This window comes from Homo sapiens, chromosome 3 (genome assembly GCF_000001405.40).
Source record: "Homo sapiens chromosome 3, GRCh38.p14 Primary Assembly".
NCBI lineage: Eukaryota > Metazoa > Chordata > Mammalia > Primates > Hominidae > Homo > Homo sapiens.
Genome location: NC_000003.12, coordinates 8203585 through 8691171, shown reverse-complemented (window position 1 = coordinate 8691171; position 487587 = coordinate 8203585). Strand labels below are relative to the sequence as shown.

The 487587-nt window shown below is 42.7% G+C and overlaps 2 protein-coding genes, 4 long non-coding RNA genes and 2 pseudogenes across 43 annotated transcripts, besides 23 other annotated features; 5 read left to right on the top strand and 3 right to left on the bottom strand.

Annotated features, from left to right (window-relative positions):
• OR7E122P (olfactory receptor family 7 subfamily E member 122 pseudogene) lies at window positions 2018-2938 on the bottom strand (annotated as a pseudogene).
• Window positions 9245-71786, top strand: SSUH2 (ssu-2 homolog). 35 transcript variants are annotated; one of them, XM_047448236.1, is made up of 21 exons: window positions 9245-9281; window positions 13819-13966; window positions 19137-19278; window positions 20019-20174; window positions 27261-27428; window positions 31371-31682; window positions 32159-32247; window positions 51103-51224; window positions 51817-52074; window positions 55315-55413; window positions 55791-55872; window positions 56527-56774; window positions 57177-57506; window positions 59063-59123; window positions 60243-60367; window positions 61446-61508; window positions 63389-63474; window positions 64851-64943; window positions 65525-65630; window positions 67516-67623; window positions 71158-71786. In XM_047448236.1, the coding sequence occupies exons 9-21, from the start codon at window positions 51946-51948 to the stop codon at window positions 71302-71304; spliced, it is 1677 nt and encodes a 558-aa protein (XP_047304192.1). In that variant the 5' UTR covers window positions 9245-9281; window positions 13819-13966; window positions 19137-19278; window positions 20019-20174; window positions 27261-27428; window positions 31371-31682; window positions 32159-32247; window positions 51103-51224; window positions 51817-51945; the 3' UTR covers window positions 71305-71786. The 35 variants fall into 35 exon arrangements, 34 of the variants coding, with proteins under 34 accessions (XP_047304192.1, XP_047304190.1, XP_047304187.1 ...); XM_047448234.1 differs by lacking the exon at window positions 9245-9281 and adding an exon at window positions 11304-11406; XM_047448231.1 differs by lacking the exon at window positions 9245-9281 and adding an exon at window positions 11304-11467 and having other exon boundaries at window positions 27370-27428.
• Window positions 27494-27583: a silencer, noted in NCBI's record as "silent region_14028". NCBI's record gives its function as "represses an Ori minimal core promoter by ATAC-STARR-seq in GM12878 lymphoblastoid cells {active_cell/tissue: GM12878}" and the evidence as "EXISTENCE:reporter gene assay evidence [ECO:0000049][PMID:35858748]".
• Window positions 32500-32549: an enhancer, noted in NCBI's record as "active region_19393". NCBI's record gives its function as "activates an Ori minimal core promoter by ATAC-STARR-seq in GM12878 lymphoblastoid cells {active_cell/tissue: GM12878}" and the evidence as "EXISTENCE:reporter gene assay evidence [ECO:0000049][PMID:35858748]".
• Window positions 32580-32629: an enhancer, noted in NCBI's record as "active region_19392". NCBI's record gives its function as "activates an Ori minimal core promoter by ATAC-STARR-seq in GM12878 lymphoblastoid cells {active_cell/tissue: GM12878}" and the evidence as "EXISTENCE:reporter gene assay evidence [ECO:0000049][PMID:35858748]".
• Window positions 32780-32969: an enhancer, noted in NCBI's record as "active region_19391". NCBI's record gives its function as "activates an Ori minimal core promoter by ATAC-STARR-seq in GM12878 lymphoblastoid cells {active_cell/tissue: GM12878}" and the evidence as "EXISTENCE:reporter gene assay evidence [ECO:0000049][PMID:35858748]".
• Window positions 61560-61649: an enhancer, noted in NCBI's record as "active region_19390". NCBI's record gives its function as "activates an Ori minimal core promoter by ATAC-STARR-seq in GM12878 lymphoblastoid cells {active_cell/tissue: GM12878}" and the evidence as "EXISTENCE:reporter gene assay evidence [ECO:0000049][PMID:35858748]".
• Window positions 67506-67885: a silencer, noted in NCBI's record as "fragment chr3:8664973-8665352 (GRCh37/hg19 assembly coordinates)". NCBI's record gives its function as "represses an EF-1alpha promoter that drives an FKBP-Casp9 reporter gene in an ReSE screen in HepG2 liver carcinoma cells {active_cell/tissue: HepG2}" and the evidence as "EXISTENCE:reporter gene assay evidence [ECO:0000049][PMID:32094911]".
• Window positions 67506-68322: a biological region, named in NCBI's record as "H3K4me1 hESC enhancer GRCh37_chr3:8664536-8665156".
• Window positions 67702-68322: an enhancer, noted in NCBI's record as "H3K4me1 hESC enhancer chr3:8664536-8665156 (GRCh37/hg19 assembly coordinates)". NCBI's record gives its function as "activates a minimal SCP1, AML or CMV promoter by ChIP-STARR-seq in naive H9 embryonic stem cells {active_cell/tissue: H9 hESC(naive)}" and the evidence as "EXISTENCE:reporter gene assay evidence [ECO:0000049][PMID:30033119]".
• Window positions 67975-68269: a silencer, noted in NCBI's record as "tiled region #1018; HepG2 Repressive non-DNase unmatched - State 12:CtcfO". NCBI's record gives its function as "represses a minimal TATA promoter and a strong SV40 promoter by Sharpr-MPRA in HepG2 cells {active_cell/tissue: HepG2}" and the evidence as "EXISTENCE:reporter gene assay evidence [ECO:0000049][PMID:27701403]".
• Window positions 78732-79612: an enhancer, noted in NCBI's record as "NANOG-H3K27ac-H3K4me1 hESC enhancer chr3:8653246-8654126 (GRCh37/hg19 assembly coordinates)". NCBI's record gives its function as "activates a minimal SCP1, AML or CMV promoter by ChIP-STARR-seq in naive and primed H9 embryonic stem cells {active_cell/tissue: H9 hESC(naive and primed)}" and the evidence as "EXISTENCE:reporter gene assay evidence [ECO:0000049][PMID:30033119]".
• On the top strand, window positions 79229-117940 carry LOC107986009 (uncharacterized). Its single transcript, XR_001740420.3, has 5 exons — window positions 79229-79314; window positions 79813-79944; window positions 81580-82115; window positions 87793-87928; window positions 117298-117940. It is a non-coding gene; the product is annotated as an uncharacterized LOC107986009 (long non-coding RNA).
• Window positions 79613-80494: an enhancer, noted in NCBI's record as "H3K27ac-H3K4me1 hESC enhancer chr3:8652364-8653245 (GRCh37/hg19 assembly coordinates)". NCBI's record gives its function as "activates a minimal SCP1, AML or CMV promoter by ChIP-STARR-seq in primed H9 embryonic stem cells {active_cell/tissue: H9 hESC(primed)}" and the evidence as "EXISTENCE:reporter gene assay evidence [ECO:0000049][PMID:30033119]".
• Window positions 116504-119390, bottom strand: LINC00312 (long intergenic non-protein coding RNA 312). Its single transcript, NR_024065.3, has one exon. It is a non-coding gene; the product is annotated as a long intergenic non-protein coding RNA 312 (long non-coding RNA).
• LMCD1 (LIM and cysteine rich domains 1) lies at window positions 116504-189349 on the bottom strand. Of its 4 annotated transcripts, NM_014583.4 has the most exons (6): window positions 189192-189349; window positions 158347-158435; window positions 153732-153987; window positions 142269-142604; window positions 125525-125740; window positions 116504-123732 (listed from the first exon to the last, which is right to left on the bottom strand). In NM_014583.4, the coding sequence occupies exons 1-6, from the start codon at window positions 189231-189233 to the stop codon at window positions 123574-123576; spliced, it is 1098 nt and encodes a 365-aa protein (NP_055398.1). In that variant the 5' UTR covers window positions 189234-189349; the 3' UTR covers window positions 116504-123573. The 4 variants fall into 4 exon arrangements, with proteins under 4 accessions (NP_055398.1, NP_001265163.1, NP_001265162.1 ...); NM_001278234.2 differs by lacking the exon at window positions 153732-153987; NM_001278233.2 differs by lacking the exon at window positions 158347-158435.
• Window positions 154592-155560: an enhancer, noted in NCBI's record as "NANOG-H3K27ac hESC enhancer chr3:8577298-8578266 (GRCh37/hg19 assembly coordinates)". NCBI's record gives its function as "activates a minimal SCP1, AML or CMV promoter by ChIP-STARR-seq in naive H9 embryonic stem cells {active_cell/tissue: H9 hESC(naive)}" and the evidence as "EXISTENCE:reporter gene assay evidence [ECO:0000049][PMID:30033119]".
• A 164-nt stretch (window positions 189350-189513) lies between the features above and the next one.
• LMCD1-AS1 (LMCD1 antisense RNA 1) lies at window positions 189514-470025 on the top strand. The gene is made up of 4 exons (NR_033378.1): window positions 189514-189701; window positions 192323-192622; window positions 196406-196491; window positions 468453-470025. It is a non-coding gene; the product is annotated as an LMCD1 antisense RNA 1 (long non-coding RNA).
• Window positions 190828-191761: an enhancer, noted in NCBI's record as "OCT4-NANOG-H3K27ac hESC enhancer chr3:8541097-8542030 (GRCh37/hg19 assembly coordinates)". NCBI's record gives its function as "activates a minimal SCP1, AML or CMV promoter by ChIP-STARR-seq in naive H9 embryonic stem cells {active_cell/tissue: H9 hESC(naive)}" and the evidence as "EXISTENCE:reporter gene assay evidence [ECO:0000049][PMID:30033119]".
• Window positions 191762-192695: an enhancer, noted in NCBI's record as "OCT4-NANOG-H3K27ac hESC enhancer chr3:8540163-8541096 (GRCh37/hg19 assembly coordinates)". NCBI's record gives its function as "activates a minimal SCP1, AML or CMV promoter by ChIP-STARR-seq in naive H9 embryonic stem cells {active_cell/tissue: H9 hESC(naive)}" and the evidence as "EXISTENCE:reporter gene assay evidence [ECO:0000049][PMID:30033119]".
• Window positions 207495-207789: an enhancer, noted in NCBI's record as "tiled region #2381; HepG2 Activating DNase matched - State 5:Enh". NCBI's record gives its function as "activates a minimal TATA promoter and a strong SV40 promoter by Sharpr-MPRA in HepG2 cells {active_cell/tissue: HepG2}" and the evidence as "EXISTENCE:reporter gene assay evidence [ECO:0000049][PMID:27701403]".
• Window positions 234501-235067: an enhancer, noted in NCBI's record as "OCT4-NANOG hESC enhancer chr3:8497791-8498357 (GRCh37/hg19 assembly coordinates)". NCBI's record gives its function as "activates a minimal SCP1, AML or CMV promoter by ChIP-STARR-seq in primed H9 embryonic stem cells {active_cell/tissue: H9 hESC(primed)}" and the evidence as "EXISTENCE:reporter gene assay evidence [ECO:0000049][PMID:30033119]".
• Window positions 249868-250385: an enhancer, noted in NCBI's record as "NANOG-H3K27ac hESC enhancer chr3:8482473-8482990 (GRCh37/hg19 assembly coordinates)". NCBI's record gives its function as "activates a minimal SCP1, AML or CMV promoter by ChIP-STARR-seq in naive H9 embryonic stem cells {active_cell/tissue: H9 hESC(naive)}" and the evidence as "EXISTENCE:reporter gene assay evidence [ECO:0000049][PMID:30033119]".
• Window positions 279088-279588: an enhancer, noted in NCBI's record as "H3K4me1 hESC enhancer chr3:8453270-8453770 (GRCh37/hg19 assembly coordinates)". NCBI's record gives its function as "activates a minimal SCP1, AML or CMV promoter by ChIP-STARR-seq in primed H9 embryonic stem cells {active_cell/tissue: H9 hESC(primed)}" and the evidence as "EXISTENCE:reporter gene assay evidence [ECO:0000049][PMID:30033119]".
• Window positions 318355-318885: an enhancer, noted in NCBI's record as "H3K27ac-H3K4me1 hESC enhancer chr3:8413973-8414503 (GRCh37/hg19 assembly coordinates)". NCBI's record gives its function as "activates a minimal SCP1, AML or CMV promoter by ChIP-STARR-seq in primed H9 embryonic stem cells {active_cell/tissue: H9 hESC(primed)}" and the evidence as "EXISTENCE:reporter gene assay evidence [ECO:0000049][PMID:30033119]".
• Window positions 318886-319418: an enhancer, noted in NCBI's record as "H3K27ac-H3K4me1 hESC enhancer chr3:8413440-8413972 (GRCh37/hg19 assembly coordinates)". NCBI's record gives its function as "activates a minimal SCP1, AML or CMV promoter by ChIP-STARR-seq in naive H9 embryonic stem cells {active_cell/tissue: H9 hESC(naive)}" and the evidence as "EXISTENCE:reporter gene assay evidence [ECO:0000049][PMID:30033119]".
• On the top strand, window positions 325394-327264 carry LOC107986010 (uncharacterized). The gene is made up of 2 exons (XR_001740421.2): window positions 325394-325578; window positions 325796-327264. It is a non-coding gene; the product is annotated as an uncharacterized LOC107986010 (long non-coding RNA).
• RNU4ATAC17P (RNA, U4atac small nuclear 17, pseudogene) lies at window positions 326524-326643 on the top strand (annotated as a pseudogene).
• Window positions 370263-371462: an enhancer, noted in NCBI's record as "CDK7 strongly-dependent group 2 enhancer chr3:8361398-8362597 (GRCh37/hg19 assembly coordinates)". NCBI's record gives its function as "activates an origin of replication core promoter dependent on BRD2, BRD4, P300/CBP, MED14 and CDK7 cofactors, with strong dependence on CDK7, by STARR-seq in HCT116 cells {active_cell/tissue: HCT116}" and the evidence as "EXISTENCE:reporter gene assay evidence [ECO:0000049][PMID:35650434]".
• Window positions 460939-461438: an enhancer, noted in NCBI's record as "H3K27ac hESC enhancer chr3:8271421-8271920 (GRCh37/hg19 assembly coordinates)". NCBI's record gives its function as "activates a minimal SCP1, AML or CMV promoter by ChIP-STARR-seq in naive H9 embryonic stem cells {active_cell/tissue: H9 hESC(naive)}" and the evidence as "EXISTENCE:reporter gene assay evidence [ECO:0000049][PMID:30033119]".
• Window positions 461439-461940: an enhancer, noted in NCBI's record as "H3K27ac hESC enhancer chr3:8270919-8271420 (GRCh37/hg19 assembly coordinates)". NCBI's record gives its function as "activates a minimal SCP1, AML or CMV promoter by ChIP-STARR-seq in naive H9 embryonic stem cells {active_cell/tissue: H9 hESC(naive)}" and the evidence as "EXISTENCE:reporter gene assay evidence [ECO:0000049][PMID:30033119]".
• Window positions 470026-487587: the final 17562 nt, after the last annotated feature.

Here is a 487587-nt window from a genome sequence, read left to right as displayed (position 1 = left end):
CAAACACTAGAACTCACTTATTCCATCTTTCTGTATTTTGGGACCCAATTATCCACTTCTCTTCATTCCCCATCCCACCCCTTTTCTTCCTAGCGTCTGCTAACCACCTTTATACTTTCCACCTTCCTGAGATTCCTTTTGTGTGTAGGTGTGTGATGGAGTCTCTTTCTGTTGCCCAGGTTGGAGTATACAGGCAAAATCCGGGCTCACTGCAACCTCCGCCTCCCGAGTTCAAGCGCTTCTTGGGCCTCAGCCCTCCGAGTAGCTGAGACTACAGGCACGTGTCACCACACCCGGCTAATTGTTTGTGTTTTCAGTAGAGACGGGATTTCACCATGTTGGCCAGGCGGGTCTCGAACTCTGGGCCTCAAGTGATCCATGTGACTCGGCCTCCCACGGTGCTGGGATTACAGGCCTGAGCCACCAAACCTGGCCAAGATTTTCTGTTTTGTTCCTACATAGAAGTGAGGATATGAAATATTTGTCATTCTGTGCCTGGCTTATTTCATTTAATATACAGACCTGCAATCGCATCCATTTTGTCTGCAATGAAGAGGATTTTGTTTATTCCTTTTTAGGCTGAATAATACTTCATTGGGTGTGTATACCACAGTTTCTCAATTGAAACAAATTTCTAAAGAGCAAATATTTTTAAAATGTCTCAGAATGTGAAACTTCAGGGATACTGTGCCCATTTTATTCTTTTCTATTTCACATCTTATGTATATGCAAGTGTATAACAAAACAGCAATCAAAGTGTGTATAAATCTATAATTTCAACAAATGTAAAATGAAAATGCTAAGTGGTGGCTGGGCGCGGTGGCTCATGCCTGTAATCCCAGAACACTGGGAGGTGGAACCAGGCGGATCACCTGAGGTCGGGAGTTCAAGACCAGCCTGACCAATATGGAGAACCACTCTGTGTACTAAAAATACAAAAAAAAAAAAAAAAAAATTAGCCGGGCATGGTAGCGTATGCGTGTAATCCCAGCTACTTGGAAGGCTGAGACAGGATAATCTCTTGAATACGGGAGGCAGAGGTTGCAGTGAGCCGAGATCGTGCCATTGCACTCCAGCCTGGGCAACAAGAGTGAAACTCTGTCTCAAAAAGAAAAAAAAAAGAAAAAAGAAAAAAATAGAAAATGCTAAATGGTAAGAAACAACAGCATAATAAACATTTGTATGGTGTTGATGGACAATGCATTTGAAGATAATATTTGAAGAAATCATATTACAATTAACTTCTGTTCTTACTAATTGGAGCTTGATGCCTCTAAAAACTTCGTCATTGCAACCACCTCTGGTGCTTAAAAAAAAAAAAAAAAAAAATCCACATACTCACACAGGTGCAGGGAAATCAGAATCTCAGGTAATGGCACCCAGGCCTCAGCATTTGTAAGCTCCCCAGGTGATTTGACTCAAAGCCAAGATTGAGGACGGGTGACATGGATCTCTACACATAACCTGCCTAAATAGATTCTCTAGAAGCAGTTTATAAAGAAATTCCACATGAACTCTGGAAGAGGATATGAATTTGATGTACAGTATGTCCTCACTTAACATCTTTGAAAGTCTCTTGGAAACTTCACCTTGAAGCAAAATTAGGTATAGTGAAACCACTTATTCCTCACCAACATTATAACTACACAACTTTGAACGCACCAATGGTGTTGGAGGACCTGCTGTACATTGTTTCCATAAAGGCAATTTTCAGGGAATTCCAAAATGAAGTGAGGACTTCACGTATATAAAAAGATGGTTGTGATTCCACCTGGATGACAGGGTTATTGCTCAGAAACTAAAGGAGGCCACCTAGGTATAGAGGATTCAGTCATGAGGTTTCTGCTAAACAAAGGATCCCAGAATCCTCACCCATTCCAGTGAAAGGTATAACGAAGAAAACAATATTCACATAGGAAATGCAGAAAGGAATAAAAGCCATCAAGCCACAAAAATAATGTGACTAAGGGGCAGGATTTGCAGATGTAGGGATTTAATGTGGTTGCCCTTTCTCACCCACACAAGAAAAAGGATGGAACAGATCATGAGATTCGACTGTTCTGCTGAGCAGCCTCCTCAGGGTGCTTTGAATGTCCCTGTTTCTCAGGCTGTAGATGAAAGGGTTCAGCATGGGGGTGACCACAGTGTACATCACTGACACCACCACACCATTCCTGGGGGGTGGTGACACAGCTGAAGTCAGGTACACGCCAATGCCTGCTCCATAAAATAAGCAAACAAGTGCCAGGTGAGAGCCACAGGTGGAGAAGGCTTTATATTTCCCATCTGATGTTGAAATCCTTAGAATGGAGGGAACAATTTTACAGTAAGACAAAAGGATCCCTGAAATGGGAAGAAAACCAAACATAGTACTATCGAAATATATGAATATGCTATTGATGATGCTGTCAGAACAGGCAAGCTTGAGAAGTTGAGATGGCTCACAGACAAAATTAGAGATTTCCACATTCTTGAAGAAGGTGAATTGTAACACAATCTAACTGTGCAGCTGGGAATCCAACAGGCTAAGGAAAAAGGACACCAAAACTAAGAAGACACGGAGGTGAGGATTCACGATGACTGGGTAGTGTAGAGGGCGACAGATGGCTACAAAGCAGTCATAGGCCATCACAGTCAGAAGCATGTCTTCTATACATGCAAAAAGGACCAAAAAAGACATCCGTGTCAGGCAGCCCACATAAGAGATGACTCTGCTATGCGACTGCATGTCCACAATTATCTTGGGAACCGTGGCCGAGGTGAAACCGATGTCAGCCCAGCACAGGTTGGAGAGGAAGAAGTACATGGGGGTGTGGAGGTGGGAGTCAGAGCTGACAGCCAGGATGCTGAGCAGGTTCCTCAGCACCGTGACCAGACACATGGACAGGGACAGCCCAGCGAGGACGGGCTGCAGTTCTGGATCCTCTGAGAGTCCCATGAGGAGGAATTCTCAGACATCTGTGAGATTCCGTGGCTGTGACTTGGACACCCTGGGAAGAAAAGAGGATTGGAAAAATAAAAGATAAAAACCAGCCCTTAATGCTGTGTGTATATTTTGGATGCAAACAATTCACAAGGAACATTTTCACACTTGAGGACCATACACCGTCAGCAATATTTCTCAGTTGTGACAAACCCAAAAATCTCAGAATTATTACATGATTTACTTTTTTCTTTTCAACTCCTTCTGTACATACTACTTTAGAGAAAATCCACTGAAGAATGTTAGAAGACCAAAATGTCATATATAACAAATCCGTGATCTCAGTAAAATATGGCCTACTCTTTTCAGAAAAAATAAAATGCAGTGAAGATGCTCTTCTCTCTTTAAGAAAAAGATCTCAGCCTAATTGAAAGAAATTAAGAAGCAGCGAAATACACTCTATTTTATTTTGACACCGTGCTACAAATTCCTTTGATGTGGAATATGTAAAAGGATGATACAAGAGCTAGGACCGCATTATGTAAAAATGAAATTGAACCTTAGAGTTCTTAATCGGAAGACCTTTTAACATGCCAGTTACTTTTCATATTTATTATCATCCTTAGGTTTTCTGACATCATTTCTTCATAAAGTACATGCACACTCAAATATGGGAGCTGTGTTTCCAAATGAATTGAATATATAACTCTTGGCCGAGCACCATGGCTCACACCTGTAATCCCAGCACTTTGGGCGGCCGAGGCCGACGAATCACCTGAGGTCAGGAGTTCCAGACCAGCCTGGCCAACGTGGTGAAACCCCGTCTCTAGTGAAAATAAAAAAAAATTAGCCGGGCGTGGTGGCGGGGTAACCCTAGCTACTCGGGAGGCTGAAGCAGGAGAATCCCTTAGAGCCTGGAAGGCAGAGATTGGACACCCTGTGGTATTATTTTGGATATCCTAGGGAGATATTGCTCCTGACATCAGAGTGGGCGTACACCCTGTGATATTGTTTGTAATATCCTAGAAAGATGTTGCTCCTAATATCACAGTGGCTGCACACCCTGTGATATTAATTGTAATGTCCTACAGAGATATCACTCTTAATAATACAGTGGGTGTACACCCTGTGATATTTTTCATAATATATTAAGGAGATATGACTCCTGATATCACAGTGAGCGTACACCCTGTTTGTACACCCTGTGATATGATTTGTAACAACTTAGAAAAATATTACAGCTAATATCAAAGTGGGTGTACACCCTGTGATGTTCTTTGTTATCTACTCGGTAGATATTACTCCTAATATCACAGTGAGTGTACAACCTGTGATATTATTTGTAATCACCTAGGGAGATATGATTCCTAATATTACAGTGGGTGTACACTCTGCGATGTTATTTGTAATGTCGTAGGAAGATATTACTCCTAATATCAAAGTGGGTGTACACCATGTGTGTACACTCTGTGATATAATTCGTAATATCCCAGAGAGATATTTCTCCTAATATCACAGTGGGTGTACACTCTGTGATATTATTCGTACTATCCTAGAGAGATATTGCTCCCAGTATCACAGTGGGTGTACACCCTGTGATATTATTCATCATATCCTAGAGACACATTACCTCTAATATCACAGTTTCTGTACACCCTGTGGTATTATTCGTAATATCCCAGGGAGATATTATTCCTAACATCACAGTGTGTGTACATCATGGGTGGACGCCCTGTGATGTTTTTCATCATATCCTAGGGGGATATTACCCTTAATGTCACAGTGGGTGTACACCACGTGTGTACACAGTGAGATGTTACTGGCAATATCCTAGGGAGAAATTATGCCTAAAGTTACACTGGGTGTACACCGTGTGTTTATGTTCTCTGATGCTATTCATAATATCTTAGAAAGTTATTATTCCTAGTGCCACAGTGGGTGTATACCGTGTGTGTACACTCTGTGATGTTATTGGTATTATCCTAGGGAGATGGTTCTCATAACATCACTGTGGGTGTACATCATGTCTGTATTCCCTGTGGTGTTATTGGTTATGTCCTGGGTTGATATTACTCCTAATATCACCATGGGTGCACACCATGGGTGTACATTCTGTGATGTTATTCGTAATATCCTAGGGAGATATCACTCCCTGTGTCATAGTGGGTGTACGGCCTTGTGATATTATTGGTAGTATCCTTGGGACGTATTACTCCTGTTATCACAGTGGGTGTGCACCCTGTGATGGTATTTGTCATATCCTAGGGAGATATTACTGTATACCTTGTGATATTATTTGTGACATTTTAGGGAGCTATTTCTCCTAAAGTCCGAGTGGGTGTACACCCTCTAATATTCTTGCTAATATCACAGTGGGTGTACACGATGAGTGATATTTTTTCTAATATCCAGCGGGGAAGAGGATGATGTTGCTTCCAATATCACAGAAGGTGTACACCCCCCTGTGATACTGTGCTGAATATCCAGGGGAGGAGAGGATGACATTATTCCCAATATCACTGGGGGTGTACCAACTCCCGCCGGGATATTGTTCTTAATTTCTGGAGGTGGAGAGAATGATGTTACTCCCAATATTACAGGGGGTGTACACCACCCCTGTTTGTAAACACCCCCCATGATATTGTTCCAAATGGCCTGTGAAGGAGTAAATATGACTCCCAATATCGCGGGGGGTGTTCAGCCCTGAGGATATTGTTTTCTAACATCCAGGGAAGGAGAGTATGCTATTACTCCCAATATCGCAGGGGTTGTACACCCTTTTGTGTTTCTGTGCCCAATATCCAGGAAAATAGAGGATGATATTACTCCCAATATCGAAGTAATTGTACAGCACCCCTGTGATATTCTTCCTAATATCCAGAAAGGAAAAGAATGATGTCACTCCCAACAGCATAGGAAATGTATACCCGCTCTGCGATATCTTTCCCAATATCCAGGTGGGGAGAGGATCATATTACTTCCAATGTCACAGGGTGTGTACACCCCCTCTGTGATCTCGTTGCTAACATCCAGGTTTGGGGAGGATGACATTACTCCCAATGTCACAGTGGGAGTACACCCCCCACCGTGACCTTGTTAGTCATTTCCTGGGTGGAGAGGATGATATTACTCCCAATATCGCAGGGGGTGTACACACCCCTGGGAAAATCTTCCTCATATCCAGAGGGAGAGAGGATGATATTACTCCCAGTACCGCAGGGGGTTTACACAGCCCTGTGATACTCTTCCTAATATCCACAGGGAGAGAGGATGATATCACTCCCAATATCGCAGGGGGTGTACACAACCCTGTGATATTGTTCCTAATATCCAGAGCGAAAGAGGATGATATGACTCTCAATATCGCAGAGGGTGTACACCCCTCCTGTCCTATTGTTCTGAATACCCTGGGAGGGAGAGGATAAGCTTATGTTGAATATCGCAGGGAATGTACACCCTCCCCCTCTGATACCCTTCCTAATGTCCAGGGGAAGAGAGGAAAATTTTACTCCCAATATCGCAGAGGCAGTACACCCCACCTGTGATGTTGTTCCCAATATGCAAGGGGGGGAGAGGATGATACTACTCCCAATATCGCAGGGCTGTTCACATCCCCAGTGACATTTTTCCTAATATCTAGGGGAGAGACAGTTCTATGACAGCAAAGGTCTCAGGGTCTGTACATCCCTTCCTGATATTGTTCCTAATATCCAGGGGGGGAAGAGGATGATACCAAATATGAAAGGGGGTGTACACCCCCCACCCCTATGATATTGTTCTTAATATTCGTGAGGGGAGATGATGATATTACTCCAAATATCGCAGGAGTTGCTGACACTTCCCTGTGATATTGTTTCTGATATCCGGGGGGGAGAAAATCATATTACTTCCAATATTGCAGGTGGTGTATACCCCACCTGAAATATGGCACCGAATATCCAAAGAGGGAGAGGATGGTATTAATACCAATATCGAAGTGTGTGTACATGCCCCTTGTGATATGGTTTTTAATATCCAGTGGGCGGGAGGATATTAGTCCCCACATCCTAGAGGGTGTACACTACCCCTGTGATATTGTCCCTAACTTCCAGAGGGGAGAGGATGACATCACTCCCAATATCTCAGAAGTTGTACATCCCCCGTGATATTGTTCATCATATCCAGGGAGGCACAGGATGACATTCCATTGAATTTCGCGACAGGCGTACACGTACAGTGTGATATTGTTCCTAATATCCAAGAAGGGAGAGGATGATATTACTCCCAATAAAACAGTGGGTGTACATTGACCCTGTGTTATTGTCTCTAATATCCGGGGCCGGGGGAGGTGGGGAGAGGATAACATTCCCTCAAATTTAGCAGGTAGTTTGATGCCCCTTGTGGTGTTGTTTTAAATATCCAGCGGGGAAGACAATAGTACTATTTTTGAAAGTCCGATTCATCCATTCCACCTTTCCGGAACTCTGAGGCCGGGAGGTGGCAGGCAGTTTCCGTGTGATCCCCAATACCTTTGCCGTCTTCTGTACCAAGGCCGCCAAAAACGCAGGTCCGTTATCTCAGCCGATCCGTAAGGGCAGTCGAAATCTAGGAATCAGATTTCGAAGAAGCACAGGGGTTATCACGAGCTTTCTCAGTTCGTGTTGGATAGGCCTCCACCCACCCAGAGTAGGTACACCCAAGAACTAGTAAATACTTGTTACCTCCCCACTTTGGCATCCCTGTGAAGTCTACCTGGAGATCTTCAAAGGGGGCTGCTCCATAAGCTTGTATGCCGGGCGGAACGGCTGCACCTTGCCTCGCATCATGCTGTCGGCAGGTAACACACCGCTGCCTCACCGTTTTGGCAAGGGCTGACAAATGTGAGATGTAGAAACACTGGCCTAACAACTTTTCCAGTGACTCCTGACCTCGATGGGTGGTTTCTTGTCCAACTACAGCTCCTAGCAACTGTGGCGCAGCTACTCTCCCATCTGGTAACCGAATCCATCCTTCCTCCATCACTTGTCCTTCCCTCTACCTGGAGAAAGTCCTTTTCTTCTTTAGAAGAAGTAGGTCCAAGATCAGGTGCTTGAGGGAGCACTGATGCCCGAAAGGGGGCAGATGCTGCTTTTCGAGCCTCTGAGTCAGCGCGGGAATTCCCCAAACCCAGCAAGGTGGAAGCTCGCTGGTGTCCTCTGCAATGCATAACTGCCACCTTGTGGGGTTTCCACTCTGCTTCTAATCATTGCGAGATTTCTTGTTGATATTTTCTGTCTTTTCCCCCAGAGTTAAATAGGCCTTTTTCTTTCTATCACGCTCCATGCACTTGAAGGGTTAAAAAGACATACCGGGAATCAGTGTAAATGTTGACAGTCTCACCCTCACTGAGTTCTAACGCCCCAAATGAAAGCAATGAGTTCAGCTTTATGGGCTGCGGTGGCCTGGGGCAACGACCTGGTTTCAACAACAGTGTCCAGGGTTACCCCTGCACACCCTGCACCTCTCTCTCCTTGGGGGTTGAAGAAGCTGCTCCCATCCACGTATAGTTCCCAGTCTACTGATGCCCAAGGCTGGTCCCGGAGGTCAGGTCTGCTAGAGTCAATTGAGTCCAACACTTCTACACAATCAGGCTCGACAGGGCTCTCTGATACCGGGAGCAAGGTGGCGGGGTGTAGGGTGTTACAAACTTCAATGGTTATATGGGGATTTTCACAGAGCAAAGTTTGGTACTGGGTGAGTGTGGCATTCGTTAGCCAATGGTGTCCTTTAGTATTCATTAAAGTCACCACAGCACAGGGGGCCTTTATGTTCAGGTTTTGCCCAAGAGTCAGCTTATTTGCTTCTTGTACTAGCAGGGCAGTTGCTGCCAAGGCCCTCAAACAGGGGGGCCATCCTTTAGAAACCCTGTCTAGTTGTTTAGAGACGTAGGCCACCGGCCTCAGCCAGGGCCCCACAGTTTGGGTTAAAAGTCCAGCTGCCATCTTTTCTCTCTCTGACGCATACAATGGAAAAGGCTTTGTCAGATCGGGTAGCCCCAGGGCTGGGGCTGCCAGAAGTTTTTACTTTAACTCATGAAAGACTTGCTGTTGTTGGGATCCCCCTTGCAAAGGTTCCCGGTCCCCGCCCCCTTTGTGATCTCATAGAAAGGCTTGGCTAATACTGCAAAGTTTGGAATCCACAGTCCACAAAACCCCACAGCTCCTAAGAATTCTCTCACCTGCCTTCTGCCCTTAGGCTCTGCTAGATTGCAAATGACCTGCTTTCTTTCTGATCCTGGGCTGCGTTCCCACCCCTGTCAGATAGTAAATCCCAAGTAAGGTACCTGCTTTCGGCAGCTCTGAGCTTTCTTCTTGGACACCTAAAACCCACAGTCCTCCAGGTGGGTCCTAAGGATCTTAGGATCTGCGATGGGGTTCCTAAGCCAGGGGGGGAAGAGGGGCTGGCTCTCAGTCCCCACCCTGCGGTGGGTGCCTCCCCACCCTGTGCTGGGCGTCCTAAGAGCCAGAGGGGGAAGAGGGGCTCGCTCTCACTCCCCGCCTCCCAGGGGGTGCCTCCCCCCGCTGCGATGGGGGTCCTAAGAGCCGGGGGGAAGAGGGGCTGACTTTCAGTCCCCATCGCACGGGGGGTGCCTCACCCTCCTGCGATGGGGGTCCCAAGAGCCGGGGGAAAAGAGTGGCTGGCTCTCAGTCCCCGCTTCGTTGGGGGTGCCTCCCGCCCCCCATGGGGGTCCGAAGAGCCAGGGGGGAAGACGGACTGGCTCTCAGTCCCCGCCTCGTGGGGGCTGCCTCCCCCCTACGACGGGGGTCCTAAGAGCCAGTGGGGGAAGAGGGGCTGGCTCTCAGTCCCGGGCTCGCCGGGGGTGCCTCCCCATCCTGCGATGGGTGTCCTCAGAGCCAGGGGAAAAAAGGGGCTGGCTCTCAGTCCCCGAGCCGCGGGGGGTGCCTCCACCCCCGCGATGGTGGTCCAAAGATCCAGGGAGGGAAGAGGGGCTGGCTGTCAGTCCCTGCCTCACGGGGTTCCTCCCACCCTGCGATGGGGGTCCTGAGAGCCAGGGGGGGAAGAGGGGCTGGCTCTCATTCCCCGCCTTGCATGGGGTGACTCCCCCCCCTGCTATGGAAGTCCTAAGAGGCAGGGGGGGAAGAGGGGCTGGCTCTCAGAACCCGCCTCGCGGGGGTGCCTCTCCCCCCTGCTATGGAAGTCCTAAGAGCCAGCGGGGGAAGAGGGGGTGGCTCTCAGTCCCCGCCACTTGGAGGTTGCCTCCCCCACTGCGATGGGGGTCCTAAGAGCCAGGGAGGGAAGAGGGGGAGAGGATGATAATAATTCCAGCATCACAGGCAGTGTTCACCCAGCCTGTCAAATTGTTATTAATATCCTGAAAGGGAGAGGATGATATTACTCCCCATAATAGACAGATACGGCTCCCCATAATAGAGAACGAGGTGTACACCCACCCTGCAATATTCTTTCCAATATTCAGAGGCCGAGAGGTTGATATTACTCCAAATATCGCAGTAAGTATACACCCCTGTGTGAGATGCTCCTTCATAATATACCAAGGCGGAGGGGGTGATATGACTTCATGTATGGCAGAAAGTGGAAACCCCCAGGGATGTTGTACCCACGATCCTGGAGGGAAGAAGATGATATTACTTTCAATATGACAGAAGGTGGACACGCCCTCACTGATATTGTTTCTAATTTCAGCGTGGGAGAGGAGGATATAACACACGATATCGCAGGGAGTAGAAACACCCCTGTGATACTGTTCTTAATATTCAGGGAGGAAGAGGATGATATTACTCCCAGTACAGACAGGTGTATACCCTCTGTACACCGAGGGTGTACACCCATCTGTGAAACAGTTCATAATCTCCAGAGAGCGAGAGGATATGACTCACAATATGGTAAACAGTCTGTGAGTCCACCTTGGATCCTAAGAGCCAGAGAGGGAAGAGGGGCTGGCTTTCAGTCACCACAGCATGGGGGGCCTTTATGTTCAGGTTTTGCCCAGGAGTCAGCTTCTTTGCTTCTTGTACTAGCAGGGCAGTTGCTGCCAAGGCCCTCAAACGGGGGGCCATCCTTTAGAAACCCTGTCTAGTTGTTTAGAGACGTAGGCCACCGGCCTCGGCCAGGGTCCCACAGTTTGGGTTAAAAGTCCAGCTGCCATCTTTTCTCTCTCTGATGCATACAACGGAAAAGGCTTTGTCAGATCGGGTAGCCCCAGGGCTGGGGCTGCTGGAAGTTTTTCCCTTAACTCATGAAAGACTTGCTGTTGTTGGGATCCCCCTTGCAAAGGTTCCCGGTCCCCGCCCCCTTTGTGACCTCATACAAAGGCTTGGCTAATACTGCAAAGTTTGGGATCCACAGTCTACAAAACCCCACAGCTCTTAAGAATTCTCTCACCTGCCTTCTTCCCTTAGGCTCCGATAGATTGCAAATGACCTGCTTTCTTTCTGATCCTGGGCTGCGTTCAGACCCCTGTGGGATAGTAAATCCCAAGTAAGGTACTTGCCTTCCGCAGATCTGAGCTTTCTTCTTAGACACCTAATACCCACAGTCCTCCAGGTGGGTCCTAAGGATCTTAGAATCCGCGATGGGGGTCCTAAGCCAGGGGGGGAAGAGGCACTGGCTCTCATTCCCCGCCTCACCGGGGGTGCCTCCACCCCCTTCGATGGGGGTCCCAAGAGCCAGGGGGGGAAGAGAGGCTGGCTCTCAGTTCCTGCCTCGCTGAGGGTGCCTCCCCTACCTGCGATGAGGGTCCCAAAGCCAGGGGGGGAATAGGGGCTGGTTCTCAGTCCCCGCCTCCCGGGGGGTGCCTCCCCCCGCTGTGATGGGGGTCCTAAGAGCCAGGGGGGGAAGAGGGGCTGGCTCTCAGTCCCCTCCTCCTGGGGGATGCCTCCCGCCAATGCGATGGGGGTCGGAAGAGCAAGGGGCGGGAAGAGGGGCTGGCTCTTAGTCCCCGCCTCATGGGGGGTGGCTCCCCCCCTCCGATGGGGGTCCTAAAAGCCAGGGGGAAAATTGGCTGGCTCTCAGTCCCCGCTCACGGAGGGTGCCATCCCCCCTGCGATGGGGGTCCCAAGAGCCAGTGTGGGGGAACAGCGGCTGCCTCTCAGTCCCCGCCTCGCGGGGGTGCCTCCCCCCCGCAATTTGGGTCCTAAGAGCCAGGGGGGAAAGAGGTGCTTGCTCTCAGTCCCCGCCTCGCGGGGGGTGCTTCCTCCCCTGCGTTTGGTGTCCTAAGAGCCAGGGGGGGAAGAGGGGCTGGCTCTCAGTCCCCACCTCGCGGGGGGTGACTCTCCGCCCTGCGATGGGCGTCCCAAGAGCCAGGAGGGGAAGAGTGGCTGGCTCTCAGTCCCCGCCTGGCGGGGGGTGCCTCCCTCCCTTGCAATGGGGATCCTAAGAGCCAGGCTGGGGGAAGAGGGATTGGTTCTCAGTCCCCGCCTCGTGGGGAGTGCCGCCTCCTCTCCCTGCGATGGGGTCCTAAGTGGCAGGGAGGGAAGAGGGGCTGGCTCTCTTTCCCCGCCTCGCGTGTGGTGCCTCCCCCCCCCACGTTGGGGGTCCTAAGACCCAGGAGGGGAAGAGTGGCTGGCTCTCAATCCCCGCCTCGCGGGGGGTGCCTCCCCCCACTGCGATGGGGGTCCCAAAAGCCGGGGGGGAAGAAGGGCTGGCTCTCAGTCCCTGCCTCGCGGGGGGTGTTCCCCCCTCTGTGATTGGGGTCCTAAGAGCCATGGAGGGAAGAGGGGCTGGCTCTCAGTCCCCGCCTCGCGGGGGGTGCCTCACCCCCTTGCAATGGGGGTCCTAAGAGCCAGGGGGGGATAGAGGCGGAGAGGATAATAATTCCAGCATCGCAGGCTGTTCACCCAGCCTGTGAATTTGTTATTAATATCCTGAAAGGGAGAGGATGATATTACTCCCCATAATAGACAGATATGACTCCCCATAATAGAGCACGAGGTGTACACCCACCCTGTGATATTCTTCCCAATATTCAAAGGCCGAGAGGTTGATATTACTCCAAATATCACCGTAAGTATACACCCCGGTGTGAGATGCTCCTTCATAATATTCCAAGGCGGAGGGGGTGATATGACTTCATGTATGGCAGAAAGTGGAAACCCCCAGGGATGTTGTTCCCACGATCCTGGAGGGAAGAAGATGATATTACTTTCAATATGACAGAAGGTGGACACGCCCTCACTGATATTGTTTCTAATTGCAACGTGGGAGAGGAGGATATGACACGCGATATCGCAGGGAGTAGAAAAACCCCTGTTATACTGTTCTTAATATTCAGGGAGGAAGAGGATGATATTACTCCCAGTACAGACGGGTGTACATCCGTCTGTGAAACAGTTCATAATCTCCAGAGGGGGAGATGATATTACTCACAATATGGTAAACAGGCTGTGAGTCCACCGCAGATCCTGAGAGCTGGTGGTGGAGTGGGTGTGTGGGGCTGGCTCTCAGTCACCACAGCATGGGGGGCCTTTATGTTCAGGTTTTGCCCAAGAGTCAGCTTATTTGCTTCTTGTACTAGCAGGGCAGTTGCTGCCAAGGCCCTAAAACAGGGGGGCAATCCTTTAGAAACCCTGTCTAGTTGTTTAGAGACGTAGGCCACCGGCCTCAGCCAGGGCCCCACAGTTTGGGTTAAAAGTCCAGCTGCCATCTTTTCTCTCTCTGATGCATACAATGGAAAAGGCTGTGTCAGATCGGGTAGCCCCAGGGCTGGGGCTGCCAGAAGTTTTTCCTTTAACTCATGAAAGACTTGCTGTTGTTGGGATCCCCATTCCAAAGGTTCCTGGTCCCCGCCCCCTTTGTGACCTCATAGAAAGGCTTGGCTAATACTGCAAAGTTTGGGATCCACAGTCTAGAAAACCCCACAGCTCCTAAGAATTCTCTCACCTGCCTTCTGCCCTTAGGCTCCGATAGATTGCAAATGACCTGCTTTCTTTCTGATCCCGGGCTGCTGAGTTCGGACCCCTGTTGGATAGTAAATCCCAAGTAAGGTACCTGCCTTCGGCAGCTCTGAGATTTCTTCTTGGACACCTAATACCCACAGTCCTCCAGGTGGGTCCAAAGGATCTTAGGATCCGCGATGGGCGTCCTGAGCAAGGGGGGGAAGAGGGGCTGGCTCTCAGTCCCTGCCTCGCGGGGGGTATCTCTCCCCGCTGCGATGGGGGTCCTAAGAGCCACAGGGGGAAGAGGGGCTGGCTCGCAGTCCCCGCCTCCTGGGGGGTTCCTCCCCCCACCGCGATGGAGGTCTCAAGAGCCAGGGGGGGAAGAGGTACTGGCTCTCAGTCCCCGCCTCACAGGGGGATGCCTTCCCCCCGTACTATGGGGGTCCTAAGAGCCAGGGGGGAAAGAGGGGCTGGCTCTCTGTCCCCGCCTCACGGGGGATGCCTCCTCCCCTGCGATGGGGGTCCTAAGGGCCAGGTGGGGAAGAGGGGCTGGCTCTCAGTCCCCGCCTCACTGGGGGTGCCTCCCCCCACTGCGATGAGGTCCTGAGATCCAGGTGGGAAGAGGGGGAGAGAATGATAGTAATTCCAGCATCGCAGGCTGTGTTCACCCAGCCTGTGAAATTGTTATTAATATCCTGAAAGGGAGAGGATGATATTACTCCCCATAATAGGCAGATATGACTCCCCATAATAGAGCACGATGTGTACACCCACGCTGTGATATTCTTCCTAATATTCAGAGGCCGAGAGGTTGATATTACTCCCAATATGGCAGTAAGTATTCACCCCCGTGTGAGATGGTCCTTAATAATATTCCAAGGCAGAGGGGGTGATATGACTACATGTATGGCAGAAAGTGGAAACCCCCCAGGGATATTTTTCCCACGATCCTGGAGGGAAGAAGATGATATTACTTTCAATATGACAGAAGGTGGACTCGCCCCCACTGATATTGTTTCTAATTGCAACGTGGGAGAGGAGGATATGACACGCGATATCGCAGGGAGTAGAAACACCCTTGTGATACTGTTCTTAATATTCAGGGAGGAAGAGGATGATATTACTCCCAGTACAGACGGGTGTACACCCTCTGTACACCGAGTGTGTACACCCGTCTGTGAAACAGTTCATAATCTCCAGAGGGGGAGATGATATTACTCACAATATGGTAAACAGGCTGTGAGTCCACCGTGGATCCTAAGAGCCAGGCGGGGAAGAGGGGCTGGCTCTCAGTCACCACAGCATGGGGGGCCTTTATGTTCAGGTTTTGCCCAAGAGTCAGCTTATTTGCTTCTCGTACTAGCAGGGCAGTTGCTGCCAAGGCCCTCAAACGGGGGGCCATCCTTTAGAAACCCCGTCTAGTTGTTTAGAGAGGTAGGCCACTGGCCTCAGCTAGGGCCCCACAGTTTGGGTTAAAAGTCCAGCTGCCATCTTTTCTCTCTGTGACGCATACAATGGAAAAGGCTTTGTCAGATCCGGTAGCCCCAGGGCTGGGGCTGCCAGAAGTTTTTCCTTTAACTGATGAAAGACTTGCTGTTGTTGGGATCCCCATTCCAAAGGTTCCCGGTCCCAGCCCCCTTTGTGACCTCATGCAAAGGCTTGGCTAGTACTGCAAAGTTTGGGATCCACAGTCTACAAAACCCCACAGCTCCTAAGAAGTCTCTCGCCTGACTTCTGCTCTTAGACTCCGCTAGATTGCAAATGACCTGCTTCTTTCTGATCCTGGGCTGCGTTCCGACCCCTGTGGGATAGTAAATCACAAGTAAGGTACCTGCTGTCGGCAGATCTGAGCTTTCTTCTTGGACGCCTTATACCCACAGTCCTCCAGGTGCTGGTGTAGGGCATCTGTTCCCTTGGGACACCCGACTGCAATGGGGTGTCCCAGCAGAAGGTCATCAACCTACTGGAGCAACACGCAGCCTAGGTCTCTGGTGGGAAACTTCTGATGGTCTCGAGCCAACGCCTTCCCGAAGATGGTGGGGGAGTTCTTGAACCCTTGGGGAAGCCCGGTCCAAGTGTACTGAGTAGTGACACCTGACTCCGGATCTTCCCACTGAAAGGCAAACAGCTTCTGCCTCTCAGGGGATAATCTGATAGGAAAGAAAGCGTCTTTCAGGTCCAAGCAGGTGAACCAGCTGTCCTCAGCTGGCAGCAAACCCAACAATGTGGACGGGTTAGGTACTGTTGGATGTAAAGTCAGTGTAGCTTGATTAAGCAAGCACAAATCCTGTACTGGCCGGTAGTCCTTGGTCCGTGGCTTGGGAACAAGCAGGAGGGGAGTGTTCCATGGCGACTGACAAGGAACAATAATTCCAAAAGTTGTTAGGTGCTTGAGACGGACCTGGATACCTTGAAGAGCTTCTCTGGGGACCCGGTCCTGTTTTTGCCTAACCGGCTGGGCCGCAGTCTTAACTGGCCAATCCCAGAGGGTTGTCTTCCGCCCGGACCCTTGGCCACCGCTTGGCCAGAGCTTGTCTTCTCTCTTGGCCCAGCTCAGTTCAGAAAAGTCTCCATTCCTCCTCTCGGGGGACCGTAAGGGTCATAATGACTCCTGTTCTGGGTAACTTTAGCAGCAAAGAGCCGTGCTCTGTCAAAGAGGTAGTGGCTCTCAGCTTGCTGAGCAAGTCCCTTCCCAAAAAGGGCAAGGGACAGTCAGGCATGTACCAAAACTGATGAATGACTTGATGTCCTCCTACAGTACAAGTCCGAGGCAAGCAGAAAGCTTGCTTTGCTGAAACCCCCATGGCTCCGGTGATGTCAAGAGCCTTTTTGGATAAGGGGGTGACCGGGGCGGTTACTAGCGAATGTTCAGCACCGCTGTCTACAAGAAAATCAATGTCTCTACCCCGACCATCATTCTGACCAGGGGGTCTTTGGGGACACTTGAGCCCGGTCTCCCCTCAGTCCAATAACCCTTCTGCCAGGTTGAGCCGGGCCCCTTCCTCCTTGTCCGGGGCCTCCTGCTCTGAGTCACCTTGTTTTCTTTTGAGCTGAGGGCATTTGTTCTTCCACTGTCCTATTTCTTTCCAATAAGCACACTGGTTACGCTGCAAACCCTGACAGCCAAGCTGAGTTTCTTTCCCAGGGCCCCCCTTCCCTTGCTTCTTTGGGGGGACCCCTCTGATTGCTGCAGCTAACAAACAGGTCAGCATTTCGCCAGGCCTGACGTTCATTCTCTTTGCGCTTTTCCTCGCGGCTTACTGCATCCCTGTTTACAAACACCTGCTTAGCTATTTCTCATCATTGTGATGTATTCATCCCTGCAAGCCCAGCCTGCTTCTGCAGTTTTCTTCTAACGTGTTCCGCGCTTTGACGGACTAAAGCCATGTGAATCATGTGCTGATTTTCAGGGTTATCGGGATCAAGGGGAGTATACATACCTTAGGCCTCACACAGTCTCTGGTAGAATTGTGCTGGACTTCTTTTCCCTGAATGACCTCAGAGACCTTGTTAACGTTTGTGGCCTTTTGAGCTCCCGTCTTTAATGCTTCCAAGAGAGCTTCCCGGTCTCAGTTTAGCCTTTGCATATCCTCTCTTTCACGTGGGTCCAACAGGTGTTCGGTTCCTGGTAACTGAGTCCTTCCATACTCTTGGGGGTTTTGATAATCAGCTGGTCTGGTGCATGTTCCTCTAGCCACTTAGTTGCTGCGTGGAGCCCTCTCCGCCTTTTGCCTTTCATCTCTGTTAAAGAGGAACATGAGCAACCGATGGCAATCAACCCAGGTGTGGTTGTGGGTCTGGATAACAGTCTGGAGCAAATCAATTAGGGCTTGCGGCTTTTCGCTGTAGGATGGGGTATTGTTTTCCCAGTTGAGAAGGTCAGCAGAGGTGAAGGGCTGGTACACAAAAACATGCCTCTCCACCACCTGACCATCCTCCTTTATCCCAGTATACCGCTGGTCTCTCAGTGGCATTTGGATCCCCGTTTTGCATCGTAAACGAGCAGCCGAGGGAGGGGTGGAATGGCGCAATGTGACTTACCGCAATTAATAATCTCAATTATTAATTAACACTTCTAATTATCAATATTAATAACTGATCATGTAATTGTTAAAATCAATACCGATAATAATGATAATTCATATTAAAGAGTTATACTAACGATAACAATAAATGATTAATATTAATGATGCCTGGTATTAATAAGTGATATTGATCTTATTCATTAGAAAACAGTAATATTAGCTTGTAATAATTAATATTAATATTAATAATCTGAACACTATTAGCAATGATTTCTTAATATTAATATTAATATTGGTAATACATATTCATGTTTATATTAAATGAGGAAGAATTAATATGAATATTATGCCTAATACCTCAGTGGGTGTACACCCACCTATGATATTGTTCCTAATGTCCAGAGAGGGAGAGAGCATGATATTACGTTCAATATCGCAGCAGGTGTACACCCACCCAGTGATATTGATCCGAATATCATCTCCAGAGGATGGCGTATGACGTTACTCCCAAGATAGCAGTGGGTGTGCATCCACCTGGTGATATTCCTCCTCATATTCCTGGAAGAAGAGAATGCTGTTACTCCCAGGATCACAGGAAGTGTACACCCCTTTTGTGACATTGTTCCTAATATCCGGAGGGGGAGAGGGTGATATTACTCGAAATATCGCAGGCTGTGTACACCCACCTTCTGATATTGTTCCTAGTATTCAGGAAGGGAGAGGACGATATGACTCCCCAAACAGCAGGGGGTGTACACCCATCCTGGGATATTCTTCCTAATATCCATGGAGAGGAGAGGCTGATAAGACTCCCAATATGGCAGGGGGTGTACATCCAGTCTGTGATATTGTTCTTAATATTCAAAGGCGGAGAGGTTGATATTACTCCCAATATCACAGAAAGTGTACAAACCCGTGTAATATTGTTCCTACTATCCAGAAGAAAAGAGGATGATATTACCCCCATGTCGCAGGAGGTGTACACCCACACTGTGATATTTTTTGTAATGTGCAGGGCGGGGGAGGATAATATTCTTAATAGCACAGGGTGTGTACAGCCCCCCTGTGATATGGTCCTTAATATTACAAGGGGGAGAGGATGACCCTACTCCCAATAGCGCAGAAAGTGTACACCACCCCAGGGATATTGTTCCCATGATCCAGGAGAGAAGAGGATGATGTTACTTTCAATATCGCATGGGGTGGACACGCCCCCAGTGATACTGTTCCTAATTTCAACGTGGGAGAGGACGATACTACACCCAATGCTGCTGGGGGTGGAAACACTCCCGTGATATTGTTCTTAATATCCAGGGGCAAGAGGATGCTATTACTGCAAAGAGTACAGAGGATGTACACCCGTCTATAATATAGTTGGTGATTTCCAGAGGCTGAGAAGATATTACTGACAATCCCGTCAACATGCTGTGTGACCACCGTGGATTGTAATATCCAGGTGGGGAGAGGGGGGTGATATTACTCCCCGCATCGCGGGAGGCGCCCGCCCCCCTGCGATGTGGATCGTAATATCCAGGTGGGGAGAGGGGGGGTGATATTACTCCCGGATTTTTCCTAGGATCTTTTGTCTACTACCACCCTTGTTTCACACCCTGGGACATTATTTTCCATATTCTAGCAACATGCCGCTACTAAAGTCACCGGGGTATACACCCTGCGATATTATTCGTAATATTGTAGGGGAATGTTATTCATGTTGTCACAGGACTCTACACACTTGAGATGTTATTCACAGTATATCCTAGCGGGACATTAATAATAATATCACAATGTGTGTACACCTTGTGGTCTTATTCTCCTAAGGGGAGGTTACTTTTATTGTCACACGGGGCAGGTTCCGTTTGATATTATTCATAATATCCTAGAGGGATGTCACCTCTTATGTCACAGGGTTTGTACACCTTGTCAAATTACTCGTATGATCCTTGTAAGATGTGACTCCTCGTATCACAGAGGGTGTACACTCTGTGATATTATCGTCATATTCTAGGGAAATGTGACTCTTAATGTCACAGAGGTTGTACACCTTGTGAAATTATTCGTTATAATTTTGTGGGATGTCACCCCTAATGTCACACGGGGTGGACACACAGTGATGTTACGTGCAATGTTCTATAGAAATGTTACTCGTAATTCACAGGTCCTGTACACCCTTTAATATTCTTCATAATATTCCAGGAAAACGTTACTGCTAATGTCACAGGACGTGTAGACCCTGCCATCAAATTCGTAATATCCTAGCGGGACTTCACTAGTCATTTCACAATGCGTGTGCACCCTTTGATATTATTCGTATTGTCCTGAAGAGATGTTACTACTGATGTCCCAATGCAGGTACATTCTCTGACATTATTCGTTATATCCTCGGGGGATGTTACTTCTAATGTCACACGGGGTGTACACAGAGTCACACAGTGATAGGAGTTGTAATATTCTACAGACATGTTACTCATAAATCACCAGGGCTCTACATCCTGGGATATTATTCATAATATTCTAGGGGAATGTTGCTACTATTGTCAAGGGGATGTATACCCTGTGATATGAATCGTCATATCCTGGCGGGATGTTACTACTAATGTCACAATGCCTGTACACCCTGTGATATTGTTTGTGATATCCTAAAGAGATGTTACTAGGAAGGTCACAATGCATGTACACCCTCTGATATGATTCATTATATCCTCGGGGGTGTTACTCCTAATGTCACACGGCATGTACTCCCTGTCATATTAGTCGTAATATCCAAGGGGGATGTTATTTTTATTGTCACCGGGGGTGTATGACATACGTATTCAACGCCTGTGATACTATTCCTAATATCCTAGGGGCATGCTCTCCCTAATGTCACATGGGGTGTACACCATGTGTGGACACCTGCTGTGATATTATTGGTAATATCCAAGGGGAATGTTACTCCTGATGACACAGGTGGTGTACATCATGTGTGTACACCGCCTGTGTTATTATTCATAATATCCTAGGGGGATGTTTCTTTGAATGTCACAGAGTGTTCAAAATGTCACAGAAGGTGTACACCTTGTGACGTGATCTGTAAGGTCGGCAGAGGTGAAAGGCTGGTACACAAAAACACCCCTCTCCGCCACATGACCATCCTCATATATCCCAGTATACCGCTGCTCTCTCAGGGCCAGTTGTATCCTCGTTTTGGGTCATAAACGAGCTGCCAAGGGAGGGGTTTCTTCCGAGTCTTCACCTCCTCTCTTGTCTACTCTGGGGGGCCTAGGGATATGCTTGTCTTGCGGAGGTGCAAGCACTGTGGACTCAAGAGTGGGAAGCCTCTTTCCCTGGTAAGGGGAGCGGATCAAAAACAAGAAATTAATGCCAGGACAACACTATTCAGTAAACTACAGAATGTGTTCAGATGTCACCAGTTTTTCCACTCATGTCCTTCTTCTTTCCCCAAATCCCACATTACATTGAGTCCCATGTCCCCCGTTCTCCTCCGATCTGTGACAGTTCCTCAACCTGTACTTGTCCTTTTATGACCCTGAGAGTCTTGAAGAGTACAGGTCAGGCATTTGATAGAATGTCCCTTAGTTTGGGTTTGTCATGTTTTCTCATGCTTTGATAGATTGAGATTATGGATCTTGGGGAAGAATGCCATGGTGGTGATGTGCTCTTCTCTGCTCAAAATACTGCGGGTATGTGCTATTGGCACATCTGTTGCTGGTGATGTTAGCCTTGATCATGTGATTGGATGGCATCTGCTTTCCCCACTCAAAGTTGCTATTTTCCCTTTTGTAAATAATACATATTTTGGGGAAAGTTCTTTCTTCTTATCCCTTTTCTTCTTAGTATCCTATATCTTGTCAAACTTTTGTCCACTAATTATAGTATTGTTTGGTGAATCTTGCAGCAATTATTGCTGTACTGCTCTGATAAAGTTTGTCTACTTTCCTTATTCTGTCTCTATTTGTTAACTGGAATTCTTCTGTTCTCCCTTACTTGTTATTTATTCAATCACTTTTTTATGTTAGCATTGACTTATGGTTATTTTATTCTTTGGGTTATAAAAAATGTTTTTGTTACTTATTTTGTTGCTCAGTTTTGTTCCAACTTTGGCCACTGGGAGCTCTTTTAGGTTGGCTCCTGTGTCCTTTTACATGATGTATTCCTTTTATAGTTTAAAAAATACAACAGAGTACAAATAATTAAAATTGTTGTCCACCGCTTTTTATTTTGTTGTTTCATTTGAATGAGAGAGTATGCTGAGACTAGCCAAGGAGCAAGTGAGATTCATTTGGGGTACGTAAACAAATCTTTAAAAGAGTTCCTCCCTCCCTTCCTTCCTTTTTCCCTTTCTTCTTTCCTCTCTTCCTCCTTCCTTCCCTTCCTCCCTTTCCTTCCCTCCCTCCCTCCCACTCTCTTTCTCTCTCTGTATGCACAATTCTTTTTGGCATATGAGGCTGAATGGTTGTAAAACGTAGAATCAGGAATCTACCTAGGTTGTGAAAATAACATGAATAACATGTGGAACTGTTTCTTTTTTTTCGATCACAAAGAATAACAAGAACTTCATATTGTGAAAGAGACTCATGAAATCCCTGAACTTGAGTGCTGCCCAAACTTCACTTGGGGAGAAAATTACAAATAAATTCCAGAATATTGATTTGTCTGATTTTTCAGTGAAAGGCTGAAAAGATGCCTAAGGTTAATTCATCCCTAATAAAGGAAAATTGTACTCACTGCTTGTTTATGCATGCTGCAGTGAAAAAGAAACTGTTCCTAAGCCCTGGAGAGCACCCCTTAAGTTGATGATGTCTTTGAAGCATAGTTGAAATTCTTTGAAGTAATGAGATTAATGAGGAAAAAAAAGAGAAATAATGGATGTCTGCTGATGCTATTTCATTAATGTTAGATTTGCAGTAAACATTTAAGACAATAATCCAAGAGAGATGAATCATTTTATGATGTCACATTGCTGCCAAGCATTGCAGTGAAAAACTCCATAAGAGCATCTCAGCCTAGCTATCCAGAGAGCCAACCTGTGAAAAATAGTGTCTTAAAACATCAGCCTGTTTGCCTTTTTTGTGTGTGAAGATTTGAATGCTGATCTTAGAATACTCAGGTTCATTTCTTGCTACAGGGAAATTAACCTGGCTGGAATTAATGAAGGCCACAGTGGTTGTGTTTGTGGAATACCCAGGGAAAGAGCTTTACAAGTTTTTAATAATGTTAACTCTCCATATAGCTGGGTGTAGCAGATTCTCTCGGTGCTTCACCTGGAGACCCTGGGTCTTTTAATTAGTTAATTTAATTTTTTTTAAAAATTGAAAATTAATTTCTGTAAGGAGGTGGGGTCTTGTTATGTTGCCCAGGCTGGAGTGAGAGCCTGGGTCTTTTTACTGGTTGGATGCTTTCATCCAGCTCCCTCCGTGGGTGGGTACTAAGGGATTCTCAGGTGTAATGCGCTGAGATATTGTGAAATATTAACTTGGTCTTCATTCCCGTTTCCTGGCATACAACTCCTGGAGTCCTTGGGATCACCAAAGTGCTGTCTTTTATGTGTCTTTTGTCTGATAGGTTCAGGGTGGGGCTGGTTACCAGAGTGGCCGAGGCAGAATCAGAGGGTTGGGACTTTTAGCCCCAGGAGGGGAGAGGGGCTGAAGGTCAAGTTGATCCCCAGTGGCCAATGGCTTAATCAATCATGCCTGTGTAATGAAGCCTCCATAAGAAGAAAAGAGGACAAAGTTCGAGAGCTTTTGGATCTCTGAACACGTGGTGATTCCTGGAGGGTGGCCTGCCCAGGTGTCAGAGGCTTTGGAACCAGAGTGACTCCATCAAATGGGTGAGACTGGAATTGGAGGGACTGGTTTTTCAAGATACAGGCCACAAAGACCCTGCTGATAAAATAAAGTGCGGTAAAGAAGCCAGCCAAAATGCACTAAAACCAAGATGGTGACAAAAGTGACCTCTGATTGTCCTCATTGTTCATTATACGCTAATTATAATGCATTAGGATGCTAAAAGACATGCCCACCAGCACCATGACAGTTTATGAATGGCATGGCAATGTCCAGAAGTTACCTATATGGTCTAAAATGGGAGGAACCCTCAGTTCCAGGAATACACTACCCCTTTCCTGCAAAACTCATGAACAATCCACTCCTTGTTTGTTATATAATCAAGAAATAACCATAAGTCTATTCAGTCCAGCAGCCCATGCTGCTGCTCTGCCAATGGAGTAGCCACCCCTTTACCCCTTTACTTTCTTAAAAAACTTGCTTTCACTTTACTGTGTCATCTTGCTCTTGAATTTCTGTGTGAAGCAGAGAACGTGCGTGGACTCCCAGCCTGAACTCCAATTTTGGGATTCACCCTGTGGCATGGGAGGGCATGGAAGCTCTGCACCCTACAAGTCTCTTCATCAGTATCATCTGTAGTGTCCTTTGTGGTAAACTGGTAAATGTGGTTCCCTGAGTTCTGTGGGCTGCTCCAGCAAATGAGTCAAACCCAAAGAGGGGCTTTTGGGAGGCCAACTTGAAGCAGGTTGGTCAGGAGTTCCAGAGTCCTGGACTTGCAACTGGTGTCCGGAGTGGTGTGGTCTTGGGGACTGAGTATTCAACCTGTGGGATCTGACGTTATGCCCGGGTAAATCGTGTTGGAATTGAATTGGAGGACATCCAGCTAGCATCTGCTGCTTGGTGGTGGGCGAAACCCCTGCCCCCTGCCTACATTTGGTCACAGATGTCATCTTCTGTGTTGATGATTGTTGCGGTGGTATGAGAGCAGAGGAAAAACATGGTTTGGGAGAGTTTTTCCCAACACACGCACCTTCCAGAAATGGTGCCCTGGCTGGGCTCTTCCCCCTTCCTTGTTTTTCTTCCCTCACACCTTACAGGTTTCTCCTTCATAAACCCCTTGTGGGTGTTTCTTCCCTGACGGTCTGCATCTCAGGAGCCCAGCCTAAGATACTTGGTGTACTTAGCAGATACATTTGAACTTTTGAATATATTGATTGTGAAACTTCAAGAAATAAATATCCATCTTGTTTCTCAGCATTGCTTACATCAGGAAATTATAGCCCACATTTATCTAAAAATACATTATATTAGTGCTAAACGTTTCTTTTTAGTGTTTAGATTTGGTGGTCTTGCTCTTAAGGAGAAAAAAAGTAAAAAGCAGTTTCTTCTAATATGTCTGCAAAATGAATTTAAGAAATCCATATTTTTCTGATATTTTGTCTGAAAAGCACATTTGAAACTCCATAAGGAAACCCTTTCTCACATGTTCAGTCTTTGCCAGATCTCTCAGAGGTGTTTTGGGAGCTCAAGCTTGAGTCTAAGACAACTTAATCAAGTGGGCTTTCAAGGTTTTTGGGAGTAAATAATCTCCTTGATCCTCTGAACACAAGTAAACATGTAGTGAACATCATTTCTCATTTTTATCAACATTAAAAAAAGCTGGCAACAACTTTGATGTTGAAAATGATCTTCATTGTGTTCTAATGGCCACTTTGACCAGGAAAGAGGAACCAGGGCAGACAAGCAGATTGAGACCTTGTGACTAAAATAAAGATTCTATTTTTAGGGAAAATGAACTATTTTCATCTAACATTGCCACAGCCTTGCTTTGTTTTGAGTAATGATATTTAATTTGTTAAGACGTTTGAAGTGACATGAAAGGCATGTTTTGTGTGTTTGGCTTTTGCGTTGGTGAACGGGGGGGACTTTGGGTTGCAGAAGGTTTTGAGGGCTCCCTTAGTGACCTCTGTGGTCTTTCCCTACAATGACATTCATTGAAAACAAGATTTACTTATTTTTTCTTAACTAAGACTTGAGTCTGAGTCAGACTACCTTTTCTTCCAAATAAGGATGTTGTGGAAGTTGCATTAAATTTTGAGTTTCGGGTCCAAACACTGAGGGACAGAGACTGCAGAATGAACCTCTCCCTGTGTCAACAGACTATGCTAATTAACATGGTTGTCTTTGGCTGATCTGCGAAAATTAAAAGATGACCGAGGGTCCTCTTTAGCTGGACATTCTCCCTCTCTACCTCCTTCCTTGCTTCTCCTTTCTTCTCTCTTCCCCTTCTACCCTGTTTTCTTCTTTATCTTCCTTTTCTTCCAATTCATTTCTTTCATCCATTTTCCTTTTTTTTCTTCCTTTTCTCTTTTTCTTCTTTCTTTCACGGCAACTGAAATATACCCATCCCAAAATAATTGCAGTCAACATGTCACCTTTTTTAATAATAAATATTCTACAACATTGACACAAAAGGACTCCTGCAGTTAAACATGAAGCAGAAAATTCGGTGGAAAAGAAGTGGGTGTAGACAGCAGGGATTGTTCTTGTGTGAGGGTGATTCTTAAGGAAGGCATTTTTAAGGGAGGGGTCTGCAGGGGCCAGATGCCAGAGAGAATTAAAGCTCCATGCCTTGGATGAGGATTCAAATCCAGAAATAACTTGCAGGAATCGGGAGATGCCTTTCTTGAGAAACGTTTGAGCTGGGTTGGTGTTGATCTTAATGACCTGTTTAGGTTGTCTTCTGTATGCCTTAATTTGCTTTTTTGTTAAGTGGGAGCAAGGATTGTGATTCCTTTCCATAGATGAGAGATATTGTGAGGGCCAAGGGCCCGTTGGAAGGCAGCATGGTGAGGATGTCAAAGCACCGAGCTGGGAGCCGGATCTGGGCCTTAGACCCAGCTCTGCTGTCCTCCAGGTTTGTAATCTTCACTGTGTACATAGCTTCTGAAGATCTTTTCCTCATCCATGAAATGAGATGGTCGAGTTTCTCAAAATGGGGTGCATTTTCTTGGTTCAAAGCTGTTTTGTGCCCCCCTACACTTTTGGATACATGCTTTTTAAAGGCATAAATGTGGTAAAAAAAAATTGCTCAGAAATTTTGTTGAAAGAGCAGATGGATAAATGAATGCTCCAAATTGGGGCCTCCAAGCATGACTGTGTGGGCTGTGGGGCTGTGCTATACACAGCGCCAAGGGAAAGGGGGACATGCTTCATGAAGATGGCGATGGCATTCCTGCCCCATGGATCTGTGGCAGATGGCTGCCTGATCCCAATGGACAAGGATTCAATGACCTGAAGTTGCTGAGAAGAACACGAGGCTCTTGAAAGATGTAACATCCCCTGTATCCTTCTATCAAGGGTCGTTTTCTAGGAGCTTCGAAACAATCCACTTGGGCTCCCCGTCTTCCTCTCTCCCTAGAGAAACACAGGTCTGTGCACACTTTCTGGGTTTGCAGCAGCCTTGGGGGTCCAGGACCTGCTAAGAGGACTTGGCAGGGCACCTGGGTCAGCAGAAACCTCGTGTTGACATGGGCCGGGAGAGAAATAACCTGGGTCTCCCAGCACTTCCCTTAGAAGCTATATTGTGTAAGTTAACAAGCCAAAGAATCCCTCACTGTCTAACCAAGGAAAATATTTTTATCTTACTCAGAAAGCAGTTCCCTCCTTTGTGCAGTGCAGCTAGAAGAAAACAACATTGTCTTGGGACACGCATCATTACTAAGAATTTTTCCGTAAATTTATCTGTGTGCCTTCTACAGTTACCTGTGTGTCCCCTGTGGTACCTATGGAAACCAGTTGTTGGGAAATCCTTGTTAAGGTAAGAGCGTCTATGGACCAGTGTGTCCCAATAGCTTTGGATGGGGGAGGCTGAGTTAGTTAATCAATTAACACATTCCTAGCACCCCCTGGTGGACATTGCTGGTCTAACTGACCTTGGAATTCCTGGACTTGCCTGGGCTGGAGATATCACACCCAGCCAGACACCCCCCACCCCGCCCCACTGCTGTGGCCCCCACCTGACCCCGACTGCCAACCACGCCTTCTTAATTTTCTCTGTGTTTTTCTGTCGCTTTGTGTTTGTTTCTCACAAAGCCCTGATGAAACTATCAGGGAACAAAGGACGAGAGACAGGGGTCTGAATCCAGAGTAAAGAGTTTCAGTTCCAGGCACTTCCTTGGGCTCAGCCCATGCATTGCTGTTCTCTGTATGTCAGACAGGAGGGGGTAGGTGAATTCCAAGGCTCCTTGTAGCAGAATAATGCAGTGTGGTAGAGCCTGGGCTTTGGGGTCGGTCAGACATCTGAGATGTTGGTTTATATCTGAGCTTAGTACTTGAGGCAAGTTACCTCAGTGCCACGAACTTTAGCTTTATGAGCTGTAAAATGGGGATAATAATGATAATAGCTGTCCCTGGATTTATGGTGGAGATCAAATGGGAGCAGGCATGCAAAGCCCAGCTCAGCATGGCACGTTAATTATCAGGCTCAGCTCATGGCAGTGGCTGTTTTTATTAATGCCACTGTGATCTTCCAATGATTTGATCCGGGAGATGCCTGCTGAAGAGAGCAAATCAATCTCTACACGATAGTAGGAATAGTAGCATCGATATGGCCTTGGTACTTATTTTGCATTTGGAAAAATTCCAAAATGCTTCATTCATCTCAGGTTTTTAGTGGGTAATTTGTCCCAAGTCAGTACCACTGGAGCCTGGAGCCATCTTCAGCCACGTGGGTGTCATCACATCCCTGTCTGCGAGTGCAGATTTGGGATGAAGACCAGAGTCAATAAGGTAGGAAATGACATCTGCCTAAGTGGCCCTGTTGGAGCCTGGGGAAAGCAGGGCTGTGTAGGTAATGATGTTCTCTGATGTTTCACAGCTGTAACTCTGTTCCTTGTTCCTGAGTAGGGCCAGGCTTTTCTGGTCTAGGTGCTCAGCCTTCTTCTACTTCTGTATATCTGTCCTTGTTCCTTCTCCTTTTTCATTCCTTCCTTGATTTTGCTAACACACATAGCACTCGCTGTATACTTGCCTCAGTACTTCACAGGAAAAACTCAGTTCATTTTCTCAACAACCTTGTGAGCTAGTTCCTGTCATTATGCCCCCTTCACAGGTGGGGTGAGTAGTGCCACTCTGGGTCCTGCCATTCACTGGGAGGGAGACCTCAGGAGGGACCAGGTCAGGGCTCTGACTGGACACTCAGTACTGACGTTTGGTATCAGGAGGGCAGAGTGAGACAAAGGTGCGCATTTCACACTCAGCTTCTGTTAGGGGACACAGGTTTTGTTAGAGGACAATTCCCCATGGCCCTCTCTCATTTCTGCATGTCTTGCAAGCAGAGGCACTGTCTGCCTTTTGTTCTGTGTTATCTTTGCATAACAAACATTCTTGGGAGACAGAGAGAGTGTCTCCCATTGGAACAAAGGTGGGCATGTGTATTAGTGTACTTTCGCACTGCTGATGAAGACATACCTGAGACCGGATAATTTATAAAGAAAAGAAGGTTTAATGGATCCACAGTTCCACGTGGCTGGGGCAGCCTCACAATCATGGCAGAAGGCAAAAGGCACGTTTTACATGGAAGCAGACAAGAGAGAGAATGAGAGCCAAGCAAAAGGGGAAACGTCGGATTTCATGAGACTTATCCACTACCACAAGAAAAATATGAGGGGAAACCATCCCCATGATTCAATTATCTCCCACTGGGTCCCTCCCAAAACACATGGGAATTATGGGAGCTACAATTCAAGATGAGATTTGGGTGGGGCCACAGCCAAACCATATCGGTATGCTTACTTACAACAGGTTCCCCAAGCTAAGCATTGCTGTTCTGTAATGCAACCCACTGCATATACAGTATTACCTGGCCCTCTTCATGTGGTCCTGTGGAAACTGAGGCTGAGGGCACTGGTGCAAAAACCTTGATTGTCTGGCTATTGCTGTTGCTGTGATAATAAAGTCCTTTGTCTCGGATTCGGGAGTCTCTCACGCCTCCTGTCAGCATCCATGAAACAGGCAGGCTGACTTGTTGGCTTGCAGGTAGGGTAAAATCTCATTGCCTTCACAGTTCCTGACAGCTTCCAGGTTCATGACTTAGAGGAGGCAGAAGTTTAGGATTTTAATGATGAATCAGCCATAGCATCCACTCTTAAATTGCTCATAGACTAATGGGTGTAGAGGGAAAAGGATACGTGAGAGAATGACATACAAGTTAAACAGTGAATACTTTCAGAGCAGTTAAGGAAAAGACAGTTGTTGGGCATGGCTTGAAAGATGAATGAGATTTTGGTGGATTAGGAAGCTGGGCAACGGAGTTCTAGGCAGAGGGAACAGAGTGAGTGAAAGCACAGAGGTGCATGTGAAGGCCAAGAGTGGATTCAGGGGACAGTGCCTGGTTACTTACAATTGTAAAATATTTCTTTAGTAAGGTGTAAGGAGCAGTGGCTAGAAGAAACAGCATGGACTTCGGCGTCAGACAGTAAGTCCAAGAGCATGAGAGCCAGAAATGCATGGCCAGCTGGGCTGGACAGCTTCATCCATTCTTCCAGAGTCACCCTTTACCCTTCACATCCTGCTCACTGTCCTGGCAGCCTGGCCTTGTCCCCTTGCTCTGTCTGGGTTGGCCAATGGGAGGTGCCAGTGAGAGATGAGTGTGTTGCAGGAAACTGAGGACAGGAGAGACTGATACGGAGAACAGGAGGATTGTTTATTTTAGGTACTCACCGGCTCAGTGGATTCATATCCAAAAAGCTGAGCATTGAACAAAGACTGAGCACAGTTTTTATAAGTTGACTACAGAAGCAAAACAAAAGCAGCTAATCATATGATAGGTCATATAATCTATAGCATAACGTAACTTGTGGCCCTGCATAGCTGTTGGCCTTGTGAAAGAAAAACAAGAACAGGCTAAATATAGACATTTGTAAAACACAGCTGTACTTAAGAAGCCAGGGAAAGGAGCAGTAACAATAAAGGAATTTGTCTTTCTCTCTTTTTTTCCCTTCAATCTTGCTCTGGCAGGGGGTTGTCTGGAGCCCATTCTTTTGGCCTTGGCTTCTCAAACAGTGTTATCTTATAACTGTTCTTGAAGTGAGATTGCTAGACAGAGGAAAACTTGTTCTTTTCTTCTTAACCCTTGACTTGCCTGTTACTTTTCTTGGAGTGAATGAATGCATATTTATTTTAAGTTTCTGCCTCAAGTGGATGAGAGGCGAGTGAGGTCAGGGTGTTGATCTTGGCTCCTGGCCTGCAAGGTTGCCTTGGGCTGCTCTTTTCCTTTGATGGAAAGTCACTGTGCCCTCAAGGGGGTCTCTAACCAGCGCTCTCTTTATGGATTTCTATAAATTCCTTCCTCTCACCTTTTCAAGTGGTAATGGCTGCATTACAACTAGCCAGGTAACCACACTCTCCTGTGTGGTCCCCAACCCTGCCTGTTAGGAATTGTGTAGTCCCTGTGGAAACTAACACGCCTCCTGGGATCTGACTGGAGCAGACTAGCTTCCCTGTTGGGACCCGAGTGGTACAGTGGCTGATGGGGATGAGATGGGAAGAACGTTAGGTCAAACCCTAGAGGACATGTGTTAGGAGCCTGTCTGAAGAATGGTTTCCTAGTTTCACCTAATGAACTCCATTCTCCCTTTAAGATCCAACTCAGATGTCTGCTTCCCTGGAAAGATTCCCATGAACCCATGCCACTTTCCATAGCATTTATTGACTGTGTTCTAATTGCCTCCTTCTCTATCTCTCTCTCTTCTGACTGCAGGTATCTGATGAATCTCCATATCTCTTACACTGCACACAATAAATACCCATTGAATGAATGAATACATATATGGATGGATGGACAGACGGATGATGCATGGTAGATGGATGAATACTGGATCCCATGCCCATTGAGGGTTTGGGTCAGGGGACTGATGTGAGCAGACACACAGAAGCACGGGCAGCCCCCGGCCTCCAGCAGATTCTTCCAACCCAGCTGGAAAGACATGATATGGACTTGGGAATTCTCTAACTCTGAAAGGCCCCCTCTGCTGAGGTGTCCCATGTTCACAGACAGTGTGCATGACCAGAGGTCAGAAAGAAGGGAGCTCACTCTGCTCTGGGCAGGGGGAGATCAGGGAAGGCTGCCTGGAGGAGGTGAGGCTGGAGTGGGGCATTGAAGGATGGGAAAAGTTATGTGGATGGAGAGGCGGAGGGAACAAAGGCCTGGGAATCTGATGGGCCAAAGGGAAGACAGGAGACAAGTAAAGCTTGGAGATTTTGTCGAGAAAAGAAGAGAGGAGGCAATTAAGGTGGGAGAAATGACACCAGAAAACCACTGAAAATGCCCCAGTGGGGTTTGTTACTTTTAAAAAAAAAGCAACCACAAAGAAAGACAATGAAACATCCATGTTTTCTTTAGTAAGGTGTAAGGAGAAGTGGCGCCAAGAAACAGCATGGATTTCGGAGTCAGGCAGACCTGGGCTAGAATTTCACCCTTGCTGATTTTTCACTGTGTGACTCTGGGCAGGTGACTTTACCTCTCTGAACCATAGTTTCCTTTTCTAGAAAATGGGCCTTGTAATAGTACCTCTTAGGGCTGCTGTGAAGGAAGGATAACATGGAAGCAACATGCCTATCATAGTGCTTTGTGTATGGTAAGTACTTTGTTGATGTTATTGTTAATAATATGACTACTATAGCCTTTATTATGTTTTGTTTTGTTTTGTTTGGGGGAATGTGACATTTGAGAGTCCTGGGCATTGTCTGCAGTAGCTGTGGCAGCTGTGATTGTGGGTAATAGAAGGAGAAGTCATGCAGGCACAAGGCTTTTTTTCTTCTCTGTTTTTTTGTGGCCTGAAAGAATGAGATAGCAGAATATTAATACTGCTATCTGGAGGCTTGACGCTGGGGCCTGGCGGGGGCTTGTTTTTGCAGCCAGAAATAGTCTGGCCTTTGCCTTTCCAGTGGGCAGGTTGCCAGGCCAACGAGTGTGTAAACCACCCGGCCGAACAAAGCAAAACTATTTTTACCTTGGGGAGCCCAAGAATGCATCACAGAGTTTACGCACCTGCCCCACCCAGCCTGGCGGCCCAAGCCAGTCGCCAATGGAGGCTGGTCTGCGGCAAGCAAGTGGAAAGCAAACAGTCCTGCCCCTTGGGGACCAGCTGCCCTGGCAAGGATACCAGGTGTTCCAGAAAGGCCCAGAGTACCCCCTCTTTCTCCTCTAGCCAGAAACTCTGAGAGAGTTTCTGAAGTGGTCACGCAAGGAGCAATAAAGGTTTAATTTTACCACCTAATTCGATATGAATAACAGCAATTCTACTCATAGCAATGCCTTCCACTTACTGAGATTCTGCTAGCCACAGGCACTCCGCTAACTGCTTACACATGTCGTCATCTCTTAGCCTGTAATAAATATCTCCATGAGGGTCATCCCCAGTTTTCTGATGTAGAAGCTGAGGGTCAGAGAGGTTAAGTGACCTGCCCAGGGTTACCCAGCTAGGATGCAGTTTGACCCCAGGCCCATTCACTGCAGAGTGGATGCTCTTCTCACCTCCCTCACTGTCTCCCCACACATGGGAAGAACAGGGAGGGCCAGCCTTGGAGTTGTCGTGGGGAGAAGGGTGCCTACGGTCCTGCCCATGCAGGGCTATGCAGGCGTGGAGGCTGGGAAGAGACTGGGACAGCCCCACTGCCTGCTGATACCAGCAGATATGCACACATACTGGAGAGCGAGGGTGGCGCCATGCCTGGTTCTCTGCTGAGCAAGAGGGAGGCCAGGGTGTCGGAGTCTACAGAACTGAATCCTCCATGTGTTACCATAGTGAAGGCTTTTCTTCCTTTCTCCCTCCCTCCTTCCCTTCCTTCTATACTCACCTCTTGGTAGGATGTGGTAGAAAGAGCATAATTTCGGTAGTCAGCCTTTGTTCCCTCCTCTTCTCCATGTACTTGACTCTTTTCATCCTTCAGTGCCCAGTGTCAGCCTCGCCTCCTCCAGGCAGCCTTTCCTGATCTCCCCCTTCCCAGAAAAGAGTGGGCTCATCTGACCTCCTGTCGTACCCACTGTCTATGAGCATGGAACACCTCATGGAGGGTGGCCTGTCAGTGCTAGAGAACTTCCACGTGTCCATGTCATGCCGTCCCACCTGGGTTGAAAGCTGCTTGAGGGTAGGGGCTGAGTCTTGGGCTTCTTCATGCCACTTTGTATTACTCCTCTGCCTCCTAACCTTCCATGACTTGTACCACCCTTTGGATTGATTATTCATCCACTCACCTATTCAACAAATACTCATCAAGTGCAGTGTCAGTTATGTGAAGATGCCTGAGATGCTATCCTGAAGTCTAGAGTCAATCAGGAAAGAGAGCTAAGAAAGGAGGTAATTATAAAACAGGGTGGTGGGCCAGGCACAGTGGTCCAGGCCTGTAATCCCAGCACTTTGGGAGGCCAAGGCAGTAGGATGACTTGAGGTCAAGAGTTCCAGACCAGCTTGGCCAACATGGCAAAACCCTCTCTCTACTAAAAATACAAAAATTGGCCGGGTGTGATGGTGCATGCCTGTAGTCCCAGCTACTCAGGAGGCTGAGGCAAGAGAATCACTTGAACCTGGGAGGTGGAGGTTGAAGTGAGCTGAGACTGTGCTACTGCACTCCAGCCTGGGTGACAGAGTAAGTGAGACTCTGTCTCAAACAAACAAACAAACAAACAAACAAACAAACCAAAAAATGAAGCAGAGTGGTAAATCCCATGGAAGAGGAGGCAGACTCATCGTGGGAGCCAGAAAAACCCACATTCAAATCCCGGCTCCACCACTTCCCACCTGTAGGAGCTTGGTCAAGTCACTTCCTCCCTGTGCCTCAGTTTTCTCATTTATAAACTGAGGCTAATAACAATTCTCAACTCACAGGGTTGTAGTGAGGACCGAATGAGATGATGTGGCCTTTTCGTCCTTTCCATCATGTTGGCTCCACATGGGCAGGGGTTGTGTCTTCCTCGCTCCCCGTCGTGTCCCCAGCCTAGGGCACATGGTGGGGCATGAGGACTGTTTGTGGAATGGCTGTTGCTCCGTCCCTGGGTCACAGTCAGTGACTGCCTGGTGCTGTCAAGAGGGGCTGAGAGTCCAAGAATTGGAACGCTCAATCCATAAGCAGGTTTTGTGCCAGGTTGGGAACACAAAACAGGGCAGAGGTGGCCAGGAGGCGGGCAGCAGCGAGGTTCCAGGAGGCCTCATTTCCTGTATGTTAGAAGAATAAATAGTAAAATGTGTCCTGGACCAAACCTTTGTTCCTTTTCTTGCCAGACTTGCTTATGGGAAAATTAGCTGCTTTTAGCAGAACATGGAAAAGAGGGAGAGTATATATTGCCAGAGGTTTAAGTTTCTCAATTTCAAACCTAAACATGAAGGCTTTTCAGTTGTGTGTTCTGTTTGAGATTTGCACAAACCTGGTCTCTCTCTTTCTCTTTTTGTCTCTCTCTCTTTCTTAAAATCTTAATTTCCTTGGTTATTGTTGAAGTGGGACACAAATTATTAAAAAACAGAACAAACCACCCAACAACTAGAAACTTTGTTTTCATAGCAGCACAGGCTTATATTTAGTTAGAATAATATTCTTTTGAAATTCAATTTCCCTTATTCCACAGTGGTAGGAGGAGAAGAAAAAAAAAGTGGAGATATCTGAAACATTCCCCAGCATTCTGAACTTAGGATAGAACAGAGCGGGTTTTGAAATCCTGGCCTGTGTGTTTGCCTCCCGAGTCTTCTGCTCTACCTTCAATCATTCTTCTGACAAAAACAGAAGAGCGAGGGGCTGTGTTATCAGTTTTCTGATTGGCTCTGAACAAAGGAATGGTGCTTTCTCTCCACGCTGTCAGCTCATTGATGTCAATCAGAAAATGGATTCGAGGCATGTTTGGGATTCCGACTAGTTTGTGTGCATAACGAGTTCCAAGTCAATATTTTCAGAGGGATGAAATAGATAGAGGTTGTGGGGACTAATGGGGGCAAGAATGACCCACTGAGACCTTGGGAAGCCACCCACTGTGATCTCGGGGAGGCCACACACTGAGACCCGGGGGAAGAGGCCACCCACTGTGATCTTGAGGAGGTCACACACTGAGACCCGGGGGAAGAGGCCACCCACTGTGATCTTGAGGAGGCCACACACTGAGACCCGGGGGATGAGGCCACCCACTGTGATCTTGGGGAGGCCACACACTGAGACTGGGGGATGAGGCCACCCACTGTGATCTTGGGGAGGCCACACACTGAGACTGGGGGATGAGGCCACCCACTGTGATCTTGGGGAGGCCACACACTGAGACTGGGGGATGAGGCCACCCACTGTGATCTTGGGGAGGCCACACACTGAGACTGGGGGATGAGGCCACCCACTGTGATCTTGGGGAGGCCACACACTGAGACCCGGGGGAAGAGGCCACCCACTGTGATCTTGGGGAGGCCACACACTGAGACTGGGGGATGAGGCCACCCACTGTGATCTTGGGGAGGCCACACACTGAGACTGGGGGATGAGGCCACCCACTGTGATCTTGGGGAGGCCACACACTGAGACTGGGGGATGAGGCCACCCACTGTGATCTTGGGGAGGCCACACACTGAGACTGGGGGATGAGGCCACCCACTGTGATCTTGGGGAGGCCACACACTGAGACCCGGGGGAAGAGGCCACCCACTGTGATCTTGGAGAGGCCACACACTGAGATCTGGGGGAGGCCACACACTGAGATTTGGGGGAAGAGGCCACCTACTGTGATCCTGGGGAAGCCACACACTGAGATCTCCGGGAGAAGACCACATACTTTGATTTTGGGTAGGCCACACACTGAGACCTTGGGGAGAAGGCCACACACTGTGATCTTGGAGTGGCCGCACACTGAGACCTTGGGGAGGACACCCACTGAGACATTGAGATATTTATATTTTCCCTGGAGCTCCGGCATCTGTCTGTAAAGTGAGGTGCTACGGTTCTATTCCTACTAATTTACCCTATGGAAACACACACACATGTGTAGACATAAGTACAAGGCTATCTTTAAACCACAGCAGTGTAACTGCAGGGAAGTAGGAGACAATTTGGGTGTCTATTGAGAGGAGAATGGTTAAATACATCATGATACATTCCTACAATGGGAAACTACGAAGTGTTAGAAATAAAGGAAACTGAGATGACGTGGGTGATTCTACAAACATGATGTTGAGTGAAAGAAGCCAGATTCTTTTGTTGAAAATTCATCTGTTGAAGCCCTACCCCCTAATGTGATAGTATTTGGAGATGGAGTCTTTAGGACGTAATTAGGTTTAGATGAGGTCGTGAGGGTGGGGTCCCCAGGATGGAATTAGTGCCTTTCTAAGAGACAGAAGAAAGCTTGCTCTCTCTCTTTCTCCTCTCCACATGAGGGCATAGCAAGAAGGCAGCCATCTACAAGCTAGGATGAGAGCCCTCACCAGAACCCAACCATGCTGGCACCCTGATCTTGGAATTCCAGCCATCCAAATGGTGAGAAAATACATTTCTGTCATTTAAGCCACCAGTCTGTTGTCATGGCAGCCTGAGCTGACTAATACAAGTGCCTGCTGTTTGAGTCCAAATGTATCAAGTTCAACAGGCAAAACTGAGCCATGCTGTTACAGGCAGGGGAACGGTTCCCACTGGGTGGGGTGGAAGGGTCGGGAGGTAGAGAGTGAGTACCGGAAAGTGGCCTAAAGTGGCTTCAGAATCTGGTCATGTTCTGTTCCCGATCTGAGTTTTGGTCACACGGGTACATTTACTTTGTCAAAATGCATCCAGTTGTGTTTTTAAGATTTGTGCTTTTTAAAGGATTTGTGTTATAATTCAGTAAAATGTATACAAAGAAAAATAATCTCATTCAAAAATTATCAGTAAAAACAAAAGTCTTGTGAACAATATTTTAGTTATTTCTATGTTATTCGTATTCAGCCCAGTGCCTGAATTTAAACCGGATTGTGTGCTAAATGTAAAATCTGCTACAGCAACAACAATAAAATGAACAAGGTAAAACTGTGTATGCTGTTGACACAGAAAGATATCCATATTGTATTTTTTGTTTCTTCTTAACAAAAAGGATGAGCAATATTTACAGCATGATTTCATTTACGCTTTTTAAAAATTCTAAGTGTATGCACACTTATAAGCAAATTTACATGTAAATTGACATGTGGACATTGGAGGTGGGGTGACCATTAGTTTTTAGTTTTTAATCTTTTGAATCTTTGATTTTTTAAGGATTAGGATATTTCTTTTATAAATATAAAAAGTAATGGTGAAGGTAAATAAAAGAGGACAATGAAAGTGAGTTTGGAGCAGATGACATCTGCGGCTCCTGCCTCTTGCTCTGAGGTCTGTGATTAACATTGACCTTCTTCATGTCCAGCCAGATGGATGACCAGGTTTGAGTTGGATGACATACATCTCCATGTGATTCTCAATTTAGATCCAAAAAGGTGTCCATTCTTGTGGCTATCATTTCGGTTTTTGGTTGTGGATTCTCTTTCTCCAAGTGGATGTGGAGCTGGCTCTGGAAGCCAGGTACAATGGCAGAGCTTCAGGGCATTTAGGTAGCCGATCCCCAGGACAAAGAGGAGCCCAGTCTCCTCCCCACTCCCAGGGAGATGGCCTGAGGGAAAGGGGGAGTCAGTCACATGCTTATATTCCAAAATAATAGACCTGTGGAGAGTGGCCTGAAGACACAGAGGAGAGAACAGTTGTTTCTGGTCAGGGAAATCATGAAAGGCTTCCTAGAGGAGGGGGCATCTGAGATGGTCCTTGGAGCATGAGTAGAAGTTTGCCAGGGAGAAAATGGTAGAAGGAGAATGTTTCAAATGGGGGAAACTGTATACATAAAACTCGATATAGGTATATCAGGGGAAAACATGTGAGGGCTAAGGCTGGAAAGGCTGTTTGGAGGCTGGCTGAAGATTTGGACTTTATCCTAGGGTAATAAGGAGCCATAAAAGATTTGAAGCAAGACACTTAATCAGATCTAAGTAGGCAGGAAAAGCTTTCCACCCTTCCCCTTTCTTTCCTCTCTCTTATCCTCCCTTCTTGGGAGGGGGACTCTGAGCAGCAGGAATAGAAGACAGTCTGGGTAGACATGATAAGCATTGAGGTTATGCCATGGAAGGCAGCTGCTATTAGTGACACAAAGGTTTGCTTGACTTGTGGATGTCTGATTGGGAAAAATCTGGAGATGGTAAAGCCATTTCTGTTACTGGTCTATAAGGCTACTCCTGATCACAGAGCACCTGAGACCCTGGGACTGGGGGAGATTGTGGTACAGGTGCAGAGGGAGGAAGATCAGAGAGATCCCGAGGAGGGCTCTGTGTGCTTGGATCAAGGACTCAACAGGGAAGGTGGGAGAGTTCTGTCGCACTTTGGACACTGTGTGTCATCCTGATCATGTGATTGTTTGATTTTCCTTCTGGGGATGGATGGTTGACCTCCACCGTTTCCTGGTCATCACTGTGCATGCGGGACACGCTGTAGAACAGCTCACACTGGCTGGCACTGCTAAGCAGGTGCGGAGGGGAGTCAGAGACCCCCGGATGGAGGGGTGAGTGAAAGCCTGCCTGAGGCAGTCGCCACGGAGATGGAGGGAGGAGAGATTGGCAGGAGGTGTGTGTAGTGGGAAGAGAAGAGACAGAAGTTGAGGATAATTAGGGGTTTCCTGTATGTGTGGCTGGGCATGATGGTGAAGAGGCAGAGGAGGGGAGGAGCTGGCATGGGGAGAAAGAGAATTAGGGTGGAGCCATGGGAACACATCCATCCTTGCTGAGGGCTGTCTCTCCAGTTGACATTAGATGGGAGGCCTAACATCAGGGGATGGAGGAAAAAATGATTTCTGCCACTTTTGGCTTCATGGGAGACTCTGCAGTGGGGCTATGTCTGATGTTACTTATCGCTCTGGTACCCATCAAGGTCTCTGCAAGGAATCAAAGCTCTTTAATAACATGTGAAAAAAATACACGATTCCTCATTCTGCTCCTGCTCCCCATTTTTGTGTGGCCCCAGGAGTCACTTCACCTCTGGGGACCTCAGGGCAACATTCAAAGTGTATTTGTCATGGAGGAAGCCCTGGGCCATGGTCTGCTACTCACTGCCATGTGAGCCTGAACGAGTCCTTTCCTTTCTCTTGGCCTCAGTTTCCCCATGTGCACAGTGAAGAAGTAGAACAAAAAGAATTCTGAGGTCCCAACAAGTGCTCACCGTCAGCAATGATGGCTTCCCTCACTTGCCTCCCCGCTTGCTGAGATAGCCGAGAGATGCAATGGGCTGGATCCCGAAGCATTTATGACAGAAACCCCTCTGCAAACACAAGGACGGGAAGTTAGTGTTGTCCTGTGGCCTGGGAAGGCTGGTGGTGCCTTGCAAAGCAAATTGAATTTGTGTTTGAAAATTTCAGTGACCAAACAGACTGGCCTTTTAAAATTCCAAATTGGCTTTGTAGATAAATGGATCAGATTAGTAGGAAGGAAGGGAGAAACGGAGGGACCGTGCAAAATGCGTGCAATTGCTGGCAGGCAGCCTTCTGCCTTATGAGATTAGCATCTCTGCCTTTTGCTGGAAATGAGCCACTCTGTTCTCCTTGCCTGCCAGGAGCCACGATTTAAAACCTCTTCCATTTTCTAGCCCAGTGAGGACAGCAGCCGGAACCACAGAAACTGGTTTTAGTTGGTTTAATCTGAAGCCCCCAGGCTGGGCATCTGCACTGACCCACAAAAGAGCTCCCTGGGAAATGTCTTCCAGAGTCAAGGCCACGGATGGAGCAGGAGCTGTCACTGGTCAGTTTTCCAACCACGGGGATGGAGCGTCCTGTAGTCCCAGCTTCCAGGGAAGCATCCTTCATTAAGGCTTGAGCCACAGGGTCAAACTGAACTCCTTCCTGCTGTTCCTATAATGTGGCACTCAGACTGGATCCCTGTTTTTGAAGAAGTAAATGTCTAGAAACAGGGACAAACTGGTATTTAAAAATTACTAGTGGCCTTCTTTTTTCTTCTATCAGTTTCCCCACAGTTGGAACAAAGCTTATCTTTGGAGAAAACTGTTTAGAAGTCCAGGACAATGGGAAGATAAAGTCCCTGCATAAGAATATATTTATTTATTCATTCATTCATCACATGTCTATAGAGCATCTATTATTTTCCAGGCTCTGTTCACAGTGCTAAGTATACAGCAGGGAACTAAACAGACACAAATATGCTTTTTGGGATTTTTATCTTGGTAGCCTACATCCAGATTATGACAGGTGTTGAACAAAACACATAGTAAGTTAGTTAATGTGTTGGATAGAAGTAAGTGCCATGAAGAAAAACAAAAGCAGGAAAGAGGGTCTGAGACTGGAGATTTGGTGGTGGCGGCAGGGTGTTCAATTTTAAATAGGGGCCAGGGACAGCCTCCCTGGGAGAGTGACATTTGAGCAAAGGCCTGAAGGTGGTGAGGGAACAGTTTGTGTAGAGATCTGTAGGGGAATTCCAGGTCTCCAGTACAGCAAGTGCAAAGGCCCTGAGGTGGGAATGTGCTTGGTGTGACCCAGGAACGATGAGGAGGCTGGTGGGGCTGGAGGAAAGGGTTGAAGGGAAGCAGGCAGAGGCCATATTGGTAGGGAGGGTGCAGGGGGTCGCTCGCAGAGCACGGCAAGGACTGGGCTTTTAGTCCAAGTGATTTTGCAGCCAGGAAGGGTGTTGAGCAGAGGAGGGGCTGTCTCCTGACTTACAGGTGTAGAGGGATCAGTCTGAGTTCTGAATTGAGCATGGGCTTTGTCAGGGCGAGGGCAACAGATAGGAGGCCCATGAGGAAGTGACTGCAGCAATCCAGGTGAGGGGGGCAGGGGGCTCAGGCACGAGTGGGAGCAAGGAAGCAGACTGGGAGAGGACCCAGGCAGATATGACTTGCTGACATTGAATGCGGGTATGAGGAAAAGGGGGAGTGAAAGCAGGTGGAGACCAGAAGTTCAGTGCTGAACACACAGAGAGAGCTCGAGGTGTCTGTTAGACAACTGAGGGGAGATGTCCCAGCCAGATAGAGGAGTCAGGAGTTCAGAGGAGAGGTCAAAGCAGAGGCAGAAATTGGGAATCATGAGTGCGTGGACGACCATAACACTGAAGGAGGTCACCAAGGGAGTGAGCACGGATGGACGGGCACACAATGGGTCCAGACACCCTGATATTTAGAGATCAGGGGAGAGGAGCCACCATCCCACCTTGCCCGCTCCTGGGACCTGCTCTGGGAATGAGGAGAAATGCAATTCCTGCCCTCTTCATGAACTGCAGGAGCCAGGAGATGTGGTAAGATGTGGCGAAAGTTCCTGTTGCAGGCAGCGTTCTTGGGAAGAAGACTTTGAGGAGGAGGACCTTTGTGTGTGGGAAGTTAGCTGGGGGTGCTCTTGGGATCAAGTCCTGTGAGGAAGCAAAGGCAGCAGGATTTCACAGAGGGAGGAGTTGAGTTGCGCTGCAGTCAGGGCAAAGGTCTTGCCCATTGTTGGAGGGTAGGGGCTCAGAAGTAGGGCAGCCCTTCAGAGCTGCCCTGAATGAAGGCCCAGGGTGAGTCAGGGAAGGGCTTGGCCAGGTGCTGGAGATGAGGTTCTCATCCTGAGGGGACCTGGGAGGGCAGCCCAGCACTCACTAAAGCACCCAGGGGAAGGTGACCAGGCCACCATTAGACGGTGGGGGCAGGCCAGAGTCTCTTAAGAAAGTTGATGAGTTGGGTTCCTGGAGCATCAGGATTGGTAGAGTCCTGGAGCTGCGATGTATCCAGGGTCAAGGTTAAGTTTTGTGTTGTGTTTAATCATTTCCCCACCTGTGTTTTGGGAGCCTTCCAAGAGGGGCCTCAGCTACATCAAGGGAATGAGGGAAGGGGCACTGTGGCCTGGAGGAGGTGATAGAGGGAAGCCCAGGGCAGCAGCAGACCAGAGTCACAGAAGGGAGTAGTGCTTTGGTGAGCACTCATTGGAAGCTTCTAGAAAGACTTCAGGATGGGGGGGCACCAGCTAAAGTGTGGCTTTGCTGTCGCTGAGGAGACAAAGGTTCAGGATTGGCTAGGAAAAGGAAAGGTGGAAGGTGACCTTCCTGAAGGCCTCTGGCCTGCGGGCATCGTAGTTTCTCAGCTTTCCTCCATTGCTTTCTGTTCAGCTGATTGGGTAGCCAGACTTACACGGGCCAAGCCACTAAGTAGCCAGGTCAGTGAAAACCATGCCACGCTCCTTCCCCTAGCTTCTTACAACGACACATAACAACACACAGAATTGTTTGTCATCTACATCAGGGCCTTGGTGCCAACTTGCTCTCATTCCTGTTCTGCCGCACCAGAGCTGTGTGACCTTGGGTAAGTCACTCAACCTCTCTAAGCCCTTGTTGTCTCGTCTATAAGGAGAACAATATCTATCTTACGGAGTTGTTGTGAAGGTTTAACTGAGAAAGCATCTGTGAACGCATCTCCCTTCCTATGTGGTATTTGGGGGGCATCAAGAAGATCTCAGTCCCTGTTTTCTGTCTGTGCAGTTAGAGGTCCACGACTTGGGCCTGGAGGGATATGCCAGTTTCCCTGGCTCCCAGAGAGAGGAGGGTGCTTGGGCATGGTGTTTCGAGAACCTCCTACTTGGACAAGTTTCTTATTTGTGTCAAGCCCATTCTCCTCCACTCCATACTTGATTCCTGCCATGGGCACCACTGGTCTCCATCCACCCAGCCTGCAGATAAGCCAACAACAATGTTATCTGTGGCTGCCAGGCCCTTTGGGGCAGAACTCCTTTGTTGGCAGTCTTGGCTCCTGTGGGGGTTCTGGGTGGCTCTGGGTTCGGTTGGGTTGTGAGGGCCCGAGGCAGGGCCTGGTTCCTGGTGGATGTGCAGGGAGCATTCACTGGATGAATGAGAGTGAGGGCTCTGTAGATGGTGGGGTGAGACCTTCGTCCAGCAGGAGCTGAGCAATAGCCGGCTTCTCTGAGACAAAAAGAAATAACCAGACCAGGCACTGTTCAAGGTTCTGCCCCCTGGGAGTACTTCTCCTCACCACGGTCCTTCAGGGATGTTCTGGAAAGGGGCTGCAGTGCTGCCATGTCCACTTTAGGACTTTGAACTCAGTCTACCCTGACTCTGAAGCCACAGACTGTGATGTTCTACTATTGCTCACACCCCACTTTGTTTAATCACCAAGCTTCTGCGTTAATATTCTTCCAAAGAGCTCAGTCCAAAGGCAAGAAACTCTTCTCACTAGAAAGTTTCTTTGTTCAGCCGAAAATGACCTCCATTCCGGACCAGCTCTCCGCATGCCTGCGCATGGATAGGACAGGTGTCCTGAGATTCTGTTCTGCTGCTGCCTTCCCACATGCCCCTTTAAACACTTGAAGACAGTTATTGAACCTTGCTTCTAGGTTTTTCCTCACTATCATGTTCAATTGCAGTCTGACCACGTGGTTCCTTGATTCCCTTCTAAAGCTCTGCCCTACCCTAATTCTTGCTGCAGCCATGACATATCCCAAGACAGACACCCACCTGTGAGATTACATAGATTTTATTTCCAGGAAAAAACAAGGTTCTTAGACAGCAATCAATTGATAGAGTCAGCTCCTGGACAGCTGTGCTAATTCCACAAATGTTTCTTGAGCACTTAGCACATGCAGGACACGAGGGCCAGTTCAGGAGGAGCTCTCAGAGCCCACTCATTTCCATCAACAGCAGGGAGGAAGAATGACTGTCAGATGTCAGGCACATAGTGGGCGCCTCTCTTCCCTGATCCCAACCTCCTTTGATAGTAAGAGGCAGGGACCAGTACTAGCCTCACACTGTCGTGGGTCCCAGAGCTAATGCTGCTTGTTCCTGCTGCTACCACGGATGTTAGGTGTTGATGGGTACATTACTTGCCCCGAGTCACTCAAGCACACTGTTGCAGACAGCACTTCTGTACGGATGCCGAAGCAAGATCAGAAAGGTCTAGCTGTTGGTTTGTTTATCTTCCATGCGTTTTAAGAGCTTTTTATTAACTTACTATTATGTGATCTAAGTAGCGTGCAGAAAAGGACTGTCATTTCTGCTGATCAGCACTTCCTGGTTACGAAAATACAGCTCAGCGTTGTCTGCATTTTTGCGGCCTCAAGATTTCGGGTCCTTGTAATGCTTAATTCTCTTCAACATTTTGTTCAATTTGACATTTAAAGAATTTTCTGTGGTTGTTCCTTTTAAATGCTGAGGAGGGTTTTAGGTAAGCATATATTGCGCTTAAAAAGTACTCAAGATGTAATAGTGGTATATTGTTTTAGTTAAGTTGCAAGCATTTTGTCATTAATCTATCATTTATCATGTTTTGGCTCAAATATATACACACATGCAAACACACACCTAAACAGATACAGCAATGGATGCTCACACAGATGTTTAGGGTAAAATATACACGCAGAGAAAGGCATACAAATTCATGATAACCCCATTTACCATGGGGACAATTCTATAAGGGCTTAAAATCATTGCTTCATGTATAAAGGCATCAAAAGACCACATTTGTTCCTCAGGATCATGGTCTTCCTTGTGTATACACAGTAATGAAACTTATATGACTCTCAAGTATCAGAAATCCAGTGCTCCTACCAGCCATAAAAATCGATTTGTGAGGACTGAGTCACCTAAGAAGCATTTGTGAAATTGTGAATACTGCTGAAGGTTGCACTTGCATGCTGTCGGCGATGGGCAGTCAGTGACGAGGGTGAAGGCAGTAGAGAGAATAAAGACACGCTCTTTATGGAGCAGCTGGGAGCCATCTCTGTGCAGTGTGGCCATCCCAGACAGGCCGACATTTAGGACACTGACAAAATAGTCCTGATGCTTCCCCTGGTGAAGGCAATCCCAGGTTGTCATTGAGGAATATCATGGCACATCCCACGTGCATTGCTGGGATGGGGAAGTCAAGGCGTAGGGCAGTTTCATCACCCTGGCCAGAGAACCCCAGGTTCAGCTGCAGAGGAGTGATTGCCAAGGATGCAGTGGAGGGGGTGGGACCCATAGAGCCTCGGGGACCAGCTCACAAGTTCTGTGTTTAGACTCATGCAGAGGAGGATGATCTTCCAAGGGCTGAGGTTGAAGGGGTGTCAAACTCCAATGGAAAAGGTTTAGGAAAAGACCTTTTACAAATCCAAAGATGTTTCACAGTGGGCGAGGCTGGTGTGGCGACAGTAGTGGCCCACATGGCTGGGTTGGGAGCCAGCTCTGCCCATGAGGTGCCGTGTGGCTTTGCAGTGTGGCCTCACAATCCCAGCTTTGTTTCTTCCCCAGGGAGATGAGGCTGGTGATGCTCAAGATCTCAGAGGCCCTGCCCAGGCTGAGTATCTGTATATAATATCCCCCTTGGGGAGGTAACCTTCTTGTGGTTATGACCTTTTTCTGCATGCGCCCTACAATACTTAGGAGTCTGCCTCCTACAGCTGGGCGATGTAGCTCAGTTGTCAGGCACTCTGACTAGAGAGTCAGACTGATGAGGGTTTGAATCTATCATCCTGCTCAGAAAAATGGGCATGATACCAGTGCCCCTCTCAAAGGGGTGCAGTGAGGACATGAGTAACTAGAAGCATCCATAAGAGCTTGGTCAGTAGAAGGCTCTTGTGGAAGAGGAGCTCCCAGAACCCGGTGGATTGGGTGCAGAGCAGCTGCTATGATGAACGATATAGATGTTTCCCTTTGTTGTATTCCAACTGGGTAACAATGGGCCTGCTGTTCTGGGAGGGGCCTGAGGGTGGTCCATCAGAGCACATCGGTCCAAGCACACTCGAAGGGCAGACATCTCTTTGGCAGGACGTCTGGAACATGGACAGGGATCTGAATGAAGATGACAGTAAGTAGAGCCTCAAAGATGGCACGGAAGACTGTGTGGAGATATTTTAGCCTGCATTTGAAGAGGACCTAATCTGACCTCTAATATGTTGGAAGTTATGTATCCATAGTCTTTTCTAATAAGCTCTGTAGCTAGCACTGTGTGAACTCTTCCATCTGCCCTAAATGCAGTCCTGGGTCTGCATCTGGATTGCCGAGAGCACCCCTTCCTTCCTTCCTTCCTCTCGTGTGTAAAGCCTACCTGTAGCTTGCGATCTCTTCTTCCGTTATGAGCCTTTGGACAATGGAGAAGGAAGGTGAAAGATGAAATTGAGAACTTTTCTCTCTATCACAGTGACACCATGCAAACCTTATATTCTTTTCCCTTTTTCTTCTTTTCTCTAGTTGACAGTGTCTCCTGCTCCCAGCCAAATCTAAGTGAGATTTTCAGGATTCTTATTTCAATCACAATTGGATTCAGTTCTTAGATGATGTTAACTCTACAGAAAGGTCGGGAAAAGGCTTCACTCGTGATCTTTCTCTAGCAAACGGCCAGTTCGTTCATTATCGCTTATGAAACATAGCCCAGGTGACCCCATCCTGTCACTACCGGGACAGAAATACAATGGATTCTCAGAGCTATTTAAAAACATGAAGGAAATGGTATTTCAGGAAGAAATGTGCTATGTTTTAAAAAGGGAAATTTTTGAATCCGAATTTGAAACAGGCAGTGCAGAGGGGTGGTGGTTGCCGGTGGCGGGGAGTGGGGAGGGGAAGAGCATGAGACTGAGAAGTGGGAGGCCAGGGTTCAAGTCCTGGCTCTGCTCTGAATTGGCTGTGTGATCTTGGGCAAATCACTTAACCTCTCTGAGCTGCAATATTCTCATCTATAAAACGAGATTGGTTTAGGTCTCAATCTGAGGACCATGAGGGTGTGGGCAAAATGCTTTTTGAGCATGCTTTTTGGGAGATGTAGAGAGAGGTCTATAGCTTTCATTTGAATCCAGAGAGATCCATGACACTAACACAACTTCATAGTCACCAGACTTGATGACACTGGAGCTTCTTTGCAGGCATAACACTCTTTCTTGTCTTTAATGTTGATATCTTAAAGCTTTAAGTTTTAGACCTGAAGCAGAATATGAAATTAACCTATACTAAACTTAGAGAGCTCAATTTAAATTTTGTTGGAATCTTTTTTCATATTGAAGTGAAAGACTGCCTGGAGATATTTTAGCATGTATTGGAGGAGGGCTTAATCTGACCTCTAATATATTGGAAATTGTATATCCATACTCTTGTTCTAATAAGCTTCAAATAACATTCTAATGCAATCTTTTTTCTTCAAAACACTGTTTATTAGCAGTCTTTCCATTTATGATTAGAGTTTCTCATAGTAGCAATGGACTAGGTCAGATCTGGACTCAAACCTATGCTCTGCCTCCTAGTTTCTGGGTGACTTTGCTCAAGTCACTTAACCTCTCTGAATTTCATTTCCCATAATTTTTTTTAAAGGGATGGTGTCATCTTGCAGGATTGATCAAAGATTCGTTGGCTACAAAGTGCCTAATACATCACCAGCCCAGAGTAGACATGGAGTCAATATTGACTCTACGAAATGATCAGGTCCCCAGAACTTTAAAAGTAAACTGCTATTAATGGGAAATATTATCTTCTGTGAAGTTCCTGTTTTGACCTCATGCCTTTTGGTGAGCAAGGTGAGAGAAAAGTGAAGTCTTTGGGCCCATTACAAGTCTAGGAACCCTGAGTCTTTCATAGGGTTGTCCTGAGTGCTGGTCTCAGATGTGATGGAACTCAGGTGAGCACTTGGGGTTCACTGCAAGGTATAGAGGCACCCAGGGAAACTTTTAGAAAAAGTTAATGAAATCAGAAACCAGGTAGATTTTTTTTTCCCCAAGTGTCAGAAAGGGAGCCTGCTACAGGCCTTACATAATTTAAATGTGCCTGTTTAGGGGAGAGGTGATTGCCCATTTTATCCAATCGAGTTAATGTTCCAGGCACTATAGTGTTGTCCCATCACTTTTCAGGTCTATAATATGAGTGACTTCAGGGGGAGAAAACCTTTCTCCAGTGATACGTTTTGGGACAAAAGTGCATGGATAGGAACGTTCTGGGATGTGGCACCCATGTGCAAATCTCCTCAAGGAGGCCTTTGACCATCACCTTCAGGTGCTGGCTGTCTACAGCATCCCTGACCAGGGCAGCATCTCCTACTTTGGCTGGACCACTTCCAGTGATGGTCTGGTTCTATTTCTATAGTCGAGACTGTCCAAAATTCTTTCTTACATTGAATCGCTATCTCTCTCCCTGGAGCTTCTACTCTTTGGTCTTGATTCCAGGCTGCAAGTCTACTCAGAATGTCTGTTCCCTGTTTAAGATAAGAGCCCTGTAAGTCTTTTCTTTTCTAGCCTAACCAGATCCTGTTTCTTCAACAATCCTAGAGGTAATCACTCTTTTCTTAAAGTGCAGTGTCCTAGCACAGAGCGGAAGAGAAAAAAATCCCCTCCCTTATTCTATATACCATATCTTTTGTGATAGAACTTACTTCTTTGATTGCAGACTGAAACCTTTTCCAGAAATGGTGAGCAAAAGCCTCTTCAAGTAAGATGGGCTATAAATACAGTCTCTGGTAATTTTAGGAGGCAGCTTTTCTGGTCTAGGACTATAAGACATGGGTTGTACCTTTTTACTCCTGGGCATGAGTTCCTGTGGACCCCCGTCCACAGGGGCAGGATTGAGATCACGAGTGAGAGCCCTGGTCTGGGGCCACATCGCCATCACCACCCCTGACCCAGTGCTGAGCAGCTGGGACTCTCCCTTGGTACCCAGGCCAGCTCTGCTCCCAGAAGTCTTGTTCATAGAATGCCCCTGCCCTCCACGACTAGGGATGGAAAATTGATACTAGCTTTCAGGCTCTCAGTGTATCTTGGTGAGAAAGGGTGCTGGACTTCTTGGCAAGGGCCAAGCTGCCGTTAGCTGTGGTGACTGACGGGGGATCTCAGTGTTTTTCACACATCCCGTGGATGGAGGCACAGCCACCGGAATGCAGCTTTCCCAGCTAGGTTAGCCCTGGCCTCTAGGGGCCCATCTGGTCTTTCCCACAGGCTGCACACTTCGGGAGGGGGATAGTGGTTCCGGTAGCCCCTAATAGGAAGATACAGCATCTACTTTGGGGAGTGAGTAAGAAATAAAAAGCTTCAGTGAAATTGTTACAGCTTAGACAGGATCCCCAGGCTCTCCTGAATCAGTTTCCAGAGTCCCCTCTCATCCATTGTCTCATTTGCTCCTCTCAGTGACCCTACTCCCTGAGCCCTGCTTTTAGGGAAAGGAAATCAAGGCCCTAAAAAATTGAGTGATTTTTTCTCCCCAAAGACTGCGTAGCAGGTTAGGTATTTTGTGCTGTGGTCATTGCTGGGAAAATGAGGATGAATAAAACATTGATCTACCTTTGGGGTACTCCAAGTCTGGTGGGGGACACAGACCCCACATGGACCTTTTACAAAGGATTCTTAAGAAGCCGTTTGGCAAAACAACAGTGGAGAAGTGGAGTGGAGTGCCAAGGGGCACAGGACAGGGAGCCGCACTCAGGCAGGCTTTGGAGACGGGGAGGTCTAAGCTAAGTCTGGAGGGGGTGCCCAGTGGTGCCGCTGGCAGAACCAGCCCCAGCCAGGGCTGGGGAAATGGCACAGGGTGTGTGAGGGTGAGTACAAATGTCTGTATCATGAAGCCACAGGGCACCTCTGGGAAGCCCAGTCCCTGTGTGGCCCTGTCTTGGCATGACAGCACTTTCTAAGAAGCATTAATTTCATATTTCAAATAATTGAAAAATATTGACAAATAACAATCTCAAATAATTGAAAACAAAAATTGCAATATTTGCTGCATTCTTGCTTGGCAACCCAGGGTGGCCTACATAACTTAAAGCAAATCTTCTCCCAACCCTTCACCCATTTCTCTTGATGTTGGTCTCACGGCATGGTGAACATTTGCTTCCCCAAATATTTTTTCAATGGCTCCCAAACCAACTATTCATGCTTCTCTCTCCAGCAGGCTTGCCTTTCTCCTTCCTTCTTTCTTTCTGTTCTCCTTGTCTCTTTCCTTCCTTTTTTCTCTGTGTTCTTTTTCCCTACTGTTGCCGTCTTCCACAGTTAGCTGCCTTACCTTCTCTCACCCTGGTCTGCACATGTAGGAGGCTTTTCCTTGGCATGTGGGCAGATGAGAATCCTTTCTTCCTCTCTTGTGGGTAAGGGCATCTAATGTAGGGACCTTACCTGCCAAATTCAGGAGCTTGGATTTAGCTGTGGGTAATAGTGAGTCACTGCAGGGGTTAGGTGAGGGGGTGATATGATCAGGTTTTCTGGTCTTGCTAGGAAGTACTTGAACTACTGTGACCAATTATTTGTTTGTTCTTTGTGGCAAAAACAGAACTTCTTTCTTTTCTTTCTCTTAGGATCACCTGTCATTCTCAAGTTGTTTTTATTTGTGATAAAATATACCTGACATAAAATTTGCCATCTTAGCCATTTGTAAGTGCCCAGTTCAGTAGTATTGTTCATTCACGTTGTTGTGCAGCCATGACCATCCTTCTCTGGAACCCCTTTCACCTTGTAAATCTGAAATTCTGTCTCTATTAAATAATTCCTTATTCCCTTCTCCCCACAGCCCCTGTCAACCATCACTCTACTTTGTGTGTGTGAGTTTGACCACCTGAATCTTTTTGGCACCATCTCAAGTATAATTCAAATCACGAGGCATTTGTGCATATCGACAATACACCCATCGTGGTAGGTTTGCTGTTCCCCTAACACTTACGTGTGCCTGTTGGATTCCCACTCTTTGTTTAAGTGTTGAATGCCATTCCTTTCTTATACGAGACAGGGGCCCCTGTCCAAAAGGGGCCCTCACACCTGTCAAAGGAGACAATGTATGAAACAAACTCAAGTAAGATGGTGATGGGAAGCCCTTTGAGCACGCTTCAGTGCTTTTAAGATGATTAATGTGGAATTAGGGACAAAGGACATTGATTTCCTTTCTCATCTGTAGTCAAGGGAATGACATTTTAAAAAGAGAACGTTAAAGGGGTTACCCATTAATAATGCCTTTCTCCACAAGGAAAATTCCTTTCTATACAAAAGAAAAATATCTTGTGGGTGGTGAGCTGAAACACTACCTTGGCGACTCTCTTTGCAAAGTCTTCTCAACATTCACCTGATGCTCTTTGCATGGAGCCATAGGGTGTTCAGCTAAGTAGAAAGGTCACTGGGCTTGGAGACAGGATCTGAGCTCTAAGTGCTATTTCTATCTCTGCCATGCGTGTGTGAGCAAAGTTGCCCCAAACCACATCTTTGAGTCTCATTTCATTCTTCTCTGAAATAGGGAAAACTGGTTATCGTGAAGCACAAAGGAGATCATGCCTACAATGTCCCTTTGGGAGCCACGGGACACAATGTGTGTGTTAGGGCGGGGTGGTCCAGCTGGACGACTGCCTGAAACAGCTGCAACACCATGGGAACAGCAATGTGGCTGGTGGCCCCTTCCGAGTGCCCCGTGCTGGGTGTCACACAATGCCCCGTGACGTCCACATTCCCTGCTGAGCCCGTCAAGATCTGTACAGGAAACGACACCTCCTCCTTAGTTGAGTCTGGAGTCCTTTATTTTTGTACATAACAGAATGGCGAGATTAATTTAGCTCTGATGAACTGTAGCTGCTCTGAGAGGTCAGGGTGGCTCCTGGTTGAGGAATGGAGTCTGAGTTTCCCACCTCTCATTCTTCCCCACTTCCTGCCCCTTTTGTTTGGTTTCCAGCAGGACATTGCAGCCGAATGGTATTTCCCTGTCTTCTCGTCAAGAGGAGTATTGATGCCCCAGCAGACCCAAGACTTGTGGGTGGGTGGGGGGCCATCCCAGGGGACAGGGCTGTGACAGTCTTTCTATGCTTGATATTTTCACTGTTGTCTTCTGGCTTAAATGAGCACAAAGAAAGGGGAAGACCCACCCTTCTTAGGTTGGAGGCAGTGACTGGGTTTTGTTAAAGGCCAGGCACAGGACTAAGGACTATGCACACATTGTCTCATTGCTTGGGTATTAATATCAACTGCTCTGTTTTGCATAGGAGGGAGTTGAGTTCTACAGGGATGTGTGGCTTACATGGTGTCACATCATGCAGAGAGCCTGGGCCCAAGGTGACATGTCAGAACCCATGTTTCTAACCATGCTGCCTTTGGGTTTCTGACTCCGGTCAAAATGTGGCAGGACCATTGGCTCACAAAGATGTGTTTTCTTGCTTACAAAGGCACTCTACGTCTATGAAACTTTTTTCTATTTACCTTCCTTGTAGGTTTTCTGCCAGGAGGAAAAGACCTTAGAGAGGCAGATAGTATTTCTTATTGTCAGAGGACAAGGACATTCCCAGTTTGGGAGGTGGTAGAGAGGGGGTGTTCATTCGTCTTAAAGGCATCCCCTCCTTCCTCCACTGCTTGGGCCATGTATTTCAGGGCTACAGTCCAGCCCTGACCTTGATCTTTAATTCTGATAATGGAGCTGACAGAAACTACAGTGGACATGCATGGGCCTTCGCCCCAGAAAGGCTCAGGTTTCAGCCTCTACCTTTCTGATCCCCTCAAGCCCATTCCCAGGAGAATGTCTAAGTAGACACACAGGTGAGTGTCTAAGTCAGGGATGGGCCAAACGTGACTCCGAGGGCCAAATCGGACCCACCACCTATTTTCACAAATGAAGTTTTCTTGGAACGAAGCTTCTATTGTCTGGTTTTTGTTTTTATTAAACTTGAAGGGACAGGGTATATTATTTTTACTTTTGTGAAGGGAGAGAGCTACTACGGGCTTTAAATAGGTTCCTCCCACCAAACAAACAAACAAACAAACAAACAAACAAACAAGCTCTAGGAGATGGGGCAGTTCAGCTGGAAGTCTGCTCTGAGTTTGCTTCAGTGACTGAGACAGACGGTGTCCCCTTCCATGACCATTTCACAGGCACTATTTGAAGTCAACTCCTGTGACTGACTTGGCCACTAGACAAACAGAACCAAGGGATTCTTGTCTCCCAGTGTGAGGGGTTGTAGGAACAGTTTTAAAGGGGCGGCCCAGTGGGCTGGAACTAGACCTCTTGTTTCAGAGGCCTCTGGGACCTCTGTCCTGCTCTAACTCCACAGCTGTGTGACCTAGGATTACTGGAGTAATCTCTCTGAGCCTCATGTGCCTCATGTCAAGTGGGGTCAGAAGTGCTGCCTTCCACACCCCCAGGTGGGAGTGTGGGATGAGGCAACATGTGTGGGAAGGTGTTTCATGAACCTTCCAGTGCTTCAGGGGCCAGTTCTTATATTATGCTTTCCTCCTTGGCATCTCAGGGCCACCTGTATCTATGTCACACCCGACAGGCTAGGATGAGGTTTTGAAAACAGATACGTAGTGAATGATTTTTTCATAGTTTTGCCTCATGAAAAGTACAGATACTACTCCACCTACAGTGGGGTTATGTCCCAATACACCCATCATAAGTTGAAAATATCAGAAGTCAAGAAGGCGTTTAATACACCAGGCAGTGGTGGAGTGGGAGCTGTGGTTCACTGCCGCTGCCTGGCGTCACGAGAGTGTGTCATATTTTCTATTGCTAGCCTAGGAAAAGACCCATATTCAAAATTTGATGTTTGGTTTATAATGAATGCATATGGCTTTTGTACCATCATAAAGTAGAAAAATCAATAAGTCCAAACATCCTAAGTTGGGGACTGTCTGTACTTGGAAAGAACACGAACTTTGGAGTCAGACGAGTCTAGGTTTGAATCCAGCCCCACCCACCACTTGCTGGTTGTATGATCTTGGGCAAGTCACAACCTTTCTGAGCCTCAGTTTCCTCATTGGTGGAATGAGGGAAGGCGTTAGTGTACCAGTTTGGGTCACCCATGAAGCAGACACCAAGATGGCATTAGATGTGCAAGGGGTTTCTTGAAGATACCTGTGAAGAGAAAAGAGGAGGGAATGTCTTCAGACTGCAATGCAGGTCTGACGTTTGTGAAGGGAGAGAGGGAAGGAAGGAGATTAAGTAGGAGGAGTCTCAGACTCCATGTGGCTCCAAGAAAGTCTTGGTCAGGTCTGCTGGGAATCCCAGAGCAAAGATTGTCCACTGGAGGAAGCTGCATAACAAATGACCCCACATCTCGGTGCCTTAAAACAACAATGTTTTTATGTCTCATGATTTTATGGGTCAGGAATTAGGGTAGGGCTCAGGCAGGAGATTCTTCTGCTCCACGTGGTGTTGATTAGGGTCATCCAGTGGCATTCAGCAGGTGGCTGATATGGCTTGGAGGGTCCAGGATGGCTTTGCTGGTTTGGCGGGGATAGCTGGAAGGCTGGACTCAACTGGACCTCCTTCCATGTAGTCTTAGGGTCTCCTCATGGTCCCTCCAGCATAATAGCCTGACTTAGAGCTCAGGGTTCCAAAACAAATGCTCCATGAGGCAGAAGTAGCTGCAGTCTTTTAATGCTTCCACTGTGTTCTCTTGGTTGAGGCAGTCACATATCTTCCCAGTTTCCATGAAAGGAAAGCATCAAAGAATATGTGGCCATCTGTAATTCCACAGTGAATTACAGACTCATGAATGCAATAATGCATATTCACGGAGTAGGTACCCAGCAAATAGGAGCTGGCATTCTTGATGTTTCTCATCACTATTATTACTGCTGCTACTACCACCTGCCCTGCAGATGTATTCTGTGTCCTAAGGATGCCAGAGTGAGGCTGGCTTAAACGTGAGGCTTTTTATAATGCACCCGCCCTAATTTCTCAACTTCCTGTGAAGCCCTCATCAGCCCTCGCCTCCCTACCCAAGGCTTAGGAATGCTTGTCTTTCTGCAGGTGTGGTGGACCTCAGTTTTGAGGCCGAGAGTCCTCTGGCGCCCCCCACAGAGCTCCTGGAGAGACTGCCCAGCTATGACTGGCTTCTTCAAGGGGGCAGTAAGTTCCAAGAGGGCTTGGTTCTTTGGGCTTCTACCTAGGGCTCACGCTGGTTGGTGGGATGTCTCGGGAAAAAGGTGGTGCTGAGATAGCTCCCCTTTCCCTGGGGGGGCCCTGGGAAGCCCCTCATCTTGGGCAGGTGGAAAGAGGAAGCAATGGGGCATAGGCCTTCTGTCTATGAACAGTCCATGACTGCGACAGGTCCCACTAAGACCTAGATGGTGCTGGTCTTGGAGTCCCCATTCTTTTTGCATTAAATGCATCACTGTTTCTTCATCTGTTCTTTCTCACATTCAATCAGTCTTTCCTTCTTCCACCACACAAATATTTGTTCCTTTGGCCTGGGCTGTCCAGCCCCTGACTCTTCCCTTCTCCAGGAGGACAGATATTCTTCCCACCTTTGGAGGCCCCAGGGAGGCCCCAGGAGCAAAGGTCCTGGCCCTCGTTCCTGGAACACAGGTGAGTTTCAGGTTGTACTCTGTGACTGTGTGCATTTCCTATGTCACTATTGCCCCTTGAGGATCTCAGCCCTGGCAGTGCATCAGGATCCCTGGAGGGGGCCGTCTGCACCCCAGACCTACTGCACCAGATCCTCCAGGGATGGGGCTTAGGGATTTACATTTTACCAAGCTCTTCAGGTGGTTTGGCAACAAAGCCAGCGTTGAAAACCATAGTCTAGATCAGGGTTGCAAACTCCTGTCTGTGGGCCAAATCCAGTCCACTGCACATTTCTGGAGTAAAGTTTTATTGGAACACAGTTACACTCAATTGGCTGTGTATTGTCTCTGGCAGCTTTTACTCCAGAGCTGAGTAATTGAGACAGAGACTATGTGGGCTACGAAACCTCAAATATCACTATGTGGCCCTTTGCAGAAGTTTGCTGACCCTGGTCTAGATCCGCGGAAAGGCCCATATCCACCTTGTTTTGAGAGGACTCAGGGCCGAGCTCAGGGTTTCCAGCCAGCTTTGTGCGGAGAGAAGGTGGAGCTGCCCCCTATTTCAATCCAGCCTCTCACCTGGGCAGCATGAGAGGCTTCTCCCGGGGGCTTCTGGCCCTGCTGCTGCCAGAAGCAACCCCCTTCTCCTCCATGGACACCCACTTTCCATGCTTAGGAAGAACCCTGCTTCCTCCGGGGAGTCATCTCTGGCCTCTCCAGCCCACAGTGTCTCTTGTGCTGCCATCCATGGATCTGAAGACAGACGGGCCCCTCTGTGTGCCAGGGCTGGAGGATGCTGGAGATACAAGTGTGCAGAATTGTGGATTAATGGCTCTCAGGGCTGCCATGGAGAAATGCATGAAGATGCAAGGGGAGGAAGGAGGATTCTTTCCTCTTGGAGGTGTTGGGGCCAGAAAGACTTCAGTAAGGGGGTGGCATGGCCTCAGGGAAGGGACTTCCAGGAGGAGGGGGAGGCATGCAGAAAGAGGGCCGAGGTTAGGGTCCCTGTCTGTCGTCCCACCCACGGTCCTCAGGGTGAGTCTCCATGGGCGCTGCCATCAGCCCTGGGCCAGTGCCTGGCTGGGGTCTTCCCATCATGTTGCTAGCAGCTCCTCTGGCTAAGGTCAAGGTACCCGAGGGCAGGAGCCTTATTTAGCCTGTCTCTGCCTCCTTTTAACTGTGCGACATCCTCTCTGGACCTCTGTTTTTCTTATCTATAAAATGGTACAATTCCTCTCTAAGGTTGTGTTTCTTCAGTTGCAGGATTCTATCAGCTTTTCTCCTAAGCTCCACATTTCAACTAAAGTGTTTTTGGCTGTTCTCTAGGAAAACCTGCCCCGTTCTCACGCTGGGCACCCGTTCACATGGTCCCCTTTGCAGGAGATGCCCTCCCCAGTTGGACTGCTGAGGGCTTTACCACTACCGTGGCCTCAGTTTCTCGCCTGCACGTTGAGGAGGCTGGCTGGCCCGCGTGAGTCCACAGGCCCTTCCCAGAAGCCCCCGCCTCTCTGTTCGGTCCCCTGCAGAGTCCCTGCGATGACGGAGGAGGTGGCCCGGGAAGCCCTCCTCAGCTTTGTGGACTCTAAGTGCTGCTACAGCAGCACGGTGGCTGGAGACCTCGTCATCCAGGAGCTGAAGCGGCAGACCCTCTGCAGGGTGAGAGGCCAGGGCCGGTGGGGGGCCTTGGCCGGGGGGCTGGGGAGCTGGGGGCTTTGGGACAGTGGAGGCCTGTTTGTGTGATGTGGCCAGGGGAAAGGAGTCCTGGGGGCAGTGTGTTTGAGTGTGAGCGGTGGTGATGTTGAATCCCATCTGCAACTTGACTTGTCTGTGGCTGTGAGTGATAATAAAAAGAACAAGTGTCAGGCCGGGTGCGGCGGCTCATGCCTGTAATCCCAGCACTTTGGGAGGCCGAGGTGGGTGGATCACCTGAGGTCAGGATCACCTGAGGTGAGTCAGGTTAGACCAGCCTGACTAACATGGTGAAACCCCATCTGTACTAAAAATACAAAAATTAGCCGGGCGTGGTGGTGGGTGCCTGTAGTTCCAGCTACTCGGGAGGCTGAGGCAGGACAATTGCTTGAAACTGGGAGGCGGAGGTTGTGGTGAGCTGAGATGGTGCCATTGCACTCCAGCCTGGGCAACAAGAACGAAACTCCAACTCAAAAAAAAAAAAAAAAAAGGCGTCATCAAACACCACTGACAGGCTTGAACATGCCAGGCATCATAGAACGCATGCTACACACACGCCTTGTCAAATCCTCATGGCTGCCCTATACGGTAGCATCACTGTCACTGGTTTACAGACGAGAAATTGGAAATTTAAAGAGGCAAAGTGATTTTCCCAAGAAGATGCAGCTAGAAGTGACAGAGGTGAGATTCAAACTCAGATTTGGTAGCCTCAAAGCCTATGTCCTCACTTCATACTTCCACAAGGCATGGGCTGAGAGAGGTTCATCTACCTGCCACTAGACTTCAGCTCCCTCTGCCTCCCCCAGATCATGACTGTGCCAAGAAATTCTTTATTCATTGCTGCAGGGAAGTCCTGCCTCTGACAGGCACTTCTGTCTCCTGTATTGACAGAGCAGAGGAGCAGCTTTTACAGTCACATTTTCTAGTGCTGCTCATCCAGCCACCCTCTGAGGAGCACATAATCACTTGCAGGCAGTGGTTAGAGCAGGAATCTGAAAGAAGAGGCCACTGTGTGGCTGTGTGACCTTGGGCAAGTCAGCTGACCTCTCTGAGCCTCCATTTCCTCACATGTAAAAGGAGAGGGCAAGTGATGTCCAAGACCTCTTCCCATTCTGTCACCCTATGGATGAAGATCAAGAAGGAAGATCTTGATATCAGGGAGATAAATTCCTCCATAAGGGAAATCTCAAAGCCATAGATTCCAGGGACCTCCATCTATCAAAGACAGCTACTGCTCTGAAGCTTGTCTCATAGAATCTTTGTATAAATTCATGGGGAACTGAATTAGCTCTAGTTTGAGCCTGTCAGGGGAGATTTCCTGGGGCTGGCTGACTTCCCTGCAGACATGGGGGCACGTGGAACAGAAATCGCTGTTGTCAGCCAGTTCCAGCAGCCGAGGGTGTTGTGCATGGACCTCTCAGTTTCCCCACTGAGCCCTGGGAGGGTAACAGCTTCATCTTTTTGCATAATGCTCTGTCTTCATAAGGGGCACGAGTGTGAACATGCTGTTTTTTTCCTTTTAGTACCGTCTGGAGACCTTTAGTGAATCCAGGATAAGCGAGTGGACATTTCAACCCTTTACTAGTAAGTGAATTGTCTGAAATTAGTTTAACTGGGGGCAAATAAGTCAGGGTGCTGGTGGAAAATATCAGGACTTGGCTCAGGCACTCATCTCAAATAAGATGGTCTTCTGCTTGGAGCCTTGGCTTCCTTACCCCCTGCAAAATGAGAGGATGGACTTTCATCTCAGAGACTTTCCAGTGCTTATCTTAGGAAATGCTTCCTGCCCAGGAAGCAGGAGGTCCTGAAAAAGCCAAGCATTTGCTTTTGCTACAGTCTGGTGCTGCCACACGGGGCCGGGCTGTAAAGCAGCATGCGTGTCTAAGCATTCACCTACACCCCCTCATGCCACCCCTAATTCCTCCTAAGCTTCTAGGCCCCTGTGCTCCCCATTCGCCTTGCCACCCCACCTTCTGCTGAGCCCCCACTGGAGGCCTAAGCTTCTCTCTTTGGGAAGATCTATGTCCTCCTTGTTTTCCCTAACAGACCGCTCAGGTCCATTCTTCAAGACTCAGCTCACGTGTCACTTCTTTTAAGAAGCTTTTCAGGATTTCTCCTCCTGCTGCTCCCCTCCCAGCAGGATGGGCCAGTCTTCTGAGTTTTCAGAGCCCTTTATGCAACTCTTGTCCAAAGCATGTATCATATCCTATCATATCTTATTGTGATGGTGTGCTGTCTGTCTCCTTGAACAGAGCAAGAGGAAGAAGATGGGATGGTGAAGGGGATGGTGATGATAATGGTGACAATTCTTGTGTGTCATCCCCTCAGTATGTGCCATTCCTGGTGCTAACAATTTTATATACATTCTTCCGTTTAATTTTCACTACCATCTTGTATGGTAGGTGCCATGACTATCCCCATTTTAGAGATGAGAGAATGGAAGCTCAGAGAGGGTAAGAAACTTCTCTAAAGTCAAACAGCTAGGACATAAAAGAGCCAGGAGTCAAACCCAGATCTGTCTCTCTCTAAATCTTGGTTGCTTAGTCACTGCCTCCAAGGAAGGCCTTGACTATCCATCCCTGTAGCCCCAGGATCTAGACTCATGCCTGGCACCAACTGAAGGCTTCATGCTGTTTGCTGGATAAATGAAAGTTTATCCCTGCTGCCCTTCGTCATTCTTACAATGACCCCTTTCTGTGTCAGACCACTCTGTGGATGGGCCGCAAAGAGGCGCCTCCCCCAGGCTCTGGGACATCAAGGTTCAAGGTCCTCCGATGTTTCAGGAAGACACCAGGAAGTTCCAGGTCCCTCACTCGTCACTGGTCAAGGTAATACGATTAACGCGATTACTGGAATACTTGCCCTTCTCCCTGAGAGGCTTTCCAGGCACTGCATGTTTCCTCAAACTCATCCTTTGAAGGGAAACCCAAAATTCAGGCCGGTGCTTCATTTGTTGGTTATAAATAAACGTAATTTAATAAAACCTGGTATATGGAATGTAGTCCCAAATAAAATTCCAAGCAAATCTGGGAGTGTTCACCTAGCAAACAGATCATCCGATTTACAAATCGTCACCAGCTTTAGTGAGCAGTGACATTCCTGGACAGGTTGAGTGTAGTTTTCATCTTTTTTAAAAATTTATTTTAGCTTAAACAGCTGAAGGGCTGAATGAAATTGATATAAAATAAAAACTTAAAACCCTGCTGGGATTTTGCATGAGAGTCAGTAAGGAAACAGAATCTGACTTCCATCCTGCTTTATGGACATATATTCGTGGCGTGAAGGGAGAGGAGCCTAGTGGATTACAAAAACACGACTGAGATAGCTCATATTGTGTTCTTTTCCGGTTACTGCCTGCTTTACACTTTTGGACTGGATTTAAGGGTGCAATTTTGCTCTATGAGTTTTTACAGAGTTCTAAGATAAAGAGTACTTTGAGAGGTCGAGAAAGTGTTCTATTCCTTTCTCAAGGGGGCCAAGGCTATTTTAAATTAGTGATTAAATACTAGTAGCTAGCTCATTGCCTTTCATAAAAATCCTGTCCATTTTTTAATGGCTTCTGTTCCCAAAGACCACATTAGCTACCTTATGGGCAAATGCCATCAGCCTTTGTAGTTCAGCCTGGTAGGAAACCGTAGAGTGTGAGCTAGGATATGGGGCTCCCAGAACACGTCTCCCCTTGATGGCATCCAGATTGGGCTAGGGCTCAGAGGAAATGGTGACATGATCTCCTGATGCAGTCAAGCCTTCTGGAATCTTAGTCAAATGGGAAGGGCCATTTCTTTCCTGTGCCATCTTCCTATCCTGGTCCTGATCCACTCCACCTTCGGTTTAGATGGTGATGTTATGGGTGTGGGAGAAGTGGCCCTTGGGAAACTAGATCCCAAGAAAGCGTTGCACTTTCAGGAATGCCACAAATGCCATGGGCGTGGGCGGTACAAGTGCAGCGGCTGCCACGGGGCGGGCACGGTGAGTCATCTGTGAACCACTGGTGAGTCAGTGAGGGTGTGGTGGCCGGGGGATCCTGGGGACAGCGGGCTGGGCTGGTGGCCTGAGGCTCCCTGCAGTAACTGTGTCATCTCAGCCAAGTCATCCTCCCTTTCTGGGCCTCCATTTTCCCGTCTATAAAATGAAAAAGTGGGGTTGTGTGGTCTCTAATGACACTTTCACTTTGACAGTTCGATTTTAATTTTTCTCTTATTTTCTCATCCATCTACCAACATACACTGAATACCTGCTTGGCTCTGACCTCTAGGTCCTGTAAGAGGGCCAAGACCTGGGGTTCTTCTTACCAGGCAGTCTTTGTCAGCCAGGGAAACCAACAAGCAACTCCATTTGTCGTGCAGGGCAGTGGGTGCTGAGCAGGTAAAGTTTGGAAGGCTTGGAGAGACAAAGTAGACAGTGACACTTGAGTTAGTTTCCTTCGGCTGCTGTAAGCCATGACCACCAATGGGTGGCTTAAAACAACAGACACAGCTGGGCGTGGTGGCTCACACTTGTAATCCCAGCACTTTGGGAGGCCAAGGCGGGCAGATCACGAGGTCAAGAGATCGAGACCATCTGGGCTAACACGGTGAAACCCCGTCTCTACTAAAAAAAAATACAAAAAATTAGCTGGGCATGGTGGCGGGCGCCTGTAGTCCCAGCTACTCAGGAGGCTGAGGCAGGAGACAGGCGTGAACCCAGGAGGCAGAGCTTGCAGTGAGCGGAGAACGTGCCACTGCACTCCCGCCTGGGCGACAGAGCAAGACTCCATCTCAAAAAAACAAAAAACAAACAACAGCAACAAACCAGACACCTATTATATCACGGTTCCGGAGGCCAGAATTCCAAAATCAAGGTGTGGGCTAGGCTGGTTCTTCTGGAGGCACTGAGAGGGAAGCCATCCCCTTCCTCTCCCCCAGCTTCTGGGAGCTGCGGGCCGTCCTTGGTGTTCCTTGGCTTGTGACTGTGCCACTTCAGTCCCCACCTGCCTTGTCACCCAGCCTTCTCCCTGCATGTCTTTTTGTCTTCACATGGGCTTCTAATAAGAACACGTCATCGGATTTAGGCCCTACCTTGTCATATGACCTCATCTTAACTAAATGCATTTGCAAAGACTATCTCTAAATGAGGTCCCACTCTGGGATTCCAGTAAACTTGAACTTGGAAGGGCCGCTATTCAACCCAGCACAGGCCCCTCAGTGGCATTACTCATGGCATTAGTTGTCTTTTCAGAAACCTTCATTCAGGCCTATTAACAATCCCAGGGGGTAAAACCAAACTTCTCGCGTTCTTTGGTGTCCTGATTCGAGCCTCATCCTTTGGCCATGCTCTGACCCTGGCTACCGTGAACTGTCTTCTCCACCAGCCCTTTCATCCCTCGCCTGCTGGGTTTGCATCCCCAGCTCACTCCTGCACTGCCTGTGGGTCCCAGCGGTGGTCTTCCCTGGAATGTTTCTGGAGCCCACCATGAGCCCAACTGGGAGCACAGCCTAGGCCTTTTCTGGGGGCCATTTCTCAAAAGGAGCCCCCTGTCTCCAGTGCCAGGCCCCTGACCAGCGCCTGTGTCCCAGCTTCCTCTCAACACTTGGTAGGGGTCAGGTCTCAGGGGTTGTGGGGATCAGAGAAGAGGCAGGAGAGGCTGATGTCTCAAAAGAAACAGGGATCTTAGGGAGTGGAGGCTTTGAAAGCTACAACTGGAAGGATCCAAAGATACCCCATCTCCACCCCGCACCATTTTACAGATGAAGGGGCTAAGGCCCAGGGGGAGGAAGGTCACCAGGCTGGGATTTGAACCAGGTCTTGGGATGCCGTTGGCCCTGCTTCCTGGGAGGCCAGCGGGGGCTGAGGCAGTGGTGTGTCTGCAGGTGCGGTGCCCATCCTGCTGCGGAGCCAAGCGCAAAGCCAAGCAGTCCCGGAGATGTCAGCTGTGCGCGGGGTCCGGCAGGCGAAGGTAGGGGCATCTCCCCAGCACCGCGGTGAAGTGCTCTTGCTTTCTGGCTTTTCATTGCCTGCCCATCTGGAAGGCAAACAGGAACCCATCTGTCTCGTCACTGCTGTGTCCCCAGAGCTCTGCACGTAGTAGGTGCTCTGTGGTTATTTGAAGAGTAGGTGAGCTTTTCTCAAGGCCTGGCATTTCTGGACAAGGCTGGAACTCGTCATGCAATATATGTGGAAAGAGTGTGAAGAAAGAGCCACTGCAGGGAGGAAACACAGGGACGGGGTTACCAGGAAAGGAGACCTCTCCCGCCCACGGGTTGGGAAGTGAATATCAAAAACCACCTAAAGGCCAGATTTTTAACTCACTGAGGATCAGTTCCTGGGCAAGCCCCTATTTATAACTCATTTTGGGGTCTGAATGGAGGAGGAGTCAAGGAAAGTTGGTTGATTGACTAAACAATAAACAAAATTTCATCACTGCTCACAGCTTTGCAAACACTGGGCCATTGCATTTTGTAAATCCTATCCTTTAGTGTATTTATAACTTTTTAAGGGAAACAGGAAACCGTGAGGAGTAAAAATACTCAAGGTTGGGTTGGTTAATGATACTTTTGCCTCATTAAAGCCCAGGCCATCCTTCTGACAAGCCAGTTGGAGAAGCTTTGGTGGCACCTTCCATCGTGGTTGGTAGAGACAGTCTCTGACTGGGAAAAAGACACTTATTTTTCTTTCATTTGCAAGTGAAAGGAATCCAATTCAAATTGGCTTTGGCAAAAAAAGTCGATTTACAGGCCTAGGTAAGAATGAAGTCCAGGGGTATATTTCAGGGATGGCTTCAGGCCCAGCTGGATCCGGGTGCTTAAACAACACCACCAGGAATCTGTATCCACCTCTCACTCTGCTTTCCTTTGTGTGGGCTTCATTTGCAGGCAGGGGGTTCCTTGTAGTGGCAGAGGAGATCACCAGTAGCTCCAAGCTTACTAATCCCAGGAGAAAAGATGTCCCTTTCCCGATAGTCCCGACAAACATCCTGGGACAGATCTCATTGCACTCGCCTGGGTCATGTGCCCATCTTTGTATCAGCCACTGAGACCAGGGACATGGAATAAGATGATTGGCCAGTCCCAGATCCCAAGCTGTTCACAGAATTTAGTGGTGGGGGAGGGGGGGGGGCAGGCCCTAGAGCCATGTGGGCTGGGTGGGGGAAGGGTGATCCCCATAGAGATATTGGGGCACTGCCAGCAGAAGGAGGACTAGGTGGTGGGCAGGTACAAACAATGCAGGCCCACCACAGTCTACCTCCAGGAGGAAGGGGGTGCAGGTGGGAGCCTCTGGAAGCCACCAGGACCTGCAACTGATCTGGGGGTACGGACTCTGTGCCTTTCTCAGATGCAGCACTTGCTCAGGGAGAGGGAACAAGACCTGCGCCACCTGCAAGGGGGAGAAGAAGCTGTTGCACTTCATCCAGCTTGTCATCATGTGGTATGTGGCAGTGTCTCAATGCTGTGGCATGCGGGGGTGGCTGAGGGACTTAGCCCTGGACTGGCTTCTGCAGAGAAACTGTGGTTGGTTGGGGCTTTCACAGTGCAAGAACCTGCCAGGACTTAGAAGGGGGAGAATTCCCTTGGAAGAGGCAGTGTGGGGTTGTGGGATGCTGACTGGCTTTAGAACAGACAGACCTCAGTCCAAATTCTGCCATCACCACTTTCTAGGGCAGCAGCCGCTCCACAACTGAGCCCTTCCCGTAGGAATAGAGCCATAGCATCCTGCTACGTCCCTAAGTCAGTCAGGGCTTCCGTGCATTAAAGGTTTCTCCTGTCTCAGGCACCTTGCTAAGTGCTTTGTAGGCAAAGATGAAATGAGGTAATGGAGCTGAACTGTCACTCTCCTTACTAGCTTCATTTTACAGGTGAGGAGACTGAGGCTCAGAGAGGCTACAGAACTGTTGCAAGGTCCCTCCAGTAGCAATTCAAGCCCTCAACCCCAGGTCTGTCTGATTGCAAAGGCCATGCTTTTAACCTGCCACACTGTGTGCTTTCATCCCTCATCCTCCTTCCCTCCAGGAAGAACAGCTTGTTTGAGTTTGTGTCTGAGCACCGGCTCAACTGCCCCAGGGAGCTCCTTGCTAAAGCCAAAGGAGAAAACCTCTTTAAGGATGAAAACTCGGTGGTAAGAGGGCATTGTAGATGGGAACAAAGGAAGCTGGGTTCCTCCTCTGCTCTCGTGGGCCTGGGGCTGCTAGCTGTGTGTGCAGGCTGCATTCCTTGGAAGGACAGGTTGTGTAGGAGCAGAGCTCCCCAGACATGGATAAGGCTGTGGGGAGCCTGGGGGCTGTCAGTTTCCTTTTGACTTTTACACACTCAGCCCTCTGTCCTTCCCCACCCACCATGCCGTTCTTCCTTCCTAATACTCTCTTTCTCTCTTTCCCTCCCTCCCTTCTTCCTCGCTCTTTTCCTTCCTTCCTCATCCCCTCCTTCCCTTTCTTCCTCATCCCCTCCTTCCTTCCACAAATCTTGAGACCCTCCTCCTATATCAGGCACTATTCTTGGCCCTGGGTAGACCATGGCAAATAAAACAAGGACCCTGCCCTCATAGAGCTTACAGTCTGGTGAGGGGACTATGATGGACCCTTTTATAGCAATGTCAGATGGTGAAGGGGCACTGAGAAACATTCAAGCAGGGTAAGGGGCAGGGAGGGGTGGCAGTGTCGTTCCAGCTGGAGGTGGGAAAGCCTCTTTGTGGAAGTGACCTTGGGCACAGACCTGGATGCAGGGCAATTGGGGAGTGGACCTTGTGGCGTGGGAGCGAGGGGACAGTGGGGCAGAGGCCTTGAGGACTGGCAGAGGGCAGTGAGCAGGGCAGAGCTAGGAGCTCAGAAGTGAGAGGTACCTTCAGCCAGAGGAGAGGGTCCTGCGGGCCAGGAGTTGGCACACCCAGCCCACTGCCTGCCTTTGTCGATAAAGCTTTATTGGAACACAGCCCCACGCATTTTCTGACAGGTTGTCTATGGCCGCTTTCCTGATGGTGGGACAGAGCTGGATAATGACAGACTACATAGTCTGAAAGCCTGAAGTATTTACTATTTGGTTCTTAGCAGAAAAGGTTTTCTCACTCTGCCGTTGGCCTTGGCAGAGAGATTGGCTTCAATGGGACTTCTGATGGGGGTCCTCAAACTATAGGGAGGTGTGTCAGCCTCCTTTCTTTGCTCCAGTAATTTGGCTTTTTAAAGGCTCACCTCAGGCATCCCCCCACCAGAAGCCCTGCACCCCACTCTTCCATTTGAGTTAGGGATTTCCCCCTGGGCTCAGCTCAGACTGAGGACCATCCCTAGGCGTCACTGGCTGCTGGCAGCTCTGTGAGCTGACCCTGCCTGGTGCTGAGCTCTGACCACCGTCTCACCCTCAGCGTCCACAGCAGCACTGGGCCCAGGTGGACACTTAGGAGGAGGGTGGAGGAAGGAGCCACAGTTCCACAATGAGGGGCAGAACAGGGAGCCCCAGGGGAGGGCTATGCTTGCCCTTAATATGTGGAAGGCTTTCAAGCCTGGCAGAAGGGGATCTGGGGGCTTTGGGGACCGAGGAGATGCCCCAGTGCCCGGACTTTCTGTAGGTTGAGTGCAAGCGCCTGGGCTTATTTGTGGTTCATTTTGTATCCTCAGCTCACAGACAGTGCCTGACCCTTAGAGGGCGGTTTGAATGTGTACATGAGAAATGAATCTGAGTTCCTTTCCCGCTACACGTGTACAGACCCCACGAGTCCACACTGACGGGGACCACACCAGCCATGGTCACTGCCTTGTCCTGCACCTAGCGCGGTGCCCGGCACACAGGAGGCACGCAGCTGGGGTATCCAGTGGGCTGCAGGTGATAGCGTTCTCTCTCTGACTGCAGGCCCCCTGTTTTCCTGTTTTTGAAATTCCTGAGACCACACCGTGGGTCCCTCTCTCAGCCCCCTTCTCTGTCTGGCTCTGGCTCTGGCTCTAGTCAGCCCCAGTGACTTCCAAGGCTCCAGGTGCGGCAGCCAGGTGGTCTGTGTCTCTCTCTCTTTCCCCCAGGTGTACCCCATCGTGGACTTCCCTCTGCGAGACATCTCTCTTGCCTCCCAGAGGGGCATTGCAGAGCACAGCGCTGCCTTGGCCTCCCGTGCCCGCGTCCTGCAGCAGGTGAGCCAGGGCGGAGGGGCCATCTGGCTCTGACGTCTCTTCCTGGGCTGCTGAGCCCTCTTTCCTGAGAACGTCGGAGCGGAAGGATGAGGACGTAGAGGTGAGGGAGGTCCCGGGGGAGGAGTGTGGGAAGGGGTAGGGCCTGACCTAAGGCCCCAGGGCATGGAGCAGGGCAAGTAAGACGCAGAGGCAGGAAGGACCGTGGGTCGCAGGAGAAGTTTGCATTTTTATTCCCAGAAGCGATTGCAGGGTTTTAAGCACGAATGTGGTGTCATGGGATTTTTGATTCTGACTCCCTGGTGTTCAGATAGGGGAAGAAAAAGGTGGGGATTGAACGTCACAGGCCTGGCTGGAGCCCAGTGTCTTGCCCCTGAGGCCCCTGGCACTTCCCAACCCCCAGCCCTGTCTTCTCCTGGCCTCTGTGGTTTTGGCCGCTGTATCCTGATGGCCACAAGGTGGCGGTGGTGGCTGCTACATCCCCAGGAGCAGCCCTGAGTAGCCCCTTCTGCTGCTGCTGCAGCCAGCCAGGGGACCCTAACGTGGGAGGTTGGCCTGATAATGTGCTTTGCTGGAGCTGCATGAAGTGGGACAGCAGCCGGGACAGGAACCTTGCAGACTGGGCTGAGATCCTGCGTTTCCTGCATCCCAACATGATCCTGGGCCAGCCACTTCCCTCCTTCAAAGCCAGTCTCTCACCTGCGAAAAAAGACACTAAAGCACCTCAGAGGGTTTTGCAGCAAAACCCTCGAAATGTGTTTGGCACCCGGTGCTCAAAATGTCCCTTTCTGTCCTTTGCAATGGGCATTTCCCCTTCTCTGTCTCTGTCTGCACATCTCCCTGATTTGTAGGAGAGAGAAGATGCATTTTTATCTACATGAATACGGATCATCTTGGAGCTGGAAGGGGGCTGAGAAATCATGCAGTTCAGGCACTGCAAACTTACATGCCTACCAGGGCCAGGCAGTAAGGAGGGTGACAGAGCGTCATTCAAAGGGGCCTGTCGACACTCAGCTTTCTGTAGGCACAAGACCCAGTGTTTCCAGACTGTCTGAAGTCCAGATTTTTAGATGAAAACTTGTAGTTTTTCAATATTTTGGCAGCTGGGAAAACTGAGGCCCAAGGAGGGGAAGTTACCTGTCCTAAGTCACACAGTTTGTTGGTGGCAGGTCCAGGACTAGAACTCAGGTCTCCTGAGGCCCTGCCTCTGCCAATACAGCCATTCCGGGAGCCAGGAAGGGTAAACCAGGGGGCAAATACACATTTTTCTTTAAAAAGGAGTATAATGGGAGTGGAGGTCACTTCTCTGAATCTTTTTTCTAATTTTGCCTTTGGTCCTAGAGCTGTAACAAAGATTCATGCTAATATTTTACTCAAGATGGAGAAGTTAGAGCCGAAATCCAGCCATGAGGACATAGCTGGCTAAATTCCATCTCCCAGCCATGGCCATGACTCTGAGACCTGGAATCTGCTTATTGCAGGGGCTCAGCTGCACAGACAGATAAACAGCCAATTACGTGATGACCACTTGATGGCAATTGATGTCTTGAGCAATTTGTGGCCTCAAACTTCGAGACTTTTTGAGCCAGAAGCAGATAGAGGCAGGGGGATTGCGGGGGTTGTGGGGGGGCTGGTATTGCCATGCTCTCCATTGGATCTTAATAGAAAAATCTGGAAACAAGAGTGGTCCTGACTTCAGTGTCCAGGCCTTCTGAGCACTGACATTGACTCCCATCTCCTTGTGCCCTTTAGTCCCTATTTGGGGTCCTTTGCACTGAAATTTCAAGAGGCATCTTCCAACTTTTATTTCCGAAATTGTCATTTGGATTCCAGTTTCTGGCATATGAAGAAAACTCAGTCACCGGGGTCTTATCTGGTTGTCTCAACAACTCTGTGAAATAAGAGTTTTTATTCCCATTTCACAGATGAGGAAACTGAGGTCTAGAGAACTGGAGCACAAGATCACATGGAAAGCTGTGTGGAAATTTTGTGCCCTGACTCTGATTCCCCTCTTCCTTCTGCAATGTCATGCTGCCCCCTGGCCTCTCCTCTGACAGAACAGGGGCCTGCCTCTCAAAATACACCCCCACTGCCCAGATCTCCAGGGATGGCCAGGGCAGTTTTTCTGAAATGGAGAGAGAAGTCGAAGCAGCCAGATGGCTTCAGCCTCAGCCCCCCACCCGGCCTGGTTTACCTCTTCCCTAGGGTCTTCAAGCTATCAACTACAGCAAGAGGACTTGGGGTTCTTTTCCCAACAGGAAGAATTCCCTGCAAGTAAAGAGGGCCTGACCCTGGGCCAATCATGCCACCTGTCCCTGGGTTTGGGTCCCCACATCTGAGTCTGGGACAGGGGAACATCTTGTGCAGAAGAACTTAGGGGTTTTTGCACAGAGCCCGGCCCACAGGAAGTCCACAAGAAAGCTTGGCTTAGATGATCAGGAGCAACATTCTTATGTCAACTACGAAGTGTAGTTGCCAGTAACAAAACAGCACCAGAAGCCAGTACAGATGGGAGCCTAATGTTTGCTCCCAAGGTGGGCTGCTGTTTTCTGTTCAGGGCCTCATATTGCAGAAAGTTATTGAGTAACTGCTCAGAGAAGGGGCTGGAGAATGAGGGACTTAGCATCTCCCTGTGGGAGGGAATGAGGTCCCCATCCTGAAAATAGCCTGGCACAGCCAACTAAGCTTTCAAATGTCTTCGGGGTCAATGTTTTATCTTAAAATTTGATTCAAATGTTAGAAACCGCTTCCTAATACCTCTGTGGTTGTTTTAATACACACATGTTTAAACCGACTTTATCCTCCACTGCCCCCCAGCACTCCATCTAAAAATTAATGCTTCTGGAAGTTGTCCTACTTGGTTGGTGACTTTCCGTACACCCTGGAACTCCCCTGGGGATGCCTGTGCCCACTTGGTGAAACCTAGAATCAAATGGTAGCTAAAGATGAGAAGTCGGTTTTGGCCAGAGCTTAGGGTGCGTGAAGGAGCACAGTAGGAGATACATCTAGAAAGGCAGATTGAAGGCAGATTGTAGCAGGGTTTAGAATGCTGTGTTAGTCTGTTCTCATGCTGCTAATGAAGACATATCTGAGACTGGGTAATTTATACAGGAAAGAGTTTTCATGGACTCACAGTTCCCATGGCTGGGGAGCCCTCACAATCATGGCGGGAGGCAGAGGAATGGCAAAGGCACATCTTACATGGCAGCAGGCAAGGCAAGAAGAGAGCATGTGCAGGAGAACTGCCTTTTATAAAACCATCAGATCTCGTGAGACTTACTCACTATCATGAGAATGGTATGGGAAAAACCCACCCCCACGATTCAATTACCTCCCTCTAGGTCCTCTTATGTCACATGAAGATTATTATAATTCAAGGTGAGATTTGGGTGGGAACACAGAGCCAAACCATATTGAATGCCAACTCCAGAGCAGGACCTTTCATACCACACACAGTAGGGAGCTACTGAAAGTTCCTGAGCAGGTGAGTGACTTGAACAGAACACTGACATTTTCCTTGGCTATTTGTTTCCTCAGCGCCAGACCATTGAGCTGATCCCCCTCACAGAAGTTCACTATTGGTACCAAGGAAAGACTTATGTCTACTACATCTATGGCACTGACCACCAGGTGTATGCGGTGGACTATCCTGAGCGGTATTGCTGTGGCTGTACCATCGTGTGACATAGCATGGCTGTCCCCAGAGCCTGCCATTCACGTTTGCCAAGGAAGATGGCCGACACTCTCTGAGTGTGTTCACTGTTGGCTGCATTGGACAATCACATACAAACCCTGGCATGTCCTTCCAGAAAAACCAGCTTATCATCTATCAAGCTCCAACCCCTTATACAGCTCCTCTGGTGGAATCCATGACTCATATGTTTAACCTACAATAATTCAGCTATACACATTCCTGTAGAACAAATGAGAGAAATAATTTAAATGGCAAGGACTTTGCCTCTGGTCTCCAAGTTAATGCCCCGATGATGCGTGTGATTTGATTTTGCTTTTTCCCTTTGTCGGTCTTGGTTCTGGTGTGCTTCTTCTAGTGGGAGCCTCTTGACGATCTGAGTATTACTGAAATGTTCAAGGATACACACAAATATCTGGCCCTAATGCACAATAAATACTGCACTTAGGCATAAAGTGCAATATGTTACTGCCCATTCTGTGGATCAGGAATTCAGACACAGCCACAGTGCGGATGATTTATCTCTGCTCTGTCATGTCTGGGGCCTCACCTGGAAGATTTGAAGCCTGGAGCTGCTCAAGGGTGGGGCCTGAAATCATCTGAAAGCTGGTTCACTCAGATATTTGGTGGTTGATGGTGGCTGGTGGTTGGGACCCCTTTAGGGAAGCTGTCAGGTGGAGCACATATATGTGGCCTCTCCACGCAGCAAGAGCTTCCTCACAAGATGGCAGCTCTGAGAGTGTGTGCCCCTCATGCACGTCCCAATTGAAGAAATAGAGATCTGTTTCACAGCTGGAGAACAAACCAGCTGTGTTGGATGGACCAAGGGTCTGCATGCCAATCTCTAGTGTGGTGTCTATGTAAGGAATTTAGAGAGTGTTTTCGAATAGTTACAGTTTTTTACATCACGGGCTGACCTTAGAGCCTGCCCACTGAATAAGATGTGAACTTGATGCTCTGTGCACCCATCACAGGCAGGAGCTCCCACCTGGTGGTATAAGGCTGGGTGGGGGGTGGTGCTGGAGGGGATGCTCTGCAGTCCTTTTGCCGAGTCAGCTTTGGAGAGGTGGTGCTGGGCTAGGCAGGTCTCTGTGCATCTGGTTGTGGGTAACCATAGACCTTCCGTCATCTCATGATGCCTGCCCCACACCCAGAAGGGGATTGCTACAGCAAGGAGTGGCCTCAGGAAGCAGCCCCTCAGAGGGCCATTGGTGCACTCTCTTGATCCCCAAATCCCCTCACTGGGATGTGGACTTAACAGGCCTAGTTGAGGGAGGCTGGGGAGACTGAGGCCATCCCCCAGGGCATCACTGATAAATGATATGGAAATGAGCACTCTCATCCTCACCTGCTACTGCCGAACCCTGATTTTCCTGCGTCCTGTTTGCATGTGGCTGTTTCCCGAGTTTGGCTGAACCACGTGAACCCCACACACGGGTGGGTCCTGGCTAACAGTGTGGTGGCTAGCCTCATGCAGGAACAGCAGGGGTTAGGGGGGTTCTAACTCCCTTGGGACCACACAGAAGCCCAAGGGGAACCGGACAGAGAAGCAAAGGGAGAAACACCTGGAGGCTTGGAGAAGCCAGGGCCCAGCAAACCTTCCAGGCTCAGATTTCAGCTCCCGCTCACTCCATAGCTCAGTATGTCAGGGAGGCCAAGGGCAGGACGAGGTGTCCCCTTGGGTCAGGGTGCACTGGGGCATGGGCAGCAGCTGGTCCCAGGGACAGAACCTGGTGGTGGCAGGGGAAAGAGGAAGCATTCCGCAAGGAAGACCTCACTTCATCTTCCTCCATCACGCTGAAGTCTGGGAGGCCCCTGCTCTGGTTTAACAAGGGAGGCCATGCCCTCCTACCCCCATGGCCTACCTGTGTGGCCCTCAAAGGGGAGGCTTCTGCCTGTCAGGCGCATGATACAAGCTGAGGGGACAGCTTTTGGTTGACAAGCTGGGGGGACAGCTTTTGGTTGACAAGCTGGGGGGACAGCTTTTGGTTGTTACAATGATTGGAAGCAACACCATTGCACTAAGTGCACAGAGTCAGGAAGCTCAGGCATCCAGCAATGCCGTTCTGCAGCTCACCCGACCTGCATGTAACCCACTGACCTTCCTGCACGTAACCCACTGACCTTCCTGCAGAATCTCGGTTATGCACAAAAGTCCTATCAGGTAGTACTTAATGTAATGCTTATTTTTATTTAGTGCTCACCTGTGTTTTTTGTTTTTTCCTATATGTCTTGTTTGAAATGACTTCGGATCATCTTACTTTTCTTAAGTCCAAATGTGTGTTCTTTTTTTTTTTTTTTTTACTGGTGGAATTTTAATTTTTCTTTTTTTTTATTATTATACTTTAAGTTTTAGGGTACATGTGCACAATGTGCAGGTTAGTTACATATGTATACATGTAGCCATGCTGGTGCGCTGCACCCACTAACTCGTCATCTAGCATTAGGTATATCTCCCAGTGCTATCCCTCCCCCCTCCCCCCACCCCACAACAGTCCTCAGAGTGTGATGTTCCCCTTCCTGTGTCTATGTGTTCTCATTGTTCAATTCCCACCTATGAGTGAGAATATGCGGTGTTTGGTTTTTTGTTCTTGCGATAGTTTACTGAGAATGATGATTTCCAGTTTCATCCATGTCCCTACAAAGGACATGAACTCATCATTTTTTATGGCTGCATAGTATTCCATGGTGTATATGTGCCACATTTTCTTAATCCAGTCTATCATTGTTGGACATTTGGGTTGGTTCCAAGTCTTTGCTATTGTGAATAATGCTGCAATAAACATACGTGTGCATGTGTCTTTATAGCAGCATGATTTATAGTCCTTTGGGTATATACCCAGTAATGGGATGGCTGGGTCAAATGGTATTTCTAGTTCTAGATCCCTGAGGAATCGCCACACTGACTTCCACAATGGTTGAACTAGTTTACAGTCCCACCAACAGTGTAAAAGTGTTCCTATTTCTCCACATCCTCTCCAGCACCTGTTGTTTTCTGACTTTTTAATGATTGCCATTCTAACTGGTGTGAGATGGTATCTCATTGTGGTTTTGATTTGCATTTCTCTGATGGCCAGTGATGGTGAGCATTTTTTCATGTGGTTTTTGGCTGCATAAATGTCTTCTTTTGAGAAGTGTCTGTTCATGTCCTTTGCCCACTTTTGGATGGGGTTGTTTGTTTTTTTCTTGTAAATTTGTTGGAGTTCATTGTAGATTCTGGATATTAGCCCTTTGTCAGATGAGTAGGTTGCGAAAATTTTCTCCCATTTTGTAGGTTGCCTGTTCACTCTGCTGGTAGTTTCTTTTGCTGTGCAGAAGCTCTTTAGTTTAATTAGATCCCATTTGTCAATTTTGTCTTTTGTTGCCATTGCTTTTGGTGTTTTAGACATGAAGTCCTTGCCCATGCCTATGTCCTGAATGGTAATGCCTAGGTTTTCTTCTAGGGTTTTTATGGTTTTAGGTCTAACGTTTAAGTCTTTAATCCATCTTGAATTAAGTTTTGTGTAAGGTGTAAGGAAGGGATCCGGTTTCAGCTTTCTACATATGGCTAGCCAGTTTTCCCAGCACCATTTATTAAATAGGGAATCCTTTCCCTATTGCTTGTTTTTCTCAGGTTTGTCAAAGATCAGATAGTTGTAGATATGCGGCGTTATTTCTGAGGGCTCTGTTCTGTTCCATTGATCTATATCTCTGTTTTGGTACCAGTACCATGCTGTAGTACTATACAGTACTATACTGTAGCCTTGTAGTATAGTTTGAAGTCAGGTAGTGTGATGCCTCCAGCTTTGTTCTTTTGGCTGAGGATTGACTTGGTGATGCGGGCTCTTTTTTGGTTCCATATGAACTTTAAAATAGTTTTTTCCAATTCTGTGAAGAAAGTCATTGGTAGCTTGATGGGGATGGCATTGACTCTGTAAATAACCTTTGGCAGTATGGCCATTTTCACGATATTGATTCTTCCTACCCATGAGCATGGAATGTTCTTCCATTTGTTTGTATCCTCTTTTATTTCCTTGAGCAGTGGTTTGTAGTTCTCCTTGAAGAGGTCCTTCACATCCCTTGTAAGTTGGATTGCTAGGTATTTTATTCTCTTTGAAGCAATTGTGAATGGGAGTTCACTCATGATTTGGCTCTCTGTTTGTCTGTTGTTGGTGTGTAAGAATGCTTGTGATTTTTGTACATTGATTTTGTATCCTGAGACTTTGCTGAAGTTGCTTATCAGCTTAAGGAGATTTTGGGCTGAGACAATGGGGTTTTCTAGATATACAATCATGTCGTCTGCAAAGAGGGACAATTTGACTTCCTCTTTTCCTAATTGAATACCCTTTTTTCCTTCTCCTGCCTAATTGCCCTGGCCAGAACTTCCAACACTATGTTGAATAGGAGTGGTGAGAGAAGGCATCCCTGTCTTGTGCCAGTTTTCAAAGGGAATGCTTCCAGTTTTTGCCCATTCAGTATGATATTGGCTGTGGGTTTGTCATAGATAGCTCTTATTATTTTGAAATACGTCCCATCAATACCTAATTTATTGAGAGTTTTTAGCGTGAAGGGTTGTTGAATTTTGTCAAAGGCCTTTTCTGCATCTATTGAGATAATCATGTGGTTTTTGTCTTTGGCTCTGTTTATATGCTGGATTACATTTATTGATTTGCATATATTGAACCAGCCTTGCATCCCAGGGATGAAGCCCACTTGATCATGGTGGATAAGCTTTTTGATGTGCTGCTGGATTCGTTTTGCCAGTATTTTATTGAGGATTTTTGCATCAATGTTCATCAAGGATATTGGTCTAAAATTCTTTTTTGGTTGTGTCTCTGCCTGGCTTTGGTATCAGAATGATGCTGGCCTCATAAAATGAGTTAGGGAGGATTCCCTCTTTTTCTATTGATTGGAATAGTTTCAGAAGGAATGGTACCAGTTCCTCCTTGTACCTCTGGTAGAATTCGGCTGTGAATCCATCTGGTCCTGGAGTCTTTTTGGTTGGTAAGCTATTGATTATTGCCACAATTTCAGCTCCTGTTATTGGTCTATTCAGAGATTCAACTTCTTCCTGGTTTAGTCTTGGGAGAGTGTGTGTGTCCAGGAATTTATCCATTTCTTCTAGATTTTCTAGTTTATTTGCGTAGAGGTGTTTGTAGTATTCCCTGATGGTAGTTTGTATTTCTGTGGGATCCGTGGTGATATCCCCTTTATCATTTTTTATTGCATCTATTTGATTCTTCTCTCTTTTTTCTTTATTAGTCTTGCTAGTGGTCTATCAATTTTGTTGATCCTTTCAAAAAACCAGCTCCTGGATTCATTAATTTTTTGAAGGGTTTTTTGTGTCTCTATTTCCTTCAGTTCTGCTCTGATTTTAGTTATTTCTTGCCTTCTGCTAGCTTTTGAATGTGTTTGCTCTTGCTTTTCTAGTTCTTTTAATTGTGATGTTAGGGTGTCAATTTTGGATCTTTCCTGCTTTCTCTTGTGGGCATTTAGTGCTATAAATTTCCCTCTACACACTGCTTTGAATGCATCCCAGAGATTCTGGTATGTTGTGTCTTTGTTCTCGTTGGTTTCAAAGAACATCTTTATTTCTGCCTTCATTTCGTTATGTACCCAGTAGTCATTCAGGAGCAGGTTGTTCAGTTTCCATGTAGTTGAGTGGTTTTGAGTGAGATTCTTAATCCTGAGTTCTAGTTTGATTGCACTGTGGTCTGAGAGATAGTTTGTTATAATTTCTGTTCTTTTACATTTGCTGAGGAGAGCTTTACTTCCAAGTATGTGGTCAATTTTGGAATAGGTGTGGTGTGGTGCTGAAAAAAATGTATATTCTGTTGATTTGGGGTGGAGAGTTCTGTAGATGTCTATTAGGTCCACTTGGTGCAGAGCTGAGTTCAATACCTGGGTATCCTTGTTGACTTTCTGTCTCATTGATCTGTCTAATGTTGACAGTGGGGTGTTAAAGTCTCCCATTATTAATGTGTGGGAGTCTAAGTATCTTTGTAGGTCACTCAGGACTTGCTTTATGAATCTGGATGCTCCTGTGTTGGGTGCATATATATTTAGGATAGTTAGCTCTTCTTGTTGAATTGATCCCTTTACCATTATGTAATGGCCTTCTTTGTCTCTTTTGATCTTTGTTGGTTTAAAGTCTGTTTTATCAGAGACTAGGATTGCAACCCCTGCCATTTTTTGTTTTCCATTTGCTTGGTAGATTTTCCTCCATCCTTTTATTTTGAGCCTATGTGTGTCTCTGCACGTGAGATGGGTTTCCTGAATACAACACAGTGATGGGTCTTGACTCTTTATCCAATTTGCCAGTCTGTGTCTTTTAATTGGAGCATTTAGTCCATTTACATTTAAAGTTAATATTGTTATGTGTGAATTTGGTCCTGTCATGATGATGTTAGCTGGTTATTTTGCTCGTTAGTTGATGCAGTTTCTTCCTAGTCTCGATAGTCTTTACATTTTGGCATGATTTTGCAGTGGCTGGTACTGGTTGTTCCTTTCCATGTTTAGCACTTCCTTCAGGAGCTCTTTTAGGGCAGGCCTGGTGGTGACAAAATCTCTCAGCATTTGCTTGTCTGTATTTTATTTCTCCTTCACTTATGAAGCTTAGTTTGGCTGGATATGAAATTCTGGGTTGAAAATTCTTTTCTTTAAGAACGTTGAATATTGGCCCCCACTCTCTTCTGGCCTGTAGGGTTTCTGCCAAGAGATCTGCTGTTAGTCTGATGGGCTTCCCTTTGAGGGTAATCCGACCTTTCTCTCTGGCTGCCCTTAACATTTTTTCCTTCATTTCAACTTTGGTGAATCTGACAATTATGTGTCTTGGAGTTGCTCTTCTCGAGGAGTATCTTTGTGGCATTCTCTGTATTTCCTGAATCTGAACATTGGCCTGCCTTGCTAGATTGGGGAAGTTCTGGATGATATCCTGCAGAGTGTTTTCCAACTTAGTTCCATTCTCCCCGTCACTTTCAGGTACACCAATGAGACGTAGATTTGGTCTTTTCACATAGTCCCATATTTCTTGGAGGCTTTGCTTATTTCTTTTTATTCTTTTTTCTCTAAACTTCCCTTCTCACTTCATTTCATTCATTTCATCTTCCATTGCTGATACCCTTTCTTCCAGTTGATGGCATCGGCTCCTGAGGCTACTGCATTCTTCACGTAGTTCTCGAGCCTTGGTTTTCAGCTCCATCAGCTCCTTTAAGCACTTCTCCGTATTGGTTATTCTAGTTATACATTCTTCTAAATTTTTTTCAAAGTTTTCAACTTCTTTGCCTTTGGTTTGAATGTCCTCCCGTAGCTCAGAGTAATTTGATCATCTGAAGCCTTCTTCTCTCAGCTCGTCAAAGTCATTCCCCCTCCAGCTTTGTTCCGTTGCTGGTGAGGAACTGCGTTCCTTTGGAGGAGGAGAGGCGCTCTGCTTTTTAGAGTTTCCAGTTCTTCTGTTCTGTTTTTTCCCCATCTTTGTGGTTTTATCTACTTTTGGTCTTTGATGATGGTGATGTACAGATGGGTTTTTGGTGTGGATGTCCTTTCTGGTTGTTAGCTTTCCTTCTAACAGACAGGACCCTCAGCTGCAGGTCTGTTGGAGTACCCTGCCGTGTGAGGTGTCAGTGTGCCCCTGTTGGCAGGTGCCTCCCAGTTAGGCTGCTCGGGGGTCAGGGGTCACTTGAGGAGGCAGTCTGCCCGTTCTCAGATCTCTAGCTGCGTGCTGGGAGAACCACTGCTCTCTTCAAAGCTGTCAGACAGGGACATTTAAGTCTGCAGAGGTTACTGCTGTCTTTTTGTTTGTCTGTGCCCTGCTCCCAGAGGTGGAGCCTACAGAGGCAGGCAGGCCTCCTTGAGCTGTGGTGGGCTCCACCCAGTTGGAGCTTCCCGGCTGCTTTGTTTACCTAATCAAGCCTGGGCAATGGCGGGCGCCCCTCCCCCAGCCTCGCTGCCGCCTTGCAGTTTGATCTCAGACTGCTGTGCTAGCAATCAGCGAGACTCCATGGGCGTAGGACCCTCCAAGCCAGGTGGGTGGTGCACCGTTTTTTAAGCCCGTCGGAAAAGCGCAGTATTAGGGTGGGAGTGACCCGATTTTCCAGGTGCCATCCGTCACCCCTTTCTTTGACTAGGAAAGGGAACTCCCTGACCCCTTGTGCTTCCCGAGTGAGGCAATGCCTCGCCCTGCTTCGGCTCGCGCACGGTGCGCGCACCCACTGACCTGCGCCCACTGTCTGGCACTCCCTAGTGAGATGAACCCGGTACCTCAGATGGAAATGCAGAAATCACCCGTCTTCTGCATCGCTCACGCTGGGAGCTGTAGACCGGAGCTGTTCCTATTCGGCCATCTTGGCTGCTCCCCCACTTCCTTGCTTTTTTAAGGGATCCCTTCAGGTACTAACAATGGCAAACATTTATTAAGCTTTTCCCAAGTTACAGGCACTATTCTAACCATTTTTCAAGGGTCAGACCCTAAGTCTTCACAACAAGCTTATAAAGGAGGGGCTGTTTTTATCCCCGTTTTACAGATGAGGAGACGGAAGTCCAGAGGGTTTCAATCGCTTGCCCAAAGTCACAGAGTCGGGAAGTGCAGAGCCAGGCCACTGCCTGGTTTTAAATTCTGGGTGGAAATGCAACGTGCCGGTCAACATGGTGTGCTGGTGAGTGTGTTATCCTCAGCGGTGCCCAGGGCACAAATGTGCAGACCAGCTGACAGCAACAGCAGGCTCCCCTTTTCTCCATCAGGAACTGTCAGAGGAGGCTGGGTAAGGAGAGCAGCTTGGCCGCCTGGGGCTGCAGCTGGGAGGTCCCAGCACAGCAGCTGCTGGGTGAAAGTGGGTTGTTCTTCTTCAGTAGGAGTTGTGGGCCCAGGTTGCTTTGTTGCCGAGGCCAGCTTGGCCTCTTTGCAAGTAATTGGTAATTGTGCCATTGCACTTCCGCCTGGACAACAGAGTGAAACCTTATCTCAAAAAAAAAAAAGAATTAATAGTAATAACAATTACTGAGTACTTGGTATGTGATATGGTTTGGCTCTGTCCCCACCCATATCTCACCTTGAATTATAATAATCCCCATGTGTCAAGTGTGGGGCCAGGTGGAGATAATGGAATCAAGGGGGCAGTTTCCTCATACTGGTCCCAGGTAACCTCTTTAGCCACACCTGAGAGTAGAAACATCTTCAGTTTGGAAGGCAAGTAAGGGTCCTATCCACAGCTTCCTGCATGTGATCATTGCTCAGGGCAAGGTGACCAGTAGAGCCCTGGGTGAGCCTCCCCTCTACCAGTCATTGTGCGACTAGAATTACTTACAATGCATATTATGCAAGATATGGTGTATGTAGTACATACACACACACAACATGTATATGATTAATTGTAAAACAACTTTTGCCTTTGAATAAATCTTAGCTAAGCCCCACCCTAGCCCTGAGACCATCTCATCAATCTCTGCGAACTTAGTCTGCTCATCTGCAAAATGATCGTATTAAGAGTACCTACTCCTCCCAGACCTGTTGTGAGGACTAGAGATACGTAATTAACGGAAGGCTCTTAGAACACAGCCCGGCACATACTGTATTAATCTGTTCTCACTCGGCTAGTAAAGACATACCGGAGACTGCGTAATTTATAAAGGAAAGAGGTTTAATTAACTCACAGTTCCACATGGCTGGGGAGGCCTCACAATCATGGCAGAAGGCAAAGGGGAAGCAAGACATGTCTTACATGGCAGCAGGTAAGAGGGCATGTGTTAGGGGAACTCCCATTTATAAAACCATCAGATCTCGTGAGACTTATTCACTACCACGAAAAAGAGTGTGGGGAAGCTGCCCTCATGTTTCAATTATCTCCACCTGACCCCACCCTTGACATGTAGGGACTATTACTATTCAAGGTGAGATTTGGGTGGGGACACAGCCAAAAACCATATCACATACTAAATACTCAATAATTATTATTACTACTAATTCATTTTTTTGAGATAGGATTTCACTTTTGTCCAGGCTGTAGTGCAATGGCACGACAGGGCTCACTGTAGCCTCAAACTCCTGGACTCAAGCAATCCTCCTGCCTCAGCCTCCCAAGTAGCTGGGATGACAGGTGTGTGCCACCAGGCCCGGCTAAGTCCAATGTCACATATTGTCATTATTACTGTTACTTTTACAGTGTGGAGTCATTGTGGGACTTAGATGCATAAATGAAATAATTCCTCGCACAAAGTAAGTGCTCATTAAGGGGTACTTTATATTTTTGTTGTTATTACAAAGTTCTTTCTCCCTCATTTAATCCCCACCCCAGATGTGGAGGAAAGCTGGGATTCCTTTTCTCATTTGAAAAATGTTGAAACAGATGGATATAAAAAAAGCAAAATGTCTTGTTCCACGTTTCCAAAAGAGGAAGTATGAAAGGCGTAATTGAAATTCAAAACGTTTGGTCTGAAAATCCTACATCCTTTCTCCTAACAACCGTGAATTCTTACTAAAGGATAAGGCATTAAAGCCTTTTTTGAACCATCTTTCTCTTATGGAGGAACACAGCCTATTAAACCACACCAGCTACTAACTGCCTGCTAGGGTCTGAAAGTGTCCTCCCAGCAGTCATGTCTCCAAGGTGATGGCATTAGGACGTGGGGCCTGTCGGAGGTGATTAAGTCACTAGAGTGGAGCTCTTATGAATGGGATTAGTAACAACTTTCCTAAGAAGAGGCCAGAGAGCTAGCTCTTTCCACCAGGAGAGGATACAGGAGAAGTCAGCCATCTGCAACCTGGAAGAGGGTCCTCACCAGAACTCAACCATGCTGGCACTCTGATCTCGGACTTCCAGCCTTCAGAACGGTGAGAAATGAATTTCTGTGGTTTATGAGCCACCCAGTCTATAGTACTTCAATATCAAAGCCCAGACAGACTGAGACACTGCCTGTTTACACAATTCTATTCCACCTATCGTTTCAGTTTCGTACTTTTAGGAGTCCTTTGAGGCCCGTCTCTTTTGAAACCCATTTCAAAGATGAGAAACCTGAGGTTCAAAGAGGTTGAGCATCCTGCCCAAAGCCATGCAGCAGGTTGGGCCGGACCAGGGTCTTCTGTCTTCTGGTTCTCCAGTATGGAATCAAAGAAAGAGTCCCTTTAAATCCAGAGGAGGCTTGGGGTATGCCAAGAAGCACCCAGTGCCTCCACAGAGCAGGCTTCGTCCTTCTCCGTCTTCACCTCCCTGGCCACCCTGGCAGTCCCAACTGTGCATAAGGGCCAGCCTCTCACTGTGGCCTCCACCCCGTCTTGTAATCGGTGCCTCCTGGTGAACTTGCCATGCCTTAGAACCCATCGCTGCCTCCCTTTCACTGCACAGTCTCGGTGTGAACCTTCTGAGTGCGTCTCCCAGCACTGGACCCTGCAGCCTCTGAGCCCCACTTCCACACTCTCATGTCAGACCTGCCAGCAGGCAGTCACCTGTACATGGTATGGCTGAGCCTGAGATCTCGCCTCCCAACACACAGCTGGCTCTAGACGGGCGGGACCATTCAGAGGCAGACAGAGGGAGGTGTGTAGGGGTACAGAGGACAGATAGATGTCACTGACCCCACCAACAAATAGTGAAACAGCAGAAGGAAAACATAGATGTACACGTGGGCATTAGGACACTTGGTCGAAAGTAACGGAAACCCAACCCACGCTGGGTGAAGCAGTTTACTGGCACACAGAACCGACAAGTCTGGTGTAGTTCTGGCTCTGGGCTGGGGTGTTCCCAGAGGTTCAGGCAATGTTGTTGAACATGTTTCTTTCTACCTGTCTCCTACGTTTCCCTATCCTGCTAATGGCAAGAGGTACACCCTTAGTTTCAGGCTGGCTATGACTTTCTCAGCATTCCTGCAGCCAAGAGCTCATGACTTTCCTGGTTGCTCTACAAAAGGCCCCAGGACTGAGACTCCTTGGGCCAAACACCCTGGCTTGAGCCAGCCTAACACCAGTCTCTATGGCCCTGTGCTGAAATAAGCTGATTATCCAGGCCCAGGTCCAGGGGATGGGAACTGCCCCATCAAAACCCATCCTGGTTGAGGAGAGGGCAAACCCCGCTTCCCGCAGGAAAATTCAGGTGCCATTTCCAGAAGCGGAGGGGAATCCTGGCAGCAAAACCACCAACACCCAGGGCAGTGTTTATGCACACACTGGACACCGGGTGTCCCCAGCCAACCACTTTCCTTGTAAGACTGCAAGCTTGGACCTGTTTAATGTCACATGTGAACCTGATAAGAAACCAGGCTGGAGGGTTTCCTCTGAGGATGCAAGGGCTGGAATGGAGATTCTCTGTCTAGACTGGACTGAGTTCTTTCTGAAACTGGGCAGGACACTCAGGCTCCCAACTTTCCTTCCTTCCTGGTGCCCCCAGCAGCCACTGCTGATCGCCCTGCCTCACAGTCAGGGAGGCTGTTGAGGAAGACAAGATGCCTGTTATTTCTAAGGGACATACTCTCTCCAGGTGGTACAGAGTGCAGACTCTCCCCTGAGAAAAAGAGAGTGAATGAGGACAGCCCGGGCTGCAGAAGCCAGTGTGGTCTGCCCATTGGGCAGCAATGGGCAGGTGGCGTTGGCTCTGTGGTCATTGGTGGGCACAGGGAGTCCAAATTCTTGCAGGGGAACAAATCCAATCTGATTTTACAAACATGACAATCTTCCTGGCTCGAAGCATCTGGTTATTCTTCTCATTCCTCCAGCTTGGCTCAGAGAAAGTTTTCTCAAAGAAGGATCCACTCAGCGGCTGCCCCTTACAGCTGCAGAAAATCCTCTTTAGTTTTGCCCTGAAGCAGATAGCTGCAGATGCAGCAAACCATCCATGAAGAGATGGGATTTATATTGACAGACACATGTTTATCCAGATCAATTAGGGAAAATTATTTTTGCAACACTCCTCAAACAAGGTTTGGCAGCTAATAATCAGTTTGAGTCGTGCAATGTGAATGCCAAAAATGTGAGATGAGATGAGAAAGCTACGTGCTAGATTGCCTCTCGGGAGAGCACTGTCTGGCCGGGAAGAGACACTGTGGTGATCCTCTGGCACAGGGGGCAGGATGCTCTCTAAATTACTCTGCATAATTAAGGAGAGATAAGTTTGACATCGGGAAGGGAGTGATTGGATTGGGCAAACTGACCACTGTGTGAAGGAGTGGCAGGAGAGAGAGAGAAAGCCAGCACTGCAGAGAAGGGCCTGGGGAATGCCCATGCCCATGTGCCGGGTGGAGAACTTTCAAGGGAGATCTTGGGTGCAGGGTGACATGGACCTGCCCACGTTGTCAGGGGAAACTGTTGAGAAATCCTCAAATGCTTGGTGGATGAATCTTTTCTTTTTGCTTCTCTGGATCCTCTCCGGACCCCTCTCCACTCTAGACTGGGCCCTGGGAGGCTGTCCTGCATGGACCTCCTTGCCCTCTGGCTTTTTTGAGGGTTTGGCCAATGGGGAGCACAATACCCTGAATGTGTCCCACCAATATTCGTAGGTTGAAATCCTAACCCTGAATATGAATGCACTTTACTTTGGGGAGTAATCAGGTCATGAGCATGGAGCCTTCATGAACGGGATTAGTGCCCTTATAAGAAGAGATGCAAGGGTTTGATCTTGCTCTCTACTCTCCATCACTTGGGGATACAACAAGAAGGTGACCATCTGCAAACCAGGAAGCAGGCCCTTCCTAGACACCAGATCTGCCAGCACCTTGATCTCGGACTTCCAGCTTCCGGACTGGGAGAAATAAATTTCTGTTGTTTATAAGGCACCTAGTCTATGGTATTCTTCTGTAGCTGCCCAAACTGCCTAAGTTGGGGGCTTTACTTGGCTTTGGCCAACAAGGAGCTTTCATTTAAGCCTGGGAGGGAGAAAAGTGAGGCTGGGGATACTAGTTTCCCTATCCCCCAACTGCTGCATTGCCTTGGGCTGGTTGGGTCTCTCGACAGAAGACCTCAGCCGTGATGGAGCGGCCTTTCTCCACAGCCTTCTCTGTCTCCTGGTTCCTGAAGCTGCTCCTTCCTTGGCCCCTGCTGTTAATAGCTCTAGGGAGTCACATAATCCCTTGGGGTTTCTATAAGCCTTGCCCATACCTTGACAAAATTTCCCTCCATTGAACACACCCCCAAATAATCCTGGTTTGAGTGAGATGGCTGTTTCCTGCTAGGACTCTGACAGACCCACTTGGGATGAGTGCTTTTCTCATGGAAGCCAGTCTAGGACATGCGTTCTGGGTCCTGGGTGAGCGGCTGAGCAGCAAGTTCACACTAGGGAAGAGTTGGCTTGTAGGTTAAAGCAAACACATTTGGGAGCTGTCTGGGAATATCCCAGCAGCCTGGCTGCCCCTTGAAGCCATTCCCGTTTGCAACTCCAAACTTCGAGGCTGAGTGGGGGAGGGATAGCATTAGGAGAAATACCTAATGTAAATGAAGAATTAATGGGTGCAGCAAACCAACACAGCACATGTATACATATGTAACAAACCTGCACGTTGTACACATGCACCATAGAACTTAAAGTATATAAACAACAACAACAACAAAAATCTACATACTTCAGTGTGAAAAAAAAATATCAGAGCAGTCCCAGGAGCTCACCCAGGCTAGGGCCCCTTAGGCCATTATGGAGAGGTCTTTCATTAACTGAGACTGGGAACAACTAGGATCTGAAGACACAGAAGGTAGGAGATTGAGAACTGCTGATGTGACCATTTTGCTGATGTGGAAACTGAGGTTATAAGAGGTTCAAGGTCACAGGTCAAGTAGACAGCAGCATTGAGAAAGCCATAGAAACGTAAAAACATGCCTTGGTCCGAGATCAGATGCTGAGCCCGAGTGTTTATAGGCCATGTCTAGGCAAGTCAGCTAGGAGGGTTCTGGGGTGCTGAGATTGAAAAGATGTTTCTCTGTTTTTCTGATTACAAAAGTAATTCAGATTCATTACAAAATATTTTAAAAATATGGCATAAAGTAAAAATCACCCAGAATCTTACCACTTAGACACAACTCATATTTACCATATTTCCTTCCAGGCTTTTTTCTTCAATATAGCTGCAGTCATTCCCTTCTTATAACTTTGTTTTCTACATTTTTTTCTTAGCATTATGAGTAAGCATTCTTTGTAAACGTGATTTTTAGAACTTCCTTATTTTGTCACATAGATTGCCATAATTTGTTTATATAACCAACTCGTAATCATTCCCATAATAGTGGCATTTACTTTTTTGGTCTCTAATTTTTAATTTTTTGCTATTATAGTTAATGATACATACTTATATATGTATGTAACTAATGTATACAAACCCTGTACTTACATATTTGTGTTCACGTACAATTATTTCCTTCATTTAGAGTCCTAAAAGTGGAATTACAGCATGATAGAAAACATGAACATTTTTCAGAGTCCTGATAAATATTGATGACTTGCTTTCCAGGAAATTGGTACAGCAGGCCCTCAAATATGGTCATTTTGTTCAACACTGTTTTGTTGTAATGTTGATGAAAAAAAAATCCATTCCCGGTTGGGGCCACTGTGTGTGTATGGAGTTTGTACGTTCCCCTGTGTCTGCGCAGGTTTTCTCTGGGTACCCCAGTCTCATCCCACATCCCAAAGATATGCTGCAGGTGAATGGGCGCCCTCAGTTGTCCCAGTTTGAGTCTGTGTGGGTGTGTGAGTGAGTGTGTCCCAAGGTAGGATGGTGTCCTGGCCAGGGTGGGTTCCCACCTTGTGCCCTGAGCTACAGGGACCGGCTCTAGCCACCCACGACCCTGACCTGGAGTAAGCAAGTTGGAAAATGAATAAATGAATGAGCATGAATTATTATAAAATAATAATTCATAAAGTCCACAATAATCCTACAAATGCACAACAATAAACAATTTGGTACGAAAGCGCTGAGCAAGCCACCGTATTTGTGACTGTTGGTGTTTGAACTGAGTGGTGGTAGGAGGTGCTTCTGACAATGTTTGCTTTGCATATATTTATTCCTTGATTTAACTCACTCACTGATTCACCAAAAGTTTAGTAAATAATTCTTACTTGTTTTTATTAATATTTATTAGATATATGTGTATCCTACATTTATTTCAGTGTTTGCTATTAGAGTGTTTTGGGTCTTTCTTTAGAAGTTGGGAATGATTTTGTGACCAGAATTATGCCATAGGAACTTAACTCTTGTTTATATCAATTAGCCCATGGTCAAACTGGTTTTGTTACATGTTGTTTTGCTGAAAATCTCAGTTTCAGAGATCCTATCAAAGACGTTAAGTGAGGACTTAGTGTGCTAAAAACATTTCTCCTGCCAGTCCCCTAGGACAGTGTGTGTCTCAATGCATGGAGTTTAGTAGGGGCTTGCTTCCAGGCATTGGCTCCACTCCAGATCCCAGCCCCTCCCCCAGGCCTTGCCTTGCTTCCGGGTTTCACTTCCATTGGTCTTAAAGGTGACCCCATGCCGATTAGTGAGCGCACGGTGTGCGTGAGGGTTCCAAGAGTAATATGTGCCTACTTTCTACTTTCCAGATGTTTCTGCCCTCTGGGGCCAATTCCACCACTCCCTGGAAAGTGATGTGATGACCCTGGGCTTGAGTCCAAAGAACATAGGAGAGTTTTGGCAGGTCGATGGTGTGTTGGTGCCAACCCACTTAGAGCGAAAACTGTAAGTTGAGTTCACGTGGATGAACATATCAGCATCTGCCTCACATGAATTCAGAGGGCACCACAGCCTCCTCTCAGAGACTTCTTGGGCAGCCAGATCCATTTGGAGGAGAAGTGAGCAGGGTGTGATTTAGAAAGTATTTATGTATGGGATGTTGATGGAAGGTGTATTAGTCCATTTTCACGCTGCTGATAAAGACATACCCGAGCCTGGGAAGAAAAAAAGGTTTAATTGGACTTACAGTTCCACATGGCTGGGGAGGCCTCAGAGTCATGGTGAGAGGCAAAAGGCACTTCTTACATGGTGGTGGCAAGAGAAAATGAGGGAGATGCAAAAACGGAAACCCCTGATAAAACCATCAGATCTCATGAGACTTATTTACTACCACGAGAACAGTATGGGAAAACCACCCCCATGATTCAAACTGTCTCCCACTGGGTCCATCCCACAACACGTGGGAATTACGGGAGTGCAATTCAAGATGAGATTTGGGTGGGACACAGAGCCAAACCATATCAGAAGGGTAAATATTTTCTAGATGTGGAGACCTGGAGACACTGGCCTGTGGAGACCATTAGTACAAAGTCAACAGTAGTAAAAGAAGTGGAAACTTAGCCTGTCTGAGCCTCAGCTTCCTCCTCTGTGTGGGTTAATGTTGGAAAAGTTTTCTTGGGCATTTTCCACCGAGCACACATTTACCCATGTGCACGAGTGTGCACACACACACATGCACACACACACAAATCCATCCCAAATTTATGTTCTATTGCATTATGAAGTTGCTGGATGGTGGATAAATCCCACCTCTTACCTATTTTAATTTTCATCTTCCTACTACTTATCCCGATGCTAGAAATGCATTTAGTGGATTATTAGAAGTAGCTATGGAAACCCTGGACAAGGCCCTCTCCCCATCACTACCCTGGGGCCTCACCATTGCCTGTGACTGGGTATAGCTCATTTAAATACTAACTTTAAAAATGCAATTAAGAAAGTAGATCTTCAGGGCTTGTGTTTGGGCTTATCCAGTATTTATGTAGTCATCTTGCATTGCTCTTCTCCCTGAGTGTGGGCAACTTAGAGTTGCTGGATGTGACCATCTTATAGATGTGGAAACTGAGGCTGAGAGAGGGGCCATGTCTAGCCCCAAAGCATTCACTTGGCGAGTGGTAAAACCAGGAAAACAATGCATACCTCCAAATTCCAGGCTGGTGCTTTACTTACTTTACCCATGATTTTAAAGAGGTAAACTCCCTTAGAAAATGTGTCTTAAACAAATCTTCCCTTTTTTTACCTTTTGAGAGGGGGTCTCACTCTGTCACCCAAGTTGAAGTGCAGTGGGGCCATTTCAGCTCATTGCAACCTCTGCCTCCCAGGCTCAAGTGATCCTTCCACCTCAGCCTCCCATGTAGCTGGGACCACAGGCGTGTGCCACCACACTCAGATAATTTTTTGTATTTTTGGTAGAGACAGGGTTTCATCGTGTTGCCTAGGCTGGTCACAAACTCCTGAGCTTGGGTAATCCATCCAACACAGCCTCCCAAAGTACTGGGATTACGGGCTTGAGCCACTGTGCCTGGCTACACAAATCTTCTCAATTCATAAACAGATGGAAGTAGTGAGAGGCGGTAGGTGTGGCCCAGAGTCTCATCCACTACAGGTTTCTGAAGCAATTTTGTGGATCTCTATAGTTCTGCTTAGAAATCAGTGGGGTCCACCAAGCCTGCCCCCTTCCTTCACTTCTGCTTTCATTCATTTATCCACTTAACAAACTTATGATGAGTACTCACCATATCTTAGGCTCCAGGCTCAGCTTAAATGAACGACCTGGGATCCTTCCAATAAATTCCCTGTCTTTGCCTTTTTTTCCTTTCTTAAATTACTCAGAGTTTTTCCTGTTGCTTTCCATCAAGAAATCCTAATAGGTGCAAAGAGTTTATACTATTTAGTGGGTGAAGCCCCTTTGAAAGATTTTAGGTGGGGAAAGATTTGAGTGTTATATAGACTGTGCTGATGGCTTAGAAAGAATGACTGACTTCCCATATGAGAAGGAGGAGATAGGCGTACAGCAGGTTGGTTAGGTAGTATTGAAGTCGAGGAAAGAAATACTGAAAGTCTAAGGTAGGTCAGTGATTCAACTAAAGGCAGGAGGGTGTAGTGATTAATAGCTTGGACTCTAACCACAGACCAGGGTTCAAATCCTGACCCTGCTGCTTACCTGGTGTGTAAACATGGGCAGTTTATTTAACCTCTCCAAATCTGTTTCATCCTCTGTAAGACAGACTGGATAACAGCATCTCTGCTTGTGAGGGATTCACTGAAATAACTAAAATGGAGGTGAAGCACAATGCCTGGTTCATAAGAAGCATTCAGTAAATACTATTGGCTATTGTTGGTGATAATGGTGATGATGATGATCATGACAGTGATCATTGATAGTGATGATAATGGTTATGATAATGATGATGGTGATGATGATGGTGGTGATGACAGTGATGATATTTATGATGTTGATGATAATGGTTATGATAATGATAGTGATGATGATGGTGATGATGACAGCAATGACATTGATGATAGTGATGATAATGATGACACTGATGATGGTGATGATGATGATGATAATGGTTATAATGATGGTGATAATGATGATGGTGGTGATGACAGTCATGACATTGATGATGGTGATGATGATGACAGTGAAAGTGAGCATGGTGATTGTGATGGTAATGATAATGATGGTTATAACTATGAAGGATGGAGATGATAAGTGAGATATGAGGGGAAAGGCAAGGATGATTCCTGAAGTTCTAGGCTAGGTGATGGCAGGATACCTTTTTGAGAAAAAAAAAAAAACATACAAAATGTATTCGTATGGTCCTGTGCTTTTTGGAATTGAAAAGTTGGATAACTTAATCCCAATCAATTAAGGTTGCCTTCTTTTTTCACTCTGGCTTTTTCTCCTGTATGCTATCTCTTTTATTGAGTGGTGCTGGGACAGCTTCAGGAAGGACCTATGCAAACTTCATTAGCTGTGTGTTTAATCTATTTCTTTGTAATTTTCAGAATATCTGAATTATATTTACTTTATGTTTTATTACATTGTCTTATGGTTATACATGGGAACTAACATCATTTGGCTGGTATCACATCTTATGCTTATACATGATACCAACATTACTTTTATAAATAGAAAGTAGCTACAGAATTAAATATGATGAAATCAAACCAAACTATTCTATTTAGTTAGATACCTGACAACACTTTTGTTTTTGCTAAAAAGGGAGATTAAGTATGTTAGAAAGGTGATAAAGACATAGTGGCAACAAAGAGAGACTTTTTTTTTCTTGAGACAGGGTCTTGTTCTGCCTACCCAGGCTGGAGTGCAGTGGCACAATCTCAGCTCACTGTAGCCTCAACTTCCCAGGCTCAAGTGATCCTCCCACCTCAGTCTCCGGAGTAGCTGGATCCACAGGTGCATGCTACCATGTCCAGCTAATTTTTGGATTTTTTGCAGAGATATGGTCTCAGTATGTTGCTCAGGCTGGTCTTGAATTCCTAGGCTCAAGCGATCCACCCACCTTTGCTGAGATAACAGGCATAAGCCAACGTTCCTAGCTCAAAGTGAGACTTTCTCCTTGAAGTAACCAGGTAGATTTGGGGAGAAGTGATAAAAGAATATGGTCAATTTTTCACTGTATGAGTCAATGTTACTTTATGCTAGATTTGTGGAGCACTGAAAGCCATGTCCTGAATGGCCAGTGATACTCTACACCATGGACAGTCCTGCTTCAAAAACAGGCTGTCATATTACACACCACGTGACTACACTATTCAGGACCTGTGGAAATGGACATCAACAGGTGGACACAGGTAAAAATTAGCTCATAACTAATCAGCTTGGCCTCTCAGCCTGGCTTCTGTAGGCAGGCAAAAGGGTAGGCATCACTAAACAAGGCTTCTATTTAGAGAAGGCATCCGAGCAGCTGAGTTTGGGATGGGCCAGGCACTGCAGAAGGATTGCTTAAATCTCCAAAGTCGACTTGTGTGTGACATCACTGGAGCCAAGGGGGCAATAGCCCAGCTCAGAGATAACCATGAAGCAATTAAATGGACAAGAAACGCTCCCCACTTCTAGGTGCTTCCACAGAGGACCCTCCCCACTAAGGAGGCAAAGCTGGTAAATTGGTCCCTTGGAAAAGAAGTGAGGATGAGAAACAGTTTTGTCATTATTTTGTTGAGTTTTTCTTTTTTGCCATTATTTTGATGGGTTATTTTGATGAGTGTAATTTTCCCAGTCCTTGTCCCATTCAATAGCAGTTTGGCCAAATGACTTCCAGGAAGACTAATAAGAACTAACATAATTATGGATACCAAAATTGACCTTTGCAAAATATTCACATCCTTTTAAAAATTCTCTTTCTAGGCTGTGACATTAGCAGTGATGCTCAAAATATTGGCAACATATTTTTTCAAACTTTAATTATGGAACATTTCAAATGTATACAACAGTAGAGGGAAGAGCAAATATAACAAGGCCCCTTTGTACTCAGCCAGCAGTTCAACGATTATTAACTGAGGTTATTTCATCTGTCAGCACGTCCCTCTTCTGGCACCCCCGTTAGGCTATTTTGAAGGAAATCCTATAATTATGTTATTTCATCCACAAATACTTCAGAGTGTATTAGGTTGAACCTTATGTCATTTCTGGTAGGTAAACATATTTATTTAAAGTTGATTTATTTGGGTGAGGATTCAGATGTGGTCCACCCATTTTGGCAGTGTCTTCATCTGCCTTTTCTCCTCCTTTCGCATGTCTTCATCTTTCTTCCCATGTCCTTTATGTTTACAATTATCCCAACAGGGGACATTTGGGAAGGAAGCACAGTAACCCTCCCTTATCTGCGAGGGGTAGGTTCCAAGACTCCCTGTGGATGCCTGAAACCACAGATAGTACCAAATCCTATGTATGCTATGTTTGCTATGTTTTTCTCCTATGCAATCACTTTTTTTTTTTTTTTTTGAGACAGAGTCTCGCTCTGTCTCCCAGGCTAGTGTTCAGTGGTGTGATCCTGGCTCATTGTAACCTCCCCCTCTCAGGTTCAAGCGGTTCTCCAGCCTCAGCCTCCCAAGTAGCTGGGATTACAGGCATGCGCCACTGCACCCAGCTAATTTTTGTATTTTTAGTAAAGATGGGGTTTCATCATGTTGGCCAGGTTGCTCTCGAACTCCTGGCCTCAAGTGATCTGCCTGCCTCAGCCTCCCAAAGTGTTGGGATTACAGGCACGAGCCACCGTGCCCGGCCCCTATGCAATCACATTGTATAATAGGGTGGGTGACACAGACAGTGTGCATATGCTTGACAAAGGGAAGATTCAAGTCCCAGGTGGGATGGAGAGGGACAGTGTGAGATTTCACTATACTACTCAGAATGGCGGTGTGCAATTTAAAATTCATGAATTGTTGATTTCTGGAATTTTTTACTTAATCTTTTCAAACTGTGGTTGACCTAGGGTAACTGAAACTGTGGAAAGTAAAACCACAGATAAGGAGGCATTACTGCCAATGTCTTTGGAGTCCCTAAGCTCTTCTGGGTGTTGTCTACTCTGTGAGGTTCCAACCTCCCTCCTGTAGACACTCAGAGACTGTGTATTGGCTACTGCCTTAGGAGCTTTTATTCTCAGGAAACTCTGATTCCCTGAAAAAAAGAGGTTCCAGAGACGAGAGAGTTGGTAGACTGGAGGATGCAAGGGCCTCCTTTGTGCTTCTGGGCCCAGCGGGGCTGACATTTCTAACAACACTTTGACCAAAGCTGAGAGGAAGCCTGGTCTGACCCTTAGCCTTGCCATTGCTCTGTGACCCTGGCCAAGTCACTCAACCTCTCTGGGCTCCAGTGTATTCAAATGCCACAAAACAGAACGTTTGTTCATTTGTTATTCCCTTTCTTTCCCACCATTAGAACCGAGTCTGCCCTATAGCAAAATGCCTAGCATGTCTGCCGAGCACTAGCTCATGTCTGCCGAGCAAGGGGATTGGGTGTTCTCAGGAACTTCTTGTGCTCCGAAGCCCTGCTGTTCTCCCACGCCCAAGACTCATGCCCAGTCTCGCCCATCTGAACATGTCTCACTTCCATCTCACGGCTGGGATTGTCCCTCATTCCTGACTGTTTGGCTGATTAAGAAGAAAACAACTGCAGACCCCAGTGGAGGGAGAAGGGGCAAGGATGCGGGAAGCCACTTCCCCATGTCCTTGACTAAACGTCCCCTTTTCTGGGTGATAGCCTGGGTCGCAGGGCTCAGCTCTATTTTGGTTGCCATTTGGCAGGTGTCGCCTTGCTGAGGCCTGGGCCCTCAGGGACAAGGGGCCAAAATCTGCTACAAGAATGGTAATTTGAGGAAACTTGGCCACCTGCCCTTGGGGCTTCGGTGTTCTTTAGGACAAGTTGAGTGATGATAGCATGGACTTAATTACTTTCTGGAGCCCTTGTCTCTGAGCTCTAACCCCTGTGTGAGGCCCCAGGGAGCCTAATTTAGGAGAAGGAGTCAGTGGGATGGCAGCTGTTGAGAGGGGTTGGCCGGAGAATTTAAGAAAAAGGTGCTTTGCTACACCTTGACTAGAGGCGGTGTTTCCTTCCTGAGGCCTCCCAGGAAAAAGGCTCAGTTCCTGGAGATAAAAGGGCCCACAGGGAGCATCTTGGCCAGCGACGACCTTCTTAGTACCCCTCTGAGGTGGTCGTTCTGTTGTGCTTGATGACTTCCAGTGACGGGGAGCTCAGTCTCTCTGGAGACAACCCATTTTATCCTCTGACAGCCCTGACTGCTGGTCAGTACCGAGCTGACTTCTACATAGCCCAAATCTTCCTTGACGTCACTGGCATTGCACTGGCTTCGCCCTGTGGAGCCACACAGAAAAAGTTTGAATTCTTCTTCCTTGTGACAGCCCTTCAGATATTTGAAAGCAGCTCTCATGTCCTCCTGAGCTTCTTCTCTATGCTAAACATAGCACTTTCAGCCATTGCTCATAAGACATGGCTTCAGTCCCCATCACTCCTCACCATTTTCCACTGTTTTTCACTCTCCTCCAAGGGTGGGGCTCTGGCGGCTCCGAATCGGAGCGAGGAAAAGGAGGACACTCACTTTATTCTGACCCCCCACCCCACATCTGCGATCACAGCTCTGCTTAGCAGACACCCCACACTCTGTACATGCAACAAACCTCCCCACGTCTTCCTCACACATGCTGCTAGTACTCTGTGCTACGCCCTCTGGGATTAGGGCAGCTGCATTTCAGGGCCCAAGCACAGAGCTTTCCACCATCTGTCCCCATTAAAATTTTGCCTTGTTGGATCCATGCTATATTGTTCCAAGATGCCTGGATATTTTTGGGTCCTAATTTTCTCATTCAACATTTGGCAGCCCTTCTCATCACAGTGCCACCCACGCCATTGATGAGCACGCTGTGTGCCTTACCCCAAGTCACTGATAAACACGCCGTCTGGGCTGGCACATGCATCCCTTTCAGGCTCGCGTGAAGCTGTTACTCAACACCCTTTTGGGGGTGGTCATTCAGCACATTACAGGTTGTACAGCCACATAGCTCCCATTTCTTCACCCACTCATAAGAGTGTTAGGGGAAGCCTGGTTGTGATCTAGATTTTCTGTGTCTACACACAACTCCTGGCTGAGGTGTCTTGTCTTAGGCAATGAGACAATGAGCTGAACTACCTATGCCCTGTGCACAGCTAGCCTGTGCTACCTCCTAGTGATCGCTGCCCACTGTATAGAAGGTTAGCAATCTCCAGGCTGCCCTGGAAGCCAGAAGGGAGGCAAGCCATGAGGCAGTGGCGTTCAGTGGGGCATCTGCTTGTACAGGGTCCCTGGGGCTGATTAGCAGGTGATGGAGACTCTGGGCTTCTGGCTGAGGTCACAAGGAAGGGCTGCATCCTGAGTGACAGGTGCAAGGAAAGGGGAGCCTCCAGCCTCGTGCAGGTCAGCTCCCCTGTGGAAGCTTTTCCAGAGGCTGAACTCAGTGGGTTCATAACTAGAGGGACAATAGGTCTCACATTTATCTGCTTTATTTTCCTTCCTCTTTTCCTTCTTTCTCTGCCTTCCTTCCCTTCCCCTCCTTCCATTGAAAAGTTTTTTTGCTCTGAGCATGGTCTCTGTGTTCACCATTGCCCTGTGTATTAGTCTGTTCTCACACTGCTGATAAAGACATATCCAAGACTGGGTAATTTATAAAGAAAAAGAAGTTTAATGGACTCACAGTTCCACCTGGCTGGGGAGGCCTCACAATCATGGTGGAAGGCAGAAGACACGTCTTACATGGTGGCAGACAAGAGAGATTGAGAGCCAAGCAAAAGGGAAGGCCCTTATAAAACCATCAAATCTCACGAGACTTATTCACTACCACGAGAACAGTATGGGGGAAACAAGCCCCATGATTCAATTATCTCCCACCCGGTCCCTCCCACAACAAGTGGGAATTATAGGTGCTACAATTCAAGATGAGATTTGGATGGGGACACAGCCAAACCATATTACTCCGGGTGCCGGGTGCAGAGACGACTGAGACACTGGCTTGTCCTCCATGTCACAGACCAGCGGGAGAGACACATGGCAATCACTAGCCTCCATGCCTGTGGTAAGGGGCAGGCTGGAGGGGCACACAGGGTGCTGTGGGAGCATGGAGTTGCTGGGTTGTCCCAAGACCTGCTGCTCTGCCCCATGGCCTTCAAAAACCATTGAGCTATCCCTGGAATGACCACACTTTGGTATCCAAATGTCAACTTCCCAGACTGACTTTTATACCTGAAGGAGAATAACGTTCGTCTGTTGGACCCTGGGCTTGCTCTTTGGTTTAGAAAATGTGTTCCCCTGAAGAGATGACTTTAAAGTCAGTCCAGCTCATTTTGGGATTCAAGGTGTGTGGAATTTGGAGATGATGCCTGATGGGCACCAAGTGACCATAGGTCAGTGTGATAGGTAGATTTAACCAGGCCATCTGAGGGCTGGGAGCTCTCAGTACCATCTGGAGAGACCCTAGACTCTAACATCAGATAGTCTGGGGTTTGCACAGTGGTCCTTCCTGTCACTGGCTGTGTGGCCTTGAGCTTCTTAGCCTCTCGGGGCCTTAGTTTTTCTCATCTGTGAAATAGGAGTAGTATTTTGCAGAATCACTGTGAGGATTAACGGACTGAACGCAGTACCCAGTACACAGTAGACTGTTGCATTTGTTACTTCACTGCCCTGCCTCTAACAGTACTATGAGCTCTTTTGAAAAAGCTGTGACTCTTTTAAAAAGGAAAAAATGCTGGAGAATGTGAATAATTTAGGTTCCATATGGTGCTTGAATTATGCTTTCAAAATGATTCCCAATTTGTGTTTCTCAAGCAGGTGACATTTTGTAAGTTTGCTTTTCTTTGCTGTTAGGTTTTGTTAGGAAGTCTTTGTAGAGAGGAAAATGCAGCTGCATTTCAAAAGTAAAAGCCTCCAGGCCTTGCCTTTGGGACAGCTGGGGCCCATAGACCAGAGGCCCAGCAGTGTTTCCTGACAAGCAGCGACAGGTGGGCCGAGGCCTGCCTTGCTCTGTGCAGTGAGTTGTGGCATGAAGCAGGGAGCTCCCGGGGTACCGAGCTGGAAGTGCTTTTGAGTGGCTAGCACCAGAGGAGGGAACAGTGCCATGCAGCAACACACAGGATGGACACGTGGCTTTGCCACTCACCTCTGGGCTACTGGCCGGGGTTCAGGCTGGAGGAGGCTCAGGGTGGGGAATATTCCTTCTGCGCCTCTGACCTTCACCTCCCATTCCCCATTTTCAATGCCAAGACCTGAGTTCCGTGTTCTCCATCCCAGCCACTGTCCCCCCTTCTCCTCTGGCAGGACTCAGGCCAGCCTTAGATGCCAGCTCACCACAGGTCAACCTGATCCTTGTCTGATGATCATTTCTCTCCTGGATTGGTCTCCTTTACTCCCCTTCCTCCTGAATCCCAACTTTGTGCCATTTCACTAGGATTTCCCAACTGTGAATTCCTGCGATATGGCCAGCTCATGCCATTCCACACCAAGTTAAGTCAGCAGATTTTATACTATTTATAGAATGACATGGAAATTCAGACCTGGCACCATGTCTGCTGGCCTGGTGGCCACAGTAGAATCTCTTTTCTCTTTCTTCTTTATTCCCTAAAGTCTTAAAGATAACTATTTTCACAAGCAATATATGCAAATATATTCTCACTGGAAAGAATTTGAAAAATAGAGAAATATGGCTGGGTGCAGTGGCTCATGCCTGTAATGCCAGCACCTTGGGAGGCTGAGCTAGGAGGATTGCTTGAGCTCGGGAGTTTGAGATCAGCCTGGGCAACATGGGGAGACCCCATCTCAACAAAAAATACAAAAATTAGCTGGGTGTGGTGGTGTGCACCTGTGGTCCCAGCTACTTGGGAGACTGAGGTGGGAGAATTGCTTGGGACCAGGAAGTCAAGGTTGCAGTGAGCTGTGATCACACCACTGCACTCCGGCCTGGGTGACAGGTGAGTCCCTGTCTTTAAATAAATAAATAAATAAATAAATAAAGGAAGAATACGTAGAGTAAATTATTTAAGTTCCATTTCAATCAATTCTGAATGTTAACTGTTTTATTCCAGTCTTTTTTCTCTGTATTTGTATACACTTTGTATTGTTTGTGTAAATACAAGTGCAGCTGTATATGTGTGCATCCAGTAAAGAGTTTAACCTTGCCTACAAGAAGGTCTGGTTTTGCCCTCAACTCCTAGGAGGTGATCTTTGTTTGTCTAGGGCCCCAAGCTTGCCAGATAGTAACGTGATTTCAGGTGGGGCTGACCACACCAGCAAGACCAACAGTGTGATTGAGGGTGGGGGCTTTGGATCATGCAGTATCAGTTGACTCGGAGACTAGATCAACCATGTGGGCAATCAATCCACCAATCAATCAATTACACCTATGTAATGAAACCTCAATAAATACTGTGAATACCAAGGCTCAGACAACCTTCCCTGTTAAGCAGTGCTCTGTGTATATTGTCACATATGGGTACCAGGAGACTAACATGTCCATGACTCCCTGGGAAGAGGACAATGACAGCCCTGCCTTTGGCACTTCTCCTACACTCTGTTCTATCAGCTTATTCTCTTGGCTGATTTTAATCTGTATTCTTTCACTGTAATATAAACTGAACTGCAAGTATAATCGCTTTTAGTGAGTTTTTTTAAGAAAATTATTGAAGCTGAGGGTTTTGGGAATCCCTCTGAGTATACAATTGGCGTGAGAAATGAAGATGGTCTTGGGGACAGTGCTCTCTAACTTTATGGTTGCCTAAACTAATTGCAGTGTGTGGTTTTACCTATGTATACATGTGCGTATTTAAATTACCTAATAGTGAATTCCATTCATGGTCCTGGGATTTGAATTTCATCTTTCATACGGTTGGAGACCTTCTTTATGCCTGTTGTGCCTCAGTTTCCTCACAAAATGGGGTTAGTAACAGGAGCTTCAACTATAGGATTGTTATGAGGAGTAAAGGAACAAATGTTTGTAAAGCTGTTAGGTTGGTGCCTGTTAGCACTTAGGGTTACAAAACAGATGATAATGATTTTCATACCAGACCATGGAAATCTACCTTGTTGCTTTTAATAACTGAATGGATATCATTTCTATTAGTTACCTCTGGGTTTCCCACAAAGAAAGTAGTAATTAGGGAACTAAAATGTGTTGTTGGAAAGTGACTCTTGTTGCACTACAAGGTTGAGTAAATTAGTCAGCTAGTCTAGAACAAAGTATTTATCTAGCACCAATTATTTATCTAGAAAACACTAAGTTGGCCCACACTATGTGCAGAGGCCCAGTGCTGAAAACTGTAAGGCTATAAAAACAGGTATATTGAGATAAGCAAAAAGGGAAGGGAATGAACATCCTTTGAGGATCTAGTAAGTGGCCAGTGCTATTCATTTGTTATTTTATTTAATCGTCACACCAACACTGGAGAAAAATAGTATGAGCTCATTTTCAAGAAGACAAAAAAAGAGTATCAGTTTAAGAAACTTGCTTAAGTTGACAAGGCCACGATATGTTGAAGGTAGAATTTAAGCCTAGATATTTCAAAACGTGTTCATTTTGAACAGCATTTCACTGCTGGGCGAGACACAGATCTTGCCTTAAAAGAACTCGTTGTCCCTTTGGAGGAGGGATGATAGGGGCGGGAAAGATGAGACACGATGCAATTAAAGAAAAGTTCAAACTCTGATAAGCACTTCTCCATTTGCAAAGTTTGTCACTCAATGGGCCACTGGAATTTTCAGAACGACTCAGATATAAGCAAACATTATAGTTTGCAGGTGAGAAAACTGAGGCTCAAAGAAGCTAAGCATCCAGCCCAGGGTCAGTATCTAATAAGGGGCAGGGCTGGTAGTTGAGTCTGCATTGCCGCATGAGTGGGTGTAATAATACTGTGAGTGACTTTCTCTATGAAGAGGGGAGTCCCAGGAAAGGAGAGACCTGGAGTTCTTGCCTCGCTCCTGACACCTTCCCACTGAACCCTGGAAGGTTGTTTGCAGATTCTTTAACTTTCAGCTCTTTCTCTTGTGACCTAGCTGCTGAAATCATTGAGACACTGCAAACGTATTCCTTTGGTCTTTTGATAATAGTGCATTCCAAAATTGAACATAAATTAAAAACAAAAGCCTTGATTAGTTTCCTTTACATCTTTATCTGCAACCAAATAAATGGCTGCCTCTGGAGAGTTTTCTTCATTTCTTTTCCAGGCATGAATCATCCTCAGATGTATGCCTCCTCCAAGATACAGTAGAAAATGAATGGGAATTTAATGTCAGCCAAGCATAGTAGGAAAAATCCAAGTCGAATACAGGGATGGCCACAGGGCAGTCAACAATGACTTAGAATGCTTTGCTTCATTCCCTAAGTGAGGGCTTCGAAATAGTGGCTGCGCTCTGAGCCAGCAGAAGAAGGTCATGAATGAAACTGGCATTTATTTTTCCCTGTAAACTTCCATTTATGAGACCTGATGGATTTACCTTCCTTGTGGTGAGGGCCTCTCAGGCAGGCTGGGGCACAATTATTGCAAGATAGCAACCCTTCCTGATCTGGAACAGCTGCCGCTGGCATAAAGGTAACCTAATTCTTCTGGAATCTGGGCTCTGTTTTTACTCTTTGGAACCACAGTTAAACCTGGGGCAAATATTGTAACCACCCTCTCGGGTTCTTGTTTTGAAGACCACAGGAATGCTGGGATTTTGGAGATTATTCAGGCAACATCTGCTCTGAGAAACCTCCACTCAGCGGGAAGCAATAACAATGAATTTGCCCAATTCATCTAAGTTACTTTCAATTGGGCACCTACTACGTCCCAGTCCAAGTGCTAGGAACTGGGGAAACAGTCATGGACAATACAGACATGAACCTTCCCACCCTTTAGAAAGCTTGACTACAGGGCCTTGCCGGATTGACATTTTAATTATAAGGTGTTTTTGTAGCTGTAGTCTCAGTTTACACATAGGAAGTATGTGGAGGAGGCATGGATTGGTTTTTCCTATCTTCCAGATGAGGGAAACTGAGGCTGGGGAAGGCAAAAGAGGGAAGGCTTGTGATTTGACAGTCACACACTGGTACTGGAACTGGGTCTTCAAGGTCACAACTTTGTCTAAATGCTTGGACTTCAAAACCAGTAAACTGGTTATTAGGGAAACTTTAGGGAAGTTACTTAATGTTTCAGAGCGCGTTTCCCCTCCTATAAGATGGGAATAAGATAATCTACTTTGCAGAGTTGTTGAGATGGCTGACTTAGATGACATAGATGGATATTAATAGATGGATGGATACCTGTAGATATAGATAGATACAATAGATTGTAATATGCTTAAGCACTGGACATACTGCCAAGAACGTAAGAATACTTACCACTGCAATAATAACATTGGCAGATATTTATTGAGTGCTTACCCTGTTCCAGGTAATTTCTAATATTATTCCTATTTTACTTTGACAAATTCTAAGCATAGGGAAGTGAGATGACTTGTCTGAAGTTACACGATTCATTGAAAAGGTCATAAAGCAAGTATTCAAAACTTAAAGTTCAGGTGTGTATTATCTAGAACTCCATTGTATATATCCCCCTTTTATTTCACCAGTGGAAAGAAAAGGCAATTAGTTTTGAACTACCAGAGGAAAGGATAAAACCTGTTCTCAGGTAATTTATAATGTTGCATAGCCTTTCCAGATATTGAGCTCTAAGTAGCCTCCTGAAGGACGACTGGGGTCTTGGTTTTTTCACCTGTTCCATGGTCATTGTGATAAGCCCTGCAGGGTTGTTGTGAATGGCCAAGGAAACGTTTTGGAAATCCCGAAGCGCTGTACACAATGAGAATTGCTTGTTCTCGTGTGTTGAACTCTAAGGGCCACGGCACTTTGTGCTCTAAGTTTGTAACGATGCCATTTGACACAGAGACAGATAAATCAGTCTGCTGAATCTACAGCCCCAAAGATATTTTACTCGGGCAAAAGGACACTGGCTGACTATCCAGGAAGGAGTAAACTGTTTAAATTAAACGCCTGGTTTATTGATATCTACCATTCAAGCCGAAGCGCTGACTTTAATCTCATTTTTTAAACACTTGTTCACAGCTGTTTCTTGTTTCTCATTTTGCCTTTAATCACCTGTCTGTTGCCTTAAAATAATAGTCAGTGTCACTGCATTGAGGTACATAATTCGAAGTGGAGAAAAAAACAACAGAAAATGGAAATTTCTTGTTTCTCAAGAAACAAGAAAAATAGAAGTACTCTTCACTATTACACCAATTTTCAGATGTGACAGAGAAGAAACTGCCGGTAATAATTTCTTTTCATAGATTTTTAAAAAATATTTTTATTGGAGTAAAATATATACAACATAAAACTTACCGTTGTAGCCATTTTTAAGTGTATAATTCAGTGGCATTAAGTACATTTGCATGATTGTGCAACCGCCACCACCATCCATCTGCAGAATTTTTTTTATCATCCCAAACAGACACTATGTGCCCTTTCTATAGCACAATAACTCTGCATCCCTCCTTCCCTTCTCCCAGCCCCTGGTAACCTCTATTCCGCTGTCTGTATCAATCTGGCTACAACTTTAGGCACCTCGTATATGTGGAATCACATAATATTTATCCTTTTGTGTCGGTTTATTCATTTACCTTGGTGTTTTCTAAGTTCATCTATGTTATAACATGTTATAGGCTGAATTGTGCCTAGACATGTGTGTATAACATGTTATATTTTGAAGTCCTAATCTCGGCATCTCAGAATGTAATTTTTTTTGGAGATGGGATCTTTACATTGATAATTAAGTGAAAATGAAGTCATTATGGTGGGCCTTAATCCAATAGGACTGGTAACCTTACTAGAAGAAGATATTAGGACACCAGTCATATTAGATTAAGGCCAAGGAGAGAGGCCTAAAACAGATCCTGCCCTCATGGCCCTGAGCAGGAACCAGCCCTGCTAACACCTTGATTTCAGACTTCTAGCCTCCAGAACTGTGAGAGAATCAATTTCTGTTGTTGAAGTCACTCAGTCTGTGGTACTTTGTTATGACAGCCCTAGGAAACAGCATGCATCAGAATTTTATTCCTTTTTTAAAAAGACCAAATAATATTTCATCGTATATGTATATCATATTTTGTTTATCCATTCATGTGACTGTTTCCATCTATTGGCTATTATTAATAATACTGCTATGAACATTGGTTTACGAGTATCTACTGGAGTCTCTGCTTTCAGTTCTCTTGGGTATTTACCCAGAAGTAAATCCATGTGCTGGATCGTATGATAAATCTATGTTTAACTTTTTGAAGAGTCACCACACTGTTTTCCACAGTGGCTGCACCATTTCACATTCCCACCAGCAAAGCACAAGAGCCCCAATTTCTCCACATCTTCTCCAACACTTGTTATTTTCCTTTTTTTTGGAAAAACTCATATCAAGGAGTTCTACTTCTCAAATGGCAGAATACGCTCTGTGATGGTTAATACTGAGTGTCAACTTGATTGAACTGAAGGGTGCAAAGTATTGATCCTGGGTGTGTTTGTGAGGGTGTTGCCAAAGGAGATTAACATTTGAGTCAGGGGGTAGGGAAAGGCAGACCCACCCTTAATCTGGATGGGTACAATCTAATTAACTGCCAAGCAGGCAGAAGAACGTGAAAAGGCAAGACTGGTTTAGCCTTCCAGCCTAATCTTTCTACTGTGCTGGATGCTTCCTGCCCTCCAACATCGGACTTCAAGTTCTTCAGCTTTGAGACTTGAACTGGCTTCCTTGCTCCTCAGCTTGCAGATGGCCTATTGTGGTACCTTGTGATCATGTGAGTTAATACTCCTTAATAAACTTCCCTATATATACATCTATTCTATTAGTTCTGTCCCTTTACAGGAACCTGACTAAAATACCTCAGAGAACAATGATAAACTCTGGATAAAATACAAAGATCAGCTCCTGAGGTTCTAAAAAGTGCATCAAAGTAGGCAGATTTTGGAGAGGGTCAGACCTTGAAAGAAAGGACAGGCACCCACTAAGTTTCTGGGGTTTATGGCTTTTGCTTGAAGGCAGGATGCAGTCATAGTGAAATGAACCATAGCCAAAATACCAACAGAAACCTGCCATATTCTTGGCCTGGGAACCAGAGCTAGGTTCCATTGGGCTTGTAACCACTGGGGAGTGAGGGTGGACACCAGGATGGGAGAGAGCTGAAGAAGAGGAACCCCCAAATTCCTTATATTCTCCCAAAAGCCTCTGGCTGAACCCTAAAAATGCATGCACAGAGCAGATGAAAATGCCTTCAGGGAAAGTCAAACAAAATCAATTGTGTTTGTATATATTGGCAGCAAACTGGAAAATAAAATTTCAAAAAATTACAATGTCATCAACAATTTAGGAATAAATTCAACGAAAGATGTTGAATCTCTACAATGGAACTCTACAATGGAACATATCCATAATAAGAAAAATGAAAGAAAACTTGAATAAATGGAGCCATATACCATATTCATGGATTGGAAGACTGAACAGTGTTGAGATGTCAGTTCTTCCCAAATTGATCTGTTGATTCCACACAATCACAGTCAAGAATCACAGAAGGCTCACTTGTACAAATTGAGCTGATTCTAAAGTTGGTGTAAAAAAATGCAAGTGACCTAGAATAAACAAAAACAATTTTGAAAGAAAACAAAGTTAGAAGACTCACACTATTTGATTTCAATATTTATGATAAAACTATAGCAATCAAGACAATGTGGTGTATGGGTAAATATGAATAATAGACATACAAGTCAGTGAAACAGAACAGAAAGTTTAAAATAAGCCTACATGCATATGGTCAACTGATTTTCAACAAATGTGCCAAGGCAATTGAAGGCGGGAAGAAGAGTGTTTGCACTCAATTGGTCAAAGCAGTTCACAAGGCTAGTTTAGATTCAAGGAATTGGAAAATAGACTGTACCTCTTGATGGGAGGGACAGCAAAATCATATTGTATGGGTCATGGAGACAGAAAGATGGGAAGGATTGGATCTATTTTGGCATCTACCACTGCAGACAACCTGGATGTGCCTTTGGGACCACTCATCGGACAATTCTGCAAATCTGTCCATGCCTCAGATCAAAAGGCCACATCCTCTGAGAAGCCTTACCAGATTGCTGTATCTCAAGGTGGCCCAAAATAACCATTTATCATCCTGCTCTGTTTAGCTCCTTTATAGCTCTTCTACAATCTTGTTCATGTATTTCTTCACTTGTTCGTTATCTGTCTTTCCCATTAGAATATAACTGCAGTTCAAGACGGCTTTACAGTATGTGAAAAGAAAAGAGGCTGGAAGAGTAGCTAGAGGCCAGACCCTGAAGGGCAGGAATACCCCTGTAAGGAGTTCAGACCTGATATACAGAAACAAAGACTCAGACATTTAGAACAGGGTGTGACCTGATGAAATTGGTAATAGAACCATATACGATATTCATGGATTGGAAGACTGAATATTGTTGAGATGTCAGTTCTTCCCAAATTGACCTGTTGATTCAACACAATCCCACTCAATGATGGTATACAGTATAGTAATAGAACCCTTGTTCTATTAGGTTGGTACAATAGTAATTGTGGTTCTGGCATTACTTTTAAATTATTTCAAAATCCCTGCTACAAGGGCACAGGAGTAGATTTCCCTGGGCCCCCTGTAGTGGCAGGTGGTGTAAAAGGACAGTTGGAGAACAGGGACAGAGGGAAGTTTGTCTGGAAGCTGCTGTGATAGCCTGAGGGAGAGTGGATGGCCTGGCTGCAGGGGACAGGGGAAATGCAGAGGCAAGTCCCTGAAGGCTGGTGTCGCCAGACCTTCTGATTTTTCAACAAAGTATGGATATTGTTCTTTGCAGACTCTTACAATTTTTCATTGCTGAAAACTAATAAAAAGGTTGAAGCTGCGTTGTGGGGGGAGCTATGGCTTAAATCCCACTAGACAGCTATGTAAGGCTGGTTGCCTCTCTGATAAGCATAATATAATCATGATTTCACAGGTGTTAACTGTAACTTAACTTGAATTCCTGGAATCCATGTTCTTGATCTGAATGGCTTATGTGTGCATCCCAAGATACAGTGCCAGGAGACAAGATCAGGAGGCATGGGGGGCAAGGAGCAGTGGGGAATGTGAGCCCCATGGGGCGATGAGACCCAGCTCCCTGTCTGTACCTGGGGGAACTTTGGATTCTCATATGTTATGAATGGTCTAGATGCAGCTCTACCACTTTCTAGCTTGGTGAACTTGAGCAAGCAATGTCTTCACTTCTTAGAATGTTGGTTTCCTCCTCTGAAAATTGGGAATAATAATCCCTGCTCCTCAAAGCTGGATGATGGAGAAAACAAGAAAATGTAATTACTTACATGGTGACAACTGTGTACCACATGCAGCTTTGTACCCTTTGCCTCAACCATTCACATAAGAGTCCAAGTAACTCTATGAGGTTATTACTATGTTTTCCTTTTTTATATGGGAAAACCAAGGTTTGGAGAAGTTAAACCACTTGTCAAGTCTACATAGCCACAAAGTAGCAGATCCAGAATTTAAACCCAGCCATAATTGGGTTCCACCCAATATGCTATGCCTCCAGATAGGAAAGTACCTGACACTTAGTAGGCCCTCAGTGAAGTCATTCATCCATTCAACTGATGTTTACTATGCATCTACTGTGTGCCAGGCAGTGTGCTAGGCTCTGGGGGTGGAGTGGCAGAATAGATAGGTGTGGCTCCTGCCCTCATTTGATATTTGTTGAGTGTTAGTTGAGTGCTGATCTGTGTTTGGGGGCAGGAGACTGTATTAAAAGGTAGGTTTTGCTTTTATTCAGGTTGGTGAGACCAACAGATCAGAAGATGAGGGCTATTGAAAAATAGTTTATTACTCACAGTTCTGGAGAGGGGGTGTGCCGTGCCATGCAGGGCCACATGGGGAAGCCCCAGGGCTGGTCCAGAAGCAGAGGGAGTGAGGGGAAAACATGGGCAGGAGCCCTTATTGTGGTTTTCTTGGGAATAAATGAGCGAGGCAGAGTGAGCAGGCTGAGCAGCCTGGGAATTGGAGAGTTTGAATAACATGGTGGGCTCTGGGCCATAGGGGTCGGGATAATCCCTAGTTGCCTGGTACCTGGCCTTGGGGTGATTTAGGGCATGGGAATAGTGTCTTGCTCTGCAGAAGCCTGATAAAGGAGGCAGATGGGAAGTGTGGACTCAGGATTTATTGCATATCAAAGGCAAATGTATTTACTATCTCTAAGAACTGGCTGGCACTGGGAGGGTCAGTCCCTCCTCTGTCAGCAAGGCTCCAGATGCCAGCGTATCAAGAATTCAGAAAACAAGAAAATATAGTTAATTCAGAGACACATTCTCTGGCACGAAATAGACATGCTTCTGCCCTGCAGAAACTTATAGGCCAGCTTGAGAAAGGACAGTCCTGTTGGTAGCAAACAATAGCAAACTTAGATATAGGAATTCTTCTCCTGTTCATTCCTTTGTCAAATATTTATTTATTCATTCATGACAGTATTTATTGATTGCCTACTGCGTGCCTGCCAGGCACTGATCAAGGTGCTGGGGAATAAGGCACTGACAATCCCCTGCTCCACGGAGTTTACATCCTAGTAGGGGATATCATTAACAAGTAAAAAAGTAAATAAACAAGATGTACCTCCTATATGTGCCACACAGAAAACAAAGCAGAGGATGTCATGTGGAATGGCTGGTGGGTGATGCCTTTCAGATAAGGTGGTCAGGGTCAGCCTCTCTGAAGAGCTGACATCTGAGTTGATCCTGGATGGCAAGATAGAGCCTTGTGATGATCTAGGGAAGCAAGGAGCGTCCCAGGCACAGGGGACAGAAAGTGAGAAGGTCCTGAGGTTGGATCAGGGTTTGCCTGTTATGTCTCAGGCATGGTTAAAAGGCCCCATGTGGCTGGAGCACAGTGAGCAAGGGAGGGGGTGGTAGGAGATGAAGCTGGGGTAGTTTGCAGGTGCCAGATCTTTCAGGCCACGATAAAGAAGTTGGCTTTTATTCTATGGAGAGACATCACAAAGTTAAAAGTAAGAAGGGACTTGAGCTGATGCATGTTAAACATTGGCTTGTAAGGAATGGGTTATGGTGGGCAAGAGTGAAGACCAGGTGAGAGCCAGTTGAAGTCAGCCAGGTGAGCAATAAGTGTCTCCTGAGTGCCTGGAGCCGTGTCAGGGGGTGAAGACACCACAGTCCTGGTCCTCATGCGCTCATGGTGTATAGAGCAGACCACCAGGGACTAGACCCTTACAGAACTGGGGCACCCATGCATGAACCTGGTGTCTCAAACTAGGCCACTGGGTTCTCAAAGTGCCCAACTTTCTCTCCAAAATAACTCTCCTGCCAGGAGAAGCCAGCAAAGCCTGTTTGTAAAGTGGCCCTTGGAGAGCCTTCTGAAGGACTGAACACTCTGAGCTCTGCCTTCAGATGCCGGGGAAGATTCTGGGCCCTGAGCTTTCCTCTCCACTGCGGTCTGAGTGAAATATAAACAAGACTCCAGGGCCCCTGGAGTGTGCCTTGAATCTGGGTGGCTCTGCTGGGGTCCCGGGCCATTTTTTTCCTGCCTCTTTTTACAAGTTTCCATTGGGATACGTGGCTCTGAAGTATTTCCCCAGTCCAGTCATTATCTTAGTGTGGATTATTTGAGAATGGAGGTCATATTTCTCTCTTGTGGTTCAGCAAGCCACAGTCAAACTCTGGCTAGCACAAGGATTCCATCAGCTGGCAAAGACCAGGCTCAGTATGGATTAAACTAATTGAGGTGGCAGGGTTTTGTTGAGAATGGAGGACAAAATTGCATCGCAAGCAGAATCTAAGTGAAGAATTACAATAAAGAAACAAGAAAAAGGAGGGTTTGTTTAGAATCAGTTCTTCCTTTGCTTACTTAAATAGAATTCTGTGAACTTTGGTCCAAAAATGAGAAGAAAAACAACAAAAATATGGACAACAACATGATTAATAAGTGCTACTTGTTTCACTGGTTCTACCACTGCTCCTAACGAGGAGTAAAGTAGAAAGATCTCAGGAGCAGGAACCAGGGTGACTGGGATCCAGCCCCAGCCCTGCTCCTCTTACCTGCATGGTCTTGAGAAAGTCACATTTCCCTCCAGACCTGTTTCCTCATGTATAAAATTCCTACAACACATTTTATCATCTATGAAATGCAGTAACCCCTATCCTGTTCCGCCAGCCACCTTGTGACCTTGGGCTTTCTGAGCCACGGTTTCCTTATTTGCAGAAAGGGGATTACTTGCACCCCAACTTACCCATAGGCAAAACACCAGGCCATGACAGGCTCCCCTGGACATACTGTTTCTAGGCTGTATTACTGACAGTAACTAATGCCGACTTGCCACAACTGTCCTGGTATTTTCCCTGTATTTCTTTTTTTTTTTTAAGAGGTGGGTCTTGCTATATTGCCCAGGCTGGTCTCGAATTCTTAGGCTCAAGAGATCCTCCTGCCTCAGCCTCCTGAATAGCTGGAACTACAAGTGAGCATCCCCACACCCAGCTATATTTTCCCGGTTATAATTTTCCTCTGCTCCATGCTGAATATCTGGTGATCTATGATGACGCAGGCCAAAGAAATAAACATTGTTGTTTTTGAACTTTGTTTTCCAAGTGCCATGTGGACTGTCAGTTTGGGAAGAGAACAGGACGGAGCAAGTCCTCCCCAGTTATCTGAGGCCAGGAGCTGCCATAGATCGTTTTTTATGTGTATAATCTATTGTTTCCCAATCAGAGTTTGGTTAGACAGAAGGAACAATCTGGGGGTCAGCACCAGGTCCTTTTCAAAGCTGTTTCCCCCACCGGACATCAGCATTTTGCGTGGGACAGAAGCCTCATATCCTCTATGTGGAAGATCCTGAAATCTGGTCTGGAAACCGGTAGCTCTGGGGCCAAAATGCTGCTCCATGTGGTTGGATGGTTAAGAAGACAAACTTGAGGAAATCTCCCATAGTTCTTCTCCTACTCAACACCATGTGGGTTGTTTGGACAGAGTGTGGGTGGTGGTTTTCTTTTTCTATTTTTTTTTTTTTTTTGAGACAGAGTCTCAGTCTGTCACCCAGGCTGGAGTGCAGTGACGCAATCTTGGCTCACTGTAACCTCTGCCTCCCGAGTTCAAGCAATTCTCCTGTCTCAGTCTCCCGAGTAGCTGGGACTACAGGCACCTGCCACCACACCTGGCTAATTTTTGTATTTTCAGTAGAGACAGGGTTACACCTTTTTGGTCAGGCTGGTCTCAAATTCCTGACCTCAGGTGATCCACCCACCTTGGCCTTCCAAAGTGCTGGGATTACAGGCATGAGCCACCGCGCCTGGCTGGAGGTTTTCTTTTGCATGATGTGTGCAGAAAGGCTGGGCTGGGCAAGACTTGGAAAGGATAATTAAACGTGGCCTTGATAACCTTTGCCCAAATTTCCCGCCTCATCTGTAGGCACTTTTTGCAGTCCCCTCCAAGCCCCTGATGACAGCCCCTTTCCTGCCTCTTTGATTTGAACCATGCTGTCAAGTTGCCTTCTCTCCCCTCTCAAGGTCCTTCCTTAAGGAACTGGCAGACTGGGAGGGGCATGATGCTTCTACTGCTCTCTGTTAATGCTGCCAGTAGCCAGGAATGAGCCTTTTGGCATGGTCTGGTCTAGAGCTTTTTGCACCTGGTCGCTGGGAGCCCTAGGGGTCTGTGCAGAGGCCTTGGATGCTGCCATGAGAGGCTGATGGGTCGGGTGGTATTGGGGGAAGTCTCTAGCTCCCCTCTTCCTGCTGATTCTTGCAGCCCTACTTTCATTTACTTTATATATGGAGAGACTGTGTAAAATTTCATTGACATTAATAGTTCAAAAAATATTTGAATGTATCTGACTTAGCCCATTAAATGCTGCTGAAAGAATGCTCATCTCAAATCAGACTAGGAGGGAGCCATTAAGCAGGCCACATATGAATAGGGCTCTTGACAATGTACACAGCTCTTTCGTATTGCCTACCCCATTTCATCTACCTGAGAGGCGGATAGGACGGATAGTCCCATTGTACAGTTGAACATGAAGGTTTAGAGCCACTCTGTGGTAAAGCTCAGATCTGAACTCAGACTTTCTGCCTTCTTGGCCAGGGCTTCTTTTTATATCTAGAGTCCCCAGGAACTAGGTAGCCCTGGGTGGCTGAAAGAAGACTCTGGCTAGGAAAAGCCTAAGCTACTCTGCTGGCAGGGCCCTGATACCAGGGTGGCTATGGGATGGGTGTAGCGAGAGAGCATCAGAACGGTGTTCTAGTCTTCAGAGACCTCAGAAAGTCCCTCTCTCTAAGTAACACCTGGCACTGACTTCTCTGATGAGTCATTTGGTGCTGGGTTATAGTGTCTGCCATTGTTCCTCTTCCTAGACCTTTTCCTAAAACACAGCCGTTGAAACGCTTACAGGAGGGGAGAAGAGCCCAGATGTCTGGCCTCAAATTAGGGGCGTGTGTGTAACCCCCTTACTCCCCCACTCCCAGAAAGGAAGTCTGATGCTACATGAGTCTCTAAGATAGCAGTCACTAGCTCAAGTCCATTCTTTTCAGACAGCCGCTCATTTGCCTGCAGATGACTTAGTTTTTTTGGTAAAAGCCATCAGTGAGGAAAATAGTTCTAATTCTGCATTATAAATGGAACAGACAACACCCAGATTAGCCTTGTTTATTATTATAGTTATTTTTTCCTCTTGGAAAGTTTTCTAGCATGGAGGACACCACATTGTGTCATGAAACCTTTGCCTGGAACTGAGTTTGCCTTTAAACTTTTTAAGTGGAAAGAAGTTTCCTAGAGTGAACAGTGCCCTGACCCCTAAAGTGAAGTCAGTTCCCAAAGTCACTCCCCATGGACAATGGGTGGCCTATATCTGGGGCCATGTGCACATTCTCATGCAAGAGGATTCCTACTCAAGACAATAGAAAGCAATCACAATTTTAGCAAAGTCCAGAGGATCTCATTCTAATTTGTAGCTTGACAGCCCAATCAAATGGAACCAAAAAAATACATGTACCCAATCAGAAGGCACTTGTGTGACTCTGAATATGGAAGAAGAAATGAAAGTCAAAAGAAAAGCAGGCATCCATCCTGAGGACCGTAGTAGACTGCCAGGCATTTTTAGACTTGAATGATTCGACTTCTCATTGTTAATAGCGAGAGTCTCTGGGGCTATTTAAACTTTTGTTTCGTCATTCCAAGATAAGGTGTTTTAGATTTAGACTGTGGGTGTTCCCTCTAGAATTTTTGGCATTTTCTTCTTGGCCCCTATCTTTAATGACCCTTTGTTTAAAAAATGCTTTCCTTAAAAAATGTGAATATACTGGTGCATCCTGGCTCATTCTCTCAGACCCACATACTAATTTGGAATTTGTGATAATTCAGCCACTACTGAATTGACTTCCTTAAGCGAAGTGATACTGGTCATATATTGTATTTTACTTTGGAAAAGAAACAGCAGTTTTCTACTGCTGGTTCCAAATGAATTCAATTCGCTTACCAAGGCAAGACATGGAGTTTCTCCTAGATGGAAATGTGTTGGCTTCCTTGACTTAGAAATTCAACTTCTCATATCCTGTCACCTTGTTAGCTGAGGAGCCAAACATAATGTCTCATACCAGCTCCCTCTCTGAGGCTGGTTTCTTTTCTTTCTTTTTTTTTTTTTTTCTTTTTTTGGACAGGGTCTTGCTCTGTTACCCAGGCTGGAACAATCACAGCTCATCGCAGCCTCAACCTCTCAGGCTCAAGTGATCCTCCCACCTCAGCCTCCCAAGTAGCTGGGACTGCAGCCACATGCCACCATGCTGGGCTAATTTTTAATTTTTTGTGGAGGTGAGGTCTCATGATGTTACCCAGACCATTCTTGGACTCCTGGGCTCAAGCAATCCTTATGCCTCAGCCTTTCAAACTCCTGGGATTACAGGTGTTGAGCCACTATGCCTACCCATTTTTTTTTCTTTTTAAAGAGACAGGGTCTTGGTCTGTCACCCAGGCTGGAGTGCAGCGGCGTGACCACAGCTTACTGCTGCAGACTTGAACTTCTTTATACAAGTTGTTTCAAACTGATCTGATGTCACTTTATATATGACTTTTCACTTCACTGTACATACCACTCAGTTAAGAAACAATGTTGTAGAGGGCTGGAGAAACGCTACTGTGTTGAATGTATGCTGCAACTCTAAGATGAATCCCTATTTTAGGAATGCAATGTTTTTATTTAATGCGTACTTTGGAATTGAAGAAACAAGACTGTTAACTTCTGCCCTCCTTTTAGCTCACAGAAGACAACACTTTATTGACCTTGAAGACACAAGTTACATTTTTAAAATACTGTTCTATAATATCAGTCACACTTTGTATAAATAGAGACAATTTTCTCCCCAAGTTGTCTAATCTGCTAAGACAGGGGTTAGCAAACTTTGGCCCACCTCCTGATTTTGTAAATAAAGTTTTATTGGAACAAAGCCATGTCTAGTTGTCTACAGATTGTCAGTGTCTGCTTCCACATTACAACAGCAGAGCTGAGTAGTTGCAATAGAGCTCATGTGGCCTGCAAAGTCTAAAATATTTACTATCTGGCTTTTAATAGAAACAATTTGCTGACCACTGGTCTAAGGTTATAGGGAATGCAAACTGGCTGCCCAAAGGCCAGTTGTCCTCAACAACCATGTTTTGCTAGTGTTTTAAAAAGTGAGCCAAAGCAGCTGAGCCCCTGCTGTTTGGCAGCTGGCTTGCATCAGACATTTACCAAACCGCCTGGCTCTTGCAGGCACCGGCACCGGGATTTGATCCCTGGTTTAGTAGACTCAGAATGGGTGTTTGCTTGGGAGTGAAAGACCCAGGCTGTGTTCTTGGTTCTGCTTGGAGCTTGCTGTGTGATACTGATATAGCTACTTCTACTCTCTAAGTCTGTTTCCCCACTTCTTAGGTGAGAGGTCAGATAACCTGACTTCTAATCGGCCCTTTCAACTCCATTGCGCTCTGGCCTTGTTCCTCCAGGCTTGCTAAACCAGCATCCAGGCTTGCCGAATCAGCGTCCAAATTTGAACCATCTCCCCAGGTGATTCTTATAAGCACTCAGGTTTGAGAGGCAATTTTCTAGAAGATCACCTTCCTGGAGTGATGTTAGTGGTACGTGCTGGTCCCCGCTTTTTAAATGGAAGGCCTTTGGAGATTTCAATTTCTGAGTTTGAATCCTAGGGTGAGTTAGGTGAGACATAAAAGCATGGCCCTGTTAGTATAATGTTTCCCCAGCCCCTCCCAGGTAGTCTCTTAACACTTTGTGGGACCCAGTGTGAGTCTCCGGGTCAGTCCAGCCACTTGCCATTCTTAGAATATGCACGGTGCAAATACAGCACAGGCAACGCTTGGCTTTGAACTGGCAGGTAGACTCTACCAGAAGAGCATCTACATTCACCATTGTGTGTGTGTGTCTGTGTGTTTGTGTGTCTGTGTGTATCAGGATGCTGAAATGTCTCTCTTGGTGGAGAGGTAATATTTGAGCATTTGCTGGAAGGTCTCAGACTAGAAAGAAGAAAATTAGTGAGCAATTGTTCTGATAGATTTTAGGAAACTTACATAATAATTTTTTTTAAATTGCAGTTTCGAAGAGTAGAAGAGATTGCAAGTGAGTCATCTTCTTCCAGGGTTCACGGCTAGGTAATACAAACAACAGCAACAACAAGGGCAATGGCTGATACTTGCTGAACACTCACTATGTGCCAGGAGGTGTTCTAAAGCTAACCATGCATAAACCTATTAAATCCTCAGAACAACCTCACAAAGTAACACCATTACTATCTCCATTTTATAATGGAGAAACTTGGGGACAAAGTGAAATGACTCATCTAAGGTGCCCAGATTAGAATCAGAGGCAGTCTAGCTCCTAAGTCCATGCTGTTAATGACAAAGCTACACTGCCAGGCCTGTTGAATCTACTTGGTCAGTGAGTGGGAAAGACCACTCCTGCCATGACTATTTGTGGGAGGCTGAGGGATACCTTGGAAAGGAACACAAGGTGGGATTCTGCTGGGATTCAGGCCTGTCTTATTAGATAATTGTCTACTTGTTGCTCTCCTCTGACAGACCGTCACTCCTTTAGAACAAGAGCCGTGTCTGCTGTGTCCACTGTTGCATTTCCAAGGCCTAGCACAATGCTTGGGGCATAGTAGGTGCTGAGTAAATGCCCAGTGACTGAATGAATACAAGAATCTACTAATGAGTGAGTGAGCTTCCCATTGTTCAGAAGACAAAACACAGGGTCTGACATGAGTACGGTGTGATCAAGGACCAAATCAATTACATAGTCAGTTGAGACTCTGAGAACCTAAAGGAATAGCTGGAGGAATCAGTGGGGCTTCCTAAAGAAGGGAGAGCTTGTGCTAAACTTGGAAGGCAGAGGCAGCTGGAAGGAAGGCCTTTCAGGTGGGAATAAGCTGAAAGCTCAGTGTTTGCATGCTCTGGCCCAAGATGTCACAGACACCTCCCCTGCAGACAGAGACCACATGGTCGACATACTGAACAGACAAACACTGTTATATTTGGCCTGGGTCTTTGGTTGGAGCATGTTCTTCCCTCCAGCTTTGGCACTGGATGGTCCCCTTGTGTGGGCCAAGGATGACTGCCCGTCTGCTTTCTCCCTGTCCCCTTATCAGCAGAAAATGAACTCCGCAGAGCTCTCCTGTCAACTGAGGCACACACCATTCCCTTGTAGGGCAAAGGCTTGCGATTCCTTGTAACAATATTTCATAATTTATATATTTGATTAAAAACCGGAATCTGGGCCAGCAGCCTGCATACTCTAACATGTTGGGATCATTAGCTGCTTGTGTCACTCTTCTATTTTAAAACTTTCCATATTTGAACTCATGGAAGTACATCCTTCACATTTATTAAACTTTCCCCATAAAAACAGTTTAGTAAGTCTCCATCATCTTTCATAGAATTAAAAAAAATAAGGCCAAAATAAAACCCTCTGGACATTTCCTTCAGGGAATATCATTTTATTTAGGCCTTTAAAAACATTTGCCTTATCTTGCCAGTAATTAAAAAAAATTAATACAAATGAGAATTTTAGTGGCATTATAATTACTTCAAGATGAGCTGTGCCACTTGGCTTCTCTCCTGGCTCTGCTGCAGCTCTGTCCAGGCCTCCTGTGTGAGCTTCCGTTCCCCAACCCTGCACAGTCTTAGTCTCTTGGATTCTTTGGGTCAGTTCTCTTCCAGCTTCTCCAAGATTGCTTCTTCTCCATGCTTTGCTCCTGTTGCTCTCACAGGGACTTTTTTAAAATAAAGGGGACTGCTTCATGAGATTTGGGTGTGGCTGTCTTTTCTAATCCCTCCCCCTTCCCCACAGTGGTTGGCCCACGATGAAGGTATTGCCAATCAGAGTACCCTGCCCTCTGGGCACAGAGATTGGTCAAGGGATAAGCATAGGACTGACCCTTGTTGGCTGATCAAAGTTACCCCTGGGAAGCTCCAGAAAGAGAAGCTCCTTTTTCATGGGCTCACTGGCTCCAAGGACAAAAGTGAGCCCAGCTGCCACTGGTGGCTGTGTTTATGACTATCTGGGTAAGCCTACCTAAGAATAAAGCCAGTGTGGAGGAAGACAGAAGAGAGATGGAGAAAAGAAGCAGAGACTTAACTTGTGATTTGAACTACTGCATCCAATTGTTCCTGAAGCTAGCCCTTCTTCTGCACTTTCTGACTAGAAAGCAGATTCCAGAAAGCAAAACCCCTCTCATATTTTTTCTTTTCTTTTCTTCTTTTTTTTTTTTTTAGGTTTAAACCAGTTTTAATTGGATTTCCCTCACTTGCAACAAGGAAGACCTGAATAATATTGCTTCTGTCTGTATGTCCAAATACTTTCATTTTTCAAGAAGCAATGTTATACCAACGTCAGAACAAAGGAACACTTTATGCTGATCCTTGCAGTTTCCATTATTAGAGACCCAAAGGAATCAGACCAGGAGATCGTTTTGCTTTAAACTAGTAGAATCTGACCTAAGGCAAATATCACTTGAGAAAAAGGAGAAAACACATTTCTTCCTTCAACAGCGTCATCCCCATTCTTGGCAGAGAGAGATGTGAATGACCAACAGCCATGCCATTGCATAGTTTCATCTTTCATGTAACTTTTTCATATTTGAAGCCAAACATTTGGAGCCAAAGCCTGATAACCCAGCGAGTCAAGTGCTCATGTCACTATTGCTTGTGTCTCCATGGGACAGGCTTGATTGAAAATTGCTAAGACAATATTTTTAAAATGTTCTCACCACAAAAAATAACTATGTGAGGTAATGGATATGTTAGCTTGATTTAGCCATTCCACGATGTATACATATATCGAAACACCATGTTATAGACCATAAACATATGCAATTTTTATTTGTCAACTTAAATCCAAATAAACTAGGAAGTGTAATGGCTTCAGAAATGTGTAATTCACCCAAGCTACAACATGAAACATCTTGGGTATCCGTCACATTGTTTTTGGTTATAATTGACAAAATCCCCACTAATGAAAAGCTATATGTTGAAGAAATATCTCAAAATGAGGAAATGTACCACCCTACATAGAAAATAAGAAAATCAATTGTCTCATGTAGCAAGCAGTCCAGAGGTTAGTTCACTGTCTCCATGACATAACTTAGTACCTGGGCTCTGTTTAACTCTAAGCAGCATCATGGAAAGCTTATTGGCTTGGTTCGCTTGTCTCCTTAAGGTTCTAAGATGGTACCAGGAGTTCCAACACAACAACAGCCAGATTAAGAAGGAACCCCTTGAGAATGGCTGATTTCAAAGATGGGGCAGGAAAAATACAAGATGGGTATGTAGCACGTTATTGTGCCAGATGTAAAATGTGTTTAAAGAATGATGGGCCATGTCAAAAGGACATAGCAACCAGTTTGAAGGAGCTTTCTTTGGCCATAATTTGGGACAATTTGAGCATTAAAATAAATAAGGATGGTAATCAATTATAAACTATTTAATAAAATAGAAATCAATAACTCCAAGCTGATGTAAATATGTGAATTAATAAATGGGGAGAAGATAGTGCTTTTCCTTATAGTAGAATGCTAATAAACACTAAAGAAATGATTGAATTAGAAAAACCAACATTTGGCAACTATCATAATAATAATTAGTTCGATCAGTAAACGTCAATGAATACTAAGAATGAGTGAGTGGAATTTTGATGAAGAACAGGACATTGACATAGTCTCAAAGTCCCTAAACATACTTATTAAATACAAAGGACAAAGGAATGACTTTACAATGGAAAAATCTGGCTGATACTGGCATTATCAAATGTTCAAAATTCATGTCAACAGTAATGGAACAAATCAAAATCCTGTATCATCTGATTGGATGCAACAGAAAGAAAACAACATCACTTCTGTGGTATTCCTTCCAAAAAATGCATAAGCTGAATCTAATTTCGAGGAAATATCTGACAAACCTAATTTAATGGATATTTAACTCAACAACTTTAAATAACCTTTAATCTTCTAAGATGTCAAGGTCATGAACATTCAGGAAAGAACAAAGAACACTTCCAAATTGAAGAATAGACAAGATAACTAAATAGAATGAGTGATCTTAGACTGAATGTTTTTGTTATAAAAGACATTATTGGGACAGCTGGTGACACTTGAATTGGATCTGAGGATTACATGGTAGAAACACATCAGCGTTAACTTCCTGATTTTGATGGTTGTATTGTGGCTATGTGGGAGAATGTCCTTATTTGTAGGAATTACACACGAAAATATTCAAGAGTGATAAAGCATTGTGTCAGCAACACCCTCTAATAGCTCTTTGTTCTCTTCTTGTAACTTTTTTCGTAAGTTTGACATTCTATCAAAAGAAAAGAAAACAACAGCAGGGCTATTTACTGCACAGTATCTCCTTTCATTAAGGAAAAACACTTTTCTAAGACCCTCCTAAGGCGGAAGCCCCACTGGCTGGTAATAGAGGCGCATGGCCTTTCTCCAGCTGCAGACCAGGTTGGCAAAGCCAATTTACATAAAGGGGAGTGGGCTCTTCTCTCAGTCCAGTCGTTTCTCTCCATCCTCCCTTTGTCTCCATCCCCAAAGTCATATCTCACTTTGAACATTTTCTGCTCAGACTGACAAGTCTCCCTGACAGGAACTCACCCTCTCCACCCACTGCTTCCTTGCCACTAGGAAGAAGGAAGTGGGGTGTGGTGGCAATGTGTAGGCTGCCAGCAGTGTCTACCTCAGTCTGAAATTTTTATATTTGACCTTGGCCATTTTGGAACACAGTGCCATCAGCAAAGACGAACCATCCCAGAACCCCAGGTTGTTTGTTCTTTCATTTAGTTGCCAGGATTTGTACTAAGAGTTGGGGAAATAAAGATAATACGATTATTCTTTAGAAGTTCATAGGGGAAGGCTTTCATGAATAAATAATTATAGCACAATAAAGGCCTTGGAAGAATTACTGTAAGCCTGGGATATTATGAACTTACAGATAAAGGGCACCTAAAACACCCCAAGGGAAGGGTGAGGGAGGAAAGTCTTCCTAGAGAGTGGGAGGGGTGGGGATGGCAGCCCCTCTTCCTGCTGACATGGGAGATAGAATCAGGCAAGAGTTAACATGGATCTTTCCAATTCTGGTACAGAATCCCACTCAGCTATTGCAGCCCCCCAGCAGAGGCAGCAATTAAACACAGTGTGGGGAATTGCAGGCAAAAAGCACAGCGTGAGTGATGGTACAGAGGTGAGGAAAGCAGGGGCACACACTGTGACTGTAAACTGCCCATTTGGCTTCTGAAAGGATAACAGGAAGGAAGGAGGGTTGGGGCAGGAAAAATAAGAAACTCGACTGCAAGGTAAAACAGTTTCAATTTTTTTCTGTGTGTGCAACAGGGAGCCCCTGATTGTTCTTGAAGAGGAGAGTGCAAGATGAGGGTGTGTTTCTGAGCAATTCATCTGGAAGTGGTGGGTGGAGAGGGTGAGTTCCCGTCGGGGAGACTTGTCAGTCTGAGCAGAAAATGTTCAAGGTGAGATATGACTTTGGGGATGGAGTGAAAGCGAGGATGGAGAGAAAGGACTGGACTGAGTGACCCATCAGATATGAAGGCAAGTGGCAGAGATGATTCAGGTGCTCCAAATGCAAGGGTGGGTGTCATTAATAGACATGAGAAAGGCAGGGGCAGGTGCTGGGTGGTGCCCCATGGGGACTGTTGTGGGAGATAATGCCCATCCATGATGGTGTGACCCAGTGGACCAAGTCAATCATGCATTGTGCTGGGGTTTCAACAGAGAAGAGATGACGTATCTCATGATCTCCCTGTCCAGCCATCACCACCCCCTCCTTAAAGCTGTTTGAAGGCTCCCCCTTGCTCCTAGAACAGAGACCAGTCTTTTGAATTGCCCCAGAACTGGAGCAGGCTGGCCATGCCTGCCTCTCATGCCCCAGGCCCACCCTCCTCACCATGCTCTGTGCTCCTGCCACACCAGTTTTCTTTCAGTTCCATCCATGGGCCATGTTCACCACTGTATCTCCAACACCAGCAAATAGGTGTTGAATAAACTGGTGGGGCTTCCACCACAGGGCCTTTGCACATGCATTCATGTATCCATCTTTAACCATTGTCCTTCCTCTCTTTGCCAACTTAGAGGCAACCTATCCTTTTTTTTTTTTTTTGGAAACAGGGTCTCACTCTGTCACCCAGGCTGGAGTGCTGTGGCATGATCACAGCTCACTGCAGCCTTGACTTACTGGGCTCAGGTTATCCTCTAGAGTAACTGATACTACAGGTGTGCCACCATGCCAGATAGTTTTTGTATTTTTTGTAGGGGTGGAGTTTTGCCATGTTGCCCAGGCCGGTCTCGAACTCCTAGGCTCAAGTGATCCACCCGCTTTGGCCTCCCAAAGTGCTGAGAATACAGGCCTGAGCCACTATGCCTGGCAAGGCTACTCATCCTTTACAGCCCAGTTCAAGCATCACTTTCCCAGGGGCACCTCTCTCGATATTCCTAAGTCCAGTTTACATGCATTATAGTAACACAAATCTTCCTTTTATAGCATGCACAGTAGTGTAATTTTGCATTGACTTGTGAGAATATTTGCTTGAGGCCCATCTCCCCCACAGACCGTAACATCTATGGGCGTAGGGGTCACTGTTCTTTTTGTGCACCCCGCATCCCCTATATTCAGCATGGGAATTGGAACTTTGCCGTGCTCACTGAAATACTTGTGGAATGGATGAATGAATGATGAATTGGTGAATATTTCACTGGTGCTTCAGGAAAGTGCCAGAGAAGCAGGTTATGCTTGAGAAGCACCTTATAGGATGAATAGAATTTCAACAGCCAGAGTTGGTCTTCAGGTAGCCAGTCTTCAACTAGCAAAAGCAAAGGGAAGGGCTTGATCAGAGGGAGCTTCTGCATGCTTAGGAAGAAATAGGGAACTAGAAATCTAGGGAAATAAAGGGCTCCAAGGCCAGAAAGACATAAGCCAAGTTTTGGAAGGATTCAAATGTCCATGAGGACTTGGTTGTTAACTTGGCAGGCAATGAAGAGCCATGGAGATTGAGTGAAGGAAATGACACACTTGAAACTTATCTTTGAGAAGATGAACATGACGAGGAAACTGAGGGTGACTAGAGAAAGGAGCTGGGAGCAGAAAACCACTGCCTTGGGAGGATATAGCAATGGCTTTGGTGAAACTTATAAAGCACATGAATGGGGGTTTTCTAGGTACGAGATGGTCAGAGTGAAATTTGGATGGTGAGGTTAAAGAAAACTGGCAGCAGATGAGGAAGTTCAAGAAAGAAAACCACTGGCGACCAGACCGTAAGCTCCTAGGACTTGTGTCTTTTTCATCCTTATACTCCCAGTAGAAAAATATGTTTTTCTTAGAAACTGTGGGAAAGAAATTAATTTAAGAGCTGAAAATGTTCAGAGAGACCATAAAATGGAGATACAATTTGGCCCAAAGACCTATTCTACGTGACTCATTCAATGTTTAGTTGGCAACATTAAAAATTGAGATTTCTCATAAAAGTGGCATTGTTAAATTTTAGATTAATTTTTATTGAAAAAATTTTGTTTCTGATTGTTTTGGCATTTGAAAAAGTGCTGTATTTTTAAAGATCTGCCCACATTAGTCACCACATCCCATGTGGCACCCATTGGTGGAGCTTAGGTGGCCCCTGTTCAGTGGTTTCCCAGTACTGGTCTTATTCCCAGAGGGGTTCATTCGCTATTTTCCTGGGCTCTGAGGGCAGCTGAGTCAGGTCCCTGGCTAAAGAGAAGCTCATCAGTTCCCAGCAGGCCACTTTTCAGTGTACCATAAAACATGATACCTTTGTTACATTAGTGATCTGGGAGTATCTGGAATAGGCAGGTGGGGCGGGGGTTCTGTCCCAAAGCCTACACTCCCAGTGGAAGTCTGATGAGATACATTGATAGAGAGGCTCATTAGTATTTTACTATATTTTCTGCCAGCACTGGGTGTTGCAAAATCACTGCCATGGTGTAAATAATTAGATAAGGGTGTATGTGGAATTCACAAAACTTTTATTGATCTGTTTATCATGCCAAAAAAAGTTGTTTATTTAAAATTCAAATTCCACTTGAAAAAGAGGCAACAAGCGATAGTTGGGATCCCAGCCTGCTCCTGGAGGAGCTCCTGTGTCCACAAAAAAGCACGCACATTCTACAGCTATGCGATTTGCTCACTCGGAATTGCATTCTGGAAAACTCCTCCCAGAGTCCCCTTGCAGAACGCCATTTGTGTCTTTAGTTGGTTGTAGCTGGGAAACAACAACAGAAAGAAAAGGAACTCCATCCTAAGACTTCTTAGAATATTTTTGGTTTTGAAACTACTGACCCTCAAGGATCTACCACCACCCAACCTAGAATATATATCTATATATATCTCATATATATATTCTCACTGAAAAGCAAATCATTGTTTATTTCACTTGCTTGCTGTCACATCGGACCCTTAGGATGGTCTCGGCACACCTGGCTCTCCTTCTCGGTGGGATCCTGTGGATTCTGGCTGTGGGTGGGCAGCCCTTCAGGAGCGTTTGGACTTGCTGCAAGTTGGGCACAGAAGCTGACCCTTGGTGACGATGTACGCCCGGCCGCTCAGCAGCTGCTCACAACCCTCACAGACAAAGTGCTTTCGGTGCCAGGCCAGATCTTCCACACGCTGGTAGTCCTCAGCGAATATTATCTGGGGAGGGGAGCAGGAGAAATGCATGACTCAGTTTCTGTCCCTAGGTAGAGACGGTATATCTAGGACAAGTTATAGGGTGGTGGTTCATCCCATCCTATTCTTGTTTTGACCTTTTAAAGCCTTAGTGGAAAAATCTGGCATAAATTTGAGGCAGTAAGGATAATATTTGGTGAAGGTTGTGGTTGCATCTTAGCTTCTCAGACGGAATAAAAAAAATCCTCCACTACAGGCAGGTTTTACTTATCTAGGTATCTGTGATACTCTTTGGGTCAAATCTAAAGTTTAGTTCCAAGGTGGGATTACACACCCTGGTGAAGAAAGCTTAAGGATAGATAAACTGCCAATGGCCAATCATCAAGAGCAAGAATACAGAGGGTCACTTGGGCTTGGAATGAAGTGACACTTGGAATAGACATATTGTAAGGATCCCCTGAGGCTCAGGAAGTGCAGAGGAGCATAATGTTTAATGGGCCTTCTAGTATTGGAGTCAAACAAGAACTGGGTATGAGTTTTCACTTAAGACATCTACCAGCTTTGTGACTTTGGGCAAATTACTTAATCCCCCTGTGCCTCAGCTTCCACATCTGTAAAATGGGGATATAAATACTTTCCATCCCACAAGGTTCTATGATTGCCAAATGACCAACTACATATGAAAGGCTTAGAATGTTGACTGACACAAAGTCAGGGCTATCTAATTAGCATTGACCTTTCAGAGCTGCACTTTTCTTAAACGTGAAATGAGAAAAAATCATGCTTATCTCTCCCTAAAGGATTGTTGTGATATAAATAGCATGTTGTACGTAAAGTATGTAGCAAATTACTGACCCACCGTAAGCCCTTAATAAATGATAGAGAATTGTTATTGTGCATATACTGTTGTCACTTCAAAAATGAGGCTCCAGGGCAGGCCTGTGACAGTCCTTTTCCTTCTTAATATCACTTAATAACAGAGTTATTAGGTAAGAGGACTACAGGGTCTTAACTTCATATGGTGACCAATTCGTAGAAGGTGGTAGAAAATAGATGTTGGTTCAATATAAAGAAGACATTTCTAACCTTCATACATGCCAAAGATGAAGTTAGTATATTGCCTGCAACCAAAGGCATGCAAATAGTACATACTATGATCATAATTAGTATTGCCATTATTAATACACCTTAGAGTTACTTTCATCAAACCAGTATCAGAGACTTGAATCTCTTTCATAGCATCTCTATCATATTGTATTGTATTGTGTCATATTAATGTTAAGTCTCATATTATAGTATATTATCGTAAGACTAACAGCAGCTACCATTTATAAGTTCCTAGGTCAGGCCCTGTGGCAAGCATTTTCATGCATTATCTCATCTATCCTCATAGCCACTCTATGGGATGGGCGCTGGTCTCATCCCTATTTTATAAGTAGTAAAACTGAGACTCAGCTGAGGCTCCGGAGTTAGGTAACCACATGATAATAATAATAAGAGATGCAGATACAGGTTTGAACGTGGGCAATGCCTCCTGGTTCATCCTGCTATGTTCTGAGTACTTACTAAGTGCTAGGCATTATGCCAAGGACAAGATTCACCGGCACTGTGTCTGACCCCTCCCAACAATCCCATGGTTGTCTGCCTCATTTTGCAGATGAGAAAATGAAGGTTGAGAGCATGCAGTGAGGCCTGACTTCAGTTTCCCAATCTGTAGAACACATCATCCACAAAGCCATGCTCCTCTTGGCCTCTGGGCTTTTACCCTCAGCAGTGTCCCTCAAGCCCCCTAACCCATCTCGCGGCTATCTCCCACCTCATCGCAGCCGGAGCACCGGGGCCGCAGACTCTCGCAGTAATGGCGGCCGCACCAGGGTGCACCATCCTTCCAGAAGTAGATGAGGTCCACCAGCGGCTCGGAGCACTTGGCACACACAAAGCAGGTGGGGTGCCACTGCTTGTTGTAGCCTGCCCTGTCCGAGTAGACCACGGGGCTGTCAGGAGGGGCCGCTCCCTTGCAGAGCTCGCAGACCTGGAAGGATGGGGAAGGACCATAGGAGACAAGGAAGTCAGGAGAGCACAGTGACATGGGTTCGAATTCCAGCTCCAGCCTTTCTACTTCCTGGGTGACCTTGGGCAAGTCACTATACCTCTTCGTGCCTCAGTTTTGTCATCTGCAAAGCGACACAATAATATTGCCTACCTAACAGGCTATTCACGAGGACTAAATAAAGTTATTTATTTAGCACAGTGATTCCCAAATTGTTTGGTCTCAGTACCCTTTATACTCTTAAAAATTATCAAGACCCCTACAGAGTTTTTGTTCATGTGGGTAATAGCTATTGATATTTACCATAAGAGAAATTAAAACTGAGAACAATTTAAATTTTTTTAATTCATTTAAAAATGACAATACTAAACCTGTAATACATTAACATACCTATCTTGTTACTAAAATAACTATATGTTTCAAAACAAAAAAAGTAGAAGAAAATTTTAAGACATTGTTTTATATATCTGCAAATCTCTTCAATGACTTGCAGAAGATTGCTGGATTCCCATAACTGCTTCTGCAGCCCATCTTTTGCATGCTGTTGTTTTGGTTGAAATACATGAAGAAAATCTGAACTCACACTGACATAAAGTTGGAAAAAGGAGGACGATGCATTTTAAAGGACCTTCCAGGCAACTGTGGATATTCTTCTTTGATACTACAGTAAAATTTGACACAGGATACTTTCTCAAGTTAGTTGCAGTGTGAAATCTGAAAGCACATCAGTGAACCTTTCATATTTGTTTACATTAAAACCTGTTTGTTTACCTTGCACTTTGAATGGATCTTTTTACCCGTGCATGAAGAGTTTTAAATAATATTTAATAAATAATATTTTTGCCTAGAAGTGGTGCCTTATGCCTTTAATTCTAGCACGTTGGGAACTGGAGGTAGGAGGATCATTTGAGGCCAGGAGTTTGAGACCAGCCTGGGCAACATAGCAAGACCCCATCTCTACAAAAAAATTGAAAAATTAGCCAGTTGTGATGGTGCTCATCTGTAGTCCTAGCTACTCAGAAGACTGAGGTGGGAGGACTGCTGGAGCCCAGGAGTTTGAGTTTGAGGCTGCAGTGAGCTATGATCGTGCCACTGCATTCCAGCCTAGGTGACAGAGTGAGACCTTGTCTCAAATAATAATAATAATAATATTTGAGTAGTTCTAGAGTTACAGAAAAATTGCAAAAACAGCACAGAGAATTTCTATATATTCCACACTCAGTTTCTTGAGTTATTAGCATCTTACATTAATAAGGTATATTTGTCATAATTAATTAACCAATATTGATATGCTATTATTAACTAAAGTCCAAACTTTATTCACGTGTTCATAAACTTTACCCAATGTCCTTTTTCTATTCCAGGATCCCAGATTCACTTAACTGTCATGTCTCCTGAGGCTCCTCCTAGCTGGGACAGTTTCTCAGACTTTGTTTTTGGCCACCATGACAGTTTTGAGGAGTACTGGTCAGGTGTTTTGTAGAATGTCCCTCAGTTGGGATTTGCCTGATGTTACTATGATGAGTACGTTGGGAGGAAGATCACGGGGCAAACTGCTCCTCTTATCACATCCTTCAAGGGTACATACTGTCGCCCTCACTTGTCACTGTTGCGGTTGACTTTGACCTTCTGGTGGAGGCAGTGTTTGTCAGATTCTTCACTGTAAAGTGACTCTTCTCCCCACTTCCATACTATCCTCTTTGGAAGGAAGTCACCAAGCCCTCCATGTCTAAAGAGTGCTCCATCTCCTCCAGGGCCAAGTATCTACATAAGTTATTTGGAACCCATGCATGATTTTGGCAGATCCCCCAAAAGGACTCCATGTATGTTAGCTAACATTATTTTTTAAATACCTATGGAATTATCTAATTTATATCTGTTCTCTCCACTAAGCGGCTAGCTGCAGAGGGCAGAGAGAGGCTGCTTGGTTGCAGCTCTGACCCAGGACCCTCTACTGGGCCCCGCACACATAAATTCCCCATCAATAGTTGCTGAATGAAGGAATGCTCCACCCTGCCATGAGGCCTTTGCCGTTGCTGTTCAGGATGTCTGGTACATTGTTCCCGTTCCTGTTTGCCTGATTAACTCCCTTTCATTCTTCAGATGTGAGACTTAAAGATCTTTGGTTCTGGGAAATCTTCTCTGACCTCCTTCCAGGGGCAATTAAGTCCATAATAAAGCTTCTCTGCTTACCTTTCTCTGTATGGTTGTTTGATACCTGTTCTTTCTACACTAGATGGAAGCAGGAGCCACATCCAACTATGCTTGCTTTCACATCTCCTCGGTGCCAGGCACATAGTAGATGAACAATAAATATTTGGAAACCTCTGCCCTCCCACCTCATACTTCCTACTTAGGGGACAACAGATGAGTGTGGAAGACACTAGCAGATGATGCATCTGTCTGCACCTTAGAGACAGGTTTAGACTAAGTGCAGCAGAGAGCTGGGCTCCAGAGACAGTTGTGGAAAGTTCTTGGGAGCTTTCAAAACACTCTTGCCTTTCAGGGGCTCATCCATGTTTACTGAGCATCTACTGTGTGCTAGGCCCTGGACTAGATGCTGGGGATACAGCAGTGACCCAGGCAGATAATGCCAGAGCCTTCAGGGAAACTGGAGCTTTGTGTGTGTGGAGGCAGAAAATAAATATATAAAAAAACAGATGAGATAATCATGGAGTGTGATAAATACTAGGAAAACAATCACAGGGTAAGGGAATGGAGAGTGACTTTGGGGGTGGATAGCAGGGACCACCTTAGCAGGAGAGGCCTCTCTGAGGGATGAGGGGCTCTAGGGATCAACCACATTCCTATTTATCTCACAGCAATCCTCTGGATAGGAGATGTAGGTACACAGGAAATGCACTCATTTTATAGATAAGACCAGCGAGGCCCAAGGAGACAAAATAGCTTGTGAAGGGGGGCACAGCCAAGAAACAGAGCTGGGATTCAAACTGCCGCCCTTGGCTCTGTGGCTTTCTATGGGAACTGAGCTGGGTCGGGTGGGGAGACTAAACTCAGGGAATTGTCTGAAGGGCTAGGAGGGCTCCCAGGAGAATGCATTCTGGCATGGCAAAGGAGCAGCATGCCCAATGGCTAGAGGTGAGAAGCAGCTTCCCTACAGGGCCTCTCAGCAGTTAATGTAGCCAGTGCCTGGCTGTTTGTCATCCTCTTTCCATCTGGGGCTCCTTTATCTGTCTTTTACTGCCAGTAACATTTTCACTGGCCTGCTCAGAAACCATGACAAGGTGGACCTCAACTCATGTTGTTCCTCAGCTTCAGTTAGGATTGGGGCTTTGTGGGGAGGGTGAGTGTGCCTGGGAGAAGTTCTCTGTGAGAGCTCTAGATTTCTGTCTTCTGCCAGTTCCCAGGAGCAGTGAAAGTTGCTAAATGCTCATTCATTCACTGGTTCATTCAGGTATCCATCCATCGCACATTTATAACTTGCCTATTCTCATCCTCTAAAGAATGGGAACTTGACATTCTCAATCCACACAATCTTTTGAGTCATTTTGGAGTTATCCCCTGCTCCTGTAAGCCCCGATGATGATGGAAACGACAATGGCTGTCATGTCCCTACAGCGTGTCTGCATCCAGCACTGTGCTCAGGACTTTGCTCGCATTACTATTACCCCTTACATAAGCCCGAGAGAGTTATTTCTCCTTCTAGAGTTATTTTTCTATTCGGAAAATCATTATCTTCTCTCTTAGAAATTACAAAACTGAAGGTCAGGGAGATTCAGTGATTTGCTCAGTAATGCACAGCTGATGGGAGGCAAAGCTAGGATTTGAACAAAGGCCAAACCTGACTCCAAAGCCAAAGTTCTTTCTACTCCATCATGTGGACTTGAGATCCGGCATCAGTAAGCTACGGCCCATGGCCAAACCCAGCCACTGTCTGTTCTCGCAAGCCCCATGAGAATGAAGACTGGATTTTACATTTGCCCTCCAATTCAGTGAAATGTTTTCTCCCAAGAAAGAACCCCTTCTGCTTTTCTCATTAGTAGACCTATATTGGAAAAAAAAAAAAAAAAACTCTGTGCTCAATTATTATTATCTTTTGAATTTCATTTAAAAAACCCATGGAAAGTTGTTTTCTCTCTTGTTACATAAAGTGCCCACATGATATTGCAATTTTGGCTCTTGGCTCACATCTCCTAAAATATTTATCACCTGGCCCTCCAAAGAAAGTGTTTGCTGAGCCTGGCTTTAGATGCTAATTTAAACTTAGTAAGTATCAACTATGTTTCAGCCAAAATAGAAATATTTACTTTTTTGCCATGTGAAGACAGGGAAGCACATAAGAGTTTGCACACTTACTATTCTTAACTTATATACTTTGATTACATACTTAATATACTCATATATTGAAGAGGAAATAAACATTAAAATGGTGAAAATTAGGAAAAGAACACTGAATAACAAGGAACGTCATGTACTGATAGCAGTTTCTGAGCGTAGGAGCTCTTGAATGACTGCCTATATAAGGAATGTGTTTGGTCAACTAGATATATCTTGAACTGGATCCTGACTGTGCCTGATAATGTTCCTTAGAACATGCTAGATTTGTGGTTTCAGTTACACCCCCAAGAATGAGTGGTGTGAGTTTTTCGCTCAAATGAAAACCCTGTTCCTCTTCACATGATTGAGACTCAGCTGGCTTGGAGCCCATCAGGGGGTCTAGACAAAAAATCAGTGACCAGTCATCATCTACTTATTTTCACCCTCCCTCCTGCATAGCTGGGAACTGTAAACTCTTTGGCCAGGGCTGTCTGAATACAAAGTGAGTTGTCTGTCTGGCTTCTTATTTCTACAGAATGAAATTTCCAGCTCTTTCCCTCCCACACAAAAGGGACTTCGTGTCAGTTCACCAAACTACACCCCATTGGGTAACACCATGATATATCAATGGGGCTCCCCACTCCACATTTACAAATGTGAATTGACATGAAAGTAGGGAAAGGGAGAGGGATAGAAATGCACCTGGATTGGTCTGGGGAGCACCGGCAGGCACCCTGATGATACACTGAAGGAAGGAGGGGGATATCAGGTCCAAAAGGCAGTTTAGGGTGATCATGGGTGGCTTTGAACCCAGGTTATGGGTTGGGACTTCACTCTGGAGGCAATGGGTAGCCACGACTGGTTCTTTTTAAGACATTTTAAAAATATTTAAATTTTTTGTAGAGATGGGGTCCCACTATGTTACGCAGACTGGTCTTGAACTCCGGAGCTCAAAGGATCCTCCCGCCTTGGCCTCCTAAAGTGCTGGGATTATAGGCATGAGCCACTGCACCTAACCCGTTACTGGTTCTTGAGATGAGGAGTTCAAGGTTCTAATTTGCACTGTAGGGAGATATTCTCGCAGCAGTATGAAGGAAGGAAGGAAAATTCTTGTTCACAGAGCTTGTTTGCAACCTTCTCATCCGTTGGAAAGCACTTTGTGAAGCCCCTCTTGGAGGAGCATTTCTTCCCTCACTGTTCTCCCTAGCATCCCTGGCTCTTGGACTGGTTTCTACCAGTAGCCAGCCCCTTTAAGCAAACAGTATCATTATCACTCCATGAAAACAAGATGTCCAGGTAAGGAGCCCTCTCAACATGTGTCAGGATGAAATGTGCTCTTCTTGCCTCTAAGCCATTTTCTGTATCCTTAACTCAGTCATCTCAAAGGATGAGAGACCTGAGGTTGTCCTGGATCTATCGTCTGGTGGTCCCTCAGCCACGAGAGACAAGCTAGCAGCCGAGAGTCAGAATGCCAGCCTACTTGGGTCTCATCATCCTGGCCCTTTCTCAGCACAAACTTAGTCTCTCCCACAATTCTTTGTAGCGAGGTTTGCAATTTCTAAATTGCAACAGGTGGCTGAGAGGGGAGATACCAAGTCAGACTGCCTGGGTTCATAGCTGTGTGACCTTGGGCAAATGAACTAACTTACCTGTGCCTCTGTTTTTTCACCTGTTGAATGGCGATAGTAATGATAGCAACCTCATAGGATTGTGGTGTGAGTTAAATGACATAATGGAATTTTTGGACTTTATAAGGGCTCAATAATGATTTGCTAAAATCTCGTGTATTCCTTAACTCTGCCCACCTTGCAGGCTAGAAATGTAAAGCCCAGAGGGATTAAACCACTTTCCTAAAATGACAAAGATATGTTGAAGGCAGGTTTGGAGGCCTGGATTTCCTTCCATGATACCAAGGGCATGTAGACTAGCAGGAAGTCATTCCTGCCACTGATGAGCTCTATTTTTTCCCCTATCAGTTCTCTCCATTTGTGCAAGGCCAGAGAATCGAGTCGTGTGAGTTTTTCATCATTTGCCACTGCTCCAGACTCAGCTCCACTCATCCCCTGCTTGGAGGGCCTGCTCCTCCCCATATCTGATCCTGCCCCTGGAGACAGTGGTTCTCAGGGTTGAGCCTGCCTCAGTATCCCCTAGAGGGCTGGTTAAAACATATCTCTGCTCCCCCACCGCCACCACCTCCCCACAGTGTCTGATACAGTAGATCTGGGGTGGGGCACAAGAATTTGCAAGTTCCTAGGGGATGCTGGTGTGGTTGGGGCCACACTTTGAGAACCGCTGTTATAGACTGTTTAAAAATAACTTTATACATAAGCTCAGCAAAACTGATATCACCAATTCAGTTCAGTTACAACAAAGGCTCATTTGAATTCCTGGGATGTTTAAACTCAACACTATTTTTTAAGAAAGACCAATGAGGCCATTCTCAGGTTACTTCCCCTATTAAGGAGCTAGTATGGTCAAATGGAAGTTCTTTGGGACTATGGTAAAAGGCATGGAGAAGAATGCTTTATAATTAGCATATCAGTTGTTTCTTGTTCATGTTCCCAAATATCTAAGATTGGAGCTTGCTCGTGAGAACGTTTCCAACATTTGTCATGTGACCTTGTTTGCAGACTATTTCCCACCTGGGTAGAGGATGTGTGAAACAAACCTTTCAGAAATAGAACAAATGGGAAGTTTCTTCCTGTGCCAGTAAAGTGTTGCCTTGTTCCTTATTCTAATGGCATGAGATTCTTAATTGAAATGAAAGATTTTGAATATTGGGGCCTTTGCAATTTGTAAACACCTGCCTCAAGAAAGCTGAGGAACATTTTAGATTCAGCTGCTCAAAAGCTAAGACCCTGCAGAGTTGTGGGGTTCCCTCAGCCATGGGTGTTTAAGTCATGTTGGCAAATTTCTTGGATACCCTTCCAACCAACATAGAATTTAATTCCTTTTCCATGAATATGGTCCCACCTTAGTGACTCAATTCTATAGAACAGAACATGGATGAAGTGATGCTATGCAGCTCCCAGGGTAGTAATAAAGGCAGTGTTTTCCCCTGGGCTCTCTCTCTCAGTACACACACCTTGGGAGCCCTCAGCTGACAGGAAAGAAGTCTTGGTATCCTGAAGCTTCCATCTGAGGGCAACCACGTGGAGAGACCTCGGAGGTCAAGGAGGTCAATGGAGGGTCCCTGCTGTGTGTGTCTTCCCAGCCTCTAGCTCAAGCACATGAGTGAACGAGCTTCAGGTGATTCCAGTCTCTGGCCTGCAAGCTCCTCCAAGTGACACCGAATGGACAGAGACAAGCTGTCCTCACTGAACCCTGCCAAAATGGTGATTTGTGAGCAAAATACATGTTGGTTTCAGCCATATGCCTTGGGATGCTTTGATATGCAGCCCTAGGTGACAGAAACATCAAATGTGTACATGCAGAATTATTAAGGTTTCTGAAATAGGAGTAACCAAGACACAAAGTGTTTTAGGCAACAGCAGACTCGGGACAATGGCCAAGGGTTACTCAGCTGAAGAACTGTCTCGAAGGACTGAACTGTGTTGGCCTTCAGAGAGGGATCAGCAGATATGAGAAGGCTCTAAATCAGCAATAATCTCTGTCTCGGGTTTGCCAGAAGTTCTGTCTGAATTGTGTTGTTTTCCTCCAAAAGGCTCTTATCCAAAGGCCTATCCAGTCTAAACCCAGAGTGCCTCGTGGAAATCTCACTACTACAATACAGTAAATATTAACACAAGGGCCTTGAATTCAGGCACTGGGTTCTTTCCAACACAAATACTCAACAATTTGTTTATAAACAGCATCTCTCCATTTCCTCTTATGGTGACTATTTACCATCTTTGCTTTGCAGCCTCATGTATCCCAGAGGTTTTTATGTGTGTGTTTCTTTCTTCTGTAGTCTAACATCATTTCTGGCATCTTTAGCTCTCTTGAGTTCTGTTTCCCCACACTGTATAGTCTTCCCAAGGCTCCCTATGGTGCAGAATGGGCAGGGTGGGTAGGCAACGGTTTGGGTCATGTGCTTTGGAACATGGTTCATGCCATGGCTTCATCACTGGTGAAGCTCTTGGAAAAATCATCCAACCCTCTGAACCTCAGTTTTCTCATCTGTAGCACATCGTGGCAGGCCCTGGCTCATACGAAATGCCTTAGCCTGGTGTTGGTGGTCACTACTGTTAACTGACCCCTTCACCTTACATTTCTTCTTGGGGCAGATTATCCATTATGGGGCTCTCTGCCAAGCAAGGCAAAATATTAAACATTTCTAACTGAATCTCCCTCCCTGGTTATGTGATGAAGTGAGGGAGATGGAAAGGCTTCATAAATGCTACACGTGTAAGAGAACATCAGTGTGGGTTGTTCTCAAATCCAGCTCTGACAAGCATGGGCCCAAGGACTGGCTCCTTGCAAAAGGATGCTGCTTGGTCCACAGCTGAGCAGGGACGGAGTCTCAGATGTGTTCATTCCAATTGCAACGGCTTTGCCCGGGGCTTAGAACTGCGTGGGTGCTCCAGAGATGGGAACACCTGTTAATTAGAGTCTGTGTCAGGTTTGGAGTGAGGCAGGTCTGGATCCTAGTTCTGGATTAACTACTCACCATCTAGGTGACTAGACAATTTCCTCAGCTTTGTTTTTTGAAATTTTTGTTTTTGTCTGTAATCCACAGTAGCAAATACATTACACGTCCTGATCCAACACACACACACATACACACACACACTCCTGAAAAAAAAAAGCTTCCTGGAAAAATATTTACTACTCCTGAAACACTCTTCCCTTTTCAGTTAAAAAAAATTCTGGTTGTAGTCCACTAAATTGATGTATTACCCACTGACGGATTGTGACCTGAAGTTTGAAAACACTGTTTAACTTTGCTAAGAGTGTCTTTTAATTCCCTTGTTTGTAAAAAGGAGGATGATATACTTTGTAGGATAATTCTTAGGATTAAGTAAAATAACATGCAAAATATCTGGCACAGTGCCTGGCATAACCTAGGTAGTCAATGAATGGGAGATGACAGCATCATCATCATCGTCATCATTTAGCTCATATTAGCAAAACAAAATTGAGTAAAACCAAAGAGATTAATAAAAAGCTAAAACTATTCTTTATGATTCTTCCAGTTCAGGGGTCAGCAAACTGCATCCATCTGTGGGCCAAATCTAGCCCACCGCCTGTTTATGTAAATACAGTTTGATTGGAACACAGCCAGGGTCATCTGTTTAGATATTGCCTATGGCGGCTTTAGTGCTTCAAGAGCTGTGTTAATTAGTCGTGACAGAGACCATGTGGCCTGAAAAACCTTCAATATTCACTATATGCCCTGTACAGAAAAAGTTTACCAATCCCTGTTTTAATCAATGGAATAATATGCAGCCCACTCAAAAAAAAAAAAAAAAAAAAAAAAGCTCGTTGAAGGCCATGTGGCAACATGGAAAAGTATTTATAGTATAGTATAAAAAGTGGGAGAAAGGGAAGTTTCTTTGGAACAAAAAAAAAGATCTCCCTGAAAGTCACTAAAGTATCTCCACTGCAAAGCAAGAGGCAGGCAGATGCCGAGAAGCTGGTAACCATAGTGATTTTGCGGCTGCCCCCAGGCTCCTGCCCATGGTGCCTGAGCCAGGGGTGGCGGGACTGTGGGGAGCAGGGATTCCTCTGGGTGAATGACCCCAGGCTTGTCTCTGGGCCTCTTACCCTCCTGTCCTCCAGCTCAGATGGGGCTCACTAAGTGGGGAGGAGTGGCAGTTTCAAATTCCCAAGTGGGGCTGGCAGGAAAGCCAGCCAGCCTGCCTGCCGAGCCCACAAGCCAAACATCTGCTTAGACAAAGACTTGGAAGTCCCTTGCCCACAAATATGTCCTTCTATTGGGGCTGGAGTTGGGCTGAGCCGCCAGCTGCTGTAAGTTTCCATCTGAAAAGCAGACCTTTGGCGGGGGGGAGGGAGGGGACGGAGGCCTCCCGTCCCCCTCTCAGCATTCTTGTGGGGAAATGGGGCAGAGGGGTCAGACTGTGCTCCCAGGATCCTGGAGGATGATTTCGGACCATATTCACGCGTTTTTATGACTGTGGGGAACATCTTCACTTCTCTCAATGGGCTGTCCTCCTCTTAAGTTTGCTCTTTTGGGGCAGTCACTTGGCCTGAGGAAGGAGTGGTTGGGGAAGGGGCAAGACGGGGAGGCGCCCGGCAGGAATGGTAAATGCTAAAGAGTAGAGATCACATTAAAGGCTATGCTCTGGCTTTCTTTCCCCTTTCTTCAGTTACAAGTTCGGGGTGTGGAGAAAGGCGGAAATTCCTGGGCAAAATGACCATACCCGGGAAATCTGTGTATTTAATTTCTGAGAAAATATTCAGCGAGCTCTCTAAACGCAAGGCAATGGCTTGGTGGAGCTGCTAAGAGTCAGAACATGAAGATCATTGCCCACCCAGCTCAGGGGCCCATCAGTTCCATCCAGGTGGGGAGCGCAGGGCTTGGAGAGTGCGCGAGGGGCTCCCACCAGCCTGGTGTGAATGGGTCCAGGTTGCTGGAGTCGGCAGCTCCCTGGCCACGGAGATCTCTGATACTCAAAAGGCCCACAAGAACCCACAGTGGGTGGAACTGGGGGTGGACATGGGAATCCTTTCATTGTTCTCAGTACGCAGATAAGAGGCTCCCAAATGCTCAGTGGGCTGAGCTGCAAGCTACCCCATACACGGCTGCCCACCCTGGAGAACCTAAACACTCACATATATATCCCCTGGCATGGTCGGACCCACCCTGCCGAGGCCCCACCCCAACACGGCTTCAGACTTCACTCTGCCGGTGAAGCAGAAGGACTGGGGATTGAACCGAAGCCCCGCTCTCATCAGCACGTGGGGTAACCTCACTGCGCCCCAGGGTCCTCATCTGCGAAATGGGTATCACAACCCCAACCTCTCTCACTGGTTGTTACCAAGAGTTAAAGAGGTTTATTACTTGGGAGGTTGAGGCGGGAGGATGGTTTGAACCCGGGAGTTTGTGGCTGCAGTGAGCTATGATCCTGCCACGGCACTCCAGCCTGGGTGAGAGAGTGAGAGCCGTGTATCTAAAAAAATAAAAATAAAGAGATTGAGACCTTACACAGTGCCTGCTGCAGCCTCACAGTTTCCCCTTTCTTCCCTTGATTCTCAACTTGTCTTCTTTCCTACCCTCCATCCCCGCACAATGGGACATGTGAGGAAAAGAGGGAGACTAAATATTTTTGAATTGTATTGGCCTCACTGATGGAAAAGGGCTCGCTTCTTCAGGGGTGACAGTGGGTGCAGTAGCATCTGGCACTGGGATTTTTCAGGCTTGGTATTGCCCCATGAAGAGGGCAACTCTGACAACTTGGTGGCCGGAGGACCTTCCCATGATATCCTGCCTCTCCTAACCTCAGTGTAATAATAACACTTTCAGAGGACTGCCCTGAGGTAGGCATGGACAGCCACAGCTTTTGGTTCATTTCTGAAGTGGACCGAGGTGCCAAGGCTAATTTTAGGTGGCCCCGTCTCGTCAGTAGGGCCCGTCTGCTGGCCTGGGGTTGGGAAGCTGGGGGTGGGGTCAGATTCTGCTCACTGTGTTCAGATCTGTGTAACTGACAGCCCCGGCCATGCAGGTGGGCTGGGCTCAGACAGCAGTGTGTCCTGCAACCTGGCCACCACTGTTATCTGGGCTCACTCAGAACATGGCCCCTTAGTAGGAATTCCATACAGGCATTTTTGCAATAACGCTTCTCTGGTGTGGACATTTTTTTCCAATGAGGATGGTTAGGTGGGGGGCTGGGTGGGAGAACTTGGCAGGCTGACCCTGCCATTGCTCCAATAGGCCACCTCCCAAGGACTCAGAGGAAGGACGTCCCCCAGCAGGTGGACAAGGTGGGAGGGAGCCGAGGGAGCTCACAGCTGGTGTGTGTGTCGGGGGGTGGGTGTAGGGGAAAGTGGGGCCCTGGCCTCAGATTGCAGAGACTTAGTGTCATCAGGGATGGGGGCCGTCAAGGTAGGTTACAGAGCATAGTGTGGTAGATTCTGCACCTGTGCTTCCAGAGCTCTCCAGGAACAGGGAGGGTTATGCAGTATTCTCAAAGGTGGGCTCGCTTGGGGTAATCCACCCCCTATCCCACATAAATAAATACATACATAACCTTGGGAGGCTGAGGCGGGTGGATCACGAGGTCAGGAGATCGAGACCATCCTGGCTAACACGATGAAACCCCATCTCTACTAAAAATACAAAAAATTAGCCGGGCATGGTGGCAGGTGCCTGTAGTCCCAGCTACTCGGAAGGCTGAGGCAGGAGAATGGCGTGAACCTCGGAGGCGGAGCTTGCAGTGAGCCGAGACTGTGCCACTGCACTCCAGCCCGGGCGACAGAGTGAGACTCCATCTCAAAATACATACATACATAGAGCCAGCAGGCCAAATACATCTGGAAAATGCCCATGTTACCATCTAGACTCTCACTATAGGCCAAATTGGTGATATCATTTCTGTTGAGCTCACATGTAAGGCACTTTTTAACACTGTTAGCAGCGGTCCTCAAAGTGTAGCCCCAGACCAGCATCACCCGAGGACTTGTTAGCAATGCACATGCTAAGGCTCCACCCCACACCTACTGATAAGCTCTGGAAGGGGACCCAGCCTTCTGGAGTTGAACAAGCCTTCCAGGTGATTTCAGTGTAAGGACCACAGCATAGGCCTACTAAAGGCTCTGAGAAGTTCTGCTGTAAAGAAACTCACGTAGTTTCATGTTCACTCTAACGTCTCCTGAGCCAGCCACATGATCCTTTTATGGTCCAGAATATCTGGTAGCTCTCCCAGGAATAAGCTTTGGGAAATGGGAAAGAACATAGACTTGATTTTAGGCAGACGTTCAACTGAATCCCAGTTCTGAGGCCCAGCAGCCTGGGGAGGCACAGCCACTTCACATCTTGGGGCAGTTGTAAGCTTTAAATCAGATACTTGCTTAGTCCTGTCCTTGGTTCAGGCAATGCCCACGGACTTGCTGACAGTAACGACAAACACAACGAACACGATTAAGATGATAAACAGGCAGGTGTTACCGATACAGTTCCCGTATGTTCATGTCTCTTTTTGCCCTTCGTTTTTCTCCCGTTAATCTCTGTTCGGTTTTGGGGTGTCAGGCTGAGTCCTACAATTTCTTCCCCACACCTTTATTCTCAAGTTGAATGCCTGGACCACTTCTTGCAAAAATCATTGCCCTTTACCAGGGGAGCAGAAGTCAGGCTTCCTGCCTGATGCTTGGCTCTGGTAATTGTTCTATGCTGCCCTTTTATGAGAAAGGAGAGGGTGCAAGCATACAGGGCAGCCAGCACACACGTCCACTTGATGTGAATGCTGGTGAGGCAAGGCAGACGGGTCAGGGAGTGCAGCCCACACCCACTCCTAATGGCGGGGTTGCTGGGAACACACTGTCTGTGGCCTGTCAGCCTATCTAGCTACCCTTTTCAGGATTACCTCCCCTGCTTCAAGGAGGTAAAAAGGGAGTTAAATAAGGGCACACAGTCTTCTTCCTGCCTGGAACAAATAACAAGCCGGGTTTTACAACTTAGCATCTTATCACAGAAAGGGTATTGGATCCAGGTTCTGCCCCATAGAAACCGTGGGATCTTAGAAAAGTTACCTATTATCCTTGAATCTCACCTGTAAAATGGGTTTGGTAAAATTCATCCTACCAGACAACTGTAAGAATTAAAGATAGACCCTGACAGTGTGAGCATAGTGTTTGGCACAGAGCAGGGGCTTAATAAATGTGGAACTGGAATCGCACCGTCCGCCTAGGCAAATTGGCCATCCAAATAGATCCCATTTTTTAAGGCTTAAGTTCAAACTTTCATTCATGGGTCACATATTTATTGAGCAATGGCTATGTATATCAATGCAAATAAAGAGATGAACAAGACCTCAGCATCTACAGACGGTGACAGACATCGATTCACTAATTACATAATAATTAAAGTAAAATTGTGGTTGGGGCAGGGACATAGAAGTCTATCTTCCACAGCTAGCCCAGCCTAGCCCAACCAATAAAGGCTTCCTTTGGAATCCCTACTTATTTTCTGACTTTGGCCTTTTCCATTTACTGTCTAGTATTGCTATTTAAATGCTTCCCAAGTTCACAATCATTTCCTAAAGCTGACTGTAGGCAAGGACCCGGGTTCTTGGGCTGCCTTTGCCTTTGTTCCACACAGAACAAATATGCGAGGCTCAGTCAAGAATAAAACACGATGTCAGATCCACATGTCTCTTGGGAATGGCGATTTGGAAATGCTACAGTGACTTAGAGGTCTCCTTCCAACTTAGAATTATCTAGTATTTAGGGTTTATGAACAAACAGCTATTTGAGGGTGGACAGAAGCCAGGATCAGGGTGGGGCGGGAAAAGACCAGTTTATAGACCATGGTAACTAGATCTAATATTTTTTTCTTTTTTACATCCTTAGGACATGTATTCTTCCTGAGAAATGGGCCTTTTATGCGTCACTGCCAAATCTGTAGTAGAGGAAATAAATCTTGTTCTTTGGTCTTAGAGTTCTCAGATAAAACAGTTTCTTGGTTGGCAATCCCAGATGGTGCTAATAAGATGGGGCTTGGAGATGGAGGATGCAGGTTTTGGATGATTAGCTTGAGTGACTACAAGGGAGAAAGAGTCCGGCCCTCTCTGGATGTGGCAGCAGCTTTGTTTGGGCTGGCATTTCCCTGGGTCGCCTGGCTCATGTGTGACTGCCAGCCTGTTCAGCAAGGTAGATAATGTGCTTGGGGATCTCGTGTGCTGGGACTTCTATCTCCAAAAGTTAATTGCCATAGAAACAAATGAAGACACTTGGTTGATGGGGCAGGAGGAGCAAAAGGTAAAACAGGGGCTGGGGACCAGAAACGCAGTACACGCTAGACCCACGTGGTCCAGCCTCAAGCATTCCTTTCGCCTTCTGTGGGGCAGTTTAAGACAAACCAAGCCATGAGGCTTTCATCTCCCCAACTCTGGCTTCTCCTTTCTGTTTTCTCAAAATGGCCCCCAGTGACTCACTCCTCAGCAGCACTTCTTCCACACTGCCACTTCCTATGGGTTGAACATCCCCTCCAAACACTCAGGTTGAAACATAATCCTCTGCATGGCAGTATTGAGAGGTGGGGCCTTTAAGAGATGATTGGGTCGTGAGGGCTCAGGTCCTCAGGAATGGATTAATCCACTTATGGCTTAATAGATTAATGGGTTATCACACGAGTGGGACTGGCTTCTAAGAAGAGGAAGAGAGACCCGAGTTAGCACACCCAGCCCCCTTGCCACATGATGCCCTGAGCCACCTCAGGACTCTGCAGAGAGTGCTCACCAGGAAGAAGTCCCTCACCAGATGCAGCCCCTTGGCCTTGGACTTCTCAGCCTCCACAGATGTATGAAATACATTCCTTTTCTTTATAAATTACCCAGTTTCAGGTATTCTGCTATAAGTAACAGAAAATGTACTAAGACACTGCTAGAGGAAACTTTTGTAAGCACAGCATGGACCATGTACCTCTGACCAAAAGCCTGTCTATGACCTTTGGAATAAAGTCCTAACTAAGTTCATGGCATTCTGCAGTTTGGGGACAGTGTCCTCTGCTTGTTTGATTTCCTGGGGCAGTGCAGCTAATACAAGCTAATCAGTATTTGACTGATGAATGGATGGATGGAATGAACCCTCCAGGAATCCAGCCTCTGCTGCCCTCCCTAGCCTCATGTCCCCAGCTCCCCAAGCATGCCACACTTTCAATCACGTGGGACTTCTTTTAATCTTCTAAATGCACTGTGCTTTCTTGAACTCCTGGCTCTTTTTGCAAATGCTCACCTCTTTAAGGGGGTACACATCCTCCCCTCAAAGCCTGAAGGCTTGGATGACCCCTAGACATTCTTCGTAGACCAGCTTGTACCTCACCAACTTCTTGAAGCTTACCCTCACCACCAAGCAGGCTTAGATGTCCCTTCTCTAAACTGTTTCGGTTTTGCCTGTGACCGCCACTGGACTATGAGCCTTTCAAGGGCAGTGGTATTGTATCATTTTCCATGGGACAGTGCCTGGCACAGACTAAATGAGCAATCAATATCTGCTGAATGCACAAATTCATGAATAAATGCATGAATGAGGGAACAAAGCCCCGTGATGGGGCCCTGACTGTCCAGCCCTGGGCCTGCATGGTTTCAGCCTGGCTGGAAGCATGGGAGAAACTTACGTATTCCACTTCTTTGGACGGGTCACTGAGACTGCCGTTGGTGGTAGCAGCAGTGGTCTCTGCCCCCTCTGGCTTTTCCTGCTGCTTCCCCTCCTCCTTGGGCAAGCCACCCTGCCCCGGGAGGGCCACTTCTCCCACGCCGAGGGCCTCGCTCTTATATTGCTTGACAAATTCTTCCATCAGTTTCAACTCATTCTCCAAAAGTCCACGGCAGCGCGAGGGATCCTGGTCATAGATGGGGAGCTGGTGCATGAGCTGGCGGCGGCGGTAAAAGGCACCCTCTGTGCCTGTCACTGGCTGCTTCTCCTTGGGGATGAGCTCCATGTACTGCAGTCCCTAGGGAGGAGGAGGAGGAAGAGACAACATGATGTGGATGGGGCTTCATCAGTCAAAGAAACTATGACAGAATCTACCTAAAACTGAAAATGCATTCTCTTCCAGCATTCTCAGCAACTGAAAGACCCACAGTCTTTATTTTCTTAACTTAATGCAGTTAGATTACTTTTGTAATTTTAGAAAATTACAAAAGCAATACTGTCCATTGTGACAAATAAAACACACATGAGAGAAAAAACTTTAGTAAAGGAAAAACACGCATCCCTTAGCTACCTTGTGTATGTAGGGAGTGTTCTGTGTCTCAATCTTGGTGAAAGGGCCATGGAAATGTATCTGTGTCAAAGCTCATCAAGCTGTACACATCAGATGCACGCACTTTGCCATATGCATACTGTATGATCGTGTGCTACATGACGGCATTTCAGTCCACGATGGGCCACATATACCATAGTGGTCCCATAAGATTATCATACTCTATTTTCACTATACCTTTTCTAGGTTTAGATATGTTTATATACACAAATACTGACTGACCATTGTGTTACAATTGCCTATAGTATTCAGTACAGTCACATGCTGTACAATTTGTGGCCTAGGAGCAATAGGCTATACTGCGTAGCCTAGATGCGTAGCAGGCTACACCATCTAGGTTTGTGTAAGTGCATTCTTTTCTTTTTTTTTTGAGATGGAGTCTCGCTCTGTTGCCCAGGCTGGAGTGCGGTGGTGTGATCTCGGCTCACTGCAAGCTCTGCCTCCCGGGTTCACGCCATTCTCCTGCCTCAGCCTCCCGAGTAGCTGGGACTACAGGTGCCCGCCACTGCTAATTTTTTTGTATTTTTAGTACAGACAGGGTTTCACCGTGTTAGCCGGGATGGTCTTGATCTCCTGACCTAGTGATGCACCCGCCTCGGTCTCCCAAAGTGCTGGGATTACAGGCATGAGCCACCGCGCCTGGCTGTGTAAGTGCATTCTTTGACATTCACACAAAGACAACATCACCTGAGGACACATTTCTCAGAACGAAACCCCAGCATTAAGTGGTGTATGACTGTCCTTTGTTTTAAAAAGGATTTTAAAAACTTACACCTTATTGGCTCATGGTAACAGCTTGCCAACAACTTTGTGTTTATCGTTCCAGACAATAGTATATTTATTAAATAAGGGCACCCAGTCTTCTTTCTGCCTGGAACAAATAACAAGTAGGGTTGTACTTAATGTATTTAAATGCTATTTTCTGTGCGTGTGTACCATTTAACATGAGTCCTTGGTCAGTGGGTTCTGTTTCTCCTGTGACTGGGCCAGCCCATGTCATGGTGTGGGACAGGGAACAATCTTGCGTGTGAGAAAGAGACACTTGTTTGCATCTGCTATTGTGTGCTCTATCTGTTGGTTAAGTAGCTAGCTGTCTACTTGCTAATAATAATCATTATTTTATTGCTTATTCTCCAAGGAACACTGTAGTTTTCAATTTTGGATGGCAGTGGAAAGAAAAAGGAGTCTACATTTACTCATGGGCTAGGTTTTCCATCAGAATTTGAATAAAGCTCATTTTGCTCTGTTCTCTGACTTTCAATTAATGGTAATAATTACATTTACTAGTTTGCCTCTATCACCAAAGAAAAGTTGCTGCTTTTAAACCTCTTCTTTAGTATCATTTGCTAGACGGTAGCCAGTTGATAAAACTCTTAACAGTATAATGACAAAAGTTATGCCAGCTGGCTGCCCTCACAAAACCTGTGTCCCACTCGGCGCTCTCTTCTCACTGGCCCCACAATTGATAGGCTTGATTTCTACCTTCACTCATGGACTTACACCTCCCCCTGCCCCTGGAAGGAAAAGCCCTCTCTCTTCTTTCCTGTTCTTACAAGCAGCACTGTATGCTTTGGTCTCTCCCTAGTCCTTAACCATTCCTAGTGTATTTGAGCTGACCCTCTAGCGGGACAGTTCAATCCCTGAGGGCAGGCCATGTCCCTTCTACCATAGTAGCAAGAGCAAAGGCTCTGGAATCGGCTTGTCCTGAACTGAAATCCTGGTTGTAGGCATGCCGGCGGTGTGACTGTGGCCATGTCATGCCGTCTCTTTGCACAGGTTCTTCAGCTGTAAAAAGGAGGATCGTAAACCCTAGGGTGGCTATAGGATTACTTAAAAGAACCACAGCGCCTACCAAGCTGCTCCAACCACAGCCCATGGGCCACATATGGCCCAGGACAGCTTTGAATGTGGCCCAACAGAAATTTGTAAAAAATTCATAAACATTCTTAAAACATTATGATATTTTTCTGTGATTTTTTTTAAGCTCATCAGCTATCGTTAGGTGATGGTGTATTTTATGTGTGGCCCAAGACAATTCTTCTTCCAGAGGAGCCAAAAGATTGGACACTCCTGATCTACATGCTACTGACTTTCTCTTTTTTTTTGTTTTGTTTTGTTTTTTTGAGACAGAGTCTCGCTCTGTCACCCAGGCTGGAGTGCAATGGCCTGATCTTAGCTCACTGCAATCTCTGCCTCCCAGCTTCAAGCGATTCTCCTGCCTCAGCAGGAGAATCCGGAGTGGCTGGGATTATAGGCGTGAGCCATTACACCCGGCTAATTTTTGTATTTTTAGTAGAGACGGGGTTTCGCCATGTTGGCAGGTTGGTCTTGAACTTCTGACCTCCACCAACCTCGGCCTCCCAAAATGCTGGGATTACAGGTGTGAGCCACCGCACCTGACCCTGTTTGCTTTTCTATCTGTGGCTTTTCTCTTTTCAAATCTCTGATTACAGTTAGACTCACCAGCTACATATGTCAAAGTAGTGTCTCTCAATGGACACAGTGTACAATAACCCTGCGAAAAATTACTAACATGCAGATTCCCAGGCACCAAGCCCCAGTCAAGATCTCCATCCAGTAGGTGAGGTGTGGGGTACAGGAATCTGCATTTTTAACAAGAATCCTGGTAAATCTGATGCAAGAAGTTGGCTCCTGGACTTTACTTGCACTACTGTTTCAATAAAATACTGGCAAACAAAAAAATTAGTGAGATAAACAACTGGGATTCTCGAGCACTGGACAGAGATCTGAGGAAAGGCCAGAGGACGATTCCTAGCTGCTTCAGGCTTTTGCAAAATGTAAGAATTCTCAAGGAAGAAATATGAATTTTGCTAATACCTGAGAGATGCCTAAATGAGCTCTTACTCTGCTCCAAGTTATAGTCAGAGATTCACATTCTTGATCAGAATGGTGTAATTTAAGTAGATGATCATTTTAGATTTGCTGGCTTTGCAACATGAATTTTGTTTCTCTCAAAACTGAATATTTTTATTTCATTTACCTCCTGGGCAACATTCCTAATTAAAAAAAAAGTCAACCTTGTCTAAAATCGCTTTTTCTTAGAAAAGTATAATTAAATCATTATGGACATAAGGTATTTCATGGTTTATTAATTAAAAAATATGCAAAGTCAACTTCTAATAGTAGAATCGACAAGGTCTCAGGTCAGTAACATTTCCCCATTAATATGACTGGTAACTGTCTGAATATTAATGTGTTCACAAGTAACTGTCCAATTTGGCCTCATTTATATATTTGTTTTTATTGAACGTAATTCTTATGCATGGGTGAGTCCCAGGGACGGGGAGATTAGGGGAAGATACAGGTCAGGACCACGGCCTGAGAAACCGTGAGAGGCAAATTGCTCATCCTGGACAACCATTTTCCATTTCTGTGCCTGACCCTGACTCTGAACCTTAGTACCCAGTCTCCTGATTCCTATCACTGAGGTGGCTGCTGCTAGGTTCATCCTCCTAGAACCCATCTGGCCCATAGCTTATCGCTTGGGGCTGGACTCATTTGGGAACTGTGGGAGTGAACATGGAAATTCATGCTGAAATGCATATTGTACAGACCCTGTTGCTGTCTGATTTTAGGGAGCAGTGGTGAGGAAGCTAGGGTTGTTGTGGGGTGGGGGAGTACAAGTCTAGGGCTTGGTACCTGCTGGGATTCATAGTAAATAAATTCTGGGAAACAGCATAGAAAGGGGAAAGGCAGGTGACCTGAGCTCCTGTGGGACTCCAATTGAGGGGTGGCTGCAGACGCCCCATTGGTCACTCTGCCCTAAATCCCAGAGGACACCTATCTGAGACACCTTCTGGCACTGTAAGCTCACAGCATACCCAGCTAATCCCAGGTATGTCTGCACACCTCTGAATGCTTTTCAAGGTGCTTTCTCAGACAGAAGAGAAGACCTGGGTGGTGGAGTGTCTGGAAGTCAGGGTTTTAGGTCCAGTTCTCCTGCTGCTCTCTATGTCAGACTGAGAAAGTATCTCCTGGGCCTCAGTTTCCTCATCTACAAAGTTCAGGGTAGATTATGTAATCCCTAGGGTTCTGACCGTCATGAGAAGTCCCTGGCAATCTCATTCAATGGTCACCATAACCAAGAGAGAGAGAAGAGCAATATCACTAACCCGAGGTTACAGTTCAGGAAAGGGGAAGGAGACGGTGGATTCCTGTCAAAGAGGCCAAGATAGTCCACCAACCATGTGGACGAGCAGAAGCCCCTGTGCATCACACAACTGCAGCAACATCTGGGAAGGGCTTCGTCCTGACCCCGTCTTAGGAGACTGGGGTATCTGGTAGTTTTCTTCTTGATCAGTATGAAATTACAGGTGGCTTTTAGCACAAATATGTCAGTCAGGTAGGTCTGAAGAACCTCAAACTTTAGGGTGCATAAGAATCACTGGGAGACCTTGTGAAAAGTTTTCTGGGTCTATCCTTAGGTTCTGATTTAGGAGGTCTGGAGAGCCCTAGAAATGAGCACTTTAAGCCAGGAGCGGTGGCACATGCCTGTAATCTCAGCACTTCCAAGGCTGACACAGGAGGATTGCTTGAAGCCAACCTGGGAAACAGAGAGACCTCATCTCTACAAAATACTGAAAAATCAGCCAGGTGTGGTGGCACATGCCTGTAGACCTGGCTACTTCAGTGGCTGAGGTGGGAGGATCGCTTGAGCTCAGGAGCTTAAGGTTATAGTGAGCTGTGATCACACCACTGCAGTCTAGCCTGGGCAGCATGTCTCAAAATCTATCTATCTATCTGTCTGTCTGTCTGTCTATCTGTCTGTCTGTCTATCTCTCTGTCTGTCTGTCTATCTATCTATCTATCTATCTATCTATCTATCTATCTATCTATCATCTATCTATCTATCTATCAGCAGTTTAAAACAGTTTCTCCTGGGTGGCTCTGACACAGGATACCCCAGGGTTGGGGCTTCTCTCGGGGCAGTGAGTGGGGAAAGAGGATGTGACCATCAGAGACAGTGAGAAGTGGCAGCCGGACGGCCAACAGGCGAGGGCAGGCACAGAGCCCTGCAGAGATGCGTTAGGGTGTAGCCTTGGGTGGCAACTTTGCTCACACCGTCCCCTTCCTATTTCTTGCCCAGGGCCTGCCCCTGCTTCCAGAATCTAAAGAAGGATTTCGGAGAAGTGGAAAGAAGAGCTTGGCTCACTCTGCCAGAGTGGGGATCAGGCCTGACTAGCATCTTACTAACACCAAGTTCCGAAGCAGCCCCATCCAGGCTGATTCGGCTCATGGGAGAGTAATTGCCCTTCCTGGGAAGACTGCTGACTTCTCCATGTTCAGCAGTTGAAGAGATGATAGGAACAGCCAACTCTTAGGGAGGGCTTGCTATGATCCAGGCACTCTTCCAAGTGCTTCACACACGTTAACCCATTTAATTCTCACAACAACCCTAGGAGGAAGGTACTAATGTTACCTTTTGGAAAACAGAGGCACAGAGAAGTTAAGTAACCTCCCCAAGGTCACACAGCTAGTATGTGATAGAGACAGCTATGAACCCAGCAGCATGGGTCTCAAGCCCTTCTCTGCTGCCTCTCTAGAAGACGGATGATTTTCCAAGAGGAAAAATATTCCCCAATCTCTGGAGGCATTTCCTTTTGTCATCATTTCAGAGTGAGCGGGCTGGGTAAGCATCAAGTGGTAACAGGATCCCCCATTCCCTGGATGTGTCTGTTTCTCTGGCTTTCCAGGGCCTGCACCCTTTTCTTCTGAGCTTTACAATAAATGGTGTGCTAGGGATCCTGGGGCAGCGGCTTCGCCAGCCAGATGTTAGTTGACCCCTGCGTTCACGGTGTCCTTTCACGGCTCTGCACTGGCATTGGGTGTCTGTGGCTGCAGGGCTAATGTGCTTCCTGGCTGGAGCCTTGGAGAAAGGGAGTTTCCCTTCCCAAGGACCCAGTGATCCTTTTGCAGCTCAAAGCTCCAGCTGGGGCTGGGCATGGTGGTTCATGCCTGTAATCCAAGCACTTTGGGAGGCCAAGGCGGGCAGATGGCTTGAGGTCAGGAGTTTGAGACCAGCCTGGCCAACATGGTAAAACCCCATCTCTACTTAAAAACAACAACAAAAAAATTAGCTGGGCATGGTGGTGTGTGCCTATAGCCCCAGCTAATTGGGAAGCTGAGACATGAGAATCGCTTGAACCCAGGAGGCGGAGGTTGTAGTGAGATCAGATCCTGCCACTGCGACAGAGGAAGAAGCAGTCACAAAAAAAAAAAAAAAAAAAAAAAAGCTCCAGCCTCTCTGTCTTTGCATGGTCAATGCCACTGCATCCAGCTGCCACTGGTGTGTACTTTGTGATCCTGGCCTTGCCTGGCTGGTCTGAGACTTCCACCACTGCTCCCTATTCACAAACGTTGCTAATCAAGCCCTCAGAATCCCTCTTAACACAGCCCTCCAAGCAACCACTATTGACTGGCACGGACTTGGGAAGGGGATGACAGGGACAGAGGTTTGGGCCGGAGTCAACGACCTGGCACTGCTCTGACTCTGAAACAGAATCTCCCAGGTATCTCTCTGATACCCGACTACGTCATGTTATCTACGTCTCATACCTGACTACGTCATAGGAGCTAAATCTTGTTCCCATAACCTTTAGCAGGAAGCATTTTCTCAGACCAGTTGGAAAGGTTGGTTTAGGTTTTATGTTTTTCCTAAGGACCTTTCTTGATTTTTCTTTTTTCTGAGATGGAGTTTTGCTCTTGTTGCCCAGGCTGGAGTGCAGTGGCACAATCTCGGCTCACTGCAACCTCTGCCTCCCGGGTTCAAGCGATTATCCAGCCTCAGCCTCCCAAGTAGCTGGGATTACAGGCGCCTGCTACCACACCCGGCTAATTTTTGTATTTTTAGTAGAGAGGGGTTTCACCATGTTGGTCAGGCTGGTCTCAAACTCCTGACCTCAGGTGATCCACCTGCCTCGGCTTCCCAAAGTGCTAGGATTACAGGTGCGAGCCACTGCACCTGGCCCCCTGAGGACCTTTCTGAGTTACTTGGTGCTCTGCAACCTGGTCGGGACATCTTGGGTGGAGAGGTTCCAGGAATCTGCCTGTATCAGGAAAGAAACTAAAAATGCAAAGCAAAGTGGAAGGGAAGGCACTCCTGTACCCTGGATTAGGCAGTGAAACACACATGGGCTCTGGAATCCGGAGACCCTGTTCTGATTCTTCTCTTCCTGATTCTTCTGCTGGCAGCCAAGAACAGTAAATGGGCTTCATCTGACAAGTCAACCCCAGTCCATAGTGGTGACCGAGAGTGCTATGTGAAGAAGGATCCTGAGGGCCGATAAGAAGTCAATGGGAAACAGTACTCTGACTGATAAGTAATGCCTGCCATGGGTCTGGAAGCAGAGGGCGAGGTATGAGTAAGTGCCACCCCTGCATTGGCTCCTCACGGGCCTCTGTCTGCTCCTCTGTAAAATGAGCCTGTAACATACTCAGCACATAGGGCGCGGTGAGGTGTTCATGAGATACACATACAAATGCTCAGTGGATGCTGGTCTCCTTTGTCTTCTCCCTCTTTCCTTCCCCCAAATCCTGGCAGCTTTCAAAGCCACACTCAAGCTGCTTCCTGTTCATGATAGCCTTCCCTGAAAATGCTAACCCAGGGTATCTGCTCCTTCCTGCCTCCCCTCCCACCTGCCAGTTCGCCTGGCCTGGCCTGGATTGGTAGGGAAGAGCCCAAACTTTGGAGTCAGGGTGGCCTGAGTTCAAGACCTGGCTCTGTCACTTACATCGGCTGTGGGACATTGGGCTAGCTGCATCGTTGCATCATCTCTCTGAGCCTCAGTTTCCTTCTTTGTAGCTGAGGGTAATGATAGTATACTTCTAACAGTGCTGGATAATTAGATGAGATTGTGCATGGATAGCTCCTAGTATGGTGGCTAGTATACAGTAAATACTTAACAAATATCCACAATTAGGCTTATTGTTATCAGCATTTGAAGGCTTAAGAATTGCTCAGACTTTCATTCTGGTTGCAAAGGATGAGAGATAGCAAAATTCGGTCCCATTCCCAAAATATAATCAGTCTTGATCATTCGGTAATTAAAAAAAAGTTGGTCAATTCCCAGCTATGAGTGAGAACATGCGGTGTTTGGTTTTCTGTCCTTGCGATAATTTGCTCAGAATGATGGTTTCCAGCTTCATCCATGTCCCTACAAAGGATATGAACTCATCCTTTTTTATGGCTGCATTGAACAATAAGAACACTTGGACACAGGATGGGGAACATCACACACTGGGGCCTGTGGTGGGGTGGGGGCCTGGGGGAGGGATAGCATTAGGAGAATACCTAATGTAAATGATGAGTTAATGGGTGCAGCACGCCAACATGGCACATGTATACATATGTAACAAACCTGCACGTTGTGCACATGTACCCTAGAACTTAAAGTACAATAATAATAATAATAATAATAATAATAATAATAATAATAATAAAAATGTTGGGAAGGTGAGTGGGAAGGGGGAGTTGTCCAATCTCAGAAATGGGACTTGCCCTGGACGCCCAGATGAAGAGCAGACAGAGGGGTTCTTTACAGCCATGTGGTTTTATGAGCCAGCATTAATCACTGCCTGACGATGGCTTCCCCTGATTAGTCTGGGGTCAATGTGTTTGGGGTTTTCACCAGCCGGTCCCTGAAGCCCGCAGCCAGCTCTTTCATGAGCTGCTTGCTTTAGTTTCCACTGACATCCTGGAGACGTGCTTGATAGCTTACCCAGACCTGGGGCTGGAGGGAGACCTGAGCTCTGAACTACCGGGCATGTCCTGGCTCTGCTGTTGTTCTGTGGCCACACTCTGTGGCCCGGGACAAGCCCCTGTCTAGTACTAAAAACTTTTGAAAGCCAATTAACCATTCTGTGTTTCCTTACATGTAAAACAACTCGGCCTTACAGGGTGATCGAGTCCATGGATGCTGAAGTGTTCTTTTAAAATGTGCTCTTCTTTATCAAAAAGTACAGATTAAGAAAAAAATCTTAGTCTCTTTTCATTTTATCTGGAAGGGATTTTCCCCCCTAAGGCAACAGCTTAGAACTGTGCCTCTGAAACTCTCTATGGCGAAGGATCAAGGTTTGTTTGTTTTTTACTTATTGCAGAGTGATTTGTGGTCTCTCTCATGTGATTAGAATGTAGCGCATACCCCATGAGATTTCAGTGTGAGTCTTACCACAGTGGAATTCTGTTCTGATATGAGTTCTCATCCCATCACACAGTTGCATGTCAAATTGCTGTAACATTTTCCCAACATATATTCTCAATTTCTCAACTTTTTTCATTGGGTCCAGGTCACAAAGACTGTGCGGAAGAGCTCCAGTCCACAGCCCACACTTAGAGCATCTCTGGCCTAAAAGGTGACATTGCACTAACACTCGTCACACCTGTCCTGCACCCTGCACCGTCCTGGGTGCAGGGATGTTACGGTTTACAGGACAGGCAGGGTGTCTGCCCTCATATCTAGGCACAGAAAAAAGATAATCTGTTTGCAATAAAAGTTGTTAAAGAAACGAAAAGAAATAAAAAATGTGATAGGATGGCAGGTGACATCTATTGTAAACTGAATATCTGGAGAAGGACTATTTGGGAAGAGCAAGGAAAGAACCTTTCAGAAAAGGAGCAGGACGTGCGAAGGCCCCAAGGAGGGCAGGAGCTTGGTGTGTTCTAGCACTGGAAGGAGGAAGTCAGAGTGTCTTAAGGTGTTGAGATGTTGGGAGTGAGAGCACAGTGATGGGAGCCATGGAGGAGCCTGAAGGATAGGGCCATGAAGGGCTCCAAAGGCACTCCTTTTCTTCCAGCAGATATTCAATTAAATGCCATGCTTGCATTTTTAAAATTGTTGAACCTTCTACAAATTGTATTAACATATAGAAATCATCCAGCCTCTTGTTACTCCACATGTAAGGTTCTGGGGACCAGTAGCATCAACATCACCTGGGAGTATGTCAGGCGTGCGGTATCTCAGGATGGCCCTGAACTTGCTGGATGCATTCTGATGAGCTCCCCAGGTGATATCTACCCATGTTGAGATTGTAGGAGCCCTGATCTGGTGCATTGGATCTTGAAGGTGGCTGCACGGGGAGTCATTTAAATGGTCACATCTGATGATTTGGATTTTGTAGTCTGGAGCTTCTGACTCAATGGTCTGGGATGAGACCTGGGTATGGAGACCTTCTGCAGGTCCCGGGGATTCCAGCGAGCAGCTAGGGTGTAACCTTGTGTGAGTCACTTGCTCTCTCTGGACCTGTGTCCTTTCTGCCCTCCTCAGGGTTTCTCTGATCATTTACTTGAGATTTCTCTGGTTGCTTTTGTTCAAGGTTATATAAAACCAGTTTGGCTCTCCCTCCTAAGACCAATAGGTTTCAGCATTTAGGCAGAAGAGAGAAATGTTTCTCTGCTCTCCTACAGGTTTGCAAAGGGCATATCCCAGGCTACTTCAAGGGAAAATGAATATCTTGCAGATGGAGATAAGCACTCAGAATTTTGAGTGATAAACTATCTCCTGTTCAGAAGTGAGGAGCCCAAATGGAACAATAAATGCCCCTGTACTAGAGCTGCAAGGCCTCTTGGGGTCCATATGAACACCTCTACCCATTTCATGGATAAGGAAAACCGAGGCCCAGATAGTCTTCATTTCTCAACATCACATGATATAAGGGCAGGGCTAAAACCACAGCCACTCCTGTCATTTTTGTGACCTTGAGCTCTTGCCACCCCATGTTTGAAATTCAGAAACACTTGACATGGCTAGTATTTATGAGGATAGGAAAACAACTGCTTGGTTGGGGAAGCTCTCTTACCAGTTTCTGGGTGACTCCAGGGGGAGCCCACTCGTAGGTGATGGTGTCAAAAGTGGGATCTTTCCCAGTAGCAATAGGGTTGGTCATGATCATCCGGTTCCTCTTGTAAATCCGGATGCCGTCCCCGCCTTTCACCCGAGCAGTGAGGGTGGAATACTTGGAGTCCATCAGCAAGCGGCCAATTTTCCGATCGTCTTCTAGGTCAGATGTTAGGCAGTGGTCCTCTTGGCTGCATTTGCAAGACTTGCATATTTTCCTGGGGGTGGGTGGATGGGGACCAGTGAGATTAACCTCCAGGAAAAAGAGGCACATTCTCCTGCTAGCAGCATCTACCCTTTTGAAAGCAAGCTAAAACTTTAAGTTGGAAAAACTAGCAGCGGACAAATGGTAACCTGAGACAAAAAGGCCTTTGGAATTGGGAACTGCATTTGGGAAATGACAGTGTTTGTATTAATCTATCAGTGAGGAATGTAGGATATAACTTGTGCTGGTAAAAAGAGTGGTATGTTTTCCCTCCTGGTGGTTGCCACGGCAAAGGCTGATTTGTTCATCAGAGATGCTCTAAAGCTGGGCTGGAGTCTGTGTGGCCCATAGCCTAAACTTGGCCCACAATCTGCTCTTGTAAATAAAGTTTTATTGGAACACAGCCATGACCACTCATTAACATATTGTCTGTGGTTGATCTGGGGCAACAACAGCAGAGTTAGTAGTTACAACAGAGAGTATCTGGCTTACAAAGCCTAAAATATGTACTTTCTGGCCCTTTACAAAAAAAGTTTGCAAACTCCTGCTCTAAAGAATTATTAAAATTGTTTTCCAAGATCATAGCCTCGGAGCTTCAGCAACTTTTAAACTCTTTAGCATAAATACTGCCGTTAGAATGCAGTGAATATTTTCTTCAAGAAATTTGTGAACAGGACCCAGCAGGGAGAGAGGTCAGAAAACCCCTCTGGCTGGGGAGATGGATGTGTATTGGGAAGGCTTTGTCAGAAGAAGGAAACACATCCTGGGGAGGGTTCAGATTTACTAAAAAGCCTCATGCTTCTCTTTGACAATTAAAAACAAAAATCTGTGGCTACTTGGTGTCATGCTGTTAAGGTTTAGAAATCAAGAGAGTTCCACGGCGTGAGAGGAAAATCGCTCCCCTCCCTTTCCGGCCTGTCACCATGGGCAGGCTGTGCTGGGTCTCAGATGCTCTTCTGCATGCAACTTGAGAGCTTGTACAGTAAAGTGAGCAATGTCAAGGCCAACTGCAGGGATGAGGGAGGCCCAGCAAGGGAGGTCACTGCAGCTGAATGATCGGCAAGGCTGAGGGAACCCTCCTTTTCCCTCCTACAGTCAGGAGGTAAATACGTCTGATCGAATATCACAAACGTTGATTGTGGGGCTAGTGGGGGCAAGCCCTGATGGTCTAAATTAGTGGTTCTCAACTAAGGTCAATTCTGTCCCAAAGGACAGAATTAGCAATGTCTGGAGACATCTTCGATTGTCCCAGTGGGGTAGAGGAGTGCTATTGGTGTCTGGTGGGTAGAGGCCAGGGATGCTGTAAACATTCTACATTCCACAGAATAGCTCCAACAACAAAGAATTATGAGGCCCAAAATGTCAATTGTGCTGAGAGGTTGGGAACCCCTTACTGAATATGAAGAGAAGAAGGCCTTGTTGTGACCTTTAAGGAGCTTACAGTTGGGATGGGACAGGGAGAGAAAATCAGATGGAAATTATATAAAGTAGAATACATTCAGGGCAGAAGAGAGTTGCCTAAAATCTGGGAGTAGTTCTACTGGCCTGGGCCAGTTCTCCAGGAGATTAGTATGTGGTACATAGAAAAAGGCTTGGTGCTTAGTGGTCATGAGTTTGGAAAACAGTGGGTTAAGGGAGGTTAAACACCTCTCTTTAGTGCAAAGCTACTCCTTTGACTTTGATACGGTGATGTGCAGCATGACATTTTGAATGCTACTGGAGAAGCTTGCAGTACAAGTTCACATTCAGTGGGCTGCAATTTGAGAGATGTTAAAATTGACAATCTCAAGGATGTGTTCCAGTAGCAAAAAGGAGAAAATGACCCTCAGGGTGCTGCAGGGAATAAATGAGAAGGTTTTCCTTCTCAAAAAAAATTAAATAAATAAAAATAAAAATGGGTTGTTTTGTTTTGCATTTTATTCACAATCAATAATATTCTCTTGCTTATCCATTTTCAGAGCCAGGCATGAGAAGCCTGCTTCTTTAAGAAGACAGGCACTAGGCAGTATCAGGGGAGTGAGAACAGCAGGGCTGGAAGTGGAAGGAGAAGGAAGAGGCAGAAAGTGAAGGAAATCCTGGCATAGAGGGACATGGAGGAACCTGACTCTTCAGTGTCCCATCTGACCTTCTGACCTCCCCAATACTTTCCATAAATGGAACTAGATGAGGAGGCTGCGCATAGCTTTTGCAGTTAATGTGGAATTTCAGGATGATAATTAGAGAGGCTGGGAATGCAAAACATTTCAAAACAAAAAAAAGTTAACAGATCTGAGATGTTCCTTGAAATGGTGTCAACACAATTTCTCCTTTTATTCACACTCTTCATGTGGCCAGGCACATTTCTAGGACTTTATACATGAGTGATCCACCCCTCTCACCCCACCCCACTCTTTCCAGGTGCCCAGATTATAGAGGACACAGGCACACCCCAAAATATCCTCAACGGTATTAAAACAGCCATTTCTGTAATCTGTCATTGGTAATCTGGGACTGAATTCTGTCCTGTGATGATTAGTTGAAGGGCTTTCCTATTAAACCATGTTGGTTGGCACTTTGGTCATTTAAATGTCTTACAAACAATTGAGAGTTTAAAACCTGGAGCATAAAAAAGTTTAACAGGATTTCCCTCCTAAGCTTCTGTGATGTTACTGCTTCAATTTGAGTCTAATTTAAGTCCCTATTTGGATTCTTCAAACCAAGGATGACACTTGATATGCAGGACCTGCAAGCTTCAATCTGTATTTCTCAAAGACAAATTCACTTGATGTTCAAATCATTTGTACGATGACAAGAAAATGGAGGGATTAAAACAATGCTAAGAGACTTCTGCTTGTTGCCATGAAAAATAGGGTCCAGAATTGTCCTCTCTTCCTGAACAACTGGAAAACCAGAAAAAATATACCAAATGATCATTTTCAGATGTTGGACAGCAGGGAGCACAGGATTGAGGTCCTTGAGAGAAGGGAAAACTGATTGAATTGACTCGGTGGGTGCATTTAGATAACATTTTCCCCTGGCTCAAGAAATATAAAAGGAGACGTCCTAGCTGTCTTCAAATTGCTGAGGAGGAATCAACGCTGTCCTGAGATTCAGGACCAGTGGGGTTGAAATGATAAGGAAGTTGACTTTCTTTCCAGGCCAGAAAGAGCTCAAATGGCCAAAATATAGTAAGTGTGGAGAACTCCTCCTAGGAGTGTTTAAATTATAGAAGGAGTTTTTGAAGGGGATAGAAGCCTGAGTTGGAGGACCTTGAAGGTCCCTAGCAACCAGAAGACGGTGCGAGCTCCTCTGAGGTTGGGAACTGTCAGGGAATGGAGTCAGGGAACAGTGTTCTGCTCTGAAAGCTCATAGCCCTGTGTACTGCAGAACGATTAGGAGCATGGGATTGGGATTCATGCAGATCTGAGTTCAAATCCTGCCATCTGGTAGTTGTTGCCCCATTGCCTACCTTCAATGTCCTGATCAACAAAATGGAGATACTAATACCTACTGCTTAGGTTTATTTCAACATTTAAATAAAAAAGATTTCATTCAGTTCATACGTAGTTATTTTTATAATTCCCATCTCATAATGGAAGTCAGTATTGCTGCGAAAACACCTTCCAAACTTTGTCCCCCCACTGAGCGCTCAAGGCAACGCTACAGCAGTGGTGATAAAAACTCTTTCTTTGCTATGTGCTCCACAGAACTTAACTTTCCTCTCCCAGGGCCGCAGGGACAGACTTACAGTCTGTTCCCTGCACACTCCAGAGGTGCCATCCACATAGATGCTGACATGAATGCTGCCCAGGGACGCTGCATTGTGGCAGCCTCATTCTTAACCTCAGAATCCTCAGTGGAAAAAAAGAAAGAAAACCTCTGCGAATCCAACTCCAGCTGGATCTTATGGTCCTCCTGTGCAGATATGAATACCAGGTCCTGGTTTTTAAGTACTGTGGACAGAATGACCTCTCTTTCTGTCCCAGGGGCCACTCTAGACCAAAACCCATCCACAGCGAAGTTGGTGCAGTGAGGGGAGATCACCCCATCCACCAAACCCCGAGGCATACCCCAAAGGCACAAGGGACCAGCTAACCTCTGCTTGGGTCTTCCCAGAGCAATTCTTGCTGGGCTGGGTTTGGTGGACTCTACCTTGAAATGGTTTAGGAAGTGCTAAACTCCTTCTTCACATCTTTACTGCCCCCGCCACACTCCCCCAAGGACTTTTTTCGTTTCTGAATTGGACCAAGCAGGAGTGCCTTCCCTCTGCAGCCATCCTTCCCTGACAACGCATACAACCAAAGCAGTCTCAGCGAAGAAAGCAACCAGGGTTCCCCGAGAGGACAGCCAAGTAACAAAGGCAGACAGGGACCCTCCTGACAAAATCTGTTACCTCCATGAATGTGGCTCGAAGCCCGAACACGTCCCCTTGCATCCCAAACATGCCACACCTCTTGCTGACTGCAGCTGGCCCAGGGACATCTGGAAAAGGAACAGAAAAGAGGGTGTTTTCCTTCCAAACATCTTGGACCGGAGATGCTTGACCTCTAAAAGACTTGGCGTGCTGGCAAAGGGACTGTGTGGGGTTCAAAGGGCTTGAGATCAATAAGCCATCACAAACTGTTTACCGGGAACTGAGAAGACCAAACAGGAACATGGAATGGGGCCAGAGGGTAGGCAATTGTGGAAGGGTGGGGCTCTTCCCAATAAGAATGCAATGGGGGTTCTTTCCCAGCCTCCAGTGCTGTTTCAAAACAGCAAGACTGGTTGGAAACGCCCTGCTGTGAGTGACCATCTATCTATTCCATCCCCCACCCTCACCCACTCTCACTTGTCACTGGAATGGAATCTTCAGTGAGTGTCTCCTCTCCCTCATTTATTTGTGATTTATTGATAGAGTGTGATTAAACCAAAGCTACAGGCACAAACAAATGTGCATTTTGCCAAATGTTTATAGCTTGAAGCATAACTTAAATATTTTGCTAAAACACTGAAAAATCACATGAGCACTTAAAATCTCCTTTGGAAGGAGAACAATGCATGAGACAGGTTTTATTACTTGCTACCAGCCAAAGGTACCAAAAGTGCATTTGCTGCTGCTGCTGAGGTGTTTAAACCCAAATGGCATCTTCAAACCAGAAGCGTCACCTGGGGCTTGCCAGAAATACAGACCCTTAGACCCGACTCCAGCCTGTTTGAATCAGAATCTGTACTTTAACAAAATTCCCAGGAGATCTGCATTACATTAACATTGGAGAAGAAGTGGGTTAGTAATATGGATCTGCTGGCTGAGAAACTTACCCAACTCTCCATTGGGGTTGGGGTGGGGACGACTTGGTACAGGGATGTACTTTATTATGATTTCACCTGAAGCAGGGCTCAATCAACTAGTAATGTAAAGGGATAAGCTTCTTATCCAACAAACATACCATTTATTTAGCATCTACTATGTACCAGACACAGGAATACAACATAAGACTCAGGTGTGCCCTAGTGGAACTCACTGTTAGCTAGGGGGATATGGAGAGAAAAACACATTCATCTCCTGCTCCTGTAAGGGGCAAGTCTGAGGTAAAGGAAGCTGCATGTTGTGTAGTAAAAGAGGCACGAATTTTGGAGTCTGAGAGACTTGGATTCCAAATCGAGCTTTTCAGTAACTTATTGGCTGCCTAGCCTTGGACATACTGAGCCTCAGTTTCCTTATCTGCCAAGTGGATACCGAGATAATATAGTAACGTGCAGGACCACATTAGGCACTAGACATGGTAACTGCTCTTATTTTGCCACAGATTTTAGAAGCACAGGGGAAAGTGTTAATAAATTCATATGGGAAATATGAGTTTATTAGAGCAGACTACTTCTTCTTAGAGGAGGTGACTTTGGATTTGGGCTGTGCAAGATGGACAGGCAGAAAAGGGAAAGGAGATGCCTAGCAGAAGGAAGAAAATGTGCAAGGTAAAAAAGGTATGAAAGGCATGATGAGTAGGGTATGCAATGTGAGCATGTCCTTTGGATGCTACTAGTCTACTCTCTTTGCATTTAAGAGGGAAAATACAAGCAGTGAAACTTGTGAAGCCATCCTCATTGCCAGTGGTAGAATTCAGACGTATGGAAAGAGACAGCTGTCCTTCACAATACTTCTCTTCAGCACCAAATCTTCTCACAATAATGCCTCACTCCATGCCTTCTATTTGGTGACTGCTGTGTACACCATGTCCCCACACACTTTGTCATTTTGTTCAATACATATTTACAGCTTCAGGGAGTGAGAGTCATGTTGCACATATGTGGAGTGTGGAGGGAAGCAGGTTTATATTTAGGCCTATTCAATGCTAGATTCATGTGAAAAGTGAAAATTAAGACAACACCCACTGCTAACTCATTCTCCTAAGCTGGGAGCTTTCTTTCACAGGTAGGACTTTGCTCCCTAAAGCCACTGGCATATAACCTTGCTCATTTCCACCTCCCCTTGACACCTTCAGTTCTCCTAGTTGAAATGCAGTGATCCTTACACACTTAATATTGGAGTCACTCAAAGTTTATTTTGGGAGATATACAACTTGTGAATAAGGCTTCATTGTTGGACCATTTCAGATATACTCAGAAGGCTGGAAACCGGAGAGGTAGGTGGAAGCATTTCCAAGTGGCAAAGCACCCTGCACACTTCAGCTTTATTGTTCTTCTAATGAGAGGCTGATTTAACCCTCATTCTACAAGGGGATTAGTTCTGATGCTTGGCTTGGAGAGTGGAGCTGCAATCTGTCTGCAAACTCGGGGTTTGATTTAGAATAGTGATGTAGGTAGCACAGCAGAGCAGAGCAGAGCACTCGCCGGTGATGCGGGGGTCTGGCCTTTGGGTGCCAACTCTGGCATTTATTAGCTGTGTAACTGGAGATGAGTCATTTCCTTGCCCAGCCTAAAGCATCTCTTCTGAAAAATAAGGAACTGGCTTGCACTGGGGTTGCCCACATTCTGTTCTGCAGGATCCTCACTTGGTGAGATGTTACGAAGTGGTTCCTGGTTGGGAGTGGGACAGAGAATTACCTGATCAAATACAAATGGCAGGCACTGGATGTGTAGAGGCTCCCGAGCCTTTAACAGGCCAGCCTACGTTAGAAGCAAGAAGTGAGGTAGAGAGCAAGCAACTGTTTCGGGTTTGGAGACCCAGGCTTTAGTCCCGGGTTTTAGTCTCAGTTTTTCCCCTTTCCTCCACTGTACTTGGGCAAGTAGGCTTGTTGAGTTCCATGACCTGCGTCATGGGGATAACAAGAATGCAACTTGCCTTGCAGGGTTACCAGGAGGTTAAACGGGATGCTGCCTGAAAAGGGCTTGGCACACACTTATTATGCACTGAGCGTTCTTTGTTGTTGTCATTAATTACATCTTGTGAAGAAAAGTTTGAGAGACCCTGAATTAGATATTCTCAACACATTTTTTTCTAGCTTCAAAATGCTAGGGGACTTCAGAGGAACTATTTTTTCTAAATACACACCCCCTATACTTTCTTATTCTCTACTTTTTTGACTTGTAAAAAGAGTTGCCTCTCTGACTAGGTTTTCCTACAAAATGTAAAAACAAAATAAGCTCACACATGTCCCATACTTAATGATTAACTCATTAAGTGAGGCCATCCCTAGCCCTTTGCCCTCGCGGTGCTCTGCTACCAATCACCTGAAGAGAATCGACGTTAAAATCTCAACAAGCACAAAGAAAGCCCATGCAGTCAGGCAAGTGAAGACACAGGCGACTGGCCTAGTTGGGCAAGAACGCTAAACTAAATGGAGGTTCAGGAAGCGAGAGTTGGCCCTGGTCTCCATCTGCTAGTGGGACAGTTTCCATGGCAACAGAAGTATGTGGGAGAGAAAAATAAATGGCCTTGCAAGGAAGAAATTGATTCAGGTCATCAGGCCACACTTGCAGCTAGTTTCCTGGCTGACTGTTTAATGCAATAAATAGTCATTTGTCCACTGCATGCCATTCATCCAGAAGCCAGACAGACCCCGCTATCTTCAACACAGAGAGAACGATCTTGTTTACTGAGGAGGGGAAAACATCAGTCAGCCACAGTCCCAAGTGAGATACTCTGGTTTATAAACAGTAGGTTTTTCTGATGTGGGCTCTGTCTCTTGAAAGACGGCACAGTGTCTCACAGTAGCTGAGAATAGAAGAGTTTAAAAGAAACCATCACTTAAAAAAAGGTTTCTTGGAATGCAGCATCTAATCTGTCCTTTCTCCCGAGAACAGAAAGAAATGTTTTGACGATTTTCCTTGGCTTGGGTTAGTAGGATGTGGTTCATTTGATATTATCGTGAAACTGAATGGTGGCAGGGACTTAAAAGGACTTAGATTAGACCAGGAGACCCCTGGGGATGCAAGGAGCAGGGGCAACTCTGGGACTCCTCTCTCAAGCATTTGCCTTCAGGTGAATCCCAAGGGAAGTCTTAGAGGGAAAAAAAATGTCACCAAGAACAATGTAGGGTTGAGAGGAAGAGGAATGTAAAAGAGAAAATGCAACTGGGAATTTAGGGATGAGCATGGGATTTGGAATTAGAAAATGGGGGTTCTCCTTCCAGCTCAGCTTCTTCCTCATGGAGTAACTCAATTGCCTCCTCTGAAAAATGAATTATCCCTGCCCTTTCTTTGTCTCAATAGGGCTGTTGTAAGCATCACGTAACATTAAAAGGCAGTAAATTGAAATAAGTATTTGCCATTGTTAAAAAAATAATTAGATGTGGTGGCTCATTCCTGTAATCCCAGCACTCTGGGAGGCTGAGGCAGGGGGATTGCTTGAGGCCAGGAGCTCAAGACCAGCCTGTGCAACATAGTGAGACCCCAATCCCTACAGGAAAACAACAACAAAAAAAAACTAGGTGTGGTAGTATGTGCCTGTAGTTCCAGCTTACTTGAGAGGCTGAGGCTGGAGGATCACTTGAACTCAGCAGTTTAAGGCTGCAGTGAGCTATGACCACGCCACTGCACTCCATCCTGTCCCCCCGGCCCCCTAGAAAAGTACTTAAAACTCAGACATAAGGCAGAAAGGTGAGTGGCACATCCTTTCAATGTCATATGGAGGCAATATGGCACTGGCTCTCCTCATCCCCATAGGATTATCTAGAGAAATTTACTTTGCTCAGCTCCAAGTCTTTCTGAAGTAACACGTTAACTTGCAGATCTTGGTCCAATAGAGACACAAACAATTTCTGTCCTTTCAAAAAAGATAACCCCAAATGTTATGGTTTACTGTTCTGGAAGACATTAACTAGTTTTGTAACTAACCCATCAATCTTGTCCTAACATTAAATTACTTATAAATACCTAACTCCTCAAGCGCTTTTTAAACTGGCCTAAATATCATACGGGTTCCCTCATTAATGGGTAGAACACAATCTTTGTTAAGTTTCACTTCATATTTGCACAACAATTGTGATTCTATCTTTTTGAAAGTGGTATCTTAGTACTATCACACGCCCTAATGATTACTCACAGGTTTCCTTTCTGAGGTGGTGCGTTCCAAATTGACACAAAATTCTATTCAATGCAGACGTGTCTTTTACAGGTTAAGTTCTATAAGCATACATGTTATTAAAGATTATTGGTCAACATGACTTGTTATTTAAAACAAACCCTTCCCTAGGGGTTCTGGGAGAGAAGCTGGAGTGAGATGGGTTGAGTGGAATAAAATTATCAGAAGGTCCAGGAAAGGACTGGAATTGTATTTAAAAATATGACCCTGAAACTACCCTACTGCCATGAATTTTACTCAGTGATTTTACTTAGTAATTCTCTTATTTAATAATATGACTTCCCACTGAAGTATAATTATTATCATCATTATTCCCAGTCAAAAGATGATGAATGACCTTGAGTCTGAGAGTGGAGAAGCAACTTGCCCATCCAGATGGTCTCCATTGGAGCTCCTTTGAAGGCAGTGGTGGTGGGGTATCCTAAATCTACCTTTTCCTATACTGGCCTTTAATCAAAAGTGTTTTATCTTTCCCAGTGATCATGATCATAGTTAACATTTATTGAGTACTTCCTATGTGCCAGGCACATGCCAAACATTTTCATGATATTTCATCTAAACTTCTTGACAACCTTATGAGATAATTTCATTAGCCTCATTTTCAGATAAGGAAACTGAGGCTCAGAGAGGTTAAGCTCTTCTTCAAGATTCAACAGCTAGTAACCTGTCCAAATTTGTCTCTATTTCCATATTATTTACTGTTTCCACCCAGATTCTCTTTCCAACCACCTGAGCCTCTTGCAGAACTAAATCCACGCAAACTCTGGGATTTTGCTTATGCTCATCTAAACCTCAGAGAACTTAAAACCTGCCGACTCTTTAGGGACCATCTTTAGTCCCATCTTTTCCATAATCAAAAGTAACAATAGTAGCTGTAACAAGTACTAGGATTTGTGGTTTTCCAGGCACTGTGTGAAGGCTGACCTTGTACAAATCTTACAACAACTCTACAAGGGAGGTATGTTGCAGTGGTTCTCAAGGTGTGGTCTCTAAGCAGCAGCACAGCAGCAGCGAACTTGTGAGCACTGCAAATTCTCAAGCCTCACCCCAGACCTATGAAATCAAACATTCTGCAGGTGGGGCCCAGACATCGCTGTTCAAGACCTCCAGGTGATTTTGATAAACAATTAAAGTTTGAGACCACTGATACATTGTTAGTGCCTCTAGGTTGCATATGAGTTAACTGAAGGGTAACTAACTGTCCTGGTTTGCACTAGACTGTTTGGTGCCTAGGATGTAGAACTTTTTAGTATGAAAACCAGAAAAGCCTGGAAAAATCCAGTATCTCTAGTTAAGTGGGGTTCAAAGGGGTCAAATTAAAGTGCTAGAGCTTAGATTTGGACACAGGTATCTGAATTCCAGATCCACATTTTAATTTAACCAATGCACTACAGTTCCATGCCAAAGAGCCTCTTCCAGATATTTTGGGGCCCTCACACGTTTTTCTCAACTCACACAAATGTAAAATTACAAATGGAATCAGTGCTAGGAAGGAGAAACAGTGTGTCATGAGATTGTCCTTTAGCAGGGGATTTTGCCTGTTCTGGGTGTGTGAGGAGGGGAGTGCTCCTTAAATTAAGTAAACACTCTGATTAGCACAAAATCACCTGGGATCTAGCTCAAATGCACACTCTGGTTCAGCAAGTCTGGGCAAGCCTGACATATAGTTCTACCTACCTCCCAGGAGAAACCATTTCTGCTGTCCCAGGGACCACGCTTTGAGTATCGAGGGGCTACAACAGTGGTTCCCTAACTTGTCTGCAACATTAAACTCTCCTGGGGATCTTTTAATGCTTCCAAAACTTGGGCTGCATTCCAGGCAAATTTTGCCACAATCTCTGGGGGTTGATTACAGGCATCAGTATTTCTGAAAGTTCCCAGGGGATGCCAATGTTCAGACAAGTTTGGGAATCATTTGGTCTCACCATTGTAACTTCAACCGTTCCAACTTGGACTTTTAGGCTCTCAGCTCATTGTCTTAATAATCTCCCTTCCTGGACCTTTGTGCACTGTTGTGAGGAATGTAAATTGGTACAGCCATTATGGAAAACAGTATGAGGTTCCTCAAAAAATTAAAAGTAGAACTTCCATACAATCCAGAAATCCCACATCTGGATATACATCCAAAGGAAATGAAATCAGTATCTCAAAGAGATAACTGCCTTCCCAAGTTCACTGCAGCGCTATTCACAATAGCCAAGATATGGAAACAACCTAAGTGTCTGTCAACAAATAAATGGAAAAAGAAAATGTGGCACATACACCCACGTACACACACACAAACACACACACACACAATGGAATAATATTCAGCCTCAAAAAGGAATAAGAATAATGCCATTCATGACAACATGGATGAACTCAAGGACATTATGCTACGTGAAATAAGTCAGGCACAGAAAGACAAATAATGATCTCATTTATATGTGGAATCTAAAATAGTCAAACTCATAGAAACACAGAAGAGAACTGTGGTTGCCAGAGGCTGAGGATTAAGAGAAATGGGAGGATGTTGGTCAAAGGGTACAAAGTTTCAATTAGGCAGGATGAGTAAGTTCTGGAGATCTAATGTAAAGCATCATGACTATAGTTAACAATACTGTATTCTATACTTGAAATTTGCTAACAGGGTAGATCTTAAGTATTCTCACCATGTAAAAAAATTAGTTTGATTAGTACACAATGTATATGAATATCAAAACATCAATTTGGGCTAGGCTCGGTGGCCCACGTCTATAATCTCAGCACTTTGGCAGGCCAAGGAGGGTGACTTGCTTGAGCCCAGGAGTTTGAGACCAGTCTGGGCAACATAGTGACACCTCATCTCTACAGAAAACTAAAAAATTAGCTGGGTATGGTGGTTCACTTCTGTGGTCCCAGCTACTCAGGAGGCTGAGGCGGGAGGATTGCTTGAGCCCAGGAGGTTGAGGTTGTAGTGACCTGTGATCGTGCCACTGCATCCAACCTGGATGACAGAGTGAAGCCCTGTCTCAACAACAACAACAACAGCAACATCACAAATCCATCAAGTTATACCTCTTAAAGACATACAATTTTTATTTGTCAGTTATACCTCAATAAGGCTGAAAAAAATTCCCTTTTCATAAGCAGCTTGTGGACCACCATTCCCTACAAGGAGAGTTTTTTACAGCAAGTCTGGCTTTTATTGTTGTCATTTCAGCATCAGCCCTGGCACAAGCCTGCCCCACAGGTTTTGGTGCCAAATGCAGTCATTCTCTTAACCAGACCGAAGGGAAACCACAACCCTTCCTCTTCCTCTAAATTTCACTGACTGGCTGACTCCTCTCTGGGGCACTCATGGATACTGAGACCCTCTGCCCTGCCTGAGGCGAGGGGTGGTCCCCAAACCCTCCCCAACTTCAGGTGGAAGCTTCGACTGAGGATTCCCACCAGATGAGGGGGCCCAACCTGGGAATGTGCAACACCCAAATGGTTGCAAGCTGCATGGGAAGTCTTTTTTTTTTTTTTTTTTTTCCTTAAGAAGTATGATTTTTCTGGGGAGTGCCCTGGCCAGGAAGGCTTTTTTCACTTTCCCACTTAAGAATCCTGGGGCCTATACCTACTATGTACCCACAAAAATTAAAAGTTTAAAAAAAAGGAAGACTGGGGTCTTGACAAGGGTCTGGACTTCTTCCATTGTTTGAAGCTCCCAAGAATTGAAGCAAGGAATTGCCAAAACAGGGTTACACAATCTTAACAGAGTAATGGAATCAACATACTTACCAATACGATAACTGCCTGTCCATAACTTAAAGTCTACATTTGTTGCCCTTCCTGAAAGTAAATCCTCTGCCTGACCTCTCCTCCTGAGACAGGTCCTGTGTGTCACCAGAGGAGGATGCCAGGGGGTTGGAAAGCCAGGGATGCTGAGGGAAGGTGAACAATGACTCTTTCCAGTCTATTTGCTCTTAAACATCAGGGTGACTTTTTGCATCCTATTCCACAATCTATATTTTTCCTGTTGTAATGTAAAACAAATGTTCCCCATCTTGCTCCCTCCAATCTTAAAGCAGAACCGCTGCTCCATGTTTATCCTTTGGCTTCTTGCTCACTCACCTCCCCAAGCTTTGGGAAGCCCCCACGCTAGGGCTTCAGGCTGTGGCCAAGAGAATCCTGTCTTCCCAAGTATGATATGAAAGAGTGAGACTTGCAGCCCACTTTTATGGCAGAAATCAACCAAAAAAATGACTTGGATAAAGTGCATCCTAAAACACAGTGAGTCTCACACAGACAGCAACAAAGACCTCGTTTACATTGGGGTCATATGACAGATGCTCTTCAGGGAGCTGTGTGTGCTTGTGCATGTGTGTGCATGTGTATGTGTGAGAGTGTGTATGTGTGTTCAAATCTACCATTTCTACTCCAGGGTTGCTCCTTGGGCATTCCTATTCCTCTGTCTGGACAAGCACAAATGTGAAGAAATCCCTTTAATTTAGAGACTCTTTTCCTGAATTGTGTAATGAAGATAAAAATGCACAGACTAAACAAATTGAGATGAGCCCTACTGATCTAGTACTTAGAATTCTATGGATGGAAACTTTTGTTTAGTTTTGTTTTGCTTTTAAAGATCAATACTATTTAAAGCAACAGAATGAGAACACAATTGGTGGATAATGTGCTGATGGCAGAAGTGCCTGAATCGGCAGCCCTTCAGGGTAAAGATTCCATGATTTTTCCTATTACATGGTTTGTGTGTGTTAAATTTATCCCGTGGACTGGTTGTAGTTGGAAGAGTCAGATGGATTTATCTCGTGATGTCAGGAGTTTCTGGTGTCCCAAATAAAATTTTAAGCAAATGCTGAATGAAAGAATAGTTTTTACTCTCTATGACAAATGATATATTCCCTTTAATTTTTAATTTTTAAAAATTAATTAAATTGTTCAATCATTCCTTTTTTTCTTTCCTCTCTCAGGATTAGTTTTTCCAGGTTCAACTCAAGGGAGAATTTAGGTTTGGGGCCAAATATACCATGTTCTCCTTAATGTTCCTCTCTCTGGACATGTCATGTCTAATGGGTGAGATTAAGTTAAAATCAGGTTGGTCACAAAGGAGGAATAAATTCACAGAAGCCCAACCTGCCAAGGTGGAGCATGTGAGAGGCTGGAGTGAAGCATGGTAGTCCCAGACCCTTTGGGGAACTGATGGAAGGGAACTGTTGCTTCTGTGACTCCCACAGCAGCTGTCCCTGAAGTCTCTGTTCCAATCACCGTGTTCAGGCTCCTTGAGGAACACACCCCTGGGGCAGTTCTGGAAAAGGCCGGCCAATTCCTCCTATCAGCTCCGCAGGGCAGACTCTTGACTTTCCTAGACTAGTTACCCACTCTCCTCCCCGCTGCAGTCTCCAAGCCACCATGGATGCCCTTTCATGGAACACTGCTGAGCTTGTAATCACTTGTGTAGCTCTGCCTTCCCCTCCAGGGGAGGGGATGATTGGAGACCACCAAGGCTGACATCATCTGTGAACAAAAGGGGTTAATCTGGCTATAAAAACAGAGTAGAAAAGTAAATCCATATGTGGAAAGGGAAATACAAAATGAAAGCTTTCTCTGTTTAAGACCTTGCTCCTGCCTCCCCCCAACCCATCTCTGCTAGCCAAGCTTCACTGATTTGAGACTGGTTCCAGGAAAGCCAAAACACCCAGACCCTGGGCCATGAAAGAAGTAAGTGTATAGAAGCCTGTGCTTCCTTTTGAGGGGTTGGGTGATGGTGGTGGTTCTAAAACTGTACTCCACCTGAGAAGCTGACCCCACCATCTGCATCCATCTTGAAAAAAAACAAAAACCAAAACCAAAATGAAAAAACAACTCTCCTTCTGATTAAGAATCTATGATTGCAATCACAGTTCCCTCGGTCATCTGGTCTACCAACCGAATCTACCAGCACTGTCTACCTATCATCACAGTATCACTTGGCATAAGGGAGAAGACACCATGAGTGCTCTGCTAGCCAAGATAGGAGACTATCTGCCCCTTTTTCTTTTTCTTCTGTCTGCCTTTTGGATAATTTTACTCTTTTGTATTTTTAGCACTTCCATCAAAAATAGACAAAGAGGTGATAAGACTCAAATCAGCACATTTTTCAAGGGTTTGCAACTCTTGGAACAGCCTGATGTGAGGGACGTTTGGACAGAGGAGCTATAAGCAATTCTATAAAATCATTCGCAGGCTGGGCTCCTTCTCCCAGTTGGCATGGGCGACAGCCTTTGAGAAGGGGAAGCATGGAAAAAGTCACAGGATCTCTCTTTTATCTGTCAAAGGGGATGGAGTTGGGGTCACTTTGAAAAAGAGGAGTATGGAACGAGGCAAAAAGTTCCAAATTCTAAATTCAAAGATTCATTGCTGGGTGACTGGATCTGTGTGATGGCACATGGAACATCTAGGAATCTGGCAGTCCTGGCCCAGGACACGGGCTCCTTGTTGAACATTCTGTTGGCAGGGCGAACACGAAGATGACTGAGGGGGAAAGGAAACCAGCCTTTTTGGCTGCCAGCTTCTTGCTGACAGCTGATGTTTACATGTTGTTGTATCCAAAGCAGGCCCACAAATCTTACGTATAAGGGACCCCACTGGACTGAAGTGATAGGATTTTTAAGGCTGAACTAATATTTTCCTTTGACACCAGCTCCCTTTGAACTAGCTACAGACACTGCTCAGGCTAACGTGAATAGTGAATTGTACAAAGGCAGACTGAGAAAACAGCCAAGAAGCAAAACCATTTTCCGCTGTTTCAGAATTGTCCACGTTTCTAGAAAAGTCAGCCCGTTATTTGAGGGGCTACCTGCTTAATTCAGTCAGTGAGAGGATGGTCCTCTGATCTCCTTCCATTTGTGGACTTTTAATGAATCTTTTGAGATCACTCAGAGTCCCAAAGGGTGGGCATTGTTTTAATTGCCTATGAAAGGGATTCCTATAGGGCAAAAGTTGACCTGGCATTTCTTGCCAAACTAAATGCTTCCAGAGGCTCCAACACAATTGTTTTTTCTCTTGGAGTTGTCTTTTTCTTTCCCTAGATATGCCCTGTCAGCCTTTCGGAAAATGTAGTAAAGCCACCAGCATCACTATGAGCCACAAGTTATCCAAACTCCCTGGGAATCTTATTTAGTGATTTACCAAGTAGCTTGAGGGAAATCAAGATAGAAGAAAATAAGGTCCCTGTGGGGACCCCTTACTCCCCTCCCACCCTGCCTTTCCTAAATTAGAACAAGCTGTTGGTGTCCCCAGGCCTAGTGTCTTCAGGTTACACTTGGAAATTAAAATCTAATTGGTTTTGTGGTTCTTAGGTTTCTGCCCTTAACAGACTCCTTCTCAAGGATATATCTGTAAGCTTGAGGTCAGCAATACCTACTTATTATACCTCCCTAGTTTTATAAGATGCTCCTGATTTTAGCAGCCTGATGTCTTAAGAATGTCATCCTGTAGGAATGTCATTTGGTGTGTGTGTGTGTTTGTGCATGCATGTGTCTGAATTCCAAATTTGCAGTCCTACTGATCTTTCCAAGGATAACACACTTTTATTGGAGTTAATTTTGGAAATAGGGGAGACATAACACACCAAGTTGGTGGATTTTTAATCTTGCCTGTCTGAATCTTAGTATCTTAAAAGGAAATGTGTTGTATAAACGTACAGCACTATTATTAAAAGTCTTAAGGCTTTGCTTATGCAAATGCTTCCTGCTGGGAATCTCACACCTAAATTCCTGGGTTAACTATTATGACAATGGAAGCATTGACACACACACACACACACACTCTCTCTCACACACACACGTGTGTGCACATGGAAAAGGATTTCCTTCAACCAACATTGGAGTCTTGATGGTAAAATACCACTTGTGTTTTAGTGTAGTGCCTTCAGCAAGATGTTTTCCTGGTTTTAAACAAGCATCCTTCTTATAAAAGACTCCTTTTTCTTTTCTTTTCTTTTTTTTTTTTTGCTATCATATGTTTTTAAAACTAACACTAAATACACTTTTTGGTTCAGATGTTTTATCCTTTCCTTGATTTTCCCCCTGCATAATGATCTAATTGTACACACTATATATACTTGGATTCTGCATGTAAGAAAGTCATAGATCTTTAGGACTAAAAGGAACTTACAGAGTATTTAGGCCACATTTTTCTAAGCTCAGTTTTATGAAACAGAAACTAGTGAACGGTCCTTCACGTTGCAAATAATTCACTTTCAAGGTCTTGTTTTTAAAACTCATTTGCCACAATTCAGATGTAAAACAGAACTACAGAAGCCAAGTTACTTTCCAGAAAATTATCTCTTGAGTACATTCAGAATTATTCATTTAACCATATGTCCCAGGAAAGATGCCAAATTCCTGCATACTTCTGAGCCTGCCCACATACAGTTCCTTCTGTTTAGACCATTTCTCTCTTCCTTTACCTAACAAACTTCTATTTATCCCTCAGACACTCCTATCATATGGTCTTAGAAAACCCCGTACCTTGTATTTTGTAGTATCTACCATGATGGTAATTATTTAATTATGTATATAACTCCTCAATGTCATTGTTTCCTGCTAGACTGTAAGCTCCATGAGGGCAGGGTCACTTTATGTCTAGTTCATTGCTCTATTACCAGTGTCTAGAATAATGCCTTGCACATAGTGGCTCCTCAATAAACATTTATATAAAACACCTTCATCTATGCTTCACCCATGCCCTCATCTATGCTTCATCTATGCCATCATCTATGCTTCTTGGCACATCAAAAGCTAATATATGTTAGATATCCTGCATCTGAGGATGATGCCCAAAAGGGGAGTTAGAAGGAAAGAGAGGCACCCTGGTTTCCTCTGGTTTCCAGGATCCTAGCCTCCTCTGGTTACGCCAGCCCCTCTGACTACCCCTTTCTCTGCCTTCCTCAATAACTTTCTTCTCTCCCCAAGGTTCTCCCACTGGCTCTTCTCCTCTCTTCTTAGAATCTACTCATAGTTTCAACTATTCTCTCCAGCTCTCATCTTTATCTCCAGGAGTGTTTTCAGCTCCTGGAATCTCTTCATGGATAGACGGATGAGACTGCCAACTCGCTCTCTCCCTGCTTCTCCTATGTTTATGGTATCCTTGCCTGTCCAGCCACCCAGACCTGACATCTGAATCCCAGTCAACTGCTCAAGGCAAGGAGACTTGGAAAGAAATGCTGTCTTCTTGCTGCAGAACCCAGTTTTCCTCATCAAGTGGTCCGTTTCTAGTTTGTGTCATCCCTTGTGTGGTATACTCAGAAGGCAGGAGATGACCCTCTGATGGGACAGCCAGTTTCTTGACCTTCTGGAAGATGACTCACTAGAGAGAGAAAATCAGACTGCTCTAGAAAAACTCTGCTGCAGGCTTCTCCATGAAATAGAATACAGACAAGCACTGGGAAATCGTGAAAACTCAAGGCAATCAGTGAGTCAGTAAGCCTTGCAGCCTTTCCATGGCATTTCTGGTCTGGGCTCATTGCTTTGGAATATCCCTTGATCCACTCCTGCCCTTGAATGATTTGCTGACAAAGTGTTGGGGGAGCTCTGTGCATGTTGGAGCTTAGTGTTGAACCTGAGCCCTGGCTACATTTTTACTACCTGTGTGGACCCTGGCAAATAGTTTCTGTTCTCTGAACCTTGTTTTTTTTTTTCATCTTTAAAATGGATCATAATCCCTATGAGCTTCATGAGGTGGTTGTAGGAATCAAATATTTTAATGTACGTAAGATGCTTTGAAAACCAAGAATAATTAAGCATTATATGTTTATAAAACCTCATGTTCCTCCTTCATGAATTTTGTTCTCCATATACCATCTGTGTGATTATTGACTTTTCTTTAAACACATGTTTAAAAACATATTTCTTGAAAAAAATTATCTCTAAAGTGTATAAAAATTAGATGGTAACCACAACAAATGCAATAAATATGAGTCATTAAATTCTAGCTAGGTATGATTGCCTTTTAAAAGTTCTGAGCCTGGGAACTACTTGCCAATTGTTTAAAGTGAAGTTCAGCAAGTGTTTGGGATGATAAAGGCGTTTTAGCATCAGAAGGAGACTTCCTCCTTGATATAATCAGAAGAATGAAAGAACTGAAATGAGAGAAAGATGCTGACTAACATGGTTCAATGTTGTCAGTGCATGCCTGTGTATCAACTAAATTCATCTTTAGACCAACAAGTCCACGACCCAAACTTCTGGAACACTGAAAACATGTTAGATATAGGTTAGACATAGTACAGGTTGAGCATCCCTTTTCCAAAATGCTTAGGACCAGAAGTATTTCAGATTTTGAATACTTTTCAGTTTTGGAATATTTGCATATATGTAATACGATATCTTGGGGACAAGATCCAAGCCTTAACCTGAAATTGTTATGTTTCATATACACATTATACACACAACTTGGGGGGTAATTTTATACAATATTTTAAATAATTTTGGTGCATAAAACAAAGTGTATGTACATGAGGTCAGGTGTGGAATTTTCCACTCATGGCTTCATGTCAGCACTCAGGAAGTTTCAGATTTTAGAGCATTTCAGATTTTCATACAAGGGATCCTCCCACTGTACAGAAGGAAAAGGAAGAGCTATGGGTTGAATTGCCCACATTTCATTCACATTCACCATGACTAAGTATGTAACCATGGGACTTAATCCCTCTGGATCTTAGTTTACTCATCTGCAAAATGGGATGATTGTAAAATTCAGCAAAAAATGATGTAGCACAATGCCTGGCACCTGGCCTGTGCTTGGTAAGAGCACTCACTATGCCTCGTGCTAGAGTAAGGCCTCTATTTTATCTTCACACATCAAAGGTACGACATGGTTGAAATTTCTGGTGTTTTGGTTCTGAGGAGTAGAGGATGACTAATAACACTAAGGATAAAACTTGGGGCCATTTTTCTTACTAGCAAACTAAAGAGGAGAATTAAAGTGAATAATTGGATCATTCGGATTTTAAAAATATCAACCAACAAAGCAATTTCTCCCTGCAAAACTTTGAATAGACCTATCCACTCCTTCAAGAGTGTTGTGGTCAACATGGTGTCAAGGGCTTGGCTAAAATTATAAAGCACTGAGAGGTGCTGATATTAAGCATTTTTTTTTTAAAGGAGTGCCAACTCTAAGTTTTCAGGATAAGAAGAAATATGATGAATTCAAGGCCTTCTCAGGATTTCTTGCACTTCAAAGAGCATGTACTTGGCAATGATTCCGCCACTTTCCTGAGTTTGGTCAACGTGGCTGAGGAAAGGCAAAAGTCTTAAAATCCAGGCAGATGGAACTTTTCCACTGGCCCTATTTTGGTATAAATATTCATCAAGGACTAGAAACTTAAAGTAGATAGCTGTCTGAGCTATGAGAGGTTTGCACTAAATTTCAGCCAGTTTTCGGTTGTCCCTCCGGCTCTTGTCTCTCAGGAGGGCCAAGCCTCCTGAGATGCAGCTGCTGTTGTTCCGTGATCCAGGCCAACCGCTTCCCCAGACCACGGAAATCACTAGAGTTTGTTCTCAAGAGATGTCCAGCCAGAAAGAGAGGGCCTCGAGGTTCAGATGAAGGTTCAAGTTAGTTGTTTGAAAAAGGGAAATGAATCAAGGCCTGGCTCGTCCACCATCCTAAAGCCCATCTTTTTGTAGACAAGCTTGAAGAAGGAGAATAAAACTTGAAAGCATAAAAAAATTCAGGGTCTGGTTTGGTGCGCTGGCTTCCCCAATTTCTCTCACTTTCATTTCCTTTTCATCTTAAGATTCCTCCTAAATGCTACCACGAAGTCTCCTCCCCACTCCCCCCACCCACTCCTACTTTGCCAGTTCTGATCTTGGTGCAGAATGGGAAGGGGCCACACTGAGGGGTGCTTAAATAGGTTAATGGTCTCCCCTCCTCTATTCCACAGCTGTTTTGTTTTTGTATCCCCCGCTCTTAGGGTCTCTTTCCTTCTTTCTAACCCCTCAGAATTCCTTGTCCCTGTCAGAAAGGAGAACAAAGCTGCTCTTACCTCTTTTGATGCCTTTCCGTCTCCTATTTCCCGATTCCATCCCACTCCCTTTTCTATCCATTATTATCACTGAGCCCATAACATGTGCCAGGGTTCCAGGGCACACCCAAAGGGGAAGACGGAATGGTCTCTGTTCTCAAGGAGCATAACATGGAGAATTTCAGCATAAACAGGATATGATGGTACAGGAGTTAAGCAGGCAAGACAGCCACTGTAGATGCTTCAGGGCCATTCAGAAAAGTAAACGTGCATTCAGCAGGAGAGTAAGTCCACACGAGGACTTCACAGGACAGAGAACTTAGTCAGAACTGATGGTTTTATGGAGGAGGGCACTGAGGAAGGGGTGGGATTTGGGGCCGTGGAGGAGGAAACCCTCTCAGCACGCCCACAAGGAAGAAAAGTATGTTCAGGGAATGAGTGACATTCTGGGGCAGCAGAATGTTGTAGTGGAAGATGTGGCTGAAAAGGGACCCATCACAAAGAAACCTGGATGCCAGGCTAAATTCAATGGCAAGATTTGAAAGGGTCCTGGTGGCAGCTCCTGGAGACAAAGTTCTCCCCTAACGTGACACCTCCAGGGGGCTGCAGCAGGAACTCACTTTCCATGCTTTGGCCTCACATTAATCTGCTGCCTGGATACATATCACTTTCCAACTGTTTATCAAATACTGCCTCTATTATTATCTAACAGTACTTCAAAGGAAAACTTACATGCGGTCGAAATGCACCAATCTCCAGTATTCGCTCGATTACTTTATATGTATATCCCATGTGATCACCATCTAGATAAACACGTAGAATATTTTCAGTGGCCCAGAAAGTTCCCTCAGGCCACTTTCTATTCAATAAACACCTCTTCTTATAAAGGTGGTTGCTATTCTGATTTCTATCACTGTTGATTAGTTTTGCCTGTTTTCGAACATGGTAAAAATGAAATTACACGGTGTGTATTCTTTTGTGTCTGGTTTCTTTTTCTGTCTAACATGTTTAAAATTACCCATGTTGTTACATATATTAGATTTTTTGTTACTAAGTAATATTCTGTTGTATAAATATAAAATGATTGGTTTATTCATTCTCCCGTTGATGGAGATTTGAATTATTTCCAGTTTGGGGCTATAATGAATAACATGGCTCCAAATATTTTTGCCCAAAATTTTTTTGTGAATATCTGTGATCCTTTCTTTTGGACATACACCTAGAAGTGTAATTGTTGGAATACAAAGTGGATATATATTTAACTTTTTAGATACTACCAGACAGCTTTCCACGGTGGCTGTATCATTTTATATTCTCCCTGGCAATGTCTGTGAGTTCCAGTTGCTCCACATCCTCTCCAGCACTCTGTCCTGTTGGTACTTAATTTTACCATTCTGCTGGGTATGTGACACTGTCTCATTGTGCGTTTGTTTTTCTGTAATGAATAATGATGTTGAACATGTTTTCTTATACTTTCAGCTATTTAGATATCTTCTTTTGTGACATGCTTATTCAAGTCTTCACCTGTTTTTTAAAAATTGGATTTTTAAATTGATTTGTAGAAGTTATTTATATATTCTGAATACAACCCAGATCTCTCTATGTATGTATGTATGTATGTATCTATCTATCAATCATCTATCTATATACACAAATATATATACACACACACACACACATAAATATTCAAAATGAAGGTCAAAGCATCTATTTCTTGGGTTTCTTCCCACCTTCAGGGAGACTTGGTGTCAGCTCTTAGCTGAGTGAGATGGCCAGCAGACATCCCCCAGGGTTTGTCTGGGGATCAGTATATATAAATACTGCAAATATTTTCTTTCTGTGGATTGCCTTTCACTTTCTTAGTGGTATCTTTTCATGAAAGCAAGTTCATTTTAATGGCCAGCCTTCATAGTTATTTATTGAGTACTGCCTCCAGAGGAAAAGACACAAGCATGCAAAATTTGATTACCCTGTTACTGTTTTAGCATTCCATATAGTAATAAGCGATGACAACTTTACAAATAATTTTTAAAAGTTTTTGATATTACCTCTATTTATCAATCATTTCTTCTTTGCCTCCTTAGCCTTCTTTGATTTTGTATACATCCCTCCCTTTTTTCTTTGAAAGTCATGTTCTACATGTATGCATGTAGAACAGTGCTGATTTTTCTTGAGTGTTTATGACATGGGTTTGGAGTTCTTCTCTTGGTGCTTTAAAGCTGCCTGGCACCTCTTTCTTGCCATGATTTCCCACATTAAAAATCCTCTTACAAGAAACAGGATAGCTGGTGGCACAGAAGGGCTTCCCCACCTGAGTGAGGACAGGAGAGGGAATTATCCTAGCCAGGTGGAGGAGCTGGCACAAGTAACAAGATGGATCCCCAGACAAACCCTGGGGGATGCGTGCTGGCCATCTCACTCAGCTAAGAACTGACACCAGGTCTCCCTGAAGGTAGGAAGAAACCCAAAATATAGATGCTCTGACCTTCATCCTGACCAATATGTAGGACTTAGTAGGTTAACTGGGACTGGGACTTCAGAAAAAAATGGCCATTACCTCCTTGAATCTGCCAAGGAAATAAAGAAAACCAATAAGGAGAAGTTACATACAGAGAAATTTTAGCTCAAAATAACAAAGAGCTTTCCAATAATCAGAGGAGTTAAAAAAATTAGACATCTTCAGGAGGTGTGAGTGTTCCTCAGTGGTATTCTGACAGCAACTAGCTGCCCAGCTCATCTTGTGTTTATGGGGAAGTGATTCTACACAACACAGTTTTTAAAAGTCTTTCTGAACTTGAAAGGCCATAGTACCTTGAATTCTAATCCTACCTCTCCCACTAACTAGCTCTGTGACCTCAAGCAAGTCATCTGGCTTTGCTGGGTCTGTTTCCTCATCTGTTAAAGAAGGCAGTTGACCTAGAGAATCCCTAAGCCTCTTCCTACCTCTTAAAAGTTAATTTTAATTGCTGAAATACACAGTACAAACATTATTCAAATAAATATAGGATGATTTCCCCTGTGATGGTCCCATTTCTGGGCTGGGCTCATGGAAATGTGGAAGGTGGGTGATGACAGCCATTTTAATTAGCTGGGAATCTCATTATAGGGTTGTATCTTCCCCATGGGCCATTGAGGTCTGTTGGCTGTGTAGGAGGACAGATTAGAGGAAACAAAGCTTTTCCATCAAACCTTGCCCTTTCTTCATGTCCTTGTAAACACAGGGATGATCACCATAATGTTATTTTTCAGATAATTGCCAGGGAATCATCTGGGATTTTATTTTTCTCTGTTTAATGTACCATGTACAACTGACAAAAATCAAGGACAATCATCCTAGCAGCACTGAGATATCCAAGCCATATGTGTTTCATTTCAGTGCATCGCCTGCTCTAGAATACAGCAAGAAGGAACTCACATTTTCAGACCAAGTCAGATATTTGAAGTAAGAACTGTGTGAAAGAAATTGTTTTGATGCAAGATTCCAGATCTTGTTAACCAAGGTCCCATATTTCAGAATGCTGGTTTGCTTCCTCACTTCCTAACATCAAAAAGTCTTACTTGAGATTTCTTTTCCTCTTGTTATTAAATGGCTTCAGAGTGAAGCTCAGGGTGCACACACATGCTGTGGTGTTCTGAACGGTGTTTTCATGTTCTGCTCACATGTGCCATGTGCTGGATCTCACGGACGTATATGTGTGTGCACATACGTGTGTGTTCCTTTCTTTCCATATATATTGCATATTTTTGGCTACCTTTTTTTCCTGCTGTCAAAACACAGACCTGTATCTTCCTGCAAAAATTCAAACTCAACTTGGGGGAGTTTGCTGGAACTCCATTGCAGGGCTTGGGAGAGCCTCAAGTCACCATCATGAGAAGTTTTCTATGTGCAGCCTGACAGGCCTTGCTATCCTGCCACCCCAGTGGGTTTTGCTTGAGAGGAAGAGGAACAGGTTCTCAGATAAGAAGATAAAAGATGTGCATTTGTGGCTGGATGAATACAGTGGAATGTATTTCTCCACAGTCCAAGATGGGTGATATTCCCCAAGTTGGAAATCAAATAGGATGGAGAATATGGGTGTCAGATTCAGAAGGCATAAAACTGGACTATGGCCTGATCCTAACAGCTCATTCATCCTTGTCTTTCAACACTCAGCTCAAATGTCCCCTCTTTGGGACGCCTTTCTTGACCTCCCCAGGTAAGATTAAGTATTTCCTCTTCTGATCTCTCTCAGTCCCACACATGTACCCCGATCAAGGTCTTTAGGCACTGCTATGATTCTTTGATGATTTGATTAGGCTATTCCTTTTCTGAGACCATCAGATTTTAAAATTCCTTTCCTTTTATTTCTTCATTTCCCACCTCAGTCCCTGGCATATAATATTTGTGTAATACAGGTTTAGACAAAATAAATTCTTAGAGTTGGCCAAATCAAAGGTGAGTTTAAAAAGTTTCAACAAAGTAATGTGTTTATTCTCTTTACCATTTCACCTTCATTAGGTCTTTTAATGGTGAGGATGCCTTGTGTTTAACACACATTCCTTATATGTCAAGTACTGTGCCAAGAACTTAGATGATTGTTGTGAGTACAATAACTTTTAGGCCCCTTTTATTGATGAAGAAACTAAGGCTCAGAACTAATATGACTTGTTCGAGGTAATAGGAAATGAGTGGCAGAGTTGGAATTTGAATTGAGTTTGTTTACTCCAAGAGCCTCAGACCTCAATCCACTACAGCTGTATGTGTGTGCATATATGTTTACCTATGCATAGATGTGTATATTTGTGTGTGTGTGGCGTGTAATGCTGCTAATGCCTCAGCTTGATGTGGAAAGAGTCTTTATATTTTTAGGTTCTTTGTCTATCTGACATGAGAATATCTCTTCTTAGGAAATGTCTTAAATGCATAAGATAAAAATACAAAGAAAACCAATATTACTGAGATAGTATCAATATATAAAAACAAATTTGTGACTTACTAACAGATGTGCCTTTACTAAGTTAATGAATATGATCTAGCAGTGGGTATAATTATGGCCATTTCAGAGCAGGGATGAGTATAAATTGTAGGATGAGGATCTATCTCAGCTGTAATGTGATATAAAAATACCTGCTTTCCATTGGTATCAAAGGCATAGGAGCTGCTAAACTTCTAGGGCGTTTGTCTTTATTCACAGTAGAAAGAAATGCTAAATTTCAGTTATAGGTTAGGGATAAAAAATGCAATACTTTTCCTAATTTAAGTTCCCTGACACCCTCAATTCTATCTACAGATCCTAGGTTAAAAGGCTGTCCTCTATTCACTAACAAGATTTCAAAACATCTCTCTCTTATACTTCCTCTAAAATAAGAAGCCCCCAGATGCTGACCTCTGCCCACATTAGTGTCAGATCCTCTTAACAAGGAGACTGGCTGGCCGAGCCAGGGTTGGGGTGGGGAGCACCCGTGTGCCGTGGTAGGAGGGGTGGCTCTCCTCCAGGATGAGGGCAGAGCTGGGATCTACTTTGCCTTCACCTCTTTCAGCCAGCAGATTGCACGGGTCAGTCACCTCGATGGTCAGCCTCATGAATCAGTACCTAGAAACGCCACTGAGTCATACAGCCCAAACAGATGCTCTCTTCTAAGGGCAGGTTTCTTATGAGGTCATTAGTCAGCCAAGAGCCCTTTCCCTATGCTCCTGCCCTTTGGTGTCCCTGACATCAGTACTGTGAAAAATACAACCCAAACATTCAGCTGCCTCTGAAAACATATGCTGAGCAAAGACAACTGGTCTACCACTGTATCGCTGTAGGAAGGCTGAGGGACCACTGGCTGCTGGTGGGACCTAAGAGCTGCCAATAGTCCCCCTTGCCTCAGCCTCCTTTTCACTCAGTGCCACTGGTGGTTTCTTCCCAAAGGCCCTATTTAAAATGTGACAACTGGGAGGACTACTACACTCATTCTACTGTTACACTGTAGGGATGACCAGAGTTGAGATGTGGCTCTGAAGGTGTGTGTCCTGGAAAATCTGAGGGTGGTTGGAAAAGGAAGGAGAGGTATGTGTGTGTGTTGGGGAGGGGAGAGGTCAAGGAACACAAAGACTCACAGAACACTGACATTATTTGGCCTGTCTCCTGCCTTATGAAAAATAAATTCTACCAGACTCAAGTTTACTTGGCAGGGATCAAAGCTTTCCTATTCATTGTCATGTATTCAGTACTTAGCACAGTGGCTGGCACATAACAGATGCTAAATAAATATTTGCTATATAAAGAAATGAGTGACTGTTGCCCTATCTTATAAGCAAGACATTGGAGGGAAAGACTGGTAATGGAGCAGGGGAGGGCTGCTATGGAAAGGGTAGCGACCAAACACCCAAGACGAATTGTGGCTATTCTCATGATTTTGCAATGTGATGTGGCCTGAGTATATTTATGGCTAGGTCCAAGTTTAACTACAAAGAGAAGGTCCTGCAGTCTGAGAGCTTAGAAGCCCCATGTGATGTAGGTAAACTGAATTTGGTCTTCCACATCCCAATACTTAATAACCTATGGGATTTTTGCATCATGCTGATGAGAGGGGGTATCCATAACAGCAGGAGGAAATGTTTATCAAGGGTATATTATGTATCCAGGCACTTTATGCACTTTACCTCATTAAACTATCGTTTAAATGTAGAACTACGGTGAGCTATCTTTCTCAAATGAGGAACCAGAGGTCCAGAGAGGATCAGTAACTTGGCGAAGTTTGCAGACCTGGCAAATTGAAGAGCTGCAGGTCACATCTAGATCTTTGTGCTTGCAAATGTTGTGTGTTTAACGGCTCCTCGAAGTGGCTTCTGGACCTTGTGGCCAAAGCTAAGTTCACAGCCAAAATGTCCACCTGAACTTCTGAGTTTCAAGGTATGAGGTTGACACAAAACTGGGATACTCTGGGGGTGGAAGTGACAGAATACAGCAGACACTCTTTTCTCCTTCATTCATAAAAGATGCTGTGAGTCAATGTATCTTGGTTGTGGCACCACTCATGTAAATGTAAGTTTGTAAATTTCAGATATGCCATTTCTTATGTAAAGTTCAGATGTGCCATTTTTTTCTTTGTAAATTTCAGATATGCCATTTCTCCCCCTGTCCCATTTGTGACATGAAGGGGTTGAATGAGCAGATAACAAGATTCTGCTCAGCTCTTTTAGACAATGGCTCATTAGCCTTTGTCTCCAGAGATAAATTTTACAAAGGATTCAATATTTTTTAAACAGGAGGAGGAGACAAAATCTATACACAAAGCATGTGGATTTGAAACAGCCACCTTGAGTTGGACACTGGCACTCCTTTGTCCTTCAATAGAGTTACTTGCCAAATGGAGCCTTTGTTTCTTCTCCCTTAGCAATTATATTTCCTTTTAAAGCATGTCCCGGTGGGGGCCCAGGCCATGTTTGGCTTGGTCATGATTTATATATTATTGGGTAGGCCATGGGTCAGGCTGACTAGACATGTAGAAATGCACATGTCAAGGCCAACCTTATCCCCAGGGCAGAGTTTCCTGAAAGCTCTGGGACAAGGTCTCTAGAATTATTTTTAGAGTATTAGGATAACATGTATTATTCTTTAAAAGGTCTCTCTACTAGTCTTCTGCCGGGAGATGTCCATTAGCCTTCTGGAAAACCAGGAGAAATCAAGAAAGTCTTTATTCTATACCCGAGAAATGGCTCTGATTTGGTGTAGGTGACAGTATACTCCTGGTGGTGACCAAGAGATATCAAAGAGATACAGGTGCCTAGCAACATTTTGCAAATGCTGGGAAGCTTCTGAACCAGACTATCAATGAGTTCAGTGGGCTGGAAGAAATTGATCTGTGTATGAAAGTCACAGTAATAATCATAGTCCCTCCTCACCAGATTTCTGCTTTCTACGAATGCCTTCTGTTTCTTGCAGAGTGAAAAGAACTGAAGTTTTGGAGTCAGAGAGGCCTGAGTTTGAGTTCTTAATCTGTCATTATGTGACCTTAGACAAGTCGTTTCAAACTCTTAGTCTTAACTTACTCATGTGTAAAAAAGGACACCAATATTTTTGCATGGTAGTCCTTGAAGCTAAAGAGCTAACACACAGGAAAATGTCAATCATCTCCGGACCCTTAGAGATGTCTTTCCTTCCTCTCTTTTGCCTAGCCCCAAACTTGCCTGTCCTAACAGAGAACAAGTCTGTTGGGAGGCAAGAATCCAAATAGATAATAAAAGTAAGAACAGACTCCTTTCTCTTTTCTGAGAAAAAAATGTAAAAGGGTTTGCTTCTCATACAGAAGAGCAGATATGAGACAAGGAGTTGATTTGGGAGTTTCACAAAGCACTACAATTGATTTGTCTCTTCTGTTTTTGTGAAAACACAATTTCTGCATCAAATATACAGGATTAGATACTAAATTTGTGTTTCAGCCACTAAAGGAGCCTTGGTGAACACAGGAGACTCAACTTCATATGTAACTCTTTCTATAAAAGTTTTATAGAGAGCATTTTCTAGAGCTTTTGCAGATCTATGCTATTGCTATATGTAAACATCCAACAATGGTTTGGGACACACCAATTGTTCCACGTGGATTTAAGGAAATGTTGTGCTCTTGAAGGAGTCCTGCAAAAGTGGCTGGTGGCCCTGCACCTGGTGAGACAGTAGCAGCTGCTGGCCAAATCCTCTTCCTGTTATCAAATGGTAGGGGATATGAGGATATTTCTAAACGAAGGCTCTTCAAGAGCAACAGCTGTCTCTTCATTTTGGATGTCCTGAAAAGCTGCTCCACAATTCCGCTTTCAGTGGAACGAAGTTTTAAGCCTATTTTGTCATAATCATTTGTTATTTGGGAGATGATCTGGTGTAAAGGAAAAGTCAGTGGGCTGGAGGCAGAAGGAACCCTGGTTCTCATCCAAATTCTGCCACTTCCTAGGAAAGGTGACCTATCCAAAGTCACCCAGTGAGTAAACGCCTGCAGTTATTATAATGACTCACGCCCCTGCCAGAAATCTGTTCTTAAAATAAAGATTTAAATGGTGTTGGATGAATGGTTGGGAGATAAGAGCTCTCAAGGTCTGTTACTTATCAAGGCAAATCTCCACTTTATGAGACACAAACTATTTTGAATGTGCAAGCTAAAAAGAGGACGATTTGCCTTCCTAAAGTCAAATTGAATACTTCTCCTGGAGCCCTGTCAGCTCTAGTGAGTTGCGAGAGGAACTATTCCCTTACTTCTCTACTCTTTACCTTTTCCTCTTGGGAAGTGGCCTGCGTAAGGGCGGAAGGAAAGACACACACAAAAGCCTGTGTGCAGCCCCTCCTTCCTGGTCCCCAGCCTTTGCTGAATTCAGCCTATTCTTTTTTCATCCTTGTCACCTTTGGTCAGTTAGCATGAAGAGAGGATCAAACCAAGCATCCTCAGAGGGGAATGCCAAAGTCATTTTTCCACTTTCCAACTCGTAGGAGTGTTGGTAAGCTCTGAGCAAATTCCTAGCCTTGGAGCTGAGATGCTTAGATTAAAGCCTGAAGATAATCTGATGAAGCTCTTTCCTGCCTCCCACTACCACAGTGGCAGATACATTGGTGAAAGTCAACTGTCAGCCCCCAACTCCGCATAGTCAGACACACCTGCAGCTTAGGACAAAAATCTGCAATTCACAAAGTAATGGTTTCAGCATCTGTTTTTAGAAAGCATGTAAAAGGGACTTGGATAATTTCTGTTTTTAAAAAACAAGGCTCTATTATGGCAAAAAAGTTGCTTATACACCTATGGGCATGTCTCCAATGTCTTGGCTATTAAGGTCTTTAAGTGACAGTTTAATATGTTTTTAAGATTGAGAGAGCCAACGACAATTCACGAGGAGCTGTGTTTACATTGGATCAGCTCACCCGGGTGATGTGCCAGTAGTTTGGCACACTGCAGGAAGTGGAGGTGAAAGCAGGAAGGGCTGAGTACAGAGGGAAGGCCTAGCCTGAAGGACAGGAAAGCCAAGAGGGATGTGATGTAGAGAAGCATGGAGAGAGACATCCAGGTGGACCTGGCAATGGACTTAGAAGTACCATCATTTAATGCCCCTTGGGCATTGTGTTGAGGGGTGAGAATTTCTAATTGGATCCCTCTGGAGCCAGCCCACTGGTGACTGCACAGTCAACTATGAACAGGTTCCTAGCTCTCTTTCTTCTAATCCCTTCTAAATTCCTACAGATGGTTCCTTGACAGTCAAGGGGTCTGTATTCTTGCAGAGCCTAATAGGCTTCAGTACATTTTCTCTGCAACTTCTGATAAGGAGCTTGATCCCTCTGGGCCTCAGTTTCCTTATCTAAAAAGTAAGGCACTCCAAGTCCCCTTCGAGGCCTAACATTATATAACTCCAAAGTGAAATGCTCAATAACTGGCAATCCATGTTCAGAAGGAAAGACTGTTCCATGTAAGCAGATTTTGCACCCGTTGGGTGAGAATGAAGGCAACAGCATTTGGTCATTGTCTTAGCTTGTCAAAGCTGAGCAATGGCTTAGGTTCAGCTGAATGAAAGTTAGGTGCTCTTCAGATGGGGCAGTTATAAATAAAAGTGTCCTCATTCACCAGAAAATTCCTTTCCGCATCCATGCACCCACTGAAATGTACCGCCACCACCAAGGACTGCCATGGCTAACTCTGAGTGCCCATATGCTGAGCCTTTTATGTACATCATCTCACTTAATTATCACAGCCATCTTGGGAGGTAGATGCTGTTACTGTTTCTTCAACTTTCAAATGAGGTGAGGATACTGACTCAAAGTTAATTAGCTTGCCCAAGAGCACACAGCTAGTAAGTGGGGGAGCTGGGACTTAAACCAGATCTGAAGCCAAAGCCTGCACTAATAACTTGCATCCTTAATAAACAAGAACAAATCCATAGTCGAGATTGGTTTCACCCAGAAAAATGGCATTTGGCCTTCAAGGCCCTTTGTTACCAAGAAATGTTGGCGATTTCACCATTCTCAGGGAACTGTCTGTGCTAGGAAACCTTCTCTTTCCTAATAGAAAAAAAAAGATGGTTCAAGAGCAGCCGGTGGAAGCATTTTACTTAGAAAGAAAGAGAGAAGTTAGGGAACTTGTAAGCTCTGCCACGATGTATGTATGTGGCCCCCAGTGAGTCTCTTTCCCCAGCCTGTCTGGGGTTGGTTAGATGACCTTTAAGTCTACTCCAGTTTTTAGATTTTATGTTCTTTGCTGAAGATCTTTTTATGACTTTCCAGTTGGTGGGGATTCCCGCCCCAGCCCCCTCGGGGGTAGGGAAGCGGAAACAGCCTGTATGCCATTTTAAACCATTTCTCATTTTGTAAATAGGCCCCTTGTAGCTCTAAGAGTCTATGAAATTGTTTCAAAATGTCTAAGTGCGATTATGCATCCTGAAGCCAAATGTTATAAACCTCCCCCACATACTGTTGCAGATTTAAAAAATAAATATGCAGTAAAAGCTTTTCAGCGTGTTGCTGATATCACGTAGTACTTAATCACTTCTGTGACATTCAGTTCAGCAAGGGGAGCTTCTCGGCTCTCCTCCCTCCCCTCCACATTTTGAGTTGAAGGCATTGGTTAACCTACAAAATGGTGATCTTCCTCCTGATTGTCGCAGTCCCAAGAGATAAAAAAAATCTGCCCTTTCATCTCTACCCACCACATTCTTTCTCTAAGCCTGTAATTGGATCTAAATGGAAAACAAACCCTTTGCAGGCCAAGGAAGTTGGCACTAGGGGGTGACAAGAAGGAGAACATGTTCCACCTCTAATCAGGATAATCACACTCCCCTATGCAAAGGAAAATAAAAACAAGGCTTCCTCCAAGTGGCAACACAGGACTGTGGTGAGGAGGAGGAGTCTCCATATACCTCATCTCACCTCATACAGTAACTATCAACCAGCTTATATTAAAAATACTCAGAATCATTTCACTTTCCAGAGGACAATGGAACTCTGCCACCTTTAGCCGTGAACTATTCTGTGTCTGAACTTGGGGAGGCAGTTCAGACACACAAATATCAATGCTACAAGTTAAAAAATAATGCATAAAATGAAGCCTATGCAAACAGTGTGGTCTTAGCTGGACAGATATTCTCATGAGTCACCCACAGGTTTTTGAGTCCTGCTGTGTGGCATGGTGTGCTATGTTCAAACAGGGATGAACAAGACAGGTTTGCCCTCAAGGAGTCCAGAAAAATGTATAGAGAAATAAGAGCATTGCATGCATAACTCACTACTAGGTAGCAATTAATAGGTATCTTCTAAGAGTCTAAAATGTTATGGTAATTTCTGTAGGAGGGGAAATGACTTGATTCTGCAAATAGCTTGGCAAATGCAGTGAGGCATGATACATTCCAGACAAATGCCCAGATTCAATGTGACTTGGTACCCACATTTAGAAGGATCCACTGGACTCTGTGACAGGGTCTGGGCAGGTGGTCTACAGAAGAGCACAGCTACAAATTAGACAGTGCATGCTGTGCCTCTGAGTGGCTGTTTGTGTCTTTAGTTTGATTCTCACGTCTTTTGTTTTTCCCCCTCTCATTCTACCCTGCAGGTTAATGGCAGATATTTAAGGAAGACTTTGCCCTTCAAGACTAAACCCTGTGAAATCAGAGTTTAACAATGACTGCTTTGGGAAATTAACTCACAGTGTCAGTATCCCTGCTACCACTGCCATGAGGGAGGTTAGGCCTATCCTCCCCACATCAGAGACAAGGAAACTGAGGCTCAGAAAAGTGACCTGGTGAATCATGTGCAGTTAAAAAGTGGCAGGGACTGAGTCTGGATGCCTAGGGCTTGCCTTACAGTCAGCTGCCTGTTAGAACCAACTCTCTGTGACCCCGGGCCTCAGTTTCCCGATCTGTAAAGCCTAGGTTGTCTCTCTGTTCCCTTCCCGTTCACATGTTCTCTAAGTCTCCAGCCTGTGCCTTCTCCCAGCTGCATTCAGGTAGGCAACAAGTGGTATTGGAGCTATAGGCACAGCCGCAGGCTCCTGTGCAGGAGTTTACCCATGACCTTCTGGGCTCCGGGCCAGCCCTTCTTGTAAGGGAAACGTGCAGACCCTGGGGACAGAAATCAGTTCCCTTATGCTGGAACTGCTGCCACTGCCAACATCACCAACTAAAGAAACTGCGTGCGTGTGTGTGTGTGTGTGTGTGTGTGTGTGTGTGTGTGTATTGGGGGAAACACACAAAACACTGGGATAATAGCAAAAGGGAGACTGTGAGTAAATATTACATGCTCTCAACCCTTACTTCAGCCACCTGAGGACAGGGAGTGAGGAAGCTAGGGGTTTTTCCTTTACAGACCATAAGATTTCATATATATATATTATATATTATATATATTTTATATATAATATATATTATATATATTTTATATAATATATATTATATATTTTATATATAATATATATTATATATAATATATATTTTATATATTATATATAATATATATTATATATATTTTATATATATATTTTATATACATTTTATATATATTGTATATATATGTAAAACCTTAATTAAACTTTAACTAGCATCACCAAAGACATAAGACCCTTTGCAAATATTTTACACAACATTGGGTTTGGGGTGTGTGTGCCTGTTAGCTCAAACATGTATTCCCAACTATTTGTTTTCCATGCAGTTTTGGAATTTAAAGAGTTCCCTTCTCATTACCTTTTGGGAAGTTTCCGCGAACAGATGGGAAGGGGAACAAGAAAAAGTAAGAATCTGGGTAAATACAAACAGCTTTCCACTCACCTTTTTAACTCCTGGGTTGAGGTCCTTAGCCACCTTTGCCATCCTCTTCTGGGGTGGGGGAACAGCGCCTGGCTTCTCAGGCAGAGGCGCGAGGGCGCGCAGCGGGGACAGCGGCGGCTGAATGGCCAAGTTCGCGGGCCTGGGAGGGAGCTCTGTGCGCAGCCAGGCGCAGCTGGGCCGCTTTAATTGGAGAGCGGGACTCCCTCTAAAACCTCGCCAGCCACTCCGCGCCGGCGCTCGCGCGAGGCCAGCCAATCCCAGCGCGAGGCTGTCCCCCTCCCTCAGGGAGGTCTCTGCACTGTGGCAGCGAGCGGAGCTGAGCGCCGGCTGCCCTGACGTCAGCATGGCCGCGGCCCCTGACTACCCAGCTCCCTTCTATCCCTCGAGCGGCAGGAATCCGTCCCCACGCCCTTTTCCTTTAAAGGGCAACGGGCCGAAGGTGGGGCGGGCGGCGCGGCTCCCGCGATCCATTCAGGTCAAAAGGGAGAGTGATCAAACAGGAGAGCCGAGGTATTTTTAGTGAGCTGGATCCAGAAATAAATGCTGAGCTGTGCTCCCCTTCCCACCCTTTCTGCCTGGTCGTAGGGGGCGCGGGGAGGGCTGAGGGAGGAGGTGTTTTGCAGGAGCTGGCTAACGTTTCCCAAACCTGGGCGAGTTCTCCAATATCCAGAGAGGAGAAAAGATTCCAGCGAGTTATGATTTTTTTAAACTTAACGTTCGTAAAGTATTAAACTGCTTTCTTATAACTTGCTTTAACATAAATCCTTCTTATTCCATGAGCAAGAAATCACTGTCCTGATCTTAGAGATGCTCCTGTGGACATACTGTCTTGTTGTATGCTCATATTATCTCAGATATTATTATTATTATGACTGTAAGACGATAGATGAGGAAATAATCAGAATAACTGGTCCACAGCTGAATTACTGAGCAAGGCTTTAACCTGAGAGACTGAGAGTAATAGAGAGAAAGCTCATGGGGGCGTGGCGGGGGGGGGGAGGGAGGCGGCGGGCACAGGATTGTAAACTATAAACTAGGAAGTTAGTAATTTTTAGATAAATGGGGTCATGCAGGCCTGGACAAACAAGATTCCATCTGAGTTCACAAATCCATGGAATGTGGAGTCCTTGCAACGCATAACATAACTACTCTTATAAGACAGAATTGGCCAGGTTCCTCTCTCTATGCCACGTTGTTTGCCTATAAAGCCACATCTCTCTGCTGAGCCGGTTCCACAGACTTGGATTCCAGAGGCATTTCCCCCCTGCCCTGACAGAGGATTAAACACAAGCCCTTTTTATCCTAGAGAGAATACTGCTGTCTCTGTTGTGAGGTGTTCGGCCTGTAACCCGTCTTTGCAGTGCCCCCTGCCAGAAAAACCAGGGTCCCGTGGGCTAAAATAAAACTCGGTTGCACAGAGACTGAAGAGTGGTCCCGAAGTACACCATTCGGGAGGGATTTGGTGAGAAGGGGAGGCTGCAGTTCCCACTGTGGGGCTGTCTCTTGCTGGAGGCTTTTTCCTCTTGAAAGCCTCCTCCAATTTAGTTCTTATCATCATCTCCAGTCATCCCAAATCTCAGCCAGGGATCCTGAATTGTGACTTTTTATTACATATTCCTGGAAAGGGCTTTTTGTGGCTTATCTTTTCCAAGATGAGGGATGACCTATTTCTTTTTTCACAGATTTCTGCTATAATTGATTTTTGCCTTGTTTGCTCCCAGCTATGTCCTCAAACACCTAGCATGTGGTATAGGCACAGTACACATTTGGCAAATGAATAGAGGTTGGGTTCTGGCTTTTATTTTTTTTATTGATACATCATGATTGTACATGTGGTATTTTGATATATGCTTACAATGTGTAATGATCAAATCAGGGTGTTTAGGATTTCCATCACCTTGAACATTTATAATTTCTTTGTACTGGGAACATGTCAAATCACTTTTAGCTTTTCTTTTTTTTTTTTTTTTTTTTTTGAGACAGAGTCTCGCGCTGTTGCCCAGGCTGGAATGCAGTGGCGCGATCTCGGCTCACTGTGACCTCTGCCTCCCAGGTTCAAGTGAGTCTCCCACCTCGGCTTCCCAAGAAGCTGGGACTACAGGCATGAGCCACCATACCTGGCTCATTTTTGTATTTTTAGTAGAGACAGAGTTTCACCATATTGGCCAGGCTGGTCTTGAACTCCTGACCTCAAGTGATCCTCCTACCTTGGCATCCCAAAGTGCTGGAATTACAGGAGTGAGCCACCGCACCTAGCCTCTTTTAGCTATTTTGAAGTATACAATTCACTGTTGTTGACTATAGTCACCCTACTGTGCTGTTGAATGCTAGACTTTTTCTTGCTATCAGACAGTGTTTGTTCGCATTAACCAACCTCTGTTCATCCCCTCACACCCCAGCCCACCATTTCCCAACCTCTGGTAACCTTCTTCTACTCTCTACCTCCATGCAGTAAGCAGGCAAAGTAAGAATAGGGAGAGATGGTGCAATGGCACACCTGGCCTGGTTTGTCCAAACTTCCAAGGTAGGCTGCATGTTAAACCAGTATGTAAATAAACAGTGGCCAACAGAAGCCTGGCCTGGGAGAGGAGGTTTCCACATGAATAGTCCTTTCAGTAGCAAATCCTAGGAACAATAGTGCTAAATCAGGATGTCATGCCAGAAGCCTTTATATTTTAGAGCTGTGGGAACAGAAGCCAGGAATATAACAAAGGCAAGCTTTATCCCTTTCAAACGAGGCAAAAGCCTGCCCAGTGAAGTCATTTCCCACTCCCTTCCCAGCCACCCTCCTTGCCCCATCTTGAAAAATCATTGTTCCATGAAATAATACTAATTTTATTAAGTTAACACTATTTATTAATAGCTCCAACCACAAGAGTCTCTCCCCCTCCTTATTTTTACCCTTGGCTCCAGGTACAATTAAGGAGGCAGATATTGCAGCTGTTTCTCAGAATTTCTCAGAACACGAGTGTCAGGAGCTGTTGCTTGGGGTGGCTCATTCCCTTCTTTCTGGAAAAAGACCTGCTGTAGGCAGAGAGGGGATCCCTGCTATCTGCTAGAAGTTGCTGTCTCCTCAGCTGAGGATTCTGACTTTGACACTTTAAACCTTACACTTGACCCTCTTGTTCCAGGGGACCTATATTCAGAGACTTAACCGGACACCTGGACAGACCATTACAACTTGGGACTTTTCAGGAGAATGAGGGAAATGTAGTTATTGCACCTGAGCCTCACTCCAGCTCTGAGGTCCTCTTCACTTCTCTTTGGAAGAAAATTGGATATCTTTTCCTAGTTGAAAGAGTAGAGATCTGATTTCTCCAAGGATCATCGCTTTTTGACACGGGATTATTAGAAGCATTCATTCATCTATCAAGGAGTTTTGGGATACTTGCCATAAGCCAAGCCCTCTGATAGGTGCTGGAAACATCAAGGTAAATAAAAGAGTTCTTCTCCTTGGAGAACATATTGGTCTAATAACTACTTCTGGGGCTCCCTGGTTGACAGAGCCCTAATCTTACTTGAACTCCAAGACAACTAGTCTCAGAGAAAACAGAAATCCCAAACAGTCCCAGGGCTGTATCAAAGGTCATACAGCTGGCAAGTGGCAGAGCTGAAATTTAAATTCAGAGTTTTTAACTTCAGATTGCACCCTTTCACCTATACTGCACTGCTTCCATAATGATTGCAGATGGTTGATTATAAGCAAAACAGGAAGCACTTGGATTAAGATGCTGCTGTTGTTGTCATCATTATCACTGGGCTTGTCCTAACTGGGATTTTTGACTCTGAGTCTCGTATTCTTTTTACCATTCATGAACAAATTAATTAAAGAAACAAATATTGAATTGGGAAATACTATGGATTAGGCCCTGAGCTGAGGATGCAACAGTGAATAAGACAGGAAATGTCCCTCCCCTCATATAGCTTCTATTCTAATGTGTGTAGGGGAGACAGGCATTAAACAAGTGGATAGATATTTAGATAAGGTAATTAAGGATGGCAGTGAGTGCCTAGGAGGAAATAAATGGAGAAATTCATTGGACACAGTCATTTTAGATTAGGGGGTCCAGGAAGGTCTGGCTGAGCAGGTGGTGTGTGAACTAAGCCCCAGTGAAGGAGAATGAGTCAGCTGTGAGTACAGTCCCCATGGAGAGAACATTCCAGGAGGATGGGGTCATGAGAGCAGAGACCCTGAGATGAGTGCGAGTGTGGCATGTCTGAGGGATCATGAGGTCAGTGTAGTGGGTCAGGGAGAATGGTATGAGGAGCCTCAGGTGAGGCATGCAGGAGCTGGCTCATGTGGGCCCCATAAACCATGCTAAGGAGTTTATGTTCTCTCCTGGAAATGGCAGGAGGTTAGACATCAGTGCTTTCCCACTGGAACACAATGCAGGCCATGTATGTAATTTAACAATTTCTAATAGTCATATTTAAAAAAAATCAAAAAGAAAAAGGTGAAATAGCTATTATATATTTTATTAAACTCAATATAACTAAAATGTCATTCCCACCTGTGATTAATATAAAAATTATTGCGATGGTTTACACTCTTTTTTATGTGTGTGCTTCATTTTGAAATCTGGTGTGTGTTTTACCCTTACAGCACATCTCTCTTCAGATTAGCCATGTCACAAATACTCAATAAGCACATCTGGCTGGTGGCTACCATCTAGCTACCATCAACCACATCTGGCTGGTGGCTACCATATTGAGCAGAGCAGTTATAGAGAGTCTTAAGCAGGGGAATGACAATGTCTGATTTACTGTGTTACTCACAGCAAGGACACCAAAAGTACTAATGGAAAGCTATCAGTAACTCGCAACGTCTCACTCTCAGGTGGAGAAGCTGAGCAATTAGAAGCTGGTAATTGATTGGTGCAGTGTGGTCTACTATGTGTTCTAAATACTGCATTGGGAGGCACAAGTGATTTTCTCAGAGTCACAAAGCTAGAAAGGGGCAGAACTAGAAAGACCTTGAACCCAGTTCTTTTGGTTTCATGCCAACACCTTCATAAATCCCCAATAATCATGGCTCACAATGATGTTTTCACTGTTACAATGTAGCAAGCAGGGCCCAAGTTATTTCAATGTGAAAACATGAATAATATGTTGTTTGTATCATTAAATAGTACACTAGTTAAATTAAATTATAACCAAATCCTATTTGGTTATTATTATTTTTTTACATATTGTATTCATTAAAAACAACTAACACTTAAGCATCGGTAGACAGAAATGGTCCATGGAACACAGTATATCTGAATTAACAATATAAATATACATGAACCTTCTACCTTAATTTGTATCAACTTGGACCAACAGTTGTACCATATATATGTGAATTACTCACAACTTAAGTTTTTTGGTTTCTTTCCTGTCATTTTCATGGTAACCTTCACTTTAAAATAACTATCTAATTTTTTCCAGGTTTTTGGATGACCTCTTAGAACCAGGAAGGTTTTTGCCTATAAGGCTAAAACATCTGGATCAAAACAGAACATGACTGTTTGACCCAAGCAGTGTCTTGCCATGCAGTCTTTGACAAGGGCAGTGGAAAACACAAGGAAAATGTGTTTCTATGTTACAAAATAACAATAGATCAGGACTCTGGAGCCCTGCATTTTGATCCTGGTTCTGCTAAAAATGTGGCTGACCATCATCTTGCAATTCAAATTTGTCATGATTTACTGGGGGTGAGTGATAAACTTGCCCTGCATATCAGTCACACATCCCACCTGATGGTGCAATGGGGCCGTTCCCTTCTTTGACAGATTAATAAGGGAGTGGAAGGCACACATGCCTTAGTCCTAGAAAATCTGCATGTTTAGCTCCATCGCAGGGGCAAGCTGGGTGATTTGAACAAGATACTTTGGAGTCTCTGGGAGATGGGGATAATGATCTTAATTTCCCCTGTCTTACACAGTGTATCCACTTGTTTGTCTCTGTCTGTAATAGGCAGAATTCTAAGATGACCTCTAAAGATCTGGGCCCTTGTATTATTCCCTCTCCATTAGTATGGGTGGTACCTTTAACTTGTTCTGAACCAATACAATACAGCCAAGGTGTTGGAATATCACTCCCAGAATACTGTTGTGTCTTATGCCAAAGGTGAAAGGATTTTTCAGATGTGATTAAGATCCCCAATAAGGTAATCAAAAGGGACCTTTTCCCAAGGGAGCCTGACCTAGATGGGTGAGCCCTCTAAAAGACAGTATAGAAGTGAGAGACAGGAGTCATATTTCCTTCTGTCCTGCTGACCTTGAAGAAGTAGCCACCATGAGTTCTACATCTGCAAGGAAATGAATCTGCCAACAACCACGTGAGCTTGGAAGAGGACCTGAGGCTCAGAGGAGACCTCATACCCAGCTGACACCTGGCTCAGACCCTATGAGCCCCTGAGCAGAGGACCTAGCTAAGCCAGGTCTGAACTCCCAACCCATGGAAACCATGAGAGAGGAAGAGTATTGTTTTAAGCTGTGAAATTAGTGGTATTGTTACACAGTATAGAAAACCAATGCACTATCTTCCCCATCACTCCTGGTTCTGTTTTAAAGATTTAATTCTCTTGGGGTAAAAAAGCTCGGTACCTATTTTTAAAAAGTGAAAGACTTCATTTAATTGATTCTTGAATCTTATACTTTCCTGGGGCACTAAGTACCATAAACTGAGTATCTCCTTTTTAAAGCAGCATTTTCTGTTATTCTAGCATCTAGGAGATGACTCTAGCTATGGTCCTGGAGGATTTAACCATATTATACATTTAATTTAACTAGTGTACTATTTAATGACACATTCAGCCTATCCATCTTCTCAGGGTGTGTGTGCATGTGGTCAAGCCTCTATCATTTTTGTTTCGGGCAGCAGAATTGGAGAAGCCCCCGTTCTGGGTAGCTGGAAGGAAGCGAACACATGCCTTTTATTTCCAATGTGCCATTAGTGCTTTATAAGTTTAATCCTTAAAACAACCCCAGGGGCAAGTGTGTTATTCCTACTTGCAGATGAGAAACTGAAGCTCCGCTAGGTTAAGTAAGCTGTTCCAGGCCTCATTGCTAGTTGGGATCCAAACTCACACTGGGATTGCTCAGAAGACCCCTGGTTTCAGGGTGAGGACATAGCCTGGACAAGGATGGAGAGACTGGACTCCCAGCCTTTGGGAACTATTCTGGATGTTTTCCATGTGCCCCTCAGATTCACTCTCTTCCCTCCTCCTCCAGCTCTGTGCCCAGGAAGTTCATCCTTGGACTGCACGCATGAACGAGTTTGCTGTCTTCCCATTGGATTCAGCCAGTCCGCGGTCCTGGTAGGAAATCAGGGGTGGGTGTATTTATTCTCCCACTGCCTCCCTGTTGGGCTGGGCAGGGTTTTGGAGGGGGTGGCATCCCCCCTACCTAAAGCCACAGCTCCCATTGGTCTGGTGACTGCTCTCTCCCTTGGCCTCTTCCAGCCTAGGGGTGGTCCCTGCTTTCCGCTATTGTGGGAACCAGTGGGGAGTCCTTGAATCATGCTTTCTCCCTTACAAATAAACCCTTCAGCTACCCCTTTGAGTATTTGCAGCCAGAACACTAACCCACGCTGACACAACCGTGAGTTTGAGAGATGATCCTAGGGCAGCCTTAGCCGGCTTGCTCAGATATAGACTGCCCGGTATGTTTCTTTTATATTATCTTTGTCTATTAGTATGTGGATTAATTAAAAGAATTGGAGGCTTGGAAATGAATTAGAATAGGAAGGCCAATTAGAGGTGTTGGGAGGACAAGATAAAAATTTAGCAGCCTTCTAGACTGGTCTGTTGGCTGCTCTTGAGTCATGAGGAGACTGACTGCTGAGTTCTTCCTCAGCCACTGACAGTGACTTTAGGCACTGAGTCCCTTGTGCCAGGGTCTCCTCATCTTTAAAAATGCGGGCTCTTCAAGTATGGGAACTGCCTTATTAAAGAAATACAAAGAACACAAGCGATGCCAACAGTCACCACCATCAGTATTTTCATGGGGTCATGGAAAATAGCACCAGGGCCTATCACTGGGCCACGAGGCAACAGGTGGGCAAACACTTCTCGTGAGTGGTTTCCTTCACTTTCTGTTTTGTACTTTTCCCTCAGCTAATCTAATCCTGGGCCATCAGACTTCTTATGCTCAGGAATGCCTATACATAAAAATGACTTGTAAGTTGGAGATGCAAGAAAAATATTGTCATTAAAATAATTATCAATAAAAATTGCCCCTAAAAAATAGGGCTTGCTGTGAGGAGCGGATCTGGGGCTGCCTGCAAAAGTATGGTTTGAGCCCTGATGGCCCTTCCATGGGGAAAGGGTTCCTGGACCAGGGGTACCAGTTGCATTAATCTCCTCTTGATTCTTTGGGGATTCGTTGTAAGTGGCGATAGTAGGGAACCTAGAGCAATTTGCTGAGCGGGACCCTCTTACTGAGCCGAATCTCTGTAATTTGCTGACTTTCGTAGAGTTTGCAGCAGGATATAGCAAAGTCCTTGTCATTATCTACGTGTCCCTCAGGGAATGAGGTGTCACTATGACTCACTGAGAAAGTGTGTTGAACAGGATTAAGGAGCAATACTGCAGTTCCAAGTTCTTAGTCTAAGAATCACTTTGATTCTTGGGGGAAAGGGAGAGTAGTGGCAGGGGTGAAGTAGCTTGGAGGGGGCTGGCTTGTGGATTTACATTGGCCTGTCAAAGAGGGAACTGTCAGCTTCAAGGGACACGCTCAGGATAATTGGTACCAGGTGCTATTTCTGAGCTACCACCAACATGATGTTGCCAGGCTCTATCCACACAAAATTTCACTGAATCCTCCTGACACTCTCCTGAGTCAGGCGATCTTATCTCCATTTTACAGAAGAGCAAACTGAGCCCTGGGGAAGTTAAGTAGTTTTTGCAAGGTCACATAGCTGGTTGCAGAGCCCGAAATTGAACTCACATGGGTCAGACTTCAAAGTTAACACTGAGAAAAAGTAAAAACCATAGCTAAAATACCAGCGACCACTTCTTGGGTGTCTACCGTGTGCCAAGCTGTGCTATGCTACAGGATCTGTGATAGAGATAAAAACCACTTCCTCTCCTCCCTACCCATCACTTAACACCTGTGGGCTAATTGTAGGTGACCCTCAATAACCTAATTATGTAGCCTATTTAGAATAACATTCCATTTTAGAATAACCTTGTACCCACCAGTAAATAGGGAAAATTGGGCATGTTCCCATCAGGGAATCTCTAATTAGTGAGCGGAGGAGGGAAGTCTTATAGCACCTGTGTTCTCCAGGAGACTTTAAGAGACAGAGAGGAGATAAAATCAGTATAATTAAAGCCTTAGCATTTTTCCCATTATCACATTTTCCATTCTGTTTGCCATGTTGGCATTTTAATTCTCCAAAGCCTTCTGGGAAACATAATGTTACCTGGTAACATTGCCCCATGGGATGTTGAAATCATGTCATTTTCTAGAAAAAAAAAAATGGTGCAGACGCTTCTGAATGTTACCTGTGTCTGAGCTCCTATCTGTGACCCTGCATCATTTGTGATTGGAATCAATTTCTGTAGCTTGGGCTCAAGGCCAAAATTAGAATCAATTGTGAAGAAGGGGATGTCTGCCTTGATCCATTTTCTTCCAGTTTCACGTCCTTCCTCAATGATGAGATTACCTGCCCGAGCCCCTCCCTCTGACCCAGTGTCCTAGCCGTTTGTGTCCCACTCTGTGCTGCAGCCTCATTATTCATCTGCTGCCCATCAAAGTTTACCTGTCCTGCCTACTGTCCTCTCAGTGCCCTGTCTCACCTTCCCCTCGCTGGGTTGGGCAGCATACTTCTGAGGAAAGAGTGAGGGTTTCCAAGTCAGGCATATCTCAGTTCGAACCCTAGCTCCACCACTCGTTAGCTATGTGGCCACAGGCAAATTGACTTCTCTCCCGGGCTGTTCTGGCTGTGAAATGGAAATGATGAGCCCGGCATCAAGAGGGAGGTACCCAGCTGAAGTGAGATGATGTGCATAGAGCACCCACCCATTGCCTGGCACAGAGCCACACCCATAGTTTCCTGCCTCTCCCAAGATTCCCTTCCCTTTTAATGTCCACCCAGTTCTTCCTTGTTTGTCATGAATAGAATTCATAATAACAGTTCCCCATATTGCTTCCTTCATCACCAGGGAGATGAAACTGTCATGTCAGACTGATTCTGCAAAGATTCTTTTACATGCATATCTGCAACAGGCAGTAGCTGCGTGCAGGCAAGGGGGATTAGTAAGCATCTTCCCAAAGCAAACAGAGGGGCTGGGAGCTGGACAGAGCCTCAAAGGTATCGTATCCCCTAACTTTGTAGCATCCCAACAGGGTGTGCTTCCCTCTGCTTGGATGCTTTCCATGGCAAGCAGCTCATTTCCCCCACCCCCACCCCCTTTTTTTTTTTAACCAGCCAGTTCCAAGGACTTTTGGACAGCTCTGATTGTTAGAACGTTCTTCTTTACCTTGGGCTGACATCTGCTTTCCTGGGGCTGTCACCCTTCTGTGCTTTTCCAGCCTCTGGAATCTATTTGAAGGGCTCTCCCTTTCCCACATGATGACAGCTAATCTATTAGAAAGCTAGGATCATGCGCATGAGAGGCCTTCTCCTCCTCTCCTCTCCGTATTTTAGGCACTATGGTACTCTGCTTAAGTTTGATTCCACCATTATATTCCACTTTGTGGGCAGTGGCCCTCCCCTCCTATCTCAGTAAGCTGGTATGACCTGTAAGGGGGTAGAAGCTCCTGCTTTGGAGTCAGACAAATTTGGTTCAAATCCCTGGTTGGCTACTTACCATGATCCTCAATCCACCTATTATAAAATGGAGGCAATACTACCAACCTCATAGTCCTGGCACACAGATTAAATAACCAGCGTGCAGCCTAGTGCCTGGCATGGAGAAGGTGTTTGATACTTGGTAGCTGTATAATTATTTGCCAATTGCCAGGTAGTTAGCTATCATGTTTGGTTCTCTGAGAAACTCTTCCCAGTGACATTTAAGATTTTGCTCAGGCGGTCAGGAGATGGAGACCATCCTGGCTAACACGGTGAAACCCCGTCTCTACTAAAAATACAAAAAATTAGCCAGGCGTGGTGGCGGGCGCCTGTAGTCCCAGCTACTCGGGAGGCTGAGGCAGGAGAATGGCGTGAACCCGGGGGGCGGAGCTTGCAGTGAGCCGAGATCGCGCCGCTGCACTCCAGCCTGGGCGACAGAGCGAGACTCCGTCTCAAAAAAAAAAAAAAAAAGAGATTTTGCCCAGGCTGCATTTGGGAGTCCATTCTTCGCTTGTGACAAAAAATGGCATTAAATAATTGTTCCACTTATCACAACCACAGATTTTTAGGAGGAAAATAGGATAGTCAGCATGTTGCTCAATGGCCATTTTAGTTTGTTCACACAAGGCAGGTAATAATTTAAAAACATAATTTGGATTTTCTGTGGCTAACCATGCACATCCCAAGAGGCCCCTTGGGAATGCAGCAGAATGTCCAGACAGCCACGGGCAGAATTCCAAAGCTTCTGAAAGATGAGTGTGTTCGTGGCTGATGAACAAGGTATGAAGACACCAAATCCCCCTGACAAAGTCCAGCAATGCCTTGCTGCTGATCAGTCTTTCTGGAAAGACTGGATGAGCTCACCCAGAAGAAAAGAGTGGGTGGGAGATTTCAGGAAAGATTCTTACTTATCAGAAATTAAGCTTTAAAAGTTTTGGGCCTTCCTGTTGATTCTCCTAGCTTTTCTCACAACCCAAGACACATGGTTTAGCAATGACGTCATCTGACATGGATAGTCACACTGAAGTCAGAAGCTGTCAAACAGATCCTGGATTATGACGGAGGGTGGAAGGGATGTACAATTTGAGGGCCATGTGAGTGTGAAGTGAGTAATGCTTTGCAGTAGGGTGTTCCTCCCTATCCCATCATTGATGGGTAGCAAACACAGAATTAAACTCTTCGATATATTCAGAAATAGTTATTATGTGTTCCTCTAAAGACCTTACTATTTCCTAGGTAAAATTTACAATTCTGTAGTCCTACCTCTTGTCATGCTAGCAAACTACTTTTATATACTCCAGTTGAATATAAATGGCCAATTTCTATCATTTAGTTTGTTCTTTTTTTCATTGAATCACTCAGTTATTCAATCTGTGGAGCAGTCTTTCAGGCATTTAACAAATAACAATTGCACATCTCTTTCTGTATCAAGAGTTCTGCTGGGCATGCAGCAATGTAAAAAGACACACAGGATTCACTCTCTTGGGGAAGACAGATGTTAAACAAACAATTACAACAAAAGGTAATGAATGGGAGCATTGTGACAGGAAAAGAATGGGCCTTGAGGCAAGAAAAATTGAGTCTGGCTGGCGCTTATAGTTCTCTATTACCAAAAGTATCAGATTCCAGTGGCTTAACTTCTAGGACATCTAAATAAATAACTCCAAACACTCCTCCATTAGAAAGAGTAAGAGCTAACATTTGTGGAGCTCTTGCCATGTGGGTAGACACTGAGCCAAGCCCTTTACAAAGATAGTCACACTTAATCCTCCCAATAATCCTAGAGTTAGGGCCTCTGAGTACTCCCATTTCACAGATGAGGAAGCTGAAGCTCAAAGTGATTAAGCAACTTGTCTGTGGTCATGCCGAGCCAGGTGGCAGAGATGGGAGTTGAACTCTGGTCTCTCTGAGCTCCTGGTAATAACCATGAATGCTTGTCCCCCATCACATGCCTAGGAACTGGAAAAGCTGTGACAAAAGGCTTCGAGAACTCAGGAACTTCCTAGTTTACTCCCAAAGAGCCAGTAATCCTGCAGTGAGGCTCACAGCCCTTGGGTACAAGAGGAAGAATTGGGGTGACCAGGTCAGAGGGCATCTTAGGGTGAACTATGCTCCTGAGTCCCAGAAAGCATGAGAAAGGTTTTTCGGGAAGTTACTTATAACAGTAGAAAGAACGTTAGGCAATCCAACCCAGAAATGAATCAATCTTAGATTCACGTGTGCATTTTGATTGTAGCTGGAATAATATAAACCAAATTAGAAAGCTTAATGTCCACATGACATCTTTATTTGGTTGTAAAGCAACGCATTACACACACTCTCTTTCCTTTACAATGATCCAAAAAATAAAGTGAGTCAGTCATTTTTTGCAAAAATAGGTCCTGCCTTTCAAAAGAAAATAAATTGTTTTCTCAAAGAACATAACCTTCTATTTTTTCCCACTCCTTATGTTCCCGTCCTCCGTTATGTACCTTCTGTCTAGATGTTAGATCATTTTGAACTAATTTGGAAATCTTCATGCTTAATTTAGAAGTGATTCATCTACAGATCGTGTAGTACCTAAGTTTGGCCAGTGATAGGGACAGTTGCTAAGGGGGGGTGTTGATACAGGCTTGCCAGTAAGTGACCCATCTTCTATCATCTAAGATGTCACTGACTTGCTGCAGTGACTCAGGTGGAGTCTTCATAACTGTGAGTATGCTGGGGAGCATCCTCAGAAGCTTCTCTTGGTGTCCCCCACATGGTTTAGGATGGCTCTATGCTCAAGGCATGGCTGACACAGTGCTGCATATTCTAATGAAGGTGTGAATGATTCATGTTTCCCTGCCAGTTCCATTTGGTCATTTTACAGTTTTTTTCAGGCTTCATCCATATATCTTCTCCTTCCCCCAAAGGACTCTTTTACCCAATATCTCAATTATCACTAAAGTGGACTCCTTCTCATCCAGACTCAAGAGAAATGAATCTCAGAATCCAACTGTATTAGTCCATTCTCACGCTGCTAATAAAGATATGCCTGAGACTGGGTAATTTATAAAGGAAAGAGGTTTAATGGACTCACAGTTCCACATGGCTGGGGAGGCCTCACAGTCATGGTGGAAGGCAAGGGAGGAGCAAAGTTATGTCTTACATGGCAGCAGGCAAGAGAGCATGTGCAGGGGAACTTACCTTTATAAAACCATCAGATCTCATGAGACTTATTTACTATCAAGAGAACAGCATAGGTAAGACCCACCCCCATGATTCAGTTACTTCCCACCAGGTCCTCCGAAGACATGTGGGAATTTTGGGAGCTATAATTAAGATGAGATTTGGGTGGGGACACAGCCAAACCATATCACCAACTAATCTGCTTACACCTCATATTGCTACAATTATTGCCTGTTCCTGAAAATGATTAGTACTACTCTACTTGTGTCATACTACAACTACCACCACCACCACTTCTATTACTACAGGTAAGAAATATTTTGGAACAATTATCAGGCTACAGGCACTGGGTTGAGTTCTTTACATGCTGTATCTTTTTTTTTTTTTTGAGACGGAGTCTCACTGTTGCCCAGGCTGGAGTGCAGTGGCACGATCTTGGTTAACTGCAAGCTCTGCCTCCCGGGTTCCAGCCATTCTCCTGCCTCAGCCTCCCAAGTTGCTGGGGCTACAGGTGCCCACCACCACACCTGGCTAATTTTTTGTATTTTTAGTAGAGACAGGGTTTCACCGTGTTAGCCAGGATGGTCTCGATCTCCTGACCTCGTGATTCACCTGCCTCGGCCTCCTAAAGTGCTGGGATTACAGGCGTGAGCCACTGCACCTGGCCTACATGCTGTATCTTAATCCATCTTCATACCAGTTTTATGTGGTAGGTACTCTTTGGATCCCTATTTTGATTAGAAACAAACCAAGGCTCACATAAGCAAAATAACTCACCTAAGCCCCACCAGTAGTAAATTGCAGAGGCATTATCTAAACCCAGCTTATCTCGCACTATGACACCATCACTTTCTACTTTCATGATTTTTCACGCCACCTCTTATCATCTGTACTGTTATTTACTTAACATAGAGTTCCTGGCATGCACCACACTTGCATGATTAGGTTGCAAAAGCAGACAAGTCGTTTTGAGCAGGCAGTCCTTTGAACCTACCGATACTTCCACTGCCGTCTGCATCATCCATCAAAGTAAATCCCATGAAGGAAAACAGAAATCTTAGCATTAACATGAACTTGGAAGTATGAGTTTGTCAAGCTCTTGGTCTCCTCTGTGGCAGATAATTTTCTTATAAATCTCCAGGCATGAGAGTCATTTTCTAAGCAGCTTTTCTTCTTGCTACATGATTTTTTTTTTCCTCTACTGCACTACAATTGTTTCTTCTAGCGAGGACCTTAGTTCTTTCCAGGAGTAGTTTGAGGGCATCTGTAAGATTTTGTGCAACTTTATTTCTCTAGATTGAACAACTCTAACCTCTGCCTAGAAGGACCTGGTGGTTTATTTGGAAACTGGAAATTATTTCATGGTTTCCAATTACAAGGGGCCTCTAGCGAGTGATGACTACCAGCATCACCCTCATGCCCAGGCAAGAGTGGCTCCAGTCCTGAGGACCACACTCTGGCCCTCATCTAGGCTACCCACTCCTTCTAGGCCGGGCTTTAAGTACCTTAGTCCCCACTCAGGGTCTTTGAAGGGTCTTAATCCCACTTCCAGAGCAGAGCACACCTCTTTCCTGGGTTTATTTGCTTCCAAGATGAACCTCATAACAATTTACCCCAGGCCCAAGCAATAACCAAGAGCTGGCTGTGTATGGGATATAGATGGAGTTTGGGCATATATGTGAGCAAGACGCCTGGAGGTGTGGAACAGACCTAGAAGTGGGAAGAGTAGGTGGAGACAGACCAGGATCCAGAGAGAAGTTCAAGAACTTGGAATTCAAATCTTAACTGCCAAATTGTTTCAAAAACATTTGTCATGGTAGGAGGAGAGAACATATTTTTATTCAACAGTGTGTTCGCTTGATTTACAACTCTTACATATTTAGACCTATGCTATGTGGGTCTCCACTTATACCCTTTGCCCTGAGTTCACCAAGTGGTAGGGCCAGGTAGCTACTACTAGGGCAACGAGCTGTCCTGGTTTATCTGGGACTAAGGGGTTTCTCCGGGATGCAGGATTTACAATCCTAACAGAGAAAGTCCCAGGCAAACCAGAATGAGTTGAATTGGTCACTCTAGATAACCCACTATCTATAATATAGTGGCTGATATTGATTTGTATAACTGTACAGAAGTTAGCATCTTTCTTTATGGGGCAAAAGAACCTCCTTATATTTATGTTTTCATCATAATAACCTATTAGAAATTCCATTTAATGATAGCTTTGCTCTCAGAGTCAGGAGGTAAGTAAAGGCCACTTAGCCATGGGCAGGCCTTCTGTCTCCAGAGCAGGATGAAGCAGTGGCTTTTGTAAAATTGCCCAAAGTCAACAATGAGCATTCATCAAGCACTAGAAGAAGCAGCCTCATCAAAATTCTTGCTGGAAGTCAAAATAGATTGGAATGCCAATCTATTGGACTTTCTCAGACTGCCTTGTTTGTACAAGAACAAGAAACCTGGAGATGGTTCCATGTGACATGATTTCCATTAGTATCCAGTTCAGATGGCTACAATTGTCTAAAGTGACTCCCTTCTAGAGAGCCCACAGATAACTAAGAACTGTGGCTATTTTGGGATATTTGGTAATTGAAAAAAAGAGGGGGTAAAAACATCTTTAACCAGAAAACTCTCTAGGTCAAATTGAAAAGCAGGCAAAGTTAGTCTCAAGCCGTGCTGCTCCTTCTAGTTTTGCCATTGTCTTTTCTGAGCTTGTGGGAATAAGCTATTCATTCACTCAGCACATTAGGCCAAGATTACATTCCAAGCAAAAGGAACTGCAAAAACAAAGGCTGTGGGGGTAGGAACATACTTGAAGACCTGAAAGTAGACCGGCGGGGTGGGCTGGGAGAGGAGAAAAGTGGAAGAAAATGGGGCCTGAGTGGTGGGTCAGGGCCATATCAGTAGGACATTATGGGCCACAGTAGACTTAGGATTTTATTGTGTGTAATGGAAAGGCAACGTGGCAGGCTAAATAATGGTTTCCGAAAGGTATCCAGATCCTAATCCCTGGGACGTGTAAATGTTATCTGATATTACAAAACCAGACTTTGCAGATGCGATTATGTTAAGGATCTTGAGATGGGAAGATTATCCAGGTGGGCTCTGAATGTAATCACAGGTGTTCCTATAAAAGGGAGGTGAGGGAGAGTCAACACAGACAGAAGAGGACAAAGCAATGTGAACATGGGACAGAGATTGGAGTGATACAACCACAAGCCAAGGAATGCTGGCAACTTCTAGAAGTTGGAAGTAGCAAAGAATGGATTCTCCCCTAGAGCCAGGAGCACAGTTGTGCTGACGTGTTCATTTTAGCCCAGTGATGTGGATTTTGGACTTCCAGCCTTCAGAAACAGGAGATAAGTTGTTTCTGTTGTTTTAAGCCATCAACTGTTTGTGGTAATTATTTGTTAAAGCAGCTGAAGGACATTGATACAGGCAGATCTTAGCCTCAGGCTGGGGTATGACATGGTCTGATTTATGTCTTCCAATGGGCACTTGGAGCTCTTTGTGGAGTAGAGACCAGAAAAGGCAGGAGTAGAGGTGGAGAGATCAGCTGGGAGGTTCTTGCAGGCATGCAGATGAGACAAGATGTGGCAGTGGATGTGTGGAGAGCTGGAACATCCAAGATATTCTTTGGAGGTAGACTGAAAATACTTGCTAATAAATTGCCACTAGGAAAAGCGGGCTCTGAAAAGTCATCAAAAACTTAATCTGAGTGTAAGTGTGTGTGTGTGTGTGTGTGTGTGTGTGTGTGTGTGTGTTTATTCAAGAAAAAAAAAGCTTGTAATTTTTAAAAAGAAGCACAGTTTAAGCCAGTGGTGGGGTTTTAGGCTCTGAACTCCTCCAGATATGGAGAGACATGCTCAGTGGGTGGCAGGTTGTGGAGTTTCATTAGAACACATTCTATTATGCTCCTTAGCTGACCACCTGTTCTGTGTATAAGCTGTTACAATGCCTTTTTTAGAAGTTGATACATTGCAGGTCAAATCATAATATTGCCCATGCCTGCTCACAGGGAATTTTTGTGACACTCCTGGGTATGGGAGGCCTATGAAGAACGTAGTTTAGATGCTGCAATGTTGACATTCTTAGGACATTTCGAAGGTTTCCTGGCCTGGTGACCAAACTTTAGTATGTGTCTAATTCATCTGGTGAACTTAGAAATTATGCAGATTTGAGAAATGTAGCTCCAGAGATTCTGATTCACTATGTTGGGACAGTGATTCTCAATTTTAAAATAATTACCTGGGAAACTTTTTAAAATGCAGGTTCTGGGTGGAGCCTGAGATTCTGCATTTCTGATGAGCTCCCAGGTGATGCTCATGCTGTTGGTCTCTGGACCACACCTGGAGGAGCAAGATTCCTAGGAATTGTTTTCAGAGCTGTAAGCCCCTGAGTGCCAAGGTTGAGGCTTCCTCCAGTGTGGATGTGATACTACATGTGTTTGAAAACAAAGGCAGCTCTGGACACATTGCCAAGCCCTTTTGTAGGATGGCCCAGCTGTGGTCTTGGTTCAGCAGATCGTTTTCCTCTCTAAACCAGTGACACTCTGCATTCCCTCCTGCTGAGCTCATACATGTCTCCTTGCCAAACCCAACAGAGGCTGGCTTCCCAGACTGGGTTACGAGGCTGAGGTTTGCCAGGCTCAGTCCTTCCACAAGTGCCACTCATGGGCTAGACGACTTCCTCAGCCCAGTGGTGTCTGTCTTGTTCAGGACCCCATGTGGGCTGCACACCACCATCAGCATGCTGTTTCTAACACACAGTCCTGGCCATGCTCCTCCCCTACTTCCAACCCTGCCTGGGCCCCCATTGCCCTCCAGAGAAGGTCCAAGTTCATTGGTCTACCCACCAACCTCTACTTCCATCTCCAGCCTTTACCATCTGCTACCACCATTAGTTACTTGTTTCATATATGCATTATGTCTTCTCTCCAGGCCAGAGGACTCACAATTGAATTCAGAAACCATCCTCACACTATGGGGAAAACTACATATGGTAAGGAGAGAGAGGAACAAGATTTGAGAGGCAGTGCAACCTAGTGGATAAGAGCACAGGCTTTCGCATCAAATCCCAGCATGGTCATACTTCAACTGTGTGACCTTGAACTGTCTCTGGGCCTTAGTTTTCTTATCTGCAAAATAGGGAAAAGAAAACATTTCATTTAGGGCAGTCGAAAGGATTTAATGAGGTCGTATATTTGAAAAACTTAACTTTGTACCAGGCATGTAATAAGCACTCACGTCAGCAATTGATGTCCATCCCTCTCTTTCCTCTCTCTTTTCCCTTCTTGTACTTCCCCTTTTTTCTTGCTCTACCCTCAGGATCTTGGGGCCTTCATAAAGGTACAAGTCTTGGGATTTTCTCTAAGTGAAAATTCCACAAGTGTGGGAAGCATTGGTCATATTCCAGAAACTGTTTTTGATAATTGGCCAATAGGAACTGTTTTGAGCTGTCCACTTAGCTACATTAGCAGGAGCACTTTAAAAGGAAATGAATGAAAATGTTCATTATTCTGGCCATTAATCCATACTTGGAGCAAACAGGAATCTCTAAGTCCAAACATTTCCCCTGTAAAGCTTTGTTTACCTTGGAGACCAACATCAACACAATTAGGTTTCAATATCAACAACATGGGAGGGTTGGAAGTCAGGAACAGCGGATGCCTTTTATAAATCCGGTGTCCAGGGCCACAGTTAACACCTTCCTTTCTAGACTGGGAAGGGTTGTTTTGCTGTAGGGGGTAGGGTGACATTTCAGAGTTGCTCCATTAGATGAAATAATCAGGCACTGACAATCGATTGCAGATGTCGTTGTCAGTAGCATTATGTGGGATACTCCTTGACTTGGTGCAGATAAAGTCCAAAGATGAGTGTTTGCTAAGGTCCAGCCACCTCCACTGCCAGCCATATGGGGTATAATTTGTCTGTGGGTCACACTAAGCAAGAGAAATGCAGGCTTCAGCTAGGGTCAATTCATCCACTCAACAACAAATATTTTCCAAGTACCTAGTATGTGTCAATCACTGTTCTAGAGCCTGGTGATGGAGCAATGAAGGGAACATAAAAATCCTTGTCTTCGTGGAGCCTACTTTCTAGTTAGGTACATATTTAAATTAAGCCTACAAAATATCTACTTACCTCAGCCTGAATTCAAAGACATAAATGATTCCAGGTCTTGGGATTTGGTGGGCGAAGCAACCTTAAGGATTGTTTATACTATTGATTCACTGTCTTTCTTAGGAACACACACTTCTTTGAGAATATTATAGAAGATGTGAATCCTCATTCAATCTATGCAAACTTTCACCTTCAGTTTCTGATAATTCATCCCCCTTACCTCCCCAAATTCAAGCCCTAGGTTAAAACCTTTGATCTGGTTCTAACATCTTGAGACTGTTTCTCAGCATCCTTGCAAATAAGGACTTACTGAAAGATAATGGATTTTTTTTTAAATGAGGAACTTGCTCCCTCTCCAGGCAGCTCATTTCATCCTAGAGCTCTGACTGTAGACTACCAATTTCTTTTTTGACACTGTTCCGTGTCTCTAAGCCTTGAGGTTGAGATCTGGTGCAAGTATGTCTGGCACCCTATTCACTGCGTTCCTGTTTGTCTTGAAGGTGCAGAGAGAAGTACCTCCCTCTATCACTGATATGGTTTGACTGTGTTCCCACCCAAATCTCATCTTGAATTGTAGTTCCCATAATCTCCACGTGTCATGGGAGGGACCTGGTGGGAGGTAATTGGATCATGGCACGGTGGTTATTCCTATGCTGTTCATGTGATAGTGAGTGAATTCTCAGAGATCTGATGGTTTTATAAAGAGCCTTCCCCTTTGCTTGGCTCTCATTCTCTCTCCTGCCACCTTGCAAAGATGTGCCTTCTGCCTGATTGTAAGTTTCCTGAGGCCTCCTAGCCATGCGGAACTGTGAGACAATTAAACCTCTTTTCTTTATAAATTACCCAGTCTCGGGTATTTCTTCAAAGCAATGTGAGAACAGACTAATACAATCACCCTCCCAGGTTTTGAGGCTATTATGGGCTTGGCTACTATTCTTTTCCCTGAAAAGGAAAGGCTTCAGTAACATTGTTTCTCCTGGTCGCTCTATAAAGATACTAGCCCAAGATAGGCCTCCTTAATCTCCTCCATCCTCTGTTTACCTTCTTATCTGAAAATATTACTGGATTTGCAGATTAGCCAAAGGAAACAGAGACATGTTTTTAAGGCTGGCAACTTGCTTTTTGAACCTGCAAGAATTCATATGGCTTAAATGACTTCTCTGTTCCTTGTGTTGCACAGGAGGAAAGAAAAAGAAAAAAAAAAACTCTAACTTATGGCCAGGTAGAAGAGCCGTGTCAACAAGGTACCCTCACTCTCTGTGGAAAGCCAGTTTTTCTTTTAACCTGAGGTCCAGACCAAGTGAAATGGTTCAAAAGGACAGGGCCAGAGATCAAACTGTGAGAGCTCCTTATGAAGCAAAGGATAGTGCGAGACATCCCAGTACCTTAAAGAGCTCGCTGTTCAAAACAAATCTGCTGAGATTTGGAAGTGAGTAGGTCTTATCTATCAGACAAGAGCTAGGCAATTTTTAAAAGCATGGGCCCCTCAAGAATGGAAAGGTTGTATTTATTCTTAAAATCAGTGAAGCCACAAGGCAGAGGGGGTTGGAGTGAAATGATTTTATTTTCTTTAGCCTACTTCAAGCTGTTTTTGAGCCACATATACACATAACAACCACCGCCCTATTACTGTGGGCCTGCTGTGTGCTGTGGAGTTCTGTAAGAGCTGGGCTGTTCATTCTGCATCCGCACAGCATCCTGACCAAGAAGGAATTGTCGTCACTGGTCCTCTGCTTCACAAAATTAAATTAAGGATTAATTAATTAAGGATTCTTGGTTTATACACATACTAAAAATTTCATATTTGAATCATGTAATGAATACTCATGACCTCAAATTTAAAACAAAATCTCAGACTTTGACAATAACTTACCTGTAAAGTGTAGGGCTCTTCCCTCATCTCATCCCTGCCCCCCCATCATACTATTGTCCTGAGTCTCATGTCCGTCACCCCCACCTTTCCTTTTTATATAACTTTATTTCACCTATACATACTCATAAATACATGTGTCTATTCCATTCTAGTTGTTTTAAAATTTATATAAAAGGTGATCACACTTTAGGTAATTTTAGGGACTTGTTGTCTTTACTTAATACATTGCTGAGACCCATCTGTGTTGTTGCATTTCTCTGTAGTTTATCCATTTCGACTCTTACTATGTTCTAAGTATCTGCCATATGCTCTTAAATATTCTACTGTGGGAATATCCCACAGTTTATTCATTCATTCTTCCTCGAATGGGCTTTTGTGTTATCACCAGACTGTTGCTCTTGTTAACAGTGTGGCCTTGAACATTCTTGTGTATCTTGATTTTCCAAAGTGGTTGCACCAATTTACATGCTTATGGAAATATATAGATTATAGTCAGTCCAATGTTTGGAATTGTCAGTTTTAAATTTTTTTCCAAACTAATGAACATTAAAAAAATTGTGGTATTGATTTGCATTTCCTTGATCATTAAAGATTTTGAACAACTCATATATATATATTTGGCTCTATGTTTCCTCTTTTGTGAATTATCTGTTCCTTTCTTTTGCCCACATTTTCCTATTACTTTAGTTGTGCTTTACTTAGTGATATGGTTTGGCTATGTCCCTGCCCAAATCTCATCTTGAATTCTAGCTCCTATAATCCCCATGTGTCATGCAAGGGACCTAGTGGAAGGTAATTGAATCACGGGGGCAGGTTTTTCTGTGCTGTTCTCATGATAATGAATAAGTCTCATGAGATCTGATGGTTTTATAAAGGAAGTTCCCCTGCACATGACCTCTTGCCTGCCACCATGTAAGACGCACCTTTGCTCTTCCTTTGCCTCCTGCCATGATAGTTAGGCCTCCCCAGCCATGTGGAATGTGAGTCCATTAAACCTCTTTCCTTTATAAATTACCCAGTCTTGAGTATGTCTTTATTAGCAGCATGAGAACAGACTAATACACTTAGTGACTTTTTTATAGGAGTTATTCATATGTTCTTGTTACTAATCCAAAAAGAGAATTAATAGCTATATTTTCTCAGTGGGGAAACTGAATGTCCTAGAGTTAAATGACTTGGTCATGATCATGTAGCCATACATGGAGGGCCAGCATTCCTCCCAGGCCTGTCTGATTTGGTGTATATCCTAAATACCTGGTCCATGCTATCTTCCTACTGAGACGTCTATGGACCCGCAATGCGAGGGCTGATGCTTTTCCCTGCCATAGCACCAATGGGCTGGAGAGCATTGAAATGGTCCCTACGTCTTTGGGCTTAGTTTCTTCATCTGTACATCTGTGCTGTATTTTCTCCCAGTAAATCTCAGAGCACCTGTCCCCAACTTTTTAACTCTTCTTGTCATTAGGTTTCAAAGTGGCTAGTGTGCTGGGGGAGGGAATGGTCCCCACCAGCCTCCAATCCATCTGGCCAGTCCACAGCATGGTCTCCACAGTCTTGGATAATTGGGTCTTGACTGGCAGCTCCAAGTATCTTACTTGATTTGGGGTTTGGGAGGCCTGGGGTGAACAAAGACAGTCCTATTAGGTTGGTGCAAAAGTAATTGCGTTTTAGTAATGGCAAAAACCACAATTACTTTTGCACCAACCTAATAGCTTCTTTAAAATTCTTCCTTGATTGTCAATTGCCATGATACTTGGCTATCATTTCCTGAATGCAGTGGTTTCCAGGGAGCCATTGATTAAGCATGGCAGAAGGGAAAATTAAGAATGCTCATCATGGCCGGGCGCGGTGGCTCACGCCTGTAATCCCAGCACTTTGGGAGGCCGAGGCGGGTGGATCATGAGGTCAGGAGATCGAGACCATCCTGGCTAACAAGGTGAAACCCCGTCTCTACTAAAAATACAAAAAATTAGCCGGGCGCGGTGGCGGGCGCCTGTAGTCCCAGCTACTCGGGAGGCTGAGGCAGGAGAATGGCGTGAACCCGGGAAGCGGAGCTTGCAGTGAGCCGAGATTGCGCCACTGCAGTCCGCAGTCCGGCCTGGGCGACAGAGCGAGACTCCGTCTCAAAAAAAAAAAAAAAAAAAAAAAAAGAATGCTCATCATGACGGCTCTCATTTTTTTGTTCATTCAACAAACATTTATTGAGCACCTACAATGCTTCAGGCACACTGGGCAGGTGGTGCTCGTAGATGTCAGATAGACTTGAGTTTAATGCCTTTTACTGGCTCTGGGGACCTTGACCAAGTTCCTTAACCTCTCTGAGCTTCAGTTTTCCCATTATTAAAATGGGGGCTAATATCCAGGTAGTACTTTTAAAATATGTCTGCAAATTCTTTCCTCCTATTAAGAAGTGACATCAGTGTCTCCTCCCTTTGTGGGGGGCCTTTGTGGCTGCTTCAAAGAACAGAATGGGATGAAGTGATGCTGCATGGCACCCAAGGCCAAGTTAGAAAAGGCCATGCAACTTTGCACTCTGGGGCCTTTAGCCATGGTGTAAGAAACCCAGGACTCTGAGGCTCTCAGGTGGAGACCCCATGTAAAAAGAAAACACAGAGGATGAAAGATGGACAAGAAGCTCCCGCTCTTCCAGCCCCAGTTGTGGAGACTTCCCAGCACAACATCTAGACACATGAGTGAATACACCATTGAGATGACCCTATCTCAGTCACCATCCAACTGCACCCACATGAGGGCCCTGAGCAGAAACTGCCCAGCTGAGCCCAGTCAACCTCCAGATTCATATGCAAAATAAACGATGGGAATTTTTAAGCCAATATTTTTATTTTAGGGTTTTGTTATACAACAATCAATCACCAGGACAATCCACTTTGCAGGGCTGAGGACAGGTTAGAAATGATGCACATAAAGCCCACAGCACAGTCTGAATTTGGAGGTGGGGACATACTTTCATATACTCTGTCCTTCAATTCCAGGGTGATCCCGGGAAGTAGGCACTGGCTACATTGTTCAGACTGGGTCATAACGAACTGCTTGCCTCATTATCTGTCCTGTCTGGTGGCAAGTCATTGAGAAATTATGTCTACCTGGTTATCTCCTGTCCCTAGGTCTAGGGCCTGGCATGTGGACATTACTCTGACAATCTAAATAATCAGATTAGAGGAATAAGTAGATACTGGACAGATAGTCTATTTATTATGCAATTGCAGAAATAGAAACCAGTTCTAACTCTGGCTTTACTCTTTGCTAGCCCTGAGAACTTGGGTTGTCAGATTTTCATGGTCTTAGCTTCCTTAACCACATATGGCAGTCGCTGTGTGGACTATGGGAATCCACTGATGAATAAGACAGGTAACATCCACTGATGAATAAGACAGGTAACATCCCTGTGGTTCTTCTGGAAGGGAGAGATATCTTGTAAACATGCAAATAAATCAATAAACAAGATAATTTCAAATAGAAGTAACAGCTCCAAAGACAAAGTAAGTGATGGAGGTGGAGGAGGCTCCTGGTGGACAGGATTTTCCTGATTCTAGTTCCATGTTTCTCGTTTTTTTTTTTTTTCTTGATTACTGCTTTCACTTTCTGCATATATTCTAATTTAGGTCATTATAAAATGAATAACTATGGGTTATAAATTTGAAACTAACTCATCCCAGAAACAAAGAGTCAAGGCCAGGCTGGGAGAGGACAGTGAGCAGGATAATCCTGTGTGTGCCTGGGCTTGTGTTTGAAGCCCCCTCAACTCATGTCAATCGTCTTGCAACTGCCATGCTTACAGTGTACAATGAGTCAGGCATAGAGCAGAGGTTAGAAAAACAGACTCAGGATCTTGATTTCTAGAGTTCAGATCCCAACTCTGTCCTTCTGTTTTCTTTAGTTAATCATGAACTCGTTGTGCCTCAATTTTTTCATCTGTAGAATGAGACAAATGATAAAAACTGTCTCATAAGTTTGATGAATGAATCAAGTGAATTAAAGGGCTTCTAACAGTTCCTGGCACATGGCAATGTTTCGTCGTCATCATCATCATCATCTCACATGCATTGTCTTTGAATCCCTGAAAAAATATTCTGTGGTAGGGACTGTTCTCATTCCCATATTATAGATGAGGAAATGGAGGCTCTTTTGTGATAAGCTCAGGGGGCCATGAGCTCACTGAAGACAGGGACTGAGCCTCTTTGGGTCACTGTTATAGTCCTGCAGCCAGGTCCAGTGCCTGTCACATAGACCATGGAATGGATGAGTGACGTGTTATTGACAATATTTGCTGGGAGCTAGATAATGAGCACACCCCTGCCCATCCACCCCAGAGGACTGGGAATGGAGACCACTGAAGAGAAAAAGTGAGAGGGGGCAGAAGAGAATATTTGTTCTTTTGGGTTGGAAGAGCTTGTCTTTTCCCAGATGGAAGATCTCTCTGATTTCTTTGTTAGACCTCCAAGAGCTTCTATGGAACAGATGAGTTGTTCTTGTGGATCCTTCATGACAAGAGAGATAACAGAGGTACAATGAAGTTGGGAGACTCCCTGGAATGAGGAGGGTGGGTCCCCACAGTGATTGACAGAGTTAGATGTGGAACCCAAAGCTTGCAAGATCAGGCCCATCTGAACATTGGAACACTCTGATGCAACATATGCTATTCTGGTCCTTGGGCCAAAAGAAAACACCTTGTTGGAGACTTGTTTCTGTGTTTAGGGCTGGTGGTGCTCCAGGATTTCTTTTTGTTGAACCAAATAATGTCTAGGAGCAAGGCCTGTTTCTCTCAACCAGAATTTGCTAACCACTGAAACGGCCGAAGACCACACATTTCATGAAATGTGACCTAGATCTCAACAGGGTTGAGCAAGTCAAGTCAGACAGGCCACACTGAATGGCTTGCACCTGGGATAGCCCTGCTAGTGGCCTTGAAGGGTGTGAGAGGCAGGATCATGGAGGATGATCTGAAAAAGGAGCATGGAGAAGATCTGAAGGGCAGTTGAGGGTGGCACAGGGCAGGCCAGGCAGGTGTGCATTTTCACCTGAGCTCTGCCACTGACCAGCCTTGTGGCCTTGGATTTGAGGGTGACTTAACCTTTCTGAACTTCTGTTTCCTCAACTGGAAAATGAGATAATCATAGTACTTTTTAAATTGTAATAAAATACACAGAGCATAAAACTTAGCATTTAACCATTTCTAGGAATACCATTTAGTGGCATTAAATACATTAACGTTGTTGTGCAACCATCATCACCATCCATCTCTACAACTTTTATATCTTGCCAGACTGAAACTCTGTACCCATTAAAAACCAATCCTTCATTCCCTCTCCCTGCTGCCCCTGGCAATAACCATTCTACCTTCTGTCTTTATGAATTTGGCTGTGCTAAGCACCTCATATAAGTGGAATCATACCATATATATCCTTTCGTGGCTGGCTTATTTCACTTAGCATAATGTCCTCAAGGTTCTTCCACATTATAGCATGTGGCAGAATTTCCTTTTTCCTAAGACTGCTAATATTGCATTGTGTGGACAGACCATATTGTGTTTCTCCATTCTTCTGGTGATGGGTACATGGATTGTTTTCACCATTTGGCTACTGTGAATAGTGCTGCTATGAACATGGGTGAATACTTTTTTAAAAATGGAAATATTGAGAGGATAAAATGAGAGAAGATACATAACAGTCTTTTGCAGTAGACTTTGGCACATAATAAGAGCTTGTAAGCAGTGGTGGTAATGAAGGTGGTGCTTGCTAAGAGGAGGGAATGTCAGTGTTAGAAGCCTGCGTGGGGACAATAGGTGGGAATATGAGGGGGTTATCTGGCTACACGCACACTTGAGGTTGTACAGATCAACAGAAACTCATATTCATTCAGTCAGCACTTTTGTTTAGGACTAGAGACTGAAGATATAGACTAATATTAGTAATAGCAACCATTTATATTGCACTTACTGTGTACCAGGCCCTGGTCAAAGTGTTTTAAATATATTAACATATTTAATGTCCACAAGAAGCTGGTAAGATAGATGGCGATTATAAGCCCCATTTTACGGATGAGGAAACTGAGTCACAGAGCTTAATTAACTCTTCCCATGCCACAAGCTGGTCAGTGTTTGAGCTAACATTTTAATCAAGGCCATCCAGCCCCACACTGCCACTAAAAAATAAGTGAAGCCAATTCTCTGTCTTTGGAGGTTTCATATGTCCTGAGACAGACAGATGTTCAGTGTAGTCTAGTGAAAAGCTTCTGGATGGAGTCACGCCAAGTGCTGATATTTACCTCCAGGAAGAGATTCTGGATTGAAAGGGAAAATTTACCTCAATTTCTATCTATTTTATTTTTTTGAGGCGGAGTCTCACTTTGTCACCCAGGCTGGAGTGCAGTGGCGCAATCATGGCTCACTGCAGCCTTGGCTCAAGCAATCCTTCTGTCTCACCTTCTTGAGTAGCTGGGACTACAGGTGTGCACCAGTATGCTAGGCTAATGTTTTGACTTTTTTATAGAGATGAGGTCTCACTATGTTGCTTAGGCTGGTGTTGAACTCCTGAGCTCAAGTGATCCTCCCACCTTGGCCTTCCCAGATGCTGGGATTACAGGCATGAGCCACTATGTGCAGCCTCACTTTCTATCTTATTCCTTCATGTATTGTAAGACCTTTTTTTTTCATTGAGTATTTCTTAATTTGTTAATATAGAAATCACCATATAGGCAGATATAAAATAAGGAAGTATGACATAGATGTCGACAAGCTGTGGGTTGAGTGCTGCGGGAGCCAGGAGAAGATGGCACTTTCCTCTGAGAGGAGGAGGTGAAAGAGGGTATTGCAGGGTGAGTAGGAGATCACTGGATGCAGTTGAGCAGGTAGATGATTCCAGGAAAAGGGTACACTTGGATAGAAGCAAGTAAGAAAAGTGTTGGCCCAGGGTGTGCGGCATAGAAGGCACTTGGTGAATATCACCTTCGCAGTTTAGTGCCCCAGAATATAGAGGGTGGCTGTCTAGGCCTCTCTTCTGGATTCTACTCATCAATATTATTTTAGCTAGGATTTTTCAGTTGCCATTGACAGACAACCAAATTCTGCATTTCTCAGGGTACAACCCTGGTCACACAGGGAAAGCTGAGGTCACTCCTGGCCATCTGGGGAAGGGTCTCACATGGGGGTCAGTGTCTCCGCAGCCCTCTCTCAGCTTCCTCCCAGGTAGAGCCCTTCTCACTGGCTCCCCTTCCCCAGCCCCTCCCTTTCCTCCAGGGGCAGAAAGGAGAGGAGAGCTGCTGTTCCTGGGAGCTCCCTCACAAGTCTCAGACTCCCTCTGAGTGGACCCTGCTGAGCAGCCAGCCCGTCCTTGAACTGATCACTGTGGCCAAGAAAATGGCATGTGCTGACTGCAGAACCCTGGCTTGTCTAGGGTTCCCTTGGGACTGGGAGTAGAGCTCCCTGCTCCCAAACCACATGGACCCAAGTGGGAGAGAGTCACTCCCCTCCAGGAAAATCAGGGGGATACTCCCAGAAGGAGAGAGGACAGATGCTAGGCAGGCACAACTAAAACAGAACTGAAAAAGCGGTTTAAAAAAATTTTTAAATGCTTTTATTTATTATGATATAAGCTCAAATTGGGAGCCCCTGATATGTCCACATGGAAACTCCTTGATGTCTCTCTGAGCTTATGGAGCATTGGGATTAACTAAGGGAGAATATGATAGAACGTGGCTCTTTCTGTTTTTGTTTTGTTTTGTTTTGTTTTCTTTTTTCCTATTTTTCTTTCTTATCTCCATTTTCGGATATTTTCAGGGCTGGGGAAACGTGACCCTTGGAATATATTTTTAATATTGTTTCTTATCCAAGCAGCAACTTACTTTTATAGATTGCTTATTCAAATCCATTGTTGTCATTGTTTTCATTCTTGGTGTTTCCAAAGGTAAGCTCCAAAGGCTGGGTCAGCACAGTTTTGCGAGAGGGTAGAGTTTGTTCTCTAAGTATTTTTAATGCTTCAAGGTTGCTGTGGATGCAGGTCACGTGTCTCTAAGAGGTCTGGGGTGTCTATAGCAGCTCTAAGAAAGCCATGATTTTTTTACAGCATTCCTTTTTTGACTTGTAACCACTTTTCAACTGGTGTGATGGGGCCATAGGTACCCACAACATAAGGAATGGGAACACAATTAGGGATTCAGGCTTGTGTTCATATCCTGGCTCTACCACTGTTTACCTGTGTGGTCTTAGACAAGTTATTTAACCTTTGTGAGCTTTACTTTCTTTCATCTATAAAATGTGGATGATGCTGGTATTCAGAAGACTAGATGAGACAACGCATGTAAACTTAGCACAGAGAAAAAGCAGATCCACTCCCTGCCCCCAAGGAACTAATAGTAAAATTTCTAATGATGAAATGGACAAGCCCCTGTAATGTATTATGGTAAGGGTGCAAACACCAGTTTCTAAGAAAGTCTAGATTCCAACCCTGGCTCTCAACTTAACAACTATGTGTGCTTCGAGCAAGTTGCTTTACTTCTGTTTTACTATTCTTATCTGTAAAATGGGCATAAGGACACAACCTCACAGAGTCAGAAGGAGAATTAACACAACTTATGTAAATCACTTGGCAGAATGCCTAGCACATAGCAAGTGCTCAACCAACAGCACTATCCTTCACCTCCCTTAATTTCTGAGAGGCTGGGGCCAGCCTGGATCCCTGAGCTGGGGGGAGAATAGATGACACTGACATGGCACAGACCAGCTAAATTAATTGGGGTTGGGAAGAGAGGCTATTTTACAAATATCTCAGGCACTGTTGCTTCAGTGCTGAAAAATGCCGAAATCTGTACATCTGGATACCCAGAAAGTACTTACTAAATTATTTCCCCTTTTGTCCTTGACTTATAGGACGAATACTCTGCTATGTCTATAACAAGCATTTTTCAACACGTAGGGAAGCCAAGTGCCTATGGTCAGGAGTGACCTCAGTCTTCCCCGCGTGGCCCGAGTTGTGTCGTGGATGGCTAGCGCGTAACCCACACTGCTTCTCTCGCTGTCTGCGTTCCCAGGCAGCTGAGTGGAAGCATGTGTGGCATTTCACTGCCGTGACCCCATCTAAGAAAGCACTTCAGGAGCAATTAATTGCAGTGTATGAATCTGGATGGGAGTGCTTGCCTTCAAGAGTGAATAATTCACTCAATACAAATAGTACCCAGCCACCTTCCACTGAGAGAATGCAGTTCTTCATCCTGGCACTGCTGCAACTCCTCTGGGCTTGCTAAGTAAAAGGCAAATCATGTGGCAGCCATGGTCAGAAGCCATGGTCAGAAGCAAGAGTAAATGAAGACAAGTCTGGCTGGAGCTGAGACACTTAAAAACTCCCTTTGGAGCCACCAGCAGCAGTGAGTGAGGGTGAAATATGACATGATGTTTGTTGCTATTCACTTTCTTTTTACTCTAACTTGTTGCCTTGTTTTTGTGCATTCATTCTTGTCTTTCCTTCCCATCCTGTTTCCCACTCCATCCTCATTGTCTTTCTTATTGTCTGACCCAAGAGTGACTCTCAGGGCAATGCTGATCACAGTTGGCTTCAGAGAAGTGAAAGCTCCCCATTCCCCCTAACTGATCCCCACTAAGATATATTACTCACTATCTCCAAGCAAAGGGCCTCAAAGTCTTCCTCTGCCATAAGTCACTAGGATTTCAGCAGTCCCATCTTGTAGGGGAAATAGATCACTTGCAAGGCTAGCACTGAAACTAGTGGATGCTCAATGTGCTGTGATCAGCTATTGCTAGGTAACAAAAACCCCAGAATCTTATGGTATACAACAATGAGTGTATGTTTTGCTTATATATCTGTGCATTGGCTTAGCTGTCTGGGTTGGCTCTAATCCACATGTGTTTATTCTGGGATCAGGCCGTGGGGGCAACATATCCCTGGTGGAGCCCATCTCATGGGGATGGCCAAGTAGAGGAGAGTAAGCTCAACTGCACAGCACATTTCAAGCCCTTGAATCACATCTGCTATCATCCTGTTGGCCGAAGCAAGTCACATGACCAAGCCCAAAGAGAAGGGCTTGGGCCATACATTCTGCCTTTGTGGAGGAACTGCATGGCTTCATGGCAAACAGTGGCAGATACAGGGAAGGGTAAATAACTGGGGCTGAAAATTCAATTTATGCCAACTGTTAACAGCTAAGCATGAATTACGTGGCTTAGTCCAGGGAAAGTAGGGATGGAAGGGCCTGGCAGATTGAACTCATAGGATTCCACGGGGGAAGGTGAGAAGAATATAGGCAAAACCCAGGTATCTCTAGATAGGGCAGCAATTTGGACACCTGGAGACAATGAGAGGGCACTAGATACCCAAGAGTAATAGCTATCAAACTCTAGCATGTATCAGAATCATGTGGAGGGCTTGTTAACAAAGATTGCTGGGCCCCACCTCCAGAATTTCTGATGCAGTAGATCTGGAGTATGGCGTAAGAATTTGTGCTTTTAACAAATTTCTTAGTAATGCTCATGCTGTTCATATAGGAACTACACTTTGAGAGCCACATCTCAAGGGAAATGATTACTACTGAAGACAAGCTTACATTAGTTGTGGTCTTACCTAAGCTTTGTCTAACTCTCACCTTTAACTTTATGCCAATCCTGGTCCAAGCCTTTTGCCTCTCTTGGTCACTTATCTCTCTTTTAACTCTGAGCCCCTCACTTACTTCCCTCAGAGAGCTCCTCCTTCTCCTGTTCTCTAGCACCTTGACCTGTGTTCCCCTTTTTGCTCCTGGACAGTGCTAGAATCCAAGGTGTGGCATGGGTATGCCCAACAGACAGACTGCTTATAACCCAGGCAACTGAGTCATAACCTCCAGGAGGAAAACACTCCATCTTTAGAACAAAGATGACGAGTAGACATGAAAATAATATCCTAGGATGTATATGGGTCCCCTGGCTCTATTCTCTGATGGGTATTTTTTTTTTTTTTGCATCTGTATTACATCTTTGTACTTTCACTTCAAAAATATGTTTGGTGCTTAGGGCAGCCATCATAAGACACTGATTTTAATGACTTGTGAAGAATGAAAATGGTTACTATGTGGCCATAACAAGTATGTCTTTAAGCTTACCCAGGAGTTTGGGAAATGGTTGAACCTAAAACCTAACCCACTCTCAGAATTCACCCCAGTACTAGCATTGTTCAGAATCATTGTATGACATCCATTGAGCCCCACTCAATCACTGGACTGAAGTGCCTGAGAGACCAAGGTTATGGGTGCCCAAGGATGCCCTTAAGTTCACGTCTGAGTCAAGTTAGTGGTCTGAAGATGTTTTTAGCTGATTCTCAGAGACAGACACAAAGAGAGAGATAAGGTAGCTACTACACTGGGATCTACCAGTGGCTCCTTTATTGCTAGGCACCCCCTTTACATTTAGTGCCCATGTTGTGCACAACAGACTTTTTTTCTTTCTTCATTTTCCCACGAACACTAAGGTCTCAACCCACCGTGTTCTCTTATTCTCTTCTCAGTAGCTACCACTATATACCCCATACTTTGAAGCTTTCTTTCCCTAAGGCTAGCTGGGAAGTGGAGCAAGTCTCCTGACTCTCTTTTCCTGCTGCCCCAGAAGAGAAGTACACAAGGACTTTTTGCCTAATTTAATGCCAACTTCCAGGGACAACACAACCATACTGGGCATTGTTAACATTCCTTGACTTTCTTTGAAATGATAAATCAACATATCATGCTCTTTATTTTCTTGATAGGGAAATATAGGTAAGGCTGTATAAATTCTAATTGCTTTTGTCTTGGCCTTAGTGCAGACATCTTTAGTGAGGGGACCTTCCTTTCTGTAAATGAATAAATGATTTAAATCTCCTCTGAATTAGTTTTATATTGCTGTGTAATAATATACCACATACTTAGTGGCTTAAAACAACACACATGTTTATTACCTCACTGTTTCTGTGGACTTGAAGTCTGGGCTCAACTTAGGTCATCATGGGAGTGAGATTTGCCATATTCACCTTTGTCACTGGTTAGAAGCAAGTCACAGGTCTTACCCACACTCAAGGGGAGGGAATTACACCAAGGAATGAATAGCAAGAGGGTCTATCTGTCACATCCTCTTTCCAATCTGAAGATTCAGTGCAGACAAAATGATAGGCACCTCTTAGTTCCCCAACTCACTTTGCTTTTCTGAGTATGTAGCACTCTGGTTGTATGTCACTTAGATCTGGAGACTTCTTACTCCATTCAGAGATGAAAGCACAGAACATATCCACAGTGATCCTACGACTTAGGAAAAGGACTCCAAGACTGTCAGACATTGGGTGGGTGTTATCCTTACTGCGTATTTTATTTTTATCACTCACTATTAGTTCATTTGACACACTGATTAAACACCTGTTGGGGCTGGGCACCTTTCAGAGACTGGAAAAACAGTTGTGATCATGACAAAGTCCCTGCTTTCATGGAATTTACATCCTAGCTAGGGGAGAGAGACAATGAACAACCAAATGAAGATGTGTGTAAGCGAGTGACAAGTGCTATGATCACAGAACATGGATGGAATGTGTCAAGAGGAGTGCTTTAAAGGGGCAACCAAGGAAGGCTCTCTGGGGAAGTGTTTTTCGGGCTGAGCCTTGAATGATGACAAGGAGCCAGTCATGTCACGATTTTGGGGAAAAAGGGTTTAAGGTAGGGCAACAGCAAGTGTAAAAGCCCTGAGGATCAAAAGGAGTTGGCCTGTTAGGAATCGAAAGCCTGCTGTCTGGGACCGAGAGAATAAAGGGAGCTGGTGGAGGATGAGGTTGAGGAAATGGGCTGGGGGTTGATCTCTCAGGGTTTGTGGGCCATGGCAAAGAGTTTGGATTTGATTCTTGTGTGATGGGAAGCCACTGGAGGGTTTTCAGTAGGGGTGTCATGTAATCTGGTGTTTACTTTATAAGGCTCACTGTGGCTGCTTTATGGAGAACAGAGTTTAGTGCAGCAAGAATGGAACCAGGAGACCCGTAAGGAAGTTACAGCCTTTTCCAGGCAAAGGTGCTGTTGGCTTGGGTTGAGGTCCAGCAGTGGAGGTGGGAGGCCTGGTTGGGATTGGAATCTGCTGGGATTTACCTTGTTTTCCTTCTAACCTTGTGAGTGGAAAGCTCTCTAGTTGCTTACTATGTAAAGAAATCAGTTCTAAACTAAAAATGATCTTTTTTTAAAAAAAATTTTTGTGAATGTTTGGTAATTTCTGTAATAAAAAATTAAAATAGTCATATGGATCTTTCCCAGGAACCACCCTTGGGCTGCCCCCTCAGAGGCCCCAGCCATCAACTCTCAGCAGCACGAGGGCTATATCCTGAAATAATTAGAACTTTGCTGATTGAAGGATTCCACATGCTACACCCTACTGCAAGCTGCCTGCCCCTGTGGTGCAAGTGTGGGGCATCCATAAATATTTTTAAAAATTCCCACTAATGTTTCCAGGGCAAATGATGTGGCTGGATTTTTTGTTGAAGCTGGAAGCAAACACTTCTTGTTAATATAGGGGCACAGCCTAGCCTCATGGTTAAGAATGCAGAGTCTGGAGTTAGAGTATCTGGGTGTGAGTCTCTGCTCTGCTGCATAACCCTGCGCAAGTTACTTACTTCCCTGTGCTTCAGTTACCTCGTCTATAAAATGGAACAACAATAAAAGTGACCTCCTAGGCTGTTACTAGGATTAGATGAATTCACACTTATAAAGTGCTGTTAGAGAGTAAAAGTAAACGTCCTACAAGTGTTTGGTAAATTAAAAACAACAGGTCAGATATATCTTCAAGACCCTCATGATATGCAAGGAACCTATGAAAAATGCAAGTTGCTTCCTCCCCCTTTACTATAAATGTAAGCAAATTCATTGTGAAAAAAATAAACACATGGGATTTGAGTTCAGATGGACCTGACTTGACCCTCAACTCTGCTGTTTGCTGGCCGTGTGACCTTGGGTAGATCACTTAACTTCTTCAGTAGCGTATTTTCTTCACGGATAAAAATGGAGAGAAAAGAGTGGAGTGCTGCTGAATAGCGAATAACTGGCTCTCTGAAAAGACAAAAACCCTTGTTTGTAAAGTTTGCTGATTTCTGTGGTGTAAATGCATCCACTATAGCTAATTTCAAGCTATCTACATGATGTCAGTAAGCACAGGCTTGGGAAGAAATGCACACAAATCTGCTCTTGTAAGCCAGTCAAAAAATTACAGATGCTTGTGAGGTTTCAGAGAAAAATGAATGCTTATACACTGTTGGTGGAAATGTAAATCAGGTCAACCATTGCAGAAAACATGTGGTGATTCCTCAAAAAACTAAAAACTATGAGTTGGCTCCAGAAAACTCATGAATGAAAGAACTGTCTACCATATAGTGAACATTTAATATGCATATAGCAAACACTTAATATGCATAGAGCACTAAGCAAATCTGTGTAACATAGAGTATTTCACTTAATCTCTTAAATAACCCTATGATGAAGGTATTATTATTATTCTTATTTTACAGTAGAAGCAAATCAAGGCAGAGATAGGTAATTTGTAGTAGGAATGAAAATGACCCAGTCCAGTGCTTGGCCCCTTGGAGGCACTTTAGAAAGGTAGATATTAATATTATTGCTTCTACAACAGAAGGAGACTTATTAATATCTAGTCATTTCCATAATGTTCCATTTTTTTTTATAAAGTTCACTTCCAGTTGTCACATATCTAAAGGAACTGAAATATGTGGTCCTTTCCATTAAAATGAAGATAAAAGTATGAGGTTTAAAGAATCAGTCTCTTAGTTAGACAAAAGCTGAGGATTTTACTCTGCTACATGCTTAGAAGAAAGATTGGGGTGGAGAGAAGGTGTGGACATTTGTTGAGTACCTGAGGTTGCAAGAATTATTCTCACCCTGTCCATCATTTGACAGATGAAGATACTAAGGTTCAGAGAAATGCAGTGACGTGTCCAAATTTACTTTACTAGTAAGTGGCCAATGCTGGGATTTGAACTCCAAAGACTGGGCAGAACTGGGTTCTTTTCATTGTACCACACTGCCACACTTGAACTTCTCTGTGATGTGAACTTTGCCAAGGCTGTGATCTAGAACTCAGGTTGGAACTCTGTGAAATAATAAACAGAGCCTTGCCATTCATGGAGCATCCCTTGGCGGCTTGCCCAGTCCTTCTGCCTCTGACTACCATCTGTAAAAGCAGTGGTACAGCCAATGTCATTACCAGTGGCCTAGAAAAACATAGAGGCCCTGCTGAGGGCTTCTGGGGCTGTTTAAATGAAATTGCCCAGACCATGCCCCTGGGATGACCAAAGCCCTAGCCAGTTGTTGAGAGAAAATATCAGGCAGTGCTCCATTTCTGGTCACCATCTGTACACATTCCAAAAGACAACAGTCCATTTTAGTTCATGACCAAGTTAACTTTGCAGTGACCCAGCCCTGCTTCTCAGTACCGATGTTCACGTTATTTGCTTTAGGTCTAAGGCCTGTATTCAGAGCAATCCTGTATAAAACTTCTTTTCTGCATGGACAGAGGGCCTAAGTGGATGAGATGATATGTAAAAGTACCTTTGTAAACACTTACAAAAATCGGACTACTGTAGTACCTTGCATTTTTTGATCCAACAAAGTGAATGGAAGGGTTGTCTTTCATTCCCGTTTAAGGGAGAGAGCAAGCCAGTTTATTTTTCAAGCCTTACAAGGAGCCCTAGAATCTCAAAATGGAAGGAGTCTTCATTTACTTACTTATTCATTCTTTCATTCATCAAATCTTATTTGAGCATCTGCCATGTTTCAGAAATGGTTGGGTGTTCAGGTAAAAAGATGAATTTGACATGATTCCCATTACCACAAAGATTATGGTCTAGGAGGCAGCTTAATAAAACAATTCTATAATTGCATCCAACTGGAAATTGTGAAAAATATGATGAAAGAGAAGTACATGGTTCTATGAAAGCACTTAATAAGGAAGTCTGACTCAGATTATAGGGGTTATGATCAAAGGAAGGCTTCCTTCGGAAGTGTGGTTTGAGTAGTGAGATAGAGAATGAAGGTGGGAGGAGATAGGAGTCCAGGTACAACAGCATGTGCAAGGCCTAAAGGTCAAAAATACTACGGCTTAAGAGTGGGATGAAGATCAGAGTGACTGGGTTATTGAGTTCAAGTGAGAGGATAGGATAAAAAGAGATTGGAGAACGGGCACGGTCCCTCACACCTGTAATCCCAGCACTTTGGGAGGTCAAGGGGGGATCACGAGGTCAGGAGTTCAAGACCAGCCTGGCCAAGATGGTGAAACCCCATCTCTACTAAAAAATACAAAAGAATTGGCTGGGTGTGGTGGCGGGCACCTGAAATCTCAGGTACTCGGGAGGCTGAGGCAGAAGGAGAGAATTGCTTGAACCCGGGAGGCAGAGGTTGCAGTGAGCCGAGATCGTACCACTGCACCCCAGCCTGGGTGACAGAGTGAGATTTTGTCTCAAAAAAAAGAGAGAGAGAGAGAGATTGGAGAGGTAGGCTCAGTTCCGGAGGGTCTTGTCAGCGCATGAGAACAATGAGAAAGCACAAAATGTTTCTAAACACCATAATAACATTATCAATGTTGTTGTTATAATAGAGTTTCTGTGGAGGATAGTATGGGCAGCAAAAAAAGTGGGTGAAGTATGGGGCTCGGGAGTTCAGGTATGTCATTTCAACAGTCAAGGGGAGAGATGATGGTGACTTGGCCTAGGATGGAGGTATTGAAGAGAGAAGTGGAGACATTCAATTCCAGGGAGATTTAGGAGGCTTCATTGACAGGGCTTGGATATATGTATTTTTTTCCTTTAGAGAAGGGAGAAGAGGCACCAGAGATGAATTCCAGATTCATCACTTGTGTGAATAAATGGATGTTAATCCGTTCATTGACACTGGGGACACTGAAAAAAGACCAGATTTGTGGAGTTCATAAGTCAGCTTAGGCTAGATTATGCTGAGATAACAAATGACGCCCAGAGCTCAGTGGCTTACAGAAACAAAGGTTTATTTCTTTCTTGTGCTCTATGGCCACATGGATCAGTTGTACCTCTTTTCCATATCATTTTTACTCTGGCATCCATGATGATGGAGTAGAGGCATCTAAGAGGGTAAAGGAGAAAGAAGTAGGGCAACCACATGCTGGTTCTTAAATCTTTGGGGATGACACACATCCCTTTTTAGATTTCCTAGTACAAATCTAATCACATAGCCATGCCTGGGTATACAATCCTCTTATAGGTAGGGACACCCCAGGATGGGTGAAAAGTATTTTGAACTACAATAAAATTTACCAAAGGGAAATCTAACCTTCTCATCTGTAAAATGAGGATGATAATAGCATTTACTTCATAGGGTTCTTGTGATGAATTGAGTGAATTAATGCATGTATAGTGCTTAGGGCATTCGTACAATATAACCTGTGTCTCAGAAAGGAAAAAGAATTTGCCTAGCAATACCTGTTATATAACACCTGCTTCACCTAACTCCTGGATGTGTGGTAAGAATAAAATTCCATCTGACAAACATTTACTGGTTATACAATATGTATATACTCAGTGCTGGGCTGGGTTCTGGAGATTCAGATGAGAAGACCTTCCTTTTAAGGTAAGGAGAAGTGAGGCAAAGACATGGTCAATAAGTAAAACACCCAGGGGTCATGAACAGTGCTACGTCAGAGTGGCCAGCTCGGGACTTTTATATTTTTCTTTGGATGAGGAAACATGTCTGAAATCCCCAAGATTTCTCAGAAGTGTTGATCCTTGAGCTGGATCTTAAAACCTGAAAGGTCTCATCAGATAAGCAATGAGGGAAGGGCATTCTAGGAAGAGAGAACAGCATGTGCACTCACGGAGCCAGAGCTGCCTAGTACATTTGTAAATTTCACATGATGGGATGAAGTGGACATGAATGCCCATCTCTCCCCAGCCTGGGACTCATTCAAGCCATCATTGATTGATTGGCAAACCTAATGATCTTTGCTGAATGATTAGGCCAACCTAATGATCTGGTTTCACTGAAACCTCTCAGCTGGTGACCTGGCTCTCATTTTGTTCAGTGGGATGTTTGAACTGGAGGAGAGGTGGGGAGAAAGAGTTAACTTCAACTGGAGAGCAGTTTTGAGATAAAGGGGCTGGGGGTAGAGATACATTTAACAATTATTAAAGGGAAAGGAACTTTGAAGAAATGTTATAAAAGGCACTTTGAAGGCACATTTGGCTAAGGATGTATAGTACAATTCCCATCCTCAGTCTTCTCCATAGACCTTCAGCAAAATTTTACTTCATTGTCCAAATGCTATAGGGAATAGATTTGTGTGTCTATGTATTTGTGTGTTTGTGTGTGTTAGCATGTGTGTGTTTGGAATAAGGTGATACATTAAATTTGACTGTAATGCAATGGTAACCTGGCCAACAAGGTCCAGGTATCTTTGAGTCACAGGCTAAACAGCTCAGTATTGTTATAATACAGGCAGTGTTAGTATATGAAAATATGGAAGCAGTCAAGACTATTGTGAATGGCTTTGAACATCAAACCAAGAACTTCAACTTGAGCACCCAAAGTTAAAAACTTGACAAGCATACAGAACTAATGTTGTATGGTGGACTAAAGAAGTAGAACTACAGTCCTTTGGTAAAGGTGACTAAGTGTCCTCACATGCCCTCAAGAGGAACTGCCAACACTGGTGTGATTGTGGAATGAGAGAAAAAGGGGGAGAAATTGGTGCAGTTTCAAGATAAATAGTATTGCTTAAAAAAATAGCAACCACAACACAGTCTTGCCATGATATCTCTATGTGGTGTTGCCATGGAAAGAGCTATTTTCATTGGATGTGAGAGCAGGAAGCCATATAAAACAGAGAGAAATGGCCAGAATGCAAGCTTGAAATATCCCTGGGCTGCCACAACTTAGCAGCATTTTCTAAACAGGGCACTTTCTTTGTGTTTAGATGATAGGAATGAGAAAAATGAAAGGTCCCAATGATCTATTCCTTCCATTTTCCCACTGAAAAGAAAGTATGCCTAAAATCCATGGAATGAGGGAGATATTCCAAGTAAATGACAATTTGCTGAATGAAGAATGATCCCTAATGGCGAGTCTGTGACCTCATGCCCATCACCGACTTCCCTTTCCAACGTCCACCACCATCTTTAAATGATGTGCATATCTCATTGCCCTCTTTTTAAATGTATGCATTAAAATTATTTAAACAGTTGTGGTTGACTTTTTAATGGATATTTTAAGGGGCATGTTAAGGGGCTCCAGTGAGATCCAAAAGATTAATGAGGACATACAGATCTTTCCAATAAAAACATGTTTTTAAACATTCATAATATTGGGAAAAAAATAAAGCATAGTCAGAACTTGGAATGAGATGCTGGAGCCACCGTAGGTTTCTGATAAAATGATTAGTGCCCTAGAGAGTGGTGAAGTTTTGGGTTGGAACAGGAATTTGTAGAGTCTTGGGACTCGGAGCTGAGGGCTCCTGTTGAATGCACCAGAAACCAGGGAGGCAAATAATATTTTGTTATCATGATTGGCTCCCCTGTGGCCCTGTGGTCATGACCTTAAAGTTGACACAGTCCCTGAGGCTGAAGAAGGGAAGGGTTGTCCGTTTTAGGCAGCAAAAAGCTAGGGCATTAAGTCTTGTGTTTTCTGAACAACATGTGGGGAAAACAAACCTCAGCATGAGAAGGGAACGTGAAGACGCACCCATTCCAGAGAGAGACACAGATACCAACCAAATGTTAGTTTCCTGCCAGTTTTGAGCGATTGCTCCTAGTAACCTCTTGATTCCTCATATTAATAAACATTGGTTAGAAGGGCAAAGTGCACAGACTAGAACTCGACTGAAAACAATTCGGTTTGGTGTGGGAACGTGGGGTGTGATTATTTTCTCATGGATGATATTTCTTCTTAAATTTTTGCTTGTGACACAAGCCACGTGGGTTTGCTTTTTCTGGATAGCTGCAAGTCAAGGAAAAGGGGTAGAGAAGCCACTTGAATTCCTGGGAAATGTTGTAATGATATCCAATTTAATTTGACACATTTTTATTGAGTACCTACTATGCTCCACAGAAAATGCAAGGCATGATAACATAAAGAGAAGAAGCAAGTAGTCCCTTCTTGAAGAACTCACAGCCTATTGGTACAGATACATCCAGAAATGAGTATGGTTGATGCTAGAATCCTAAAACAATAATGTGAGGTGCCAGGACTGGGCATTTTGTATACATTTGATCTCATTTAGTTCTCAAAGAAATTCTGTGTTAGTACTATCATGATTCTCATTTTTCAGATGAGAAAACTGAGGCTACGAGAGCTAAACATGTTTCCAAGCATCCATAGCTAGTAAGTGTTGGAGCCAAAGTTTGAACATAGGTCTATCTGACTTCAGGGCCTGGGTTATTTCTGTTATACTCTGCCTTGGGCTGAGCTGGGGATCCAGGCAAGCTACAGAAAGAAGGTAACACTGGCCCTGAAGAATGAATGGGATTCATCAGGTAGTCCTTTGGTGTGAGGTTGAGTAAGGACCTGGATTTCTGGTAGATGGAACAGCCAATGCAAGAGTTTGGGGCCTATGCAAGGAATCTGCGGTGGGCCCAGTGTTAGCAAGAAGGGTCCAGAGAAAATTAATTTTTTCAACAAATATTTCACTGCCAGTCACTGGTGAGGCACTGGCCATCTACTGGTGACCAACATAGGACCTGCATCTGCCCTTAAGGGGGCATCCTGAGCCATAAAGTAAATGAGTCTAGGAACATGCCAACAAACCAAGTATATATCACTCAGGAATATGCTGAGAAACCAAATAGTGTCCTGTGAAGCAGATCATGGGGTCAGGCCTCTCTGATAAGGTGATATTTGAGCTGAGATGTGAAGACAGAGGATGAGCCAGCTCTGCAAAGATCACAGAGAAGGGCATTCCAGGTGGGGAGACCAGCAAGGGCAAAGGCCTATGGTGGGGAAACTGGGCCACAGAATACATCCTGATGATACATGGCATGTTTTCTCATATTTGTCATGTGATCACTCCAGGGGGATGTGATGTTTGATGCCTCCTATAGGCTCATTCAAGAGGAACCCTTTTTGGAAATTCTTCTGAAATGAGTGCAGTAGTTGTGGGTTCTGAATTACATGAAAACCACTCACGTGTTCAGTTCAGCTCCTTTTCCAAACAGACGGCCTTCCTGGCATGCTACTTCGGCTGTGCGTCATTACAACGTGCCTGCCGTATTTGTTCTGCTCTGGTCAGGTCCCCACCCCTTCCCATCTGAACAAAACTGCCAATGAGCAAATTGCCACTTTTTAACCAAAGGACACCAATTATGTTTCCCCTTTACTTTCACTGTGGCTATGAAGAATAAAACTTCATTAATCGTCTCCTAAGTGGTCCTTTCCTAAACCTAGGTTGAAGGAAGTTTTTCCTACTGACATCATCTCATGACTGTCAGCTACCATTAATTAGATGTGAATGTCTTTCTCCATCCACCCACCCAGCTCTTGGTTTGGAATGATTCTCGGAAGGCATTTTTGCTGTTTACCAGAGAGAGATGACTAGGAAATGTGTGGATTGCTTGGTTGTGTCCTATCTGCCAAAGAAAAACCAGGCAGGAGCTGTGAGGAAACAATGGAAAATGACAAAGAGCCAAGTCACATCTCTCTTCAGCTTCTCCTCCCTCCCTCACCCTGTGCCTGCTCTGCCTCCAGTTCACCTGCTCCTGAGCTCTGAGAAACCCTCTTCCTGTTTCCCCTGTCCATGGGGGTCATGTGACTCCATGGCTGACCAATCAGCCCCCTCACAGCCCTAGTTCGTGCATCTGAACCAGGCCATTGAGCTACACATCAGGAACTTGGGTTGGAAGTCTGGGGAAGAAAAGTACCCAACAACCCTTAGGGCTGTTGACCTGGGAGGCTGCTGTTGATGACATGGATACCTGAAAATAGTATGTGGATTACTGGATCCTGCTAAACCTGACTCTGGTACAATCCTAGACTTCCCAATTATAGGATTCAATAGGTATCATTTATTCTTCTCTGAAACAAGTTTGAATTTAGTTTCTATTTTCTTCAACTCAGAGGGTTGTGTTGAACATATGTCCATACCTGTTACGGTACCTTGCCTCTTGTAACCATCCCAACTTGCTTATTCCTTTCCTCATTCAGAAAACATTTATTGAGCTCTTACTGAATGCCAGACAAATGACCCTTATTCATTTTTTTTTTTTTTTTTTAGAGATGGAGTCTCGCTCTTTCACCCAGGCCAGACTGCAGTGGTGCTATCTTGGCTCACTGCAAGCTCCGCCTCCCGGGTTCATGCCATTCTCCTTCCTCAGCCTCTGGAGTAGCTGGGATTACAGGCACCTGCCACCGTGCCCAGCTAATTTTTTGTATTTTTAGTAGAGACGGGGTTTTACTGTGTTAGCCAAGATGGTCTCGATCTCCTGACCTCGTGATCCGCCCGCCTCAGCCTCCTTATCCATTTTTTAACCCCTACTTTTCTTGGCTGGGAGAGCCCCTAATTGTTCAATTTTGCCTTCTCCACAGAGCTGCGGGTCAGGCATGGTGAAACTTTCTATATTCCCCACAGTGGATCCAGTTCAAGCAATCCTCTTTATTTCCTTAACCACATTTTTACAAATTGGAAGGGGCATGTGACTAATTTCTGGCAAATGAGGTATGGGGGAAAAGCTAATGGGGTGGGGGCACTTTTGGGAATAAGATCAGGGCAGATGAAGTCACTTTTCTTCTAATGAATATTATCTCTACATGAGACACCAGGAACCATAGAAAGATAAAGGAAGAGAGAAAATGTAGGAAAAAAATCTGGTATTTGATGACATCATTGAGCTATGGAATTAACCAACTCTGGGTCCTCTGGGCATAAAATCATAAATTCCTTATTACTTAATACTTTGAATTGGTTTTTTTCTTGGTCATTATTGAAAGAGTTTTAACAGATACACATTCTCAGTAAACACTGCTGCATGAACTGGCTGTGGCGTGCACCCCCAGGCAAATGATCTATCTCAGTCAAAAGGTCCATGCAGAGTGAGGGTGTCATGCCCTATGCCTATGTCCGCGTTTGTGCTGTGTGAGCTTGGACACTCAGGTGACCAGGGACACTCAGTGGTAAAACCCAATTCATTTGAGAGGGGCAAGAGAGAGTTGAAAAATCCATTTGTTAATTTGCATTTGAACTCTAGCTCCTGTCTTAACCTTCTTACCCTGTAGATAACCCATCATTGGAAGCCAGTGATAACTAGAAGGTGACTGGGTGAGCTTGGAGCTGGAGCCAGGATGAGGGTACTTAGGCCTCTTAGAGTGGCTCACGTCACCCAGCCACAAAGGACTGAGGCCTCCTTCTCCAGCATCAGAGTGTACATACCAAAGGCCTGCAGTTCCCCAGTCTTTCCTTGCCCTCTCTTTCCCCAAGTCATTGTGCGTGCCATTCTCTCTGCCCAGGACTCTTTCCACAGCCAGCTTTATTTACCCAGCTGACTTCTGTTTGTCTTTCAAATATCAGTTTGTGGCATCTCCTCCAAGAAGACTTTCTTGACTGTATCCTCTCCCCCCTGGGGCTGTATCCTATCCCCTTCTCAGTTCCTTTGAAATGAAACCTTAGTGTTTCATTTATCCCATTCAACCGCGATTGTCTGCTGACTGTCCCCTTCTCAACTGTGATCTCCTGGAAGGCAGCGACTGTGTCTGTTTTGGTTCCTGCTGTGTCCCTGATTCCTAGGGTTTTGTCTGTCATGAGATGAGCAGTACATGTTTGCTGAATATACAATGAATGAATGGCCATGAAGATATTCACAGAGCCCCCACCTCCAACTCCAAGCTCTTACTTAGGCGGGTATTTCCAGTGACCGCTCATGACTGTGTTTTTGTGGGTCAGTTGCTGAATAGTCATCCATCTAAAGTTTTCATTCCTTCTGGAGTTGAGTTACTTAAATTCCCTTAGTTGGTAACTTCCAGCTACTCCAAGTTAGTCTGGGGACTCTGGTTTGGATTCAGACAGACCTGTGTTTAAGAGCCCACTTTGGTCACTTACAGGGTGAACTTGTGTGATTTTCTTAAAGTCCATAAGCTTTAGTTTCACCATCTGTAAAATGGGGCTGATGTTGACAACCCTATCTCATAAGGAGATGATGAGAATTAAATGAAAAGATGCACATAAAATGCTTCACATAGCATCCCCCAAAACACCAAATATTCAATTAACATTCTCAGTGGTTATTACGATGACACTTTGTGCCAGTCCTTAGGAATGGTGCTGGAGAGAGGAGTATTTCTCCTAGAATGGTAGAAAGCTGACATTTTATGCCCTTTATCACAGAGGAAGAAAGAATGCAGGGCTTCCACCTTGCATTTCCAATAATTATGGTTTTCCATAAATAGTTTCTTTTTTAAAAACAAAATGTAAGAATGTTTGAGTCCAGCCCAAGAATGTATGTTATGTTCTTTAAAAAGGAAATATCAACAGAGTTTTGGGTGACAACCAGTCTCATGTCGATCTTTCAAATAAAGCAAAGATGGAAAATATTTACAAAGGATTTTATCCGAGGGAAGTTAATTCTGAGTTTCCTTCTAATTCTGAGGACAAGGGGGTCAAATCATTTTGTGTAGCAAGACTTTTGGAATGGGCATTGTAAAAGTTGAAAGAACACAGCTGCTCCCTGTGGAGCATGGTGTGGGTGGCCTTGGAGAGGCAGCCAGGGTGGTGGGAAGACAAGGTCTGGACTCTACCTCCCCTTTGCATAGGTTGACATCTCTGAATCTCAGTTTGCCCATCTATGAAATGAGCATTATGGAAGGTAGCTGGCTAACAAGAGAGATGTGAGGACTGAGTATACAAAACACATTTTCCACAGCATCTGGCACATCACAGGTCTTCACAGATGTTGGTGTTTTTTTCTCAGTCCTCCTCCACCTCTTTGTCCTCCTCTTCTTCTTTAAAAACTACTTCCTTTAATACTATTACGACTTCTTCTATCACTATTATTACTACTTCTAGTATTACAACTTCATCTATTAACTACTTTCGTTTCTTTTACTACTAATTCTGTTTTCACTGCTGCTACTACAACTATGTCTATTACTGCGACTACCACAATTACTACTGTGATTTCTTCTATAAGTTCTACTTCTTCTACCACTACTGTTACTACTATATCTTCTTCTTTTTCTTTTCCTCCTCTTCCTTTTTTTCTTCTCCTCCTCTTTCTCTTCTTCTTCTACTACTACAGTAACTTCTACTGCTATTTATATTAATGTTGCTAATCCTCCTCCTGCCACTACTTCTATTACTACTGCTACTCAACTGCTACTACTTCTGTTATTACTTCTTTTCTGTTACTATTGTTTCTTCTATTACAGCTACTACTTCGATTATTACTACTACTGGTACTTCCGGGGCTTCTACTACCACTACCACCTGAGTTAATCCAATCAGCTCATTTTTTGAGTGGGATAAAGAACCCACACAAGATCAGAATTTGCAAGAGTTAGAAGTGGGACCAGAAATCAGGTCCCCTAACTCATAGACTCATGTTCTTTTCATTCCTCCATAATCTAGCATTGCAGGACTATGTATTACAATAGTAATTCATGATCATGGAAACTGAAAACAATTGACTAAATAAATATGAGGCTCAAGGGTATACTTACTGGCTGTATGATTGTAGGCAAATACCTCACTTTTCTCACCAGCAAAATGGAGATTATAGATTGCTTATTTCATCCAGTTGTTGTGAGGACTACATGAGTCAATACAGGCCAAGTGCTTACACTAGATACTGGCATGCTTCTAACCAGTGGGAAACTCACTTGTCCTTGTCCCCCTTCCCAGCCCTCTGCAACCATTTGTCTCTTTGGTTCTCTCTCCTCCCTGCAAAAGGAAGGAGTATCTCAGCCATTGCCTAGGCAAATATCAGACTGGATGACCAGATGATGTAGTTCCCTTACTCGTAGGCACCACTGACTAACTACTCCAACCATCTCTCTGTCTCTGTCTTTCCCTCCTTGTCTTCTTCCTTTCCCTCTCCCCATCTTCCTCCCTCTTTCCTTCCTTCTTGTCCAACACCCCCTTAGTCTCCTGCCCTGGTGGTGGTGTGCTGGGGCTGGAGCTGGGGCTGCTGGCCAGGGATGGCTGCATCTCCATAGGTGCTGGTGGGGTCCTTGATGCCTTGGAGTCAGCAGAGATCAAGAGCAGACACTGGAGTCTGCTCAGGTGGAAATCCTGCTCTGACAGTACCATCTTTATGGCCTTGGGAAAGTGGCTTAACCTCTCTCAGTCTCAGCTTCCACATCTCTTGTGAGGGCTAAATAACTTAATATATGAAAATCTCTTAGTACAAGGCCCAGCACATTTTAAGTGCTAAGTCAGAGAGAGTCCCCCTTCACATCCTCTGTGTGTGTGTATTATTGATGTGTGTGTGTATTATGGATGTGTGTGTATGTGAATGAGAGACAGAGAGAGAGAGAGAGCTGACACGCCAGGCATTCTCTGTTTATGCTTTGTGATGATGGGAGAAGAGGAACAAAAACCTAAGTGGAGGTCTGGATGGGGCCTACTGGAGCAATTTCTTCCAGCCCTGAGAGTGTGGAACATGATTAGAGACCTTCTTCCAGGTCTGTCTCCGCCTCCCCTTCTGTAAAGCCAGACCAGAGTGGAGCAAAGAGCCTCAGGGTGTGGGGGCAGCAGTGACCTTTGGGTTCCAGTCAGACTGTGAACAGCTCTGGGTCGCCACTGACACATTGAGAAGGAGAGGGAGTACCACAGAGCCAGCCTGCCGGGATTTGGGTCCTGCTGTGTTGTATCCTAGCTGTGGGACTGTAGGCCCATTGTTTGGCCTCGGCGTACCTTGGTTTCCTGTTTATAATGATGGCACTTAATTTATTGGGTTGGATGAGCATTAGAGTTAACATGTGTAAAGTACACGAAGAGCGCCTGGATATTGTTAGTATCATATAATTGTTCACTATTACAATTGCTATTAATTGTTGTTATATCATCAATTCTCCACAGAATCCTTTTATTCTATTTGCTCAGCCTTGCCAAGCCACCTCCCGTTGACCACACTGATACAGATTGGGTTTTCTGGAAGCAGACCCTGAACGTTTGTTAGTGATCAACACCAATGAAAGCGTGGGGAAGAAGAAGGGCTGGGCAGAGGAGAAGCTGAACTGTTATGCATGCCCCACAAAGACCTTCAACCCAGTGGAGGGCTTAGGAACTGGTACTGCCTGTTAGAGCTTTCTCCTGTGGTACAGAATGGCCAGGCCTTTATACCCCCACCTTGTTCAGTCACTGGATATAGGCTGCTCCCAGGAGGCCATGACCTTGTGTGGAATGGCTCTCTGCATCCGAGGCAGAGCCCAAAAAGCCAAGAGCTAGAGGTAGCAAATCCTTTCCTGAAGGAGGATCTGGGAAGTAGAGTTCTTGGTCTACTGGGACACACGCATTTTGAATTTTTAGGTATGCAAGCTTTATTGATCATTTTAAGATGATTCCTTCTGAGCGGTTTTCCAAGACTGGCCACAGAATCAAGAACACCCCCGAGCTGGAAGAGATCTTGCAGACCTTCTGTCAGCCCCTTCTTTACCACTTGGGATTTTGAGGTCCACAGATGGATAAGACCGGCCGAAATAAGTCACTGAGCTGGGAATAGAACAACTGAATTATGGATTTTGTTTTATTTCAAACAATTTAAATTTAGACATCTCACTGGGGCCAGTGGCTACTGTGTTGGACAGTTCCATAGCCTTAGAAGAGTGCATCCTCAATCTTACTTAAAACCCCTAATGGCATTACCTGACAGGCAACAGAGTTGAGGTCAGTTTTCTGCCCCTATTTTAGGTGTCTTTTAATATCCTTTGTTTGATTTCAATCCACTTGAAGGACTTTGTTTGCCGATCTGTAAAGATTGCTTACTTCCTTTGCTCTTCTGTGCCGCTTGCAAACGTCTAATTTTCTTATCTGCAGACTAGTAATCTCTTATATTTCATTCATAAGGCATTCATCTAAACCTTGCATTTCAGCTGCTTGAATTTTCACAAGGAACTAGCAATTCAACTCCCCAGGGGTTGATACTTCGGGTTCTCTTGTGCCGTTCTCCATCTCATTTTTGTGACTACGCATCATAATTCTTCCTCTATGAATAATCTTTTCTTCCTGCCTGGATGAGGTGGCTGCCTCTCCAGCCATCCACAGAGATGAAGTCTGATGCTCAGTGCTGGAAGTGATTTTGCTGTTTGTGTCATCAGTGATTAGAAAGAGTCAACCTGTTATTAATAATCAGAAAGCATCAACTTGTTTGATTCTGTCTTGGAGCCTTATGTCTCTGGTTCGGCTTGTGGAGGTCTAATTCTGGATACGAGATTGCTGGAGCATTTCCTGGTCGCTGCATCTAAATAAGAGCATGACTTCTATCTTTCACCTTTTTATATAGTGAGGGGAGAACAGGAAACCCAGGCAGGAGAGTTCATATGATTATAGTGGTTTGCTATTGTTTTTGACTATACAGCAATCCTCCCACTTTTTTTTTGGCAATAGCACCTTATCTTAGGCCGGGTTCCCCCAAAGCACATCCTGAGTGGGGATTTGGGTACAAATGAGTTATTAAGAGAGTGTTCCTGGAAGAAACTGGTAAGGCAGTGAGGAAGTAGGGCTGAGGCGAGGGAGATGCTGAGCAAGGGTGCCATTTAAGCAGTCCCAGCCTCAGCCCCATCCTATGGGAGCTCCGGAGTGTGAATGACACCTGACTTGAGGCAAAAGGGCTGAGTTTTCCTGTTCCCCCACCATGGGTCTCCCATGTGGGTATAAACACCCAGGCATTCTCAGCTCTCTGAGCTTGCCAATGGCTCCAGCAGCCCAGGACTATTCTTTGAAGAACATTGGTGTTAGTTACTGGTAGAGACAAAGCTGTGGGAGGGGAAGAGAAATGGTCAAAGGGATTCCAGGGAATCTGGGTGGAGTGGGCAGAAGATGTGACCACTGCATACCTCAGTTTTCCATTGAGGAAATGCCTCTTTTGTGTTCCTTTTGGACTCATCAGTCAGGATCAGGGGTTCCCAACTTTGACACTACTGACATTTGGGGTGGATTCTTTGTTGCAGGGGGATGCCTTGTGAGCTGTAGGATATTTAGCAGCATCCTTGGTTGTGAAATCCACTGATGCCCCCTGGTTGTGACAACCAACAATGTCCTCAGACAATGCCAAGTGTCTCCTAAGGAGCAAAATGACTGCTGATTCATAACCATTGGTTAAGATGAAATGCCAGAGAATGGACTTGTGACCCAAGCTGGAATAATCAGGCTCTCCCTCCTTGGAATTTAACTCTTGAGCTGAGGGATATCCTAAAGTGACTGGGCAGGAGTTCTTGCTATGTAGATGCTCACAGATGCTCTGGTTTCTGGATTCTTGAGGCTTTCTTTTCCTTTTAGTTTTCCTTTGATTCTATTATATGTCACTCCAATACCTTTCAACAAATTCTTTCTATGCTTAACTTGAGTCAATTTCTGGTTGCCTACTACAAAAAATTCTTAATGAACACAATGATTAATCTGTTACATCTTATGACTTGATAACTCTAATCTCAGAACATATAGGTATCTATAGACATTGAATGGAATGGAGAAATTAGTTTGACCACAATCACTTCTCCTTTTTTCTAATCTTCCACTTTCTATTTCTCACCTTCACATACATTTGCTTTACATTTTTCCTGGCACCGCAGGGTATGCTGGATTTGTTAACTAAGACAGTCAGCAATCTCCTCTTGAAGAAAGCCTCTTTCTTTGCTACTTCACCAAGCCTTGGTGATATGGTTTGTCTGTGTCCCCACCCAAATCTCATCTTGAACTGTAGCTCCCATAATTCCCACGTGTCATGGGAGGGACTCAGTGGGAGGTCATTGAATAATGGGGGCAGGTCTTTCCCATGCTATTCTCATGATAGTGAATAAGTCTCATGAGATCTGATGGTTTTATAAAGGGAAGTTCCCCTACACAAGCTCCCTTGTCTGCCACCATGTAAGATGTGACTTTGCTCCTCCCTTGCCTTCCACCATGATTGTGAGGCCTCCCCAGCCATGTGGAACTGTGAGTCAATTAAACCTCTTTTCTTTATAAATTACCCAGTCTTGGGTATGTCTTTATTAGCATCATGGGAACAGACTAATACGCTTGGTGACAGAAGAGTCTATTGCTTCAGGATACATCATCTTACAGGAGACGTATAACTGGATTTTTTTTCCCCAGGGATTTATCTTTTCCATGTCTAGATACAGTTCTTCCTCCCCAAAAAAGGAGTTGTTAATGGTTTTTGGACTTGGGCTGTATCCATTTTCTTTCCCTGGAAAGCTATCTAACACTGGAATTATTCCACTCCCAGAGATGTATAGTATGGACTATTTTGATGTTGATGATGGCCCTACCAGGGATGTGTGCAGCTGAATGTGTGAGCCCTCCAAGTCCTTCCCATTAAACTCCTAATATGTCATTTTCTCTTAGTTACAGCATGTATGTAGCTTTCTGAGTTGGCGTGGGGCTTTCCTACTGCAAAACATTAGCGAAAAGCATTAATAGTAGGCTGGCAGTTTTCAGAAAAACTTATCAAATCCTTATGTTTAAATCATTAGGAGTCATTTTAGCCATTTGAGAATGTTCTTTGGGAATTTGCCATTTTTAAAATATTTTCTTTTTTAAGGATTTAAGAATCATAGTCCTAATACTAATAATTACATAGTATCTCCTTTTTTCCCCCTGGCTGCTAGGAAGCTCATAGTCAAATTTGATGCTACTCATAGATTCTAAGTCATCTCTACTATTATGCTTCATATTTCCTTTCTCACTTTTTCCTTTTCCTGAATTTTCTATTCCTATTAATCTTATTATACTCCTTATTGTAGGATCCCCCAAAGCTCTTCGGAGAAATAAATAGGGTATACATGTACAAAAAATTTTTAGTTAATTGTTGCTCCTGTGAGGCTGATACTATTCTGTCAGGCATCACAGCTGTGGCAATACCTGATTCTACTGTTTTGCCACTTCTAATCTTTGGGTTTAGCAGATGGACCAGGCCCAGGCAAATAACAGACACTCGTTCAGTGCTTGATTATGTTTACTTTGTTTTGTTCATCTTTGCTTCTCTGGATTGGAAAGGGTCATGAACTGAGATACTTAGTTAAATTTAAAATGAAGGAGGGGCACTTTACATAAGAATCATAAACTGGTGGCTTGGATGAGGGCTGTCACAGCCCGTGGAAGTGTTTCATTTGCCTTTTTGTTTGGTCTGTTCAGTGTTTTAAGTGGCGACATAGCAAAGCAGAATTTACACTTTTTTTTTCTGTATTTTTTCTTTAATTTTTTTATTATTATTATTTTTTATTATTATGATACTTTAAGTTTTAGGGTACATGTGCACAATGTGCAGGTTAGTTACATATGTATACATGTGCCATGCTGGTGCGCTGCACCCACTAACTCGTCATCTAGCATTAGGTATATCTCCCAATGCTATCCCTCCCCCATCTCCCCCCACCCCACAACAGTCCCCAGGGTGTGATGTTCCCCTTCCTGTGTCCATGTGTTCTCATTGTTCAATTCCCACCTATGAGTGAGAAAATGCGGTGTTTGGTTTTTTGTTCTTGCGATAGTTTACTGAGAATGATGATTTCCAATTTCATCCACATCCCTACAAAGGACATGAACTCATCATACACTTAATCGTAAAACAAACACTGTAAGCCTATCACCTTTCACTCCTTTGGATTTGACATTCGGTGTTACTTCCTTGCCCTTGTCATTGTTTGCATTTGAGACACTTGCTTTGTGGTTATTAACCCATTTCACTAGTAGGTAATAAATGTATACCTCTAATTTAGAAATAGGTTCTGAATTAAAGGAAATGTCCAATATCGAAGAAATTCCAGATCCACCCTGAGTACCTATTTTGCTTTCTCTTTGTAAGCTCTGACATTAGATTTTTAATGGAATACTGTCTAGTGCTGAAAGTCTAACTTTGAATGCATTAACCTCTGCAGATGCATTACACCTTGACTTCTAAAAAGAGGCAACTTTCTAAGAGTGTATTTCAAGTGCCTTTAATATCCGAGACATAAAATGGCATCATATGTGTGTATGTGTTTGCATGTGCTTACTGTGTGTTGGGGAAGTGGACTGAATGTTCTCTAAGCCCTTCCAGTGCTGGGGAGTTCCCATGAGACCCTGAAACAGCCTCTGTAGCTCTCTGGGCCTCAGTTTTTTTTTTCTGAGAGACTTTGACAGCACGGATTCCAAGTCTTTGCCAGTTATGAACTTTTGTAGAACTGTCATTGCCTTGGAATTTAATTAATCTTCAAAAAGGTATGGTCTATCAGGACAGTGAAAAGACAACGGGATAAAATATTTACAAATATTTTACCTATCTAAAATATTTTATTTTAAATAGATGATTTAAAGTAAAATATTTTATTTTAAATAGATGATTTAAAGTTAAAATAGTTTATTTTAAATAGATTATTTAAAGTTAAAATATTTTATTTTAAATAGATTATTTGAAGTTAAAATATTTTATTTTAAATAGATTATTTGAAGTTAAAATATTTTCTTTTAAATAGATTATTTAAAAATATTTTCTTTTAAATAGATTATTTAAAAATATTTTCTTTTAAATAGATTATTTAAAAATATTTTCTTTTAAATAGATTATTTAAAAATATTTTCTTTTAAATAGATTATTTAAAAATATTTTATTTTAAATAGATTATTTAAAAATATTTTATTTTAAATAGATTATTTAAAATTATGTAAATATTTATAAAATATGTATAAATCACATATCTGATAAGGGGTTAGTATCAGGGATATATAACTAACTTACAACTCAACAACAAAAAAGACAAATTACCCAATTAAAAAATGGTCAAAGTTCCTGAATAGATATTTCTCCGTAGCAGATCCACAAATGGCCGGTAAGGGTGTGAACAGATTCCCAATGTTATTAGTCACTGAGGAAATAAAAATCAAAACTGCAATGAGATGATACTTCACACTCACTGGGATGGTCATAATAAAAAAAGGAAAATCACAAGTGATGGTGAGTATGTGGAGAAATTGGAACCCTAATACATTGCTGACTAAAATGTAAAATGGTATAGCCTGCTGTGGAAAACAATTTGACAATTCCTCAATAAGTTAAACACAAACTTATTATGTGACCTAGTGATTTCACTCCTAAGCGTATACCCCCAAGAATTGATAACAGATGTTCAAACAAAAACTTGCACACTATTGTTTATGGCAGCACTATTAACAGTAGTCAAGAGGTGGAAATAACCTACATCTATCAGCTGATGAATGGATAAACAAAAGGTGATCTAGAATAAATCACTGGTTCATTCTACAACATGGATGAACCTTGAAAACATTTTGCTAAGTGAAAGAAGCCATATGCCAAAGGCCATATATTGTATGATTTCATTTATGTGGAATATCCAGAAAAGACAAATTAATAGAGAGAAAAATCAGATTAGTGGTCGCCAGAGACTGAGGGGAAGCAGGAATGGGGAGTGGCTACTGAATGAGTATGGAGTCTCCTTTTGGGGAGATAAACAATTCTGGGACTAGACAGTAGTGATGGTGGCTCCGCATTGTGTATGTATTAAATGCCCACTGAATTGTCTACTTTAAAATGGTTAAAATGGTAAATTTTATGTTATGTGTATTTTACCACATGCATACACAAACCTTTCCCAGGTTACAATAAGGCATGGCCATTTTTGTTTCAATAGGATTTGTATAGATTCTTTAGATATGGGTGTATTTTTAAAACTATATAGACTATTATGAGTTTAACACCACAACTGCCCATAGTGTGATCTGTGGATCAGCAGCATTTCCATCAGCTGGGAGCTTGTTAGAAATATAAGTTCTTGGATCCCTCCCCAAACCTAGTGAGTCAGATTTTCTGGAGGTGGGCTCAGCGATCTCTGCTTTAACAAGCTCTCCAGGCACTTCCTATGCACACCAATGCCAAGTTTGAGGAGTATTTCTTTACGATTCACTAGGCCATTGGTTCTCAGCTTTTAGTGTGAGTAAGAATCAACTGGAGAGTTTGTTACACAGGCAGGTTCTTGAGTCCAGAGACTATGATTCCTTACATGTGGATGATGTTCAGAAACCTGCATTTCAACAGGCATCAAATGCAGGTGGTCCAAGGACCAATTTCTAAAATGCAGAAATAATGAAGAAAATTGATTTTTCAAACTTTATTGTGCATGAGTGTAAACTGGAAAGTTTGCTAAAATTGCAAGTTTCTGGGACCTGCCTCCAGATGTTCTGATTCAATAGGTCTAAGATGAAGACTGAAAACTCACCTTTTTAACCAATCACCTCAGTTAATTCTGAGGTCAAGAGACCACGTTTTAAAAACCACTGCCCCAGACATGAAGCTCCCTGAGGACAGAGGACAGCTTTCAAGTGATCTTGCTAGGCTAGAGCTATGGCTTCAATCTAATAAAATGGAATTCACTGGAATGGTTTGCATGTTCAGGACTTGAGCCCAGATCATCAATTACATCAGTAAAAAATCCAGGAGATGTGACTTACCTGCCATTCACGTAAAAGATACAAAGCAAAAAGAATCCCTCTGTGGTTGTATTCAGTGTTATATACTGAGGAAGCTAAGACAGACTTAGGCTTACTTAATAGAAGTGTTGTATCTAAATAGTTGGCATTCAAACTGTACACAGAATATCTTTAATTCTAGATGTTACACACTGGAGCGGAAAGTGAAACTAACATTTATTGAGGCGACTACACATTTATCTTATTTATTAAACTATTTTATTCCATTGAATGCTCATCCTATTACATAATCTTTAAAAGATTATACCCATTTTAAAGGTAAGCAAAATTGAGGCTGCCATGAAGGAGAAGTAGCTTGCCCACTGATTTTCTACTTTTCTCCAGAGTACCTTGACATCTCTTTTGCCACCAGCACTGATAGCCTCTGTGCTGGGAGATGCTCAGTACAGTCAAAGGGGATTGGTTCCAGGGCCATTGCGGATACCAAAAACTGCTCCTGCTCAAGTCCTTTATGTAAAATAGCATATTTGCCTGTAACCTATGTACTTTAGATTACTTATAATACCTAATACAATGTAAATGCTACGTAGTTAGTTTATATTTTATTTATTTAATGTACTTTACAATTCGTATTATTTGTACATTTTTTGGAGAATATTTTTCATTTGGTTGAATCCGCAGATGTGGAACTCGCACATATAGAGTGCTATAATCCCACTCTAGCAAAGTGTCCCAATGCCCCACTGTAAGCCCTGTCATATTGGGAGGTCATCCTTTGTAACATGGGAACGAAGCTGCACAGCTTCTGAGTTCAACATTTCCTCGTGGAACGATTCCAGCCCAGCGCTGGGATGACATACTGTTTGCTTTGCGTCTCTGGTATGTGCCTGGTGAAATATTTACCAACTGGTCCGCTCTGTCCACAGAGCGGCCGTGAGACTGTCTGTGTTTGCTCCAGTCAGCTTCCTGGCTCAGCCTGTTTCCTTGGCAACGGCCTTTCCTGTCAGCAGCCTTGAAGGAAGGTATAAAAGAGCACACTGTTAGGAATTGCTGTCTGGGGCCCAGCGGGGTTAGGTTTGCCTCCTGGATCCTTAACAAGGAAAGAGGAGTAAGTTCTTCTCTTAAGCATTGCCACTTGCTTTTCCTGTGTCCTGAAAACTATCTTTTCAGCTTTGTGTGTTACATCAGCCAGGAAGGTTACACTATGTGATCTGGTGGGAGTTGGGGACGTGGGGGGGATGGAGGAGGAGGCATTTCCCCACAAAGGACTGTAATTGAATCCTGTGATGGTTTTGTAGTGTAATAATCTGATTTTGATTTGTCAATTATTTTCTCTTCTCTTAAATAGCTCTCCCACATTTTCCTTCTCTGCTTTATTCAGACCTAAACATTCCTGACTTAGGAAGCTTAATGTCCCCCAGAGTGCCTTCCCCGACCACTGCTTTACCCCACCAACCTGAAGCCACTGAAGGTGTTCCTAAACCTTCAGCGGACTGAATTGCTCCTTTGCTCTGGAATTTCTGGTGACTCCCTGTTGCTACCAGATGAGCCCCAAGACCCCTATGATGGAATCCGATGTTCTCATGCTTGAATGAGCCCAGCACTGCCCAGTGGAGGTGATTGTAAGCCATATATGTCATCTTAAATTTTCTAGCAGCCACACTAACAAAGTCAAAACAAATGAGTGAAGTTAATTTTAATAATATATTTTATTTAGCTCAGTATAACCCAAATATTATCATTTCAACAGCCAAACAATGTAAAAATATTAATGAGGTATTTTACTTTATTTGCTCCCACTGAGTCTTCAAAATCGGTGTGTATTTTACACCCACAGCACATCTCAGTTCAGACCAGCACATCGCAAGTGCTCAGGGGCCTGTGGCTCTGTATCTAGCCCCTGCCTACCCTTCCTGCCTCTTCCTGCTCCACCTTCCCAAACCCTACAAGTTTCCCAGTCCCTCACATGCATGAAAACTTTTGCCATCCTGTGACCTTCTCCTGCCCTTTTGCTCCATGCTGTGCTCTTGCACTTCTCATTCCTGTTGCCTGGCTGCCCTTCTGTACTTGAACTTCTATTCATCTTTTAAACCCATGTTTAACGTCTTCTTTTTCCTTCCCTGTTTTATCTGTCCAGTAGCACCTTGTGTGTATCTCAGATATAACACTAAGTGTGTTGTATTCTGATTATTCGCTTAGAGGTCTCCTCTACCACAGGGAGCAGTTGTAAAGGCAAGGGCATGTTTTGGTCACGTTTGTGGCTCCTGGTAAATATTTGAATGAATGCATGAATGAGGGAATGAGGACATGGAAAACTGCTTTGGTGCTGATGTTAGGATGTTCCAGTTTCTCTTCTGCTGTATGAGGAGCAATGCTTCATTCCAAACTACTGTTGTCCCTGTACTTTTGGTGTTTCACTGGGAGAGTTTGAGCTTAGCTGAGCTTTCTACATCTCTTCATGTGCTGTTTTTCTTTTTTCTACCTACATTCTCACTCACTTTCTGTATCAGACAACATATACACTCAGATCTTTATCCAATGCCCAATGACATTGAGAAGCTAAATAGGTTGATTTAAAACCACACAAAACACTCCCCCTCGGACTCCCCCAAATGAAGTGCAACCTATACAATAAACGTCAAAAGTGAAAAAACAAACCCAAACCAAAACCTTCTGCTGTTTCTGGCAATCCAGGTTACTGTTCTCCACTACTGGCTATTATAATTTGCTGCTGTAAAATCAAGGAGTAATTATATTAGAATAATGGAGTTTAATGAACTAAAGAAATGCCCTGGTCTGCCTTGGAACCTGTGGCTGTGGTGTTTCTGTAATGGTGGTAGCGGGTCATGTCCCTGGGATAGATGTCATGGTATAGATGAAAGAGCCCAGGTGGAAAGTCAGAGAGTCCTGGCTGCAATCCTAGTTCAGCCCCTTCCTAGCTGTGTGGACTTGAGGAGGTAACAACCTCTTGGGCCCTCAGTGCTCCCACCTGTGAAATGGGGATAGTGGTGGTCCTGCCCTGCCGGGCATGTTCTGAGAATTAACTAAGATGCTGTGTGTTTGAGATGCAGGCGCCAGGACACCAGAGATGTGGCGTCTCCTTTGGTGACAGTTATAAAAGTCAGTCCTGCTTTACCTAGAGTGATCTGCATGCCACATTCCTTAGCTTTAAGACTTTTCCAGGGCTGAGTCCAGGAATTCTTTGGGATCAAGATTCCTTGGCTTCATTTCTCCGTTTCTAACGGGTTTTGTGTTTGGTGACATCTAGTGGTTGAATGAGGTTGTTGTCAAAGCTGAGTGCAAGGCCTCAAGTTTTCCCTCCCTTCTTCTCCACCTTCCCCAACCCCGGGGTCGCATTCCTGAAAAGCTGCCTCCTTTATCTGTCTTTCTTCAGTTTGCCTCCATGTGTCTGTGGCTCCATCTCTCTCTTGAGTCAGGCAGCATCCCAGCTCCAACACTCCTCAGCAGTGCAACCTGAGTGGCCGCATCCCCCATTTCCTCCCCTTTGGATGAGCACCACTTGGTGACTAGAGTAAGAAAGTGAGGCTGATGGCTCCCACTGTATCTCCCGTCTCATCAAAGTGTTCCTTTGCCTATGTTGACTAAAGAAAAAAGAATTGAGCCTCTTAATTTTTTTTTTTCTTGAGATGGAGTCTTGCTCCGTTGCCCAGGCTGGAGTGTAGTGGTGCCATCTCGACGCACCGCAGCCTCCACCTCCCGGGTTCAAGTGATTCTCCTGCCCAGCCTCCTGAGTAGCTGGGTCTACAGGCGTGCACCACCATGCCCAGCTAATTTTTGTATCTTTTTTTTTTTTGTTGGAGAAACGAGGTTTTGCCATATTGGCCAGACTGGTCTCAAACTCCTGACCTCAAGTGATCTGCCCGCCTCGGCCTCCCAAAGTGCTGGGATTACAGGCATGAGACACCTTGCCTGGCCACCTTAATGAATTAAAGTTAGTTCTATTCAGAAATCTTGCTGAGGGCTATAGACAGAGGCCTATAGGCTGGGAACAGCGCTGTCAGAGTTGCTTCTGCAATGCAGTATTCCCATTCACAGTTTATATACAGGTGGTGAAGATTCAGGGCGTTCAAAATCACATCAAAGTTTGGGTGTGAGAGTGCATCTGATGACAGATTGCAGAGGCATAATCACAACACCCCGCCCCCAAGCCAGACGTTATCTTACCTATAGGGCAAGGCAAGGATTACCATCATTCATCTTTTTTTTTTTTTAAATTAATTTATTTTTTATTGATCATTCTTGGGTGTTTCTCACAGAGGGGGATTTGGCAGGGTCACAGGACAATAGTGGAGGGAAGGTCAGCAGATAAACAAGTGAACAAAGGTCTCTGGTTTTCCTAGGCAGAGGACCCTGCGGCCTTCCGCAGTGTTTGTGTCCCTGGGTACTTGAGATTAGGGAGTGGTGATGACTCTCAACGAGCATGCTGCCTTCAAGCATCTGTTTAACAAAGCACATCTTGCACCGCCCTTAATCCATTTAACCCTGAGTGGACACAGCACATGTTTCAGAGAGCACAGGGTTGGGGGTAAGGTCACAGATCAACAGGATCCCAAGGCAGAAGAATTTTTCTTAGTACAGAACAAAATGAAAAGTCTCCCATGTCTACCTCCTACTACACAAACACGGCAACCATCCGATTTCTCACTCTTTTCCCCACCTCTCCCCACTTTCTACTCCACAAAACCGCCATTGTCATCATGGCCCGTTCTCATTGAGCTGCCGGGCACACCTCCCAGACGGGGTGGTGGCCGGGCAGAGGAGCTCCTCACTTCCCAGTAGGGGTGGCCGGGCAGAGGCGCCCCTCACCTCCCGGACGGGGCGGCTGGCCGGGCAGGGGGCTGACCCCCCCACCTCCCTCCCGGACGGGGCGGCTGGCCGGGCAGAGGGGCTCCTCACCTCCCAGTAGGGGCGGCCGGGCAGAGGCACCCCCACCTCCCAGACGGGGCGGCTGGCCGGGCAGAGGGGCTCCTCACTTCCCAGTAGGGGTGGCCGGGCAGAGGCGCCCCTCACCTCCCGGACGGGGCGGCTGGCCGGGCAGGGGGCTGACACCCCCACCTCCCTCCCGGATGGGGCGGCTGGCAGGGTAGAGGGCTGACCCCCCCACCTCCCTCCCGGACGGGGCGGCTGGCCGGGCAGAGGGGCTCCTCACTTCCCAGTAGGGGCGGCCGGGCAGAGGCGCCCCCCACCTCCCAGAGGGGGCGGCTGGCCGGGCGGGGGGCTGACCCCCCCACCTCCCTCCCGGACGGGGCGGCTGGCCGGGTGGGGAGCTGACCCCCGCACCTCCCTCCTGGACGGGGCGGCTGGCCTGGCGGTGGGTGACCCCCACCTCCTTCCTGGACGGGGTGGCTGCCGGGTGGTGACGTTCCTCACTTCTCAGACGGGGCGGCTTCCGGGTGGAGGGGCTCCTCACTTCTCAGACGGGGCGGCCGGGCAGAGACGCTCCTCACCTCCCAGACGGGGTCGCGGCCGGGCAGAGGCGCTCCCCACATCTCAGACGATGGGCGGCGGGGCAGAGACGCTCCTCACTTCCCAGATGGGATGGCGGCCGGGAAGAGGCGCTCCTCACTTCCTAGATGGGATGGTGGCCGGGAAGAGGTGCTCCTCACTTCCTAGATGGGATGGCGGCCGGGCAGAGACGCTCCTCACTTCCCAGATGGGATGGCGGCCGGGAAGAGGCGCTCCTCACTTCCTAGATGGGATGGTGGCCGGGAAGAGGTGCTCCTCACTTCCTAGATGGGATGGCGGCCAGGCAGAGACGCTCCTCACTTCCCAGATGGGATGGCGGCCGGGAAGAGGCGCTCCTCACTTCCTAGATGGGATGGTGGCCGGGAAGAGGTGCTCCTCACTTCCTAGATGGGATGGCGGCCGGGCAGAGACGCTCCTCACTTTCCAGACTGGGCAGCCAGGCAGAGGGGCTCCTCACGTCCCAGATGATGGGCGGCCAGGCAGAGACGCTTCTCACTTCCCAGACGGGGTGGCGGCCGGGCAGAGGCTGCAATCTCGGCACTTTGGGAGGCCAAGGCAGGCGGCTGGGAGGTGGAGGTTGTAGCGAGCCGAGATCACGCCACTGCACTCCAGCCTGGGCACCATTGAGCACTGAGTGAACCAGACTCCGTCTGCAATCCCGGCACCTCGGGAGGCCGAGGCTGGCGGATCACTCGCGGTTAGGAGCTGGAGACCAGCCCGGCCAACACAGCGAAACCCCGTCTCCACCAAAAAAATACGAAAACCAGTCAGGCGTGGCGGCGCCTGCCTGCAATCGCAGGCACTCGGCAAGCTGAGGCAAGAGAATCAGGCAGGGAGGTTGCAGTGAGCCGAGATGGCAGCAGTACAGTCCAGCTTCGGCTCGGTATCAGAGGGAGACCGTGGAAAGAGAGGGAGAGGGAGACCGTGGGGAGAGGGAGAGGGGGAGGGGGAGGGGGAGGGGGAGGGAGAGGGCAGTGTGTAACCTTTGTAACTTCACTTCAGCCTCTCATCATTCATCTTTTAAGGAATACAATGACTCAGGCAAGAGATGCAGGAGGCCGCGTGCTATAGCCTGTTCAATGTTGAGAGCATTTTTCTGGAGAGCTGCATGTCATCACAGAGTCAGGGTTTTTGTGAAATTCTGCTCACAAACAAAAGGGGGCAAACTCGACTTCTTAAGTTTGGTGCTTTATCTCACACCTGGAACTCCATGACCTTCTTCCCCCTGCCTGGCAAAGTCATTCCTGGAACCTTGCCACCCACAAGCCAGTGACTCTGTGAGTCCGCCCTGCCCTGATCAGACCCAGCCAGGCACTTGTTCCTCTCGCGCCTCCAGACACTTCTTATTTCTCTTTAACTCCTTTTTCAGCCCCTCATTTAATCAACACTAATTACCAAAAACCCACTGCATATCAGGCACCTATTATACTGGATTTTAGAGTCATATATTCACATGCCTGTGTTCCCCAGTGAACAGTGAAATCTTCAACTCTCCCTTCTTCCCCATGTCCTCACTTTCTCTTTTATATTTCAGATGCCAATGCACAATTGGCACACAGCATGTTCTAAATCATTATTTTTAATACCCTTTTTCCAGTGTGAAACTCAAAAGAGTCATAAATGTGGAAAATGTCAGCCCCCTTGACCCTTGAGCAGATGAATGCGATTGGCCGCTTAGAACTGGACTGCTACCCTTAAAAGTATACCCCAGGTAGCCATGCATTTGACCAAAATTCGTAAAGCATACAAATCTATGGCTAGTTCAACTTAACATGAAATAGCAAAAGAAGCAACCAGATAGTTGGAGGAAATGTGCAATGAGTTTTTTGGGGGGGTTTAAAACTCAGGAGAATAGAAAGTTGTAGTATGGACTTTAACCATTTCATCTCCCTGCTTTAAAAAACATTAAGCTCAGCCAGGTGCAGTGGCTCACGCCTGTAATCCCAGCACTTTGGGAGGCCGAAGTGGGCAGATCACCTGAGGTCGGGTGTTCCAGACCAGCCTGGTCAACATGGTGTAACCCCGTCTCTACTAAAAATGTAAAAATTAGCCGGGCATGGTGGCACATGCCTGTAATCCCAGCTACTCAGGAGGCTGAGGCAGGAGAATCGCTTGAACCCAGGAGGCGGAGGTTGCAGTGAGCTGAGATAGCACCATTGCACTCCAGCCTGGGCGACAGAGTGAAACTCTGTCTCACAAAAAACAAACAAATAAACAAACAAACAAAAACAAAGAAAGCTCCCATTTGCAAAATACAGTGATTTTTAATTTTTTGACTGTACCTCAGTTGTAAAACAAAAAACCCAAAAAGTACAACAACGAAGAATCTCTCAGCTGTGTGTCACTTACAAATAGTCTATGTGTCTTAAATCAGTATATATTATTTCATTGTAAAGCACACACAAGTAGAAATTTAAGAATAATGAGAAAAAGTAAACATAAATAAGAGATGAATGTTTTTCTCCTATACCCCAGGGGATCATCCCAGTCCTCCTCTTGGGCCACTTTGAGAAGCACTTATTCTAAAAGGTCTGACTTTCAGTCCTGGTTGAGAGAATAAATTCACAGTACTGAAGGTCTGTCTCCTCTTAGAAGTTGTGCATTTTACCAGCAGACTTTTAATTTAAGTCCAAAGGAATGAATTTTTAATGATAAAATTTCAGACACAGCAAGGGGGCTGGAAAACTTCAGACAGAGGAAGCTTTCCTTTCTCATTAATTCTGCAAGATTTATTGAGTGCTTCCTATGTACTAGGCTCTGCACTAGGCACCAAGAATATTGCATGAACAAACATCCAAGCCTGCTTTCCTGTTGGTAGACTGGCAAACACCAGTTTCTGATCAGCCTTGTTCACAGGAGTCATTGCACTTGGTCATGAGCTCTTCAACGAAAACCCTGGAATCACTGGTTTTTACATTTTCTCCATTCCTTGCTCAGTGAAATATCCCTCGGGGGTGTCACAAATGCACATTTCTCAAGATGCTTCTCAGAATTAAAAGAACATTGGAGACGTGATGAAAGGGTGAATGGCTCGCTCAGAATTTAGCGGGGTTGCCAGACCATGACACAGATGTCCCCTAAACCATCTGGGAAACTTCAAAAACATTCTGGCTTAGTCTTCTGGGGACTTTGTGTCCCATTTATTGTGCAGAAGGAGCAAACTGTGGCCTCTGTCAGTGTTTCCGCTGGGTCCTTGAGGAGCTCTCTGTGCTGATCTGATATGTTATGGTTAGGACTGCACCAAGGGGCAGGCTGAGGAATCTCCACGACTTGATGCAGAACTTGAGCCACCCGGCAGAAATCTGGCCAAAGTGCCACAGTTCGAATTGTTTTTGGTAATAGAAGTTAGAAGAGCAATAGAGAGTGAAGAATTCCTTTGGGCATAGATGGTCATTCCCCTTTGGAAATGAAACTTTGTTAGTTACTCTAAATGGCCTGAAAATTAAATAGCTCTGTGTGTGTATGTGTGTGTGTGTGCATGCGTGTGTACGTGCTTGCTTGCACCTGCAAGTGTGGGTGGTTATGGGGACATCTGGGAGGCAGTGCAGGACACTTCTTTTTTTTGTTTTTGAGACGAAGTCTTGCTCTGTCACCCAGGCTGGAGTGCAGTGGCACCATCTCAGCTCACTGCAAGCTCTGCCTCCCAGGTTCACACCATTCTCCTGCCTAAGCCTCCCGAGTAGCTGGAAATACAGGCGCCCGCCACCATGCCCAGCTGATTTTTTGTATTTTTAGTAGAGACAGGGTTTCACCGTGTTAGCCAGGATGGTCTCGATCTCTTGACCTCATGATCCGCCCGCATCAGCCTCCCAAAGTGCTGGGATTACAGGCATAAGCCACTGCGCCCAGCCAGGACAATTTTTAAGAACCCAGAATTGCATTGAGTCCTGGCTCCACCAGTGCATAACATGAGGATTACATAAGGCATTTGGTGCCCCAATTTCTCCATCTGTAAAATGGGGCTAGTTTTGTCAGGTTTTGTAGGTTTGCAGATTTGTTGTAAAGATCAAACAATCTTATCTAGTGATTGTACAATTGATGTTTTAAGATCTCATAATTCAAATGCATCTTCCAAGCAACAATGTTACAGTAGTTTGCTAGGCCTGCTCTACAAAGTACCAGAAACTGAGAGGCTTCAACAACAGAAATTTATTGTCCCCCAGGTCTGGAGGCTGGAAGTCTGAGATCATGGTGCATGCAGAGCCACAATCCCTCTGAAGGTGCTAGAGAAGGGTCTGTTCCAGGCTTTTCTCTGAGCTTCTGGTAGCTCCTCAGTTTCTGGCAGGAGAACTCCAATCTTCACATTGCGTTCTTCGTGTGTGTGTGTGTCTTCACTTGAAGTTCTTTTCATATGAACACAAGTCACGTTGGAGTAGGGGTCTGCTCTACTCCAGTGTGACCTCATTTTAACTAATTGCATCCAATGATTTTATTTCCAAATAAGGTCAGATTCTGAGATACTGGGGATTAGGACTTCAATACAGGAATTTTGAGGGGACACGATTTAACCCATAACAAGTGTCTTACTACGATAATTCATAATAATTTTTTTCTTTTGAATTAATGACATGTCTTATAAGTTATGGCACCTCAAAGTCACTGAAAGACAGTGGATTAATCCCTATGAAGCTCTTAGCCCAACACCTGCTGTATAGTGAACACTCAATGAATGATAATAATTGTCATTACTAATACGATAGTGAGCGTGTTCTCTGTACCTCAGTTTTGTTGTCTGTAAAGTGGGAACAAGAATACCTTCTTGGGAGAATTCTTGCTGCGCTTGAAGGAGGCATTGTGTTTGCTTATGGTCAGCACTTGCTGTCATATTTAGGCACTTAGCAATCCCTTTCCTTTCTTCTTTCACAGCGTCTAGACCGGGATGCAGGCTAAGTCCACAATGCTTAGTATATTTTTATCACTCAATAACTCTATGTTGGGTGAATGAATGGTGAACGAGGTGATTGTAATGATTGGGTTTCTTTGGTTGAAAATAACAGAAATTTAAATTAAAATAGCTTAGTCAAAGAGGGGACTTCACTGGCTGATGAAACCAAACTACAGCAAGGGTGGGGATGGGACTAGCTTTGTGACAATTGGGACCAGGCACTCAGAGGCTGGCAGGGTTTCCTTGTTCTTCATCTCTCTCTCTCTCTTTGTCTGCACGATGGCTTGAATTTCTCTTCCTGGGTGCGATTCCTTCCACATCGTGTGGCCATGGCTGCCTGAAGACCTCTACCCTCATCCTGAGAGCTTACCAGACAGAGTGGAGGGCTTCTAGATTCCTCTAGAAAAATGTCAAGGAAGGACTCTGATTGGTCTGAGGAGACTGGATAAAAGCTCATCTCTTCCACCCAAATCCATGTAGACTGAGACACTACAATTAATTCTTCCAAAAACATAGTACAGTGATGGCCACTGGGGAAATATGGTGTGGACACCCACCTTAGCCAGTGCCACCTACAGCAGTGAGGATTGAAAAATTGAAGCTAGGAGACATCACAAGGCAACACTGGTCGCTGATAGCCATTATGTGCTTATTTGCTTATTCAACAACTTTATTAAGTGCCTGCCCCTTCCCAGGCTTTCATCCAGGGCCATTATGTGCATTATTTAATCGAGCCTTACAATTCTGTCAGATGGGTAGAGTAATAGTGAACTAGTGAGGTGACCCACATGTAGGGAGTTAAAGTACCTTGTCCCAGGTGACCCTGATAACAAATGGCAGAGCTAGGCTATAATCCAGCTAAGTCTTTGGAAGATTTGGATTATGGCTTCACCACCCATGGTCTCTGTGACCTTGATCCCTCAGTTTTCTTATTTTTCTCATTAGTAAAATGAGGATTGTCACAGGACCTATATGATAGGTTACAAAAATTGACTGAGATAGCTCGTGTACAGGGCTTGTCATAGAGTGTAGCCCATAGTAAGAGCCAGATTTATATATCACCTATTGTTGTGTTTTGGTTGTTGTTGTTAGTACTTTACTATTATATATTCTCCAAATCCCTGTGCTTCTCTCTGTGCTTAAAAGTGTTACATGTAAGTAGCAGAGAGGCAAGTGGTGTAAGACTTGCAGAGGAAAATGTTATTCAGAAGGAGGTGGTCAGGGAGGACTTCCTGGGTGTCATGGTCCCCTGCAAATTCATATATTGAAACCTCCAAGGTGACTATATTAGGAGGCGAGGTCTTTGACAGGTGATTAGGTCATGAGGGCTGACCTCTAATAAGTGGTGTTAGTGCCCTTTTAAAAGAGGCCTGAGAGACACCCATCACCCTTCTTCCATCTTATGAGGACAGAGTGGGAAGGTGCCATCTATGAACCAGAAAGACCTCACCAGACATCAAATCTGCCAACGCCTTGACCTTGGACTTGCCAGCCACCAGAACTGTGAGAAATATATTTCTATGGTGTATAGGCCACCCAGTGTATGGCATTTTGTTATAGCAGCCTGAATAGACTAAGACACTGAGGGAGGATATAGTCCAGCTACTCTGTTCTGAAAAACCAGGAGATGGCTAGAGTTTCCTCTCTGCTGCCAAGAATAGTGGCACCCGATTGCCTGGGAAGGAAGGTGATATGGTTGATCTTACATTTACTTTATTCTGCTTCCAAGGAGGCTGATGCTATGGGTCTGAGGCTCTAGGATTCAGGATTCAGGACTCTGATGTTTTTACTGGGAGATCCATTTCCTTCTTTACTCTGAGGCATCGATGGGGAAAGGGGCCCTCTACTTTGCCCCACTGGGCTACCCTTCAGTTAATATTAGTGAATCTTAGCACCCCGTCTGTATTTATTTAGTCATGGGCCTGAATTGTTCCTCCTGCAGCCAGTACTGTCTGGGAAACAGTGGAGGCAGCAGTGACTACAGGGCCTGCAAAAGCTGCTCAGCAAACAGGACACAGCCTCACTTGCTAGCCAAGAATTCAAGTCACCCTGAAGCCACACAGACCCTAAGATGCCCACAGTCTCAGCTTTCTGCATCCTCAGCAGAAAGGCTCCCTTACCTCGTCCCCTTCCCATTCCACGCCCAGGCTCACCCTCTATGTTCCCCTCCCTTCTTCCCTCCCTGCCTTCTTCCTCCCTTCTACTTTCCCTTATCTCTCTCTCTTGCTTCTCTATCTCCAACTTAATTCCCTTTCTCTCCTCTCTTCTCCCTTCCCTTCCTTTCTCCCTCCCATCCCTATTCTGGCAAAAGCTGAGCTGGGGATCTATTGTTGCATTCTTAATGGAAGGATTATTCAATTATTAGAGGCAAATGAAAGCTACCAGGTCTCCTCTCCACTGCCCCACTGCTGGGACATTTATTACATACCATCTGAACTCTGCTGCATGCGCACTTGTGGCTCAGCAAGTGGGCACAGAAACAGCCCTCCACTCTGTCCTGTGAGTTCGTGCATCACAACCACCTCTGCTTTTAGAAGCTTCAACAACCACTTTATATGAAAGGATCAATGAGGTAGCAGTTAAAATGTCCAATCAGACAAGAAAGACCAGCAGATAAAATTGGGAGAGAGACATGACCCAATGGGATTCCAGACACAAGGCACTGTCGGGATGCTGAGCTCACCAGATTCTTGTACTGAGTTGACTGGAGATGGAGGTCTGTATCATTGTATTTCTGGCTGACCTCATACCCTGAACACTACTCATCTAATCAGTGAGAAAGTGTTTCTAACATCTCCTCTGCTAATTAATGGTCCTCTAGAGCATATTTAAATAGAGATGTTTGAAATGCTTGAGGTGGCAGCTTCTGGAGATTGAACTCCTGATTAGAGTCCATCAGATGCTAAACAAACCTCCCTGGGGTATGGATTCCTGATTAGGGAACTTCAAATGTTAATAAACTGTCCCAAGAAGTAGATTAAAGGTAAGTTGAATACTTACATATTTATATCTATAGCTAGTACTCTCTCTGTCTCTCGTCTGTGTTTATAACAAGTACTTTAAAGTAATTTAAAATATCTACCTTATCCTCATCCTCATTGCTCATGTGGTAGAACTTTGTAAGTACAACCTCATGTCTAGAAGACATAGTGCATTTCTGTTTTCTTTGCTTTTTCACTATTAACTTTACTCAGATGTCACCAGTTTCTAGGCTCATGCTTTTGTTCTGTTCTAGGATCTAATTCAGTGAACTTCAATACATTTAGCTAGTGTATCTCCCTAATCTCCTCTGGTCAGTCTGTCTTTGTTTTCCATGACTTTGACAGTTTTAAAGAGCACTGGTCAGGTGTCTTGAAGAATGTCCCTCAATTTGGTTTTGTTTGATATTTTCTCATGATTAGACCAGGGTTATGGACTTTTGGAAAGAATATTACAGAGGGGAAATCTTCTCATCACTTCAAACCAGGGGATACAAGAGAGGACTTGTTAAAAGTAGTGTTTGCCAGCTTTCTATTTCCCCCATTCCAGGCTCTTTTCTTTGGAGGAGAGTCTGAGAGTTGAGTCCACACTCAATGGGAGGAGGGTGATGTTTTACCTCTTCCTCCTGGAGGGGAAGCTATCTACTTATATTATTTGTAATTATTCTACAGAGGATGATTTATCCCTTCTTCCCATTTATTGGCTTATTCTATTGCTTGTATCAGTATGGACTCATATATTTATTTTATACTTTGGATTGTAACCTAGTACTATGCTATTTATTTATGCTTTGTTCAAATTGTTCCAGGTTTGGCCATTGGCAGCAATTTCAGATTGGCTCTAGTATTAGTTCCCTATTGCTGTTGTAACAAATTACTATAAACTTCATGGCTTAAAACAAGACAGATTTATTATCTCACAGTTCTGGAGGCTCGAAGTCCAAAGTCTCACCGGGCTAAAATCAAGGTGCTGGCTGGGCTGCGATCCCTTCTGGAGACTCTAGTTGAGGACCCCTATGTTTGCCTTTTCCAGCTTCTAGAGGCCTCCCCCAACATTTCCTGGCTCATGATCCCCTTTCATCTTCAAGACCAGAAATTCCGTCACTCAGTCCTCTGCTTCCATCTCTGACTCTGACCTTCCTGCTTTTCTCTTTTACTTATTAGGACGCTTGTGATTACATTCTCTCCACCCCCCACCCCAGATCACCCAGGCAGTCTCCCTGTTTTAGTCGACTCAGGCTGCAAAGCAGTCATAACAAAATATCACAAATAGGGTGGCTTAAGCAACAGAAATTCATTTCTTACAGTTCCGGAGGCTGAGAAATCCAAGATCAAGGTGCTGTTTGATTTAGTACCCAGTAAGGGCTCTTCTCCTCACCTACAGACGGCTGCCTTCTCACTGTGTCCTCACATGGCAGAGAGAAAGTGCCAGTGAACTGTCTGGTGTCTCTTGTTATAACACCATGAGCCCTCTCAGCTTAGAGCTCCTACTCTTATGACCTTATTTAATATTAATTATCTCCTTTATGCCCTATCTCCAAATGTAGTCCCATTAGGGATTAAGGCTTCTATGTATGCATTTGGGCTGGGGAGGCACAATTCTGTCCATAGCACTTCTCATCTCAAGATCTGTAACTTAATTGCATCTGCAAATTCCCTTTGCCATGTAGGGTAACAAAATCACAGGTTCTGGGGATTGCAGTGTGACCACCTTTGGGGGCTGCTATTCTGCTGCTGCAGCTCCTGTGTCCTTTTGATATGCCCCCATCAGATTTCTTTTTGTGTTTAATTAATTTAAATTAATCTTCGAGCTCCCAGAACACAGGGTACTAGTACGTTCTATCTCATGATTATTGCAGCTCCTCTCTCTGGGGTCTTCCTAAGGTCCTGAGTGGCAGGAGGGTCTTAGATGGCTCCTCAGGGCCTGCAAAGCCTTAGTCTACTCATTACTCTGAGATGACCCAGTATTCTAGCTCACCAAGTCCATTGACGTCTGGTGTCTCTGCTCTCAAGCCTGGGGCTGGGCCTAGAGCTTGGGGTCCCACTGGTATCCTACCAGCCCAGGGTGCTGCTACTCTTGGGAACCTCTGCCAGTCTTCCTTCCATCTTTCTCCCTACCCTTAAGACGGAATGTTCACTTCTCCCTTCCTCCTCAGGGGCATCTAATATAATCATGACAATTAATTGATGTTTTATAATATACAGGAAAAGCTGTTGCCATCAAGCAGGGTCTGCTTTCTTAAAAATTCTCCAAGTCAAGGACACACATGTGGTCCATGAGGGGACAGGGAAAAAAATAAGTGAAGAAAAAAACATAATATCTCAATAAATTGTCTTGTTACATTACATTAGGGAAAGGTTTTGGAAAATAAACTAAACAAAGGAAAAGTCCACTTGGAGAATGGGCGTTTTCCTACCCTGAGTAAGCACTATCAGCTGTGAAGGGTATTTTTCAATTATGAAGGTCAATACCAGGTGGGTGTGTTCTAAAAATTGTACCCGGGATTGTTTTAATCAGGTATTGTAAGATACAAGATGCTGAAATGATCATCGTGAGGGAATAATTTATACTTACAGACCTCGAGAAGCAGGAGGCAAGTATGTCACGCAGGCCCACATGGAGATACACCAGGGCCAGTCAGGAAACAGAGAGAGGGAAGGGGAGAACATGGCCCAGATCCAGTATTGGGGTTTTCGTGGGAAGGGATGGGTGAGACAAGGCAGGTACCCTGAGTAAATTTAGGACTGAATGGTTTGAATAATTTTGGTGGACTCTGGGCTATAGGAGTGGTCTTCAGTTGTCCAGAACTTGGCCCTGGGGTGATTTAGGTAGGGGAATATTAGAAATACTGGTGTCTGAGAGTTTGATAAAGGAGATGATTGAGGGATATGGATTTGAAATTGATTGGTTTGCATGAGAAAAATGTACTCACAGAGGAGTCATTTTCTATGCCTCGTAATTAGCTTTCCTCAGAGAGGCAGTCACTCCAAGAACAGGACCCCAAATGCCAGAACACCAAGATAATAAAAAAATGTATTCAATACAGGGGTCTGCCAGATAAGGGGTCAGCTGGCTGTGGCTGTAATAAGGGAGGCGGAAGCATGAGACTTTTCCTAAGTGGGGTGGTGGGTTTTTCTCAGGAAGATACTTTTGTGCTCTCCTGTTTAGATGTTGAGTACTTGGAAAACTTTTGTTTGCAAAGCTTTCCTCCATGAATGGGATGTTCATCTTCTGGCACTAAGTTATCTTTGAGGTGGGGTGGGGTAGGGGGGCCCACCAACATGTTGACGATTCTAATAAACCAAACTCTCTTTGCTCTCATCCTCCTGAATGTAGAGGGTGGGTGATGCATGGAACCTCCACAGGCAGAGTTCCAAGGCACGCAGGTCTCCTTGTGAATGGCAATAAAGTGAGCAGATGAGTTCTGTCTTGTCTATGTGTGTTTCCCTATGGCTCCCACTGCCTTGAGCTTATGCCTGCCAACTGCTAAGGGAGGCTGGCTTCACTTGAGTTTTCCTAGAGTGCAAGTTTTTATTTGGGGAATAGATGAAAGTGTAGTGGGGAGGAGGTGCTGCAGGGAAGGAAAGGCGATCAATAAGACCTGAGGGGTGAGGGATCTGAGTGTATAAATACCCTGAGGCTCCAGAGATGAATAGCACTAGTGACAATGGGCTAGACCACGCAGAAGTCACAAATACACCTTGAAATGTCTTTTGCTTAACACGGAAAAAAGGTATTTCTTGCTCGCACAGAGTGTGAAGCAGGTTGGATGGCCTTCCTCCGGCAAGCAGCCTTGCCACTTGGAGCATGCAGCCCCCAAGGCAGATAGCCAAGGCAGAGAAAAAGATGGAGTAGGCACACTGGCTTTGTAGGGGGGCACACAGATATTGGAGCATTGGAATATCTGCTATGCTTGGTAACTTGGCCATGCAGAGCTGGGGAGAGATGGCCAAGGAAATTAGATCCAGACATGTCAGACTCCAGAGAAAAGGTTCAATAATTCCCTGCATCGGGATCACGTGGGGCACTTTGTAGAACTCTAGATTTCCTAATTCCATCTCAGATTTACCAAATGATCAGGTTGAACCATATGAAATTGCCATTTAGGAACTTAAACACTGTCATGTCTGGACCATTTCATAGGATTCAATCTAAGTAGCCTGTCTTGGGGATGGGAACCTTGTTATTAAGCCTCCCAGGTAATTCTTATGCTCCATATAGATGGTGACTCCCTACCTTGAAGTCCAAGTTCTTATGCACTGTGTGCCACCACCTCTTCTGGGAGGGACACTGATGAGCACAAGAAAAGGCAGGTGCCCTGACTCTGTGTAGCCAAGGGCTATTTCTTCATCACCTCCCTGCTTCCTGGACTTCTTTAACATTTTAAAAAGAAAGGCTTGCCTGGGTGTGGTGGCAAAGTACTGTAATTCCAGTACTTTGAGAGGCCTAGGCAGGTGAATTACTTGAGGCCAGGAGTTTGAGACTAGCTTGGCCAACATGGTGAAACCCTGTCTCTACTAAATACACAAAAATTAGCCAGGTGGGGTGGCAGGCACCTGTAGTCCCAGCTACTCAGGGGGCTGAGGCAAGAGAATCGCTTGAACCCAGGAGGAAGAGGTTGCAGTGAGCCAAGATGGTGCCCGTGCATTCCAGCCTGGGCGATAAAGCAAGACTCCATTTCAAAAAAAGAAAAATAAATAAGAAGGAAGCCTTTTTCCTTTTAATCATTATTTCTTACATGTCCACTTGGCCCTTGGAGAAACCCAGGTCGTGGAATTTAAGCACTTTTGCCTTCACTGGTCCCGTCCATAAATAGATAAATAAATAAATAAATAAATAAATAAATAAATAAATAAATGCCTGTATAAAAAATGTGGGCAGAGAAACTCCTAGGGTCTCTGGTGGGAAAACATGCCCCATCTCCATGTAGCTAAGCCTCTGACAGAGTTAAGTTGCCTTACGGGGTGATTGTTTGGCTAGATGCTGAGGAATTACAAACCTTCAAAGGCCTTGTTTGCAGGCTGGGGTACCACTTCTCCTCAAGGCATCTTTGAAATGCAAACTTGTTCTCTCAGCAGACTCCACACATCTCAGCCTTTAAGATAAATGCTTCAAATGGGCAGCAAACCCACTTGAGTTTGGTGCCTGGCTTTCCAACAGATTAATTATATCGACTGCTGGCTGTTTGTTTGTCTTCGTGGCCATCTCTCCCATGTTGGGTCACATTTGCTTTTTCCAACCATCACAGCAACTGGGGCTCTGCCTTGAAATAAACATCGACTCAACACACTGGTGCATGAGAGGTGATTGGAACCTGTCTGATTTTACAGGAGTGGCCCTTGTGGGGCGAGGATGGAATTCCAAACCCGTTTCCTTTCTGATGGGTTTTGGGGTTCCCGTGGGGCCAGGAGTCCCAATGCTCCCTTGAAATGAGTGGATATCCAAGCTAGCAGGGCAGAGAAGGGGATGTGGCAAAACGAATCCACACCTGCTGTAGTTGAATTTGCTCAGGGCAGCTGAGACGCGTGGTCCTGAGTCTCCAGTCACACCCCTTATGCACAAGCAGTGTGGCTTTGCTTTGAGGGGGTCATTTGCTTCTTTCCCTCTCTATGTTCTCATCTGCAAAACGATCATGATAACAGTGACTGATATTTATCAGACTCTTAAGATGAGCCAGGCCCTGCTCTAAATGCTTTGAAAGTGGTATCCCTTTGAATCCTCACAGCAGCCAGGGCTGAGGGTTTGTGAGGTGAGTTGACTGAGCGAAGATCAAGAACTGAGAGCTGGTCTGGGCTCAAGGGTCAGGGCTGACTGACTTGGAAGTGGTGCTGTATCTCAGAGTGGCCATCAGAAGTTCTCAAGCTTGATGTTCTGAGATTGTGGATTCCACTATAGTCCTGGTGGTGGTCATGTTTTCCCAGGTGTGGTGGAAAGTTCTAGTCAGGATGTTTGCAGCATAGGGTAGTGGCTATGCACACAGACACTAGAGCCAGCCAGCCTGCACCAAATCCTGTTTTGCCACTGACTGTGTGACCTTGGGCAAGTAACTCCATTTTTCTGTGCTTCGTTTGCTTCATCTGCAAAATGTGGCTGATACTTGTCTCTTAGAGCTACTGCAAAGATTCCAAGAATTGGTGCTTGTAAAGCATTCAGAGCAATGACTTGCACAGGGAAAGCACAATGTGCTTGTTAAAATACTTAATTATCCCTTGCAAATAGCCATGTAATTCCAGAGACATTGATGCCTTATGTTAGCTTATGCTGGTGGGTGTTTGTGGTCTCATCACCTTGAATGCAAAAGCTATCACTTCAATTCCAATGGAATAATTAGGTGTTGCTAGACTGGGAAGGGGGAGGGTATATTACTTCTTATGACCCATTGTACCTCATTTTATTTTTTAGTTAGCAAGAACAAATTCACAACTGAGTGAAAATAAAACATAGAGAGTGCTTTTTGTTAATAAGAATGTTCTAATTTTGAAAAAAAAATGTAGCACCTTCATTTAGTTCTTATGAAAAGCTGCTCTTCGCTGGGCAGGGGGCCCTTGGTGTGTTTATGAGGATAGGTCCTTCAGGATGAGCCTTCCTCTGGGTGGTTTTTGGCCCCAGCTTCTTAGGGAAGGGGCTCAAGGAGCTGATTGGTGCAGGCCTGCAAGGAAGAATCATCTCATACTCAAGGCTAGAAAATATAAATTAGAGCTACAATAAATGAATATCCACACTGGCAATATTGAGAAAATTGGCAGATGTCCTTTTAGGAGCAGTGAGCAAAAGAATGCTTAGACCTGCCTGCAAGGCCTTGAAAACTGCTGCAGGCTGGCAAGTTGCTTCTGGCAAAATTAAGAAGTCAAATCAGCCTGAGACTCTTCCAGAGAATGGCTATTTCCAGGTCAGTGCATCTATTTTCTCATATTGGTGTACTCCTTTCTAGGTGCCTCCTAGCCTGGGCCAAGATGCCTCCCAGTGACTCCTAGAACTGGTCCCTGGCTGCCTATTCCTGAGACCTGGCCCCATGGGTCTCAGCATTCCCTTCCACTCCACTCTTGCCTAAGGCTGGACTGGATACTACCAGATTTGCAATAGATTGGGTGTGATGCTCGGTTTACCACTTCCCTTCCACTCCACTCTTGCCTACGGCTGGGCTGGATACTATCAGACTTGAAATAGATTGGGTGTGATGCTTGGTTTCTATTTGGTGACCAAACATGGCTTGTTTTTAGAATGAAAGGGAAAAAGAAGTGGGTTAGAGAGCCACAGAGTCATTGTTGAGAGAGGAGGGCTTGCCTGTGAGTGAAAAGTAGAAATATTAAACATGTTACCTGGGATCAGTTGAAATTATTAAAAGGGTTTGTAAAGATGCCAATGGTGACTGTTTTAAGTGCTGTGCCGGGCATGCTTTATATTTTATGACTAATCCTTCCAACAATTTATTACATATATTCATTTTGCAGATAAGAAAACTGAAGCTCAAGGAACTACGTAGAGATCAATCTTACTGTCTAGCTTTCCAGATGATAATAGACACATGACCCAGCTTCTTCCATCATGCTCGTTAAAACCACCAGCCAATCCCCAGAAACAGCTTCCTAGCTAAACCAGTAGCTGATAGCTGACGCATAAGTGAATTGAGACCAGAAGAATCTTCCAGCAGAGCCCAGCCCAAGTTGCCAATTCTTAGAACCATGCACTAAATAAATGATTATTGTTTTCATCCATTAAGTTCAGGGGTAGTTTGTTATGCAACAAAATCTATCTGATATACTTAGCTTCAAGTCATGCCCATTCATCCCAGAATTGGGTGGTAAGTCTAGAGGTAGAAGTTAGGACAGGTAAATTAGAGACATCTTTTTCCTTCTTCATGGTTCCCAGAGAGTGCATTTTCACAGCTTTGTGCCACAGATGCATAATGCTGTGATTGTTTGTGAACACCTCAAGAAGAGCTGGAGTCTTACCACCATCAGTGAGAACTGGAGTTCAGTCCCAGTCCTGACACCAACTTGCCAAGTGATATTCAATGATTCCCTCAACCAATTTGGTCTGCAGTTCCTTTCATATTTAAGAAGATTTCTCCTGTCCCTAATATTATGTGACTCTGTGATGCATCGCTAGAATGGTGGTCATACTGTCCACATTTGGATAATTTATTCTAGACCACCGGAGTGGCACAAAATTATGTGACAGATTTTTTTAGTGTGACTTGTCAGCACAAAAGGAAACAAACCGTAAACTGGCTAGTGCTGCAATAAAAAAAAATCTTTTTACTGACAATATAGCCAAAAAAAAAGTCTTAACTATAAAACTACAAGTTTAGGAAGCGAATACTCAAGTTTTCTGACAAATAAGGTTTGCATTATAAAACAAAGGATTTTTTAATGAGCTTTTTGTTGAAATTTATAAAACCACATTGCTTTTGGCTGTTCTGTTAGAGGCAGAAAAAAGGTTTGGTTGGCTGACTTCCATGAGCTCTATAAAATTTACTAATTTGTTCATTCATTTATTTGGTGAGTGTTTACTGAGCCAGACATTGTTCTTATACTGGGAGTCAGAAATTGAACATGACAGACAAATCCCAACCTTCAAAGAGCTGACATTTTAGTGGGAGAAACAAATCCATGGTTAAGCATTAGCGTCATCTAGTGATTAGAGCTATGAAGAAAAAAAAATTTAAGTGTGAAGAGATTAACGCTGGGTACATGTTTTGTGAAAAGTATAAACATATGCTACTTTGATGTCTTTTCACCCTTCTCTGCAATTTCTTATTCATTCTCAAATGCAGTCATTGGCACTGAGATGATATCAGTATTTACTGGTGCTCAGCTCATAGGTATCACTAATCAGGAATAACTCAATTATGTGAAAATAGGTAAGAAAATCACTGTTGACAGCCCACATTGGAGTATAGGGTATATGTGAGGCTGGGGTCCAGTGGCACCAAACTGTGGCTTCTTACAGAGGGTGATGTTCTGTAGAGGAACAGGTACTGCACAGGGATTGGAGAGCCCTGTCTTCTGGTTCCAATTTGGGACTGGCCAGATGTGTGACTTCGGACATGTCTCGGACTCTCTGTTTCTTCACTTGTATAATAAGGATAATAACTATACTTCCTACTTCTCCACATTGTTGCAAGATCAGATGAAACGATGAAGCAAAAACATTTAGTTAAGAAGCAAAAACATTTGGTTAAAGTTATTTTCCACCTAGACTTTGTATTCCCTGAGGGAAAGGGCAGTGTTTTATTCATCTTACAGTAACAGATCTTGCATATATCAAGTCTTCAGTAAATGATGGTTGAGTAAATGAATTTGTGAATGAATGGGCCAGAGAGCAAATTATAAAAAGAAAGAAACTCAGTGCTGTGGGACTCAATTTCCTCATTCTGCATAGCAGGGCTCCCATGTATAGTTGTGCAGGCTGTGCACTGCACAAGGAAATTTGGCTGAGGGAGGTAGGAGAAAACTGAAACCCAAATTCTCCACCTGCCATGTCGTGTTCCTGGCCCAGAGCGAGGAGTGCCTTTTCTAATTTTCACAAAGGCTCCTTATGGGCTAGCAGTGGCCCTGGATAAAATAATGGAGCTGAACTCTATTGCCTCTATAAATAATATTTGATAATCATGGGCTAGAGCCCCAGAAGCTGTATCTTTTTAAAAAATCTCCAGATGACATAGATTTTCCTCCTACTTTGGGTACAATTGGGTTAGCAGTCTCTCAAGGCCTTCTTTTTTTTTTTTTTTTTTTTTTTTTGAGACAGAGTTTTGCTCTTGTTGCCCAGGCTGGAGTGCAATGGTGCAATCTTGGCTCACGGCAACCTCTGCCTCCCGGGTTCAAGCAATTCTCCTGTCTCAGCCTCCTGAGTAGCTGGGATTACAGGTGCCCACCACTATGCCCGGCTAATTTTTGATATTTTTAGTAGAGATGGGTGTTTCGCCGTGTTGGCAGGCTGGTCTCGAACTCCTGACCACAGGTGATCTGCCCACCTCGGCCTCCCAAAGTGCTGGGATTACTGGCGTGAGCCAGTGCGCCTGGCCAGGCCTTCTTCATTCTAATAGGAGGTGATTTTGAATTACTTTGATATTTCTTGAATTTATTTTCTAGTATTTCATGTTTATATTCTCTTTGTTAGTGAGCACATAAGCTGCAATCTCATGGTGTCCTTACCCACCCTTCCTACCATCTGTTTTCAGCTGAAAATAGATGTTGGAGCACGTGAAAAATGTGCTCCCTGTTCAACAATTAGGAACATTCATGCCAAGCTAAGGAAAACAAAAACCATAAAACAAAAACCTCTCTGGTCTTCTCCTCTCAATCTCCAGCACTCATGTTTTTCCTGACTCGATCAGCAACATCAGGTCAAATTGATGAAAGCAGGGTTGTGTAGACAAGGCAGCGTGGCTAAGACAAAAACCTCATGATAAAACTTATCAGGGAATAATTTATCTGCCTTCATGTCCTTCTCACCCTCTGCATCAGTCAGGGTCAAATCAGGAGAAAGAAACCACACAGTAACTCGAATGAGAACCATTTGCCATAGAGTTTCTTAACCTCAGCCCCACTAACATGTGGGGCTGAAGGATTCTGTATTCTGGGCACTGTCCTGTGCATTTTTGGATGTTCAACAGCATTTCTGGCCTCTACCCACTAGATGCCAGTAGCAACCCACCTCCTACCCCTACTGCAGTGGTGACGACCAACAGTGTCTCCAGTCATTACCAAAGTCCTCTTGTCTGTGAAATGCACCTCAGTTAAGAAACACCGCTAAATCTCTGATTATTAACTAAATCAGAGATGATCTATAATGGTGTAAAGAGAATGCTGCAGAGTATCCTAGGACTGAAGAAGAATCCTAAAGGAGGATCCACTTGGAAAGAGTCCATCCCTCAAAGCTGGGATTCAGAACTTGCTGAAGATGTGGCTACAGTCCACTGTGTGGGGTGGTTCTCTGAGTTACCCTGACCAGAGCTGGTATGCAGTTACAAGCAGGAAGTAGTCCTCTGAGCAGGGGTGAGTAGAAAATGGAGGAAGAGACCAGCAAGCAGGAGATACCCCTCATAAGTGCAGGTGGACTGAGGCTGGGAGCAGATTGCTAGGGGGCCTGCAAGACTCACTGGAAACCCATCCCTGGGGATGTTGCTGAAACTCCATGAGGATGAGCGCCAATGTTCTCTCCTAACATGTTGCTGGCAGCAGCTCTTGGTAGAAGCCAGAAGCCAACAGAAGAGCACCAGAAGAGAGACTCCCCTTCTTCCTGCAGTGTCTCTCCAGCATTCTCTACTGACAAAGTATTGCATGATGTCATCTTCAAAGAACTTTTCACAGAGCAGGCAATGAAAGATGGATCTATAGCTAGCTGAAAGGCAATAATACATTGGTAATTGGCACAGGTTTGTACTATATACTCCTCTGAATCATTTCCATAGCATTCCACTTGGCACAGATCTGGCGCTTAGTAGATCCAAAATTAATGTTAACTGACTGATTGAATGAATTCATGATTGCATGCATGCATACATGAATGAAAGACAGGGTTTGCTTTTCTTTCTGGCAACTGTTTTGGAGAACGCAATTTTCTCTAGTTTAAATTTTATCTACAGAAAATAGTAAATGACAGTTTTTACTCAACTCACCCCAATCCCACCCTCTCATGAAATTTAAAATTAATTGAATTATCCTGTTCTGTCTTCCCAATTCTCACATAACTGATCACTTTGATAAAAAGTCATTAGAGTAGAGCAATTCAGTGGAAAAAATTAATTAAACTAGTTTGAATTGATCAGTTGTTGATTAAGTCCCCCAGTTGAGTGTTGATATGATAGCCAAGAAAATAGAAGATGTTTATCTATTTTTAAGGCCAAAGTATTAACCAAAGTATTTCCTGCTGATAAAATCATACAACAAAATTGTTGCACAGAAGGCTAAGAGTATGAATAATACGAACATTAGATTTATTTTTAACTTAGGCACCAAATGGTTAGTTGCCCATTGCAGTACGGTAAGTTAGCAGTAACTGGGGGCTAAATTACATTGTGAGGAAGACTGGTGGACAGATAATTAGATTGGGATGGAATGAAGGTTTGCTTGGGCCACATACTAATGCACTAATGTGGACAAGTCACCCAGCCTTTCTGGGGTGCCTCTTTCTGGCGTGCGAGAATAAGCATACAATTCACCTAGCCCACGTGGCTTGCGGGAGAGAGTCAAAATAAGGTGAATGGAAAAGTACTTTAGAAAGTAAAACTACCACACATATTTGAGGCTCTTTTTAATAGTTCATGGTCACAAGGTGGGCATTTAGGAGTTGTTCCAAGTTTTTAGGTTCCTAAAGATTCTGAGCACATTGGAGCAGCAGCTGAAGTGCTGAGAATGTATTTCCATTTTCTAATGTAAGGCAGAAGCCCTGGGAAAGGATTTTAGTTTTAGGATCATACACATATCATCTCTCACAAGTGTCTCAGGGCCTTTGCACCTCAGAACCCTCTGCCTGGAATTCTTTCCTTCCCCCTTTTCCTTCCTAACTCCTACTTGTCCTATTGGCCCGTCATCACTTCTTCAGGGGCGTGTGAGCTGACCTCCTGAACTGGTCAACTCTCCCAATCACATGCTTTTGTGTGGTACATAAGAGCATTTAATTAGGAGAGTTGTATTGTGTTGACCGTATGGGAATTTTGCATTTTATTGTGATTACTTGATTAATGTCTTTCTCCTCGACCAGGATATAATTTCCATGATGCCAGGAACCACCTCTGCTTTTGCCCACAGTAGGCTTTTTTCCAGGTTTTTAATGACTATTGAATGAATGAGTGAATGAATGAACACATCATCCAGAATTTCCTAGAGCTTACTGGATTTTGATATGTGGGCCAAACTTTGAAAGACATGGGTGATACTTGGTTTTCTAAGGCTATAGAAAGAACATAATGATAGACAGTTTGCTGGCATATCCTTGGTGTCCAGCACAGTCTCTGCATGCAGTAGGAGCTTGTATCAGTCCATTCTTGCATTGCTATAAAGAAATGCCAGAGACTGGGTAACTTATAAAGAAAAGAGATTTAATTGGTTCGTGGTTCTTCAGGCTGTACACGAAGCACGATGCTGGCATCTGCTTGGCTTCCGGGGAGGCCTCAGGAAACTCACAATCATAGTGGAAGGCAAAGGGGGAGCAGCCGCATCACATGGCTGGAGAAGGAGCAAAAGAGTGGGGAGGTGCCACACACTTTTAAATAAACAGATCTTGTGAGAACTCACTAACATGAGGGCAGTTCCGAGGGAGGGACGCTAAACCACTCATGTGAAATTCACCATCACGACCCAGTTACCTCCCACCAGGCCCCACCTTCAACATTAGGGATTACGGTTTGAGATGAGATTTGGTGGGAACATAGATCCAAACCATATCAGAGCTCAGTGAGTGTTTGTTGAATGAATGAACATTAGAGCCAGAAGTCTGGGGTTTGAGTTTTGTCTCAAATTGACAGGCTTGTCAAACTTGGTGAAGAAGTTTAACTTTGTGGGAGAGGCAATGCTATACCATAGATTGAAAACAGCTCCAGGGGTCAGTATTACTGGGACCAATCTTCATTTACTAGATGTATGACAAGACACGTAACATTATCATGCACAAATGTGCTTATGTACAAAAAGGAGGATAGTATCAAAATCCCAGTATAATTTCAAGTATTAAGAGACAGAAGCTATTCAAAAGCCCTTGCATAACACAGCACACATTGGGTATCAGTAAGTATTTGTCACAGTCCTTTTCTCTCTCCTAATCTCCATAACATAGGGATGACACTACTGACCTCAGAATGACCACATCTCACGTAAGATCATGCGCACCAAACACTTTATATAACCTGGTGTTATATAAAGTTATATTCATTCCCAGTTGGTTTTAAAAGAAAAATATGTTGCTCGGTGCAGTGGCTCACGCCTATAATCCAAGCACATTGGGAGGCAGAGGCAAGAGGATTGCTTGAGGCCAGGAGTTTGAGACCCTGATCTATAAAAAAAGAAAACAAGGCCGGGCATGGTGGCTCATGCCTGTAATCCCAGCACTTTGGGAGGCCAAGGCGGGCATATCATCTGAGGCTGGGAGTTCAAGACCAGCCTGACCAACATGGAGAAACCTCATCTCTACTAAAAAAAAAAAAAAAAAAAAAAATCAGACAGGCATGGTGGTACATGCCTGTAATCCCAGCTACTCGGGAGGCTGAGGCAGGAGAATAACTTGAACTTGGGAGGTGGAGGTTGAGGTGAGCCGAGATTGCTTGCACTCCAGCCTGGGTAACAAGAGCGAAACTCTGTCTCAAAAAAAAAAAAAAAAAAAAAGAAGGAAACAAAAACAGAAAAGAAAATTATCCAGGTGTGGTGTATGTGCCTGTAGTTCCAGCTACTCAGGAGGCTGAGGTGAGAGGATTGCTTGAACCCAGAGTTCAAGGATGCAATGAGCTATGATTGAGCCACTGCACTCCAGCCTGGATGACAGTGAGACCCTGTCTCAAAAAAACTAAAAAATAAAAAAGTGCAGAATCAGCATTAGCCACAAGGTGGCACTGTGGTAATAGCTTTGATTTCGGGGTTTTAGCTTAACAAATTAGCACCTTAGTATACCTTTTAAATTTGAGTCCTGAGGTGAGAAGAACGGGTTGCATTTAAGCGAGAAGCGTTGCTGTATAATAATGTCTGTTGTAAATGATATTTTAATGTCTGAGGTCTTTACTCTGGAGAATCAGGAAGGAAAATTTTAAAACATTCCTTTAGATTCTTAGTTTGGAAACTTAAGAACCTCAAGAACCAGGTAAATGAGGGATAAAAGCTTTTATTTGCTTTATTACAACATAATCTTATCACAATTTATAACTTTTTCCTCTCGGAGATTGCTATAGTTTGAATGTTCTTCCTCCCAACCCTCATGATGAAATTTGATCCCCAGCGTTGGAGGTGGGGCTTGGTGGGAGGGGTTTGGTCATGGGGGCGGATCCCTCATGGATGGCTAGGAGCTGTCCTCATGGTAGTGAGTTCTTGTTCTATGGGTTCCCTGAAAAGCAGGTTGTTAAAAAGAGCCTTGCGCCTCCTTTCTCTTTTGCTGTCCCTCTGCCCATGTGATCTCTGCACACACCAGCTCCCCTTCCCTTTCTGCCATGAGTGGAGGCAGCCTGAGGCCCTCACCAGATGCAGACGCCCAATCTTGAACTTTCCAGCCATCAGAATCATGAGCCAAATAAACCTTTTTTTCTCCACATTACCCAGCCTCATATATTCCTTTATAGCAACACAAACAGACTAAGACAGAGTTCTATTTTGTTTCCTCAAATATTCTGGCAACTTATGCTTATATCTCCTTTTTTCCCTTGTGTTTGATAAATATATTATTTATCTATGAATTTGGCCAACAAATATTTCCTGAATATCTTGTGTGTGCCATACAGTGTTCTGGGTGATTGAAATAAGGCCACACATAGAGAAGGCAAAGCTGCATTTCCTTTCATTATCAACTAGTAAACATATGAACAAGTAATGAAATTTCCAAAGGGTGGCTTAAGGGCATGTGTTCACATGCACCCACTTTACATAGGGTGGTCAGAGAAGGCCTTTCCAAGCTAGAGGGGTTTGATCCTCAACCTGAATGATTAGAAGGATCTAGGCAGGAAAACACCTAGGAGAAGAGCATCCCAGGGAAAAGCACATGGAAAGGCCCTGATGTGGGATCAAACTTGTCATATGCAAGAAAAGAACCTCTCATAGGCCAATCATGGTCAGTCATACTCCAATCATCTAGAGCTTCATAACAGATGATTCCCAAACTCAATAGTTTTTAACAGCCTGCCTATATTGCTGACAATTTTGTTGGCATTAGGAATTTGGGAAAGGCTCAGCTGAGTGGTTTGTTTTGGTTCACTTAGCATTCATGAGGGCAGCTGAGGCTGGAGGATTCGCTTTCAAGATGGGTCTTCCTTTACATGTCAGACACCCTGATGCTTCTTGGTCTCTTTCTTTTCTACATGGTGTCACATCCCCAGAGTCTTCTCACATGGCTTGGGCTTTTCACAGCAGGACAGTCTTGGAGTTTTTGCAGTTCTCACTTGGGTGTTGGCTTCCAAGAGACCAAGATAGAAGCTGCCGGTCTTCTAAAAGCCCAGGCCCAGGGCTGGCATATCATCACTTCTGCCCTATTTACTGGTCGAAGAGGCCAGTCCTCTTTCTTCAAGGGCTGAAAAAATAAATCTCTCTTGAAGGAACAAGTGTTAAAATAAATTTATGGCCATCTTCAATTTGCAAAAGATCCTTAAAACGTTAATAAAAATTTCCCATAAGAGGCTGGGGCTTGACTTTCACAACCTAATATCTTGGATCCGGTCTCCTTGCCGCATGAATATCAGCCAACAGTTTTGGAGAGTTTTCCTTGGGATTCACACCCATAACTAAGAAGGTCTGCCCTGAATAAAATCCACTCTATCCATTGCTTGCCATGAGCATTAGCATGGATGTTAAAGTAAGTGTACAGGAGATTGCTGAAGTCCTCATTGTGAATCTGTGACTTGGGACTGGAATGGAAAACACAAAGCAGATGTCAGCTTCTGTGCATGAATTTTCTCATACAGAGTAGTGCTAGGATAATTTTAGAAGAGTAGCGAAAAGGCAACATATGATTACAGTTCAGATACTGAGGGTGTTTGAGCTAGAAATAGTCCAAGAAACAATTATAATTTTATATTGGTCAACACATGACCTAGCTCAAAGAGAGCTTGATTTGTTAAATGTGTCCCCTAAGGAAAGATCACTGAACCAATTGGAGTTGGAGTCCCTCTCTTCTGACTGAATCTTAAGGGAAAAGAAGAAAAGGGAAGCAAGCTCCCCCATTTCTGTCATAACAGGCATTGGGGAGAAGGAGAGAAACCACTGGGAATGGAAAATTTTCTCTGATCTACAGGAGCTTTGGAGTTGAGTTGGGGAAGTGGTGAGTTGAGGATAAAACAAGCTGACTCTGATATACTCAAGCTGGCCCAGAATTTGTTCTATATCAGTGTGGCAAACAATACAGCAAATCATTTTTGTATTGACACATGTCCCAAACCTAATGTTTGCCTAATGATGGTAGCTGGCTTCACTCAAGAGGCAATTGAACTTAAAAATGTTTGCTTAATGATGGTTGCGCTAAGTCAAGATAAAATTAAACTTGAAAAAACATAAACAGAGTTTACATCCACAGTGCTTGTGTATTTCCCTAGGTGACTTATTTATTTTCTTTTGATGCCCTTTTGATGTTGAGACTCCTAATTGATTCTATTAAATAAGCAGCTCTTTATGTCCCTAATTGATATGTCACCACAGGCAGAATTTTCAGTCTGCTGTTCACTTTTGGATGTCTGGAGAGATACAAATGAACCTCTCATTGTTCTATTGCTTCGTCTAGAGCAGCATTTTTGTTATTCATTATTAGGGGTTACAATCTTAAAATGGGTAGATTTACCTGAATGAAGACTTTCATAGAAACACTAGGAATTGGAATTAACTAAAGAAGTCAGCTTGTGGTCATATTGTAATTGGCCCTTCAAATCCCATGCTTAGGAGGCTATCTCTACATATAAACCAATCACCTGCATATAATAAGGCATGTTTCTGGAGAGCCTGACTTTGCAAAAACCAACAATTTAATTAATCACCTTTCTCTGGGCTCTTAAATTTTATATAAATAAAAAGAGAATGCACCAAAAGTTGCTCTTCTGAAATCAAATCTAGGATTGGATTTTATCTTAGCCATCAGCTGGTGGGTTCCAATGGAATCCTAAGTGTCATTCCTGCTGGTGTTGGTCTCTTCTTGCTCATACTGCCCCTATTCCTTAAAAATCACCCCACACATTTTGCTGTCTTGGCAGGGAATTTTCATGAGCTCATGAACAAATAATCTATCACTTCAGTGGCTGGGGTGTCATAGAATTTTCTTTTTCATTCTTTTTTTTTGAAATGGAGTCTCACTCTTTAGCCCAGGCTGGAGTGCAGTGGTGCGATCTTGGCTCACTGCAAACTCTGCCTCCTGGGTTCAAGGCATTCTCCTGCCTCAGCCTCCCAAGTAGCTGGGACTACAGGCACGCGCTACCACACCTGGCTAATTTTTTGTGTTTTTAGTGGAGACGGGGTTTCACGGTGTTAGCCAGGATGGTCTCCATCTCCTGACCTTGTGATCTGCCCGCCTTGGCCTCCCAAAGTACTGGGATTACAGTTGTGAGCCACCACGCCTGGCCTTTCTCTTTCTTTTATCTTCTGCTGTGTTTACTAATATGTCCATAAAACACTGAGTTCCCCGATGGGCCCAGTTGCCATTTCTGCCGTCATCTCTCTCTCTTTCTCTGCAGCCAGGCCTGAGTGCTTCCTCAGTTGCCAAACTGGGTGTCAGCCATGCTTTTGCGAAGTGTGGAGAAAGCTGCACAAACACAAAATCTAGCATGATATCTTTTTACACTGAACTTGGCACCCACGTGGGGTCCAGTCTCATAATGCTTATGCTCCAAAGAGTGAATCAGATCTTTCAGTTTTCTCCCTCTCCAGGGTGCTAAGCTGTGAGTCCATGGGGCTAAACTTGGGACACGTCAGAGTGAGAGACAGCCTGCTTCATTTGGGCACAACCTGCCACTCTGACCACTAGACTCTGAGGCTGGGTCCAACAGGAATATGCCTGATTCCTGTTGGAACGTCCTCTTCCCAGGAGGTTTCTCACCCTGTCATTCCCTTGGACTTCTGGCTGTCCCACCTCAACATCTGGCAGCAGTTGGCCAGACATACCAGACATGGTCAAAGTTTGGATTCAAGCTGGAGTGTCCCTTTCCTCTCTCCCAGATACATGGTTGGTCACAACATTTCCTTGATAAGATCTCTTTCTTACCCCTCCTTTCACTTCCTTCTTCCCTTTCCTTCCCTCCTTTCTTCCTTTTTTTTTTTTTTTTCAACAAATATTTATTAAGTGCCTCTACAAGACAGACACTGATCTGGTCACAAAGGATAAAGCAGAGACTCAAACAATTCTTATTTCTTTGAACTTTACATTAAACAATAAACAAATAAGAATATATGCTAGATGGCAGTAAGTCTAACGAGCAGAATAAGCCAGAGAAGGGGGGTTAGGGAGTGCTGGGATGGCGTGGGGACAGGGTAGAAAGTATTGCTATTTTTAATGGGAGGTCAGAGAACTAAAGGACGTGGGGAGGAAACCACAGGAATATCTGGGGAAGAGTCTTCCAAGCAGAGGAACGGAGGATGCAGGGGCCTCAAGGCAAGTGTGGCCTGGTGTGTTTTAGGAAGCTCAGGGAGGGTGGTGTTATGCGGAGGGATAAGTGGGGGTGTGGGATGAGATGAGATGGGCAGAGGGGAATCATGAGGCCATCGGCTTTGACCCCAAGTGTGACAGGGGCCACTGAGGGGGAGTTTTTGCCCATGCTTTCACCCCAAGTGAGACAGGGGCTACTGAGGGGGAGTTTTCCCCCATGCTTTCACCCCAAGTGAGACAGGGGCCACCGAGGGGGAGTTTTCCCCCATGCTTTCACCCCAAGTGATACAGGGGCTACTGAGGGGGAGTTTTCCCCCATGCTTTCACCCCAAGTGAGACAGGGGCCACTGAGGGGGAGTTTTCCCCCATGCTTTCACCCCAAGTGAGACAGGGGCCACTGAGGGGGAGTTTTCCCCCATGCTTTCACCCCAAGTGAGACAGGGGCTACTGAGGGGGAGTTTTCCCCCATGCTTTCACCCCAAGTGATACAGGGGCTACTGAGGGGGAGTTTTCCCCCATGCTTTCACCCCAAGTGATACAGGGGCCACTGAGGGGGAGTTTTCCCCCATGCTTTCACCCCAAGTGATACAGGGGCTACCGAGGGGGATTTTTCCCCCATGCTTTCACCCCAAGTGAGACAGGGGCCACTGAGGGGGAGTTTTCCCCCATGCTTTCACCCCAAGTGAGACAGGGGCTACTGAGGGGGAGTTTTCCCCCATGCTTTCACCCCAAGTGAGACAGGGGCCACCGAGGGGGAGTTTTCCCCCATGCTTTCACCCCAAGTGAGACAGGGGCCACAGAGGGGGAGTTTTCCCCCATGCTTTCACCCCAAGTGAGACAGGGGCCACTGAGGGGGAGTTTTCCCCCATGCTTTCACCCCAATGTGAGACAGGGGCCACCGAGGGGGAGTTTTCCCCCATGCTTTCACCCCAAGTGAGACAGGGGCCACCGAGGGGGAGTTTTCCCCCATGCTTTCACCCCAAGTGAGACAGGGGCCACTGAGGGGGAGTTTTCCCCCATGCTTTCACCCCAAGTGAGACAGGGGCTACTGAGGGGGAGTTTTCGCCCATGCTTTCACCCCAAGTGATACAGGGGCCACTGAGGGGGAGTTTTCCCCCATGCTTTCACCCCAAGTGAGACAGGGGCTACTGAGGGCGAGTTTTTGCCCAGGCTTTCACTAGATTGCTCTGGCTGAGGTGCTGTGAAAAGAATGATGGAGACAATGGGTAGATGCAGGGAGGTCAGCTAGGGGGCTGTTGCAAAGATTCAGTTGGGAGACGATGAGGGATGGACCACCCTGGCAGTGGTAGGGAGCGGGGAGTAATTGCCTCTCTGTATCTTCAATACTGTTGTGTTGTTTTTGAGACAGGGTCTCACTCTGTCACCCAGGCTGGAGAGTAGTGGCGTGATCATAGCTCACTGCAGCCTCTATCTCCAGGGTGCAAATGATCCTCTCACCTCAACCTCCCAAATAGTTGGGACCATAGGCATGCACCGCCATGCCTGGCTATCTTTTTTTTTTTTAATAGAGAGGAGGTTTTGCTGTGTTGTCCAGGCTGGTCTGAAATTCCTGAGCTGAAGCCATCTTCTTGTCATGGCCTCCCAAACTTCTGGGATTACAGCAATGAGCCACCATGCCTCACCACCGGCTCTGTATGTCTGAAAAGTAGAGCCATTGGGGTCACTGATGAATTGGTAATATAAAAGAGAGATGAAAGAAAGACTTAGTGATTTCCGGGCTGCACCAAGTAGGAGAATGTAGCCCTTGACTTAGGTGGGGAAGATGTGTGCCAAGCAGGTTTTTGAAGTGGAGAAGCTTTTGAGGTTTGAGGGTGCTTCCAAGTTAGTGAACACATCCATGTGCTGGGAGGGTAGCTCATCCCAACTCCATGGGAACAAAAGCACCTGCATCTGGAACACTCCAAGACCTCACTATCTGGCTGTTCATTCGTATCCTTTATAATACACTGTAACAGTAAACATGGCACCGTCCTGAGTTCTGTGAGTTGTTCTAGCAAGTTATCAAACCTAAAGAGTGATTCTGGGAACCCCTGAACTTGTTGTCTGCTGGGCCAAAGTGAAGGTAGTCTGGGGACCCCATTTCCGGCCAGCATCTGCAGTGGGCCCAGTTTTGTAGGACAGAGTCCTTAACCTATGGGGTCTGTGCTTACTTGGAATAGTGTCAGAATTAAATTGAATTGTTGGACACCTTACTGGTGTCAGAGAATATGAGAATTTGTGTTGGAACGATGTATTTGGTGTCAGAAAAACACAGAGAGCCTAGTGAAGTACTTAGCTCACAGTAAAGTAAATAGGAGCTTATATTATTGTAATGCTGTTGCTTCCTGCCAAGGTGAAACGTGGAAGTGTGGGCACCTGTCCGCTGTCAGATATATGGATGTACTTGGGCTTCGTTTACTTCTCTTGAGAAGATTCCACTCCTTGAGAGCAACGTGTCTATGCTGAGCCTGTCACACGTCTGAAAACCTCACTGTGTGGCCAGTGCCTTGGATGCAGGGCAAATGATAAATGGGCCTTGTGCTGCCACCTTCCTGGCTGGGTTCAAAGGGAAAGCTGCCCCTCTGTGGTAGTGCCACCAGGTGAGAGGGAGGGCTGTGTCTGTGTAAATGCACACCCGTTTATCATACCAGATGTGGCAAGCTGCCAGTCCTGCATATATTTGTAAACAAAAGGATTTTGAAAGCAAGGCCCAATGGAGTAGGCAGGTATCATCAGCAAGGGCTATGACTTTTTGCTTTTTAGCCTGGTATAAATTATATAGGGTTACCTCTTAATCACACCCTGTGAACCCATTATGTTACTTAATCTTCACAAACACCCTTAAGAAAGTGGGGTGTTAGGATCACCAGGCATCCTGGTTTTCGTGTGCCAATCCCAGCCTATGCTTACTGTCCTGATGCAAGTATAGTCATGTGTCATGTAATGATGGGGATACCTTCTGAGAAATGCATCCTCATTAGGTGATTTCATTGTTGTGCGAACATCATAGAGTGTAGTTACACAAACCTTCGTGGTGTAGCTTACTACACCACACCTAGGCTAGATGGTATAACCTATTGCTCCTAGTCTATAAACCTGTACATCATGTGATTGTACTGGAGCATGTACCATGAATGGAGCTTGCAGGGCTGGAAGTTGCCCTGGGTGAGTCAGTGAGTGAGTGGTGAGTGAATTTGAAGGCCTAGGACACTACTGTGCACTACTAGAGACTTTACGGCCATTGTACACTTAGGCTACACTAAGTCTATAAAAAATATTTTTCTTTCTTCCATAATAAACTAATCTTAATTTATTGCAACTTTTTAACTTTATAAACTCTTTAATTTTTTCAACTTTCGGACTTTTTTGTAATAATACTTAAAACACAAACATATTGTACATCTGTACTAAAATATTTTCTTTATATCCTCATTCTATAAGCTTTTTTCTATTTTTAAATTAAAAATGTTTTTATCCTTTTAAAATTTTGTTTTAAAGTAAGACACAAGGATGCACATTTGTCTAGGCCGGTAGAGTCAGAATCATCAATATCACTGTCTTTCACCTCTACCTCTTACCCACTGGGAGGTCTCCAGGGGCAGTAAGACACATGGAGCTATCATCTCCTAGGATTGCAATGCCTTCTTCTGGAATGCCATTTGAAGGACCTGCCTGAGGCAGCTTTACAGTTGACTTTTTTTTTTTTTTAAATAAGTAGAAGGAGTATACTCTAAAATAACAATAAAAAGTAAGGGTAGTAGGTTTGCTTACAGATGTATCACCACAAACATGTGAGTAATGTGTTTCACTACAACGTCGCAAAGGCTGCTGTGTCACTAGGTGACTGGAATTTTTTAGCTTCATTATAATCTTATGGGATCACCATTGTATGTGCACTCCATAGTTAATCGACATGTCATTATGTGGTACATGACTGTCTTAGTAAAAGACACCTTTTTTCTTTCCAAAGTGCACTGGGTTGGACAATACATAATATGGTCACCTGAGATAATATCTTTATTTTGTGGAGGAGGAAACAGAAGTATAGAGAAGGTAAATTATTCGCCCAAGGTCACCTAGCAGGTGAGTGATGGAGCTGGATTTTAACCCAAGTTAGTCTCTGGCACCCAAGTCCTTCCTGCCAGAGTCTTCTGCTTGTCTGTACAGGGCAATGAGCACATCTCCCCACGGTTAGTCCCTCAGGGAACTAGAAACTCACTGGAGTGATGTGCTATTGTTTGGAACACTCTTGTTTGGAACCCCCTTAATTATTATTATTTTTAAGAACAATTTTGATATAAGCAAGTCTTGTTTCTTTGAGTATAGATTTCATTTTTGAAAAGACCCTAAACACTTTGAGAGCCAAGTCTTGTGAATAAGGTGGGAAATTATGCTGGGAGACACCAGTTTGGAGCCAAATCAAAGGCTGAGTTTGAATTGCTGGTGAATTGTTGTTTGTTTGTGTGGCTGATGAAATTGGTTTTGAAAAAGAATTCTCAAAGAAGCTGCAAATGTTTTGAACAGTGATGGTGTCATTTGATTTGGTTTAATTTCTCAAAGTAACTTATTTTTCTTTAAGTCTCATTTTATCATGCCTGTTAGATGTGACATATTATGTCTAGTCTTTTGTAGCTAAGCACATTTAGCTTAGAATGAGTGGATGGGCTTGCCTAGGTGGTTGAAATTCTTGGCTTTGAATGAAGAAAATCAATCAGTCCTTTCTACAAAACTCAGGTTTCTATTAGCTAAATTCTCAAGCTCCATGTTCTACCAAATGAATTCTGTGGGTTTGATTGTTCTATATTTTTAAAATAAAAAGTCTAGGTAACCTATATTTGTAGTACTTAATAATTGAGTGATAAAGTTTTGGATGGTCTATCTATTAAAAATAACCATTATAGATTTTATTTACACTTTTAAATTTATAAGACGTTAATAATTCTATTTTTTTCTATTTAAATTCAAAACAACCAAGGGAATGAAGTGAGTCAGGTATTATCATCCCATTTTACAGGTAAGAGGAGGAGCCTCTGATATTGTGTCTTGTTCAAGGTCACATAATTATCGTAATTATAAGTGGCAATGTCTGGACTTGAGGATGCCTGGGGTGTTTAATTCCTGATTTAACTTCCTTTCCATTGTAGTATATGCCTTTCTTCTTCATTGTTTTGTCCTCACAGGTTATTGACCGTTTTAGTTCTTTATTAGTTTTCTATGGCAACTGTAACAAATTGCAACAAACTTAGAGGCTCAAAAAATGTATTCTCTCACAAGTAATAATTTTGGCTTCCTTCCTTATGGAGGCAGTGGATTCAAACTAACTCTTATGGCACCCAATCAAGGCATTGGCAGGGCTGTACTCCCTCTGAAGCCCCTAGAGAAGAATTCATCCTTTCCTTTTCCAGTTCCTAGAGCTGCATTCATTGTATTCTTTGGTTCATGGCTTCCTTGTCCACTTTCAAGACCAGCAGTTGTAGCATCTTCAAATCTCTCTTTCTCTGTTTCATCTTCACATTGTCTTCTCCATGGTGAATCTGTCACTAACTCCTTTTTTAGTGTGATTGCATTTAGAGCCCGTTTGGATAATTCAGGATAATCTCTCCACCTCAAGGTCCTTAATTAACTATATCTGCAAACTCCTCCCTTTTTTGCCATATAAGAAAACGTTTACAAGTTGCAAGGATTCGAATGAGGATCGTTTGGGTTTTATTTGGCAGGGGGAATTATTCAGTTTACTACAGTCTACCCTTTGAGATTCACATCCTCAAAGATTCACATCCATTCCATACACAAAATGCATTCAACCAACATTCCCAGGTATCATCCCATTACAGCATCAACTCCAGTCCAAAACCTCGTCTAAATATCATCAGTTCAAAAGTACCAAATCTCATCATCTAAATCAGAAATAGGAAACACTCTCTATATGTTACATCATGAGGAAAATTTCCTCTCCTTCTGTGGACCTGTGAAACTAGAGGATATGTTCTCTGCTTCCAAGACACAATGGTGGGACAGGCATAGTGTAACAGCTATAGGCATTTCCATTGCAAAAAGGAGAATACGAAAGGGGAAAAGGAGTCATTGATTATGAACAATGGAAAATCCAGCAGGGCAAGTTCCACAGAGGCTTAGAAATAATCTGTCTTTGTCTTGTGGCTCTGCCTTCTCAGCCTGAGGCTCCACCCTGGGAGTCATTCTTCCTTTTGCTTGAGGTAGAACTGGTTGATAATAGTGTGAGCTTGTTTCCTACCTGTAGAATTTTGGGAGTCTTATAGGCTCTTTTCAGGTTGTTCTCTCTGTCCCTTTCAGTTCAATCTGGCTGTTTCTTCAGATATAACACTCTAAAAAGCCTGTGGGTCTCCCATGTATATTACAGGGATTCATGCCGTTAGATAAGGGAATCCTCCACAGATATTTTCTGGAGAATCTCATCTCTTTTCCTGGCTTCTACTGAGATAGCTAAGGGGATCTGTGAGTCACATGACTAATCTCTAACACAACCAAAATTTGTCCAGTTATACCCTTGACCATCCAGAACATGATTTCTCGACAGTGAATCTCCTAATTTTAGCATCTTTTGGAAGCTGGATAGGTTGAGAATTTCCCAAGTAATCAAGTCCTGGTACCTTTTTGCTCAACAGTTATTCTCTCATTTTATCTCTTTCCTTACATATTTTGCTATAATTGGCAAGAAGAAACCAGGCTGCATTTTTGACACCTTACTTGAAAATCTCCTGAGTTAAATATCCATGTTCACCACTTACAATTCATGTCTTCCACACAACTGTAGGGTGCAATTCAGTCTGGCAGTTGGCCACTACTTAACAAGGGCCACCTTACCTCCAGTTTCCAATAAGATGTTTCCCACGTCTGTCTGAGGCCTCAGCAACTGTGCCGTTAATGCTCATATTACTACCAACGGTCTACTGAAAGCAATCTAGGCTATTTTTTTTTTTATCATCAGTCTCAAAATTCTTTCAACCTCTACTCATTACTCAATTCTAAAGCTATTTCTACATTTTTAGAAATGTATTACAGCAGGTACCAAAATCTGTATTTATTTTCAATGGCTGCTATTACAAATTACCACACACTTGGTGCCTTAAACCAAATATATATGCAATATATATAATTATGTAACTATATTTTTATAAATTATAATTTTTATTATAAATTATATATAAATATAAATATATAATATATAATTTATAAATATGCTTAAAATATATAATCGATATTATTAAAAATATTAATAAGATAATAAGATAATGTCAATCATAAAATAGCAATAATATTGATAATATGTTATATATTATATACTATAATATATTATATATTATTATAATATTTATAAACACAATTATATTTATAAATATGTAATAATTATATAATTATAGGAATACATAATACATTATATAGCCTATAAATATAGAATGTATATTTATTAATATATAATTATATTTAATTAATATTTAATTAATATGCAATTTATATATATAAGTCTCACTGGACCAAAGTCTAGGGCTGCACTCCCTCCAGAGGTTCAAGGGTAAATTTGTTCCTCAGCTTTTCCAGCTTCTGGTGACTTTCAGTAGTTTCTGGCCTATAGCTGCATCACTCCAATCTCTCCTGTCATCGTCACGTTGCTTCTCTTCTCCTGTGCATGTGTGTGTCAGATACCCTTCTACCTCCCTTTTATAAGAATACATTTGCTTGCATTTAGGGCCCAGCCAGCTAATTCAGGATAACTTCCCATCTCAGAATCCCTAACTTAATCACATCTACACAGTTCATTTTTTGTCATATAAAGTAACATTCACAGGTTCTAGGGATTCAGGTGTGGATATCTCTTGTCGGGAATTATTCAGTTCACCACAGGTTTATTTTCCATGTGTTCATCTTGCCATGGTCACATGATATTCAAGAAGATCCATCATGTAGCAGTGGAGTACCCACGTGTTCGGTTGCTGTTACCTACGGATGTCTTGCTCCATTCTCTCAATCTCTTGTGGTATCAGACCCATGCTCTAGTCACAGAGTAGCGTAGGCTATCCTTGTCTGCCCTGACCATGGTGGTGGGTGCATGATCCAAGCCAGCCAATCAGAATTATTCCCTGAGATTTTCACAATGAAGTAGAGAGAGAAATTTTATAAAGATAGGAGACTGGAGCTGCCTTTCTGCATCATGTTCTTAAAACAGAGAGGCATTCACCTTGCAAATTTCTCCTTTTTTAACTCCTGAAATACATAAAATTTTCAGGGAGGAAAGTCTACTCCTCAGAGACACACAAGCCTGGCTACATGCCTAGGTGCAAGATGGTCAGGAGGTAAAGGTGGCAGTCTTGATGAGTCTGAGCCCACTGAGAAATTTTAATTTTTTCAACAGGCTATTTTGGCACATTCAATAAACAATTAATCACCTCTAAACCTGTATTCTCCTTCATAGCTACACAAAAGATACTTCCAATTCTAGTCATAGCGTGCACTGATTTTTGCTTCCTGCTGAACTCCACTAAAATAATAGAAAAGGAATTAAAATGTTATAAACCTACACAAGCAGTATAAGAGAGGAAACAATAGCAAATTAAATATCTCCACAAATGTTTGGAAGATGGAAAGCAGATGGATGAATGTTAACTGGGTTGGCAGAGCAAGAAAGCTGGAACAAAGTGCCTGGAGAGGGGAATCTCAGTGAGAAGCAAGCCAACTTTTACCACAGAATCCTAGAGAGACAAGAAAATTGGAGCCCAGAGATACCTCTAAAGACAGATATGAAGAATCAGCTCAGTAGTGGTTAGATCTCATATTATGGTTATCCACTTTTTAGTAGCTTTTCTATATTTAGGTTTATCTCAATTTATGGGTATTGCTTCCTTAATCCAAACTCTAATTCTCAGCTTCCCCTATAGCTAGACTACAGTCAAGCAATCTGGTTGTGCCAACCACGCACACACATAATTTTAATTCAGGTGTGAGCTGAGGAAAGAAGATCTGTGTGTGTTTCTATTTTTGAAGGAGAGAGCTCTCAGGATTTTTGTGGAAGCAATTGGCAAGTGCTTCTAAGGTTACATTTCTCATACAGAATTGTCATTGGTGATGGTGCTGGTCAGCACCGTGATAATCTACTTTAGTGCTCAGTAGGGCAGCAGAGTCTGTGTGAAGTTTTCTTCATCAGGATTTTTTGGTGGGATAAGTTTTGGGCATAGCTCTAGAAGCTTAGCCTGGAGCCTAGGTTTTTTTTTTTTTTTTGAGACAGAGTTTCGCTCTTGTTGCCCAGGCTGGAGTGCAATGGTGCAATCTCAGCTCACTGCAACCTCTGCCTCCTGGGTTCAAGCGATTCTCCTGCCTCAGCCTCCCGAGTAGCTGGGATTACAGGCTCCTGCCACCACGCCCAGCTAATTTTTTGTATTTTTAGTAGAGATGGCGTTTGACTATGTTGGCCAGACTGGTCTTGAACTCCTGACCTCAGGTGATCCACCCGCCTCGGCCTCCCAACTGGAGCCTAGTTTTTAAACCATCCTCAAAATTTAATGAACTACTCACCATTTAATTAACTGATTTCCCAGAGTCCATTTCTATTGACTGCAATTTAAAACAAACAAACAAACAAAAACCGCCAAGCCTCAAAACAACCCTATTATTACTGCATGTATAATAGATGGTTTTATACGATGTTCTTTCCCATACGACCAGATAATGGACTACTTCCTGCCCAACTACAGCATCTATAGAAAGGAAATTTGTCTCTGGAGAAACTCAACCAGAGGGGAACCAGATGGAGACATCAGGAGTAGAGGAGAGCAGGCTTCAGATATTAAAATAAAGAGACTTCTTAATCCTCTTCCCCTTCTCAATTCTTAGAGTTGAGCAGGCAGAGTTAAAGAGATTTTTCTTAGCAGAAATCAACCACTCTAACAGGAAAAATCCTCGAGTGAATTAGATAAGTATCTATCTTATCACCTTCCAGCAGAGCCATGCCTACTCACAGATAACTGCGAATCAGCTTTTTATTGCCTCTTTCTTAAATATTAATGGATAGGTCGGGATCACCAGACTTTTGAGAAAAGCTTCAATTCTCAAATGAGAACGACCAAAGCAAATACCAGAAGAAATTGAAATTGATGAATCTAGTGACAGTGAAGTGAGCAGAAGGCAACTTAATTAAAAACACTATAATATTTTCAGAAAGAATGAGAAGACATTTTGTCGATGAATCAAAATAAGATGCTATGTTTTAAAAAAAAAGCTGGAGAAAAAAGAGCTCTTGGAAATTAAAAATATGACAGCAGATAGTCAAATAAATAAGCAGAAGTTTGGAATTTGATGTTGAGGAATCTCCTAGAAAGTAGGACAAAGAACCAGACACAGAGAAGAGGAGAGAAATGATAAGAAAATCAGATAATCAATCCACTGGGTCCAACATCCAATCAAGAGAGACACAAAAGAGGAGGAATTTTAAAAATTGTATATACAGATACTGAGAACTGACGAACTTAAATTTCCAAATTGAAAATATTTCATGTGTATTCAGCGCATGTGTAGCCTGCACCAAGGCACATTGCTGTGGAATTTCAGGATACCAGAGAAGATGCTGAAAGTTTCCAGAGAAGAACCAACAATGTTACATAGGAAGGGATTAGGAATCACAATGAAATTCGACTTCTTAGCAGCAAGCTTCAAAGCAGGAAGTCAATGGAGCAATGTCTTCCAAGCTGAGGCAATTGTTTCTAACCTAGACATCAGTCTGCCTCCAAACTGTCAATCAAATGTAAAGGTAGGAGGCACACGTGGAATATAGGTGTCTCAAAACATTTACTTCTGGGAAGGAATGGGACGATTTGCTCCAGCAAGCAAGGGAAAACATCAAGAAAGAAATTTTGAGATCCTGGAGACAGGGGATCCATCCCTGAAAACAAAAAAAAAAATGCACAAAAGAATTCTTAGGACAATAATGGAGGGACTTCCTAGAATAACAACTGTTCCAGAGGCTCAGTGAATAGGAAGAAAGAACACTTTAGCTAAAATAAAAAAAAAGAAGGAAAAGAGCTTCAATGAGCAAATGAAGCATTGATAGATTTCTTAAGGAGTTGAACATTTTTGAGAGGTGTTTTCTAATTCCATCAGAGAGTCTGAGAAAAACCAGTGATACTTAGAAAAATAATTAGATGAAAAATAAAGGCAATCACTAACTTTAGGGAAAACAAACATTTGTATAAGAAAGGAAATGTTGTCAGAGTATTCTATTGGTTTCATCTGTGAATAATAGCAGTTTAAACAGTAACTCTTGATATAACCAACATTATGATAAAGCTGTATTATGAATAAGGTAGAAGTGAAATGTAGGTGGAAAGGGTAAAGGTATAGGCTGTAACAGTGCTAAAATTTTATTTTTCTGTAGAAGGAAATTAATAGAGAATTCTTAAAAAATCAAATACAAAGTAAAAAAATAAATATGTAGAAGCAAAAAGATAAATATTGGAAGAAGGTGCTAAAAGAATTGAAAATTCTTGGCTCTGCAGAGCAGGATTTAAGGGCAGAGTAGAGTACTGCTCCTTTGCATAATAAGCCTTATGAGATTGTTTGGGTGAGATTTTCTTTCAACTATGAACATGCATTACTTGATAAAAATTCAAAACCATCAAAACCTTGAAAATTTTCTTAGATAAACAGGAATTCTCATACTCTGTCAGTGGGAGTATAATTAGTGCAATCACTTCAGAAAACTGGCAGTATCTACTGAAGCTGACTGCACACACACTGTATGAACCAGCAAGCTTGGTTCCAACAGAAGTATGTACAGTTGTGTGCCAAAAGATGTACAAGTATGTGTTTAGCAGTACTATGCATGGTAGCTGGGGACTGGACAAAACAAAATGTGCATCTACAGTCCAGTGGGTATTTCATATTCGTGGAAGGGACCATGATATAGCAATGAAAATAAATCACTGCTACCTGCCACAATGTGGGTGAGTCTCACAAACATTGTGTTGAGCAAAAGAAATCAAACACAAAAGAGCGCGTGCTACAGGATCCTGTTGATATAAAGTTCGAAGCTAGGGAAAACTAACCTATGGTGACAGAAGTTAGGATGTTGATTACCTTGGGGAAGAGGTTGGGGAGGATAGAGACTGAGGGGCCTGAAGGGTGCTTCTGGGTCCTGGACAGTACTCAAATCTTGATCTGGCTACTGACACATGAGAATATTCACATTGTAAAGTTTCATCAAGCTGTACTCCATCAATTACACTCTTCTATATGTAAAATATATTAAAGTTCATTTAATAAACTTTTATTACTCTTTAAAAGTTTATTAGATAAAACACACATATTCCTACAAGAGCAGCTCAGCCCAAGGAGAAATGGCCATCTGGACCAGAGAGCCCACTGTGCTGGGAAAATTAGGGAATTATTCATGAATTTATGAAAATACATGTAAAAAATAACAGCCAGTTGAATGTGTTTATTTCTCAATTCTTGCCTTTTTACTTCGATTTAAGGATTTTGCAAATTTGTCATTTCTGTGTACATTCTAATTTAAGCTGCCTCAAGGCTTTTTTGGACATAATTAATAGTGACTTCAAAACAATTTGAAACATTGTAATGGCTGCAAGCTTCTTCTTCTGTTTCCGGGATGGTCTGCTCAGGATTTTAGGTGCAGTTCTGTTCAAAAGGTAACAGAACCGGAACACAGGATGAGTAAATACAGTCTAGTTAAACAAAACAAAACAAAACAAAACAAAACAAAAAACAGCACATAATTACTGGGTTTCATTGTGGGAGGAGGTGGGGCCAGAATTCTATTTTGCCCTTTCATGTTGTGGAAAGAATCTCAGTCCTTGAAATGATATAATGGATCAGTGATCTTGGTTGTTTCCAAAAGTGTTTAAGAAGAGGGGACATTCATCTTGGCTTTGACCTTTTACATTATTAGTATTAGAAGTCTTCATTGTGCAAGGCTTGGAAGGAGATGAGAGGGAACAAGTTTCCTTCTTCTGACCGTCACATCATCACACTACAAAAGCTCTTCAATTGCAGGCATTTGCCTTGCTATCTTGTTCCCAATCGAGGGAAAGCAAAAGGAGACACTCTTGAAAGTTCAGCCACTTACAACGAATTTCAATGGATACAATTGCAGAATACCTTTCAACAACCAAAGTTGGCTGGTAATTAGGCTCTCATACACCACAGATCTGTGCCTGCAGTCAGCAACCTGCAAGAGAAGCCCTTCTCATGAAATAGCCAAGATGGGGGTATCCTGGGCGGGGGCAAGGGAGCACTGATGGGCATTGCCAGGGATTCTTCAGAACACAGAACAGAACTCGGCTACCATCAGCTGCATTTGAGTTCCTCCTTTTCCCGCAAAGACTGATAATTATACTGGGGGCAAGTGCAGCTGTTTAATAAGATGAAGGATTACGTAAAATGGTAGCAATTGTCCATTTAAATGCCCGTGATTATCATTGGCCTTACGATAGATATAGTATCTTGTAATATATTTACTATGTATAAAAACTATAATTATATACAGTAAAAACATATGCAATACATAATTATAATACTATAATACTTAAAAAGAGGTAATTTGTGGAATAAAGAGACTTGGATTCACACCCCTGGTTTTATTATGTTGGTGCAAAATAATCATGGTTTTTGCCATGAAAAGTAACTTTTGCACCAACCTACTAACAAGCTGTGTGAATTTGGACCACTTTCTCGCTTCCTCTTTGCCCTCATTGCTACCTCTGCTACATGAAGGTAATTTGTGTCTGCACTGAAAGTATTGTTAGGACCAGCACATAGTAGGTGCTTACTAGATACAAGGGATTTTCCCTCTTCTTGCCCTGTAAAGTTATCTTTTGAACAAATCATAAAAGAGTTACTCTCTGTCCAAATTCACGTTTTGGAAAAGCTGGAATAGGGATTTATGCCTCTGTGCTTCCAACTCTAGCAAAGAGAGCCACTGGAGTCATCTCTTAAAACTGCACCTCCGATCTTGTCACTCCCAGGCTTACAGCGCTTCTTTTGTCTCCCTTAGCAATGGGATAAAATCCAAGATTTTGTTGTAATCTACACAGCTCTTCCTGGTCTGGCTCCTGCCTGCTTCTCTAATGCCATCTCCAAACGTTTAGATTTTCTCCTTATGTTGAGACCACATCAGCTGCCTCTCTGGTCCTTAAAGATGCCAACTTGCTCATGCCTCAGTGATGTGAACTTGATGTTCCTCCTGTCTGTATGGCTTCCTTTGCCTCTTGGCATGGCTGGCTCCTGATCAGCCTCCAAGTGTCCACTTGTCCTGCATTTCCCAGAAAAAGGATCCTGAGATAGAGTTTCACATGAAGGATGTCCATTGTGAAGGGCTGTTGGACTCAACTCCTGTGGAAGGAAGGGGAATGGAGCAGGAGTGGGCACAGGGAGAAGTGGAACAATGGAGCCTATTGCCGCATTGGCCCTACAGGGACCCCTGGAGCTGGAAGGGTCTTTCAGAGTTGCTGCCAACTGGTGCTGTGGCCAGGCCTTTGTACTCTTTTATTGATCAGTCTTAAGTGGGGACCCCTCTCCTGCCAAGAAGGATGTGACCTTGGGGAGGTGACTCTCGTCAAGGCAATCCCTAGTAGGACTGATAACTGAAGGCCAAGTGTTGACAGTACTCCCAGGGGCTAGGGCACAAAAATGCCAAGTGTTGACAGTTCTCCCAGGGGCTAGGGCACAAATACTTCTTGAAGAGGATCTGGGGCAGCATGGCAGCATCCACCACACAGCCTTCTCTGACCATCTGGTGTCTGTCCTGACGTTTTCTATCTGAATATGCTGATTATATCTTTATTTTCTTATTGTTTTCCCCACTGGGCTGTGAGCTCCACGAGGATAAAGATTATGTTTATCTTTTTCCCTGTTGTACCAACAGTTCATTGCATAGGGCTTAGTATGGTAGGCACTTAATATATATTTCCTGAATGAATGAATGAATAAGAAATGTTTAATGATAACCAACCTTGCAGGTTGCTGACTCAGATACAAACCGACGGCGTGCAGGAGTTCAATTCCATCCAACTTTGGCTGTTTCACATATTTTGCAATTCTACCCATTGGCTGAACTTTCTAGAAAGTTGTCAAGACACACACATTTGTCTGTGTCTTAAAGTAATGCTGAACTTACAAAAGAAGGGTCATGTCTGCCCAGTCTCTCTGCCATTTATTCTTGGATAAGATTATGATCAAAATCAACTCTGTGTTCTTTTTTTTTCAACTTTTAAGTTTAGGGGTACATGTGCAGGTTTGTTACATGGGTAAACTTGTGTCATGGGTGTTCTTAATACTTAGATATTTATGAATGAGAGAAGAATGCCTGGTGAAATGGCCATAAGAGTGATAACTCTGGAGACAACCTGCTCCTTGCCTCCAGGAGCAAGCAAGATGTAACAGAGACAGCCCTGACCAGGTTAAAGGACTCAAGGACACTTGCAGTTCCAAAGCAGAGTGTCTTCAGTGAGCTCAGGACAATTAAGCCTCATTCCCAGATACTGTTTTCTCTTCCCTGCTGCCTCATTCAATATGGATACTTAGAACCCAAATATAGTCACGTGTCTCTTAACGACATGGATATGTTCTGAGGCGATTTTGTTGTTGTGCAAACATCATAGAGTGCACTTACACAAATGTAGGTGATATAGCCTACTACACACCTGGGCTGTGTGGTGTAGCCTGTTGCTCCTAGCCTACAAACCTGTGCAGCATGTTACTGTACTGAATACTGTAGGCAATTGGAACACAATGCTAACTATTTGCATATCTAAACATAGAAAAGGCACGTCAAAATACGATATAAAAGATTAAAAATGTCACACCTGTATAGGGCAGTTACCAATGAAGTTCACAGGACTGGAAGTTGCTCTGGGTGAGCCATGAGTGGTGAGTGAATGGGAGGGCCTAGGACATTAATGTGCACAACTGTAGGCTTTATAAACATGGCACACTTAGGCTACACTAAATTTATGTAAAAAAATCTTTCTTTCTTCAATAATAAATTAGCCTTCGCTTTCTGTAAGTTTTAACTTCATAAGGTTTTAAATTTTTAAATTTTTGACTGTTTTGTAATAACACGTAGCTTAAAACACAAACACATCACACAGTCATACAAAATATTTCTTCTTTATATTCTTATTCTATAAGCTTTTTCTATTTTCAATAAAAAATATATATATTTATCAATTTTAAAATTTAAAAAGTATTCATAAATTAAAGTCTAACAGCTACACGATATGTTTTATTACAGGCATGGACTGATTTATTTCCACATTTCTTTATTGACAGATATTTAGGTTGTAACTCCAATGAATTTGTTATACATAGAGCCTTTGCTACAGTTTAGGTTATTACCTTAGAGTTGTTACAAGTTGAATAATGGGGAAAAGAAGTGAACATAGTAATTTATTTTATGTATTTCTTTTTACTTATTTCTTCTTACTTAATATGCTAAATTACTTTACAAAATAGGGCTTCCAATTTTCTGACTCACAGTGGGTCGTGGAAATGCCTGTCTCACTGCACTATTTTAAATATTCTTATTTCTAAAAGTGAATTTAATAAATACAAATGTTAACATTTTATTGTTTTAAGTTTCATTTATTTTATTACTACTGAGCTTGCCAATTTTTTTTTGTGTTTTATGAGTTTTCTATTCATCTCGTTTGCCTATTTATTTTAGGGATGTTGATTAAAAAAAATTTTTTTTCTTTCCATATAGTCTTTCTTAAAATTTTTTTATTTCAATAGCTTTAGAGGTCCAAGAGGTTTTTGGTTATGTGGATGAATTGAACAGTGGTGAAGTCTAGAACTGTAGTGCACCCATCACCCAAGTACTGTGCCTAGTACCCAACAGGTAGTTTTTCATCCCTCACCCCCCTCTCACTCTCCCCACTTCTGAGTCTCCAGTGTTATTATGCCACTCTGTATGCCTTTGCTGTATACCCATAGCTTAGCTCCCACTTAAAAGTGAGAATATATGATATTTGGTTTTTGATTCCTGAGTTACTTCATTTAGAATAATGGCCTTCAGTTCCATCCAAGTTGTTGCAAAAGACATTATTTCATTCTTTTTTATGGCTGAGTAGTATTCTATGGTATATATACTGTATTTTCTTTATTCACTCATTGGTTGATGGGCACAGAAACACACACATTACCCTAGGTCTACCCAGAGTCAAGATCATCGAAATGCCATTAAGTGTTAGGAATATTTCAGCTCCATTAAAATCCTATAGAGCCATATGTGGTCATCGTTGACTGAAATGTCTTATGTGGTGACTGACCATAGTTTAAAACCCATCAGGAAAAAGAAAAAGAAAGTACCATAAGGATTGAATTGTGTTCATGAATCTGGGTTGTAAACAGTAGTTCTCCTGCTCCTGTGGCAAGCTAGAAAGTACCTCAGGGCAACGCTCCATTGTGTTGCATCTCTCTGGTTTATCATGGGCCAAAAAGTAGCTTTGCAGATGGCTTCATACTCTTTGCTGCAGGCCAGGAAACATTTACTTTGCATGCATTTACTAATTCAGACTTATTTTTTTTTTATTTCAATAGCTTTTGGAATATAGGTGTTTTTTTTTTGTTACGTGGATGAATTATATAGCAGTGAATTCTGAGATTTTAGTGCACCCATCACCCGAGTAGTGTACGGTACCTAGTGTGGAGTTTTTTATCCCTAGCCCCACTCTCAGCCTTCACTTTCTGAGTCTTTAAAGTCCACTATATCTTTCTTATGCCTTTATGTCCTCATAGCTTAGCTCCCACTTATAAGTGAGAACATAGAGTTTTTGGTTTTCCACTCCTACTTACCTCACGTAGAATTATGGCCTCTAGCTCCATCCAAGTTGCTGCAAAAGACATTATTTTATTCCTTTTAATGGCTGAGTAGTATTCCCTGTTGTATATGTACCACATTTTCTTTACTCATTAGTCAGTGGGCACTTAGGTTGCTTTGACGTTTTTGCAATTGTGAATTGTGCTACTATAAACACACACATACAAGTGTCTTTTTCATATAATGACTTTTCTTTTGGGTAGATACCCAGTGGTGGGATTGCTGGATTGAATGGTAGATCTACTTTTGGCTCTTTCAGGAATCTTCATACTAATTAGTATATTAGAGTTTGTAGTAATTTACATTCCCACCAGCCATGTATAAGTGTTCCCTTTTCCCCAATCCATGCCAACAACTATTGTTTTTTTGACTCTTTAATAATGGCCATTCTTCCAGGACCAAGGTGGTATCTCATTGTGGTTTTAATCTGCATTTCTCCGATAATAGTGATGTTGAGCATTTTTTCATATGTTTATTGGCCATTTGTATATCTTCTTTTGAGAAATGTCTACTCATATCTTCTGCCCGCTTTTAAACAAAACTGTTTTTTTTTTTTTCTTGGTGATTTGTTTGAGTTCCTTGTAGATTCTGTATACTAGTCCTTTTTGGGATGTGTAGTTTGCAAATATTTTCTCCCATTCTGTGGGTTGGCTTTTTACTCTGATGATTTTTTTTTTTTTTCTGTGCAGAAGGTTTTCAGTTTAATTAGGTTTCATGTATTTATTTTTGGTTTTGTTTAGACTTTTATATTTATTAATCAACTCTTTCATTGGGAAAAAAGAGTTACCTTGATGATGCTCAGGGCAGGGAGGGCTGGTCAATAGTTTTGTTGGAGCTAGATGTGGTAGACTGTGCCTTCAGTTCCAGCTAATTGGGAGGCTGAGGTGGAAGGATCCCTTGAGCCCAGGAATTCAAGGCTACAGTGAGCTACTGCACGGCACTGAAGCCTGGGTGGCAGAGCCTGACTCTGCCTATCAAAAAAAAAAAAAAAAAGAAGAAAAGTTTGGTGGGTTCGTAGTATTTTTTTTTAAATTTTAGTTCATATTCGAACAACAGAGGAGACAAGGGGACACAGGTAAAGTTTGCCTGTAAGGTTAAGGAGTATTTTGTTTTTCATTCATACAGTTAACTACAGAATATTAAGACGTGGTCAAGAGTGACTGTATATTGGGAGAAAAACGGGAGGGTCTGGACAAGAATGTTGAGTGGCCACCTTGAGGGCACAGGCTAGGCAGGGTAAATATGAATTTATGAATGATTTTATTTTCTTTTGTTTTTCTATTTTGTCAAGTTTTCTGCTTTGTGTATATATTACAATTGTGATCACTAACAAAGCTCTTACTAAAATAGATGCAGTTTTGTTGAACTACTTTGAAGACAGAGGTCAAAGAAAGAATTTTTTGGTGAATCTAAGTTGTTTTATTTAAAAAAAAGAAAGTTCTCCCAGTATGCATTTACTTAGTGCCTGCCTTTTGCACTGCAAGAAGCAGTCATTTTTTTCTTGAAATCATCATTATTTAATACTTTTCCTGGTGGATAAAAAGATGCAGAACCAAAGAGCACACCCAGTTTAAGGCTCATACTTGTATAGCCCTCTAGGAGTGTGTTAATCCTTTTGCATTGCTATAAAGAAGTACCTGAAACTGGGTAATTTGTAAAGAAAAAGGGGTTATTTTGCTCATGGTTCTGCAGGCTGTACAGGAATCATTGTGCCAGCATCTGATTCTGGTGAGGGCCTCACGAAGCTTCTTCTCATGGCGAAAGGCAAAGGGGGAGCAAGTACATCACATGGTGAGAGACGGAGCAAGAGACAGTGGGGGTGATCTCAGACTCCTTTAAACAATCAGAACTCACAGTAACTTATTACCACAGCGAGGGCACCAAGTCATTTATGAGGGATCCACCCCCATGACACAAACACCTCCCACTAAGCCCCACTTCCAACATTGGGAATCACATTTCACCATGAGAATTGGAGGGGACAAACATCCAAGCCACACCAGGGAGGGAGGCTGTGTTTAGGTGAAGCACACTCAGCCACCCGGGGAGAAGCTGGTAGAAGGGAAATGCCTCCGGATACTTGAGTTCAAGTCATCATCTACTGTGTCCTCTTCCATAAGAAGCTTGACCACTCCGAGCCTCACTTTCCTCATCTACAAAATTAGTGCCATGACATCGGCCCTCCAGGTTGCTGTGGAGCTCAGTAATAACCTATGACAGGCCAGCAATTGTGCCAGGGTCTTGCATAGCTCTTTCCATTTAAATGTGGGAATGAATGTGGGATAATCTATAGGAAATTATGTAAGTGAAAGAGTTTGGTAAACTGTAAAAGGCTGTAATAAGTAGAAGTTCCTTTTATGACCTGAGTCTCAAGGGTGTTCTTGCCTCATGGAAACTGTTGTTGCAGCTTTTGAGACCAGCTGACAGTAAATGGTATCACTTAATGAGAATGAGGAGGCATGCATTTTAAAAGAGACATTCACTTTGGGGTTTATTGTTTAAAGTAACTAAAGCTTGACTTTTTTTTTTCCCTATTCAATCAGGAGTTTTTTTAAAAAATTTATTTATTTAGTTTTATTATTATTATACTTTAAGTTTTAGGGTACATGTGCACAATGTACAGGTTAGTTACATATGTATACGTGTGCCATGCTGGTGTGCTGCACCCATTAACTTGTCGTTTAGCATTAGGTATATCTCCTTATGCTATCCCTCCCACCTCCCCCCACCCCACAACAGTCCCCAGAGTGTGATGTTCCCCTTCCTGTGTCCATGTGTTCTCATTGTTCAATTCCCATCTATGAGTGAGAACATGCGGTGTTTGGTTTTTTGTTCTTGCGATAGTTTACTGAGAATGATGATTTCCAATTTCATCCATGTCCCTACAAAGGACATGAACTCATCATTTTTTATGGCTGCATAGTATTCCATGGTGTATATGTGCCACATTTTCTTAATCCAGTCTATCATTGTTGGACATGTGGGTTGGTTCCAAGTCTTTGCTATTGTGAATAGTGCCGCAATAAACATACGAGTGCATGTGTCTTTATAGCAGCATGATTTATAGTCCTTTGGGTATATACCCAGTAATGGGATGGCTGGGTCAAATGGTATTTCTAGTTCTAGATCCCTGAGGAATCGCCACACTGACTTCCACAATGGTTGAACTGGTTTACAGTCCCACCAACAGTGTAAAAGTGTTCCTATTTCTCCACATCCTCTCCAGCACCTGTTGTTTCCTGACTTTTTAATGATTGCCATTCTAACTGCTGTGAGATGGTATCTCATTGTGGTTTTGATTTGCATTTCTCTGATGGCCAGTGATGATGAGCATTTTTTCATGTGTCTTTTGGCTGCATAAATGTCTTCTTTTGAGAAGTGTCTGTTCATATCCTTTGCCCACTTTTTGATGGAGTTATTTGTTTTTTTCTTGTAAATTTGTTGGAGTTCATTGTAGATTCTGGATATTAGCCCTTTGTCAGATGAGTAGGTTGCGAAAATTTTCTCCCATTTTGTAGATTGCCTGTTCACTCTGCTGGTAGTTTCTTTTGCTGTGCAGAAACTCTTTAGTTTAATTAGATCCCATTTGTCAATTTTGTCTTTTGTTGCCATTGCTTTTGGTGTTTTAGACATGAAGTCCTTGCCCATGCCTATGTCCTGAATGGTAATGCCTAGGTTTTCTTCTAGGGTTTTTATGATTTTAGGTCTAATGTTTAAGTCTTTAATCCATCGTGAATTAATTTTTGTATAAGGTGTAAGGAAGGGATCCAGTTTCAGCTTTCTGCATATGGCTAGCCAGTTTTCCCAGCACCATTTATTAAATAGGGAATCCTTTCCCCATTGCTTGTTTTTCTCAGGTTTGTCAAAGATCAGATAGTTGTAGATATGTGGCATTATTTCTGAGGGCTCTGTCCTGTTCCATTGATCTATATCTCTGTTTTGGTACCAGTACCATGCTGTTTTGGTTACTGTAGCCTTGTAGTATAGTTTGAAGTCAGGTAGCGTGATGCCTCCGGCTTTGTTCTTTTGGCTTAGGATTGACTTGGCGATGCGGGCTCTTTTTTGGTTCCATATGAACTTTAAAGTAGTTTTTTCCAATTCTGTGAAGAAAGTCATTGGTAGCTTGATGGGGATGGCATTGAATCTATAAATTACCTTGGGCAGTATGGCCATTTTCACGATATTGATTCTTCCTACCCATGAGCATGGAATGTTCTTCCATTTGTTTGTATCCTCTTTTATTTCATTGAGCAGTGGTTTGTAGTTCTCCTTGAAGAGGTCCTTCACATCCCTTGTAAGTTGGATTCCTAAGTATTTTATTCTCTTTGAAGCAATTGTGAATGGGAGTTCACTCATGATTTGGCTCTCCGTTTGTCTGTTATTGGTGTATAAGAATGCTTGTGATTTTTGTACATTGATTTTGTATCCCGAGACTTTGCTGAAGTTGCTTTTCAGCTTAAGGAGATTTTGGGCTGAGACAATGGGGTTTTCTAGATATACAATCATGTCGTCTGCAAACAGGGACAATTTGACTTCCTCTTTTCCTAATTGAATGCCCTTTATTTCCTTCTCCTGCCTAATTGCCCTGGCCAGAACTTCCAACACTATGTTGAATAGGAGTGGTGAGACTTTAAATCACCACATTAAGAAATAATAGATCCTTGATTGTAATTTTTATTAGTTTTTGAACCTGTTTCCCATCCAGAGAAGAGGGCTATGGTACCATTTCCTATTCCCTTCTCTGTTAGGGGTTCTCTGATATGACTTAAGGGCCTTAGGAAATTGCACACAATTTTCATCTGAAATTTAAAACCTTGATTTCCCTGTTGATTTGAGGTGTGCTAACCCCTGGCATTTATTTTCCTTTCCTCTCTTCCCTGTTCCCTCAGTTAACAGAGTTAACAATCCTGCTACCCAGAAGCAGTCACTGCTAGTATTTTGGTGTACCTATTGCTTATTTAATTCACATGTATTCCCAGGTACACATGCACAATATGTTGGCATTGGGTTTCGCAGTATATATTTGAGTAGTCAAAGTTTTGCCATAAATTTTATATCTTGAACATTTTATTATATCTTTAAATACTCTTCAACAATATGATTTTTTGTGATTGTGGGATTTTCTATCCATATGAACATACTGTAAGTTTTAAACTAAGGTCATATTGTTAGACATTTAACTTTCCAACTTTTCACTATCATAAATAATGCTACAATGAATATTCTAGTATGGAAATATCTGTAGATACATCAATGAAAATATTGAGTCAAAGGGCAAGGATATTAGAACACTTCTTACTACTTACTCCAAATAGCCTTCTAGAAACAATGAACGCCTTTGTCTCAATCAGCTGTAATGAGTATATCTGTTTCATCAAATTCGCCTTTAAAAACACTTCTCAATTTGTTGTGAAAAATACTACCTTAAAAATCCCCTCCAAACCCCACAATCCCAGTGAGGCTGCACATTTTTCATGGGTTTTATAGCTACATTATATCACATGCCTCCCATCTTCTCTCTTCTCCTGGCCCTGGGGGGTGACCTATGAGAAGCACATCAAGGGGGTCCCAGGCCTGTGGCTTCTGGTTGGCTTCACCCAGTGGGGAGCCCCAGCAGAAGATGGGGTTAGGGAAGGGAGGAGAGAGAGGTCCTTTGGTTCCTTCCCTCCCTGTGTGGTCACTTGTGACACAGAGCCCCGGTCCTTCCGAGGTAGCTCTCTCCACACAACTATCTCTCCTTCTGTGTTCTGGGACCTACTCTCTCCTTTGTCCATTTGTGCCTAGATATCCAGACAGCTCCACTATTGCTAGTCTAGGTTCCTGCAATATCCCTTGAAGTTTGAAATGAATCTCTTTGTGGAGAAACCCTTCTTGAATTGATTTTGATGTTGCATCTGTTTCCTGTTGGGACCCTGACTGATAAACATGATCTTATTAGCACTTGCAGCAGACTGCTCATATTAATGGGTCATCGCCCCTAGCCCACAAGTCATGAAGTTTATGCCCAGGGAGATGAGTGCCTAAACTCTACTGATTTCTCTGGGATATGCTGACAGAAGGATGGAGGTCTGAGAGGTTTTATTACCAGGGGATTTTCAGGAAAGGTAATTTCTAGCAATGAAATATAACCCACTGCCCAAGAAGCATCAATAATGCTTTGCTTGGTCATCAGTAATAGAGTCTTCCAGATGCTTCCTCTCTTTTATGTAGCTGGAGCACATAGAAGAAAGTGGGCTTGGTTATCAGCCAGACTGGGCTCACATCTCAGCTCTGCTCCTTTCTAGTTGTATGACCCTCTGTAAATTATTTAGTCTCAGTAAGCCTCACTGTGAAAGTGAATTTTATGTGTCGACCTGACTCCTCTCAGATGTGAGGTGCCTGGATTAAAGAGTATTTCTGCATGTGCCTTTGAGGATGTTTCTGGAAAAAATGAGCAACAGTGGGCTCAGTATAGTGGATGGCCCTCCCCAGTGGGGGTGAGCATTATCCAATCTATTGAGGGACTGGGAAGAACAAAATGGTGAAGAAAGGAGAAAGGCATCTTTTGCTTCCTGCCTGCTTGCCTGAGTTGGGACTTTGGTCTTCTTCTGCAGTTGGACTGGGATTTACACTATCATCTTCCCTGGTTCTCAGGTCTTTGGACTCAGACTAGAATTACAGCTTGCAGACAACAGATGAATGGGAGACTTCTCAGTTTCCATAATCACATAAGCCAATTCAGCCAATTCTTTATAATAAAGCTCTATGTGTTTGTATATACATACAAACATGTGTGTGTATATATATGTGTGTGTGTGTGTTATGTTTCTCTAGGGAACCCTGTCTAATACACTTAGTGTTCTCATCTGAGAAATGGGAGCAATAATAGTAGCTGCCTCAGCAGTTGTCATGAGTTCATTCTTTGTGCTCTCCATTTTTGTTTCAGAAGATTAAATGCAATAATACATGTAGAGGGATTAGTAAAAAGGGCTGAAAATAGTACATGTAATAATAATAAATAATGATCAAATTATTTTTATTACTTAACATTCAGTTAAGTTATTGTGTCTGCCGAAAGAGAAAGATTAAAGACGTATTTTCTCAGTTGCTATGCAAGATTCCCTAGCTATGCGTTTTAATTTTGATTCTGCTCCCAGAGGACCACAGAATTGCATTTGAGTCATGTGGCTTCTGATGTTTCTTCATTCATGAACTGGAAAAAGATTCATGAACCTCTCTTTGGGGCTTCCTGTACATGTTCAAGAATCACTTATAGTTCAGGGTTTGGGTATCCTCTGTAGTATCCCTGACAACTCATCGTGTAAATTCTAACTGGAAATGTCCTGCAACACAAGACTTATTCCTGTGGAGTAATTGGTTCCATGTGTGCATAGTTCTCAAACCATCTTATGCACTTGGTTAGGTAGGTAGATCTTTGCCTTCTCAGCTTCAGCTCTACTGTAATTTTGAGCTGGATCATTCTTTATTGCGGGGGGGTGCCCTGTGCATTGTAGGATGCATAGTAGCATCCTTGGCTTCTACCCACTAGATGTTAGGGGCACACTCCCAGTTGTAACCACCAAAAATGTCTCCAGACATTGACAAATGTCCTTTATGGGCAAAACCATTCTCAGTTGAGAATCACCATTCTTATTAAATATCTTCAGATTTTCCCACTGTTCCCCATGGACCATAGTTTTGGCCAACTTCAACAACCTGAGCTCTCTCACCTGGTTGCATTTTAGTTTGTCAGTGGTTTGCTAATGATGCACAAAGACCACTATAACTGACTGCAGTTGGGCACATTCCAGGCATGATCTGAGGAGCAGGGTGAAACAAGACATCTCCTTCTATTGCAGCCCATGATCACACTGGGATTTTATTTTAGTTATGTATTTATTTTTGATCAACTCAACACATCTTTAATTCTCTTTTTACCCACAGTCAAAGCTGACTGTTGAGGACTTTTCTTGGAAATTAATGTGAAAACTGTAATAACTCCACACACAGTTCCCACAGGCATAATCAAGATCATAAGGCCCAGGAGCGAAGGAGAATCTGTCTCTTTTTGCTTTTCCATAAATCCCGGGTGTTTAAGGTAGTTTTGGTACATAGTGGATGCTCCATAAATATTGTTGACTGTGTCAAGGATTCTGAGACTACTTTCAGGTCTGATAATTTGCTGGAAGAAGTCACAGAATTCAGGTAAGCTATTATGCCCATGGTTATGGTGTCTTTCAGAGAAAGGATACAGACTAAAATAAGTAAGGGAAAAACGTGTGTGGGGTGGAATCCAGGAGATACTAGACACAAGCTTCCAGTTGTCTTCTCCCAGTAAGAGCATATGGAAAACTCTTAATTCTCCTAGCACCGGGGTATGCTGATGTGTACAAAGTGTTCCCAACCAGGGAAGCTCAACCATGACTGGATGTTCAGAGTTTTTATTAGGGGTCAATCACATAGGCATGAAGTACCCAGTTGAGCAGATTTAGCTACTCAGTCTCCATCCCCTCCTCCCCATCCAGAGGTAAAATTGATACAGTATTGCCCAGGGCTCCAGGCAAACAAAAGCAGGCCTTTACCATGAGTCACACTGTTAGCATAAACTGTCTAGCATGGTTCAATTCCCCAGTGATACAAAGACACACTTACTAGGCAGAGTGTTCCAAAGGATTAGAGATGATGATCTCCCAGGGGCAATTGGGGCCAGTTCTTTCTTTGGAATGTGTAGAGTTTGGGTACCTCAAACCTGCTGAGTTTACTGCACAGGCCAAGGTCATAAGCTCTAAGAGGGAAGGGATCTTTGCCTCTTTTTCTCCTTAATAAATCCCAAGGGTTTAGGGTGATCCCAGACACAAACTAGTTGCTTGTATTGAAGTTCTCCACCAGAGAGACAGAACTAATACATGAGTACGTATGTGCATGTATGTGCATATGTATGTATGTATGTATGTATGTATGTATGTATGTATGCATGTGTCTTAGTCTGTTTTGAGTTGCTATAGCAGAATACCAACCACAGACTGGGTAATATATAAAGAACACAGATTTATTTATTACGGTTCTGGTGGCTGAGAAGTTCAAGACTGAGAGCCACACAGATGGCAATTACTTTCTTGCTGCATCATCCCATGGCGGAAGGCGGGAAGGCAAAAGAGGCCATGTGCATGAGAGCATGAGAGGGCTGAACTTGCTTTTGTAGCAGGCCCACTCTCACAATAACAAATCACTCTCACAATAATGACATTAATCCATTAACTTAATCACCTCTCAAAGTTACTACCTCTCAACACTTTTGTATTAGGGATTAAGTTTAAACGTACAACTCTCGGGGACACATTCAAATCATAGCAGTATGTATGTGTGCATTTGTTTTTTGGCTTATGCCATTGAGAAGGCTCACAAGTCCAAAATCTGTAGGACAGGCTGACAGGCTGGAAACCCAGGAAAGAGTTGCAGTTCAGTCCAAAGGGCAGTCTAGTGGCAGAATTTCCTCTCTTTTGAGAGACATCAATTTTTTCCTTAAAGCTTTTACTTGATTAGATAAATTCATATTATAGAGGGCAATGTGCTTTACTCAAATTCTATTAATTTAAATGTTAATCTCATCCAAAAAAACTTTCACAGAAATGTCTAGAATAGTGTTTGACCACATATCTGGGGAGCATGGCCTAGCCAAATTGACATATAAAATTAACCATTACAATGCTATATAAACATGGTTGACAAAGTATGGACCAAGCTTGTTCAACCCGCAGCCAGCAGGTTGCATGTGGCCCAGGACAGCTTTGAATGCAGCCAACACAAATTCGTAAACTTTCTTAAAGCATTATGAAATTTTCTTTTGATTTTTGTTTTTTAGCTCATCACCTGTAGTTACTATTAGTGTATTTTATGTGTGGCCCAAGGCAGTTCTTCCAGTGTGGTCCAGGGCAGACACAGGAGGGACACCCCTCCCACAGACCATTAAGACTGGCAGAGACCAAACCAAATTCGTGTTACTGATAAAGCAACTGAGACCCACAGTGATAATTACCTACTTAGTTTCACTTGGGAATGGAATCAGCCCCAGAATCCAGTTTCCTGACTCCATTTACCTCTCTCACTCTCAACTCTTCCCAACCCTTCTTCCCCTGTAGGGACCTTTGAAAGCCAAAGCTTCTGTTCCCGTTGTCCCCAGGGTTGAGGTAACAACAGGAACTACTCGAGTCTTCTCTTTCATTTCAGCATCACATTCTCCTTCCTACTTATTTCATCTCCAGGAGCTTTTCCCCAGGCCAGTTCAGAGTAACCTCATTTATTGGACTGTATGATAGATTTTTAGTGAAATGGCACCTTCTTCTTTCCTTAGAAACAAGTTGATACCAGTGAGAATGTTTTTCTTGTCCCCTTGGAAAAAAAAATAGGCATCAAATAAAAACAGTGATTTTCTCTGTAACTAAATCAGACAGTGTATCCCCCAGGCTACTGACACAGGAGAATCTGTAGGAGAAAAAAAAATAGCAAATATTTTCAGCCAGGGTAATTCACAGTGAATAAGACAGCAACATATTCCAATTGATAACAGAAATTAATTCAATATTTCATGTAAGGGCAGAAGAGTTCATATCAAATGTGGTCCCCAGATCCCAAATTGAAACTATTACAATTTCCTCTTTCCCTACTAGGGGAAACACTTCACAGTGATGCTATTGCCATTATCCTTTATTTATTTTTTCATAAAGAAAGACTTAGCAATTTGTGTGTTGTTGCTTTCCTAAAATCCTCAGGTCAAGATTTTAAGGGACGCTCAAGCCATTAGAAGTTTTACCACTTTAAAAAAAATTCAAAACATTTAATGTTTTGCTGCTTGAAGCAGATGATTCCAAGTGGCATTCTGGAGTTATGCTTGTTGCTGCAGCTGCTGAAAAAAATTCTTTCAGTGATCAGTTCTCACCGGGGCAGCCACAGCCACAGCATGGAGCACTGGGAAGGAGTAAGGCTCTAGGACTACAGGATGGCAGTGTTTGGCCTTGGAACAGTGTTGGGAAGGCCATGAGGAGGGTGACCGCATCTCCTGGTTCTGTAGGTGCTTCTACGTTGTCTCAGTTTATTCCTGTTGTCCTGCCCTAGCTTGCACGGCACACACACCTTTGCTCGGTTCCTGGAATATGTCTATTAATTTTCTTACTTGAGGCCTTTATATTTTCTGATCCTTCAGCTTGTAGTGCTTTAACCCCAAATACGTACATGGTTGGCTCTTTCATAGCCTTCAGGTCTCAGGCCAAATTGTCAACTCCTCACAGATGTTTCTCAATTATTCTCCATTACAGCAGTGCTTGTTTTTTCCTTCATAGCATTATTCAGTTTCAATTACCTTGTGTATTTTTATTTCCTGTCACTCCACTTCCCCTGCCTTGGTGTCGCTAGTGCCTAGAACTATGCCTAGCCAACAGGAGGCTCTCAGTAAGTGTGTCAAATACATAAAATGAATGAATGAATGAATGAACTGGAGGGTGCTAAATGAATAGTTAATAGAACAAATGTTCTAGCAGTGACAATAGATAAATTTTCCAATCTCAGTGGCTTGATAAAATAAAAGATTATTTTTTATGAATCTCAGTCCAGTCATTGATGGCAGGGTGGCAATGCAGGGTATGAGGGCTTACTCTTTGCTCCATAGAGCCACTCAGGGACTCAGGCTGACAAGGAGTCTTGCCACCTTCATTAGTGGCTCCCAAAGACATTGACATCCAGTCAACAGAGGTGGGAAGAGAGAGAGGATGGTGAATTGCTCAGAAAGTGTTATGGTCCTTATGGACCACTTCTGCCTCTTTCTCTCACTCTTTTGCAGGGAGGATTGGGGGATGGTGAGTATGAGCTCACCTATATGCAAAAGAGGCTAGAAATGTAGTGGGCAACTGCTTCCCAGCAACTACCTTATGAATGGGAGCACTAATTTGTAGCAGATAGCTAGACCTCTCTGCCACTCCTGCTACAGCATTCAGTGCCCAGTGCCACTGCCATTACATCAGGAGTTCTTTGAGGGCAGAGATTGTCTCTTTCATTAGCTGAGCTGAGGGTCTAGCACAATGAATATTTGAATGAATAACCAACCATCTCTTGATCACCAACTATATTTATGGTGCTGGGTCAGGCATGAAACTTAACATGGTTTGAGAACATAGGAAGAGTCCCATAGAACCAACAAAGGAATCCTTTGTCCTTTGAAGAAAAGACAGTCCAACCCCTGACTCCATTACAGTTTCCACTAAAAGCAGAAGATAGCTGGGCAAGTTCTGAAGTGACTTTCCCCACCCAGAAGGAGCAGAATACAATAAAACATTCCAAGAATAAAATCCATCAGCTCAAACACTGTGCAAGGAAATGGCCTGTAACCCTACTTTTTGAGTCTTTCATTGTATTTTGCTCCTTAGAGAGCAGTAAAAATCATTTCAGAACATGATCTGTCATCTTCCAATCTATTTCCAGGGAAAGAAAATGTATTTCCATTCTACATTTTTCTTGACCTCATGTTCTGTTTCATTGTGTGTGATGAAATGGGGAAAAAAAATCAGATCAAGTCACCCAGCACATTTTAAACTCCTATAGGTTAGAAAAGCAGGAAGTCCTTGAATTGAGACCACTGACTGAAGTCACAACCACTCTTTTGTCAGGGGGTGGATTTTTCTGAGGATCCTAGACTCGTGTACTATTGCAGAGATTCAGCTCACAAAGTAGAACATCACATTGGCCATGATACTATACTGATAGGCTTTCACTGTTTTTCTCCTGCATGTGATGTGGAAGAGTTTTGCTGAGTCCTTATCTGAAGGAACAAAGTCGGGAGAAAAATTTTTCCTATAAGATTGTATAGTTTTTGCCAATTCTGAAATCTTGAAAATTTCAGTGGCTAGCTTGAAAGGGAACATCCAGATACGGTTCTGGTGAATTGACACTATTTTGTGTATCTGATGCCAATGATACAGAGAAAACTCCATTTCCATGTCATGCCCCATCCTTCTTTTATTCCCTTTTACCCGCATTTTGGGTCATCACCATAGCTGATTGGCACTCTCTGGCTTTTATTGTCTCCCTATATGTCAATAATAATGCAGTCTGTCATTGTGCCTTACAATTTACTGAGTGCTTTTTACCCAATGTGTGTTGTGGAAACCCTTTGAAACCAACAAAGTGCTATGTAAATGGCTGAGAATTTCACATTCTTAAAATCAGTCAATTGGCCAAGAAGCAGTGTGTCTGATGGCATTATTATTACTTTTAATGTCTCATTTCTATTCTTATAAAAATCCTCAAAGGTAGCCCAAAGTGGGTATTATCCCATGATATGTCACAGTGTCTTGGGCAGTAGTTCACAGGTGAGAAAATGGGGCTGGGCAGATAGCCTGTGTCATGGAGCTGTTATATGACAGAGCCTACCTTAAACCCTCCTAGTCCTATGAAAATTCTGGTGGTCTGGCTCTGTTCTGAATCTAGTGTAACATCGAGAAAACTCTCTTATTGCTGTTACACACATTTCTGAAGTATTTCATTGTGGTGATGAACTCATCCCTGAAAGAAAGGCAGTGTGGTCTACATCTTATTCAGCTCAGACTGCTATAACAAATTACGAATTTTGCCAGGACACAGACATTCAGTTCATAGCATTCTTCCCCAGACCTTCCAAATACATACCGCAAATACACTTATCCCACCCCAACAGCCCCAGATAGCCTTACTCATTCCAGCATCAACTTTAAAATCTAAAGTCCAAAGTTTATCTAAGTGTCAACTATATCAAGTATGGGTGAGACTTGAAGTGTGATTCATCCTTAGGCAAAATTGTGCTAAATCTGTGAACCTGTAAAATCAAACTCTTCCAGCCTCTGTCCATCACCCAGTTCAAAATCCACTTCCACGTTTTCAGGTATTTGTTACAGCAGCATCTCACTTCTTAGCACCAATTTCTTGCCTTAGTCAGCTTGGGCTTCTATAACAAATAAATATAGTCTGGGAGGCTTAAATAGCAAACATTTATTTCTCACAGTTCTGGAGGCTGGAAGTCCAAGACTAAGGTACCAGCAGAGTCAGTGTCTGGAGAGGGCTCTCGTCTTGATTTGCAGATGGGTGCCTTCTTTCTTTAACCTCTTGTGGTGAAGAGAGAAATCATCTTTCTCCCTTGTCTGTTCATTTACGGGCACTAATCCCATCACGAGGGCTCTACCTCCATGACCTAATTACCTCCCAAAGTTCTTACCTCCTAATACCATCACATTGAGGGTTAGGGTTTCAACATATGAATTTGGGAAGAACTCAAACATTCAGTCTATAACACATACAGGCAGAGCACAGGCTGTCAGGACAGACATATTCAGGTTTAAATCCAGGCTCCACTGTACAACACGAGGCAATTCACCTCATACTCTGAGCCTTACCTATGCCCTACAGAAAATGTGAATAAAATGCCTATCTTCATGAAGTCCTTACAACAACTGGAAGTAATGGAGTTATGGTGACTTGTCCCAATTGCTATTGTTGTGAAACAGACATTAGTAACTTGATGTCCCCACACAATAGCCATTTCATTGTGCTTGTGATTTCTGTGGGTTGGGAACTTCTATGGGCATGGGTTGAGGGTAAGAGGGTAGCTTGTCTCTGCTCCAGGATGTCTGGGGAAACAGCTGGGAAGACTTCAATGGCTGGGGGTGGAGATCTATTGCAGGTTTGTTCACTCACGTGGCTGGTTCCTGGTTGGGATGATGACAAGTTTGGGCTCAGCTGGGGCTCTCAACTGGAGGACCTATTGGCCTCAGTGTGGCTGGAGCTTCTCACAGCATGGTGGCTGTGTTCCAACAGGGAGCATCCTGAGGATGAGCATGGCAAAGGAGCCGTACAGAAGCTGGGAGGCCTTTTATGACCTAGCCTTGGAAGTCATGTTATGCCACTTTCACCGTAACTGATCTGACATGTACTTTATAATGCAGTGGCATCAATGAAAAGAAAGGAGCTCTGCTGAAGCTGGTATTTTTATTTAAACATCTCATTTTACAGTGGCAGGTCCCTGTGGCAGGCTCCAGGTAACATAAAGCCTTTTAAAAAATTATGAAACATCACCAAATACAGAAAAGTGCACATATGTAAATATACAGCTGATTAAATTTCAATTAAGCAAATCCCTTTGTAGTCACACGTCAAGAAACAAATGGCCAGAAATGCAGAGCCAAAGCATGACTGCCTCAGTCATAATCTCTCTCCACTCCCTCAAACTGACCGTGGGACCAACTTGTCTGATAACCATTGTCTATGTTTTATCTGTTTTTGAACTTTATGTACATTGAATAATAATGCCTGTATTGATTTGTGTCTGGGTTTTAAATTTTTCTTCCTGTCAATATTAGGTTTGTGAACTCTATATATATTGTGAGTGCAGCTGTGGTTTGTTTGCCATTGCTGGAGAAAGTTCCTTTGTATGAATATTTATTCATTCCACTGCTGATGAACGTGGGTTGCTTCCAGTTGTTTCCAGAAAATAATGCTGTATGCACATTTAAAAATATGTATTTGTTGCACCTGGACGTGTGTTTTTCTTAGTTATCACCTAGGAGAGTATGTTCAGCATGAATATAGAGTGATAAGCTATTTTTCAAAAGGGTGGCACCCATTCTCTTTCCTAGAGGAGCACAACAGAGTTCTGTTTGTTGACATCTTCACCAATACTTGGTATTATTAGTCTTTAACTTTTATCATTATGTTGGGTATGCAGTGGTACATCATTGTGATTTTTATTTGTATTTTTCTGATTACTAATGAAGTTAGTCATATTTTCATGTTTATCAGCCATTTGGACATAACTTTTGGGTGAAATGTTTGTTCTTATCATTTTCTATTTTTCTTTTGGGCTTGTCTTTTCCTTATCGTCTTTCCTTATTGATATATAGTACAGGGTTTTAAAAAATATGTATTATAGGTAGATGGTCTTTGCTTGTTATATAAATGACACATTCCTTTTCTACCCTATGGCTTGTCTTTTTATTTTCTTGATTTGTGTGTGTGTGTGTGTGTGTGTACATTTGTGTGCTGCCTCTTTTGTTCACCTTTATGCTATAACCATATTAGGCTTATTCACATCGTATCAATAGCTACAGTTTGCTCATTTCATGGCTATTCAGTATGCTAGTGTTCTTAATTCTAATATAGTCCACTTACAAATTATTTTCCTGAATGGCAACTGCTTTTTGTATTTTATTTAAAACACTCCTTCTTTATGCCAAGATTATGCATGAAGTTTATTATCTTCTAAAAGCCTTTGCCTTTTTTATTTATATCAGGAGTCAGAAAATTATGGCTGGCAAGAAAATCTAGCCAATGACTTGATTTTGTAAAGTTCTATTGGAACACAGTCAGTCATTCACTTACCTGTTATCTGCGATAGATTTCATGCTTGTATTAGTCAGTGTTCTCTAGACTAGGGACAGAACTAATGGAATGCGTGTATATATATATATATATATGTGTGTGTATATATCTCTATATATATATATATATGAGTTTACTAAGTATTAACTCACACAATCACAAGATCATGCAATAGGCTGTCTGCAGGCTGAGGAGGAAGGAGAGCCAGTCTGAGTTCCAAAATTGAAGAACTTGGAGTCTGATGTTCGAGGGCAGGAAGCATCGAGCATGGGAGAAAGATGTAGACTGGGAGACTAGGCCAGTCTCTCTTTTCACATTTTTCTGCCTGCTTATATTCTGCCACACTGGCAGCTGATTAGATTGTGCCCACCCAGATTAAGGGTGGATCTGCCTTCTCCAGTCCCTGACTCAAATGTTAATCTCTTTTGATAACACCCTCACAGACACCCAGGATCAATACTTGGTATCCTTCAATCCAATCAAGTTGACACTCAGTATTAACTGTCACAATGCTGCAACCACAAAAGTGAGCAATTCCAGCAGACACCATAGAGCCCATGAGCTTAAAATATTTTCTTTTTTTTAAATTATACTTTAAGTTCTGGGGTACACGTACAGAACGTGCAGTTTTCTTACATAGGTATACACATGCCATGGTAGTTTCCTGCACCCATCAACCCATCACCTACATTAGGTATTTCTCCTAATGCTATCCCTCGCCCTGCCCCCACCCCCTGACAGGCCCCAGTGTGTTATGTTCCCCTCCCTGTGTCCATGTGTTCTCATTGTTCAACTCCCACTTATGAGTGAGAACATGCGGTGTTTGATTTTCTGTTCTTGTGTTAGTTTGCTGAGAATGATGGTTTCTAGCTTCATCCATGTCCCTGCAAAGGACATGAACTCATCCTTTTTTATGGCTGCATAGTATGCTGTGGCATATATGTGCCACATTTTCTTTATCCAGTCTATCATTGATGGACATTTGGGTTGGTTCCAAGTCTTTGCTATTGTGAATAGTACCACAATAAACATACATGTGCATGTGTCTTTATAGTAGAATGATTTATAATCCTTTGGGTATATACCCAGCAATGGGATTGCTGGGTCAAATGGTATTTCTAGTTCTAGATCCTTGAGGAATTGCCCACTGTCTTCCACAATGGTTGAACTAATTTACACTCCCAATGTTTTTACACAACAGTGTAAAAGCATTCCTATTTCTCCACATCCTCTCCAGCATCTGTTGTTTCCTGACTTTTTAATGATCACCATTCTAACTGGTGTGAGATGGTATCTCATTGTGGTTTTGATTTGCATTTCTCTAATGACCAGTGATGATCAGCATTTTCTTATATGTTTTTTGGCTGCATGAATGTCTTCTTTTGAGAAGTATCTGTTCATGTATTTTGCCCACTTTTTGATGGGGTTGTTTTTTTTTTCCTTGTAAATTTGTTTAAGTTCTTTGTAGATTCTGGGTATTAGCCCTTTGCCAGATGGATAGATTGCAAAAATTTTCTCCCATTCTGTAGGTTGCCTGTACACTCTGATGATAGTTTCTTTTGCTGTACAGAAGATCTTTAGTTTAATTAGATCCCATCTGTCAATTTTGGCTTTTGTTGCCATTGCTTTTCGTGTTTTGGACATGAAGTCTTTGCCCATGGCTATGTCCTGAATGGTATCGCCTAGGTTTTCTTCTAGGACTTTTATGGTTTTAGGTCTTATGTTTAAGTCTTTAATCCATCTTGTGTTAATTTTTGTATAAGGTGTGAGGAAGGGATCCACTTTCAGTTTTCTGCATGTGGCTAGCCAGTTTTTCCAGCAGCATTTATTAAATAGGGAATCCTTTCCCCATTGCTTGTTTGTGTCAGGTTTGTCAAAGATCAGAGGGTTGTAAATGTGTGGTGTTATTTCTGAGGCCTCTGTTCTGTTCCATTGGTCTATATATCTGTTTTGGTATCAGTACCATGCTGTTTTGGTTACTGAAGCCTTGTAGTATTGTTTGAAGTCAGGTAGCATGATGGCTCCAGCTTTGCTCTTTTTGCTTAGGATTGTCTTGGCTATGCGGGCTCTTTTTTATTTGATTTGATTTGATGTGAAGCTTAAAGTAGTTTTTTTCCAATTCTGTGAAAAGAGTCAATGGTAGCTTGATGGGGATAGCTTTGGATCTATAAATTACTTTGGGCATTATGGCCATTTTCATGATATTGATTCTTCCTATTCATGAGCGTGGAATGTTTTTCCATTTGTGTCCTCTGTTATTTCCTTGATCAGTGGTTTGTAGTTCTCTTTGAAGAGGTCCTTCACATCCCTTGTAAGTTGTATTCCTGGTATTTTATTCTCTTAGCAGCAATTGTGAATGGGAGTTCACTCATGATTTGGCTCTCTGTTTGTCTGTTATTTGTATATAGGAACGCTTGTGATTTTTCCACATTTATTTTGTATCCTGAGACTGCTGAAGTTGCTTATCAGTTAAGAAGATTTGGGGCTGAGATGATGAGGTTTTCTAAATATGCAATCATGTCATCTGCAAACAGAGACAATTTGACTTCCTCTCTTCCTATTTGAATACCCTTTATTTCTTTCTCTTGTCTGATTGCCCTGGCCAGGACTTCCAATGCTGTGTTGAACAGGAGTGGTGAGAGAGGGCATCCTTGTCTTACGCCGGTTTTCAAAGGGAATGCTTCCAATTTTTTGCCCATTCAGTGTTACATTAGCTGTGGATTTGTCATAAATAGCTTATTATTTTGAGATATGTTCCATTGATACCTAGTTTATTGAGAGTTTTTAGCATGAAGTCGTGTTGAATTTTGTCGAAAGCCTTTTCTGCATCTATTGAGATAATCATGTGGTTTTTGTCATTGGTTCTGTTTATGTGATGGATTACATTTATTGATTTGCATATGTTGAACCAGCCTTGCATCCCAGGGGTGAAGCCAACTTGATCATGGTGGATAAGCTTTTTGATGTGCTGCTGGATTCGGTTTTCCAGTATTTTATTGAGGATTTTTGCATCGATGTTCATCAGGGATATTGGCCTGAAATTTTCTTTTTTTGTTGTGTCTCTGCCAGGTTTTGGTATCAGGATGATGCTGGCCTCATAAAATGAGTTAGAGAGGATTCCCTCTTTTTCTATTGCTTGGAATAGTTTTAGAAGAAATGATACCAGCAACTCCTTGTAGCTCTGGTAGAATTCGGCTGTGAATCCGTCTGTTCCTGGACTTTTTTTGGTTGGTAGGCTATTAACTACTGCCTCAATTTCAGAACTTGTTACTGGTCTATTCAGGGATTTGACTTCTTCCTGGTTTAGACTTGAGAGAGTGTATTTTCCCAGGAATTTATCAATTTCTTCTAGATTTTCTAGTTTATTTGCTTAGAGGTGTTTATAGTATTCTCTGATGGTAGTTTGTATTTCTGCGGGATCAGTAGTGATATCCCCTATATTATTTTTTATTGCATCTATTTGATTCTTCTCTCTTTTCTTCTTTATTAGTCTGGCTAGCAGTCTATGTATTTTGTAGATCTTTAAAAAAAAGCTCCTGTATTCATTGATTTTTTTAAGGGTTTTTCTTGTCTCTATCTCCTTCAGTTCTGCTCTGATCTTTGTTATTTTTTGTCTTCTGCTAGCTTTTGAATTTGTTTCCTCTTGCTTCTCTAGTTCGTTTAATTTTGATGTTAAGATGTCGATTTTAGATCTTTCCTGCTTTCTCTTGTGGGCATTTAATGCAATAAATGTCCCTCTACACACGGCTTTAAATATGTCCCAGAGATTCTGGTAGCCTTTGTTCTCATTGGTTTCAAAGAACATCTTTATTTCTGTCTTCATTTTGTTATTTACCAGTAGTCATTCAGGAGCAAGTTGTTTAGTTCCCATGTAGTTGTGTGGTTTTGAATGAGTTTCTTAATCCTGAGTTCTAATTTAATTATACTGTGGTCTGAGAGACCGTTTGTTATGATTTCCATTCTTTTGCATTTGCTAAGGAGTGTTTTACTTCCATTTATGTGGTCAATTTTAGAATAAGTGTGATGAAGTGCTGAGAAGAATGTATATTCTGTTGATTTGGGTGGAGAGTTCTGTAGATGTCTATTAGGTCTGCCTGGTCTAGAGCTGAGTTCACGTCCTGAATATCCTTGTTAATTTTCTGTCTCGTTGATCTGTCTAATATTGACAGTGGGGGGTTAAACTCTTCCACTATTATTGTGTGGGAGTTTAAGTCTCTTTGTAGGTCTCTAAGAACTTGCTTTATGAATCTGGGTGCTCCTGTTTTGGGTGCATTTATATTTAGGATAGTTAGCTCTTATTGTTGCATTGATCCCTTTCCCATTATGTAATGGCCTTCTTTGTCTGTTTTGATCTTTGTTGGTTTAAAGTCTGTTTTATCAGAGATTAGGATTGCAACTCCTGCTTTTTTTCTGCTTTCCATTTGCTTGGTAAACCTTCCTCCATCCCTGTATTTTGAGCCTATGTGTGTCTTTGCACGAGAGATGGGTCTCCTGAATACAGCACACTGATGGATCTTGACTCTTTATCCAATTTGCCAGGCTATATCTTTTAATTGGGGCATTTAGCCCATTTACGTTTAAGGTTATTATTGTTATGTGTGAATTTGATCCTGCCATTATGATGCTAGCTGGTTATTTTGCCCATTAGTTGATGCAGTTTCTTCATAGTGCCGATGGTCTTTACAATTTGGTATGTTTTTGCAGTGGCTGGTACTGGTTGCTTCTTTCCATATTTAGTGCTTCCTTCAGGAGCTCTTGTAAGGCAGGCCTGGTGGTGACAAAATCTCTCAGCATTTGGTTGTCTGTAAAGGATTTTATTTTTCCTTTGCTTATGAAGCTTAATTTGGCTGGTTATGAAATTCTGGGTTGAAAATTCTTTTCTTTAAGAATGTTGAATGTTAGCCCCCACTCTTTTCTGGCTTGTAGGGTTTCTGCAGAGAGATCCACTGTTAGCCTGATGGGCTTCCCTTTGTGGGTAGCTCAACCTTTTTCTCTGGCTGCCCTTAACATGTTTTCCTTCATTTCACCCTTGGTGAATCTGATGATTATGTGTCTTGGCGTTGCTCTTCTCAAGGAGTATCTTTGAGGTGTTCTCTGTATTTCCTGAATTTGAATGTTGGCCTGCCTTGCTAGGTTGGGGAAGTTCTCCTGGATAATATCCTGAAGAGTGTTTTCCAACTTGGTTCCATTCTCCCCATCACTTTCAGGTACACCAATCAAATGTAGATTTGGTCTTTTCACATAGTCCCATATTTCTTGGAGGCTTTGTTTGTTCCTTTTATTCTTTTTTCTCTAATCTTGTCTTTTCACTTTATTTCATTAAGTTGATCTTCAATCTCTGATATCCTTTTTTCTGCTTGATCAATTCAGCTATTGTTACTTGTGTATGCTTCACAAGTTCTCGTGCTGTGTTTTTCAGCTCCATTAGGTCATTTATGTTCTTCTCTAAATGGTTATTCTGGTTAGCAATTTGTCTAACCTTTTTTCAAGGTTCTTACCTTCCTTGCATTGGGTTAGAACATGCTCCTTTAGCTTGGAGGAGTTTGTTGCTACCCACCTTCTGAATCCTACTTCTGTCAATTCATCAAACTCATTCTCCATGCAGTTTTGTTCCCTTGCTGGTGAGGAGTTGTGATCCTTTGGAGGAGAAGAGGCGTTCTGGTTTTTGGAATTTTCAGCCTTTTTGAGCTGGTTTCTCCCCGTCTTTGTGGATTTATCTACCTTTGGTCTTTGATGTTGGTGACCTTTGGGTGGGGGTCTCTGAGTGGATGTGCTCTTCCTTTCTGTTTGTTAGTTTTCCTTCTAACTGTCAGGCCTCTCTGCTGCAGGTCTGCTGGAGTTTGCTGGAGGTCCACTCCAGACCCTATTTGCCTGGGTATCACCAGCAGAGGCTGCAGAACAACAAAGATTGCTCCCTGTTCTTTCCTCTGGAAGCTTCCTCCCAGAGGGGCACCTCTCAGATGCCAGCCAGAGCTCTCCTGTATGAGGTGTCTGTCAGCCCCTACTGGGAGGTGTCTTCCAGTCATGATACACGGGCTTCAGGGGCCCACTTCAGGAGGCAGTCTGACCCTTAGCAGAGCTCGAACACTATGCTGGGAGGTCTGCTGTTCTCTTCAGAGCCGTCAGGCAAGGACGTTTAAGTGTGCTGAAGCTGCACCCACAGCTGCCCCTTCCCCCTGGTGCTCTGTCCCAGGGAGATAGGAATTTTATCTATAAGTCCCTGACTCGGGCTGCTGCCTTTTTTTCAGAGATGCCCTGCCCAGAGAGGAGAAATCTGGCAGTCTGGCCCCAGCAGCCTTGCTGAGCTGCCATGGGCTCCACCCAGTTCAAACTTCCCTGCAGCTTTATTTACACTGTGAGGGGAAAACCGCGAACTAAAGCCTCAGCAATGGCGGACACCCCTCCCCCCACCAAGCTCCTGCAGCTAGTTCGGTGTCTACCCAAAAGGCTGCCCAGTTTTGTGCTGGAAACCCAGGGCCCTGGTGGTGTAGGCACTGGAGGGGATCTCCTGGTCTGTGAGTTGAGAAAACCATGGGAAAAGCCCAGTTATCTTGGCTGGAGTGCACAGTACTGTCCCTAATGGCTTCCCTTGGCTGGGAGAGGGAGTTCCCAACCCCTTGTGCTTCCTCGGTGAGGTGATGCCCCACCCTGCTTCGGCTCTCCCTCCTTGGGCTGCACCCGCTGTCCAACCAGTCCCAAAGAGATAAACTAGGTACCTCAGTTGGAAATGCAGGAATCACCCACCTTCTGCATCAATCTCGCTGGGAGCCGCATACTGGAGCTGTTCTTATTCGGCCTTCTTGCCAGCAGTCCTTAAAATACTTTCTAACTGGCCCTTGACAGAAAAAGCTTGTTGGCTCTTAATTTAGATCCACAACATATTTGGTTGAAGTTGGATTTTTATATTATCAAATGGACTTTTCACTCCCTAGTGGAAGTCTTTCCTTCTTTCCACAAACATTCATTTAGCAGCTACTATGTGCTAGGCATTGGTGATACACAGAAGAGAAATATGGCTTGCATCCTTCAGGATTTCACAGTTTGGTAGCATTGCCCTCAACTTGCATGGGCTTCCCCATACCAGCAGAGCCATGGGTAAGCTAACTCAACAAACACTTCCTGAATAGAACCTAAAATGTGCCAGATGTTATGTCAGGGATAAGAGACTTATCAATAAACAAGCTCTTGTCTCAGCTCTCAAGGGATTCCTAGTCTTGAAGAGTGGCCACACAGAGAGGTGAGTCACTGACACCATGATCAGCCAACACCATGACATACAGTGAGTACTCACAGATATGGCTGGATGACAGAAGTGCTGTGAGAACCCAGAGGGGTCAGAAAAATACCATTTTTATTTTGGCTCATGAAATATGACTAAGATAGAAGTAGCAAAAAAATCCTGATCTTCATGTTATCTGTAAGGAGACTGTGAAACCACCCCTTTCTTTTTCTTGGCAAGCCTCGCCACATACCCGGCTATGAGGAATGTGAACACTGGTCATGGTGCTCATTAAATTAGTCATCTTGATAATTACAGGATCTCAGAAATAACTACTAATCAGCCTGAAGAGAGCGCTTCTCTCAGGATTCACTGAAAATGCATCTAAGATAAGGTTGTTAACTCTGCATATATGTTTAAAGGAAGTTATATATGTTTTTTAAAAGTTATATATTTCCTTAAGGGCTCTTACTAACCTAATATGGTATCAGAATGGCAGTTCAGTATTCCTCCCCTACTGCTTTAAAGCTCTATGTCTTGGGAGCAGATGGTAAGGTATTTGAAGTCTCTATCCATAGAGGAATTTTTTCCCTCTCTCAGTAGACTGTTGTGAAACAGCAGGTATGAGAGGACATTTGTCAGGTGGCTGCAGTTACAAAATAAAAGTACTAACAAAGTCAGCTTATTAGAAAAAAGACAGCCAGGCATGAAGTGGTTTATGACAATCCAATAATTAACCAGTGGCCAAAGCCTGTGCTTTTCACATTTGAGTGATGAATAAGAACCTTCCGCATGCAGTAGTAAATCCCAAGTTGAAATATAAATATTACTTGCTTTATTAAGAGGTTTGATCTCCCAGGCTGTTGATATTGCTAATATTTTATTTTGGTTTTATATCTTGGTGTTTTCACTGATTTGATTTCAAATAACCAAACTGGTTATTTTATTTGCTTTTAATTGACTACATGACCCCATTACACCACTGGTTTTCTCTTTGTAGACTCTCCCATTTCTTTTTTTTTTCTTTTTTAAATCTAGAAATCTAGAATTAACTAAGAGTTTAGGAGAACGGTTCTGCATTTTGCCTGACTGGAACAACTGAGGAAGTGAGTAGGTTGGAACATGACTTATTTGAGATTTCTACTTCGAATTTCTTTTTCTGAAGGTCTCTGGGTTGGGACCATGCTCACTTTGATAGGAAGGAAGTGATACTGTAACTCTGTGCATCAGTTAGTTGCATGATAGGAACGATGACTGACTTACATTATTTAAAATTCAATTTACATGTTCTAGTCTCTTTGTCCATGTAATATTTTTAGATTGGCTTCCTACCGGGGAAGGGTTCCAAACAGTAACTTGGCATCGAGCTTTTTTTTAAAGTATAGAATGGGGTGATGGCAAAGTTGCAAGCATTGGTGAAATGCCAACTGTGTGCCAAGTACTGAGCTAAAAGTATTTAGTGTAGCAGTTGGCAAATTTTTCTACGGAAGAAGAGAAAGCAAATATTTTAGGCCATGTCACAATTACCCATTTCTGTAGTATAGCATGAAAACTGGCATAGATAATACTTAAATAAATGGTGTGGGTCTTGCTGTGTTCCAATGAAACCAAAACCAGGCAGTGAGCTGGATTTGGCTCATGGGCTCTATCTTGTGAATCCCTGATTTAGTGTTGGGAAGGGTTGTGAGAAGTCATCTACTCATCTCCTGTATCCCAGGCTATTGCAAACCTTGGCCCTTAGATCCCAGGGTTTTCCAATGTTGGCTGGGCCTCTGCTACACCTCTTCCCTTCAACCAGAGTAGCACAATCAAATATCCATCTATATTATGGGACTTTGCATAAGATTCACTTGAGCAAAGCATTTCTCAACTAGTTTTAAAAGATTTGAAGACCCTCAATTTTCATCCAACTTTACAGTTGAAGCATTGAGGCTGACAGAAGCTGATTTCCCCCTAAATAATGCGTTTAGTTATTGTCAGAGCTGGGACTTCTACTCAGCACTGGAGACTCCCAGACTCTCAGTTCTAACTACACTGTACGGGCTCCATACTGTCAAAATTCCCACTGAAGGAAGGACTCGTGTCTGCTTTTTGTTTGTTTGTTTTAAATAACAGCCACTTGCCAGCATGAGCAATTTGTGAACAGAAATCATAATATCAAGAGACCGTATGACATTTTTCTGGAGTTGAGAGCGTCAACAATTCTATGTACAGTCTTAAAGCAGATTTTGAACACATATTCTATGACCTTGTCCTTGTGAAGGGTCATACGATCACATCCATACCTTGGATGGTGGGGGGAAAAAAGGTCTGTAATGTAATTTTCTGGAAGCTGGTGACAGCTAGTGTTTATTTTACATCATTATCCTGCTTCATATAGATCCACCCAGCCATTATGTTTCCCTAAAGTCTCTGCCTCAAATATAAAATCGAATTTTGAATTAAATTTAAAAATCTATGATGCTTTTGGCCTTGATGGAAGAAGTGGTACTAGATTCTCCCCATAGCACAGCAGGGAAAACCTAAGAGCCGGAGAACAGAGATTTGTCTGGTGCTGCATGCCCGGATCTGCTACTCAGGTCTGGTGTCCCAGGCCAGTAGAGGTCCGATCAGGTGAAGGCCGTCAGTTACCCAGCCTGGGTGCTGACTCTCACAGGACTTCAGCCCAGCCACCACCCTGGAGACCATTATGGAAATTTTGTGAAACTTTCTAAAGAAGGCAAAAGCCCAAATCAATTTTCAATTTGTATCTCTTCCCCTGAATATAGCACACTGAAACCTCAAACAAAGGTTATTTCAGAAAGGAAACAGAGATGTCTTACTCAGTTAAAGCAAATATTCTTTCTGAACTTTGGCCAATTCCTATACATTCTGTTTATTCTGAAGAGAAGAGGGGAGATAAATAACACAATAGAAAATTCTATTTCAGATAGCCAATTATGAATATGCCCTCTCATGTAAAAATCACATTGTTTTATATGTGTAAATTTAGAATATTTTCTACTGCTTTATTCTCTGGTACAAAATATGGTATTTTTACATAATCTAATTAATGCATTTTGTTGTTTTTGGTGTGAAGCATCACATTGCATTATTCACTTAGAAGACCATATATTAAAGCTCTCTTGATGGAATTCCATTTTGTGCGTATGTCTGCAGTGTATATGCAGTTTGTGCATGCATGTATGTAGTGTGTATCTAGAATTTGTGTATTTTCTCAAGAAAGTAGCATTCAGTAAAACAGTTTTATTTTGCTGCATTGTTTTTATAATTCATTTGTTTTAAGAAAGCAGCATCATTTATGTGAGAATTAATAACAGGGCTTGTGGAAGAAATTGTAAATGTTTTCCTGATGGCTTTTTATATGGCTTATTGTTATTTTTAAATTGTCTTTTAGTTATAGAAGAATTATGGCAACATTGTAGAAAGTATTGAAAGCAGAGGGGAAAATATACCTAGATGTGCAGAGGACTTATAGAAAGGTTTGGATAATTTCAGTTTTCACCTGGATTTAAATCTTGTAGCCAGACTTCTCTGCTTCAGAATTCCAGAGAACTTGATGAACTAGGAGTATCCCCAGCCCCCAACCTGCCTAGATGACCAAGGCACCTCAAGGATCTCTGGGTGGATAAATAAGAATTTAGAGAGCTGAGAAGAGCAGAAGGTGATCTAACTGGGGGGATAAGAAAGCAAATGGACCAGTCTGGAAGCAGGACACAGCACAACACGTTTGGCAAACCAAGGAAGGTGCCATAGACTTGGAATATAGGGTCCCTGGAGTGGAGTAGAGTGGGGAAGGAGTTGAGGTGAAAGGGAGTTTTGAATCAGATTGTAAAGAGGCTTAAATTTCATATTCTGGAGTTGAGGCTTTACTTGTTGGGCAAGGAGTGGAGTGAAGCCCTATCAGAAGCACCTGCCAGAGTCCTGGCTCAAATTCCTCCATCCCAGAGAAAAAGAAATAGATAGGTGGTTATAATTAGCCAAGGAGAAGGCTCAGCCCAGCCATGGCGTGGGGGATGGGATCACAAAAGGAGATGTCCACTTTTCTCTCTTTCTTCTTCATGTCACCTCGTTTCGCCAGGAAACTGCAGGTGCTGCCCACCTCTCTGTCTCCAGCGTCTGGGGTCGTCATTTTAGCCTGTATTCAGGAGGGTAGGAAAAGAAGGCAGCCTGGAATTTAATACGCAATTGACGCTTTGACAGCAACACAGCTGAGCCTGAAGGACCAACCTGAGATGGTTTTAATAGCTGAAAGTGACCAGCAAATTACACAATCAGACTGAGATGTCATTAAGAACATGTCCACCCAGGGAGCCACAGGAATTCTACAAGGGACAATTGGTGATAATTCTTAAAAAAGATAAAAACAGTTCATATTGAGACTACAACAAATTGAGACCACAACAAATTGAGACCGACTTCTAAATAGGTTATAGCACACAGTGATAGGAAATTTAGGTAATGCACATGAGAAAGGATTTATAGAAATGGGTAAGTGTTGGAGTTTCTGTATTATCAAGAGATTACTGTTTCTAGGGACTGAAGGAAGATTTTTTTAAAAAAGAGTCAAGATAATATGGTTTTTTATTATTACGCAGAAGATCCTTCAGTATTTTGCTCAATTTTATAGTGCAATAATATGATTTTGTTGTCTTAATAACTTAATAATTAAAAAAACCTCTTTCCCTATTGAATTGAAATGAGTGTTTTTAGTCTTATTAGTTTTCCCTATTATAACTGTTAAGGACTCCCCCACTGGCCCCCCTCTCCCCTCAACCTGATGAACATTTCAAGTACATTTCTCTGTGGAGAAACTCCTTTAATGGTTGCAATCTATCAAGATGTTCTTTTGAAATTATTACAAAGAAGCATTGTTGGTTAATCAAAAAAGGAAGAAAAATAAGAGGGAACAAAGAAGACACTGTAAAGGAAGCCTGTGCTTGCTGGGCTCTAGATTGAATAGTCAGATTTAAACCCATACTCAGAGAGAAGCTGCAATGTGGGCAACCGCCACACTCATTTTACTCAGCATTCCTGGAGGGCAAGAGGGCAATTCCTAAGGGCCTGTCTATGGGTAATCTGCATTTTGTTAACTTTTATTTTAAGGGAGGGAATGGATTGGAGAGGTAGAAGAGATAGGAGAAAGATGACTCAATAAATGGTTTTGATTTTTGGCAGAAGAAGGAATGGATAGAGGATTATTTATTCAACACACACATACCGGAGAGAACTCATTTTTTTCACTTTTATAAAAAAAGAAATTTTTATCATGACCACTAATGAAAAAATACTATCAGTCATCATAAATAGAAGATTCACATTAATGCATGTTAAAATGTATGTAGTTATTACAATTAAAATAGTTCAGGTTCTGCCTAAAATAATCTCTAGTACCACCCATGTGGGGTTATTTTAGTGAGAGAACTAGTTTTACTCGCTGCCATAACGCAGCTTAAAAAAAAAAAGGTATTAATCTCTATTCTATTGTCATCTAATTTTGAACATAGGCGTTAAGTCCAAAGTTAGATTCATCAATCATAACACAGGAAATGTTACTGACATCCATTAAGAACTCCGCAGTTGATTAGCTCACTTGATTAAATAGCGGTGCAGCTAATGGGAAAACAGGAGAGGAGCCTGCCACTCTAGCAAAGAGAATTTCCAGCTCTGCGTCTCCAGGGAGTAAGAAAAGAGAAATGGAAAATAGAAAACAAAGCTGGCTGCTTCAACAGTAACTCAGTGCTCTCCATAACAGCAATCCCATGCATGGTCTCCAGAGGTACATCTCAGTTCCCTTTTCAATACCCAAAGGTAGGGATTTGGCGCTTTTTTTTTTTTTTTTTTGGTGGGGATGGGTAGGTGGGGGATAATTGTAGCTGTCACTAGAAAAGTAAAACCCCCAAGTTAAAAAAAAAAATCACAGGGTCTGATGTGAAGGATACCTGAATGCTGACATTAACCAAATGTCACCTTTTTGGGCAGCTGCATAGAAATAATGTTGAAATGTTCCTCTATTTTTTTTAAACAGCAATTTTCCTGAGAGATTGGAAAATCAGGAGGAGGCAAGCCGATGACATTTTGATTGCAGGCCCCACTCGGAGAGGCATTGTGGAACTTTCTGGTTAACAAAGTTAAAACCAAAACAAAGTAAATGACGAATCCACCACCTCAATCTGCATTGTATTTTTTGTTTTTAAAGAAAATGGTAAAACTTTTGCTGCTGCTTTTAGTGACTGAGATTTTCAAGAGTGGATTGAAGAAATTATTATCAGTCTGTTTGGCAGCTAAGAAACCTGCTTTGAGATGGGTAGTTGCTTATTAATAATACTGCTTTCCACTTCAGCCTCATCTGTAAGGCACTGAACTAGCTGCTACTGGGTCTTCAACCTACCTTCAGACTTCTACTGCATGAAGTCTTTCCACATCTACTGTGAGATGGATCACTTCTTCTCCGTTCCCAGCACTTTTTGGGTATCTCTCCTATGTCATAGGAGAGACATTACATCTATGTAATAGATGTAATGATGTTGTACAAGGCTGAGCAACCTCAGCCTTGCTCTAAAATTATTTACATCATAGTTTACCATTCTTTGAGGGTGGCACTTTGCATTTCATAGAATAATTGAACATTTAGAGAATTAATTGAATGAATGCATGGATGCAGAGTTGGATGGAGGAATGGATACATGATGGTAGATGAATGAATGGATGGATGAAGGGACGATTGGTCCAGGAGGAAATAGAAAAATAATTGCAACTATTCTTTTCTTGGAGGTGCACTGGTGTCCAGTGAGCATGTAATGCAGGCAGTACTGCTAACACCTACATAACATGCCCCGCATCAACTAGAGCTTCGCTTTACCTCCATATGAAAAAAAACTTATTTTCCAAAAATAATTTTTAAAATTTAAAAATCTGAAAAAAGAGAAGAAGAATTGTGACTTTTACAATACTTGACATTAGATGGATAGAGACTTTGTCATCTTTCTACAGACCTGGATAATGGTTTACTGGGTGATGGTGTTGTTTAAAATATTTTTTGCTCTGTTTTTTGTCATTTTCCTTTGAGTCTACCTTCTATTTTCCTTCATAATCTAGAGGTAATATTTGCCATAGCTTCACATGTAGACTGATTAGGAGGGAACTACAGGGAGAGTTTTATTTTAAACTTATGACTTTTTTTTCCATCACATCTTGAGATAGTCACATAAAAACTTTATGGGACACTATTGATAAATTGTAAGAACATAATAGCCAAAAGCTTTTTCTTTTTCTTTACTTCTTTTTTTTCTTTCTTTGTGTTCATGGCTGTTCTTAATATTTATGCTAGTGGCTTGTAAAAATTAAGTTTATTTTGATTTTTTCTGTATCTTTTTTAATAGAAAAAAAATGACAGAGTAGTTAAAATTTACCCCTAAAGCTATGGAAATAAAAATGATCTATCTTCCAAGTCACCTCTATAAATGTTCTTTGAAATTAAACGGACTGTCTTGAAAACAAGATTGCCAGTTTCCTATTCACTCATAGATGTAATATCAATTGTGTCTCCTATTATTGCCTTTCTAAGTCTTTCGTTTGTACAAAAACCATGTTTAAAACATATCATCATCCAATACAGTGTCTGTAAGAAAAACAAACCATGATTGATTTGGATAGATATGAATGTTAATATCTTTTTCTTTGAATTTCTGGCTTGCATTTTTATTAAAAGTATGATATTAAATATATATATGTGCACCTGATGATAAAACAGGGTATAAGTGCTGATATATTTTAGAGGCAAGAATTGATGAAGGATTGGGAGGTGAAGGATTGGTGAAAAATTGGGAGGTGAAGCAGTATAAAAATGAGTATGAAACCTTCTTAAAATATTTAGCATTACTGTAATAACTGTAATGAACTTGTGACCCAAGTAATTTATGGTCAGAGTGGTGTTAAGTGTTGGTAATAATAATACTAGGCTATGCTGCAAGAACAAATAAACCCTGGTATTACCTTGGTATAACACATCAAAGATAGATTTCTCACTCTGGCAGCCTCTTCCATCTTGATTATGACATCTAGTATTTCTAGATCATTTCTAGATCACCAGGGTGGGAAGAGAGAGCTGGAGAAAGCTCACCAGCTCTTATTTGCATCAGCCTAGAAGGGACATGTACCATGTCCATTTACAGTTCATTGACGAGAACTAGTCACAGGGTCTGAACCCTGAGTCCAAGGAAAGCTAGTGTTTTCATCACATAATCACGGAGACATAATCCAAACTATGATTCTGATTTCAACCTGGACCTTGTATACAACTTGGGAGCACATGCTAGTCCTGTCATTTCCTAGCCTGTGAGTCCAGTAACATTCTGGGACTGCTAACTCATACCTAGAAAGAGCTCTTTTCCTCATTCTAGATATCCTACTCCTACCACACACCACCCACATAGAGCAGAGGTTAGGGGTAGGAGTGGTATAGTTCATTAACTCTCAATTTTTTTCTTCACAGGAATTAGCATGCATGTGGGGGATTTTTTTTTAAATTTTTGTCTTTTAATCTTTCTTCCAATCCCTCAAAGATTGGGAAGAAGACTTGTGGCAGTTGAAGCATCTTTTTGCAGGATACAGAAAGGAAAGGGACTAAACCAGTATCTATTTTAGCTAGCAGGGGAAAGATAGTAACTCCAATATGTTAACAATTATTCTACATCACTGTCATCAACAAATGTATGCTCCATCCATCCATCCATCCCTCCATCCTCCATCCATCCATCTAGATTGTAGTGATCCTAGGCCAAGTACAGGGCCCTTGAAAGTTAAAGAAAAATCTCTTAGACCTGGTTAGTCTTTTCTTATTACCCTTCTCCTTCAACAGACAAATTGTTTTGTCTATCTTGGTTTTGTTAACATTTTCATGTGCATCAACTCTGCTAAATTTCAGCCTCCTTAAGGCTTTGAAGGGTTTGAGTTTCATTCACTTCTGTATTGCCAGCATCAAGTCAAAACCTGACTCAGAAGGGGTGCCATAGATATATTTGGGGTGCATGAGTGAATGCTTCTCTCCACTCAGCCCTGCAAAACCAGTTTGGTTGGGAGCTGAGTTTATTGCTCTAACAGCCTCTTCACAGCTTTGTCCCAGGAAGTTCTTTCCACCCTGAGGTCCCTGTCTTTAGGAAATGAGTGATTCTGATGGTGGCCTCTAGATGACCACACCAACAGTCAGGACCGAAGTTGTTGTTAAGAGTTTGCTTCGGAAAAAAAAAAAATCCTATTTGATTCAAAATTTTCTATAGCCCTGTGTAGGAATTAGCTTAGGAAAAAAAAATGCCCCTCCTTTCTGCTTTCTTTGCGTGCCTCTCTTCCTTCAGGCTACTTCCAAGTTGTCCCTTGGCCATCATCCCTCTCATCCATACTGAGATCCTACTTTTTTGTGGCTGGAGCTCTCACCTCCATGTCTCCTCTTTCTATTTTCCCCCAAATATTAGGCCCATATTTTCAACTTCTATCTAGACACATTGACAGGGTATTCCACCCACACCTCATGCTCAGTGTGTTCCAAACAGAACCAGACTTATCTGTTTTAGTTAAGGATATGGTTTGGCTGTGTTCCCACCCAAATCTCATCTTGAATTATAGTTCCCAAAGTCCCCATGTGTTATGAGAGGGACCCCGTGGGAGGTAATTGAATCATGGGGGCTGTTACCCTCATGCTGTTCTTGTGATAGTGAGTGAGTTCTCATGAAATCTGATGGTTTTATAAGGGGCTTTCCTTGTCATTCACTCTCATCTTCTCTCTCCTGCTGCCCTGTGAAGAAGGACATAGTTGCTTCCTCTTCCACCATGATTGTAAGTTTCCTGAGGCCTCCCCAGCTATGCAGAACTCTGAGTCAATTAAACCTCTTTCCTTTATAAATTACCCGGCCTCAGGTATGTCCTTGTAGCAGCATGAGAATGGTCTAATACAGTTAAACATACCACATTCTCTCTCCACTCACACTCAACACCCCAGAGTCATGTTCAGCTGTGCTCATTTGCCATCCTCCCACTTCCAGGGCTGGTCCATTGTCAATGCTGTCTCTTCTCCAGGGTGACTCACCCATCATTTACTTTCACTGTTAGACCTTCGTACCCTCTTCTTGCTATGTTTTGACTATATAACTTCTATCTCTTATTTTAATTTATTTTTAACTCTTCCTGTTCCTTCTAGAGAGTCCAGCTAATGACATTTATAAAATCACTTCTATATTATAATACTGTGAATGGTTCTATTTGCACTCCAAGTAACTTCCAAATACTAGTGTAGCATCCAAGCCTTTGGCCATCTGTCTCCAACCTTACCTCCACTCCTATAGTCTTCAGCCAGACCACACTACTCTTTCTTTGACACCTCAGACATGGCTCATGTCACTTCTTACATATGCAGAGAAAGTTACTCAAATCCTTATGTGAAGACATTCTAGTTACTCTTCAAGTGCCAGTTCAACTGACTTTCCTAATCTCTACAGTGGGATTCAGTCTTGCCTTCCTATAATTCCAACTCAGGTGTAGCAAGAAGATTTCATCTCAGGAACAAAATCTGGTTGGTTAGTAAAAGCTGACTGGAGAATTGTTTTGAGAAGGATTCTGAGGCTGTATCTAGGCTCAACGGGAAAGATTGTCATGTTCATTAGCAATGTCTGTCTAGAGCATGAAAGAGGGATTGAGACATGAATGTTGCCTAGATGCCTTCTGTGGTCTCCCTTTGTCTTCTCTTATGTATGCAATGTCACTTACACTAATTGTTAAGTTCTTTAAAGGCATAAATTGTATCCTGCTGAATTATACACCCGATTTTTTTTTTTTTTTTAGAGAGAGTCTTGCTCTGTCGCCCAGGCTGGAGTGCAGTTATATACCCGATTCTTGAGTTTACCTTCGCCATGTCCTAAGATCATTAGACATTCCAAAATGTTTGTTAAATAAATCCCCTAATGCTTGATATGCTGTTTAGTTATAAAAGATTGAAGAGCTGTGAGCCCAGCTGTGATTGCATTGATCAGGCAGCTGTATTACATTACAGTGTCTACTCCTTCAAGTATCAGTTTGCTAAGGAATCTGACTGTGCTGACTTGAGAACTCCTTCTGCACTATTACCTCTGGTGATTAATGAGACCAGGCACCACTGGATGAATGGATGACACCCAATACTCCACTATTACCTGTAATGGAATTAACTTACAAGTAGCATTGATAAATTCTAGTTTTAGGCTTACTTTCCATAGGCCAGCAAAGCAAGTTGTCAGCTACTAAGTCCCTTAGCCAAAGTAAAAAGCCAAGAGCTGACTTGAAATACATCTTAAAGGAAGGCAATATTGATTTTGTGATCCTTAAAATGGCCCAAACTTAAGATAATTTAAAAATTGTGCAAATAACTATAGAATTTTAACTTCTGGGTTTTGTTTTCCCAGATATATACCTTAAGTATTTCAATTTGTCTTATGACATGGTTTTCACAAGCTACTTCATTCTGCTCCCTCTCCTCTGAATATCTCTATCTGGTGATGTACCCAGAATTGGTAAATATTCTAGATGAAGCCTGACCAGTCAAGATCAAGGTCAAGATCAAGAATAATATCTCTGTGGTCCTGTACTCTATATTTCTGTCATTACAACCTAAGGACACATTTAATCTCTCAGTGGCTACATTACATGTATCATGAAATTGATGGACACTTGAAATTCCTCATCAGTAAAAAATATCTTATTTCAGCTTGAATTGGATAGGCCTTTTTCTCTTTGTCAGAAGATCTAGTGCTATCTGGCCTAGTCTTTAAAGGGAAATTATTGGGAAATGTCAAGAGAGAGGTGAATGTCTGGCCACAGTACGATGTCATTGAGATTCTATTTCCGTCTCTTCATCCTTCAGCTCCACATTTTCTGTACTGGCTACACTCTCAGACAGTCTCTCCTCTCCTGGAAGCAGGATGACTGCAGCATCTCCAGCATAAATTGTTCTTGGTTCAAGTTTAACTGCAGAAGAAAAAAGCACCACTTCCTGAAAGTCCCAAATAAACCCTGGAATTCATTTTGTTAGAAAAAACTTGATTGTGTGGTTTTTGAACAAATCACTGTGTCTTAGAGGATTCAGTGAGCTGACAGACCAGCCTGAGTCATGTGCCTCAGCACTGGAATTGTGCTGGGGACCATATGTTTTGAGTAGGGGAGAGGATAGTTCTCTTCAAAGAGGTGAGGGCACTATCACCAAAAAGGCGGGAAAGATGCTGCACAGACCCCAAATAGCCAATGGTCTCTGCAACACAATTATTCTTTAAACTTCCTAAAGGCAGAAATTATGGCTTATTAATTTTTTAACACCCCCATCCTACCTTTAACAAATGACATAATAAATGTTCCAGAACTGGTTGTTGATTGAATGAGTGCATGAACCAATGGCAGCAAAATGAGTAAATTTGAAATGGCTTAACGTTAAAAATATCTTTGTCTCTGACTTGATGCCTTATAAAATATAGATCAAACTAACTTAAAAGTGTCAACCATGTTTACATGAAAGAAAACAAAAGTATGAAAAACTTGATATGGCATTACAAGGACAGTTTTCTCTGCAGTACTAGTGAGGAGAAATGATATGTCTTAAGTGCAGAGAAAGCAGAACATTTTCATCTGGGACAAAAGAAATGAAAACAGCTTGATTGACAGCCTAGTAACATTAATAAACTTCGAAGGTAGAGAGCTGCTCTTACTTTAAACATCCCAGAGCAATTCTATCAGAAGAATAAATACTCTGTATTCCAAATTCAAACACTTTCAGTTGCCTTTGGTTGAGGCAATTGTATTCTAACAGCAACATGGCAGCTTTAACAAGGTATTTACATTTCTATGTAAAATCTCAATATTCCCTAACTCTGATTCTATCCCCTCTTTCCTTTGAGGGTGCTTTATTTGACACAGTGTGGTATTGGATCCTGTAGGTACCCATATCCCCTGGCCTCTTTACCATTTGAGTGCACTCTGGCCTGACTACCAATTGCCATTTCTACATCTCCATCCAGGGTTCTCTCTTGACTGCTGGAGCAAGATGCCTGGTGGGCTGGGAGGGCCAGATAACGAACACCTTTGTGAGCTTTCCTCAACCAATGATGGACTGGAATTGGTGGATAGAGCCTCCAGAGGGCTCTTGTTCACCTCCAATCGGGATGACTTGGAGACGTGATCTAACACTGACTTCCAAAGATTCATCAGAATTAAGCTCCAGTTTCCCATCGTTCCAACTTGCTCAATCACACACCAAATGGTTTTCTTCCGTTCTCTGCTTTACCTCCCCCTCACTTTCCCGTATCTTCTGAGATTACTCCCAAATAAACTACTTACATTTCAATCATTCCAATCTTGTCTCAGGGACTGCTTCTTGGGGAATCCAAAGTACAGCAGTTGTTTTCAAGGAAGAAAAGTTATTTTCAGCCCTTAGACTGGGTTAATCAAATGTCCTCAAATCACGAAGGCAAGTGTCCCAGTGAGGACAGGGAAACACACAGGCATAGGTTGGGTGGGTAGCCTGGAGATGCGTGAGGATATGCTGCCCCTGAGGCCTCAGCAATGGCTTTTATGGTGGGTTTGATGCCAGCCAGTGAGGGGAGATCCCTGGACAGCAGCAGGACCTCAACCCTAGGGAATGTTCAGGCTCTTGACACCATTGGAAGAATTTAAGGATGAGTCAGAGAGTAGCGAGAATATAAGAGCTTTTATTGCAAAGCAAAAGTACGCACTCAAGAGAAGAGTGCCCCACAGGGTATGAACTTTCCTTTATTATGGGTTTTCTTTAATTAGAGGGTGGTATTCATTAGATTCTATAGAAGGGACGGGGATTTCCCTGAAATGAAGTGTCATGCATTGTTATACCAAACCTGGGCATATTCAGAACTGTCATGGTGCCCATGGGTGTGTGATTTAGCATGCTAATGACCGTATAATTATGTTCTAGGTGAAAACTGGGTCAAATCTAGTGCCATGTTGGGTTTGGATTTGGCCTGTTTTAACCAGCTTTTGCCCACATCCTGTTTGTCAGGGACTTATCAGCCCCTTGCTGCTACAGCTGCAGTTGGTTTTAACAGTTCCTTCCTCACCAGTCATGTGAGTCTTTTTTTTTTTTTTTTTTGAGACAGAGTCTTGCTCTGTCACCCAGGCTGGAGTGCAGTGTCACAGTCTTGGCTCACTGCAACCTCTGCCTCCTTGGGTGTTCAAGCAATTTTCTTGCCTCAGCCCCCTAAGTAGCTGGGATTACAGGTGCCCGCCACCATGCCCAGATAGTTTTTGTATTTTTAGTAGAGGTGAGGTGGGGTTACACCATGTTGGCCAGGCTGATCATGAACTCCTGACCTCAAGTGACCCGCCCGCCTCGGCCTCCCAAAGTGCTGGGATTACAGGCATGAGCTACCACGCCCAGCCTCATGTGAGTCTTTAATGGCTGCCTTGCCTTAGTTGTTCCCTCATGACTGTCCTGTGACCACCCTGTTATTCCTTTCTCAGGTTGAGATGGGAAAAGCACTGATGTTCTCTAAAGCATGAGAACTGGGAGCAACTGCAGTCAATGGACACCCCTGGATGGATGTTCCAGGGAGGAAAGTCCATGCCAGAGAGGAATGTGGTCCACGATATCTCAAAGCTGGCTGTGAACCCAGGCATGCCAGCTCTGGAGATCTGGCTTTGACCCAGGGATGGGCACAATTTCTCTGAAAGGGTTAGATAATAAATGTTTTAGAACTTGCAGGCTGTATTAGAGTTTTCTAGAGGTACAGGACTAATAGGATAGATGTATATATGAAAGGGAGTTTATTAAGGAGTATTGATTCACACGATCACAAGGTGAAGTCCCATAACAGGCCGCCTGCAAGCTGGGGAACAAGAAAGCCAGTCCCAAAACCTCAAGAGCAGGGAAGCCGACAGTGGTATAGTTCAGTCTGTGGTCAAAGGACCAAGAGTCCAAAAGCTAAAGAACTTAGAGTCCAATGTTTGAGGGCAGGAAGCATCCAGCATGGGAGAAAGATGTAGGCTGGAAGACTCAGCCAGTCTATTTCTTCCATGTTCTTCTGCCTGCTTTTATTCTGGCCCAGCTGCCAGCTGATTAGATTGTGCCCACCTAGATTGAGGGTGGATCTGCCTCTCCCAGTCCACTGACTCAAATGTTAATCTCCTGTGGCAACACCCTCACAGACACACCCAGGAACAATACTTTGCATCCTTTAATCCAATCAAGTTGATCACAGGCCATAAAGTTTCCCTTACAACTACTCAACTCTGCCTTTGTAGCAGGAATGCAGCATTTGACAACACCCAAACAAATGAGCATGGTTGTGTTCCAATAAAATTTTATTTATAAAAACAGAGGAGGGTCAGCTTGGTTCTTTGTAGTTTTCTGATCTCTGCTCTAACTCCACTGCTTAACATTTTTATATAAAAGGTTGTTTTTGGATACAGGAGCCCAATTGTGAGGTTTTGGTGTGGGTTTTCTGACAAGTCACACGTAGTATGTACTTCTTTGTGGTGGGATATTGGGGGATAGAGTGTGAAGAACAGGGGGATTAGGGTATAGTGTGGGAGGTAAGATGGAAGAAAAAGGAAAAAGCAGAAATGGGAACTGCAAGTTCAAGCATAGTAATTCAAGGCAAAGGTGGGAGAGAGAAGCACTAAATTCTGACCAATATTGTAGGGCAGCTATAAGTAGAAGGAACAGGTTTAAGAAATGCCATACAATTCAACTTTATAGGATTCAGGCTTTATAGTGTATGTTGTAGCAGCCACATTTAATAAAAGTATGTTTTTCATTATATTTTTATTACACATTTAAAGCACATTAAGGCCCAAACAGCTATTGAAGAAGAAAAAAAAATGGAGAAACATTGGCTTCACAAGTAATCACATCAGTTTTCAGGAAGGCTGTATTTTATGAAGACAGAGAAAGATGCATGGCTGTTGTCCTTCCCAGTTTTATACTAACTCATTCTTCTTCAGGGAACAATATTAATAGATGTTTTGCTACATTTGTCTGCTGTTGAGAGAGTAATCCTCCCCGCAACCTTTTCTTTTCTTTTCTTTTTTTTTTAAATCATGGATGTTTAATCACTTGCCTTTGAGTTGCAGGCAACTGTTTGGCATTTTTAGTCTGTAAAAAATCTGCTTTGTTGGGGTTTAAAAAAAATAAAACCCATTTCAAGAAATTGTAGCTTGAAATTATTTCGGGCTCTGAGAAGCTATGTGAAATCCAGTGATATTTGACTGCATTTTAATTCTTAGTCTCTGGGGCCAGGCAGAGTTGGTCAGAGACAGCAGGGATGCCATGCACAGTTGTGAGGTTGTGCGTTACACAAATGCACCTGAGGCTGAAATGTAGCCTGTGCTCTGCCTCTAATCCTTGTGCCCTCTGTCTTGGAGGAAAAAGCATTTTTTAAAAATTCTGAATGTGGTGACCACTTACAAAATGATGGCCTTTGGGACCACCACCAGTCAGAGGTGGTGATTTTTTCTTATTTGTGTTTTCCAGTAGTGGGGACAGGGATGTGGAGCTTTGCAGATTGTGTATCATTGCATTTAGGATTCTGCTGATTATAGGATGCCCCACTATTTTACGAACAACTAGGAAACACAAGACGCTGCCAACCAAATCCTGATATGCCATTCATTGATTGTAAGACAAATGCCGGTTTCAAAGATGCCAAAAAATGAAAAAGATACAATGCAGTAATTCATCTGCTGGAGAGTGTGCACCTTTCTTCAATAACCGTGAAGGTGCCAGTGCAGATGAAGATGAGGATGAGGATGAGGTTGGCAAGCCTGTGACGGTGAGGTTAGTAAGCCCCAGGGAAGGTTTCCACAAGATTTTGTCTGTTTCTTGGTATAAACAGTATCACCAAACTCTCTGTTCTCCTATAGGATGTCAACTGATTGAAATTCTAATAGAAGTAGAAATGTGGAATGTTAGAGCTCAAGAGACCCCCGGGAGCATCTCATGCAGTGCTTCTGAAAAACTTGGCCCCTTGGGGACATTTATCAATATCTGAAGAAATTGTTGGTTGTCACGATGGGGTAGGGGTGCTACTGGTAGCTTGTGGGTTGAACCCAGGGATCCTATTAAACTCCTTCAATGCACAGGACAGCCCCCACAAGGAATTATCTGGCCCTAAATATCAATAGTGTTAAGGATTGAGAATCCCTGATGCAGTGGGAGGATGTATAGCCGAGATATAAGAACCCAGACATCAGAGCCAGGCAGACCTGAGTTCAAATCCCAGCTGTATACTTAATTTTCTGTGTGGTCTTGGGCCAGTTAATTAGTCTTGTTAAGTCTCAGTTTTCTCTTCTGTAAAATGAACATCATAGCCTCTATTTTAGAGGGTTGTTGAGAGCATTAAATAAGATAATTAAGGCAAAGGTTATAAAGACAGCACAGCAACTAAATCTAAATTCAAATGCAGTTGTAAGTGCTTTTATCCATACTAACTAAATTGGCAGGGAAAGTTTGAGGTAGGGATTATTATTATCTCCATTTTGCAGATAAAGAAATTGAGAAAAATAACTTGCCCAGGTCATTCATGAGTAAGTGGTGGAGCCAGGATTTGAATCTAGATCACGTGTTCCCAAGCAGCCCAATCCACCCTATAGTGCCTAAGGACTTAGGAAAAAGAGGCTGCTAGTAATATCGTTATTAATATTATTCAACCCGAAGCCCCTACTTACAGATGGTGACTTGGCAGGTTTCCTCTTGAGAAGACAGTTGACTTGGCAAGTTCCTGGGTCTCCTGCCCCACCAGAGGATAAGTTTCTTTCTCTTTACCATGTGGTCTTTGTCAAGGAGCCAATATGGAACCCAAAGTGGGGCAGCAGGAGAAAAGCCAGACCATACCCCTTGCTGAGTGACTTTGAATATGTTTTGTGACTCTAGCTCTTCTCACTGAGATATTGGGGAGGTAATCACATCTACCTCACAGGGTTGCTTGGGCAATGAAATCAGGTTTCAGCTAACAACACATACCTGGGCACTGGGCATGTGGGCTGAGTACCAGGGTCCTGGAGTCACAGGGAGCAGCCCGCCATGATGGACATTTGGAGGTAGAAGGAACTGGAGAGTGGCTTTCGAGATGGCCTTGCCAGTCCCTTCTGGACCTTGGAAGGTCTCAAAGAAGTACTCCTGGAAACTATGGGAAAAGGGGATAGTCCTGGAGTACCCTGGCTTGGTTCTGGCTTCTCAGACTCACTGATGTGAGATAAATGCTTGGGGAGGAGGATGAGGGAGGGAGGAAGGGAGGAGGGGATGGAAGAGAGAGGCAGGCAGGCCTCATGGAGGAGGTTGGACTCCCCAGGGCCCTGAAGAGCTTCTATTAGGTGGTGGCACTACTAATGGATGTAAGCACATGCATATGACCATGGAGGCAGAGGGAAGTCACACAAGACATACAGCACAGAAGGCCTGGTGAATGGGCATCCTCCCTGACACACGACAGGGACAGAGTGACAGCATAGAGCATGTGGGAGCTTGAGGTTTGAGTGAGAAAGGTCTAAGGGAGGCGCTTTAGATCTCAGAGTTGTGAGGAGCCTTAGAGCCCCCCCACCCCATCAAGCTCAGGCTGGAAGCACTTCCATGTGAACTGGGAACCTGACTTTGCATTTCCCCAAATGTTGTTACAAAGAGGCAATATCGTATAGTGGTTAGTAAGTAACAAGCTCTTTTGTCATACTGCCCAAGTTCAAACCCTGCCTTGGCCACTTGCCAGCTCTGTGGCCTCTAGTAGTAACTTAAACTTTCAGGGCCTCAGTTTCCTCATCTGTAAATCTATCTCCAAAGCATGTCAACTGGATTAAATGAGATACTGTGTTAAAGCCCTTAGCCCAAAGTGAGTGCTCAATAATGTTTACTCCTTTTCCTATTATTTAATAGAAATATTATTGTTACTGTTATTAAATTTATTTATTCCAGCAGAAGCCATGAAAAAGTTATGCTCTGGACTCATTCAAGCCAGGACTAAAATCCTATCTGTCTTCCCATTCATGAGCCATGTGATAGCAGGCCAGTGACTTCATCTTCTGAGTTCATTTTCTTACCTGTGTAACAAGGAACATGATGCCTGCCTTACAGAGTCATTTGGGGATTAAAGCAGTTAACATTCACAACACATTTGGTGCTTACTATGTCCTTATTACCTGTCAGTTTCTTTCCCTTCCTATCTCCCTCCCCCACTACCTCATTGTCCCCAGAGGTGAGTCCTCAACTCACCTGCCCAAGATCACACAGATGGAAAGTAGTGGAGGCAGCCTTGAACTCGGGTCTGTTTGGGCCCATCTCTCTTGCTTTTCCCAATTGATCATGCCTGCCTATTGCAGGAAGAATAGGGGGACAGAGGAAGAGTGACCCCACCTGGAAAATTTATAATTCATGGGAGGCTCCGGGGAGGGGCACCTGAATTCTGAGATGCCTGGGCATGTCCAATATCTTCTTCATGGAAGCACTAGATGCAATAACAAGAATATCCATGCCATTTGTGGGACTCTTGCTCACGTGTTATTTCATTTGCTTTTTCTGGTCACCCTTGAATGTAGGCCTGGCAGATATTCTTGTGTTCACTCTATAGAGGGAGAAGTGGAAAAATCAGGAAGGGAAGAAGCTTGCCCAAGGTAGAGCAGGATTAGGACCAGAACCCAAATCTGGGCCTCAGTGTCCCCAGTCCAGTGATCTTTCCACTCTTGAACGTAGATATTCTCATGTTCATTTTATAGAAGGAGAAATGAAAAAATCAGGAAGGGAAGAAGCTTGCTCAAGGTAGGACACATTAGAACCAGAACCCAGACCTGGGTCTGGGTGTCCCCAGTCCAGTGATCTTTCCACAACATCCAGGTGCCTCTCCTTACTCTCTTGCACTTGGCTTAATTAACCCTTACTTTCTGTTCCCACACACTCCCCACTTGTGCTCACCCTCATCCTGACCCAGCTGTAGATTCATCTCCTGGAAGATCATTGAATCTGGCTAAGCTCTGGCATTACAGCAAATAGAATCAACTTATGCTTACTCCTTCCAAATTCTCCACTGACGCAGCTATAAATTGAATAATGACAAAGCCCAAATAACCTGGCAGTCAAGACAATTCAACTTGAACTGAACATGCAGGGAGTAGATAATACAGGAGGAAAAAATCTCAAGCTTGATCCTCAAAATGTGAATCTGTTGTCCACCCTCCCCTATGACCTTAAGCCTTACCAGGGTCTTGGACTGAACTAGCTGTGTGGGAGCTAGGAATACTGTGACTGAACAGACATGGTTCCTACTGACAAGCTAAGACTGACTTAAGCAAAACAGGAATTTATTGGGTGACTTAACTAGAAAATCTAGGGGTACCACTGCATTCAGGTATGGCTGGATCCAGGGACTCAAATATGACCACTGAAAAATCTCTCTCTCTTTTTGAGCTTTGCTTTTCTCTGTGTTGTCATTTTCTCAGTCAAACCCTCCCAAAGGGTGACAAAAGTCATCATCAGCAGCACTGTGCTTACATAGGAAGCAGACTATGCCACCACCATAGTAATCCCATCAGGAGGAACATATCTTATTTTCAGTACATCTAGCAAAAGGCTTTGGTTTTCTCTAATTGGGTTAGGCAGGTTGTGTGCCTCTCCAGAAATAATTGTGTAGGCTGGGATATGTGTATTCTCATTGGTCAGGTTTGAACTATATGGCCATCCCTGGAGTTGGGGGGGTGCATGGGGTCAGATTCAAAAATCATATTAGTTGAAAGTAAAAGAAGAGATGGGTTCTATGACCAGGAAAAGGGGTTATGGACATCCTACAAAAGAGCAGGTGGCCAGTACATCTCCTAGCCTCGGCTTTCTTAAAATTTCCTTTAAAGATTATAACCTGATGTATACCGTTTGAACAGTATTTCTTGTTTGGTCTGATCTAATTTCCTGATGAAAAACTGGATAAACTCTTTCTGCTTTATTGGTTTATATGTCCCAATTACATTATATAATATCAGTAGCTTCTTTCTGATCTGAAAGTAAAGTTGAAGGTATTGTTTCCTGAACACTTATTGAGAGTAAAGCCAGTTGGACTTCTGGGTTGGGTGGGGACTTGGAGAACTTTTCTGTCTTACAAGAGGTTTGTAAAATGCACCAATCAATGCTCTGTAAAAATGCACCAATCAGCACTCTGTAACTAGCTATAGGTTTGTAAAATGGACCAATCAGCACTCTGTAAAATGGACCAACAGCAGGACATGGGCGGGGACAAATATGGGAATAAAAGCTGGCCACCTCAGCCAGCAGTGGCAACCCACTTGGGTCCCTTTCCATGCTCTGGAAGTTTTGTCCTTTTGTTTTCCACAATACATCTTGCTGCTGCTCACTCTTTGGGTCCACACCACCTTTAAGAGCTGTAACACTCACTGTGAAGGTCTGTGGCTTCATTCCTGAAGTAAGTGAGACCACAAACCCACCAGAAAGAACAAACTCTGGATACACTATCATATGCCAAAAACTGGACTTGATTTTCCTAGTGGAATTTGGTGTTTACCTCCTGTCTTAGACCATTCAGGGTGCTCTAACAGAATATCATAAGCTGGGTGGCTTATAAGCCACAGACATTTATTTCTCACAGTCCTGGGGGCTGGAAGTCCAAGATCAAGGCACTATCAGATTGGGTGTCTGGTGAAGGCCACTTTTTGGTTCACAGATGGTGCCTTCTCCCCGTGACCTCACATAGTGGAAGGGATTAGCTAGCTTTCTGGCGTCTGTTTTGTAAGGACACTAATCTCAATCATGAAGGCTTTGCCCTCATAATCTAATCACCTCCCAAAGGCTCCACTTTCTAACACCATCACCTTGGGCATTAGAATTTCAACATATGAATTTTGGTGGGACACAAAGATTTGGACCATAGCATCTCCCCAGAAGTCATACTTTTTTCTTCTAGAAACAGCTCTTAATATTTGACTGCAGACCAATTCCTCCTGCACACTGTGGATAGAATTCCACTTCAACTTCATGAAGGAAGTGTGTATGGGACACAGATTTTAATCTCATCAGTGCATCTCATTTTCTTATCCACAGAGATAGGTTCAGGGGTGAATGTGGGAACTAAGCCAGTCCAATCAGAAGGATCAGAGGCTTTTCTTTGAAACAATTGAAGAACATGTTCTATCTTTCCACTGGTTTTAAGGAAGGTGGGGTGGGAGGGTGGCAGCTGCCTGGTCATGGCCAGGGGAGAACATGGAGGCTGAGTCACGGTTGAGAGAAACTGAGGTAATGACCTTGACCCTAATGATGAGATCTTAATCTTGCTATGCCTGAGGCCAGAGTAATCTGACTTTTCCATTGTTTGAGCCAATTCATTTCATTTATTGAGGTGAGCTGCTGTTATTTGTAGTATAACAAACTCTTGATGTCCCCCAGATCCAACAGCTAGTGAGTGTCAACATTTGAAATGAAATTTGCTTGGTGCTGTTTTGTGATACTTTGAATTGTTTTAAAATCTCTTGCAAAAACTTTCAACTTATTTTAAATCTGTAATTATAGAAAATAGACGACACTATACTGTCTCCTAAATACCCAATTTACCTAACTTCTCCTTTATCCTTGTTCACACCCTTACATTGTAGTTTGGGTCCTTTTTCACATCTCCCAGCCTTTTTTTTTTTTTTTTTTCTGGTCTTTTTTGTTTTTGTTGTTGTACTGTTTTTGTTTGTTTTGTTTTTAAAGCAAACAAATTAAAATAGGATGGCGTATAATACAATGCATGCATTTAAAAAGTACAATGTTATATACATGTGAAATGATAACCAAAATAAAGATAATGAACATGCACATGACCTACAAAAGTTTCCTTGCTCCTTTCATAATTCTTCCTCCCATCTGCCCTGACCCTATCCCCAGCAATCACTGGTCTGCTTTCTGGCACTATAAGCTACTTTTTATTTCCTAGAATTTTATGTAAACGAAATTATACATCATGCCCTCCTCTTTTTGGATTGCTTTCTTTCAAAGTGATTATTGTGAGGTTTATTCACATTTAGTGTATAACAGTAGTTCATTACTTTTTATTACTGTTGTATTCTATTGTGTAGATGTACCATGACTTGCTTATCTATTGATATATGTTGATGGGCATTTGGCTTGTTGCCAATTTTTATACATAAGGCCACTATAAACATCCACATATAAATCTTTGTGTGAGCATAAGCTTTCATTTATCTTGGGTAAATACTAGGAGTGGAGTGGCTGGAGCATATGGTAGGTATATGTTTAACTTTAAAAAGAACTGCCACACTGATTTCCAAAGTGGTTGTACCATTTTACATTCTGACCGTGAGAGTTCCAACTTATTTCATGTTCTCATCAGCACTGAGTATGGTCGATATTTAAAATGTTACCTGTCTTGCCAGGTGTATAGCGGCATCTCATAATTTTAACTTATGTTTCCCTAATAACCAGTGATATTACATATCCTGTGTGCTTATTTGCCATCCATACATTTTCTTTGGAAATAGTTTAGAAATCTTTGCCTAGTTTTAAAATCAGTTTTTTTTTTAAATTTCTGAATGTTGAGAGTTCTTTATGTATTTTGGAGACGTGTTCTTTATTATATATGTAATTTTCAAATATTTTCTCTCAGTCTGTGGTATGTCTTTTCATTCTCTTTTTATTTGAAAAGCTGACTTTTTTATTATTTAGGTGAAGTCTAATTTATCTTTTTGTTCTTTTATAACATGTGCTTTGGATGTTATATATATACAATTCTTATTTAACCCAGTGACAAAGGCTTTCTCTTCTGTTTTATTCTAGAAGTTTCATAGTTTTAAGTTTCACATCTAGATTTATGATACAGTTTAAGTTAAGTTTTGCATATGATGCAAAATGCAAATGCAATTCAGGGTATAAAGAATAGTCACTTAAACAAGTGGCACTGGAATAATTGGACACTTGGATGCCAAAACAACAAAAGGAGGATGTTGATTCATACTTCATTTATTGGGTGCTTTATAAATGTAAATATGAAGACCATTTAGGTAAAATTGATTGATAATGTTATTTAAGTCTATATCCTTACTAATTTTCTGTCTACTTGTTTTATCCGTTATTTTAAAATATTGAAGTCTATGATTATATTTGTGGATTGATTTGTTTGTCCCACGGTTGTAAAAAACTTTTGCTTCATGTTTTTTGAAGCTTACTTATAAGGTTTATAAACATTTAGGATTGTTTTATGATCTTGATGAATGACCCCTTTATTATGATGAAATGACATTTGCTGTCCACAATACTTTTCTTTTCTCTAACATTTACCTTCTCTGTCTAATATTAATAAAGCCATCATATGTTTCTTTTGATTAAGGCTAGCATGTCATATCTTTTTCATTCTTTTAATATTAACATATTTGTGTCTTATATTACAAGTGTGTTTATTGTAGGTAGCATATGGTTGTGTCTTGCATTTTTGTCCAATTTGAAATTGTCAGCTTTTTAATTAGGGTGTAACATTAAATGTAAGAGTAACACTTACATTTAATGTTATTATTGATATGCTTAAGTTTAAACTGTTATCTTGCCTTTTGTTTCCTATTTATCCCATATTGTCTTTGTTCCCCCTTGCTATGGTTTCTCAATATAGTTTGTCTCCACCAAAACTCATGTTGAAATTTGATCCTTAATGTGGTGGCATTAAGAGGTGGAGCCTAGTGGGAGGTGTTCAGTTATGGGGACAGATCCCTCATGAATGGCTTGGTATTGTTCTCATGGCTGCGAGTGAGTTTTCACTCTCTTGAGACTGTGTTAGTTCTCTTGGGAATGGATTAGTTCCTGGGAGAGTGATGTCACAAACCCAGGATGTCCCTCAGTTTTTTCTCTCTCTTCAGGTGTCCACTTCCCCTTTGACCTTCTTTGCCATGTTATGATGCAACACAAAAGCTCTCAGCAGAGGCCAGGGACATACCCTTGAACTTCTTAGCTTGCAGAACCACCAGCTATATAAGCCTATTTTTAAAAAATAAATGACTCAATAGCAAGTATCCTTTTATAGCAACACAAAACAGACTAAGCCATCCCTTACCCTTTTTTTCTGCCTACTTTTGGATTAATTGAATATTTTTAATGAATCCCTTTTATCACCTTTTTTGGTTTATTATCTGTAACTATTTTTTGTGTTCCATTGATATTTTTTCTTAGTTTATGGTATGCATCTTTAACTTACTACATTCTACCTTTAAATAATACAGTTCCATTTCAGGTATAGTATAACCTTATAGAAACATACTTTCATTCCTTCTCCCCTCATCTTTGTGCTATTGTTAGCATATATTTTAATTTTACATATATTATAAACCTCACACATTTCTTTTGTTTAAGCTATTATGTTTAAGGATACTTAGCTAAAAGAATATCTTACATAACTACCCATTTAGTTACCATTTCTAATGCTCTTATTCTTTGTGTAGATACATATTTTTATTTCGTATATATATTTGTATTTTATATCATATTTTTATTTGGTATATATATGTGTATATAAATTTATTTATTTAATTATTTATTTATATTTATATCTGATATTATTTTTCTTCTGCCTTAAAGACTTTCTTTAAAACTTATTATAGTCCCTGTTGACTAATGATAAATTTTTTTTTGTATATCCAAACATATTTTTATTTCATTTTCTTTTTTGAAATATATTTGCACTGAGTATAGGATTCTAAATTTACAGTGTTTCTGTGCTTTAAATTTGTTGTTCCACTGTCTTTTTGATTGCATTGTTTCCAACAGGTAATCTGCTGTCTTCCTTATCTTTGTTCCTCTGTGTGTAACAAGTCTTTTTTTCTCTCACTGCTTTTAGGATTTCCCCATTTTCACTGATTTTCAACAATTTGATTATGATGCTTTTTGCTGGGTTCTTTTGATGTTATTTTTTGATTCTTTGGTTTACTGATTTTATTGAAACTAAGTTTATAGTTTTATTTAAATTTGAAAAAATTTGGTCATTATTTTTTCAAGTATTTTTTCTGTTGTTTCTGTATACATCCCCTTTTCATCAGAAACTTCCTAAAAGCTTTCAAATGACTTGCTGATATTTGGTTTAAAAAATGTCTATGCTCTTTATTTCTTGTTTTTTGATAATTTCTATTGCTATGTCTTCAGGCTCAGTAATATTTTACTTTTTAAAAATCTAACCTGCCATTAGTCTCAACCTGTGTACTTTTCATCTCAGAAATTGTAGTTTTTATGAAAATATGGAATCAAGTTATAATAACTCTATTAATGTTCTTATTTGCTAATTCTAACATCTGTTTCAGTCCTGGGTTGGCTTTGAGTGATTAATTTATCTCTTTATTTTATAATATATTTTTTTGCTTTTTGCATACCTGCTAGTTTTTATCTAGGTGTCAGATACTGTAATTTTGTCTTCTTAAATTCTAGATATTTTTGTATTCAACTATCCCCCACCTCTCACTTTATTAAAAAATCAACCCCAAATGGATCAAGAACATAATATTAGACCTGAAACTATAAAACTACCAGAAGAAAACATAAGGAAAACACTTCAGGACATTAATCTGGGAAAAAGTTTTATGAATAAGACCTTAAAAACAGAGGCAACAAAATCAAAAATAAACAAATGAGATTATATCAAACTAAAAAGATTTTATACAGCAAGGGAAACAATGTAGTAAGAAGACAACCTACAGAATAAGAGAAAATATTTGCCAACCATTCATCTGCAGGAGATTAATGTCTAGAATATACAAAGAACTCAAACAACTGAACATCAAAAGTCATACCAAAATAAAATCTCCAAAATCAAGTAGTCTAATTTAAAAATAGGCAAATTATCTGAACAGGCATTTCTCAGAAGAAGACACACAAATGGCTAACAAATGTATGACAAATGCTCAATATCACTAGTCACTGGAAAATGCAAATCAAAACCACAGTGAGGTATCATCTCACCTCAGTTAGGATAACAATTACCAAAAACACAAGAAATAACAAATGCTGGCAAGAATGTAGAGAAAAGAGAAATCTTATACACTATTGGTGGGAATGGAAACTAGTACAACCATTATGGAGAACAGTATAGAGTTTCCTCAAAAAACTACAAATAGAACTACCATATGATCTAGCAATACCACCACTACTTTCCTTACCAAAAGAAAAGGAAATCAGTATGTCAAAGAGACATCTTCACCCTAATGTTTACTGCAGCACTATTCACAATAGCCAAGATGTGGAATCAACCTAGCTATCCAACAATAGATGATGAATAAAAAAATGTGGTACATATACACAGTGAAATACTCTTCATCCATAAAAAAAGAATGAAACTCTGTCATTTGTGGCAACATGGATGGAACTGGAGGACATTATGTTAAGTGAAATAAGCCAGGAACAGAAAGTTAAACACTGCATGTTCTTAATCATATGTGGAAGCTAAAACAAAGTAGATTTCATAGAAGTAAAAAGTAGAATAGCGGATACTGCAGGCTGTGAAGAGTGGTAGGAGTGGGAGACAAAGATTTGTTAAAGGATACAAAATTATGACTAGATAGGAGGAATAAGTTCTAGGGTTCTATAACACCATAGTATGATTATAGTTAAAAATAATATAGTATAGAATTTCAAATAGCTAAAGGATGTTGAATTCTTCCAACACAAAGAAATAATAAGTGTTTGAGATAATAGATGTGCTGATTATCCTGATCTGATCACTATATGTTCTATATATCCCAACATCACTATGTAGCCCATAAATGTGTACAATGATTGTATGTCAATAAAAAATTTAAATTTAAAAATTATGAGTTAACTCCTGATGAAAGCAGAGTGTTGCCCATTTTTCTTCCAGAACACCAGCTTCTCTCTTTTATTATTTTGGAAACACTGATTTCTACCTAAAATAAGTTTGTATAGATTTTGACCTCTTTGGGGATTAACTGGCAATAAATTAAGTGTTATCTTATTCAATAATGAGGAAGAGAGAAGAACTTCTGTCCTGTAAGAAATATCATGGGGAAATAAACATCTCCTAGTATTTTTCCTGCAATGTCCCCTCAGGACCCATTATCATTTCATGATGTGATGCAATGGGAGGTGTTCAGGTCTGGAGGTAGGAAGCATGCGTGCTCAACTTCCAGCCAAGTCAGCAATTTGCAAAATGACTTGTCTCTGGGCCTCCATGACCTTGGCTATGAAACAGAGGAAAAATACCCCAACTCATCTATTCCTCTGAATCACTGGGAAGGTCAAACACACTTATAGATATGGGCATAACAGGAAAAGGTTAAAAGCTGAATCTAAGAAGGTTATTCTTTAAGAATTTCTTTTGATAAGTTAGGTAGAAGTGTCATTTTACCTTTAGAAAGAAAGCTTTGTCTAAGGATGCCATACTCAGGAACATTTTATTAAAGGAAAGACCTGGGATATAGTAGGAGAAACATGGTTTTGGGAGTTGAAACCAAATGGGTTCTGTAGCTTGATATATTTACTTATTTACATCTTGTTTTATTCCAGAGCTCACAATTTGAGCTCAGCCTTCCCAGCAATAATCATGAAGGAGCCTGGATCCCATCCCCCAGTCTAGCTAAACTGTTCCCCCCAGATGAACGTTTTTATTCCTTGGCTCTGATACTGTGTCTGAAATATCTCAACCCAACGGTATGTGTCCCTCCAGAATTGGCCCAATTATCTTCTGGGAAGGATTCCTAACAGATTCAGATGTTCTTTTATCTATGCATCGTCTGAACTTTATGCTATTGATAAAAAGCTTATTATATTATAGGACAATTACTTTTTAAACATTTTTGCTATGTTGCTATATTTTGAATCTTTCAAAAGCTGGGAAGAGGTTTAATTCATCTTAATATCTCAAACTCTTTGATGCTTAAAACATTTGAAACAGTTTTCATAGTTTTTAAAGAAAAACCCGTTAGGTATCTTATTACATTTCCAAGAATCTTAAAATGATGCAATGGGGATAAATTAAAATAAAACTCCCCAATTCCTCAGGCTCTTGCAGTGCCTTACTCTAGGGGTAACCACCACTGAAAGCTGAGGAGTGTAGGAATCTCATTCACCTGTCCAAACTCAAGGAATAGACTTGGAGACACGATGAACAGCAGAAGTGAGATTCTTATAGCAGTCTTGCAAGACGGGATATCTGGTAGGCAGGCACACCTGGAGCAGTTACGGCAGGTAATTTATCTCCTAGCACGCAAGTCCCTCCCCCAGTTCCTCACTGGTTGAGTACTATGGGGTTACAATTTTGCCAGACATTGCCTAAGTTGCATTATCCCCCTTATAAGGTTATACCCCGTCCCCCTCCCCGCTTAAGTTTTGATAAGGAAACTTTCTTCCCTTTTATGAGCTGACCCCTCCTCTACATTCTGTTCGCTTATCGTGACTTTCTAGGAGCATGAGCCATGTGGTTTGTCAAGTCCGCAGGCTGGCTGCCAGTACTTAGATTTATTATGCCTTGAGAATGGACCATTTAAAATGTTTTCTCACAGGGAGCAGCACCCTCCAGACATCCATATGATATGCATGGGTATGCTTTATAGACACATTCAACTTCCTAGGAAAGACCAAACGGGATGATGATTTGCTTATTTCACAACTTACATTCTTTGCTGAATATGTTTTGTATTATATTTTAAATATTTTACTTATTTATCAGTTTTTCTATTGACAGACATATTTTCAAGTTTTACTGTTAAGTACAAGGCTGCAAAAAGTATCCTTGCACACTTTCAATTTACTTCCCCTGAAATTTGAAAATGTTGCTTTCTAAGTGACTTTAAAATGTTTGATTTATTCCCTCTCCTTTTTCACCAAGATAACAAGAACTTTAAATTTCAAAATGATCAGTTTGAAGAGTTGGCTTTCACAACTGTTTCCAAATAATCTTTCCCTATTCTAAACCTAAACATCTTAAGACACAATTTCAAAACATTTTAGATATTAAACTAGTTTGTTCTCTAAGCTTGCTGATGAGTTGAAATTTTTTGAAAATGATTTTGAAACCATTTGAAGTGTTCCAAAATAACTTCTAAATATGTTGAGGCACTTGCAAACTCATCAAGCTTTTAAAAATATTTATAAAACATTTAAATAAAAATGATTAGAAATTGCATAAAAAGCACAGCATGTTCATTATATAGCTTTGTCATTGCAATTTTTTTTCCAGATTCTGTCTTCTAAGATTAGAGAATACATTTTGAATATGTTAGTTGTTTTTCACTGCAGGAATATAGACTATTTCTTGAACTCCTGGCCTCAAGCGATACTCCCGCCTCAGCCTCCCAAGTAGTTAGAACTGCAGGCATGTGCCAGCATGCCCTGCTAGTTTTTTCATTTTTTGTAGAGATAGGGTCTCATTGTTTTGCCTAGGCTGGTCTTGAACTTCTGGCCTCAAACAATCTTCCTGCCTTGGCCTCCCAAACTGCTGGAACTGCAGGCAATAGCCGCTGCATCTGGCTTGAAATATAGGCTATTTCTTATCATCCTGCTATTCTCTCTGCTTTTCTCCTATCTGCAATTGAACTTCTTTTTTCTTTACTCGTTGAATATATATTTCTTGAGTGCCTACTATGGGTTGTCCAGTGTTCCAGGTGCTGAGGACACAGCATTGAATATGAGACAAAAATGTCTACATTCACGGAGTTTGCATTTTAGTCGGGGATTTTTTTTTTTTTTTTTTTTTGAAACAGAGTCTCGCTCTGTTGCCAGCCTGGAGCACAGTGGTTCGATCTCAGCTCACTGTAACCTCCACCTCCTGGGTTCAAGCGATTCTCCTGCCTCAGCCTTCCGAGTAGCTGGGACTATGGGCGTGTACCACCACACCCAGCTAATTTTTGTATTTTTAGTAGAGATGGGGTTTCACCATGTTGGCCAGGATGGTCTCCATCTCTTGACCTTGTGATCTGCCTGCCTCGGCCTCCCAAGGTGCTGGGATTATAGGTGTGAGCCACCGCGCCCAGCCAGTGGGAGAGATTTTTAAATGTACAAATTGATTATGAAAAATATAGAAAAATAGTGACAAATTCTAAGGAGAAAAAAAGTAAGGCAAAGGAAAAGCATAGGAAGTATTGGGGTAGGGCTTACAATTTTAGATAGGGTGGTCAGGAAAAGGCTTACAGAACATAACTTTTGAATAGAAGAACTGGAGGAAGTCAGGGGTTGTGTCATGTGGATATTTGAGGAAATAATTTTGAAGAGCAAATGCAAGGGTCCTGAGGAGAAATATGAATATGTCTGGAGGGTTTCAGGCACAGCTAGGAGACAGTGTGGCTGATGCAGAGTGAACAACGGGGAGAGTAATGGCAGGCAGATAACAGAGGTGCAGCACATCATTCAGGACCTTATAGGTCCTTGTAAAGACTGTGCAGTGTTTCTCCCCATTGTCTTAGGCTTGTTCTCCAAGGGAAATGGGAGTCTCTTGGAGAGTTTGGACTTGATCTGAATTATTTGACTTACACTTTGATAGGATTGCTTCAGCTGCTGTGTTGAGACGTACAGGTGGCTAAAGGTAAAAGTGTAGGCTCAGTGGGGAAATAAAGCAGTAATTCAGGTGAGACAGGATAGAGGTACAGTGGAGGTGTGGAGCAGGGGTTACAGTGTAGGTAAGATGAAGCAATAATGGAGAGGATTTGCTGGTGGACTGGTTAGGAGTTATAAGCAAAAGATAGGAGTCAATGCTTTAGGTTTAAGCCACTGAAAGGGTGGGTTTGACATAGAATGTGTTGTAATGTAGTGTAATGAGAAGACTATGGTAAGAGTGGGTTTGCAAGGGAACATCAGAAATTGGTTTGGGACATTCTACATTTGAGATAGCTTTAGATATTCAAATGAAGATGTTAGGTAGGTGGTTGAATGTATACGTCTGAGTTCAGAAGCAAAGCCAGGACTGGAGATGTAAATTGAAGAGCCAATAGCACATAGATTACATGTAAAGCCATGAGGCTGGACGAGATCACCACACATGAGTGTTAATATGCAGGGAAGGAAGTCCAAGAACTGGGCTCTAGTGTGTGTCAGCAGTTTGAACTTAGGAAGATAAGGAAAACCAGGAAAAGAGACTGAAACTTCCCAGTTAGTGAAACAGGCAAGGATGCCCTGTCCTGTCAACTGAGCAAGAAAGTATTTTAAGGAGCAGAGAGGATAAACAGACCCAAGCATACATGCTATTAACACTTTTCCTGCCTTTATGTTAGATCAATCCATGTTCTTAAGTTAGTTGAGCTTAACTGACGTTAGTATCTTTGCTGGAAGCCAGCAACTCCGATTCATTGTCCTATGGCTTATAGTTAGTGGGACAGCATCTGGGCAAAGTAGGGACCCAGTAACTGCAGTGCCAAAACTATTTGCAAATAAGCAATTCCAGTTTCAGAGGCAATAAATGTTGAAGTCAGCCATTGTGTAAGAGTCTTGAATTGATTTAGGACTTTTGCAGAAGGACATGCTCCCAACAGAAATCAGTGCAGTGTTTCTCTCCATTTTCCAGGCAATGGGCCTTCCAAAACCAGTAAGGCATTCCTCTATATTGGAGGATCTTGAGAAAGTACATAATTGAATACTCATAATTCTTAGCCTCAAGTAATACCACCTGCCTTATGTTCTGTAAAAGGTCAATGAAATTTATCACCACTGATTTTTATGATTACAAAATATCTTATGCAAACAATCCCTAAATCTATGAGTCACTCTCTGAATATTGACAAACAGCCTATTGTGTGCTCGGAATGGGGAGATGTGCTGTGGAGAGTTGAAAGCACTGATACTCATTGATATGCATATGCAAACTTACCCCTTTTCTTTCTAGTAGCAGACATTACTAGTTGATTGCCAAACTCTATAGTGCTAATCCTGAATATGATATAAAATCCTTCTCTAGAAAGCCATTAACAGTTGGAGTTCACCCGTGAGATGAGAGTCATTTGCTGTTCCATATATTGGATTTCATGAAATGGGTACAGTGAGGCATTTAGAGCAAAATGGAGCACAGTCATAAGAAATGGAAAGCAGTCTCCTTTTTATGTGGACAGGACATTGGAAATTAAGTCAGGAGCACTGGGTTCAAGCACCTGTTCTGCTAGTGGGAATGTAATTTGGGGCAAGTCACTTCAACTTCTGGACACTTTTATTTTGGGTAGCCTTTATGCAGACAGAATATTTTTACAGCAGGAATTTCTTAATACATGGGATATTGGAGTAGATTAAGAGGTTAATATTTCTCCTCCCCAGGCTCCTGCTGTTAAACCTCTGTTGAACTTTTTCTGTACCATGCATTCGGCTAAAGGGCTTTATCTGCATCAAACAATTTAATGTTCCCAATGTCCCTATGTGGTAAGTACTACTGATATCCTCCTTTGTCGGTGGAAAAAACTAAGGCACAGAGGGGTGAAGTAATTTGCCCAAAGTCCCACAGCTAAAGTACCTGAGTTTGAATCCTAACCCAGGCTCTCTGACCTCCAAATGACTCCAAAGTTCACTTACTGAACTGCTGCACTGTGCTGAGGTCCTTGCGGCTTTCAAACTTTTTAAAAAGAAAGTAGTGTTGCTGTGGCTAAAGCCAGGGACGTGGAGCACAAGATTTTGGCATCTCTTTTATGCTCCTCCAGGACCCCAGTTCCTCTGAAGCATTTCTGTAAAACCTGAGGAATCCAAGAAACAGCCTGAGAACCCTAGGCTGAAAGACCTCTCTGGCTTTTCAGCTTCCATGTTCTCTTTGTAAGTAACTAATATAGCAGCATAAAATATCAGCATTAATTCTTCTGCCCTCAAGGGGACCACTTAAATCATAGAGGATGCTAACTTGAATCCTGGCTTTACAAAACATAGCAATTAGGAAGTGATTCTTCAAGGCTGTTCTGGAAGCTGCCAAGGATGTTGTTTGTTAAATTATTTGGTATCTTCACTCTGGGGACCCTGGGGAGGCATCTTTCTCTGGCCTCTGTGTTAAGAGCTCCTCTTGAACACTGGTATGCTTTAGTCGTATGGACCTTGAATCTCATAACCTACTGTGACTTCCTTGGCATATTGACTTTTAGAAAACTCAGAGCCAAATTAGTGGCACAGTCATAGGGAGTTTACTGAATTAGCTTATAGCTCTAAATCACTTTCTTTTCCTTTTGTCTAATTTTTCTTCCTTTTAATTAATTTTTCTGTGACGTGCACATTTTTGGAAGCCATCTCAAATCCCTTTTGGAATAGAGTGGGCTATAAATGAAGAAAAATTATTCTCTTCAAAAAAGAATTCCCTGCAAATGACTGTATTAATGCTGGGCTCCCTTAATTAGTTTAAAGTCTTGGATGAATGAGTTTTTCATTGCTTTTCATAGTATTTTAAAGTTCATCATAAAGGTAGAATCTAATATTGCTGGAGATAAAAGGAAATAGGATCGTATTCAACTACTTCCAAGCTGTCATAATGTATACTGGCCAAAGTGGAGTGCAAGAGTCATCATTCAAGATGAAGGAATGAGGGTGAAGCAGGAGCAAAAGAAAATAGATCTCAAGAAGAGAATTCCTATTAGTTGAGTCCCTATTTTGTGCTAGAGACTGTGCTGGGTTTGTCATATACATTTTATTTTTTAAACCTCATTGCACATTTATGAATTGCTATCCCCATTTTACTGACGAGAAAACTGACATTCAGCGAGGTTAAAGGAGAGAAACAAGAATATGGTGGTTCGATGTCTTCCAGAATTCAAACTACGATCATCTCTCCAGCGGATCTCGCTGCCTGCACTCTAGCGCCCCCTACAACTTACTCTTCACACTGCAGTCAGAGTGATCCAAATTGCAAGTTTGCTCATACTATCTGACTGCTTGACACGTTATGTCTTCCTGTTGTTCTTTTTTTGTTTGTTTGTTTGTTTGTTTTATTATACTTTAAGTTTTAGGGTACATGTGCACATTGTGCAGGTTAGTTACATATGTATACATGTGCCATGCTGGTGCGCTGCACCCACCAACTCGTCGTCTAGCATTAGTATATCTCCAAGTATCCCTCCCCCCTCCCCCCTCCCCCCACCCCACAACAGTCCCCAGAGTGTGATGTTCCCCTTCCTGTGTCCATGTGTTCTCATTGTTCAATTCCCACCTATGAGTGAGAATATGCGGTGTTTGGTTTTTTGTTCTTGTGATAGTTTACTGAGAATGATGATTTCCAATTTCATCCATGTCCCTACAAAGGACATGAACTCATCATTTTTTATGGCTGCATAGTATTCCATGGTGTATATGTGCCACATTTTCTTAATCCAGTCTATCATTGTTGGACATTTGGGTTGGTTCCAAGTCTTTGCTATTGTGAATAATGCCGCAATAAACATACGTGTGCATGTGTCTTTATAGCAGCATGATTTATAGTCCTTTGGGTATATACCCAGTAATGGGATGGCTGGGTCAAATGGTATTTCCAGTTCTAGATCCCTGAGCAATTGCCACACTGACTTCCACAATGGTTGAACTAGTTTACAGTCCCACCAACAGTGTAAAAGTGTTCCTATTTCTCCACATCCTCTCCAGCACCTGTTGTTTCCTGACTTTTTAATGATTGCCATTCTAACTGCTGTGAGATGGTATCTCATTGTGGTTTTGATTTGCATTTCTCTGATGGCCAGTGATGATGAGCATTTTTTCATGTGTCTTTTGGCTGCATAAATGTCTTCTTTTGAGAAGTGTCTGTTCATGTTCTTTGCCCACTTTTGGATGGGGTTGTTTGTTTTTTTCTTGTAAATTTGTTTGAGTTCATTGTAGATTCTGGATATTAGCCCTTTGTCAGATGAGTAGGTTGCGAAAATTTTCTCCCATGTTGTAGGTTGCCTGTTCACTCTGATGGTAGTTTCTTTTGCTGTGCAGAAGCTCTTTAGTTTAATTAGATCCCATTTGTCAATTTTGTCTTTTGTTGCCATTGCTTTTGGTGTTTTAGACATGAAGTCCTTGCCCACGCCTATGTCCTGAATGGTAATGCCTAGGTTTTCTTCTAGGGTTTTTATGGTTTTAGGTCTAACATTTAAGTCTTTAATCCATCGTGAATTAATTTTTGTATAAGGTGTAAGGAAGGGATCCAGTTTCAGCTTTCTATATATGGCTAGCCAGTTTTCCCAGCACCATTTATTAAATAGGGAATCCTTTCCCCATTGCTTGTTTTTCTCAGGTTTGTCAAAGATCAGATAGTTGTAGATATGCGGCGTTATTTCTGAGGGCTCTGTTCTGTTCCATTGATCTATATCTCTGTTTTGGTACCAGTACCATGCTGTTTTGGTTACTGTAGCCTTGTAGTATAGTTTGAAGTCAGGTAGTGTGATGCCTCCAGCTTTGTTCTTTTGGCTTAGGATTGACTTGGCGATGCAGGCTCTTTTTTGGTTCCATATGAACTTTAAAGTAGTTTTTTCCAATTCTGTGAAGAAAGTCACTGGTAGCTTGATGGGGATGGCATTGAATCTGTAAATTACCTTGGGCAGTGTGGCCATTTTCACGATATTGATTGATTCTTCCTACCCATGAGCATGGAATGTTCTTCCATTTGTTTGTATCCTCTTTTATTTCCTTGAGCAGTGGTTTGTAGTTCTCCTTGAAGAGGTCCTTCACATCCCTTGTAAGTTGGATTCCTAAGTATTTTATTCTCTTTGAAGCAATTGTGAATGGGAGTTCACTCATGATTTGGCTCTCTGTTTGTCTGTTGTTGGTGTATAAGAATGCTTGTGATTTTTGTACATTGATTGATAGACCGCTAGCAAGACTAATAAAGAAAAAAAGAGAGAAGAATCAAATAGACGCAATAAAAAATGATAAAGGGGATATCACCACCAATCCCACAGAAATACAAACTACCATCAGAGAATATTACAAACACCTCTACGCAAATAAACTAGAAAATCTAGAAGAAATGGATAAATTCCTGGACACATATACTCTCCCAAGACTAAACCAGGAAGAAGTTGAATCTCTGAATAGACCAATAACAGGAGCTGAAATTGTGGCAATAATCAATAGCTTACCAACCAAAAAGAGTCCAGGACCAGATGGATTCACAGCCGAATTCTACCAGAGGTACAAGGAGGAACTGGTACCATTCCTTCTGAAACTATTCCAATCAATAGAAAAAGAGGGAATCCTCCCTAACTCATTTGATGAGGCCAGCATCATTCTGATACCAAAGCCAGGCAGAGACACAACAAAAAAGAATTTTAGACCAATATCCTTGATGAACATTGATGCAAAAATCCTCAATAAAATACTGGCAAAACGAATCCAGCAGCACATCAAAAAGCTTATCCACCATGATCAAGTGGGCTTCATCCCTGGGATGCAAGGCTGGTTCAATATACGCAAATCAATAAATATAATCCAGCATATAAACAGAGCCAAAGACAAAAACCACATGATTATCTCAATAGATGCAGAAAAAGCCTTTGACAAAATTCAACAACCTTCATGCTAAAAACTCTCAATAAATTAGGTATTGATGGGACGTATTTCAAAATAATAAGAGCTATCTATGACAAACCCACAGCCACTATCATACTGAATGGGCAAAAACTGGAAGCATTCCCTTTGAAAAGTGGCACAAGACAGGGATGCCCTCTCTCACCACTCCTATTCAACATAGTGTTGGAAGTTCTGGCCAGGGCAATTAGGCAGGAGAGGGAAATAAAGGGTATTCAGTTAGGAAAAGAGGAAGTCAAATTGTCCCTGTTTGCAGACGACATGATTGTATATCTAGAAAACCCCATTGTCTCAGCCCAAAATCTCCTTAAGCTGATAAGCAACTTCAGCAAAGTCTCAGGATACAAAATCAATGTACAAAAATCACAAGCATTCTTCCTATTGTTCTTAAGATAAAAACTAAACCATGGCCTTATGCCTGCATGGTCTAGCCTCTGTCAACTTTTGCAGCCTCAACTCTCACCACACTCTTCTTTTTCTCTTATTAGCTGCCACAACAGATAGCATGTATTAGAATCATCTAGAGAGCTTGTGAGAACACAGATTGCTGCACTTCTGCTCCCCAAGACTCTGATTCCGTAGATCTGGGATGGGGCCTGACAGGTACATTTCTGATGGTTTCCTAGGGGATGCTGATGCTGCTGGTCTGAGTACTACACTTTGAGCAGCACTGCCGACCACATTTTAGTCCAACATTGAGCCTTTGTATCATGGTCAGCAAACTTTTTCTGTAGAGGACCAGATGGTAATACTTTCAACTTTGCATTTCATTTGGTTTCTGTCTCAATTACTCAATTATGCCTTTTCAGCTCTGCCATTGTAGTGTGAAATCAGCCATAGACAATACAGAATGAGTGTAGTTGTATTCCAATAAAACTTTATTTACAAAACCAATGATGGGTTAAGTTGTTTGTGTATACAAACCATGAGCTGAACAGAGCTTGTGCACATGCCATTTTTCCTCTGAGTGGAATGTTCTTCCTCTCCTTATTTGCCCAGTTAACTCTTTCTTGTCTTCACTCCTCATATCAATCATATCCTCCCCTTACCTTTCTCAATTCCTCCCAGGCATTCGTAGCATTATTCACTCATTCACACATTCAATAATATTTAACAGATGCCTTTTTAAGTGCTAGGAACTATTCTGGGTACTAGGGATATGCAAAAGAGGAAGACAAGATTTTCGTTATTTTGGGACCTCCATTTATTTCAGTCGGGGAAGATACACAATAAAGAGGTAGACAAATAGGAAGTTAAATAAGATTCATTGGAAGATATTAGAAAAAAATGAAGTGATATGAAAAATCAAATGATGACTTAGGAAGGAGTCCCTCTCCTTAGTAGTGACTGGCATAGTTCAGTTTTGTATTTGTTTTTAGGACAATTTAACTCATATGGTTCTCCTTCATCAGGTTGAAAGTTTTATGAAGCAGCACCTCTACCCACTATTGTTTCCTTATTGCCTAGCAAAGAGCCTAATGGAGAAAAGAGCTCTATAACTACTTACAAAATTGAGTTCTGGATTTAATGAGCCACCTCTGAAACTGTTTTATTTATTCTTGCATAAAATTCATATTCAACTGTGTTGATTCCTGGGATATAAGATTTGTTTGTTCATTAATTCATTGATCCAATATTTGTTGAACACTTATTATGTGCCAAGCTCTGCTCTTGGTCAGGGGACAAATGAATTGTCTAAAACAGAAAAAGATTCCTGCCTTCATGGAGTTTTTACTTTCTAGTTGAGAGGCGGTGAGGCAGAGAGTGAATACTCAAAACATATACCGTATGAGATATAAATCAATGTAAAAGACAAAAATCAAGTTGGGAACAGGAGGTAGAGAGTGTTGGATGGGGAATACTATTTTAAATTGCTATTTTAAATAGAGTGGGGAGTAAAGTATTGCTGATAATGTGACATTTTCATGGAGACCTGAAGAAGTGAAGGAGTGAGGCAATGAACCAAGTAAATATCTGAGCATTCCAAACAGAGGGCAAGTAAGTTCAATGGCATTGAGCTGCCTGGCACATGCATGGAACAACAAGGAGGGCTTGGTGGCCAGCGTGAGTAGACCTCACCTGTTTTGGAAATCAGCTCCATTTCGGACGTTAGGTCTTAAATGAGACCAGTGGCTTTATTTGGAGGAATTACTGGGTAAAGTTTAACTGGATCATGTCTTTTATATGGCATGTAATAGCATACATTGCTGGTTATTTTCCCATATCCATTTTTCCTTCTCCTACAGTAATGGAACTTCCAATTTTAGTGAAGGATCTAACTCTTATAATAAAGGCATTTTCCAGCCTCCTTTGCAGCTGGGTGTGGCCACGTTGCTAAGATCTAGCCAATAGGCAGGATACAAGTAAAAGTGGTATACACAACTCAAGCAAATGTCTTTAAGGGGGAAGAACACATTTTTTTTCCTTTGTCTTTTTTCCTTCCTGCTGGCTAGAATAGGGATAAAATGGCCAAGACTCCAGTAGTCATCTTGGACCTCACAGAAGTGGCCACATTCCAGAAACAATGCAGCAGAAGGCTGGAAGGTGACAGAGTCCCTTAATATCTGCAGAGCCACATATTGGCCCTAGACACTCATGTCTAGAAATTTTATGGGAGAGAATAAAACTTTCTCAGTTCTAAGCCCCTCTTAATTTGGGTTTGAGGTCACTTGGGTCACATGCAGCAAAACCTAATTATAACAAATACATCTGGATTTTATGGAGCCATGGAGGTCTGAGAAAATTGAGAACCAATATAGTGTTTATAAGCCCTGAAACTAGATAAAGTCAGAATGATAATGGTGTATGTGTTTCAAAATAAAATTTCTTTTATTGTCTGTTTTTACTAGAATGCAATACTTGCTCATTTTAAAAAGAGCAGACAGATAAAAAGAGCTTTATTACTTCTAGCCCAGGGGGTCCACCACCACCCCTTGTGATTGCCCTACCCTACACCTTTGTAAACTGTGCCCTTGTGAACAAACCCTCCAAGGAATATGTATATTGAGTGTGTCACCTATTTTGTGCTGAGCTGCTGATTGATGGGATCAACACCTAACCACTATGTGTTAATGAAATCAGTAATATTTTCAAAAATATTTTTTGTTAAAAACAACGTATACTCATTCTATCATATAAAATCCTGTGTTAAAATTCTTTTAGTATGGCAAAATTAAACCCCTATTTAGACTTGCTTAAAAAATAAGTCCTAAAATATTTATTCTATTATTCATATTTCAGGTTTAAACTATTACAGAGGGGGGAAGATAGGACCTTCTTCAATGGGCATTCACCGTCATAACTTGAGCCCTTGACCTGCACAAAATCTCATGATATATTTGTATTTGTGAAGATGGGTAATGGTTTCATTTATTTTGAAAGTTAATTTTTCAAAATTATAAGGACATAAATTAAAGGCACTTCGAGTTATATTGTAAACCAAATAAATTAGTTCTAGTCTTGACGTGCATAAATTACACCTTGGTATTTAGGAAGAGAAATGCTCCCCATGGCCATTGACGGGCCCTCACCCTGTAGTATAAAAATCAAAGGTACAATTTGAGAATAAAATACTCTTTATGAAATAGAATGTCAAGAGCTCCTTGTTAAATTTGCTGTAGCAATTAAGTTCTCAGGTGAGAAAATGCCTCTTTTTCAATGTTTTATTAACTCTGTCATTCAGTACTCCATTTATAGGGGCAACTCTTCACAGTAAGTACACATTAGGATGACTTTTCACCTCCATTTAAATGAAAAGTTTGAGAGGAGGAATTGGTTCCTGTCCACTCACTTGAATAGTAATAGAGACTGGATCTGTGCCAGTTTGCAGAGAGGAGAGGACAGGGTAAGAAAAGTATGTGGCCAACATGACCCAGGCTGGCAGCACAGAGGTGAAGACATCCCCAGGGGCTGCACGTCATCTGGAGCAGGTATCTCCAAGTGCCACTGACATTTTCTCCTAAATTATGTCACTGGCCCTTGTTTCCATCCAAGCTTCAGATTCTGACTGATCAAAAGTTTTGGGTAAAAATGTGATAGTTTTTGTTGTTTATCTTGGTTTTTAGAGCAGGAAGAGAGGGTATGTGTGTGTGAGAGAGAAAGACAGAGATAGAGACAGAGGTGACAGAGACAGACTACTATAAATGCAACTGTCTTTGGCTTCTATAATCATTGCCAGGAAAATAGTCACATTAGGGAGGTTATCTCCCTCTGGAATAAGGAGCACTAGGTTTGGAATTAGGCAACCCTATGCTCAAATTTGACCTTTAATGATGACCCAAAGTGCACCTTGAGTAACCTTTTTTAAGCCTCAGTTTCTTCACTTATTAATTAGTGATGCTGCTTTCACAGGGCAAATGTTAGGTTAAATAAGTGAATTTCATGTAAGTGAAAATACTTGCTAGGCTATAGAGCATGTCAATGTCCTCCAGCAGAATGTCCTCCACCAGGAACACACCTGCCATTGAACAACTGGGGTTCAGTTCTCACAGGAGGGAAGGAGAACTGTTCCACAGGGAACTATAGGGTATCTCAGTAAGGGGGTGTCAGGAAGGACTTCTATAAGATTTGGCTTTGTGTCAAGGTTTTGAGGAGGCTTCTCTCTGGATTGGAGGCTGTCAAGCAGTGGGCAATGAATGCATACCTTAAGTAATCTTATCTAGAGGGAGAACAGATTAGAGTGAGGCTGAAGCTGTAATTGATAAAGAAGAAGCCCTCACTCATGTTAGTCAGGAAAGGGGCTGTCTGGTTATTTTTGTGGTCTGGGCCATCGTCACGCTTTGTTTGTGTTCAGACATAATTACATAATGGTCCTGTTTTTGTCTTGATCGTGTCTGGTTATGGAGTGGCTTTGTCTGATGTTAATGTTCTGTGAAATTGTTTATTTTCAACAGGAGAACACCAAGGTCTAGCCAGTAATGCCCTGTCAGGTCCTGGATGCCAGGGGCTGCTTTTCTCTTTCTCAGGCATTGTAGAAAAGCAGGATGCTTTGTGTTTGCAATTGTACAGATACACAGTAGGTGCTCCTTCATGTATGTGTGTATATGTGTGTGTGTGTGTGTGTGTTTGTGTGTGTGTTTTCAAGCCTCAGCAGTGTGTGGGGTTGCCATTCACTGGTAAAAACACATCTTTTAATCGATTGAGATATTGATGTGGTTTAGTAGCCATGCTATAGATATTCCAGTGTCCTTACTGAATATTTCCCCTTCTCAAGGAAACTTCCTTGCTGAGGAGAAAGACTATGCTTTGTGCTAGGTGGATCCTCCCCCTCATTCATCACAGCTGAATGCTTCAGGGCTGGGTCCTGACCCAGAAGCAGCCAGTCCATAGGATGAACAGACCTAGGACCCTGAGGTCGGCTTGGACCAACCAGATTATTTTCTCAGAACTGGAAAACGGAGACTGAATCAGCTAATGACAGGGAGCAAAAGGCCATAGAGTGCATGGGGAAGAAAATGGGAAAACTGAAATGCAAACTGACATTATTAGGGTTATGAGAGAAAGCCCAGACGGATAGAATAAAGAGAATAAGAGAACAGAAGCCCAGAGAGAAGCAGAGTTTCCATGATAGAAGGACTGGCCGCAGGGCTTTCTCAGGACCCACCACTTTCCAGTTTTAGCCTTGACCATACTATGGTAAATTTATTTCTCATGAACTAACTCAAATGGACTCCTGTGTTCTGCAACAAGAGTGGTATTGCCTTAAGTAATTGTCTGCAAGGTTAGAGATGTTAAGAACTACAGATATCATCTAGCCTTTGTTTTCCAGTTGAGGAAACTTAGTCTAAAACAAATAAAATTACCTGGTCAAGCTCCCAGAACACGTTGGTCCTTTAAATAGACAGAATAGATAATTGCCTGCAAGTGATTTGAAGAGCACTAGAAAGACCTTCTCCTTTCCTCTCTCCCCTCCCCTCTAGCTCCTCAGGCTGTTTGTTGCAAAGGTTAAATTAGTTTGCATGTGTTTAATCCTTACCACAGTGCTTGGTGCATAGTAAGAGCTGAGTACATGGTACCATCACAAATGTGTTATAAAGCCACAGTTCTGAGTCATTTATGCTGGGTTCCAGAGCCAGGGGGAACAGGTGGTGGTCTTAATGAGACCTGGTAACTAGGCTGATTAGATTTACCGTAACACAGCAACCAGAAGATATGATCAACAGTACTAGATTGATATCATTTGTGCTGATTGTTGGAAATAAAAACTATCTTACATTAGTCTAGCATGTACATTAGTCTAGCATGTCTACCTATTATAGTTCCTTTCACAGACACCTACCCTGTTACATTTTCATCTTCATTTTACAGATGTAGAACCAAAGGCTCAGAGCAGCTGAAAGACAGGTAAGGGTGCTCTCCTTGTAGGGAATAATGGGAGAACCCAGGGCACTTGGAGGTAGGCAAGAGTGTGCCAAGGTGCGGTGAACTTTCTCCTAGCTTTACCATTTTGCACAACACCAGCTCTCCATACCCAGAAACTTGCAAATAAAGGGCACTCTCTCCATCTGGCTGTGGGTGTAATTCTTCTCTGTCCAGGCTTAATGTCACCAGCATGATTAGCGCCTGTATCAGGAAATCGTGACCCACTCTTCCCATTCATCTTTGCCTCTGCAGATGATGAGGAGAATGGCAGTTTGAGGTTGGAGAACATTTCTCCCATTATGAAAGCTCCCTTTGTGGGGCCAGCCCAGCCTCCAGGTCAACAGAGGTAGGAAAGAGGTTGCTATGTGAATTTTTGCAGTGTAATAGGTGAAGTTTATTTGAAAACTTCTTTTGAAAGCTTGGGATATGTGAAGTCCCATTACTTTCAAATAATTGTTTGAAAAGCTATGGGTTCTGGCTATATGGATTCCTGTTGCTCCTTAGGAACAGAACAAAGGGTGCTGAACTTGGGAGGCGGGCTGCTTGCTAAGCCTGGTCATGGTCAGGGGTTTGTCCAGTCAGACAGCCACACCTTTGTTAAAAGGAGAATATCTTTTAACAAAACGACTCTTTAAGAAACTACCTATGTGGACTGAATAATTACATTTCCTAAGCTTTCTGACAGTTCTAAAACTAACTCTCAGCATATTTTTAAAGCTTAAGATATTGATTTTGATCAAAGTACTTTTATTCACATGTGAAATTCACTTAAGAGACATCTACTACTAGTCTGAACCTTTGCACATAACCCCACTGAAGAACATAAGAACTTAATTGTAACATAAACTTTGGTAGCTGTTTCATGTGTCAAGTACCCAATATCTGTTTATACTTATTGCCATTTTTAAAAATAAAAAATAAAGTTTCATCTAAATATTTCATCTAAAGAATATATATTTTATATTTATAATACACAGTAAATATAGTTTGGAATTTATACAAAATGCATCTGTGTAGAATCGTAAAGTCAATCTGGATATTAAATGGTTTTCTTCATATCTTTTGGACTATGAAGACAGTTGAGTAACACTGAAGCATCCTAAGTAATGAGGTATTGTTAAGAAGAAAGAAGGTCTGAGATTTTTTTTTTTCCTGGAAAAAGTTAGTTGAAAAATGTCAACTACCTTTGCCTGTTAGGGTTAATTTCCTCATGTTTTTACTGATGCTGTTGTCCACAAACAAAGCAGTTTACTGCTTGGGTGTGTGTGTATGTTTATATATATCTTTTCAAATGTGTAATATTTTCCATAAATGTAGACAGATACCTACTTGAGTATTTTTTTTTTCCAAGGCAGAAGAATTTTTCTTAGTACAGAACAAAATGGGGTCTCCCATGTCTACTTTCTACACAGACACAGCAACAATCTGATTTCTCTTTCCTTTCCCCACACTTCCCCCCCTTCCACTCGACAAAACCGCCGTCGTCATCATGGCCCGTTCTCAATGAGCTGCTGGGTACACCTCCCAGACGGGGTGGCGGCCGGGCAGAGGGGGCCCCCACTCCCAGACGGGGCGGCCGGGCAGAGGCGCCCCCCACCTCCCTCCCGGACAGGCTGGCCGGGCGGGGGCTGCCCCCCACCTCCCTACCAGACGGGGCAGCTGGCGGGGCGGTACTTGAGTATTTTTGAACTGACTTCACTGTAATATCAGAATTTATCTGATATTACAGCTATCCATCCACCCTGACAATTTGACCCTTCTCTCCTGGTTTAAAATCATTAATCTTTATTTCATGAATCAAACCAGAGAATTAAATGACATCTTGGTGATATGAATAGTATAGATTCATTTTCAATAGGTTGCTTTGATCTTCTTTTTTATGAAAGTGTCTTTATCTTGCCAACATGACCTTCTTTTCAGCCTGCTATTATCTGAAAAATAGCCTTTGCTATTCTTTGGAACTTTTCCACTCTCTGTGGCCTCCAATGAATTTATCATTGTTCAGACATTTAGTTTTGCTCCCACAGAAGTATAGAAGTATTTTTTTTTACAAGTCTCAACATACTTTCCAAAACACAATAGCGATTGTTAGCTAATCATTATTGTGTGTGGAGCAGACAAAAGCTCTTTAAAATGAGTGTAGGTTTGTTCTCTGGCAACAAAAATTCAGACTCATTTTTTCCCATCATTTCCTGGCAGCAATTGAGGCTGCAACTTGACTTGAACCTCTGATAAGAGACAAAAAAAAAAAAAAAAAAGAAAGAAAAAATTGAACGTTAGTGAGAATCATTTATTATGTTTCGTGGACATACAGGATTTTCTGAAAAGCCTTTCTGTTTGGATAATTTCCCATAATAGGACTCTTTTCCACCCAAGGTGGGAGCCGGTCGTACATTTTCCTAGCCTCTCTTGCGGATGCAGTCATATGGCTTAGGCTCCCCACCAATAAGATGCACACACAGAGGAGATTTTGATGTGAAGTGACCAGAGGAAGCAGCAGAGCACGAAGTCCATTTACTGGCAATAGTGGTGGTAGAGGCATTCGGCTTTTGGAGGCAGGTGTAGGGGAGATTCTTGGTGTTTGAGGCCTGACTGTGGACTGAGCTGCAGTGTCTGAGTCCCAGGAGCAGTGGGACCTCTGCTGGCGCAGTTCAGAAGTGTGGTTGCTGCACAGCCTCTCAACCACTGCAGACTCTGAGCTACCAGATGTCTTTCAATACATTCTGCTGTTTCCAAATGATGCAATCAATCAGACATATCTAGGTATTTTTACCTTATCAACACTTGAATATGATTTTTTAATGGGAAAACACATAAAGGAATGGTGTAAGAAGAATCTAAACAATTTTTTATGGAGTCTTACCAAACAGTGAACTTAGGTGTATGTTTAATTAATTACAGCAATTATTTAAAAAAAAAAAAAGACCTTCTTGCTTGGGACAAGCACACTCTTTTAGTCAAGGGCGGTGGCTAGAGGCAAAGTACCATCTCTGACTCTGGGCTCTTTGGGGTCATTCTTTTCTTAGGTTCTACCTTTGATTTGCCAAGCTTTCATTTGTGACAGGACCTTTATGTCAAGAAACAGCCTAATCACTGGAAGACAGCTTGGGGCTTATGTCTCTCTGCAGTTTAAGTTCATTTTCTGAAATGTGAGGCTTTCTGCCCTAACTAATACCATCAGGATTGCTGGCATCATGGTGTTTTGTGGTTCTGTCCTTGAGTCTTTCTCATAGTCTGCTGCTTTGAGTCTTCCACTTAAGAAGGACATCTGCTATGGGTTGGCAGAAAAGCCATGGTGCATCACAGATTGAGTGGACTTTGCTCTACTCTGCTCAGTGGTGCTGAGCTCTGAAGCCTCCAGTTGGTCCAGGGATTGGGTCATGCTGACCTGCACCACATCCCTGAGCTGCCCTTGGATTCTTTTCCTAGGCGACACCTTCTTTTGTAGTTATTTGCCTTCCCTAGAGTGTGAGCTGCTTGGAGGCAGGATTCCTATCTTGGCTCCTTCTTTGGCCTCAAGCTACAGAATGGTGCTGGACATAGTCCCAGTACTTAAAGAGGCATCACAGGCCCTGGTGTCCCAAGGGACACTGGTCTTAGCTGCATGAATCCGGAGATGCTGGCATTTTCTGGCCATCTCTCTGTTCTTGCTGGCTCCCGGGGCCACATTGACCAGGAACCGAGCCCATCCATTTGATCTCCCTGGGAGACCTGCTTTTATTTTATGTCTGGGATCTCTCACAAATCCCCTTCATGATGCTCTTTGCCTATCAGGCTATTCAGGTAGCTCCTCTGGCCTTTTGGGGCATGTACTTGTTTGGGCCCCTAAATAAGAAAAGATTCCCTTTTTTATGATTTTTGCCTTTTCTCCTTTTTCAGAATAAGTCTCATCTCTTCTACAGCTGCTGGGCAATGGACAAAAGTTGCTGTTAATTGGCTAAAGCCACACTCTACATTTTAAACCACGGTGGTCCTAAGAAACAAAATAAATAAACAAAGGCCTCTGGAATCCTTTACATTCTATGTATTCATTTTGATTGGATTACATCTGCATAAAGTGCAAATAGTTGCTTGAAAAATAAAATATTTATTCCACTAGTTAACTCTATAAATACAGGTATCTGAATACTCAGGATTATACCCAAATCACAGAATATTAAAATGTGACAACCAGAAAGGACCTTAAGTCTTTTCTTATACCATGTATCTGACAAAGAACATGTATCTGTAATGTAAAGAACTTGTACAACCGAATAAGAAGAAGCAAAATATCCCAGTAAAAGTGGGCTAAATATTTGAGCAGACATTTCAGAAAGAAATATACCAATGGGCAATAAGGACATGAAAAGATGGGCAGAATAATTATTCCTTAGGGAAATGCAAATGAAAAACATAGGGCATAGGGTGATGATACTACAGAACCATTAAAATAGCTAACATTAAAAAGATTGACGACACCAAGTGTTGATGAGGATGGCAGGAATCAGAGCTCTCACACACTGCTGGTGGGAATATAAAATGTACAGCCACTTTAGCAAAAGCTTGACAGTGTTTTTTAAAAGAGTTAAACAAACACCTGTTGTATGAGCCAGTCATTCCATTCCTAGGTATTTATACAAGAAAAATAAGAACATATGTCCATGTGAAGACTTATATCCACATTCTCATGCCAATTTTATTTCTAATAGCCTGGATAGAAATGACCCAGATATCCATTAACAAATGATGTTATACTCATACAATGAAAAACTACCTAGCAATCAAAAAGAATCAACTGTGGGTACACACACAACATGAATGACTCTCAAAATCATTATTCTGAGTAAAACAGGCTGGGCCAAAAAAGGGGTACATAACATATGATTTCATTTATACAACATTCTAAAAAATGTAAGTTAATCTTTAATGTCAGAAAGCAGGTAAGTGATTGCCTGGTACAGCAGTGGAGGGAGGGATGAATTTCAAGGGGCACAAGGAAACTGTTAACATTTATTTTACTGTATATATTGCCGTTGTCCAGATTACATTTAGCATATTTTCCCCTGATAAGTAGAATTTGAAAGTGCACTTCCTTTTTCACATTTCCTGCCTACATTATTCCTAATAAGAAAATTGCTTGGATGCTTGTCTTTTCTACACAATTACAGTTATTTTCGTCATCCATTATAATTTGCCAATTAATAAGAATCTTTTATACTTTTTCTTTTACTCAACCAGACTGTATATGCCCATTCATTATGTGTATACCTTTTATTTTTTTTCCCTTTTAAATGAACCAGAAATTCAATAAAAGCAATGTAGTGAAGGAAAACAGCTTTGTCTTCCAGAAAGGAGTCACCCAATAAAATTATAGCTTTAATTTTCAGCCTGACCTTTCTTGTAATTTGTTTGAAATTTTATGATTTCAAAAGAAATAGACTGTTCACTGAGGAATGCACTGTCCACCTTCCCAGGGGAGATTTTGAAAGCCAAAGCTCTGAGTCTAATAACCTAATGGCAACAGCAACGTTGCTATTTGTTGTCCGTTTCTACCTCTATAAAGACTGGTCATATAGTCTTTCAGTCATCATCATTTTCAAAGTTACCTATTGGCATTTCCCTGATTAAAAGAATCTTGGTACAGTCTAGTATTTCTCAATCTTTCACATGCATATAAATCGCCTGCGGATCTTGTCAAAAGGCAGGTTTTGATTCAGTAGGTCTGGAGTGTGTCCTGGGAATCTGTATTTCTAACAGGTTCACAAGCGATTGCCCATCCTCCTGGTCCATAGACCACACTTTGCATAACAAGGGCATAAATAATACCAAAATAGCACAAAACCCTCATATTATTCGAGTTTTCTTTCAAAGTAAATTCCACTCTGTCAAGAGATAACAACTCAGCTTAGAAAATATTTAAAGTAGAACATCCAAAATCTTGCCAATATCTTCGGATTTTATTATCAAATAGTCATCATGGACATATTGTCTATTCTTTCTGAAGATGAGACCAGCCAGGAAGCCGAGCCAGCTAAGGGGCCTAAGGGAGTACAGAGAGAGAGGGATACTAGAGTGTCTCTGACCTATGCTGCATGTGCAACACGAGGATTGTCTTTAACGTGGTAGATTGAAGCCTTAGGCTAATTTTCAACCCTTTCTGCATCCATACCCTTTTCTCTGCAGCTTTGCAGTGGAATAGTGGCAGTTCTACTCCTTGACTTTGGGCTTGGCTGTAACTGGCTTTAGCCTATGGGATGTTAGCATATAACATGAGCAGAGTTTCAACTTGGACTCGTGCAGTGGGACCTCAACCTCCTGCATTTTTACCTTTGTTGTGAGAACAACATGCTCAGGTGAGCCTACTGGTCTCAGCAGGAGGGTGAGAGGCGTGCGGAACACAGCTGCCTCTGGCTGAATTAAATGTAAATCAATTTACTCCAGCCAACCTTCAGACACTTCAGACATACTAAGTGTTTTTTTGTTGTAAGCCACTTGAATATGAACTCATTTGCTACACAGAAATAGCTACCTGACTCACTGGAGCAAGGGGTCTGATACAGTAGGACACTGAAGATGGATAGTGAGTTACTGAGGGCAGATCAGGAGTTGGAGATCTGAAAAATGTAAGAACAGAGATAGGAGGTGATATGGTTTGGCGCTGTGTACCCACTCAAATCTTATCTTGAATTTAATCCCCAAGTGCTGAGGGAAGAAACTGGTGGAAGGTGATTGGATTATGGGGGAGGTTTACCCCATGCTGTTCTTGTGACAGTGAGTGAGTTTTCATGAGCTCCGATGGTCTAAAAGTGTGGCATTTCCCCCTCTTTCTCTCTCCTGCCACCATGTGAAGAATTTCCTTGTTTCGCCTTTACCTTCTGCCATGATTGTAAGTTTCCTGAGGCCTCCCCAGACATGCGGAACTGTGGCTGAATTAAACCTCTTTCCTTTATAAATTACCCAGTCTCACATAGTATCTTTATAGTAGTATGAAAATGAACTAATAAGGGAGGTCAAAGCAGATGAAACAGAATGGAGTCAAGGTTGATATCAACAGTTGGATTTTTAAACATTTTTGGTATACACTTGTAGAGTAGATGAGATATAAAGGTGAGCTGAGATGGGATAGATGGAGACTGTTTTAAGCCAACCAGGACTGGGTCTGATGTAACAGGATGCTTTTTTCTCATTGAGTTCTTGGCTGCTTATGTCATGGAGAGAAGATAAAGAGGGCTGGGAGAAAACACTTAATTGATAAAGTAATTAAATTTGAGCATGAATTAACTGAAAACATGCATCTTCTCCTGTTGCTTACCTGCTTGTGAAGACAAAGCAACATTTTTTCTCCTGTATTTGATAGAAAATGCAGAGAGATCTCACCAAACCACTAGGCATGTGGTATTTGGGCTGTTAGTCATAGGTTGCCATACCCCACATATAGGAAGTTCTTGACATTCTTGTAGTCGTTAATTCACTGACTGACTCATTATTTGAAATGTGCTTGTCACGTTTTTATGTGCCCTCATGGATTTGACATTCTTGCATGTGAAACATGCATCTATCCTTTTATTATAATTGTTATAACAGTTAAAAAGGAAAAGCACAATGAGATCTTCTATGCTTGGAAGAAGGGGGTGCTTACAGTTTGGGAATCAGTGAGTATTTATTTGAGAAGAAATTGTATTTAAATTGAAATTTGAAAGGAGTGGGAAGAGCAGTCTGTGTGATGGGAACAGTACGTGCAAGGGACCTTAGGTCATGTGGAAAATGGAAGATGGTCCTTTGGAAGATGTATGACCGATTTGAGGAAATGAAAGGTCAGTTTGGCTGAACAGTGAAGAAAAAGGGCAGATGCCTTATTGGCATGGCCAGGTTAAGAGTTTGGATTTTATTCTAAGACTAATTGAGAGTAATTGAAAAGCTTGAAGCAGGAGAGCAACATTATTGAGTTTGTGTTTTAAAAGATTACCCTGGCTATAATGTGCAGAATCCATCAAAAAGGGATAAAAATGGAAGATGGAGCTTGCAGTGGTCCATGAAAAAGAAAATCTTGGCTTGGATTATAGTGGTGGTAGTGGATTTGGAGAGCTTTGCCCTGGAGTTATTTAGAAAGAAGAATCAATGGTTCTCGACATTGTTTAGGGTGTCACGAGTAAGGAAGGAGGAAGACTGTCTCTGACCTGGTTTGCAAAAACTGATTATGCCATTCATAGAGACAGAAGACTTTGAAGAAAAATGGGTTTGGGCATAAGATCAAGAATTTAGTTTTACATATGTTGATTTTGAGGTACTTGTGATATAACCAAGGGGAAAAATCAAGTAGAGAGTTGAGCATATTGTTTTTTAGCTCAGAAGAGAGCTATGAGTCGGACACATCACTTTGCAGGTTATTGGCATAGAGATGGTAGTTAAGTGAAGGGTATGAAACTGGGAGAAGAGATTGTAGAGACATCTTTGAGGACTATCAACATTTTAGAGGGAATTAGTGGGCAAAGGAGGCCAAGAAGGAAAGAGGAAAACTGCAAGAATGCAGTGCCATGAAAGCAGATGGTAAGCTATATTGAATGCACCAGAGAGCTAAGTCAGCTGAGGCATGAAGCAGGTCTGTTGAAGTTAGCAATGGGGAAGTCATTAATAAACTTAGAAAGAGTCACACAGCAAGATGGAGGCAGGAGCCAGATTGTAGTGGGATAGAAGGGAGCAGAAGATGAGAAAATAAAGATGTAAATGTCTGATTAGAATGAGAATATATTCTCCAAGCAGCTACAATTTCTGTTTTTGGGAGAAGCAAGCTTGATGTGTGTGGCAATAGGAAAACACCAACATGAACTGAAAAAGTATGCATGGATAGCTCAGGAAGTTAATAAAGTCTTTACCATTGCAATTAGGAATTAAATTGCATTCGTTTGATTTCAAGATTTCATGATTTGGATAATGGCTTTGCTCAAAACTACCTTTAATTTTTTCTATGAAAGAAGGGTAAATAATATTTGCCCTTGTGTAAATAAGATTAAGGGGGATGGTTGCCATGCTCAGGAGGAGACAGGTTTCGTGCCATCTTCACAGAAGACCATAAATCTGATGATTGCTCATTTTTCCCATCTCTGTTGGATACAAAGTTCCACGAAGAAAAAAATCTCAGTTGCAGCTTCAGCACCTGGACAGCATTTGGTACAGAATGGGGTTCAATTACCCTTTGTCAAATAAATGAGTGCTAGTTTTATTTTTTTTTCATGTTCTAGGAGTTACTATAGTACTTGGAAGTAATACAGAGATATCTTAGGAAAAATACTCAATTTTCTTGACCCTTCTGTGTGTAACACAGGCTTGACATTTTACCAACAAGCCCAAGTGAGTGGGGTTATACTGCTATGGAAAACATGCCATCGAAACGAGGTCAGCATGACTTAAGCTGGGCCAGATGGGATTCTGCTTACAGGAAACCTTGGGTAAATAGCAAGTGAGTGGAGTATTGCAAGGTATAATTGTTTGCATTTGCTGGCAAACCCCTCCTATTACCCAGCCGCCAAAGGATGAATGCTTTGAATTTGAGTATGCAGACCTGAATGGTACCTGAGGCGCCTTAGAAGGTTAGAAGATTCCCCCCTTGATTCCTCTGTAATGCCAGCAAGGATAAGAGAGATGCTAGGCTTGGCTGTAACAAGTACTTTCACTTTTTACTTAATCAGAATTTGCATTGTTTTCTCATTACAGTATTAAAGTGTGAATTTTGCCTTCATGTGCTGTGGAAATGACAAAGCCCCATAACAGTTGGTTTTATTCGTAGCACCTTCCGTTTTAGAATCTCTGAGGATCTCATAAGCTGATAATGTTCTTTCCAAATGAGCTATTTTGTAATCACACTCCACATGATTGTTTAAAATGATTATTATTGTTTCACCTTAATATAAAAAGATTTATTTGCCAATAGAAAAGCCAGTTTACCCAGGAATACTGGTGTTAACTGCCTCTTGGCTCATCAAGGTCTGTGAGAATCTGGAGACTGTGAAATGCAAATGTTAGTCTCTGGTTCTGTATAATTTTAACAAAATGAGGAGCTGAATTTCCATATTTAAAGGTGAATTTTGCTATTCTACCTCAGTGCTCAGAGTGGGGTGGAACCTAAGCAGAGGAAAGAAAGATGAAGAAGGGAAGGGTTCTCATTTCGTGAAGGTATAGTGGGGAGGACAGAGTGAGACCTGGGCATGCAATCTTCCCTCTCCTTGCCCCAGGGTTTAGGATTCGAATTGTCTTTCCAAAGGCTGTGAAGGCTTCTCTTGTCCAGCTTTTCTAAATTTTCACTATGTCCTGGACATCAGCTTCTGTTTTGTTCTGATAACTTCTAAGCAAGTGTCATCTTGCTGAAGAGCTCGTGTCACTGGCCAATTTAAATGTCTCTCTTTATTGTCCCAATCACCACCTGATACTCAGTGATATGTACCTGACAATATCCAGACTACTTTGAAGTGAAAAACGTGGTGATGCTTGGAAGTTTCTGTCTTCTCATCTTTGTACTCTCTCATACCAGGACTACATACGTAGGTAAGGGCTACAGCGTTTTTCATTAGCCATGTAAGATGACTTTCCTATTCTGAACTCAGCTCCTTTTCATTACTGAGATAACTAACTCTCTAAATAATGGTGAACAGACTTTTTTTAATAAAGAGACAGGGAGGAAATATTTTAGCATTTGTGGGCCATATGGTCTGTGCTGCAACTACTTAACCCTATCATTGTAATGCAAAAGCCACCATATGCAATATGTAAGTGAATGGCTGTGGTTAAGTGTCAGAAAAACTTTATCTACAGAAACAGGTGGTGGGCTGGATTTAGGTTATGGGTCATCATTTACCAACCCTTGCTCTAAATCATAGATCCCATTGTTTCTTTATCTTCATAATGTGGGAACAGGCCTACATTGGACCCTAATATTCCTTTGGAGTTCTGACAACTCCCAGTTTATTTTGTCATTTTCACATATTCAGTAGAGGATGCTTAGACTTTTGGAGGGCAATAGAGCCATCTCAGTGGCCCATGAGGCTTTCATGATCTGGCTCTTTCTGATCTAATCTTCTACCCCCTCTTCTTTCCCTGCTCTGCCTCAACTCTTCTGGCCTCCCTGTTGCTTCCCTAGCACAACAGACATGCTCTTCTTCAGGTCCTTGGCACTTGCTCTTTTTTTTTTTCTGTTTGGAATGCTTTCCCCCGCAGATAGTCACAAACCTTATTCCTTTTTCTTTTTTCTTTTTTTTCTTTGAGACAGAGTCTCACTCTGTCGCCCAGGCTGGAGTGCAGTGGCGCGATATCCGCTCACTGCAAGCTCCACCTCCTGGGTTCACGCCATTTTCCCACCTCAGCCTGCCGAGTAGCTGGGACTACAGGCGTCCGCCACCATGCCTGGCTAATTTTTTTTGTATTTTTAGTAGAGACAGGGTTTCACTGTGTTAGCCAGGATGGTCTTGATCTCCTGACCTCAAGATCCGCCCACCTCAGCCTCCCAAAGTGCTGGGATTACAGGCTTGAGCCACCACGCCTGGCCTATTCCTCTTTCTTTAGGTCTCTACTCAGATGTCACCTACTGAGTGAGACCATTTGGTTGATGTCTAGTCAGAAACGTAGGAACAACTGTAGGTATTTCAGAGAATTTAATAGAGGAGATTGGTTACAAAATGAAAACACTGGAGGAGCAGAAGGGATAGATGAGCTCATGCAGAGATTAGCTGCAGCAGGAGGGCTGAAGGCATAAGGGGAGATGGTGTAACCAGAGTCCAGGCTCTCTGTGCCACAGACAGGCTGCTGCTGGATCTTCTCCCACTCCCTCTGGCACTCAGGAGCTAGAAGAGATTTGCTTCTGATATCACGGCTGCCAGAGGCATTAAGTGCTGTGCAGCTACTGCTGTTGGTATCATTATCTGAGCAGGGACTCAGCAGCCCTACACTCTGCTGTGGTAGCTGCAGTTGCTTAAAACACCATCAGGAGCTGAAAGAATGTCGCTTCCCCTTCCTCTTGCCTTTCTCTTTTCTCCATTCCTTGACACCCATTGCGGGAGCCTACTGGCTCCCAGCTGCAAGGGACTGTGGGAAATGTAATTTGCAGGCTTACAGGCCCCTGCTGCAGAGAGTTGAGCATGGAAGGACTGGAAGAAAGGAGAAAAACACTGGGCCAGTAACCAGCATGCCCTGTACACTCTGTCTAAAATCATAACTCCCAACAATTAATTCCTTTTCCCTGCTTTATTTTCCTCCTTAGCATGCATTACTGCCTGGTACACTATAGATGTACTCACTTGTTTGTCTCCTGATTCCATGAGTGGAGACTCCACTAGGGCAGTAATTTTGTTCACAGTTGTACCTACAGTGCCTAGAATAGTGTATCATAGTGGGAATTCAATAAATATTTGGAGAATGGGTAAATAAATCTCTTAACAACACCCAAGGGCTACTTCTAAAAATTATGTGGTTCACTGAGTGGAGTTTGACACTCTTAAAGTATCACAGAAAATAAGAGGTTAGAAGAAAGTCTGCCTCGCTCTTTCTTTCTCTATCTCTCTATTCTCTTTTCTCTCTATATATGCATACTATATTTATATTTTTTCCTAGAATGTATCTGCTTCCAGACACTGACCATTTTTGTAGTCATTGAAAACCTGTTCAGAGAGGGAATGCTACATCTAAATGTACTTCTTTAGTTGTTTGGCAAATGTTACAGTGCCTTTAGAGAGAATTGTATGAGTTTCCTGGGGCTGTAATAGCAGAGTTGCATGGACTGACTGGCTTAAACAACAGAAAGCCACTTTCTCTCAGTCCTGGAGGCTAGAAGCTGAGATCAAGGTATCAGGAGGCTTGGCTTCCTCTGAGGCCTCTCTCCTTGGCTTACAGATAACCATCTTCTCCCAGTGTCTTCACGTGGTTATCTCTTTGTATGTCTGTGTCCAAATTCCCTCTTCTTGTAAGGACAATAGCCATATTAGGTTGAGATCCATCTTAATGGCATTATTTTAGTTTAATTACCTCTTCATAGACTTTATCTCCAAATATAGTCAAATCCTGAAGTACTGGTATTCCAGACTTCAACATATAAATTTTGGTGGAGACATAATTAAGCCCAAGGTAAATCTTCCCCCAAGTTTTGTATGTTGCAGCCTGGGTTTCATCTTTACAATTTTTAAACCAATGCTTACAAGTCTGAAATTGAAAACCTTTTGAACTTGCCATCTTCCAAGTCTTATTTTTCTAGTTTCCTCCCAAATAATTGAGGGAAAATGGTGATGTGGTGCTTCTTATGTTGTTTTTCTGAACAAGAAAACTTCTATGGATGTCTTCAGAGGTGAAGACTGAACAGATTTTTTTTTTTCTCTACAAGCACCCTGTGGAACTGATTGGATGCTGGTATCTATCAAGAGATTAGACTTCAGCCATAGCAACAAAAAAAATCTGCCTTCTATTGGCAGGGAATGGAGCCCTGTGCCCTGCCTTGCTCTTTAGTCCAGTGATGAATGTTTTAACACACTGATAAAGCAGTTTGCATAGCAAGGGACACCTTGGATCATGAGATTACACAGCACTCCTAGACTGGCAAGGCTGGTCTTGTGCTCATAAGTCAGTATTCCATTAGGGGAGACCTCCAACTCAGCAGCTGATGGACAAGCCGGTGACTGTGAGGTAGAGAAAGACTCAGTAAGAAAACATACCCTTTTTGACCTTGATGTAAATCGAATCTGTCACGGAACACACAGTTGGGTTCTCATCTTGTCTGTTTGCAGCCTTGTTCTACGAACAGCCTACCAGATATCTTTCCATTCTCTCCCTGAATATTGAGTGACCTTGGAAACAGCCTAATCTGTCTTGGCAGATTGAAGATAGAGAAAACAAGCAGGGGAAACAGGGCTGCTGTTTCCTGCTATTGATCAGTGACTTGAATTAAAGCTCATTATGAGCTGGAGAGATGTGTCAGACTCGGGTGTCAAGGGTGGAAAAACTCAAAACAGACTCTGGCAGCCAGGAGAAGTGATGAAAACAAAGCACACACACACACACACACACACACACACACACACACACACACACACACACCAGAAACCTTTGTTCCTCTCTTGGGTTCATTTACTTTTGGTTTTTGACCATTTCTCTCCAATCATAGGACTTTAAAGGCTATAGAAAGAGATTCCTCCTAGAAATCAGTCATCTAGTCTAGTCCAATCTCCTCCTTTTAAATATGGGTAAACTGAGGCTCAGAGGGATGAAATGACTGCCCAAGCCCCAACAGGGAGTTAGCAGCACAGGTGGGATGCTTCACCCAATCTGACTCAATTGAAATTCAAGTTCTTTCTGCCACATTTTGCAGCTTCTCCCTCTGTCCGACACTAGGTCTCAGGGTCCCAGCAATTCGACTCTTGAATGTCAAGATCCTGGCTCCAGGAAGAGCAATACAGCATCCAGAAATGAGCCAGAACTGAGAAAAAACACACGGGGGGTTGTGTCCTCACTGACACTTATTAGACATGTAAGTTTGGGCATACCATTTACCTCCCTTGGTCTTACTTTCCTTATTTTAAAAATGGACATGCTGATGCTTGTTCTTGGTTGTCTGGGAGTATGATAGTTTGGTATCAGTCTATGAATATACTTGTAGATGTTAGTTACAGTGTGTCTCTTCTGGGAAGAGTAATCTCCCACTCAGTTCATATCCAATAATGTAGCCAGATGTAATTAATCAAATGGTCCTAGCAGGCTCAGGAGGCCAGACCCAAAGCTGTGCATTTGTGATCAGGAGAAGGAGGAGTGGTATATTAGTCAGGGATCTCCACAGAAATAGAACCAATAGTATATGTAGACATAGAGAGAAAAAGAGAGGAAATTATATTAAAGAATTGGCTCACATGATTGTGGAAGCTGGAAAGTCTGAAATCTGCAAGGCAGGCTGCAGGCTGGAGATCCAGGGAGAACTGATGTTGTAGCCCTCGTCTAAAGACAGACTTAAAGGTCTTTAGAGAAAAGACTGAGATTCCCCAAGGAATGTGGAATTCTGCCTTTCACACCACCTTAAATTGGATGAGGCCTACCTACATTATTGAGGGTAATCTACTTTGCTGAAAGTCTACCAATTTAAATGGAAATCTCACAAAAAAATTGCTTTATAGCAACAGCTAGACTGATGTTTAAAATTAAAATTTACAATTACAAGTGGGAATTTACAAGTCTGCAGCATTTGAGAGATAGAGGTCAGAATGTCCTACATGGGAACACAGGGAGGGGCAAGTCCGGGGGGCAGAGGAGCCGGGCAAATGAGATTTAGCCCAGAATGCCAAGCCAATCTAAAGCACCCATTTTGTTGAGACTCATACTTACCTGTGCAGCTCTGGGAGATGCCAGGGTTCTGTGTTCTCCCCATTTTTGACCAGAGAAAACATCAATAAAAAGAGAGAGAAAGTAATCCCCTTTGCTGCCACTGCTCTTCTCCAAATATTTCCAGAGGGAGCCAGTCTTTACTGTCTCCCAATCCCTTTTAGCACTGTTCCTTACTCTTCCCTCTACCGCTGCCTCCCTGCCAAGAGGCAGCACCATTTCCAAAGACCTTCTCTGTCTGCAGGAAGAATGGGTCCTAAACTCAATGTTTCCGTGCGAGGAAAACCCAACCACAGTCTGAGTGGAGGCAGACATTGAGAAAGAAAACCTTAAATATGTCTCTGGAGGTGCGCATGCTGCCCGAGAACCATTGTGTAGTCAACATGCCACAGATACATTCTGCAAAATGTCATTTCCTTTAAAGGTCACAAGCTCTATTGATTTCTAATTCATTTTCTTTTGTGTGTGTAGCAGATTCCAAACAACTATTGCTTACATGATAGATTAGATGAGTCGATGGTTTAATATGGGAAGAAGGTCTGGGAGTTCTTGTCCAAGGGGAGAGAAAAGGGGAATTTTCTTTAAGGCTACCACTATCAATGATAGTTCTGTTTTTTATATTTTGCCTATTAATCATAGTTTTCCTTCCTTCCTTCCTTCCTTCCTTCCTTCCTTCCTTCCATTTCTTCCTTTATTCTTTTTCTCCTTCCTCCCATAAATATTTATTGAGTGCCTGCTATCTGCCAGGGTATTGTGTAATGTTATGCGCAATAACTATAGACTTACTATTACGAAATTTATATTTTAGAGGAAGGGTGGCAAAGACAGACATTAAAAATATAAAGTCAACAATATATACAGTAGTTAGAAATTATGGTAAGTGCCATGAAGGAAAGGTATAGGGGCCGTGAGAGCCTAGAGCAGGAGGACTTGATCTAGATCATGCTGTGGGATAGTGAAGAAGGAGGAACAAGTGACATCAGTACTGACAGCAGAAGGAAGAGAAAAGTTTGTTAGGTGAAAAGAAAGAACAGAACATTCCAGAAAAAGAAGAAGTATATGCTGATGCCCTGATGTGGAAGGGAATTGCCCCCATTAGGAGCAGAAAGAAGGTCAGAGAGTTCTGGAGAGTGGTGGGGGGAAGGTGGGAGATGGGTGGAGACAGGCGGGGGCTTTCCTATCAGGTTAGATATATCCAGGGAGGCCATTGAAGGTTATAGGTTGGATAGTTATGATCAGACTTGGGTTCTGAAAGACTACAAGGCTGACATTTGGGTACCGATGGGTGGTCTGGAAGGGGTACAAGAGGGCTGGAAGAGAAATGATGATTGGATGTGGTTGATTTCCATGGAGATGGAGAGAAATATATGGAATCCAGAGAAATTTAGGAAGTAAAATCAGCTGAATTTACCTAGCCTTGGACAAGGAAGTGAGTTGATTGGCTTGACCTCAGTTTTATCCTTCATACAGTGGTGCTGATATTATTACTTGGCTTACTTTCTTTCTTTCCTTTTTTGTTTTTTCAAACCAACAAATTTTCTAGTTTAGTGGTTTATTCCATTCTAAATGTTTAATAAACTCCTGTCTATACCAGCAGTAGCCAATTAATGGCCTGAAGTGTTAACGCTCACTTCCAACTGAGAAATTCTTAAGTCATGATAGTATTTTTCTATGATTTCTTGAAATGTAAATTTCCCCCGTCTTAACAGGCATTTTTCTCAGCTTTATTCAGGTATAATTGACACACAAAAATTGTGTATAATTAAGGTGTACCACATGATGGTTTGATATATGTATATCTTATGAAGTGATTTTCACAATCAAGCTAATTAACATATCCATTACCTCTTATAGTTACCATTGTGTGTGTGTATTGTGTGATGAGAATGCTTAATATTTAGTCTTTTAGCAAATTTGAAGTATACGATACATTATTATTAATTATAGCTACTATGTTGCACATTAGATCTCCAGAACGGGTTCATTTTATAATTGAGAGTTTGTACATTTGACCAAAATCCTCTCATTTTCCCCACCCTCTAGCTTTTAGCAACCACTTTTTTACTCCTTGTTTCTAAGACTTCAACTTCTTTGCATTCCACACGTAAGTGAGATCATGCATGCAGTGTTTGTCTTTCTGTGTCTGGCTTATTTCACTTAGTAGAATGTCCTCTAGATTAATCCATTTTGTCACAAATGGCAGGATCTCCTTCAATTTTAAGGCTGAATAGTGTTCCATTGTGTATATGTACCGCATTTTCTTTACACATTCATTCATTGGTGGACACTTAGGTTGTTTTCATATCTTGGCTGTTTTTAAAAATCCTGCTGAACATGGGAGTGGAGATATCTTTTCAAGATAGATTTTAGTTCCTTTGGATACAGGCCTAGCAGTGGGATTGAGGGATCATATAGTAATTCTATTTTTAGTTTTTCTGAGGAAGCTCCATAGTGTTTTCAATAATGGCTGTATCAATTTACAATCCCACTAACATTGCCAGGGTTCCCTTTTCTCCACATCCTTGCCAGTACTTGTTATTATTTGACTGATAATAGCCATCCTAACAAGTGTAAGGTGACATCTCATTATGGTTTCGATTTGCCTTTTCTTGATAATTATCCATGTTGAGCACTTTTATATACTTGTTGGCCATTTGTCTATCTTGTTTTGAAAAATGTTTGTTCAGATCCTTTGTCCAATTTTTAATCAGATTATTCTATTTATATGTTTATTAATTGCCATTGAGTTGTATGGTTTTCTTATATATTTTGGATTTTAATCCTTTATCAGATATATGGTTTGCAAATGGCTTTTATTCCACAGGTTGCCTTTTCAATTTATTGATTTGTTTTTCTTCTTTTTGTGTGCAGAAACTTTTAATTTGATATAGTCTCACTTATTTATTTTTGTTTTTGTTGACTGTGCTTGTGGTGTCATATCCAAAATATAATACCCAAGGCCAATGTCAAGAAGCTTTTCCCATATGTTTTTTCCTAGGATTTTTATGGTTTCTGATCATGTAAGTCTTTAATCCATTTTGAGTTGATTCTTACATATGATATAACTGTCTAAATTCATTCTTTTGCATGTAAATATCTAGCTTTCCTAACATCATTTTTTTGAAGAGACTATTCTTCTCCCATTGTGTATTCTTGGCATTTTTGTCAAAGATTAGTCAACCATATATTCATGGATTTATTGATGGGTTCTTTATTCTGTTCCATTAGTCTTTGTTTTTATGCCATTACCATACTGTTTTGATCACTATTGCTTTGTAATATTGTTTAAAAGCAGGTAATGTGATGCCTCCAGCTTTCTTCTTCTTGCTCAAGATTGCTTTGGATAGTTAGGGCTTTTGTGGTTCCATAGGAATTTTAGAATTGTTTATTCTATTTCTGTAAGAAATATCATTGGAATTTTGATAGACATTGTATTGAATATGTAAATTACTTTGGGTTTTATGGGCATTTTAAGAATATTAATTCTCCCAATTTCTAAACCTGAAATATATTTTCATTTCTTTGCAGCTTCTTTAATTTCTTTCATCACTGTTTTATATTTTTCAGCATACAGATCTTTCATATCCTTGGTTAAATTTATTTCTAAATTTAGTGTTTTATTCTTTTTGATGCTATTGTAAATAAAATTTTCTTTACTTCTTTTTTAGATATTTTTGTTAGTGTACAGAAACACAACTGATTTTTGTATGTTGATTTTGTATCTTGTAACTTTACCAAATTCATTTATTATTTTTAACAGGTTTTTGGTGAAGTCTTTAGTGTTTTCTACATACAAGATTATGTCATCTGCAAACAGAAACAATTGTATTTCTTTCTTTACTATTTGGATGCCTTTTATTTCTTTTTCTTGCCTTATCGCTCAGGCTAGAACTTCCACCACTGTGTTGAATATAAGTGATGGGAGTGGGCATCTTTGTCTTGTTTCTGATCTTAGAGCTTTCAGCTTTTTACCATGCGTATAATGAGAGCTGTGGGCCCTCACCTACTTTCTTTATCCACAAACAGTTCTCCAATGTCTCTCAAATATAGCTCACTCTACCAGGCACTGGGAGTATGACATGAGCAGTAAGTCAGTCCTGATCCCAAGGAACTTACAGTCTACTGGAGGATCATCAGGCAATTGCCATAAAGAGTGACAGATACCATAATTCAGATGAAGAAAGAAGGGTTAATGAAATCCAGAGGAGGGGCACCTAGCTGCTCTGGGAAGTCAGGGAGGGCTTTCAGGAGGAGGCAATGTCTCAGCTAACCATTTAATCATGTGTAAGTGTTTTCTAGGTAAAGGCAGGTGTAAAGGGTGGAGAAAGGGCCATGTAGAGATGAGGTAACACTTTATAAAACAGTGATTCTTACTAAGTAGCAATTTTGTTCTCAGAAAGTGTCTGAAGACATTGTTATTGTCACAACTGGAAGGGGTGCTACTGGCAACTGTTGGAAAGAGGCCAGGGAAGTGTCTGAAGACATTGTTATTGTCACAACTGGAAGGGGTGCCACTGGCAACTGTTGGAAAGAGGCCAGGGATGTTGCTAAGCATCCTGCAAAGCACATGACAGCCCCACAGCAAAGAAGGATCTAGCCCCAGATGTCAACAGGGCTGAGCTTGAGAAGCCCTGCCATACACACTTTACTTTGTTTGCTTAAAATTATGTTTGTTATAGGAGGTTGATTTTGTTTACCTAAGCTATAAAATGATTCCTGACCTTATTTTAATTTAGACCGTAACTACAAGTATTTTGTAGATATTGTTGCTAATCAGAAGAAATCCTTAACCCCCGAGTCTAGTTTTTTCTTTTTTGGTCAGGGAATGGTAAGCAAATAAAGAAGTTTCTTTAATAAATTTATATCAAAACACTGCATGTATTAGTCTGCTAGGGCTGCCATAACAAAATCCTATAGGCTGGGTGGTGCAAACAACAAATATGTACTTATTTATTTTCTCACAGTTCTAGCTGGCAGGGAAGTCCAAGATCAAGGTCCTGGTAGGCTTCAGTTTTTGGTGAGACTTCTTTCTGAGTTGCAGACGGCTGTCTTCTGAGTACTCACATGCTGGAAAGAGGGAGAGAAAAACAGAAAGTGGGAGTGGACAGGGAAAGTGTGAAGAAGGACGGGGAGAGGAGGGAGTGTGTATTAGTGCTCTGGTATCTCTTTCGTAAGGACATAAATCCTGTAAGATCAGGGCCCCACCTTTATGATCTTATCTAATTTTAATTATTTCCTTCAAGGCCCCATCTCCAAATACAGTCACCTGGGGGATTAGGACCTTATCATATCATGTTTATTGGGTAGAAAACACAAACATTCAGTCTATAACAGAACACAAAGCCTCATTTTTTCACAATAGCAAATGTTCAATGCATCTTAAGCAGTCATTAGCATCACAGAGCAGTGGAAGTGCAGGTGCAAGTCTTCTGGACCTGTAGCAGGTGTCAGGGCCAGGGACTCAATTCCTTCCCAGCGGATCTTCAGGTCTCCACTGAAATGTGACTTCCTCAGGAAAGCCTTCCATGTTCTCCTGGAATGAGTTCAGCTCCCCTGTGGTTCACTTTCACAGGGCTCAGAACGTTACCTTCCTCACATTGATTTCTGGTTGCAATAAATGGTTAACTTCCTCCACTGCTAGACTCTAAGTAAGATTTACAAATGCAGAATAGAATATCAGTCTTTTTCCTCCATGGTATCTCCATCCTGAGCATGTGTTTGTGAGATAAATGAATGCTTAAAATCAAGACCCTAGTTCACTTCAGATAGCAGACAGGGAGGTTGTTAGACATCAGTAAAGAGTTTATACTCTGAAAGAGAAGGAGGTTTTAATCTTAGTAATTTATTTGACTGCTAAATAGGGAAACCAAAGCTAAAATCCAGTTGAGTACATTAGGCTAACATGGTTGGTGTGCAAACACATGCTAGGGGCTCATCCAGCTGTGGGTTTATTTGTCCACCAGCCTAACTTCAGGCAGCACCCAAAGTTCAGACTCAAGTTGTGGGCAGTCTACTGCTTTGGTGGGGACGGTGGCTGTGGTGCCAGATGGGGCCACTTGGCTGAGGGAGGGCATCAGGGCTTTCAGTTCAGGAGAGCTGATGGATGTTGCTCTTCTCTGTTGTGTCACCAGAATTCTGTGCCTTGGGTTGGGCTTACTTGCATCTCTGTGTATCACTCTGCTGCTTCAAAACTCATCCCTTCTGTTGATGCTGACCTGAGGAAGCTTGGGAAATGTTTGCTGCATTGGGTGGGATTGATGAGCTGGCTTTAAAAAGAAGCACGAATGCTTTACCAGGACTCCAAAATCAACAACAACAGAATGTCTTTCTAGGATCACTCAAATGGACCCATTTATTCTTTGCATACTCCTCCAATTTTTGGATACACTTTTCAGTTTGGGAAAAAAGCACAGAATCCTGCATGTAAACTTTAAGACAACGGGATGTATCACAGTGTTTGTTTTCAGACAGTAGTATGCCTTTAGGATAGTCTGAAGAACTGGTTAAAATATAGATTCCTGAGTCCCACCACCAGAGAATCTTGCTCAGCCAGCTTGGAATGGAACCCAGGAAACTTCAGGTGATATAAGGCAAGGGGTGTATGCATCACACCTAGAATAATGGTCCCTGCTCCTGATGAACACACCAAGTACCCAAGAAGGGCACCAGAGTGTGAAACAAGCATGGTTAGGTGATGAGATGGCCTGGGTACAGTCACCTGTTAAAGTGCAGATTCTCATTCAGCAGGTCTGGGGAAGGAGGCTGATATTCTGCATTTCTAATGAGCTGTGAGAAGGCAGTTGTTGCTGGCCCCTGCCTCACACCTTGAGTAGCAAAGATGTAAAAGAGTCACCAACGTTAGGGCTGTGGAGTCAGATGGGCATAGGTTTGGATCCAACCTGTTTTCTCACTGTGTGACCAGCCTCTCCCAATCCAGGTTTACTTGTGTCTCAAGTGGGAAATGATGCAGAAATTAAATGTGACAATAATATACATAAAGCATTCAACATATTGATTAACATGCCATTAGTCTTCCATGAGTGCAAGCTGCCATTGCAATTTTAATAATAAATCCTGCTAATTCAATGTAAATTAGTCAAAGATGTTTGTTTTATCATCCTTGCCATTTTATTTTGCTAATTTTGTTTCTATGCAGATTGAGGCAATGTTTCTATATCTATCATATAACACATCTGGAAGATAAGAAAATGGAGTCATTTCCCTACCAAACACCCAGCCCATGCAGTGCTGTGACCATAGTCCTTAATAAGATGTTGTGACATTAATGAACATCAAGACATCTGAATGAGGGTTTATTTCCCCTGGCCCCAGATATTGGCCATTATGTTGACAGAGCTGGTGCACCCAGATCTGGGTTGATGTCATTTAAAACTGGGAGATTACTCTGAAAATTTCAGCCCAGGTAGGCTGTTTGACATAACAGGAACCAGCATCCCATTGGGTGAATTGTTTGGGTTTCAGCTACTTGATACACACATTCCAAGTGTACCTAGTGATGTAGTAGCCTGTTTTGTTCTGCCCTAGTTTGCTCGGATCATCTTTAAAGTTTATCTTGGAAAAAGCAAAGGCCCTGAGGGCAGGGTGATGTTTATCTGGTGGGCAGATAATGTGGCATAATAGGTAATCCCTGAGATTTTGGAGTCCTGTAGACCTGGGCTCAAATCCTAATTCTACGACTTAATACCTGTGTGACCTTGCCTAACCTCTCTGAGTCTCAGTTTTCTCATAGCTTCACCAGTGGGAATTCCTTTTCTAGCAGTCAATGGCCTTAATACCATGTGCCCTGTCACAGGTGAAGCTAGAGTCAAGTACATGTGGCCTTAATATCATGTGCCCTGTTCTAGGTGAAGCTAAAGTACTGGTCCCTGCAGGTCAACTGTGATGGTTTAAGCCATTATTCCATGTCATTGGTACATGTTTTGACTAACAATATAAATTCACATTAAAAACTTTATTTTAAATACAGCCTGCTAGTGTTTGAGTGTCCACTGGGCTGGACACTGGGGGTGACTGAGATGTATAAGCCGTGGTCCCAGCTGTGATGGGTACACCAAGTACCCAAGGAGGTGAGCACATGTATTCAAGCCCCAGAATGCAGAACAAATGGTGCTAAGTGGAGAGAGCAGACTTGGGCGCAATTCACATGGGTGATGTGACCTTCAGGCTGTGTTGGGTTAAAGGGGAAGGAGGCCAAGGGCTTCCCACAGCTGAAATCCAACTCTTGGTCTTGTCTCTTTGATCTTGTGTCTTAAACTTCTGACTGGGTTCTTCCTAGCCAAGCCCTGCTTTACTGTGCAACATATTGCAGGGTCTAAATGATGGCAATGCATCTATATATTAAATTACAGTGATCTGGAGCATTTTGTTGCACACAGGCATCAGCTAAAGGTTTAAATTCTCTCATTAGAATTTTTATACCCTGAGGTGTGCCACTAGGAAAATGGAACTCACTGTTTTTCTTCTCATCTGAGCAAAAGGGTGACTATTTTGTTTTGTAATGAGTGCATAGCATGGGCCATTGGCTGGAGTTGTGATAGCCTATAAATGATTTCCGGTGTGATTCAAGCCTCTTGAATCCTCCAGACCTGCCTGTCTGGGTGGACAGGGATGCTGTGTTAGACATGGCCAGGAGCCAGGGCTCTGGAGTTGGATGGGTCTGGATGAAGTGTCCTTCATCCAGCAGCTGTGTGGCTCTGAGCAAAGTACAAAATCTCTTAGTGTCTCAGTGACCCAGCTAGAAAGGATAATTGTGATTCTTAGAATTAAGTGAAATGGTGCACTTACATTAAAATGCTAGGCATGGAGCCTGACACACGGTAACAGCTCAAAATCTTGTTTTATGGTCTTAAAATTTGAAGAAACCTGGAAGAAGTCTAACTGTTACTCTTATGCAACCATTGTGAATTAGGGCTGAAACAATGCCAATTCAGCAATCAATTGAAGATGGCCCTGTATATTTCTTATGGCTTCTATAAGGACCAAATGAAATAGCATAGACCTATGTCTGGATTCTGGAAGGTCTTCAATAAATGTCAGTTTCTCATTCCTTCTCATCAAGAGCAGATATCGTCTCTATCTGGATTAACAGTCATTATTCTGGGCTCCTTCCCACCCTGACTCTTCATGCATTAACCTTGCAAAATGGGTTAAGAGGAGTCTGTGTTATCAAAGCTCCCTTGAATACACCTGTGAGCCATATTTGGAGATTAAATCAAATGTTATTAACTTTCCAATTACTTCCAGGTCAAAGGTGATGTTGCTGAAAATACGGCCAACATAGATTTCTAGTATAATTATTCCTTAATTCGATGTGCGTACCTGAAGTAACCTGGCCTGCTCTACTTAAATAATTCAGTTCAAGGGCTACCTGGTGTACAAGCTGTAGCATCTGACGTTAAAGCGTCTGCAGCCTATTCAAGAGCAGGTATGTAAAAAGCATGAAATAAACTTTAGTGGAATAATAGGCTGTGTGTCTCGGCCATTCAGTGTTTATAAATAGCAAGCACCTACTCTATGACTGATGAACTCCTATTCATCCTTCAGCCAGACCCAGATGTCAGCTCAGAAATCAGTTCTTGGAAGCTTTTGTGTACCACCCTTCTTATATCCCCGTCCACATGCTCATGGTGTAAGTCCCTACCATCTGCTCTCCTAGGATTCTGTAGTTTTCCTTCTTAGAGTTTATCTCTGTTTACTTGCTTACCATTCTATCTTCAGTGCCAAGCAGCTTGGCACACAGTAGGTGTTCAATACAGGCTGGTTAATCAGCTGGCTGCATTCGGTGGAATGGGTTGTGGCTTTCCTGTGGGTAATGGCACAAATTCCATGTGGGAAAGAAATTGCTAACAATAAAACCTAGACCGGAGGAGTCTGACCAATAGTGTTTTCACTACTTATGGCAAAGTCACGTTCCCACAGTTGATTCTCCAGACCAGGGTGCGACATATGGGATAGTGGTTTCTTTAGGATTTAAAAAGCATTGGTACAGGAAGACATTCTACCACCTCTGAGTTCCAAGTGCTGAAGAAATGGCAAAATTCAGTTGAAGAACAGACTTCTGTCCAGTAGAGGGAGCTCCCTCATTAAAAAGTCACACGTCCTTGCTGAAAAACTCTGGGTTAGGTTTTCATAAACTTCTCTTTCTTCTTAGAATCATAAAATCTCAGAAATAGGAAGGACCAGAAATCATCTCGTCTAACCACTCTCTCAGAGTGAGAATTCCCTCTAGAACCAAGGCTGTTAGCCTGCCTCTCCTCTTTTAGACCCTTCCCTTTCCTCACCAAGATGCCCCCTTCTCTCTTTTAGAAGTATTTATTAAACACCTACTGTGCGCCTGGCACTGAGGTTATAGAGACCAACACGACGAGCATGTACCCACCTCTTTTTCTACTTACAGCCTTGCTTGATTCCCTCCCCAGTCCGGGAAGCTCCTTACTCCTTGAGGTGGGATGTTCTGCTCACTCTCTCTCTGAGATGCTCTGACTGTTCTTTAAAAATTTTTTTTTGAGAGATGGGGTCTCACTATGTTGTTCAGGCTGGTCTTGAGCTCCTGGCCTCAAGTGAGCCTCCCACCTTGGCCTCCCAAAGTGCTGGGATTACAGCTGTGAGCCGCTGTGTTTGGCCTTCTGACTGTTCAAACGTTCCTTCCATGAAGCCAGAATCTATTCCCTAATACTGTCCATCCTTTGATTCCAGTTTTTGCTTCAGCATCGTAACTGGCACACAATGGGCTTAGAGCTATGTGAGCATTCTGCCCCCTGAGTTCCCTTCAGATATTTTTAAAACTAGCTTGGGCTCCCTTGAGTGGCTTCTTTCATTGCCATCACTATTTGATCCCGACCTTGGATTATGAACCTTCCTTTTGAGGCCTGAGGTGGGCTGCTTGAAGTCCTAGCAGCTAATATGCCTTACCACAGGCAGAATTTTACAAGTCAGCAAACCTGGACTTTAGCTTCCTTTGTAACACTTCTGAGTCCTCTTCCCTCTTCCAAAATTTCTATATTTAGGAGCTCAGAGTGGTTCTGTTACCATTTTGAGGTTGACCACACCCAAACCTCATCTAACGTGTCTGTTTACTACAGGTATATGGGAATTCAATGAAGAACACTTCCCTGGGAGAGTAGAAGTTTAAAAGGAAAGTGTAGGAGACAGCCATCTGAACCTAAGCAGTGCAGTGTATCAGGAAAAATGGTCTTGAATGGAAAGAACAAAACCAAACCGGAATAAAGAATCGCCACCCAAACAGGAGAGAAATCAACAAGAGGGCACCTGGCTAGGCCTGGCATGTGGCTGCTGCTCAGAAAATTTAAAAAATGAGTTTGAATGAATGAATGGATGAACATATTCCAAATTTCCTGATCCTGATGAATGACATTCTTAGGTTCTGAGAACGTATGAGTGGGCAAACTTATTTGATAGCCTCTGAGGAGGTGTGGAAAATGAAGGGAGTACTGTATGATGAGATGAGAAGTATGTTGTGATAAAAATATATATACAAGTATTTATAGATTATTATATATGTACATAGACCAATTGTACTAGATTTCAATGCAATATGAACCAAATTGACTAATGGAAAATATCTTAAGGATTATCAAATTTAGGGTGGTAAAGAGGCTTAAGCCAGTGTGCCAGTCCTGTTCTATTGATAGGGCTTCTCTATGGAGAAGAATTGTGACACTTCATTTTGGCTCAGTTGAAAATGATTGATTAGTGATGCCTGCCGTGGGTCTGGGAATGGGTCATGGCGATACACATGTCAGGGATTTGTTATCCCTGAGTGGTCCAGTGGTCTCTCTCTTCGTAGGGCAGAGGCTTACTCAAAGTCACACAGCAAATTTACAACAAGGTATCTGGGTGTCTTAACTCAATTCCAGTGCTCATTTCCACCACATTGCCCATTCTGACTCTTTGAGTGTGTCCTAGCTTAATATTCCTCTTATTGGGGGAGAAAGAAGCAGTGAGAGAGAATTTCCTCTGAGAGAAAGTGGCAATGACATGCTCATTAATGTAGTGATCATGTAGAGTCATCTTGACCCACTTGAAGGCCTGGGGGTCTACCCCTCTTACACCACGCTGACTGAGTGCCAGATAGGATAGAATGGTGGTCCAAACCCTGCAGAGGGAAGTAGAAGGTGGGTCAACAGACATTGGATGAGCTTAACTCACAGATCAGAAGTGACTGAGTCAGCCGGGTGCTAATGTGTTAGGGCTGGGAGGAGGGGGGTCAGGGGCAATCTTGAAACTAGGGAGAAGACTCCTTTTTTGTTTCTTTCTCACAAGAAGCCATAGCCCTGGGAGGAACTTTTCAAAGAAACTGCAGGAGTATAGAGACAGCACTGGGAATCTTCCCAGCCTTCATTTTCTTTCTGCCAGCATTCACTGAGTATCTGCTTTGTGTAGGGAGATCAGGTCATGCAGAAGTGGGGATGGTGCCTTCATTCTACCTTTCTAAGAGCACTGAGAATTTCAGGGATACCATGATCACTTGGTTTTCTTCAAACACTGTTTGTTTGTTTGTTGAGGGGAAATTTCTTCCCCCCAAAATTAAAGAAACTAAATGGGGGCTGGTGTTTGAGTTAAAACTAACCAGAGGCCTCCTTAGCATATATGGCCCAGCCTTTTTACGTTGGACAAGATACTTAATCTCTCTGTGCCTCAGTTTCCTCATCGGCAAAAATGTACCCACCTCCTAGGTTGCTGTGAGGATGAAATAAGTGGATTTATGCAAAGCATTTAGATGGATGCCTGGTACATCGTAAATGCTACATATGCATTGGCTATTTTTTAATTAAGTAAAAACTGTATATATTTATGGTATATGACACAAAGTTTTCATATATGTATACACTGTGGAATGACTAAATCAAGCTATTGATATTCATATGCATTACCTCACATACTTACCATTTGTGTGTGTGTGTGTGTGTGTGTGTGGGTGTGTGTGATGTGAACACTTAAAATCTATCCTCTTAGCGTTTATTAGCCCTGCAAACTTGGGTTAACACTGTAATTTTTTTTTTTGCCTCCTTGTTTTCATACTTTTTAAGATAACTTATACCATGGGTTTCCCCATGGAGAGAAGGAGAAATAGGTATATAGGAAAGAAAAAGACATCTCCTTTTTCTGAAGCTAAAGATTTAAAACATTTGAGATGAACCTTCTAAATCAAGAATCATAATCTTCAATGACTTGACAGTGCAGCCACAGATTGAAGTAAGTACTTTGCAGAATAGAATCAATGGAAGAACCTTAGAATTCTAAGGTTCTCAAAACTTGGTTGGAATGACCTGGTGCATATTTTGAAGCACCAATTGTGCTGTTATAGAATTCTCTCCTGGGGAGATAATGAACTGATAAGATTTTTTTTTCTGGCTACCACACTCATGGGTTATCAGGAAAGCCCAGGTACCAGAGAGGAACACAGTCATATCTGCAGTAGGCACCGCTCCTGGGTCAATAGCTTCGTATTGTATAGGAGATTGGCACATTGCCAGTTGATTCTCAAGGTGTTGAGATGGCCTTAGTTGATGAAATATTGATCTCAGGCTGTTGGTTTCAATGGAATTCAGGAGTGAGTTGCAATAAAACAAGCTTGTATTCAGTTCTCTAGAGAGTTGCCATTCTGTTAATTTCTCTTTGCATGTAACTTTGCCTTCCATCCTGAGAAAACACAAGTTGCCTTTCTTACAAAACGGACCTTTATGGAACGACAGGAAAATGTGTTAGGAGAAAATAGCAGAGGAAATCCACTTGAGACCTCCAGTGTTCTTTCTGCAAGCTCTGCTAGGTATAGAACGACTCCAAGGCAGTGATGATTTTCAAGCCAGGTTGTAACCAAGGTCACGTGTTCACTAGATTGCCTTATAACTGCAGTGAGATATTTCAAATGTTGGGTAATCAAATCTGATGCAGGAAGAAGAGCTTAAACTTCCAAATTAGGTGCAATACAGGCTGTCTGTGTCTTTGAGACTCCTGAGGTGAGACTGAGCTGAGTGAATTAGAAGCAGGCTTTACTTTGTTTCCTGGTGTACTATCAATTAAGTAATTTCCAGAAGCAACGGCACAGATGGCGTTTTACTTAGTTTTATAGGGTAGTTTTCTACCCTTTTTTATAAAAGGAAATGACAGCAGGAGGCAATAAGACTTTCCTTATTACCCTTTTTGTACTTTCTTAATGAGCCTATTTTGCTCCTACTCTGTGTCTTCCTGGATACGGAGGACAAAAGCATTTTGTCCAGCCAGGTTCCATATTCAACCCTCAATCTATATTCATTTTTTATAAAAGATTTGGCATAATATCATAGGAAGCATTGTTTAAGAGCCAGCCCTCTAAACTAGACCTACGTCTACGACATAAATATGCTTGATGGTATCAAATATGCATCTGGACTTCTTAAGACACATCTTAACCTATATTCATCTGCTATGGACTGAATTGTGTGCACCCCAAATTTCTATATGGAAACCTTAATCCCCAGTGCAATGGTATTTGGAGATGTGGTCTTTGGGAGAAAATTAGGTGGGGCCCTAATAATGAAATTAATATTCTATTGAGAAAGGACACCAGAGAGCTTGCTCTCTGCCTCCCCCCTCCCTCTCTTTGCCATGTGAGGATACAGCAAGAAGACAGCCATCTGCAAGTCAGGAAGAGGGCCCTCACCAGAAACCAACCATATAGGCACCTTGACCTTGGATTTCTAGCCTCCAGAACTGTGAAAAAATACATTTGTGTTGTTTAAGCTACTCAACCTATAGTATTTTGTTATGGCACCTCGAGCTAACTAAGATAGCATCTTAGGTATTACGAACTTAAAAATAGCACAACTAATGCACTGTGGGAGTGCTGGGCTGGGCTGAGTTCTCTCTAACAGAGGGAGAAAGCACCCGTCACTGATAGCCCTCTGAGCCCTCAATTTTTTCCTCCTATGCCACAGTGTCTTGAATTCAGTCAACCTTTGTAGTTTATTTCTTTGGGATTTATAGTGATTTTCTTCTTTGTGGTAGCCCTTTCTTTTATTTTTAAATTTAAATTGAAAAAGGAATACATGTACAAGGTTAGCAAACAAACAACAGTAATAACATTACAAGTGGGCATACAGTGAAAGGAAGTCTCCATCTCACTCTGTATCCCAAGATCTCCAGTTTTCTTCTCCAGAATCAACCACGGTTGACAATGCCTTTGTGTATTTTTCAGCTATTACATGCATATAAAAGCATACATGTGAATACCAACCCTCCCTTTTTAAATACACATGTATGCATACTATCTTCAGTTTTCTGTATCTTGCTGGCAGTGTTAAGCAATGCAAAAACTACTGATAAATTAATACATCAAAGGTGCAACATTTATTTAGGACAGTTGCCCCACTGACTATAGGAACACTTCAACCTAAGGAGGTACAAAGGGACAAAAGGAGGCTGAAAGTGAAGGTGAGGGGTGTTAAGTACAGAATTCAAAGTCTTTGTAAGGGTTGGCCAGTACAAACCCTTAGGTACTGTGGAATTCTATGGTAATGTTATAGCAATATCTCATCGCAATCACTTCACTGTTTCTTTCTTATCTTTCCTGTCTTATCTTAAATGCCACATCAGAAAAACCTCCTCTTTCTAAAATAGCTTCCCTACAGCTCCAGCCAGAGGATTAGCATAGCTTTCTCTGTAGCCTCAAGCACAATTTCCTTCAGTTTGCATGACAGAAACAAGAATAATTTTTGTATCTTACAAATGTGAAATATTTGATCACATTAGAATATGCTCTTTCAAACCATCACCTTTCCTCGTCATTAGAAATTTTGGCATTTACTCCCTTCTATGTTCAAAACCATGCCAGCTAGACCCTGGGTCAGGGAAGATGGTGACTGGGTCTTCCTTGTTTTTATATCTTTAGTGCCTCACCCAGGATCACAGTAAACATCTATCAAATAAAGTCAAGAGTACAGGAGAATGCAGCCTGTGATGGTGAACAAGCTACAGGAAACCCAGTTGGTAACTTGAATATAGTCAACCCACATTTGAAGTGACCCAACCTTCACAAGATTCTGTGCTGTCCTCTGTGAGCATAGTCACAAAATCTCACATAGGCAATTTTTGAGGAAGCCACTGTTGGTACAATCTGTGTCCCTGTTCCTCTCCATGACTTTATCTGGCTTAAAATGCCAGATGCAGCATATTTTGACTCAGCATTTTGATCATGATCAAGGGATGAAAATGTTAGGTATAAACACCAGCTGCTCTGACTATAGTTCAACTGGTCTCAATCACTGCTTAATCTAGGAAGGTTTGCATCAAGCAAGAGTGGATTTACCACTGTGTTTGTTTTGTGCCTAAAAGGAGGTCTTTGGGTTTCTCCGGGGCTTTCAATAGGGTCAAGAGGATCCTCTAATAAATTGTTCTGGGGTAAGGACCTTATCTGGGGCTTCCACCTGCTCATCTATGAAAAGAATTCAGGGTCCCAGTCACACTTGCATTTTATTTGCAAGAGAGAGCTACTCTCTGCATCATCCCTCTTCTATAAGCAGAATGTAGCAAAGAAAAGTTACTACTCATCTGATCTTTCCCTATGACAATATTTTCCCAATATTGTCCGTTGGAAAAATGTTTTTCAATATTATCTCCATTTAATGTCTCTTCTAACAGATTTCAAATTATTTGAAGCCTAGAAGCAATTTAAAAGTGATTTTATGACATATATTAAATATTACCAATTAACTATCTTAGAGAACTTGAAATACAGATTAAAAATTCAAGGGTAGGATTTTTACCCTGCTGACATTATATTTTATTGACTATATTTACATAGAAGCCTTTTTCAGAAAGTTAAAATTTTAAAGTTATTTTTACTGAGCCTTATAGTGACTTTCTCATATCCTTTTACAGTTATTTTTATTGCCTTTTTATAGTGTCCATGATTGAGATGACTGCAAACCACTTCTCTAACCACTGAGAGAAGAATTCATAACCAGACTGTCACCAAACCAGGCTGCCATCTTTGGTGTGTGGCCTCTGAGAAAGAAAGAGATGTATTGCTAAATATTTAGTTTGTTATCTTCCCAAAACCTCCTGTCTTTAATTCTGCAGGAATAAACAAATCGAGTGAAATGATTTCCAAACTGCTCATAATATTATATGATCCTAAATTATTCTAACCCTTAATGCTGAAGAGAGAGAGTACATTATTTTAATCCATTAAGAAGGCAATAATTGGGAGTCTCAATCCTTGCAGGAAATGAAACAATTAAGAAATCACAAAAATCAAAGGCAGATAAGATGTCTAAATATAAACAGCAATGACATCCAGAATGCCACAGTTAGGTACTTGTTACTAAGTACCACATATGCAACAGGTAGCTACAGAAATGCAGAAATGTAGCTGCCTGGCACCAGAAGCATATAATATTTTTTTTGTTCTTGTATCTTTTAAACCAGGAATTCTTTCAGGCTTTTGGAAAAATGTTGACCATGACTTTCTAAAGGCATGCTGTATAGATAGTATAAGGATTCAGATATTTTGTGGGTTTTTTTTTCATCTTTTTATATTACTTATCACTGTTTTTAAGATATTGGGGCTGGGAGGAATTGGGAGGGATTTGCCAAGCAGACAATGTGAAGAAGACAGTGACAGTTCACACACAGGGCATGGCATGCTCAGTGTTATCTGGTAGTGAAGATGATGAGGGCTTGAATGCTTCTGAGACATGCCTCAACATTGTGCTTTACGTGGGGAGGAGCTGTGTGGTTTTTTGTCAGATAGGCAGCTTAGAAGGGCCACCTGGGTAGTCGAGTGGAGAAAGAATGCACCCAAGAGAGACTTGGGGCAAGAAAGAGACTGTTGGAAGACTATTGCAGGAGACAGATGAGAAGATACTGACAAAAAGGACTCAGTGCAGAGATTGGAACTATAAGATATGGTGGCAGGTTGCCTGTGGACAGTAAGCATGTGTGTGAGAGAGAGAGAGAGAGAGAGAAGAGAGAGGGGACAGTAAGGAGAAAGAGGAGGAGGAAGAGGAGGAGGAGGAGGTAGACGAGGAAGGGAAAGAGAAGAAGAGAGAGAAGGAAGAGGCAACAGGAAAAAGGGAGAAAAGAAACGGAGGAAGAAAGAAGAGGAGGAAAAGAAGGATTGGAATATTTCTGAGATTCCTATCTTTGGTAAATATTTGACTGAATTTTTCCATTAACCTTGCTCTTCTATCTCCATATACATTAGACATCCAAAAGAACATCTTATCATTTTGCTCATTTATATGTTTTGAAGACAGTTTATTTAACCAGATTAAAATGTGCAATGACTCCTTGGCTCCTTACCATGACATTTAAAGTTTAGCTTCTTGTCCTTCTTTTTGTCTCTAATTTTCAAGTGTCCTGATTTATTATTTATTAAACAAAGGTTTATGGAGTACTGATTCTGTGCCAGGCATTGTTCTGGGGGCCTCAGGATATGATGGTAAACAAAGCAAACAAAATTCCCTGGCCTCACAGAGCAGCCTCTCTTTTGCACTCTTGGAATCTCAGAGCTTTGATTAAGTTTTGCAGGAGAGTCAGGCTGGACCACTCCCAACCACCACTCTATTTTCCTTGGAAGAAATTAAGACCTAAAACCTACTGAAGAATAAATCTCATCCCTAAGTCACTCTTGTTTTGCTTTTCTCTCAAAGAGCCTCATTTATGATATTGAGGACTCAGAGCCTCCCTGAAGCTTTGATGTTCATAATAATCAGGAATTGGCCCCAAATCCTAGAGAAGAGCCCAGCCTTAGCTTTGTGGCTAATTATTTATTTAGCAGGAGGCAGAAGTTCTTCTACAATTGGGATGTGGTAGCACAGTGTCCAGAAAAAGTGCCTCCAATTGCAATGAACCAATGAAACTTTTCTTTCACTCAACTAGGGAAAGTTTTGTTTTGCTTTGTTTTAATTTTAAAAGTGCTAAGTTTTCAAAAGATCTTTGAAGGAGAGGCTGGCCTGGAACTGGGAGGCCAGCCATTCTAAATGTTAGAGGATCACAGAAGTTGGCAGACCAAAGGCTGGAGAAAGCATGTGTGTGGGGATATGGGAGTGGAAGGCATGTTTCTTAATCACCTGAAGAACCAGGCCTGTGGATCCTTTGTAAATATATGAGAGAAACAAAATGTGATGAACTGGATTGCTTGCTGGTGTCCTGGTGCCTGATGAGATTAGAGAGCATTTTTTCTATTTCCCTTAATGTTTCTCTGCAAGTTCCATCTCATTTCTTGCTTTAATGGTGACATTCTTTATGCCTAAACAAAACCCCTACTGTTAGAACTCAAGCCTGTTACCTCCACTGCTCTTCTCTGCCAGGATTCCAGTAGGAGGGAGTAAAGGAGCGCCCTGCTTCAGGCTCAAAGACTATGTCAACCACCAGCAGAGGGGCCCACCCTGACTACCAGGCTCTGGCTGGCCCACTGGATGGAGACCACAACTCTCCACTCCCTCTTTCATAACTCCAGGATCCCAGATTGTGTCACTGGGATGTGTGCACTAAGAAGGCAGCTGGGTTTATTTTAGCTCATTGCAATTTGATGCACTTTTGTTCTGCACTGTGCTAGCCACTGACTCCAATGAAGTGCACCAAGTGGCATCTAGTCATTGGGTTCATCATGGGTAGAAAGCTCTATTACAAATAGAGGAATGTATAAAGCGCAATGGCAAGATGGTTGGAAGAGCAATTAATTCTACTGGTAGTTGTAGAGCAAGGTTTAGCAAGGAGGTGACATTTCTATTGGGACTTTAAGGATGAATAGATTTGCCGGGGATACAGGAAGGGTGGTATTCAAGAATGAAAGAACATGAAGAAACTCTCACTGGAAACATTCCAGACTATCCATAAGTCCAGGATCTAGTGTATTATCTCTATATGCTTGACACTAATGAAAGACAGCTCTAAATATAGGCTTGAATGCCATGCTGTGGAATAGTATGGATTTGATATTTAGAGGGAAATCAGAGGTCTGTAAGCAGATGAAAAATGGAATTGATTCTGGTTTTGGAAATACCTCTCTGGTAGGAATGTAGAGGGCAATTGTAGAAAATACAGAGATGAAAGCAAGGAGCCCAGTTATAAGATGATTGAAATAACGCAGGTGAGTCATGATGCGAACTTGGGGAGAGTCTTACCTCCAGTCTGAAGCTCTCTCCTGAATTTCAGCCCTTTATCGCTAACTGTTTACTTGATATCTCCACTTACATGTCTAATAGATATCCCAAATTCAGCATGACCAAAACAGATCTCCTGATCTTGCCTTCCTCAAACCTGCTCCCCACAGCCTTCCTCATCTCAGTTGACGGCAACTCCGCCCTTTCAGTTGTTCAGGATGCAATCTTGGAGTTTCCCCTGATTTTTCTCTTTCACACCCGCATTTAGCCAATAGTAACACCCCACTGGCTCTACCCTCCTCACCATCTCCCTCACTCACTCCCCTCCTTGCCTGCTGGGCTGACACTTCCACAAACACCCCACTGGCTCTACCCTCCTCACCATCTCCCTCACTCACTCCCCTCCTTGCCTGCTGGGCTGACACTTCCACAAACACCCCAGCAAACTCCAGCCTTCCTTTGGGCCTCTGCTCCAGGTGATCCAATCCTGCTTCCCCCAGATATCCACCTGGACCACTACTTTAATCCCATCACTCACTGCTCAAACCTCATCTTCTCAGGAAAGCTTGCCCTGTCCACCGTATCTAACAAGACTCCTCCTCTTCCCCAGTATAGCTCATCCACCTAACTGACTCTCTTTTTTTTTTTTATTATTTTCCATAGCATGCATCACCTCCTAGCATGCTATGTAATTTTCATATTCATTTTATTTATTGTTTATTGTCTGTCTTTCCACACTCAAATGTAGCTCCAATGTAGGCTTCTTGGTCTGTTTGCTCACTACTATATCTCAAATCACCTAGAATGCCTGACACAGTATAAGGACTCAATAAATACTAGATGAGTAAATGAATGGGCAGTTTACTGGAAAAAAATGACAGATGTAGATTAGCAGTATGGAAATTGCACCTCTTCACATCCCTTTGGCTTTGAGGGTGGAGAAAAGAAAAGAGTAAAAGAATGATCCTGGGATCCTTAGCTTGGGATGATGCCTTTACTTGATATGAGAAAGGCAGGGGAAGAAATATATCTGGGGGGAATTAATGAGTTCTACTTGGGTCATGCTGAGTCTGAATGCTTGTGCAATATGCAAGTTCAGTTTCCTGACTTATGGATTTTTCTTAACAGAGAAATCAAGCTAGAATTAAAGTTTTGATAGTCACCAACTATGCAGGGGATGAGATCTCTCAGAGAGAGGGAACCAAAGGAAAGGAGAGAAGGAGTTGAAAAGATGCCACGAAGCACCACCTTTATTTATGGGGCACACTCAGGGAAAGCCAGCATGCGCTAGTCAGCATTCTTGAGTGCACAGTTTGGTCCCCTTGGCTTACTTAGACACTTCTTTGGAAGCTGGAGAAAGAGGCAGATGGGTGAGGAGGGAGAGTGAAATCATCTGAGCAACTTTTATCACACAGATTGGGTAAGTCTGAGTAATATTTAAGTTTCCTCCTAGGCCTCTGTGTCCTCCAGCTATCCTTGTCCACAGCTTCTTGAGTCTTACTTGCAGAATGTGTGCCTCAAGCTTTGGGGTGACTTCCCTATGAAGACTGCAGACCCTGGAGCCCTATCCCAGAGCACTAAAAGCACAAGCAATTGTTTTCTTCACTGGCTGAGTTGTCATAAAGGCAGTCTTGCCTATATCATATGCATTTCACATTCCATGATCTGTCTGAGACAATTTGCTACAAAGCTTCAGGTTCCAATTTCTCAGAACAGTCAGAGATCAGTTAAATGAATTTTGTGTGTTTACAAGAGCTGATGATACTTGCTTCAGCAAATGACTCTTTAAGGAAATTCAAACAAAAAGCCATTTTCTTTTCTGTTTCTATTCCTTTTTTTTTTTTTTTTTTTTAGAAACTTCTCAGGGAAAAGGCAATGAATGTATATGCAAGGTTTTATATTAGCTTCAGAAATCAAGGCTGGATGGAAGGCACACGTTTGGGCTTGCATTTAATAGTCACCACTACTGAAAGCCTAGGACCCTGATAAATGCCTGCACCTGCGTCTTAATACCATGGGAAGCTATTGTTAAACTGGTTGTGCCCACTCAAGTCTGTGAGGACCTTTTGAAAGAGTAATTTTAAAGAGGGAATTGATTTCTTCACTTCATGGGCAAGTGCAAAGAAAATCTGGGGCGTTAGTTTTTCTTCCTCAGTAGAGAAAGGATTTTCTAGATGTGGTAGCCATTACCTTCAAGGCGGGTCTTCAGCCCTGCTGTGTATTTAACAAGCTATGTATTTGGGTCTCTTCCCTTTCCCAGCATCTCCCTTTCTTCTTCAGTTGTCACCTACTTAGCCACTAGAGCTGCCGTGGTCCCCTCTGTCTTTTCAGTGCAGATACAGCTGCTGCAAATGGACAATGTCATGTGCAGATATGTCTCATGATTAATAGCAATGATAGCAATAATGACAGTGCTGTTATTGTTGTTGCGGTAACAGAGGTATCTGTTAACTAGTGCTACAATAATGGTGCATAACAAAGCACTTCAAACTCTGTGGCTTCAAATAATAGTTATTTATTCTTACTAACCTGGTGGTGGGTGGCCTGGTAATGGGTTGTCATAGGCTGGGTGAGGCTGAGTGGTTGTGTTCATGGTGCTGATCCAGCTGGATTTGGTTGGGACTGGGGAAGAGTGGGAGTTCTTCTCATGGCAATGACAACCATGTAAGAGAGTAAGTGACACTGCAAAAATCACTATTGCATCAAGTCTGTGTACATCCCATTAGATGAAACAAGTGACTTGGCCAAGTCTAAATTCAAAGGATGAGGAAGCATAATCTGCCTATTATGAGAACAAAGAAAGTCAAGTGGCCAAGTCTAATATCAATCAAGCAGGTAAGTATATTTCTTGTGTGGGAGGGCAGTAGGGGATGGATATTTGGCAAACAGTATTCCATTCTATCACAACCATCTGCCAGTTGAGGGGCATGTGCGAGGTTCCAACATATTTATTAGCTTGCTTATGCATTCAGCTAACACTTATTGAGCCTCTACTAAGTGTCAGGCATGGTGCTGAACACTAACATTATCATAATGCAAATGCAGAGGAAATTGGAGCCCATGAATCCAGAGATCCTGCTAGGAGATCCAGCTGATGCATAATCTGATGGATCAAGAGGCAGATTGAATCCTGGGCTCTGGGAAGGGAGTAGGTTTAAGGTTGTGGAGGTCTATATCTTGGGGGCAGTGAATATAGTTGACATTTTTCATACTTCAAAGACTAAGCTCTTTCTACCAGCCTCTGGCCTTCCAAGAGACGCCAGGAGAAATGATCTTGGTCTATAGAGAATATGCATACCTGGAGTCATAAGTTCAGAAAAGACTCATCATAAGTGTATTGGAGAGACTGACTGCACCAGATAAAGAGGTCAACCAGGACTTTGTCAGATCCAGACATCAGCTCTCAGGATTCAAGGCCCCCAGAGAGATGGCTGCCATCCTAGGGAATTCTAGGACTTAGTGATATTCAACCCAGTAGAATGTGACGTGACAGTAGCTTCCAGAACTCATGGAAGTAGTAGATAGGATAACTGGATGGTGGAAGAACTAGGCCTTGTGTCTATATTTTCTGTAGTTGTTATTGATTGATACATGTAAACTTGATTTTTAATTTGGTCATGATTGATACTTAAAGGTATTTTTAATTGATTCATATACATGTTTCTGGTGGCCATTCTGATTGTGTTTCATAAGAAAAGAATAAAGCTAAGTAGGCAAATATTTCATCCACTAGCATCAGTGTTGTACAAAGTGCTAAGACCTACTTCAAATGGGGAAGCTCTGTTAGAGAATCAACAGATTGGAAAATAAAATAATTAATGAGCTGGGAAGGGAGTTTTCACTGAGTCTTTTGGCAAAGGGATAAAGTAAAGGTTGGTGAGTATTGCTGGATGACAACAGTCATCATGAAAAATATAATACAAAAAATAAAACTGAGATGCATTTTTTTTTTTTTTTTTTTTTTTTTTTTTTTTTACTGATTTGGACAGTACTGATTAGACAGTAAACTAATTTTCAAAGTTTCACTGGATTGAGGCCTAGGAAGTCCAGTGTTAGCACCTATGTTTTATGAACACTTTATGTTTCATATGTTTAACTCCATACATAGAGTGGATAAAAGAAAAACATGCAAATTTATGCAGAATCTGTTGTACCATGTTAAAAAAAACTTTTTTTTTTTAACTATGGCAATGACTTTTAGAAGCATCTCTAAGCCCCTATATAAAGTTTTCTCCTTAAGGAATGTGAATCTACCATTTAAGGTATCTGTAGAGCAGAGAGGTCAGCAAATCCCAGGGTGAGAGCAAAATCTATCCAACCTGTTTTTGTAAATAAAATGTTATGGCTTTTTTTTTCTTGTTGTTTGCTTTTTTGAGACAGAATCTCACTCTGTCACCCAGGCTAGAGTGCAGTGGCATGATCTAAGCTCATTGCAGCCTCCTTCTCCTGGGCTCAAGTGATCCTCCGGCCTCAGCCTCCTGAGTAGCTGGGACTACAGGGAGGGGCCACCACCCAAAGCTAATTATTTTAATTTATTTTTGTAGAAACAGAGTTTCCCCATGTTGCCTAGGCTTGTCTCAAACTCCTGGACTCAAGCGATGCACCTGTCTCGACCTTCCAAAGTGCTGGGATTACAAGCGTGAGCCACTGCACCCAGCTATAAATAAAGTTTGATTGGAACACAACCCTGCTGCTTCATTTACATACTGTCCATGGCTATTTCTGTGCTATAGCAGCAGTGTTGAGTAGTTCTTATAGTGTTCTTATGGCCTGCAAAGCCTAAAATATTTGCTATCTGGCCCTTTACATAAAAAGTTTCTTCCTCCTGCTGCAGAGAGAAGACTGGGTAAATTAGCACGCACATACCTGAGGGTAAGAGGCAGAATTTCTTTTGCTTGTAAGTAACAGGATCTTTTCCAGAGCCTGGGTCTGAAGACCCCAGGTGTAGATGGAACTTCAGTTATGACTGGATCCGTGAGTTCAAAGGATGCCACTGCTATGGTTTAGATATGGTTTGTTTGGCTCCTCCAAGTCTCACATTGAAATTTGATCCCCAGTGTTGAAGGTGGGGCCTAATGGGAGGTGTTTGGATTGTGGGACAGATTTCTTATGAATGGCTTTGGGGCCCTTCTAGCAGGAGTGAGTGAGTTCTTACTCTTAGTTCCTCATGAGAACTGGTTGTTGAAAAGAGCCTGGCCCCTCCTCTTCTCTCACCATGTGATCTCTACATGCCAGCTCCCCTGCCCAGTGGAATCTCCTGCAGCCCCTCACCAGAAATACATGCTGGTGCAGTGCTTCTTGTACAGCCTGTAGAACCCTGAGCCAAAAAAATGTTTTTTATTTATAAACTACTTAGCCTCAGGCACAGCCTCTTTACAGCAACACAAATGGACTAAGACAGTAACCAAGCCTCTCTTTTTCCCCACCTCTTGCTTCTGCCTTCTGCTATATTAGCTTCATTCTCAGGCAGGCTCTCTCTACGTGGTAGAAAAGATGACTATTATTATAACTGGACTTATACAGGATCCTTAGATTTTACAGCTACTGAAGGAAAGATATCCTCTTTTTCCCAGCATCTATTACAGCCCCTATGCCCACTCCACAGATTGAGCTTGGTGCCCAACTGGACCAGTTGCTGTGCTCAGGAGGGTAAAGGCGCTGTACTAAGCATGTTGTGTTGCATGCTCTTCCTCCACTCGGGAGTAGAAGAGAAGGGCCGTGTGTCTGATAGGCCCGACAGCAGGCGGAGAGGAGTTCCCAACAGAAATCAAAGCAAAATTAAGGATAGCTGAAAAATTTGAAGACAGCCTAGAATTCAATAATTCTTGGCAGGCTTATATTTCTATTATTTGGCCTCTCACTGTGATTACTCCCAGCTGCTTAGTTTTCCATCTTTGCCTGTCTTGCATCTTGAAATTCCTTTTTTTTTTTTCTATTATTGCAGTTTACCCTTAAACAATGGGAAAGTTAGGGGCACTGATCCCCCATGCAGTCAAAAATCCAGGTGTAAATTTTGACTTTCCAAAAACTTAACTGCTAATACTGTTGACCAGAAGCCTTACTGACAACATAGAGTTGATTAATACATATTTTATATGTTTTATGTATTCTATACTGTATTCTTACAATAAAGTAAGCTAGAGAAAAGAAAATGTGAGTAAGAAAATCATAAGGAAGAGAAAATATATTTACTATTCATTAATTAGAAGTGGATCATTATAAAAGTCTTCATCCTCATTATCCTCACATTGAGTAAACTGAAGAGAAGGAGGAAGAGAATGGGTTATTCTTGCTGTCTCAGGGGTGGCAGAGGTGGAAGAGATGCATGATCTAGGCTCATTGCAACCTTCCCCTCCTAGGCTCAAGTGATCTTCCCACCCTAGCCTTCTGAGTAGCTGTGACTACAGGTGGGCACCACCACGCCCAGCTAAGAAAATCATAAGGAAAAGGAAATACATTTACCATTCATTAAGTAGAAGTGGATAATCATAAAGGTGTTTATCCTCCTTGTCCTCACATTGAGTAGACTGAAGAGGAGGAGGAAGAGATGGGTTGTTCTTGCTCTCTTAGGGGTGGCAGAGGTGGAAGAGATGCAGAAGGTGGAAAGGGAGGTAGGAGAGGTAGGCAAATTTGGTGTAACTTTTATTGGAAGAAAAATCCATGTCTAAGTGGACCTCAGCAGTTCAAATTTATTTTGTCCGAGGGCCAACTGTCCTTGGCTCCATACTGTTCAGAATCTATATTTTTTCACTCCCTCCAAGTTCACTTATAGAAGACCACTGTATGGTATAGACCTTAATGTACACATGCAGCATTTGACAGCTAAAGTAACTTAGCGTGGTACAGTAAAAATAATTTAAAAATTAATATCAGGCAATATTCTCCAACTAATACTCGTCATAGTGAATTTTTTTCTAAACCCCATGTTTGTAAACCCAAGCACCAACTCTGTATAATATTCTTGGTCAATTCTTCCTCTTCTTTTCCTTTCACTAAATTCCAGACTCTAATATTCCAGAGTTTAGGACGTTTTGTCCCTATAATATTTTTACTTTCCCTACCTTATCTCAAATTATGTCCCTAAGCAATTCATACCCTCAAAACCTTTTAAAGAACTTCGTGAAGCAAAATTCATCCTGGAAAGGTCATCAACCTTATAATACCAACATACATTTTCAAACTATTATGCCATTGTCACAATCGTTGTAGTAGTTATTTTAACATTGATTTTACCACCAGAATAAATTCCAAGAGAGAAAGAAAGAGACGTAGGGGCTGTAGAGGGTTTTACCTGCTTTCACATGCGTATTATTCTTGCTGTTCAGAAACTATAGCTTTCTTAAATGGTCTTTTCTATGAAGAAACTCTTTCCTGAATCATTCTTAAAATACAGGGGCTTATGTGGCCAAAGTCTGAGGTCATTTGCCTTTCTTTTGCAATGAGAAGAATATGTCTCAGGTGGTTACTGGCCCAAGAAGGTGAGTAATATGTGGAGAAGTCATGAATCCAAGCCACAATCTAGAGCCAAGTCCAGGAGTCTAAAAAGAGCACAGTCTAGATCAGTCAAAGCACATTTGGCTCCTGCAGAGTGAGATTAATGTTTATTATTGTAAACTATGAAACTTTCAAGGATGCCTGTTACACAGTATTGTTGCAGTAGTAGCTTAGCTGACTGATACATGTAGACTGAGAGTCAAACCCAGTTCACGTCCACAGATTTGATCTTTGCTTTATCACTCCTTCTTCTTACCTCTAAGGGCACTTATTTTTGTTTTAGCATACTTAGGCACTTTTTCTCTTTCTCCTTTTAGAATAACAGTTTCTAAAGGACAGAACATTTATCACTCTTGTGCCCTCTAAATCTCTAGAATAAATCTTTGTACCTGGTTGGTGTTCAATAAAAATTTTTGGTGAATGGTAAATTTGAGTCTCAGATTCGTGATAGCCACACATGGAAATTATGTCCCGATTACTTGCTGGTAAATAAATATCACTGGTTCCAGGTGAGACCAAGTGAGATTTAGGAATGGATTGGCACAAATTCATCTCCCTAATAATGACAAAGCTTAGACAACAGAAATATGAGGTGAACCACAGTAATTTGCTTGTACCACTAATGCCTCACCATTATTTCACCCTAGTGTAGGAAGAGAGACATTTTTGGATTCATCTGAAAGACTCTGTGATTATAATAAGTGACTGCAATAATATGGATATAGTTTACGGATACTACTCTTCGCCTTCCCCCAAAAAGCCATTCTGTCTGTTGAGAAAATTAGGGAGTATTCTTGTCTCTGTTACTTAACTCTTTTTATTTCCAGGTTTTCGTCAGATAGGATTCCTTCAAATGGGCAAAAAGCCGGATATACTGGTGTGTAATATGCCACTATGCCTGTGTGGCTCTGTGACTTCTGGTGGTGTTTAACTGTGCTAACAAAAACATATTTCAAACTACAAAAATGGGAAGTAAAAATATAAAAGAACACTTTGGTACCTCATTTATCCTCAGAGCAACACAAGAATAAAATATTCAGCATATCAAGGTGAAAATGTTATAGGTCAAAGATAGGTGGGGGCGGAGTGGCTAAAAAGAAGTCAGCCCACCCAGAACACTGTGTGATGATTATTTGTCTTGAGCCTGAAAAAAACTTTGGCTGCTTTTAGTTAAATGGAAGTAAAAATAGGGAAGGCTATTTTAGACAAAGAGGCTCAAAATAGGGTTGTGATCATCTTTTGTCACATGATACCAGAGAGAACAGATGTGGAACTCTTCAGTATGTTCAAACAATCTCTGACTTGGCAAAACCAAACAACCTGGTAGGACCTCAGAACAAAGAGAGGATGACATAGTTTTAGCATTCATCCAACCATGGAATAACAGGAGATTAAAAGTGTCTTGGTTATGCCTAGGTGAAGACTTCTTAGCAAAGCCCCCCTAGTGACTTCCATTTGCAGAATAGGGTCAAGAAAATATCACTGTGGCCCTTTATGTGACTTAAAGCCCCTATGCTCTGTTCAGAGTCTTCAAGGATAGGGTTTGCTTCTAGAAATATGAGGCAGAGATTGTACACATTTCAAAGATACCCCTGGAATTGTCAAAGCATCTTGGCACAGGCTGGCTGGTCTACCTCCCTGGGGTACTACAAGATGATTCATCTCAATTATTCCACCAGAGACCAGCTTCTGACCTTCAGCCTTGCATAAGCAGAAGTTCACTCTGATTGGTGACTCTTGGGGAATATTAATCACAGAGATATTGAGCCATTCAAACCTTTCTGCAAATGTACAAATTTATATAGAAGAACTGGAGCAGTCAGGGAGATTAAATATCCATGTTTGCCTAACCAGCACATCTTAAAATCTCTGATTCATTTATGTCATTTTTTCAGCAAACATTCACTGAGTGCTTGCTATGTGCCAGGCATGCAGGAAGCCATACTAGAAGCTGGGATGTCATAGTAAACAAACAGACTGACTTGTATCCTCAGGAAGCTAATATCCTAGGAAGTTGGACAAGTCAATAAACAAATAGTTTTAGATACTGAAAACTGCTAAAAGTCATTTAAAAGACTATTATGAGAGTGAATGGGGGTGAGGATAGGGGATTGCTACCTGTGATTCTTGATGATATTCATCTGTCTGGTTTCATCTGATCCTGAGGACCAGCTCTAATCCTACTTATATTCTGATTATGTACAGAGCCTGTAAATACCCTTGTTTGCATAAGCTAGTGCCAGTTAGGTTTCTATCATTTCTAGCCAGGGCCTTAAAATGCACCTCATGATTAATAAAGTAAAATCTGAACTCTTTAGCTTGGCATTCCAGGGACCTCTCAATCTAGTCCCAGTTGACATTTGTAGCCCTAATTCCTGCTACACTGCCAAAGCACTGTCCAATCTGCCTGTACCTGGTCCTAACACAGCTTATCTTCTCCCAAGTCTTCCTTATACAGAAGAACAGAGGAAGTGGCTTGGAAACTTCTGTTGGGTCTCTCTAGGGCGCTTCCCAGTATCTAGAATTCTCGCTGCTCCAATCCCTCTGACCAATGTCCACCTGTCAAATGTCCACCTGTACCTCAAGGCCCTATTCACATTGTCCTTCCTCCAGGAACACTTTAAATTCTTCAGCTAAAATTAATCTCCCACTTCTCATCGCAGATTGAATCTCTTTCAAAGCATTTAATAAAATTTACCTTGCAATATAGTTCCCTATATTACGGGTCTAATTGTACCACTAGAATATGAGTCCCTGAAGAATGGCATCTCTGCCTTTGTATCATCCTCAGTGCTTGGTAACACAAATTAAATTCATCTCTCTAATATGGTAGTCTCCTAGAAGTTATAAAGTGTTGCATAGAGTTAGGGATACCGAAAGCAATAGCAACCATATACTGTGTGCTTACTTGGTGTCATGCATGGCGCTAAGTGCTTTAGATGTCACATGCAATCCTTATTTTGGCTAAGCTTCTCTTACAGGAAATCCTTGAAGTCTTGGTGGCTTAATACGGTAGTTGATTTCTTGCATATTCATGAATACAGTATGGGAATTTGATTGATGAATCTCTTCTCCAAAATGACTGAAAGACCAGGGTGCCTTCTACTTTCCAGTCTGTGAATCCCTGGAGCCTAAAGCCATTTGCTGCATCTTCTTTATCAAGAGGCTTGTTGTGTGAGCCTCACGTGGAGGTTCCTGTGGGCCAGGCCTAGAGGTGGTGGATATCGCTATCATCCACAGTCTGTTGGTTAAAACTCAATCACATGAACCCATTCACATGCAAAGAGATCTGGGAAACAAGATCTACTACATTCTGCTCCTTCTGCTACATTTTTCAGATTACAAGATATGGTTCTCATATCAATCTCCCACTACTGAGCAAATGCATTAATCCACCCAGGGTCTCTCTCTAAGCCTCTCATTCTTTCCCAGTGTATCTGTTGTCTCTGAGCATAGCAGAACCCATCATCCCACCTGTGGCTGGATCTATACCCTTTCTCATGAAGTCCTCTGAGGCTTGGCACATCCAGACCCACAGCACATGATTTTGTGGCTTATACTTGGAGGACCATGATGTTTAACAGCTGTGGGCCTCCTTCTCATGGTAAATAGAGGCAATGCAGTTGGGGGGCACTTGATGCAAGGTCTCATCTGGGGAAAGGATTGGGAAGTAGAGGCAGAGGAAGAAAGTGGGAGAAGGAGTCCCTCTTTCTTTCCCACCATGAAATATAGCTCAGCCAATATTGAAGAGTAAGCATGGAGAAATAAAATGGATACTGCTCAGCCCATTGCTTGTAATTACACTTCTAAGGAGAACTGGAATTAGGAATCACTGCCGACTCTTAACTTTCATATACTACCATCAGTGGATTTATTACCTTTTCTCTGAGAACATCCTTTGTGTCCTCATGTTCTATGCTGTGGAAAATTCTGAGAGGCTTTTATCAGTTAATGTCTCTGCTGACAGTCCATCTGGGGAGGTGAAGCATCCACACAAAAATGACAACAGGTGACAGGCCACAGCTGAGAGTGTTTTTGGCAGTCAGGGAAGGAACTGACTGTGTGGATTGAAGCAGCCAGCAAAGGCTTCCTGGAGGAAGGAGAGCTTGCTTTGAAACTGGAAAGATGGGATGAGATCGTAACAAGTGAAGAAGGAACAGCAGGGTGTTTCTAACCAAAATCAAAGCGTGAAGAGTCACTGGGGATGGAGGCACACAGGGGCAGCCAGGGATCAGGCAGGATGGAGATGAGACTGGCCTGACTGCAGCCGAGGCTGTAGTTGGGGGAAGCTGTGGGATGGAAGGGGTCAGATTACAAAGTGCCTTTGGAAAGCAAGGGGAGAAGATTCAATAACTGCGTGGAGGGTTACACTGCTTTATTTTCTGGTGAGGGCTTGCTCTTCCCTGACAGATTAAAAGTGAGGACCAAGGGGGCAGCTATAAAGCTCTGGCTTGTTGAGGCCTTGGTGGACCTTGAAGGGCCAGCATTTAGGAAGAGCTATTCATCTATTGCTCCTATAACCCTCATCCTTACCCTGAACACCATCACCACCACCCCCGCCACCCCCACAGACAAACATTCCTCCAATTCCCAGTCCTCAGAGCATTCATGCATGAGGTGCAATCCTAAGGCACAGGTTCTGAAAAGGGACTAAGCTTGAACATATGTCCATCCAACTGAATGAGTGCAGAACTTAATTAAATTTGAGTTAACAGAATAGTGAACTATGACACCCCTTGCCTTTTTGCAGCTCTGGTAGTGCATACTGCTACTATCAGGCACCAGGATGATGCTGAGATGCATCCCCTCTAGTATCCTTTAGATCCCTTTGCTAGTTTATATCACACTGTCTTCCAGAAGCAGGAATAGCCCTTCATAGCTGTGCAAAGGAGGCTGGGGTTGGCGGGGAGCAGGGGCAGAGCGGGCAGGCTTTGTACTCCCACACTGGCCAGCCGTGAGACGCGACTACCTCTAGGAGGCGGAGTAACCTTGGACAAGGCTAATCCTCTGGTCAAGGGCAATTCCTATGCAGCACTGCAGGTGGGGAATAAAAACTCTGGATCTGAAAGATTAGTGTAGAACAATGGGTGTAGAACAGTGGTGTAGAACAGCACCCACTGATGTTCTTTATGGCAAAAAGAGACACGTAGGTTTTTGGACCCATTTTGCCAGTTCCTCAGAAAGCCTGGAAGTGCCTGAGAATTTACATCTCCCAAGGGCAGCCCTTAACCAATGACATATAAACACCCTGGCTTCCTTCACCCCCATTCCAAGGTGTGACCCACACTGTGTCCAGAGTTCCCCTGTAGGACTGAACCACATCTCCTTCTATTGGAGGGATATTCATTTGATATCCCACCCTTACACGGTCTCCCTCTTTTCTGGGTCCCACATCCCTATTCCAATAGCTACTGGCTTTTTCTGGAAATGCTTCATAATAAATCACTCTCCCCTGAGTTCTCAACTCAGTATTGTCTGCAGGGGGAAACCAAGACAACCAACTTTGTGCCCTGTGGGTATATATATATTCGAGACTGAGTCTCACTCTGTCACCCAGGCTGGAGTGCAGTGGTGCGATTTTGGCTCACTGTAATCTCTGCCTCCCGGGTTCAAACAATTCTTGTGCCTCAGCCTCCTGAGTAGCTGGGACTATAGGCGTGCACTTTTTTTTTTTTCTTCAGTAGAGACAAGGTTTTGCCATGTTGGCTAGGCTGGTCTCGAACTCTTGGCCTCTCAGAGTGCTAGGATTATAGGTGTGAGCCACCGTGCCCAGCCATCCTTAGGGTATATTATTAAACTTCTATAAGTCTCTGTTTCTTTATCTGCGAAATAAGCATAACAATCACAATTAATTTGTAGAGTGGTGAAAACTATGAGAAAGTGCCTTGTACAAAGTAGGTGCTGAATAAAGAAAGCTATTCTTGGTGGTGGAGTAACACATGTTGTTGGAGAGAACAGCACCTCCAGATGGCGCATAATCCTGGCTGACAAGGGACAGGCTTGCACTCCTAGAGTTGGACGTGAAACTCTTCCTACTTCCACAGCCTCGCTTCTGCTTCTGCATGTTCAGCTTCAGTCACAAGCGTTGGCCACAAATAGGTTGCCAGCAAGCGGCTCTACGACACTGCCTACATTTTTTTTCTTTTTAAGTGTAAAAGGAGGAAATCCCTAAAGGAAAGATTCTGAGTGTTCTTTTGAGTTTCTGTATATTGAGTATCCCAATTAGCTTCTCCTTAAAGAGCACCTCTTGAACTAATTAAATTAACTTGAGATGAAACTTTGACTCGCTTTCACATGCCGCTCAAGTGGAAGTGCCTGATATTCAAGAATGTAAATTTCACAGAAAATTTTTAACCATGTTCTTCACTGGGAATCTTGGTGGGGGAAAGAAGAAGTGGGTCCCCCTGGGGTTGCCTCTCTCCTGGATCAAGCTCTCCTGTCTCCTCACTGTTGAGGGGCCCATTGCTCTACCCACATGGCAGAGTGGTGACAAGGAACCTCTTGGGGTTCAGGCTCTGCAGCACTACACTGGGCTGTGGTCCTGACTCAGCTGCCTAGACTTGAACTTGCCAAGGTGGCTCTGCTCCATTGGTTGTGGATGCCTGAAGAAGTATTTTAAGAATTCTGAGTTCCTTTTTGGCCTCAGTGAAAAAGAATGCAGAGATGGTTATGTGAACCCCGAATACCTGAGGCAGGTCTCAGTCAATTTAGGAAGTTTATTTTGCCAGAGTTAAGGATGCATGCCGGTAACACAGCCTCAGAAGGCCCCTGATGACACGTGCCCAAGGTGGTCCTAGCACAACTTGGTTTTATACATTTTAGGGAGACACGAGATATCAGTCAATATATGTAAGATGAACATTAGTTGTTCGGGAAAGGTGGGACATCTTGAAGCAAAGGCAGGACAACTCAAAGTGAGGAGGGGGCTTCCAGGTCATAAGATAGATAAGAGACAGATGGTTGCATTCTTTTGAGTTTCTGTTTAGCTTTTCTGAAGGAGGCAATCAGATACGCATTTATCTCAGTGAGCAGAAGGGATGACTTTGAATAGAATGGGAGGCAGGTTTGCCCTAAGCAGTTCCCAGCTTGACTTTTCCCTTTAGCTTAGTGATTTTGGGGCCCCAAGATTTATTTTCCTTTCACAGTTAGCAATGTCTGTCATGGATATTGGATAGGAGATCGGGCTGTGTGTTTGCCAGCCTGACTTAGAGTTCCATGTTTCTGCAGAGATTCCACAGATATGTCAGATTTTCCATGGGTACAATTTTCTTACCACTGTTATATATTACTATATTATATACTGATATTAGATTATATATATGTAAGTTGATGTATATATATAATTATATATAATGTATATTATATTTCATATATGTAATTTATAATATATTAATGCATATGATGTATATATGCATAATAGAATCACATAAAAGGAGGAATATGAGTAATGCCATTAATCAGTATTCCTTTAACTTCTTCCAAGTCCCCATTCTCGAGACTAATTCAATTATCAGCTAAAATTACCTTTACTTTCAAACCAGATTACCTTTAACAAATTATTCCATTTTTTCTGTGACTTGGTTTCCGCATCCATTAAGTGGAGGTAATGAAAGGATCCACTGCCTAGGGATCCAAATGAGAACCAAATGAGTTATGAATGAATGACACTTAGAAAAGTGCCTGGTATAGAACTAGATTGAGATATATTAGCTGTTATAATATTAAAATTGTATTATTGTTTATCAAACACCCACTGTTTGCCATCAGCTAATGTCTGCAGAGGCTGTTCTTAGATCTCTAAGGTTATCGACTTATCTTCTTTTTCAATCAGGAGCAGGAAAAATAATTTTAATTTTTATATCAGCACTGCTGATTTCCTTCTGAAGTTTCCAGGCCATGGAAACCCCAGGGAGGAGGATTCTTCCTCAATAACAGTGAGACCAAGAGAACTAACACAGACGTAGTCTAAGTATTTTGGCATAAGGCCTGGAAGATGAATTTAAGAGCTTAATTTCTTTTTCACTCTTTACCAGCATGTGAAAACTAAATTTAAAGATATGTTTTAATAGCTAAATATATATATATTTATATAAATATATAGCTATTGAAAACATAAGATATATTAGCTATAAAATTATTTTTATATATTTTAGCTATTAAAATATATATAAGCACATATTTTTAGCTATTAAAATATATTTAAAATATATCTTTAAATTTAGTTTTCATGTTTTTAGATATAGGGATCATTGTTGATATAACTTCATTTTTGCAAAACAGTATGGAGTTATAAAAAGAGCAAGAGTTTTGGCGTCATACAGAATTGTATTTGAATCCGGGACCTGCCATGTGATGTCTGTGAAACTGAGAGCTAAGTTACTTTACCATATGCCAAGCCTCTGTTTCCTCAGTTGTAGAACTGAATACTAACTGACTCCTGCCAATCACAGGTCTCTGCACAGTGGTGTTACGAATCTTACTGTTTGGGGGAGGGTTGTGCTTTACAATTATATTTCTGAGGTTTTGCAAATTTCTGAAATGCCTTCTGAATCCTTATAAAAGAAATAAAGTTGTATCTAGCTGATCTCAAATATAACATTCTACTTAAAGCCTTTGAGCACTGAAAAACCTGTGTAGGCACATAAAATGATTTTGTTCAGATTACAGGATCATTCCCAACCCACGACAGGCCTCCATTGCCTGTGCTCATTGATTGCTGGAAAACAGAATCCCTTTCCCCACAGAAGCACCATTAGGTGTGAATTAGTTGCCCAGAATAGCCCATGAATGCCCATTCAACACATAAGCCCCCTGGAAAATAGAATGTAAGACTGTATATAAACTACACTAGGTTTATATAATTCTCAGTGTACTTGGGTTTCCTTCTAGCTGTCACTTACTAACTTTGGGATCTTATCTATGCCTCAGTTTGTTCATCTGTCAAATAAAAATGAAAATGCCTCCTTCATGGGGTTATTAGGGAAGATAAAGCCATGTCTGGCCCACAGTAACTGCTCAAGCAATTGCAATTGTGCCTACTCTTCAATTATTCTTGTTATTCTTATTTGAGCCAAAAACATCCACATTTTTATGGAAAACGTATAAGGAGAATTTCAACCTTTGATTTCAGGAATGCTTCTCCCTTCCCTGGGCTGCTCTGACACCAGTATTTCCCCAGATCTTGTCTCTGCTGGTGGCTCCCACAATCTGGGGGAAATGCCCCAGGAGTACTGAGTTTGGGAGAGGAGTAAAAGGAAAGTCTGAGGACTTCAGGATGTGGAAGTCATAGATGGCTTAGCCAGGTAGCAAGTTGCATTGGGTTGAATCTCAGCACCTGGAAACTCCCCATCACTGCCTTTCTCCTTCACTACCCCAGAAGTGGAGACTGGTTGTACTTCTCCCTGCTCCTCCATGGGGATTTTTCTCTTCCGGTAATCTCAGGGTTCCCCTCTACTCTCCTGCTAGTCATGCAAGCACTGGTATCTTTCAAGATTTCTTTATTTTAATTAATAAATTAATTATTCTAGAGATAGGGTCTCACTCTGTCACCCAGGCTGGAGTGCAGTGGTGCGATCATGGCTCACTGTAGCCTAAAACTCCTGGGCTCAAGCGATCCTCCAGCCTCAGCCTCCTGTCTAGTTTTCTTTAAATGGTTTGACTTCATATTAAAATTTTTAAAATTTTATTTTTAAGTTTACAAATGACACTGTTTCCTGTGCACAGTTTTATGAGTTTGGACAAATGCGAAGAATTGTGTAAGCACCACCAAAATCAAGATGCAGAACATTCTTCCCCAGAGGTCCTCCACATTACCCTTTTGCAATCCTCTTAGTGTTTTATGCTCCCGATGAGAAAACGACAACAACAACAACAAAAAAGCCACACAAACAAAAAAAAACCTCTCAGGTAGAGGGTAATTAATTTTCTTTGGCTACTAACTTTTTACTCTCCCCCCACCGCACCCCCCCCAGAAAAAGCCTTTTGAGAAAGACGGAGTCCCTTAGGAGATGCCAGTGGACCACAGCAGAATGTAATGTATGTGTCCATCACTTTCTAGGTTCTCCAAGATCTCTCGGGGAACCAGAGCTGAGATAGGTGCTCCAAGGCAATGGGCCTCTAAAGGCAAGGGGCCAAGATGGATCACAGAGACCACTGGGGCTCAGCTTAAGGGAGCCAGTGGTACCAAAAACAAAACCTCAGCATTTTTCTTCTGGAATGTCACATACAAGCCTGTTATGAAAAACCCTGGACTGTGACGGAATGAGCAGAAAAGTGAAGACTGGCTCAGAGCAGAGAGAACAGGAATAAAAGAGGGAGAGGAAATAGGAGAGGGAGGGCAAGATGAGCTGGATGAACTGGAAGGCAGAGTTTCAAGGTTGTTTTATGAAAGGGCTTCCATCAGGACCCTGTCTTCTTTGCGCGTGTTAGAAGATGTAGCCCTCTTCTCCTCCTGCAGCCCTGCACCCATGCTGGGGTGAGGGGAGGATGACAGGGGTCTATGTCCCTGACCTCCTCAGCAGGAAATCCCTGAGCAGGGCCCAGCCTTGCACACCCTTTCAGCGAGACTCTGATTTACAGGAATCAGAAGTAAGGGTTCAATTAATCATTCCTCAATTACCCGGCATTGCAGAACTTTTGCTGGATAAAAAATTATTTGTGGAAAATGCATCAGCTTCAGCTATCAAACTTTTTGGCAGAAATATTAAAAATGCAGACAAAATTTTCCATTAGGACACTAGCTGTCCATATTTCTCGATGAGATCTTATTATCGAACCAGAGGTAAATGCTTGTACTTCAGTCGCTAGCAGCAATTCTCTGCCTTTGTGTTTCAAATTTCACTAAAAAATCTCAAATGTCAAAATGTATGTCACTCTCTAAATAAAATTTTATACCAGAAAATGGGAGGCATGCTGCCGCTGAATCATTTGATGGCATGTCTGACAGGAATACTGATGCCTTGAATGAGCAGGCTGATGAAGACTGAGAGGGGAAGTGGGAATATTTTGCCAGGCATGAGATTTGAGATTTGTGTCTGGCAGTGTTGAATTTCCTCACTTGCTCTCGTACCACCTGCGACAAAATCACACTCTGGATCAGAGTTCCTGTGTGTATGTCATCTTTGTCATCTTTGTCCTGGTGCAGCATCCTGTCAGCTGGGAATATGGGCCAGTATTTTATTATCTAGCAGCCTTGAGAGGGGTTTCAAAAATGATAATTTTACTTTTTTTGTGTGTATGGAGCTTCATGACCGCTAAAATTTGGGGACATATAAAAGCCACTTAATACACAAATCCATCGAGTTGATGAATTAAATATGCATAGCTATGACATAGAGCAAACGTTTTTCTTTTAATAAGAGTTCCATGGCAATGCTGATTCTTTACTGTTGTTGGCAGGGCAGGTAATACACCTTAGTGGAAAGAGACCAGACTTTGGATCTGGGTTCGAATCCATTTCTTCTCTGCCCGTTACTCTTTGTGCAGCCTTAGGAAAAACCTTAGGAAAAGAAAACCTTATGAGTCTCAGCTTTGTCTTTTGTAAAATAATTGTAAAAGTATCTATTTCATAAGAAGAAGGATTCAAGATAACATATACAAATGTACTCAGCATGGCACCTGGAATATCGCAAGTGTTCAATGAATTCTACTCCTTTTCCTTTAATTGTTTGAAATTTTTAGGCAATGAACTGCTATACATCAGTAAATATTAAGGGAGATGACTATATAAGATATTATAAAGTAGACATAGCAGAAATGGGTAAAACCAACTGTGATAATCATATTTAGCTGTTCACTGGATACTTTGGAGTCTATTCTTTATCGATACAGGGTAGGATTATATTTTGCCATATCATTTTAAGTTAGATGTGGCCATGTGGCTTAATTTGACCAATGAAGCTTGACATGTCATATGAGGGAAGGTTGAAGAAGCAATATGTAATTTGCCGTGTCCTCGTCCCACTGGCTTAGCCATTGTGGTACCACATAGCTAGAGCAGAGGCAGCGAGCACAGCCTACCTGAAGACCAGCAATGGACAGGTATCATGAATGAATACAAAACTTCTGATGTAAACCCTCTGATATTTGGGGGTTGTTTGTTATCACAGCATAACCCAGCTTATCCTGACTGATATAACAAGGAACTATTTGGTTAGATTCACTGGTTTTTATCCTGCTCCCCTCATCTCCCCCCAGTAACAAGAACATTATACAAAAGTGTTAGAAGAGTAATTGTGCTAGATTTCACCATTGCAATAATTTAGAAAATTTGGGGAACTATTATATTTTTATTATGGCTTAATTAAAGACTGTGGCTATTTTGGAAAAGTTTCTATCTCACCAGTGATCATGTCAAGGATGGAAATTTTCATTAATCCCATTCATTGCTACAGACCTACAGAGTCCAATATGGCAGCCACTAGTCTTGTATGGCTATTATGCTTAAATAAAATCAAATGTGGCTAGTGTGAGTATTCCTTACTCACACTAGCCACATTTCTTGTGCTCAATAGTCTCATGTAGATAGCACAAATATAGAACATTTGAATCCTTGTAGAATATCTATTGGGCATTCCAGATAGGGACAACAAAAATTCTCTCAATGTATGTAAAGTTCTACACAATTGAAGCATCCCTTCTAAACAGATGGTCACCTCTTAAGCCCTCTTTCACAGAAATTGATTGGCTACTGAACCTTATTCTCTAGTTGAACACCCTTAAAATGCAAAGGAAGAGAAGATTGACTCAGGCTTCCCAGAGAACACGCACTCAATACAGCCATTGCCAAGTGCTAGTATAATAACGAGTATTACTGGTGATGTTCGAGATTAGGGAACTGATATGCATTGTCTCTTTACAAAGCAGAGTTTCCCCATGGAAACAGAGAGGCAATTTGGGCTGCAGTGAAACAAAGGTGAGGCTGGATGATTCTCATTTAACAAATGGCCTTTCCTATCAGGCAAGTGTTGTTCTCTCTTTATGGAAAAATTTACAAGGCCTGTGGATTGAATAATCCTCTCCCCAGACAAAATTAATTAGGCTAAAGACCTCTCTCAGTTAACATTAAACTTAGGAGTCAATACGGGTATGTTAGTTAGGATATACTACGTCACCCTGCTATAACAGCTTCAAGGATTCAGTGCCTAAGACAGTACAAATTTATTTCATATTCATGCAAGTCCTCTGGCTGTTCAAATGACTGTTCAGAGCAGTTGTTCTCCATTTTCCACAATCCAGAATGCCTTCCATTTCATCTTGAAGCCTTCTTGCTAATCACTGCCGCAAGAAAGGAGTGCTGGAATGTCCCACACCATCAGATCTGTGCTCTAGCATGAAAGTGACACATGCCACTTCTCCTCATAGCCTACTGGCTGGCATTAGACACATGGCCTTCCCCATATGAAGGGCACAATCCTCCATGCACCCCAAGGGAAAGGATGACTGGACATGGGTGAATATTAGAAGCCTTTATCACAGAGCAGGAACTGCATTTCCTAACCAAATACATTAAATGTGCAGGTCTGATGGCTGATGTTTTTCAGAACAATTTTGGAACGTTTGTAATGAAATCAGGTTTCCATAATTCCAAAATATTCTGCCAGCTCATGAGATAAGTAAGAGTTGAATGCTATGCTTTCATGAGCCTGAGTTTTCATTTCTGGACCAAACTCTCACCCATATTCTTTGAGGCAGAAAAAGAAAAAAGTGCCATAGCCTGTGACTTTAACCAAGTTACTTACCTTTTCTCTGAAGACATAAAATGAGATGGCCAGATTAGATTATTCTTTGTCCCTTTCCAACACTGTTTTGGTTTCTATAGATTTTCTTTTTCTTTTTCCTTTTTTTTTTTTTTGAGATGGAGTCTCACTCTCTTTCCCAGGCTGGAGTGCAGTGGCACGACCTTGGCTAACTGCAACCTCTGCCTCTGGGGTTCAAGCAATTCTCCTGCCTCAGCTTCCTGAGTAGCTGGGATTACAGCGCACCACCATGCCCTGCTAATTTTTGTATTTTTAGTAGAGACGGGGTTTCACCATGTTGGCCAGGCTGGTCTTGAACTCCTGACCTCAGGTAATCTGCCCGCCTTGGCCTCCCAAAGTGCTGGGATTACAGGCATGAGCCACTGTGCCTGGCCTTTTATTTTTATTGTTAACTCTTCTTTCTTCAAGATCAAAATTGATATTAGCCATCTTTTTTTTTAAAGTCAGGTCTATTAAGGTATAGTATACATATTATAAAATTTTCTCTTTTGAGGTGTATAGTTCCAAACATTTTTACAAAGATATACAGTTGTGTAATCACAATTATAATGTAGAATAGATCTCGCAAATCATTTCTTGTACCTCACTGTGGTCAGTCTCCTTTTCTCATTCTGGTTTCTGACAACACTGATTTTTATTTCTACCCTTATAGTTTTGCCTTTTCTATTTTGTCAAACAAATGGAACCACAGAGTACGTAGTCTTTTGGGTCTGGCTTTTGTCACTTAGCGATTATCCTTGAGATTAATCTCTGTTGTTGCATGCACCGGTAATTTTTGTTGTTGAGTACTACTTCATTGTACCACAGTTCGTTTACCCATGTACCACTGATAGACATTTGAGCTGTTTCCAGTTTGGCAGCATAAATGTTTTTAAGAGGAGAATTGAAATATCCTATTGTTTGGAGGATGGTTGGGTTAGGAAAAGGACAATAAGTTGGGGCAGTGGCTGTGGATTGAGGAGATGCATATTAGGAAAACTGAAGCTCTTCTCTATCTTAGGTATGTGAAGATTTCTATGTAAAGAAAATTTGAGGCTTACATGACCACTGAAAATGGGGGGACAGGGGACAGAAATCATGACGGAGACCTTGTGATCTCAAGCTTGCAGCTCTGATCCAAGTGGCTCTCAAGAGTTCACCTGGAAGCTTCTGTGGATTCCTTGAGTCTCTGGGAATCTCCTACAGGTATCTCTACCTATAGAAGTGGTTCTCAATATGTGGCTGCATCAGTATCATCTGCTAACTTGTTAGAAATTCATTTTCTCAGACTCCACCTTAGACAACCCAAATCATACCCTGGTCATAGAGCCGGCCAATCTGTATTTTAACAAGTCTTTGGGGGGTATATTGATGCACACTAGCTAGAGAACCACAGGGCTATAGCATAAGTACAGGGGATCTCCAGTACACCCATCCAAGAGCTACTTCAACGTTTGTGTTTACCTATGAATCTGCATGCAAATCTCACACAAGCGCCTTTCATTGACAAAGTCTAATCAGGAAACTTATGGGGAAAGGGATTATGGGGAAGTGTAGTTTTCAGCTTCTCTTCTGAAATTCAGAGGATGCTCAGGAAGTGTTGAAGCGATGGTAAGTTGATAAGGAATGACCTAGTACAATATGGGAAAGTCGACAGGATTTTTGAATAACAGATGTTGGAGATGAATAACAGCGAGGCGTTTGCAGCTGCTTACAGCTCTAAAACCAGTTAATCACCTTGTTTCTTCCTTTTGCCTAGTTAGGTAGTGCCTCAATGAATTTTATCTAAATGTTCCTGGTTCATCAATAGTAGATTTAGTGGCTACTCTTGTTCTATTTCCAATTTCTGAAGCAATTATGCCATCTTCTTTTCCCAAGCATAGACGAGGTTGCTATTTCCAACTAAGATGGTTTCTTCCTCATATGTGTAAAATTCAGTCATGATATATCTATAGTTTTTCTGCTTGATATTTTAAGCCAAAGAGAAAAGTAAATAATATTTAAGGAACTTGTAAACTAAGTGTGTAGCTATTTTAAACAATTCATGGTTTTATTTAATGAGCTTCAGTACCATAGGATGAGAGTTGTTCCCAAAGGGCCTCAATCAACCAGACTATTGAACAGAAATGCAGAATGTAAATTGGTTCTTAACTAAAATCATACTGCTATTACTTTTTATGGAACCCATAATTTCTGGTAGAGAGCAGGCATATAGAAAACCATTATTACGAAAATGCCTTCCAGGATTCGACCAACTGCATTTGGATAGCAAATGGATACTTTGAGGGTTGATTTGTATGCTACTACTAGTTGGGTAGGGCTAAATATATGCCACATGGTTCTTAATAATGTAGCTTTTCATGGCTTTGAAGGTTCCACACACCATATTTTAGATCCATTATGCTCATATTTATTTATTTATAATTTTAAAGACAGAGGGAAAATTGGTTTTCTTGCATTTACATACTTAGGGTAGATCTTGTCTTTGAGAAAGATGGGGTGAGATGTTTGTGGAAACAGACATGAGAAAAAGGAAGACAAATTATATGGTATTTCTCTCCTGGTAACTGAAAATAAACAATTATTTGAGGCTAAGTTTATTGCTCCCTTTGTACTTCTCCAGAGTTGCTGTGGAATTTGGAAGTCAAAGTGGAATTGATTGCTGGATCAATGCTTGTACAACTGATTTCAAATATTACTTGTATGCTGATGATTCCAAAAATGCAGAGCTTCAGATGCAAATTGCCACCTGCCTGCTGGACCTTTTCACTTGAAGGTCTCAGCCTCAGGATGTGTCAGGGTAAACTAGGTAGACTGTTTTGTACTACCAGAGAGGCATTAGTTTTACCTTCCAGAAATAGTCAACCTTTCTTGAGGACAATATTATGTCTTAATGATTATTCTCTCACAAGTCTTCGAGCACCGTACACTCTTAACAAATTCTAATTGATAGAAAAATAGTGGTGGCGACTGCAAGTGGCTACTCAGCATGAAAGGGAGGAGCTGATGAAGACATTCAGTCTGCAGCCTCTTGGCCACTCCAGGGCTTAACTGAGAAAGTAGAAGGCAGTGTGGTACATTGAAGACTACATAACCGCTCTACGTATTCGCAGTTATGTGTTCAAATTCTGATCCTGCCAATTGGAAACTTTTAACGACTTACTCTCAGCTGTGAAATGAGGCTGATAACGTCCACTTTACCAAGTTTTTGAGAGACTTGAAGTTGGTTAAGTATAGAATGTGCCCAAAACGATACCTGGTACTTAGTAGATGCTAGCTAAATGATCCATATGCTCATTCTAGTTCAAATTTGTATGCTCCCTTATGCTTTGTAAGGGGTTCTCATGCTTTATCACACTTGGTCCTCACAACCACTTCAGGGAGTGAGGGGTGACTATAGTCTCCATTTTGAAAATAAGAAAAATGAGGCCAGAGGTCCTCAGCTGGTAGCTGGGGAGCTAGAACTAAGAATTGCTTTTTTTCTGACACCAAATCATTCTTCCATGTCAGCCATTTGCAAAAGCATCCCAATTCTACATCCAAGGCAGAATCAGTTTGTTTCCCACCCCCTCTACTTCTAAAGCTCCTTAAGTACACTCTGTATATGCTGCATCCTAATGCTGAACACATTTCTTTATAGTTATAAATGGGTTTAATTTTCTCAAATATGATGAGTTATTTAAAGCAGACCTATGACTATCTCAGTGCGCACAGTGTTTGACATGTAGTAGGTACTCAATACAGGTTTGTTGAATTGATGAAGGCAAGAATCGGAATGTAGCAGAGTCAAAAGTTTTCTTAATTAAAGAAAAACGGAACTGAAAGCACTGTTTAGCATATTTTCCTAAAGCCAGCATGAGCACTAACAAGACAGGAAGCATCCATCTGCAAGTAATATGCACAACCTGCCCCACTGAGAATGTTAATTATGTTTTTAAAGGGAGACAGGGAGCCCTGGTGGTTTTTTTTTTTTTTGGCACAAAACAGTAGAGAAAGTGATGGCCCACAGAAGGAATGCTAAATAGTTTCTCCAACTTGTGTTGCCAGCTCCCTGTGCAGTTCTAGGAAGGGGGAGGATTCCTGAAAGGCAGCTCTCATGAAAATTTATCTGGGAGGGATATTTGATACCTGTTGCTCAGATCATGATTCACCCTCCTTGCCCAGGCATTTCTTCAACACTTCTTATGGCCTTCTCCACGTTCTCTCCCTGTCTGAATCCTTAATATCTTCGGAACTTTGCTCTGTACACAGCTCCTCTCTACTCTCATATATTCTTTGTGGGAAATGGAAATAATTCCATGTATTTACAAGGTCAGTTTTAAGATGCATTGTTAACATTTTATTTTTTAATTTTTATTTGTTTTTTTTTTTTGGAGACATAGTCTCACTCTGTTTCCCCGGCTGGAGTGCAGTGGGGTGATCTTGGCTCACTGCAACCACTGCCTTTCGAGTTCAAGCAATTCTCATCATGCCTCAGCCTCCCAAATAGCTGGGACTGCAGGCATGTGCCACCATGCCAGGTTAATTTTTGTACTTTTAGTAGAGACAGGGTTTCACCATGTTGGCTGGACTGGTCTTGAACTCCTGGCCTCAAGCAATCCACCCACCCCGGTCTCACAAAGTGTTGGTATTACAGGTGTGAGCCACCATGCCCTGCCTAACATTTTAATGTGCCTATTTTTGGACCCAGTAACCCCGCTTTTGGGTTGTCTACCTTACAGAAATTCTATCTGTCTATCTGTCTATCTATCTATCTATCTATCTATCTATCTATCTATCTATCAATCAATCATCTATCTATCTATCATAGGCTTATGTGCAATAATAAATCTAAAAATATCTTCAAGTTTCATCAATAAAAGACTGTTTACATAAATCTGGGTATAGCCATTTTATAGAACTGTTAAAATGAATAAGGTAGATCTCTATGCAATGATATAGCTGTATAATGTTGAAAAGGAAAGTTCCAGAATAATGTATATTGTAAGACCCTCATTTTATGTATAGAAAAATACAGAAGGATATTTAACAAATATTTATTCAGTGTATGCTACATGCCAGGCAGTGAACAGGAAAAAAAATCTGCTTTTGTGGAAGTTCACTTTTCATGCAGAGAAATGGGAACAATAAACATAATAAATAGGAGAGCTACCTAATATAATAAAAGATAACATAAGCAGTAAGAAAAAATAATAGAGTGGACATTGATAACCGCTGAGGCTTAGTGTGATTGGTCCTGAAGGAAGGGATGGGGGATTCATTTTCTACTTTATTTACTTCTTTATTGCTCAAAAGAGTATGTATTATTCTCATTACTATTTAAGAAGTTACAGGGTTTCCCCACTCTCTCCTGTATCTTCAACTTCGCTCATTCAATTAGATCTTTCCCTTCCTTTCACTTTTAAAAACTCAGGAGTTTCTTTTCCACTTAAAAACAAAAACAAAAGAAAGCAAAATCCTCCCTTATTTTGAAGTTCCCAGTGTTTACAAGGCCTCATTATTGGCTTTTTTTCTGATGTCTTCCTAATTTGGATCTCCATTTGAAGCTTTCTTTGTAGTTTAGACACCACGTGACTGTCCCTTTGGGATATCAAAGTGAGCATATTTAAAACTGAATCTGTTATGTCCCTTTTAAGCTATACCTTCTATGTTTTGTTCCATAATTGGGCACTACCATATAACCATCAATTAAGATTGAAAGCTGGGAGTCACCTGTTGTGGAAATTTATCCTATTCCTGTCTATAGCACTAGCACAAGGCACAATGTCTGGCACCTAGTGGGGTACTCAACACACGTTTGAAAGTAGGAAAGAAAGATTAATTGTGGCTTCATGAGTTTACCACAGTGTGTCATTTTCCTGCTGGGCAGAAAGAAGTTTGGAATTTCTCAGCTACTTTGAAACTATGTAGGTTCATATAACTAATCCCAGATAGTGGAGTGTAGATAGTAGTGAAGTGCTCCACTTTTGAGCCTAGCCATAAAATATCCCAAGGATTCCATGTGATCCTTCATATGCTCTCGTACTTTTCCTATCTGCATCGCTGAAAGTAATGGACACCAAAGCTAGGAGGAGAACGGCACAAACATGAAAGGAACTGGATCCCTTCACCATCATTTCTTGAAAGAAAGCCATGCAAAAAAGCCACTTGTCCAGGAGCATCCACATTAAACTTTCCATAATCAAGGTATAAACCCGTATTGAATTAATCTACTAAGGTTATGAGGTTGTTTGTTGCAGCAGGTAGCATTAATTACTCTAATACAGGCTTCCTGTGGACTTAACATTACATAATTGTGCAATTTAACGAGAATATGCATTCTTAGACATGAGTACAGTAACTAATTAGCATTGTATTTGACAATTTGTAGCACGGTTTTACAGAGATGCTTCCCAACACTGTATCTTTACAATACCTCTTCCATTTTTTTTCAAATGTCCTTGTGCTCTTCTATGCTCTGAACTCTAGGTTTATCCACCTATGATATACACTGTACATGCAATAACTGATTCATTCTTTTGGCTAGAGTAAGGTTTACATTAACCTTCTTATGTGCGATGGTTTCCACTATTCCTGAGCTGCCTGCTGATCTTTAATTTTTGTTTCTCAACTATTTCCTCAAAACTTTTTCAGCTACCCTACATTTTATATCCATTGTGATAAATATTAGATATTGGTAAGTTCAATGCTCCTTTTGTACACCTGTTGTCATCCATTATGGATCAAAACTGTTCACCAGATACAAAATAGATAGGAGGTGAGGCCACAGTAGAGGACACAGCATGCATTGCAAACCTACCTACTTGAAGACAGCATGGACCGTGCTCACTGGTTGAGAGGGGATGACAAGTCTGGCCCCTGAGCTTTCCACGGGCTGAGAATGTTTATAGCTGTGCTGAAAGCATCAGGAAATACATACACATGATAGTACTTATCAACAGTGTACTATCATAAAATGTTGCCTACATAACCAATATTTAGAAAAATATTTCAGAGGCAAACAGCTATAAGTCAAACTGGTACTGGCGGGATATTGGTGGGGGATATAGGTGTATCAGCCTGCGTTGCTCTACAGTTATAGCGAAAAGATAGCCAAACTTGGCTATGAATTATATTGTAGCAGTTTATATCTGGTTGTGAATGGACTTGGAATAGGTCCTCAGTCTGAAGAACAATTGGCACCTGAAACAAGGATGCCTATAGAGGTAAAGGTTGCCTGATTTGTAGACTGTTGGTCAAGTCTTGAAGAGTTTTATCTATGGGTAGCCTTGCAACTCCCATAGGAGTTTGAATGTAAAGTGGGGATTCTTACAAAAGTGAAATTGTATGGGATTTGTAAAAAATCTCTTAGGTAAATTCCATGGCTTTACTGACTGGGTCTTTTAGTCTTCTAAAATATGTCTTCCTCTGGTGGTTATAAGATAGCAATTAGAAGACATACAGTTTGAGTTGTACTGGGGTTATGAATGAATTCCATTGATCATGGTTATTAGCAGACAGAAAGGAGATTCTTGAACCTGACACCTTGCTGGATTGAACTGTTGTCTCATGCTGTGTGCAGAAGCATGAAGCTGTCTAGGGCCACAAGTACTCCCCGTCTCCTGGCTTACCATTTTATTCTTACAAATTGCTGGCATCTCTTTACATTTGACCCCAAACCATACATGATGACTCCTTACATCCTTAATTTATTGTTTTATTCACTCATTATTCTCTCTCAATTTTAAGCTTTCTTAGATCAGTGGGGCACTGGGAAAATACAGTTTTCATATAATGTACCTACAACCATACACAACAATATCCTTTGAGAGAAAAGGCCATCTGTTTGAGTGATTTTTATTGTCTTCTCTTTGCTTAAATGTTCCAACAAATGACACTGGAACAAATTGACATCCACATGAAAATAAGAAGAAGGAAATCTGACAAAAACCTTGTACTTTTTGCAAAAATTAACTCAAATGGATTGTAGACATAAGTGTAAAATAAAAACTATAAAACTCATAGAAGCCAGCATAGGAGAAAATATAGGTGACATTGGGCTTGACAATGACTTTAGATACAACATCAAAAGCATAATCCATGAAAGAAAAACATTGAGAAGTTGAACTTAATTACAGGTGGAAACTTCTGTTCTGTAAAAGACAATGTTAAGAGAATGAAAAGATAAGTCACAGACGGAGAGAAAATACTTACAAAACACATGTTTGATAAAGTACTGATATCCAAAATATACAAAGAATTTTTAAAACTCAACAATTATAAAACAACCTAGTTAAAATTGGCAAAAGATATAAACAGACACCACACTGAAAATATATACAGATATCAAATAAGAATATGAAAAGATCCTCAACATCATATGTCATTAGGGAATTAATTACAAATTTGACATCAAATGTACCAACATCCACATAATGGTATTCCCAGAAAAAAGACAGACAAAGTGTGTAGAAAATGTTTGAGGAAATAATAGTCTAAAATTTCACAAATTTTATTCTAAAAAGCCCATTTATCTACACATCTAAGAAGCTTAATAAATTCTAAATAGGATAAATTCAAAGATATGAACCCTGAGACACATTATAATCAAACTTTCAAAAGCCAAAGATAATCTACACAGCTGCAATACAGAATTGACTTATAATATATGAGGGATTGAAAACAGAATAAATAATCAATTTCTCAGCAGGAACCATGAAGGCTGGAAGGCAGTGGGATGACATATTTAAATTGTTGAAAGAAAAAAAAAAACCTTTCAACCACAAATTTTATACCTGGAAATATTAACTTTCAAGGACGAAGTAAAAATGAAGACATTCCCAGATAAAGAAGTTCTTTACTATTAGGCATGCTTACAAGCAATGCTAAAGGAAGTTCTTCAGGCTTAAATGAATAGACACTAGTCACTACTCATTTGAAGCCATATGACGAAATAAAGAACACTGGTAAAAGTAACTACGTAGGCAAATAAACTATCCAGTATTATTGTAATTTGGTTTTTCAACCAAAATTAATGCTGTTGATGTAGAAATAATTTGATAAAGGTTTATTGGAAACCAGATTTGGGGGTCTACCTGGGAAGACATACCAACAAAGTTGGGGACGTTCCAAAGTCTGCTACAAGTTGGAAGGCTTTTATGGGAACATTTAGAAGAAAGGAAGAGGAGTCCTCATACTGGAGTTGTCCTTTTCATTGGAGGGTGAACTAAAAAGTTTAAATCATTGGATACAGATGACAACATATAGGCTAAAATGTCTACATGCAAGATAATCCGTACAACTTCATGATACAGAAACAAATCAGTGTCTTTTTCAGTGTCAGCAGGCTATTCGTGAGGAACTCACAATAAGATTTAAGGGACTCATGATAAGATTCTTTATTCAGGGACAGGATGTAAGCCATGATTCAAGCCTACCAAATGTGACCTATAGGTTATCAGGTTTGTAAGTCCTCTTTTATTCTATATGATTTAAAAGAGAAATCTATAAAACAGTAATTATAAATCTATCTGATTGTGTATGTAATATATAAATACTTAATTTGTGACAATAACAGTATAAAGACGGAGGGACAGAGATGTATAGGGGCAGAGTTTTTGTATACGATTGAACCTTCATTGGTATTAATTCAAAGTAGTTGTTCAATTTTAAGGTGTTAATTGCAATACTCAAGGTAACCACTAAGAAAAGAACTTAACAATACAGAAAAAAAAAATGAGAAGGGAATCAAAATGGTACACTACCAAAAAATCTATTAAATTTTAAAAAAGGAAGTAATGGAGTAATTGAGGAACAAAAAGTGTATGACATACTGAGGACAAATAGTAAAATGGCAGAAATGCTTTTTTTAAATCAGTAATTACTTTAAATGTAAGTGGATTATTTTTTCCAATTAAAAGGAAGAGACTGGCAGAATAGATTAAAAATAAAAACATGATTTATCTGTATGCTGTCTACATGAGAATCACTTTAGATCCAAAGACAAAAAAAGACTAAATGTAAAGAATGTAAAGATATATTTTGTGTAAGTAGCTCATACAATGCCACATTATTCAGATACAAAAAGAAGTACTGACACATGCTACATCATGGATAAACCTTAAACACATTACGTTAAGTGAAAGAATTCAGATATAAAAGGCCACATATTGTATGATTCCATTTATATTAAATATCCCAAATAGACATTTCTATTGAGACAGAAAGCAGATTAGTAGTTGTCAAGGATGTGGGGTGAGGGTAATAGGAATTACTGCTTCATAGGTGAAGGATTTCTGTTGGAAGTAATAAAATTCTGGAACTAGATAGTGGTGATGGTTGAACAACATTGTGAAAATACTTAATGCCACCGAATTGTATACTTTCAAATGATTACAATGGTAATTTTAAAAGTATATTGTACTACTAGATAAAAGAAAGGAAAAAACACCATACAATCAGTGGAGACTGATTCCGAGATAATCCAGAAGTTGGAAATAGTAGAAAAGGATTTTAAAATATTATTATAACTATTTCCAAAGGCTTAACAAAAAATATGCTAATAGTGAATGAAAAGATAGTATTAGAGCCAGATAGTTCAGAAAACTAGACCTCAAGACTACACACACACACACACACACACACACACACACAAAACTATCATATATCAAGAGGGTTAAAGTAATGGGAAATTAAATGCTCCTCAGTATGACAGTATGAGTTTAAGAGATGTTATCAGGATACTGCAAAACTCTATGTGGGAAGGAATAGAGACAACACTTTCATGCTCCACTGTAGTAAACAAAAGGCTTTATTTCTGGTCTTGAGACTAATCTCTTTCATCCTAGTAAATTTAATGCACTAACAGCTTTTACTTCAGGCTGTTTGGGATTAAAGATTAGAATGGGATAATGTCACAGGGGGTCTTTAGTATCCCCATCTGGGCTTGTATTATTTCAGGGTTGAGGCTTTAAAAACCAATGTACTTTCCTCAGATTACCTCCTATATCATCAATCTTGCCTTCAATTCCCAAACAGTGATCAAGACAGAGATATTTGGCTTTAAAGAAAAAGTGGAGTTTGAGCCTGAAGAATCTCTGAGTATCTCTGAGTCCCTTCTTGCTCAGACAACTAAGACATTTTCCCTGTTTCTGGTTATTAAAATTCATCATTGGCTCAATATTTATTTGTCAATTTGAAATTGAACATTTAGTTTCCATTACCCCTCAATAGTTTGTTTTTTAACCAGAAGCCATAGCTATGTTCTCGCTAGTGACAAAATGCTAAACAATAAAAAGTAAAGCTGCAGTTATCAAAGCAAGAATAATACCTTTAGGCCAGGTGTGGTGGCTCACGCCTGTAATCCCAGCACTTTGGGAGGCCGAGGTGGGCTCATCACTAGGTCAGGAGATTGAGACCATCCTGGCTAACACGGTGAAACCCTGTCTCTACTAAAAATACAAAAAATTAGCTGGGCGTGGTGGTGGGTGCCTGTAGTCCCAGCTACTCGGGAGGCTGAGGCAGGAGAATGGCGGGAACTCGGGAGGCGGAGCTTGCAGTGAGCCGAGATCGCACCACTGCACTCCAGCCTGGGCGAGAGAGCGAGACTCCGTCTCAATAAAATAAAAAAAAAGAAAAAAAGAAAAAAAAAAGAATAATACCTTTAAAATATGTACTATTGAATTTTGTAGTAGACTGAAATTAGTTATCCCAGGGGTGAAATCTCTAAATGAGCAAAGGGTTGTTGACTTTTTCTTCAGGACGAAAGAACATAAAAATCTGATTCTTTTATGCATTGTCCCCCACAAACCAATAATATGTTCAACTAATTTGTTTTGTTTGTTCAAAAGGCTGAAATGTATCTCAACTGAAAATGCAACATTGAAAAATTATTATTGCTTTCATACATAATGATGCCTAAAGTTAAAAATATAACCAAACCTGGTTATAAATCTTATTATCTGGCAAATAAATAAGACCTGAGATAATGACTATATAGGTGGATATATCTCTTAGACTTAAGTTTTGGCTTTTGATCTATATTAATTCATAGTTAGCCACTAAGGTAAGAATGTGATTGTTCAGAAATGATATTGAATGCTTTCTTATAAACTTAAATGAAGTCAGGTAATAGCAAAAAAAACTTATTTTAAGTGTATATCTCTTACAACTAGAATTTGAAGTGCGAAAAGCAACAAACACATTTCTCCAAAAACCCTGTTTTCTGACTTTTTCCTCCAACTCTACGCTAGGAGCTATGTATTCTACCGGTAGTTTTTCTGTGGCACCCTAGAGTCTGTAAGGGAAAGTCTGCATTTACTTGATATGGCCACTTCCATTTTCTCGTATTAACACAAAAAGCTTGCTATCATTTGTTGTTGCAGGCATGACAAGTTGCATTATTCACAAATATTTATTTCTGCTCCATTTTTGACTGACTTTTCTGTAGTCTTAATATGCTATCCTGCCTCATTGACATTTAGCTCAACCATGTGACTTTCTCTGGCCAAAGAAATAGATCTGAACAGAAGCTTTAAGTAGTTTGTCTTTGCTACTCTTGTCTTTGCCCTCGCATCATGAGATCAGAGTGTTCCAGACCATGGTTTTTCCTTAGACCTGGGACCTAGTATGAGAAGACATGTGGGGCTGAGCCTAGCAGTCACAGCCAATTCAAGTCTGCATGCAACACAAGCAAGAAATAAATGGTTTTTTTTGTTGTTGTTGGAAATCACTGAGCTAATAGGATGCTAGATACTTGGCGAAAGCTAATACCAAAGAATACCAACAAAGTAAAACTTTCCTTCTCCTCAGCATGCCTTCTCCTTAGTAGACATGTTGTTTATCTAGACTTAGTCTTTAATCTCTAACAAATGAGGAGAGGAAATAATTTAATCTGCTTTCTCATTTAAATCGTACAAACAATCCAGTGTGGTAAAAGTAAAGTCTTCCTTCCTTCCTTCCTTCCTTCCTTCCTTCCTTCCTTCCTTCCTTCCTTCCTTCCTTCCTTCCTTTCTCTTTCTTTCTCTCTTTCTTTCTCTCTCTCTTTCTTCCCTCCCTCTTTCTTTCTTTTCTTTCTTTCTTTCCTTCCTTCCTTCCTTCTTTCTTTCCTTCTTTCTTTCCTTCCTTTCTTTCCTTCTTTCTTTCTCTCTTTCTCTCTTTCTTTTCCTTCCTTCCTTCCTTCCTTCCTTCCTTCCTTCCTTCCTTCCTTCCTTCTTTCTTTCTTCTTTATGGAAGAAAAGTAATTTCCACAGCCTGCAGCTGTTCTGTGGTTCAGTTTAGAATTTTCAGCCCAGGCACTCTGATTACAGAATTGAATTCCTAGCTTGTTTTGTGATCTTCACACACCTCATTATAAAATCTTCACATATTGTATTTCAAAGATAAATTTAGTCTAAAGTTTGCATGACTTGATGTTTCATATTGTCCTAAGAATCGCTTTCCACACGTTGACCAGGGTACAAGATTCAATCATGTCAGACTTCACAAGGTTGGTAGTGTCTTGAGTCATGGAGACAGACAACATCAGAAAGACTTTGTTCTGCCCTTCTTTTGGGCTCACCCTGACTAGCAGGTAATCTTTGAGGAAAGCTTTTATTCTTGATTTTTTTTTTTTAATCCTGAAAAGGGCACAATGATTAATGAGACAATTGCCTGCAAAGCACTTTGAGCTCTGGGGAGCCAACAGGTGATTTAAGTTCAAGGAATTATTCCCCTACATAAGTCAGCACTGTTTTTAAACAGAAATCTTCTTTAAAGAGTAACACTAAGGTTGTGATAAAAATAAACAGATGCCAAGCAGTTCAGTGAAGGTAAAATGTCTCCTCCCACACTGAGATGTGAGAAGCCAGCAAAAGAGAAACATAGAGCCAAAAGTTTAGCCAGAAAGGACCTCAGACACCACCAGGTCCAAACCATTTATTTTTAACACATGAGGAAACATGTCCACAGGGCACTCGCCCAAGGACACACAGCTAATTTGGATTGACAAAGTGGAGAAATATTGCTATATGGTGGATCCAGACATACATCATCAGGAAGCAAGAAAGGGAGGTGCAGCAAAGGCTAGGTTCTTGTGTAAATGGGATATCGCCAATGAAAAGGCAGTACTTGAGTCAGTTCTCAATGACTGGCAGGATTTGAATAAGTGCAGGAACAAGAGAGATATACTTCCTGTGGCTAAGACTATGCAATCTCAAGTTTAGCTGTCGGAATATGCACAGTAAGAAATATCACAACATCTAATACTATAATTTGCAGTAGGCTCCCTAGAAGATACAAGACCCATGATTTATAGATGTTTTCTCAGGCTCTTTTCTCATGTCAATCTTCTTTCCTTCTGCTAACACAAATAATAGCTTGTGTGTGAGAAGCATTGGACTGAGTCCTAAGACTTTTGGAAAAGGAATGTAAGTGAAAGTTAATAAATTATTCCTATCCCAAGGAGATAGGAAACTAATAAAAATAGGACTATCTATCATTTAGCTATCTCTCTCTCTTTTTTATTTGAGACAGAGGTTTCTCTCTTGTCGCCCAAGCTGGAGTGCAATGGCGGGATCTTGGCTCACTCAACCTTCGCCTTCCAGGTTCAAGCTATTCTCTTGTCTCAGCCTTCTGAGTAGCTGAGATTATAGGTACCCACCATCATGCCCACATTTAGGTATCTCTTTATAACCATATTTTTTCTATCTCTGTCTCTATCTATGTTACCTATATCTACCTTTACTTACCTTTCTGTTATCTACCTATTATATCTATCTACCTACCTACCAACCAACCAACCTACCTACTTACCTAGCACCATATACTCCCTTGTTACTGAGTAGAACTTGAGAACAGACATGGTGATGAGATAATGCCGTTGTTGTTCAGAGGAGGCAGAGATTAATTCCAACAGAAGAGACAACAGTAGAAACCATAACAACATTTATCTTGGGCTTACTCTGAGCTAGGCTATGTTTAAGGGCTTTGCATGCATTAACTTATTTAATCCTCACCACTATCCCATGTGGTAGTTTGTATGTCAACAGGAATTTATCTTTTCACATCTCTTGGCTCTGTTTTCCTCAGTCTTGGCTGGATTGTCAGCAGACTCTCCAGAGTGGTGGCAAAGTTGCAGTGCCGTATTGAGCCTACTGAAGCCTCAGGCAAAAGGAAAAATCAGCATAATCCAGATCCTATCTTTGTTTTAAACTTTGATGTGTTGTTTATTATATTTTCATGCATTATTTTTTATTTTTTAAAAAGTTAAACTTTTACTTGATTCCTGAGTTTTTAAATAACCCACTTTAGATTTTGCATGCGAGCAGTGTCTTGCTCACTTCACCCTAGTTCCAGCCCTGAATAACAACTTTCACTAGTTCCAAAAGAGCTTTCCTTCCTTAGCTTCCTAGTTCCTACCTCTCCAAGATATGACTGTCATTGGCCTGGCGTTGGTCCCATGCCCATCCCTGAACCATTCATCAATGCTTAAGAGGAAGGCAATGCTTTGATTGAGTGCTGCAGCTGGGGTGGGATCAGTCCCTTTCCATCTTGAGAATCTTTGGAGAATGGTGTCTTATTAAGGCCTGCTGGAGGCAGAACCTGAAAGAGGAATTCTCACTAGATTGATTGGGTTGCTGCGGGGAGAGTTGTGCTCCAGAGAAGGGGGACAATACTACACAAGAATGTGGTTTCAGGTGAAGACTAGCTTCAAGGTGATCTCACTAAGTAAGGCAAAGGGGGCTGCTTTTTGTGTTCCCATGCCTGTCAGTCATTGGCAGAGGTCTAGTGGTGGCAGAGGAAGGCAGCTCTGTTTGGCCGAGTACATTTTTTTAGAGAATGTGATAGCTGTGAGTTGTTACCTGCCAACACACAGCAGCCAGGGATAGCTGCATGGCCCAGCAAAAGGGTCTTGCCAAGGTACCACCAGTGTCCACTCTAAGGGGTGGTCCCTAAAGATGCAATCAGTGGAAATGGATGCTAGTTAGTCATTCAACAGCTATCCTCTATACTTAGCTCCACAGCAAAGGAAACAGAATTGATTGTCCCTTAATGACATCTGTTTCAATTTTTAAAAAGTATACCATGCACACACTTTTATACATCCTCATCTGGAATATCGAAAAGCAGAAGCTCCTGCCTGTGCTGCCTTCTTGCTGCCAGGCTTGTAAGTAAAAGCTTTTAGTGGAGAGCTGACAAGCAGTGCTGCTCACCTGAGCTCACCTCCCTGCTTTTGCACAACCCACCTGAGTCACAGCACATCAATGAATCATGCTGACAGGCCATATGCAGGCCCAGGGGTGGCTCAACAAGATGGCATTATGATGAGCAAAATGGACTTCTTCCTTGAAAATTCCATTACAGGAGGTGGCATAGCATTTAGAGGTTCCATATCCCAGGAAACTGTGCTGGTGCAGCGAACTGAAGTCAGAGGAGGAAGGAAAAGAGACCTGTTGTCAACTGCGTGCCAAGTGAGGGAGCCTGTATAAATGCTCCTCTGTCAGTGAGGGGAGTGCCTGTCATTAGCTGTAATTGAATGCCTACAGAGGCAGTAATTACAAATACCAGCCAGGCCTCACAGGCTCATCTGTTTTTGTTTGTCATCAGAGTAAGGGTATTGATCATGATTAGGGCCCTTCTTGCCTTTGCATAGGGACAGGAAATTGGATTAATAAAACCTGGCACGTATTGTGTAACATACACCTGTAGGGAAGGCAGATCGGAAGTGCTATAAAATGGCAAGTGCTTGATTTCCTTGGGTTCCCAGGCTGCTGGCACTTGTGGGTACTTCCTTTGCAAGATCTTATGCTCAGATTCTCCATCATCACAGCATCCTTCCTTTTGCTGGAGCCAACAGAACCCCACAAATAAGAAGCAAACTGAGTAGCTCTCCTCTTTTGTTACCTCCATGCAGGCACCTTCAAAAGAATGTTTGGGAAGACAACTCATTACTCCGAAAATTGGTAAATAAAAGGAAGAGCCAAGCATTTAACTGGCTTTTGCTACATGAACTGTGTCAAGGTAACCAGAGAATTGGTGAGGCGATGTTTCTCTTTACAGAAGCTGTCCAGCTAATCAATAAAAAATAAATGGTAGAACTAGAGAATGGTTCTCAAATACCAGCGTGCATTAGAATCACCCAGAAGGCTTGTTAAGAAAAGACGCAGGACCCCACCCTAGAGTTATGGTTCAGTAAGTCTGGGGTGGGGCTGGAAAATGTGCATTTCTAAGAAGTTCACAGGTGATGGTGATATTACCAGTCAGTGACCACCACCCTTTGAGAACTACTGGATTATAGCACCATTGTTTTGCAATCTTAACGAAATAACCAAGTGAGGCGTGATCATCAGTGACTGCTAATATCACAAAAAAAGAAGCAACTAAACAGTATGTTTCCTGATGGAAATACGCAAAACCACCTATGAGGAATTTTTGTCAGAATATTGATCCTGAATCAGTCAAACAGGATCAACCTATCAGCTGACAGGAAATACAGGGAGCAGAGGAGCAAGGCAAACAATGTCACCACAGAGATGCCAACAGCAAAATTCAGCCTGTGGGAAACTCTTCAAGGCAAACAACACAGTTATTGTTTGGAAGCAAAGAAGAAGAAGGGAAATGTATGGATTCTAAGAGACTTAAGAGTCACAAGATTCCAGTTATTAAACCTGTTTAGATCCTGATCTGATCCAAGGAATTGTGAAACAAGCAGAATAATTGGAAAGCTGGCCAGATATTTGATGGTATCAAGGAATTACTGTCACCATCCTCTTCTTCATATAGCTCAGTTCCTTCTCAACCTTTAGCTCTTAGTTTATTTATTTATTTATTTTTTAGTGTCTTTACTTTTATTTTATGTGTTTATTTATTTTGAGATAGAGTCTTGCTCTGTTGCCCAGGCTGGAGTGCAATGGCATGATCGGGGCTCACTGTAACCTCAACCTTTTGGGCTTAAGCAATCCTACCTCCTCAGCCTCCCAAGTAGCTGGAACTGCAGGTGCACACACCACCACACCTGGCAAATTTTTAGATTTTTTATAGAGACAGGTCTCACTATATGGCCCAGTCTCATCTCAAACTCCTGGCCTCAAGTAATACTCCCACCTTGGCATCCCAAAGTGTTGGGATTACTGGGGTGAGCCCCCATGCCTGGCCAACTCTTAGTTTAAAGGTCACCTTTTCAAACAAGTTTTCTCTGATCACCTTACCTAGATAGCTCTCCTTCTCTATTTTAGTTTCTTGTTTGCTTATGGCATAGAACTGATCACTGGCTGTAATTATTTATTCATTTGTTTTTTGTGTGTCTCTCCTACTACGCTGTAAACTCCATGAGGCCCCTGTATCTTAGCTGTGTGCCTAGCCCCTTGCTAGAAACACAATAAATAAATAAACAAACAAACACAATAATTATTTTCTAAATGAATTATCAATAAAATCTTAGAGCATTTTAATGTTTTCAAATTATTTTTCCATACCTTTTTTTAAGTTTTATTTTAGGTTTGGGGTACCTTTGCGGGCTTCTTTATATAGGTAAACCCATGTCACAGGGGCTTGTTGTACAGAATATTTCATCACCTAGGTACTAAGTCTAGTATCCAATAGTTATTTTTTCTACTCCTCTTCCTCCTCCCACCATCTACCCTCAAATACGCCCCAGCGTCTGTTGTTCCTTCTTTGTGTCCATGAGTTCTCATTATTTAGATGCTGCCAAGGTTGTGGAGAAAAGGGAACACTTACACACTGTTGGTGAGAGTGTAAATTAGTTCAACCATTGTGGAAAGCAGTGTGACAATTCCTCAAAGAGCTAAAAGCAGAACTGCTATTTGATCCAGCAATTCCATTACTGGGCATATACCTAAAGGAATATAAATCTTTCTATCATAAAAACACATGCATGTGAATGTTCATTGCAGCACTATCCACAATAGCAAAGACATGTGGTATGGTTTGGCTCTGTGTCCGCACCCAAATCTCATCTCAAATTGTAATCTCCGTAATCCCCACACGTCAAGGGAGGGAAAATGTGGGAGATGATTGGATCATGGGGGTGGTTTCTTGATGCTGTTCGCATGATATTGAGTGAGTTCTCACAAGATCTGATGGTTTTATAAGGCAGCTTTCCCTGCTCTTGCTCACTCTCTGTCGCCTGCTGCCACGTAAGATGTGCCTGCTTCCCCTTTCACCATTATTGCACGTTTCCTGAGGCCTCCCCAGCCATGAGGAACTGTGAGTCAATTAAGCCTGTTTTCTTTATAAATTACCCAGTCTCAGGTATGTCTTTATAACAAGGTGAGAACAGAGTGATACAACACGGAAACAAGTTAAATGCCCATCAATTACAGATTGGATAAAGAAAATGTGGTATATTTACACCGTAGAATACTATGCGGTCACAAAAAGGAATGAGATCATGTTCTTTGCAGGAACATGGATGGAGCTAGATACCATTATCCTTTGCAAACTAATGAAGAAACAGAAAATCAAACACCCCATGTTCATACTTGTTTTTGATTAAGTTTCATATGAACTTATCAGAGTCCTGTAAGGTAGGTAATGATCTTTTGACATCTTTTTGATGAAATCAAATGTGCTGATTGACTTTTCCAAGATTTAAAATTTTGTAGAACCAGCACGGCCAGGACAAAATCCAGTCTTTCTGATTCCAAACCTGATGACCTTTCTATCCCAACAAGTTTTCATTCAGAGGTGTCTGATTATTAAAAATAGTCATTTTAACAGTTAGACACACACTTGATGGTCTTGGGGAAAGAGAGGGGATGCTGTCTGACATGTTCTTTCTCTGTGCTGATAGAGACAGGCAGGGGTAGCAAACTTCAGAGATGTGCACATTTGAGTAAGTGAAGTAACAGTGGATGTGGTAAGTGAGCATCCTTGGAGTAGGTTGGTTTGCCCTGCCAGCGTGAAGATAACCATTTCAGTTTCCTAACCATGTTACAGTGGAGTCACCATCTCATTTTCAGCAGGATACTAACATGTTCTGAATCTCCAATCTCCCTATCATCTCTATTTCTACCTCCACCTCAGTCTTCACTACCATCTCCATCTTCATCTCTATCTCTGTCTCCATCTCCACTTCTATCTCCATCTCCATCTCTATCTCTACCTCCACCTCCACCTCACCTCCATCTCAATCTCCATCAGTATTTCTATCTTTATCTCCATCTCCATCTCTATCTCTACCTCCACCTCCACCTCACCTCCATCTCAATCTCCATCAGTATTTCTATCTTCATCTCCCTCTCCATCTCTATCTCTACCTCCACCTCCACCTCACCTCCATCTCAATCTCCATCAGTATTTCTATCTTTATCTCCATCTCTATCTCTATTTCTATCTACCTCCATCTCTAATTCTATTTCCATCTCCATCTCTATTTTTATTTCTATCTCTATCTCTCTTCATCTCCATCTCTATCACTATTTCCATCTCAATCTCTATCTAGCTCTATCTCTATCCCCAGCTCCTGCCATCTAGTTTTCTGCTCCCCTTCATAGCAACCCTTATTAAAAGAATTGCCCATAGTGTTTCTTTCCACTTCTCATCTCCTACATTTTCCTCCATTCACTTCAATTTGGTTTCCCTTTCCTCCGTTCTGCTCAAACTCTGTTTGATAAAGTGACCAACAATTTCCATACTGCCAGATCCAATGCTCTGTTCTCATCTTACTGGACTTCGGATGCATTGGACACTGACCAATCCTTTTGCATTGAATTGTTACTCTCTTGCTGTATTAGTCAAGATTAATTAACTGTCATATGAAATAATAACAAAATCTCAGTGGTTTAACATGATAAAAACGTATTTCTTGCTCATTATACTGGCTATCGTTAAACAATAAAGGAGACAAGAACGGGGATAATTGTGGTGGAAGATTTTTATGGGGTGGGTTTGGAGTAATATGCATCACTTCTATCCATATTTTATTTGCCAGAAATCAGTCGTTTGGTCCTACCTGGAAACAAGGGGTGCTAAAAAATATAGTCCTGGATGGCACCTGCTTCCCAGCAATAACTCTACGCTATGGAAAGTGAGTGTGAGTCTTTGGTGGCAACTAACCCATCTTGGCCATAGGTGAAAAGGCAGGCAGGCGCCAGGTCATTATGTATGTCTCTAGGTCTGCGAGGCAGTGTTCAGTGCAGTCTCTTCAAGTCCTATCTCTGTGTTGGGCGATAGAAGTCACTTTCTCCAGAGTACTTTGCCTTTCCTCCACTGGAGGTCTTGGCTCTTTTTCAGGCCACCCCACAGGTAAAACTTTCATAGGAGACTCCCTATTACTTTTGCACCTAGATCTTCTCTAGGAAATGGACCATTGAATTCAAGCTTCCATTTCACTAGCCCCTGGAACCTTAATTGTCCTAATACAGAGGAACTGAATTTCTGCATGGGAGGCACATTTTCATAGCTCCATTTTTAAAGAACAGTATCCTGTGCTCTTTGGACTCTGGTATATACCATTTGGATCATTTGAATCATTGAATCCAATGAAAGGAACATTATTACCCAGCATTGTACCACAATTCTTTCTATATTACAGTTAGAAATATATATGCGTATACACACACACACACACACACACAGAAACACACATGTGTTACAACATTTGTAGACGGTTACTAGCTTTATTACGTACAGATGCTTACAAAAGCCACAAGAGCTCTCATCATGCTTCTCTTTTATCTCAAGGGAGATTCATTACATGGCTGGTCTCTCCATTGTCTCCCCATTGCGTTACAGGAGGTAGCTCAGAGCCAAACACGTTCTAGCATTTGCATGAAAAGCGAGCACACTCAAGCCAGGCAAGTCATTTGCAAAAAGAGCCCCTCGCCACCTCCCAGATGGAGTTGCTGGATGAAGGGCATCATATTCTTCTTGACTATGACCTTACTTAGACCTTGGAGAAAGTGTCCTTACAAACTGCCCAAGTCTTCTACTCTAGTGCAGACATACTTTACTCTAAAATATTTATTTGATAGGGAATGATACCAGCATAAGATCTGTTATCTATTAATGCCAACTAAAATTCTTAGAGCACTCCACTCCTTCTCAGAATTCTTGAGACTGTCACCCCAGATCATTCACAACGATTGCACTGTAATTCCTGAGATAGTGAACGTTGCAAGGTTTAGGGTGCCTAAGGCTGCAGTATGGCAAATCCCATCTCTGGCTACGTTCTCTTTGGTGCAGAATAATTCAATTGAACAGATTCATTCAACACACAATATTCTATGCCCAGTACTAGAAAACTAGGAATAGGAGCAACACATAAAATAACATAGTGGATGCTATGGTGCCTGTTCAAGACTAAAGGTCTTAACTCTAGCCACCTGTTGTGGGTGCTGCTGGCTGACAGCCTTCAACTGTCAGCCCTCATTAGAAATGGACTCAGCTAGTGAGAGCTGCCTCATTTAAGGCCATACCCCCTTCTCATAGTGGCCCATATATAATGATTGGTCTGAAGTGTTATCCCTAAACGGCCATCCCAGCTTCAGAGATCTCCACAGGGTTGGCTTCATTGAGACTGCACTGCAGCCCCACTGTTCCTTTTGCCCAGTTCTACTTCTTCCCTTCTCTTCCTCAGGTAGTGTTCTCAGAGTATTCCTCAGTAACCTTCCTGCAATCTAATCTCTATCTCTATTAGCTGTTGAGGGACTCCTCTGATTGAGGAGGTCACAATCTAGCTATAGAAATATATGCAATGTGTAAGTGACTAACAGCAATTCTTCACATAAGTGCTGTACTCCAATTGGAACGGAAGCCAGTACTATGAGAAGGATGAAGGAGAAGCAACACACAACTGTTCTGCTCTGATGCTGCTCTTCAAGACAAGAAGACATGAGCTCTGTCCTAAATGGGGCAAAGATGTGAGATAATTACCATTTTGCAAAGATGGGATGTAAAAGGAGGCCAAAGGGCCATTGATTCTTTCCTTACTTCTTTTTCAGACCTTCTTCCTCTTTACAGTTGTATAATGTCTTGATTTTTATTTCAAATAGCAGGTAGGCTTTCAACGACTCCCAGGTAGACGTTATATATTCTGCCATGGAGCTAAAAGGACAAATCTCAAGTAATGGGTTTTGGAAGATCAATAACCAAGTTGTTCCCAGAGTTGCTGAAGCAAGTTTTACATTTATAATGTAAAACACAAAAGGCTCAAAGAAAGAAGAGAGTCGCTCTAAAGAGAGCTAGATTACATCATTAAAACTTTAATTAACCTGGTGGCTTTGACTTCAGAAAATCCATGGAGACTTCTCCCTAGTAGGAAAGAAGAAATTTAATATTTTATGTGCAAATGTTTTTGCCTTTTTTATATTTTAGTATGCAGTGTCTTTAGTGGGTTCTTGTCATGCTCGTTTTCTTCTAACAGTTTAAAATTGGAAATTTATGTTTTTCTAATGTATGTGATAATGTATATGAAACAAGATTTTAAAAGACCTTAAAACTTAAACAAATAAAAAAATTTACAGAAAGTAAAATACCCAGTGTTTGAATTTTACAAGCCTTATACAGGGGATGAGGTGAGGGTAGTAAAAGCATTTTTAAATGGATATAACTAGCTTCAAATTTGTTCCTTTGGGAGACTGAGATTTTTCTGTTGAATAATTTATTTCAACAGGATTTTATTGGGCAGCAAAATATTATGCTAGGTGCTCTGAAAGGACCCCAAATAAGAACTCATCTGTGCTTCTAACTTAATTAATTCAAATTTATCTAATGCTCAGTTATCTGCGACTACAGTATCCTGTTAAATGTTCATGGGAACAGACAAATGTATTAGCATGTACAATTACCCAGTAAACAGCACAGAGTTAAACCTGCCAACACCAGGGACACCTTCAGATTCTTCTTCCATCCCCATTCACTGGCACAGATTTGAGAATTATCTTAAGGGCCCAAACATCCACATATACAGTTTTCTTTTTCCTTTAGTCTAGCTTTATGATCCAGGATTTAGTATGCATGAGAAATTTTTGATCAAGTTTGAGTAAGTTGGGGTTTAGTTTTAAAAAATATAAATGATTCTGTCTTTATTTGGCAGACATTCAGGGAATCAGGTATTTACAACATCATTGTAAGGCCTGGTGGGTTAGACTCAAGGCAGTGCCTTGAATTATTCAGGTATAATAATTCAGGGCCACTCTGCTATTATAAACACACAGTGAACTTGAGGGGCTGGTGAGGACACTAAACTAATCGGCAAGGCCTTATCCACTTGCCTTAGACGGTTTGGTTTGCTATAAGGAAACACGATAAACTGAGTAGTTTATACACAAAAAATATGGATATTTCTCATAGTTCCGGAGGCTGAGAAGCCTAAGATCAAGTTGCCAGTAGATTTGGTGTCTGGTGAGGGCCCACTTTTTATTCATAGAGGGCACCTTCTTGCTGTGTCTTCCCATGGTAGGAGTGAGAGGTATCTCTCAGGTCTCTTTTATAAGGGTACTAGTCCTATTCATGAGGGATCCATTCTCATAACCTAATCACCTTCCACAGGCCCTAGTCCTAATACCAGAACCTTAGAGTGGAGATTTCAGCACATGAATTTGGAGGGGAGGGAAACGTGTAGACCATAGCACTCTTTCAGTGGGTAAGAGAAAAGAAAAAATGACTGGGACACTTATATGTTAATGATTGATTTTTGTTCCCAAACACAGTGAGGTAGAAAAATAACTAATCCAACTGAGTGTACTGGTTAGCATTTTTATGTGACTATAAATTGTGGTAGTGGGAGTTGGGTGACTCTGTGGCCTAGAACATAATGACTTGGCTACAGCATCAATTATTTTCACAAGGTGGAGAGAAAACAGAAGAGCAAGAGTTAATTATTCCACCTGGGAGCGGAAAATTTTCATGACATTTGGATAGAAAAGCACAGGACTATCATGGTGTGTGAGGGATGGCATGGAAAGGAAACAGCACTAAAAAGTATTTTTTATGGTATTTGAAAAATGCAGGGAGAAGACTTTAGAGTTATTTTGAAATTATGCTTTGGTTGTTGGAAATTTTTTGTAAACCTTAATATTGCTGTAAGTTGGATCACCTAGATTCTGGCTCTGATAGGGTTACAAAAATAGTGCTACAAGTATTCATCCTTAAGGATTTTTTACATCTGCTTGCTTACACCTCAATAGTCTCCCTCCTGTTTTTTATAGTAATTCATGTTTATGTAAATTTTCATGTTGCATAGCGTAACTGGAGTACACGGCTACTGAGCAAAGAGAATTGGAGCAGATAAGCCCTAAAATGCCCCCTATTTTGGGAAGTTTCTCCTCCCTGAGTTCTCTTCCACATGATCTCTATGTGAGGTAATGAACACAACACTTCACCTCTCTGGGTTTCCTTCTCAAAACCTGTAACCTCAGTGTAATCATGAGAAAAATATCAGACAAATCCCAGTTGAGGGACATTCTTCAAAATACTTGACCAGTACTCCTCAAAATTGTCAATATCATCAAAAGCAAGAAAGTACAAGAAACCATGACAGCCAAGAGGAGCCTAAGGAGGCATGATGACTAAATGCTATGTGGTATCCTGGATGGAATCCTGGAACAGAAAATCAACGGTAGGTAAAGACTAAGGATATCTGAATAAAGTATGGACTTTAGTGAATAATAATGTATCAACAGTGGTCCACTATTGTAACAAACTTGACACACTAAGGCAGTATGTAAGGAAAGAAACTGGGTGTGGAGTATATGGCAACTCTCTTCATTATCTCCACCATTTTTCTGTAAATGCGAAACTCTTCTAAAACTAAAAGATTTAAAATAAAGATGATCAGTGAAGGAGTTCCCTGGAAATGTTGTCATTTACAATTTGACTTAACAATGTCAACCATGTCCCTTAACCCCCCATTCCTCCTTCATCCCTAGGTTGGGTATTTCTAGGTGGTCTGTTTATTCACCTAACACACAGCAGCACCACCACCACTACATATTTCTTTCTTTCTTTATCCTAGAGAAAGAAAGAAAGAGATGGGAGACAATGAAGGTACAAAGGCATGGAATATGTATGTTGATTTGAGCAAAGATCTGAAACAAAATACAATTTCATCTAAGAGGAAAAATCCTGGAGGCCATATTCCTGTTCTCAATTTCTCAAGGCTTCACCTAGGAAAGTCATCATGGCCTTTTACCAAGTGGATCAGAACAGCTTATAAATGAGAGTCAGAAGCTTAATTGCTGCTGATTCAGAAGACAGTTGTAGGTAGATATGGAAACATAAGTTGGATTGATTACATTATCTTTGGCCATGACAGTAAACCCAAACAATGGAGGCTTTAAAAAGCCTACATTGATTTCTCTCAAATGTGAAAGTAGGAAGTCCAAGACTAATCTGGCTGCTCTATTATTACAATCAAGAATACAGATTTTTCCCCTCTTGTTGCTTGGGATTCTACATCATGACGCAAGATGGTTTCTCCAGCTTCAGTCAACAGGGAGAAAAAAGTGGAAGGAGAAGGACATTCTCTGGATGTGGTAGTTTTTTTTATTCTTCTTTGGTTTTCCTAGAAGTTTAAATCACTGCATCCACTATATTCTATGAGCGAATCACAAGTCACAGGGTCACTTCTGGCTGCAAGAGAGGGTGAAAAATGCAGTCTTCATTACAGGTGGCCATGCACTCAGCTAAAAATCCAGGTTTCCATTAATAAAGAAGGAGGAAACTTATACGGGGGAAAACTAGCAGACTGTGCCACAGAGGAGGACCAGGCAAGGTCCACAAAGAGATGTTGTTTCTTTCAGCCTGCACTGGCCAGGAGCTTACTAAATATAATTTCCTCCACTCAGTACCCTTTCCTACCTTCTCCCTTCCCCTTTTCCTGGACTAATTCTACTCAATATTCTGGTCTCAGCATACACAGAGCACCAATTTATTTTGAAATCTGTCTTAGTCTACTCAGGCTTCTGTAACAAAAATTCAGGCTTCTGTAACAGTTGGATTACTTATTTTTCGACTTCAATGTATTTGGGAACAAAAATCAATCATTAACATATATATGTCCCCAGTCATGGTTTTCTTTTCTCTTACCCATTGAAAGAGTGCTGTGGTCTGAGTGGCTTATAAACAACAGAAATGTGTTGCTCACGATTCTGCAGGCTGGGAAGTCCAAGTGGTGAGGGGGCTCTCTGGGGTTCCTTTTATAAGGGCACTAATCCTGTTCTTGAGGGGCTCTCCCCTCAATGACATAATTACCTCCCAAAGACCCACCTCCAGATATCATCACTTTGGGATGAGGTTTCAACATCTGAATTTGGGGGGAGGAGGGATACATATATTTACTTTATAGCAAAAGCCTTCTTTGACCTTATGAGTTGATGATGTTGAAAGCCTTATTGTCCAGGTGAAATGTTCCTCTTTTGTGCTCTCATTATACCTACACTTACTCTTTGGTAACACTTGACTCATTTAGTGGCAATCACCTGGGTCAGCTGTCTATCCTCCCAACTAAACAATGCTCCCTGAAGGCAGGAGCCATACCTAACTTACTTACCATTACAGCTACAAGGCCAAGTAAATGGCCACTGAATAAATACTACTTGAACAATATGTATATGAATGATTTATTAGTTTCTCCATTGGACAATTAGCTGCTGTGAATGCTCATGCTTGTCTTTATTATTTTGTCTTCCTAGTATCTATCACAATGTATACATAGCTGAAAATAACGTAACTGAATTTGAAATAAATCTCACATCAAGTGTGAATACTGTCAGCCCTCTGAATCCACAGGTTCTGTATCTGTGGCCTCCACATGCACAGATTCAACCAATTGCAGATCAAAAGTATTTTGGAAAAAAACAAGAAAAACTAACAATACAACAGTAAAAAATAAGACAGATAAAAATACAGCATAACTATATAGCATTTACATTGTATTAGGCATTATAAGTAATCTAAAGATAATGTAAAGTATAAAGAAGTATATGTGAAGGTTGTATGTAAATACCATGCCATTTTATATAAGGAACTTGTGCCTTTGCAGATGTTCATATCTTGGTGGGAGGGGAGTCCTGGAAACAATTCCCCATGGATACCAGTAGACACTATACTATCAGTATGACTTATCACTGTTGATACTTTGATCTGTTGCTGAGGTATGTCTGTTACGTTTTAACACTATAAAATTACTATTTTTCCTCCTTTTTTTATGCTGTATGCCTATTAAGGAAATCACTATACCACTATGAGCAGGGCACACTGTAGGTGTGGGGTGTCATATAAAGGGGGGGCTCCCTTTATTTATCTGCAAACCCCCACTGCAGTCATGAGAAACATGGCCTCACCATCTGCCATTGTTTAATTTTAGTACACATGTATAGACGTATCAGAATGGTTCATCTTTACTCAATGGGAAATAAGTTTATCAACTAGAGTACAGTGCTAAAGTACAATTTATTCTGCCTTTAGTCTTATAGACTCCACTCATTTTCAAAGTTACTTAGATCAGCATCTCTCTCCCTAACCCCTTTCAGTGAGGTTGTTTCATACAATTGTAATACTGTTAAAACGTCACATTCTGGATTCCATCCTGGAATCTTCAACCTCTTGAATGATTTTTAAATGTATAACATGTAGACTATTGTTAACAAAATTGTATTGGATTAGGAAATTTTGTTAAAATCCCTCTTATCGAAAGAGGTAATTATATGAGCTGAGAGATAACATTAATTTGCTTCACTATAGCAATTATTTTACTATCTATATGTATCCCACAATGTCATGTTGTAAACCTCAAATATGAACAATAAATTTAGTTTAAAAATCTGTAGACATTAAAGTTCACTCTGTGCATATAGTTCTAAGGGTTTTGACTAATCTGTACTGTCATGTACCCACCATTATAGTACCATACAGAACAGCTTCACCACCCTAAAAATACCCTCTATGCTTCATTCACCTAGTCAACCCTTTTCTTCATCTTTGAAACCTTTGGCAAACACTGATCTTTTTACCATTGCTATAGTTTTGCCTTTCCAGAATGCCATATAATTGTAACCATACAGTATGTAGTATTTTTAGAGTGACTTCCTTCACTTAGCAGTATATATTTAAGAGTCATCTGTAACTTTCCATGGCTTGATAGCTAATTTATTTGTATTCTGTTATATGAATAATGTATATCCATATAATATATGTAATACTATATATCCATATAAACAGAATAAAATATAATTTTAAGATAAATAGGTTATATGGACATAGCACAGTTTGTTAATCCATTCCACATCTATTAAAGAACATCTTGCTTGATTTCAGTGGTTAGTGATTATGTATATAGACGCTGTGAAGATTCACAGGTAGGTTTTTGTGTAGAGTTTTATTTATTTTTATTATCCTTTAAGTTCTAAGGTACATGTGCACAACGTGCAGGTTTGTTACATATGTATACATGTGCCATGTTGGTGTGCTGGACCCGTTAACTCATCATTTACATTAGATATCTCTCCTAATGCTATCCCTCCCCCCTCCCCCCAGAGAAGTTTTCAAATCATTTGGGTAAATACCCAGGAGTGTGATTAATGGGTTGTGTGATAAAACTATATTTAGCTTTGTAATAAACTGCCAAACTTTCTTCTAAAGTGGCCATATCATTTTGCATTCCCACCAGCAGTATCTGAAAGTTCCTGTTTTTCCACATCCTTGCCAACAATTGGTATTGTTATTATTTTTAATTTAGCTATTCTAGTAGGTATGCATTTGGTGTCTCATTGTTCAATTTATAATTAACTAATGACAAATGATATTGAGCATATTTTTATATATTCACTTGTCATCTGTATATCTTCTTTGGCAAGATGTGTGTTATTTTTAATCTGATCAACTTTTCCAACCCTGTCAATCTCTCTTTGCTTGTTATTGTGGCTTTTGTCTGATTTTATTATTAGCAAAAACACAAAACTCTTTGAGACCTTCAAGAGGGTTATGTGCTTAATTGGAATAAATGGCTAGAAAGAACCTGTTTGGAACCTGTTGGCCTGCAGTGACTAATGGGTGCTGAAACCTAGTCTTTGAGTCCAGAGTTAAAAGGACATGAAATAATTCAGATGTGACTTGGAAGGATCTCTCAGTGGTCCCAACATCTTTCTTCAATCTCTATCATTTTTATATTTCATGGCATTCGTGTTCCTATTTGTCAGTTAGAGATCACTTGGCCATCTCTTCTAATGGCCAGTAGAATCATTCTGGGAGCACATCATCCTGGCTGAAGATCTAAGCAGTCCATGGATCTGAACCATCTCTCATGAGAAGGTATTCAGAATTAAGACAATTAGAATGGTTCAAGCATCATTCTTCCTCTCATATTTGTAGAAATTCTAGTATTTGTTGCATACTCACTTAGTTCTAGTTTGATGGATGGACTTGCTGAAAATCTGGCAGGACTGTTCAAACTCTCTGGCAGCTATGAGGCTATGGCTCGCCATCTAGAGTACAGCTTGGGTGGCAAAGAAAACTCTTGGCATGCTGCTTCACTAAGACTTGTAAACAATAATTAAGTGGACTGATGTATCATAATTCTGCTGTTTCATTTCCTTCTTTCAAAATACATGAAGGAGTTTTAGTTCTGGATGATAAACGACAAGAATCGTAGCACTCTGCACTTAAACCAAATGAGCTCAATGAGGGTATACAATTCTTGCAATTACAATTTTACTGCTTTGCATATATTCACAATGGAAGAAGAAAACAAGGAGACACAGGCTTCTTGGCTTGCTGAATGGGAGCTCATAAAACTTTGTGGGGTCTAGTTGTGTGACCATTTGGAATCCAGTCCCAGCTCTGTCTGCGGCTGGTTCTATCACCCTGGGTGAAACATTCACTCTCTGAGCATTAGTCCCCAGGTTGAAAATGAGTAAGTGGAGGCAGATGATATCTGTTTTCCTTTCAGATGTATTAACAATATGTGATGATAATACATTCCAAGAACAGGCTGCAGTCCTTGTGCAAAGGGGAAACAAGAAGAGCTGGTAGTGGGGCATTTATGAGACATGTATTGACTCTAGTCAGCCACCAGGGGACATCCAAGAGCACATCTACATAGCTGTACAGCTCAAAGTTTGTAAATCAAATTCTTATACATTGAATCTTTCTTTCCTAGTGACAAAGTATCAGAGCTATAAACTATCAGGAAAAAAGTGACTCCTAGAGATAAAAAATGTATGATCCAGGATATTATTAGTTTTAGCAGCAGTATTTAAAGGGAAAGTACTAAATATATCTTTGACATTATTTCACCTTGCATTAAATTAGACTTGTGGTAAGGCAAAAATTATATAAGTTCATGAAAATAACTTAATTTATTTTGGTTATGTTTTTATGTTTGCAAGGGTGGGACCAGGGTGATTTCAATGATCACTGTGGCATATTGAGCATGCCACCCCAGGCATTCAGAATTGCCATTCCTAAGTTTTGTGGGTGTTTAGCATTCGAAATACAGCTTTCAGTCTGTGACATGGAAATCTTTTGATGTCTTAGGCTTCTGAATTGAGAAGGAGTGGGGCCTTAAATGGGGGACAAGAATTCAACTAATCAGAACAGTGTAAGCCTCATTAGAAACTAGCAAATTGGCTTATGGACCGTGTGCCTCAATCTCATATGTTTGATTACCTGAGTCAGCCTTCCCATGTCAGGCAACTCTGGGACTTAGGCCAAGTTAAGGCTCAGGCCACAGGTTATGGGGCCATCTACTCAAGGAAACCTCTTAGTACAGCATCCTCTACTTCTTTTCAGAAAATCCTTTCCTCTTCTTGTTGACTTTTCATTTAGACCATCACCTGCCTAGATCCCTTGACTTCTCACTCAGGCTTTCCTGTTCACCAATGTTGCCAACTCACTCGCACAAGCAAATGCATTTCTATGTCTACCTCTGGATGGCAACCATTCTCATTGCTCACCTCATCCATCTACGCTACCAGAAATTCTTCCAAGCTCCCACAGTTGTATTTATAGATTTACTCTTGTATTAATAGTTTGGCACTTAGTATCGTGTTGATCTTCACTGACTGTTAATTGAACAAAATGAATTAAACTCAAGGAAAGAAAGAAAATCAGACAGACAAAACTTAGACTAAATTTCTGGTGAATGTAAAAGCTACCATGTAAGAAAAAGCTTTAGCTTCCAGAAGAGGTACTTAAAAAAAAAAAAAAAAAAAAAAAGGAGAGGAAAGAGAAAGAGGAAGAGGAGGAGGAGAAGCAATGATAATTTTGTGCCAGAGAAAACTGGAGCTAAAATTTAGAAACAGACTCACATGCTATCCTGGGCTTCCAACTAGAAGAGAAATCACAAATATTTGCATTGCATAATATGTCGATATAGCCTTACATGAACCCACCACATAGCTCATTTATTGTCAAACATCTAAAACTCAGCCTTTACATACAGATAGGTTCTTCAAATGCTGTTTGCTTTGCATATCACAGAAACAAATAAAATATAATAAACAATTTCTGCTTGAACTAGCCTCTGGTAATTAGGACAGGATGACTGGGCCAACTTTAGAAATCAAAATAACTTACAGTTTCCAGCATAGCTGATATTCAGCCAGTCTAACCTAGCAAAGTCCTAGTGAAGTGTTGTTTATGGCACATCCATTCTGATTTGGTTCTAACTGTCTGGATTGGGCAATGTTTCTGCTGTATTGTCTAGTACACGTTTTAACTCTCACCCTTAATTTTGAGTAAAATATTCTCCATCCACAACTTTCTCTTAGAGAAGGCAGCTAAAATGTATGAATGACCTGTTACGTGCCTTATAACTTCCATTTAAGGTAGAGTATTTGCCTCATGATATGCATGTGAAATTGACGGTTCTGTAAAGTCAAGTGTTACTTAAGGGCACATTCTTAAGAGGCCACGTCGAGAGCTGAATCCTGGCTTGTACATTTTATTCTCCTTTTATTCTCCTTAAGTAATCACATTCCTAATCTTTCCCTACCTTCTTATGAGAGTCCAGAGTTATGTAAAAGTATGTATGTCATCTTCACATGTTTAATTAATTCTGCCCCAAAGCAGGCATAAGGTGAAAGGCATGAAGTAAACTCATAGTTCCAAAACTTCAGGGATAAAATCACTATATTGTTGTCTTTTTGTTACTTTAAACATTACTATGTTTCTAGTTAGAAGAAAACACACACATATACACTCTCCAAAAACACATAATGTGGCTACTGCTGTCTTTCATTGTCTTTCTCTCATAGTCTCTTCCTGTGTAATTTTCTGAACTATTTCATGCCTTACTTTTTGAATCAAAAGCTAAATTTTGTGGCAGCAACTATATTTTTGCAGCTCATTTGATCCATTATTTCTATTTGCAACTTATTACAGTCTACCTTCAAGTGATATTACAAGGCCACACATAGTGCAAGAATCCTAAAACAGGGTACTTCCAATTCCTCTCTTTTGTCCTTTGTGCAATTGTCATCATACATTTTTACTTTTACAAATGCTGCAAACTCTGCAAAACAATGTCACAAAGTTTTCTTTAGTGGATTTTCTTTTAGCGCCATTACAAGAAAGAAAAAAAAAATTATGTTTACTTTTATTTTGGCCATTTCAGATCTCTTTATTTCTTTATGTAAATGCAAGTTTCTGTCTGATTATGCTTCTGCCTAAAGAACATCCTTTGAAATTTCTTAGAGTACATGATTGCTGGTGATAAATTGTATGTTAATATATGAGCCCAAGAAAGCCTTTATTTATTTATTTATTTATTTATTTTATTTTGTTTTACTTTATTTTTTTGAGACAGAGTCTTGCTGTGTCGCCCAGGCTGGAGTGCAGTGGAGCAATCTCTGCTCACTGCAAGCTCCACCTCCCAGGGTCACGGCATTCTCCTGCCTCAGCCTCCCGAGTAGCTGGGACTACAGATGCCCGCCACCACGCCTGGCTAATTTTTTTTTTTTTTTTTTGTATTTTTAGTAGAGATGGGGTTTCACCGTGTTAGCCAGGATGGTCTTGATCTCCTGACCTTGTGATCCGCCCACCTCGGCCTCCCAGAGTGCTGGGATTAGAGGCATGAGCCACCGCACCCAGTCTCTTTTGACTTTATTTTTAAGTAAATGTTTATTTTAGGACAATTTTAGTTATATAGCAAACAGAAAGTTCCCATATGCTCCCCATCCAGTTTCCCATTAACATCTTAATGTTATGTTAGTATGGTACATTGTGGCATAATGTTGATTAAGTTATTATTACCTTAGTTGCATATAAAATTCCTCATGAAATATAAAAATATGTAAAAGTTATATTGTCATCATTACATTTGTATGGTATACCTGTTAAAATTAATAGGTAAATATTAATTGTTTTATGATGGTTACAGACTGATTTACTTAGCTTTTACCTAATGTCCTTTTTCTGCTCCCGAATCCCCAGAATCCCACCGAAGATACCACATTACATTTCGTCAACATGTCTCTTTAGGTTCCTCTTGGTTGTGACAGTTTCTCAGTCTTTCCCTGTTATTGATGACATTGACAGTTTTAAGAATTACTGGTTGTTTGGTAGACTGTCCTACAGTTGAGTTTTCTCTGATGTTTTTCTCATAATTAGACTGGGGTTGTCCATCTCAGGCAGAAGATCACAGAGGCAGTGTCTTTTTTTAAATATTTTTTTCAATTTTTAATTAATTAATTAATTTATTTATTTATTTTGAGATAGATTCTCACTCTGTCTCTCAGGCTGGAGTGCAGTGGCACAACCTCGGCTCACTGCAACCTCCGCCCCCTGGGTTCAAGTGATTCTCCTGTCTCAGCCTCCCAAGTATCTGGGATTACAGGCACGCACCACCATACCTGGCTAATTTTTGTATTTTTAGTAGAGACAGGGTTTCACTATATTGACCAGGCTGGTCTCAAATTCTTGACCTCAGGTGATCCTCCCACCTTGGGCTTCCAAAGTGCTGGGATTACAGGCGTGAGCCACCATGCCCAGCTAATTTTTGTATTTTTAGTAGAGGCGGGGTGGGAGTGTCATTTGTACCACATCATATCAAGTTTAAATACTATTGGTGTGACTTGTCGCTATTGATGCTGACCTCGATCACCTACCTGTGGTAGCATTTGTCACCACAATTGTGGTAGCATTTTGACACTATAAAGCTATTTCTATTTTTCCCCCTTTCCATACTGTATTCTTTTTGAGGAAGTCACTATGTGCACCACACACTTGAGGAATGGGGAATTATGCCCCACCCTGTGAGGGTAGAGTTTCTGCGTAAGTTACTTGGAATTCTGCATAAAGATTTCCATTGTCTCTTCACTCTTATTTATTATTTGTATGTTCAACTATTTACTTATATCAAATGGACTCAGAGATGTTGATTTTATACTTTGCATATTAATCCAGTACTATCTTATTCTGTTGCTTTAACAGTTCTAGCTTTGGCCATTGGGAGCTTGAAATATTTTATCCTACTCTTTTCTCACTTGCATGGTTTCTGATGAGAAGTCTACTGTAATCCATATTCTTGCTCCACTATAAACAAAGTGTTTTTTCCCTCTGGCTTCTTACAAGATTTTCTCTTCTCTTATTTACTCGTTTATGTTCACTTTGAAGAAAATATGTTTAAGTGTATTTTTTGGCATTTATCCTACTTGGTGCCTCAGAGCTGCCTGGTTCTGTGGTTAATTGTCATTAGTTTTAGGAAGTTCTTGGCCATTATTATTTCAATTATCTCTTCCACTCTGTTTTCTGTTCCTTCTCCTACTGGCTTTCCCATTTCAGTTATATTACTCTTTTTGAAATTGCCCCACAGTTCTTGGAGGTTCTAGTTTTTTATTTCTTTGCATTTCAATTTGAAAAATTCCTATTGACCGTTTTTAAACTTATTTATTGTTTCCTCAGTCTGGATCAGTCTACTTTCAAGCCTACCGAAGGCATTCTTTGTTTCTATTACAAGGTTTCTGATGTTTGGCATTTCCTGTTACTTCTTTCTTAGAGTTTCCATTTCTTTGCTTGTATTGCCCACCTGCTATTTCCCCTTGATCTTTGCAATTTACTCAGTGGTGACATCACCTGCTAACTCAAAATTAAGGCTCAAAACATAAGCAAGTGGGATGGAAAGATGGGATGTAGGGTCCCTGGGCTTGGATCTGATGTTCAACTCTATTGCTCTCTAGATTGTAACTTGGGACAAGTCTCTTAACTTTCTCCTAATTTCTGTTTTCTCACACTCTAAAATAAAAGTGAAAACATCTATATCTTAACCCTGCAAGAGGATTAAATTAACTTGTGAATGTGACAGAGTGCTCTTCAACTCCAAAGTTCTGTGGAAATGTTGACTCTTATTATAACATCACATTCTACTCCCCTGGAAGAGATAGGCCAGAATAATAGACCCATTCAACTTTGATAGTAAATTTTCTCTCAGTGTTCATATGTGTTCATTCTCATGGTGAGTACATAGATTTGAGCAGTAGCTTAGTTTGTTAATCTGTGTCTTGACATATTTGACTGACTAAGAGGATTTTCTTTTCTTGCAAGCTGAGAAATGGAAAATTAGAAAGCTTTAAGATCTCAGACTTAAAACAATGGTCAGTGGAGGAAACATAAACTTAATATGAATACCATGGAGGTGTAGCAAAAACCAGATTATTTTATAGAAAAAAAATTATAGCCTGAAAAGAAAACATATTTGTATGTTTTCGGAAGACTTGCTAGTCCCAAATTTACCTTCTGGCTGAAAGGTTTTATGGTGTGGAGATGAATTTTCTTTGCTACTTTTAACTAACTCTCTGATTTTGATCTGCAACTCAGCTCCATTCTGATCGAAACTGAAACAATAGCTAGCTTACAAACAATAAATGAGAACTGTGGCCACAAATCTAATGCTGCACTTGAGGTGACAATGATGTGACAAATCTTTCTTCACAGCTTGAGTTGACTGTTTTATTTGGTCATAATTTTCATGGACTTATGTTGGTATTTGTATATTTCTACTCCATCTCCCTTTTGATTAAAAGGGTATTAGAATACAGAGGGGTGTGTGTGTGTGTGTGTGTGTGTGTGTGTGTTTATATGTGTATGTGTGCATGCAGGCATGAATGTACACATTGGAAGGCAAAATTGGCATCAGCCAAGCATTAAAATTCCTTCTTTCATCTTTCAATTGTGTCCCAAAGAACTGTGTTTATGCCTCAATATACCAACTCTTAAACTACCCATCCCCCTAGAAAAATGCATTTAAGGTTAGAGATGACCTCAACTTTTATTTGGCATACATTAGAGGGCCTAAAAATTGTTTTGTATATAACAAGTGCTAATTAGTGTGCCCATGTTGTTTATCATATACCTTTGTCTATTACAATTTCATAAAAACAGAATAAAACAAGGACTATCTAGGGCAAACCAGGATGTATGGTTACCCATCAACATACATTGGCTGATTCTGAACTGAATCACAGTCTTTCCTATGGCTAATTTTTTTTCCCTCAGAACTTAGTGGAACAGTCAGCCTGGTCAAAAGAAAAAATGTCGTACTTGATTGCAATAATAATGTGAATCAACTTTGATTGAGCCCCTATGTTCCAGGTTCATCTCATTAAATCCTCACCACAACACTATGAGATAGATGTGGCTATATTTCTCCTCTTATTGATGAGGAAACTGAGTCTCTCAGATGTTGAGTAACTCTCCCAAGATTGCACCACTAGGTTCACAGTGCTGGCTCCAGATTCAGAGTGCCCAGGTTTGAATCTGAAATACAAAATGGGCATGGAATCCTAGTTCAAGAAATATCATGGGCATCCGTGAAACAATGTATTTAAAAAGTTTTGCAAATGGTAAATTACTCAAATGTGAATTGCATGCCAATGTGTAGTTTTTTGCAGGATATAGTGCCAGAGCAGTGGGAGGTGATTTTATCCCCAAGGAAATTTGGCAGAGTCAGGAAACATTTTCAGCTGTCACAAATGGGAGGGGGGATTGTTATTGGCATCTAGTGAATAGAGGCTAGGGACACTGTTATACATCCTACGATGCACAGGATGCCCTCCCATAATAAAGAATTATCCAGCCTCAAATGTCAACCATGTCAGGGTTGAGAAACTCTGTGCTATAAAAATACAGATTAAGAAAATGTGAACCTTGGCTTTTAAAAGCTCACAGCTTAAGTGGGGAAATAGACACATAGGTAAATATGAAAAATACAATGCAGGGGCTGAGGGCAGGGGCTCACGCCTGTAATTCCAACACTTTGAGAGGCCTAAGAGGGAGGATTGCTTGAAGCAGGGAGTTTGAGAGCAGCCTGGGCAACAAAGCAAGAATCCTGTCTCTACAAAACAAAAACAAAAACCAGGCAGTGGTGCAGCAGAAGTGGTTCAGTGAGATGGAGAAATTCAGATGAAGAGAGGGAAGGGATGTAGCACCATCTTGAGCTATTTAAGGGCTGTAATGTGAAAGAGGGAGAGGGCTTTTTATGTGTAACCCTAAGTGGTAGATAGATTTCAGCTTCAGAAAAGATGAGCCAATAAGCTCCTTGCAGGTATGAAATGTGTGTGTCTCTTCAACAGTTACATCCTCATGTCTAGAACAGTGCCTGACAATGGAGTAAGGCTTAATAAATGCTTGTCGAATAATAGTGAAATAGATAAATGGATGAACTCAAGCATCCAAGGGCAAGTTTTGAAAGTTAAGATTGAGTCCCATCAGAAGATTATCTGATTTTATGACAGTAATTCTCCAGGATTTGGGAAAGAGAGCTCTTCTCTGTGGCTAGTTACCAGGTGAGGTTTGCAGGAAGGAGAGAAAATGGAGCCTCTTTTCTGCATCAGAAACGATTATGAACAAAGATGTAGGCTTTAGCAAACTAGAAGTGTGGCCTTCTTCTAACAAAATGAGCCCTATATGAAATTCTGGAAAATAGAAGAGGAACATAGATGAGTGACCCACTTGGGGTAGGTATGATAATAGCAACTGTTCCTCTTTTGTCAATTTGTCTTCTGTGTAGGATACATGTGTCGCTGGAATAAGCAATGAATAAACACACATGCATATACAAATAAAATATTTTCTGTTGTTATTATTAATTCATCATCATATGAGGTATGGTAAATGGAAACTCTAAAACATTCTTTCAGCATTTACCTTTCATCTTTCTCAAATAATTATTATCAAACAGAAAAAATAGAACAGTGGATTTCATAAGTATTTCATGGAAAAAAGTTAGATGGCTGTATTTATAAAATTTACCCACTGAAATTATAGTATCTGTGTACACTTAATATCCTCAAAGTCCCTGGGTTTTCATTAACTTGTATCTTTGAATTTTTGGAATGTGTGGGATTCTACAGTAATATATTTACAATGTGCGAAGATGACTTGCTGATTGCCACACTGAACAGTAGCCTAGGGGCATGTCAAACTTTGATGTGAGCTGGTGTTTTCTGTATTGTCCAAGTTTTTATTATACCTAAACGATCAAAGACTGCTCTTGTCTTTCTCAATGTGCAGCAGAAGACTGTATTTTGTTAAAAGATCAGAAATAAATGAAAATTAAAATGTCCAGGTTTTGACAGGTTTGAACAATAGTGTGATTAGTGATTCCAGTTCTGCAGAAAGTTGTCATTTTCTGCGTTTTACTACTTGTTCCATGTAATGCTAAAATACTAGTGCCAATAGTAGTATTTAATTTAAAATGGTTCAGAATTCCCAAATTTAGTAAATGAGTGAAACTAAATATTAAATATATTTCAAAATATAAATTTATAAGCACTTTGAAATGCAGGTAAAATGTAAATTTATGAAAATACTAATGTTATATAAGCACTATACTTATCATATAAAATATTAGCCATACTGCTTTGTGGCATCTTTCAACTTCAGTCCTCAGCCATTTTGATTTCTGTCTCCTGGTTGACCTTAGGGGTGGTCTTGGCCCTTAGTTCTTCTCTTCCCTTAGCCTTGGTGGAGATAGCTGCATGCTTTACAAGGCTTCTCTCACCAGCTTCATTTTCAGTCTTGATGATGAAAATTGTGATGATGATGTTGACTGGTGTTGTTGCTATTATTATTAGATAGGACATTAAGGGAAGATGGAAGAAATCAGGAGAGTTTCAGGAGCTCAGTGATATAAAGGGGCTGGGTGAGTTTGTGGAAGGGCATTGAAGATGGGCATGAGGAGGCTGGGAAAAAGAAGGAGACAGGAACCGAAGAGTGGATCAAGAAAGGTAGAGAAAGTTACTGACTCATACCTGAAATAATGCTATTACAGTAACAAAATTCCTGGCATTGGTATGTAAAAATAACATAGATTGAGTTTTGGTCCAAGTAAGATGTTATAGACCTATTCTCTCTGCTCCTCTCTGCTAAGCACAACTACAAACCCTGGAAATGGTACAAGAGACAACCAAAGGAGAGCTCTGACACATGGTCAGAAGCAGGTTAGCTGGTGCAGAGCCCTAGGTCTGGAGGAACAACGTAGTGGCAGAATGTTTTGAAGCTCCTCACCCAACAGAAGAAAGCCATCACAACTGGCATTTCCTGATACCTGATCTAGCAACAGAAAACAGCTCAGGAACACTTTTTCCCAGTGGATTGGACAAAAGTCCCTCTGACACCATCAGGTGAGCCTGATACCACCTGCAAGTGAGATAGATTGAGAGCTCTGCCAAAGACAAGAAGCTGCTTCTCCTTCCTCACTGGTTGAAGACTCCCATTTTATACCAAGAGATACAGAGGAAAGGTGGGCAGAGCTGGCAAGAGAGACTCAGGTACAGCAAGCTGCCCTGTCTAGAAAATGTCTTTGTAACTGCAGGCCCAAGACTTTTCTCCTGACCCCAAAACTCCAGGCTGGCACAAAGAACCAGAAAAAGGAACCCAGTTACAGCAAGTGGCCTAGTCCAGGAAACCTCTTTTGTCCTCAAGGTCCAAGACTCTACTCCTTTGCTCACAGTCACTGGTAGTCAGGGAGGACGCTGGTAAAGGAGATCCCCTCATACCATCTCTCATTGAGAAACACCTGGTGGCCCAGCCTGGGGAACCTCCTTTTTGCCCCACTGGGGCAGCACCATCGGGGGCTGGAAAGGGCCCCATCATCAACCACATAAACCAAGCAGATCAAAATAAAACTACAGAAACTCTAAAAATTAAGCTTTGGCCTGGCATGGTGGCTCATGCCTATAATCCTAGCATTTTGGGAGGCCATGGCAGTGTATCACTTGAGGTCAGGAGTTCGAGACCAGCCTGGCCTACATGGTGAAACCCTGTCTCTACTAAAAATACAGAAATTAGCTGGGCTGGTGGCACACTCCCGTAGTCTCAACTACTTGGGAGGTTGAGGCAGGAGAATTGCTTGAACCCAGGAGGCAGAGGTTGCAGTTAGCCAAGACTGTGCCACTGCACTCCAGCCTGGATGACAGAGTGAGGCTCTGTCTCAAACAAACAAACGAACAAACAATCAGAAAAACTTCAATTGAAAAAAAAGCTCACAAAAATTAGGCCAAGATCTGTGTGCAAAATCTGAACTGAGTGACCCTGTGCTAAAATAAAATATATAGAAGCCACAGTCTCTTAACATGAAAGTCAAAATGTCTAACATATATTGAAAATTATCTATCATAGCAACAATCAATAAAATTGCAAACTGAATGAGAAAAGACAACTGACACCAATAACAAAGAGTTACACATTGGAATTATTGACAAGAATGCTAAAGCAGAAATCATAAAATACTTCAACAATCTACTACAAACTATCTGGAAATAAATTTAAAAATGGAAATTCTCAGAAAAAAATAGAAGTTATAGGAAATAATTTAAAAAATTACAGAACTGAAAACTGCAATTAAAAAAATCGAAACCTTCTGAATGGGCTAAGCAGTAGAGTGGAGGATAGAATCAGTTAAGTTGAGCACAGATCCACTCAATCTGAACAAAAAGAGAAAACAGACTGAAAAAAAGTATGAATAGAGCTTTAGGAATCTGTACATTAAAAACAAAAGATCTAATATTTTATCATTGGAATCTCAGAAGCAGAGGAGAAAGAGAGTGATGCTGAATGATTGTTCAAAGGAATAGTTGTTGAAAACTTTTCTAATATGGCAAAGACATAAATCTAAAGATCTAAGAAACTGAGTAAACCTCAAATAGGATAAACCCAAAGAAATCCACACACCAAAATACAGCTTAATTACACGTTTGAAAGCTAAATACAAAGAAAAAACACTGAATGCAGCCAGGGAGAGATAGAATGCATAACCTACATGGAAACACATATTCACTGTAGATTTCTTGTCCGAAACTGTGGATACCAGAGGAAGTGGCAGAACATGTTTTGAAGTGTTGAAAGAAAGGAATTGTCAGTTGTGAATTCTATATCGAATGAAGCTATACTTCAGGAATAAAAGGAAAACGGAAACATTCTCAGATAAAGGAAAATAGAAAGAATAAAAATTTGTCACTGACAATTCTACCCTGAAATGTTATAATTAAGGAGGTTCTTTAAACTAAAATTACAAAATAAAAAAGAAGAATTTGGGGGCAACAGGAAGGAAAAGGGAATGATGGAAAGACCATATATGTGGACACTCACAATAGACCATTCTTTTCAACTATTTCTTTGAACAATCATTCAGCATCACTGTCTTTCTCCCCTCTTTCTGAGATTTCAGTGATAAAATATCAGATCTTTTGTTTCTGACCCCCAGATCCCTAAGGCTCTGTTCATGATTTTTTTTCAGTCTCTTTGCTCTTTTTGTTCAGATTGGATGGATCTGTGTTCAACCTCACTGATTCTAGCCTCCACTCTACTGTTTAGCTCATTAAGCAGAGATATAAATCACCTTTGGTGATTGAAATAAAAATTGTAACATCATCTGATACTCAAGACAATGATATTTAAAAGTGGGAAGGATAAAAAACTTAATGAAAGTGAGGTTTCTCTACTTCCTTTGGTAAAATGGTGAATAGTGTTAAAATGTTGATATTAATAGCTTGCTGTAAGCAGTAGACTGTTGGATCATTGTGATATGTACATATATATGTATATATAGTGTGTATATACTATATATACATGTATGCATTAACATACAAACATTTGCATTTATGTATACATATGTGAAGATATACAGTGTGGGTATAGTATATATACTACATAGTATATATGGTGAATTTAGTATATTTTAGTGTATATATAGTATATGTTATATATAGTGTATATACAGTGTGTGTATATATAGTGCATATATATTTAATATATTTTAGTGTATAAAACACTATATTTATATACTATATATACACTAAATATATATGCATATATATGATATTTAGTATATTTTAGTGTATATATACCCTATATTTAGTGTATATATAGTGTGTATATATAGTGCATATATATATGTGATACTAGTACACACCTATTAAAATGTTAACATAGAAAATAGTGACAACACCAAATGCTGAGGGGGATGCAGAGAAACTGGCTCACTCATACTTTGCTGATGGGAATGTAAAATTGTACAGCCATTCTGGAAAATAGTTTGGCAGTTCTTACAAAACTAAACATGTCATTACTGTACAACCCAGGAAATGCACTCTTGGGTATTTATCACAGAGAAACGAACTTATGTTTACACAAAAATCTGTACCTGAATATTCATGCAACTCTATTTATAATTGCCCCAAACTGGAAAAAACCTAGATATTCTTCAATGGATGAATGGTTAAACAAAGTATGGTATTACATAGTATGAACTATTACTGAGTAGTAAAAGGAACAAACTATTGATACATGCTCAAGCTGGATGAATTTCCAGGGAATTAGGCTGAATTAAAAAAGTGAATCCAAACAGGTTATATACTGCATTATTCCATTTATACAACATTTTTGAAATAAACATAATTTAGAAATAGAGGGCAGATTAGTGGGGGCCAAGGGTAACAGTTGTAGGTATGAAGGGTTGGGAAGGAGGTAGGTGTAGTTGTAACAGCAACGCAGGAATCCTTGTGGGGTTGAAATTATTCAGTGTCTTTACTGTGGTGGTAGGTACACAAACCCGCACACATGGTAAAATTGTATGTAACTGAATACACACACACACACACACACACACACACACACCAACGAGCATAAGTAAAACTTGGGAAATCTGAATAAGATTGGTGGATTGAGTCAATATTAATATCCCTGTTGGCGTGTTATACTAGAGTTTCCCAAAATGTTACTATTGGAAGAAACTGGGCAAAGTGGGCGATATGATCTCTGTATTATTTCCCACAACTTGTGTGAATCTACAATTATCTCAATAAAAACCTTAATCGAAATTGATTTTTAAAAAAAAACATAGGTTATTAGAATATTTCTAAAGCAGGACTGCAAATATCAGTATGGCAGGCATTTTGTATAGCTGGAATCTTGAAACAGGGTAGGGATACAGTGTGATGAGAGAGGTGAGAAAGTGGTGTTAGAGGTTGAGATCAGAATGGTAAATGAAGGCCTGGTGACAAAGACTCCTGTATGTTTTATAAAAGACACTAGTGGGCATTATATAGGCAATGGAGGGCTCCAAGCTCGGACAGGAGAAGGATGGACGCAGGTGGAGGGATTCTTTTTATGTAGATAATTACCTTGACATTGTGGAAAGGAAACAAACACAGACTTAAAAGACACTTTGACCTTCTAGCTGCATGTTCTTGGCAAGACATTTAATCTGTTTTATGCTTTGTTTTCTTTTTTCTTTTCTTTCTTTTTTTTTTTTTTTGAGACGGCGTCTCGCTCTGTCGCCCAGGTTGGAGTGCAGTGGCGCAATCTCGGTTCACTGCAAGCTCCGCCTCCCGGGTTCACGCCATTCTCCTGCCTCAGCCCCCTGAGTAGCTGGGACTACAGGCGCCCGCCACCATGCCTGGTAAATTTTTGTGTATTTTTAGTAGAGACGGGGTTTCACCGTGTTAGCCAGGATGGTCTCCATCTCCTGACCTCGTGATCCGCCCGCCTCGGCCTCCCAAAGTGCTGGGATTACAGGCGTGAGCCACCACGCCCGGCCTATGCTTTGTTTTCTTAGCTGTCAATTGAGTTAGAACATACCCCTTCAATTATTTTATCGTTTGTGTGAGGGTCAAAGAGTATCATGTGTACAAAAATCCTTTGTCAACTGTAGTATGCATTTCTCATCTAATGAATGAAGATTGTCACATTGGCACGTTTCCATGCTTCAATTAAGATTCTATTACAGGCCAGGCAAGGTGGCTCATGCCTGTAATCCCAGCACTTTGGGAGGCCGAGGCAGGCAGGTCACGAGGTCAGGAGTCCAAGACCCACAAGTTCGAGACCAGCCTGACCAACATGGTGAAACCCCGTCTCTACTAAAAATACAAAAATAAGCCAGGCATGGTGGCACGCACCTGTAATCCCAGCTGCTCGGGAGGCTGAGGCAGGAGAACTGCTTGAACCTGGGAGGCAGAAGTTGCAGTGAGCCGAGATCGCGCCACTGCACTCCAGCCTGGGTAACAGAGCAAGACTCTGTCTCAGAAAAAAAAAAAAAAAAGAAAAAAAGAAAGATTCTATTATATATGTTAGATCTGACATACATAACATGGTCATTAATAAATGATTTGATGATTAATACATTAAACGGCTTCACTTAATTTTTTTAAAAAGCATACAATGCCAGTACACAGCCAGTTTTGTTTCCCTCTTGTGACACTGGCATATGCAAGGAAACATTTGAGTTTAAAGAAAATTAAAAGAATTCATCACGTCTCTCCCTTTTGGCTGGAAAAGTTTCCCTGCTCAGATTTTTCACTGTGCTGCACTGAAGTTTCGTTTGAGTGTTGCCCCATCACAGCAAATGTATGTTACTTATTTCCACACATAACAGATTATGCTTTCATTAACATCCCAGCTGCTGCATTTCTCTTCCAGCTTTTTAACTTCCGTAAATTCACATCTTTACATGTTCTCGTTATATAGATTAAGTTCCACAAAGCAACAGAAATGCAATTTGTTTTTAAAATTTCGAAGCAATTTTAATGTGGACAAAGCCGTATCTAAGATAATCACATTGAGAAGTTTGTTTCCTATGTTTTATTATCTACAAAGACTTTTTTCCTTAATGTAGTAGCATCACTATTCTCATCTCACCATCTTTGTTCATTTTCACTCCTTTTTCTGTAAAATTAGGACTTTTCTTTTGAGGCTCACTTCCTTGGAAATCTGACCTACTCTTTCCTGTGGACGACCCTTAATTCTGTACACTCAAATCTGGCCTTTCTCCTAGATGTTAATTAGACCTTTCTAACTTCTGCCAGGCATTTCTGCTTGGCTATCCCATCTTTCCATCAAATGTACCAGAAGGACGCCATATTACACACAACACTCTGTTCTTTTCCCATCTTTCAAATAGCTCCTGTCCTTTAAGTGATCAATGTCACTTAGAGCTTCTGCTCCACAAAACCAGAGACACCAGAATTATCCTGGCATCCTTCTGCCTGTTATTATCATTTCCAGTCAGTCATTGAAGACCTCTTAATTTGCCCATCAGGCAATTTCCCCAGCAATTTGTTCTCCTTGATCATTGTTGTTACATTATGCTATTACCATATATCTAAAGTGTTGCACTTGCTTCCCAACTCTTCCAACTTCTTATCTTTGCTCTGCTAAAATATTTCCAATGCCTGCCATTCTGATGCTCAAAATGTCATGGATTTTTATTGCTTGTACCATAAATTTAAAATTCTCTGACTAGCTGCAATGGATTGAATTTGCTGTTTCCAATTCTTCGCTTCCCATAATAGGAATATATATTCCAGCCTTTGCAGTACCTCTCCACGTCAGCAGAGTATATACTTGTCCACTGTGTGACTTTTAGGGCCTAAGGGGACAGGAGTGGGCACGATGCAAACAGAGGTCTGCTGGCAAGGATTTCCTTTCTGTGCTCTACCATAAGAAAAGCATGCCCCCGGCAGTCCTTATTATATTAGCCTGGCAGCAGAATGAAGACCTGCGAGTGACCCTGAGCTCAAGCCGCAGTCTCAGGCAGAGCTGCTGGCACTGACCCAAACACTCATGAGTGAGAAAAAAAAAATGAATTCCTTGTTGTAAACCTCTGGGATTTGGGAGTTGTTGGTTACACAGTATTACTACAGCCATAATAAATGACTGTCCTGACATTCAAGGACTCAAATTCTCTTTCTCATCTTTTAAACACCCCCACATATGGGAATGCTTAAAGCTGGTAAAGTGGTCTCTGTAACATGTCCCCTTCACATTTTTTGACCATTTTCCTCACCTTTTGCTCTTCCACTGGTTGTTCAGTTTCCAATATCTTTCTTCTTCTGTCGTTTTTGCTGCGATGACCACAACTCCTGGTGATGTTTCCCATCTTCAAACTACTTAGTGTTCACATCTCTTATTTCACAACTCAAACTTTGTCTGGTATTGTTAGTTCTCTAAAAGCATATATCAGACTCCATTAGTCCCCTTTTCAAAATCTCCCAAGAGACACCTCTGCCCTCAGGATGGAGAACAAGCTTCTTACTACAAACTGTACAGCACCAGCCTCATTTATTGCTGTCTCCCTACTCATAAGCCCTCCTCTAGCCATGCTGGGCAGTTTTCATTTCCTGGAACACATTGTACTGTCTTCACTTTTGGATGTTTGTGCATTTTGTTCCTTACACTTGAATCACTTTTCCCTCTACCTCTGTCCCCTCAACACATACTTGAATCCAGACAGTTACCATAGTATGCCAGGCGTTACATTGCAAAGCCTCTTTCTTCCTCTCCATAGCTAGATCATGTCCCTTGTCTCAGTCAAGATGGGCTACTCTGAGCTGCAGACACAAATCAGAACCCAGAGCCTTGGTGGCTTTACCAGCAAAACAGCATTTCTCTCGCTTATGTCCAACAAGTCAATTTCAGGGAGGATGGGGAGGCTCTACTTCACTCGCACAGTCACCTACAGGTTGAGAGGAGCTCTGCCACGCTGGAGCTGCACCAGCTAGAACCTATGATGCTACTCTTCTTCTAGACCACAGCCCCAACTAGCTCCAAGGCCCCAACCTCAAAGCCAGGAGGTGTGGAAGCTTAGTGGGTCTCATAGAATACTTGGAGATCACTAGTCATCTTCACTACATGTTTCCCAGAGGTGCTTCTATGAACGTCCAGGTCTTATCCTTTATCACACATAGCATCATGGCATCTTCTTATCTTGTCTGTGTCTGTATGAACTTAAAGATCCTGAGGGCAGACACTGTACCTGATTTCATGTCATCTTTTCAGGAGCAAATTCAGGACCTGACACATAAGAACTGGTGGAGAATTACCTGCAGAATAGATGCTGAATCTTTGTGCCTCTCTGCTCTCCAAGAAGATGGCATGCTCCTTGATGACAAGAGCCACCTCTGATCTCCCCCATCCAGTCAAAATCTTCCAGAAAACAGACCATCAATATGGATTTGCAGCATGTATTGTGATTGTTTAACATAATTTTCCAACAGCCAATTATGTGTGGCCACTATACGTAGATATTTCTTTAGCTCATATTTTAATACCTGTCCTGTCATTCTACATTACATATGTGGAAGACCTTTAACCCAGTTTAGTTTATATATAATAAGTACAAAAGGGAAAAAAGAAAGCTTCCTTTTTTCACCTCTTTGGGGACTTCTTCAGTCTTTTTCCAGATGTGGAATCCAGATCGTGTTATTTTCTTTCCAGACTGGGCCTAGGAGCAATACGTTAAGAGTCAGCAAAGCCTCAAGAATCATCCAGCTCTTCAGCAAAGCCTCAAGAATCATCCAGCTCTTTTCTCCTCTTCAAAGTTGCCCTTCTTTTCTCTGAACATTAATGTATCTCTCTGTATCACTTATCCATTGCTGTGCAGCAAACTACCTCAAAACCTAGCACTTTCAGTCAGCAAACACTTATCAGTTTACAGAGTTTCTGAGATCAGAAGTCAAGGAGTGGTTCACGTCGGTGGTTCTGGCTCAGTCTCTCATGGGGCTGCAGTGGAGGTGCAGAATCTGACGGGGCTGACGATTCACTTCCAAGCTCACCTCACTGGTGCGGCTGTTTTCAGGACAACTCAGCTCCCTGCCACATGGGCCTCTCCATAGAAAGCTTATAACACAGCAGCTGGCTTCCCCCAGAGTAAGTGATTCAAGAGAGCAAGCCACCAAGGCTGGGTGCGGTGGCTCACACCTGTAATCCCAGCACTTTGGGAGGCGGAGGTGGATGGATCACCTGAGGTCAGGAGTGTGAGACCAGCCTGGCCAACAGAGCGAAACCCTGTCTCTGGGAAAAATACAAAAATTAGCCAGGCATGATGTGATGGTGGGCGCCTGTGATCCCAGCTACTCTGGAGGCTGAGGCAAGAGAATTGCTTGATCCTGGGGGGCAGAGGTTGCAGTGAGCTGAGATAAAAAAGAGAGAGCAAGCCACCAAATGGGAGCCACACACCCTTTTATAATCTGGTCTCTGAAGTCATCCATTGTATCCTATTCTGTAGAAGTAAATCACTAAGTCCAGTCCCGGAAGGGCAATTAGACTCTATCTCTTGAAGGAAGAAGTATGAATTTTTGCATGGACAGTCATGCACTGCCTAATGACGTTTTGTCAATGATGGACCACATATGTAACGGTGGTCCCATTAGATAATAATGGAACTGAACAGTTCCTGCTGCCTAATGACACTGAGGCCACCATAACATCATGGTGCAAGACATTCCTTATGTGTTTGTGGTGATGCCGGTGGAAACAAACCTACTGTGCTGCCAGTTGTACAAATGTCTAGGCCATACAATTATGTACAGTGCGTAATACTTGAACATAATAACAAATGACTATGCTACTAGTTTGTGTGTTTACTATATTATATTTTTATCATTATTTTAGAGTGTACTCCTTCTATTTATTTTTAAGGAAAAGTTAACTGTGAAACAGCGTCAAGCAGGTCTTTAAGAGGTTTTCCAGAAGAAGGCATTGTTATCTTAGGAGATGACAGCTCCATGCATGTTATTGCCCCAAAGACCTTCCCGTGAGATAAGATGTGGGGGTGGAAGACAGTAATATTGATGATCCTGACCCTGTGTAGGCCTAGGCTAATGTGTGTGTTTATGTGTTAGCTTTTAGCAAAAATGTTTAAGATGTAAAAAATAAATAAAACTTTTTAAAAGGAGAAAAAAAGCTTACAGATTAAGGATATAAAAAAGAGAATATTTTTGTACGGCTGTACAATCTGTCTTTTAGGTTAAGTGTTATAAGAAAAAAAGTCAGAAGTTAAAAGATTTTTAAATTTATAAAATAAAAAAGTTACAATAAGTTAAGGTTAATTTGTTATTGAAGAAAGAATTTTTTTTATAAATTTAATGTGAATTTTAAGTGTAAATTTTAAATTGAAATTTATTTTTACCCTAATACAGTCAAGTGATGTCTTTGTTGCATCTGATTTGGCATAAGTGTACAGAGTTTACTAAGTCTACAGCAGTGCACAGTAATGTCCTAGGCCTTCACAGTCACTCACCATTTACTCAATGACTCACCCAGAGCAACTTCCAGTCCTGCAAGCTCCATTCATGGTAAATGCCCTAGACAGATGTACCATTTTTTTTTTTTTACCTTTTATATGATATCTTTACTGTATCTTTTCTATGTTTAGCTACATAGATCCTTACCATTATGTTCCAGTTTGTCTACAGTATTCAGTACAGAAACATGATGTACAGGTTTGTAGACTAGGAGCAATAGGCTATCCCATAGTGCCTTGATGTATAATGGGCTATGTCCTCTAGGTTTGTAAGTACACTCTGAGATATTCACACAACAAAATCACCTGACCACACATTTCTCCTAATGTAGCCCCATTGTTAAGCAAGGCATGACTGTATTTTTAAACCACCACACTGTCCCTTGGACAAGCTTTGGAGGCAAATGCCATTTTCATGGCCCCATCTCCCATGTTTGCTGAGGCAAACGTATCCCTGTGTCTCCTCCCTTCACCTCCCTGCCTTCAGGGTGTTTATTTCTAATCACCGAAATGAAATGAATAACAAAGATTTAACATCAATAAGATGCAAAAAGAATGGGTAAATTTTATAAGTCTCTAAGCATTCTGGAAGCCATTGAGCAGTCTGTGGTCCAGACCTTCTCTCTTAGGTGGATGTTCCATCAACCTTGGGCTTCGGTTTTTATTTCTGAGGGTCAGCCCAGGAGAAGCTGTGGTGCCTCCTTGAGACTCACCCTTTCCTGGATTATGATGTTGCTTCCTGCAGGAAGACCCCTCTCTTGTTGGCATGGTCCTAGATGTGGACAGTGCTAATGCAGGTGGTGGGCTGGAGGTCCTGGAATTGCCCCTTTGCCTCAGCTGAGTCTCTGTCATCCGAGGGCCCTGAGGTCCAAGTATCATTGTCTTGGTTTCTACGAAGAAGCATAGTTTTCTAATGACTCCTCAGTCTTTGCTATTCTATGTAGAGGTTTTCCCAGGCCAAAAAGGAAAAATATGGGATGAAAGAGTGTGGGGCTGAGCAGAGAGAACAAAATGCGACCCCTGATATTTATCTTGATGCTTAGGGATCTTTCCATATATGTATATTTCCTTCTTCTGCATGCTCTAGCATCATCCTCATGAAGCCCTAGCACCACAGTGAGAAGGAAAACTTTTCTTGTGTGCTTCCCACAAAGAGCAACGTGGCATACTGGAGACAGTATGAGCTTTGAAATCAGACAGACATTGGTCCAAAACCGGCTCTACTGCTTTGTTTCTGAACTGGGAGAAGTTATTTAACCTCCCTGAGCTCCCAGTTTCTTGATCATTACATAAGGATAAAGTGAGGATTGAATGAAACAACATACAGAGGCAAATATTAGGTTGGTGAAACATAATTGCGGTTTTTGCCATTACTTTTAAACCAACCTAATAAAACATGTCAGGCGTACAATAAGCGTCAACCAATGTTCATTCAGCAAATGAATGAATGTGCTTCAGAGCTACCTGGAATCTCTACGGAAGATACTGATGGGATATTGTGATCCTGAATGTCTCTCTCTTGCTTGTAGAAACTGACAAAGAGCTGGTTTATATACTTCTAAGGCAGCATGTTGCTTGGTATTACATGATTTGCTGAGTTCCTTGAATGCATTCTCTTGGAAGATTTTCATTTGTGGCAAGCAGAAATGCAATTCATTTTGGATTTGAAAACTCTGACAACAAAATGTGAGGAAAACCAAAAGAGCGTTTTTTTTTTCTTTAAATTATCTCGTATTTTAAATAAGCTTCTAAGAAATCAGATCTTGCTTTCTACGAAGAAGCACATTTTTCTAATGACTCCTCAGTCTTTGCTATTCTGTGTCGAGGTTTTCTCAGGCGAGGAAGGGGGAGTGTGGAATGAAAGAGGGTGGGGCTGAGCAGAGAGAGCAAAATGCCACCCGTGATATTTATCTTGATGCCTAGGGAACTTTGCATATGCATATATTTCCTTCTTCTGCACTCTCTGTGCAGATAACTGCCCCAGCCTGATGGATGGCACAATGCAATCTGCTTCTCTTGCTTTCTCTCCCCGTAGAGATGTGTGGTTTCACCTTAATATATTCAAGGAAGTCTTTGCTGCATCTGGATTGGCATTTGTAATTACACACTGTGAAAATATAATGTAAGGGGAGAGTATAACTTTTCTTCCCAGATTTTGCAGAAGAGTTTAATGTGTTCATGTGCTCAGATACCCACACACAAGAAGCAACAGATCAAGCTCTGCTTGACTTCTTCTGTATAATAATCACGTTCTATGGACTCAAAAAAATGTGCAATGTTTTGTTGTGTACTGCGCAGAACCTCTGCAATGCTCCCAACTATTTTTCCCTGGTTATTTTCCAAGTTATTATATGTTCTCAACAGCATTAATTGCACCAAGGTCTAATAGATTGTAATTCATATGTTTAGACCTTCCTTCCTCAGGCTGAAGGAAGTAAATAGCAGACACCCTAAAGTAGAGAGGCTTAGATGATGACCAGTGGAACTTAAAAAAAAAAATCAATAGCTCTTTATACATTACACAATCCAATAACCAGATGACTGTATGGGCAGATTATTTTATCTTCCTAAATATACATTCTGTCATCATATTCTTTAAGTTATTTGAAAGAAAACAAGAACAGCTCATCTACAATAACTAGAATTACTCCAGTAATGAACAAGCAGACCTCAAATATAAAGTGTCAAAAGACTTTTTCTGTCTTTCAGGGATTTTTTGTCTAATAATATGTACCTCCTGACATCTCTACTGATCAAAATAAAATGAAATGGATTAAAACCTTAGTACAAGAAGCTTAAATGAAATAAAAATAGGACTTTCAAAACTGAAGGTTGTTACTGTATAAACATTTATTATTTTTGCAATCCTTGCTCCCTTATTTATATAAAAACTATTCCTTACCTTTTCTTGGGGAAACCATTCCTTGCCCACTCTTAACTCATGTGATTTAAGGTTCACTGGTTGCCTCCATACCAGGGTGGGTCCAGATTGGTTTCAGCCAATTATAATATCCCATTCCCCTGACCATGGTGATTGGCTTGGGACGGGCACATGGCCTAACTCTGGCCAGTGAGCATCATGACCAAGAATTATCCTTGACTAATGTGGGGTGTGCAGTGCTTTAATCTCACTGGTTGGGAAGCTGAGAGGAGGTAAGTTCTGGAGCTGCAGCAGCTACTTTGAGACCAGGAGGAGAGAGCCTGGGTGAGAAAGAAATCACATGGGGAGTGCAGAGCTGATCTCAGGGATAAAGAGAACAGATTCTTGAGAAATCATTTGAACCACTGTCTGAAGCTGAGTTTAGATACACTGTTAGCCTAGGAGCTTCCTGGTTCAGAAGTCAAGGAATTTCTGTTTCACTCAAGGAAGATTCAATTTTCTGCCACTGGCAATTTGGAAGACTTCTCTTTTTAAAAAGTTTTTAATTTTTAATTATTATTGTTACATAATAGGTGCACATATTTATGGGGTACGTATGATTGAGCCAGGCACCAACAGGACTAGTGCTGGCCCTTTGCATTGGGGAGTGGGGACCCATATTTTGATGGGCTGACTTTTATCTTTGATGAAAGATAGTCATCAAAGTGACGGCTTGCTTGGTTTGGACTAACTGGCATTCCAAGGTCCCTCTACATGCAATAATTTCAACCTGATTTTCTTCTACTGATTATTTAATTGCAGTTTTAGATTTCAGTAATTCTCTCAACATGTTTTCTAGTTTATCTTTTCTCTTTTTTTGTGAAAGTAAATTCTGGCCACTGATTACCAATATTAACCACAACATATTTTCATTCTTAAAATCTTATCCAAGCCTCAAGTGAATGGGGAGATTTCATTTCAACAGCTTCTACCATATTGTCTTTTTATATTCTTCTTTCCATATCCAAGTTTCCCTGCCAAATTTAATAAGCGGCTTTGTGACTATATTGTAAATCTTCTTTAATGTTCTTTACTGTAATAAATTTCAATCTCTTAGCTTCAGGATTCGTTCCCTTCCTGGGCTAATGAGATTTTCCAGGTATTTAAAGTGATTCACCTGCTTGACTAGTTTGTTATCCACCATTCTATATTTTCCCTCCCAAAGATCCACAGCTCTTTATAGATATTGCCACATTTATATTCAGGCTGTTTTAAAAATTGTCATGGTTTATATTTCTCTGCTGGTTGTTTCCAGGGTTCACACAGTGTTGTAGCACTGGCAGATAAATCTTTGAACAATTCAAGGCCAATTTTTAAATCTTTCATTTAATAATTCTTTCCCCCATCCTCAAAATGCACATGCACTGCGGTCTCTCTCCCCCCACACCCCCCACACATTTATTATTCCTGTTTCACAATTAAAAAACAGGTTTCTTAGACAACTGCTCACTCCTCTCCTCCCTGTGCCTGGAAGCCCTAATGTTTCTCTCGTTACTTATCATAGAACTTCCAGTCTGTGAATGGGCCAGATGGGATCTAGAAATGCCATTTTTCCCCATCTCTCTGCCTCTATGCAAATCATGACTTAAATAAATCCAAAAAGAAGCCAAATCCTATGTTCTTTAAAGGGCCTCAGAAAAAGAAATACAAAATCTTCCTTGGAGAACTATTTCAGTTGTTTTATGACACCTTCATTTTCTGTTGGCTCTTCTATCTCCCTCCACGGATGAGAACACTTTCCTCTCCTGACTTCTACATCTTGTACCTCTCTGTCCATTTCTCAGCTCTACCATTGGTTCCATGTCTTTGGTCTAGTCCTGAAATGTAGGAGCATCCTTCAAGAGCACACTATATCTCAGTATGGAGTACCACATCCAGATTTCCTTCTTTCAATTGAACATACCCAACAAGGTATTTCATTGGTACCTCAACTCAATATGTTCAAAGAAGAACCCATCAATTTTCTACTCTCCTTGCCCCTCAAAAGCAAGTTTGTTTCTCTTCCTGTGTTTTTTGCTTTAGTCGCTGGACATCCAGGGGTATCTTTGACACCTCTGTTTCCTCACACCACCTCCTGTGATGTATAATATATGCCAGGTAGTGTCGTTTCCTCAAGTATTCTACCTTTATCTTAACTTCACCTAGGACAGGTGCTCCAATGGCTGCTTAACTGGTTCCATCGCCTCTAACTGTTTGCTTCTGAAATGCATTATCCACATTGTTGCCACAATGATCTGCCTAAAACAGAGATTATATAATGTTGGTTTTCTGTTCAAAAGCCATCAATAACTCCCCATTGCCACATACTGAAATCAAACTTCTTGGCATGGCATTCAAGGTCATTTATATTTTGGCTTCAAGTTTATGCAGCACATACTTTGCACTACAGGATTCTGATCTTCACTGCTACATAGTTTGGCGCAGACTTTAGGAACCCAGACTTGACATTATGTAGATCTGGATTCTGATTTTAGCTCAGCTACTTACTGTCTAACTTGGGCAAATCTCATAGTTTCTCTAAGCCTCGGTTTCATAAATGAAGATAATAACTGACTTCTAGAGTTGTTGTAAGGATTCAACTAGATGATGTCTATAAAGAAATAGCACAATAGCTGAGATTTATGCAGCACTCAGCAGGTGATCGTTGCTGTTCCCATGATTGCTGTTGTCACTGTTGTACAGCAGTATAATAATAATAATAGTTGTTATCAGCTTGGCCTCTGAAGTCAGCAGGCCAACTCTAACTCTCCCTGGCTATGCGACTACTGGAAAGTCACTTAACCTCTCTTTGCCTCATCTGTGAAATGAAGAAAATAATCATAGCTACCCCATATAGTTTATTTGGAAGAAGTAAATTGACCAGTACAGAGCAGCGTTTGAGACACGGTAAAGCACTGCAAAAATGGTAGTCTTGATCTTGTCATTTTCAAAACAGTCATGCAGTCAGATATCCATGCTTTTGTCCATGCTGTTTTGTGACATAGAAGCCCACTCATTTCTACCTGTCTTAGCATGGGTTCTTAGCTCTCTTTTTACCGTGAATCTACCTGGCATCTGGTAGAGTCTATTCACATCCTGTCAGAATAAAATTTTAAATCCATAATTAAAAATTCATAATTTTACAAAGAAAACCAATTATATTTAAAAATGGTTAACAAACTAAAAAAACTAAAATAACTAAACTTGTGATATGGCAATAGATGTGTTTTTAATAGACACATTAAATAGCAAGATCCAATAATTAATCTAAAAATTGCTGTTGTTTAAAAGGAGTGATTAACATAAATAATATTTCAATTATCTGCAACAGTAGTAGTATGACATGAGAATATCTGGGATTTGTACTGGTGACAAAAATCACTGGTTCTGCTAATACTAGTGTGCATGTAGTCTACCTTAGTACCTGAAGGAAATACTAAATGTCAGCTAGAGATTGGTGAAAATAGAGATGTAATTTTTTTCCCATTCAAATTCACAGACTTCACCTAAAGGTCCATGGACTTCAAGTTAAGAAGTCCTTATCCAGACCCTACTCATATTCTAAAGCTTAGCTCAAATATACCCTCTCAAAGAAGTCCTCCCAAATCCCACTCAGTTAGAATTAACCTACCTCTTTTAACCCCTCATGGCATTATGGCTTTTTGTGTTTTTTAAAGACTCATGTGTATTACTTATGGTTTGCTTATATGCTACCATGTTATTATGAGCCATAAGCACATATGCAGTCCCATGAAGAGTGTCAGGCCATGTTTGGTCCTCACGCTGACATGTACTGCCTATGGCCCAGGCAGCGATGGTTGGGCAGGAACGAGAGAATTCAGGCAGCAGCCCATTACTTATCTCTTTTTCCCTGACTGTCCATTGCAACATAAAATACAGCATTTCTGAGACTGTAGCTCATTTCATTTTAGTGTTATTTACTATGCTAGTTCTGCCAATGGGGCTGACAAATCACCCCTCCAAAAGGCAGGTTCTAATCTCATACGCAGCCACTGTTCAGTGGCAATTTATGTGACAAGCTTTCTGAGTTTAGGCAAATATCCTGATATTTTAGCTTAGTTATTCTGACAACAACAATTTCTGCCTTATGGAGGGCATATGTCATAGAGAAATTCAGCTTCCCATGTTTCCTGCCTGTTGCAGGAAGCATAGATTTTTATGGTAAAATTGAAATGCAAATTATTTGGCTTGATCTTCTTCTGCACCTGGCAGCCATCTTTACAGAGTTTGGACAAAAAGGAAAGAGAGGAAATAGAAGGAGGGACAGAGGGGAGGAAGAAAGTAAGGAAAGGATGGAGGGAAGAAGGTGTATTAGTCCGTTTTCACACGGCTATAAAGATACTACTGAGACTGAGCAATTTATAAACAAAAGAGGTTTAATAGACTCACAGTTCCTCATGTCTGGGGAGGCCTCAGGAAACTTAAAATAATGGTGGAAGGCAAAGGGGAAGCAGGCACCTTCTTCAAAAGGCGGCAGGAGAAAGAGAGGACACAGGGGAAATGCCAGACACTTATCAAACTACCAGATCTCCTGAGAACTCCCTCATTATCACAACAACAGCATGGGGGAACCGCCCCCACGATCCAGTCACCTCCCACCAGGTCCCTCACTCTACACATAGAGATTACAGTTCGAGATGAGATTTGGTGGGGACACAGAGCCAAACCATATCAGAAGGGAAGGAAGGTAGGCTTTATTTTCTGCTTTTTCTAATACCTGGAACTGAGCAACAGACAACTTTCTTGACTCTTGTATTTTAAGAAAACAAATATTTAATTTGAAAAGATAGCAAGAATTAATGTCTCATATTTATAACTTGCTTTGGCATTTGTTCTGGCACTAATTTAGAGCAAGGTTTCTTAACCTTGACACGATCAACATTTTGGGCTGGTTAATTTTTTGTGTGGCAATCTGTCCTGTGCATTGCAAAGCTGTTTAGCAGCATATTTGGGTTATACACAGTAGAGGCTGGTAATGTGCCTCCCCAAGTAGTGACAACCTAAAATGCCTCCAAACATTGTCAAATATTCCCTGGGGAGAAAATAACCTTCTCTCCCCACTATAGAGAGCCACTGATTTAGAGGATAATGAACATTTATGCCATTGTCTGAATGTTTGGGTCCCCCCAGCATTCATGTGTTGAAATCCTAACTCTCAAAGTGATGGTATTAGGATGTGGGGTCTTTTGGGAGGTAATTAAGTCATGAGAGTAGAGTTCTCATGAATGAGATTAGTGTTCCTATAAAAGATTCCCCAGAGAGCTACCCTGCCGCCTTCTACCATGTGCAGACAGAATGAGAAACGTCTATGAGTGGGCCTTCATCAGACACCAGATCTCCAGGTGCATTGATTTTGGACTTTCCAGCCTCCAGAACTGTGGTGTATTTGCTATCCAGTCAATGATATTTTATTATAGGAGCATGAATAGAGTAAGACAATCTATCGTGTGTCAAACTCTGTGTTTGTTGTTCCATATACATTATCTAACTTAATCTTCACACAGTCCCATAAAGTAAGCACCATTATCTCTATCATAAAGTTGATGGAGGTGAAGGATAGTGCATAAAAAACGAAATGCTATAGACTGAATTCTTGTATTTCACCAAAATTCAGATGTTAAAACTTAATCCCCAGTGTCATGGTATTTGGAAGTGGGGCCTTTCAGAAGTGATTAAGTCGTGAGGGTAGAGCCCATGCAATGAGATTAGTGCCCTTATACACGAGGCTCTAGAGAACTCCCTTGCCCCTTCTGCCTCCGTTTGAAGACATAAGAAGTGCCTTTATAAGCCAGGAAGCTGACCCTCACCAGACATGAAACATGCCAGAGCCTTGGTCCTGGACTTGCTAGCCTCCAGAACTGTGAGAAATGAACTTCTATTGTTTATAAGCTACTCAGTCTATATAGCAGCCTTAAAGGACCAAGACAGGAAACTAATACAAAGAGATGGGAAACTAATGCAAAGAGATAATTATTAAATGATATGATCCAAGGTATCAGAGTAAGGATAGCACCATGACCTATCAATCACAACACTCTATCCTGAAGGGCCAAAACAACTCTTCGGTGGGCATTACCAATAGATTGAAACTGGAAAGGGATATAAAAATAATTTACCAACCTTGGTTAGCTTACATCTTTTCCAAAAGTCAGTTGTTTATAAGACTACATGCTTCCGTAGGGCAGGAGCCTCTTTCATAGGGTGGAGCCATATCTCTATATTACTAACACATAGGGAGGCCCTTGAACATGGATCCTCAATAAATGTTTGTGGAATGAACATGTGGTGCTTGAAATCTCACCACTGGTGAGTCATGCCTTACAATACAGCATTGTTGTGTTTTTACGTTCTCCTTTAAATTCATATGTTATTTAAAAATGAAGTTCCCAGGGGTGGTGACTTAATAGTAACAAAATTGTGGGACATTAGAAGTAAAACCATGGAGATCAACATTTTCATCTGGTAGATGTGGAAACTGAAGCACAAAGGAGAGAAGAAACTTTTCCAAAATAAAGTATGAACCAAGTCTGGACAGAAAAAAATCTCTGGAAGCCAAGTTCCAAGTTCCAGTGCTCTTTGTAATGTGTCACTCATCACTTAATACGTTCCAATGTACACATCACAGGCTGCTTCCTGGAGGAAAGGAAGGTCCTTGGTTAACTTGAAAGACATAGAAGGATGTGAAGGACTGAAGAGTGGGAAGAAACCAAAGCAGTAGGGCAGAGGGAAAATAACACAGGGAAGCATGTAATCCCAGCATTTTGGGAGGCTGAGGTGAGTGGATCATTTGATGTTGGGAGTTCGAGACCAGTCTGGCTGTCATGGTGAAACCCCGTCTCTACAAAAAGTAAAAAAATTAGCCGGGCATGGTGGCAGCCACACATAATCCCAGCTAGCTATTCGGGAGGCTGAGGCAGGAGAATCGCTTGAACCTGGGAGGCGGAGGTTGCAGTGAGCCGAGATTGTGACATTGCACTCCAGCCTGGGCAACAGAGTGAGAGGTCTCAAAACAAAAACAAAAACAAAAAACAAAACAACAACAACAAAAAGAACACAGGAAAGAGTATGGAACCCCACAGAAATGCTTCACCTGCAGCTTCAAAGGCTTGGGTTATATTTAGAACACATATTTTGGACCTTACCTATTATATGTGCATTTCATTTCCATTTTCAGTCTTTCAAAGGCAAATAAAAGAAACGTAAGAGTCAAAGATTTTTTAAAAATTGCTCAGAGGCATATTAGTGAAACATAGGCAGCACTGGACAAAAATGAGGGGGCTGTAAAAGGGGCAGAGGGCTGGTGTTCAGAATGACAGCCAGCTCCAGAGCAGTCCCCCATAAGGACCTGCATTCAGTCCCCTTACAAGGTCTGTAGCACCACAAATGTTTTTTAAGCACCTACAATGTGCCAAGCTTTGTGCAAGGGGACTACAACATCACATCAGATATAGTCCCAGTCCTTTAAGAAATCCAATTTAATGGGGGGAGATAGATACACAGCAGGAGCTTATTAAATAAAGTATCTGCATAGGGAGGGAATGAATTGAGTATAAATAATACAGTCTCTTAGAAGTGTGTACGAATTGCTAAGGAAGCATAGAGAAAGAACCAAATCATGTCAACAGAGGAAGCTTTTTCTCAGCAGAGGTGGCATTTGATCTGAGATTTTAAGAATGGATGTGGATGTGACATCAGCAAGAATGGTGGAGTAAAGACATCAGAAAGTCTTCTCCATCAGTCAATGAAAGCACAACAAAAAGTGTCAGAATCAAATTTTAGAACTCTAGAAATTTATCAAATGATGTAGTCATCTGGGGAGGGTTTGCTTAAAAACAATGGCTGAATCTCAGTAAGAACGGTGAGCATTCTGGTGTTTTCTCTTATTCTATTACCCTCCCCATCACCCTAGCATCGCCGTAGCCTTGTAAACCCATATTCTATGGGCATGGTGAAAACCAGAGTCCTGGGAGGCACTGGAGAAGGCATAACAGAGTTGGAAATTCTTCAAAACCCCATTCGCACAGAATTGTCATTAGACCGGTCTGGTGGAGGATTGTCCTTGTTTGACCTGACTCGGAGCTCACCTAGTACAGACCGCCTTTCCTTGAAGGGAGTATTTATCAAAAACAATCAGCAACAAATTGATTGATTAAGATTGCAGCTACCAGAGGCAGTACATAATAGTTAAGCCAAGCAATAGGCTAACCAGAACACTTAAAAGAAAAATCTGGGGAATTAAATGTTCATAAGGGGTTCTAAAACACTCTTACATATTCCTTGGAACCTGGACCTTTATGCACTGTGCCTTATATATAATTTAAAATATGGTTTATGGTGGGACTAGCACATTCAGAAGCTCGATAGCAACACGTGATAGCAGGTGATACTGGATAACACAGAAATTCCACCATCTCAGAATGATAGTCCAAGTTCTATTGGACATTGGTGGTTTAGAGAGAGATGACTTGAGAAGAGAAGAGGGGGATCAGGAATAGTAAAGGAGCCTTTGAAAGTTTTCTGAATTTTAAAAATCCTCTAAATTCCAAAACCTTATAAAAGTTATTCAACAGTCTTTACTGAGTGCCTGTCTAGTTATGTCTACTATGGATCTGGAAGATGAGGCTGGAAAATTAGGATTGATTAACTGCTTTATTGATTCATTCATTATTTATTGAACAGCAACTCATGTAGGAACTGTGCTAACTGCACAGTATAAAATGATAAAAAAGAAACACTGGAATGTTATCTCCTCTCAAGCAGCTTACATTCCAATGGAAGAGGGGCAGATATTGATGAGGAATGACATGAATAAATATAAAATTACAACTATGAGAATCGCTTTGATGGGGAAGAATTGGGAACAATGAGTGCATAGAAGGGGTGTTCTTGATCTAGTCCAGAGCACATTTCCTAAGGAATTGGGCTGGTATACATTGGATGTTTGTCCCCTCCAAATCTCATGTTGAAATGTAATCCCTAGTGTTGGAGGTGGGGCCTGGTGGGAGGTGTTTGGGTCAGGGAGCGGGATCCTTCATGAATGGCTCAGTGCTGTCCTCACAGCAATGTCCTGGTAATGTCTTCACTCTATGAGCCCATGTGAGATCTGGTTGTTTAAAAGAGCCTGACAACTCCTCCCTCTCTTGCCATGGGACATGCTGGCTTCCCTTTGCCTGTCACTATGATTGGAAACTTGCTGAGGCCCTCACTAGAAGCAGATGCTGGCCCTGTGATTTGTGTATAGCTTGCAGAACTGTGGGCCAAATAAACCTCTTTTCTTTATAAATTACTCAGTCTCAGGTATTTCTTGATAACAATGCAAGTGGACTAACACATGGACCCTGAGCTAATATTTAAAAGAGTAGATTAAGTAAAAGGAGAAGAAAAGTCTAGTCCAGAGAAACAGCATGCACATAGGCCCTGGGGCAGGAGGAAACATGAAAAGAAGGAGAAGCTGAGTGTGGAACATCTCAGGAAGTAAGGGAGAGCCAGGTTGAAAGTAACGCTAGAATGATAGAGACGCTATTCTCTGGACAGGCAGCATCCGAATCAGCTGTGAACTTACTAACAATGCAGAATCTCTGACTCCATCCCATATTTTTTTTTTTTTTTTGATACAGAGTTTCACTCTTGTTGCCCAGGCTGGAGTATAGTGGCGTGATCTTGGCTCACTGCAACCTCCACCTCCTGGGTTGAACCGATTCTCCTGCCTCAGCCTCCCAAGTAGCTGGGATTACAGGCGAGCACCACCTTGCCTGACCAATTTTTGTACTTTTTGTAGAGACAGGGTTTCACCATGTTGGCCAGGCTGGTCTTGAACTCCTGACCTCAGGTAATCCACCTGCCTCGGCCTCCCAAAATGCCGGGAGTACAGGTGTGAACCACGGCACCTGGCCTCCATCCCAGATTTATTGTGTTCAAATCTGTATTTAACAAGATCCCAGGTGATTAGTAGATATACAGCGTGAAATGCACAATCCATCCCAAGGGTCAGCACACTATTCTTGCAGGTCAAATCTTTCTGCTGCCTGCATTTGTACACAAAGTATTGCTAGATCACAGCCATGCCTGTTCATTTACTAATTGTCTATGGCTGCATGCATACTACAGTGACAGAATAGAGTAGTTGCCACAGAGATTGTTTGGCCTGCAAAGTCAAAAATGTTTACTATCTGTCCTGTTACACAAAAGTTTCCCAATCCCAAGTCTATATTGTGGCATGCCTCATAAGGAACATTAAAGGATTTTACATTTATTCTAAGAGAAAGGGAAGCTAGTGAAGATTTTTCATTTTCGAAAGATCACTCTGGCTATCACAGAGATAAAAGGCACACAGACAGTACATGCCCCAGAGGAGCTTAGGGTCTGGTGGGAATTCACTTTTATCTTCAAAATTGGATGTTTGCTCCGTTCATGAGATGGATGACTGTATTATTCACTCATTCTTTGTTGCTGTAGTTAACTCCCTCAGTGCCTGGCAGAATTCTAAGTATTTAACCAATGTTAAGTGCTATTTCCTGACTCAGTAAATGGTTTAAACCTATATAACAGTTAACATCTACCAACCTTAGAAACTTATTTTGCAGACACCTCAAGAATCAAAATGCTATGACACCTGATCTGCTTTCAACGGTTTCCTTTTACTTGACATCTAAGCCCTGTTTCTGACACAAAATTGAGACCACCATAGTGGAAGCCAAGCCCTTGGCCACCCTGTGAGTTTCAAGAGACAGCAGAGAGATGAGTCCTATTCCAGTCTCCAGCTTGCATAGGACTGCAGGAAGGAGTTGCTCTGAGCTTTCGGTTCTCTGTCTGTGACATGGGGAAGCTGAAACAGTTTGTCTCTAAGGTTTACAAAGCTTGAGCATTCTTTTATCCTTAGAGTTGTACAAGGTGACAAAATGGGGACATTAAACAGGTCTCTGGCTTACCTGATTCAATGCCCTGAATCTTTATTAAGTCTAAATGGAGCTCTTTATATGGCATACATGAATGATAGTTGATGAGAATGTTGGAGAGAAAAAAAAAAAGCAAAAACCCCACAAAAGTCCACAGTCACAAAAGAGGATTTTGTGCATTGTTTGAGATTTTAAGTATTTCGGCTCCCTTTCATTTGTAAAGGTAATTTAACAGTACTGGCTCAACTACTAGTTCAACCTTTTCTACCCGTTAGGTGTGATTGTGTAGATGCCGGCTTTACCAGCTGGTTAACTTACTTTTCATGTCATGAGTTGGCACTACTTGAATAAACTAAATATTCCATGGCAAGAACCTGGATGTCTATAAACTCACTATGACAAATGGACATGCCATCAAATCCACAGTGCTGCTGAAAGACACTGTTTTGAGGAAGTGGTAGGTGATGTTTTCTGGAAGAGGTTACAACTTGGTGCATAGAAAGAGGCAAAAGATTTGAGGATAATAAATGGTTTTGAGTGGAGATAGATTTTTAGCAGTATTGTCATCTTCTGGGCAATATGCCTGCTACAGAAGTGTTGATTCAACCCATAAAAAAGCAGTTTGCACGTTAAGCAGACTATCTAATGGATAGTATTAAACTGGAGGAGAATATTGTGGAGCCATCTCTATTACATTTTGTGGATGTTGTTGCTTGGCATTATCTTCTGTTGATTGTTGTTGATGGCATTCAATTAAAATAATATTTTATCGAGTCATATTATGTTAGGTACTGTGGAAAATAGAGAAACAGTGCTGACTTCAAGGGTATGTGACTTGTACAGTTGTACAGGGGCTTGCATTTGGATTAATGCTCTGCTATTGCCGTCTTAAAATTATTAAATTTTGGACAAGGGGCCCTGCATTTTTATTTTTACAGGGCTCTGCAAAAGAGGCAGCTTTCTCTGTGTAGAAGATGGCGGATTCTGTTTCTTGCCTAAGGGGTTCAAAACATTGTGTATTAGAATCATGTTAGGACAGTAACGTAGGAACTTGCTTAATTGTTCTGAGCCTTGGTTGCCTCTCTTAGTGCATATAAAGAGACTACCTTGCATGCTGTCTAAGGAGAGAAACCAAAGGCTTAAACTATAAGGATTATTTTCCCAAGTAAGCAGTAGAGACAGGATGTTGAAACTTCCTCTCCTCTCTATGAGTCCAATGAGAAAAAACTCTGTCAATAAGGATTTTTGCTGAGTTCAAGATATGACTCAGCCCAGGATTAGTGGCATCGAAACTCCAATTGCCGGGGAATTCAAGAACATCTGGGTGTGTTAAAAAGAGTGCTCAATAAAGTAGCTGGAGAGCTGCAGCAAAGCTGTGGCAAGGCCATGGCTGAAAGGTTCATCAGAAAATGGGAACCAGTATCAACAGGCAAGCCAGGAGTCCATTCCCCAATACCTTATTTAAACCTCTGGGTTCAGATTTGTTTCAGAATTCAGAAATTTTCTTATTTTTGAAAGGTAACATGATGCCTACTCCATTAATTATGTAAATTCCCTGCCGCATGTCTGGGCAGCATCTCATAAGCAAGTGTGTTGCTTTTTCTGCAGTGAGATGTATCACTGCTAGTATCAAATAAGAACATTTTTAAGCATACGAATAGTTAGGTCAGTCAGATGTTGCTGCTGAATGTGTTCAGGTCAGGGCATGTTTCACAAAAAAGGAGTTACAAGTTTTTAGTTTTCAGCATTTGGAGTTTGAAGTTATGGATAAGGGATTGTAGACCTGTGTCAAACAAGGGACAGGAGATGGGTCCTTAACGCTCAGAAGAGCAGTGACAGTTTAGGCATTTCTCAAGTGAAGCTGTCTTGGTCTAGGGACTTTTTCTGATGGCTTGTTAGGAAGCCTCAACCTCTTTACCATGACAGCCCACAACACATTCTTCCTAGTGAAGCAAAGAGATAGATGGAAGGCTGGGAGCATCCATTCTCAGCAGCTTTTAGCAACTTTGCTGCCCTTTTTTCCCTGCTACTCTAGCTTGGCGGCTTCTTGAACACATGGTCTCTCTGGCCATAGTTTTACTGTGGAAAATGACATTTTCAGAACTGACTGTCCCTAGGATTCATCTGTCACTTTCCCTCCGTGTTCTTCATATGGCAGTTGGCACACGTGGCTCACTCTTCACTTCTCAGATGGGTTTAAAAATCCTTGGCCAAATATATAGCCTCTTCATTAGCACCCTTCTGGTCCTCGCACCAAATAAAGCCAAAGAAATGGACCGATATGTATAAACTCACACACACAACATGCACACACACACAGACACACACACTTTATATACATATTCACTTTCCCTGGGAAAATAGAAGTGAACCCTATTCAGGTTTAGTATTGGTTTCTTCATTTACTTGCTGCTTTGTTTGGACCATAAAATTGACTCCAGTAGAAGCTGTTACAGACAAAGCAAAACAGTCTTCTTTTTGTTTTTTGTTTTACTAGGTAAGTGGTTCTCCAGGTATGATCCCTGGACCAGCAGCATCAGCATTACCCAGGAAGTTGTTAAAAATGTAAACTTTCAGGCCGCACTCCAGACCTACTAATCAGAAACTCTGGGAATGGGGCCTGGAGATCTGTGACTGTGATGCTAGTTAAAGTCTGAGAATCCCTGCACCAGACAAACTAGTTTTCCTCTCATATGTCCAGAACTTCAATTTTCCTTAAGAAATGTTGCTAGTTAAAAATCTTCACTTCCCCATGTCCCTTAGAGTTAAGATGCCATGTGATTCACTTCTTACCAATGAAATATACATAGAAATGTACAACATTTACACAGAGGATGATAATTAAAAGAACTCACAATCTATATGAAATATAGACTCTATAATATATAGTATAGGCATATAGAAAAATTATATATAGATTATATGTCTTTCCATATATCTCTTCTTTTTTTCTTCCTGGAAGGCAAACACAATGTCTGGAAGAGAGCAGCCACTTTGTGACCATGAAGATGGAGTCCGCACTGCAGAAGGCTAAACAGAAAGATACTATGAGTGTATGTCCCCAGGACATGTCTG

What these genes read in the sequence shown, in the direction of transcription:
- SSUH2 (XM_047448236.1), top strand. Translation starts at nt 51,946, where the DNA reads ATGGGAACAGCAATGTGGCTGGTGGCCCCTTCCGAGTGCCCCGTGCTG. An exon ending in CTGGCTTCTTCAAGGGGGCA is followed by an intron (nt 55,414 to 55,790) that starts GTAAGTTCCAAG and finishes TCCCTTCTCCAG; the next exon opens with GAGGACAGATATTCTTCCCA. An exon ending in TTGGGGCCAGAAAGACTTCA is followed by an intron (nt 56,775 to 57,176) that starts GTAAGGGGGTGG and finishes GCTGTTCTCTAG; the next exon opens with GAAAACCTGCCCCGTTCTCA.
- LMCD1 (NM_014583.4), bottom strand. Translation starts at nt 189,233, where the DNA reads ATGGCAAAGGTGGCTAAGGACCTCAACCCAGGAGTTAAAAAG. An exon ending in TTCGAGCCACATTCATGGAG is followed by an intron (nt 153,988 to 158,346) that starts GTAACAGATTTT and finishes ACCCACCCCCAG; the next exon opens with GAAAATATGCAAGTCTTGCA. An exon ending in CTGGAGTCACCCAGAAACTG is followed by an intron (nt 142,605 to 153,731) that starts GTAAGAGAGCTT and finishes CCTCCTCCCTAG; the next exon opens with GGACTGCAGTACATGGAGCT.